The sequence below is a fragment of the Tenrec ecaudatus genome, chromosome 16 (assembly GCF_050624435.1).
Source record: "Tenrec ecaudatus isolate mTenEca1 chromosome 16, mTenEca1.hap1, whole genome shotgun sequence".
In the NCBI taxonomy this organism is placed as follows: Eukaryota; Metazoa; Chordata; class Mammalia; order Afrosoricida; family Tenrecidae; genus Tenrec; species Tenrec ecaudatus.
In genome coordinates, this window is record NC_134545.1 from 63,776,349 (window position 1) to 64,289,569 (window position 513,221).

Consider the following 513,221-nt stretch of genomic DNA (forward strand, 5'->3'; position numbering starts at 1 on the left):
GTCCAGTTTCTTAGGTTATTTGCTAAGCACACAGATTGAATAATTATGAAATGATACAACCCTGATACACATCTTTCCTTATTTTAAACCATGGGGTTTGTCCTTGTTCTGTTTAAACAAATGCTGCTTGATTCATGTTCCACAATGAAATGTCCTGGAATTCACTTTTTTCTCAATGTTATCCATAGTTTTCTGGAAACCCCACTGTCAAATACCTTTACATAGTAAATAAAACAGAAGTAACTATCTTTCTGGTAGTCTCCTCTTTCAGCAAACATCCATCTGACTTCAGCAATGATATCTCTTCTTCCACATCCTCTTCTGACTCCAGCCTGAATTTCAAGGTATTGTTGCCACTGTGGTTGGATGACCTTTAGCAACATTTTACTTGCTCTTTAGGGCTTTAAACAGGACTTGTGCCCCAGGTTTTCCAGTGCAATACCTCATTTGATTTCTTGACTGCTGCCTCCATGAGCATTGATTGTGCATCCAAGTAAAATTATACCCTTAACAATTTTAATATCTTTTCCACTTGTCACGATGTTGTCTATATCCCTAATTCCATGTCCTCTTTTGAGTCCAATTTGGATCTCCGGTAACTCTATTTCTTCTTCTTTAAAAAAAAATCATTTTATTGGGAACTCTTATAGATATTATAACAATCCAAAATTCAATTAGATCAAGCATAATTGTACACTTGCTGCCCCATCAGTTTCAAAACATTTTATTTATTCTTGAACTTTTCTTGATATCAGTTCTCTTTTCCCCCTCCCTCCCCCACCTACCCCCCAAGAACACTTATTTTATATATACATATTTTTTCCTGTATCTTACACCACCCAATGTATCCATTCACATACAATTTTATTATTCATTCCCCTCAAGTGGAGTTATACAGCCATCATTGCTATCAGCTAACCCTTCCCCACTCCCCGCTTCCCATACTCTCAGGGAATAAATACTCCTGTTAACTGTTTCTGAAGGGTTATCTATCTTGGCTTTTATGCATCAAATGAACTTAATTCTACAAATGAACATATGCAGGTCTAACAAGGTGAATGAGGTAAAACTAAGACCACAATAGTAAGGGGAGGAAATATTAAAGAACTAGAGGATAGTTCTGTGTTTCATCAGTGCGATACTGCACCCTGGATATGTCATCCCTTATGTGTGGCCCTCTCTGTAAGGAAGGGCCCGATTACCTTACAGGTGGGGTTTGGGTGTCCGTTTTGTCCACACTCCTTCACATCAATTTGGTTGTTTGCTTTTGAACTTCTGATACCTATTGCTGTTGTTGATCATGCAGGCTGGAATGCTTCTTCCATGTGGACTTTGTTTCTTGTCTGCTAGATGGACACTTATTTAACTTCAAGTCTTTAGGATCCCAGATGCTATATCTTTTAATAGCCAGACATCATCAACTTTCTTCACCACATTTGCTTATGCACCCATTTTGTCTTCAGCAATTGTGTTGGATAGGTGAGCATCATACAGTGCCACATTATTAGAACAAACCATGATTATACTGAGATCATATTTAAGTACACACACAGCAAGGATGCAGATGGACTTTGTATAGACACACACACAAATATACATATCTTTATATATTTACATACATATCTATATTTATACCTATATATATATATAATTTTTACTTTCTTCTTCTTTCCTCTTTTTCTTTTCTGGTAACTCCATTTGATGAACAACTGCAACTATTTTTAAATTATCTTCAAGAAATTCTACTATTCTATATTCCTTGTGTTGTCTTTCTTTCTTTGAAATGTGTATGAATATGAATCTCATCTAGTCAGTTGCCAGTTGCTGTCTTATAAATTTCTTAGCACAGACTAGGGAGTGCCTCCAGTGCTTCATCAGTTTGTTGATACCCTTAAATTGGAAAAATCCAATCCCTGGACCCTTGTTTATTTATTTGTTCATTTTGCTAAATTCCTTCAGTGTAGCTTGAACTTCCTTTAGTACCCCTGGTCCTTGGTACCTCCTTAATGTCCAACAGTTTCTTTTGCACAGTGACTATGTGTTCATTCCATCTTCTTTTGATGATTCCTGCATCGTTCATCATTTTGTCCATAGAATCCTTTAATATTGCAATTTGAAACTTAAGTTATTTTCCATTTGAGAAATGTTGAGCATAGCTTTCCCTTTTGGTTTCTTAACTCCAGATCTTTATGTATTCCATTATAATACTTTATTTGTCTACTGGAGCTTCCCTTTGAAATTTTCTCTTCATCTATTTTAGTTCATTTATTTCTCAGCTCTTCTGGTTTTAGAAAATTTAAAGCTGAATATATTGAATTTAAGTTACTTACCCCACCCAATGGTCAACTGTAAAGATCATCTCAAGTAAAGAGTTGATGCACTGAACACTAATTACTGAAGACCTAAACTATGGTGGGATGACTTCAAGGACATCATACATGAAGAAAGCAAAATGTCATTAAAATGACAAGAAGGAAAATCTAAGTGGATATCAGAAGAGGGTCTTAAACTTGCTCTTGAACATAGAGAGGCGACAGCACTAGACTCCGATGAGCTCTCTAGCTTCGACTTTCGGTATTACTTCGTTTTGTCTTCCTTTCTTCTTCATCAGTATTATCTCTATTATTCAATCATTTAACAGACATGGACTCAGCACCTGTCTAGGTACCAGCCATTGTTCTAACCACTGCAGATTCAGTGCGGAACTAAAATCCACATTTCCATGGACCTTAGTTCTAGTGGGTAGAGAGACAGTAAAGAGGTAATAAGCAAACTCTAGTAGGTTAGATAAGGATAAATGTTAAAGGGAAATTAAATCAATGAATGAGTGTAGGGACTATGTGTCTCATGAGGACCAAGAGGAAGAAGGGGGAGGGTGGAGTTGCAATTTTAGACAAGAAGAAGGTTTCACTACTATTGGCTGAGACAGGAGTGAGGAGAGAGGACATCCATGTGGATCTCAGAGGAAGGCACTCTCAGCAGTGAGAGTAGCAATTGGGAAGGCTCTCGGACATTTGTCAGTGTGGTGATATAGAGGAACATGGTGGTGATGATGAGGGAAAGTAGCTGAGAAAGGGAGCAAGAGGAAAGAAGAGAAAATGAGGTCAGAGAGGAAAAGGGATCCACCCATAGAGGACCTTCTATGCCAGGTAAGGACTTCATATTTACTCCAAGAGAAGCAAAGGCATGAATGGGAGGATCTTTGGTTTCTGGGTTGTGGATACATGTAAAGAAGACGAGGGAAGACCAGATTAGAAGTGATTGCCGTAATCCAGGCGAGTTGAAATAGGGGGACAGTGGCGAAGTGATGAGAGTAGGTGCATTCTGCATGTGTTCTGAAGGTAGAAGCTACCCAGACTGCTTGCTGGCTTGCATTTGGAGTGACAGTCAAAGAATAATCAGGAATATCATCGACGTCTTTGACCCAAACAGTTATAAGAGTGGAGTTGATATTTGCTAAGCGAAGGAAGATCACAATAACCGTTAGATTGAGTGGAGGAAATAACCTGTTTTAAAATGGAAATACAAGCGAATTTTAAGGAGACAGTTCTTTAAGGGTTCAGGTGAGGTGTCAGCACTACAACTGTAGGTTGAATTTTGAGGACTTACTATATTTCCAGATATAATGCTATAATATATAATGTTATCACTAAAAATATTCCAAACATAAATGATAAAACTGCAGCTTTGAGATGCTGATCAATTTGGACAAGGTCATGTGGCTAGGAACCAATCCCATGATCAATTCCAGGGTCTGGAATCTTTCTCACGTTACTATACTGTCTTCAATTAAACAAGGTCTGTGTTTCCCAAACTTGCTATTTTATGTCTCTATACCTTTTCACACATAGCTCTTTCCACTTTGGAAACCCTTGCCATTTATCAGGACTGAGTTCAAAGGTCACCTTCTCTAGAAAACCTTCCTTGATTTCTCCCAAGCCAAGATTAGAGGGTCTTCCTCTATAATTTTCTAACAGTGGACTTTATAAATGTCAATAAACACAACTATCAACCTGTAATGATTGGTTTGTTTTTCTTCTCTACCAAGCTGTGAACTTCTTTGAGAAGATGACTACATCTTGCCACTGTATCTGCAGATGCCTAGCATCTAGCCCCTCATACTTGATACCAATAAATATTTATAGGGTGAATGAGAGAATGATGTTAATGAAGGGGAGACAACTAGGAGAAGCAACCAGAAGTGATTACCAGGGGAGGAAGGTGCCTGGGAAAATACATTAAGAGAGACAAAGGACAACTGAGATAGGGCAGACTAACCACAGACATGGGCAGTGATGACTGATCAATGCTGTTAAATGATGCAGATATATTGACATGGCTTAAAATGAAAAAGAGGCTACTAGATTCATCTGCAGAAATGTCAATGAATGCCCCAGAGTATAAGTGGCTTGAGAAGACATTTTTAGAAATTTTAGCATTACTGACTATCCTATCAGACATTATATCACAGAGAAGTTGCAGCCTGACTCGCTGAAACTTAAAAGAAGGATAGAATTCAAATAGACATACTCCTTTTTCTATGAGAGGGAAATTGTGACCTGTGAGGAAATAAGGGGCAAAGTAGGAATACATCTTTAAAGTGCCCATAGGGATTCATATGGAGAATACATAGGTGACCCAGATGTGGAAGAGAACTATACAATTTAAAGCAAAATGTTACTCTCCTGGAGCCCCAGCAGGATTCATGGCTTCTCTGACAGCTCATCATCTCCCATCAGCAAATGAATAGCATGAAAGAGTGACTCTCAATTCTCTAATATTCAAATTACTGTCATATACAATTTACATGTCAATTCCTTTGATGAAAATTGTGGTAAGAACAATAACAAGCTTAGACATATTTCAAATGATGAAAATATCAAATCTGATCATAATTCACCTATTTGGCTTCTATTTCATAGCCAATCGAGATGACTCAACTCTAAATAATTTTTGCCCTATTTACCTAAGAGACTCAGAATAGATTTGCAATGGATAACAAATGATGATTTCTAATTGAAAGATGAAATTAAATGGCATGCTCTCAATTAGACCTGGCAAACCATTTCACACCCTGTGCTAAACTTCCAATATAAATTAATCATTATTTGATATAATTCTGAAGAGATGTGCTACTTTAAATATATACTCTACCTTTTGGCTAACCCAAAGCCTTTCTTTCCTATTTCTAGCACCAGCTCTTTGAGCCAAGTGATTTTCACAAGAAGAGCAGTGAAGGAAATAGAAGGCCTTTGTGCTATCTACCAAATTACAGATCAGAGTGAGATAGTTAATGTTTATGGTGCTAACCTGGCCAATAAACACATGTGGGATTAATTGAAGGGTGGAGAGAAAAATGGCTTGATGAGCCTCGCCTTTCTAGTTCTCCGGTCTCTTGCTTTGTGATGGTCAGGCTAGGGTGCAGCTGCCTTAGCCAGTTCCCTCCTTCAGCTGGCAAGGCTCACTTCCTGTAAGACATCCCTGAGAAGAAGCCACATGGATTTACCCTGATGCAGCCCTGGGTGCTGGAGCAGCCGTGTGGAGACCCCTGCCAGTGTTGAGATGCTTACACATTCACTGACTCGGCTTTCCTCCTGCAGTTGGCATCATTGCATGTCTTTTGTGAGATGGAGGAGGACTTTGTGGATTGGTGTCAGACATATGGGTTAATATTGGACTTGTGGGTTTGAGCAGCACTGGGTTGGGATGTTTTCTTGATGTGCACTTACCCTTTATATAAAACTCTGTCTTATACATGAGTTTCTGTGGATTTTTTCCCCTATGTACCCAGACTAACACACACAGTGTTAGGTGGGGTCATTTTTGCAGTATTAACTGAAATCATAGCTTTTTCTAGACCTGGCATTTCCATAGCAACTGTGCAAGCTATCAACATACAAATCACAGCAAATGCTGGAGTAAGAGTAATTTCCTTCTTGAATACATGACAGTAGTGAATTTCTTGTTTGGGAGTTTTATCTTTCATGCAGTATTCTATGCTGTAAATATTTAAACACAAGGTTTGAATTCCTTATGAAAAATACAATAGTGTCTAAATGACCTGTGAGTACATGGCCCAGGGAGGAGCTGCTGCCACCCACCGTTGGTCTAATGAGAATTAGAATTCCTGGATTTCAGGGGTATCTCTCCAGCCGTTCTGAAGCACAGCTGGTACCTGGTTTGTTAAAGTTGCAAGCAGATGCCTCTTGAGAAAAAAAATAGGCTCTCTAGGCTGGGTGAGAAATTTTAAATGCAATTCATAATCCATATTCAACTGTTACGTAATAAAATGTCTAGAGGTATTTCCTAACAGGCCAGTGACTAAAAAGGTGACCTACAATGACCTCCTTTGCCCTTTCTCCTCCTAAACCAGGGCCGCATTAATATCGCAGCTGTTGTTGGTTGGCATCGTCAAGTTGGGTTTGACTCCTAGCAACCTTACGCAGAACAACAAAACACTGCCTGGTGCTGCACATCTTCACAACAGGCGCCCCATGTGAGCCCCTTGCTGCTGCGACCATTGCAGTGAGATCTTCTTTGCCCTCAACGTTTACTTTACCGAGCATGATATCCTTGAGGAGGGAGCTCCTCCTGAAAGGAGAAATTCAGTTCCTCCTCAGCCAGTTCGAGGCATCTCTTAAGAAAGGCTGGCCATCTACTTCCCCAAAAATCTACCATGGAAAACTCGATGGAGTGCAGTTCTGCTCTAACACACGTGGGCCTGCCATGAGTCAGAACGGACTTGCCAAAGCTGGTTTGGTCAGGTTGAGAGTCGTTTGATCAAATCAGAAGTTAAAGGCCTCCCATGACCTATGGTCCCCTCTGCAAGAGAGAAATCGAGTTGCAGTTTAACGCCATCCCGATGTGAGCACTGTTGAGTGAGGAAGACATGCTTTGGATGAGTAAAAAGGCTTGAGTTCACCCCTCACCTTTCAGTCATTAAATGTGATACCTGAAGCCTGAAAAAATCAGAAAAACCTTGGAGCTTCATAGTGCCCTAACATCATCTATTCTTGAAGTTTTAAGAAATACCTTCAATTTAAAAAGTCATAGGGTGTTTTGAGTCAAAGGGTGTGCTATTCTCATTTAGAAATTACCTTCTTTCTGGTTGCTCAGGTTTGAAAGACAATGGTCACATACCAAAGGACTTCAGTGGAATATATGGTTATGTGTAGTTTGCCAGGTTCTTCCATGCAGTTAACAGAATTGTTTGACTCTCCACCCTCTCTTTAACCCAGTCTCCTAGCCTGTAAAGAATGATTTACTAGACAGATATCATTTCAGACAACAAAAGGTTTTTCCATTATGGTCAGGATCTGGGAAGACAAATTCCACAATGCATAGTTTGAGGTTGATAAATAGAGCCCTTGGCCCCTCATTTCATCCTTGGATTACATTCCCTATGTCCTTAGCTTCCGACACTTGGCTTTGTGAGCTCAGGAATTTGAGGTGTGGGCAGACTGTGAGCACTTCCATTTGTGGTTTGCCTACCTTGTCTCCATCCTTTCTTTCTCAGCTCCAAACAACACGCTGAAAGGTCCCAGGGGGAATGTCAAATCTTAGATATCATTTTCCCTGTTGAACTTTTCTAAAATATTTTCCTTGGAGAGGCCCTGGATCAAGTTTTCTCAAGGCAGTTTCTTTGCCCTTCATCCTTTCCAGAACTCCAAAGAACTGGCCAGGACCAGTTCCTCCTGATGCAGACATGAAAGGACTCTGCATTCTCATCTGTAACCATCTGTTTCTCCCTCCTTCTCAGTTCACCACTCATTCCCAACCACTCGGCTGCCTCTTTTCTTCTCTACTTTCTCAGATATCTTTTCATTCCATGAAAACATAAACCCAGAGATTATCTCCCAATATGGTCTTGGTCCTAGTTCTAGGTGCTTTACCACATTTTGAAGGGGGTGGCAAGAATCCTTGAGCTCTAAGGTGTGGTGGTCACTGATACATAAAGGGTAACAGTGGTGTTGGCTTCAATTACTTCAGAAAGCTGAATTAAATCCTTGCCAAGCAAAAAGCCACTCTGGAGCCTTTATTGTTCCCCCTTTGGATACTACATAATTACAAAGGCTGGTGGAGGAGGTACGAAGGTAGCATGATTATACCTTTCAAAGTTATGCCAGGACTACACCTATTGTTAGTGATTTGATTGCATACGTAATGACATTATAATTCATTTCCAATCTCTTGTACTGGTCACTAGCTGGCAATCCATAATCAAATCCATGATTGTCAGGTTGATTGAAAGTCATGATGGGACCTTGTAAGACAGAGTAGAACTGCTCCACAGGGTCCCACAGTCCACACAGCTTTCCAGAAATGGACAGTCACAGGGACACTGCTGGATTTCTTTTTCTCACGGGGAAACTGCTGGATTTGAAACACTGACCTTTCTGTTAGAGCCCAATTTAGCTCATTGTGCCAGCCGAGCGCCTTGATAGAGACTCAGCATGTTTTACTTAATTCGGTTAATAAACACTCAGGGCCCACTGCACGTCATGACAGACACAGAGAGACATACTCCACCTCAGTAATGAGCACGGGAACATGCATCCTATGCCCTTGATTCTCTGTATCTGCAATATATGCAAATGGGCACCTCTTAATTACTAAGACTGGCTCTCCCTGGAAGATGGTGATGATTTAGCCCCAAGTTCTCCTTTTCCCCATACTAAATAGCTTAAAGAGTTTTTTCATTCACAAAAAAACCCTACAAAACTCACTGCCATTGACTTGATTCTGACTAATATCATCCTGTACTGGGTTTCAAGGACTGTGAGTCTCTAGAGAGGCAGAGAGCCTCATCTTTCCTCTGCATTTCGCCTGAACTTGGTTAGCCGTGTGATGCGTACCATGAGGATCCTTTGTGTAAAATGGAAAAATTAAATATTCACCATCCTAAGTGTTCCTTTAAACACCTGATGTGGGCTCCTAACATGTGTGGTACCTGGTTGAAGGAACTTGTCTTCACTTTTCCAAGAGTTTCCTTTAAAGGGAGTTGACATCTTTTGTCAAAATCAAAGACTGAAATTTGGTCACATATATGACAAATGTTTTAAAGGGGTTAAAAGAGTAATGCTCAAATTTGAATGAAGTAAGAATCATCTAGGGCAGCGGTTCTCAACCTGTGGGTCTCTACCCCTTTGGGGGCTGAACGACCCTTTCACAGGGATCTCCTGATTCATAACAGTCGCTAAATTACAGTTATGAAGTAGCAACAAAAATAATTTTATGGTTGGGGGGAGAGGGTCACCACAACATGAGGAACTGTGGTGGCATTAGGAAAGTTGAGAACCGCTTATCTAGCGGATTTTTTTCTTTGTTTTTACTCATTATCAGAACTTTATTTTATTAAGACCATTTTAGAAATTTCTATTTGCATATCAAACCAAATCCACTGTCACCACTGTGCTGTCACCAGCATCATGTCAATGCTGATGCACAGCTCCCCTCCCCCCCAAGTGGGTTTCTGAGACTTTAACTATGGACAGTGTAGAAAATGCAGTCTCCCTCCTGTGGAGCTGCTGGTAGTTTCAAACTGCTGACCATGCGGATCACAGTGTGATGTGTAACCACGACACCACCAGGGCTCCTTGCATCTCTATCGTAGACATTACTAATTAATACCTTATTTGTTGTTGGTTGTTTACATAAATTTCTATTTTGGAATACTTTTAGAGTACAAAAATTGTATATTCCTCACCCATTTAAATTTTATCCTGGTATCTTCATTTTGCACCACTTATATGAGGCAGCTTCAAAATATTTGTGGGAAAATGGGATTTTTGAAGCTCCCTCATATTTGCCACAACTAAAATACCAACATTTCATATTATTATGAATTAATACTAATTCTGACCTGATTTGGACTACTTTTCTGATTAATGTCCTTTTTCTGTTCCCAGTTCCAATCTAGGGTTCCATATTTATGTTTCATGCTTCCCACTGCTCTGCTCTGTGATGGTTTCTCATGCCGTCCTTCAGTTTCACGTCCCGATAGATTTGAGGAATACTAATCACTCATGGCTTGTACACTGTTCCTCAGTTTGAGTTTGATGTTTTTCTCATGATGAGCCTGGGGCTGTGGGCTGATCGAAGGATTGTCCCGGATGGGCAAAGCCCTTCTCGTCATAAATGGACGTTCTCTTCCCAGGCGGTGGCGATCTCATCATCTGGTTCTCACTGCCATGGAGCCAATGCCAACTCCTGGTGACCCTGTAGGACCGGGGAGAACTGCCTCTGTGAGTTCTCCTAGACTGTACCTGCTGACAGGCATAGAAAGCCCCGTCTTTCTCCCCATCAACCACTGGTGTTTTGAACCGCATCCCTTGTCGATCACAGTCCACCGCATAACTAGACACCACCAAGCCTCTATCACTTGGTTAGGGCAATGTTTTCCAAGTTTATCTATCATAAAGTTGTTATTATTATTGTTATCTTAGCATTTCCTACCAAATCCTCACAACTGGATCAATAGGTAACATCATGATAAAGAAAAGCTCAAAGTTGTCAAGGATTTCATCTTGCTTGGATCCACAATCAATGCTGATGGAAGAAGTAGTTAAGAGACCTAAGGATTCATTGCATTAGGTAAACCTGCTGCACAAGTGATCTTGAAAGCATTGAAGAGCAAAGATGTTACTTTGAGGCCTAAGGTGTCCTTGACCCAAGCCAGGGTATTTTCAATCACCTCGTATGCAAGTGAAAGTTGAAAACTGAATAAGGAAGACCAAAGAAAAATCACTGGATCTCAATGATGGTGCTAGCAAAGAATTGAAAGTACCACGGACTGCCAAAAGAACAAACAAATCTTGGAAGAAGTATAGCCAGAATGCTCCTTAAGGGCAAGGATGGAGAAACGTCATCTCTTGTGCTTTGGATGTGTTTTCAAGAGAGACAAGTCCCTGTAGAAGGACATCATGTTTGGAAAAGAAAAGGGACAGTGAAAAAGAGGAAGGTCATCTACAAGAGGGACCGACACAGTGGCTACAGCAATGGGCTTAAGCATGAAAGTCATTGTGAGGATGGTGCTGGACTTGGTGGCATTTCGTGCTGTTGGACATAGGGGCTCTGTGAGTTGGAACAGACTTGATGGTACCCGACAATAACAATAAGTCTATGTCTTGGAAATGAATGACCAAGGCTTACACACACTCATAACAATTGGGTAAGAATACATTCATCTGTGATTTTTCCCTCATTCTTTTTTCCCTCCTCATTCTTTGTTATTTCATGATTTATTCACACCGGTGTATTCATTTCATTCTTTGGAATATAATGTCATATGATATCATTTGTTTTGTTGCTCAAATCATTCTAGCCTTGGCCATTGTAAATAATGTCCCATTAGCGCTGATGTTCCTTCGACATATGCTTCTTCTTTCTTGCTTTCTGTGTTACTTTCAGGTATTACAAAATACTCTAGTCTCATCCTGTAGTTTACCTGCTCTGGCCCTAGAATGAGACATTTCACCAAAGACATCAAATTCCTTTTATTTGGTGAATGGTAATGAGAAACAAGTTCTGGACATTATGAGTCCTTCTTGCTTTTAGAAAATCCTTGCTCTTAATGACAGAACTAAGTAATAACCGGTGTAAATATATGTGCCCTTCAGGCAAGGCAATGCTGCCCAGCCTTCCACAAGACGGACACATGTCTGTATCTACTTAGCAGTGTATATATAGGGGGCTTCGAAAAGTTCGTGGCAAAATGGAATCGAAAGAGAATGAAAATGTTCCATGAACTCTTTGACGTCCCCTCCTCTAACTTCCTCCTGAAGACTCCAGCGTTCATCCCGAGGTCTCCAACCCCACTCCAACACCACAAGGCTCCGTTCAGCCTCCCCTTCTTTCTTCTCTAGCACGTTCCTCCCTAACATGGAGAAAGCTCTTGAGTTGTCCCAGCCATTTGCTTCCCCCACCCCACCCCCACCAAGTAAGGACCCTGGTGGCACAATGGTTCAGTGCTTGGTGGATAACTGAAAGGTGAGCGGTTTGAGCCCACCAGCCCCCCAGGAACGATGTGGCAGTCGGCCCCTGTAAAGGTATACAGCCTTGGCAACCTCATGGGTTGCTATGAGTTGAAATTGACTCAAAAGCAATAAGGAGACCTTAGAAAGCTAGAGGGTGGAAACTCCAGTATCTTTTAATTCCATGAACTTCTTGAAGCCCTTCTCACATATCTTAAGAAGTGTCAGAAGTCATTGACAGCATGAGGAGGTGACGGTGGCCACAGCTACCGCGGTAGAGAGGAGACAGGTACAGCATGCCCAGACTCGGTGCCTTGGATGGCGCACCCGCCTCTCTGGGGCTGTTGCTGGGTACCACCCCGGACCTTGGCTTCCTGTGTACTCTTCACATCCAGCATAAAAAAATTAACCCAGTGCCAGAGCCAGAACCATAACCAGAGCCTGTCCAACTCCCTGAAATACAAGCTGACTCCAGAGCCTAGATGCCAGGCAATGTGCTGCTGGCCACTCCAGGTGAGGATGGCCATGCGGTACTGCTCAGACTTCCACTCCAGGTGAGGATGGCCATGCGGTACTGCTCAGACTTCCACTCCAGGTGAGGATGGCCATGCGGTACTGCTCAGACTTCCACAAGAAGGGCAGGAGGAGCTCCTGAACCTTCTGGATTTTGTGTTGCCTGGTCCCCTGGCACTGCTGCAAGAGGTGAAGGAGCTAAGCAGCAGGCTTCTCCTCGGGTTTCCTGGGGAGATTGCTGGGGAGGCCTGATCTCACACAGAGAAGCACCAGACAATGATTCTCAGGCGAAGGGAGAGGAGCAACTCCACTGGCTCCAGCTGTTTCTCCTTTAGAGCCATCTCAGGAACCATGTTCCCAGATGCCAAGAGTAACGTGATGACACAACAGCGAAGGCTGAGTCTAATAATGGTCAGGACTCTTGCAGGGAAGTGAGAATGGAGATAACGGTGTGAGTTGTGAGACCCTGAGGATAGGAAGAAAGGACTCTGTGGAGCTGGTGGTGGCTTTGGGCCCTTGGCCCAGCACCCCAGAGCTCTCAGGAGTTGCTAGGCAGGAGATGTGCTACCTCTCTGGCAGCAAGCAGATGAGCTGCACCAGGACAGGGAGCAGAACAGTAGGAGGACTTCCAGCTACTGATCAACAAGCTGTCCTGCTGAGGCTGGCAGGGCTTGAGCTGGCACCAGGCCCAGGCCTATAGTGACATGTGTGAGTGAGAAGAAGTCCTACGCCCTAAATGGAAAAGAAATGGATGCTGCTCTGGAGAAGGGGAGGAGCGTGCTGGATGCCCCCAGTGGCATATGTGCTTTGTGGGCAGTGGGCAGAGCCTGGGGGCGTCCAGGGCCATATCCTGAGACGCTTTGGCTTCCTGGAGCACATGGACAAAGCCATGGCTCTACAGCCAGAAAACCCCACGGCTCACTTTATCCCGGGCAATTGGAGTTCCCAGGGCTCTTACCTGGCTAGAAAAACAGAAAAACTCCTACTGCCTTATTTGAAAATCCTTTCAGTGCCTCTGGGCAGATGCCCTGCAGAGCTTCCTAAAGCTTAAAGAACTGGAGTCAGGGTTTCCCAAAGCAAGAAGGACAAATATTTATAAGTGCTACCAAGAACTAGGAAAAAATTTGAAAGGTAGACAGTGGTTGAAGTTGGCTCTGGAGCTGCCAAATGTCACCAGTAAGGATTCAGCACTACAGAAGGACCCAGAAAAATTGGAAATAATTTTAGGAGACTGGTCACAATCCAAAGGTCTTTATAACTTGAGAGATACCACACAAAGAGCACAGAGATCAAGCCTTTGAGGGGTATGGGATTAGGCCTACTTAAACCCGGAAACTGCGAAAGACAAAATTCTGGGGTGTCCCAAATTATAATCTGACAGCTCTCTGCTACCAATCTCCAATTTCTTACCTGTTGACCACCTGTTAATTCATTTGAATTCTTTACCTAATCTGAAATTAGAGAAGTAGTTGATGCCTGTTTCTGTTCTTTCTCTTCAGTAAATTCTTGAGAGAAAAAAATCAAGACTAATATAGCACCTGGGGCAGGTTTGAGGGTGGATGGAGCCAGAGGCTTGCTAGAGCTGAGAGGCTGTAACACTGCCTTTCAACTGCTGGTGAGGGAAGGGAACTTCAAGGAATCACAGGAACAAAGTACAGAACCCTAATCGTTGTCAGGGATGAATATTCAGTAACAAAGGATATAGTTCTAAAAGCATACCCTACCTACTCTTGTGAAAGACTTGAACTCAAGAGAAGCATGGTGACAGGGTCCATCAGCCTCAAGCGCATGTGATGTACGCGCCGGCAGCATAGCGAAGCAGGTCTCGAAGGAACCCTAAGCTCTAGTGGCATGACCCATGGGTTGGCTTGGCCCACAGGTGTGCAGCACACGGTTGAGGCAAAGAACTAGTTCCAACAGCAGCACGCTGGTCCAATCACCAGGGAGGAAGAGAGAAGGGTGCAGGCCTTGGAAAGCCACTTATCTCACCCTCCAATCAAGCTGTGACCTGATTAAACTCCGCCCACATGTTCCTATTGACCTAATTGGCACAATAAATCACACCCATTGTCCAAAGTGCACCTGAGAACAATCAAATTGGAATGCCTGGTGATCAATCCAGGCCTTAGAAATGTTTAATACTTTCCAGATGATTCCAATGGAAAGCCTGGTTGGGACTTGTGTTAGTCTGGGTTGACTAGAGAAACAAATCAAGAGACACTCATAAGTACAAGATAGCTTTATATCAAAGAGTAATTGTATATTAAGAAAACATCCCAGCCCAGTGCAGATCAGTTCCATAAGTCCGATATTAGTCCAAATGTCCAATACTAGTCTATAAATTCCTCATCAGGCTCACCAAACATATGTAATGATGCTGAATGCAGGAAGATCACAGGCCAGGGGGCGAAAAGTCTTGTCAATTCAGTGGCAGTGGAAGCATCTCCAGGGCTCTGGCTGCCATCAGTCTATGGCTTCATATGGCTTGTCAGCAGGAAGATGAAGCAGAGAGAATGTCCCACCTCCAGGGAGAAAGAAGACATTCCCAGATTCCTCTTGAGAAGGCTATCCCCCAAAGAGGAAGGAATCAGGCTGGGACCTGACTGACAGGCTCGACTCCACCCCTTCATTCTTTTATCAAGTTGTCATAAAATTGTGTAATTACCACAGGACTCATTAGCTTCAAGGGGCAGAATGCAGGTGAGCTCTTGCTTGCCCCTTTCTCCCTCCACCATCCTTTCCCCTGTGTCAGGAGCGTGATGATGAGGTTTATTAGGAAGCCAACAGGTTGCAGAATGTTACGGATACTGTTTTGTTTTGTCTGCAAGGCATATTCTCAGTTCTGCTTGCAGGCACATCTCTCTCTGGTTCATGGTCTCTCAACAAAGTCATCCCTGAGCCTCTGCCCTGCTTGGGCAAGAGTTATAAAGTACTTTTAGTACTCCACTCTGCAAGCCAGCATCCTATCCAAAGGCACTCAACTTTACTCAATTGGTGGCCAACCGAGTTCTGCCTCACCATCTCACCACTGCCCCTCTGCTCTATCACGTGGTCTCCAAGTTGCTGGGTTGCCTCCCCTCACAGGAAACTCAGTGATGCTTCAATCCTGGTTCTTCTTTCTTGCTGGTCATGAAATTCTCTGTGTTAGCTTCTGAGATGGTTTTGTACCCAGTGGAATGGCAACACGTATCAATCCTCCAGAGAGAGTCCTTGGCACATTTTCTGCATGCTCTCACCACTCATTTGATGGGAATGACAGAGACTATGGGTCAAAGAGCCATGCCAAGTCATTTCACTTCACCACAAGTGGTTCCCTTCAGGACACAAATTCCAAAAGAAAGCATCTTTAAAAAAATTATTTTGGGGTGAGCTCTTACAGCTCTTATCACAATCCATCCATCATCCATCCATCATCCATCCATCCATCCATCCAACATCCATCCATCCACCCATCCATTATCCATCCATCCATCACCCATCCATCCATCCATCTATCATCCATCCATCCATCATCCATCCATCCATCCATCCATCGATCCATCCATCCATCCATGTGTCAAGCACATTTGTACATATGTTACCATCATCACTTTAAACATCTTTTTCCTATTTGAGTCCTTAGTATCAGCTCCTAATCTTTCCCTCCCTCCCTCCTCTCCGTCTCCTTGATAATTTATATATATACTCATATCTTACACTGACCACTGTCTCCTTTCACCCATTTTTCAGTTGTTTGCCCCCTCCCCCCACTTACTGGTTATACATGAACCATTGTGGTTGGTTCCCCCTTTCTCCATTCACCTTCCCTCTACCCTGCTGGTATTGCTATTCTCATTATTGGTCTTGAGGGATTTATCTGTCCTGGATTGCCCATGTTTCAAGCTCTTATCTGTACCAGTGTACATGCTCTGGTCTAGCAGGGTTTGTAAGGTAGAATTGGGGTCATGGTAGTGGGGGTGGGGGTGGAGGAAGAAGCATTAAAGAACTAGACGAAAGTTATGTTTTGTCGGTGCTATGCTGCACTCTGGCTCATTTGTTCTTTGTGATGCTTCTCTGAGAGATGTCCAGTTGTCTACAGATGGGCTCTAGGTCTCTACTCTGCCTTCCCCCTCAATCACATTGTTATGATTTTTTGTTCTGGGTCTTTGATGCCCGATACCTGATCCCATCAACACCTCATGATCACACAGGCTGGTGTGCTTTTGTCATGTAGGTTTTGTTGCTTCTGAGCTAGATGGCCACTTTTTTATCTTCAACCCTTTAAGACCCAAGATGCTATATCTTTTCATACCTGGGCACCATGAGCTTTCTTCACCACATTTGCTTATGCATCCATTTTCTTTCCAGCGATCATGAGTATCACAGAATGCAGTTTATGAGAACAAAGTGTTCTTGCGTTGAGGGAGTGTTTGAGTAGAGGCCCAATGTTCATCTGCTACCTTAATACTATACATATAAATACATACATATATTTCCATATCATTTTATATATAAATATAGTTATACATGTATATGCCTGTATTTATACTTCTATAAATATCCTTTGCCTCCTAGTTCTTTCCTCTATTTCCTTCTATTTTCCTCTTGTTCCACTATTATGTTCGGCCTTCATTAGGCTTTAATTAATTCCTCTTTATTCCTTTGCACTTGATCAAGCCCCATCAGGCATCCTATACCCTTCTTACCACTGATTTTAGATCACTTGTTGTTCCCTTGTCCCTGGGTTTGTTGGCTCCCAATTTCCTTTCCCCCGCCCCTCCTCCTTAGCCCCCTGGAACCATTGGCCCTGTTTTCCCCTAGGGATTGTTTATCCTGTGTATCTTATCTAGATAGACATTCAAAACCAATAACAAACACAAAAACAAAACAACCAAAAAAAGAAAAATAACAAGTTCAGGTCCATCTGTTGGCCTTTATGTGTGATCTCCGGTTGAGCCTGAGGAGGTGTCCCATTGTTTTTTTTTTAAAGAGAGATTTTCCTAATTTTATTTTGTTGAGAGCATACATAGTAAAGCATCATATTTATATGTGCAATACTGAGCAAATTCTTGCAGTTGCACAACTATTTGCACCCTCTCTCATGGACAAACTCATTACCCCATGTTGTCTCTATCTAGTCTTTCAAGGATGTATTGTGAGCTTGATTCCACATAGACTGGTGTTCAAATATCATAATGCTCAGGCAAACAAGATAAGCTTAAGATGATTTCAGGGGATATATTTGAGAGAAGAGGAAAGATCTTAATATCATTCCAAGTAACAGTATATATCTTTGATACAACACCCCAAATTGACAAATAGTAGTTCACCAATACATTTTTTATGCTACAAAATGAAAATCAATTGGACTCAAGAAAGCATCCTTTTGGACATGTCCACTTCTTAGAAAGGTGGGAGGAGAGCACGATGGTTGACAAACTTGCTTAAAAATATAATTTTTTGGCTCAGCAAACCTTAGTAATGAAGATATGTGGTTATTGTCTTTTTTCAACATAATGCATGAGGGCAGAGTTATGTCCATTTCATTTCTTATTCTATGCCTGTTCTAGAATAAACACGGAACATATACTTGCTGAGAGTGATTGACTTTCAGAGTGAATTCTAAGTAAATGGCCAGAACATGTCAATAGGAATGGAGAAGACAGGCAGGTTGTGAACACAAAAAAATCCCAAACAAGGAACACCTTACTCTGTGGTAGAACAATGTAAACGCTCACACTTAGAAAGAACTGTCTTAAAAAAAGTTATTAATAGGTAGGTCCTGAATTAACTCAAGCTTTTCTTTGCCTTTCTCTCGGGTGATAGCACCGACTCTGGAAATCCTCCTCAGTTAGGAACAAGGCCTTATCCTAGAGATTTATACTAGGAAGGAATGTGATGGGGCACAGGTCTTCCTGATCTTGTTGCTGCAAGTACAGTTCTTTAAAGTATTACCCAGCATTCCCCTTACTTGGAACTTGGAGCTTTGTGGATTCTCCCTAGGGAAGGTGTGTTTGTGCCTCTGTTTCAGAGAAACTGTAACATACCCTGGTTTATCCTTTTTCTTTCTCTTTTTTGTGGTATTAATCTGATTTCATCTACTTCATATTTTCTAGATTTACCATAAAATGTTCTTCATGGCCAAAGATCGTTTCATGTTCGAGTTCTCTTATATTATCATGGTCTTCAATTAATTCATTTCTCTTATCTCTGTAGGAATTGCCCTGGACTGAATTGTGCTGCACCCAAATATATGCTCCTGATTCTCAATGGTTTCGCACCTATGTAATGATGTGGCCAGTTCTCGTGATGCAGCCTAATGTGATCAGCCAGTCAGTTCTACGGCGATTAAGCTGGGATGCCAGGTCCAGCTCCGATCTGACGTAGGGGATTTCCCCAGGGGACATAATCTTTTATTTTACAGCAGACAAAAGGAGAGAGAAGTGAACAGAGGTAAGGGTGTCTCAGCACCACCCTTAGAGAAGACCCAACGTCCCTGTGCTGAGAGTCTTCTAGACCCAGAAGAGGATTGGTACCAGGACACGTGGAGGGGCACCAAGGGATACGGGGCTCTCAGACACTGAAAGTGAACAACAACCTTCCCCTAAAGCTGACAGCGAAAACCTTCCCCGAGGGCTTGTTTCCTGGACTCAGACTGTGAGAGAATAAATTTATGTTTGTGAAAATCATTCATTTATGCTATCTCTCTTCTAGAAGTGCTAGTTCAGGCAGAATATTTCAGGTACATGTATGTACTGGGCAACCCTTTAAAATGTGATTGCAAAAATATTACTTAATGTAATTTTTCAGTCCTTAAGTCCTCTTTCTATAACTTAAAACAAACTCCACAGGTTAGTTATCATCCAAATGAATAAACTAAATATGTTTTATAATATACTGTTCTTATGATAACAATATTACACTGAAGTATATTTTAATCACTAGTACTAGCCAGACTAAACTGTTTCACTTTCTTTGCTTTTGGTGTCATACTATCTATTTTAATCAAAAGTTGCCAACGCCAAATATCTTCTTTCTCTCAAAATTCTCATAATTGGAATTTTCAAACATGTACTGTCTTAAAATATGCTTATGTTGGCCCTGAGAAAATAGAAGCTCTTCAAATATATTCAAATTCCCAGAAATACTAACTTGCTGTTTTAATTCAGCATAATTTTGTATGTATTTGGAATACTCTTATACTTGTGGGAAAATCTCAAATGTCAAATATATTAAATAAGAATAATAAAACTACTAAACTATTAATCAACTTGGAAAGGAAAAACAAAACAAACCATTAAAGAAACCAAAAGAATTAAAAATATTTTTTGCTATATGCATATATATATTTAAATAAGAAGTTTATTCAAACAAGACACTCAATTTGAAGGAATTCATTTCTTTTAGAGTAATTTATCCCTAATTAAAGACCTATTATCCTAACAGCTGTGCACAGAACATTATAAAACTGTCCTTTTTCTTATATTGATAAGTGAAAAACATCAAAATCCTCCAATTTAACAAGGTATGCATGGACTTTTATGTTATTTTTTGATAATCAGTGAGAGCAAAAGAATGTATTAGAACATAAAGGTAAGAGTTGAATGAGGATGCCAACAATGGAGAAAGGAGAATCTTTCCTAGACCCAGTATTTTCTCCCATTTCATATCACTTGATGTTGATCAAAACATACCATTGACCATTTAGTGAAAAAAGAAAAAGAACAATAGAGTTGAATACATGACATAAGTACCCATTACTTTGTATACAATAAAGAAATGGGACATGGAAGAATAAAGAAAAAATATACCGTATATACCTGGTAAAATTGTACTGTAGAACTCAGGATGTGGTGGGATCAATTTGTGGTTTTCTACCTTTTGTCCATCAGTTTGTCATACTGTGATAGTTTGTGCTTTGCTGTGATGCTGGAAGTTATATCAGAGTTATTGCAAATATAAGAGGGGCACCCACAGTGAACAGATTTCAGTGGAGCTTCCAGACAAAAGCACAGACTAGGAAGGATTAGCCCCTGAAAACGTCATGAATGGTATGGGCATATTATTTACTGCATGGCTAGAAGCTAAGCCCATTTGGAGGGCATTCAAATTATGACTAGGGAAGGGTTGTCTCCTTGAGGTAGAGTAAACCTTAATGTCACGGGTGGAACAAAGTTCTCAGGGCCTTCATTTCCTGATGTTGCATGACACAAAATGAGAAGACACCCTTGAAAATAAATAAGTAGAACACGGAATATACAAAGTATGTCTCTAGGAAAAATGGAAGTCATCAAAATGAAATGGTAAGAATAAAGATTGAAATGCCAGACCGTTGTGAGCTAAAACCAATTGTTATTGGCCATTTTGAGTCCAACAATCAGTTGGCTTACCATATGGGTAATAACTTCTTCAATATGGATGGTGTAGGTCCCTCCTAAGAAAGAACATTTCAAGATCTATATTGAAGTACAATGTTGTCCGTGATATAACACCCATACATATAAAAAGATGTCCAGTTAGTACAACTATTATTAACAGTTATGCACCAAGCACCAAAGCTAGTGATGAAGAAATGGAAGAATTAAACCCACTTCTAAAGTTTGAAATTGATCAAATAATCAAAATGCATTGGTAATTATTAGAAATTAGAATGCACAAATTGGAAACAAAGAGAAAATATCAGTATTTGAAAAACATAGCCTTGGTGATAGAAACTGAGATCACATGGTAGAATTTTGCAGAACAAATGACTTATTCGTTGCAAATACTTTCCAACAACATAAGCAGCAACGATACACATGGATTTCACCAGATGGAATACACGAGAATCAAAATGACTACACATGTGGAAAGAGAACATATCATCAGGTGAATAAGGCCAAGGGTTGGCTGTGGAACAGAACACCAATTGCTCATATGTAAGTTCAGGTTTAAGTTGAAGAAAATTAAAACAGGTCTATGTGGGGGGGGGGGGAATGACCTTGAGTCTATCCCACCTGAATTTAGAGGCCATATCATGCACAAATTTGATACATGGAACATTCAAGACAGAAAAACTGATGAGTAGAGGGATGACATCAAACACACCACACATGAAAAGAGCAAAAGGGGTGGGTCCTAGCAGCAGTCTGGGCAGAGCAGCAGAGGCCAGCAACCTAGCTTCGATAAAGCTCTTGGTGCCCGAGATCCGCAGGCATTTGACAAGCCCCCTCCCCACAACCAAGATGCCCCCAAAGAAATCCAGCTCTGCAGAAGGGTGGTGGAGAGCCCAAGAGGAGATCTGCAAGGTTGTCAGCAGCACCTGTGCCTGCCAAAGTGGAGCTGAAGCAGGAAAGGAAATGTCTTCAAACCCCAAAGTGCAAGCCAAAGAGAAAGCAGGAGAGTGGGTTGAAGGGGCTCGCCAAGAAACTAAGATTTACCTGCCGAAAAGGGAGACACAAAAATGGGGAGAGGCCAGCCTCTGCTGAAGTAGGAGAAAAAGAAGCCATGTCGGATTAAAGTTTATCTACTGTGTCATATCAGTGGGCCCTGTTAGCTCCCTTCTTTTACAAGCCAGAGGAATACTTTCATCAATGCCTTTGTAAATGCAAGGTTCTTGAGTATCTCTGGAGACATTATTATGGGAAAAAAATCCCAAATAGTTCTATAATTTGTAAGTGGAAATGCTTTTTTTAAAAGATGTAAAACCATTATATATATATATATAAAACTAGAAAGTAGTGGGATGTTGAATTACAGGAAGATTTCACTGCCTTGGGTGTGAACATAACATTCCTAGGATGAGGTTTTTGTATCCCTAAGACAGAACATACTTAATGGGCATTTGGAGTCACTGTCATGGATTTGTATGACTTGAACCTTTAAAGTTTTATTTCCATGTTTTTGTTTACATTAAATAGACTTGGGTCTGAAAACAATTCTCTCACCCCGTGGCCTTCTTGTCAGAACTGTGTGCATCCTGTAGCACCTTTGGTCATGTCGTCCAATTTTCCTAATAACATCGTTATGTGTTGTGAAGGGTTGAACATTTAGTGTGTGGTGTGTGCGACGTTAAGTTGTGAATCAGTTAGACTTCAGATGGAACAGCTTTTCAACATTTGAAGACAATGGTACATGACAGCTTCTTTTTAAATAAAATGCCTCCAAATTTAAAACTGGAAATTAAGAACAAATTGTTTCTGTGTGCCATTTTAGGATCAAGAATCGTGTGCAAATTGTTCATAATTCTCTGTATTTATCTTAAAACAACCAATAACATGCCAGTAGAAAAAGGAAAGCCAGCAAGTAACAGGTCATTAAGAAGGAGTGAAAGGAAAAAAACACCAAAACGGAGGGGTCTGGAGAGACAGAGTTGACCTTGAATGTAGACAGCCAGAGCACATGCAGGAAATGACGACGTGAAAGAGTTGAATCGAAGAATTCAAGAAAATAAAGTTGAAATGTGAAATATGCAAAGACCTGGGGGATAGAAGCCAAATGGCCTCGGGACACACCCCACACATGTCACGCTGCAAGAACTGAAGAAGAAAAAATTCAAGATGCAGTAATTGAAGAAATCTATGCACAAGATATTGACTGGTACAGGAAGCATCAAAAAAAATGGAAGCAATGCCCAGTCACTGTACAAAGAGAACTGGTTGGTGTTCAAATACGTTTAGGGATAGCAAGAAGCCATGGTATTGAATGAAGAAGTTCAACCTGCGCTGAGATAGTCTCAAAAAATAACAAGACTCCAGGAATCGACAGACTACTAATTGAAATGTTTCAACCAGCTGATGAAACACTGGAAGTGCTCACTACCCTATCTATGACAAGGAATTTGGAAGACAATTTCCTGTCCAAATAAATGGAAAAGGTCCAAATTCATGCCCGTTCAAAAGACATGACAACAGAATATTCAAATTATTAAACCGTATTATTAATATTACATACGGGCTCCACAGTCCTACCCAATAACAGCGAAGCAAAGTAGTAGTCTCATCTCTCACACAGAGATACCAAGCCAATGGTGGTTAAGAACAACAGCAAACAAGGAAAGGACAGTAACAGAGACTTATGTGACTCTCCTGAAAAAGTTGTTCCCCTGTGATTTATGCCCATACTTTTTACATAGACACTTTTTGGGGCTCAGGGGGTTGCTTATTTATTTATTTCCTGTTCATGACTCGTGACCATGAGCTGGCAATTATTCCTTTGTAGAATTCCTTGGCTCTGCCCTCCCTTCCCTTCTTCATCCTCCGTGTCCTTCCGAAGCACTCTGGACATGTTGCTGGAAAGATCAGTCCTGGGAAGGACATCTTGCTTGGCAAAGGGGAAAAGAGGAGGAGGGCCCTCGACCAGATGGATTGATTGATACAGAGCCTCCACAGTGGGCTCAAGCCTAACAATCGTGGGGATGGCACAGGACTGGGCATGTTTAGTTCTGTTGTACTGAGTCTCCAGATTTGTTTGGAGGTTGTAGCAGGGGAATGTAGCTACTCATATACCCTTGACCGAAGGACCGTCATCCTTCTATCAGGGAAGGTCATCCTCTTCAACCTAGCGTGCAGCTTCAGCAGGGACGCACATGGAGCCGTGAGGGAGGAAGGGGACACCCACCTAGCCAGCCAGATCAGCCTAATCAACTCTGGTGATCAATGGGGTGACAGATGTCGCAGCCAGATCACCCTCACATCCTGCAGAGAGTCTCAAGGAGTCAGAGCTAACAGCAGTTACCTCCGGCTGCTTTCCACTGTATTCCACGGGCATTTACACACAGAGCAGTCAGCAGGGGCGGGCCGGGCGCCACCACTCTGCAAGCCACCAGTAGCCGCAGCGGGTCGACACAACCGTCTCTCTGTCCACCTGGCCCCTGGGACAAGTGTCAGGCCAAGATGAGATCTGCCATCTTAGTCTTGTAACGGAAGCAAAGGCTTTGTAGGGACTCGTATGTCCGTAATGGCCACCACGTGTTCACAGTCTCTCTGCTGACAATAGAAATATGGAAAGTCCAGTTTGATATGCAGGTCATTGAAGGTGAACTCTTCCATGGTCGCCGCCTGAAACTTCCCATAGCCTCTGCCACGGGCTTCAGACCACTCCATGATCGCCCTGCATTCGAGATATCTTTCATCCTTGTAAAACGTTCCTCCGCACTAAAAGCAGGCCGATTTGTGTAGGTCTTTGCCGATGTGTTCAGGGGTTTGGTCTGGAGCATTGCTGACCTCCACTCCGATCTGGAGGTCACTGGTGGCAGCAGATGGCATCGCTCAGCTCGGTGACCCGCTGACCGCCCAGCACCAGCACGGTCTGGTATGGCCTGTGCTCTTTGTGCTTATGAAAGATGGATGACAGGGTACAAGATATTCAGCGGCAGGATCAGCTCCCCCTGTTCCACCAGGTCAGCTGGATTCTCCAGCCCTTTCCCGATGGCCCCAGACTCCATCTCCTAAGCAAATATTTCTTGTCTGCACACCAGGTCTATCTGTATGGCTTCTTCCCGGTGTTCCACGAGCTACTTTCTAACTCCCAGAGTCACCAGGTCCACGTCCTCGGGGGTAACTTCTGAGTCCTTGCCTTCTCCCAGGCACTTCAGCTTATCCAGGCCGCACACCACCCACAGGTCGGCAGCCACCTCCAGGCTGCAGCCTAGATCCCAGGCCACCGTGGAGGACGGTCCTCCAGCGACAAGTCTTTGCCCAGCGAAGGAGCTCATGTGGGAGGTGTGCGTGTTTAGCTCCGGAAGCGCATCCTCTGGGCTGGGCACAGGCTCCTGTCTATCTGCCACCCCGCTGCACACACGGCAGCCTGGGCCGACACTTTGTTTTAAACCTGTTTCAAATGACTTTGATTTGCCTGTTCCAGATTCCTTGTTTTGTCCCTGTTAACAGAGACGATCTGGAAGTTATAATTTTAATATGTACCCTCAGACAGTTCTTATCTCAAGGAATTTGGGGAAATGGTCTCCTAGAGTAATTTGTATAAATGTGCCCAAGAAAAACATGTAGCTAGACATTCATTTTACCAGTTTCTCTAATAGGAAAGGCAGAGAAGGGAGCGAGAAAGAGGGTAGGGGAGGAAGAGGAAGGAAACTACCATCAAAAGTGAATGGGGAATTCACCCGAGGCTTATTTCCCATGTAGTCCCCACAACTGCATCTGCCCCCAATTGAGGGATGGGAGGAAGGCGGTCACTAAACCCAGAGCACTGGAGAAAGGAGGGTAGAAGATCAAAGGCATCGATCTGAGTTGGACAGTTAAAACTTTGTCAGTTGATCTCCCTCTGAAGCAGGCTGGCTTGGATCTGGTTGTCAACGTTTTCTGTAGTTTTGTTTTGTTTGTTTGTTCGTGTTAGGGTGTAACTCAGAGGTGTATGTCACTGGAGGTCACCCTCATGAAGCTGTGCTGTATGCATTTCGGTATATGAAAACCAGGATTGATGAACCTACAGGGACAGCAAGTCTCTGTAGAATAACCTTATAGCATAAGGTTGCTTTGTTTTCTTTGGGGGTGGGGGGTGGGGAATGGGCGGCCGCACAGTGGTGGGGAAGGGAGAAAGAGAGTCAATGTCAATGTCAGGGAGTCCAAGAAGAAAAAAAAGTGGGGGTAAAGGCATTCAATGTCAGGCACCAGGAGTTCAGGAAGAAAAAGAATGTTTGGAAACTGTGGTAGCAATTATACAAGTCTGTTTGATGTGATTGATCTATGGAATGATATGATATGATATATATATTAACTTCCAATTCACAATAAATATATAAAGTAAATGGGACATAAAGGCATATATGCATATGGAGGGTTCTAATTAGCAACATGTCAAGAATGAATAAAGCTCAATTGTGTGGAAAAGAAAGATATCACCTTACAGAACCATGTAAAGAGAATGCAATATATTTACATTAAAATACATATTATTTATAGATCAATATGTACATGAGTCATATGCATGGGTAGAGGAGACAAAGAGACTGGAGAAAACACTGTTGACTGACAGACCCATGCTCACCCTTACTAGCTTGTCAGACTTAGTGTGGAAAATGGAAAGCAAAAATCTATATGTCTTCCAGCTAGGATTCTTCATAAAACCTGGTTTCTCCTAAACACAGGCCCAGTTTGAAATTGTAATAGGGAAGAGAGATGGAGAGATGCTCATCTTCCTGACCTAATGAAACCTGGTGGGCATGACGGCGAAGACACCCAATTCCTAGATCGGTGCACACAGTTTACACTCACCCACTCAGCTCAGGGTTTGTGGTTTGAAGTCACCCAGCAGAACTATGGAAGAAAAGGCCTGATGACCTGCTGCCATTGAGATTACAACCAAGAACGTGCAGTGGGACCGGTTAACTCTCTGACACACAGGGTGGCTGTGAGTCAACATTAACCGATGGCAATTAACACGTACTTTGCATTTTACAAATATTTCCCATGTCCTTAAAGTATGCATCACGTTGGGATGAAACGAGTAGACACGGTTGATTAATAACACAGCTTCTTGCAGGGGAATGCTATGATAACCTGCTTCCATTGGAGAATTCTTCTTCTGTTTTTGGAAACATCCTTCCCTCTGACCAGGCCGAGATCTTCGGAGGGCATGGTAACTGAAGAAGAGGCCATCCAGACACAAAGATCTGTCACACAACTGTGACCGTCAGAGAACTGACAGGTGCCACAGCTGTCTCCTCCTCAAGTCCTTGTTATTACCCAAGGTCACCAGGGAAGGAATATATGCCCAAGAGAGTTCTGAGGGCCCGGGAAGTCAGATATCACATCCAACGACTCGGCTTTCACAGATCCATCAGGCTGTGTTGGGAAAACTGTTCTTACCAGCAGTAGACAAGGGTCTGCAGCTTTCAGTGTCTGAAGAAGAGCTGCTAAAATTTCCCCCATCAATATGTTTCTGTCATGATTCAAGGGACTCCGCCATTTTGTTTTCTGACCCATCTTCTTTTAGAGGCCCCTCTCAGTTCTTAATGTTCAGCTGGTCTCCTGTCTCTTCTTTAAACAAATTGATAACTAGGGGTGTGGGAACTGGAATCCTCTCTCAATCTCAAGGGCAAACTCTGACAGAAGAAAACCGAGCCGGAGAGGTGCTAGAGACACGAAACTATCAGCCGCAACTATCGTCTCTGATTGACAGCTCTGATTGTGTTTTTGAAAAATCCTCTGAAATTTTCTCACAGAATTATGCTAGTTACTGCTTACCCATCTTGTTTCTATTCTTACTTTGAGTAATCATAGCACCTTCCATTTATAACTTTATACATGTACCACCCCAGGTGATTTGGGGGCTGGTATCAACATTCTGGCACAGTATTCTTTTGATCAAATTATTCTTTTAAAAAAAGTGTTACAATCCATTGTTTCCTACCTACAAAAGGAATAAGAATGGATATCAGTTGTATCATTCAGACTTAAGAAAAAGGTGACTTTTACTAACAGGGAAAAAGTCTCTTTTAAATTATCTTCTCTCCTAGCTTTCTGCTAATAATTACAATATGCTGTATTTTACTTCAAGATGTAATGGAAGAAATTGCATTTTGTTTTGAGTTTGGGTAGACTATGTACCAGAACAATATTAAATAATCGCAAACAGCCTGTGGTTTTTATTTTGGACTCTCTTACAGAATAAACTATGAGGGGTGATGCAACATTTTCTCTAATTGGCTGCTGTTTGAAATTCTAACACTAGCCTCAGAAGTCCAGCCCTGCTACGAATTGCTAGGAGGTTATGTGAGGCTCCCAGACCCAGAGAATGCTTGACTATCATCACAAACAGTCAATGAAGGCTTGGCAAGAAAAGTGAGTTAAAACAATTTTCGGAGAAGTTGAGTCCCAGGGGACAGGGCCAACCCACACCCAGGCCCTAAGGACCCACCATAGCCTCTGTCCTGCCCTGCCCTCAACAGTCTGAAACTTCAGATGCAGATCCAGGTCTAAAGAATAGAGAGGGTTCTTATTTTCCAGCGACTATTAATATTTCTAGGAAATAAGAGTGCTTCCCTAGGGAAGAGGTAGTGGTATGAATGGGAGTCCTTTGCGGTTCCACTCAAGCCTTAGTTTTGCTAACAGCCTGTCTCTCAAGAATACTGCACATGTTGACTAGGACAGCTTAGGTTCCAAGATAACTAGAACACAGAAATATCCTTTTGGTTCAATATTTGGGATGGGTTATCTTCCTATCTATGGAGCTGTGGTTGTGTAGTGGTTACACACTGGGCTGCAATCCACTTGGTCAGCAGTTCGAAGCCACCGGGAGCTTTGACGGAGAAAGACATGGCTTTCTACTCCAGGAAACCATTACAGAGTCACTACGAGAGCACTGACACATGGCAGGGAGCCTCTCCCTTGTAAGTTCTTTCCTGCGCTCTTCACAGGGAGGACTTCAGAACGTTTGTGGAAAAAGAAAAAAGAAAAAATCATGGAATTACCCACCAAATTTCTGAAGTTCCCTTGGCTAGGCATCTGTCATATAGAACTCTCAAACCATTCTGAAACTGTCCGGTCATGTGCCCTACAAATCACACCAACCTGAAGTGTCTGAGCATAAAGGCCTTCCCTCATAACATAGGCTGTTCATATTCCCATGATTGAGGAGCCCTGGGGAAATAGTGTTTACAAGTTGGGATGCTACCGGCAAGATCAGAGGTTCAAAACCACCAGCGGTTCCTCAGAAAATGCACCAGACTTTCGACTATTGTAAAGAATTAGTCTTGAAACCCATAGGGACAGTTCTACCCTGTCCTATAGAGTCACTAGAAGACAAAATTGACTCAACAGTAGGTTTGGGTTTTTTATTCCCTTCATTACAGACTCCTTAAGGGAGGTCACTTGTCTGTCAGTGTGTTGTACTGTGGTAGCTTGTGTGTTGCTGTGATGCTGGAAGCTATATTCCTGGTATTTCAAATGCCAGCAGGGTCGCCCAAAGTGATTTTAGATTTCGGCAAAGCTTCTAGACTAAGAACAGAGAATGAGGAAGAATTTCGCTCCCTACTTCAGAAGAAGGAACTACTGAAAACCTCATGCACAAGTTCAAGACCTGGTCAGATAGTTAAGCCCTACAGAATGGAAGCAGAGCATTGTCAGACAGTGCGGAGGATGAGTCCCTCGGGTGGGAGAGCACTCACAATGTGACAGAGAAGAACCCACTTTCTGAGTGGGGTCAACACCAGTGACGTGAGTAAGGTAAAAAGTCTGTGGGAGTGGAGCCTATGGGATCTTCACTAGCTAATGGAACAAGACTCGGGATAAGGAGAAACAGCTACAAAGACCTGCTAATGATCGGAACTTGGAATGTGTGAAATATAAATCTAGGAAAATGGATAGTCATCAAATATTAAATAGAACACATAAAGACCCTTAGCCTAGGCATTAGTGAGCTGAAATGAACTGACACTAGCAATTTTGAATCAGAGGGTGATCGGCTTACGATGCCGGCAATGACATAATCAAGAGGAAAGACATGGCACTTATTGTCAAATAGGACACTGAAAAATCAGTCATGACGTACAGTGTGGTCTGTGACAGGATTATATCTACCTACCTTCAAAGAAATCCAATCAATATAATAATTATTCAAATTAATGCACCAACAACCAAAGCTAATGGTGAAAAATTATACCAATGACATTAATCAGAAATAAAGATGCACTGATTAATATTGGTGATGGGAACGCAGAAGTTTGAAACAAAGAGGGAGGAGTAGTGAGAAAATATGGACTTTGTGTTAGAAACAAAGCTGGTTGATGGTGTCCGGCTATCAAAAGATATAGCGTCTGGGGTCTTAAAGGCTTGAAGGTAAACAAGCGGCCATCTAGCTTAGAAGCAACAAAGCCCACATGGAGGAAGCACACCAGCCTGTGCAATCATGAATTGCTGAAGGGATGAGGTGTCAGGCATCATCAGAATAAAACATTTTATCATAGTGAATGAGGGGGGAAGTGCGGAGTGGAGACCCAAAGCCCATTTGTAGGCCACTGGAGATCCCCTCACAGAAGTGTCTCAGGGAGAAGACGAGCCAGTCAGGGTGCGATGTAGCAACGATGAAACATAAACTTTCTTCTGGTTCCTAAATGCTTCCTCCTACCCCACTATCATGATCCCAATTCCACCTTACAAATCTGGCTAGGCCAGAGGATGTACACTGGTATAGATAGGAACTGGAAATGCAGGTAATCCAGGGCAGAAGATCCCTTCAGGACCAGTGGTGTGAGTGGCAATACTGGGAGGGTAAAAGGAGGGTGGTTTAGAAAGGGGGAACTGATTACAAAGATCTGCATGTGACCTCCTCCCTGGGAGACAGACAACAAAAAAGTGGGTGAAGGGAGACGTTGGACAGGGCAAAATATGACAAAATAATAATTTATAAATTATCAAGGGTTCAGAGGGAGGGGGGTAAAGGGAAGGAGGAGAAAAATGAGGAGCTGATGCCAGGGGCTTAGGCGGAGAGCAAATGTTTTGAGAATGATGAGGGCAATGAATGTACAGATGTGCTTTACACAATTGATGTATGTATGGATTGTGATAAGAGTTGTATGAGCCCCTAATAAAATGATTTTAAAAAGAAGAAACAAAGCTGGAGATCACATGATAGAATTTTGCAAAACCAATGATTTGTTGAGAACAAATACTTTTTTTCAACAGCCTAAATGGCGACTCTTCACAGGGGTTTCTCCATATGGATTACACACAAGTCAAACTCACTACATGTGTCGTAGCTCAGTATGAGCAGCTAAAATCAGGCCAAGGGCTGATTGTGGACCAGAGCCTCGATTGCTCATAATTTAAGTATAAAGTTGAAAAAAATTAAAAGAAATCTATGAGAACGAAAATATGATCTTGAATCTACCTCACCTGAATTTTGAGAATATCTCAAGAACAGATTTGACATATTGAACACTAATGACAGAAAGTCTGGTGACCTGTGGGAGGACATCAAGAACATCAGTCACGAAGAAACTAAAGGACATTAAAAAGACAGAAAGGAAACCAAAGATCAAACTGCGTATCAGAAGAGACTCTGAAACTTGGTCTTCATCACAGAGTAGCTAAAGCAAATGGAAGAAATGATGAAGTCAAAAAGCTGAATAGAAAATTTCAAAGGGAAGCTCAGAACACAAAGTAAAATAGTATAAGACATGTACAAAGGCCTAGAGTTAGAAAACCAAAAAGATAAGCGCAGTATATCTTAAAGTGAAATAATGAGAAAAATTGAAGATTCGAGTGGCAATATTGAAAGATACCACGGAAAAAATACGGAATGAAGTAGAAAGCATCAAAAGCCCATGGAGAGGATACAAAGAGTCACCACACCAAAAAGAACTAGCCGGCATTCCACATTTCAGGAGCGAGAACCAACGGTGCTAAAGGAAGAAGTTCACGTTCACTGAAAGCATTAGGCAAAAACAAGACTCCAGGAATGGATAGAATGGCCATTGAAATGTTTCAGCAAGCTGATGAAGCACTGGAAACACTCACTTGGCTATGACAGGGAATTTGGAAAACAGCTACTTGGGCTTCTGACTGGAAGAGATCCAGATTTGTAGCCATTTCAAAGAAAGGTGACCCAACACAATGCTCAAACTATACGAAAATTTCACGGATATCACATGCAAGTAAGATTTTGCCGAAGATCATCTAGAAACAATTGCAACAGTGCCTTGACGGAAAACTGTCAGAGGTACAGATAGGATTTAGAATAGGATGTGGATCAAGGGATTTCATGGCTGATCTTAGCTGAAAGCAGAGAATGCCAGAAAGATGATTACTTGTGTTTTTCTTGACTATGCTAAGTCATTTGAGTATGTGGATTATAACAAACTATGGAGAGGCTTGAGAAGAACGGGAATCCGGAACCCTTCATTTTGCTCGTGTGCAACTTGCATGGATCAAAAGACAGCTGTGCCCACAGAACCAGGAGTACTGCTTGTTCTAAACTCAGGCAGGGTGGACATCAGAGTTGTATCCTCTCACCATACTTATTCAGTCTATAGGTGGAGAAAATCACTGAGAGGCAGGCTTATGTGAAGAAGAATGTAACATGAAGATTGGAGGAAGGCTTATTAACAACCTGAAATATGCAGATGGCACAACCTTGCTTGCTGAAAATGAGGAGGACTTGGAGCACTTGCTGATGCAGATCAAGGATCACAGCTCTCAGAGGATCACAGCTCTCAGTGTGAATACCACTCAATGTAAAGAAGCCAAAACTCCTCACAATTGGACCAATAGATAACATCCTGCTTGGATCCACAATCAATGCTCACGGAATCAGCAGTCAAGAGATCAAAAGATAAGCTGCATTATGTAAATCTGCTGCACAAGATCTCTGTAGAGCAGTGGTTCTCAGCATTTCTAATGCCACGAACTTTTCATACAGTTCCTCATGTTGTGATGACCCCAACCATAAAATTATTTCTGTTGCTACTTCATAACTGTAATTTTGCTACTGTTATGACTATAAATATAAATATCTGATATGCAGGATGGATTTTCATTGCTACAAATTGAACATAATTAAGCCATAGTGATTAATCACAAAAATAATATGTAATTATATATTGTGAAATATTTATTTCTAATTATAAATAACTGAAATTTAGTCTTGAAGCATGATGTAGCATGGGTAACAGTCTTCACACCGGGTACTCTTATATGTGGGCATATCTGCATGTGGCCCACCTGGAGATGGGCCTGACCTGCCTGGAGATGGATAGAGGAGCAGTGTCTTGGTTCCTAAACCATCAGAAATATGTGTTTTCCAATAGTCTTTGGTGACCCCTGTGAAAGGGTCATGCGACTCCTATAAAAGAGTTGTTCGACCCCCAAAGGGGTCGTGACCCACAGGTTGAGAACCGCTGCTTTAGAGTATTCAAAAGTAAGGATGTTACTTTCAGGACTAATATACCCCTGACCCACGCCATATATTTTCAATTGCTTCATATACTTATGAAAGTTGGACACTGAAAAAAGAAGACCAAAGAAGAATTGATTCATTTGAATTGTGGTGCTGGAGAAACATATTGAAATTGCTATGGCCTACTAATAGGACAAATTGATCAGTCTTGAAAGATGTAAGGCCAGACTGCTCCTAAGAGGCAAGGATGGCGAGACTTCATCTTACCTTCCTTGGACATGTTGTCAGGAGAGACCAATCCCCGAAGGAGGGTGTCAGGTTTGGTAAAGTAGACGGGCAGTCCCCAACGAGGAAGGCACTCAGGGAGATGCACCGACACAGGAGCTGCAACAATGGGTTCAATCAGAGGAACAATTGTGACGATGGTGCAGTGTTTCTGCTCTGTTGTGCATCAGGTCGCCGCTGTGTGTTGGAACTGACTCAATGGCACCTAACAACGACAACAACAGAAATGAAGTCTCTTCTAGAAATCAGAGATCCAGGGCACTATACCCAGGCTACAACCTGTTTCATTGGTCTGGAATAAACCAAAAACTAAAATTACAGGACATGCTCGAATGGAGCAAACCACACTAAACAGTAAGTCACTATTTTCTTTTTTAAAAAAACAGAGGTTTCATTATATTTTCATTGTACTATCAGAGAATGGATAACATGTATTCATTTATGCAAAAGTTCCAGAGTCCTTCATGCACTAAAAAAACAGACACAAAGAACCATCTCTAGTGACAAAGTCAAAAGGGACAGAGGAAGTGGAAGATTGTAGGGGGCATCTGACCTCCCTTAGTTTCCCTAGTGCCACTACCACTAGGCAGGGGTCAGGAATGCTTCCACACTGGCTCCTTCTTCTTCTTCTTTTTAATAAAAATCATTTTATTGGGGGCTCATGCAACTCTTATCACAATCCATACGCACGTCCATTGTGTCAAGCATATTTGTACATTTGTTGCCATCATCATTCTGAAAACATGTGCTTTCTACTTGAGCCCTTGGTATCAGCTCCTCATTTTCCCCCTCCCTTCCCATCTCCCTCCCCATGAACACTTGATAATTTATAAATTATTATTATGTTGTCATATCTTACACTCTCTGAGATCTCCCTTCATCCACTTTTCTGTTGTCTGTCCCCCAGGGAAGAGGTTATATGTAGATCCTTGTGATCGATTCCCCCCTTCTCCTCCACCTTCCCTCCACCCTTCCGGTATTGCCACTCTCACCACTGGTCCTGAAGGGATAATCTGTCCTGGATTCCTTGTGTTTTCAGTTCCTGTCTGTACCAGTGTCCATCCTCTGGTCTAGCCGAATTTGTAAGGTAGAATGGGGATCATGATGGCGGGGGTGGGGGGAGAAGCATTAAAGAACTAACACCCACTGTTCCTCCCAGGGCACTCTACTTCTATGCTGGGTTTGATATTTCACTGCAATAGCCACATAGAACTAACTCATAGACAATACTTACAGCTATGGTAGTTTATTGGAGAAGTGAATAGCTTCATTATATATGAGGTGACGTCAGAGAGTTTGTGGGTGGAAATCATCGATTTTTCCACAAACTTTTTGGAGCCCCTGTACATCAGAGCAAACATTGCCTGGTCCTACATCCACCTCAAGGTCGCTGGCATGTTTGAGTCCATCATTGCAGCCAATCAGAGTTTCCCTTACCACATTGGCCCCTACTTCACGAAACACAATGGCTTTCTCTAGGGACTGAGCTTTCCTGATGATGTGTCCAAAGCAAACAATATTCTGCTGTAACCCACAAGGTTTCACAGACTAATTGTGAGAAGTTGATTGCCAAGAATGTTTCTTTAGTCTATCTTAATCTAGGACGGTGTCTGCTGAAACCTGTTCATCATGAGAAAACATACTTGTATTTAAAATACCAAAGGCCTCGTTCTCAGCATTACAACATTTAAGCCACCACAGCATCAGAAACTGACAAGTAGTGGAATGCGTTAGTTTGTGGTGATTGTTGTTGTTAGCCTCTGCTCTATCCTTTACTGATTCCACATAATACCCCCTAAGAATCAAGCTCAGAACTCATAAAGTGACTTCCACGGTCTAACCCCTTCCCTCTTCCAAGGCTACGTTCCCCTACAGAATTCCTGGTGCCAGTCATAGAAAAATGCATGTGGCCCCTGAAGGTATCTGATGCCCATGCCTTATATATGATGCTTGTGGGTTTTGCCTGATCCTCATTCCATCAGTGTTCACCTGTCTTCTATCATCATTTCTGAATCAGCTTATGAGATCATGTTCTACACCTCATAGAACTTGACCCCTTCCCTTAGGCTTGTCTCTGTCATAGGTTGTCCACATGGCTTTGTCATGGCCATATTTCTCTGTATCATAGCACAGCTGAGCAAATGCGATGCCTACTGTTACAATGCCTATCATGGGCTTATAGGATTGGAGGTGGCGAAAGCCAGAAGAAGGAACAAATCTGCCCCGGTGCTTGCACTTCGGATATGTTATCAAGAGAGACCAGCCCTTGGAAAAGGACGCCATGCTTGGTCAAATGGAGTGTCATCCAAAAAGAGGAAGATGCTCAACCAGTTGAACTGACACGGCGGCTGCAACTACGGGCTTAAATGTAACAGTTGTGAGGACAACGCAGGCTGGGAGGTCACGTTCTGTTGTACCTGCTGGCACCGTTCGTTGAGGCCAGCTCAGACACAGCTCACAACAAGAACAGCAATGTTCAATCGATGACACTACTCTTAGAAGGAAAAGGAACTAAACAGAAATGTGGTTTTCACCAAAAAGGTAAAACTTTGAAGACTACTAGGAAGCCAGGGACTGGGGTGGGACCAGGGAGAGGGGTGAGATAGAAAAGTATAGAGGGAGGGATGAAGTGTGGGAGGGAAACAAAAGAGAGCCACAATCATGGGTGAGGTGGCGAATGGGATTTTATTACTGATTTCACTTGTTGAGATGGACTGTGGAAACATAGAATATGCTTCCTTAAAAGCAAACAACTGAGGGTGATGACTCAAGCCTTAAAAAGAGAAAAGAAAAACCCCAGATTCCTTCCCCACTGAACCTAGATATTGGTCTGAGTGGCTGAAAAAGAGGAGGAAAGTAAAACTAAGATCAGCTTCGAGTCTTTACTGATGTCCAAGGGTCGGGGGATCCAGCCCCACAACTAATCACGGCTTCTGTAGACGCAATTGTACAGTCACACAGTGGAAGATATGACAAAATAATAATTTATAAATTACCAAGGGTTCATGGGGGGTGAGGAGGGAGGGGAAAATGAGGACTGATACCAAGGGTTCAAGTAGAAAGCAAATATTTTGAGAATGATGAGGGCAACAAATGTACAAATGTGCTTACATAATGGATATTTGTATGGGTTGTGATAAGAGTTGTACGAGCCTCCAATAAAATGATTAAGTAATTTTAAAAAAGAATTAAAAAAGATATATAAAGATTATAGTAAAGTCAGAGAGAAATAGGAGAGATGGGAGAGAGAGTGTAAAATAAAGAGGTCAGATACATTTCATGATAGCTCAACTTGGTGGTACACGTGGAGGTGGGAGATGAGAGGGCAGGAGAGAGCTCGCGTGAGGTTTTATTTCTTTATATATCTTTGGGGGCATGCAAGCTATCTGATTACAGATACGACCTACATCATGGAGGGGGGATGACTTAGGGGTGTACACGCAATAGTAAAGGTAGGGAAGAGGGGTACATATGTGGTAAGATGGGTGGACCCAAGACACAATATAGTAGTCTAAACTTAGTTATCCCTGAGTGGCCCCGGGCTTGCCTTGGGGCACTCCATCAAGGGACAATATCAGAAGGGAGTGGGCCCTACTTAGGGTGTGTCAGACTATACAGTCTGGTTGCTCTAGATGGCTGATACTCTGAAGGAGAATAACCTCTGACCTACTTTCATTGACCTCCTAGTGTACAGTCATTTACCATGTGTAGCAACAGCGTGTTGGGTTTGTCATATATTTGGGGGAGACAACTAGGGAGAAATCTTTCTGTATCCCACATACAAGTTCTTTTCAACATGGTTTTTTTTTAACTGTTCAATCAAACAGTGGCATAAGGAATGCATGATCTCAGTTATACAACCACCAAACAACCACGGCATTCATTTAACTTGTCATTCATATGGAGTAAGCAGAGCGTAATATACCAAAAGTAACAAAAAGATGCAACCAATACTACCTGCACATTATTTGCTCTAGAATTGTGGGGTAGAACAATTGTCTCAAATGTATTATAACTTATCGAATGTTCTGGTAAAAATGGTAACTACTGAGAACTGCTGGCCTATCCTGCATTTGTCTGGCATGGGGATCACTGATGCTTTAGGAATGCCCAGGATGGCTTTGACCTTTCCGTGGAATCATGATAGAGCCATACACTCTCTTTGTGGATCAGGAAAAGTCTCATGGTTTTGTCACTCTTGGAGTGAGCTTGAAAAATAGGTGTGGTCCACGAATTAGAGCTAGATGTTTAGAGAAGCCTGCGTGGTGGCGCTGTGGATGGGGCCGATATGAGCCAGAGAAGGAATCAGCTAGGGGAAATATAAATGTACATATACCGTGCTGCCAGTCACGAACTGGAAGGGACAGAAAACACAAGACACTCTCTCGGGAACAGGCAAGCAGTGATGAACACCATCTGGAGGAAGACCTCAGTGCCCTGGTTGGCTCTTCTCCAGAGATCAGATGGTCCTCAGCTGGCTCCAGACAAGCAAAGGCATTCATTTATGGCTGGTAAGCAATCTTGGTATTGTAACGAAATCCTCTGGGAGATGGTAAACAACTGCTATGATTCTCATGAAAACATATTTGGTTATGAAGTCAAGTTGTGTATGTTTAACAGCAGGGCTCAGAGAAACTTTTCAACGATGGCCCTTTGCACTGAGGTTCAAGAAACCATGGGTGTCAGTTTAAATGAGCTACCAAAGCTAACACACATCCTGTGCCAAGATTTGGTGATCTCCTTCAGCACCTGTGCTCATAATTATCTGGTGAGCATGACCTAATTAATTCAGACACTAGATTCAATGTTGACACATATATGAATATATAGTATAGGCATTTCTTATACTGAGTATTATGCTAGGAATTTTAGCAAGATAGTTTCATTTAATTCTCATAACTTATAGCCACCAGCTCTCAACTTGTGGGTCACGACCCCTTTGGGGGTTGAATGACCTTCACAGGGGTCACACGATCCATAACAGTAGCAAAATTACAGTGATGAAGCAGCAACAAAAATAATTTTATGGTTGGGGGGGAGTCACCACACCATGACTGTATTGAAGGGTCGTGGCATCAGGAAGGTTGAGAACCACTGCTCTAGGATATGATTCGATAGTCTAGAAAATAGAATCTCCAAAGCCAAACGACCTGTGTACACCACACAACTCACAGCAGAAGCACGTTTTGGACTCGTGTCTATTAAAAGCTCTCCACTTGCAATAGTAGTAATAAAGGTTCTAAAACAAACAAATTAACAAACAAAAAACTCCTGGTTGTCAAGTCGATTCCAAATCTTTATGAAAGCAGATTGCCACATTTTTCTCCTCTGGAGGAGCTGGTGGATTTGAGCAGCTCCACCTTTAGAGCTAGCAGCTGAATGCTCAGCCGCTGTGCTCCCCAGGTTCCACCAGTAGAGATACCAATGTTTATATGGCATCTGTGCCAGGTTCTCCTGAGCGTACCCATACACACACACACACGCACACGCGCACACACACAGACACACACTTTATCTTCACAACATGCTTTTGGGGAAGATGCTATCATTAATCCCATTTATAGGTTTAAAAAAACTAAATAAATAAACCTCGGGCAGAGAACTTTAAGTGATTAGCCCATGGCCATGCACGTGAAGGCCGGGACAGAGATTCACACTATGGCCACCTGACTCTGGAAATCGCAGTCTCTAGGATCTCTATTTCTAAATAGGTTGGGAACAAAGTGCCTTTTAGAATTTTAGAAATGTTATGTAGAAAGAATGTTACATAATCCAAAATGGTACCGCTGTTAGAGCAGTTCCTGTTATATGCTACCCTGCCCAGCATGCACACACACACACACACACACACACACACACACACACACACACACACACACCCATTTCCTTTATGGTTGCTTTCTTTACTGTCACTTCCCCTGAGTCCATCCCGACTGACAGTGACCCAATCACGCAGAAAAGGACAGCACCAGAGGGCTTCTGAGACTAAATCTTTGGGGAGCAGACTGCCTCACCTTCCTCCCTCTGAGCACCTGGGGGGTCCGAACTGATGAAATTGTAGTTAGCAGCCCAACATATAACCTACGGGGGCTCCTTTCCCCTGTCAGAGTTTGATTGACTCTGCTCCGTATTCTTTTTACTAATAGCTACCCCCCAGCCCAAAGAGCTTATATTTAGAACTTAACCCCTTCCGCTCAAAGAGCAGAGCCTCTGAATATGGTTAACAGATTAGGTGGGATGGAAAAATCAGGCATGAATTGTAATGCATTTCGCTATTTAAAACAGTGGTTCTCAACCGGTGGGTCTCGACCTCTTATGACCCTTTCACAGGGGTCACCTAAGGCCATCAGAAAACACATATTTCTGAGGGTCTTAGGAACCGAGATACCGCTCCTCTATCCGTCTCCAGGCGGTCCGCCCACACGCAGATGCACCCACATACGAGTACCCCACACGAAGACTGTTACCCATGCTACACCATGCTTCAAGACTATATTTCACTTATTTGTCATTGGAAATAAATATTTCACAATATTTAATTACATATTGTTTTGTGATTAATCACCATGCATTAAATTATGTTCAATTTGTAACAATGAAAATGCATCCTGCATATCAGATAGCTACATGACGATTCATAACAGTAGCAAAATAACAGTGATGAAGTAACAATGAAAATAACTTTAGGGTTAGGGGTCACCACAACATGAGGAACTGTATGAAAGGGTAGTGGCATTAGGAACCAATGAGAATCAATGATTTAAAAGAAAGAAAAAATTCTAAGCCAGCACTATCTGGAACTGCCCCAAGAAGAGCTTTGATTAATTGCTTTGCAAGAAGTTATTGGATCTCTGCATATAATTAGTTTTTCAGGATGTTCCCCGGGAACACTGAAGAATCATCATCAGCAGCAAGGCTGAGCACTTGCTGAAAGGAGCAGCCTCTGCCTTTAAGAGATGCCTGCAGTCCAATTAGGGAACTGGCACATGAGCACACGCACAAACAATCCTTAGAGCCCCCGGTGGTTTAGACGTCAGGAGCTATTAGTACAGAAACTCGTATGTGACCCACAGAACAGAAAGGGAACCACGTGTGAATTCAAGCACCAAAGTCCCTGCCAATTACAGCTGCTGTGTTCCAAACTGACCCCATGAGTCGTGTCTCCTACCCTTAGGGAAGGCATGTGGGTGCTCTGTGGTCATTCCATGTGGAGGAGAGATTCCCTTGTTCTTTGAACGTGCATACACGCCATGTCTTGTCCCCTACTAGCTCACAGTCATCCATGCCCCAGGGACTCCGCTGCCTTCTCTCCGGCAGAGATGCCTGCTAGCATGCCAGGGGTTCTGAGTGTATCAAAAGGATCCATCCCCGAACAGATGGCCTCCTTGTTCATGGTGGACTTCATATCTGGCCACGATAGGGCATTAACCAACTAATGAGCAATCTAGCAAATGAAGTTGAACATTCAAGCGTCATTCTTTCATTTAAATGCTCCAGCTGTTGACTCGTAGGCTATGGGTAGTGGGACAGGCTGATCCCACGGGGACTTAGTGTAAGGTCTGGGAACAGGAAGGGCCTCTCAGAGACCAAGTCAAGCACCAGCTGTGTCAGCATGACACATGCTCACACAATGAAGTTCCTTAATCTCTTACGATCAAAGGGCAGGGTGGCCAACTCCCACAGGGGAAATGCCATTACAGAGCATTTAGGGGACAGCACTGTTTATGCCGATGAAAGCATTGATATGCTCATTTCCATTGTCTTTTCCAGGAGCTTTGGTGGTACTGTTGGGTGAGCATTGGTCTGCTAACCTGAGGGTCAGTGGTTCAAACTTACCAGTGAATCCTCAGGGGAAACATGAGGCTTTGTGCTCCTCTGACGATTATAGCCTTGGGGGCCGTATGGAGGGTCTTCCTGAGCCAGAGTCTACTTAATGACAGCGGGTTTCATTTGGCTGAGCTATTGTCTATTAGCTTTCATAGAATCACCTGGAGGACTTCTTCCAACACAGGTTAGGTCTGACGTAAGGGCTGAGGACTTGCCTTTGTAACAAATTCACAGGTGACTCTCTAAAGCTTCCACTTCAGGGATTATGCTTTGAGAAGCCCCAGCCTTCAGGAAATGATCCAACCCAGGCAGACCCCAAGTTATGAATGAGAGCCTTTGTTAAGCGTGCCTCTTCAGTAGAATTTGGAGAAAGTCCACATAAGTGGATACAGTTCTCAGTTAGTGCAAGAAAAGACTCAATACTTTTTCAATGATGTAAAAGCTGCAGGTGAAGGTGATTTTGAGGAAGAATTCTTTGTAAGGGCAAGTTCAATCATTTTAAATTAAGGAAAGATGTACGTAATATTAACAGACAAGTCAGATGTTTGTAACCCCAGGGCTGCCGGAATAGCAAATACCTTTCTAGATCCAGTCAATAGAAATTTTTTTGCAAAGTGGCTTTTACCAACATGTCCAGATGTTTGGTGGAAAGAAGAGAGGAAGATTGGCAACCAACATTCCACCAATTAACTAGCAAATATTCATTGAGCACATACCAAGGATAAAACTAGGCCCTTACCTCTGTAGAGATTATATAGAAGTTGCAGATGTAATAGGATCTAAATTGGAAATAAAATTCTTAGGATAGAGAGATGGTAGATAGATAGACAGACAGCTGTATGTTGGTTATGACTGATGGCATCTCTATATATGCTACTCTTTTCAAGCAACGTAAAATGTAGGAATTAAACCAAGTAAATAATTTTTAAATGTTTACAAAGATCAAATAAAAAGAAAAGTTCACTGCCGTGGTTTAAACTGAAAAAAAAAAAGGAGTCATCTTGCTGTCTATCATGCACACATCTGAATAGGTCCCTGGGTGGGCCCAATGGTTTACTAACCCAAAGTTACTAACCCGAAGGCTGGCATTTGCAGCCCAGGCAGTGGTTCTGCAAGAATGAAGCCTCGGGAATCACGTCGGTAAGGGTCCAGATGAGAACACTTCAGAGAGCCCACAGATCACTGGAGATTCAACCACTGAAGCGCTGAGTCCAAAACACTGAATTCAGCAGCAGTGAACAGACCAGTTGTCAGGGCCAATAACAGAAGCCATGTTAGTAATTTGTAAACCACAGCTCCCAAGAAAAGGACCCCATGGAATTTTATTATTTTATGTTTTAATAAATCATTTTATTGGGGACTCTTATAGCTCTTATAATAATATGTACATCCATTATGTCAAGCACATTTGTACATATGTTGCCACCATCCTTTTTCAAAACCCTTTCTTTCTACTGGAGCCCTTGCTATCAGCTCCTCTTTTTATCCTTACTCCCCCACCCTCCCACCCTCATGATCCCTTGATAAATTGTAAATTATTATTATTTTCATATCTTACACTCACTGCTGGCTCCCTTCACCCATGTTTCTGTTTTTCCTCACCCACCCTGGGGGAGGGGAGCAGGATTATACATCATTGTGTTCCGTTTCCCCTTTCTTCCCCCACCTTCCTCCTACCCTCATGGTATCACTACTCCTATTATTGTACCTGATGGGTTTATCTGTCCTGGGTTCCATGTGTCTAGAGCTCTTATCGGTACCAGTGCACATGTTCTGGTCTAGCCAGATTTGTAAGGTAGACCTGGGATCATGATGGGGTGAGCAGGGGAAGAAAGCATTGCAGAATTAGAGGAATGTTGTATGTTTTGTCGGTGCTATACTGTACCCTGGCTGGCTCATTCCTTCCTTATGACGCTTCTGTGAGGGGATATCCAAATGTCTGCAGATGGCTTTGGGTCTCCAATTCGTTCACATTGATAGGATTATTTTGAGTCTTCTTGTGATCACACCGGCTGGTGTGCTTCTTCTATATAGGCTTTGTTGCATCCCAGCTAGATGGCCGATTGCTAATCTTCAAGCCTTTAAAACCACAGACACTATATATTTTAATAATCAGGCACCACCAGCTTTCTCACCACATTTGCTGATATACCCATTTTCTATCCGGTGATTCTGTCAGGAAGGTGAGCATCACAGAATGCCAGGTCATTAAAACAAAGTGTTCTTGTGTTAGGGAGTACTTGAGTAGAGACCCAATGTCCATCTTCTACTGAACATATAAATATATGTACATAGACCTATATCCCTATCGTTATATATTTATATAGTTACATATGTAGATGCCTGTATTTAGACCTCTATAAATGTCTTTTGCCTCCTAGTTCTTTCCTCTATTTCCTTTTACTTTCCTCTTGTCCCACTATTATATTCGACCTTCATTCAGCTCTTAGTAATCAGTAATTCCTCTTGGCTACATTGCACTTGATCTAACCCCACCAGACACTCTATACCCTCCTCGCCATCAATTAGATCACTTATTGTTCCTTTGTCTCTGGGTTTGTTGGCTCCCTCCCCCTTTCCCCCACCTCTCCCTCTCCCATGCCCCGCCCCTCGAACTGTCAGTCTCATTGTTTCCTCCTTGGGATTATTTATCCTGCTTACTTTATACAGGTAGACATGAGAGAGAAAAGAAAGAAAGAAAAGCCTATAAATAGTTGCAGGTCTGTCGGTTGACCTTTATGAATGTTTTCCAGTCGAGTCTGATGGAGTGCCAAGCCCTATGCCTGAAGTCTATTTGGGGGATTCCTTGGGGACTTCCTTGCTTTGCTCCCCTTGCTGTGCTGTTACTCTCCCTTTGTGTTTTGCACTAGTGGGGGGTGAGTGCGGGGGTCAGACCAGGCACATTCCCACACTGTGTCTTCAGTGTTGTCCCCTGTAGCGCTGTGGGTCAGTAAGGGGATGCTGCGTCTCCGGGTAGGGCTGACCCTATGGGCCTCTATGCATTGCCTGCTCTGAGCAGGAATGTCATCCTCGGAGCTTCGTGGGTCAGGATGTGGTTCTGGTTCTCTGTCCCCTCTTCCCTCTCCCCTCTTCCCTCTCTTTTTCTCTCTCTCCTCCCCCTCTTAGTTTGGTCTGAGGAGACCCACTCCTCTCCCTGGGCTATATCTCCCTGTCCTCTCTAATGTGGCGGGGTCCACACAGCTGGGATTGGGGTCCAGCACCGCAGACCTCTCTGCTAGTTCACTGCTTCATGCTGGTATGTTGCCTTTAAGACTTGGCTCACCAGGTGGAGCTCTGGTCCCTCTCTCCATTTCCTGTGGGGACATAAACAATACCCTCCCCATGGGTGGGTGAGGGAACAAGGTACTAACCCATGGAATTTTATTGAGAATAGACTATTGCAATGAAAAAAAGCTATCACCCATCAAGTTTGGCTGATCCTTGTGCCTTGCAAGGAGCCCTAGGGGTTCAGTGGTGAAGTTACCACCTGCTCCGAAAATCGGCATTTCAAACCCGCCAGCGGCCCTGTAGGAGAAAGAGGTGGCAGTGCACTTCTGTAAAGATTGACCCAAACCCAACCCAGTGCCATCGAGTTGATTCTGATTCATATAACGCCCCTCTCTGGCAAACACACACATCTTTTTCCCCAGGAGCAGCTGCTGGGTTTCAACTGTTGACCTCTCAATTAGCAGCCCGGCACAGCGCTACCACATTCCATGGGGGCAGTCCTAAGCTGTCCTGCGGGGTTGTTATATGATCTTGAGGAGTTAGAAGCACTGCAAGAAGCACTGGTGATGCAGTGGTTAAGGCTCCGGCTACTACCTAAAGATTAGGGGTTCAAATTCACCAGCTGCTCCAAAAGAGACAGAAATGGCCATCTCTTTTCCATAAAGATTATATCCTGGACAACCCCATGAAACCATTCTACGCTAACCCATAGGGTCCCTCTGAATCACAATCAACATGAGGGCACAGGCTTACGTCCCTTGCTGTCAGTCCCAGTGACTGTTATTCTGATATAGCAAACCATTACCATGATCATCATCATGTGATCACTGGTGACAGTTGTTGAGGGCTGCCAAGGGACCAGGCTCCCCACTAAGACCCTGGTATGCCCTTAGGCTATATCCTCACCATAACCCGATGAGTTCTGTCATCATCTCATCAGCACAAATGAAGAAGTAGGTTCAGAGGTGGAAAGCAGCTCGCCAGTGGTTGCAGGTCTCAAGCAAGCTTGCCTTGCCCATGGCAAACGCGCTGGCCCAGCATGCTATTTGTCACACCACCTCCGACGGTGCTTATTTAGTTTCTACTGCCATTCCAACAACAAATAGCAAGGCCTGGCACACCAGAATTGCATATTAAATCATTTTCGAATGAGTGGATGCAAAATACGTTGTCCTGTGTGACCTGCTGCTCATACAACCTCATAGGTCAGGGGTTCTTTGAATATGAGGAGCAATAGAGAGGTGTCTTTGGGGTGCTCCATAGTCCCTGGAAGATAGCTGGCTTATGTGCTTTGTAAGGAGCCATTTCACACCTTTTTTTTAAATTAGGCCAAGGGGATCTAATTTGTAGTGAGAACTAGATCTATGATAAGAACTTAGACTTCCTGGTTTTCTGCCCCAACTTCTCGTCAGGTCATGGAAGGCTCTCATTGGTAAGTGACATTTAGCAGCTGTGACACCCAGCACACACTGGAGTGACGTCCAACTGTCAACAAGTTCCCCAACTGCTCCCACTTATGATTCATTTTTGTTCTACATGGCATTCCCCCTTAAATTGGAGGCTATTCTTGCTCATTCTGATGGGTTGCACTGCTTGGTCATTGACACACGCAGCAGAACACATAGCAGAACCCATGTGCACAGAGCAATCACAGCAGGCGGGTCACGCTGTGAGATGACAGCACGCTGACGCAGTGCACGATTTCTGCCCATTTCAAGAGCAACGCTTCTGCATGGGGACGCGGGGGGTGGGGGTTAATTGGATATCATGTGTCCCCCGTCCTTTCACTTCCTGTCTTAGCCCAGTCACCTTTGAAGCCTCCGCTGTTATGTCTAGGTTGGAAATGGCATTGATTAAGCGGCAAGCAGAGAAGGGGAAAAAATGTTGGCTACTTTTACGACTCTGTCTATTACGATCTCTTACTCTAAGTACAAATGAACTTAATTCCTGTCAGTAAATATTTGGGGACGTCTCCCCATTCACCTGTGATTATCTTAGGCACCATCGTAGCTATCATTGAAGGCCTGGAAAGAAAGAGGAAACGGATGCCCGTACTCTGACGCTGGACACAGATGGCATTTGATTCACCAGGTGAGAGAGGTGCACAAGCTTGCAGGACTTCGGAGGAAAACTAAGATGCAGTCCCGCCTGGGCTATGGGAGTCCCTGGGTAGTATAAATGGTTAACTCACTCAGCGCTTCAGTGGAAGATTAAAGGTTCGAGTCTACCCAGAGGTGATTTGCAAGACAGGCCTAGTGATGTACTTAAAAACAAAACAAACCAGTCATTGAAAACCCTACAGCGAACAGGTCTCCGCTGACACACGCGGGGGCCTGCCATGAGTTGGCATCTGCTCGAGAACAATGTGTTGTTTGTTTTCTTGCTTTATGTGTGTGTTCTCGGCCCAGGTGGTCAAGATAGTTGCATGGAGCAGGTGCCATTTAACTTGGGCCTGAAGGAGAGGCTGTGGTTCCGACCAGCAGAGAGGAGCAGAGAGGGCCCTGCAGGCCAGGGAGGGACATGAGTATTGCAGTGCACGGAGGAGGGAGCAGGTAGGGTGTGCTCTAGGAAGGTCTGGCTGGTTAATTGGCTCTACGTCTTGGGAGATGAGGCTAAGCAGGACCTGAGGAGCATCTTGAGACTCCACGAGATTTAGACTGTGTTCTGAGATGAAAGCTCGCGTTAAGGTAGAGAGATTCCGGCCACCTCAGGAGAGCACAAATGCTCTTGGATATTGCTTTCCATGTATATCCACTGCTCCCCCAAAAGAAGAGTTTTCAATAGATTTGGCAGAGATTCTAACATTCTTGTGGAATGCTGAGGCGGCTAACTGGTTCATGCACTTGATTGCTGGTTAACCCAAAGCCTGGAGATTGGAGCCCACTCGCAATGTCTTGAAGAGACGCGCGATGCCCGGTTTCGGAAAAATCAGCCACTGGAAACCCGCTGGTGCACATTCTGCTCTCACACACCTGGCGTCACCATGAGTCACAACCGACTCCTTAGCAACGGCTAATGGCACATTCATTGGCCTGCTTAAGTTGGTGGGTGGGTGTGTAACCTTGCCAAAAAAACCACATCTGGGTTCTGCCCTGCTTCCTTCTAGAACGAATGAACCCTCTTTCCACTTCGTTTTTCATTTGCCGTGGGCACAGGTAAGCAGCCAGGGTCAGACTGGAGAAGGCACTCAGAGCACAGCCATCAAATATGCAGGATGGGAATATGAGGCACTTCACTTCTTGGTCCCATTATAGTCCCACACCCAGTTTTATCAGAGAAGCCCTATGTGGGAATGGGGGTGGAGTATTAGACACAGACTACCTGTTAGTCAGAAAGAAGTGCTTCATTTTCATTTATATACTATTCCTTAAAGCCTTCTTCCTCTGCCTGATGTGCCTTCTGGGTGGGCCTAGCCCATGTTCCTTCACTGTTGTAGGTTGTGGCCTTAAGTTTCCACTACAATTCACCTGGAGGATTTCCTGGGAGGAGAAGTCTTAGGAAGAGGCTGCCGCTTCTAGAGACTGTGCGGCAAGGATGTTTGGCCTCTTTCCATGCCTCTGACTCCAACATCAAAACAGGAGTGGACAATTCATCAGCCATTCCTAACTGAATCACGCCAGACTTCACCCTGTTGCTCTGGTCAAGCATCAGGTGGAAGTGCAGAGTGCTCTGGGACGCAAACACCTCTCCCCACTTTTTCAGGTGTGGACTGGATGAGCAAAGTGCAGACTGTTATTTAACAGACCCCGCAGATTCATTATTGCCCTTGCCAACAACTAACCACCGAGAAGACTGGCCTACCATTTCTTTGGTATCGGTGGGTGTGGAGGGCACATCCCATCAACATAAATGCAACAGAGAATTGGAGACCGCCCACAGGAGGCCCTGTCATACCTGGGTTATCCACACACCTGGGCACACAGTAGGCACTCAGCAATGAATTTGGAACCATTAAATGCAGACCATCCAGGATCAATGATGGATGAGAATGTTCACAGAAGACCAAAAAGCTTTCCAAACTCCTTCATTGGACTACAAGAACTGGGTATCTCATTTGTTCTTTCTGCCCTTCCCTGGCCCCTCTCACAGTCTGTTACAGAACTGAATAAAGAAATTCCCTTTAAAAAATCTCTTCTCTCCTCTAAACATTATATTAGCCATCCCAAAGAGAAAAACGGAAGAATTTCTAAAGTTGTGTAAGAGAGAGAGGTGACTCTACAAAGATGCTTTCTAGGACAAACAAAGGAAGCTCAGAAGCTCTGACTTCGGACCCCAGTTCTGCCACCTCCTGGCTGTGTGTCCTCCAGCAAGTTACTTGGCCTCTCTGATTCTCAGTTTCCTCACCAGTAAAAATAAAGGACTAACTTTTTAGGGATAATCGTATAAAATGTGTTACTAACCAAAAAGCTCTCAGAAGGATTCTGGCATATACTAAATAGTCAATGTTACATAAATGTTTATTAAATAAAATATAAAATAGAACAAAAGAAAAGAGAAAGGAGAAAGCGGCTCTGACACCTTGGCCTCCAGGCCTTGGCATTTCCACCCTGAGCATAAATAAGTTCAGAGAAGAAAACATCAGACAAGGTGAATCTGGGACCATGGTCCTAGATAAAGAAAATATCTCCCCATAAGCATCTCTGAACACAGGCAAAATATGAACATTGCTCAAGACACAACATACCAATGATCTACCCTCCTGCATACCTCTTTACTGATGACAATTTTAGCCTCACCTACTCTTCCCTGCTTCTAGATAAAATGTATTATGAAAACTAATCATAGGATCCACCGTGCTTCCTGATAGCACCCAATTCTCTCTTTTAAAACCAGCCATTTGCTGTCAACTTGGTCCTAGGGGAGCTCTGGTGGAATCGTGGCTATGTGTAGGGCTGCTAACAGAAACATCGACAGTTCAAAACCATCTGTCCCACTATGGAAGAAAGATGAGGTTTTGTACTCCCAGAAAGCATTGCAGCGGTAGCTTGCTGACACCTAAAAAAAAAGAAACCAAACCAGAGTTACAGTGTTGGAAACCCACAGGAGCAGTTCCACCCTGTCCTATAGGGTCACCATAAATCAGCCTTTCCTTCTTCTAGATAAAATGTATTAAGGAAACGAATCATAAAATTATCCCTGCTTCCTGATAGCATCCACTCCTCTCTTCTTAAAAACTAAACATTTTTGTCAAGTTGACTCTTACACACACACACACACACACAACTCGATGCCATCAAGCCAATACTGACTCATAATAACCCCCTCTGGGTTTCCAAGACAGTAACAGTTTACAGGAGTAGAAAGCCCAGTCTATCTCCTATGGAGCTGCTGGTAGTCTCAAACTGCTTACCATTTGGATCCCAGCGTAATGCATAACTCCTGCACCCCCAGGGTTCCCGAACCATGGCAATCTCATGTGTGTCAGAGAAGGACCAGGCTCCACAGGGTTTTCAATGGGTGATTTTTTAGAAGAGGAAGGCAGACTTCTCTGATGGGGTGCCCATTGCGTAGACTCGAACTTCCAACTTATTGGTTAGCAATCGAGTGCATTCATCTTTTGCATGAGCCAGGACCTCCTTTTCTTCTTTCCACCTTCCTCCAAAGCATCCAACACAAAGCCGTGTCCTACAAGTTTTCTCTAACACTTTTACTGAGCTGCCCCACAACTGCCCACAGTTTGTATTCTTCCTTCCTGCAATGATAAATGTAAGCTGTCAACTACAGCGAGAGAAAAATAAAGCTGTCTGCTTTTATAAAGCTTTATAGTCTCAAAAGAAAACTGCTATATACAGTCACAAGAAGCGAATTTTACGAAGAAGACTGCTGTATCAGAATTGGAGGAAGGCTTATAGCAAACTGTGATGTGCAGATGGCATACTCCCGTTTGCTCACAGAGAGGCAGACTTGAAGCACTTGCTGATAAAGATCACGATTTCAGCTTTCAGGATTACTACTCAATGTAAAGAAGACAAAAATCCCAACAATTGGTCCAATTGGTAACATCATGATAAATGCAGAAAAGGTTGATGTTGTCAAGGATTTTGTCTTGCGAGGTTCCATAATCAGTGCTCATGGAAGCAGCCATCAAGAGATCAAAAGACATGTTGCCTTAGGTAAATCTGCTGCACCAGGCCTCTTCGGAGTATTAAAAAGCAAGGATGTTATTTTGAGGACTAAGTTATGCCTGACTCAACCCCTAGTATTTTCATTTGCCCATCTGCATGTGAGAGTTGGGCACTGAATAAGGAGGACCTGAGAAGGATGGGTGCATTTGAATTGTGGTCCTGGGGAAGAATAGTGAAAGCATTGTGGACTGCTAAGAGGACAAATAGATCTGTCATTGAATAAGTAAACCCAGGGTGCCCCTTAGACGCAAGGAGGACGGGACTTCTTGCTACTTTGGACATCTGGTGAGAAGAGAGCAGTCCCTTGAGAAGGAAGGACATTGTGTTTGGTCAAGTGGAGGGGCAATGAAGGAGAGGCAGGCCCGCGGGGAAATGGATTGACACTGGGGCTGCCACAGTGGCCTCAGGGAGAGGAACAATGGCAAAAGACCAGGCAATGAGTCCTTCTGTTGTGCATAGGGTCGCTATGGGTTGGAACTGACTAGATGGCATCTAACAACATACACAGTCCCTATGAGTTTGACCGTGGCAGGGGGTTGATAGTTGGGGATTGTGCCAAGTTCAGGTGCAGTCCTGATGGCCTCTGACTAGGAGGACTGCCATCATGTGTGGGAAATTAGCTTCCTCGGAGGCCAGGAAGCTGTGCAAAAGACCGAACCACGATATTTCTAGGCAAATAATTTTATTCATTTTTTTGAAGTGTTGCCCTAGAGAGATAGCTGATCTGGATCCAGTGGGGAAGAAATTCAGGAACACATCCTAATTAATGGGCACTGGGTGAGATTCTTAACTCAAATTGTTTCACTTTTAGTTCTCCGGAAAAAAATCGACACAGTGGACATTCACCAGAGAAAGTTGATAGGTGACAGAGAGTCCAAATAACTAGCTCAAAGTAATGAAGTAGGTGGGCTAAGTCCAGGCATTAATATTTAGCCACTACCCAAACGAATAGATAGATTAACCCCACTGCTAGAATTTAACAAGATGTCTTGGCCTTTCTTTTTACCTCTATCCATAATATAGATTTCTTTCATCGTGGGCTCGCTGTTCCTGGCCATGCGCAGCCTCCCTTGGTAGGTGGAGTCTGGCTATGAGTGGAACCAAGTTTCCATACTCGGGCGGACTAGGAAGAAACTTCTGGTGAAGTATTTCTGAAAAGCTGAAAAACCCTGTGGAATAGAGTGGTCCAATTCCTAACTGAGGGTGGTGTTCTGTTCCATGGCGCACAGTGGGTCGCCATAACCCAGGCGTCAACTCAAGCGCAATTAACAAGCACAGTGTAAAATGAAAATGTGAGAGTGTTTATTCAAAGAGTATTAAGAGTTTCAAGAGGTAATAGCAGAGCATTAAATCAGGTGCAAGGCGCATCTAAGGGCCAGGCCCTATGTGACTGCCAAGGTCACATACCCATGCTAATGGTCCTCCCTAGAAGATATGGGTCTGGCTTGGTAGGAGCAGAAAAGGAGGCAGGATGGTACCAGTCCTCGTCACGGCATCCTGTTTTTGCATGTTAGGGACCATTCCTGTATGAGCCCAAAGAGACACATTTAATGGTGATTTTTCGAGGCCCTGGTAGAGGCTGGACCCCAAATCCATAAGAGTAGCTTTCTTCTTGGTGTTTTCAGCTCCCAGAGCTCACTTTCCGTTGCAGACTACGACTCACACCCTCCTTTTGTCGGGAAGAAGTTGAGAAAGGACACAACATTCTGAGCCAGGAGAGGCTCTGTACGCACTCACGTCCCCATGACCAGGAAGATTGTTTACATGTGCTGCGTATTTACTTGTTTAGAGTGGAAGATCTTGTGACTAAGCTCTGACTGTGGTGCATCTCCTATTTTCCCATGGAATCGCCTTAATTCCTTCCATCCTGGGATATTAGTACGGCCTTTCTCCCGAAGCTAACTAACTGTGAAACATCCCCAAAGACCTGAGCAGCCCTCGGAAAGAAGCCCCCTATGGGGAGCTGTGTTACTTCAGGTGCCCCGATTTGGCTGAAGCAGTTGCCACTGCACGGCCGATGTCCCGGGACCAGAACAAATACATCCACGTTTCACACACACCACCGCAGGAGCTCATTGTGTGTGTTTTGCGGCTGGCCAGCCTTGCTGCAGCATGTCCCCTCAATTTTCCTCTTTCCCTTTCCAGGATTTGACTTGGCTCCTCTCCCTTCTGTGTGGACAGTTGGTCTTCAAACTCCCCAAGCAGCTTGGCCTTGGGTTGGCACTGTCACTGCACGCGGTTGCTTTGCTCGGTTCCAGCAGGCACGCTGCTTTGGACAGCCCTTTCACATAACTGTCAACTCCTTTCTCTCGGCCGGATGCTGGGGTGACAGTAGTTTGAGATTTGGTTTTTGCTTTGGCTGCAGAAAAAAAATGCATCTTTCTCAATGCTTGTTTTGGGTCCTGGGATGACTCCTCTGCGTGAGTAGAATGTGGACATCAATTTTCGAGAGCATCCAAAAGAGGTACATCTGCTAGTGAAGGTCGGCTCCAAGCAGAGTGGCCCGGATTTGCCTCCTAAGCGAACGGCAGTGGGCCTCTCCCAGAATGCTGCCAAATCACATGCACGGCCTGCAGGCTTCTGCCTTGCATTCCTGCAAACCACCATTTTGAGGACATCAAAGGCATTTTTTTCCATTTCTAGAGCATGCCAGATCCTAGAAGTTCTGCCACACAAAATAAACTCTCCTCCAAGGGACTGGGAATGTGAGTTTCCCTCCACTGTGGGAAACCATAAATAACGGAGACCGGATGATGAGATGGAGAAGCCAGCGGACGGAGATTTTGCTACATGAAACCCCCGGGGAGCCGCAGGAGCAGCCACAGGACAGGCGAGAGAACAAACATGGAGCAGAAAGGTCATGATACATAGAGACCATTGAGCGCACATGGGAGGCACATTTTGGGGTTTCTCCAGGAGATTTGATACTAAATTGCCGCATAGTAAGGGTTTGAGAGCAAATGTGAATTCTCTCATTGTGGGTGCAGCTGATTACACATGCGGATGACATGCAATAATTCCAAGTGTGTATATTTTTGATACATTGTCAAGCTTTTTCTTATGTGGACTTTCACACACACGGGAAGCTGAGACCACAGTAAAATGCCGCATGCCACAAAGCATGAAATGGTAAATGGTTCCTGGTAAAGGAAGTAAGAGTCATCATCTAGAATTCTCATAGCAGTTTTATACGCCCACATTTAAAAAATGACATTTACAAATGTACTAGTCTATACTCATTTTTTCAAAACCCAACAAAATTCGCTCTTCACCATATATGCGTTGAGAAAAAGAGCCCCCACATTTCCACTCCTATATTCAGTGTTAAAGATAAAATTTCAATGGTTGCAGTACAATGACAAGGACTTGCCCGAAATCCAAGCCAGCTTCCGAAGATGGGGTAGAAGGACTATTGCTCTGGTAACATGGGTCTTGGCTGCAAGCGCAGAATGTTCCAGCGTGTGTGCGCCTTCTTGACTATGCAAAGGTATTTGACTGTGAGATCATCGCAAAGTATGGATCACACTGCAAAGAACGGTGACCCTAGAGCATTTAACTACGCTCATGTGGAACCTGTCCACTCACAGAAAGGGAGGTGTCTGAACAAAAGAAAGAGATGACACATACCATAAAGTCCGGAAAGGTGTGTGTCAAGACTGTGTTTTTCCACCATATTTATTCAATTGGTGTGCCGAGGAAGTAACTAATCTGAGAAGCTGGACTATATGGAGAGCACATCAAGGCTGGAGGAAGACTATTAATAGCCTATGATAGGCAGGTGACACAGCCTTGCTTGCATCTTAAAATGCTTTAAGACTTACAACATCTCTTGATGGAGATCAGAGACTACAGCCTTTAGTGTGGGATACACTGCAGTATAAAGAACACAAAAATCTCACAATTAGGCCAATAAGCAACATCAGGATAAATAGATAAAGAGTATCAGTGGTAAAGCATTACTTCATTTGGGTCTACAATGAATGGCCCTGGAAGCAGTAGTTGACAAACCAAATGACAGACATACTGCATTGGGCAACTCTGCTGAGAAAGATCTCTTTAAAGTATTCGAAACCGTGATATTTTCACTTATCTCAAGTGTATGCGAAAGCTGGACACTGAATAAGGAAGACCGAAAAAATTGATGTATGGTGTCTTTGAAAATTACTGACTATGGCATAGACTGCCCAAAAGAAGACGAAATCTGGATTGAAAAAAGTACAACCAGAGTTCTCCTTAGAAGCAAGAATTGGGAGATTTTGTCAAGGTACTTGGACCTGCGATCATGGGGAAAAGACATCATGCTCAGGAAGGCCTTCAGTAAGATGGAGTGACACAGTGGCTGCAACGAGTAGGAAGATGGTGCTCCGATGGGCAATGTTTGACTGAACTGCACACGGGGACACTGTGAGTTGAAGTGGACTTGACAGCACTTACCCAATTTAATTGTCATTGAAAAGTGACAGAGACCAAGAATGCTTCCAATGGAACGAAGATAGAGGGCAGACATACAATCAGGCACCAAAAGCAATACTTTACATTTCTTTCACTTGTCTTGCCCACCTTAAATGAAAGCCTGATCACGCTGGTGGATTTGTATTCACGGCAGCCCTATGAGGGTGTCAGAGGCTGTACATCTTTGTGGAGGCGCATCGCCTCACCTTGCTCCTGTGGAGTGGCTAGGGGTCAGCATGGCGGAGTTTGCTACTTGCAGACCGATGCTGACCCCACAGTACTGCCAAAGCTCCTGCTTAAGGAATAAAGGAGGCATATGAATATGCCTTGATTAGAGTGTGGTCAGAAAGTAATGGATCCACTTTCCATACAGACATTCCAAACACTTATATCCATATGAAAAATACAGCAAACATAGGAAATAAATAATATTTTATATCATAGCTCAATTCTATGGTCTCTGATAGTTAGCCTTTAAAATATTCAGTTCTTTAAACTGATCATGCTTTCTAAAGTGGACCGGGAAATATATAAACCATGGAAAGATGAATGGATTTTGAACTCCCATCTAATCATAAACCCTAATACAAGTACAATGAATTATCATGGTGTGGCCTTCTCAATACTTGCCCCCGTGAAGTGATCACTGAAGATCTGAGTGCTATAGCAAAGTGTTTGCCTTAAGATAAGCAGACGTCTATAGGTTTAGTATTAAGGTAGTAGATGGACTCTGCAGCACTCCCTCAATGCAAGAATACTTTGTTCTATTATATTGGCATTCCATGATGCTCCCCTTCCCCACACAATTGCTAAAGACAAATGGGTGCATAAGCAAATGCAGTGAAGAAAGCTGATGGTGCCTATGAAAAGAAATAGTGTCTTGAGTCTTAAAGGCTTGAAGGTAAACAAGCAGCCATCTAGTTCAGAAGCAACAAAGCCCACATGGAAGAACACACCAGCCTGTGTGATCGCGAAGTCTCAAAGGGATCAGGTATCAGGCATCAAAAAACAAAGAATCATATCTTTGTGAATGAGGGGGAGTGCACATTGGGGACCCAAAGCCCATCTGTAGGTAACTGAACATTGCCTTACATAAGGGTGGCGGGGAGGAGATGAGCCAGTCAGGGTGCAGGGTAGCAACGATGAAACATACAATTTTCCTCTTAGTTCTTGAATGCTTCCTTCCCCTACTATCATGATCCCAATTCTACCTTATAAATCCGGCTGGACCAGAGGATGTACACTGGTACAGATAGGAACTGGAAACACAGGGAATCCAGGGCACATGATCCCTACAGGACCAGTGGTGAGAGTGGCGATACCAGGAGGGTGGAGGGAAAAAGGGTTAGAAAGTGGAACCAATTACAAGGATCTACATATAACCTCCTCCCTGGGGGATGGACAACAGAAAAGTGGGTGAAGGGACACATCAGACAGTGTATAATATGACAAAATAATAATTCACAAATTATCAAGAGTTCATGAGAGAGTGGCGAGTGGGTAAGGAAGGGAAAAATGAGAAGCTGATACCAGGGACGCAAGTAGAAAGCAAATGTTCTGAGAATGATGATGGCAACAAATGTACAATGTGCTTGACACAATGGCTGTATGTATGGGTTGTGATAAGAGCCCCCAATAAAATGATTTTTTTTAAAAAGATGAGCAGATGTCTAAGTGAGATGTCAGATCAGTTAGCATAGAAGAAGCTCACCAGCCAGTGTGATCAAATTATTATTAACAATGAAAATCTGAAATCAAAGGGGAAGGCTGCATCAGAGCTTAAACTCTGAGCACCCAGTTTTCAGAAGCCCATGGATGACAGTGAAAGCCCCCAAATCACTCACAGAGCCCCACATGAACTAAGCTTCCTTTGCATTTCCTCCGTCTGTTTACTAGGTATACGAACCACCTTGTCTCCAGATGGAGTGCAATGGAAAGGGGATTGCTGCAGATACAGTTAGGTTAAAATCGAACACCTGTGGACTCATTTTAAAAGGTTCCAGTTTTTATTACTTCCTGCTATCTTGATGCTTTTCTGTCTTGTTAATTTGATATTTTTGTTTCCATCATTTCTTTACCTATAAACAGATAAAGAAACAACAGCGAGATTAATCATTTCTTGGGTTGTGACCGCAGATGTTAAGGGTAAACTAGGAGCTCATATTAATGGAAACAGAATGAAGACAATGTTCTAAAACGGAGGGGGGTGATGAACGCACAACTCAAATATAGTTAAACTATTGACTTGGGTCATACGTGGATTGCACGTCAATAAAACGGCTTCAAAAGAAGGTCAGTTCTGTAACAACATCCACATTGGTTTTGAAAGCCTGATTTGAAACGTACTATCCTGCAGATAAAGCTGTAACTTTTCTTAAAGTCCTATCATACCCTCACGATTTTCTGATAAATACACTGAAGTATTTCTGTGTGTTTTCAAGGTGTGTAAATATACGAAGAGAGCAATAAGGGAGACTGTCCTTCCCTCATTCGGAAATTTAACTCGTAGTTGTGAAACAAAAGTTAACACGCCTTTCCATGTGGGTATTTTTTAGCCAATGGGAAGAGGTTATGCAGGGGAACTTCATTTGGCTGCTGTGAAATGCTGGTTTAACATTCTGGCAAAGGGAGAAACACAGCAGGAAATGTCTCCCACCCACACCACCAAATTTATAGTGGTGGAAAACTTTATTCCACGGTGACTGTGCATCCAATTGCATCAGCCACTGGACAAAGAGTCAATTGTGCTTCAGTGAAAATTTTGTTTGAACATCAATGGTTTTTTAGGTGTTTGGCTAACGTCCCTGAATGCGCAGTTCCCACAGTCCTAATGTGAGGGTTTAGGAAGCTCTGAAGACAGTGGGTTCACAGTCATTTGTTTTCTCTGGCCTTGAACTAAAGGGCCACACACACCAAATCATCGAACTACTTTTTCCTCTCGAAACCCATCCAAGCATTCTATTATGGAAACATTTCGGTGACTGTAATCTTTTCCTAAAGGGCTTTGGGTTCCCACACTGAAACTCTGCCTCCAAAGTCAGATGCAGAATCCAAATCCCCAAATCTGTTCCAAACACATTCACAGCCGAACCCTTGAGACAGGGAGCTTCAAGCGCCATTCGCCTCCTTTCAGACTGAGGCCACGTATTTTTGAAAAGCAACAAAAATGTAAAATCCTTGATGAAGTGTTTTTGAAGTGTCCTGGCCAGGGTCGGTCAGAAAAGTGCACTATTAGCTAACTCAGTCCCCTTTGTAAAGAGGCAAACAACTGAACACAGCCCAATGGCAGGCACATGTCTCTTCTGAAAAGTTTAGACAATGCTGACCCGAGAATTGGGATTAAGTCCCAGTGTGGTGATGGGGAGAAAGGAAAGAAAATGTGAGATGATAAGAAACCCAGGAATAGAGTCAGGTGATCTTGGGAGGGGAAAACAAATCCTACCTGAAGCAATTAGAGAACTCCTAGGGACCACGGCCGTTAGCTACAATGGACAGGAACTTTAGAATTAGTTGCTAACTCTCTCCACCAATATGGAGAACCCTGTGATAAAGAAATACTCTGGGGAATCCGTTTTTAAAAGAATGAAACATATTTTCAATTAAAAAACAAAACAAAAAAGAACACAGAAAGGAGTCATTTTTATACTAAGTGTGAGTCCCTTGACCTTGACTAACCTCAGAAAAGTTTTCAGACTGAAGCAGTCAGGAGGTAGGTTTCCAAGGAGTGTCTGTCTTCCTAATGACCAAGTGCGATGGAGCTGCTATGCGCTGGAATGGGCATGCTGACTGGGGGGTTTGGTTTATTCGTTGTTGTTCTGAATGAATAAACATCAGGAAATGTGTTCCTTCCTTGTAAGGCAGGAGGAAGAGATACTACGTCGAGGAGATGCCTCAAAGGGCAAGGAGAAGTCTCATCAGTGAAAGTCAAACCAGTTCACACCAGTCGCTGCTGTGGAGTCCATGATGCCACACAGTCCACGTGCTTCAGCGGCCTCACACCATAGCGATAGAGGTTCTAGTCCACCCAGTGGTGCCGTTAAAAGTCTTCTGGAGCCCGGTGACATACTGACACATCAGAGACAGCAGGAGTCAGGGTCAACATCAGAGCAACTGATTTTATTTTACAAATGACTCATTGATTACTAAGGGCCCTGTCCTAGAAGGACAATTTCCACCCTTCTTCCTCTAGACCAGTGGTTCTCAATGCCATGAACCTATCATACAGTCCCTCAAGTTGTGGTGACCCCCCCAAGCATAAAATTATTTTCGTTGCTTCTTTCTAACTAATTTTGCTACTGTGATGAATCGGGCAACCCCTGTGAAAGGGTCGTTCGACCTCCAAAAGGGTCGCAACCCACAGGTTGAGAATCGTCGCTCTTGACTCTCAACAATTCTAGGAAATGTCTCAGAATGTATGATTCCACTTTACAGATGAGGGTTTTGAGACACAGAGAAATTGTTCTGAGGTAAGGTTTAAATCCATGCTTGTCAACCCCCAAATTCCAATCTTTTCACCTCTCACAGTGGCTCCATGGTGGTTATCTGAAAGTTGGATCCAGGGCAGGAAAGGAGTCTAACTGAGCAGGATTGAGATGGTAAGGAAAACAGAATCATGGCTCCTTTAATTATTTTCAATTCTATCATAAAAAATATAAAAATAATTTTATTACCCAAAGTTGGTCATGTTCTTTAATAAGTGTATAAGATAAAATAAATTCTGAACTAAACTATAAATGTCAGGATTTACATACCCAGTGGAGGGACATCCCCTTGCCAAGTCATTTGAGGATTGTCCTCTTTATGAATACCTTTGCTGAGTACACTATTCATTGAATATTTGGTGGGGGGGTCTTCTTTGGAATCAATGTCCACATTTGACTGCATTCTTAGAGCATCTTCTCACCCAAACCCAAACCACTCACACTGAGTGGATTCAGAATATTAACCATCTTGTAGGACACAGTGGAGCTTTTCCAGGGGTGTAAATCTTTTTATAGAGAGACCTTTTTAGAACTAGGTGGGGCAAAGACAAACATCCAGATGAGGGAAACCACCAACATAAGGCCATAATGGTGTCTAAAAGATTAAGGCATAAACCTTTAAAAATGCTGTTCCACCTTTTTTCACAGGGCGGTTTAGAGAGTGCAAACCACTGGGCTTTGGGGTAGCCGTCAAGTGCTTGAATTGCTGCATGACCGGGTGTGGTAGTTACATAATCTGGTGTCAATTTGGGACTTGAGAGGATTAAGACTGAAGGGGTGGAGTCTAGTCTGTCAATCGGATCATAGCCAATGAGGCCTCTGTGTAGGCACGGCCTTCTGAGAATTCTTGGGGGTGAGAAACAGATTCTCTTTATTGACAATGCTCACTCCCTGAGAGATGCTCCACTGACAAGACACATGGTGCTATGCCCTGGGAGCAGGAGAAGCCACATGGAGCTACACTGATGTAACTAGACCTCTGTTGCCGGAAAAGTCACATAGAGACCCCTGCTAGTGCCGAGATGCTTACACCACCACTGGATCCACCAGTCTTCCAACCCACTGGCCTGTGATCCTCCTGTATTTGGCATCATTGCATGTATTTCATGAGTCTGAAGAGGACTTTATAGATTGGTATCAGACATATGGGTTAATATTGGACTTATGGACTTAATCTGGACTGGGTTGGGACATTTTCTCAATATTCAATTGCTCTTGTCTATAAACACGTGTGTCTATGAATTTCTTTTTCTACTCTACACCAGGGATCCTAGAGCTCCTTACCTCTCCAGGTAAGCTTGATTTATAAAATGCAGTCATTTGCAGTCAAATCTAAGGGGGTCCCTAAGTATTTTTATAGGGCATAACTATAGGGTTTGAAGCATAACCCCTTGGCTTTGAAATGTGGTTAAACCTATAGAAAGTAGTAACCAGACAGGAGGAAAAGAAGATGTGAGGAAGGTCATGTAATTTTGCCTTTGAAAGCAGATGTCTATTTTTATGATGGGCACTTTCAGTTGTATTACCAAAGCAGGTTTTCGACAGGACCCACCAGTTTCCTTGGTAATCTTCTATATGAAAACAGGCAATTCATTAGCCCTTCCTCATTGGCTCCATGTTTCTCTAATATAAACTCCATGTAAACTCACTGGGGGCAAGTGTTTTTTGTTATTCACTGCTGTGTCTAGAACAATGTCTGTTTTACTGCATTCTTGGAATATCCTTTACTGCTCTCTAAGAGCACCCTCCCAAGGATGGCACCGACACCTACTACCAAGCTCAAGCCCAAGCTAGTCGCCAGCCAGTTGGTTCCGCTCATGGGGTGTGGAGTAGAGCCGGGAGCCATAGGAGTCTCAAGGTTGATTTTTTTTTCAGAAGTCGATCTCCAGGCCTTTCTTCCAAGGTAAGTCTCTGTGGACTCTAATCTGCAACATTTCGGTTAGCATTTGAGTGCCTATTTGCCTCATCTACCGTCATGATGATATTTAATAAACAGTCATTAAATATGCATGTCATTGTGTGAGTGGATTAGATCATTGAATACTGGGCTCACATGTGAGACAGTGATCAAATGCACGTTCCTGTCAGAAACCGTTTTTCAGAAATACTAGCACCAATAATTCACACAGAGATTCCTGGGAGCACAGTGAGTGGGGGGCAAGGCTTTGAGAGTAGGATAAATCCAAGCACTAATATTATAGTTATCAGTGTCCTCAGAATCGGAAAGCCTGGCTTGGTCAGCACGGAGCGCCTCTGCTGAGAGATGACTGAAAGCAGTCACAGCCTTGAGTCTGCACCAAGAAAGAATGAGAGGCTGTCTGGAGATGTTGCGCGCGTGTGTGTGCGCGTGTGCGCGCGCGCGCGTGTATACACACTTACGAGTGGCCACAAAACCAATGATGGATTACTAATCCTGGATTCCCTGGCTAAAATCAAGTGCCTTCGCTTCAGATTGAAAATGAAGGCTGTCAAGGAGAACCACAGGGCAGAGGTACCTATTCAAATGCACTACAGGCACCTCTCTCCACTCTGCTGAAATCGCAAAATCAACAAAGAGTAACTTGTCTTGGAAAACAAAGACATCGAGTTTTATGTGTAGAGGCTTAAAGAAAGAGAGACACGTTTCATCTAGCAAGGGCAATACAAAGGGGTTATATAAATTTATTTCTTTATGTAACAATTGATTAGAAAAAATTCCCATTTTCAATGTTTCGGTTCCATCTTTCATTACAAAAACAAAAAAAAAAACAGCAAGAAAAATAACTAACAGGATAAAAACCCACACACAAAAAATACAATCTGTATCTGTTCTCTATTTACAGATAACTGGTCACTATTAAGGCACAGTTTGATTGAAATCTACCATTTACTCAAATGTTCCGAATATGTTGTGCGTCAAATAGCACTGACAACACCGTGCTCTAGTGTCATATTCCCTTCGCTGCATCCAGAGAAAGCGAAAAAAGTAATTTCCAGTGTTTTTGCTTCTTTGTAGTCACCCTATTTTAATTGAGATTAATTGGGGCAATTTTCTCTTTGGCGTAGATTGTCTCGAAGCACTGTTCATACGTATCTCAATTCAATCCTGCCTATTCTTTCCCTCGCCCTCCCAATGCACATGCAGGGCGGAGAGTTAGGAAAATAGTTTCACGATGTTGACCAGGCAGCCAATGCAGAATTCTCACCTTGTGCTGAACTCTTACCCTGTGTGACGGATGGATTCATACTATCGCCATAAGGCAGGGAGCGCCATGTGATCACTAATATGCAACAGTTGATTGCTTTGTGCTTGCAAAGGGAGAGATTTGGCTCCACCGTAGAAGCAGATACAATTTAGGATTGGGAAACTTCTGATTGATAATTTTATGACAGTCCCCCTGACTATGCCTTTAATATAACCAAACCTATTTTTGTCTGTGTGCAAAATACCTTTTCAACTCTTAGTGTTGCCTTAATGGTAACATTTATCCATGGAAACATGCCAGGCAAGAATTTATTACACATGGGTATAGAAATCCCCAATGGTTGTACATGCCTATTGGATGCCTTCTGCTGAGAGCATACGAGAGTAGTTTATGTCCAGGTACACAGTCTCGAATACCGAACATAAATAAGACATTACAGTACAGGTAATTCATAACATCTCCTATGGGAAAGTTTTCTAACAAAATTAACTTACTGGGGGATAATATTGCTTTGATAAAAAGAGGCACTTGGTGATTTTTTTCATGGATTGAAAACCCTTCATAAATCCATCACAAGATGTCTGAAAAGATTCAGGAAACAACGTTGCCCAATTTCTTGGAATTTCACAGTATAGGATTGGACCAATGAGTCTACTCTTAGAAACCAGTCTTTCCCCCAGCCCCCGTCAAAACCTTATAACATCATTATAAGCTGTCACCCTAGTGATGTCCATATAGCCTTTCCACTTTTGACAGACACTAGTCTACCTAAAGCAGACACGTGCGGTTTTCAGGAAGCCCTGGACTCACACAGAGCACAATTAATGTGCACATGATAAGGGCTGTAATCGGCTTCTCCTCATACCGGCAGCAGTGCTGTCTCGTCAAATGATTATTTGTCGTTTTAAATAAAGTGACAATCTGGGGCTCTAGTAATTGAATGCCGTCCATTCTTTACCATAAATCTCTAGTAGATATCAATTTAATCAGTTATGTAATGTATGCTTATAGTATTTAAAAATAAAAGTTTGATATAAATAAATGTCCTTTAGTGGCAGTATACTAAAAATAGTCCTTTGCTTTTAGACAACCATTAAAATTTTTTTCTTAGCAATACAGGCAGCAGCTACATATGATGACTGCAGAGGGTTAATATCGCAGAGTCCATTTGGTCTTCCTTCGCACCTGTTTACAGGAAATTCCGTTCATATCAAAGTGTTTCTATTGGGTGATGACATAAATGAACAGAGTTGGTCCACAACCGTGTGGAAGTCACTTTCGCTTCCCATAGTCACGGTCTACCCAGAAGCGAATGTCCAGTACCATTTCAAATACACATTTGGTGCAGTTAGAAGAAAGGCAACTACCTTTGATTTGTACCAACACATCAGGTGACGTAAAAATGAGAGAGAGACAATTTCCACAGGACAAGAAATCGGAACATGTAAAGTGCTAAGACCGCAATCATTACTTTAAAGCCGTACCAGAAACGTCTCTGATTATTTAAAACAAAGAAACAAAACCAAAAACAAAAATACCAAATCAAAACAATCAAATAAAAAAGAACTTCTGTGCTTTCTGGCATCCCAAATTATCCTTCATTTTAAGAAAAAAAATCAGTGCATACATTATATAGGTAAATAAAAATAAAAAAGAAGAAGAAGCACTATCATTCTATTACAAATTCTGTCCACTTGCCATTAAAAAAAAAAGTAAGCGACATTTGGTGTTCTGTACAATGATAGGGGAACATCTTCTCTCTTTCCCTCCTTTTTGGCACAAGGTACAGGTGTGAATAAGATGCTTTGGTCCTGATACCAGACACCCGAGTGCTGAGGACGGTGTGCGGTGAAGTCTGGGCACAGGTCTCCGGGGTCCAGCTGGGCGGTTGGTTGGCGGGCGTGTGGCCCGTGTGTACTGCTACCAGCGGCCACTGACACTAGCCATGTCGGAGTGGTACTGCCGGGGCAGCCTCCCGCTCGCTCCGCCTTCCAGGAAAGCAGCGCGTGCATTTGGCGGTTCGAAAAGCTTTCTTCGGTTTTTGTTGAGTTCTAGAGAGAGACAAAGACAATCGTTCAAAACTCAGTGAAGAAGTTCTACCTTATTCAGGACATGGCACCAGAGCTCTGAAAATTGTGGCGTGGCAGGGTTTGGGGGTGTTTATTTTTTGGGGGGTGGGGGAGAGTCAAAATCTGGGAGCAAAAGGCAAACATGTAAGGTGACAGTCATGACAGTTCAAAACTGTTAGGGAGTCTGATATAACAGGTAGCGTAGCTGCGTCCCTGGGCGGTGCACTTAGCTGATAGCTGAAGGTTGGAGGTTTGACTCCACCCAGGAGCACCTTGGAAGAAAGGCCTGGAACTCAACTCCTCAAACCTGACCACTGCAAACCCTACTCCTATACGCAGAGGGTTGCAGCGAGTCCGAGCCAGCTCTGGCTGGCTATATACTGGTATATAATCAGCAATTGGTATATACTGGTAGCCTAGAAATCCAAGGGAAGGAAACATATTTAATTGCAGTTTTTAAACTATCTGGTGGATATGTCATCTTCTGGACCTTCTAAACTCCAGAGCCACAAAGGTTTCCCCATGTGCCCCAAAAGCCACATCTGAGGCCAGTGGGCACAAGAGAAGCGTGTTTGAAAGGAACATGAGACAAGGTGTTGCACAGAATGGCACAGAAAATCATTACGGCTTTTGAACTCATCCGGGTCAAACACATATCAATCATTAAGCTACAGAGGTCAGGCATGAACATAAGATTCCACATCTAATTACAAGGCTAACTGAGGAAGATTCTGAAATGCAGCCAGGCCAACAGATGGGGCCTACACCGCTTCAGTCAGAATAGTTCTAGGAGAAATCATATTAGTAGCATTTTTTACATCAAATATCAACTTAGTAGAAAGAGCAAGTTTGGGGAACAGATGCCTGAAAATAACCATATTCCAAAATTTCAAGGGAAAAAATGGAAAGGTCTCAATATTAATTTTAAAGGAACCCAAACACTTAAAAGGACTGTTCAGTTCATGCCCTTTGCTTACTGAAAAATTATTAACCCAGAGTTTGGAAGGTAATCCAACATTCAATTTCTATTATGATTAGACAACGCCCGCAAGCCCTTGAATCAAGCTGACCTAACTATTTATTTTATTCTGATGTTAACTCATTCAATGACTCGTATAAAATAAATAGACTAGGCAGATTTTGGAAACCAAAGTTTCTGAAAGTCTCCAAATGCATGTATCTTCAAACATGGTCACCTTCAAATAGACCGTTGTTATTGTGTGCCCTTGAACGGACTGTAACTCACAGCGAACTACAGCACGCAGGACAACGGCCTCACCAACTATGATCCTTACGGATGTGCCTCTTCGGGGCTTCTCTCCAGGAGACCAGCGTGTGGGTTTGAAATACCCACCTTTCAGTTAGCAGTGGGCAGCAGGGCACTTATTTCGGTGGCACCACGGCTCCCTCCAAATTGATGAAAGGGATTAAAAAATTGAGTCACTTAAAGGTTTTGGGGGTGGATGCGTGCGTCAATGCCTTATGCTTATCTCAGAACTTCTTCAACCATCCCAGAAAACCAAACTCGCTGCCATCGAGTCAAGTCTGACTCATAGCAACCTCACAGGACAGGGCAGGACTACTCCTGTGGACTGCCAAGACTTTAATTTGTTGGGGGATTGGAAATGCTCATCTTTCTCCCTCAGAAGGGCTGGTGGTTGGTTTTGAACTACTGGCCTTTCAGTTAGCAGCCCCAAAAATAGCCCACTATGCCACTGCTCACAAAAACTCAAGGAAATTTGAGGTGAGTGTAGTAACCCTGTCAGCTGTGGCCAGGTTCTGCTTTAGGTAAAGCAGCAGCTAGATAAGAAAATGAAGTGTGAAAGGTAAGGCTGAGGATAAGAACACAGACCCCCAAAGGATGCCATGGCCATGGTGGCTAAGGCAGGCCATGTAACATGAACCAATACTCTTCAATATTTCACCCTATGGAGTCCCAAATGCAGACAGATGCCTGCTCTCCAGGAGCAAATCAACTGTGGGGCCATCTCTCTTTGGCTCACATGCAAGACTTAGAAGAGAAATGTTTATCTATTAGAACTGACCACATGGCAAGCACCTTACTTCCATTTTATTCTACTTAATTCCACCTTAAGCAATATTAAGGAGCCCTAGTGGTGTAGTGGTCCTGCACTGGGTTGCTAACTTCAAGGTCAGCAGTTCAAAACCACCACCTGCTCTACGGTTGTAAGATGAGGCTTTCTACTCCCATGAAGAGTCACCCTCTTGGAAACCCACAGGGGTAGTTCGATCTTGTCCTACAGGGGCACTATGAGTCAGAATTGACTCAAGGACAGCAAGTTTGGTTTGGTTTTGGTTTAAGCAGCACTGGTGGTGCTCTGGGTTAGGCTGCTAGCCACAAGTTCACAGTTCAAATCCACCAGCTGTGGGAAGAAAGGTGGGACTGCCAGTTCCCAAAAAGGCTTACTCTCTCAGAAACCCTAAGGCACAGTTCTATTTCTGTCCTAAAAAGTTTCTATTGATGGCAGTGGATTTGGTTTTTGGTAAATGTAATGATCATTTCCATTCTATAGACAATAAAGCTGAGTTTTAGTGTCAACACAGTAAGCCCAAGACCACACTGCTATTAAGTGATAGGGCTGAAATCCCACCCCTCCTCCTGACGCCTGGGCACTGGCTGGACTGAGCCATCAGATGGACATAGACCACCACGGCAGACTGGGTGGCACAGATGTGAGGATTCAGAACGCCCCAGTATGCAGGTACCAGAGTTTTGCTGTATATGAAGTGCAACTCCTGGTTCTTGTGTAAGTGGTAACTGGGTTTAAAGGTTCTCAAGAGGCACGGAATACACCTTCTTTTCAGGCCAGAGGCCCGTGCAGGCAGCAGACAGCCAGCTTTTGTTTCAAATTCCTTTTGAAACAGTAGTGACGGCATTCCATCTACAGCTTCAATATAATGATGTTAAAACAAACCGACAAAAAGCACTTCAAACATTCAGAAATTCAGATGGAATAGCTTTTAACGCTAACTTCTAGAAAATTAAGAATAAACGAATCCCTTTAAGTACAGAGGCTCAGCAGCTCTTAATCACCTTCAAGGGAGGACACTTTCTTTGGTTTCTCTATTCCCCTGGGGGGACAGTCCACAAGTCAAGAGGGCATGCCCACAGTCAGAACATCATTTGCCCCACATAACATGCACAACTGAGCGCACAGAAACAGTCCCGGCCACTGAAGACAAGCCTTGTGTTTGCTTGTTTAAAGGAAATTTTATTCTGAAAAGTTACTCCAATTAGATCTTAGAAAATAATCAGGAGGGAATCCAGTAATCCCCCAAAGATGCAGTTTCTAAGAGAATGTATGTGTGTGTGTGTATATATATACGTGTGTATGTGTATATATATATATATTCTAAATGTGTACATATTCCCAAATGGGAAGTAGAGCGGTAAACCTTATAGAAAGGTTATCAAAGATCAAATTCTACTGAAGAGACGAGCTTTGGGGATTTGTTGGTTTTTAACTAAAAAGTACACACTTTCCTCTGATTTTTTTTAAGGAAGCCTGAGGGATAGTTTGGGAAAATACCAACCTTTTTTCTTTGAAATTCCAAGGTTCACACAATCCTGGCAGCTCTCAGGATCTTGTTGCGGATCTGAACAGAGTCACAAACTAAAAGAATAGGTCGGGAAATGTTAGATCTATCTGAGGCTGGGGCAAGGTGCCTGTCAGCAGGATGCTAAACTTCCTCTTATTGAGTCCCTGTGCGTTTAGCTAATCAATCCCTCGAGTTCTATGAGAAAAATCCATGAATTAAAAAAAAATATGGATTTGGATTAAAAAAATTTAAATTGTTCTCCAATTCATCTCTACTAGAGATAAATTTCACCTTCTCCAATTCTGAACTAAATGTGTTCAGTCCCAATCCTGGGGGAAAAAATACCACAATTAAAGAACAACTCTGATTGTAAGTTAAAAACCTACAAAATTATAAAAAGGCATTTTTAGAAAGTCTGTCTAACCGAGCTGTTTCACCACAAGGCCAAGGTGAGTCAAGGCTGCCCAGTTGACCTGCAACTACCTGGAAATGGACTAGTCTGAGGCTACCAATGTGTGTGTGTGCAATCCAGTGAGCTGAATAGGGGACGAAGCTTTTTGCTGAAGGGCTTCTCAATATGAATTTATTACTTGCAGAGAAAATGATTTTCAAACAAACACACTCAACAAAGTAAGGCAACATCAACTTAAAGTAATCAAATACTTCACGCTGTGCAGAGCATTCATAAGGCATCTTATCCCAAGTCTCTAACACCCCTTAAAAGCGAGAGGACCTGTGAACCCCACTGAGAGAGGCAGTCTACAGAAGCAGTAATTACATGACCTCCGCAGAACTCCGAGGATGATGATGGTAGGGTAAAAAAATCTTTTTAAAGGATTCAAAATCCCTCCTTGTCTACCTCCCTACCCTCACAACTTTCACTGCTCCCCTCCCCACCCCACCCACAGGTTTTTTTCTAAACTTCTTCTACAATATCCTTGCTGGTGACCCATCGAGATCCTGGGACAGTGGTTAGGGATGTCCGCTTGTTGCTAAAGGCTTTACAAGTTTGAGATTGGACCGGTGTAGAAAGAACATACTTCATTTCCACTCCACCATCACTGACACGCCTCGAATCTCGAGTGAAAGGCTTCACAGTTCTCTGTTTATTATAAAAAGTGTTGGCCTACAGGCATGTTTTATCAATAAAAATAGGGTGCATCAAATTTTTATTATCATATCAGTTTCCTCTTCAAATTAATAAAAGAAGAAAGTAAAACTACATCAAGTTAATTTATGTCTAGGAACAGCCTCCTGAGGCTGAGACTTCTGATAAACAAGTTAACTTGAAAAACTGCTCTCTTGTGACAGATGGTTCAGAGAGAGAGAGAACAAAGGGTAGCCGCTCACTGGAGTAGACGGTTCCAACTGTATATTCTCCATTTTCCCTCAGTTGGATGATAGACACATCCCAGGAACAGACAGGTGTTAGAAACAATAGTGACTGCAAAACCATCTATTCCAATCCTCCTTAATAGTCAATAAAACCAGAAGAAGTTTGGAAATTCACCAAGGACTCAGAATTTGGTAGCGAGAAATCCCAGATCTAAGTATATCTACTTTGATCTATTCAAATGACAAGGCTGATCTTAAAGGTGAGAAGGAAATGTGTCTACCCGTGAGACAGCCACAGTACAAGGGGTAATAGAAGACTTCTCTAAATAATGTGGGTAGAACATTCTTTATTCATGGAAAAGCCTAAAAGACAATCATGAACAAACTCAATGGCTGGCGTTCCACTCGTATTTCAAAACAGCTCTGTGTTATGTGCTTCAGATAATGGGTCAATACCCATCCTGGGAAGGGATGAGGAGAGCAGGGGATGAAAGCCACAGCTGAAATACAACAGACCACCGCTAAGGGGTTTAACTTTGTCAGTCGGATTAGTAAATGCTGTTTGGAAAAGACTCTCACCAGCTGGATGTAACTACTGTACATTCCACACTCTGAAAAAGCAGAATTGTTTCCTTATAACACCTGCATGTGGCTTCCGCCCTGGGTGTCTCGGCCATTGTGGGAAAGAGGCAAGAATTTTAATATGATGTTCATGACCTGCATTAAGAAGTCATCCAGAAGTAACTCTAGTTATTTTTCCCCAAAGTTCTTCTTTTCCTGAACACAGTTTGGTGGTGGTGGTGGGTGGAGTACTATCATTACGTGTGATTGGGTCGATCTCAACTCATATGAACCACACATGACCAAGAATAACTGCTCCATTGGGACAAGAGTAGATTTCCAGGTCTTTCTCCAAGAGAGCAGCTGATGGGTTTGAACCAGCAACCCTTTGGTTAACAGTCACACATTGATTGGTGAGCCACAAGGGCAACATATTTACCTATTCCCAACTCATCATGTGGCTCAGTTCCTTTAAAGAAGAGCAAAGCATTATCGAGCACTTTCTACTGCCTCGAACATGTAACAGACACAAAGAAGAGAGCCTAGGGAGGTAGACACCATTATTTCCCTGCATTCTGTGACTACCTTCAGAATGCTACATCCCTCTGTGATGCACAGACTCTACTTACACTTGGTCAAAAATTAAACAAGCACACAGACAAGTAACACTGGCAGGTTCCAAGCTAGACCAAGAGGCCTGTTTCTTTTTCTCTGGTACAATGATCTCAGCTGGTCTGCTGAGCCATGTTTCAAATATGACAGCCAATCAAAAGTATTTACAAACCCACTGATAAATGCTAAACTGCTGAAGGAGACTCATCTGCACCGGTCAGTTTGGGCTGAGACCTTTCTGAAGAGAAAGTTGTATGGAGCGCCACCCATCCTGAAGGCGGATGTGCACGCAATGTCTGCAGGAAAAACTAGTGGTCGTCTGAGTGCACATCACACTGTTGGCTGCAGAGTCCTGTGAACCTGCCACCAGCATGGTCTCGGGACTGTTAGCAAGCAGTGGCTGGGCTGAGCCTGGTTAGATTTCAAAAGATGAGTGTAAGCATTAATATTTACCTGAGATGGCAAGCAGCATTTTCCTCCTGGCACCAAAAGTAGTAATTCCCAACTCCTTCAGGTCTTGATCCGTGAGAGTGAGGAATGTCTGAAGATCAATCTATGAAGGAAAACAATCCATAATCAACATGTCAAGTCCTCGTTTTCTTCCAATTCTGGAGTCAACGGACTTCACAAAGCAGCTTCAGTCGAGCTGGTTCTGATGCGTGACAACCGCATGTCTGTCAGAACAGAGCTGTGTCCCAGAGGGTCTTCCAGCGCTGATTTATTTGGAAGTAGAGAGCCAGACCTGTCATCAAAGATGCCTTTGAGTGGATTCAAACACCCAATCCTCCAGTTAGCAACCGAGTGACTTAGCCATGTGCAGCGTGCAGGGATTTCCCAACTCATTCCTCCACCTGGTTAGCTATTAGTTATGCCTTGCTTTTACATCAAAATGAATGATGGTGGGCAAAGCAAGTAATAAAGGCAAAAAAAAACTGATTTGATGATTCTAGCTGGGTCCTTAATTTAAGCCAGTGAGCGACTGCAACTGAGATAAAAGTTACTCTTATCAATTGAGCTCCCTTTAGACCCATTTTTTTTTCTTCTTTTACATTTTATTAGGGACTCCAACAACTCTTACCACAATCCATACATATACATACATCAATTGTATAAAGCACATCCATACATTCCCTGTCCCAATCATTCTCAAGGCATTTGCTCTCCACTTAAGCCCCTTGCATCAGGTCCTCTTTTTTTTCCCCCCCTCCCTCCCTTTTCCCCCCTCCCTCATATGCCCTTGGTAATTTATACCTCGTTATTTTGTCATATCTTGCCCTATCCGGAGTCTCCCTTCCCCCCTTCTCTGCTGTCCCTCTCCCAGGGAGGAGGTCACATGTGGCTCCTTGTAATCAGTTCCCCCTTTCCAACCCACTCACCCTCCACTCTCCCAGCATCGTCCCTCACACCCTTGGTCCTGAAGGTATCGTCCACCCTGGATTCCCTGTGCCTCCAGCCCTCATATCAGACCCATTTAAAATATTTTCTAGTTTTTGTTATTTTCTGCTTCCGTCTTTACTGAGGTTTTTCTGTTTTACTTTTTTAAATTGCTTTTATTGGGGGGGGCTATATTTTCCATATTTAAATCCAGGATAGTTAAATTTATAGAGACAATAATTGGACTAATGGCTTCTTGGGGTGTGGCAGGAGAGGTTACGGGAAATGGGGTGTCACAAACGATGAGTACCAGAAAGAAGATGTTCTGATATGGATTGTGCTGATCATCGTACAATCCTTCTTAATATGATTGAACTATTGAATTGTATGATATGTGAATTATATGCAAATAAAACTCTTAAGATATTTTTTTTAAACCCTAGCTTTGAGCATCCTGGCAGTACTGGTGAAAAGGGAAACTAAGAATTATATAACTTTTGTAGGCTGATCAGAGGAAAATACCTATCTGTTTAGGAGAGGGAACCGTATTCCTTAGCTTTGGATTATGAATTGGTAAAGTGGATCTTTGTAAGAGAAAACCAAATAAAACCATAGGGATAAATTTATTTGTCCCTCTAAAAAGTAAAAATCTAAGCCCTAATACCTGTGAAGTTCACTGGATTTGGGATCGAGGGCTTTGTAAATATAAATAGTAAAGTTGGGTGAGTCCTAATCCCATATGCGGGGCATCCTTATGAAAAGAGGAGACAGAGGCAGAGCCAAGGGAGAAGGTGGCCATGCAAGACCTTGGCAGTGAGTGGACTCACGCTGCTAAAGCCAAGAATCACCTAGGCCTAGAGAAAGCGGGGGGTGGGGGGCGTTTCAAAGAGGGTCTTCCTCTAGAGCTTTTGGGAAGAGCTCGACCCTGCTGTAACCCCGAATTTGGACTTGTTGCTTCTAGAACTGTGAAGCAACAATTTTTGTTTGTTTTTGTTATTTTAGCAGTTTGGGTAATACGTTGCTACCTTCCACAGTGTTTTACCTGAGACTGCTGGAAATCCCAGGCTATGCCAAACTCATTGCTCAGCTAAGAAGCCTATCGTGAAAAGTGGCGCAAAGGTGGGATTTTTCAGAAACTGTCTAATTGTGTTCCTGAACATCAGCCATAAGTGGTGAGGGATGTAGTCCAACAACCCCTGCCTTCCTGTGAAGGCTGCACGGAGGAGAAGCAAGGCGGGACCGCTGAAGCAGAGAGGCTTGGGCTTCGATCCTCTTGGCTCTGCTATTACTAGTGGTGAACACTTGGGTTGTCAAAATGACACGGTCCGCAGGGCTGTCGCGTAAGCACTGACTGTGACTGGTGCTGTACAACAATGGGCTCGCCAAAGAGCTTCCAGAGGAACACAAATGAGGAAGAAAGTCAAGGAAATCCTTTCTGGGCATCAGCCATGGCCTGTGGCTCACACCGTGAGGTCTGCGTGGGCTCTGGAAACATGGTGCCCTGTTGTGCATGGGCTTTCATGAGTTTGGGGGCCAACTTGATGGCACTGAACAGCTAAAACAGAAACCACAGATTGGTAGCTAATCTGAGTAATCATGTGTAGAGGTAATCATCTATGCGACTGTTAATAAATTTTGACCGTGTTTACGCTAAATAAAACCTCACAAGGCTACTCTAGGGAGATGCATGCTAAATCACATATGAATACCAGGCAATAGTTTACATGAAATAAGCAGACTGTCAACCTTCAACACCAAGAAGTAGTAAACGATATGGTGCATTCAAATGATACCGAGGGCAATTTGAAATCTTATGTTTTTATTACGGAAGCACACTAGCTATTGCAAAGCCTCTTTACGGCATCATTTATCACATGATGTCTTGAGAAACAGTACTTACTAGAGACTCACTAGTTCATTGGGTAAATAAACATTTTCTTAAAGGATTAAGTTTAGATTATTCTAGAGGTTGCGGGCCATGTGGCTCTGTCGCCATGTCTCGGTTCCGCAGTCGTAACTCCAAAGCAACCATACACAATATGTGAACCAGTGAGTGTGGCTGTGTGCCAATAAAACTGCTTTATTTCAGTTAATAAAATACTGCGTAGAACCATTCTAGTTTTGGACTTTCATGTTTTCCTCTCTCTGTTTTGGGCAGCATTTTGGAAAAGGACCTGTAAGAAATGTCCGGGAGCGCCATGGCTAAACTGGGGGCTGCATCGCATGGTCGACTGTTTGAAACCACCAGCGGCTCCACGGGAGAAAGGCTGGGCTTTCCGCTCCCAAAACCAGCGACAGTCTCGGAAACCCACAGGGGGTCACTGTGAGTCAGGAGTGGCCTGAAAGACGTGCGTTTGGTTTATTAGAAATATTATTTTGTACATCTTAAAACAGGTAATGAATCTGAAAAAATAAACACGAGGAAAACAAGCTCAGAGCATTATTTTATAACCTTTACTCTCTTACACTGAGACTTTCGGTGTCTTGGACAAGTTAAAAATATCTCTGATTTTGAGATTCCTAATCAATCAATGCCATCCAGCTAGCGAGGCTAAATAAATGATGCAATTCTTTAATGAATTTCAATGAATTCTTTAATACATTTTTGCTGCATTGGGTTAGCCATGTCCTGATTCTCTGCTGCATTCCTGAAAAGACTTCGGCTCAGAGAGCCCCCCTCCCTTCTTTTTATGTGCCAGTATAGCATCGGCCATGGCTGGTCACTTTGACCAACATATGTGGTTGAGATAAGTTCACAAGACTGTCTGGTTCATGCAAAATCCAACCAGTAAATGAACAAACAGATCAGCACACAGGGAAACACGCTTTACTCTTTGAGGAAAGCCTGGAGTAACATGACTGGGATAGGAGTGGGAAAAGTAATTATTTCAGATGCTATTTACTTTTGTGCATCACAAATAAAGATAACCCCGTCTGTCTGTCTCTCCTCCCTCCCCCTTTTCTGTTTGTTCACTGTGCTGCAGGAGTTGACTGTTCTCAAAGTTGCAGTTCAAGCAACAGGCTGCTTGGCTTATAAGAACCAGAGGTCATATGATGGTGAGGCCGAAGCAAAATCAAGCAATAGCTAGCTCTGCCGGATCATTAATATCTATTAGATGCAGACCCATCCCAGGGAAAGTTCCCTTTCAGCTGATTGCTCACAGCAGATTGCAAATGGGAAAGGGTTACATCATATCTCCCAAACGACTGATAATCCTGGCCTGGCAAATCGACACATCAACAACCATCAGTCTACCCTTTGTCACCATTTCATCTGTTTACATCTCCTTAAAACATATATCAATGCTAAATAAAGATTACACAGTCATTCGTGTGCCTAACACAATACCACCAACAGGCATACAATAGAAAGTGTACTAGATCGACTTATATGTTTTATAAGCTGCAATGGAAGAGGGAAGAAAACAATGATCTATTAATGTACATTTTATACGTAATCAGCTTCTATTTTCTAATCTGACAAGGCCCTGGCAGCACAGTGCTTAATTGAGTGGTTACAACTCTAACTGCTGAGAGGTTGGCTGCTAACTAACTGAGAGGTTGGTGCTTTGAACCCACCAGTCAGTCCGTGGGAGAAAGTCTACTACTTTAAAGAGCTGTAGCCTGTGAAAGTCTATGTGGTGGCTTTAATCTGCCCTATAAGGTTGCTATAAATCAGAATAAACTCAGAAACTGTTAGTTTGATTTTACACACACACACATGGAAAAAAATGCTCAAAACAATTACAATTTTTGTTTCTGCAACTGATTATGTAGTTGTAGCTGGTATTTAAACCTATCTTCTGCCACCACCCATTTCATATGCTCAAGTGCATTAGTTGAGTGCCGTCCTTTGTCTGCTGGGGTGACCCAAACCTTCAATCCGGAAGGATCGGCGCCATTAGCAGTCCTGTCAGAAGTGGGTTTCTGTAGTTTTCTGTGGACTTTAGTCACAGCGTACAACAGGACTAAGAGCTGTTTTAAAGAATCTCCTATACAAGACCATAATCCAAATCCACTCTGATACTTCCACTGTGTACTATCCATCCAATTCCCCTGGGAGTCAGAAGCCATCCCTCAGTCAATAGAGCAACCTTTCCTTTGCTGTAGATCCAGAGGCACGAGGATGGAATCTGTGCTGTGTTTACCAGTGGAAGCATTACTCTCTTTGGAACAGAGGCCTCCAGACTTTCAGAGCACAGGTCAGTCAAGAGTACCATATATACTCGAGTATCAGCCAACCTGAATATCAACGGAGGCACCTAATTCTACCACAAAAACTGCGTTAAAAGTGTGTTGAATTTATATATCGTTATTTTGTCATATCTTGCCCTATCCAGAGTCTCCCTTCCCCCCTTCTCTGCTGTCCCTCTCCCAGGGAAGAGGTCACACGTGGATCCTTGTAATCAGTTCCCCCTTTCCAACTCATGAGGGAGGGGGGAAAGGGGAGGGAGGGAAAAAAAAAGAGGACCTGATGCAAGGGGCTTAAGTGGAGAGCAAATGCCTTGAGAATGATTGGGGCAGGGAATGTATGGACATGCTTTATACAATTGATGTATGTATATGTATGGATTGTGATAAGAGTTGTATGAGTCCCTAATAAAATGTAAAAAAAGAAAAAAAAAGTGTGCTGAAAAACTGGGCTTACACACGAGTTAATACAGTATGCCCCCTCATCACCACTGAGTCAATCTGGACTCACAGAATCCCTCTGGGCATGGCAGAGATGCCTGCTGGAGTTTACTGAATATTTACAGGACAGCGACGTCTATCTGCTGTGCAGTGACTGGTAGCTACGAACTGCTAATCTTCCAGTTTGTAGCAATTTTTTAACCACTCTGCCACCAGCAACATCTCTGAAAGCTGGTCACTAGGGGTAACAGTAATTGGTGCCATTTCCATTTCCACTGCTTGATTCTTGGACCCATAAGTCCTGGCTAAAAGAAAAGGCATCATTTATTGGATCTTGGTTTATAGAATACAGTATATACCACCTCCTAGAAAACATGGGCCCAACCCTAGAAGATACTGCCACATAGCTGGTGCAATATGTGTCTTTAGAAGGCCAATCTGTCCAACAGAATTTAACAACCAGGTACCCAAGGATGCCCCAATGTTCCAAAAACAATCAAGAAAATACACCATTTAAATAAAACAAAATTAAGAGCCACAGATCATATTGCTCAATAAAGACAAGGCATTCGACAAAATCTAATATATATATATATATATATATATAAAACAGTCAACAGAATAAATTGAAGGGAAATTTCTCAATATAAAGGGCATATATAAAAAAACCCGATGGTCCACGCTGTCTCTATAGAAAGACACTGTACACCAAAACCAGACAACAATGCTCCTTGTCACCGCTCCTATTTAAAGTTGCACTGGAAGTCTTAGGAAGAGCCATAGGCAAGAAATCTAAATCAAAGGCACCCAAATTGAGTCCACAAGCAAGCCCATGGAGCAACAGTCGAGATTAAACGAGGCATCACACTGAGTAAATCTGCTGTGTTGAGAAACAAGGAATTACATTTGAGGACTACAGGGCACCTGCCCCAAGCCATGGTATTTTCAATCATCTCATATGCATGTGAAAGTTGCACAATGATTAAAGGAAATCGAAGAAAAACGGATGTCTCTGAATTATTGTGCTGGCAAAGAATACTGAAAGTACCATGGACTTCCAATAGAATAATAGCAACAACAAAACGTGTCTTGGAAAAAGTAGAGCCAGAAAGCTCCTTAGAGGCAAGGATGGTGAGACTTCGTCTTGTGTACTGTGGACACGTCCTTAGAAGAGACCAATCCCTGCAGAAGGCCGTCATGCTTGGGAAAGCAGCGGAGGAGTGAAAAAGAGGAAGGTCCACAAATAAGATGGATTGACACCGTGGCTGCAACCAGGGCTCAAACTTAAAAACCATTTGCGGTTGACACAGGACAGTGAGTTGTTGTTCCTAAGGTCGCTGTGAGTCAAAACTGAGTCGGCGGCACTGAAAAACCACAGATTGACAAAGAAGATGTAAAAGCCTCTTTGTAGATGGCATGATCTTACACACAGAAAGTTTCAGAGATTCAACAGGAAAGTTATGGGACTGATCAAAAGGCCCCACATAGTGACAGGGTACAAGGTCAATATGAAGAAACAGGTCAGAGTCCTTTAACTAATGAGGGGAACTCCGAAAAGACTATCCGGAAAACACCATTTATAAACACCCCGAAGATGAAACATTTAGGAATAAATCTAACCAGAGACGCAAAAGGCTTATATAGAGAATACTATAAAACACTACCACATAAAAAAGCAAGAGAGACCTATATAAATGTTAGACTATAAAATGCACATAGATATGAAGTTTTAACAAGAAGAAAGTGCCAGTTCTACCCAACACAATCACAAATAGAATGCAATCTCTACTCAGATTCCAGCATCGTTCTTTAAAGAGATGGGGAAACTCATCACCACGTTTAAATGAAAAAGAAATAACCTTCGGATAAAAAATAATGAAGAACCAAGCAGGAGGCCACGCCCTTCCTGATATCAAAACCTACTACCCTGCTTGGTGCTGATACCCAGCAAACCACAGACCAGCGGAACACAACTGAAAACCCAGAAGTAAAGTCCTCTCCGTATGAGCAGCTGATTGCTGAGAGCACGCCAGAGCCCGAGACCGTCTCTGTAACAAGAGGTGCTGGCCAAGCTGGACAGCTATCTGGAAAACAATAAAACAGGACTCGCAGCTCACACCACAAACGAAAACCAATTCAAGACGGCTCAAAGACCTGACTGTAAAACCTAGAACTATAAAGATGGCCAATTTTAAACTATGCAGAGGATATGCTCGCACACGTCACCAAGAAGACATGTCAATGACATATGAAGAAATGCTCATGATTATTAGAACCATCAAACCCAATCAAGCCAAGTCCACTGTCAGAGGGTTGATTCTGACTCACAGCCAGAACAGAACTGCCCCTTTGGGTTTCCAAGGCTGTAAATCTGAATGGGAGCTGAGAGTCTCATGTTTTTCCTGCAGAGTGGCTGGTGGGTTCGAAATGCTGACCTTGTGGTTAGCAGCTTAATGTCTACTCAACTACCTTCCCAGGAAATCAAAATAACGCTGAGATAGCTCACCTCAGCCCATTGCTACAATAAAATAAAATAACAGAAACCAGATCGTGTGAGCGAGAGTATGGAGGGATTGGAACCCTTGTACACGACTGGTTGGCCTGCAAAAATAATACAGCCACAGTGGAAACCAGAATGGTGCTTCATTGACAAGTTGGAAACAGAAATCCTATTTGATCCAGAACCCCACCCCCGCCCGCACTTGGTCTATATTATCCTGGAGAAATAAGATATGTGACTCCAAGAGACATATGCATACTCGTGCCCATTACAGCAAAAGCCAGACCTAGCCTTCCATGGGAATCGGCAAGTGGAATGGACGTTTAGTAGGGCTCACTGCCCTCTATCCTTCAAGTCCTTTATCCTGGTGGTCACCCTAATTCCTTCAAGAATTCACCGTTACTTTTAGTTCACGATTTCCCAAGGTCAGGGCCACTCCAATGGCTTCCACTTGCTATTCTTCCCACAATAACCCTGACTCTGAATGTCAAGGATGCGTTGTGGGGATTTTATCAGTTAATGGTTATGTCGCTTTCAGAGCTAAGACTCCGTCAATGACTTTCCCTCCCCATGGGCCCCAACTTCGGTGTGCTGTAGTGGAAAGATGGAAAACTGGAATCAGTGTGAGGGCAGTTAGTGTCTGGTAATCCCCTCAAAGTCAGATGATTGATTTTTCTCCAGCAAGTAGTCATTCTTCAGGTTGAAGCTCCCTCTGGGGAAGGCTGAAGAAAGATAAGTAATGCAAATGTCTGGCTGTGAAGTGGGGTTCTTGCTCAAGGGACTCCACCTCCCCTCATTCAAGGGTTAGAGGGCTGCAGATGGTTCAAGTCTGGGAACTAATCGAGGGGCCATGACACTCTATTCTGGTCATTCACATTGGATTGGGATGCACTTGATCTAGAATTGTTTTCATTTGCACAGAGCAAACCAATTGTAGATTCTCCATCTATTTCCCTCCTAGGGATACCAAGCCTAAGTAGCCAATGTCATGCTCTTCTGATTATTACCTTTGCTGATTATGTTTTCCTACATGGCCCCTACAAGACAGGGTCTCATCAACCCCACTGTAGTTAGAGGTCTTAATTCCGTTACAGCCGTTCTCACGCTCAAATCTGGCACCTCGTAAAATAACCATCCCCGCAGTGGTCAAGGCTTCTGGGACTCCCTTTACAAATGTGTCCCTCACTGTTATGCACAGAAGGCTCGCTGGTGTTGCTGTGGGTTAGGAGTTGGGTTGCTAATGGCAAAGTCAGTGGTTTAAATCCACCAGCTGCTCCTCGGGAGAAAGACGAGGCTATCCGCTCCTCTAGAGACCTGCAGTCTTACCGTCAACTCCATGGCAGCAGGGTCTGGCTTGGGGGTTGGCTGCTGTAAAAGGTGCCCCCTGTGGGCCCTCCCTAGGTGGATTTATAGGTCCAGTGGCTAAATCCAGCCCCACATGGTGATTTCCCTAGGCCTTTGGATATCATTTTCTATCCACAGGCCACCAAGCAGGCTTGGCACTTCATTTTCACTTAAAGGAGGTTATTGCTTAATCTATGCTTCAGTGAACCAACCAAGTAAACTACTAGATCCTTATTTAACCTCTCAGTCTTGGCTACTGAATGAAGTGAGCCCTTATCAGTAAACATAGATGTAACCAACTCTATGCACCTTGTGCATCATCGAACTTCCGGAATAGCCACTCCCACACATAATCCCCAGGTTTCTGTTTGCATGGTGCTGTTGAGTTCAATCCTACTCACGGTGACCCAGCATGGAACAAAAGGAGACATTGCCTGGTCCTGTACCAACCTCATAATTGTCATATTTGTATAGATTTGAGCAATCAGGCAGGCCGTCTGGAGTGTACTATACTTCCTCCTGGGTCACAAACTGTACTCTTTGCCTCTTGGTGCTGGGGTTAGGGAGTGGGCTGCCAACTTCAAGGTCAGCAATGTGAAACCACACATGAGAGCGAGACAAGGCATTCTACTCGTGTAATGCGTGACATGCTTAGACATCCACATAGGCAGTCTTATCCTGTCCTACAGGGTCGCAATGAGTCAGCATACACCTGATGGCAGGGAGTTGATAGGTCTAGAAGCCACACTGGACGTGGGAGGTCAGTCCTGGCAACATTCAGCGATGGCTGGGCGGCCGCTGCCCACCAGAAACTGCCTGGGACTGTACCTCAAACAACATTTCTCTGGCAACTCTGGGTCAATCTCATTCGATGGGGTGGAAGAAATGATGGTTTTACTGGGGAGAGTGGTCTAGAAACCAACATAGAAGAATCTCTTAAAACGGCAGAAGGCTGGTTCTGTTGGCAGGAATAATTCAATGAAATGTTAAGGTTCTATGTCCCTAGCTCCTTGATTACCTGCCCATATGTCAAACCCCCAAGTTTCAGTATCCCATCTCTTCCCAATCAATACCCTCACTTTGTATTCAGACACTATTTTTTGGTAATTTATTGATTTGGAGTTAATACATAGATCATATCACCCTGTAGCTCAGTCATGTTACACGGTATTGTACAATTGCTACCACAATCAGTTTCCAAACGTTCTTTTTATTTCTGTACTTCCTGATATCATCTCCCTTTTACCACCTACACACAACCCCACCCCCCTGTGCTCCCCCCTCCACCCCACCCCAAACCCTTATTCTGCTTGCTGTCCCTATAGGTTCATCAACCCTGAGCTGCATATACCGATAAACAGAGCAACATATTTCACAACTTCAGAGTGTGACGTCCATTGGCATTGTAATTTCGCCACTTTTGTGATAAGAGGGTTTGGTGTTCAGCACTGTTACTACAAGAAATAAGGTTTTCTTTCTGGGTACAAACGCCGTCTTTCAGGCCTCATGGGGGCACTGCAGTTGTGCCTCTAAGGCTGTGAGTTCATTTCTTTCCATCTTGTCTATGGAGAGTAGGGCCAACCAGTCAGCTACCTTATAGTTTTCATTCTGACAAAACTGTGGAAAAATATAGAACATGTAGTCACCCTGAGCCTTGTCTCTCAAAAGTATTGTGATTCTGTGGTGGGGAGATTTTGTGGATTTTGACTACTACCTTACTACTGGAAGCTGAGTCTGTCAGTAACCTTTAAAACTACTCAGATTGAGTTATATGAGCCCCTAATAAAATGATTTTTAAAAAACTACTCAGATTGCAAAATTAATTCTGAAAACACACCTTTACAATGCTGTTTTCAAAATGTCTTAGGCTGGCTTCCCCAGGGAAGCATGTAAATGTAAACATGAATGGCTTCAAAAAGTTTGTGGAAAAATTCCGCTCTCTTGGAATTCATTTTTCCACAAACTTTTTTTTTGAATATATCCAAGAGCAAGAGAAATAGATTTATTTCAAGAAAACGGCTCAGGCGGTTGTAGAAGCTGGTCAGTCTAATTAGTGGGTCAGGTGGCAGGCTGCCGGCTCATGGAGCAGCAGAAGCTGCTGGATCCCGACATCTACAAGGCAGGCGGCAGACTGCTGGCTGTCCTCCCAAACCAGATTCGATGAGGATGCGTCCGTGAGAAGCAGAATTAAGTAGGGGCAAGCTTGCTGAGAACACCCACAGAGACTGAATGCAGACCACCTTCCCCGGGGAACTCCCCTTTGGGCTCATGGCTCCCATCGGATCACACAATGGAGGGTGTTTACAGAGCACCTGCCAAACCGTCAAAAGTCACAGCCCAGCCGCGTTGACATGTAACTTTAGCCTCTGATGTGAATTTTGGCGAGCACGGTGTTCATTACTCTCACTGTTTTTAATAGGTGCACTGAATAAATGAGGAACATGGTGACATTTTTACCAGCAGCCCAACTCAGCAATGAGACTTGAATAAATGCGCAGTGACAGTACAGTCATAGGTCCATGAGTGACTTACTTCAGCACAACCAAACAGAGAGACCCTGGAAAATGCATACACCATCACTGACCTCCTGCTGCTGAAAGACGTCTGTGTATTTTCCCAGGCCCAGCTTGCTGAAGAGCTCGGGGAGGTCAGAGCCTTTAAAAGAGCTGTTCAGGTTACAGCCATTGCTTCCTGTCAGTGAGGAGATGCAGTCCATGTAATTGCTACTGCTGAGATAGTGCTCCGCTGAAAGGCAAAGGAAAAAGACAGGCTTGACGTGTAAGTGCCCACAGAGAGCACGATTTAATTAAAAGTTTTAATCACCTAAATATTTCAGATTTCATTGTTCGGCTGAAGGGAGCAGTAGCAGCAGAAACGCTGCGATCCTTTACGGAAACATCGGCTTTTCATTAAGGAGATGCTGGTTATTGCTTTCAGGGAGGCTCCTGCCATTTACAAGGTTACACCTGGGAGGTAGCAATTCAACAACCGTGCGTCCGCAGGTAATAATCATTCATCATATTCTCCCTGAGCATTCTGAAACATTCACTCTTTAAAATTGATTTGATGGGAATTAAATGAGGAACTGGGAAGAAGATCCCTGGGACACAATAAAGGTATGAACAGTGATTATAAAGGCTAGGTTTCTGTTGGATCACAGGACGGCTCTGTGTAACTAGGCTTGTGCTTGCCTGCCATCAAAGGAATTCGATGATCTTGCAACACATAAATCTCATTCCCGCCAAAAATAAAACTGAGCAGAGGGTTCACAAAACAGAGCGCTTCCAAAAGGAAGAGCAATGTGTGCTGTGATAAGAATGAAGCTGGGGTTTCTGGCTTTAATTTATAATAGAAACGAATCTATCCTTTGGGAAACATTCTGCGACAGGAATGAACTTTAGCTTGACTCTGGACCTGATGTGTTGGAGAAGGGTGCCTCGACCTAGCCTGTAGATTTCAGACTCAGTGGCACACAAAGCTCAGTGGACTTGGACACTAGGTCTCAAGTGGCTTTCCAGGACCCAACAGTTTGTGTCGATTCTCCTGAGGCAGCAGCAGGAAGATGAGAGCAAGACCTCAGAGAAGGAATTGAAGTGCAGGTCTACTGCCTCCCTACATGCCTGCCCCCTGTGCCATGAGAGCAGATGAACTGGATGCGGACTGGCCACCACTCCCGCTGCTCAAGGCGTCAAAAGTCACATCCTGATCCACAAGGAGAACATATGGAGATTGTCAAGTTCTTACAGAATCCAGGCTTTAACATCCTAACAAGACCGGGGGAACCCCCAAATCTCTCCTTGAGAAAATATTCTTCAAACCAGGAAGCAAAATTATCCCTTGAAGTCATTTTTAAAATTAAACAAACATCTAACTAAATCAGTATTCACAAAACCATACTGGGTAATAGAATACAGAGCATTAATACGTCTAGATTTGGGTCTCCCAATAGCCCATCTCTCCACTCTGTCATACTGCCAGCACCTGTTAAGAGCAGTCTCCAGGCCGCTCCGGGCAGTATGCCTGGGAACTATAGGGCTGATGCCGCTTTCTTAGTGTGACCAGCACAATGGCCGGTATTTTCAAATCGGAGACTCCTGCGAGCCTGGCAGACTTGCTTCACGGTAACAATGATCTGATGGGCGTTCCATGCTCGGCGTGCTTGCTTTTCTTAGTCTTCAAATACTCTTAGCTAGCGCATTTGTCAAAAACCCCAAAGAAAGGGTCAGGGGCACATCTTGTCAATGCTTCTACTTACACGAGTATGTGGCCCCAAAGGGTAGGTGTCATCAGAAACAAAACTATTACATTCACTGGGGAGTCTAAAAGCTGGCCAAAGGAAGAACCTCCTTGCTCCATATTAAGCCCCCACCCCTATTGTTTATGCCTATTTTGTTAAGTTTTGTCAATTAAAAAATATAAAATATTTTTCATTGCCTGTAATAACTACCTTCTCTTGTCCAAGATGCTAATTTGACCACATTTGCTCAATACCTTTATGTGTCCATGCTTTCCACAACATCTGAATTGTCCGCATTAATCATTCATAACCTCAGTCCTTACACATTCACCAAGTACCTATTGGGTTTCAGACTCTTTGCTAGACATTTGAGAATAATTAATAAATCAATCAATCAAAATCTAACATACTGCCTTTTACTTGGGCAACTGAGTATACATTCGGTGGTTAAGAGAAATACCTGCGGGCTCAAGCTTACAGGGCTCAAATTCTCTATGGAGAGACAGAGAGATCAGCAAACCACTGCATTTCGGTACGCTGTTCGGTATGACTGCAGCTGTCAAGGATTTCATCCTGCTTGGACCCACAATCAGTGTTCATGAAGCAGCAGTCAAGAGATCAAAAGATACCCTGCATTGGGTAAATCTGCTCACAATACTGTTTTAAAATGTTGAAAATCAATGAGGTTACTTTGAAGACTGACCCAAGCCATGGTATTTTCAGTTGCCTTGCTTGCATGTGGAAGTGGAACAGGGAATACGGAAGACTGGGGAAGAATGGAGGCGCTTGAATTGGGGTGCTGGAGAAGAATACTGACAGTACCACGGACTGCCAACAGGACAAACCCATCACTCTGCTTTGGAGGAAGCATAGCCTGGTCGCGCCTTAGAAACAAAGATGGCGAGACTTTGTCTTCCATACTTTGAACGTGTCAGAAGTGACTGGTCCCTGAGAAAGCCGAGTGGCAGTGAAATAGAGAAAGGTCCTTGACAAACTGGACTGACGCAGCGACAGAAAGAATGAGCTCCAATGGAAGCACAATTATAAGGATGGGCAGGGCTGGGCACAGTTCTGTCTGTTGTGCACCCGAGTCAGACTGCCATGAGGGCACCTACCCACAACCCCTCCTCCGTGACAAGGGCTCGAGTGACTGCATGGGAGAAAGGGAGGATAGGTGGGGGTTAGGGGCTTAATTCACCTGGAGAGACACAGAGGGCTCCCGAAGGAGCAGACCGTGAGTTACAGTTAGTGCGTCAAGGCATGGAGCCAGAGTTGCTGTGTTTCCACAGCAGCCCACGCCACATCGCTTCCAGGCTTACTCTAAGTACTGAAGAGTAGGAAGAAAAGTCAAAGCTCACTTGATTTGTTCTGTTTACGCTTGGGGCTGCCAATAGAAGCTGCAAATTCACTGTGACTCGTGGGTCCTATTCCGTTTCGGTCTCTCCAGTTATCAGATTCACTTCCATTTCCCAAGTGCTCACGACTGCTGGCCCGTGAAAGGGACATTGATGAGCCCTGTAAGCAAAGCCGGAGAAAGAGAAATGTCACAAGGTGAGGAGGTGGCGGGGGTGAGAGGAGAAACGACTCTGCCATTTACTTGTGTAGCTAACCTCTGTGGTCACCTATGGATGCTGCTTCTCAGGAAGGGGGCCCTTTCTACAGCCTATGTGCTCCAGTGGCAAGGCAGTCGGCTATACACATTGCGAACTCTTTTATTTTCCCCTTATGGGGCATTGATTACCAGGTACCCAGAGCAGCCTCAGAGCCTGTGGCACAGATGATCCCTGCCAGGTGATCAGGAAGAGTGAATGCTGAGATCCCGCGTGGTCAACAGCACCAAGTGTACGCACACCCATGCTCAACACGCTAGTCACAAAAAGAAAAAGATAGACACGGGCTGACTGCGCAATGGGAGAATGGATAAACAAAGGTGGCACACACACAGCGGAACTCCACGGAAAGTTCATGCCTCATGATAAGCCTGTGAAACACCTCATAACAAGTCTGAGATGGGAAGATAGTGTATGGAATGAAATTAGCCAATCACAAGAGGCCCAGTATTGTATGAGATCACTACTTTAAAAAGCCAAGAAAAAGTTTCACACTAAAATGAATATTCTTTGATGGCTACCAGGGTTGTGGAGAGAAGTGAGGGTAAATTACTGGCCAGCAGGTCCCCCCAAAACTCGTTGCCATTCAGTTCATCTGACTCCTAATGACCCTATGCAGGGCTTCTGAGAGTAGAAACCTTTATGGGTGCAGACTGCCAACCTTAAACGCAACCGGCTGGTACCTAAAGAGCAAGCACCAAACACTGCCATCGATGGGTGCTGACTCACAATGACCCCACGGGGCAGGGCAAAACAGCCCTGTGCGCTTCTGAGACTGACTATCTACAGAAGTAGAAAGCCTTGTCTTTCTCCAGAGTCCAGGGCTTAAGGAGAAGGCAATATAAAGTTAGGAAAAAGGGCAAGAGTTAAAAGCAACAGAGGCAAATATGACCGTAAACATAATCCTATAACAGCTATTTCGGAACAAATGCAAGGATAGACAAGCAGACTAAGCGGGTGCAGGTGGGAGATTGGGAGAACACTCAGCTGTTTTATATATATATAGGAGTCAACTGGTATAATACAGTTCACAAAGACAAGTTTTTTCTACATGCTGCTTAGCTTGGGAGTAGCAATGTAAGGTATAATTACTGCTCTCTCGCTTTCTAGAGGAAAGAAGAGTGGTAAAAATATAAGGCGCTTGGAAACAATTAGCCCAGTGGACTAAGGAGACCATGTGAAAGTCCAGCCCAATGACCATAAGAGCAGAGTTACTGATCGGTGTCCAGCTAACCCTCTTAGCTGTCCTGAAAGGGTGACAGTAACAGATCCCGGACACAGGGAGGGTGCTAGTAGTTGGAATTGACCCAGCAGCAGTGAGTTTGGTTTGGAACAGAGTTGGGAGGATAATGTGGACCAAAACCATAAATCTTTTTAATGACCGAGCTTACTGGTAAAACGAGAGACTAGTGAAGCCCTTGAGACTATGGCCCAGAGTCTGGAAATGGACTCATCCTCCTGGTTGATTTTCAGCCAAAGCTTAGACAGTCAGTCCGATGAGGGGGAAAGAACAGGTAGGAGGCATGCACACCTTCGAATCATCAACCACTTGAGAGCGATGAGCAGCATTTCCCCAAAGACAAAGTCCAGAGGGGTAGGAAAGGAGTTGGAATAGAAACAGGAACCAGGGAAGAAGTGGCGTAAGAGATGTGACACTGTGGAGCTTGCAAATCAATGAGATGAAAAAAAAAATGTTTGAACCACTGAATGGAAAACTGATCTGCTGTGTAAACCTTCACTAAATTCGTAAATGAAAGTTAAAAAAAATCCGATGATGCGCATCGTTTTAGGCTCGCTGAACGGTTCCAAGAGGATGCGTGACTTTCCCTTGGCTTTGTTTTGTTTGCTGTCATGGAGTTGGCTCCCAACCCACTGCCTGCTCTGTGCCATCCCACAACTCCTGAGCCTCTTCCGGTCATCGGCTCCAAGGTGGCACCGCCGCCGCTGACTGTGGCCCTGGCCTGTGTCAGACACACACTCCCTACGTGCACCACCTGCCGTACTCTATCCTTGCCAGCCTGGCCTCCTCTTTCCCAATCTCAGAGTACCTCAGGGCTTGTTCCTGGGTGCTCCCCCCAGTCCCCCGCCGACACACACATCATTATTCTCCATGAGAAATGTCAACCTCTTTCCAGTGCCCAATAACTCCCAAATGTCTGTCTCCAGATTTGAACTCTTCCTGCCATGAACATTCACACACTGTCATTCTGAGCCTTCCACTGCACTAGCTAGCAGTAAATTGTCGCGTCTGAAATGGAATCGTTGCCTGCGTATGACATCAGCTACCTCCACCCGAAAAAGACTCCCCTCCTAGAACTGCTTTGTCTCCTTCGCTGCTTCTGCTGTTGACAAGGTGGCTCTAGGTCCTTAATGCGCCGCCTTGGGCTGAGCCACTAAGACTAGCCCTCGAAGAGGGCTTTGTCAATGAGAGTTTAAACTGTTCAATATAAAGTTCATCATCTGAAAGGCAACCCCCACCTAACTTAACATAAAAAATTGTTATTGAAAAAAAGGAGAAAGTGTTTATCTCATAACCCACAAGTAATTATTGACAAATGTATATAATAATTCTCCCTAACATTCTGCGTTCATCATTTGGAGGTATTCCCTTAGATATAGAAAGTCTTTTCTCTTAGAGGTGCAGAAATGATTCCCCATGAGATTCAGTTACGTCATCTCGATAACCCGGGTTATCTTCAAGGTAAGGTTCTCTAATGAAAATCACAAGCCAGTAAAGCATGGCTGTCCAGTCTCTTCTGACTTACGGAGCCCTCACGCGTGTCAGTGGAACCGCACTCTCTACGGTTATCGACGGCTGATTGTTCTGAGGCAGATTGCTAGGTCTTTCTTCCAAGGCACCTCTGCAGGGGATGCTCGATTGCTAAGCTTTCAGACAGTGGCCAGGCAGCCCATTAACCATTCACACCACCCCTGGGTGTAAAACTGATCATTCCTGCTCAACATTACTGTGAACGTAATACCCTTGCTGCCCTTTCCCATAGAACCTTCTCAACAACCCCAATCAATGGGGAAACTGGCTCAAAGGAATGAAGTCAGTTCCCTGGAGCTACTGTGCTGCCCCATGAGAGTGGGGACAGCCCACACCCTGTGCACTTGACCCTCCCTGCCTGACAGGATCATCACCTGCGAACACCGTGACGTCTTTGGTCTTAGAGGCCAGGACCGACGCAGCGTTTCTGAAGTGAAACATTTCGCCTTTGAAAACACCCACAAGCACACTGACATTTTGATCCTCCTCCCGATCTCAGGCACGATGGGGTGAAAAGGATGGATCGGCTTGAAAGTCCAACAACTGGCAAAGCCGCCTTGAGGCCTCTCCCAACATAAGACGTTGATCTTTCTCCCAGAACAAAGATGGCAGAAAGAGGGGTATGGTCCTGAAGCCTCCCACTGCTGCCACGACCTAGCTTCAGGAAATAGCCTCCCTCTGAAGCCCAGCCTACCAGGTTGCTACTGCAACGCTGACAATGAAACTCAGAGGCGATCACTCTTTTCAGAATTTCAAGTGTTTTCTTTTTTGACTGACTCAGAGAGGCCAACAGAAAAAAAAAAATAGCATGTCTGCTTTTGCCTTTCATCAACAGTCTGAATTATTACAAAGACAATGGGTGGGGAGAGGAAGGCCAATCTGCAAATGCTAGTTATTAGACTAACAATTATGACCCCCTAAAACCAGGCTTTGTGTTTTAGCGTACGACGAGCTGGTTGAACACTGTGATTCTTGGATTCACCGTTTTCTCCCAAGTTTGAGTTTATACGGTCTCCCAGTGTTGTGTATGTGTCCAAGCTCTCGCTCTCTCTAACCCCCACTTCAAAAGGCTTACGGCCAAAATCTGATACTCCCAAATTAAAAAGGCCTTGCTCTGGGAGTCACGTGTAGGCTGGCTGAGTGGGGAACTCTGGGTCCCTCCCTCCTCCATGTGGTGAGAACACAGCTTCCCTGAACAGCACAGCCAACATCTGGGAAACATAAAATTTTGGAGTTCTCGCTGGAGATACTTCCTGCTGTGTTCCTGGCAGATCTGTGCACACTGAATTTTTAGCTCATATCTGAAAACCTGTTTTTGTTGAATATTTGCCTTTTTCCCCCCCTACAGGGGGCCTGTTAGTGATATTTCTGGACAAAGGGACTTTTATAAACGTTTATGGACTATTACCTCTGTCCTTCGCTTAATCTCAACTCAACTTTATCATCTATGACACCCCCAACCAAAATACACTTATTCAAATGTACATCTCTTTAACAGCTGGTCAACAACGTTGAGAGGGGACATATGCAAGTCCATACAATATCAAATTGCATCCATTTTGTAACAAAATGGTTCCAGGAGTGGGAGTCATTTATGTTACCATTCATCACTTTTCTTTGTGCACGTAAAGAATGGGGAGAGAGGAGAGGATTGTCCTCTCAGGGTGAGAAATCAGAGAGGAAGCATAGGTCCAGCAGGACCTACAAACCTCATACGTGGTTGTCATTGTGGGCTTGTAGGACACGTGGTTGGCCCTTCTCAGCTCCTTGATAGTTTCTGCTGGCATGGATTTAGAAAATCCCAGGCCACTCCAAGTATTTGTGGGTGTTCTGACCTCAGTCACCACGGGTTTCTTCAACATCGCTTTGGAAGACACAAGAGAAGACAACATGCTTGATATTTGTAATGTATGCCCTAAAATAGGAATTAATATTTGATATGCATTATTCTTGGACACATATGAAGAAATGATTGCTAACTGCTATTTCTCAATAGGAAATCCCTCCAAATTTCTTTGATCACTTTGCTCAGAGCAATGGTAAGAATCTTAATCTACTGTCCGTCTATTCAACAAAATACATTTGACCCTACAAAATTTGTGCAACTGGAACCTGAACATTCTAGATTGCTTTGGATGAGTGCGGGGTAAAGTCAATGTGTGAATTTACCGTAAATAATGGAAAATCTTTTCTGGAGCAACAGAGAATAAGGATCAAAGTATAGATAGTTAATGCCATATTTACCTTTTGTTGCTAATAGCTTCTTTTGTTCATAGTCAAATGCCTGGAGAGGACACAGAGAAAAGATCTTTAGTGCCAGCCTATCCAAATGCCATGGCAGTCGCTCGGTGAGCTGAGAGCAGAGGTGCTGGGGGGGGGGGGGGGCATGCATCTTCCCCAGACAACTGGGGAGCTTTGCAAGGAATCTGACAGTCACGCAATGCAAGTCTGACACGTTTAAAACTGCTTTCAAAACTAATCAGCTAGAATGATAAATGGCTACTCTGGACGTTAAGTAAAGGCTATGACAACAGTTATAATTTTTCCTTCAAAAAGAAAAAAATCTTATTTACTCTGAATACTTACCATGCCATGGCCAATATAAACTGCAATATTGTGAATAATTTGTAATGGTTATGTTGTGTTTCAAAGAAATACCACACAAGTAGATTACTTTCCAGTATTTATTGGCCCCATTTCTTTCTCCAAATCCCCACTTAAATTTAGATAAGCAGGGACTCAAGTGGTATGAAGTCAAGACAATGTAAGCCATTATTTAGCCTAATTGGCAGTCTTTACATTGGAACTGAAGTAAACAATAAACATCATGCTTTCATTCATCTTTAATCTATGATGACATTAAGTAGCACCACAAAATTAAATAAAGTCAACTTTTACTGAATGGGGCTCAAATGGCACCATTCATTCATAAAACTAACCCCAACTAGGAAACTAGGATGCAGCCAGGTCTCCTGGGGGATGGTGAAGGTACCGGTAAAGAAAGTAGCCCAAACATAACACACAGGTCAAATTGCTAGTCCAATGCTGCTTACTTCAATTGAGGGATTAAATAAAATTTGATTCAGGTTGTCCTAAAGGCCTCACCAGAAAGGAGAAGACCCAATTGTAAAGAGTTCTTTGCCCGTTCTCCCAGGAGGCTTATATCACCCTAAATAGAGTATCCACATAATTTATGGTTTAAAACAGGAAATTCCTGAGATTAAAATGTGTGCAAGTAATAATTAGATTAGCACAATAAAAGTAAACCGGGGCTATCCCTGGCGAACCACAAAGTAAGATAACCTTAAGAATATGCAGTGAAACAGGAGGGGCAGCTTGATGGTCTAGCTGAACTGCAAGGTCCCAATGGCTCTGGGGGGGTTAAATCAACTTTTAATGTTGAATGTTTAAGGGCAGGAGGTGGGGCAAACCATCACTCACGATTTCAGAAAATACTAAGTGTCTACTGGTGAAAAGGGCTGTGCTGAACTTTGTGAAAGGACATCCTTAAGAATAAAAAAGAATCTATTCCTTCAAATATTTCGAGTCTTGGAAGGGGTGTGTAAGAGAAATAACTGTAAAATGAATCGGGAAGATGTGAGGTAAGTGTGAAGAGAGAGCTCTTGTGAAGCAGCTGGAACACTGAGATCGTTTCCCACAGAGGGAGGCAGGGAAGTCTCTGTCTTCCTTCCTGTCAGCTCTCCCTGGTCCTGCCAATGCTTCCTGGTGATTATCATGGATTTCTCTGTGATTACAAGAGTCAGCTATTACTGATGGCAGAAATTCATCTCCTTAAGTTGAAACTCTATCGTCAAAAACATTCTCATTCCCACTAGAAGGCAAATGAAATTGGTTCACCTGATGGAAATTAAGATTTATAAGAACACCACATTATGACTAGAAACCAACAAGGGATCCTAAGGGCGAACAGCTCTGTTTGAGATGGGTAGATGATTTACATTCGTGGAAAACCAAATCACCAGAGAAATGTTACAGTTACCTTTTTAAAAGACACAACATCGACACATTATAGAAACAAACAAACAAAAAAAAAACGGATTCCATGTTGATTGACAGTGACCCTACAGAACAAGGAAGAACTGCCCCTGTGAGTTTCCAAGACGTAACTCTTTATGGGAGTAGAAAGCTGCATCTTTCTTCTAATGTGAAAAAACTACAACACCAGGGCTCCTCTGACTCATTATAAAGAATATTTTTTAAAAGTATTGAGGGTTTTTTGGATAGTTTTTATTACAATGTGTTTTAATAGTCTGATACATTATAAAGACTATTTTTAAAAACTGCTATCAGGTGCATTCCACTCATCATCACTGTACAGGATGGAGGAGCACTGTGCCTTCGGGGTTCTAAACTTGCCAATTCTTACGGAAACCTCAACCTTCTCCTGTAAAGCAGCTGGTGGCTTTGAACCACTGACCTTTCAATTAGCAGCCCATTGATTAACCCAATGCGCTGTCACAGGCCTCTTGTAAAGACCATAGCTTTTATGAAAACATCCAAAACCTCATGGAGATGTTTCAAACGCAAAGAATTAAAAGAAAGCCAAGGGGGTTGGATTGTAGTTTAAACTGGAATTAGGCAAGGATGATAGTCTTTCTTGGGTAGCTCAAACATTCAAGCTCTGACTACTAGTTGAGAGGTTGGCAGCTCAAGCCCCGTGAGAGGTTCCACTGAAGACCCTCCTGAGACGCTATTTCTGGTAGCTCTCAGGCTGCCAGCTCTACTCACAGTTCTGCTCGGTCCACCTGGGCTTGTCTGGGTCTGAATCCACACAAGGACAACAATTTTGTTCTTTAAGTTGATTTTGTGGCTGTATTTATGACATCTCCCACACACAATCCTAGGATTTTGTTAAAAGTTTCCTTTCATTTTGGAGGCAGGAGGGGTAAGAGCAAGTCTACCCACTAATTTTGATACTGAAATCAAATGCTTATAGGGTTCTCTAAAGGCACAAAGAACAAATGCTTGCCTTTCATATTGTGATCCACAGGGAAACTTTATTTCTGAATTTCATGGTCAACAGTCGGCTTTTAGTAAGTAAGTAACTAGCCTGGCATTTTGAAAATGGCTACATTTGAAAGGAAATTGAGGATGTAATTTAAAATAATCATAAAAATTAGTAAAGTAACAAAATCATCAATAACATTCAACATGTAGTTTCAAAGAACTAACTTCATATTAGTTACTTCTTTAAGTGCCTCTAAACCAGCTGCCCTCAACCTGTGGGTCGCGACCCCATTGGAGGTCAAACGACCTTTTTTGCAGGGGTCACCCAATCCATGATAGTAGCAAAATTACAGTTATGAAGTAGCAACGAAAATAATTTTATGGTGGAACGGTCACCAGAGCATGAGGAACTGTATGAAAGCGTTGTGGCATTATGAAGGTTGAGAACCACTGCTCTAAATGGTACCAGAAATGTATCATTGGTATCAAATGGTATTAAATTTATCTATGAAATGAGATGAAAATACACCTAAAGACCATGTGAGGAGGCAGTTATTTAGAAACCAGTCTCACACTTATATTTTTGAAAACGGCAGCTGAATAATGTTGATTGCGTAAGGCCTAACGGCACTGACCATTTTATTTTTTAAAGGATTTTTTTAAATTAAGCTGCATCTTGCATCTTATTTTCAACTTAAAAAAAATTCCTAACTACTTCATATACAATTTAAGTTTCATGCTGATCAACAAGAAAACATTCTGTTCTATTCCGAACACTATCTGGATTCTCCATACCCAGGCCCCAGCACCCGGCACTGGGACAGACTTCACTGTTTTATTGCCATTACCTGCATGTTGACATATGATGGTCGAGGGGCAAGGCGGGCTCGTTCGGAGTTGTGCTGGGCAGCTGCTGCCCTCTCTGCCGCGCGCTCACTCCCGGGAGCCTTCTTGTCGGTCAAAGGGCTTTCCGAAGCGCTCAGGTCCGAGTCTGAGAGCAACCGGTCGGTGGTACTGTGGAATAAAGTTTGGAATTGGACACTGCCCTCTACAATCACACTGAATGCATAGATGTGCGCCTGCCATTCTCATTCACAGCTCCTATAAGCTGGGCAGTGCCATTGTCCATGCTTCCAGATGAGGCTGGTACCTTGCCAAGGTCACATTTATGATAAACGGCAGAACAGAAATTTTACCCCAGGCTTTTGAAATCTAGAACTGGAGCTTAAAATTACTTTATGATATATATTAATGCACTGTATATAGCATATCTGGTGTCTTGTACATAAGGTATATTTTATATGGTACAGAGGTTTCTAAGTTTTCTGCATCAAGGAGGATTCAATGACTTATACCTATGGTGTCTAAACAGACACACAGCTGATCTGGAGGCACATAGATGATCTAGTCTATGTGCGAGTAAAGCATATAGTAATGATTTCAAATAGAGGTAGTGGAAAACTAATCATTATTTTCCAGTGGCTATTTAAGATGCACAGAACATAAAATGTGTCTTACACTGGGCAGCTGACTTACTTTACGTGATACATAATGGACATAGGAATTTCAAGTTCAAATCCAACTCTTAATTAAGCTCAAATCAAAGTAGGGGTGAGAAAAAATATTAAAAACCCAACTTTGTCATTCTTTTATTCATTCGCCTATTCAGCTGCACGGGGCATGCAGAGCCACTGACAAAGGCGGGTTAAGGGCTTAAGCAGGAAGAAAATGTTTGGGAAATGAGGATGGCAACCTATGTAAAAATGTACTTGATACAATTGATATTTGATTTGTTATAAGACCTGTAAGACCCCCCAATAAAATTATTTATTAAAATAACTTTTAAAAAAAGAGAGACATTGCAGAAAAAAAGATAAAACTTCTGGCTACTGGAATGCAAAACGTATTTGAATACAGAAAGGGAGGCAGCGAGCTTTGCTTGACAGAAGAGGCAGCTCCAGAGGACAACTGCTCGGAGGTTCATCCTGCAGGTTCACTGGGGCGAAATGACGGGAGAACAGCACCGTCGAGGGAACAGCATATGGGGAAGAAGTGAGTGTGCAAGGCTTGGTGGTTTTAAAGCAGAGCATGGCAAGAGCAGTTAGACTCATGGTTCCAAAAATATCAATGGCAGCCAAGTCAGGGACTGATGGAGTTGATGAGAGATGACATGCAGGCGGGCTATCCTGGAAGTTGCAGATTAATCCTCACAACTGATGAGAAGATTTACAGCATAGCCACTGGTGAATGAATACATGTAAAATGTTTCCATGTGTGAAAGAAAGCAAAATTCTTTATCTAACCTGTGTTAAATTACATTAACTTTGGATAGTAGCATTACATAAAGAAAAACAGATAAATCAGGTTTGCACAAAATGACACCAATGATAATTAACTGGCCATACAAGTTATAAAAGTTAAATTGATTCTAATAAGGGGAAGGAATAAGAATACATGTTTATATTTGCATCAAGGAACTGGAAGGCAGCTTAAGAAATTCACAAGATAATGGAGGAAATATGTTGGGTAGAAATTAATAGGAACAGGAGAATTGAATGCTTTTTGAAAAAATTAAAATAAAGCACAGTAATAAAGGTATACATAGAACTGTACTATCAGACAGAGTTGCATTTAATACAATTGATGTGTCTGTACTTGATGTGATTTACCATAAATAAAAGCAAACCCTGATGGGCATGTATTTCCTAAATATGTAACATCTTGGAAAAAGTGGTCCACAGCTGACCAAGGAGATTCATGGTGAAAGGAAGGAGAAAACACGAGGCTAATTTCACACAGCAAAGAGCAAGCAGCAAAATTACCTGCCGGTGACTAACAGACAGAAACTGTGAAACTGTCTAGTGATCCAGAGGACTGAGAGAGCACAGGTTTGAAAACCCAACCAGCCAAATCAGAAAGGACTATCCACAAGATATAAAGGGACCGACATGAGCAGAGGCTATTCCTTAATTAAAAAAATCTCAAAACCTATTTTGAAAGAGTACGCAATTATAAAGATAAATGAGAAAAATCTTTGGAAGAGCTCAGATTTTATTTGAACCAAAGGGATCCAAGTATTGAGTTTAAGACAAATTCACTTTCTTTCAGAGGAAAGGGGCTGTTCGGATTGAAATGCATACTGCGAGCGTGAGTGGGATTGAAATACATACTGCAAGTGTGAGTTTTTTGTGCCTTGCAATAATTCCACCGTCTGTCTCTTGGTGCAGGAGACTGTGGAGGGCCCCACCATTTGTTTCAAGTCGCCAGCATTTGCAGAATGGGAAGGGCTTCGAGGCATGCCTACTTCCACAAAAGCATCATTACAACCTGCAATGGAGAGGAGAGGAAGAAGTTGAAAGTCACGTGCAGTGGAAGCAAACCCAAATCCAACGCTACTGGGGCAGTGTTAGCTTGACGGGCTTAACTAGGCATAAGGCAAACGTGCTGAGCCATGGAGGGCACCTTAACGCACTAGGCCTGCCGCAAAAGCGCAAGGTAAAATTTAAAGAGGAGACCTTCATATGTTTGAAAGATTGTTTGGGGCAATGAAGTTATTTTAAAAACTATATATAGATATAGATAGATACATGATCTCTGATGCCACTGTGGGGTAAGTGCTGAACTGCCAACCATGATTTCAACCCACGAACCATTTCATAGGAGAAAGGCAAAAAAGATGGGGCTACCTGTTCCCATGTAGTCTCAGAAGCCCTGTGGGGCTGCATATGCAATCATACATGATTGCTTTCGTATGATTATATAATTTTATGAGTATAATTATATCAATATTATTTCACATGTAATTATATATATAATTTTATAATCACTAGAAAACAATTGCATCAGCACGTTGCGAACTACAGAAAGTCCAGCCTGATTCAGAAGAGTACTTGGAACAGGGGATAGGTCCTGCTTATTGTCAGATGTATCCAAGATGAAGGCAGAGAATACCAAATAGTGATTTTTTGACCAGGAAAAGGCATAGGTGCATAGATAACATTGTGACCAGCAACAGTGCATAGATAACACTGTGAAGAATGCAGATTCCGGAACACTTAGCATACGCTTACAGAACTTGTAAATAGGGCAAGAGGCAGTCACTGGAACAAAACATGGTTAACATATGTGATTTAAAATCATGGAAGGTGTGCATCAGGGTAATCCTGTATGGTGATTATTCAATCTATCTGCTAAACGAAGAACCCAAGAAGCTAGACTATATGAAGAATGTGCATCAAGATTAAAAGAAGGCTATGATAGTTAGACTTTGTAGCAATTGGGCTGGGCCAGGATTTCTCTCTAGTTTGGCATTTAAAGGCTTCCATGTGATGTGATGTGATGTGATGTGATGTGATGTGATGTGATGTGATGTGATGTGATCTGACATAATGCAATCAACTCCACGATGTACTCTGCTATGAACAATCAAGCAATGAAACTACGCTTCGAGTAGGGTGGGGTGCAATTGAAAGGAAGTACTTTGGGGTGTGGCATCCTCCTATTTACGCAGACTCTGTGGGAAGTCTTGGCTCTTCTTGTTGCGTCTGGATCCTACATCTGTCTCATCCACCAATGGTTCTTTGGACTTGAGTCAATGGCGTCCATATTTCCTGATGACCATGGGAACTACCAGTGGCCTAAGATATTGCCTGCCGACCTTGGATTCATCGACCTCTGTCTCCCCCAACTATGGTCTTCCTGCTTCTTGGTTCACCAGCCTGGCCTGGCAGCTACATGAGTCAGCAAAAGTCACCAGCTTGAACAGGATCCATGGACTTGAACCAGACTGAACTTACCTGCTCCCACAATTATGTGGGCCCTTTCCGTTTCCTTGATATAAAGTTCTTTATATGTGTGTAGGTGTTTTCGTATAATTCATCAAGTTGGTTCCAACTCACACAGACGCTGGGTACAACAGAACAAAAATGTGCCTGGCCCTGCCCCATTTTAACCATTGTTCTGATGTTTCGGTCCATCTTGTCGATGGTCTTCCTATTTTTCATCGCCCCTCATTTTCCCAAGCATGATGTCCTTCTCCAGGAACCGGTCTCTACTGATAACAGGCCCAAAGTACTTGAGGCGATGTCGCATCATCTTTGCCTTTACGGAACATTCTGACTGTACCTCCGTCCAGACAGATTTGTTTTTTCTTTTGAAAGTCCACGGCACTTCCAACATTCTTCACCGGCACCATAATTCAATGGTAGAATTCTTCAACTTCTGTATCACTAGCTTCTGTGGTTGGTGCTTGTATGGAGATATTACCGCAGAGATATTATCCTATCACAGACAGCCCTTTATCTCAAAATGAATCTAGAAATGTCCTTTTTGATGATAAGTGTGCCCTCATTAATCTTGTATCTTTCATTCTCAGCATAGTAACCATATAGTTTTCGGATTCACAATGTCCAGTACAGTCCATTTCGGCTCACTAACACCAAGAATGTCTCCCTTTATGCATTGGATGTCACTTTTCACATCTTCCAATTTTCCTGGATTCATACTTCCAACATGCCAAGGTCCTAGGTTTGTAGCTGTCTCTCTTCATTTTGAGGGGGGCCCCATCAGCAAATGAAGGTCCCAATGGCTTTACGCCCCCAGGCTTTACTCCATCCACCGCATTATGGCCCACTCTACTTGAGAAGAGAGCTTTTCCTTATTCATCTTTTGAATGCCTTCTGACCTGAGGTGTTTATCTTCTGGCACTCTCTCAGAAAATGTTCTGCTTTTATTCATGAGGTTTTCAATAGCAGACAATGTTCCCAAGTTATCTATAAGGTTTTAATTGGGTAACTTCTCAGTAGCTGATAGCCTATTCCTTCTGTGTGGTCTGTTCTTAGTTTAGACCCTCTACTGAAAACTCTTCGCTTTGGTTGGGCCTACAGGTATTTGGAATCTCTTACCAGTGACATATCTTACAGTGTCACAACAACACTAGAAGTGCCATAGCAATGCAAAGTGACAGAGGAGAGGCAGCTATGGAGATATACTCCCTGGTTTTGCTTTTCTAGAGAACCTAGCTTAACACAAAAATGAATTAACAACCTGCAATATCCAGATGACTCAACCTCACTTGCTGAAAGAGAAGAGGAATTTAAGCATGTAACTAACAAAGATGAAAGACAATAGCCTTCAGTATAAAGAAGACAAAAATCCTTACAACCAGATCAATAAATATCGTCATGAAAAAATACAGAAACGATTGAAGTGATAAAGATGTCATTTTGCATGCTCCTGGAAGCAATCAAGAAATTTCATGGCATGTTGCACTATGCAAATCTGCTGTATCAGATCTTCAAGGTGTTCAAAAGCAAAAATGTCACTTTGAGGACTAAAGTGCACCTGATCTCAAAGCCAAAGACCAAGCTCACTGCCACTGAGTCAGTGCTGACTCACATTGGCTTTTGAGACTGTAACTGTTTACTGGAGTAGAAAGTCAGCTCTTTCTCCCATGGAGCTCCTGGTGGTTTCAAACTGCCAACCAGGTGTTTAGAAGCCCAATGCATAAGCACTACACCACCACGGCTCCTGCACCTGACCCAAACCATGGTATTTTCAAAAGCCTTGTAGCATGTGAAAGCTGAACAATAAATAAGGACGGCTGGAAAAGGGTCAATGGGTTTGATTATGGTATTGGTGAAGAATACTGAAAGCTCCAGGGCCCATCAGAAGAATGAAGAGATCTGTCGTTGAGACTGTCTCATGTGCTTAGGACATGTTATCAGGTGAGCCCAGTCCCAGGAGAAGGGTATCTAATGCTTAGAATGGTAGAGTGTTGGTGTGAAAAAGAAAAAAAAAGAGAATCTCCTCAATTAGATGGAGACAGTAGCTGTAACAGAGAGCTTGAACTTAGCAATGATTTCGAGGACGGTATCGGAGCTGGCGTGGGTTCTTCAGGAATGCTGCTCCTCATAAAACAAGTTGTCACATGGATCAAGCTTTTGAAGAAATGTCAGGAAGACCTCAATAATGAGCCCAGAGAAAAGACCATCACTCTTCACGAATGAAGAAACTGGTTGAAGTTCAGAAACTGAAGGAAGAAGACTTTTTATTGATGTAATAGATAAAAATTAAGTTGGGATACCACATGGCTCAGCATCTTCAATTTTCAGAAAGTATTTTGGCTTCAGGAAGCTTTCCGCTTGATCGCAGCCAAAACTACTGCACACAGATCAGATAACTGAAAGAGCCGATCTTCTCATCAGTCTTTTGAGCACGATCAAAGCTAATAAAGCTGGTTTTATGGAATGAATTGTAATCAGGGATGAAGCTCTTAGATTTACCAAAATGATGTAGAATGCAGTGTCGAGTGGTTTCCAAGGGGACTTGCTGGGCCAGTTAAATTCAAAGTATGCAACGGTTTTCTGGAATTACAACATGGTAATCTCACCTTAAATTATTTCAAAGGGCACTGGGCAATCATGAGGGCTTATTGTGAAGACATTTTCAGAATATGAAAAACCGAATTGGAGAGAAAAAGCAAGGAAAGTTACACCAAGGGATTTTTTCCCGCCGATCACAAAGAAATTGTCTATTCTTCAAAGACAGTAAGGACCATTCTAGAAGAATTTCATTGTGAAATCTTACCCCCTTCACCCGACAACCCTGACTATGCCCCTTCAGTTCTCTTTGTGTTCTCAACACTCAAAGAACGCTGAAAAGGAACAAGAGTGCGTCCCTTGAGAACTCCCCAGTTGCCACTTTGTTGTGGTGAAAATCAGACAGCACAGAATACTTTAGGGAGGGGTAGAAATATGGAACCACCTCCTTCAGAAGCACATGAATCTAGATGCGGGGTCTATTAGGAACAGGAGCTCCACATTTTGATATTTTTGTTTAATAAAGGTTTCTATGATTTAGTGGCAATAATTTTTGATACACACTTATACATAGACTAGGGAAGGGGTTCAAAAGTTTTGTGAAATAATGGAAATAAAATCGAATGCAATTTTCCACGAACTTTTCAAGGTCTTGTATAGGTGTACATGTGCACACACGCATACATTTTTATCTATATGGATGCAGCTTTGTATCTATGTGGACATCTCGCTAAAAGCTCAGAAGATGAGTCACAACTGGTTGACAAAGCCAACCCAAAATTAGTCACTGCACATACGCTCCACACCCCCCTTTATCCAAGGATAGACCAGACTTAAGTTCAGAAGTAAAGATAGGATTCTCAACCTTCTTGGGGGCTTGATTTGGGAGCTGCTTGCTCAGACCCAGTTGTTTGTCTGGATGGATCACTGTGATTTGCATTCAACACCTTTTCTCCCAGCGGTGAAGTGGATATGGCGCCATATTTTATGCTTGTAGACTGAAATAACAGAAAACAACATGCAGACAGACATAGTCACCGTTTTGCCGCCTTACATTCATTTCATGTTGAGGTTTAAGCCGTTACCTCTGACCTCTTGCAAACTGCGGAGATCCCGTTACCTGTGCATGTCCATTTAAAACAGGTCGCTTTTGGCCTTCTGTTTGCAAACTGCTGAGGTGAACATCAACAGGAGTCAAGCCAGGAGGCGGGGACGGAGTGGTGTGGCCATAGGCAGGCACTCCAGAGAGCAAAATATTGGTCAACGTGGCTTGAGCAGGGGACGGAATCATGAGGTGTGGAATAGCAGAGAAACCTAAGACAACATTGAAGAAATACAGACGTTGGAGCAGGGAAACACTCACCGTCAACAAAGGAGCTGACACGCGTGCTAACTGCAGATTCACAAGGACACGCAATGTGGGTGCCTCTCTATACATAAGTTGCACAATACTATTTTAAAACCCCAACCGAAGAAGGTTAAAATGGAAGGATACAAGAGAATATTTAATCCAAATTTCTCATAGTACACAACGAGACAGCTCTCTACACCTGGCACATACCAAAAGCTACCAAGTGAGTCAATATACATTTCTTAACTATGCGGCCTTCGTATGCCTCTGCCATTGCCCCTACCGAAGCATGCTCTTTTGAAGACACTACTTCACTTCTATTAGGAAATCACTGCGCTTTCATTTAACTCATTGACTCAACAATGAGTCTTCCGGTTGACTGAAGTATGTTTTGAACAAAGGGCTTTCCCCCTAAGGAAGCTAGACGACTGGATGTGTTCATTTAAAAACATGCAAAACCTGACACCCATTCGAAGATGTTGAAACGATACTGACCTGTTGCACTTGAAGTATTAGCAAGTGGTGGCGCCCATAACGTGGGGCTGGGGGTACCAGAACTTGGACTTTGCAGAGGACTGACTGAGCTATTAAGAGCATTCAAGAGTGAATTTGGTGTTGCAGACGTATTTAGAGATAAGGAGGTGGGTCCCAAAAGACCTAAAATGAATGAAGTTAAAATGCATATTTATTCAAGATGTTCAGACCAAAGTAAGGTGTTTCAATTTTTTTTAATTGCCAAGTTGTTTGTTGTTTTTTTTAATTACACAAATCAAATCTAGTCCTGGAATGAGGCAGGACAGTTTGCTAGGATTATTGTGTCACTGCATGGGGCAATTGAAATGTATGAAAGAGTATCCCTCCCCTAACTGTAACAAAGCAACTATCTTCAGTCTGTAAGACAAAAATTCACACAAGATAAAATAAATATCACCATGAGCATGAACGCAGCTCACCGTACTTTCTACAAGAACTAAAGCACAGGCAGGGTGCGCGTTCAATTTTGTTTTCCTTCCCTTAGAAATAAATGCAGTTCCATTTGCTTCCCTCAGCGGCTGCAGGTTAGATTTCCTTTGTGTCTCCACAATGCAGGCCTAACCTCTGGAGACAGGTGCTCCGCTTGCTTCCACCTCTCCCGTTCCCCAGCCCTCACGCGGATTGGCAATTACTTTTTGAAAAAGCAAACTGGATAATCTTTCTCCCCAGGGATCAATGGCAATATTGCAAATGCAAACGAGAACAAACACATGAATTACAGTCCGTCTGCTCGCTTCACTCTCCACGGCAAGCACAGCCCGTCAAAGTAAAACCACCAGACCCTGATTATTCATGCCAGCGTGGAAAGAATCATTACAACGGAAAGCCAGAATCTAGCAAAAGCAAAAACCACTAATGGATCGATTCACATGTTGTTGGGTTTGGTTGTTTGTTTTGTTTTTGCCTGATTTTAGGGCTTGGGGAGAAAATAAATGGCCTGTGAAGCGCAGACCCACGTGGTAGAAAGATGGAGATGACAGCCCGCCCACCCTGTGACTGCGAAGAACTGTGAGGATAAATGCCATACCTAGTCCAGTGAGTCCAAGGCCCGCGGAAGCTAAAATATCCAAGCTGGGACACGCCAGGCCGGCGGGGCACGATGCTGGGGATGGACCGGTTGCCATGGTAACCCCACTGCTGTCGAGTCCGAGGAGACATTTCCTTGCTTCATACATATTTAAGGCATTTCGCTCAACACTTTTCACAATCACAGACTATGAAAACATAATGGGGGGAAAGTGACACACACATAGTCTACAGTGCATTGCGGGTGAGTGGCAGAGGTCAGAACTAAAGATGCGGACATGAATTCAGTTCAGGGCCTAGATGAATGGCCCACTTATTTCTTGTCGACTAATTCTGGGAAGACCATAAAATGTTATTTATTAACAGTGGCCTGGGTTCTAGATACTGTGATTGATGCTTTGCATATATTCCAATCCATGGCCAACCCCTAGATGGTGGGACTTAGGGCCCATCAGAGAGAGCATCATGCAGTGAAAGGACCCGCTCAAGGTTACGGCCGAGCCCTTTGGGCTCAGCAAGAGGAACAGACTTCAGGGGCCTCTCTACAGCCCCTCCTCTTTCACAACCTCCTCTCTTTACAATGAAAAGGGTTGCCCACTCAAGCTTCTCTTTACAAAATCAAACCAACCAATCACTATGGAGCGATGGCAGAATAACAGTCACTGACTTTCGTGTTTATCTCTTACTGCTTAAGGAATAGGTGACATAATGTCACAAAGCGTATGAGAAATTAAGTGTATCAAAAACAAATGCTCGATACATTAAAAAAAGTGTGGGGGGAAGTGAAATCTTCTCATAGTCAATAAAGAAAATGTGTGGATGAAAAGGCAGTTAAAACGGCAGGCAGAACTGGGGCCATCTAGACATAATCAAAGGATCCCAGCTGACAAGGGTGCTTCAGAGTTCTCTCCGACTATCTCTTTGTGCCTGCGCCCGGCGCATTCTTGCTGGACTTGGGAATTCCTCCTGGGTCTGTTCATGTCAACAGCTAGTTCTAATGTTCCTTCTACCTTTACTTTTTAGTCCTGGTAGCAACAGTATTCTAATCAAGTAATGGATGAAATCAAACACGAAGCTTTATGATACATAAAATGAAGGAACTCTGCTCCACTTCATATTCATCATATCAAACTCAGGACATCAATGATCTCTCCAAGTTTTCTACTGAAGAGAACACGATTGTTCTTGTAATGGAAAACATGGGCCATATAATTTATAATTAGACAAATATCATAGAATGCATATATTAGGCATATACGATATTTATAATTTAGAAAATTATAAAAATGGAAGGCACACATATTTGGTATTTTGCCTACACAGGAACCTCAATTTGGGTTGAGAAATTAGCATTTTTCATCTTCTAAAATTTCAAGAAACTTAATAATTTACATTTGATAAATCTGCATATTTTGATTTTAATGCAGAAAACCAAAATCAATATAGTACCTATGTATTTATTCACCTAGAATTATATATAACTTATTTTGTTAACAATTTTGACAAAGGTTTAAAAAACCCTTTCCCTTGTTGACTTTCCTCGTCTCGCTTTCCTTCCTCCTAATCATTCTGAATTCGGTGTGTATTGTTCCGGATAACACACTGCACTTAAAAAAAAAAACCTAAATAAATGTTAGCATTTAGTACATGTTTTAGTGAAACTTGCTCTTTTTCTTTCTTCACCCAAGGTCCGTCCTGCCCATTTGGTGTAAGAATCTTTTGCAAGGTATACAGATCAATACGGAACTGAAGGTGGAATCGGCATTTTCCAGGGGAGCAGATGGTCTCAACGTGCGTTCCAACATGGCTGTGCCGATCTATAAAGCAGTAACAGGAGCGCGTTCTCCTTCACTTACACCCTCTTTGATACACAGTATCACCAGTGTTACCTGCTAAATTGTAATGCTACATGCAGTTGTTGTAATTTTGTAATGTCACACGATAAAGGGCTCTGCGAGAAGGCTAAACTGGGCCGACTCAGGACGGAAAGTAGCGCAGTGTCAGGCACACAGTCGAGTACACTAGTCCTTTGAACGCATTGGATCCGTACACACAGCAGACTGATACTGATCCGCCTTGACAGCTCTCTAGCTCAGGAAAGCTTAAAGTTATCGGATTGCAAGTTAATAAGAATATTTTCTTTTTCTTCTCACATATTTTTAAGAGGGAAAATGGCTACTAAGAATGGCCTTCAAAAACCAACATTTTTCAAGAACGGTTTTGAAACTCCATTGGGCATAGGTGAAGAAAATGAAGACCAATAGTAAATGTTATTGCCAATTTGTATGTATATGAAATGATTATAAGGGCACATATTCTATAGACTATCAGTTAAGAAGATGCACATGTATACAGAATAAGTACGTATAGCCTTTGGTTCTTGGGTCCACGTTCTAAACCAACCTTGCTTGGTTGTTTGGGCTTTGGTTTAATACTGATGAAGACATCAAGCTGTTCCATCAATTGAGCAATGAATTGTGGGTCGACTTCAATTTCTTCCTTCATATCAAACATCAACACAAGAGGAAGACAACCCTAGAAATGTAAACATAGAATGTGTTGGAGGTAAGCCGTTAATTATTTAAACACCAGGTAACTTAACATGTCTATAAATAATGTAATATTTTACATAAACTCAAGGATTAAAGCCAACTCATGTTTTCATTTCACTTAGATGGCTGGCATCGAGATAATATCAAACGACAGAGACTATTTTGGTGTGATGAAATTATGTCTTACGTTCCATTTGGGAGCCTGGCGGTTCTGCCCACTTTTCACTTTGAAAAGCACCTCCATTCTTGGACCCTAGTTTTGCAGTCATGACAGACACTAGATGCCCAGCAGGGGCACGGAGATGGCGGCTTGCTCGACAGCTTCCAGTGGTGGCTTTTCATTGCCTCTTGAATGAAGCTGACACGCGCCTCAGCAGCTGAAGAGCCCTCTTGCTAGAGTCACTGCAAGTTTCTATGTCTGTCCCTTTCTCCAGGCTCAACTAGCCGAGCCGTGTATTTGCATCCTGGCATCTTAATGCATCAAAGACTTCGCCACCAATCCAAGGTTTTATCATAAAGCACGATTCAAACTTTAATTCCTCCCTGAAGCAAAATGCTACCATTGTCCCCCTGCTTTATTTAACCATCTCACTTGTTTGACTGCAAAGTAATTTTTCCCTCAGGCTTTCAATTTTTAAAATTTTTATGACTCCTAAGCATAGGAATCACATCACATGCCTTTCATGATTCACCTAGAATACTCCATTTTAGCCCCTATATCACTTAAATTTGTACACTAGTATCCCATCAAGCATACTGTGGTTAAAATGGAATCATTTTGCTCCATTTCTCTTATGACAAAGTAATATGTTAGGGGAAAGTGGTACTTGAAGGGGAAACACGTGATAGTTAAAATATAGGTGGAAACCTTCCAATTTATTTCTTGACCTCTTACGTTTTCCCAATAGTCTGCAGCAAGACAAGGGCACCACACTTGTTGCTAGGTGCCATGAGGTGGTCCCCAGCACACAGTGACCCTATCTGTCCACGGAACACAGGTTCACTGCACACCTGTTTTGATCCAAGTACAAATACGAACTTATAATTCTCCAGAATGCTTTAAAAAGTTCACCGAATTAAAAAATAACATTTAAAACTCTTGAAGAGGAAAAAAATAAATATAAACCATAAGTAAACTTGAGTAGACTATGACACCTGATAGCAATATATGAAAAAGGGCCTGAGAAGTAATGTCGGTTAAATAAATTAAAAATGTGATAAGAGTTGTATGAGCCCCTAATAAAACAATTTCTAAAAAAAAATCCCATTTACAACAAAACAAATTTATTTTAAGTTATCATAATAATTCTTAACGATTATAATGTCTGTCATCTGCCACAGGAAATTAATCAATATTATAAACAGATTTTATCAACGTGCTGAAACCATGAACTCTGCAGGTTAATAATGACAAAGGTCACCCTGAAGCTTAGTGCTCCCAATGCCCTGGAAGGTCAGGAGTGGAACAGGAAAGCACAAGGGTGTTTTGAGTAGGAATGTGTGTGGGCTGGACCTGCGGCCACCCCAGGCTGTCATGACACAGGGGGACCCTGGTGTATGGGACAGTCAACCTATGCTGAGCTGTACTTGTGAAGAACCCTTTTGGTTGTTTTTGTCATACTATGTACTGCATGCCATGTTCCACCATGTAATTGATTGATGTTAGCATTCTCAGATGTTGAGAATGTTAACTTTTATTAACGTTTATTTTAAGCTTATCTGGCTCCAGAGTCATAAGGTTTTGCTTCTTCAGTTTCTTCTGGAAGCTCTGTGCAGCCGCCTCCTCTGGTTTAGGAGCAGTGAGTTCCTTCGCAGTGAGGATGGTTTCCATGTGGCGGGGGAGCTCACGTGTGTCCGGGTCCGACCACGAGCTCTGGAAGTCCAGTGGCGCATCGTGGGGCTTTGTTCACCTGGATGGGCTCAAGGACCAGAGACTCCACATCTAAACCCTTCAGTTCAGCATGACTCTGCATTTTTAAGTATGTGCAGCAAAAATTCAGCACTCTTTTTTGGCCCAGAAACCCTGGGTCCATCCCCACTGTTTGGTCTGGGCACACCTACCGGCTCCCCCATTGTAAGGTGGGAAGGGCACACACTGCTTCTGCCGAGTGACGTCTTTCAAATCTTTGGTGGCTTTCCAGATGTGCATTCCCTTGATGGCCTGCGCAGTTTCATGGGTGTTCTTAACGTGGACTCAGAGATTCGACCCTCTTGATTTGCATGATTGTGTGGGGTTTTCTGGGCCAAGTGTGTATCAAACTGTTTTGGCAGATCACCTGGGGCCGCTACAGACTCGAAGGTGATCAATTTTACAATTTACTGTTCAAAACACTACCGAAGGGATTTAGTTTTCTAAACTTAACCAGGGGCTTGAGTTACTTGAAAACATGGACACAAATCTGATCACTTTGCTGCTAACGTTGACAAGTAGATGCGGGAAGTTGTATGAATCTCATCGGAACCATACAGCTCTCTGAGGAAAGACCCAGACGGTGCAGAACTTTCCATGGTGACGTTAGTACAAGTGGCCAGATAAAAATAATCACTTTCCATCCATGCCACAAAATATAGGCACTGATTTCATTGCTACCTACTCTGTGTTCAGTCTGTGTGTTTCTTTAATAAATCATTTCACTGGGGGCTCTTATAGCTCTTATAACAATCCATACATCAATTATATCAAGCACATTTGTACGTAAGTTGCCATCATTATTTTCAAAACATTTTCTTTCTTCTTGAGAGCTTGGTAATCAGCTCCTCTTTTTTCCCTCCCTCTCCCACCCTCCTGCCCTCATGAACCCTTGATAAACTATAAATTATTCTTATTCTCATATCTTGCACCATCCACTACCTCTCTTCACCCATGTTTCTGTTGTTTGTTCCCGGGGGTGGGGGGAGTAATACATGCATTGGTTCCTCCTTTCTTCCCCTTCTGCCTCCACCTTCCCCTTATCCTCCCAGTATGCTACTACCATTACTGTTCCTAAAGGGTTTAACTTTATCTGTCCTGGATTCTGTGTGTCGAGAGCTCTTATCGGTACCAGTGTACATGCTCCAGTCTAGCCAGATGTGTAAGGTAGAACTGGGGTCATGATAGTGGGGGTGGGGAGAGGGTAAGTATTGAAGAGAGAAATGCTGTCTGTTTAGTCAGTGCTATGCTCCACCCTGGCTGACTTGTCCCTTCCTTGTCACCCTTCTATGAGGGGATGTCCAATTGTCTACAGATGGGCTTTGTGTCTCCACTCCAGCTCCCTTCACTCACATCCATATGACTGTTTGTTTTGGGACTTGATTGCCTGATACCTGATTCTGTGGATACCTCATGATCACACAGGCTGGTGTGCTTCTTACATATGGACTTTGTTGCTTCCCTGATAGTTGGCCACTTGTTTAACATCAAGCCCTTAAGACCCCAGACACAGTATCTTCTAATAGCCAGGCACCATGAGTTTTCTTCACCACATTTGCTTATGCACCCATTTTGACTTTAGCGATCAGATCAGGAAAGTGAAAATCATAGAATGCCAGGTTATTAGAACAAAGTGTTCTTTTGTTGAGGGAGGATTGAGTGGAAAACTGATGTGTGTCTATTCCCTTGATACTTAACATATAACTATATGTACATAGACCTATATCCCTATCATTATTAATATTAAAATATTAATATACTTACATATATACATGCCTATAGTTAAACCTCTATGAATGTCTTTTGCCTCCTAGTTCTGCTGTCTATTTCCTTTACCTTTCCTCCTGTCCCACTATCATGTTCAACCTTCATTCGGCTCTCAGTAACTCCTCTCGGCTACAATGCACTTGATCAAACCCCACCAGGAGTTCGATACCTTCCTCATCATCAATTTTATTTCTCTTGTTGTTCCCTGATCCCTGGGTTTTCTGGCTCCTGCTCCCTTTCCTCCCCCTCCCCTTTCTCCCCTGTCCTCCTGGAAACTTCGATCCCATGGTTTTCTCTTAGATGGAATGAAATAAAGCCTATTGTGGTATTATGGACCGTACTTTTTCAGTCTATTTCCTTTTACCAAAAAGCATCACTACTTGACCAGGTTTCTGTCATGTACAACGTCACATAATATACACAGAGATTCTTAAAAATAACATTCATTTCTATAAACTTACCATGAGATATTGCCTTGCCAGACAGACAGACTCAATGGTGCCCTGGAGGTAGATAGTAGATTTCTTTTGTGGATTACTGGGATCAGGGAAGTGGATCTGAGCACCTGTTCTCTGCATGATATGTTTGATGTTGCTACCATTTCGACCCATCATAAAGAGATGATGCTGAGCCGCAATGTCTAGTTGCGTGCTCACGGGAATAGCTGATGCCAGGCTCCCCGCGAGATGTTCTAACAGCATGGCAGTCCCTTCCTAGGAGAAGAAGATGGAGACAGAGTCATCCTCTAAATGAACTGGCCACACCGATGGGAGGGCTCGATTGGCCTTTTAAGAGCTATGGAAATATGCACCACAGAGAGCAAAATGAGGGAACTTTCTGAAAAACAAATGAGTCCAATGCTTTTAAAATATGACTAGCAGGATTTGCACACTTAAGATGCTTGGCGTGACCTCCACTGCTTACCTTCACGGCGCTGGTGTTATTCTGAGAGCCTCGCACTATGACGGTAGCACCGTACATCCGGGAGCGCTGTTTGAAAGTCACGGAAATGTTGTGCGTCTGCGAGAGGTGCTGAATGGCGGGCGCGTTGGGGTCGGGGACCGGCTGGAGGATTCCCGCAACGGGCAGCTCAAACATCAGCACCAACGGAAGGAGCTCCTGAAAGAAAGCGACGGCGGCTCAGGGCAGGGACGCCAGGCGCGTTGCCTTCAGAGGCAGTCCAGTTCGTGAGCTCCTTTCTGAGGATGAGGTTCTGAAATGCAAACTACTTTTATTGTAGACGCAAGATTGGCAGGTTACATGTAAAGTGTTTGGGGGTTTTTTTAGGGACAGTTTGTAAAACCTGAGTGTTTAGAACTTACAATGACCACGGCCTGGGTCCTCGGCTTCTTTTTGGTCATTGCAAAATCATATGAGAAACTGAACTGGCTTACATCCAGATTATCTCTGAAAAACACCTTAAATGGAAAAGACGTATAATGGCAGAAACCAAAACCAACCGCACTGCCTTCTGGCCAATTCTCACCCCACAGTGACATTGGTATAAGAGTACACATCCTGTGACCTGGTCTACGCCAGCGTCGCAGAGGCAATGACCAGTACGGTGTCCTGGCCACCTTAGCAATCTGCAGCAGGGCCGCCTTTTCACGGGAGCAGACAGCCTCGTCTTTCTGCCATGGAAGGGCTGGGGGGTTCGAGGTGTTGACTTTACAGTTAGCAGCTCCATGTGCAGCCCACTACGCTACCAAAGCTCTTGATAAATAATACAGGGAAAAAACAAACCTCTTTCCAGTCTACAAAAAGTTGGGATAACAAATACCAAAGCAGACAAAAGACAACATTGTCGATATCTCATACTTACTTGGATTTATTATTTGGTTACAAAGAAAATAAAATATGATATTTTAAATTGTTTCTAATGCAAACATTGCTGACTTTGATTTGCAATATTAAAATAATAAGTATTTACCCGAATTCTAACTCGAGCAGATTCTACTCCTGATGGCTGTCCTGCTATTGATACCTGTAGAAATAAGAAAATAAGGAGTCCGGTGTATTTCAGTTGATTCCATATTTGCATTTTTCAGTTATCCGCATCCTGTACTGAATGTGAACTCGCTAAAAAGAAGGTTGACTCTGAAATTTCAATACAGACTTTCTTGATGTGAATTTTCTTCTTAACAAGAAATTCAGAGGATATGCGTCAACTTATCTACATCACCTCCTGGACTTAGCTACACCCCACACCTCCCATGAGGTCATCCCCCTTCAAACAAGTCTTCAACAGTTCATTTTCCTCCTTCTTTTAACTCTTTGCATATGAGCTCAATGGCACTATAAATGGTCTGGCTGGACTATATCTCAAAAAATATATATTTTTTAACTCTGTTATGATTGTTTGGGGCAGCTGAGGCCACTTCAACTGGCAGTGACCCCACATAAAAACAATAACCGCCTTGGAGCATTGACTGCTCTGAGTTTTCATGGGAACAGATCGATTGTGGATCATTCTCCCACAGAACCACTGAGTGGATTCGAACCGCCAACCTTCTGGCTAGCGGTGTAATGCTTGACTGTTGTGCTGTCAGAGACCCTTGCTAGCTGGGAAGTAATCACTGCCCCAAGCCCACGAATCTTCCCACGACTCATCTACTACCGAGTGAGTCTTGGTACTGGAGGAAGGAGTGTTCCAAAACACCACTCGGAGGGATGGTGACCGTGCCTCCCAGGTAGTCTGTAAACAGTCTGAACACCGCCCTGCTTCTCGCTAGGTCCGTCTAACTAGCCCCCTATGAAAGCATCCCACTGTCAAGGGAGGAGAGGAGACCACATCCAGTCACCTTTCTGTTCAGCACAATGCTTAGTATTGTGACGGTTGAGAAGAGATCTGATAGAACCTTGGGGGCCACCTGGTGAGACAGCGCAGCCAGCATCCACAGAGCAGACAGGTGCTGGAACAAGGCAGGTGTCTAGGGCCATTCCTATGGGACATGCTGAGTTTTTTCTTAAGGCTCTTGCTTTTTTATGGCTATTATCTGGTCTTCTACCAATCATTTAGAAATTAAGACTTTGGGTTAAAAATAATAATAATAAATAAAATTTAAAAATAAAAGACTCTGGGTTCCACCTACAGCTCATCTTCTCAAAAAAGCTCCACACCTTCAGTTTGTAGGACTGTACAAGTCATCCAATTGATGCTGTGGGGTGGGGACTGGCTCTCATCTCTCAAAAGCAATATGCCTTTTGAAAATTAAGACTGTGATCCATTCCATAAGAGTTTACATGAAAAGAAAACTCACCTGGTTGCTTTTCTCCGCTTGGTTATTCCTGTTAGAATCTGGAAAGTGGATGTGACATCCTGTTTCTTCCATCACTTTTTTAATATTGTTGCCACCCTTGCCAATTACATGAGAGTGTTCTGTATGTGAAACATCCATCTTCAATGTGACCCGGTTGCTCTACACAGAAATAATGTCATTATTTCTCCATGCGTAAGAAAAGAAGGAACAAACCCCAATATATTTTCTGTTTGGGGAATAATATTAACAAAATGGCCTATTAGAAAACCATAGATTTGTTCATAAAAATCCTCTTGCATGATAAAACTTCTATATCTATTTGTCTTTGACTATAAAAATGAATTCTTACTTCAACTAAATTTGTCACAAGAAATAGAAAGATGCACTGTTTACCAGGATACTTTTTTTGGGGGGGGAGGGGGAAGTTAGGTCTTAAAGTTCATAAATTTACAAATAAATCACTCATTCTCTTTTCAACACACATTATTCTTGACACATGAAAACTTCAAATGGCAAGACTGAAAATATGTGCATTCTATGAAATTAATAGAAAAAATATAAAAGTAATACTCTAAACTGTGAATAGGGAAGAATTTACAAGTGTTGCCTCCTCATGGTCCATGTTATTTTGTGTTAAACTTGATAGCACAGATCTATGGGAGAGTGAGGCAGAGGTCTCAGGACAGGCTCTCGCAGTGAAAGGGCATGAAGTAGTAACCCAGACAAATGTAAGATGAGCTACAATAAGCCAATGTATAAAATCCCAAGACATGAGGAATAAAAACACGGTGTTCATTGGAATCCATGTCTTTAAATTTGGGGCGTTTTGCATTGCAGAAATGTTAAGACTGACATGAAGTCTCTTCTGATGGATGAGGATGGTGCTGGAAAAGACCCGGCTTTAGACAGTAACTTCAGAAAGTGAAAACGCAGCACCATGTCGAAACTACCAGTAATTTTCCCCTTTCTCAATTCTTGGTTTTCAAACGTCTCTCCATTAAATATTTTGATGTTCAAACTTAATTCTCCTTTTAGTTTATCCTTTGAAATACTGGACAAGATATAGCCTTTCTGTTTGAGGGGGGAGGGGGAAAGAAAAGAAGATAGTTTTGGAATATTTAATAATTAGAAGGTAAAGAATTATTAGATGTGAAAACAAAAGGAAAGAGGAAGATATCAGTAATCACAACAGTGAACTATCAGGCAGCATCACACCGTGCTTAAAGGTCAGGAAACCTGACTTTAAACTTCACACTATTTGTTATCAGCTCTGGAATCCTGGACAAATTAATATCTCTGCATGGAGTTGGCTATACGGAATAAACTAACCATTTCTAAAATATAAGGTGCTCGGCGAAGTGGCTGGCATATAAGAAGTGCTTTGTGTTGTTCGGTGGTGCCATCCAGCTGATCCCAACCCATAGCGACCCTGCTGCCGGTGCCCCAACCCCACCTGGAGCCCGTACCGGCCTCGCAGTCGCTACTGTGTTTGAGCCCAGTGTTGCTTTAGACGTGTATGTGAAAGACGTCCTCTAAAATTAGCACATAATTTGACACCTTTAAGTCTTGGAAATCCTATTTGGAGTCACTATGGATTGGAATAGATTGTAAAAGGGGGTTTGCATGTGGGAAGGAATGAGTTGCTGATGCCAGAGGCCTACGTGGAGAGCAAATGTTTTGAGAATGATGAGGGGGGAAAATATACAAATGTGCTTTATACAATTGATGTAGGTATGGATTATGATAAGAGTTGTATGAGCCCCCAACAAAATGATTTTTAAAAACCCCATGCCGTATCACCCACAGAGATGCACATGTACACCACATGCCACATGAGAGACTGTTCTTGTTTCCTGTTGGCCTTTTCAAGGGAAATATGTTAAACTTTGCAGTCTCTTCATCCTTACCCCGAACTAATCTGGAAAGTGGATGTGACGTCACCTTTCTTCCGCTACTTTTACAATGTTGTTAAAAACTCCAATAGTTTTTTCTGAAGGTGTGTGTGTTTGTGTCTTTGTGTACATATATATGCACACGCGCCCACGCATCTACATACACATACAAACACACATGCTTACAATATATCCACGTGGATATACATACACATACATACGTGCATGTATAGGCATACATAATATTGTTCAATTACCCAGAAGGTGAGAAACAATTCAAATTTTAAGCAGAACTTTATATCCATTGCAGATCCACACACACGTTATTTCATAAACCACCAGTCCTGAATCATGGCGCTCCTCCTCCGTGTGGCTCTTGGAAAGCAGCGCGAAGTAGCCCTTGCGCAGACAGGCTTCTGACAGCTCAGAGTCCTCAACATGCACTTACTTTTGTGTCTAAGACAGACATGATCATTTCCTTGGCTTCTTTAACGTCTTCTTTCTTCCCTGAAACCTTAATATGGGGATCTGTAAGAAACCAGAAGCAAAGTCATCACATGAAGCTCCCAAACGCTTTGCTATTAAACTTCTGTCGTGATGTGAGAAAAAGGATTAGGCGACCCAAGACTACACTCATTCTAGGCACATTACCATTGAAGTCCAACAAAAAGAGGGCAACTATCCAGATTGTGCATATCTGGGTGGCTTTTTCCTTCTTAAAACTGGCTAAATCTGCTTGCCTTCGATTACTTTTTAAATGATATCATGTGATTACTTTTAAGCAAGTGAGGTATGTATAAGTTCCACTTACTAAACGAGTGTTTGGGGCAGTTTTCCAAGGCTCACTCCTTGCATCTACACCATAGTTTTAGTAGTTAGGAAAAACTAAGGCAAAGGAACTGGCAGTAACTTGCCCCAAAAGCCAAACCCAGGTCTGGCCATTATACTTCAATGCCATACAAATCACAGGATGATTTGATCCATATTTAAATCACAGGAAGATTTAATTTAATTTAGATTACAGGCTAAGATGGTTGTGTGTGGGAGGGGGGTGTTGCTTACTCTTAGGGATGTTTATTTAGCATTTATTCAGAATTTGTGTTGAGTGATCAATATATGATACAGCCATTGTTCATCACTTCAGTTAAATTTTATAAGGAAGAGAATTTCTTCATTTAACACTTACTTCCTGAGTACCTATCCTAGGACCCAGGTACTGTTCCCAGTAGTGGGAAGGGAAGAGGCCAGACAAAAGCCCCATGTGTGCTTACAGAAATGAAATGTACAAGCATGTGAATCAAATGAAAAATATCTAGTATATTAGAATTTAAATGCAATTTTTAAAATGAAGAAAGTTCAGGAGCACTGGGTTTGGGGGTGGTTAGGCCTAAGTGAGGAAGTGAGGGGTCTGAGGAAGGGCTTCAAGAGGGGAGATAGCTGGCTAAGCTTGAATCTTCCAGATGGGGGGGGGGGGGGGACATACAGAGCTAAGGCCCCAAGGTGCCGGCGGCACTTTTTCAATTCTCTCTTTATCGGGTTACCAGGTTGCCCCAAAAATCCATGTGCCAGTCTGGGGAGGCACAAAGGTCTATAAATTAACCACCAAACGCACTTCCACAGTCTGTTCCAGTTCACGGTGTCCCTAAGTAGGGTTTTACACATGATTTCCAAGACTGTCCATCTTTCTGGGAGCTGACGGCCTCATCTTTCTCCTGAGAAGCTGCTGGCGGGTTTGAGCTGCCAACTTGTAGTTAGCAGCACACGGCCCAGCCCACCTGCCACCAGTGGTCTTTAGAATGAGCTGTGTGCTTTAGTAAATGCAGAATAACAGAGATAAATCTTGACGGTGTTCGCATTGCTAACCTCCACATTTTTCAAATGCTGAAAATGCACTAAGTGGTAAGAATCAGAGCTATGACTTAAAAGGAAAAAGAAGCCAACAAACTGCCTGCACCAAGCTGACTCTTCATGGGGGTCACGCGTGACAGCGTGCAGCGGACCCTGAAGGTTTCTGAACCCAAACCCTTCATGGGATTAGAGAGCCTCGTCTTCCTCCCACAGAGCAGGTGGTGGCTTTGAACTGCTGACCTTGCAGAGAGCACCCCACCATGTAACAGGGCTCCCCAGAGTTTGCCAACATTTAGAGGGTGCCTTTCAGAATTCAGAATAGTTCTGCTTTAGTCGGAAATCTTCCATTATCAAGGACAAAGATTGGGAACCGCCTGACACACACTGTGGAGTACAGTGGTCTCTTCATCCTGAAGTCCAGTCACAGATGAGTGACTATAAATCATATTCTTAAGGTGTAATTGGGTAATTAAAAAATAAAGAGAAAAAGAAGGAGATTGGATGAAGAAAGGAAAAGACAGGTGGAGAGAGGAAAGACAAGAGAGAGAAGAGAGGAGGCGGGAGAGAGAGAAGGAACTATTTTCGGAGAGCTACTCGTTCCTACAGTGCAGACGGCGAAACATGGTTGACAACAGTTCAGGACTGCACCGCTGCTCTCTGACCTTCGGGGGACATCGTCGCCGCAGCTGTGCTCATTTGAGTGGATGCCATCTTTGCAGCCCTGCCCCTCAGTTCAGGCTGTCTCTCCCTGGGCTTGCTCTCGGCCTCGGGCCCTGTGCCACACATTGTTACCTAACTTCCTCTGTCACCTCTGACAACCTGCCTGTCTCGTGGGGGCTTGGGAAGATGAAAGGCTCTAAGATTGGCTGAAGCGCTCACAACCTGGTATTATAAAGTGAAGCGCCTAAAAGTAGGCAAATGGTATTTCCAAACACTACAAACTGAGAGAACATTCCTGATGGCATGGCATGCTCAGAATCATGGCTTTTCCCTAATGCATCCTAACAAGAAGCATCTTGTCTCTGTAATGTTCTTGCCAACTTCTGCCACAATTAAGTAAATGAAAAGCTTCATCAATACACTATCATGTTCATCATAACTCCCGAAGGCAAGATTTACATCAAGAACTGTCGACATTCAGCATTTCGGTTCCAGCTATACTCAACTCTGGTTTAGGTCTGACATTGACATTAAGCTACACAGAAAATGATCACTACTACAGTGGCTGGTCAGAAGCCAGTGTTACTCACAACATGGCCTGCTAACACAGCTCATTTGTAGCACATGCTAAAATACAGGGTCCTGGGACTCAAGGAAGGAGGCTTGGTGGAATAATGACTTAAGCATTGGAGTACTAACTAAAAGGTTCATAGTTCAAACCCACCAGTCCTGTGCACTGCCTGCTCTCAGAAAGATGTGCCGTCTCAGAGCAGGTGTTCTTTGTTCTATAGTGTCGCCATGAACCAGAGTTAGCTCTATGGCACTGTTATCTTTGTTTTTGTTTAGGGAGAATTGGCATTTTATAAGTTTCTCCAAATGTTTCTTAAATCAAGTATGTGTAGAGGGCAACAGATGAAACCACATTACAAATTCTGTTCAGTCTTTAAATGAATCAAGGATATATGACATAAAACACTTCAACAGAATAAAATATTAGACTTCTCATTAAAGAGCCTAAGTATTTTGAGTGGTCTGGTCATTTTAAAAGCTATTACTTTATGGGCTGGGTAAGCACATCAACACGCCTATGAATCCATAGAGGGATCGTGAACCGCAGAGGTAATTTAACAATGAATCTGATTTCCACCATTCATTGCATCAACAGAACAATAAGCACAAAACAAAAAGCAAAAAAAAACCTCAACTGAATTTACTTCATTTAAAAGTGAAAGAGCACCATCTAGTGATGGAAAAGATAAATTCTTAATGGACACATATAAACACAAAATACACTCATACACAGACACATTCAACTGCCCTGGGCTTGAACAGGGGCTTGTTTGGAAAATGCTCCCTGTGCATATAATCAACTCTCATAGGGCAGAGAAAAATAAACATGACATTCTGCTAACGTCGTTATATTGTTCCCTGCCTCTGCAAGCATTGCCTAGAAGATAGAACAGGATGTAGACTCTTATTCCAAGGTGAGCTTAATTTGCTCTTATTAAATCCTGCTTCAATGAGTGTTAAAGTTATGTTCATATTAATAGGTATAGTCATATTAAAAGGTATCATGTGAGAAAAGGTATGAAGCATGTTGAAATATGGCAGAAAAATGGGAGAATTACATATCCCCCTCTTTCCAATCTGAGGACAGTTCCAAGCAAATCTGCTCGAAAAATAGCACTCATTACACTGTCATCAGTCCTCCACTGTGCTGTCATACTTGGTGTGGAAACTGGAATGGTACAAACCAAATGGTCCCTACGTTTTTAAAAATGGCTCATTACAGAGGTCAGTGACAGAAGCCGTGAGAAGAGTCAAAACCGCACATCCAAGGTAACGATATGTCCTGTATGGACAGTCTAATTTCAAAACTTCTACCCGTAGGACCTCAGTGAAAATACAGAAACGATCAGATAGAGGTTTCTAATGTGGATCACAGGAAACTGTGGACATCACTGAGAGGAGTGGGAATTCCAGAGCACTTTATGTGCTCCTGCGGAACATGGACCAAGAGACGTTCATTTGGACAGAGCCAGGGAATACTGCGGTTTACAACCGGGAAAGGTGTGCATCGGCGTGGTATCCTTTCACCACACAGTCAAACTCTATGCTGAGCAATTAAGCAGAGAAACGACGATATGGAGAAGATACCATCAGGATTGAAGGAAGACTTATTACCAAGCTGCAAGATGCAGATGACACAACCTAGCCGGCTGAAAGTCGGGAGGACTTGAAGCATGTGCTGATACACAGCAAGGATTCAGCCTTCAGGAGAGCTTATAATTCAATGTAAAGATAACAAAAAATTTCACAATTGGACTGATAAGATAACATCATGATAAATGGAGAAAAGATTGAAATTGTCCAGGATTTCATCTTGCTTGGATTCATAAGCAATGTATATGGAAGCACCAGCCAAGAACTCAAATAAAGAACTGCATTAGGTAAACCTGCTGCGCAAGATCTCCTTAAAGTGCTGATGAGCAAGGAGGAGCCTGACCCAAGCCACGGCATCTCCATCACCTCCTGCAGATGTGAACGTTGGACACTGAAGACCGAAGACCAAAGAAGAGTCGGTGCACTGGAGCCATGGTGCTGGTGAAGCGTACTGAATGCACAGGGACTGCCCAAATACCTGCCTCAGAGACGTGGAGGACGAATGCTCTGAGCAGTGAGGAGGACAAGTCGCTGGAACCGGACATCATGCTTGGTAAAGTAGAGGACCGTGTAAAGGAGGAACCTCTGACAGAGCAGCAGACACAGAGGCTGCAACCATGAGTCCAAGGGTCACGGCTGTGAGGAAGTCGCAGCACGGGGCAATGTTGCTCTCTGTTGTACGTAGTGCCATGCTGAACTGGAACTCACTGGATGGCACCCAACAACAACAACATCAGATATTCCAATTTCCCTGGGGAGTGCAAATGGTTAACAAGTTGCTAACAGAAAGGTTGGTAGTTCAAGTCCACCCAGAGGCATCTCAAAAGAAAGGCTACGTGATCTACTTTGGAAAAATAGGCTATTGAAAACCCGATGGAACATAATTCTACTCTGACCCGCATGGGGTTGGAACTCCCCAGTAACTGGAATCAGATATCCACTCCTGGTTTTGATTTTTAGACTCTTGGGTCTGGATGAGTCAGAATTGACTCAACACGGGTGAGTTCGCTTAGAGTTTGGGTCCTCCGCATCTGCTCACATCTCTCGGCTATCATTCTAAGGAAGAGGGGATGATGATCAGGTGGTAATCAATCTTTCACCACTTAATATGAACTTGTATAGACATGGGTACGAAGTGGTTATTTTACATGTGGATATTGTAAAAGAGAAAAAGTTCTGAAAAAAAGCTGAGCCTTTAAGGAAAAAATGGTTTAAGAAAGTAACACTTCCATATGAAAATCCATACGGACTTGATAAGGCAACACATGTTGTCATGGGAACACCTGCTAAAAACTGTATTTTCAATAAAAGTAAACTTTGAAAAGAGTTGGGACATTTATATGAATATAAGTGAAGTTTAGTTATAGTTTTAAAATAGTACCTCTTGGTATTCCGGCTTCAACTTTCTGGTTTTCCATCCTTGGAAATGTTTCCACTCCTGGAAACATTAGTTAATATTTTACTGCCTTTTTCCTTTTCTACTAAACCTAAACCTCATTCCCATTCCATTCCAAGCCCTCAGCAGATCTAGAGGAAATGCTCATGTCGGCCATATCGTGGTATTTATTACGCAATGAACTTGTAATAAAGTTTTGCCAAGAATAGGCTTCTACCTATTTCCTCTCCGCATGATTGAAAGCTGCTGAGAAAAAGATTCAACCTAAAAACGGATGGGAATCCTTCCTCTCTCAGCATGTCGGTTTGTAAAGCTAGCAACAAAAGAGAACCACTACACCACCCTTCCCATCCACAACACCCCATTCCTTCCACCCATGTTGTTGGACGCTGCTGAGTGGGTTCTCAACGCCTAGCAACTACACGTGGAGGACTAGGACTGCGCCGGAGCAGTCTCCAGGCTGAAGTGCTAGTGGTACTGTGGGTTAGGCTTTGGGCTGCTAACTAAAAGGTTGGCAATACAATCCCGTCAGCAGCTCCAGGGGAGAAAGATGAGGCTGCTGTTCCCGTAAAGGTTTGTAGTCTTGCAAACGATGCGGTAGAATCTACTCGAAAGCATTGCATTGGGCTGGGTTGGGGGTCGGGTGAGAACGCGGTGAAGCAGATAGGTTTTCTTCAGCTTGGTGACAGGGTAAGCCCCAAGCACTAGCTTTTCATTTAGAAGCCAAATGCTTAACCATTGCACCACCAGAGCTGCTTCCTCTCATCCCCTAGGTGAAAGTCATCATCTTAGAGTTATACTTCTTTGGGGGGCTGGAGGGAAGGGGAGGCAGGTTCATCTCAGGGCCTGCAACCCATATGGCTTCAATCCATTTAATGTACATAACTAAAGCTGTCAGAGTGGCCTTACATCTATAAGGAAAAACCAATGAATAGAGTTCACCTTCTGCCAATTCTGAGTTATTTTCACTTTTGTTTCAAGGTTCTGTGTTATGGTTTTTCGCTTCCTGATTTGTCCTTTTGGAAGAGATTTAAAACTGTGTAAGCAAGAGGGACTTTGGCCCAGGGAGATTAGTCCATCTCCGTCTATCTAAAATCGCCTGCAGTCCTTGGGGAAATAGCAGCAGTTTGGTAATTCCAAAGTGGGCTGGCCAATTTATTTTTCTTAATGGAAGGACTCTGTGTCCTAGGTTTAGAGTTCTGTCAGAGAGCTAATATACTCAGATGGAAGAATCAGAAGAAGCAGACAAGTTCAGAGCAATGCTTGACTGAAATCACACAGGGAAAGGCTAGGAAAGGCCAGCAGGTATCACACAGAATGTACTAACACTGCATCATGACTTTGATTTTTGCATTCGGCTACCCATTCCCTTCATACTGCGGTGAAAATATGTGAATTACATAGTAATTCAATATGTAGTTCTGAATCCCCAGTTAACCACATACAATAATGAATTCTTATTCCCAAATTAACCACACACAAATTCTGTCATCTTGCAAAGCTTCTAAATCTCTGGAATACAGTTCCTTCAAGAAAAAAAAAGGGGGGGGGGCTGATGGTTAGATCATTGTTATGCTTTGTTATAAAGTCAAATTCCCTTGGCATAAAACATTGCAATATGCAATCTGGTTCTTAAATCAAGCTGACCTGATAAATAACTTTCCTTTCTAATTTATTATCTCATAAGCCATTCACCAAAAAGTAGCATGCTTTAAAAATGTTTCTAGGAGCCCTAAGCTGCAAAGGTAAGCACAAATGTATCTAAAATAGCCATCTGCTTGGCTTGAAGGAAGAAGCGCAGCCCTGAGCCTTGGGGAGGAATCGACAATTGGCTTCAGAGTTGGCTGGCTTGGGCTTTCCTTTTGCTTTGCACACGGTAGGAACGTGCAATTTCATATCAAAATTGGACCAAGAGCTCATTTCACCCGATTGGCATTTCCTGAATAGTGCACTTTGAGGCATGAAACAAATGTGCTGACAGCCCATGCGGAGACGGGATTAGACTTCAAACCCTGGTCAGAGCCATGTCACAGCTGAAAACTACATGCCATCCAATGTATCTGCTGTTTTGATCATGTTTCCTTTAGGTTGGCAAATCATGACGAGCACACGTGAAGTTAACTCACAGTCAATGGCCACAACCCATATCTTCCTGTGACACCAGTCCTGCGACGGCCTCATCCAAGTAGGCATTCCCTTCTAACGAAACCTTTACACGGGCCCACAAACATTCCACTGTCACTTCTTTTTCTCTCTCTCACATGAAAAGATGTACTTTATCGAAAGACAGGGCAAACCTGGGAGGATTCATTAAATCTGACAGGAGATGCTTTTCCAAGAATGAAGCAGATGGCAGGAAGGCAATGCACAGCTAGCTTATTTTGGAGCCAGTGCGATGGCTTCCAGATTCTTCCAAGGAAGGTCTCAAACCAGAATTGCCATCAACTGACTGAGATGAAAAGAACAGAATGGGTTTTGGAGAGGGGACGGAAGAGGACATCGCCACTCGTGTCGTTGTTGCTGTGAGGTGCTGTGATTGGCGACGGAGTAGACTTAGCACTGAGGGAGGTGTTCTTCCAGAGTCACAGCCATCCCAAGGATGGGGCACTTCGCTCACTGCCATGGAGCCCACCCGACTAGCCGGGGCCCGTCAGGACAGCACGGGCCTCACCTGTGGGTTTCCAACGCTATCACTTGTGCCCGGGACCGGAAAGCCTCATCTTTCCCTCTCGGAGTACCTGGCGGTTTCTACCCTGGGCCTTGTGCTGCAGCCCAACCCGGTGCCAGCAGCGCCCAGAGGCCTGACTCACCTGGCAGGAAAGGGACTACCAGTTTGAGAAGAAGATACGCACGAACTTGAACTGCTGAACTACCAGTACCTTCAGCACAACCAGTACTGAAAGGGCTCAAACTACACGACGCTGTGCTAAAATAATTATTCTTTTCGGACCTCTCAACTGTATGAGGGAATGAAAGCTAATGAGGGAATGGGCAAATCAGACATGTGCCTCTTCTTTGCTACGATTCCTGTGTGCTGCATCAAAGCTGGCTCTTTAACCAGCTAAGGGGACTCAGCAGACCCCAGAAATAATCTGAGAACAGTGGGTGATGCTACCAAACCAAGGAAGGCCCGGTGGAATAGGAAATGCAGATACACTGCAGCAGAGGGAGACTTGGAAAAGAGCGAAGTGTCGTGTCTCTGTCTCGTGCAAAGCAAAACCTCCATGTGCAAGTGCAGGCTTGCAGGTCAGGTAGGGAGCAGAGAAAGCACAAGTTACACAGAGAGCTGACCCGGGCGGCTGGGGGGGGGGCGAGAAAAGACCATTAAAACCCAAAGTCCAGTTGTCTGAGGCTCTTGCAGCTCTCTCGCATCGGTCCTCAATTCGTGTATTACAGAGACAGGAAGGCAACTCTGGGAAGGAAGGACGACTGACAGTCAGTGGGGAATCTGTTAATACCAAATCTACAGAAGACATGGTCAGTGCTGGATTATTGGAAAGGAAACTTTCACAAACCCAACTCACACCAGGTGATAAAACAACACTGCAAGGACCCTGAAAGAGAAAGAGAATGTGAAAGAAAAAATGCCCTCTGGAATGATTTTTTAAAAAAAGGAGACGGGGGTATGCTGGGTGATAGGTTGGACTACTTTCCGCAAGGCTAGCAATTCTAAACCACCAGCCAGTGCTCGGGAGAAGATGAGACTTCCGCTCCTCTGAAGAGCTGGTCTTGGAAACCCATGGAAGTACTGCTCTGTCCTTTAGGGATGCTATAAACAGAAACCATGGCAGCGCGTTCGGTTTTTTGGTTCTGTTTTAGAAATGGAGCCCCAGTCTGCAGACCCAGCTTCTGTTTATTACAGAGTGGGGATGAGGATGTGGCGGGATAAAGCATCCTAGAACCTGAGATAACAGCCAGGTGAGCAAGAATTCCAGAAGCCAGAAGTGCCTCGTCTTCCTTCTCTCTCAAGGGGCTACTACAGTTTGCAGAGTGCAGGGCAGGTCCGCGACATAGTGTCTGAGGTCTAAACGCAAAGAGGGTTTATCTGCGCTCCCTTTCACAATAGCTGGGCCTATTTCCGTAAAATCCTAACACATGATTGCTAGTAGCCATTATAGAATAAGTACCCAAGCATCCAAAAGTTATTAACATTAGAGTAGGAAAGTTGTGTGAATGAGAACTCAACTGGGTCATACCGCACATAATCATTTTTTGTGGTATGTCCAACCTGCTAAGAGAGAAAAAAATGTATGAAAACGTTCTGTCTCTTGAGGACATCCCAAGCAAAATTGAGATTGTAGCTAGGAAACAGCAAAACTCTACAGACTTCAGTCCTAAAAAATAGCTGACTGCCCGAGCCTCGCATTAAAATCATCCACCATTCTCTACTTTGTTCTGCTTTGTTCTAATGAGAAAGGTTTATTTGTTCTACTTAACAAGCAACAAAAGAGTGGATTCGTCGATCATGTGCTAAGTACTGGGCTTGAAGCTTGCTCATGAGCTCAAGAAAGTTAGCAATTTTCACAAAATGTAAAAGTGCCCAGTGTTAAGCAGGCCAAAAAAATTTACCATCCTGAAAAAATAAACATCACCTCCATTCATTAATAGGGTGACTATTGTATCCCATCTCTTCTAACAAGAAAAATGTCGTTCTTAAACAAAATTTTTCTATATGAAAAGTTCTTATAAATCGGGAAGAAAACCACAACTTATCTCCCAGGAAAAAGGTCAAAAGACAGGGAATAAATAATTTGGAAAAAAAAGGTCAATAAATATAAAGTTCAATCTTAGTAAATAACCTTTTTAATGCATATGCTTGATAAATTTTTTAAGCATTTGCAAGTATAAACACTCTGATGTTGATGGAAATAAAAATTGGTTTTAAATATCTGGAAAGTAATTTCAACTATTAGAGAATTGCAGTGCCATAATTTCATTTTAATTATAAATTAGCATATTAAGAGAATATAATCAGAGAGAAAAATGAAAATAAATGGCTATTTTATTTATTCAATGAGTTCCAAATAGAAGGGTCCTGGGTAATTTTTACTTTATTTTATGCTTCAAAGTTCTTCTGTATTTTCTACAATGAGTAATTATAGCATTTATAATGTAGTGGGGCGAGTACACCTTAAAACAAGATTATACAAACCAAGTAAAGAATTGAGAAAATCAATTCACTCACATTATGCTTTTGTGCCTTAAACAAAATACATTTAAGTCTGAATTTCTTATTTTCCAAGTACCCTGTTTCAAGGAGAATTCCCTTTAAAACGGAGACCTTTAAATGTCCATGGTCACAGCGAGAGCGACTTCTCAATGAGACAGATAAAGTTCCTTCTTTTTCAGCCACAATTGTGTGCCAGGCTTTCTGCCGTGCAGTTTCTCAACTTCAAGTCTTTTTTATTTGTAGTTTCCTTACCCATAATAGTTCACTAACATACTGTGGCTCTGAACACGGACATCCCCGGTGAAACCGCACCAGGAATATATAATGATAGAGTTAGCTGCAGTTGAGAGACATAGTTGAAGCAGACTCCAAAGAGCTGGGAAAGGCCATGTGTTTATGGCCACCACTGACTACAGGCAGAATTCTTTCACGCATTGATGGCCACGTCTCTCTTCTTCTTCAGCAAAGGTTTCCAAAATAAATGGACATGCCAGCAATCCTGGAGGTGGGGATGCAGTGCTTTTTCTGAAAACAATTTCCCAACTAACCCTGCAGCAATTTTTTAGGGAGGAAAAAGTACATATTATTTCCAGGATGTGATTAAATTATGAATGAAATTAAACGTCAAGGGGGCCCTCATGAAATCGATCACCAGGAATGCAACCCACAAGATTCCCGGTTTTCGCAGTAGAGAAGTCGGGACTGGAAAAGGGTAGCCAACTTGTGCCGGTGACGCTTCATTTGTCCCACACCCAGCGCTCACCTGGGCCTTCCCTCTGTCCTTCTTTGTGCACAGAAAGCTGACCCACAGAGCCCCCTGGTTGCACGACTACAATCTCCAGTGGGACCCCTCTTGCTCCAGTCTCTTTCACTGGAATCCGTAAGGCTGTGTTCCTCTTGTCCTTTCAGTCTTTGGATGATGATTAATGGCTTCCAGCTGTTGCTAAATTTTGTGCCTATGATTTATTCATTGAATTCGAGCTTAAATGCTGAGCCACCTGGCTCAGAAACTAAAAAAAAAACCCCCAAAACCCCAAACCCACTGGCATTGAGTAGACGTCAATGTATAGAAACCCTCCCTGTGGGTTTCTGAGACTATCACTCTTTATGGGAGTAGAAAGCCCCATGGATGGACTGGTGGTTTCTTTCTCCCAAAGATGGGCTGGTTGTTTCAAACTGCTGACCTTGTGGCTTGCAGTCCAACGTGTAATCACTACACCACCAGGGCTCTGGTTTGTAGAAAGCTACAAGTAACAGTGAAAGCCCAAAATCAATTTGCAGAGTCCCCACATGGATTAAGCTTCCACTGAATTCTTTTCAGACCATTAGCCAAGAATGTGAGCAGTCTTTTTTCAGGCAGAGAGCATTGTAGAGTGGGTTACCTCCAACCCCCTAACCAGCCCCAGAAGGGGCAGTCCCCTGTAGCAGCTTGCATGGTATGTCTTTGATAAAACCAAAAAACTAAACTCCCTGCCATTTGCTCCTTGGGTTTCCAAGACTCTAACTCCTCTTTCTCCCTTCAAGCAGCTAGTGCTTTCAAACCGCTGACCTTGTGCTTTCCAGCCCAATGTGCATCCCACTATACTACCAGGTGCCTTTGATCCTGGGGGTGCATCGTCATGGATCATGCCCTGACTGCCGTGGTCAGAGGCCAATCTTGTGAACTCCTAATCATGGCACTGTTCCTACCCCTGCAGTCCCATCTGGAACTAAGATGCATGGATCTGCCACCCATCGTGCTTCTAGGACGGGTTCCCTTGCCCTCCGTGTCCTTGTCATGCAGTCAGCTATCTGGAAACCCACGGATGCCATCATGACCTCGTGCCAATGGTCTCCATCTGGATGACGTATCTTTGTAGCTTGTCTTTTTTAAGACTTAGTAATTTTCTGTTTAAATTAATTATTAAAATTATTGATGTGTGGAGTTTCCTTTGTACCTTAAAACATAATAAGCATTCGTCCTTTTAGCTACATCTAGGCCTCTGAAAGTAGCCCCTTCATTATACTTTCCTATTCAAATTGTTTGGGGAAAGTTCTCCTGTCTGTTGGACCAGGATTTCTCCTCTCTCAATGAGAAAATATGCGGGGGCTGGAAGTATGACATGGAGACTTTCACATTCAATATTTGTGGTGGTCTCTTTTCTCTAGAGAAGGACAAATCTTTCAGAGGTGCAGTCCATGCACCATATAGGCTAAAATAATATTCTTAGATCTTAGAAGGCACTTAAAATTGATTTCTTCTAATCTATTATTCAAAGTAAATCAATTTAAAAATACAGTAGAAAACCCCTGATGTAGTTTTGCTTTTTATTTTCCTCTCTCTATATATATAAAGTTGCACAAAGGTTCTGCAAACTCTATTTTCATCAGAGGACATTTATTCTAGGACATTATTGAAAGTATCGACATCTTCAGATAAACTCTGATAAATGTCTGTTGTGGTGCTCATAGAAACCTTGAGAAATATATGCATGTAATCACCAACTTTTTTTGAATTTTTAAAATTTACTATTTTTTCTTGACTTGATACAAGCTTTTACTTCTAAAGACATTGGTGTAGGGATATAGTCCACACACAAAAATTACACACACACATGCTTCAAAAAATTGATGAAAAATGGAATTTGTCTACTCTAATTTTGAAGCTCACTTGTAGAGGTATATGAGGGTGTACTAAAGAAACATGAATCACCCCCTCAAGCGATGTATTTAGAGTTTTTTTTACAAAACAACCTTATCACCTTCAAAGTCTTCTCCACTACACTTAATACATTTGTCAAATCTGCGATTCCATTCTCAGAAACATTTTTCAAACTCATCTGTCTGGATGGCTGACAGCATCTCCCTCATTTTATTCTTCACCTCTTTATGTCATCAGATCGCTCTCCTTTCATGTCCCTCTTCATTTGAAGAAACAAAAAGAAGTCACATGGAGTGAGGTCAGGTGAGTAAGCTGCATGGGGCAAGAGAGGCATACTCCTTTTTGCCAAAAACTGGTACATTGAGATGGCTACGTAAGCCAGTGCATTGCCGTGGCAAAACCAGACCCTGTCTGCCACAAATCAGGCCTTTTTAAAAGATATATATACTTTTTATTAAAAGATCATTTTATTGGAGGCTCTTAGAGCTCTTACAACAATTCATACATCAATTGTGCCAAGCATATTTGTATATCTGTGACCATCATTATTTTCTAAACATTTCCTTCCTATTTGAGCCCTTGGCATCAGCTCCTCTTTGCCCTTTCCCATCCTCCTGCCAATGACCCCCTAATAAATTATAAGTTATCATTGGTTTCCTATATTACGCCGACCACTGCCTCCCTCTTCCCCTGGTTTCTGTTGTTCATTCCCAAGGGAGGTGGTGGTGGAGCTGCTGGTATTGAAATCAGGCCTTTTTTGTCGCACACTGCTACGCAATCTTTTCAGAACCTCTAAATAGAAAGCTAGATCCACAGTCTGACTTGGTGAATGAACTCCAAATGCACTATGAGTTGGCATTTTTGCCCATTTGAGTAGCTGATAGATGTCCAGAATGAGGTTTGTCATCAACTGACATTTCACCTTTTTTTGAAATGAGAAAACCACTCATACACTTGAGTTTTTCCTATAGTGCTGCCCTTGTAAACTGTGTTCAACTTCACAACAGTTTCTGCTGCATTTTTCCCAAGCAAGAAACAAAAATTCACGACCACACGCTGTTCTCTTAAATCAGCCATCACAAAAAAGCAAGGTTTGGGCAAAACTGCTTATATGAAAACCATTCGCCATGACCAGAGAGACCCTTTCCAGGGTATGCTACTGGGTTCACTAACTCAGAGAGCTGCTTGGAAAAATGTGTAATACAAAAGTTCCGCTCCAGAAAAACAAAAAGAAGTTCCACTCCACCCAGCATGATTCCTTTTTTTTGGGGGGGTACCCCCTCATATATGTGTATATAGATGTATATGCATAATTATACATACACACAGCCATCAAGTCCATTACCGTATATACTCAAGTATAACCAACCCGAATATCAGCCGAGGCACCTTATTTTACCACAGAATCTGCATTAAAAAAGTGCTCAAAAACTCGGCTTATACTAGAGTATATACGGTAGGGCTCACAGTAATATTACAAGGCAGAGTAGAATTGCCCACAGGATTTCTGAGACTTCAGATCTCTGCAGGAGTAGACAATTTCTCTTGAAACATGAAATAAGTCTCCCCCTCTCCTGGCTTCCCATAATAATCTCCAACCACCTCTCTAATATCAAACTCAAAATCACTGCTACCGAGTCAATTTTGAATCATAGCAACCCGATACGACAGGACAGAACCAGTGGCTAGAATTAAATTAGTTAACTACAGGTTCGCTAACCTAACGATTAGTGTAAATATATAGATAAAAAGACATTTTTAAAAGGCAGTTTATTACTTCATACAGGTAATACTTAAGAACAATAACAGAAGTGGATGGTTAAAAAAGAGTAAGGAATATAAATTTTTGATTTCCACATTGTCTGCCCAGCCTCACACCTTGGAGAGAACCGTGATTCCCAGTGCCACTTTAGCAACCAGTTAGCCGAACTCAAGGAAAAATTAGGTATTGGTTCTGCTGAACTTGTTCAAACTGGCTGAATCCTACCACTGGGTAGAACTTCCCCAGTCGGTTTCTGAGTCTATACCCTTTTGTGAGAACAGAAAGCCTCATCTTTTTCCCACAGAGTAGTTGGTGGTTTTCAATTGTTGACCTTGTTGTTAGCTGCAAAATACAGACACGGCCAAGATCTGCTTCCCCACGGTTTTCACACGTGTCCCCGGGCTCCACATGCCCATTGACGTATCCATCACAGCCCTCAGAACTGTGCTCTCGACTGCTGTCTTTTGGGACAAAACAGGCAGCTTCCCTCGATTGTTCTTTCTATGAATTGATTCTAAGTCAGAAAATTAAATATGCAATCCTTGGTGGCTTGGACAGGCCAGAGAATAAAGTAGGTGCTCAATGCAATACAATGAAACTGTTCCACTCTGCACACACAGGGCCACTACGAGTTGAAAGAGATTCCGAGGCAACTGAGAACAACATGCTATGAATTAAGATCAGTCCAGCAGCCATCAGTACATCTTCTTTGGACATATTATGTCTGGTCATGACTTTGTGGACATCTGCTCCAGTCAGCAGCGTCTAACAAGTCTCTATCACCTCCCAAGGCTTCTATTAATGGTGTGGTGGTGCCTGGGATAGTGTTTATCACAACATTTCTAGCACATTACGTGCTGGCCGACAGTCACTCTAAACAACCAAAGCCTCAGAGCTTTCTCATATCAACTATGTTAAGCCGTGTAGTTCTCCTCCCTGGACTATCCTACCAACTATTACAAAAATATGGATCTCTTTTTTATTACGGTTTTAGTACAATTTACATTAAAATGTCTCCTATTTGCTTTATTATCTTAGTGTTTACATTTTTGGGGTTTTGATTTATTTTTCTTTTGATGGGAAACTCCTATAAGACAGATAGCATCATCTTCATAAGAGAGCTGTAATAAACAGGAACCCAAAGATAATACTCTTATTCTTGACTACTTAGCAAGATTTTGAATGCAATTTGACATTTGGTATGTTTACATGCCCTCATTTTTAAGGAGTATTAAGAATGTACAGAATGTCAGCAGGGTAACTACTCAGTGAAGACGGGTTCTCTCTGCAGCTCACGAGAAGGTAATGTTTAAACAAAGCAAAGCAAGAATAAAAATGAGATGTGTTCACTTTGCCGTCACCTTCTTACCAGTCTCCATTCAAAAAAGAAAAGACTACTGGAGGGAAATAAAGCAAATATCAGACTTGATCGTTGTGACTACAAGAGGAATTCCCAAACCTGAAAATTAATAAAGATTATTCTATTATCATAGGCAGTCTAGTGGTATTGCTGGGCAAGCACTGGATTGCTAACTGCAAGGTCAGTAATTCAAACCCGCCAACTGTCCTGAGGGAGAAAGATGTGCTTTCGGCTCCCAGAAAGATTTACAGCCTATGTAGGGTCACTACGGGATGTAATCAATTCAATAGCAGTGGGTTAGCATATTGTTACTTTTTATTGTTGCTAGGGGTACTAGTATAATGTATCATATCATAATATACTATATTGTAATAGAAAAATAGTGTATTTCTTATGGGTGCAGACAGCTTTGTCTTTCTCCTTTAGAGAAGCTGGTTGGTTTGAACTGCTAACGACCTTGAAGTTAGCAGTCCAAGTTAAAACTCACTATACCTCCAGGATGTGGTATCTATAGTATATGATGCTATGAATAATATAACATACTACATAGAGAGCACACATATATGATATACATTACATAAAAGGAACCTTGGTGACAAAGTGAGTTATATGTTGGACAGCTAACCCCAAGGTAAGCAGTTCAAATCTACCAGTCACTCTGATGGAGAAAAGTGAGGCTGTTGGCTTCCATAGGGCCTTGGAAACCCACAGGGGCCAGTTCTACTGTGTCCTACAGGGTCACTATAAAACAGAAACCACCTGATGGTAGTGAGTTATGTTATACATAGTGTGTTATCCTATACTAAAAAACATATGCGAACAGTGTGGGGTCAGTGGTCGAATTCTTGCCTACCTAGCGGGAGACCAGGGTTTGAATCTCAGCTAGGGCACTTCACGCCCACCCAGCACTCCATGGTCAGTGTGTTACTGTGCTGCTAGGCAAGTTTCCTCATACTTAATGAATTATATGATTAAAATAAAAATTCCAAATTAAGCTCAAAAACCCTCATTGCCATCAAGTAAATTCCAGCTCTCAGTGTGCATAGCACAGGGTGGAAATGCCCTGTGGGTGTCTGAGACATGAACGTTGTCCAGGAGGGGGGAGCCTCCCTTGTCTTGCTCCCTCGGCTTCATCAGCTGCCCAAGGTGAACGCGCTTCATCTCACGGGATTGGGACGTGCCGCCAGGAGAGGGCGTCCCTGGAGAAGGACCTCATACATAGGAGGGACTGACACAGGGGCTGCAACAATGGCTTCCAACATAGGAACAATTGAGGATGGCGGTCCATTCCGTTGTGTCAACGAGTTGACAGCACCTACCGACCACAATCACGCCACCAGCAGTTCAGAAGAGTTCTGCTTAAAATGTGCATGAAAACAAACCCAATTCACTGTTAACTGTCGCTTCTGATTCACAAGGACCCTACAGGGCAGAGCAGAAGTGTCCCAGAGGCTGGTGGTTACCAGCGCAGAAAGCGGACTCTTCTCCTGTGAAATGGCTGAAGGGTTAGAAACTCGCAGCAGCCCAGAGTTTAGGTCACACCACCCTCATGACTCCTCGCAGGAGCAAACAGATTGTATTTATATATGGTGTTTTGTTTTTTTAAGAATACAGGAGGCATGGTACTTACAGGGTCTAAAATAATTTCCTGATGAAATGTGTGCCAGAATAAAAGAGGTTGCTTTGAAAATAAGCAGCTTTTGTTCTTGAAAGGTATGTTTCGAGGTCCCTCTTTCTGCTGCTGGCTCTGAGATGACAGACATTGTGTTATGTTCTCTTTCTTTACATCCCGAAAGCAAGAGAAGTGTGTCCATTCAGAAACAGAGCATTCTCCTTCTCCCTTGCCAGTAACGTCCCCATCACAAGGGGAAGGACAAAGGAAGAACACAGCCACAAGGTCACGCTTCTACTCTTTCATTTCATACAACTCCAGCTTTCCTGCCAGCCAGGGAGTGCCCCCGCACCCCCAGGATATCCAAGGCTAGATTGGGCCCTAATCCGGTTCACAGACTGTTTTGTCTTGGAACATCATGCACCGTGGACCCCCCTCCACAACTACCAGACACGGAGAGGCAGTATAATTGGAGAGCCGTACTGTGGTCCTGCCAGAAACCATCAAGATTTTCAAACCAGCAGGAGGTAGTTTCAGGGGTGACGAAGAAGCAGCCTGAGCCCGAGGGGAATGATTTCTGAGCTGCTTCCAATAACACAACGCGCGCTCTCCTGGTGCTGTGGACTGGGGAGAGTGCACACTCCCTTCTGGAGCAGCTTTATGGTGTGCCTGGACTGGAGTCACCGGCATCTCGCGATGGACCTGCTCCTCCCTGGAACACCTACTTTTGTTCATTTTCTCCCCTTTTAAGTTTTCAAGTCAACTTCGTGTTTAAGATCACTTTTAGGGGCAGAGAAAAATGGAGCAGAAATACAGAGTTCCCATTTGTCCCCTCTGGCCCCTCTCAGTTTCCCCTTTTCTTACTATCCTGGATTCATGTGGAGCATTTGTTAAAATGGATCGACTAACACTGCTCCACTACGATGAAGTCAAGTTTACTGCTTACGTAGGGCTGGTTCGCGCGCTGTGTGTACATTCTAGGGACTTTGATGAATGCGTAGCCTTGTGTCTATGGCTACAGGCTCACACAGATCAGTTTCAGGGTGCTGCACCTAAAAACCCCCTGCTCCCCACAAATCACCCCACTCTCTGCCCCAACAGTGGTGGAAATTTAATAGGACGTTGCTCTTTTTTCTTTTGATGGGATGAGTCAGAAGAGAAAGGGAAATGGCATTATTACGTTTTCAGACATGAATGAGTGTAGAAGCACTGGAGCCCTCCTTTATGATCAAGAGAGAAAAAAAGATGAAAAACAACAAAAAGCCCCTTTCCCCTCTGGGTCTTTGCCTCACAATTCACAAAAAAGAAATGCTTAACTGCCTCATTTGTGCTCTTGCTTATCTCGAATTGTTGCTTAAATATAGTTTCAAATTTTAGGCCATGAGAGAGTTATTCACTAATGTGCACTTCACTATCCAGACTGTAAAATTATTTTAGTTCAACTAGGGTTTACCTTGACTCTGGATAGGACCGTGTGTGATAAGTAAATGAATGCTATTTAAAATATCTGGACGAGAGACACTTTTCAGATGCTTTGGAAGTTCAACATACAAACATTTCATCTACATGTATAAGACCACTATTCCTTAAATTGATCTCCTAAGGAGTAATAGGCTATAATTTGATTGTGTACGCCAAAGGAGGAAAAGAAGTCTTTCATTTAGTGAAAGCATTTAGAAATAAACGTATCCTAATGAACACAGCCATCACCTTGATTTTTTTCCAGATCAATGAGTCACTAAAATGTTGGTTCTCATATGTATCATCAGATGGGCTGGCGAGTTGGCACGGATTTTATGTTTCATCTTTATTCCTTCAGCGTCCCCGAGTCTCAGACCACTGATCTTACATGGTTACGCTCATCAGACAAGAATAAAGAAAACGAGAAACCTAAAACTCAAACCCACTTGTTTGCCTGTTTTAGAAGGAAGACAGTGGGAAGTGTTCAGAGCAAAAAGGAAAAAAAAGGGAAGTTCTGCTCAGTGCTGAGCCTCTTGTGCTTCCTTCTAGAATTTGATGATCTCTGAGAACGTCCTGCCTTTCTGCTTACAACGGCACATAAACAGGGATCGCTTTCTCCATGTCCTAAGCATTTCATTCTTTTATTTTTCCTTGCACACATGAGTTTCCGGTTCCTTTTTGCACACCTTCCATGTTAAGGATCTCTCAGCCAAAAAGGTATCCGGAAGAAAGTATAGCGTTCCAAGAACGTTCTCTGTAGTCATTTAAACCAGATCCCCCCGCCCCCTTCTGCTATTCAGGCTTAGGTCCCTGCGTATATCAGCTGAACTGTTACGGATCCCTGATGGGATGAATTTCTGGCAATCATCATTTCCAGCTCACACTTTGTTTTATTCTTTGTCTAGCTAGATATTGGAAAGACTAACATAAGCTGCTGATTATTACCAGAGTTAAGTCCCACATGACACCTGGCTCTACCTGCGTGAACTCAGTTTCCTCACTTGTAAATGTTTCTTAGAAAAATGCCTATTTCAGAGTAAGTACCTACTAAATCTTTTTTTTCCTTTTCAACTCATTTTATTGTGAATTATCACAGACATCATAACATTTCATAGTACAATCACATCAAGCAGTGCTGTACAATTGCTACCACAATCCGTTTCAAAACTGTCTTCTTGCACTCCTTGATATCAGCTCCTCTTTATCCCCTCCCTCCCCAACCCAACCTCTCGGGAATCCTTTATCTATCTATCTATCTATCTATCTATCTATCTATCTATCTATCTATCATCTATCTATCATCTCTCCATCTATCATCTTATCTTTTGCCATCTTGTCTTACACCATCCACTCTCTCTTTCACTTACAATGCTGTGTTCACTCCCCCTGAGTGGAGTTCTATAGTCATCCATGCTCTCAGCTCCCCCCCCCCACCCTACTCTCAGGGCTATCATTCTGGGGTTTGGGTTGGAAGGGGATTCGAGAGCAGGCAGTTTGATCACCTTGCTGTTCTCAGAAACCGACTCAGCTTGGTATCCACAGCCAAGCTAAAACAAGAGCTCTGCTCTCTTCTCCGGCTGTTCCTGGTCCCTGACCTGCTCCACAACCCCAGCGTGCTCCACATCGCAGGCCTGCTCACGGGTCTCCAGCTAGCAGCCACCTCCTCGCAGTGCCGCGCTGTCTGCCCTCTTGCATTTGCTAGTGTGAGCACACTGACTCTCACCTCCATCCTTTATGTTAACAGACACCCACCCCTCCTTGTGAGCCAGCACCAGGCGGAGAGATGCCGGCACTTGTGCTTTCCAGGGAACCCCAAAACTGAACGGAGGCTATGAAAATTCCATGGCCTTGAGTCTTCACTTGGTATTCCTTCGCAGTCTTCTTTCTTGCTTTTTCTTCCTGTACCTTTAGAAGGGTGGTTCCCAGAATCCCCTCGCTATCAATCATCTCTTCCTCCATTTTGCCTGGAGGGGCACTGACACTTTTAGTTTCCCCAACCACCTACTACCCCTACTTCTCACTTCTCAGCGTGGTTCGCATCCAGTGACTAGGACACATGCAAAATAAATGGTAATATACAAACAAGGGGAGTGAACATCTCATGTCACAAAATGGAAGATAATTACATCATTACACAACCAAATTACATCATTATATAACTGTCAAGCCACCAAGAAGCATGGCCCAGCAACTCGAAATACACAATTAATTGTCAAAGCCAGCTTACTCTCACTTCAAACACCTCATCATTTATTGCTGTCAGACATGCATCATTAATGCCAAAAATAGTTGAATAGCAGATTTTCAATACTGTGCTAGGTATAAAATGCCAGACAAGATAGTGGATAGCTGAGAGAAGAAACAATCTGATACTTTAAGATTCTAGTTACCCAGTTCTAACCTCTCTTCTGAACTTCCCAGCTATGGTTCTAGCTGCCTAAAAAATTAAATCTCATGTACTCACATTCCTCCTACATTTCAACCGGAGAGATCCACTGTTAATGAATGATCTCTCATCTTGGGAGAAATGGCGATCTCCACCGTTTAGAAACATGCTTGCACAAAAGCAACTCAAAGTCTAACAGAGCCAGCACATGCCTATCCTGTGTCATTACAAACACTAACCTGTCACTAAGCTACAAAACTCCTCCTGCCTTTGTTCACATGGAAGCATGGGCTATTATTCGTAATCCCTGTCATTATTTTCACCTTGGAACAATTCCAAAAGATATTGGGTCTACTGTGGCATAGTGGTTACATATTAGGCTGCTAATCTCAAGGTCAACTGTCCAAAACTACCAGTCTCTGGGCAGAAGAAAGACAATGCATTCTACTTCAGTCAAGAATTACAGTCTTGGTTGGGAAAATCAGGTCAAGAGGGAGCAAAGGGAACATATATGTCTTGGAGAAGAAGACAAGGGCATTTCTGTTGGTAGAAAAACAGAGAGTACCAACCTCCTATTGGGAGAAAAATGACGAACAAGACTTTTACAAACCACAAAGGGAGGAGAGTGTGCCTGGCACGAGGCTCCTAACAGGGCGTGTTGATCTGAGTTTCTGTACACTCCCTGGGGAACCAGGCTTGGGCCATGGAACACTGGGACATTGAACCCTGGACCTTCAAAGTATACATTATACTCCAAAGGCCATACCAGAGGAATGTGGTGTGGAAAGGTCATTAAGTGAATTCAGCTCTACTCTCTATCCTCTGAGGACTTAAGGCTGGAGTGACAAGGATTGTGAAGAAGTAGAGGACAGCTACTGCAAGAGTAAAGATCTGTCAGCAGGTAGACTAACGTTTAATTGCTACTTCCATGCCCTACTTTATTTATTAAGATATGTATTATTCTGGGAAAACCTGTGTCTGACATTATCAGTAAATATTATTGTAAGCTTTGCTTGACTGCCAACTCCCATGGTTTGTGTAAATAGTGTACAGACACGTAAGGACTTCATCTGAACAAGTCAGTAATCCATGTATTATGATTTGTAGTTATCCTACATTTGTTTAATCTCCCTTTCTTGTGTTTTACATACATTGCCATAGGCTAACCAATAAAGTGTAAACATAAGCTCCAGGCAGATGATTGCTAAGATGCTCTACCATACAATAAAAAAGATGAGGTGAATTAGAGGCAGCTAAAAAACAGAGATTTAGGAATGGACTTGGGGCTTGTACATAATTCTAGCTCCAATCTAAGGATAATTACTTCTTATGGCATGGCCCTGATCGATACTCACCCTCATGAAGAAAACGTGGAAGATATGGGTGCTATAACAAATTGTGCTGAAGAAATTGGATGGTGCTTGGCTATGAGAAAGAATAGCAATCAGGGCCTTAAAGGCTTGTTTTCAAACAAGCTGCCATATGAGTGAGATGTCGACTAAACCCACGTGGAAGAAGCACACTGACATCGGTGACCCAAGGAGCGGAAAAGATAGAATCAAAAATTACAAAGGGGGGAATTATATTAAAGTTTAAGTTGTGACATTCTAGTTTGCAGAGGCGATGAGTGACAGTGGGAGCCCAAATACCACTGCAGGATCCACGCAGGGAATACGCCTCCAGGGATTCTCCTCTAACCATAAGTGAGAGATGGGAATACTCTTGTTACCTAACAGAGAGTATTCGACTGGAGAGATCATTAAAGATTTAAATGATAAATCTGACTTGAAAGGTTAAAACCTTGGCATTTGATCTCCCATTGATCTGGTTTTTAATATTTTCTGGTTTGTTTGTTCATTTGTTTGCTTGCTTGTTTTCCAAATTGGGGCTTAACTGTGCTGCATTTGTGATTGTTGGTAGTATTCTTGATTCTTGGTTATGTATCTTTCTGTGTTTTTTTGGTATATGAAACCCAGCTTGGATGAATCTACAGAGATAATAAATGGAATAGGGATTCCTGGGGTAATTGAGAGCTGATAGCTAGGAGCAAAATAAGGAATAAAATGTGCTGAAATTGAGTGTGGTACACCGAGGCAAATCACTGGGGGAGTGCAGCGGAACAGCAAGGGAATGGAGTGGCAAGGTCCCCAGGGAATGCTGAAAGTGGACTTCGGGGCCAGGGCGTGGTGCCCCAACAGACTGGACTGGAAAACGCTCCTAAGGGCCAGCAAACGATCCCTGAACTAACTACAAGCTTTTCTCTTGTGAACTGTTTTATTCTGTTCTTTGTCAGTGGTTTGTTTTTGTTCTTTTGTTGTCTGGTTGTATACTGTTGCTTTGTTTTCCTCTGTCTAGTTTTCGTGCATGTTAGTGACTCCACAGGTCTGTCTGAATAGGACAGGCTGGATGAACTATCTGGAGGAAAAACAACGGGACCGACAGTTTTGGGGGGACTTGGGGTGGGAGGGTAGGGGGGGTAAGGAAGTGGTGTTAACAAACCCAGGGACAAGGGAAAAACATGGGACCCCAAATGGTAGAGAAGTGGGAGTGGCAGGCTTGGTGGGAAATGATCAAGGGTAAGGTTGCTTAGAGAAGAGGTATACTCTAGCCCAGGTGGCGATGAAGCATGGTAGTAGGGCAGGAGGAAGGTCAAGGGAGATGGAGGAAAGAGCTAGGAGTCAAAGGGCATTCATGGAGGTCTAGACAAAGACATGTACATGCAAATATATATAGGAGGATGGGGAAATAGATCTATGTGTCTATATTTATAGGTCAAGTATTAAGGTGGCGGAAGGACCTTGGGCCTCTACTCAAACACTCCCTCAATGCATGAATACCTTCTTTTATTAAATTGGAACTCTATGATGCTCACTCTCCCGACACAACGGCTGGAGCCAAAGTGTGTGAACAAGTAAATGTGGTGAAGAAAGCTGATGGTGCCCGGCTATCAAAAGAGATAGTGACTGGGGTCTTAAAGGCTTGAAGATAAACAAGCGGCCATCTAGCTCAGAAGCAACAAAGTCCACATGGAAGAACACACCAGCCTGAGTGAGCGAGTGGTCCCAAAGGGATCAGTTACCAGGCATCAAAGAACAAAAAATCATATCATTGACTGCACACCTCCATGATAGGATCGCTGAAGACAAATGGGTGCATAAGCAAATGTGAAGAAAGCTGATGGTGCCCGGCTATCAAAAGAGATAGTGTCTGGGGTCTTAAAGGCTTGAAGGTGAACAAGCGGCCATCTAGCTCAGAAGCAAATAAGCCCACATGGAAGAAGCACACCGGCCAGTGCGATCACGAGGTGCCCAAGGGACCAGGTATAAGGCATCATGCAAAAAAAAAAAAAAAAGATATAAGTGTGTGTATGTATGTGTATATATGTGTATATGTATATATGTATGTATATATATGTATGTATATATCATATTAAATGAAGGGGGAAGTGCAGAGTGGAGACCCAAGGCCCAAGTGTCGACCAATGGAGATCCCCTCATAGAGGGGTTTAGGAGAGGAGATGGGTTAATTAGGGTGTGAGGTAGTATCGATGAAGAACACAGCTTTCCCCCGGATCCTGGATGCTTCCTCCCCCCAACTGCCATGATCCGAATTCTACCTTGCAGGGCTGGATAGGACAGAGGCTGTACACTGGTGCATATGAGGGTTGGAAGTACGGGGAATCCAGGGTGGATGATACCTTCAGGACCAGGGGTGTGAGGGACGATGCTGGGAGAGTGGAGGGTGAGTGGGTTGGAAGGGGGGAGCTGATTGCAGGGATCCACATGTGACCTCTTCCCTGCTCCGGATAGGGCAAGATATGACAAAACAACGATGTATAAATTACCAAGGGCATATGAGGGAGGGGGGAATGGGGAGGGAGGAGGGGGAAAAAAAAGAGGACCTGATGCAAGGGGCTTGAGTGGAGAGCAAATGCCTTGAGAGTGATTGGGGCGGGGAATGTATGGATGTGCTTTATACAATTGATGTATGTATATGTATGGATTGTGGTAAGAGTTGTATGAGTCCCTAATAAAATGTAAAAGAAGAAAAGAGAAAAAAAAATAGAGGGATGAGAAGTCAAAAAAAAAAAATTGAGTGTGGTAGAGCTGTTATAGCACTGCTTGATTTGGCTGAACTATCGAATGGTATGATGTCTGGATCCTGTCCTAATAAAATGATTTGTTGTGTGTGTGTGTGGGGGGGGAGTAGTTACAGTGTCAGAAACTCACAGGGGCAGTTCTACACTGTCCTATAGGGTCCTGTGAGTCAGAATCAACTCAATAGCAGTAAGTTTGGCTTGTTATTAGGTCTACTTATTGGTAAGATGGCCTGACCAATAGCTGTAATGGACACAGTGGTAACGACTGTGAGGATGAAGCAGGAGTAGATGTGTTTGCTGTGATCAAAGCTGTCATCAACCAGAGTAAATTCAGCAGCTGCTATCTAACTGTCTGTCCATATATCCATCCATCCATCCATTTCAAAACATTTTCTTCTTTCATCTTAGTTACATTTAACTATTCTTCTGTGGTACTGTCTTAAGAAAATCCCAGGGCCATATTCTCATGATCACATTCAAAGAGTTACCAACCCATGCTGTCAACTACAGTGGTCAGGAGAACCTGAATAACCTTAAATGTAAGTATGTTTACATTAGACTGTTCTCCAGGCTCCAACAGTTTGGAAGTTACTACCACATGTTTTATGAGTTTATTTATAATCTAGAGACTCTATTCTTTGTCTCCCTGGTAGAGATGAACAAGAATGCACAAGTCTCAGAATTCAACAGAAAAACAAGTGGGAATCAGAAGGACAACCATGTCAAATTAACTATTCAAACACTCAATCACTTCCCTGTTTCACTCTCCCCAGTCACCAAGGTAAAATGCACTGGGCTTGGAAACAAAGGTACTAGAATCAGCTCTACTTTATATTTAGAATCTAAGAAATTCATATAGTATTTCTATTCCATCCAGTTCAACAAATAGATGGGGATTTGATTAAGCAACAAAGAATGTGTTTGTTTGCTTCTTAAAGAAAAAACACTGTGAGCTACTTGCTTAAGACAGACCTGAAAGAGATGAATTTTTTAAATTCTTGAACATCCCAAAATAAATTTGCAAATTTGATCAAATGCCTACTCATATTTACCTAATAATAAAAACTAACAATTTTTATTAAAAACACTCTGAAAAGGGTAGATACAGAAAAACCATGTCATATGCAAGGATGTCCCAAGAGTTCATGGGAAAATGAGGTTAAAAGATAATGGTATTTTCCCACACATTTGTTGATGCCCACTCATATACCACCTGACATAGAAAAAGGCCTTCACAACAACCACTCCCCTCAGTCAACCAGACTGACTGACAGGGTGACCTGAAGCAGGGCTGACCCACAGGCCAGGAATTTGTAGACTAATGCTGGGCCCATTTCACTATTCTTCTTTTTACCATGGAAACAAAGGGAAAGAGAAAGCTGACGATACTTCAGGCCAGATACTACTACATATCATCGAAAACCTTGTGGATCTTCCTAAGAGGTGTGTGTGTGTGTGTGTGTGTGTGTGTGTGTGTGTGTGTGTGTTTGTGTGTGTGTGTTGCACTAGTGTATGGGCAAAGCTGACAGCTACATTCTCCACAATTTCAAAGATATTCCCATCAGGCTTGGCTGCAAACCAGAACTTGATGTTAGACCTTATTTCCTCACTTCTGAGGCACTTAAAACACACTCCTGTTTTGTTCTCTTCAAGTTGCCATGATTTTGTTTTTCTATATTTGTACATTCTTCAGCTTTCACTTGGCCTTGAATGTGATCAGACCTGTATCCCATGGCTAACATGGATAGAATGAGCTGGCCGACCCATGGTAAGTAGAGAGCATACATAGAATCTCCACTGTAAGACAACAAAAAGACCTGTGGGGAAGTTAGTATCATGAGGGAAATGAGTATACAATTAAAACCAATTATTTGTTGTTTTTTTAAAAAGTGACTTCAAAGTCAGTCAACTGAATGCTAGTCTTGAACCTGCTGATTTCATCTGTTATATATAGCCATGCAGGTGCTATGAGGTCAGTGTGGACTGTAAGCCACAAGGTCCAAGGGATAAAGACGAGACGAGCTGCCCTCGGAGAACCATGGCCTCTGAGATCCTATGCAAGGTCACCACTAGTTAGAATCAACTGGATGGCAGTGGGTTTGGTTTGGGTTTGGGGTTATCAGACTTTAGACTGAGGAGACCTGGTGGCACGGTGGGTAAGCTAAGCACAGGTTGATATCCCAACCCATGAGTCACTCCACGGAAGAAAGAGCAGGCTCCCTGCTCTCATATAGACTGATAGTCTTAGAAACTCCCAGTGGCAGTTCTGCTCTGTGCTGGAAGGTTGCAGTAGGTTAGAATGCACTAGAGATCAGTGAGTGAGAGTGACTTCAGGTTGCCAGTTTTTTCCTGGAAGGAAATATTCTTTGAGTTTTCATGAAAAATCTTACAGAAATGGTCAAGTTTATTAGAGACTGATAGGGGCTTTAAAATCCGGCAGTTCTTGACACGCATTTATGGAAAGGATGATGCAGGCACATTTTCTAGACCCCAGAAGATGATGGCTTAGTCAAAGAATCAGATCTCCATGCCAACGCTCACTTTGCAGTCTAGACCAGTAGTCCTGAACACACTCTTTGTTATTTATTTGTACTCGGAATCAGCAGACTGATGCTGTGATTGCTAGCTTTCCTTTCCCAACAACATTCATACACAAAGGCACAACTATTTCCCCCATGGCAGTATAATATGTAAGTACACACCATTTCTACATTTTTCCTAAGGGGTTTTATCAAAAGAAAAAAAGGGGTGGGGAGCAGATGGAGCTAATTAAAACCACCTCTACTAATCTATGCTGTGGCTCTCTCTTTCCTTTAAATGTAGATCGATTTGAGCCCCATGGAGCATCACGTCTTAGCTCAAAGTAATTTCTTAGTGTCTCTCTCAAATGGATTTTAAATTCCACTGTCCTCTCCCACCAGGATTTATACGCCTCCTCTTTTAATTAGGGGGGGATCACTTTTCTGCCCACGCTCCTCTTTCTTCTATTGACAGCTTTTAAGTGCCCTGGAGTTGATGTCAACTCTCAGAGACCCACTGGAGAGCAGCACTTCCTCAAAGGGTTTTGGAGAATGTCGTCTTTACAGAAGGACAGTGCCAGGACTTTCTCCCAAGGTGCCCCCACCATCTCAGTCGGTGCAATCCAGCCACCACCGTTTGGTTAGCACTTAGCCACTGCATTACCAGGGCTTCTTACCACACAGTTAGAGTGGCCTCCATCTGTATCTTCTTCAGCATGGTATGCTTTCAGGTACCTGTATTCTGTGCATACATTCTCAATCTCTTGCCTTATAAAGATCTTAAATCACATGTTTAAAGAATGAAGGGGTCTTTTTAATGAATAAAACAAGCAGTGGTCTTTCAAAAAATAAACTATGAGAGGCTATAATGATACATCTCAATAGAGGCTCTGGAGCTATGGCATGCTCATTTGTATCATGCATAACTTCTGTAAGGAAATTATCAACAAAACAGAAAACTGGGTGCAAAGTGACAAGTTTCTGTAAGGTGGGAGTGGCATGGCCGACACCAGGTGGGTGGACAACTCATGCCAGTTCTCTCCGACACCACTCAACAATAGGACCTGTGGGAAACTGGAATCACGCAGGACAGCTAGCTTTGCATGTTTTGGGACACCACCTCCTGGATTCTCTGATGCTAGCCAGTTCATTGCCTTTGAGCGGTTTTATGCCTTTGACTATTTTACTACTCTATAAACTTTAGCTAATGCAAAACAAGGAAAATAATCGTTGTCTATAGTCATGGGGGGGGCGTAAAAACTGTTCCCTAGATATTAAATGGACGTCTCCCTTCCATCCTATTAGAAAACGCCAGCTCCGGGTCCATTTCGCAGCTTCATTTCTTACTCTCTGATTTTACGTGCGCCTTTCCTTTGAAGGGTGGCACCATCCGCCTGGCTCCCTCGTTAGCGGCGACATGACCAGTCTCCCGCAGGAGATCATTTCCTATCTGGATTGAAAGTCACAACTTTCCAGTTTTTAGAAGGTGGCCTGTGAGACTAAAGTAGATAATTTCCAAAGTGGCTAATAAGGACAATTTAAATCCCATTACGACCAACTCAAGAATGCATTTTTGGCTGGAAGAAATTTCTCTACATTGAGCGCTGATTGAAATCCATGGCTCAAAAAACGTGTCCTGCAGTGCTTAGTGGTGATGTGTTTCCCGCGGTGGGATTTCACTGGCATGCATATGTGAGCTCCTCTTTGGCAGGGAGCATAATATATATGAGTTGTTTGCTTACACAGGAAGCAAACTATTAGGTACAGATACAGTAAGAAGATGGGAAAGAGTAGACATTGTCATTTGGTGATTTACCAACCATCTGCTTGAATGCAATTTATAGTAGTAATTTACAGTAATGCAAGACTCATGATGAAATAAAGTTCCTTAAGAAAGTCATCTTAATTCTCAGACTTGACAACACCCAAATTCCTTCTGACACCATCTCTTTTTCTACAGTAAACATTTTCACCATGGCCCCACTATTAAAATCAAAATCAGGACCATGAACATGTCTGCTTAATTGTTCATAGAAAATAGCTAACAGTGCAATATACTTCAAATGACCACAACCCTCTCTCAAAAAAAAAAAAAAAGAGGACTCTTTCTCATTCGCTTCCCCACCTTCCGAACATAATTCTATTTTTAGGTTTCACAAAACAGAGGTCAACACTGCACTTCTCTCACACCATATGAAAACAATAAGCGGAAATATTTCCGTAACAACCAAAAGGATATCTTAACAGGTTTTCATTCTTTCTCTCCTCCCTTCCCTGTGGAATTCAGCAAAGAACATTTTATAGCACTTCAAAAACATATAAAGACCTAAATCTGTTCATTATCAGCTAAGCCCTTCCACATGCCAGCAAAAGGATTTAAAAGGCCTCCTTCCCAGATATTTAGCCCAGTGTTTCTTGGAAAGTTTACAAAATATAATAACTAATTTTGTGTGTCAAGTAGGCTAGGCTAGTCAGTATTGACTCAATGACAGTGATTTTGTTGGTTTGGGTTTTTTGGGGTAAGCTTCTCATGTTCAAAGCTAACGTCAGTCATAATGTAAACATCGTCCATACTGTAATACAATGTCATCAGTCCCATGACAACAGTTTTCTATGGAGCGCTCTGCTTCCAGAATATAAATAGACATGTTGAAAGAACTTTGTCCATTACTCCTCTTTTTACATCATCCCCAGGTCTTGGAACCAAAGCCTATAGGATTTTCCAGCGTATGGCCTGATCTCCAGATCGTGGATTGGCCAGTCCCTACAATCACATAAGATATTTCCTTAAAGTAAAAAAACAAAATAACACCCCTCAATCAATTATCTATCACTGGTGCTGTTTCTCTAGAAAAACTTAAGAAACAAAGATTTTAGATTTTACAGGTTAAATATTTTTAATTACAGTGCATTTACAAGTTCTCTGATTTAATATTTTATGGCTAAACTATCGCCCTTGGATTCAAAAGTTGAGTTTTAAGCAAGTATCCAGGTTTCTTCCACACTCTCTCACCCCTTAAAAAAAATCCTATTGGAATCAATGCATAGCTTTTATTAACACTAATTTTAGTTTCGTTTTTCTGATCAGATTTTATAGAAGCTAATCGTACTTATTCCAGAGAAGAACACCACCACTGAATTTAACAAGGAAGAAATAAAAGCCTACTTCCTTTGTAAAAAGCGGAAGCAGCAGCAGAATCGTGGGCCTTACAGACGGTGAGAGAGGAAAGACGGCTTTTGATAGTTACTGTAAGTGACCAGTCAAGTTGAAAGGGAACACTTCCCCACAGTTGCTCCTTAGACACAAGGATGGTGAGACTTCGCCTCGTCTATTTTGAATATGTCATCAGGAGCAACTAGTCCTCGGGAAAAGAATGATACAGTTGGTGAAGTAGAGGGTCAGCATGGGGTGGGGGGAAGGGGGGCCTTCAGTGATCTGTGCTGATACAGAGGCTGCAGCAATGGGTTCAAATAAAACAAAGGTTGAGGACGGCACAGGACTGGCCAGTGTTTCAGGTTTCGTTCCCTTTGTAGTACACAGGGTCGCTACAAAAACGCACAGGTGGGTTACCAGAACTTACCGTGACTTTGCCCTGACTGCAGGTGGGAGACAGGAAGAAAAGGTGGGCTTCATTTGTTTGTTTTGTTTTGCTCGGCCACAGCCCAAGGAGGGAAAACTAAATAGCAACAAAAGGAACCACACGCCAAGGATTCTGATAGTTTGCTTTATTACTAAATATGACCCTCATTAGTTTCTCCTACAGGATGCTTCAGAAATGTCATTATTTTTCTCAGTATAATTAATAGAGCGGTTGGGAAAGGCAGCAATGGCTATCAGCTACCGAGCCAAGCAGCTAGGCTGCTGCGATGAGGGACTCCAACGTTGCATTATCTATCAGTGACACGCATTCAGAAAAAAAATCATGAAAATATTATACTCTGTGAGACATGAATCAGTTGTTTGAAAAAGCAAAACTTTTAAAATACATACTGGCTTGTAGCCCAGGGTTTGACCCCAGTAGCCTAAAGATACACCGGACAATTGAAATGCTAAGTATCTAATTGTTAGAGTAGAGGAGATTTCGTATAGATGTCATTACATTCTATCTTCCAGAGAATGGCTTTGTGTACCAAGCACCATATCTAAGCTTAGTTCCTGTGGGTTGTTTCTACCGTAAGATGTATGGTTTCCTGTGTTCTTCACAGTGCTAGTGAGTTCCAGGACTCCAAACCATTTGGGGTTTTATCAGCAACAGCAAAAAAAGAAGCCTCTGATGTGTAGGGATTTTGTCACACAGCAGATCTGAATCAGAGGTTTCTAGATTACATCTTTCTGTATGTGCACCAGGTTGGAACAGACTTTACTGAAGAGCAAACCTCACCACACTGCCATTGAGTCAAAGCGAATGCTGATGCCAACCCATAGGGACCCTCTAGGCCAGGGTATTGCTGCCCCTGTGGGTGTCTGAGCCTGTAACACTTCATGGGAGTAGAAAGCCCTGTCTTTCTCCTGCGGCGTGGCTGGTGGTTTCAAACTGCCAACCTTGCGGTTAGAAGCCCAATGCGTAACCACCACACAATCAGGGCTCCTTGTGAAGAGCAAAATTGCCATATAAATAACACTAAAAGGATTCCTGTCTTAGAATCTGCCATTCCCTATTCTTCAACTCAAAAGACCACGGGTATCACTGACCAGGACAGCTGCTAGTCTTTCTGAAAGTACAGAGGCTCCAGGTGAACCAAGTTCACAAAAGATCTGTCCTTTCTGTCCCTCTAAATGGGGACATACATCTCTATCGCTTGAAGTAGCTGTCAGAGAAACATTTCATAATATCTATTTACTGAATGTGAGACCACAAGTTCCACATGGGCACGGACCTCTGCTATTTGTTTTTGCATCTTGAATGCGGAATGCAAAGTTAGTCAGAGGGTGTTGCTTTAATGTTTCTTTGTCGTGCCTTTTGGAATTCCCCCATCTTCAATCAGAGGTGTATTTTCCAGTAAAAACATAGAAACAAGATAATCTGGCCGATGAATCAATATTGTACTTCACCACAATGTCAAACACTCTTCCTGCCGAAAATATGCTATGGTTTTCAAAGAACTTATTGAAAACGATATTTCACATTTGAGAAATGTCTACGTCCTCACGAGTAAATGTATTTATATAAATGAAACATGATATACATGTGGCGCTAACATTCAATGATCCAGCTGGTTTTGTGCCCGGGCCATAGAATTGATCTCACTGTTATATATACACACCCCTTGTATATTCTACAGTGATGTATCTGGTTATACACATAAATCATGTTCAACATCAAGTATTTCAATTATGTATAATTATTTCTATCCCTTCTAAAGCCTTTCTTAGATGACAGGCAGTAAGAAATTAGAGCCCTGTGAAAGTTATGGAATCTTTCACTGCTAGCCCCCATGAAACGTCTTTGTGAGTGCCAACCACGCATTGCTCACTATCCAAACCGCCGCAGCACTGCCCTCGGACCGCAGGGGATGCCATGCATGTGTCGCCCTAAAGGAGAGCTTTCCTGAGGAAACGACGCGAAACTCCGCCACCCGGGTGATGGAGGGAGAAGAGGTGGTGACACGCTGGGTGGGCAGAACAAGGGCAGGCGGACAAACTGAAAGCTCGGGCCACAGAAGGGTGTGCGAACACTGCAGAGAAAGTGACGCTGTGTCACAGCTCGGGGGACTCGTCGCGAAGAGTGGGCGATGTCCCCAGCAGCCTCCCAAGTCGCTCACGAGAGAAACGCTGACCGCTGATGATATTTCATCTCCATCTGGCTCCACCACCGCTGGAAATAATTTCCCCAAACCAAACTTAAATTCACCTTCCAGAAAAGCATTCAATACACATGCCCCCCAAAATGAAATAAATTTTAAAAAATACAACCCAGGAACATGTTTTAAACCTGAGGCCTTGTTCACTTGTCTGTTTAGAATGTGAAGTTGCCATGCATGCTGTGAAAGTTCTCTTCAAGCCCCTCAGACACACAGTCCCGAGCACGGAGGAAGGGCTGCAGGGTCCCCGTGCCCAGGAATCATGGACCGCCTGCACCCAACGAAATCGAGCCGGGAAGCCCGGGGAGAACCCCAGTCGTCCGCCAACAAACCAGCTTCTCTCGGTGCATCGTTTGACTTGGGAACAGTGCTGCATGGAAGCCTGACTGGATTTGAGGATGAATGTTCTCATCGCCATCTTTCGCCAAGATGACAAGAAACAAAAGCAAAATATTCGAGCAGAAGACAGAAAGAGAGAAGGACAGACTCTACGGGGTGCCCTGCAGGCCAACAGAGCAATCAAACAAATCCAAGTTCAGGAGGTTAAAACAAGGAAACCTGTTTACCTCCTTGCACTTGTGCTTTGTTTATACCAAAAAGTCCCCAAAGCCAGAACAACTCTGCGATAAAAACAGAGACCATTCTGTGATGTGCAGAGTCATGGTTGAAAAATGTCAGACTCAGACTTCCACTCACCCACAGTTCTGGTTTACAAAAGAACTTTAAGGGAAAGCAGATGTCACCTACAACACAATGACTGCAGTACACACTGCAACTGGTCTGGTGCGCCAACAGTGAACCTCAGGGCTGTAGGGGACATGCTCGCCATGTCCATCTGCTGCTCTGGGCGATGTACCAGTGGCAGAAAGGATCCTAGCAGAAAAGCATTTTCAGCCCCGGAGCCCTTTGCCAGGTGGCTGCCTTTTTTCTCTCAACATTATTTGGAAGGTGGATGATCTCAGCTTGGAAAATGGAACGCAATTTCGCACACAAACACAAATCCACACACGTAGATCCCTAGCGTCAGTAGAATACAGATGGCCATGGAAGAAATGATTCCCAGCCACGCCTGGAGAATCCCTGTGCTCCCCTGGGGAGGGCCACCCCAGTCCAGACAGCCACGAGCCACTGCTTCTGCTCCCTGAGTGTGGGACATGGAGGGGGCACAAGATGCCAACCTTCAGCAAGCTACGAAGAAATTAGAAGAGAATCACAAGGACTCTGGACTTTTCTCAAAGTGGAAAAGCCCACTTTCAAACAGCTGGGTTTTCTTAGCAAAGTGTGAGCAAAGGTGCCTTAATCCCCTGTGACTGGCTTTTGCAATCCCCATGTTTTTAGCATTAGCGCTGTGCACACTGCTGATTCAGTCAGAGTCTTGCAATTTCCATCCCATGCAATCACAAAGTCTCTACTTCCAATTAATGAAAATAAAAACTTCTGCGTAAGGTTACTCACTCTAAATTCCCAGCACAATCATTTTTAGTCAGACAGGAGTGTGAGGAGACGAGTGAAAGTAGCAACAGCGCAGAGTTATGTCAAAACACAGATGAATAATTGGATCCCTACAGAGATGGGGAAAATGTCCTAATGGTGATGTGCATAGTACTGCTTTAGGCTGATGTTTTGAGACTTTATACACCTAACGTCTCAAAATTGGTTTAAAAAATGGGTTATCAAAGAAAAACACAAAATTAAGCCCTACGAAATAAAGACTAGGGAGTCAGCATGTACCACTTGGTGTCGGTTTTAAGAAGTGGCCGAGGGAAAGATACTAAAAAAATGGATAAAAGGCAGGGGGGATGACTGAGAGAGAGTAGAATGAAGATGAAAGAAGGAAATGAACTTCGCAAGAACCTTGACCTGTGACGCACAGGAGGAGTGTGTGCACATGAGAACACAGGAAGACGGGGAGAGGGAGGGGAGCTCAGGAGTGGCTGCTGAAGACGGGATGGATTGTGATTGCAAAATTCTTCTCGGAAGCGACTTAACCATGGGAGGGGGAATGTTCTAAAAAAAATTAATGTGGGTGTGATTTTTACAATTTTCCTTGATATGACTTAACTATTGAATTATATAATATGTAAATTACTTGCCAATAAAACTGTTTTTAAAAAAGAGAACCTTGGGCATCGGATGTCAAGACATCTTACTCAGGGACAAACAAAAGTCAGTAGAAATTCAGAAAAGTGTTCAAAAGCACAGGGGCAATTGTGTGTGTGCACCTGTGTACATGCGTGGCACATATACCGTTGGGTTATCAAAAGAGAAGGCATTGTAAGTCCGTGGGAAAAGATAGACAGTGATGGGATAATTTGACAAATTGATGTTTGTTAACAGAAATGTCTTTATTCTTTTTTTTTTGAAGAAGTCTTATATGATTTTTATTATGTCTCCATAAGATTTTTTTTAACGTTTTATTAGGGGCTCATACAACTCTTATCACAGTCCATACATATACATACATCAATTGTATAAAGCACATCCATACATTCCCCGCCCCAATCATTCTCAAAGCATTTGCTCTCCACTTAAGCCCTTTGCATCAGGTCCTCTTTTTTTTCCCCTCCCTCCCCGCTCCCCCCTCCCTCATGTGCCCTTTGTAATTTATACATCGTTATTTTGTCGTATCTTGCTCTATCCGGAGTCTCCCTTCCCCCCCTTCTCTGTCGTCCCTCTCCCAGGGAGGAGGTCACATGTGGATCCCTGTAATCAGTTCCCCCTTTCCAACCCACTCACCCTACGCTCTCCCAGCATCGCCCCTCACACCCTTGGTCCTGAAGGTATCATCCACCCTGGATTCCCTGTGCCTCCAGCCCTCGTATGTACCAGTGTACAACCTCTGCCCTATCCAGCCCTGCAAGGTAGAATTGGGATCATGGTAGTTGGGGGGAGGAAGCATCCAGGATCTGAGGGAAAGCTGTGCTCTTCGTCGGAACTACCTTGCACCCTGACTGACCCATCTCCTCTCCTAAGCCCTTCTATGAGGGGATCTCCAGTGGCCGACACTTGGGCCTTGGGTCTCCACTCTGCACTTCCCCCTTCATTCAATGTGGTATATATATAAATATATATATACATATATATATACACATACACACACACATATTCTTTTTTTTTTTTTGCATGATGCCTTATACCTGGTCCCTTTGACACCTCGTGATCGCACTGGCTGGTGTGCTTCTTCCATGTGGGCTTTTTTGCTTCTGAGCTAGATGGCCGCTTGTATATCTTCAAGCCTTTAAGACCCCAGACACTATCTCTTTTAATACATAGAATTTAAAATCAAATGGGAAAAAAATGGTAAGATGATTGACATAATGGGCGAGTTTGACATCTGTCTGAAGGACATATCCGAGCTGGTCTAAGTATCTGTCACCTGCGGGACGAGCAATGGAATGCCATGCAGGTCCTTCACCCTCTCCACTGCTGCCCCGGGCACACATCGACGACAAGCACCAAGGACACCAGCACAGAACAGAACGGTGACAAGCACCTGAGGCCCGACCACGTCCACCAGTCGTCAGTGGAATCAAACTTGACATGATGACCCCTGGCGATGAGAGAACAAGTAACCTCTGATGGAGTCTTCTGCTCGTTGCAGCCAGGACAGCACACGTAGGCGCAAGTGAACGGTGTGCTTCAACTCCCTCACTGTGCTCTCAGAGTGGCTCTGAATAGATGGACCGGCTGCTTAGAGGTAGAAAGGTGGAACTTTCTACTGCTGTAAGCAGTGACAGTCTTGGGAATCCTTAAAAGCAGTTCTACCCTGCCCTAGAGGGTTGCTATGAACAAACACTGAGTTTGACTTTGGTTTATGGACATCAAGGGAAGATCAAGGAGGAAGAAACATGAGAAGAAAGATAGTGGTCTTAATCAGCTAAATAAAATAATGTTAGAGTGAAGCTTTTCTTCCTTTCATCACTCACCAGCCTGGACGGAAGCCTGGGTCAACTGCACCTAACAGGTAAGTTTACATTCTGGGGAGAAGCGGCCTGACTCCTGCAGCTGTACCAGTTAATCAATCAGGTCCTTCTAATGAGAACTTTTGACATGGAGATACTCCATTTCTACCTCTGGGCAATTCTAATATTAGAGAGTTTCATAACACCATGTGTACATGTGTCTCTGTGAGGGCTGGGGGTGGGAGTGGTTATACATACAGTCTCAATTACCAAATAATAAGATTTGCCCCAAAATGTAATATTGAGCCTATGGATATGAATGAATGCACGTATGATTCAGACGTTTTTAAAGTAGAGCAAAGATGTGAAACTGAACTTTAATTGCTTCCCAGAAATAAACCCGCAAATTTTCTGGGTTTAATAAAAGAAAATTAAAGTATAAGTAAAGTACTTATATGTATTCTGACTTGCAAGAAGTATAGCCTAAAATATTTAGGACTTTAGTTAGTCTTCCCTAATAATATTGATTTGCTTGTTCTAGGAATAAGATATTTTGCATCTTAATTAGTAAGAATTTTATCCCTAATGTGAGCGTGCATGCACGCGCGCGCACACACGAGAGAGAGAGAGAGAGAGAGATTGATTCAATAATTTCAGGGAGAAAGGTCTATTACCATTGAGTTCCATTTTTCCACAAACTTTTAAAACCCAAGAGAGAGAGAGAGAGACCGACTAAATCGTTCCCAATAGGCATAGTAGCTGCTGACTTACAATGTATTTGAGCTATAACAAGTTGAAAGAATGCCCTCTTTCTTTAGCTGCATTGACACAGTGGCTGCAACATTGGCCTCAAACACGGGACGCCTGGATGAGGCTGGCACGGGACCAGGCAGCGTTTCTTCTGCTGGCCACACGTCACTAGGAGTTGGAATTTAATCAATTGCACCTAACAATGATATTAGTATATCTTCCTGGGAATGAGTTATAGAAAATGCATGCAGGAAATATGAAAAAAATGCTGTAATGTGGACATACTTCAATCACTGTTTAAACATAATATGATGAAAGAGATTGGTGGGAAAATCATCTCAATGGCAAGAATATTGACTTTTTCACCCTTGTATTTGTGGTGCATGACACACACTGGGAAAAATTCAGACCTAGCTGGGGAGTCCAATCCATCGACCAGCGACCGTACACAACGAGCCAGCTAGCGGGCCTGATAGTCTTGATTTCCCTGCCTCCTTTTGGTGCATGTCCCTCTCTGCCCCCGCCCCCCCCCCCCCCCACCTCATCATAGTCTTCAAAATCTGCCTCTTCCGGTGTGGAAAACATTTTTCTCAGGTTTTGTTCTTTTATAATAGTGTTATCATGTTGTAGTAGTTATATTTGTGAAAATTAAAATTCTGCAAAGTTAATGTTTTCCAAATTTGTCCATGTCATGTGGTGTCTGACAGTTTCGTCATTGCACATTAGAATTGCATAATATTCCATGGAATGCAAGGAGCCGAAGTTATTCATTCCTCCCTCCACCAAGGGGCTTGTTAGCGAGCTCCATCTTTTTGTTACGCATAGCGCTAAGAAAGCGTGGGCGTGCATATCACTTCACATCTTTCCTTTATATCGTTGGCGTTTAGACTAAGTAGAGAGATTGCAGTGTTATATGGTATTTCTACTTGGGTTTGTTTAAGAAAATATCATATGGTCCACCATGGCTGTACAATTAAGAACAATGGATTTAGAACTTGAGTCTACCAATGCGAAACAGCTCATATTGCAAAAAGGAGGATTTGACACATCAGGACTAAATGGATTTTGAAATGCTGAAGAAGATAGAAATAATAAGGAAGACGCAAGAGAGAAGTTGGCAAAGTTTTCACAGTAAGAGAATTCATTGCGTTCTTTTCTACATTTAAATAGGGGCTCCCACTGCTTGCAGCCACTGATTATGTGCCAAAGTCAATAGGCATTATCAGGAAGAGGTGAGCTGTTACTTACATGAAATCTCATACAGAGAACTCACACTAACTTTCTGACTGGAACCACTAGCCCCAGTGGCAGGGATTATCCTGATGATTCAGAACCTTCCCCAAGTGGAGTAATTACTGCAACTAACAACATGCCAGTATTATACAATTCTTCACTATCCGAATGAATTTTTATGATTGTGTATTTTCTGCATTATGCATACATTAAAATCTACCTCTAAGTTTATACGTAATGTTTCCTACCCTCAAAGACAAATGATGATTGGATTTATAAATATGCTGATAATAGAAAACAGTACTTTTTAAATTAGATAGTCGACATATCAGAACTGCCTTTCAAAGAAGTTATCAAAATAGAACCCTAAGGTGAATCAAGGACTACCTCTGCTTCAAAATATAAGAACATATCCCAGATCATAGTTAACATGAAGGAAATATATGACTTGTACTTTTTGGATACCTGTATTTTTACTACAAGTATCTATCACTAAAACTTCAGTTGGTAACGCACTAAGCTGCCTGAAGCCAATCAGAATCACCACAGTAGAGACATCAGGAACTGGTTGTGATCCTGGTGTGTTAGAATGACTTGACTTGTATGGAAGCAGAAACTTGCATCAGGTCACTGTGAGTCAGAACTCACTTGCTGGCGGGTAACAACGCGATAGCACAACTGTGAGCACAGCGCAGGGCGGCGGGGACGTGTTTCCTGCTGTTGCCCAGAGAGAAGCTCGCTGTGAGTCAGAACCCACTCTACGGCACCCAACAACAACAGGCACCGATGCTTAGACAACAACAACAACTATAACCACTAATGGAAAAAAGCAGCCTTCATTGGAGCTGGTGGCCTGGCTTTCCTGAATAAAGAGCAGTTCCTGGGAACTTTCAGCCCTACTGGTTATTGATTTAATTGACTGCCTCTTCAATATTAAACCTAGCCAATCAACTGTGTAATTAATAGTTCATTTTCTGGGGTTATTGTTCTATTTCATAAAGCTTTAATATTTCTTGGTCGAAAGAAGAAAAACAACACAGAAAACTTGGGACGCAAAAGGCTTTTCCAATTACGAGCACAAACACCAAACAGGAATCAGCTGTGTTCACTAAGAGCCTTTCTTTCGTCTAAGGAAGTCCCTGTGGCTTCAAAAGAGTAAACAGTGATTCCTCTTCAGGTGTCCAACGGAGGTCTTCCTGAACAAAAACATTCACATTTGGAAGTGATAGCCGTAAAATGGTAATGATCTAACAGGGAAGCATTTAATTCCAACAACTGCCAACTCACTTCGGTTGGTGAGCATAAGCCTACTATAGAACACTCAGGATGTAGACCATTATACTTTATTGATGGGCAGATAAACTGACAGCCACGACATCTTTTCTTCCTGGGTGTTCTTAAACAGCTTCACTGATGGTTCATGCCCAATCTGGGACACAAAGGTTCCGATCTTCACACTTTGGGGTCAAAACTATAAAATAATAATGCCAAATGACAGGGCATGGTGTCACCTCTTTTGTGCTACACGTGTTTGTTTCTGACCAGTGGTGGTATTTGAGATTCAGTGAAATGGCATATACTTCAGATAAAAACTAATCATTCCTGACTGGAGATTCCAGCACCTAACAAACTGAGTACCCAGCGTGTCCCCTAGTCCCCAAGGCCACTGCACAACAGAATCCCAGCTACCATGGCAAGTGCCTCTCAATAGCTCCGAGTCTTGCTTTCCTGCAGCTAGGACTAACCTGCGTGTGCTGTCTTCTTAAGCACTGACACCATCTCCCCTGCTACCACTCATTACGCTCCTATTGTCCTAGGTTCGCGACCTCTATCCAGCCTTCAAGCCTACGTCAAACAGCGCCCTCTCCTGGCAGCCTGTTGTAAGATTTGCATCTACATGCAGACGACTCTCCCCACCCTGTGAAACACTTCACTATGGAGCGGCTTCAAAAGTTTGTGGAAAAATTCCATTTTTGCATGAATGCAGACTGCCTTGTCTATGTTCTAGTTTTTTGGTGCTCATAAAGGCTCCCCATGACAAAGCAGAACTGCTCACCAGGTTTCCTTGACCATCGTTTTTCTGGGGATAGATTGCCAGGTCTGTGTCCCACAGAGCCACTCGGGCAGCACTGCGGCACTTAGCCTTTGTGTCACCAGATCTCATTATGTCTCGAAGCCAAACTCACTGCCATTGAGTCAATGCCAACTCAGAGTCGATACTGCCCATATTTCAAAAGCTGCTAACGGAATAAACTCACATGTACCTACCTAATGAACCAATGTTTTTGTGACCCACCCTATATTTTTGTTTCTTTATTTTTAACTTGAACCAACAATAAGACTCATAAAAATCCAAGTTTCAAATTTCGCTTGTCTAACTACTTGGACACTCATGTTTCCAATCCTTATTCCACCCAACTAAAAATCTGGATGTCCTGGAATTGCAGAAATGTTATCACATGAATCTCTGTACATTCATAGTGTGTCTACATTAAAACGAGTATTTAATTTCTTAAAAACCGATTCTGGTAATACTACAACACGAGGAATGTCATGTAATTCACAATGTCTTGGATTGCATTGAGTTATGTGGCTAAGTTAATGCATGTAGTGGGAAATGGGATGATTTTTGTTTATTTTGTTGATACTGGTCATTTTGCTTTAGCTTATTTGTTTTGAAATACATTCAGACTCAGGGAGGAGACAGACTGGTATCTATAAAAAGCTTCCTGGAATCTCTATAAAAACAATAGCACCACACATGACAGACATATGCATAGATTCATTAATGTTATAAATGGTTCTAAAGTTTGGAGCCAATGATGAATATTTGTTTAATTTTGTGTAGGGTCAGAGAACTAAAAACACAACTCAAGTAGATGATATCCCTGTTGACGACAATTATAGGCCCATGCTGAGACCCTGCTACATATGCAGACTCAGGGTAGAGGAGATGGAAATTATGAAGGATCGTGGTATGTGTCCTGGGAAATTAGCATACATTTATTTCTCTAGAAAACCTATACCAAATCAATGAAATGGTTATAAAACTATAGGATGGTTATTTGTTTTTTTTAATTAAGATCTTCCTCAGGAAACAATCCTGAATACTAAGTAGTTACTTTGGCCAAACTGCCATTTAATGAAATCTTTTTAGTCTAACTGAATGAATTCTAAAGCTTTCTCAAGGGGTTTAAAATAATGGAGGGTTTGGAAGGGTCTCCACAACTATGCACTGCGGCCGCCGTTCTGGAAGAGGGGCCGGGATCAGCAACAACAGCACCACGTGCGAACACCCCACCCCCGACCCTCTGAATCAGACTGGGGGCGGGGTACGGCAATCTGTGTTTTAATCGCACCCACTTGAGTTTGAGAACCACTGATGTGGCACACACCCCTACATATTGCTAAGAAGTTAAGTACCTTTACCAGGTCATTCAGACAAAGAGAAACTTAACTTCAACTAAGACATAGGTTTTCTGTTGCCCGATTTAATGTAGCGGAACAGGTATACCATAACTACTCCCCTTATCCAAGCATAAACATAATATTGAACCATATGTAAAGGAAATTAGAAATAATTATTGGTTTGAGGTACTTTCATTGGTCCATTTTTATATCTGCATCTCATTGGAGCTCAGATGATTGGGGTGGGGGAGGAAACCCAATTAATTCATTGCCCTAGACAATGCCACTCGTGTGACTTGGCTACAATTTCAATACCTTTTGACTGTAGCACATAGTGGACACGGTGCTTCATGTTCATTTCTTTATTATCTATCTGCTTCACTACAATATAAACTATAAAACTAGAAATTTATTGGTTAATTTGTGTTCCCAGTGCCTAGAACATTGACTTATCCACAGGAGGCCCTCAAAACTCCCTCAACTTAATAAATAAATGAATTTAAATTTCACCTCTACTTTTTAAAACTATTTAAATTATTATTTAAAGCAAAGATGTTACTTTTAAATTGAAACTACTATATAAAGCTAGAGTAATTATTTAAAAATTTAAACTAGTATTTAAAGTAAAGATGTTAATTCTAGGGCTAAGGTATGCCCAAATTTCAACCATCTAATAAGCATGCACAATCTGGACAATGACTAAAGACCACCAAAGAAGAATTATTAGTGCCTTTGAATTATGGTATTGACAATGATTATTCCGGACTGCCTGAAGAACAGCAAACCAGTCTTCGAATGCTCCTCAGCAGCAAAGAGGGAGTGGTCCCTGACGAAGAACGAGCTGCTGGGTAAATTTCGGGGTGGGTGAAAAGAGGAAGTGCCTCAGTGAGATCACAGCAACAATGGGCTGAAAACTATCAACAATTAGTAGGCTGGTGAAGGAGCAGGCAGTGTTTTGTTCGGTTGTACATAAACTTAGGAATTCCTTTTCTTCAACAAGATCATAGGCTAGTAGAGACTCAGTCTTTAATGATTCTCAACCTGTAGAATCCGTATGAAGTGGAAAAAATGGAATAGGAAAGGGCTGTGTAGAAAGGGCAACCTGGTCTGCCATCGTTAACCTTAATTGTTTTATAAAGATGGTAATTCTAGGGGGACATCATGATCACCAACAACTGGAAAAGGCCACTCAGAGTTCTTTTCAACTGAAAGCAATTGTATGATTTTTCCAGGAGAATTGGGGTTCAAATTAACAAGAGAGAAGGGAATCTGTTTCTATACATGGGATGCAAATGTTTCCTTAAAGACCAAATGGTTAAAATTTTACAAAACCTATAATCTTTGCTAAAACTATTCAACTCTTATCGCCGCAGCACAGAAAGGCAATCTAAGACAACACAGATAGGAGAGCCAAGGCTGTACTGCAATAAAGCTTCACCGAAATAGGCAGTGGACCGTATTCGGCCCAGGGCAGGATTTTGCTGACTCCAGGGGCAAAGCAAGAAAGCTAACACCTACTACTAGGTTCATGTTAAAAAGATAAATTAACATAAAGATGAAAGGTTATACAATAGTTATTGTACATAGTGTTCTAATATTTCTTAAAAGAGCCGATAATTATGTATGCTGTTTGCAATATATACTTCCTAAGACATGAAGAAATGTCTACTTACCATCTCATATCGATTGTTATTTTTCAAGCTGGCAGCATAAGGTTTATCCCTTTAGGTACACACATCTTAATACACAAATATAATCAAGGCAGACATGAAGAAAAAGATGCCTTCATTACGTCTTTAACCTTACAAGGGTCGAAAGTCATGAAGATAATAGCGGGATAGACAATGATTTTATTAAATGTAACCCCTCGGGAACCATAAGGTTGAAGGCAATCTTTTCTATAGTCTTTAATACCAAGTAAGCAGACTTAAAAGCCTTTCAGAACAAACACACACATGCCTCGTTCTCAAGGGGAACACCTCCCTGTGGTTACAGCACTGGCTCACTAACCACATGTGTGGTCCCCTGAACCTCGGCAGCTGACACGGGAGGAATAAATCACTTGGTTTCTGTTGCTGAGGAGAATGTCCTTTGGATTTGGAGGGAAAAGAGAGCGCCAAGAGCTGAAAGTCGCCCTTCTCCAGCACGACTCTGTGGCCAAAACCGGGCTATTGTTGTTGGCGTTCGCTTTTCCGAGAGAATGAATTCTTTTGCTGCCACAGACGTATCAGCTGACTTTACTTTCCCCCCTTATTTCTGAGTTATGGACTCAATGCTGATCTCCCTGCCACCCACGCCTCCTAGCTCAAATATAATCACTGGAAATGGTGATCAATGCATGCAGTGCTAGGAAACAATAGCTGAACACATTAATCACACCGGTGGTTGCGGAAGGGAGACAGACAGCTAGTTCTTCTCCTGCAAATAGATGCAGACCGAGGAACACAGAGACCCAGTTGTGAAACAGAAACACAACGACACCCAACTGGCAGCGTTCAGTGTCTCACTTTTGTTTCCTCCCCTGCTTAGGGAGCACTTCATCTATCTGCCCACCCCGCCTGTCCATTCATCATGCTGCTGGCAAGGAACAAGATGCATGCTTTTTTCTTGTCCGCTAGCTCATTGGTGTAAGCAACGAGCAAACAAATCTCCCAAGACTTCTTCGTTGTCTTAAGAAGCTGCTTGACTCCGCAGAGTGCTCACCCGTACCCCACAAAAAACAAAACAAACCCACTGCCAGCAAGTCGATGCTGACTCACAGCGACCTCCTGTGGGTTTCCAAGACCGTAACTGCTCACAGGAGTCGATAGCCCGGTTGTTCTCCCTCAGAGCCCTTAGTGGGTTTGAACTGCTGTCCATGCGGATTGCAGCCCAACTCATAACCACTACACCACCAGGGCCTCCCAGGACACTAACGGCTACATAAAAAATTTTTATGAACTGTGAGCCATATCTCACAAATTGTTATGCATTTTATATTATTGGCTTGAGCCTCTGTCCATTCTAAACTATATTTGGTGTAGTTAGGTCATATTTTATGGATGTGAGCAAAAAAAGAGAGTTTTCATAGGAAAAAATAAAGCTCTCAAGGATAAATGGATTAAATACTGTCCACATCTTCATAGCCGCTTCTAGCAAACCTTCAGAGGCACTCGCCAAATAGAAATGCCTATCTGAATTATCATGAAAATATGACAAAAAGTGTCTCTAGTTCATGCAGCTGCAAACAAGTGTCAACGCATAATTCCTACTTCGCTCTTTCTCAGTTGCTGGTGGCAACATATCCCCTCCAAAATGATGGGATGATGGCAAGAGAATGATAGAAACACTGAAAGCAGATGGAAACAGGATAGACTGTATCAATGGTATCAACATCTACCCCATTCCACTAGGCTAGCAAAAGGTGGGGGGGGGGGCCTGGTGGCACAATGGGTTATATTTTGGGTTGCTGACTGCAAGGTCAACAGTTCAAAACCACCAGCCACTCTGCAGGAGAAAGATGAAGCGTTCTGAATAATCAAGTGTACAGTCTTGGAAACCCACAGGAGCATTTCTATTCTGTCCTATAGGGGCTCAATGAGTCAGAATCGATTTGTTGGCAGTAAGTGAGACCATGAGGTGAAAATGGACAGGGGGTAAACATTGAATTTGGGGGACCAGAGAATACACTGTGATACTTTTAGGGAGCAGAATAATGGTCCCCCAAAATACTCAAATTCTAATCCCTGGGGATATTAATGGTTGGGATGAAATTAGAGTTGCTTTTTCCTTTGGGGGGCTCTATGGTACGGTGCACTTCATTGATGGTGTATGAAAGATTGGGCTCTCAAAGACTCTCCCTTTGTCCAGGGGTCTGTATGGACACTCTCGAGCGTGGGAGAGTAGTCCCAGGTTTCTGGGAGTTAAATTGAGGCAAAGGCTCTCCAGCTGCTGAGGACTTCTCCTGTGAGTGCCACTGCTCGGGCTGGTGGCCCAGAGGGCTCTTACTCCTTGGAGGCCATGTGGACCATAATGTTAATCACCCCTTTGCTGTAGCCAAACTCATTGTCATACCAGGAAATGAGCTTGACAAATTGGACATTGAGGACAATGCCGGCCCCAGAACCAAAGGTGGAAGAGTCTATGACCCTGTTAAAGTCACAGAAAACAACCTGGTCATCGGTGTCGCCCAGGGGGGCCCTTAGGAGACAATCTGATGCCTGCTTCACCTCCTCAGTGATGTCATCATATTTGGCAGCTTTCTCTGACTGGCGGTCCAATCCGTGACCAACACATTGGAGGCAAGGACATGAAAGTCAATGGCAGTGAGTTTCCCAGTCAGCTAGGGAGAACCCTGTCCACGGTCTTAGCAGTACCAGTCCATGTGGGATGGTCTCCTGAGCAGCCCCACAGCTGACACACTAAAGTTTGCCAGACCAGTCATTTGCAGCCTTTTTGGGCGGCAATTCTGACGTGGGCAGTGGTCTTGAGTCCTTCCATGATGCCAAAGTTTTCAGAGATGACTTTGACAAGAGTAGCCAAGCAGTTGGCATGGGAGTTATTACTAACAATCTTGAGGGAGTCGTCATACTTCTTGTGGTGCGTGTCCATCACAAACACGGGGGCATGTACAGAAGAGGATGAGATGACCATCCTGGAGCCAACAGCGAGCGTCCACCTTCCCTGCGGTGGTGAAGACAAAAGAGGACGCCACGACAGACTTGGCACCAGCTCACCAGCTTCATCCCATTTGATGTTGGTGCGATCTCACTCCTGGAAGATAGAGATGGGCTTTCCATTGATGACCAGCCTCTCATTCTCAGCTTGGATGGTGCCATTGAACTTGCCATGGTGGAATCATACTGGAACATGCATACCATGTAGTTGAAATCAATGAAGAAGTCGTTGATGGCAACGGCATTCAGTTTGACAGAATTGAAAGTAGCTCTGGTGTTCAATCCAGCCAAATTGATTTCCTCTGCCCTTTACCATTGTGTCTCAGGGATGCTGCTGGAGCTCCAGAAGATGTGGCTGTCTCACAAGATTGCTACATAAAATAGGTAGATTTCCCTGGGTCACTTCGGGGTAGTGATGTGATCACAAAGGTCTTCAAACGTGAAAGAGTGTGGATAAAAGAAAGTTGGGGAGAGGGAAAGAGATAGAGGAAAGCTATAGAAAAAAGGCTGTTCAGATGTAAAAGACAGGCCACAAGTCAAGGAACATTGGACTGGAAAAAGCAGGAAACAAACTCTCCCCTACAGCCTCCAGAAGGAAACACACTCAACAACATTTTTTATGTTTACCCTGTGATATCTGTGTTGTTGTTCTGATCTCCAGAACTAGGAGACAATACATCTGTGTTGTTTTAAGCCATTAGATTTGTGATAATCTGTGACAAGCACGAGAAAACGAATATACTAGACAACCCGACTGTTATATTCTTATATAATCCTGTGAGACAGGTACTATTATAATGCCCACTTCATACATATGGGACAAGAGAAATTAATAAGTTGCCCAAGATCCCAGAGCTGGTAAGTGATCGAGCCAGGATTAAAATCCTATAGGGCTGTTCTATAGGGTCTCTATGAATTGGAATAGACTTGATGGCAGTGGGTCTGGTTTGGGTGTATAGTTTGCCTCAAATGTCTATACCATTAGTCACTGAAAGACTTACTACTACAGAGAAGTATTTTATAGGAACCATATCATGTGGTTAAGATTTGTGGTAGAGATTAAAATTATCATATGGTCAACGGAAATGAAGTAGCTCAGTATAATATTTAATCAAGAATGGATATAAGCACTATAAGGAGATAACAGAATATCTAATTCAAGGCTGCATTATGTGGAGTCTCCATATGGAGCAATTCCACCCTGTCCTCCAGGGTCACTGTGAGCCAGACTCAGCTTGACAGCAGTGGGTGGCAGGGGTGTGTGTGTGTGTGTGTTTGTGTGTGTGTGTGTGTGTGTGTGTGTGATATATCTTTCAATTGGTCAGCCTTCCTCATTTCTTCTAGGTTCCCAAAACTGCTCCCCTTTGCAGGAAAAAAAAATTCCTCAGTACCTTCCTGGGAAGGAAAACTTTTATACTGCCGCACACACTCCAAGACAAAGAGTCTATGTCTGCTTTTGCAGCACCCCTGGATTGACGTGGCTCCCCAGGTGGGGCTATTGCCCACTTTGGGAAACATTATATATAGCCCATCAATTTTATCTATTTTCTGTAGTTGACTTTCCACAGTTCTGTCCCTATGAAGATACTCTGGCTCATCTCCCAGGACCCTGCATTTCTCCATGACTTTGTCATGCCTCTGGCATCAACCCTTCCTCCTGAAGCTTCATCCTGGTATAGAATTTGACAAGGACATCTGAGTGTCTCCAGCTCAATAAAGATGTAAAATTAAAAAGTTCACCATGAATTTTAGTATTTTACTCTTTTCCCTCTGTGACTTAATTAAATAAGGTGAAATTCAACTATAAGTAAACCCAAGAAGAAGAACTTTTCACTTTTAAAATAAAGATCCTATTAAAATTCAAGGGATAATGGTTAATAGCTAGAAAGCATATTGCTCTGATGGAATCTCATTAATCATGTCTGAGTACCTGTTTATTCCTTTACAGAGCTTTAAACGCACGCACACACGCATGCACGCACGCGTGTACACACACACACACTACAATCGTCATTGAACTAGAAATTAAAACTTAAAAAAATGTCTAACAAAATTATGCCTTCATGAAGCACTAGTGTAAATATTCAATGTTTACTTGGCAGGAAAGTCTGCATGGGGTTGTGCCAGTATGTTGGGAGGATTGAACGATACTTCAAGAGGCACAATTCGGAGTAAGTTAGAATCTTCTGCTGTTATTCAGAGATTCCGTTGTTTCCATCATAAAACAAGGTTTCTCAAACTGGTAATAGAAATAATAACACCTTTTTAAAATTTAATAAAACACCAATTGTTCGATATTTCATAGGTCACATAAAATCGCTCTTTTCTTAAGCTCTGAACAATAGCAAAAAGTGACGTTGAAAAGCGTGCCCACACAGCACCTTGAATAAACTAAATTCGTCTGCCTTCGTGTATTGGGGCAGCATTAGGGATGAAAGGAATTTTTGTAGCATGAACATTTCACAGCAAAGCTGATACTCAATACCTGCTCTAAGTTTTGTTGTCATGGGGACCAAATAGAAGAAACCATTCAAATGCCAGCATTCCAAACCCCTTGAAACACTGCCTTAAAGTCTGGCTTCACTTATAACTTGGAAATTCAGACTACTGCAGTGTGTGCGTGCGTGCGTGTGTGTGCGCGCGCGCATCCCCATCTGCTTTAAAAACAATGAAAAGTATTGGCTTCATTTTTGAATTTCCTTTCCATGAAAGATTCTGACACTAGAGCATACCAAATTGGGGGTTTGGGCTGCCTAGCAGGTAGTCATGGAAACAGAGGAGCACAGTAAGCAAGCACTAGGCTAGTGTGGTAAGGCCTCAGCTGGGAAGGTTGGCCTCTGGTTTCGCAGCTGCTGTCTACTCTTTCCTTTGGGTGAGGGTTAAAGGGAATTCAGCTAACTACATATTTATGTTTACATGAAAATCATTATTAAAATATACTCCCCAAAAACACTCACTCTCCTAGAAAATGATGAAATTAAATGGTGTTGGAGAAACAGAGATTCAAGTGGAACAAAGGAAGAGGATCCTGATCCCCAATTAGCTCGACACAAATGTGTTCACTTTTATTGGCTCAGGTTTTACTGAACTCACAGATTCACAATAATCCATGGAAGCAAAATGGCCATATTAGTGTGGACTGTGAGACGTAAAGATTGAATTTTCTTTCTAAAAAAATTAAATGTCACAGAGACCACTATAATTCGGTCCCAAGTCACCTTATTTTACATGTGTCTCCAACAGCACTATTCTATAAATCTAACAGTCCAGATCAGGCAGAGTGCTCGACCCTTCCATTCATATGCCATGTGCCCTCTCCTACAAAGAGCAACCCACCCATGCACCCATGATCAATCTCCACCTGGCACGAGTCGTTTCTGAAGTCATGCAGCTACTGCTTTCATGTTGTCATTGACATTATGCCTTTCAGAGTATTCCGGGGTCTCCCTCACCACTCCTGAAGAATACTGATCACTGAAGTCTGTGGCTCATGATTGAAAATCCAGTTCCCCAAAGTGACCATAACAACAGTGCTACGGGAAAGAGTGACAGAAAAGGAAGACATTTCTATTTTGACAAATGGATATTTAATGATATTCAAAACCTATAAATAGATCCGGTCAAGGTTTGGCAGATACGATGAGGACAGAGATTTGTAGAATCATACAGATCAAGGCATGGCAATAAAACATAATTTGTGTAGACAGACACTCATTCGTATCAAGAAATCCGTAAAATACCGCACAGGAGTGTGAGAGTGTGATTCTTTGAGAGAACATAACGAAAGAGGATCGTCCTCCATGAAGGTCCTGACAAAAGGCACACTCGAAATAACACATGATATTTGGACAGAAGTGGTAAGAGCATCTAGAGAAAAATATTTTCAAAATAACGACTCTGGCAGTTTGGGGCACCAACTGAGAAACTTTCATTTTATACCAAAATACACTCGACTATCCAAACTTTAATGGTCCATTTTATACCAGAACATTACAATTCTGTCCAGAGCAAATGCATACCTTGCACGTTTGGGTATTCTGACTTTGTAGTGTACATCGTCACCAGGAGCCTTAAAGGGAACAAATTCAAAGCTTCAATCACCCCCGCACCCCATGTTCACACACGCGCACAACAAAATTGCCCCTCTGCTCAGGTTTGCCAGTTAAAAGTCCCAACCCCCACGGCCATCAATCAAAAGTCATTCCTGATTTTCCTGCTAACTTCTGCCCATAGAGGTAAAAATTTCGACAGGGAAGAATTTCATGTAAAATAAACAACATTGGTTCAGTTATAAGGAATTTATTAGCTATATAAGCCCTGGGAAAGATATTAAATCACACTAAGTCCCAGTTTTCTAGTTTTTAAAGACCTAAAATCTCCCTCCTACAAGATATACAATAATTAGAACAAAAATTATTTAAACAGGTTCATGCTACTGTTTTCCAAACATATGTGCCTATAGCATTCCTCTTTAAGAAGTGTACTAGTAGCCAGGTCAGGGCTGGAAACACAGGGAATTCAGGACAGGTAATGGGAGCAGAGATACCAAGAGGGTCAGGGGAAGGTGGGGGAGATAGGGGAACCAATCACAATGATCTACTGTAACCCCCTCCCTAGGGGACGGACAACAGAAAAGTGGGTGAATGGAGACATCGGACAAGTGTAAGACATGAAAAATAATAATTTTAAATTATCAAGGGTTTGCGAGGGAGGGCAGGTAGGTGGGGGAAGAATGAGGAGCTGATACCAAGGGCTCAAGTAGAGAGAAAATGTTTTGAGAATGATGATGGCAACAAATGTACAAATGTGCTTGACACAATGGATGGATGGATTGTGATAAGAGTTGTACGAGCCCCCAATAAAACGTGTTTTTTTAAAGTAGTATACTAGCATGGTCTCTGAATAAGTGTCAGTTGAGAAGTACTAGTACAGTTCATGGGGTCACTATGAGGTGTCCATGATGTGCTTAAAGCTTATGTAAATCAATTCTATCACCTAAATAGAGTGAACTCACGAGAGCCGAAACTCAAGGGGACTGCCCTGTTTCCTAGGGTCTGGCGAGTTTTCTGTTTATGCCTGGGTGCTGTCTCCCCTTTTACTTAATGAAAAATGTGTGTTTTCTTTCTCTGATGGGTTTCCACCTGACACAGGTCTTCACGGGTTTTATAGTTATTTACTTCACTCCTGACCTGTGTTCCCTAGGTGATCTTCTGCCCAGAAATTCTTCTGAAATATAGATGTGGGAACTGCCCTCCAAGAAAGAACAGCTTCTCTGGGATACACACCCTTCTCAGTTCGGTTCCCAAGTCCTTTTCCAGCGTCTTGAGTAGACGCCCTCTCGTCAGAGCCCATTGTTGCCCGGCTCCAGAGGGAGGGTTCACACTGTAAGGTCTGATGATCCCAGGAGCTGGTTTGTTTCCGAAACAGGGATGCTTTCGGGGCTCTGCCTTTTCCAGAGTTACTCCCATCGTCTGGAAAAGCCACCCCCCACACCCACCCTTTTATGCAACTGGCCAACAATTAATCCTTCAAAGCCAATTCAAATGTCACTTCTTCTACGAGGGCCTTTGTTCTCCATTGTGTCCTATGGAACCATTACAACTTGGCAACAAAAGTGAAAAGATACAAACAGTGACTTAAAACTTATTAATCCCTAGAGACTTTTGTCCATCAAAACATCAGTCATTCCATACCTCCTCTTCATTAAGTATGCACAAATCCACCTACACACACAACTGGGATCCAGGAAACTACTGGGAACAAAAAGGGCTCAACACAATCAAATAAACTCAGACTTTGCTAGATTCACTCAGATGACTCAGATCTGATCTCATTCTGAAATACCTGAGGCTGTCGTGACAACTTTTAAATGTCAAAAGGCTTTCAGGGAACAGCCAAAAAAATTTAAGACTCTCATAAGTTTCCAAAATATAATTTCTAAACTGTAACAGTCTTTTCTTTATACACGTATAAAACATTTAAAATTCAGTGGGGAAATAAATCTCTATTTCAAAAATTAACTTTGAAATTGAGAAGTAAAACATACTTTGTCCCGGCGCCGGTCATAAGAATAATAGCAACCATTTGCTAAGAGCCTAAAGCCAGCACTGCGCTGGGCGGGGAATCTCGGCAGACGCAGCATTTAATCCAGCAGCCGCTCTATGAAGTAGGAGTCACGATTCCTATTTCACAGGTGAAGTAGCAAGCCTAAGAGGATAAGCAAAGCCAGCTTAGTCAGGTGAGAGCTCCAATCCGTGGAAAGAGGCTCCAGGTAGCGTGCGTTGGAGAGGTGGCTACAGAAGATCAGGACAACCTGACTTGAAAGGTTAAAACCTTGTCCGTTGATGCTCATTAGACCTGGTCTGGTTTTCAACATTTCCTGTATTTGTTTTTGTTTGTTCATATTTGGGTTTATCTCAGATGTGTTATATCACTGGGGGTCACCCTCTTGAATTTTTGTTTTGTTTCTCAGTATATGAAACTCAGGATTGATAAACCTATAGGGACAGCAAGTAGAATAGGGTTTCTGGGGAGGGTGAGAGAGTGGGGTGGAGCAGGGAAAGGGAGCTGATCTAGGAGTTCAGGAAAGAAAAGAATGTTTTGAAACTGATGGTGGTAGCAACTGTACAATATCGCTTGATGTGACAGAACTCTGGAATGATATGGTATCAGTACTAATTCCCAATAGATTGGTTTTGAAAAATAAAATAAAAATTTCTAACCGGATTGGGGGAATCTCACTTATCATCAAGAAAGAAGAGTCAGGAATGGAACATGTCCATCGGGTCTGAGATCCCTACGCACTGATCCAGTGACCCACTAGGAGTGGTGGAGGAGTAACAAAGGATCCAAGGCAGCTTGCAGAATCAGGGTCTTCAAAAGCATTTCATTGTGGGAGCTGCCAGCTGGCCCATGGAGTAAGAGCTGGGCACGTCTGAGGTTTTTGGTGGAGTGAGTGTCCTTGTGGCATTTATTGGCAGTGCTAAAAGGGCTTTGTAACATTGCTCAAGCAGGGCAGAAACCATGTGGCTGAGAGGCTAAGAAGCAGAGAGAGCATGTTTGTGGGCATGATACAAAGAAATGACTTTGAACTGAGGAAGTGTATCCTGAATACTTTTGAACATGAAGGGTAATGCATGACCTTCCCTAATAAGCCCTAAGTAATCATGAAAAAATAAAAACTCTTCACATTTCGGTTTCCCTACAACTGCTCAGCTCACCTCCACCTTTCAGACAGACAGTGCGACAGAGCAGGCACTTTTAAGAAGCTGATTTTGTACTCTTTTTCTGATCTCAGTTTACAAATTTGCTACTCATAAATGATACCGATCCTTTCATTAAACCTTAACCGCACCCACTGCCATCCAGGCAAATCCAACTCATACGCCCCTACACGGAGTGTCTGCAGCTGTAAATATTTGTGGGAGCAGACAGCCTCACCACTCTCTCACAGAGTGGCTGAAGGGTTTGAACCTCCGGTCTTGAATTTAGCAGCCTGGCTCTTACTCGATAGTGACATGAGGGCTCTTAGCGCTATCTAATGAAGATGGCAAGAAATGCCAATCAAAGAGTTCAGCTGTAAAATCCCCCAATAAAATGATTTTTTTAAAGTTTAAAATCCTAGCAGGCATTGTGCCCTGTAGACGGAACTGGCTTGAAAAGACAGCAGCAGGCATGTGGCACAATATAACTGAAAGTGCCTCGCATTTAAGCAGCAGCTCATCTAGCGGGGGGGGGGGGGGGGGTGTCAGTAACTCCGCTGGTAAAAGGAAAACAGCCCCCTGAGGATGGCACCCTACAGGAAGCCATCTGTGGTCAGGAGTGCCTGCTCCAAGCAGGAAGCACGGGAAGGAAAGCGTTACATAAAATAATAATAATTCTTTTACATCACAGCCCAGGTATCAAAGTTTGTTTTTATGATTTTATTCTTATATGTGTGAAAGGAGGGAAAGAGAAATTCGCTTCTTCTTAAGAGTGGATGCACTGTACCCTGGTGGTATTTTTCGAAGTCTACCTTCGTCAGAAAGGTTATTGCAATTGGTTTCCTGCAGAGTGAGAATTTGTATGGCAACTGGTGAGGGTGTGACCACTCTTTCCATACTGTCTGCCTGATTGACAGTTCCAGTAACCAAATCTGCTGGCAGATGTGGAAATACACATGATGGATTGTTTTTGCTGCCCGGGCACTACATGCCATACAGTACCCTACCATTCCCAAATACTGATTTAATATTTAGACAAAGAAAACACTCTCCTGGTATGGCTAAAGGTCAAACAGCACACGAAGCTGAGACAGACAACATTGTAGCAAATTCCCTTGAATAAGAACTTCAGTTAGGTTTTTACCCTTCTTTTTCAATAAAAAACGGACCATTTGCCTCTTTGCTGAGAATTTGAGTTCTTTTGCTCAGCTAATATAAAGTTACCATTGATTTCCTGAAAATCCAAACACAATTTCAGAACTTCCAAATTATGATGGCCAAGAAGCTTTCCAATTCATTTCAGCATCATGCTAAATGAGGGAAAATATGCAGAGTTCCCCAAAGCATAATCACTCCTCTCCAACCAGTCCACATATACAGTAAGCAGAAGCAAAGCATTTATTGAGTCCATATGGCTACTTGGAAATGCTAGAAATTGTGTTTAAAACAAAAATAAATTCAACCATGTCAGCATTTCAGGAATTTATAGCCAAAGAACAAAGTCAAAACATGCCAAAAAAATCTCATTCTAACCAAAATACATTTTCAAATGTTTCCAGAATGAACATTTTTCTCATAATGATCACAGACTCTGAAAAGTTTAGTTTAGCCCTGGATGCTAGATGGGGAAATGACCTGAAATCCTTGTCAAGCTAGCAAGTCATAGAGATCAGTGTTTGCTCCCCACTTGTAGGTAATTCGAGGTAGATGAATAATTAAATACAGCCGGGGTGTGAATTAAAATCTCCCTCTGTTTTGGCCTGTCCCCTGTGAAATTTAAAAAACAAAAGGTACAGGCCTTCCCCCCATTGCAGATCAATACAAACACCGTGTGACATAGCTATTGCTGTGTTCTCCTTTTTCAGATGAGGACACTGAGGCTCAGAGGAAGGTGAAACAACCTGCCAAGATTCCATAGCTAGGAAGGGGCTGAGCTGGGAGCCCATTCTATACAGTTATCTATCAAGGCCCTGTGTCTGTGTAATCATTACCCTCTATTAGAATAAAAGATTCTCATAGCGGTACAGATATTATTTCCAAGATAAGCAAGGCTAGCCAAGCATCTATTCTTAATCGCATCAATTGCAGCAGTGGCCAATCTTCAGTTGATATTGTTTAGCTGAATCTCAGAAGTCGGGTAAGCAGCTCAGCAAGAGAACAGCTCCAGTGGCAGCACACTGGCCCAACAGCATCAGTGGTGACAGTGCAACCAATGTGTGGGCTTCTCAGGTGCTTTCAGATGAGACGTGGGTCTTACCCCCACTACCGCAGCATAAATCTTCACTGGTATTTGTGGTGGGCAGTTTTAAGTGAACACGTTCTCCAGTCTATAAGCTTGTAAGCATACAAGAAGAAGGCACCGGGAGAAGAGAAATGATTTCTCATGTATGAGCATCAGAAGAAACTGCATCGGCAATGCAAAGAAGTAGTAAGCGCATCCAGACACACATCCACCCAGTCATCACCGCATGTCCCTCCACCCCTGTGCTCACTCACAAAACTTTTTGAGTACCTCCTTTGTGCTGGTCGCTGCTTTGCAAATGTTGATGATTGTTTCCCAGAGCCCAATGTTCTGTGATTCGCAGACATTAGGAATACCCTACGAGATTAAAGAGTTTTGCTGACTTAACTACATCCAGCTTCTCTGTAATCTCCTTGCATCTTAAGACTGAGTATTAAGTTATGCTTTAAAATCCATTTTAAAAAATCAAAGCACAAACCCACTGCTGTTGAGTTGATTCCAACGCGTATTCCACCAGATAGGACAGCGTGGAGCTTGTGCCACAGGGTGTCCAAGGTTGTAAACATTGACGGAAGCAGATTACCACATTTTCTATGGGAAGGCCGAGAGGTTCGAACTGCCAGCGTCTCTGTTAGATGCCGAGTAACGATCCACTTTGCCACGAGGACTCCGTACAAGAAGCCATTCGCTGGTATTATTCAAATTTATGTCTAAATGAATATAAATTCCTTTTCCTAAAGATTATGTAAGATCCACTTTTCAACATAACCTTGCAGTGCGCCCTTTTGTTCATGGAAAGTAGAACTCTAAGAGGCTGACCACCTCGCACACCTATGCTCACGCGTTCTCCAGGAGAGGCAAAAGCATGCAGCAGAGCCCAAAATGAGCACTAGAATGATGCGCATACTACTTTGTCACTGTCCCGTGGAATGAACATTTTTTTGTTTTTTTCTTTCTTTTTTTGTGTGTGATTTTACATTTTTCCTCAGTAAAATTCTTTTGCGTTTTATGACCAAATTCCACGGAATTCATCAGCTTTCAAGGTAAAGGTTAATCTTGACAAAGCCAGTTATAAAGCCCTGTGCTAGCATTTATACTAACTTTGGAATCAACTGCTCGTAGCTCTAAAGCTACTTCTTGGTGTTCCTTCTATCTTCCACCCACACAAATATTCCACCCCCTGGACTCTAACCTCTGCCAAGTTTTAAGAGGAGAAGTTTCATTTTACATAACAGCAGTCTGAAGATCAGATTTTCCCTGAGGTGAACTCATTCCTTGGCACACAGAGATTAATGGTATTTCCCATCAATTGAGATATTCAACCTTAAGAAGCTATCACAGAGCACCCCATAATAATGTATATTTTTGGTAGAATCGCCAAAAAGAAGTAGGAGGGCAATCAATTCCCGTCACTCCAAAGGAAAGTACCACTCAACTGACCGCTCTTCGGTGTACAATCGGCGCAGGAGCAATTACGGATAACTAGTCTTCCACTTGTGCATAGGACATGCAACAACAACGACAACGTCATGGGCTGCCATCAGAAAGATGTAACTAGGAACATGCTCACACGTATACATGTATCCTCTGAGTACACAGTGCCTGTGCCAGGGTTCTATTAGTGAAAACCTAAGCACCGCGTACAGGATGGAGAGCTTGTTGAAAGGGCTGTAGGGGAAAATCCCAACCAAGGCCTTGGGAAACCGTATTAACTCACTCACACACTCTCTCTCTCTCTCTCTCTCTCTCTCTCTCTCTCTCTCTCTCTCTCTCTCTCTCTCTCACACACACACACACACACACACACACACACACACACACACACACGTAAAGACAAAGGTACTTGCTGCTTTCCAGTGATTCAGCTACACGGTCACCCCATGTGTGTCAGAATAGAGCAGGACTCCACAGGACTTGCAAGGACTGATTTCTTAGATGTAGATTACCAGGCCTTTCTTCCAGGTCATCTCTAAATGCATTCAAACCTCTGGATTTCCAGTTAGCACACTTTGCAGTGCTTCCCAGGGGCTCCCAAAGAAAGATTATCATGTGAATCTCCCAGGATTGTTATTCTGAAGAGTGAGATATTATAAAATGCATATTTAACAAGCACCAACTCACTAGTGTTCACCACATAATAATGTATTTTACTATTATCTTTATTATTAATATACGTTCAAAGATCAAAATCATTGTGGCTAAACATACAGTTCCATCTAGATCAGCAGTTCTCAACCTGTGGGTCACAACCCCTTTGGGGTTGAACGACCCTTTCACAGGGGTCCCCTGATTCATAACAGTAGCAAAATTACAATTATGAAGTAGCAACAAAAATAATGTTATGGTGGGGTCACCACCACATGAGAAACTGTATGAAAGGGTCGCGGCCTGAGGAAGGTTGAGAACCACTGCTCTACATGCAAAGATACTTATCACTTGGTTTTGCTTTCATTTACAATTCTTCCCATTCCAAGAAGAAAAGATTTAATTTTAATGGAAAGGGTGGAACTGCTCAGATGATTTCATTTTCAATCTAATTAAAATGGTATTACACAAGGAATAGATTCTAACTCCTTACATGTATGAAAGAATTAAAAATATGGAAAAATTAAGTAATTTTTATAAGTATAAAATTGTGTTAACAATCAAAATTTCAGTTTGCATTGGTATTTCCCAATTATGGAGAGCCTCTTTATACATTACATGTACAACCAGTACCCACAGTGTTAAGAAACACTGACCTTTTTTTTTTTTCGGCTCGACCTTTTTAATTAAAAAAACCCCTGATTTTTTGTGAAAACAAATGTTAATAGGTTAACTTCTCAAACTAGTAATCTCAGTTGTCTAATAAGCCTCGAGAGACTCAGAAAGCATGTTGGGTCGGCAGAGGCGATAGGCTCACATTCTGAAAAACTCAAGACAGCTAGTGGATTTATAAAGACAAAGCAAGCAATGCACAAAATGTGTGTGTGTGTGTGTGTGTGTGTGTGTGTGTGTGTGTGTAACTCCCAACGTAGCTACTTGTGCCGTCCGACATGATCTGTGTACATCAAGTGAAACACATCTCCGTACTGCTCTTTTCTCTAAGAGACCGCGGGTTGGGAAAAGAAGACAATTGCACAAATCTGGTACTCTAAAGGAGAGCGAAGCCAACACTGAGATAGGGAGAGGGACAACCTGCTGCTTTACAACATTGGTTGAATTAACGTTTGGACAGGCATGAGAGGACTGGGGATGGTCGGGAAGCAGAAAGCCTTTAGAAAACAGGCGCAAGTTCAACAAAACCTTGTTGCCCTGTGACCCACTTTAGTACCAACCACAAACGAACACATCTTGTAGAGTTGACGCTTGCAAGAAGAAAATCCAAGCGGAAAGCTGTGTTGCATTCGCAGTGTGTTTAATAGCAGCCATAAGACAGGAAATTTAAACCAGGGAGAAATGAGTAGGTAAAAGCCCCCCCCCACCCCACCCCAAGCTCCCTCAGCAGATTGCTAGAGGACTCTGCACATGGAGAAGCACTGGGAAAATGTGGGTTTTGTTATTTATATTTGTAAATATAAAGTACACTACAAAATCCTAACAACCTTTATTGAGCAAAATCATCAAAATGGGAAACTGCACTCTCAGCGTAGCCTCCATCTTGGTCTGCGCACTTCTGAAGGGACCATTTCCCTTCCCTGAGGAATTCTGGCTTTGATGTTCACGTCAACATGGCTCTGTGGGTCTGCTCCAGCGGTCAACGTCACGTTCCTTTTACATGTTCTTTGAGTTTAGGGGCAAAAGGAAGACCGAAGGGACAAGATCAGGATGGTGAGGTGGGTGGAGTAAGGTGTCCATAGAGATTTTCACAGGGAGGGCGGGCTTTCCTCAAAGAATGAACATGGGATTTGTTGTGATGGGGTGAGGCGGAGGAGAGCGTTGGCATGGCTCCTCTGGCCTTTTCTCCACACTCCAGCTTTCCCTCTTCTTCAACTTTTTCATAATGAGCTCCTGTGGTTGTCCTGTGTCCTTTCAAAAAGGATCTATCAGATTAACCCTTTGAGTCTTAAAAAAAGTCACAAAACCTACTGAGCTAACCTTTCTGCCTTCTGATGAAACTGGCCCGTAAATTCCCTTGGAAGCCACTGTTTCGATTGGCTCTTTTATAATGCACCCTAACAAGACTGAGGTGAATGAAGTACCGCGGGAACTTGCCTGCAGCCATCTACTGGTCAGAGAAATGTTTAAACCACTTGTATTTGAAATCAACCTGGGTGTGAGCTGCAGCTACAGTAGCAATGCTTTTTCCCTTACATTCCACAGACATTTAGGATTTAATTAGATGCGGGGTGTTCAAACGAGAAAGGGTCGGTATCTAGAGCTACAGGGCAGGGCTTTGAAAGCAGCGGCAATGACTATTTCTTGCACTTCCTTCTCTGTAAAGAATCCTTGGGTGGGGGGGGAATGCAAAGACCTTGAGGTACACCATCTGCTTCTTCATTACGCGGATCACCGGGTCCCTGGGAAACAAGCTCTCCAGAGCTTTGTTTTGTTAAGCCATAGGCTGCACGTTCTGTAAGTGATCGACTGATCCTTTTTTCTACAATGGCTAGTTTGGGCCAAGTCGGGAGGAACATAAATAAGCATTCAGGAATTGCTGGAGGCAAGGGGACCATTCTTGGGCACCCAGAGGACTCGTACAAAGCTCTGGGCTGGCACAGGTGGCAAATGATGACACTCTGAAATGGAAAGGCGATATAAAGAGCCCACTGCGGTAGGGGTGGAAGGGCAGACAGAGATGATTCTATCCATTACAACTTGAACTCGGTTATTTGTGCATACAAAATCACACATACACACTCCATCATCCTTTTCAGTTTATATAAAATGTACACCTTCGTTTCTCTTCTGTAAACCATGAGATTATAATAGAATTTTTTTCAAACCTATGTATTTAAAGTTTGTTTGCAAAACAACCTTTGCACCTTCAAAGGACTCTCCATTAGTCTTAATACCTTTGTCAACAATGCGATTACATTCTTGGAATCATTTTTCAAACTCATCTGTTTGGATGGCTGACAGTACCTCCCTGGGCTTTTTTTCTTCTTCACCTCTTCCACATCATTAAATCACTGTCCTTTCATGTTCCTCTTCATTTGCAGAAACAAAAAGAAGTCACACAGAGCAAGGTCAGGTGGGTAAGGTGTGTAGGGCAAGAGCCATGCTGTGTTTTCGCCCAAAACTGGCACACTGAGATGGCTGCATGAGCAAGTGCATTGTCATGGTGCCAAAACCAGTCCCTCTTCTGCCACAAACCAGGCCTTTTGTTTGGCACACTGTTATGCTATCTTTTCAGAACCTCTAAAGAGAAAGCTTGATTAACAGTCTGACCTGGTGGAATGAACTCCAAATGCACAACAAATCGACATTTTCCATTTGGGAAGTTGATGGACATCCAAAATGAGGTTTGGCATCAATTGACATTTCTCCCTTTTTTGAAACGAGAAAGCCACACATACACTTGAGTTTTTCCATAGCGCTGTCCTTGTAAGCCGTGTTCAACGTCACAATAGGTTCTGAGGTATTCTTCCCGGGCAGGAAACCAAAATTTCGTAGCCACACGATATTCTTTTAAATTGGCCATCACAAAAAAAAAAACGAGGTTCAAGTAAAACTGCTTTTATTAAAAAAATTCACAGTGAACAGAGAACCTTCCCGGGCAACACCACTGGGTGCGCTAACTGGGGCAGAGCTTTTTCCCAGATTGATTTGGGTACCCACCTTGTATAATGACTAGAAACTATTTTACTATGAAGTTATGAAAGTCTTAGATTATGTAACATCTAACGATCATGGATGCACTTACTTTTTTTGACCTATGATGTAATTCTCACTGGAAAACATGCCTAAGTGATGAGGTGTTTGCACATAGAACAGTTAAAAACTGGCTAGCAAAAGCACTGATCTGCTGTTATGCAAGGCATTCTTCCATACATGAAGCTCACTTACTAAAGGAATATGAACTTGGCTGCTGAAAGTCTTAAACTCACATCACATTTAGCAAACTGTAGTCATATTGATGCTAACCGTTTCCATCTTACTTGATTTTAACTCATTAACAAGTTTCTTTTTGCTTGTTTAAGGAATCCAATTTCATTTAACCAAACAATTCTGGAGATGCTGAAAATTGCTAAATTGCGAGGCTAGTTACATATTAGCGACCTGCAAGCCCAGTCTTAAATTAGACCTCACCACCATCCAGACCACATCACCTCTAAAATCTCTAAGCGGTCCCTCCTTGCTTGCCTAGGACCCATCCCTGTGCCTTTAGCTCTAATGTTCTCTGGGGTGATTGTGGTCCCCATCTTCCTACTGCCTGTCTAGATTCCTGCCTGATGGTTTCCATCTTCTCTGAGCTGCCGCAGTCCTAAGGCTGGTCATTTCATCCTTTGACTGGACATCCTGAAATCCCCACTCCACTGGCTTTCTGCTGTACCTCTTACCACCCTTTACCCAGGGGAATGGCAGAGCCACCGTCTTCACGTCTGAGTGAACGAAGAAGTAGAGGAGGGGGGGGGGGTTAAGAAGGACAAATGAACTGTCTTAAGAGGCACAACCATAAATTCATACCATGAAGACCCAGCTGGATACTCAGTTCAACTTGGAAAATTTGTTATTGATTCAAATGCATTTTCCATAAGCAGCTGTTCTGAACCTTTCCAGTTTCTTCAAGTCTCCCAGCCATCTGCCCATGCTCCCTGTAGATGCCATTATCTCCAAAGAGGCTGAGAGAAATTAAAGAAATTTACACTAAATTTTCTCCCCTTTACTTGAAATTTCTCATGATTTTCACTCTTCTCTTTCACTCCAAACTCACAAAAATATGTTTAAACCAGTTTATTCGGGACATACTACATCGTGAGCATTGAACTGAGCAAGTGTGTAGGCGACGCCATGATCTCCATCAGGAAGCCGGCAGTCTTTACCAAGCAGGGGCTCCTGAGTCTGAAACAGACTGGTACACTCTGAAGAGCTAAGTGTCTGCAGGAGCAACAAGCCAGGACCCCAACAGAGGACTCTCAAGCTGAAGAAAACAACTCACAGCTGGCCAACCACAGCCCCAAAGTTGGTATTTTACCTCTACCCTGAGAGGCCCAGATCCATCATTAGCTCTACCCTATTTCCCCCGCCCGGCACCATTCTGTTCTCTATAATTTCTAATATCCAGAAATTCACTCAAAACTTACATATTTTTCTTAAATGTATTATTAATTGGGAGTTCATACATAAACCATTCCACAGTTCAATCATGCTAAGCAGTATCATACAAGAGGAAACAAAACAATGACAACAAATTCATTTCAACTCAACTGATGGCCCACACAGCTGTTCCATCATTTACCATTTTCTTTCCTGGAGACTAGTTGACAAATCCATGTTGACTGACCCTTGTATGTCAGGCTAGAACTGTGCTCAATGCGGTTTCCAGTGACTGATTTTTGGGGAAGAAAATATGCAGGCATTTCCTCTGTGGTAACTCTGCAGGGACTTGAACCTCTGACTTTGGGGTCGACAGTCAAGCACGTTAACCATTAGCACCACCAAGGCACTCCAGAGGCACCATTACATGTTAGTTGCTGCCTCTGCTTTCCATGATCCTTGTATTCGAAACTCTGTTCTTTAACAAACTCCAAAGCTCCTAATGAACGACTTTAATTTATTTTACTTTCCTCTATATAACATGTTCCACAATGGAGGAAAATATTAGTTCAAATTTTCTAAAAAGAATTCAAATATGTGTACCAGTTATTGCTTAATTAATATGATTGGTAGGAACAGTGATGATACATATGAATGCTACAAAACTTATTCAAAGATGACAACAAAATACATTTTAAATTCATTTCAGTAGAATGAAGAATCTCTAGCTAATGGACTTGAAGCAAACCTGATGGTGTCATGGGTCACAAGGTGAGCTGCTAACCACAAGGTCAGCATTTGGACCCCCAACTGCTTGGAGGGAGAAAGATCTGGCTTCCAGCTCCCAGTCTCAGAAACCCAAGACAGCAGTTCTCCTCTGTCCTATAGGTTCAGTGCGAGTTAGAATTGACACATGAACGTGAGTTTAGCTTGAATAGTAGAGCTACGGTGATTGGAAACCATTCTTTCCTTCTAGAATAAAGTTTAACGCAGAACAGAGGCTGAGAAAAGTCAGGCATTCCGTTCCTACGAGAAGTGAATGAACAGGTCCATTCCTCTCCGGGCATCTTTCAGCCTTCCTTAGTTCCAAGGCTTAAGAATTCAGGTATAATTGTACTTGGAAAGGAAACCAGATGGACATACAACTGCTTCAGTTAGAAGCATTTTTTGGGCCATAAAACTGCAAAAGTGCTGAGTTTTGAAATATCTGCATGCTAATGTGATCATGAGGAAAAATAGGAAATCTTAATGGTTATTACTGTCAAGTAAATATTTCAGAATCCCCAGGGAGTACACTTAACAATTTTATTGTTAGTAACAGAAAAATTTTCCCTAACTTGGCAAAAGTCACTAACCATGACTTTCAGAAGAACTTGCAACAAGCTGACAGTAAGGACCATAAGCCTGGGTCCTCTCCCTGGTGAGCCACCATCCATGTTCTCTAACCTGGCAAGATCTGTCTCGACTGCTAATGGCCAGAGATCTCAACCACCCAGTGCATATCCACATGAGGAAAATCTGCGCTCCCCTCCTGCTCACAAGCAGGGAGTCTTTGTCCTGACCAGGTAGGATCACAGGTTTCCAGGCCCTCTCCCTATTGTTGTTTCTCTCCATGGTGCATATTTTTCTTATTGTTGACACAATCTAATGTGCCTGGAAACAATTTCAAGTGCCTATATTTCACTTGGGATCATTCTAATACTTTTGCAGATGGTTTGGAGCATTTTTTCCCTCTTTCTCTCAAAAGAAGTCATGAACTCTAAATCATTTCCCCATATTTCTGCATTGATGTCGTCTACAAAACACACAGGAGATGGAAATCATCTTTTTTTAACTAAACAATACAGCCATTAATTAACTTGCAGAAGGATGTTAACTTCATTTTTTCCCTGGCTTAATGATTATCCCAACCATCCAAGATATCCATCCTAGGTTGAGTTTTCCCCAGACATTGAGACACAGACTTGGGGGAATAGTTCAGACTAAAGGTGATCCCAAGAGACTCAAGTTAGAAAGTAAAGAAAGTCTCACCCAGAAAAGAGGACCACTAATAAAGGGAGTGATATGTCGCAGTCACTACTGGGGTCCGATCCCTCTGGGGACACTCTAAAGAGATGTGAATAATGCGTCTCACAATTATCCCACAGAAGGAAGAAAAGGTGGATATTTAGTTTCCTGATTGCAGTTCTTCAAGTGGTGAAGACTGCCCCTGGGCAAGTTCAATCACGGGCACCATTCCGCACAATTAGGCTGCTCTTCCGCAGAGGAGTTCGGTCCACCGTGCTAAATGGAGTGCTCGGGTCCAGAAGGAGAGCGGCCCAGGGACGTGAAGTGGGAAGATGGCATTCCCCTGGGCCATGCCCACTGTAGCTGCAGGAGGACCCAAGAGGTGAGTCAAGAGCATCTGTGGTCACAGCTCTATCACCGAATTCCTATATTGCCAAGTCCCCAAGTCCTGAGTCACCTTTCCAAAAGTCTGATTCTGATAACATCATTTATGACCGATCATAATCACTTTCCAGCCTTTTCCTACAGCAGTTACCGAGTATCACCTACTTCCACCTCTGGACCTTGCACTGTCTAAATAGGGATTGGAGTTCCCACGAGGCCATCGCCCTCCCTGATCAGTCCTACCTGCAAATCTATTGCCCATCACACCTTTTTTTTTTCCATGACAAACTGCCTCCCTTTTTTCTTCAACACACAATAATCCTCAGCTTTGACTCTTTAACACAGACTGCTCCACCCCTTCCATGACTCAAATTGTATCCACTCTTTGGAAGCCCATGCAAGGAATTACGACTAAGAAATATTCCTTTGACTAAGGCTTTCAGCCCTCTCCTCCTTCTCCATATTCCAGACAGTGAAGGGTCATTTTAAAAGATGTATTTAAGATAAGTAGGGTGGGAGCCTCCGGTCAAACCTGAAGTCTTTAGAGGGCAGAGACTGAGATCAATGGTTCTTTCTAGACTTTGTTCAGCATCCACTCTGGTGCTGCCAAACACCTCATTCGCCGAAGGCCATTGGAAACACACGGGTAGTCAGAAAGTGGCCCTTCTGTAGCTTGTGGCGGCGAGCAAAGAGCGCAGCACGGGAACCCGGGCGTTCTAACAGGAAGTGACTAGTTTATGGTGAAATCAGGGTTTGCTCAATGAGGGTTTAAGAAAATGGGGTAGAAGAAGCAGGGACAATTCCGTGACTGGAAAATCTCATCCACAAAGTAGAGAATTAAGGCTGGGCTGGAGTTGGTCACGAGGCAGAACCCACTCATTTCACAAGGATGATGTTTAATCACTTTTGTAGCTACAGAGTGCCCTGGTCTCAAGACACACGCAGACGTACATTCTGTAAGAGGATTACATCATATGTTCAGTAGGAAACATCATGGTCTAGCTGCCAATGGCATAGGTTACTCTCTCAAACTTTCCTCAAAAGATACCAGAATGATTTATGCAGTTATTAAATTAATTTTAAATTTATTCTAAAAGGTAATACAAATTTGAACCATAATTTATAACTCCCTATCTTAGCATTATGATAAGCAGAGAAAAGATTGAAATTATCAAGGATTTCATTCTTGGACCCACAAACCACATTCATGGAAGCAGTAATCAAGAAATCAAATCTACTGCAGAAGACACTGTTTGAAATGTCCACGTGCAAAGATGTCACTTTGAGTTCAAAGGTGTACCTGACTCAAGCCATGATATTTCCAGTCATCTCATATGCATATGGAAACTTGCAAAAAAATAAGGAAGACCAAAGAAACTCGATGCATTTGCATTACAATGACACTGAAGAATACTGAATAAGAATATCGTGGACTGCCACAAGAACAAATTAATTTGTCTTGGATGAAGTACAACCAGAATGCTTCCTAGAAGCAAGCAGGGCAAGTCTTGTTGCATGTACTTTCAACATGGTCTCAGGAACGTTCAGTCCCTGGAAAAGGACATGCTGTTCGTGAAGTAGGACAGCAAAAGGGAAGCTAGACGGACACAGTAGCTGTAACAATGGCTCAAATGTGACCTGTGTGAGGATGGCATGGGACTGGGCAGAAGCTCATTGTGTTAAGCATATGGGTCAGTGTGAATTGGAAACAACTTGAAAGCACCTAACAATAACAACATCTTAGCTTCTGGAGCCCCAGTGGCACAGTGGTTAGGCACTTACCGCTAACCAAAAGGTCAGCAGTTCATAGTCCACAGCTGCTCTAGGGGAGATGGATGGCACGCTCTTCTTCCGTAAATAGGTATCGCTTGGAAACTCAAGAGGGCAGTTCTATCCTGTCCGACAGGGTTGCTGAGAGTCAGAATCAACCTAGTGACAAAGGGTTTTATTTCGTTTGGCTGGTTGGTTTTATCTTAATTTCCTAGTGTTGCTCGACACCAATAATACAAGGAGGCAGCTATAAAGATCAGGAATTTACTTCTCACGGTGCTAGTGATTTCAAATCTAATTCAGGGTCATGTATATACCTAGTCCTTGCTTGCAGGTAGTCTTGGGTTTTCTTTGGCATTTTGGTGATTATCTCATGCCACTGTCTTCCTCCCTGTGTGTTCTAGTCTCTCTAGGATGCTGCTTATGCAAATCCACAGTGTTTAGGTTCAGGACCCAGCCTGAACTCACATAACCTCATCTGAGGAACTGATTACCTTGCATTACATTGCATCATATTATATCACGTTCACAGGTACTGTTTTTTTTAACAGTCTTATTATCACCTTGTCCACATCATACGACTCAACAATTCAATCAGGTTAAGATGAGCTGCAGACAGGTATTGCTTTGTCTCAGGTAGTCGTCAGTCCAGACTCACAGCAGCCCTGACGTTGCTGAACCTGAACTGCCTCCACGGCAGTTGTTTCGTGTGACCCCATCGTGGCAGCTTGTGGCATTCTGTCCTCTCTTTCGAGGGACTCAGAGCCAGGATTCCAAACCATAAACATTCAATGTATATATCACTCCAATGTCCAGCAGGCGCCATTCACACAAAGGAATAAGGCATGTTGGCCTTTAACGGTTTTTTGCGTTCACAGTCTAGAAGGAAAGGCAAATACCTACACCAATATATGACAACAAAATATACCAAGTATCAAGATATAAGAATACATAGGTAATGAGATAATGTGGGGAAAAGATTCCTAAACTGCATTCGAAAGGGAGTGGGAAGCTCTCCAGGAAAATTTACCATTGAGATGCTTGTATCAAGATAAAAGGGAGCTGCTAAGGTGGAAAGATTGTGCAGAATGCCATTGTACAGCAGGCAGAGCAAAAATGTCTGAATTAGCATAATGTATTTGGGGCACAAAAAATGTCACCAGAAAGAACTAGACACAAACCCATAATCAAATTGACTGCCATCACGTTGATGCCAACTCACAGTGACCCTACAGGACAAGGCAGAACTGCCCCTGTGAGTTTCTGGGAGTAGAAAGGCCTCATCATTCTCTCAAGGAGTGGCTGGTGGTTTGGAACTACTGACCCTGCAGTTAGCAGCCCAATGCACAATCACTACAGCACTCAAGAAATACTTCTGCATAGACATTTCATGAGTTTTCAAACTCTAGACTGTGTAGATATTGCATTTTGTAGAAGGAAAGGGCATTTAACTCACCTCTAATGTAAGAATCAATTTGGCATTGCCCTCGGGAGAAAACATGAGAGGGTAAGAGTATCCATCCTGTGGATGCAGCAGGGAGCACAGTGTTTGACCTCAAATATTCATGGTTGGTGGCTGAAGTCCTCTTCCCGTCCTGCTCTCTAACTTTCCTGAACTCAAGCATGCGGGCAAGCTTAGTGAAACAAATCCGGACCCCCAGGTGCTGGGTCGCATTTGGAAAGAGCAGGAGCCACACAGGGCACCTCTCAAAAGTAGACCACAGGCCAGGCTGATTGTTGGGGCAAATGAATGTTGCGCAGGAAGTAAATCATGCTCCCAACTAAAGGCTTTATTGATGGAAAAGTAGACGGCGAAGAAATGCAAGTCAATTTGCAAGTCAATCCAAAGTAACTTATTTAAGTGTCTTTCACTTGAATATAAAACATTGGGAAATTTTTCAGAAACATTTTCCACTAAAATAAGAAACCAAACTCCAATATGTAGAAATAGAGCCAAACAAATTACTGGGTGTTCTTTCCATTACATGGAGAAAACTTAGGAATTCGATGACTCGTATAATATTGTAACTATGCCTCAGGCCTTGCCAAAAACAAGATTATATAAATGCATATGAGTGTAGATGTGCACATATATAATCACAGAATATATAATCACTGAATATCAATGTAATCTTCACGTTATTGAACAAAGTAACTATTAAAGACCAATTCAGCTACTTTACTGTGGAAATCTAATGCCCTAAAAGCTGATTATATATTTTCTGTGGTCCTTGGAAAATTAAGATATTATTATCATTTAAAGTCAATTTACTTCTTTCTAGTGTGAAACAGAGGTGATTCATAAATTCTGTACAAGTAAACATGAAAGGTGTTTGACTCTTGTATTAATGAGAAAGGTGAAAATGACAGAATAGTTCTTTTCACCATCTAGTCTGGCTGAGGATGGGAAGCTGTGTTGGCCACGATGGGAGGAGGTAGGTGTTGTCCTTTCTAGAAACTATTCTAGCTGGTGGGACTGTAACAGCCCCTTAGGAGAAAGAGGTGGAAATCCTCACATAAAAATTGTTTACATCCTGAAAGGAGCCTCGATGATGTCTTGTATGAAACACGCACTGCTGACCGTGAGGTGGACAGTTAACACCTGCCCATTTCTCCACTGGTGAAGCATGACACCATCCGCTCCCATAAAGATTTACAGCCTGGGAAACTCTATAGGCGGCTCCATTCTGTCCTATAGGATAGTTCTGAGTCAAAGCCAACGCTACAGCAATGGGATTTTTATATATCCTGCAGTTCAAGAAATACACTTGTGAGAATTTATGCAAAAAATTCACACAAGTTAAAAATTAAATTAAAATTTTATTATAGAGCAAAGATAAAACCGCCCCAAATAATCATCATAGCGGGCATGCTCAACTACACCAGAGTAGTATATCTAGCCCAACATACATAGGGAGGCCTTCTAAAAAATTCACTTAAAAATTCCATTATCTTTTAACTCCTTTTTATTTTGAATCATTTTATTGGGGTCTCATACAAGTCTTATTATAATCCATCCATCCATTGTGTCAAGCGCATTTGTACATTTGTTGCCATCATCATTCTCAAAACGTTTGCTTTCTACATGAGCCCTTGGTGTCAGCTCCTCATTTTTCCATTCCGTCCCCGGCCTCCTTCCCTCATGAACCCATGATAATTGATAAATTATTATTATTATGTCATGTCTTATACTGTCCGATGTCTCCCTTCACCCACTTTTCTGTTGTCCGTCCCCCAGGGAATGGGTTATATGTAGATCCTTGTGATCAGTTCCTCCTTCCTACCCCTCCTTCCCTCCACCCTCCCGGTATCATCACTCTCACCACTGGTCCTGAAGGGCACATCTCTCCTGGATTCCCTGTGTTTCCAGTTCCTGTCTGTATCAGTGTACATCCTCTGGTCTATCTGGATTTGTAAGGTAGAATTGGGATCATGATAGTGGGGGGCAGGAAGCATTAAAGAACTAGAGGAAAGTTGTATGTTTCATCACTGCTATACTGCACCCTGACTGGCTCATCTCCTCCCCGCAACCCTTCTGTAAGGGGGTATCCAGTTGCCTACAGATGGGTCTTGGGTCCCCACTCCACACTCCCCTCATTCACAATGATATGGCTTTTTGTTCTCTGATGGCTGATATTAACTTCTTTTTGTCTAGGACTTTTTAAACCCTCATGTATAAAGCTATTTCATGCCGTTACTAAAGAAATGGTCGTACTAATGATATGCCTATATGGAAGATCGCCTTGGTAAATTTTAACAAGAACCATCTAATTGCAAAAACGTTTGTAGAATGAGCCAGTTTTCATAAATATTATGTAACTAGTTGTATAACTAACTCACACAGTCAAAAATAGGCATATATTGTGTTTTCATTTTATTTTCATTTCAGGCAGGGCTTATGTTGCCATGAGTTGGAATCAACTTGATGACAGCGAGTTTGGAATTATTTTCTTGAAGTGTAATTTCTGGCACCAACTATAAAGGGAATGTAACTCCTCATTCTTGAAATCTCTTTAATATCTCTTGATAACAACATCTATTAAAACCAGAGTTGTTGAATGAACATGAAATAGTAAGCCACACTCTATGCTTTAACAATTCCAACTCCACCTGCCAGCAGAGAGGATAGGAAGGCACAGGCAGCAAGATCCAGGAGGCCAGCTGGTCCATCGGCGGCGCTGAAGCTGGTAAACCAAAATTCAACCCATTGCTGCTGAATCGGTTCCGGCTCAAAGTGACCCTACGCAGGATTTCTGAGACTTAACTCTGTACGGGAGCAGACAGTCTTGTCTTTCTCCCTTGGGGGGCAGGTGGGTTTGAACTGCTGACATCACAGTAACCCAACACATAACAGACAGCATAATAACATACACCACTCATTAAGATCACAGAGAATAAGAGTATGAAGTCATATGATTAAACAACATGATTCAGAATGGAGTGTTAAGTGGCTTTTAAAATGCATAGATCAGTCATCCTACCATCTTAGCTTTTAACTAAGTATCTATGAATTTATCTCTCTTGTCATATATATATTTTTTTTCCTTCAGCAATCACTAATATAAATAAACCATCCTATTGTTGATGCTCTGGTGACACGGTCTGGTAAGCGGTTCAAAACCACCAGCATCCCCATGGGAGAAAGAGGATACTAGCTATCAGTCTTGGAAGCCCTAAATAGGTCTGCCATGAATTAGAAGCAACTTGGTGGCAGTGGGGATTGTTAATGCTGAAATAAAGGAAGTCAGTTTAGCTGACATGCGCTGGGCTTCCTGAAGCACGCTTCCCCCTGTGCAATGCACACAGGAGGCCCGACGTTCATCCTGCTCCTCAAGACCAGTGTTGTTCATCCTCAGCAGTCGGCATGACTGCTACCTTGTGTTGTGTCAGTCCTCATGGCAGGGGCTGTGCAATGTAGGTGCTCAGCCGCATCCCATCTCAGCGCCCCCTAGTGGGCAAAATTACCGCAGGGTCCAGAACCATTCCTGCAAGCTAAGTATATCATTCCCAATGAAACGAGGGATGGGTTTAAAAGCAGCAATAGACGATACCGTGAAAAGCACAAATAATAAAAATAAATTTGGATGGGTTTTTTTGATTTTAAAGATAAGCTTCCAGCAAGCGTCTACACCCTGGGGAAGCAGTTACTCAGAATGACCTTTCTTGAGGAGGACAGTTAAAAACATACTCTAGTTAGGTTTTTCTGAAATAAATGTGCTGGCCAATCCTCATTCTCTTTTTTTGGACATCTTCCATATCTATGGCTTTATTTTCTTTCTTATGATCATATCTATATTTTTCCATTTGTTTATCATTTTATTGGGGGCTCATACAACTCTGATCACAATCCATCCATTGTGTCAAGCACATTTGTACATTTGTTGCCATTATCATTCTCAGAACATTAGCTTCCTACTTAAACCCTTGGTATCAGCTCCTCATTTTTCCTCCCTCCCAGTTCCCCTCTCCTTCATGTATCCTTGATACCATTAATTTATAAATTATTATTTTGTCATGTCTTACACTGTCCAATGTCTCCTTTCACCCACTTTTCTGTTGCCTGTCCCCCAGGGAGGAGGTTATATGTAGATCCTTATAATTAGCTCTCCTTTCAACCCCGCCTTCTTGGTGACTGTGATAGTTAGGATTTCAATAAGTTATAGCACCTTTCTGTTCCATTTATTAATATATATAATAGGGATGACATGTGGGTTATGTTAAGGATTCACATGACTATAATAAGGATAAAAAGAGGTAACTCAAGTCACATGCCTAACATCTGCCGATGTCAGGGGAGGCAGCTCATACATCATTCCTTCTTCTTGGAAGAAAAAGAAGAGCTGTGGATGGAAGCGATGCTGGGATGGCATTTTCTCACGAAAGACGAGGAGTCTTGAGAGCGCGTGTTCAAGAAACCAGAAAGATGAGAGAGAGCCTCCCCCAACAGCGACGACAGCGACAGGTGAGCTAAGAAAGACCACGACCTGAGTAATGAGAACGTGCTGTACCAGTGCATTTAGCGATCTTTCTCACTTGCTCCCACTCTTCCCACTGATTTTCCCACATCTCCAGTCCACTTCCAATTTATTCCCTACGTTCATGGAAAGTAAATTTTCAGAAAAACACAAAAATAGAATGGCTTACATCAGGCTTGTGGTCCTGCTGTATGAGAAAGAAAAGGGGGGTTGGAAAGAGCAGCCAGCTTGAGGCAGTTACAGAGGAACAAGTAGACTGGTCCTTGGAGGTCTTGAGAAGAGGAGAAAGGGGGCAGGGAGAGGAGCATTGGCGGGGGATCAAGAAAAGAAACCAAGCTCAGGTCCTGGGCCCTAATAAGAAGTCATGTCACCTGAGTCATCTCACCCAGCAAATGGTATGTCTCTATCTCTGTCTGTGTGTGTGTGTGTGTGTGTGTGTAAACGTGCACTTATATTAAAGAAACCAAATGCAAATGTGCGCTATCTACCAATGAAGTTATGGCTCTCTTTAGATCATGCTTTCAAACCAGAGAGGCTACTAGTACACAGCATACAGTTTTATCTAGAACCATGGCTGGATCCCTAATCTTTGCCAAAATTCACCCATTGATAGTCAGTCATATTAATAATGAATTAAAAAGTTTATAATGTTCCTACCCAGAATAATTATAATAGTTCCCAGGTAAAGCACAGAAGCTATTCTCAAAATTTTAAAACAAGAAAAAAAAAAGCCTTCAAGCAATTCATAGCATATTCTGGGCTTATTTTTCTTCCAGATCCATCTTCTAGATGTTGTTCTAGTTAATGACAAATCAAAATATTTCTCTCTATGGACACAGTAATGAAATATTAAGCAGAAATTCGGAGGTAAGCATTTTAAAATGCTCACTGCTTTTGAGTGGTTTCCGATTTTTAACTGTTGAGTTTAACTCTGCCTGCAGAGGTGTAATTTATGAGTAGGGAGGTACTAACCGTAGCCCACTGCCAAGTCTCCATGAAATTTCCACAGGTGACAAAGGAAGGCATGAAGGTGGAATGATTATGACCAGTTAGGTCTGGCAAGGTCACCAGGGAACCCATTTTGTTGACTGTAGTTAAGAGGGATACACATCAGAGAATGCCTCCGAAAGAGAAAGGGAACCCAGGAGGGCCTGAGCTCACATGGGGGGGGGGGGGGGGCGGGGAAAGGGCAGTGGAGCACAGGGATTAGGACTAATGTCTCTGAAAACACAGAGACTGGGTTCAGCTTGGAGCTCTACCGCTTACTAGCTGTGTCACCCTGGGCGAGTTAGTTTATCTTTGATCTGAATACAAGAAGATCACCATCTAACTAAAAGGATTGCTCTTACCATGTAAAAAGAAATATGTGTAACATATTTAGCATGCTGCCTAGATCGCAACTAACTTGCTGCTGTCGGGTGCCACCTAGTTGACTGCGATTCCCCGCAGCCCTGTGAGTAACGGAGCTATGGTAAACGTGGCCCTCCTGCACTCTCACCGCAGCCCTGGGAGTAACGGAGCTATTACGGTAAACGTGGCCCTCCTGCACTCTCACCGCAGCCCTGGGAGTAACGGAGCTATGGTAAACGTGGCCCTCCTGCATGCTCACCGCAGCCCTGGGAGTGACGCAGCTACGGTAAACGTGGCCCTCCTGCACTCCCACCGCAGTGGCCACATGTGAGCGCATGCGTGCACTGTACGTAGTAACCACTGTGGCCATCTAGCTCCTCGACGGTCTCCTCTTTCTCGCTGGCCCTCGACTCTACACCAAATACGACGTCATTCTCCAGAGGCTGGTTTCTCCCAGTGAGGTGATTCCAATTCATAGTGAACTCAGGTTTCTGATGTGGTTTGTCTTGATGGCCGAGCAGCTGACAGATTCAAACTACCAATCTTTCAGACAGCAGTCCAATGCAGTACCCTTTAGAACGACTAAACCGAAAGTTAGGTGGCATACTGGGTTACGTGCTGGGCTTGGGCTGCTAACCACGAGGTCGGCAGTACAAACCCATCAGTCTCGCCACAAGGAGGAGGTGAGGCTTTCTGTTCAGGTGAAGTGTTACCGTTTGGGAACTCCACGGGAGCGGTTCTACTCTGTCACTCTAGTAGGAATCCGCTGGAGGGCAGTGAGTTTTCACTTTCTTCAGGGAAGGTCAGCCATGTGTTGCAGTCATGGTCACATTCCACATTTGTCCCCTTAATAGATCTCCAGCCAGGTCATCATGCATTGGTATCACGCATGTGTGAAGGCTGTGACTCTCCTACACAGCACATCGCAGGGATACACCACATTTCTGTCACTATCAGTGGTTCTTTCAGGATTAGTGGCTCATGATAGAATTTGCTGGGGAGAGGACCAGGAAATCAAGAAATATTTACTGTGCTAACTATGTGCTGGTCATGATGATAGAGATCCCATGATTAACAAGTACTAACAATTCGCTTCACTCCTTGGGGACACTGATCACCTAGCAATGTGTTCTATCACCCATTTTACATCATAACCTAGAAATATATGTGTGTGTGTTTACACGTATACACAATAGTGATGTAAATGACCAAAAGTCTCAAAAATAGTATCTTTAAATTCTGGTGTCTTTTTCCCTGATCTACTTGTGTTCTTGTTGTTGTAGATTTGGGGGTTTTACATGCTGGCTCTAACCCACTAAATTACTTTTGACACACTAATAATTCATAAGCAACATTAGTCCAAAACTCATGCCATGCTATATCATTTCCCCACCCGCTGCCATTTAAGCACTTGCTTAGCAGAAACCAGTTGGCCTATGAGCCACAAAGTCGACAGTTCAAATCCACTAGTTGCTCCTTTGGAGAAAGATGGAGCTTTCTACTCCCAGAAAGAGTTATACTCTCGGAAACTCACAGAGGCAGTTTTACCCTGTCTCACTGGGGCGCTGCGGGTCAGCATCGACTCGGCGGCAGTGAGCTTGTTTGAGTTTGTTTTTATGTTAAAGGGCTCAACTAATCCAACATGGCTACCCAGCAAGCATAACTACCCTCAGCAAAATGTTTTTCCTGCAAAAAAATACAGTGGAAAGCCTACAATGTTTCTCATGCTAAGATTTTCTACTAGATATTTGCTTGTTCTGATGGAATGCAACCAAAAATACTAAAACCTCGTGGGATGTTGATGATTCTGTTGTTTATTCTGGGAGGAAGAGAGTGGCCCCACTCGGTGCCAAAATACCTCCAAACCTGAATACTTCACGCAATCCGGTCACCACCTTTCACCCCTGCTCGTCCGGCGCATCCTAAGTCGTCATGTGTGGAACTCCTGCAGGGGTCGCTTCGATCACTTTGCTTAACTATCAGGACAACTCCTCCCAGAACAAAAGATAAGAATGCTTCCTTAATGCTCACCTCAGCATCGCCTGGAATTTAAATGATCTTTACCTTTGCCAGTCTAATAAGAAAGAGATTGATGAGCAAACTCAGAGCAAAAAGGAGCCCGTTCGAAACATGTTTATCTTGTTCAAGAGAACAAACAGAATTTTGGAGCTCACTGCAGAGTCCAACCCGCATGATAAATTCTCCTCACAAGTCGTTCTTATCTAGTTTGTAAGGCAGGCTTGGCAGGGCTTCTATTTGGAAAAAAAACAGTCAAACGTGTTCAAAATGCGATTTGTACTTTAAGGAAGCGGAATTTATTTTAAAAGAAGCCGCTATTCTGGATAGCATATTCAACAATTTAATGAGTCCCCCATCTATAAATAATAAATCTTATAACTACAGTAGTAAGGTTTATGGCGTGAAACACCTTCATCTTTAAACGCTAGTCTCAGCAGACACAAGCCTCATACTTTTCTATCCAGGCTGTTCTAGCATTTGCCGCGAAGAACTGGAAGGCCTATCATGGTTTGCACGGAAAATAAACTAACTGGTGCTCGGTAGAAGAGTAAGTCTCGCCTTCGTTTTGTTAAGAAGCCTGGCGGCACGGTGGTCACTGCGATCTGCACGCTCAGCAGCTTCTTGGGAGAAAGCCTGGGCTTTCCACTTGGGTAAAGCGTTCCCGTGCCAGGAACCCCCAGGAGCAGGTCTCCCTGGCTTGTAGGGTCACTATGAGTCAGCAGTGAGTCCACAGCAGTGAGAGAGTTACTTTGCCTCCTTATGACCCCATTAAGAAGCCACTAAAGTCATCTATTTAAACTCCCACTATACATTAAAATCCTGGTTCTTTGGGGCTCAACCTTCCAATAATTTTACATACTCTAGGAAATTTTTTTAATTCTATAGTACTTTTAGTCTAACATGGCCAAATGTGACGTAGTGGAGTTGTGTGCTGAGCTACTGAATGCAAGGTCAACAGCTTCAACCCACCAGCCACTCATTCTATGGGAGAAAGATAACGCTTTCTTCTTCCATGAAGACTTAGGTTTCAAAAAGTCACAAGGGCAGGTCTACCGTGTCCTCTATGGTCTCCGTGAGTTTGAGTGGATTCAATGTCAGTGAGTTTGGTTTTTTGACTTGAATAGCTTAGTCTATATCAGCAACATAGATACTCCCTGCAAATTGCTCTCACCCAATAAAAATGTTTCTGCTACACTCTTTGACTACCTAGAATCTGGTAAAAGGAAAAGGGATGGTGGGCAGGCGAAGAAGGGAAGGGTGGAAAGGGAAGGGGGATGTAGAAAGGCAAGAGAAACGTCAGCTATCCGCTTGACCAAAATTATGTTCCACACAGTCACAGACCACCGAGGAGGCCATTATGGTAAAAGTATTCCTAGTACTTGACCACAGGGATGGCAGAAACTTTAGATTCATTAATCCATAAAAGTTCTTCTCTTTAGATACCAAGACAGATATTATCCAGAAATGAAGGCTGGAGGATTCTGCTTCTTTTCAATCCTGGTCTTTACCCACTGCCATTTGAATACATGGTCTTCTTAGTGACTAATTCATGGTATTTCCACATTAGAAATGCAGCCCTGAGTTTCCCAAATGCAGCAGGACTGTATTAACCATGAGGAAGTGATAAACATAGGGGTTCGCAGTTGTACCCAGATCTAACGAACCAGGCCCTCTAGAGTGGAATCTGAATGTTCTAACTAATGGCCATTTCAACCTGTTGCTTTTTGCCTTTTTCAAGCACCATTCTACCGGCACTTCAATCAACTGAACCAGCAGCTAGTCTGATAAAGGATTGGTTGCTTACATAATAAAGTGTGGACAGGACTGTTGTTGTTGTTAGGGGCCATTGAGTCAATTCCGACCCAGAGGCACAACAGAACAAGACACTGCATGGTCCCGCCATCCTTACAATGACCCCTATGGCTGAGCTCATCATGGCAGCCACATTATCTCATCCAAGGCCTTCCTCTTTTTAGCTGTCCTCCACTTTACCAAGCATGATGTTGTTTTCGCCAGGACTGGTCTCTCCTGATAACATGGCCAAAGTGTATAAGACAAAGCTGTGCCTCACTCGCTTCTGTAAGAAGCATTCTGGCTATTCTTCCAAGACAGAACTGTTTGTTATTTCACCAGTTCAATATTCCTCCCCAGCACCGCAATTCAAATTGACAGGACTACAAAATGTGAAACTGAACACACAGGACTAAATTGCTATAAGGCAAGGAAGAAGGTAGACCATGACAACAGCTATGGCAAATCTTTAATGTAAGCTCAAATATTCAACCAATACACATTATAAAAAAGCAGAAAGTGAAATAAAATGCAAAGCCATGGTTATATAATCTCTTTAACAGAGTTTGGGGATTATCTATATATTCCAAATGTTCACATCACCCTAGGATTTAGGATTTAATAACCACACAAAATATGGCATGATTCCCCAGGTACATTTATATGCTTTGGTGTCTTGAAAACTAATAGTGTAGAATGAAGAACAATGGAAGGCCCACACTCCTTCGTTTCTAACTCTCAGGGACCATGAGCATGGCCACATCAAATTGAAGAGCAGATAATTACCCTCTGCAATTCCTCCCACGATTTTTAATTTTCTTTTACCTAATATAACTTATATATTTTAAATTATATTTGTAAAATTAAACTTTTTAAATTAAATGTACACATATATGCATATTATAAATCAGATTTGCTAGCCAAGACCTGATTCAGCAGTGTGTGTTAATGTAATAAGAGCAACTCAAATAAATTTTGTACAGTAAATCCCTTCGAGGCAAACGTTTGACTCCCTTTCTCTCTTCTGTGTTCTGTTTCTCTCTCTTGGCACATTCTGCTCATCATATCATGCTGTGTACATTCATAGCACTTCATAAATAAAAATAATAAAATTGCATCTGTAGAACTTGGCCTGAAGGGATCAATTCTTAGGCACAATTCCAAAGGTTAATTTTAACTATAATGACATTGTGCACACAGCACTGTGAAATAGTCTTGCCCATAGAAATATATAAAATCCAAATGAGGAACACTTGCATACTTGGCCGATGTGAATGGGTTAAATTGTCAATAACCAGAGACTAATCTAAAGGCATTAACCTAATCTATTTCATGGGCAAGCCCTATTCATCTCTAAAGTTTCAACTACATTTGAATTAAAAAATAAGCAATCCTCAATTTTTCATAATAATAGGGAGGTTGTAGCATGGGTAATGCAAGTGAACAAGCCATCCAAAATTATGTGGAATTGTTTCAATATTCATGTTTCCCTGGGGGCTTTCTTCGAGAAGTGATTGAATGACATTTTATTAAGCTAATAATGAAGTCCGTGCTCACTCTTTAAGTAAAAGTACCTGACATTAGGGGGGAAAGGGGCATATTTTATGTTCAAGTAGCAGGTGAGGGGGGTTTTCAAATGGTCCCAGGCAGCCAAACAGGTCAGGGTATTTCCTTCTTCTAGACAATGAGCACAAAGCCTCCCATACATACCACAGCTATTACTGAAGAAAAGTAATTAAGAATGCATGCCATCAAGTCTGTTCCAATTCATAGCCACCCGATGGGGCAGAGTAGAACTGCCCTTTGGGTTTCTAAGATCGTAACTCCTACATGAATCTTTCTTCCCTGGAGAGGCTGTGTATTTGAACTACTGACCTTGTCGTTAGCAGCTCAATGTGCGACCCACTACACCACACAGCCCCTTTAGGGATATATGCTGCTACAGTTCGCAAATGCAAGACGGTACAAAGATAGGGGGTTACACTTGGAAATTCAACACGTCCTCTTGCGACTGTTTTGTACATAAGCTTTCCAAATTCCTTGGCATCGTGACCACAAATAAAGCAGCAAGATCAGCGTTTTTGTTGGAATTCCAGTCGGCGAAGCTGAGCTAACAGCACTGACAAGAGTCGAAACAAATGTTAAATAACTTTCATCCCAATGGATGAGTAACTCTAGTAACATTAAATCAAGAAAAGGGCCATCTGAACTAAAATGAGAACGGATATTGAGAAATCTTGCAGTGTTTAGTACCGTTTAGCAAGCATACGAGAAAAGGACAGCAAATATGTAACTTAATAGCAAAAATAACAAAACAGCTGACCACAGCGGGTAATGCTCAGCTTGCACAATCAATTGCATTTCGAATGGTTTGGTGTTATTTGTTGTTATTTTCTGATGTGCTTAATGAAATAGATACAACAGGTTTAGTTGAGATTAAGGTCATATTTTAAAAAGAAAATTACCCATAAGAATATATATTGGTAGCTCTGATTTGAAAATACTCTGTCATCTGAGAGGAAAACTAAGGGCATCTACATGTCCATTTCTGACTATCTATGCATAGGTAGCTTGCTCCAGAATAAAACAAGATAAGGTCAGATAAGGAAACAGCGTAAACAGAATGTAGCGGGTTCTTTGTCCTGTGGGTGGCAGATGAAGAAAAGAAGATGAGGTGTGGGGGGAGGGGGGATATGGGGAGACTGCTGTTAAATCTGTATGGTATCTAAAAGGAATCCCAAAGTAGAAACCAGGGCAAATGATGTCCTAAGCACTTTATAATATGTGCGTAGATGCCATGACCCACAGTCACCTTTGAAATCACAGGTTGCTATGGTATTTATAGAAAACTTATAATATTAACCTTTAAATATATTTTTGTACTGTTGACATTTCATGGTGAGAATTCTCCTACATTCTGGCCATGTGACCGGTATATTGGAACAAGTATAACAAAAAATAAAGGTTGATGTTTCTCCTTGACAACTTGCAGTATCTGCCAGAAGCTCCCTGTATCAAAAGCACCAATTTCCCCCTCCTTCACACGTTACCTTTCTTGGATTTGGCGCCAATCTTCAGTTTTGATGGCCAAGCAATCTGTGTATTTGTTTCCTCCATAATCTGTAACAAAGATTGAAAAAGAGAGCAATATTGACTTGATTAAAAACATGTATTTACTGATAAGATTTTTTATGTAATAGAATTTTTCTTTCAAGTTTCTGGCCTCACATTTGCACAACAAGATGATCTCGTTTTAAAACAATGCCAACAATAGTGGGGGGGGGGCGGGAGAGTATTTTTATAAGCCTCTAGTCTTTTAGAAATATTTAAGTATCTTTTATTACTCCCAGAGTTCCTGTCTGTAATGGTTCAAAACTTTAGTAAGGAGACAACACGACCAAAAAGTACAGGACCAAGCAATTACAACAACTCCAAGTTAAAACTTTCAGAGATTCTTGCACTGAATAAAATTCCCTAATACAACTGCCAACACATTGCAACACACCAACCAAGATCCCTGTAATACAAAATTATGTAAGTTAGGCCTTACTAAATGAAACATTTTTCGAGTTTCTTATTTGTTTTATTTTGTTTTGTTGGTCTGGGGTTAGTTTTTTGTTTGTTTGTTTTTGTTTTGTTTTTCTCCCTGTGGGAAGAAAATACTTGCTTAGGAGAGATCTGCATTTCATTAAAATTGATGAAAAGCCTCAAACACAGTATCATGTAATAAATCTGCATCCCCTGTCATCCTTTGCCGGGCTGAAAATGCCCACTTGGCCACCATGCTTTTCACTCCCACATGCAGCTAACAGTGACCAAGAAGACTTGAACTCAAAGTTCCCTGGGTACAAAAACCAGTGAGGGAAGCAACAAAAGCAAATTAAAAAGGGTGGACAGTTAACAAGTAATGAAAAACATTGCCCGTGTTCACCATCACATGATGTGTTTACTTTTATGTTTCAGGTTCATGTAGCGTGTGTTCACTTTTTTAAGCTGGTACAGATAGGAACTGGAAACACAGGGGATCCAGGACAGATGATCCCTTCAGGACCAGTGCTGAGAGTGGTGATACCGAGAGGGTGGAGGGAAGGTGGGGTGGAAAGGGGGAACTGATTACAACGATCTATATATAACCTCCTCCCTGGGGGACGGACAACAGAAAAGTGGGTAAAGGAAGATGTCAGACAGTGTATGATATGACAAAATAATAATAATTTATAAATTATCAAGGGTTCATGAGAGAAGGGGGCAGGGAGGGAGGGGAAAATGAGGAGCTGATACCAAGGGCTCAAATAGAAAGCAAATGTGCAGAGAATGATGATGGCGACATAATGTACAAATGTGCTTGACACAATGAATGCATGTATGGATTGTGGTAAGAGTTGTAGGAGCCCCAAATACAATGATAAATTAAAAAAACAATTTTTTAATTAGAACTTAATAAAAACATGTAATGGTTGTATTAAGCAGACAATATACATAAGTACGATGAGGAAATTCTTTTTTGACTTTTAAAACAAATCCTAGTGGAAAATATACTGTAGCTTCTTTTTACACTTCTCTGTATATCTAGTATGGCTTTTAAGTAGAAAAGTAAATAATACCGTGTGGCAAATATGAAAAGGGACAGCTAATGAGCACTACAAAACATGAGCTAATTTGTTAAAAATCTTTGCTCTCCAAGTCAATAAAATCTCCAAACCTTACCAAAAAATAAAAAATGAATACAGAATTATTTCAGGCCTATAGTTTGGGATACACCAAGGTTAACCAGCATAGATAAATGTTCTATATCCTACTTCGGCGAGTAGTGTCCATGGTCTTAAAAAGCTTGTGAGCAGACATCTAAGGTGCAGAGCAAATAAAAATGAAGATGATCAACAACATCGGAAACAATCAATCCAAAGAACAAATGGATCACAGGCACGCCCGCCTCCATGACCCTGAGACCAGGAGAACTAGCTGGTGTCTGCCTACCACGGCTGACTTCGCTGGAAGGGACACAACGGGAGGTGCTGGGTAAAATAGGAGAAAAATAAGGATCAAAACTCAAAATCATAAATAATAATAACGGGCATACAGCCTGAGGAAGAGTCGTGGGACCCCTGAGACCATGGCCTTTAGATATCCTCAGGTCTGAAACAAAATTCACCTCCATGTCTCTCCACAACAACAAAACAAACTCCCTGCCATTGAGTCAATGCTGACTCAGTGACTGTGGGTTTACAAAAGTGTAACCACTTGCAGGGGAGGAGAGAGCCCACTCTTTCTCCCTCAGAGCAGCTTAACACGTAACCCATACCCCACCAGGGCTGCCCCCACCCTCGTCTCTGAGGTCAAATGATACCAGCAAAGCAGGCACTCCTTGGAGCAAGCCACCCTACAAGATCAAAAGGGCAGCATGCTCCCAAGGATGAAGCTCAGACGCAAGAAGAGATGGGAAAGGACGAATGGAAACCACCAGCACACGGAATAAGTGGTAGGCGCGTGCTGTCACTTTGTAGCCATCACAATCAACGGGATCCATCAAACACAGATAAATTGTGGCATGGAAAGCCTGTGCTCCGCAAACTTTCGCCCGACCACAGTAAAAAGTGAAGTGACAAAGGCTAACATACGGAAGTTAAATTAAATACTTAAAATAAGCTGCTAAACCAATTAATAGAGGGAACAACTGAAATTAATGGTAAATAAGCACCACTACTCCACTCATTAATCACTTGAACTGGGGTGCATTTTTAAAAATCCGAATTTAGAAATAGGGGTGAAACAACTAAATACTGAGCAGCGCAATTCCCGCTCAATGCCTTTTCTCTCTCGGGACTGGCGGTGCACTGGGCCCACGGCTACATGGCTAACAAGCCTCGTCCTTCACTCGGTCCTCTTTACCACCGTCTGAAGGGGCCGTCAGCGGATGTTTCACACTGGCAGCCACGGTACTCTCTCTCCCCATCAGAGGGTTTCTTAAAACAGCCAACGTTTTCAAGTGTGAGGCTGTCACACAAAAATTCAGAGTCCTGTCTCTTAAAAGCTTGGCAGATCCCGCACCTGGAGCCCGCATCGAAATCCAAGACTCTGCTCTGTGTCTTCTTGTTTATCATCTGTCTTGTATACAGCAAGCAAGTTCTCCGTGGACAAGAGCTACCTATTGCCGAGCACACATCAAGCAGTGGATAAATATGGGGCAAAGAATGCTCATCACACCCTGATGAGACAGGTTTCCTTATTCACATGTGATAATCATCCTATCAGAATGTCTACTTGGTATCCAGGATTTTCCCCATCCTCTCTCTAACCTTCTGTCTACTTGGTATCCAGGATTTTCCCCATCCTCTCTCTAACCTTCAAACCGAATAGGTACTGCACAGTGAGGAGGCTGGCCCCCAAGATCCATTGTAATCTATCCATGGTTCACAGGGCAAAGAGACAATCAATGCCTACCATCCCTAATTGTAAAACCGAGTTCTGCCTACTGCACCACATGATCTAAGTGAATGTTTCACCTTTTGAAGAAAACAAATTCCCGGTCACTGGAATTTGACACCTGGATTGGACCTTTCCTGTGCGACTGGACAACACGTGGCTCCACTGAGCACACAGCTCCCCGGGAAGCTCGCCATGTGCATCTTTCTATATTTCCCTTGCCTGTCCATCACGGTGGGCCACCTTCGGAGCCTTGGTGGTGCAGTGACCTCTTTGCCCTCCGAGTGAGGGGTCCACACCCTCCAGCTGCTCTGCAAGACCGCGATCAGGCTGTCTTTTCCCATCGAGGTTCACCATCTCAGACCCAGTTAGACTCGGCCCAGGGTAACTAAGAGTCGGAAGTGACCTAGTGGCAGTGGGTGGGGTGAGTACGTAATCTGGAGTCAACCACCAGCTCTGTCACTTTCTAGTTGCGTAATGCTGAGCAAATTATGGAACTTCCTTCCATACGCCCCATTCTTCCCTGTAAAATTCATTGTAACCTCCACTCACAGGTTTTATAAGTATTTGACTGGAAAATACGTAGGAAGTCCAAAGCACATAGCCTGGCACATAGTGAGTGGTTGATGATGCTTTTATAACATATTGTTTTAGTCAGGCCCTGGAGATCCAAGGTACAAGAAATACAACAGGAACAAGGTACCGTCGACCCTCCTCTAGCTCATAGCCTGGCAAAGGACTCAGCACCAGAATCTAGATCTCTGTGTGCAGAGAATTGGGATGGCGCACGGAATCATCCGATCTTAAATGTCTTCTTGAACCGTAGCCCTGCAAAGAACTATTTTCCTAGTCACCTACAACTCAAACAATGGCCTAGTGAGCAACTCAGGTGGAATCATTCCGACTTCGGCATTTAGGTTCTTCTGGCAAACTGTCTATGTACACCCAGCTTCAACAAGCTGAAACTCCAGGGTCTGGCTAGTGACTGTCTTAGGATATATGTGACTCTGTAACCTACCAACCGAAAATCCTACTCTTCCATGGAGGCTATCACCTGAGAATTAGTATGGCAATGACCTATAGGGCCTCCCTATGTATATACTGCACACACATGCACATCTACATATATATTGTTACACATATATTCTGTTACACTTATGGAGCAGTAAGGTTTCGACGGTGTCAAGGTAAAGGATGAGAGCAGGATGAGAACTCCCCAAAGGGGATCTAACCTTGCTATAAGCAATCAAGGAGAGATACCTCAAAACCAAAACCGAAACTCAGTCAATTCAGACTCATATTCATCCGACAGGACAGAGTCAAGGTGCCCCTTTGGGGTTCTAAAGCTGTAAATCAGGACAAGAACAGAAAGCCCATCTTTCTCCCAAGGGGAACTTGCTGGATTTCAACTTCTGGTGCTGGCAGTTAGCAGCCCAATGGGTACTCCACTATACCACAACAGCTCCTTAAAAATACTTCAAGTGCTGCTTACTATGGCTAAGATCTTCAAGAGGGGGAAAAGGTCACTAGCTGGCGGAAAGGTGAATAAAGTATCCCAGGTTGAGGAGGACTTGAACTCAGTGGGCCTCCAGGCATTTTAGCGTGGCCAGGGTATTTCAAGGTTCACCGCACACACCCAGAGCACAAAATGTGTGTATCTCCTGACTTCTCAATCCCTCCTACACCTACATGCTTAATACAGATTTGAAGATGTAACATAAATCAAAGCTAGCAAGCATATGTGCTTGGCTCTCAGAGGGGCTACAAATAAAAGTCAGACTTGCTTCGCTTTCAGAACGTCCCGATTCCCTTTAAGAAGTTATTGAAGTCCCTTTACAAACTATCATCCTTAATGACTACAAAAGAGTTCCCACGCGCTGAAGTTGCAAACTATTGATCTGTCTCTATCTCTGCCATGTTTGAAGGTGGTGGTCTATGACACAAACTTTTTCAAGGGAGGGCTAAGTACAGTTCTCAGCAGAGAACTTAAGAACCCCCAAGGACGTAAGCCAAATTACTGGAGCAGGGGACTGGCATGTGAAGGTGGGGAGGTACCAAGGCAGGGATTAGGGACGGACACAAGTCAGGGGGTTGTATCTAGGAAGCTTTGTAAAAAGATGTAATCAGATCAAATCGATAGGGACGGGAAAGGTGAATGATGTAGGAGACCGATTCAACTCCCTGACTTGTTACCGAAGCTGTGGTTGAAACCCACGTAGAGACCATGATAAAGCAGCTTGAAAATGGAGGTCAAAGATAAAATTTTACCCTCGGGCAATTAATTGTTAGAAAATCTACACATGAGTTCCGCATCTCTTTCGTCAGATGCCGTAGAGGTAGCTTTTGGAGAGCCCTGCTAACCGGCTTACTCGCCGTTTCTCAAAGGCCACTTCTTTAAGGTAAATGTGAACTGTGTGTGCACATCAGTGATGTGGAAGTTGATCCCTAAACCGGGTTGTGGATCTGGCAACGTCCCTGTCACGTCCAGAGGGTCGGCACGGTGGGAGCGGAGATGAGCAATGGCAAACAAAACTTGCTGGTCCTCTCCACAAGTTCAGGGAGGTCCACCAGAGACGCCCGCCTGCGCATCCCGGGTCGGAAGCGATGGCTTTCATAGCTCTTTCGGTGCTTGCACAATGGATGGAAACAGTGACATGTTTTCAAGGGGGTATTATACACAACCAGTTAATTCCTGCAAAACCTGACAAGCAATTCACGTTCCAAGAATCGGTGATACTCTTTTAATTCCTAAACAAGTGGACGTGCTGCTCAAAATGTTCCCCTTGCACTCAAGGAATAAGTCAATGAAGTGGGTCACTTGGGCTCGCCACTCCATCTACCCCATGTCCCCAAAAGAGGATGATATTCAAGTAAAATCTGACCTGAATGTTAGAGGGCACCATTGAAATAACAAGCACTCCTTTGTATCAAGTTATTCTCAGGCAGGAAAAGCCACAAACCCTCTGAAAAAGGCCATGATTTGTCTGTCTTAGGGAAAAAATACCTAAAGTGAATTCCAACATGAAGTCGTATCGTCGCCCATTTCCACCTCCACAAATGCAAAACTCAGAGAATACAATCTGGTGTTCAATTACTTTCTCTAAACATTAAAACACAATTTAGATAGTTTAAAGACTTGTGTTCTGACTGGTAATTCTGTAGGAAGTACACTTAAGCCACTTCAAAGAGGCGCGTTTCCATGTCTGAAGATCCCTGTTGTCAAAAGAATCTCTTTTAAATTCTATTAATCCCTGCTAGATGGCTTTAGCGGCAGTCCTATATGTTCTCAATAAAGAGGAGATTTTGGGAAAGTCCACCAACTGGATAAATAACTAGTTATTTGATAAGTAGCTAGATAAATCTAGTGATTTGAATGGATAGCTTCATTTTAGCAATACTGAAGTCATTATTTTCAAGGAGGCCATAATTGATGTGTACCTTAGTTCTTGTGTTAGTCTCAAGAGTGGAAAATAAAACATGCTAAATGAAAGAATTTGATCTAGGAATATCTATTTTGGAATATTATTAAGTGGGTAAAACCAAGATGATTCATTTCAGAAAGAATATAATTTTTATAGTGCATCTATAAAAGTTATTCTTATGATGAAAAATCTGATGACAATAGCATGCAATAAATATATAACCGCCTTGGAAATTTAACATTCATCTTAACTTTCTAATTCATATTTATATTTCACAAACATACACAATGTTCCCTGATCCAAGACTAATAGACTTGCTTTTAATATTTAATACCTTCCCAACTCGAAGCCATCAAGTCAATACTAACTCTTAGCAACCCCAGATGTGCATGCAATGTTGTGTTCTCATTCTGAGTTTCATTCCTGAGGCTGGAGGAAAGGAGCGGATAAGAGGGAGATAAGGAACGATTATGTCGACATGACCTTTAATTGGGAATTTTTTAAATGAGAAGAAGGTTTGGTCAGCTGTGGAATAAAAGCCCCCAATTTCATTCATTTAAATAATTGTACTTTCTTAAAATACAATTTTATAATTAAAACTTGGATTCTACAAGTAGTTTATTCCACGGTAAAAAGTGATTTCTACTCTCCAGTCCTAATAGATTTCTTCCATTTCCAACACATTCCAGAGCAGCACACCATGTGGAGAGAGACCATATGCGCCAACGTTCACTATAGCACACAGTTTGCAGGTTTGCAGCAATTACAGGATAATGTCTTACAGATGAAGCAAGCCTTTGCCAAGCCAGCTACGTTCTACTAACATGTGCTTATTTCACCAAATTCCTCAATCCAGACGCAAAGCTAAAAATCCACAGGTAAGGAATCGGCATCTCAGATCAAACCCAGACAAGTCTATTTATGCTGCCTTTACTTGAAATATTTATTCTTGGACCAGGAAAAGAGCGCTGAATGCTCTAACTCGACATTTATACTCTAAACTATTCAAAATTCATCATTCAAAATGGCTACCAGCTGGGAGCCATCTGCGGCTTTTCCCCCTAAAAACCAACTCACTTGTGCCCTGCCTTCTTGATAACACCAGGGAAAGGAGAGGGCTGCTTAAAGTGACTTCACGGGGCAATAAATTCTTCATTTGCTACCTTTTATTACAAAGGGAGCAAAGCAAGAAAAGAGCAAACAAGCAAACACTCAAGAATTGAGATGGGAATGTAATGAACTTCTCACAAGAGGGAGTAGCTCAAAGCCGAGCAGATTTATTTTGCCAAGACACTAGAAGGCTATGTTATCTTTCCTTTTGAATAAAGAAATGCTGCCCAGTGACTGCTATTCATCATCATTAGAACTGTGCTTGGTCTACTATTCATCTACACTTCCCACTCACTCCTCAAAATAACCTTGTAAACCAGATATATGGAACCTGCTTTGCAGATGAGGAAGCAATTACAGTGAGACTCAAAACGGCTAAGCAACACGTCAGTGAGTGACAAAGTCCAGCTCGATTCTGAGCTCCAAGATTCCCTCATCCAGTGCGATGCTGCCTCTCTTGGCTCATGAAGAAGCCAACGTTACCATATACTTATCAGAAGCCAGACGCTCAGAAAGCTCAGCTAATCAAAAGGCTGCCCTGTCCGCCAAAGGAAAGGACGCCTAGAGTGGCTACACGTCACCAGGACGCCTGCTTTGTTCACGCCGAGGGGTCCTGCGCCGGCGCCAGGATGGAGCTCAGGCCCGGGGAAGCTCCCACCCCTCCCATCCACCCGTAACACATACAGAAAGCGTGAAAAGTAAGTTGGTTGTCATAGTGACGAGGAGCCATAGTGGTGTATGTCTAGAGCTACAGGGGCTAAGCTTCTAACAGAGCAAGGCAAATTCCCTCAAAATAATCATGATAATCCTCGTTTTGTACCATTCTGATACACATGCGTAAACAGCTTAAATCTCATCGATCACTCAACAGCCCTCCCCACCTACACACACATGCACACCGCTGTCCTTTCATGTGTGTCGGATTGCAATACAGACTAAGGGTCTCTCTGCCCACTCCTGCTTCTTTCACAGGTAATCCTCCAGTGACACAGTGAGGCTCTGCAGGCAGACTCACCAGAACGACGCTCAGTGAAATGGAAGTGTTCCCATGGAAACTAACCCTGAACAACTGCTTCAGACACAAACTTCACTGATAGCTCTTCTCGACACAAATCTCTACATAAATAATAGGTGTGCATCAGGACCAGTGACCCATCACATCACTTCTTTCAAAGTCTCTCAGTGACTGATCACTGCATATCTGTGATTCAATTCAGACACACAGCAAAGGGTGGAGTTGTGCTCCCTCCTTGTCTGTCACTGATAAAACCAAGTGACTCTTTTTTTTAATGAATGATCAGAAGAGGGAACGGATCAACAAAGATGGCAGTGCAGCTGAGACACAAAGAAGAGTGGAAGCTGACTCAAATGTCTATGGGTACGGAAGAAATCGCTGCCCAGGAAGACGGACGCAGCAGCTATATTCAAGAGGTGCCCAGCTAGAGGCACTTACAGAGAACAAAGCTGTCAACATAAACAAGGAAAATGATTGTGACCGAAAGGATGTAGACACCCCAGAGGAGGGGACGCCAGCCAAAAGGATTCACGTTAAGGAAACTCTTAAAAGAAATCTCCTGACTTTGAAAGCACAGAAGACAAAAGCCGTCCAGGTTTATGACAATTTGCCAAGACATAAAAAGATGCTCACTCAATATCCTAAGTTAAATGATAAAAAGTAGAAAGCAAGCACTGTCAAAGTTATTCTGAAAAGTTTAAAAAAACAACAACAAAGAAAGCCTTTCAATACATAATATATATTGAATTATATATATAATATATTTAAATATTATATAAGAAATACTAGTTTCATTATTTTCTTTCATTTCCCTATGCATTTAAAACTAAAGTCAGGGGAGGTATTTTTTAATTAATATTTTGATGAAATTTTTCAAAGGTTGTTGTGATTGTTAAGATTGTGTATCAACGTGGCTGGGCCATGCTTATCAGTGGTCTGGCAGTTATTTTAGGCATTCTCCATGATGAAGTCTGATGTAATGGAACCACCTCCCTGATGAGATCTCTGGTGAAGAACAAATCAATTAAAAGGGAATTCCCCTGGGAATGTGGCCTGCTCCAATACACGTGGATGTTGTGGCAAAGCCCGCTTCCTTGTTGCTGGTATAGATCCTGCCTCTGTCTCATCATCTGACTTCCAGCTTTTTGGACTTGAACCAGTAGTTTGTCGTACCGCCTGCCAATTGTGAAAATAGTTAGCCTCTACACACGGTGAGTCAGCAACCTGTCATCTACTGCTTGAATTCATTTACCTCCTCGCCCGAAGCCTCATCTGACCTGCCAATCTTAGGTTCATCAGCCTCTAAATCTACACGACTCAAGAAAGCCTTCAATCTGACATCTGAATTACAGACAAACTTGTCAGCCTCTCCAATCATGTGAGCCATTTCCTTGATACACACTTGCATATACACAAACGTATGTAAGCTTCACTGGGTTTGCTTCTCTGGCGAGCCTAGCTTAAGTCAGCGGTAAATGATCAGTAAGTTTTCCTCAATGATTGTTAGGAACTTTTCAGCTTGCATGGTTATTTTTATAAAACTACCAAGCAAAACAAAGACTACCTTGACTGCCCCATTAATAATCATAGATGAAGGTGTTCTATAGTTCCCCACTATAAAGTTGCTGCCATCGAGTCAATTCTGACTCATACAATTTCCAAGATGATAAATCTTTATGGAGACAGCCTCAGCTTTCTCCTGTAGAGGAGCTAGTGGGTTTGAACCTCTGACAGTACAGTTAGTAGTTCAATGCATATCAACAGAGCCATCAGATCTCCTTGTTCCACACTTTAAAAAAAAATTGGCCTTAGTGAATTTACTTCAAAACATTCAGAAAACTCAAACTGATCAATCAGCGCTTATTCCAATACCCCTTCCATGACACACTCTCCTCCAACTCTCAAAGCAGGGGTCATCGTTCACTCGCCCTCCGTGTGCTCACTTGGTGAAACATACCATAGCGTCTAGTTCTTATTTCATCAGCCCCACCCATTACTTTTGATGCTTGTGACCAAGAACTGTTTAACCTTCAGAATCGAACACAGAGACTCTCAATCGTCATCATTAAAGAACTCCCAGAAGAGTGACATTTTTGGAGGCCACAGGGGACAGTTCCAACCTACCCTATAGGGTCAGCAGGAGTCGGAACTAGCTCAAAGTCAGTGAGGCTGGTTTGGGGTACCAGTGACAGAAAAAGCAATAATCACATAAGGTTTGCACTTGGCTCACCAACTTTATAGTGAATAGTCCATATGAAGGTCAGAAAGCTCCATTTACAGAGTCTCCTGTTCTTCCCATTAAAAACAAAACCAAAAAGTATTTTTCAGGAGTCTGGTTATCAAAATAAGTGGATTAAGTGAATATTCATTCCATGAAACTAAATCATTGACAACATTTATTCTCCCAGGATGTACACATATTTTTTAATCATTTTGTTGGGGGCTCATACAATTCTTATCACAATCCATCCATCCATCCATTGTATCAAGCACATTTGTACATTTGTTGCCATCATCATTCTCAAAGAATTTGCTTTCTACTTGAGCCCTTGATATCAGCTCCTCATTTTTCCTCCTCCCTCCTCACTCCCCCTCCCTCATAAACCCTTGAAAATTTATAAATTATTATCATTTTGTCACATCGTACACTGTCCGACATGTCCCTTCACCTACTTTTCTGTTGTCCATCCCCCAGGAAGAAGGTTATATGTAGATTCTTGTAATCGGTTCCCCCTTTCTATCCCACGTTCCCTCCACCCTCCCGGTATCTCCACTCTCACCACTGGACCTAAAGGGATCATCTGTCCTGGATTCCCTGTGTTTCCGGTTCCTATCTGTACCAGTGTACATCCTCTTGTCTAGCCAGATTCGTAAGGCAGAATTGAGGTCCTGATAGTGGCAGGGAGGAAGCATTTAAGAACTAGAGGAAAGAGCCAGTCAGGGTGCAGGGTAGCAACGATGTGTATTTTATGAAGGAAGAAGTCCTCAAACCAAAATGTCTGAAGCAGCTGCATAAGTCCTAACATTAGAGTAAGTGGCCATCTAGTAAAGTCCAACTCATGGTGGCCCCAGGTGTGTCCCATCAGTACTGCGCTTCCTGGGGTTTCCAATAGCTGATGTTTCAGAAGCAGATCTCTAGTGCCTCTGGAGGGCCTTGGACCGTCAACTACTTGGTCAGCAGTATGTGAGCCATTTGGACCACTCAGGGAGAGACTCAGTGGGTAAGGACAGTGAGTGCCAAGGTGGGCCAAGCGTGGACTGTATAAAGGGGACAGCCCGAGCACTCGTGCTTCCTCCTGAGAGCCATGCAGGCTTCGGGCAGTCGGCTCTATCCATTTTTTAAAGAGGGTCAGAAATCTGGATTTCTGTGTTAAATCTCCTGATTTCTAAAAGTTGCCATCTACTTCAATTGTGTACTTTAAAAATACTTTATGGGCCAAAGAAAGCAACTCGCCCTACTTTTTGATCTCTGTTCCAAAAGAAGGGGAATTTTCATTGGGTGTGGGCGGGGTATTCATGATGGCCTAATAGTGAGGAGGAGCAGTCTTTTAGGTTCCACTGGGCATCAGGATCTGTGATTTCTAAAAATTATTTCATCCTCCAAGTTTCAAACTGTTATAATACCTTATGAGTAAAAAAAAAAAAATACCTTACGGGTAACCAGAACCTATATCTGATATTATGGATAGCTATGAAAATATTTTTAAAACTAAGACTATCATAATATTACCTATTTTTCTAAAAATGCATTAATATTGATATATTTAATAAAATTAAGTTGCCCAGACCTGGAGTGTAATTTTCTAGCCTCTAATTTTTCATAGCCTGGTTACTCCAGTTACATGAGGACAAATCACATGATTTTTTAGGAATATTATTTTCTCTCCCAATATTATCTTCTTAGAGCAAAGAGTCTTACTTAGATCAATACATTCTGGTGGCACCATAAATGAAGTCTGTAATGGGAACCCAGAGACATTAAAAGTGAAAAAAAAGGTTAAAAAAAAAAACCTTTTAACCCACAGTGGATAAATAGTCAAGAAGGTAGGAAATAGGTTTGAGGAAAAACCGGCATAAAAATGTAATCATTCAAAAGAATAGGTAAAAGAGGGCTTCATGACATTTGTGGAAAAGCACAATGAAAACCTAATAGAACAAACCTTTTCCAAACACCCTCCTATGATTGACGCTGCCATAACCAACCCTCGAAATCTCCGTGGAGGACAGTAACCAAAGTTCATTTCTCACTCGTGCTAAACATCCACGCGGGTCAGCAAGGAGCTCTGTTCTACAGAATCTCTCAGGGTCCAGTCGGACAGAGGCTCCTCCATTTTAGAGCCAACCCATCTAGAATCCATGGCCTTCACAGTCTGCTTGCCACTAAAGGGGAATCCTGAATGGTCCTTCTACTGCCTCGGCCCGAGAGAGGGAGCAAACCATACTGTAACTCAACGCATGGCTCTGCCCGTGGAAAGAGGGTTGGACAACAGAGCAGTGAAATGAACAAATAAAACACATGGTGGGCATTACTCTGCTAGCTTGTTTTCCAGCCCTGCAGAGTCAGTAAACTAAGGAACTTATTCCAAAACAAAACTTAATATTGCTCTTATTTGACCCTAGCTTCATACCTGAAAATATGTAAGTGTATGCTAGGTCCTGTAGGGCCGAATGTTGAAGTCAACAATATTCGCCTTCTTGATAAGACATAGAGAATTTACCTTGACTGTTCATTTGTAGAAGATTTATAAGTTTCTAGAAGAGCTATCTACTCTCCACTGTTTCACCCAAGGGGCAATTGTGTCCCTTTTACAGGATCACACATCTAAGAAGGGCCCTGACTCAATGGTTTACTGGAGGTGGGCAACTACCAGGAGTTTGAGTGCGTGTCACGTAAATGCTGGACAAATAACCTCAAGATGAATGGTTCAAACGCACCAGAAAGCTGTGGCTATCGGTTCTGGTAGAGATTCACAACCTCAAAGGCTCTAGATGACTGCTTCGCACTCACTGTGTGCAGAGGTTGACTTGATGGTAGTGAGTGGGTTAAGACAATGAACAGTTACAAGAGAGCGCACACAGGCATTAAAGCAGACAAGGAAACAGAAACCTGTCCACCAGTGTTCGTGGCAGCAGCACTAGTGACAACAGCCAAAAGGTGGAGAGAGCCCAGTGTCCACCCAGATAATCCGATCAACAAAAGGTGGTAGACACATACAATGCAATAAGCTACCACCACCATCTCACCGATGAGAGATGATTTCAACCCACATTGCTACCATGCTATATTGCATGACAGAAAATCACTACTGAACTTTAATGTATTTTTCTGTAAATGTAATTTGAAGTCTTTCTGTTACTGGAAAAAAATATGAAACCCTAAAAAGTTATGAGTAATATTCTAAGAATGTATACATTTCTAAAATGAGCTTAATTGGCTATGACAATTTCAAAGATACCCCTCTGGAGGTGTAAGTGTGTTAATGATGTCACAAGGGAGACCGGGAAAGACAAGCATGCAGATGGAGAAAGATTTTGTTAGTCCACAGCTGAGCAGACTGAATTTGGCAGCATTTCAGATGGGTCCATGTGATTCTGAAAGTAAAAATTTCAAAACAGCTTTTCCCTTGTGAATTTTTGGGTTCTTGGGCCCAAAGAGAATCTAATCAGCAATCACTAAACTTTCCAAACACAAGGTTCATGAAATGAAGATTCTTTAATGCACTCTCATTTCCAGTACCATTTTGCATATGATAAAATACATGAATTATCAAGCATTATGGAATAGGAAAAGGTTGGTGGGGGCTACTAATAAATTATTAAGGGGAGGCTAAATGAAGAAAAGAAAGAACATGATCCAGAGTCAGAACAAAATGAGAGGTTATACTTTGTATTGATTGGGACACACTCTGATAAAGGGATATTTAAGCAAAGTCCTGACATCCTAGGCAGAGGGTACAGTAAGACACAAAATGCAAGAGGCAGGAGAAAACTCAGTGTTAAAGGACCTGCCAGAATCGAAGGAGAAAAGTAACAAGGGAAATAAACATTAGGTTACACCAAGACTTGAAAGCCATAGTAAGGACTTTGGGCCTGAATATACACCACCAAAGGGCTTAAAATAAGAGGAACATGAACTAGTTTGTATTTTAAAGATCTTATTCTCGGGAAAAGGCCTGGCAACTGAGAGATGAGTTATGAGGGCAAGCGATGATGGGGACATGGCGAGAGTTCGAATGACAAAAGTAAAGAGATGAAATCAAGAAATACTGTGGTGGAAGAAGTGAGAAAACTAGTGGTTGGTTTGATTTGAAGAGATGAAGAGACAGATCTCAAATAGCTGGTTTGAACAACTAGATGACTAGTATTCACTGAGATTGAGAAGAAAGGAGACGAACAAGTTAGGCTTAAAAAAATGAGCCAAGTCTTAATTATGTTTAAGAGTCTATGAACCATGAAAGTGTACTTTTATCAGTGCAAATATCAAGTAAACTAAAGTTATAAGAATTGAATGATCTTAGCCATAAGAGAAATACAAATTAAAACAACTATGAGATGCCACCTAACCCCCTCAAAGATATTCCAATTCAAAAAATCAGAAAGTAACAAGTGTTGGAGAGGCTGTGGAGAGATAGGAACGCTCATGCACTGCTGCTGAACCTGTAGGAATGTACAGCCATTGTGGAAACGGATTTGACGACATCTGAAACAGATGGAGACTGAGCTACCATAGGAGGCATCAATCCCCCTACTGGGAATAGAGCCAGAAGAGGCAAGAAACAAACCACGGCCAGACATCTATGCTTCTATGTTCATTGCGGCACAGTTCACAATCGCAAGGAGTTGGAAACAACCCAAATTTCCATCAACAGACGAGTGGATTAAAAACTGTGGTACATACATACAATGGGTACTGTGTATCCCTAAAAAGAATGAATGTGTGATGCACATCACTGCATGGGAAGAATTGGAGGAAATCATGCTAAGTGAAGTAAGCCAAGCACAAAAGGTCAAGTACAACATGAGTCCGCTGAGGTAAGCTTAAAAATGCAAAAGGGGCACAGGGTGAAAGCTACTATATACATACATTCCTGGGGTGAGGTCCAGGTACTATGGCAAGGGCCAGCCCAATCCAGGGATACATAACGCAGCCAACTAAAAAGGAGGGGGAAAGAAAGAAAAAAAGAGACAGGTAGCTGGGGAACAGGGCACTCACCCACCCAAGAGGAGGGTATTGTTTCTATCTCCACAGAAGATAGCCTAGTTACTCCAGTTACATGAGGACAAATCAGATGATATTTTAGGAATATTATTTTCTCTCCCAATATTATCATCTTAGAGCAAAGAGCCTTACTTAGATCAATACATTCTGGTGGCACCATAACTGAAGTCTGTAACTTCAACCTGATGTGCTGAGACATGAATGTAACAGACCGGCACGAAGCAGGGAACCAATAGAGTGGTCTGCGGGGCCAGTCCCAATCCCAACTACAGGTACACTACCCCCGCCCCCCATACCCCTGCACACAGAAGAATTCACTTCAGCGAACAGCACTGAAGCTACAGCTCAGGAAGAAAGGAGTGGCTGATCAGAACACATGGGAGCAACGGAAGAAGGAAGAAGAGAGAGTGGAGCACATCCTGGCCCACCAAGCCCCAAGGATGATATTCCTGCTCAGAGCAGCCAATGCACAGAGAGCACCAGAGGACCACCCCCACCACCAGACACATTGTCTCTCACTGGTCCATTGCACTACAGGGGATAACACTGGAGACACAGTGCAGGAATTGTGCCCCATATGATCCCACCACACAGGTGAGCAACACTAAGAGTGTACAACGGAGCAGCAAGGGAAGCAAAGCAATAAAGTCCCAGGGAATACAAAAAATAGAATGTGGCACCAGGGCATGGCACCCAATCATACTCAACTGGAAAATAACCCTACAGGTCAACAAACAGACCTGGAACTATTTATAGACTTTTCTTCTTTTTTTGTCATTTTTTTTGTTTTGTTCTCTTTTGTTGCTTTGATTTGCTTCGTCTTGTTTTTGTGCTTATCATTGTCTCTGCATGTCTATCTAGATAAGATAGGCAGGATAAATAATTCAAAGGAGAAAATAACTGGAATGACGGTTCCAGGGGGACACAGGAGAGAAGGAGGCTGGGGAAAGCAAGATGGGTTTCAACAAACTCAGGCAAGGGAACAACAAGTGATCTACAATTGATGGGGAGGAGGACATAGGATGCCTGGTAGGACTTAATCAAGGGCAATATAGCCGAGAGGAGTTACTGAAACCCAAATAAAGGCTGAGCATGATAGTGGGACAAGAGGAAAGTAAAAGGAAATAGAGGAAAGAACTAGAAGGCAAAGGGCATTTATAGAGGTCTAAATACAGGCATATACAGATGTAAATATATTTAGATATAACAATAGGTAAATAGATCAATGTACATATATTTATATGTTAAGTATTAAGGTACCAGACAGACATTGAGCCTCTAATCAAGTACTCCCTCAATTCAAGAACGCTTTGTTTTAATAACCTGGTATTCTGTGATGCTCACCTTCCCAATAAGATCTCTGAAGACAAAATAGTGTATAACTAAATGTGGTGAAGAAAGCTGATGGTGCCTGGCTATCAAAAAATACAGCATCCAAGGTCTTAAAGGCTTGAAGATAAACAAGCAGCCAACTAGCTGAGAGGCAACAAAACCCACATGGAAGAAGAACTCCAGCCTGTGTGATCACGAGATGTCGATATGATCAAGTATGAGGCATCAAAGTTCCAGAACAAAAAAATCATATCAATGTGAATGAGGGGGAGTGCAGAGTGGAGACCCAAAGCCCAACTATAGACAATTTAATATCCTCTTACAGAAGGGTCACAAGGAAGAGATGAGGTAGTCAGGGTGCAATATAGCACTGATGAAACTTTACAAATCTCCTCTAGTTCTTTAATGCTTTCCCCCCCCTCCCCACTATCATGACATCCATTCTACCTTACAAATCACCAGAGCATGTACACTGGTACAGATAAGAGCTTGAAACAGGGAAGTCAGGACAGATAAACCCCTCAGGACCAATAATGAGAGTAGTGATTCCAGGAGCGGAAGGAGAAGGTGGGGAAGAAAGGAGGAACCAATCACAATGATCTGCATATAACCGCCTCCCCATGGGGATGGACAACAGAAAAGTGGGTGAAGAGAGACATAAGTGTAAGACATGAAATAATAATAATAATTTATAAATTATCAAGGGTTCATGAGGGAGGGAGTGTGAGGAAGGGAGAGGAAAAAGTGAGGAGCTGATACTAAGGGCTCAAGTAGAAAGAAAATGTTTTGAACATGATGATGGCAACATATGCACAAATGTGCTTGACACAATGGATGGGTGTGCGGATTGTGATAAGAGCTGTACAAGCCCAATAAAAGGATTTTTTTAAAGAAAGAGATGAATGATCATAGGGAGAAAAGTCTAACTAGAAATAAAATTTGGAATGATATTTAAGGTTATGGAAATTGAGACTTTCATATATGGAGAATCTGAAGGAGTAGGAATAATCATCACAATATACATGCCAACTAAAATAAGAAAGGTACGTTTAGACATTTGGTAGAATAAGCGATGCTGTTAGGCTACAAATGGGTTGAGCTTCCAGAAGGGTAAGAGACGATGATGAAATCACAGATGTTCGAGGAATAACCCGAAGCTGACACTCCCACAGAATTTCCTCAGGAAAGAAGAAAATGAGCTGAACGCTATTGAGTTAATTAAATGAAACGAGGACTTCAACAATGCCTCAAATTTTGGAAACAATGGGATGACCGTTGACCTTTACACAGTCCTTTTTGCGAAAGGCCTAAAAATAGAAAGAAACCAGCTCAGAACGAGGTGAGAAGAACAGGATGTTTACAGGAGTACAACATCATGAGAAGACAACTCTCTGAAGAAGCTTGACACTGACAGAGAAACAAGAAAGTGGCTGGAGGGAATGGAAAGTATGACAAAATGCTGGTAGCCAATCCCAATATTCATTTTCTCCTAATTAAATTCTCCATATTTTATCTTGGTATGTAGCTATCTAAATGAAAAGTATCTCCATTCTTTAAAGATAGATATAGACGTACAACCAAGTCCTGCCTACTGAAACATTAGCCGATTCCAGGAAATCTCATTGTCATCAGATGGTGAGTGACTCTCCCTTCTTCCACTTTGCTTGGATGATGATGCTCAGGGTCATGTCCAAGGGGACGTAAACTGTCGATGTGAAAGTAGCTTGGGTTCCTCAGGCCACATTACACTTAGACTGTTTTCCTACAAGTTTTTTCATGATAAATAACCTTATGTCTTAATTAAGTAACTTTGTTTTGCTTTTATTTTCTTTCTTGCAGACAATTCTAATCTCAATTAAAATAGGACATTTTTACTGTAGGAGGCACTAGACTATGTGAGGAATTGGGCTGATCTCAATAGAGTGACACAGACAAGTGAGAAGAACAGGGACATGTAAAACAAATGTAGCTCGAATGCTGAGAACAAAGAAAGTTGTACAGGACAGTATGAGCTAGGAAAGAGACTGTGCTTGATCCAAAGAACAACAGAAAACAACTGGACACGTTCAAATAGTAACGTCATGGAATGAGCTTTTTTCCAAAAGAAATCATCAGATTGAAGAAGGGAACAAACCCAGGGCATAAAGAGGTAGCAAAGTGACCAAAGAGGAGGCTTTTGGGGCAATCCTGATTGGAGATGGCAATGGTCCCGAATGGCATCCTTACTGAGCCTACAGCAAAGCAGTCAATGTTAAGATGGCCCTACCACATGAGGGAGGGGGGAGCGGGGAGGGAGGGGGAAAAAAAAAGAGGACCTGATGCAAAGGGCTTAAGTGGAGAGCAAATGCTTTGAGAATGATTGGGGCAGGGAATGTGCGGATGTGGTTTATACAATTGATGTATGTATAGGTATGGATTGTGGTAAGAGTTGTATGAGCCCCTAATAAAATGTAAAAAAAGAAAAGAAGAGAAAAAAAGGAAAATGATGGGGCAAAGAATGTACAGATGTGCTTTATACAATTGATGTATGTATATGTATGGATTGTGATAAGAGTTGTATGAGCCCCTAATAAAATATTTTTTTTTTAAAGATGGCCCTACTAGCAAGACTCTCTGTCTCATGTGTGAAAGATCTGTACAGGGTTATGGTTTACAAAATGTTGTGAATGGATAGAAACCTGGAGAGTTCTATTTTCAACACTCTGATTTTTAAGCTCCTGTGAGACAATCGAGTGGACATGTCCAGGACCTAAGAGCCTTGTTCACAGCAGTCTCATGCATAATAGCCAAATGCCTGACATGTCCACACTCAAGAAATGGATAAGAAAAACTGTGGCTGGTTCATATAATAGCTTTTTATTAATAAAAAGAACTAGCTACTTACACAGGAATAATATTGATGAAAATCAAGAAGGATTATCCTGAGTGATGAAGTCTTGTATCACAGAATATATACTGTGTATTTCCATTTATAAAATATTCTAGAATAACTGAAACTAATCCACGGTGAAAAATCTCAGAAGGCTCATTGCCTTGGCAGGCATGGGGTAGATATCGTGGAAGGATATGGGGGAAATGAAAGGGAGTGGTGGTAATGGGCTCAAAGTTTGAGTTACATAGATAAAAACATTACTAAAACATATTGAATGTTACAGCTACCTCATGTTAAATTTGCTGTTGAAAAAAAACTGCACACAGATATCAAACAAAGGTTACCAGTATGCATGCTGGGGAGTTACAGTACACTGATGTCTGTCTGTACCGTACTATGAAATCCTCCCATTTATGTATGTGGTAGGATAGAAGGCTCTGAAAAAAGACTAGAGAAGGAATGAGCTTGCAGAATGTTATAATATGTGGACTGAAGAACAGGTATAGGAATGGATAAATATCTACAGATATAATAAAGCAATATTTTAAAAGTAATTAGACAGTAGGTGTATCATATTTTACATAATTCTTCAACTCTTCTGTATTTTAACAAAATGTAGAAATAGTTTATGTAGCCAAACTACAGTTCTCTAAAAGCACTAAACGTTATAGTAATAAAGATAGCACATTTGTCTTCCTTTCTTTCCTGCACATCTTGACTTCTTGTAAATCAATGAACATTTAGTAGCAAGGGATTTATTACCAATTCAATTACAAAGAAAACTAATATTTAATGCCATTTGAACTCCCTATCCAAATGATGTACTTTGCAAAACATATTTAATAGAAAGATTTTTAAACACTTTAATCAATGAAACAATGCTAATTAACAAATAGGAAGAATAGTAGTCATTTTGAATTACATAAAAATTTAATAGATCCCATTTTGTTATCTTTAAACTCTGGTAGATCTCTGGGACTTATTTAATAAGAAGGTAACTGTTTATCAATGGAATACCAAATGTCACATTATGTTACTCATTAAACTATTTTTTCATGTTTCTGTTAGAATACGGCTTACGTTCTTCATTTCTATTAAGCATCTGAGTTTTCACTAAAAAAAACCCTCAGATCTTTCTTTTTTACCCTCAGATATTTCTTTATGAAACTTATCAAGTGTAAATTAGTAAAGGTTTACCTACACCCTAGTCATAATTTATGCTCATTACATAAGTCAAATTGTCCTTTAGCTTAAAAAATGTATATTGATTTTTCAAAATCAACTTTAAAGTGAAACCTTCTGTTGTATCATCTCTAATGTGGCAAGCAGCATAACAAAGGACTTTTGAAAAGTTTTCTGGAGTATTTCAATATTCACACATACTTCAGGGGAAATCGCCTTGCTCAGTTTTAGCAGATTAGTCTTTATTTTTAAAATTTAGTCTGGTTGAGGTCTATCCCGATGGGGCCTCGTCTGTAGACCCAGATCGTTGGAAACGCCTCACAGAGTAACTGTGTGGTTTGCTTTACTCGCAGAACTGCTATTGGTTGGATCTGTGAGGAAGAACCGCAAGACAAACGTGTAGATAGTAGGAACAGTCTAGTCTAATACTTGGTTTTGATTCTAGGTATTGGTGTAATCTGCACATTTCCTAGGGACTGCAAGGGATTTCAACTCAATGTTCAGGATAACTGAAATCGAGAGGAAGGGCAGAATGAATTGGATCCAAAGATGGCCCTGAAGAGAATAACAAGTTTCAGGCATGAAATGTTTGACATTTGTCCATAATGTGTCCTAAAGTGTGGTATAACAAGAATTGACAGATCTGTGATAAATGCCTACTGGACGACGGTGGCGCCTTGAAAAGGGCTACCTTGAAGATGAACTTTTACAAGATTTTGAGCAACTAAATAGCAACAGATGGATGACAAAGACATGTAAAACTCATTAAATAAAATTTATTAACATTAAATAAAATTTATAAAAAAGGTTTACATTTTAGAAAAAAATTTTATATATATATATTTTTATATATATTTTTTATATATATATTTTTATATATATTTTTATTTATATATATATTATATATATTATATATTTTATATATATTATATATTTTAATATATATTATATATTATTTATATATATTATTTATATATATATTTATATATAAATATTAATTAATATATATATTTAAAAAAATTTAGTCTGACAATATTCTAATTAGTTTTCCTTACTATAGATACTATCGGATTGGACTTTAATTGTTTAAAGTTTTCACAATTACTTTAGACTCCAAAAGAAAGGTTTATTAGTTCTTAAATAAATATTTAGTTACTCTCTCTCACTAAAGCCCACTGTTCAGGCCATGGGGAAAGGCTGAGCACACAGAGAGGCTGAAACTCCTGCGTCTCTAAAGTCCACTCCTGAACAACCTGCACCAGTTTGGGAGGAAGAGAAACCCATGCTTTAAAGGTGCTGGGCTCTGTTTCGCAAACCATCACGTCTGAGCGAAGTCCACGCAGTCAATGTAGTAACCAACAGAAGAACTGCATGTTGTTTATAAATATGGGGTTTTTCCTAATGAGACTGTCCAATCACATATGACTTCCATCGAAAATCATACAGTTATTAAATTTATGCTCCTTAAAAGGGCACATGAAGTAGTACAAGCTCGAATGAGACCACTGTGTCACAGTGAAGTTTTGACAGTTTGTTAAACCAAAATCAGGCCTAAAGGTAAGATTCGGGATATTCTGAATTCAACTGGAAAAGTAATTAAGTAGAAAGCTTGTTTTAAATTTTACTGCTATCTTCTCTAAGGCCATTCAATGAAAATTAAAATCTCACACAAAAGCAATTCACTCAAGCCCAAGGAAATATATTTTAATGTTCTTTTTTGTATAAATTGATACACCCGGTGCAAATAAATCATGAACTAACTGAAATTGAATTATCTAAAGATGATGTAAAACTTCCATTTTTCCCCAAGCTAAATGATTAATCTTTTCTGCCCCCCTTCTGGTACAAGAGTGTTTCTGCTAAGGCTGCTGGGCTGGCAATGGCAATGGCATTGGGTGCCACCAGATGGCGTCTGTTCCAACTCAGCAACCCTATGTACCACGGAACCAAAACCCTTACCTGGTCTTGCTTTAGCCTGAACCTACTGCTGCATATGCTGTCAATCCATCTCCTTGGTGATCTTCCTTTTTTAACTGGCATTCTACTCCAACATGAATGATGTTAACATGTCCAAAGGACACGATATGCCACCCTCACTTCTAATGAGTTTTCTGGTGCCTTTGTTTCAAGACAGAACTGCCTGTCCTTCTGGCTGTCCATGAGTCTGTCAGCATTCTTCACTAACAATGTAATTCAAAAGCATCAATTCTTTTTAGCTCTTCCCGATTCACTGTGAAAACTCCACGTGTATCTGCAGTGATTGAACACCCTGGTTTAGGTCCAGCACGGCTTACTCCTCAGTGATCTCCTTGCTCTTTAAGAGGTCTCATCCAGCATATTGTTCCAATATAATACATCATTTGATGTCTTGACTACAGCTTCCATGAGCATTGACTGTAAAATGAAATCTGGTCATTTCATCAGGATGTTGGTGACCAGATTGGTACAGTTGTGAGGATTTTGTTTTCTTTACATTGAGTTGTAATCCATGCTGGTGGTTTCAAACCGCTGGCCCTGTGGTTAGCAGCTCAACAAATAAGCCACGGAACTACCCAGGCTCTATAGGGCACGTAGAGGAAGTAAAACTTTATTTGAACATTTTTTTAAAGAGTAAAAGACCAATTTTATATATCTTTTATTCTATCATCAACTCTTTGCTGCTATTTGTTATTAGGCACAAGTGAGAAAAGTTAATTTATAGTGAGCTGGAATGAAACAAAAGGAAATAACATTTATTGGACACTTGGTAGATATCAGCACTTCATAAATGTATATATATATTATCTCTACTTCATCCTTACAACCTTATAAAATAGACATAATATCCATTTGGCACTTAAAAAGGAAATCTAGAGACATTAAATCCCTTGCTTAAGATCATATTGTAACAAATTAGGCATATGTGTTAGTCTGGGTATACTAGAGAAAAAATCTAGGGAGACACTCATATGTGTATAAGAAATAACTTTATATTTAAGAGCAATTGAATATTGAGAAAACATCCCAGCCCAGTCCAGATCAAGTCCACAAATCTGATATGAGCCCATATGTCTGATACCAATCTATAAAGTCCTCTTCAGACTCATGAAACATATGCAATGATGTGGAATGCAGGGAGATCACAGGCCAGTGGGTTGGAAGTCTTCTGGATCCAGTGGAGTTGTAAGCATCTCAGCACTGGCAGTGGTCTCTAGATGGCTTCTCCAGTTCCAGAGGTCTGGTTGCATCAAGATAGATCCATGTGGCTTCTCCAGCTCCCAGGCACAGCACCGTGTGTCTTGTCAGCAGAACATCTCCAAGGGAGTGAGCAGAGAGAGAAAGAATGTGTGTCCTGTCTCCAAGAAGGAATACAGGATTTCCCAGAATTTTCAGGAGCCGGCCATGCACACACAGAGGCCTCCTTGGCTTTGATCCGATTGACAGACTAGACTCCACCCCTTCATTCTTAATCCTCTCAAATTGACACCAGATTGTGTAGTTACTACAGCATATTTTTCCATCCTGGCTTTGCTATATGTTCTTGTTAAATAAACCAAATCACCTTGCCAACACTCCATTTCTTATAAGGAATAAAAAGGCACAACTAACAGTAATTGCATCAAAAAGTAAAGTTCAATTTAGGAACTTATGATGGGTACATTAAGCCAACACCTCCATTCTACCTTCCTTGTCTTTGCCCAGTTTCACATTCTTTACCTCATTTCACAAGACAATAGAAAAGAATTTGAGAAAAGAACACTTAAAAATGGTAGTCTAAGCCTAAATAATATATCTGATTTTTCAAAGAAAGCAAAACTTCAAACAGAGAAGGTGAAATTACTTCCTCAAATTAAATAATTAGTTTATTCAGAGAAATCTACCTTATGCTATGTTTTTGGTACAGTTGAACTCATGGGAATTTCTTTAAAGCCTTTCAAAATCTCACATCCTTACTAAAAAAAATTAAAAATTGTTATGTTCTTATCATAAGTTTAGCAAAGGAATAGAATAGATAATGGAAAAGTGCATATCTATACTGTTTAAATCTTTTATTCTTTGGGAGTTAAGTTTTAAAGGGCAAGAAGGCCCAGGAGAACAAGCAGGTCATTTATCTGTATCCTGTTTATAACCCACAGAAGTATAAGACACCATGAAGTTAGTTAGAAGATAAAATTCTAGTTTGATAAGTAGTAAGCACTGACTTCCTTGTAACTGTCAAACTGCACTGATTTGAGATTTCCAAACTGACTTAAGTGTGAACCTATCTGATCTTGCTCAGTTTTGACACTTTTTTTAAATCAATTGTTGCTTTCGACATGATTGTCAGAGGAGTCCAACTACTAAAGAGAGATATGAAAGGAACACAGGACTGCGGTACTTTTACTGTCGTATTTACACTCCCTGGAGGAGAGGAACTGGGGGGAAAGAACACTACAGCAGCAGGTAGGAGAAGAGGAGGAGAAGGTGTGAGTGCCCACGACATGAGAGGGGGAGCCCTGGGGCGCAGTGGTTGCGTGTTGGGCTTCAAGGACAGCAATGTGAAATCACCAGCCGCTCCAACAGAGAAGGACGGGACTTTCTACTCCCGTAAAGAGTTACAGTCCCGGAAACCCACAGGGGCAGGTCTACCTTGTCCGAGAGGGTCACTATGAATCAGCAGTGATTATGGATGTGATATATAGTATGGAAGGTAATATAGGTTGCTTATTTAATCGTGCTGTCAATCCTAAGAGGAAGAAAATGTCTGAATGCCTAATCTGTAGGCACCCTGGTGGCACAGTGGTTATGAGTTGGGCTGTGATCCTCAAGGCTGACAGTTCAACACCACTAGCTACTCTGCATTAGAAAGATGGGGCGAGCCGCTCCTGGAAACAATGACAGTCTCAGAAATGCACCGATGCCGTCCACCCTGTCCCAGAGTCGCTATGCATCAGCATCGACTCAATAGCAGTGAGTTTGATTGTGGGTGGTCAGTCCTATAAGACATAGGTATCGCTATCCTATTTAACAGCAGCAGAAAGAAACTCAAAAACTAGATCATTTTCCCCAAGATGACACAGTCAATAAGCATTAATATATTCCCAGGGAGCCTTGGTGACCAAGTGGGTAAGCACATGGCCTTTGATGCTTTGCATGCTCCAGCTTCTCTGCATGACAAAGATGTGGCACTCTGCTTCCCGAACAATTACAATCTGAGACCCTAGAGGGTAATTCCACTCTGCTCTATGGCATCTCTATAAATTGGAATCAGCTTGATGCCACCCAACAAAAAAGAAGCAAAACATATTGTAGCCCATCATAGACCTAATGAAAATTCTAAGCTCTTTATACATCACACCCTCTCTTATAATTGACAAGGGTAGGTATTTTGGAATTAAAAAGACACATACATAATCCTATTAGAATTGGCCAAAGAAAAATATCAATTGAGGTTTTCATGCTTACTTTGTGATTGTTAGTTTTTTGGTTTTATGTTTCTTTTTAATGTTGTTATGTATGTGAAATCCAGGATAGGCAAACTTATAGACAGAAACTGGACTAATGGTTCCTTGGGGTATGGCAGGAGAGGTTGAACGTAAATGGGAGTTAATAATGATGAGTACAAGAATAAAAAAGTGTTCTGAAGTTGATTGTGTTAAGGATTGCACAACTCTCCTTAATGTGACTGAACTATTGCATTGTATGTTAGGTGAATTATATGCCAATAAAACTATTAAGAAAAAAAGAGAGTTAGGTAACTTTTATATCCAGAAATGATAAACTGGACCCTCGGATAAAGCTATAAGTAGAACAATCAATATTTTTGAGGAAGATACTCACGGACATACACACACACAAGGATACAAAACTATAAATCCTTATGGGAACAGATGGTCACATCCTTCTATGTAAGATGCTAATGTGTTAGAACTACCAACCTTGCAATTAACTAACAGCCCAATGCCTAACCCACAAATGACCAAGGTTATATAAATGTATATCAATCTATAAATATGAATATTATATTATTGGTTAGAGGAAGTAGGAAACTTAGTGAACACAAGTTGAAAGTAAGAAAAGTGAAAGCTGGATTCAGCATTTGCCCTATAATTTGCTATTAGGCTTGACTGCCTCCAGCATAGATTTTTGGAGATTTGAAAGGAAAGTTCTGATCAAAGACAGCTAAAGCTCTGGAGGATAAAATCAAATAACTTCCTCTTAGTTATTGACAGTAGAAACCGATGCCTAGCTTTGCCACGGTGGAACGAGGGGAAAGACGGAGCCTTCCCTGGTCTTAAAGCTACATTCATGTACACTGAGTTCGCAGTCCCATGATTCCTCAACAGTGTCACTAGGGCTCATTAAGGAAAGGGTTAAAGCTACATCTCTAAATCAAGGAGCCCGGGTAGAGTAATGGATTATGCACATGCACAGCTTGAAACTACCAACTAGGCTTTGAGAGAAAGAGATGACTTTCTACCCCCAGAAAGATTGCCATCTCAGACACCCAAGGAGTCCGCTGTGTTTGGTCCTATGGGGTTGCTACATGTCAGAACTGACTCAGTGGCAGCCCATTTTGAGTGAAACCTAAATCAAGAAACAACTGGGACTCGCACACATTGCTGAAGGGTCTGAAATTATATGGCCACTTTTTAAATGATTTGGCAATTTCTTATCAAGCAGAAGACATTCTTACTGTATGACCCAGCAATCCCACTCATGACATTTAGGCAAAATAAATGAAAATATATATCTACACAAAAACATATATGAATTTTAGACCAACTTCATTAGTAATAGCCATAAACTGGGACCAATCCAAGTGTCTATCACCTAATGAAGGAAATTTTTAAATTGTGATCTATCCACACCAAAGTTTACTACTCAAAGCCCAAATAATGAGCTACCAACACATGTTTAAAATATTTTCTGGGTACCATAGTGAATGAAGGGGGAAGTGCACAGTGGAGACCCAAAACCCATTTGTCGGCCACTGGGGATCCCTTGCAGAGAGGTCCAGGGGAGGAGATGAGTCAGTCAGGATGTGATGTAGCACCAATAAAAGAATACAGCTTTCCTCAAGTTCCTAAAAGCTACCCCCTCACCAAATACCATGATCCAAATTCTACCTTGCAAGTCTGGATAGAGCAGAGGATGTACACTGGTGCAGATAGGAGCTGGAGGCACAGGGAATCCAGGGCAGATGATACCTCCAGGACCAGAGGTGTGAGGGGAGATACTGGGAGGGTAGAGGGTGAGTGGGTTGGAAAGAGGGAACCAATTACAAGGATCTACATGTGACCTCCTCCCTGGGGGATGGACAACAGAAAAGGGGGTGAAGGGAGATGTCAGACAGGGCAAGATATGACAAAATATTAATTTATAAATTATCAAGTGTTCATAAGGGAGGGGAGAACGGGGAGGGAAGGGGAAAAAAGAGGACCTGATGCAAAGGGCTTAAGTGGAGAGCAAATGCTTTGAAAATGATGAAGGCAAAGAATGTACAGATGTGCTTTACACAATTGATGTATGTATAGATTGTGATTAGAGTTGTATGAGTCCCTAATAAAATGTTTTAAAATATATTTTTTTCTTGGTAAAATCAAATTTGTTAATTTTAATACTGAGTGCAAGCTAGTAAAAAAAATTGCACATTTATTTGGAAATTAAATCGTTGGTCTGTCATTCTAACTACACCATGATAATGAAAACAAATTCAGATAAATCTCAAAAGCATATTAAATAAATACAAGAACAAAAGTGTAAATATTGCGATTCTATTTAAATGACATATTGTGAAAGGCATCATGGAGAAAAAACAGATTAATGCTAGTCGGATGTTTGAGGTCAGGAATAGGAAATAGCTCTTTTAATTAAAACTAATAAATGGACATTTCAAGTACAATTACATATTAAAATATAAAATACATAAAACTTATGTATTTGACAAATATGCCTACAGTGGGACTGGCATCTTGCTAGGCACTAACCAAAAATTATTTTTATTTTAATTGCACAAGTTCTCACTTTCAAAAAATTGAACGGTGGTGAAAATGGGATGAAAAACCATTTAGTGCAAGTTTTCTACATGTGACTCAGTGGGGTTAGTAGGTACTTTCAATGGCATTTCTGCCATTTTGTTATTGGATTGAAGCCAAACATCCTGTACTCTCATGATAGTGAACAGTGCTTTTCTTCAGTTGGACCACATGAAACTGCCATGGACGCGGGGAGGAAGGGGGCAGGGTCATGTGCCACTCTCACTGGAATGCAAAATAACACTGGGCGACTTTGTAGTCAAGACACCTGATTTCCTGAGGGAACTTTTGTCACTTTTCAGGAGCTTCCCCAGCATGCAGCCTGAACTTACTCATTTTGTAAACACGAATTATTGCTATGCAGACATAGCTGACTCCTGGCTCCTTATTCTATACACTAACTAGGCTACAACACAACCTCATCTTGAGTTAAGTTTTTTATTCACGTCCTTTTATCATTGGTAGAACCATGTGTGAACCTTTCTAACAAGGTTTGTTCCACTCAGACACTTTAAAACCGGATATTCTGTTGTCAGAAATGCTACTTTTGGTAAGTGATTGTTGCAGAAAACTGTAAGGGGGAATTATAAATATTGTACTTTACCACCATCCTCAAACCAGTGGGACTTCCAAACGGTGAGATCACTGAGGGGTACAGAGTGTGTGGACTGTTAGCAGGGGTGACACCAAATGACCCCAAAGTCGGCTAGAGCAGGGAGGTCAGAGGGAACATTACGTTCTCATCCTGGAATCAGGATGCCAGTGGGTAGACCAGGTATCTATCACTGGGCACAGAGGATGATCACAGCCATGGCCGATGGGAAAGGGAGAAGTCAAGAGGTGTTGGGGTAGGGAGGGTGCCACCTCTCTTAAATCCTTCTGGTAAAAGAGTCCTCATTGGTGCCTGCTATAGTTTATTGTGCCAGCCTGGCTGATAAACACAAGTAGGATTAACTGAAGGGCAGAGGAATAAGTGGCTCAGTAAGCCTCATCTTGGTTGTTCTGTGCCTCAGTTTAAAGGGGTATACTACCTGTGGGATGCCTAGCCTGTGGACCATGTCGCTGTAAGTTGAGGTCCCTTTAAGTCCACACGATTGGAATGTTTATCTCTGGAGCTGGGGACCGACAGTTGATGACAGTTGGGGACCTGCCTTGCTGTTTGCTGCCTGGGTATATATACCCCAGCTCTCTCTACAGAAGGGGACTGGCAACTGGCAGCTCTGAAGCCTTAAAGGACTGCTAGTGTCTCACTGCTTTATAATTTAACTGTTCATTTCTTGTATTATCTATCTGTATATAATTTAACGGTTTATTTCTTGAATTATATCTATCTTTATAAATATATTTACATATAATTACTAGCAATCTGGTTTGCCTCTCTAGAGAACCCTGTCCAATACAGTGCCCATGGTTTTCCGGTCTGAACTTGTTGCAGGTACACTAGGAAATAGGCGCTAACCAAACACACGCACACACTAAAACGAGGGAGCTGCACACATGCCTCACAACCAGAAGCACTGCAGAGAACACACAGTGAACACGACTTTAGAGCATAAACTAACCATCTGCCTTATTCCTCAGTCAGGACGATCTTAAAATTCCAAAATACAAAAGTTATAAAATCCAGGTTTCTCTACTTCTTCATTATTTTCCCAAATTAAACTCAATGTCATGCCTTTGCTTTCCTGATTTCATCTTTCGAAAGTGTATCAAATCTTCAAGTTATTAAATTTAATAATTCATTGCCTCATGCTTACAAATCCAAATTATATCAGGTTTCAAATTATAAATTTAATAATGCTTAATCCAATTTTCTAAGTCAGTGAAATTTTACTTTATGTATGCAGCTACCCTCCAATGAGCCTGAAATATTTTCCACTAGGCAAGTGATTACCTAAGAGAAATGTGTGCCCTAAAACCTTTGCAGAGTTTCAGGCAGTGAAGACCCAGAACAAAACCATAACCCAATGTGAATGGTAGGAGGTGGGGCCATTGAGCGGAGACCCAATGCCCATCTGTAGACAATTGGACATCCCCTCACAGAGGGGTCACAGGGAGGAGATGAGCCAGTCAGGGTGCAGTACAGCACCGATGAAACACACCACTTTCCTCTAGTTCTTTGGTGCTTCCTTCTGCCCACTAACATGGCCTCAATTCTACCTTACAAATCGGATTAGACCAGAACATGCACACTGCAACAGATAAGAGCCCTCAACACAGGGAAACCAGGACAGAGAAACCCCTCAGGACCAACAAGGAAAGCAGAGATACCAGGAGGATTAGGGGAGGGTGGGGGGAGAAAGAGGGAATTGATCACAGGGATCAATCTATAACACCCTCCCAGGGAGACGAACAATGGAAAAGTGGGTGAGGGGTGATGGAGGATGATGTAAGATATGGAAAAAATCATCTATAACTTATCAAGAGTTCATGAGAGAGGGTGGGCGGAGGAGGGAGGGAGAAAAAATGGGGAGCTGGTATCAGGGACTCAAATGGGAAGAGAATGCTTTGAAATTGATGATGGCGGCATATGTGCAAAGGTGCTTGATACAATGGATGAATGTATGTGAGAGCCCCTAATAAAAGTATTTAATATAAAAAAGAAATATTTTTTTAAAAACCCTTGTAGAATAAATGTATGCCAACAAATGAGCAAAAACATGAACAATGCCAATGTAGGCAACATTACACCTTGATTGTAATGGTTTAAATGTAAACATTGTCACCAATCGCAACAAACATGACAAGCTTCAGAAAATGGAAAACAAATGAAGTATCTCAGATCACTTTAAAACACACAGAAATGGGATTCTGCTTTAGACTCCTCCTAGAAACTATTCGGATTATCGTCAGCTTCTGGGCTTGGAGTTTGATAATCCATGCTGGTGACTCCTTGCCATTTCGTCTCTTTTCCTGGAAGATGGGAGGGATGGGCTAGGTGATGACAAACCACTTAAAGCATCTTCTGCAAACACCACAGGCCAAGGCCAGGGGCCCAGCACTATACTAGTACCTCTGAATTCGGAGACGCCGCAGAGTGGAGAGAGGCATGGGAAAACTTCCGAGACCAGACGAAAGAGAAGAATCACCCCTTTCTTTACATCCTTCCCTTCTGGAGACCACTGGTTATCACCAAGAAAGGGAAAACTTTAGAAAAAGTTCCAACTCTCCCCACAATCTCCACCACTCACTCGTCAATTTATTACCCTGTGGTGGCTTGCATAACCCCGGAAACGATGCCGTTGGCATTTCAAAGGTTAACAGGCTGCAGTAGGGTTTCCAGACGAAGAAAGGCAATAACGAAAGGCGCAAGGAGCTACTTCTAAAATGTAGCCTCGGTGTTCTCTATGGATCACTGAACATTATCTAAGAATTCAACTCATTTTGGACTCTTTATTAGGGGCGGGTGAGCCACAGAAGAAGACATCATGTTTGGGAAAGTGGGGGGTCCGTGACAGCACGGCCCAATGGACTCAAGCATATCCCTGATCCTGAAGATCAGAACCAGGAAATGGTGTGTTCTGTTATGCGTTAAGGTCTCCTTGAGTCAGGGCCAACTCAACAGCAGCTAAGTTCACACCCACTACAGTCACAATTAGACTGCATTCTACCTACGGGGAAAATTGGCAAATTATAATACAAGGATGTATTTTTCTCAAATTTCACGTACTTCTTGAAGAAAGTTATGTTATGAAACTTTTAAAATATATATGCATGGGAAATGCTAAGCACGGTGGCTCTTTTTTAAAATAAATTATTTTATTGGGGGCTCGTACAGCTCTTATAACAATTCACACATGAATCGCATCAAGCACATTTGTACATGTTACTATCATTATTTTCGAAACATCTTCTTTCTACTTGAGCCCTTGGTATCAGCTCCTCTTTTTCCCCTCTCTCCACCTCCCCCCATCCTCATGAACCCTTGATAGATTATAAATTATTATTATTTTCATATTTTACACCATCTGCTGTCTCCCTTAACCCACATTTCTGTTGTTCATTCCTCCCCCCCCCCACAGGGGGGATATATGTCAATTACAATCGGTTCTTCCTTTCTCCCCCTATCCCCCCACCTTCCCCCACCCTCATGATATTATGACTCCCATTACTGTTCCTGAGGGGTTTATCTGTCCTGGATTCTGTGTGTAGTGAGCTCTTATCTGTACCAGTGTACATGTTCCAGTCTAGCCGGATTTGTAAGGTAGAAGTAGGGTCATGATAATGGGGGGAGATTTGTAAGGTAGAAGTAGGGTCATGATAATGGGGGGAAGGAAGCATTAAAGAACCAGAGGAATGTTGTGTTTCATGGGTGCTATACTGCACCCTAGCTGACTCACCCCTCTTCCTTGTGACCCTTCTGTGAGGGGATGTCCAATTGTCTACAGATAGGCTTTGGGTCTCCCTCATTCACATCGATATGATTGTTCGGGTCTTTGATGCCTGGTGCCTGATCCCATCAACATATCATTATCACACAGGCTGGTGTGCTTCTTCCATGTGGGCTTTGTTGCTTCCCTGCCAGATAGCTACCTGTTTATCTTCAAGCCTTTAAGACCGCAAATCTATATCTTGTAATAGCTGGGCACTAACAGCTTTCTTCACATTTGCTTATGCACCCATTTTGCCTTCAGCAACAGTGAGCATCACAGAATGCCAGGTGTACATCAAAGTGTCCCTGCATTGAAGGAGGACTTGAGTAGAGGCCCAATGTCCACCTGCTACCGTAATACTTAACACATAACTATATCTACATAGACCTGTATCCCTGTTGTTATATATTAATATATTTATATATATATATGTGACTATATTTATGTCTCTATCAATGCCTTTTGCCTTCTAGCTCTTTACTCTATTTCCTTTTATTTTCCTCCTGTCCCACTATCATGTTCAACCTTCATTCAGCTCTCAGTAATTCCTCTTGGCTACACTGCACTTGATCAAACCCCACCAGGCATTCCATGCCCTCCTTGCAATTGGTTTTAGATCACTTGTTGTTCCCTTGTCCCAGGGTTGGTTGACTCCTTCATTCTTTGCCCCCACCTGACCCTCTACCATGTACGTCCTCCTGGAACCATCGGTCCCATTGTTTTCGCCTCTGGATTGTTCATCCTGCCTATCTTATATAGATGGACACAGTGAGAAAAAAAGAAAAGGGGGAAAAAGAAGCATATAAGTAGTTCTAAGTCTGTCTGCTGATCCCTACGAATGGTTTCTATTGAGTCTAATGAGGTGCCAAGCCCTGTCCCCTAAGTCTGAAGTCTGTGTTGGGAATTCCTTGGAGACTTCATTGCTTTGCTCCCCTTGCTGCACTCCCTTCATGGTTCTCCCGTGTGTCAGACCATGCATAATTCCCACACGTTGTGTCCAGAAGCACAGTGGCTCTTAAAGTGAGTGTTACATTATAATCACTGGGACAGTCCTCTCTCCCGTCACTTCCTCTTTTCATTACATGAAGATACTAGTTCTAGGTGGGAGGACATGCCATGCAGAGGTGTCAAGGGCAGCATTCCTGACAATTGAGAAAAGGAAGTAGGTAGGAGAATGTAAAGGTGGCCGAGGAAAGGGGTTCCAAAATAGTTGGAATGCTGGTTACATTAATGAAAATTAATTAAGTAACCATTAAATCCATTTACTGAGGATAAAGTGAAACCAGGTTTCTTAATTTCGGAGACAAGGGAAGATTAAAAAGCTCAAAGCAGTATAGGGTTTGAATTCAAAATGCAATGAATTCTGTTTTTAAACTTATAAACACACACACATATACAAATAGCAATAGGTTGACGCGTGTGTATATAAAGAATCTGGCATTCTAGTGGCGCAATGGTTAAGCACTCAGCTCTACACAAAAAGTGGGAGATTTTAACACACCAGCCATTCTGCAGGAGAAAGGCTTGGCCATCTACTTCCATAAAGCCAGGAAGCCCAGAGGCAGTTCTCGACTGTGCTGCAGGGCCCTTCAGGGTCATGATCAATCAGAAGCAACTGCTCGGCACACACAGTAACAATGTATGTAGTTTTGTCGGTGGCCACAGAAGTGACGACACCGGAGTGTCAAACATTGAAAGTTCTTAGACAAAACTTGGTTTCTTATTGAAGTATGAGCAATGGCACTTTTTCAAAGATGTACAGGAATCTGATACCCACAGACCTGTGGTTTAAACAAAAAGTAAATGAAGTCGTGGCTTCAACAGTTTCCCGTGTGGACTACTCAGAGTTCAAACTTCACACATTTTCCAAAGTCTGCTCCCTTTGGGATTAAGGTCTTGAACTTGTCACATACACATAGATACTGAGTGTAAGGGAAGACAGTAGTACACAGAAGAGAATTTAAGGAGCAGGCAAAGGATAAACTATTGAGGGCACTGATTCGTAGTTTAAACTGTTGAATAAAAAGTTGATGAACTGAAATGTAAACCTCCACTTAATACACAATTTAAAACATTGAAAGGCAGAAAAAAATTCTTAAAAACACTACATAAGTGCATTTGAAAATCTTGATGGCACTCTTAGAGGAGAGGGACACTGTTTGTTGCCTAGGAAAGGGTTTGAAATCTCTGCCTCGCCTTTGTTGTGCGCAGTCCAAGTGTGAGTGCGGTCTGCGCAGCAGTGGTCTCACCAGTGGGCTCAGTTTCAAAGGGAATGAACCCCACCAAGCACACCATGATGATACAATACCCCTGGGACTTTTGTCAACCCCTCCATGAATCCCCAAACTCTTTCGAGCTTTCTCGAGTATGACTCCCCTTACTCTAGGCAGTGTTTGTGTTTGCCCCTCTCAGTGAAAATGCATTCCCTTTGTGAAATATGAACATTACCCGGAACAGTAAAACTATCCAAACACACACGAAATCAGCAAGTTTGGGTGTATGCAGCATGGTTTCCCAGGTAGCGTGCAGTCAACCTCCACGTGTAAACATTTCTAAGGACAGATGAAAGGAAAGAGGAAAAGGACCAATATCTAACAAGCTCTCCCTAGACGCTAAGCATACTTGTTTTCTTCTACTACATATTCAGAACAATTCCAAATTCTGTCATAGAAACTAAGCAAGAGTCTCTAGGACATGATAAATTCTTCTCTTGGGAAAAAAAAAAGTCCTGAAAATATATTTAGCAAGATAGTACTCCAAAGTAGCTTCCAACTCTAAATTTTTGTCTATAAAAATTTAAAAATAATAACCTCAAGGTAAGTTACACTGACATTATATAGTTGACAGTTGCAAATAGAGGGTGCTGTACAATTCCAAGCGAAATAACAGAGGTTTACTTTAGAGGATCCATTCTACACTACCACAGTAAAGGGAATATTGCTATAAATGGCATGACATCAGGTTTTTTTGTTTCCTAGTATCATTGTGAATGAGGGGGATACAGAGTGGAGACACAAAGCCCATCTGTAGGCAACTGGGCATCCGCTTACAGAAGGGTCGCAGGGAGGATATGAGCCAGTCAGGGTGCAGTGTAGCAACGATGAAACATACAATGTTTCTCTAGTTCTTTAATGCTTCCTCCCCACCCACTATCATGATCCCAATTCTACCTTAAAAATCTGGCAAGACCAGAGGATGCACACTGGTACAGATAAGAGTTGGAAACAGGGAATCCAGGACAAAGAAACCACTCGGACCAATAATGAGAGTAGTGATACCAGGAGGGGAAGAAGAATGTGGGGTAGAAAGGGGGAATTGATCACAAGGATCTACATATAACCCTCTCCCAGAGGGACAGACAACAGAAAAGTGGGTGAAGGGAGACACTGTTCAGCGTAAGTCATGACAAAATAATAATAATTTATAAATAATCAAGGGTTTGTAAGGCAGGGTGGTGGAGGGAGGGGGAAAATGATGATGGCAACAAATGTACAAATGTGCCTGATATAATGGAAGGATTAATTGTGATAAGAGTTGCACGAGCTCCGAAAAAATAATTTTTAAAAGAACAAAGAAAACACTTTAAATATTATGAGAATTACCAAAGTGGGATGTAGAGCCATGAAGTGAGTACAGGTTGTTGAAAAGAGCAGGGGCTGGTGGGAACACTTATAGACTTGCTCAATAGAAGGTTGCAAGAAACCTCTCATTTTGAAAAGAATACAGTTTTGTGCCATGTGTAATACAGAAAATGCAATCAAACTAGGTTCACTTGTATTCAATATTTACTGTGGTCACATTAAAGCTCACCAAAAATGTAACTGTGAACGGGCAACCTCTCTTAAGCTGACTCTAACCACTCATGCATACCTATCTGTGTGCAGCCGTTTCTGTAATGTGCTTTGCAATAAATACCTATCAGATTATCAGGTTTGTGGAGCCTGGGTATAAAGCCCCAGTCAGTGTGCTGCGCCAACAATGAGATTTATAGGCGACCGTGTTAACTCAGCTCCTGTGATGGGTCAAGGACCTCAAAGACCCCCAAATATCTACTTAGAAAGTTCCCGTTATCACTGACTGTTGAGTCCACTCTGACTCCAGGCAACCAGCGTGTGATCCATACCACTTTTAAGGCTGGTGTTTAAGACGGGGGTCGCGGTCTTTCCTCTAGGCAGACCTGCACCCCAGTCTTTTGGGTTAACTACCAAGTGTTGTGACTTTTACACCACCAAGGACTTCATATATAGAAGTATGGTGGTTAATGATCTTTTGGGGGTCTACTGTTCATTGTATGTGGAAAATTACAGAACCAAAGGCGAGTCTTGCCACTCCCAGAAAGATTGACAGTCTCTGAAACCCACACGGGCAGTGTTGTTCTGTCCGACGGGGCACTGTGAGTTGGAATCAACTGGATAGCAGCAAGTTTGGGTTGGGGAGGTTTCATTTCCACATCCGGCAGAATTGTCAGTTCAGCTGGACGAGAGCCTTCGCTTTCTAGTGAGACAGGAAATGGATACAAATGACATCTGAAAGGAATGCAGGGCATCTGGTTCTTGCTTCTCTCGGTTACCAAGGCCTTCCCTTCCGCCTCTCCGTTCCCTTCTGAACTGCTGAAAGGGTGGACTTTACATGTGCTTCCTGTCCCCGTGGCTTGCTGAATTTGGAGTGGCCCTCGCAGAGCTCCTTAAAATCATTATCAACTCAGTCTACCTAAGAAAGGAGCGGGAACTTTCAAGTGCTCCAATACCGTGATCTCCAGAAAAATGTGTTTTTTATCTTAGTCAAGTCCGCTGTGGCCAGGCATAGTACAAGTTTCCAAGGATTATAGAAAAGTTGGAGTCTCGCTCTTTCGCTATAAATTTGGAGCCATCATTTATTTTGACCATAACCACTGCTTGAGGCAAAAGATTGTTTTGAAGTCTACAGCTTTATTAACACATGACATTTGTACATTTTTACACTCACTGGCCAACAGCACTTTGGTCGCATTTATTTCACTGTGAGGATTTGGAGTGTCTTAGAAAACACTTGTGAAACACACGCATCAATTGAGGACCAAGAGAATCCCAGAAAGAAAATTGGGGTAAGAAAGTAACAAAGCCAAGGGCAGGATCACAGTATAGAGATGCATCTTGAATGGTCATGACTATGATCTGAAAATTTGACCCCTGGCTTCCTCAAAAAAAAAAAAAAAAAGGAAAAAACCTCATTCATAAAGGATACCCTCCGCCCAGTTTTCCATGTTTGGTAATGTTAAGGTCCATGAGCAACTTCTCTGGTGCCTCGAGAGAGTCCTGTCGGCGATGTGTGGGCGTACGTCCTCTACAACGCTGGCATGCACTGGGTCTTCTCAGCGCACAGTCTCTCAATACTGGCCAAAGGCCTAGCGCCAAATGATGGGGAGACAAATAACCCATCTCAATTGGCTCAGGGAATACTTTTGAGGAAGGCCAAAATCGTCCTTTAAAAAATAGCTCTGGTTTCATTCCAAATCCCAGACACATGGGCTATTAAGGTCACAAAGCTTAAAGCCTGGTCACAATCATTTTAGCCTTGAAAGTATCCAAGGCAGTCATTCTTCATTGCCTACAAAGCGCAGTGTAAGCTGGGGGTTAGGAGAAACCACAGTAATATTTTAGCCCCTCAAACGCATGATTCAACAAATGCTAACCAAAGATTTACCATTAATATCTGTCCTTCGCTAGGGCATCAGGGAGAAGGACGAGGTGCAAGTGGGTTTATATATGCCTGATGAGACATCTTTTAATCTTATTTCTTTTTCATGGGGGGGGGTTCCAAGTTGGTTTTAAAAGCTTAAAGAACAATATGAAGCTGAGTTTCACTATAAAGAAATAAACAGAAGAGAAAGGAATAAATATGATACCTTATAAGTGATAAATGCACTAATAGACAAGTCTGATTTAGCCAAACAACCACTTCAATAAAACCTGCTCTTGGGGGTGGACACTGGTACAGATAGGAACCGGAAACCCACGGAATTCAGGACCAGTGGTGAGAGTGGCGATACCGGGAGGGTGGGGCGAAGATGGGGTAGAAAGGGGGAACTGAGTACAAGGATCTCCATATACCCTCCTCCCTGGGGGATGGACAACAGAAAAGTGAGTGAAGGGAGATGTCGGACAGTATAAGATATGACAAATAATAATTTATAAATTATCAAGGTTTCCTGAGGGAGGTGGAGGTGGGGAGGAAGGGGGAAAATGAGGAGCTGATGCCAGGGGCTTAGGTGGAGAGCAAATGTTTTGAGAATGATGAGGGCAACTAATGTACAAATGTGCTTGACATACTGGATGGATGGATGGATGGATGGATGGATGGATGGATGGATGGATGGATGAAAGTTGTACGAGCCCCCAATAAAATAATTTTTTAAAACCTTTCTTGGATTGAATGACATCTGAATTTTGAACTCCAAGTAGCCACTTTTGTAGCAGTGAATTTTAAAAAAGTATAGCCACAATTCAATAGATGATAGGTGCCATCTATGGGAAAGAAATGGTCACCTTGTTGATTGGAAACCCTTTCCACTGTCCAAACACATAAAGGCTGATCTAACCAGCTTGCAAAAGATGCCCTATTCTGGGGAGGTAGAAACGCACACTCATCATCATTTCTTTCAACTCTGCTTTCTGAAATCTCTCTAGACTACCGGCTAACATTAAGGTAAGATTCTACAAAATTCTGGTCACTTTCCATTTTTGAACCTCAGTTCCGTGTAGGGTAACACTTCTACCCAACAACCAATTCTAAATTACCTCCACCTCTCGACTTATGGCTCAGGAAACTCAAGGTGGGTAAGGTGGGAAAGGGAAGACAGAAGCCAAGAGAGAATGTGTATTACAAATGGGAAAAAAAGAAAGAAAAAGAAATGGAGGCGTTCTTAAAATCTTTATATGATCTAGTTAGTAAGTGGCGATTAGCATTTTTTTTTAACAAAGTGCAAGAGAAAAGACTCAAAAACTGTGAACTACAAGTAAGTTGACTATGGCATCTAAGGCTGCAAAATACTCCCCTCGCCTACAGCAGACCACTCAAGCCAGGCTCTTACTAGAAGATGGTCTCAGCCGAAAGCTCTGGGCCTACTGAAACAGTGAAGCCAATTGGTTTGGTTTTGTTTTACATGTATTTGATTATGTCATGTATACTTGAATTTAAAACTGTACATGAGATCTAGTTGATCAAGACACTAGAGCAAATTGAAAAGGCACTCAAAATGCTATCAAAAAAGAGAAAAAAAATAATGTGGTTTCTGGACAATATGGTGCTAAATTCAGGGCATTCTCAGAAGAGTTTATAATATGTACACAATTAGTGCATCATGGCAAGTTAGGTCAACTTTCCTCGGTAATTCTGGCCAAAGCTAACGACCAAGGGAGCCGAAGAGCACTTCCATGTGTTCCCTGACAGCAGGTCTGTCTGCGCTCCTATCGTTACACTCCTGTACCCGCTGGGGTGGAGCATGCAGCCGAATTACTTGGCATAACCCTTGTGCAGTCTTTGCAACTCCCACCAAATGGTTAGGGTCTGAGAAGGGGACTGGTCAGTTTTGCCATCGGCTAGGTATAAGAGGTGCCATCTCAGAAGCAGGAACAGAGAATGCCCTGACCATCGAGAAAGAATACGGACAAGCAAAGCATGTCTGAGAGCGCTGCTTAGAGAAGCAGCGGCAACAGAGCGATAGCAAGAGACCACCAGACAGCCTATGCAAAGCCTAAAGCTGAGAGCCTGTCTTTGGCTTCCAGAGTGGGGCGCTCTTTAGTCATGTATCATCACCAAACGAGCTTTGTAACACTTATCCAAGCAGGGCAGAAATCAAGGGGCCACATGGCTGAGAGGTCAGAGAAAGAGGTGTCTGTTGGCATGGTTGAAAATATACATAGAAACAAAAGAACTATACCCTTAATATTTCTGTTCCGGACTTGTAACTTGTTCTTAACCAACCGATGGTCATAAAATCAATTCAGACTCACAGTGACCCTACAAGACAAGGTAGAGCTGCTTCTGAGGATTTCTGAGGTTGTATAATTTTCACTGTAGACTGGTTGGTTTCAAACCTCTGACCTTACAGTTAGCAGCCTCATGCACAACACCTTTACACCAGCAGGGCACCTCTGTTACTGGTTCACTTCCTAAGAAACCCCACACATAGGAATGCTTTATTCTTTGTGAATTCTATGTGGCCTTTGCAATTAATTATCCAAGCCAGCAGAGAAACGGGATGCAGTGGGAGGAGCAGTTGGTGTGACAATAAGGTAATGAAGTTGGAAGGTAGAAGCAAGTCTGGCCTTTGCATAATAGAAATCACGCTTGGACAGATGTGAAATTGGCTTCTCTTTCCCCTTTGTGTAGCCAGAGAAGGTCTGACATGGCCCTCACTCACTCCATTTCCACCTCGCTGGGATGAGGACGACCAACCTCATGTTCCTTAAACACACATGTCTGTAATGGTGAGGGACAGCTCTTCCCATGTGCATCACTTCACCATGACACAAAAGTAGTCATGAGCAGCCAGAGTGGGTTTTCTGCTAAGAACTCCATGTTTTCAAGGTTCTGGCGAATCAAAAGAGATTATGATGAAGAGGCTGGTTCTCAGAAGTGGGAACAAGGGCACTTCTTCTGTCTTTGATACTTCTCTGAATTCCTGATAACTCATGCCATGGTGTTTAAAAACTTCATCAAATTACAAGCTACCATGAGGTTTCCTTTTTTCAAATTTCTGAAATAAGCTCGAGGTCAAGGATTTCTAGTTATCTAAAGCAGCTGATGTATTCAACATTGTTGCTGTTTCCTAAAACAATCTCCTACCAATGTTTAGAATTTCTCAATTTCTAACAGCAAGGTTGTGGACTCTTCTGTCTTCCCTAGGTGTTGCAAGTCAATGGTCAATATCTAATGGTACTGTCTCATGGAATAAACCATTTCCATTTGTTTTAATGGGCAAAGGATTAAATGGCTGATCACTAAGTAGAATATCACAGTGATCACATGGTCACTAAGTAGAATCACATGGGGGCTATATATTTATGGACATAGTTTACAGAGGAAATAATAATATAACAAAATTATGAATGTAGATGTAGCTACCCTAAGTTTGAATGGGTCCCAACTCTGAATGAGCCCCGATGGAGCCATAGAAGGTTATTTTCTAAAACAACATACCGGTCCATTCAATGAACTAAATTCCTTACAGCAAGATTTTGGATTCTTACATCTTCAATCGTTTGTTTTCTTAAGAAGACGTTTTCTTTAGAAGAAGAAATTAAAAATGTGTACAGTAACTCCAGGGAGGAAATTTGGCTGTTCTTTATTTTCTGTTCTGTACTTTCATGTACTCTTTTTTTCCAGTGAGTACATACCATTTTTTTACTTAAGATATATTTTCCAAACAGAACATTCAATTCAGAACCATTTCATGCTACATAATAAAAATAGCATGTGAGCCCCTTTAAAACAGATTATGGTATTTCATACAAGCTCAAGGAACCAAAAGCCCAGGAGCCGGCAGAGAGCGAGCCTAGGGACCCCCGTGAAGTGCTACTGGCACTGCTTTTCACACGAGCATGTGCCATGGTCTAAATGAAACTGCTTCTTCCATGGTTTATACTATGCGTTTCCTGAGAGGTTCTAGGCAAGAGACATACGGATTCTGTGCTAGCTTCCATCAACATGTCCCAGACACATAAGACTGGATAAAAGCGATTTATCAGAAATGAAAGTTTATGCATGGTAGAAGGAAATCTATCTTTGCTAATCACCATAGCCTAATTTCTATGTGATGAATATTCAAACAGATAATGCGGGCACAGCCTGCAGATCTGAAAGTTTTTCATTTGGTTGGTTTTCTTTTTGAACTTTTGGTGAAAGCAAAGGCCTTTAAAGATATAGATACATAGATATATATGGGAGCCATACCTCAATAGGATACATGGTCAAATTAATTACGTTACTGGTACTATGACAAATTTCATCCTAAATAAGTAGATTATTCACTCATATGAGAGATCAAGGTCGATTAGTTTACCCGGTTATTATCTCTACTATAGATGCCTTTTCTTTTGAGAAACGGAAAGGAAAGATATTTTCCATTTGGTCCTAACTATACATGAGCCCTGGTAAAGCCATACATGGTCATTTCCTAAAACAACACACTTTCAATGTTTGAGGAACTAAATTTCTTACGGCAAGATTTTGGATTCTTCTGTCTTCAATTATTATTGCAAGCAAATAGTCAAGTTACTAGGTTGCTAGCAGTAAGGTCAGCCATTTGAAACCACCAGTCACTCTACATGACAAAGAAGAGGCTTTCTACTGCAGCAAAGATTGCCACTCTTGGAAACCCACAGGGCAGTCCAACTATGTCCCACAGAGTTGCTGTGAGTTAGCATCGACTCAACTGCAGTTGAGCTGAATCACAACTTTACAAGATCGTGTCCTCACCTAACAGGAAGTAAATTGCAGTCATGTCTTAGGAAAAAATGACCTGGAGAGGTGCTAAAAAACAACATGAAACAAACAAAATTACATGTGAATGGCATTTCTATGGATAAAAAGGTTTTAGTTTCCTTAAGAATTTTTTGTACCTCTTATCACTATGATATAAAAGCACTCACTTCTTGGGTTCAGTTGATATTGGGGTCCACGTTCATCTACAAAAGGTATTTAAGTAAAAGACTGCCCTGAACTGACAGTGGGTGGAAGTTTGGTTCATTTGTCAGAGGAAAGAGAAAGAGAAAACAAATCCGCATGTATAAGGAAGACAGGCAAAAACCAAAAAGTTGCCCTTTGAGTCGGCTCAGATGAACTGCCCACAACTTTGGACGACGTTCCCTTGCTTTAAAGCCAGTCAACTGGCCTCCTGCTGAAGAAAGCTTAAATTCACTACTGCCTCAGAATGCCAAGGCCAGAATGGCAAAAATTATTCTATGTCCAAAGTTCAAACAGTAATAAAGCTGACCACTTTTCAGGCCAAGATCACAAAATTTAAATTGAGAAACCAGCCAGACTGAATGCTTGGACAGTGTCCTTTGTGTTTGTTGAAGTCTGCCTAGCAACTGCTGGCAATTTTTGAAAGCAAGCTGATCCTGGAGAAATAAATACCTGCCAAAATGCCAATATGGTTCTAATTGCATCTCTTTTCCCACTTTAAATTATATTGCTAGCTTTCCTTCCTTGATTAAAGGGACCAAATTGTATATGTATGTGTAAATTCCCTTTAGGTCCGTATAAAGCAACTGCTTTGTTTAGCTACAAATTAAACCTTCTATTATGACAATATTTGATGAGCTTTTATGGCTGTATAAAATTGACTTTTGAAAGTAACTTTCCCTCTGTCCTAAAAAACACAGGGGCCTATGAAAGACACTTTTGAGCAGATAAGCATACTGAACTATCAAATTGATGGAAGGAGATAATCGATGCATTGTCCTCAACTTAAATTTTTAACCAAAGGGTCGTGGTAAAAAATAATATCAAATTTCAAACTTCTTTAGATTGAATAATTCTCTTTTTTTCTTCTTTTTATAAGATTGCCCTTCCTGATGACATTTAGCCAAATTCAATTCAATTATAATTTTCAAAGCTCACGGCTACTTAGAAGTCGAAGCAGGAAAACACTTGTTCTTATCTGGTTTCCCCAATCACTTTAATGTGGTCCTGGCTGCACGAGGCTATGGAGCCATAAAGAGAGCCAGCTGCGAAGCGCCAGAAAGCAGGAGAGCAACACACATGGTACGAAACCAAAAACAGAGCGCTCCTAGGCAAAGGGGTGGGGCGAGTTCTGTGCTCTTTAGGGTCATGGGAAAAAAGCCTGCTCCCTAGATTTTACAGGCTTCGACGGCAAAGGCCTGAACAATCTTCCGAACACAACGACTTCTTGGTCTCAGGTAATGGAATCGGAGTACAATGCATCGGTGGCGGTAGCCATAAGAATCTGGGCCAGTTAGTAAACTTCTCTGAGCCAATTTCCTCTTCGCTGAAATAAGGACAAAGCTACGGGACTTCGGTAAAGCATAAGCGATCTCCTCTAGAAGGATGGTCGTGCTTCATGTGCTGCCTCTGGTGAAAATCTAGAGGTGGTTCAAAGGAGCCTCAGTGAGATCTGGAAGGGCCAAGTCCTGCCCTGGGCCTAGAATACCCGGATGAGAAAAAGAGAGAAGACGACCCCACATCTTCAACAAAGCCTCTCGTCACTGCTGCTCCTTATTTTGACTTGGCTTTTGCATTGTCCTGTATTTATCGGTTTCTCTTGAATAGCTTTCCAAGTATTTGGGGAGTTTATCTTGCCCTGCTCCCCCCGCCTGGTTCTCTGTGCCACCTGTCCTGTTGCAGCTCCTTCTGGGTTCTGTGACTTTAAGAAAGGGGGGTAGGGGGGCAGGGGGGCAGGGGTCTTGGTTTTTATTTATTTGTTTGCTCATTTCTCCTTAGCTGTAGAACTTGATATTTTCAATTTTGGAAGAACTAAAAGATATATAAGCTGGGTTCTTAAAAAAAAGAGAGAGAGAGAAATGTGCTTGACATAATGGATAGATGTATGGCTTGTGATGAGTTGTGCGAGCCCCCAGCAAAATGATTTATAAAAAAAGAAATCCCTTAGTACAATGCCTGACACATGCTAGGTTGTTGGAAAATAGCGGTGTGTTTTAAGTGGTACTATTCATTGTTTTTCTTAGTAATAAATAATAATCTTATAAAAGCTAAATAAGTACCTTATCTAACTCAGCTGGAAGAAATAATACCCATGGAGGGTTTTTTGATAGTTTGTTCATCTCATAGTCACTGCCATCAAGTAGACTGGGACTCAGCACTGGGCTGCTAACCACAGGTCAGCAGTTCGAAACCACCAGTCATGCCACCAGAGAGACAAGGCTTTCTACTCCCATAAAGAGTCACCATCTCGGACTCTCACAGGAGCAGCTCAACCCTGTCCTATAGGGCTGCTATGAACTGTTCAGCTTAGATGTTCTAAATTTACAACTTCTGTAGAGTCAATTTAACTCATATTAGTGCATCATGAAAGAAGTGTTTATATATATTTCCAATAATGGAATATATATTGTGGTGGGACGGGATGTTGAGAACAAAGAGTACCAGACTCACACTGGAGTGCTTCCTTCAGGATATTCAAGGCTCTCCCAAGATGGCTGTACCAGGAATGGCTGTGGTCTTATAACTGGTCAGGTTTCCCTTTTAGCTTCGGCCATGGGGAGATTCAGATTCAGATGTATGTGTACACATTAATAATACTAACCACAAATTGCTTTCCTATTTGTAGTTCCCTCTTACGCCAAATTCCTCTTTTATTTACTTTTCAATCTGCTGCTGGATACAAATGCAACCACTTCAAGTTACATTTGGAACACAGTATGCAAATAAAGTTAATGTATTTTAAAGCATGGCCATGCTGCCAATCCAAAGTCACACTGAAAATACAACAACAACAAAAAAATCTGTGATTCAACTTAGCCTAACCAAGTTTGGGTTCAGAGGCACTGAAAAATTTCTCTGATAGACATAGGGTGACAAATGTCTAGAAAGAAAACTTCTGAAATACCTGAGGAGTTTGACAAAATTTGACTCCCAGAAAGAAGGCAGCAGACAGCTCCGTACTTAGAGGAAGGCACTTAAGATCCCTGGCAGTGGTCCGGCACTCTTGGGGAAGGGAGCTGCCATGCATGCAGAATAGTAAAGCCTCTCGCAACCGCTCAATCCCCCTTCTGGGAGGAGCACAAGACCTTCCTGAGAGCTGGCCATCGACAGAGTTCACATGGTCTAGGTATTAAGCCAAGAAACCCACCTGCCCTTTCATTTAAGTCAGTGGTTCTCAACCTGGGGGTCGAATGACCCTTTCTCAGGGGTCACCCAACTCATAACAGTAGCAAAGTTACAGTTATGAGGTAGCAGGGAAAATCATTTTATGGTTGGGGGTCACCACCACATGAGGAGCTGTCTTAAAGGGTCGCGGCATTAGGAAGGTTGAGAACCACTGCTTTAAGAATGATTAAGCAAGAAAGCCAAAACACACACAATTTTCTGCAGTCCCAGGAATGAGCTATCTAGATGCCAAGCATCATTAAGTACCACCTCATGGTCATTAAGGTACAAATGATAATTAAGTCAAATTGTATAGGTCTGGATGAGGGTGTATGCATTTACTTTGATTGGCCCAATGATGTAACCGGTTGACCAACCAACCACACTTTCCTGCGACATGAATGGCTGCACAGAGGACCACAGACTGGACAAAGGTGCACACATCTTGACTTCCCTGTCCACATGTCTATGAGGACAAGGTTTTGCGAATATTCTCACCAGGAACTCACGAGAGAAAAAGTTCCACAGTATTCTAAGAATCATGCCAGTCAAGAATGTGTCTCTTCCCCAAAGCACTATTGTCCACCCCAAATGCAACGCATATGTATTTGATAACGATTTCCAAAGATGCGCTGAGTACACACAGGACCCGAGGCAGGACCATGCTCAGCTCCTGCCCACCACCATCACCCACAGGGCAGGGACAGGGAGTCATGGGTGCTGCCCTCAAGGCGCTTCCCTCCCACAGAGACTCCTGGGTGCAGAGAACTGCCCCTCGGAGTTTCCAGGCTGGGGAAGTTACCAAGGGCTTCAAGGTTTCCAGCGTCTGCCACGGTGCAAGCCTACCGATCGCCCACTTCCCAAGACTTCCTGGGTGGGTTGAACAACCAAACTGTGGCTAATAGTGTGCATTTAAACAGTTGTGCCCCTTAGAACCGGATCATTCGAAGTTACCCCATAGAATTTACCACGAAATTCAGAGTCCCCTTCCATTCAGCGCCTCACACTTCTGACCATTCTAAACGCCTATTTAAAGAGACAGAGCTGGGCAGCTCATAGGGCTTGGACTATAAACGCCACAGGAGTCCCACGGCCATTTCGAACTCCATCATGTCTGATCCACAGAACATGCTGTCATCTGCGATTCCACTTTCATTTCTTTTTCCTGTGAATCCATGCAGGTGGGTTGATTTGTCACATAAAGTCACTCCCTTCTCTCCCCCCTCCCGCAAATATCCACCGTATTAGCCTGTGTAGACAGACAAATAACCACCATATTAGCCTGTGTAGACAGATTCTGTTTCAAAACCAAACGCAGCTTTCAGTTTCCTACATACTTGGGATAAGCTGGTGTTATGAACACTTAAAATCACGAAGAGTTGGTCTCTTTAAGACTAAGAATAGCCCGACTAGAAGACACCACCCAAGCGTTTGTCTCCAGCTGCTGTCACTGGTGAAGTGCATCCCGCAACACCGCTCCAGCCAGGAAGGCAAAAAACCCCAAAACCAGCCACCTCGATGGCGCCCAGGAAGAGGACCATCTGCCCGGAGACGCCAAGAACCAGGGACAAATTCCAGCAGGAAGAAAGGGCGCGCCGCAAACCGCGACCCAAGCTCTGCGCTGCTCTCCACGGCAAACAGCGCCCCGAGGCTGTGGGCTGTCGGTCACGGTCAGAGTGGCTAATGACTCGCAGCCATCACATGACACAGCTTCCCTAAATCATTTCCTGGGGCTCAGAGCACATAGATGGAGCTAAATCCTTCACCTCCCCACCCCCACCCTCTTTCTGACGGCTCTACAGAGGCGATTTACCAACTGTCTTGACATCATAGATAATGAGATGCCTCCTTATTCCTGCTGAGGCTCAGGTCTAAGGAATGTATTATTGTTTTGAAAGAACTGGAAAAGAATCCAAATTAAGACAACTGAGGGGAAATACAATTATACTCTTAATGGGTAAAATCTCTTAAATGCATTAGTCTAAGTGGGGGAGCAGAGAACTGCTTTTAACGAGTAAAACAAACATTTAGATAGTGTGCCTGTTCAAAGAAAATGAAGTAAATTGAACTGCCTATCCCGCCCCCCAATTACATTGTTTTTTTAAAAACTGGCATTCTGACTTGATACATGTGGATTATCAAGGGCTCATGAGGGAGGGGGGAGGGGGGAGTGGGGAAGGAGGAGGGAAAAAAAGAGGACCTGATGCAGAGGGCTTAAGTGGAGAGCAAATGCTTTGAGAGTGATTAGGGCAAAGGATGTAAAGATGTGCTTTATATAATTGATGTATGTATATGCGTGGATTGTGTAAGAGTTGTATGAGCCCCTAATAAAATGTAAAAAAAGAAAAGAAAATGATTAAGGCAAAGAATGTATAGATATGCTTTATTCAATTGATGTATGTATATGTATGGATTGTGTAAGAGTTGTATGAGCCCCTAATAAAATGTTTTAAAAAATTTTTTAAAGTCATCCATTAATGAAGCCCTCCTCTCTTCAGGCCTGGGGTTTTTCTTTCACAGTTGTATTCATAGTAATGATTTTGTTAGGGTCTTTCTTCGTATTTTGTCTATATTCTTCACTAAAATGTTGGCTTGCACCATAGTACAGAGCCTGTGCCTGAAATCATTCACCACTGTAGATCTTAAAATCCTAAATTCACCACTGTAAAACCCAGTGCAATACCTGGAATATCCTGAAGGACATCAAAACGTACATGAGTAGATTCATCATTGCACTCATTCAACAAGTAAACCAAGAGTACCTTTACTACATGGCTTCCCCCACGATCGTAGGATTTAACAAATATTTTAAAACTGCAGCCATAAAATGTGGGGACTCAGATATGTAAGACACCTTGAGACAGGGAACAGTCTGTACATTCTTTAGACTCTCACTGGCAATTTAACACCTTAAAGTTTTACATTTAAAAAATTCCACAATATAACTTCATTGAATAAAAAGTTATGGTGGTTCCATCTATATGTAGTATAGTACATACATATTGTAAATAAAATGTGCAAGGAAAGCTATCAACAAAGGTAATTATATATTATATAAACCTAAATAAAAAATACCTATTATTGGCTCAATTCCTTCCCAAACCCAATACTTTGAGACACCTATACCTATGCTTAACTTATTGTACATTTGTTTCCACTAAAAAGGGAAACACCCACTCACACACACACAAAAAAAACATCATGTTGTCATAAGCTTAATGAAAAAATAACATTTCTGTTCAACAGTTATCAAGCGCTAGTCATGAGGCTCACGGAAAATCAAGAATTCCTTGCTGAACTTGAACTTTCGTCACATTATCACATGCTTTTGAGAAGATTAATCTGGTCTACTATTTTAATAGTTGAAGATTTTCCTACTGGGTAAAAACACCACCTTGCTGAGGAGGTTAGAAAAATAAAAGATTAGGCAAATGTAAGACAGCGACATATATCACACAAGATGAAAAACTATGCCCCATGAACTGCTCCTTGAACCCTGTTTTGATTTACTGGGAACCCTCATGGCATGGATCTGGATCATACTTCTGTATACTTTAAAAAAAACAAAGAATGTTGGTGTTTTCAAAATTCTAATTCTATCACTTCTATCGTGAGCAAAAAAAAACGAAGTGCAGAAAAAACACCCAGGATTGGGATTAACATTCTCCTCATCCAATGCTCTTTCGCGACAAATTGTGACCTCTGAGCCTCTGTTCGCTAACACTGTGCTACAAAACCACTGGGGTGGCCAAAGTGACCGGAGCAGCTCTTTGGAAGAGTAATTGTTTCAAATCTGTAAACTCTGGGTGACCCACATACGGATGCATATGTGACAGTGAGACCCTGGGTGTAGATTGCAGAAACACTGAAACCCCCAAAAAGGAGGAGTGAGAAGCAGCGGGGGAGAAGTCGGAGTGAAAAGAGGGCAAGAGCCCACTACAGGAGGCTTTGCTCCCTTTAACTGCAGTCCCCAGTTAGTCTAAATGCAGGTCCACAAAAAGGATGGACATGTTCCCAATTGCCTACTTGACAACTCTACACATTCTTTCAAAAGGCTTTTTCACTTTAAAATTATGTATCATAAAATCTAGTGCTATTTCTATAAGGTGAATAGGACAACAATTGCTTCTTGGTAATTCCACATGATTCACCTAATAATAATTATGAAAAACAAATTCTCTCTCTTAAGAAATTTTATAAGTTGCTATTTTTATCCTTGATCTCTCATGGGCTGTCTACTAAATATCTCTGCCTTGACTTCAAAGTAAGCACAATTAAAACTGTATTCCCTTTCCCATCTAAATAGCTCTCCCGCCGCTAGATGTTAGTATGCCTGTCATTCTTCTATTAGAAACTTTGAAATACTTCCTAATTACTTTGTGTCCCATTTTTCCAATACACTGATTGCAATAAGGTTTCTTTTTCCCCAGACTCTTCAGTGGCTGCCATACAACACTGTGCTACAGTCACCCCAAATAAAGTCTTGCCAGATTGGGGGAGAGAGGCATGCATGTCTCAGAGAAGACGATTACACTGATGTTGGTGGGTAAACCAGATAGAGCAACTTGCCATCTGGAGAAAATGCTTGGCAATACTTACATAGAACCCAAGGGGAGAATAGGCCCAGCAGTATGATAATAACTGGACACTTTTGACCTAATTTCTATACAGCCCTTGGTGGCCAGCCTGTGTACTATAGACCACTGTGACTTTAGACTCGGTTCTTGGAGGCCCACAACATCCTTCCTAAGCCACACCAGAAAGACTTGTGGAAGCCCGACTAAGCGAACGGGGCTTTACCTCAAACTCGCCTTTAGCAGGTCTATGGAACTGCCTGCCATTCTCCCGTGGACTTGTGGATGAAATGCCCTAGTGTGGAAGGCAGTGTTTCTGCTAAACATCTCCACCTCGACATCGAAGTAAACCCAGTTAACAACTGTACTCCGTTTTTCAGTTCCTCTAGCCAGCTCTCCTGCCAGAGGTTAGTATGCCTACCATTCTGTTAGCAAGCTTGAGCTTTTCCATTCCACAAATTCCATCAAGATGATTCCAATCAAGCTTATGGAATTGGAGGTTCTCTTGCTTTGGGGGTGCCCAGTGAATGGAGAACCGGAACTGCTATATATTTACTATTTTAATGCTCCCCTAGCTTTTTTATGGCATGTAATTAATCTGATAGTCATGGTTCTGTGTCTGTGAAGGAGTGTTATTAAATGGTTTTTTATTATTTATCATTTTATCGGTAGCTCTTACAGATATCATAACATTCCATAGTTCAATCACATCAAGCAGTATTGTACAATTGCTACCACAATCAGTTCCAAAACATTTTTCTTTCTTCTTGAACCCCTTGATACCAGCTCCCCTTTTTCCCTCTCTCCCCCTCCCTACCCTCCAGGAACCCTTATTTTTTCCTTTAATAAATTTTTTTGTTTTCATTTTTAATATTTTCTGCTTTCCTTCCAATTGAGGTTTTTCTGTTTTGTCTAGTCATTGTTGTTTTCTTCCGGTTGGTCTGTTGGATGCGTTTCTGTGCATGAAGTTCAGGATGGACAAATCTAGAGACAGTCACTGGATTAACAGTTGCCGAAGGTTGGGAATGGAGAGCAGCTAACAAGGTCAAGCTCAAGAAGAAAATGTCCTGGCATTGATTGTGGTGACGACTGCACAACTCTTGTTAACATGCTGAATGGGCAAACTTTGATACGTGAAGTATATGCCAGTACAGCTTTGCAAAAGAAAAGTAAGTTTCAGAATAAAACATGGACTCCAAAAAAAAGATTCTTCATTCCCTCAAAAGATCAAAATTGACTGTCATGATGGGTGTACAACTCTTTTTAATATATTTAAGCCATTGAATTGTCTCATCGACAAAGTCTATGTCAATAAGACAGTTTAAAATAAAGTTAAATACAACCAAAAAGAAGATTCTTCTTTCCCATTTTCTCAAATCCATCCTTTTAGCTTTCTATTTCCCACCTCCCCTAAATTTTTAGGGCTGCTTCATCTTAGGTCCTATTAAAGTGGGCCCAGACTCCTTTAAAAGAGCAATGTGGCTACTTCAATGCGACGATCAGATGTGCATGATACTTACCCTCGCCCACATCAAGGACAGGTGAGACCACTTACCACACGCATGTCCCTACCACAGCGTCCTGCAATTGATCTAATATCTAAGCTTCCACAGGATCCTCTGGGCGACTCTTGCTATCCATACTACCTGGGCAAGGCTGTAAAGGGTGAGTTATAAGTGACCTTCGGAGGGCTTCCAGGTCCTCGGAGCAGAAGGGTCGTGAGGCCACGAGCTACGAACAGGGCCTGTGTGAGGAGCAAGCACAGCGTGCCTCAGAACCCACACGGCCCCTTCATGTGAGTGACACTAACACTTGCTGGGACCGAGGTGAGAGATGGCAGCTCCTGCAAGAAGGTGCTTGGGTTTAATTTGCTTCTTAAATCGTCCCTCTCCTCTCTCTTCTCTTCTCTCCTCTCGCACTTCGCCACCATGGGGGCCATGCTGACTCAGCGCGCCCCCTACAGGGCAGGGGAGAACTGTCCCTTCCGTGTGGATTTCGGAGACTGTGGATCTTTAGAGCAATAAAAAGCCTCATCTTTCTCCCTCAGAGCAGCTGGTGATTTTGAACTGCTGACCTGGTAGTGAGCAGTCCACTTCGCCATCAGGGCTCCTTTGGAAATCCCATGCTTGCAAGCAAATCTGAAATATGTTTGCATTTACATAAAAGGTCAGTTTGCCTGGGTAATGCTACGGGTGGCAAATCCAGCTCCCCCACCCAATCCACCTCTGTCAATTTTTCCTTTCCTAAGACAGCATTAAAAAATATTTTGAATAGCAACCAACTATACGATCACATGAGAAATTACCTCCACCACTACCTCAGAAAAGTGTGTGTGGATGGGGAGGGGGGGGGCGTTGTTGGAGAGGTGGAGAAACAAACAAAAAAGATGTAAGAATCTTCCACTAAGTAAAACATTTGAGTTCTAAAATAAAAAATACTATCATCCCCAATATATTCATCCAAGAAGCAGTATTTCTAAATAAGTTAAAATCATTCAATTATAAACTGAGAGGAATTGACAAAAATATTTTTAAAACTAGGTACTGTTTACTCAAGCCACAGACAAGCATCTCATTCTGAAACCATGGCAGCCCTTCAGCTTCCTCTCATCTGCAAAGATACAGCGCTGTCACAGAGGCCTCATCTCCAAAAAGTCAAACAATCTCTTGTTTTTAGGGGCCTTGCAGTTCCAGAAATGTTAACACCAATCCTATGAGAAATTATCCCCATTTTACAGATATCTGAACTGAGAGACAGCTGGCAAAGGAACTGCCCACGACTTCAGAGCTGGTGGCTGCAGTGGCACCAATCCCTGGGCCCTTGGCACCAAGGTCAGCATTCTTTGTAGTACTTCGTTTCAAAACGACAGCACAGATGAATCAGAGAAGGGAACGGGGAAGGACCAGACAGGGAGGGTTGCCTGGGCAACCCTCTGAGACATCTAACTTCTCAAATGCCAGCTTCCCAGGACTTTGCTCACACCACTCCTTAGTTGCCTCCAAAACATCTTGTGATGATGTGGGTAGGGGTGAAGGTAGCTCTACCTACTATTTGTTTGATTTCTTTTTGGTAACAACATTTAATTTACTATGCTTCTCAATGCACAGGAATAATGGCCATGAGTTTCTGTGTGTAGGTTGTTGTTGTTGTTGTTCTTGTTGTTGTTTTACACCGAAAGAACACAGGCTTGGTCTGGTCTGGGTTTCATGTCAATTGTCACTGGAGTGAAAAGAAGAGTGGGTTGGCTTTGCTCCACAGCCAAACAACTGCGACCCGAGTGTGTGACTTGAACAAATCCTCTAACTAAGCCTAATGCCCCTCCTATGTCCATTCAACTAGGACCCCTCTAAAAACAAGGCCTGTCCAAACTGTCCTGACCCTAAGAAGTGACTTAGATCCAACTGTCTACACTGCTGGTTGGGCATTTTGTGTTAGGCACAAAAACACTAGATTCTTTTATCCCCAGAGTTCAGAATACTAGTGAGCTATTGGTATATCATCTAAAACCAACAGAACAAAAATGTAAGAAAGTGAATTTATCCATTAGATCTATGAAAAGTGTCACAGTATTTAAGTGCAATGTATTAAAATATAAGAACATTCAACATAGTCGGGGCCATCTAGGTATACCTGACACTCAAAAAAAAGAAAGTTAGATTTTTAAGGTTCACAACAGGTGGAGAAAGTCAAAAATTAAAATAAGAAAAAAAACATTTTCAATATGTCCTGGGCCATGTCCAGGTTTACTTGACACTAAAAAAGGAGATGAGACTTTTAGCCATACAAGAAGTAGAAGAAATTAAAGATTAAAGTGAGAGAAAAAATGCTTTCTCCATGAGAAGATTTTGTTTCGTATACAGTCATTCAAGCCAGAAACCAATGATAGTGTGGGAGCATCACTAATTGGTACTGGGGGTTGGCTTGGGAAAAATGGAAGACAAAACAGTACAAACATGAAGAAACCAGCTACAATTAACACTCAGTGCTGGAGGTGGACACAGCTCAATCGGTGTGGTAATGGGGAGATATTACGATATTCAGAGCAAGAACATAAAATGGTAATAGTTGTGTTTTAGAGAAGAACCATAGACCTGAAATGCCTTAGACTTCCTTCCTTATCACAGCTGGGAAACTATGCTTTTAAGAAATGTCCCTTGTAAAACTGTACCATATCCAGCCCTAACACATATCTGTTGTGTTTGGTTCTTTTTAATCATTTTATTGGGGGCTTGTACAACTCTTATCACAATCCATATATCCATCCATTGTGTTAAGCACATTTGTACATTTGTTGCAATCATCATTCTCAAAAACATTTTCTTTCTACTTCAGCCCTGGGTATCAGCTCCTCATTTTTCCCCTCCCCCCCCCCACCCCTCACCCCTGCCTCATGAGCCAGTGATAATTCATAAATCATTATTATTTTTCCTGTCTTATACTATCCGATGTCTCCCTTCACCCACTTTTTTGTTGTCCATCCCCTAGGGAGGTGATTATATGTAGATCCTTGTAATCGGTTCCCCCTTTCCATCCCACCCTTCCTCCACCCTCCCAGTACTGCCACTCTCACCACTAGTCCTGAAGGGATCATCTGTCCTGGATTCCCTGTGTTTCCAGTTCCTATCTGTACCAGTGTACATCCTCTGGTCTAGCTGGATTTGTTAGGTAGAATTGGGATCATGATAGTTGCAGGAGCAGCATTAAAGAACTAGAGGAAAGTTGTATGTTTCATTGTTGCTATACTGCACCCTGACTGGCTCTGGCTCATCTCCTCCCTGTGATGTTTCTATAAGGGGATTTCCAGTTACCTATAGATGGGCTTTGGGTCCCCAATCTATACTCCCCCTCATTCACAATAATATGATATTTTGTTCTTTGATGCCTGATACCTGATCCCATCGACACCTCATGATCACACAGACTGGTGTGCTTCTTCAATGTGGTCTTTGTTGCTTCTCAGCTAGATGGCCGCTTGCTTATCTTCAAGCCTGTAAGAGCCCAGAGGCTATATCTTTTGATAGCCAGGCACCATCAGCTTTCTTCACCACATTTGCTGATGTATCCGCTTTGTCTTTAGCAATCGTCTAACACAGATCTTAACAAGTGAAAAAATAAGTTTACAAATGATTCATTGATTGCTCAATTCTGTAAACTAGAATTTCTGTCAGAAAAAAATGCTTTGATCAAAATTTATTGGGAAATTCTGTATACTACAACTTGCTTAAAAAAAAAAGTCATAAAATCCAAATCACCAGCAAAGCCTGCAAGTAGTTCAACAGGAAAAAACAACAACCTTGTTTCAATGTTTCAAAGTTATCCTAAGGAGCACATCTCAAAGTTATCCTAAGCATGGGATTTTCTTTCATAAAGTATGTAGCAACATACTAAAACATTACTGTTTCATAGTATAAAAAGGGGAGGGGAGGTGGTTACTATTGCTCGCTGAACTGTTAATCTTGCATCCAAGGCTGTAACTTGTACAGAAGCAGATTACTACATGGTTGTCCTACAGAGAGTAAGGGGATTCAAACCTCTGATCTTTTGGTTAGCAGTCAAGCAGGGTATCATCATTCCCTGGAGCATTTTGAACTAAGAAAACAAAGCTAAACAGAAGATAACTTCATTAGCATTAGCAACTGACAAATAATGAAATCATTCCTTCTCTTTTGTCAGCAGTAGAAAGTAACAAGTGGCTGCAACAGTAAGCTCAAACAAGGACACCTGTGAGGACCAGGCAAGACCAGGCAGTGTTCTACGCTGTTGTATGCAAGGGCGCTAATGAGTGGCAACCACCTGGATAGTTTCTAACAACAACAATAATAGAGACTAACCTGAATATATAACTTTAATTTGCAGTTTCAGTACTCCAGTGGATCTCAAACCTGATTAAAGTAACCTGAGGAACTTTAAACACACACACACAGGGTGCCGCCCGCCCCCCACACACACACCCAGAAAAATTAAATCATCAATCTCTTGGTTGACTATCAACATCCCTGGGCAAATCTCCAGTCTGGGATTTAAGACACTTAGTCTAGACTAAGAATTTGCTATCACTAAAATGGTTAATATGATGTAGGAGGAAATGGGAAGAACACGAATTCCAGTGAATAATTCAGCTGGAAAATCCGCCCTTAAAAATTGAGAATTGGCTACATTTATTCTGCATATGATACTGGATCACAAATACTCTTGGCCTTCTCTGTCATTCTCTCTCCATCATTGCACTTTTGGTTTAGTTCTAATACTCAAGTATGCTAAACTGATAGTCAATAATTTATTTAAAGGGCGCTTTAAAGTTATACAAATGGAACCGCATTTTCTACTGCTTGCCAAATCGGAACCATAGGTATCTTTTTCTCTGAAGTTTATGTTTCATTTCCATAAGACAGAGCCAGAAATAACACCAAGCAAAAACTTTCAACTATTTTCCTAGAAAATGAACATATTAAAACTGCATGACATCAATGATTCAGAATACAGTTAATTGATGCTATTTCTTTTATAGTTGTCATTCTGAACTTGGCAATTTTATCATCCAAAAATGTAATGACTGTATTACAATGGTTGACAATTCATCTTCAAAATGTAGTTAAAAGTTCATTTCCTTGGAAATTCATTTATCAACACACACACTCCTGAAATAGTAGGAAGAACCAATAATAATATAGCCCTAGACACAGCATTAATAAATAAGTCATAGCCTGTAAAATCATATTTGTACTTTACTTGATAATCTTTGCCATCATTTTTAATTCTCATTATCTTTGAATAGACAATGAATAGAAAAAATATGATCTGCAAATTATAATCTGCTTTTCAAATTACATTGCTCATCTTCTTACCCTTTCACTCATAGACTCTGAATAATTAACCCAGGTGAAATTTTTAAGAAACCAAAAATATACCCTATAGGACAGGGTAGAACTGCATCTATGAGTTTCCAGGACTGAAAATGTTAATGAGAGTAGAAAGCCTCATCTTTATTCTACTGAGCCACTAGTGGTTTTGAATTGCTGACTTTGTGGGTCGCAACTCAATGCATAACCACTACGCCACCAGAGCTCTCAAATTTAACCATGTGGATCCCTGAGTTATATGGCAAGAAAAATGTCTCCCATGTCCCTTATTTTGTTTTTGGAAAGGTACTTGGTCCTTTCTGTTAGAAATGCTTTTCCATTTTGTCATAAAACTATAGGCCCCCTTAGACACTCTCCCAGAGTCTTCCCCAGTCTTACCAGCATACTAATTTTATGTGTACCTATCCTACAAAACTATCTCCATAAGCAAGTTTTCCTTGATTGCTCATTGGAGAAATCCTTGTATTACAATACTTTGTATTATCTTACTACACGGAATAGTATTACCGACCAATTTTCCTCTGCAGGCTGACTGCCTTGAGACCAAGGTACTCTGCTCCTTTTCCTGCCTCCGTCCCCGGGCCAGCACAGTGCCAGACACAGGGGAAGGAGTGTTTCATGGAGTCTACGCATTTCTGTAAACTGTATGTACATTCGTCTTAATAGCTTCTTACAGCAATATGTCCTTTCAAATTGAAAGCTCTTTGAGAGTAGGATTATTCCTTCATCCATTTCTCCAAAGACCTTAGAGCTGGAAGCGTCGGGTTCAGAGCAGATGAGGAAGCTCATTGTATTTTTCATGTACCAAGAGGGATAAAATGGAGCGACAATCCAATGAGAAGGAATGCATGTCCATGTTCCAAATTAGTATTAAAAAAACACTATTTCCTCAGTTGTGTTAAGACCTTCCCTCAATTGACTGAATGAAGTCAAGGAAAGTTTAAGTCTCTCCAAGCCTACCAAACTAGGGGAAATGGCAGGAAGGCTTCTCGAAAAGTGTCACCTACTGACTTCACATGCGAATTCAGACCACAGTCATAGAAAGTGTGACAGAAAAAATAAACAGGGAGAACTTCTATTTAAGAAAACAACCAGATTTGTAAGGTAGAACTGGGATCATGCTAGTGGGGCGGGGGAAGCATTAAAGAACTAGAGGAAAGTTGCATGTTTTATTGTTGCTACACTGCACAGACTGGCTTGACTCCTCCCAGCAACCCTTCTGTAAGGGAATGTCCAGTTGCCTACAGATGGGCTTTGGATCCCCACTCCCCTTCATTCGCAATGATATGATGTTTTGTTCTTTGATGCCTAATACCTGATCCCTTCGATACCTCATGATCACAAAGGCCGGTGTGCTTCTTCCATGCGTGTTTTGCTGCTTCTCAGCTAGATGGACGCTTGTTTACCTTCAAGCCTTTAAGACCCGAGACTCTATATCTTTTGATAGCTGGGCACCACCAGCTTTCTTCAGCACATTTGCTTATACAACCCCTTTGGCTTCAGAGAGTGTGTCTGGAAGGTGAGCATCATGGAATGCCAGTTTATTAGAACAAAGTTTTCTTGCATTGAGGGAGTATTGAGTAGAGGCCTTCCCCCCAACTATCATGATCCCACTTCTACCTTACAAATCCGACTAGACCAGAAGATGTACACTGGTACAGATGGGAACTGGAAACACGGGGAATCCAGGACAGACGAACCCCTCAGGACCACTGGTGAGAGTATTGATATCGGGAGGGTGGAGGGAAGGAGGGGTAGAAAGGAGGAACCGATCACAAGTATCTCCATATAACCTCCTCCCTGGGGAATGGACAACAGAAAAGTGGGTGAAGGAAGATATCAGACAGTGTAAGACAATGCAAAATAATAATAATTTATAAATTATCAAGGGTCGTGTGGGAAGGGAGGGGGAAATGAGGAGCTGATAATCAAGGGCGCAGGTAGAAAGCAAATGCTTTGAGAATGATGATGGCAACAGATGTGCAAATGTGCTTGACACAATGGATGGATGTATGGATTGTGTTAAGAGTTGTACGAGCCCCCCAATAAAATTATTTTAAATAAATAAATGAAACATTCAGAAACCCAGGGAAAAATACAATACCTGAAAATTGGTTGCATTTTAAGTTTTCTTTTTTTATTATTGACAGGGGAGTAAGGAATTGAAGCTGTGTTTTTTTATTTTTTTGGTAACTTCCTTTCTTTCGAAAAATGGTAAATGGTGGTAAATTCAAGGAGAACTGAGAAAGAACCTCAAACACCTCTATAGCTTTGCGGGCCATTAGTTTAATTCTTGCTGAATCCCTTCAATGGCCACCTACCATCATGTTAACTATTATGAAGTTTCAATGACTGAATGATAATCTGGGGCAAGAAAAGAATTACGCTGAATAAATGCTTAAGGTATGAATGATGTACGTTTGCACCTCTCCTACACTATTTTTGTTTCACACACACACAGGGAAGGGGGGTGGGGGGAAGCAAAGAAACAGAAAAAGAAAGTTAACGAAATTTATTTTTTTCACTTCCTAAAGTTCCGAAGTAAGCTTCTTTCAGTGAGGAATTTGTGTCCAAAGAAAATTTTTAAACTGCAAGCAGCCAATTTGGAACAAGTCACAATTGCTAGACACACAAAATGAGAGGGTAACATTCAGGAGGTCTAATAATTTAACTCAAGGATCATATTACTTAGAGAAGCAGAGTCACAGAGTGCTTTCCCTAACCACTATTAAGAAAAACGGAAAGGTTTCTATGCTGTACTAACCCCTGTGCGTCTTGGCTGACTGTAAACTTCCCACAAAAAGGAAAATATTGACTAAAACAATATTCATGCCTGTGACCCAGGAGGAGAAACTTTGATATAGAGGATGAAATCCCCCAACATTCCCTTAATATATTAACAGCCAGTACGCTCGCTGCTCCTTCTCCACGGCTGGCCACTGACCGGAAAGAGGCAGCACAACACACACGAAGAATCCTCCTCTCCCAGAGGACACTCAGCATGCACGGATCCAGCACATTGCAAAAAACTTTGACACACTGTGGTGCTGCTGTGGTGTATTCTTTTTACATCAAAGGTGTGGGGAAATAGCTACATCTTACCTAAACAGCACTGCCTCTTCTAAGATATAACTTAATTTGAGCCATTTGTTGAAGGATTAAACTCCTCGTCCCTGCCATAGGCCATTTTTTAATAGTACATGTGCATAAACTCTTTGAAGATACAGAAATTGTCCAGCCCTTCGCTGAGAAAGGGCATGTCTCCTGTGTCCTGCTCTGACCCTTTAGAGCTAAGACTAAGCAAGAGATCCCATACTCCATCAGGAGAAGGGGAGGAAACTGCAAGACGGTGCTTGAGCCGCATTTGAGAGCCATCTCTAATTGGGACACCCCAGCTCAGAGGGTCTCTCTCTTCTGAGACTTTGGTTTCTCTTCCGTGCCTTTTTCCCTTCGTGCAAGATGAGATTCCTGGCTTACTCCCAGCTCGTGTTCCCTCATCACTCTAGCTTCCCCCAGCGGACACTGCCATCCCTGCCTTCTCCCTCTATTCATCCGACATCATGACTACTCCCATTCAGTTCCCACGACAAATCCAGCTTTCAATCTCCCAGTTTGCTAAGGACAAGCCTGGCTCCCTTGGTCTTTCAGATTCCAGTCGCAAAGATCCTGAACACTGTCCAGTATAAGCTTATCATGGAGTCAAGTGCCCACTTCTTGGTCCAAGTGACTGTGAGCAGAAAAGCCAGGAAGCAGGGTCAGCTGTTCCAGACCAGGGCTTGCTCTTCCTCCGTTTCTTGATCAAAAACTCAAGCCTTACTGACACCAAGTCAACTGTGAGTCTCAACCCTGTAGGACAGAGTAGAACTGCTCCTGTGGGTTTGCAAGACTATAAATCTTTACAGGAGCAGAAAGCCTCAGCTTTCTCCTTTTTTTTTTTTTTGGTAGGACATGTGGGAAGGCAGGAAGCATAATCCCATGAAGGCAAGGCCCATAAACTAAAGTATATAACTGAAGAATGTACATAAAATTGGGGTGACTATTGGCTGCTATTTAATTACCCCTTTGTCCCCTCCAGGGCATCTCCGGGTGTTTTAAAAGTAGTGTTCATGACTATAATGATTGACGTATAATACACACAAACACACACACACACACACACACACGGCTTTTGCCAGGGGAACAAACAACAGAAACGTGGGCAATGGAAGACAGTGGTTGGTGTAAAATGTGAAAATAATAATAATTTAAGTTTACCAGGGGTCCACGAGGATGGGAGGATGAAGGAGGGAAGAAAAAAAGAGGAGCTAATACCAAGGGCTGAAGCAGAACAAAAATGTTTTGAAAACAATTATGGCAACATATGTACAGATGTGTTTGATACAACTGATATATGGATTGTTATAAGAGCTGTAAGAGCCCCCAATAAAATGATTTATTAATAATAATAATAAAAAGTAAAGTTCAGAGACAGAAACCAAATAAGTAAGTTAAATTACCCAAAGGGCAATTCCTAAAGCCAAGTGTTTAAGTAAAATACAAAACACTAAAATCATCAAACAAAATATTGCTTTTGTTTTATTTTTTAATTAAAAACATTATTCTTTAAATAAGAGTTCCAAGACTGAAGGAAGGGCTGATTCAGAGGATGGCAGCATATCATTCCTGTAAATTCCCCAGATGGAGTGAAACAGGAAAACTTCAGAATAATGTGATTTTGTAATCTGTTTAAACTTAACACAAGGAAACCTGTAAGAGCAGAAACACAAAAGACTCTTCTTTTTCATTTCTTGCAAGTCTTTAACCTACCCTTTGACAAGGTACAATCATACTTTTTATTTGTTAGTGAGAAAATTCTCCCTCTGACAGTTTACACAAGTTCGGTACATGAAAGCCACTATAGATAACCCTTAAGAAACAGAAGCATGAGTAACAGTTCCCTGAGGGTACGGGAAGTGGGGATAGGAAGAGGGTAGCATGGATGAATTTATAACTCCACCTAATGCACTAGAACAAACAACAGGATTATATGTGGATGGATATATTGGATTGTGTATGATATGGGAAAAATCTATTATAGGGTTGAAAAGTAAAGGTTTCTGAGGGGTGGAGTGGGGAGTGAGGGGATAAGAGAGCTGATACCAAGAAGCTCAAGAAGAAAGAAACTGTTGGAACAGACTGTGGTATCAATTGTACAACACTACTTGATATGGTTGAACTATGGAATGTTGTAATAGCTATAAGAGCTCCCTATAAAAAGATTAAAGGGCAAAAGCAAAGGAAATAATCTAGTACTTGAGAGAATTTGGAAAGAGACTTGTTACCCTGCTAGTGGAAATGTAAACTGGTACAATCTTTATGGAGACAATTCTGGAAATAAACATTAAAAGCTCTTTAGAAATGTGAAGGAGGGAAAAAAATCTTATTTCTCATACATTCCATTTTTATTTTCCACACAGTCCAAGGTTTTAGATTTGATTTCATGGAGATCACTTTAATCAAAAACTAAGTGTTTGCTGGGTATTAGGATTAGTATGCGCTTTAAAAATCTTAATACAAACTGGGTTACATTCACTGGGCTACTATCAAAGATACACTTTGAAAGAATCTCTCTGATCCTCTGCTCCTGCGGTTCGAGGGGAAAGGGATAAAATAGAAAGCGTGGTTTTCATGAAGCTGCTGCGTGAAGTGGCCGCCGGCATACTGACCAACTACATGGCCCTCAGCGCGGCCCACAGCAGGTGACGCTGCCGCAGGCTACAGGAACAGGCGCCAGGCCCCCCCCCCCCCCCCCTGAAGACAAGACTGCAAGAATGCATGAAGAGCTGTCACTCACGTTTCCATGTCTTTTTTTCTTAATCTTCTCACGAACGCTTTTACCCGCTAGACTCTGAATCATATGACATAAAATGATGATTTATCCTATTGACAACTTGCTAGAAAATGTTCATGAAAAATGTCTTATGTGTCATTTTGGGGGTTTTCATCCTAGGTTTATACGCACTGAGCCCTACTGAACCAGTAACAGATGGGAACTATGAACACAAATTCTTCCATGGAAACATTCTCAGAGCCCTAACTCGCTTTATTAATAAGAACTCCATGTCCCTGAGCATTAGCGTTAAGGACATGTCCATCAGTGATCACATCCACTAGTGACCATCTTTACTCACTTGAGATCATGTACAATGCTGCCCAAACTTCAGAAACTATTGTAACAACAAATAAAGACCTTATCATACATACTTTTTGTATCATTTAAATTGAAGGTCATGTAAATATATTACCGACTTAAAAAAACTAAATGTAAAATTTAGAATATAATTGTATGTTAGTCAAATTTAATATTTACTATGATTAACTATAAATCTGTTAGAAAACATAAACCTATGAGCTACAGTTGATTGAATTCATTTCAAAAAATGCAATCAAAACTTTCCCTATTCTACCCAGGGAGTATGAATCATTCAATATATACAAAATAATGGAAGTTGCAGGGTATAAGCAATTTTAAGTAGAAGCCAACCCTCAATAAAATCTCCAAGTGGATTCCCTCTGACACTCATTTTCAGATACCAATCCCACTCACTGCCAGAAAGTTGATCCTGACACGTGGTAACCCCATATGCCCCAGGTAGCATTGCTTCCTAGAATACTCTGGGCTGTAATTTGATAGAAGCAATATGGCCAGAGAACCACTAAGTGGGCTTAACCAATCAACCTTTACATTAGGGGCCACAAGACTACTTATTTTTGAAATATCAAACAAAACAAAAATAAGGCAAATCCACTGAGTTGAACCCAATTTTGTATAATCCCACAGGGTTTCCCAAGCATGTGTGTGAAAGCAGACTGCCGCATCTTTCCTCCATGGAGTCACCAGCAGGTTCAAACCGCTGACCTCTCAGCAGCTGATCAATTAATAAAATGTTCAAGTGGACTCCCTCTATGCCATTCATTTTAGGATTCCAATCCCGCCCGCTACCTTCAAGTTGATTCTGACTCGTGGTAACCCCAAAATTGTCTGTCCCAATGTTTTCACAAGAAGACAACATCTGCTACTTTGCCATCTCAAAGTGCCAAAAGTAATGTGCTTGTCTAAAAAAAATTTTTAATTTTGAGGGGGAGGAGACAGGTGTGATGAAAGTACACTACATGATTTACTAAATCAATCTCACTTACATGTCAGTCTTACTCTTAACTATCATAAAAAACATGTTTGCGGTCAGTTTTTCAAATTAATTTCACACATAATGAGAGTATAAAATATTCCAGCACTAAAAAATGTGTGATGTGCACTTTAGGGAGAAATATTGTGCATAATCTATTCCAATGGGAAACTTGGCTCTTTTTATTAATGATGCTGGCTGAATGTTGTCTTCTCCAGTTGCTGGGATTACAGATTCCAAAAGCATTTTGCTGCTTTGATGAGTCACATCTGTAATACAATCACTGTACCCATCACCACCTAATACACTGTAACACATTTTCCCTCCAAAATCTGGCCACAATCATTACACAAGAGGAAGAAAAAAGAATCTGATTAAAGGGAAACAAGGCAGACAGTGAGTAAGTCATGAATAACTACCGAGAGAAGTGTTCAAACAACGCCCGGGTAGATAGTTTCCACGTGGTTCCATTAGATAAAGTTGCCATGCGGGATGGAGAGCAAGCTAGAGAGACGATAGACGTCCTATCTGTTTCCTCCATCCGGCTCAATCACTGGAGAACTTTTAACAACGAAGAATGCTCTGGTGTCGCCATTGCAAATAGTCTATAATATCTGCCAATAATTAAGTAGCAGTCCATAACGGGACATTAAAAATTAGGTGACATGCGGTTTTAATACACATATAAGAAAAATTAAGGGTCTATAAGTGATTGGTCTCATTCAAAAGTGGGATTAGAGATTACTTTTATCTTATTTTTTCCATTAAATTTTACTGACTTTGTTGTTGTTGAGAATATACACAACAAAATATACACCAATTCAACACTTGCTACACATACAATGTAGTGACGACGGCGATCACTCTCAGCCTCATGTTTCAGTCCTTCCTCCCCTATCAGCATAGACTCCGCGATGCCCCTAAAATGCCCACACAGTCTTTCAAGTTACTGTTGTCGGCTTGCTAACTGACATGCTGTGGGCAGAGCAGGGCTGCGGCTCAGGGTTTGTAAGGCTGTAAATCTGTACGCATGCAAACTGCCTTGACTTGCTCCCACAGAACGGCGGGCAGTAGCACACTTCTGATGACCCTTCTCTTAGCAGCCCAATGCTTAATTCTTACAAAGAGTGTGATGCTTACGGTAGACCTCTTGACTAGTTAAGCTAACCTACTGTTTGGTGTGAAGCCTCTTGGGGGGTATTTTTGTACAAGATTTAAAGATGACCTCAAGGGGTTTATCCATCCTTTGCTCCAGAAAGTTTAGAGTCCATGAGAGTTTGGAATTCTGTTCTGAGCTTTCCCCTTTTGATCAGGATTCTCTGAGGAAACTTTGACCAAACTGTTCAGTAATGGTGTCTGGGCACCATCCTGTTCTCCTGGTCGTCTGGCAAAGGAAATAGTTGCTTATGAAGGCGATGAGCCACACAGTCTATATTCTCCCATTCCTGACTCTCCTTCTGCTTCTACGGTTCTTTGAACAGAGACCGACTGTCAAGCCTTGGATGCTTGCCTGAAACAGCCCCAAGCACCTATACAAGAAACTGGGGAGTAGAATAGGGGCTCAAAACACATTATTAAACCAGTTAGCTGAATGCCCATGAAATCCCAGTCCCATACCTCCAAAACAAGGGCAAAGACAGACGAGGTGTTGGATTGCAACCTTGGTAGCCTTCCCTCTTTTTCTCCTTTAGCTATTTCACGGTCATTGTTGTAAATATATCATACCACTTTTGCCAATTCAACTTTTAATGGCATTTACAATCATCAAATATGCAAGGCTATCTTTATTCAATGTGATTTTCTATCACTTTTCAGTCCTTCTCTTCCTCCTACCCTTTCCCTCTCACTCCTAGTAACCACTAATAAATTTTGCTTTCTATACATTTGCCTTTTCTTTATATATAAGTGAGGTCATGTATATGTTTCACTTATCAAAATGTTTTCAAGTTTCATCCGCACTGCAGCACATATCAAGACTTCATTAATCCTATTGTCTGAATAGTATTCCATGACATTCCTTTACTATGGTGTGTTTATCGATTGATCCGTTAATTGACATTCAGATTGTTCCACCTTCTGGCTACTGTGAATAGTGTTGCAATGGATATGGTATACAATTCTCTTTCTGAATCTTTTTACGTCCTTTAAGTTCATAATTAGGAGTTCAATTGCTGGGTCATGTAGTTGTATCTTTAGCTTTTTGAGGAATCCTGCATTGTACTCCACGGTGATTATCTCAACTTCACATCTGCACTAGCAATAGAAAAGCTTTTGTTCATTAAAAGGTTTTACCCCCCACCTCCCGCCAAAAAATGTGAAAAGACAGGCTACCAAGTGGGTGCATAGCTTTGGAAACCATGTACTCATCAAGAATCTAATAACCAAAATATACTTGCACATAAAACTCTGACAACTTAACAAGAAAAGACACATGACCAGGTCACAAAATGAACAAAGGGCTGAACCAAAAAAAAGACGTCTGAATTATTATCACACACATGAAAAGGTGCTGAGCTTTAATACTCATCAGAGAGAATTCAATCAAAACCACAATGAGACACCATTACATTTCCACCAGGACGGCTAAGGCTTAAAAAGGAAAAGAGCAATTGTCGGTGAGGGGGTAGGGAAATTGGAAAACTTTTTTCTCTTTTTTTAAATGTCAAGTACATAAGTGTTACAGACAATTTAGAAACTAAGGAAAAAATTCAGTTTAAGTCACGACATTCCTGTAATTAAGGTCTCTAGACCTTATCTATTATTATCAAAAATGATAAATCACATTAAGCGATAATATATTTTCCTATTGTTTTTTTTCATCCATTAAAAGGCCTCAAATACCATATGAAGATATTACACTTTGACTACTTACGTTTCTCCCTCATTATCTGATTTCTGGCGGATCGTGCCTCAAAAATCCCTTTCCCATTTAAACGCCACACCCCTTTCCCAAGCCCACCACCACTACTGTAATAGGTGAGGCCATGCATCTAAGCACTTGCCAATGGAAGTGGGAGAGAGGTGGCATTGAGGCCTTACCTGACAGCTACAAGACTCTCTCCAGCTATGAAACTTTCTCAAACACCTTTCTCTTTATCACCAGCTCACATTGAAAACAAGGGTGAATCGGTTTTAACCAAAGAGGCAAGATCCATTACTTAAAGGCCAACAGAGCTACATCTAACAAGGAATCTGACCCTGAATCACAACAAGGGGTAAAGCTACTAACCAACTGGTCTACTCTCCTTAGAATAGTATATGAGAACAAAATAAGTAACTCTTTCCTCTAAGCTACTATGTCATTGGGTTTCTCATCTATGAACATTTTTAGTTTTGCCTTTGCCCTAACTAATAAAGCTTCATGAAAAATAAAAGATTTCAAATGCATACAGTAAATCAGTGTACAGAAAACCAGGTAGCTCCCCAAGAAGAACAATAACTATGACACAATCGGAGTTTAAGTCTATAATACACTAAGCAATTATTATGTTAGCTCAGAGTCTGAGAGAATATATTTCATATTATTATTTGTTAATTTATCATTTAAACTCTGTGTAAATATATCAATTCTTACTCTAAAATAATTTCTCAAATGTTATCATCATCTGTCATGCTTATACATCTATGTTCACAGTATAAGGAGAAGAGTAACATGTTAAAGCTTTACACTCCTGCACCCATCTTCTCCTCAGAGGAAGCTGCTACAAAGTTAAGAAGGGCTCCCTTGAAGACTTAGAAGACTTTTTAAAATAAAACGGGTACTTGAATTTAAACTCAGCTAATCTGGTTTGAATTTTGGTTTGTGACTCATATACCCTGAAGTCAAATTTAAAATAAAAAAATTCCAACAATAAGCATGTAGATCATTCAGGTTTTAGTTACTCTAGGAGATGAAAGATATTTTCCAAAGATACTAATGAGCAGCAATGTGCCTCTATGACTTACTCTGAAGTGTTTCCCAGAATGCCATTATGTAAAATTAAAATGGAAATATGTATCACTAGAAGAAACTTCCTGAAGAACAATTCAATAGGTCTCCATTACTTCATTATACTGTAGATGAGATCTACTTCTGTCTGCTCAAAACACTGAGAATTACTCTTCTGGAATTTAGAACATTTGCCTTTTATTAAATGACAGTTTTTTTCCAGGATGAGAATCCAAATTTAACAGGCATTTTGATTTTTCTATCAAGAAGACACTTCCTACAAAACTAATTAATGGGGAGATTAAAACACCACCCCTTTAGTTATTCCGAGATTTCATTAGCCATTAATCTGTAGCCAAGAGTGTAATTTATGACTCTAATTTATAGTTTGTAGGATACACATGTGTCCTTGGAGTCAAACATGTGTTTCTATTTAAACTGCTGGAATGTATCTGTGGGTCTGCAAAGAGTTATAAATATAAGGAAATCTTCTAAGAATGAAGTCCCTTTAGGACCACATACACCGTGCTTTAATTCAGTTGTGAAAATCTCTGACTTGTACAATGCTGCGGAGTCTGCTTTTCACATCTATATACTCATACAAATTTAAAAAGATTACTGGGGAAAAATATTTCCACAGATATAATCTATTGTATCATCACAACTAACCTAAGGCAAAACTATGATTTCTGTTTTGTTTTATTTTTCTATTACTGCCCCATACAGGTCCCTCATAGTCACCCCATGCCCTTATCAAAATACAGAGGTCAATTGAGAGAGGAAGAAGGAATCTGAGATTAGTCATTTATATTTCATGATGAACTGATTCTACTTTGAGTGAGTTGGTTTTCAGTAGGCACTACTATAAATAGCATTTGCACTAAAAGTCTTTGACGGTCACGGCCTTCTGAGCCCACACAAGCAGCATCTCCTCCTGTTCTCTCCCCTTGTCTCTTGAAAGGAGGATAGCTCGAAGGGCTTCTTCAGTTCCCTAAACCTTATTTGCTCCCATCTGTCAAAGAGGGAGGAGGCCTGGTGGTGCAGTGGTTATGAGTTGGGCTGCTAATTATAAGGTCAGCAGTTCAAAACCACCAACTGCTCCATGGGAGAAAAACAGGACTTTCTCCTCTTATAAAGAGATACAATTTTGTAATCTCAAAGAGGCAGTTCTACCCTGTCCTATACAGTCACTGTGAGTTGGCATTGACTCGATGACAGTGGGTCAGGCTGGGTTGGGTTAGGGTAGGGTAAGGTAGGGTAGGTTAAGTTAGGTTAGGTTAATTTTGGTCAAAGATGGCCAAAGAGACTTTCCTGAGTACATGACTTTAAGTGGTATGAAGTAGCAGTTCAGATGGTTCTGTATAATCAATTTTAAATATTAGGTAAGTATGGATGTGAGAAAATAGATGCAGCTTTAAATAAGACAAGGAAAAAATTAAAGCAATTAACATTTTTCACATCATTCTAACAGCTAGTGTTCCCAGTATTCTACTAAAGACAGTGTCACTGTGTTCTGAAATACCTAGACCCAAGTTAAACAATACTAGCTAGAGTCAGTTAATGCCAAATCAAGTTCGGGGATACTATGTGGACTTCAACAACATGAGCCTAAAACAGTCTAGCCAGAAGAGTTTTCTTTTTTTTTTTTCTTCATTAAATGCCTATAGTGAAGGCCTCCCCAAGACACACACAAAATAACACTTTATCGTTCAGTGTTTCCCAAAGTGGGCAGCGCTCTCCCCTGGGCACCGATGGAATGACGCGGGGGTGGGGGGGTTGAAATGGTGCAAAGGCTGTGTCTACGCTCTCCCCTGGAAGGTGGGCTCGAGCACAGAAGGTTTTAATGGCTGGGAAGGGGCAGGGGGAACAGTTTGGGGTTTTGTTTTCTGAAAAGGAGGCCAACTAAGTTTAAGTTTAAGAACCTGGATTACACACCCCACCATGCATCAACCAAATTTTGTAGCATGAATGCCAAATGCTTTCTTCCACCTACCAGCCTTCTGACATTCCGTTTTATGCATAAAATGTCCTTCTTATCTACCCAAGGCTACCTTCTATGCGCCTAGAGAGCTCAAGAAGCTGCTCTAATATCCTGAAGTCTCCGTCAAATGTTCCGTTCCTGACAGCCTCAGGCTGTTGTGACCATAGCCCCAGACACCATAAACACCATCAGGGGAGGGGCTGTGTCTTCTGATGTCTCCCATGTGTGCCCACACATGTTGTAAATAAAGACTTTCAGAATGAAAAAGGATGTATTACAAGTATCAACTTTTAAAATATGTATTTTTAACACCCCTGGAAGGGACTGCAAATGAATAAAGATGACAAAAAGGAGGAAACAGAGAAAGCCAGAGCAAATCATCTCTGCAAAAATCATCTCTGCTTGCACATGGGCTTTGATCCCAAAGGCGGAGTGGTCTTCTAAAACACAGCTCCACGCCTTCTGAACATGCTGCTACCGGCACTCCTCCCTTCCTCTGGGACACCTGTGGGCGTGTTTCCACCATGCACGCTTTCTGGGTCTCAAGACGAGGACAGTGAGTCCCAAATGAACTGATGGTTAAGGTTATGTGTTCATGTGCCTAGGCCATGATTCTCAGCATTACATAATTATCCTTCATTGTGTGGTTTTATATATACATGGGGAAGCTCCTTGGAGGTGTGGTCTGCACCCAATATATATAGATTTCCCAAAAAGCTCTCTCGCGCTTTTGATCCTGCATCTAACTCATCTTCACCCGACTTCTGGTTCGTGGGATGTAAGCCAAGTAGCTGCCACTGGAGCTGCAGAACGGGGGATTTGCGACTTTCCACAGCCACATGAGCCAGCAGCCTGCCATCTGGTGGGGGGTCAGCAGCCCCAATAATCACATGAGTGAGAAGAAGCCTGATGCCTGAGCCATGAACTGCCAGCTTTCACCATTCTGTGAGTTGTTTCTTGAAATGAATCTGTCAGTCTATGTAATATTATGTATGTGAGTATTTCTCTCACTGGCTTTTCTCCTCTACAGAACCAGCCTAAGACAGATGTGCGTTACATTTCTTTGAAAGGACAGGTATTTTCTTTCATATGAAAACACTTATTTTAAGAAATAGAACTGGCTAGAATTTATCAGTACGCAAGCTTTCCAGCCTCTCCTGTGTAATTTTCAGTCATCTCCGCCCCATACATTCCATTGCTCTACCCCCACCAGGCTTATCTCACTGATGGTAACGACCTGAAAAGGATGGACAGAGGTCGTGAGTAAGTAGATCTCAAGGGTTACCTTTCCTCTGTCCAAGATCAAGCTGTTGAGAAATAAAGATTGTGAATGACTCTCTCCCTCTACATCCCTGGACAGGTATGTGTGCAGGCAGGAAGGAAATCAGGAGCAGCAGTGGAAAAGAAGATAACCAAGGTGTTTTGCTAATAGATGTGTGAGAATTCCGTCTGGCAGGCCTTACTGTTTCACTGCATCTTAACCTACAAACAAAAACTCCATTAGAGTTTCTCAGACAAAAAGAGAAAGCCTTTTCAACACATGTGCGCATGTGCTTGACACACTGGATGAATGTATGGATTGTGATAGGAGATGTATGAGCCCCGATAAAAGTATTTCCTAAAAGAAAACCTTAAAAAATAAATAAAATGTAAAAGAAGAAGAGAGCCTTCGAAGGCTTTCCTTCTGCCAACCATTTCTAGCTATCTTATCAAAACCTTACTGCCCTTCCTATCAAAAGGGAGCTTCCAGGAGCTTCTAGTAGAACTGTTAACACAGGGCTATTTCCCCACAATTGTCACCAAGGCAAGAAGGAAAGTGACTTACCTTTTGAAAAAAGTCTTCCCCGCTTTTGCCTTTTCCTTCAGCAGCAGCTGTAAATATAAAAATGAATATATTTAAAATATTTTGTTTTTGCAATCTACGTATTCAAAACACTAGAGTATCAAGTACAAGACTACAAAGGTGTACAAGATGCCATCCTTGCTCTCCCAAAACTAACGTACCACATCAGGGATTCAACCTTAATAAAGAACAAAACACTAATCCAAACAATTACCAGTACACGCCATCTTTAGATAACTCCGCACTTCTTTCTCTGAACAACTCACAGATCTCTACGTAGGCACACTGATAAAATGATGCCATCCTTTAGAATAAGGAACAAAGTGGTGCGTTTGATACGGACCAGTTCTGAGCTGTGTTTGTTTGTGCTTTGCACTAATGACATCATCTAGAGCAGCGGCTCTCCACCTTCCTCATGCCGTGACCCTTTAATGCAGTTCCTCATGTTGTGGTGACCCCCAACCATAAAATTATTTCATTGCTACTTCATAACTTTAATTCTGCTACTGTTGTGAATCGGGTGACCCCTGTGAAAAGGTCGTTCAACACCACCACCTCCCAAAGGGTTTGCAACCCACAGGCTGAGAACCATTGATCTATAGGATTTCCGTTAGCCTTGGATACTACTTTAATTCACTACTTCAGTTATGTACACAGAGAGGGACAGAAAATGAGGATTAAGCAGTCATGTTAAAGGACATCGCCACCAACAAAACTATCAGGTCAGGTTAGTTAAAAGGTCACTTATTAGAATAACCATTTTTGTATCTAAATGAGAACCTATACATACTGGCCAAACCTAGTTCTCTACGTCCAAACATCCTGTGGCTCTGTGAACCTCATTCATTTATTTGTGGAGGGCCCTGGGGGATTTCACTAAAAAGAGAAAGAAGAGAGTCAACAGCACTTTGCATGTAATAGAGATGATACTTTTCAGAGGGTAAACATCAGTGTATGTTTATGAAGATGTGTATTTATATATGTGGTGTGTGTGTGTGTGTATGTGTGGTGTAAACTATGAAGTCCATAACTCAATGAAAGTGCCCGGTATTTCCGAGTCTTGCAAGTTTTCTACTGTTGACAGGGGACAATCTTACTTTTCTAACTCTTATTTTAAGGGAAAATATTTGCATTTCTCTTTTCTGATAGATTCTACCAAACATGGATGTTGTGTGTGTGTGTCTGTGTGTTCGCATGTGCGCACACACATCTCCAGAGGACCTGGTAAAATGATCAAAGAGCCAGGAAATGTAACAGAGCAATCACTTATGAATCACTTTTGTCACTGGGCAAGTTTTTATACACACTTTCTACCACTCTGGCATTCTGGTCAGTGGATGATCCAGATTTAAAGAAATTTTATTTATTAATATCTGTAGGTGTTTTGTTTCAAATTTAAATAAAAGCCCCCTGCTATTTGGGGGAAATATTTAATCAATAGTTTTGCATTAAAAAACACTAATTTCAAAGAAAATTTTAAGAAAACATGAAAACAAAAGCTAAAAAGAAATGACCAACTAAAAATGGTATTCTAATGTGTGGTGGTGCAAGCTAAGTTGTCCGCAAAGACAGTCAATCCGAATCCCTAGAACCTGGAAATATGTTACCAGATGTTGTTCGTGTGATTAAATTAAAGATCTTGATATGGGAAGAGTTATCCCACTGAATTATGCCCCCGAGCTAAACATAACACCAGGGTTCGTACAAGAGAATGGCAAGAAGGCTAGCGTTCAAAAAGGTGATGTAATAATTGAAGAGGGGGAAGGAAGGAACTGTGAGGATAGAAGCAGAAGTGAGAAGAGAGATTTGAAGACGCGACATTACTTCTTTAATGGGAACCTCCTGAACAAGAGCAAGAAAGCAGATTCACCCGTACGGTGTCATATGAGAGTGCACCCCTGCTAACACATTGCTTTCAGCCTAGTGAAGCCATTTAGTATTTGACTCCTAGAAAAGACAGGAAGATTGTGTTGTGTTATTACGTTTATGGTAATTTGTGGAGGGAAACAGCAGAAGGAAATGCGCACAGTGCCGACACTACTGTATAGACTTGAGTATAAGCCGACCCAAATATCAGCCAAGGCACCAAATTTTACTGCATTAAAAATGTGCTGGAAAACTCTGCTCATCGGGTGCATAAGCAAATGTGGTGAAGAAAGCTGATGGTGCCCAGCTATCAAACGATATGGTGTCTGGGATCTTAAAGACTTGAAGATAAACAAGCAGCCATCTAGCTCAGAAACAACAAAGTCCACGTGGAAGAAGCACCTGTGTGATCACGAGATGTCGATGGGATCAGGTATCAAAGAACAAAAAAAAATCATATCATTGTGAAGGAAGGGGAGTGCAGAGTGGAGACCCAAAGCCCATAGGTAGGCAACTGGGCACCCCTTACAGAAGGGTAATGGGGAGAGATGAGCCAGTCAGGGTGCAGTGTAGCACCGATGAAACATACAACTTTCCTCTAGTTCTTAAATGCTTCCCTTCCCACACTATGATGACCCCAATTCTATCTTATAAATGTGGCTTGACCAGAGGATGTATGTTGGTACAGATAAGAACTGGAAAAACAGGGAATCCAGGACAGATAAACCCCTTAGGACCAATAATGAGAGTAGTAATACCAGGAAGGGGAGGGAAAGGTAGGGTACAAAGGGGGAACCGATCACAAGGATCTACACATAACTCCCTCCGTGAGGGATGGATAACAGAAAAGTGGGTGAAGAGAGATGTCAGACAATGTAAGATATGACAAAATAATAATAATTTATAATTATGAAGGGTTCGTGAGGGAGGGGACAGGAGGCGGGGAGGAGGGGGAAATGAGGCGCTGATACCAAGGGCTTAAGTAGAAAGCAAATGTTTTGAGAATGATGATGATAACAAATGAACAAATGTGCTTGACACAATGGATGCATGTATAGATTGTGCTAAGAGTTATATGAGCCCCCAATAAAATGATTTTTTAAAAGAAAAATAAAACTGGGCTTACACATGAGTATATATGGTATTTTAACTTTACTAATTTTCACAAAAATGTGTATCATCATCATCAACTAAGCACAGACATGGATATGGGCATTTGATCAGCCATTTCCACAAATAGATTCTTTGTAGTTCACCCTATGGTTTTCATATTCTCACTTCAAAATATAGCCATATTAAAACTTTTTTAAAATAAAGTGAAGTTGAATTAAAAAAGTAAAGATCACTCAAAGTAAATTGACAAAAGTGGTTAAACTTGGTAGAGGAGTCACCCACTGAAGATAAAAAGGAGTGTCCAAATCCAGTGGAGGTCACATTAATTACCCTTAATATCAACCAGATTTTTAGGTTTAAAAGAGTTCAAAGGAGCCTTACTCAATAACACCTATAGTCATTTGTCAATGGAAGTTACAGACCAGGACTTGAAGATTTTAAAAACCTAGGATGACATCAGTGTCATCTTTGAAAATCTCAGAATGACAGATATCTTTAAAGGCCTGGAAAGCAAAGTACATCACCGCTGCTTCCAGCTACAGGGGCTTCTTCACTAGTTTAAATTTTGTAGTGCTATAACAGTTTGTTACAGAAACTTCCAAAGGATGGTTATTTTGCTCACAACAAACTCAGCATGTTACAACCTCAAAATGCCCCTTCACTCCAAGTCTAGCAAAACTAACAAATGCACTTAATAGAATGACTCTTCAATCCCTGGCGGGATTTAAAAAAAAAAAAGTGTGTGTGTGGGGGTGGGGAGCTTTCCTTAGTTAGACCCAAATTAGATTTAACTATGTTACAAAAACATCTGAACTGGAACCAGATACCTATATATGTAGCAAGCTTACGATATAAAAGAGAAGAGGAGGCTTAGAACCAAAAATGGAATGGGTACCATTCAGCTGAAAGCAACATTTCGCCAAAAGTTTCTCCCTTCCATGCAAGAATTGATCTAATTCTCAAACGTAATCTGAATTTCTCAGGATCAAAAGGCAGACTTTTCCTAAGAAATGCGTGATGGGGGCCTGATAAATCCAGGGAGGAGCAGTCTCCTTGAGGGGGATCGCTAGAGGAAAGGTCAGCCAGACTGGAGGACTTCTCTAGCGGCCTTAGGGCAGCCCCTGTACCTATCTGGTAAGCTCCTCTGCCTACCACAATGCACATACCGTATATACACGAGGCTAAGCCAACGCACCACATTTTACCACAACACTGCATTAAAAATGTGCTGCTTATACATGAGCATCTACGTTCTCCCAGTCAGGGCCTCATTCCCGCTCTAGGACCACCCCCCGTGGCTTTAAGGTTTTCATTTCCCATATACCATGTGGGGTGACAGTTCTCCTTGGCTCCCGTGCCTCTCTTATGTCTGTGTATCAAAAACGACCCTGTGCCAAAGATCCCCTCCATCTGCATAATATGTCTTAGACTTTCTTTTCCCGTTGTCCTGTTTAAGATTATAACAACATTTTTTGGAAATTTTTTATTTAAAAAATTGAATGAAGGGGGCATTGTTTACAGAATACATCCTTTCCAATATAAACGTGTTGCCGGCCGACAATCAGCTCCCAACTCATGGCGACTCCGTGCACAATGCAGAGACCCCGCCCAACCCTGTCAGCTGTGGCTCAGACTACCATGATCTACTGGGTTGTCATGGACTGATTTCCAGAAGTTGATCACCAGGCCTTTCTTTCTGTCTTAGTCTGGAAGCTTCACCCAAACCTGTTCGGCGTGATAGCCACTCATGCCAGCTTCCACTGAACGTCAAGTAGTGGCTGCACTTATGGTACATTGCCCAGAAATTGAACCCAGGTCCTTTCTCATGGCAATAGAGAATTCTGCCACAGAACTCATGGCTCGCTGAGTGTAAACTTCCCCAACCCAAATTCATGGCCATTGAGTTGATTCTATCTCTAAATTTCTCATCCAATAGACGCAGAAAATAAAGATAAATTCACATCCATTCCACAAATAATTAAGTCTTGTGCCAGATGAATCAAAATAGACAACGCTCTGACCTCATTCAATTTACAAGCCTGACCCATCTGAGCAAAGCCGCCCAACCACGAAGACGCAGCCAAACTGAAAATTCACTTCTCCTATGAACTTTTCCAATGAACTTTTCAAAGCCACGATTGCATCCAAATGAAACTTATAAATTTCTCTGTTCTCATTCTGACAATGTATTAAAAAGGGAGTCATTTTACTCTTGACCCAACACTAGCTAAACAGCTACTGGTAGCCTTGAATAATAACAGGGCACCTGTGGGTAAACCAGTTGAGAATTGGATTACAAGGGAAAAATGAGTTATGATAATATATTGACTCAGATGGTGTTATTTTCATTATGTTTGGAAGGACAGATGTTGCCTATTGAAGAGCCAATGCATACTTTATGTCATGATATTCCTTGACCTTTGAAGTCTGATTATATTCTGTGGTTAAATAATTCTATTGAAACAGTCTTAGCATTCTATACACTGATACTCTCTCCTCTGTTTTATTCCAGGGTGATATGATCACCCACACACGGCTTTAGCAGGTTTTTCCTGTCTTTACAATAATGACCTCTGCCTGATGTTCCAAAATTTAATCTCCTGAATGTTAAAACGCTGGAATATTCTTGCCAACGAAAGCAACTGTCTTTATTTTCATGACATAGAACTCCAGGAATAAATTACTTCAATACTACTGAAACATGGCCGGCTAAATGTGCAGGTAAGGCATTTTGTATTTTAAGCTGAACGATTCATTTTTATGTTTATTATAACTTCTCCAGTGCTTTGCCACATCTTATTTCATATTTCTGCTTCACGAGAAACGTGGGATGGCAAAAACCATGGCCAATACAAACAGCAAAAGTTGAAACAGGTGTAAACTATTAGAGTCCTCCCCGCCCCCCGAACTATCAAAATCAAAACCAAACCCATTGCTGGCGAGTGGATTCTACGTCAGTGACCCTACAGAACCAAGGAGAACTGTCCCACAGGGTTTCCAAGGTGGTCACTGTTACTAACGCAGACTGGCATTCCTTTCTCACAGTCCAGGCTGGTGAATTTGAACCGCTGAGCGCTGAACCCCTGAGCCACTAGGCTTCCTAGCTACAGGGGACATCTAGCTAATTCATGAATTAAGGGAGGGGAACTTAAAGTTTGAATTCTTCCTGATGCACATATTCTTTATATTATTTTCTTTCTGAAATGCTTCTCTCTTCTAACATCAGATGCTTTATAGAGCCAGTTCTAGAGAGAAAAGAACTACACATTCAATGTTTAAAGCAAGGCATGGGACAGCTTTTTAAATACCTGAACAAACGATGCCTTTTTTTCCCCCAGAAAACACAAGCTGAAATTATAAAAATAAAATAACAGAATTCTTTAACATCTATAAAAGTACAGGGCATGTGTGTCTCTTTGTTGATACAGCCCACCTAGAACACATTTGCAAAGATAAGGCTCCTGTATCCTTAGGTCTTCCGAGCAAAAAATCTAACTATTTAGGTAGTCTGATTCTCCTGCACAAATCAGTTACTCACAGTTTAAAACTTGAACATACTGCATCAATTTAATCCAGGTAGTAAAAGAGCAATGGCATGTGTTTTACTCCATATACTTACTGTTTTCAGAAAACTTCCCTGACAACCTGACTAGTTCTACTAACAGAGGAATCTGCAAAAGGAGTATTTGTGTAGATCGAGTGCATAAATAAACCAAAAAACAACCAAACCCACTGCCATCAAGTTGATTCCATCTCATAGTCACCCTATTAATGGTTCCCCAGGCCTCCCAACTCTCTGTGGGAGCTGACAGATCCATCTTTCACCCTTGGAGCAGCTGGTGGGTTTGAAACTCCAATCCTGTGGTTAGCAATCCAACCCTTACTCAATCATGCATTATACAGGTCAATGAGCCCTGGTGGCACTATGGTTTATGTGTTGATCTGCTAACTGCAGAGTTGGCAGTTCAAACCTAACCAGCTGCTCCATTAGAGGAATATGAGGCTGTCTGTTCTCATAAAAATTTAGCCTCAGAAACTGTTCATAGGGAAACTATGAGTTATGCTCATGAGGTTTCACTTCATTGTGCTCATGCAGAACTTGTACACAGGCCAAAGGGAAACTGTGCAAATGGAACAAGGCAATACTGCATGGTTTAAAATCAAGAAAGGTGTGCAGCAGTTGTATCCTCTCATTAAACTTGTTCAATTGGAGTAAATAACCCCAGAAGCTGGATTATATGCAAAAGAATGTGATATCATGCTAGAGCAGGGGTTCTCAACCTGTGGGTCGCACCCCCTTTGGGGGTCGAACGACCCTTTCACAGGGGTCGCCTAAGACCATTGGGAAACAGATATTTCTGATGGTTTTAGGAACCGAGACACCGCTCCTCTATCCGTCTCTAGGCAGGTCCACCTACATGCAGATACGCCCACATACAAGTACCTGGTGTACCTGGTGTGACAACTGTTGCCCATGCTACACCATGCTTCAAGACAAAACTTCATTTATTTGTCATTAGAAATAAATATTTCACAACATATAAATATATGTTGGTTTTGTGATTAATCACTATGCTTTAATTATGTTCAATTTGTAACAATGAAAATACATCCTCCATATCAGATATTTACATTATGATTCATAACAGTAGCAAAATTACAGGTATGAAGTCGCAATGAAAATAATGTTATGGCTGGGGGTCGCGACAACATGAGGAACTGTATTAAAGGCTCGTGGCATTAGGAAAGTGGAGAACCACTGGTCTAGAGCAAGGTTTATTAAGAACCTGCGATATGCAGATGCCATAACCTTGGTTGTTGAAAGTGAGGAGGACTTGAAGCACTTGCTGATGAAGAGCAAGGATTGCAGCCTTCATGGTGAATGGAGAAAAGATCGAAATTATCAAGAATGTCATTTTGCTTGCATCTACAGTCAATGCTCATGAGAGCAGTAATCCAAAGATCAAAGGGCAGGCACATTTCACAGAGCAGATCAGCTGCATAAGACCTCTTTAAAGTGTTGAAGAGCAAAGACGCCCCTGTGAGGACTCGAGTGCGCCACTCCAGGCTGGCGGAGTGGTATTTTCAGTCATTTCACATGCATGCGAAAGTTGCACAAAGAACTAGTGAGCTCCCCCTCAGTGACTAAGGGCGATACAGGGGACTGCACCGGAAACACAGTGTGGGAATTGCACCTGACTTGATCCCACCACACCGAGGCAAATCACTGGGGAAGTGCAGCAGAACAGCAAGGGAATGGAGTGGCAAGGTCCCCAGGGAATGCTGAAAGTGGACTTTGGGGCCAGGGCATGTTACCCCAACAGACTGGACTGGAAAACACTCCTAAGGGCCAGCAAACGATCCCTGAACTAACTACAAGCTTTTCTCTTGTGAACTGTTTTGTTCTTTCTTTGTCAGTGGTTTGTTTTTGTTGTTTTGTTGTCTGGTTGTATACTGTTGCTTTGTTTTCCTCTGTCTTGTTTTCGTGCATGTTAGTGACTCCACAGGTCTGTCTGAATAGGACAGGTTGGATGAACTATCTGGAGGAAAAACAATGGGACCGACAGTTCCGGGGGGACTTGGGGTGGGGTGGTAAGGGGGGTAAGGAAGTGGTGTTAACAAACCCAGGGACAAGGGAAAAACATGGGACCCCAAATGGTAGAGAAGGGGGAGTGGCAGGCATGGTGGGAAATGATCATGGGTAAGGTTGCTTAGAGAAGAGGTATACTCTAGCCCAGGTGGCGATGAAGCATGGTAGTAGGGCAGGAGGAAAGTCAAGGGAGATGGAGGAAAGAGCTAGGAGTCAAAGGGCATTCATGGAGGTCTAGACAAAGACATGTACATGCAAATATATATAGGAGGATGGGGAAATAGATCTATGTGTCTATATTTATAGGTCAAGTATTAAGGTGGCGGAAGGACCTTGGGCCTCTACTCAAACACTCCCTCAATGCATGAATACCTTCTTTTATTAAATTGGAACTCTATGATGCTCACTCTCCCGACACAACGGCTGGAGCCAAAGTGGGTGAACAAGTAAATGTGGCGAAGAAAGCTGATGGTGCCCGGCTATCAAAAGAGATAGTGACTGGGGTCTTAAAGGCTTGAAGATAAACAAGTGGCCATCTAGCTCAGAAGCAACAAAGTCCACATGGAAGAACACACCAGCCTGTGTGATCGAGTGGTCCCAAAGGGATCAGTTACCAAGCATCAAAGAACAAAAAATCATATCATTGACTGCACACCTCCATGATAGGATCGCTGAAGACAAATGGGTGCATAAGCAAATATGGTGAAGAAAGCTGATGGTGCCCGGCTATCAAAAGAGATAGTGTCTGGGGTCTTAAAGGCTTGAAGGTGAACAAGCGGCCATCTAGCTCAGAAGCAAATAAGCCCACATGGAAGAAGCACACCGGCCAGTGCGATCATGAGGTGCCAAGGGACCAGGTATAAGGCATCATGCAAAAAAAAACAACAACGATATAAGTGTGTGTATGTATGTCTATATATGTGTATATGTATATGTATATATATACCATATTAAATGAAGGGGGAAGTGCAGAGTGGAGACCCAAGGCCCAAGTGTCGGCCAATGGAGATCTCCTCATAGAGGCGTTTAGGAGAGGAGATGGGTTAATTAGGGTGCGAGGTAGTACCGATGAAGAACACAGCTTTCCCCCAGATCCTGGATGCTTCCTCCCCCCAACTACCATGATCCCAATTCTACCTTGCAGGCCTGGATAGGACAGAGGCTGTACACTGGTACATATGAGGGCTGGAGGTACAGGGAATCCAGGGTGGATGATACCTTCAGGACCAAGGGTGTGAGGGACGATGCTGGGAGAGTGAAGGGTGAGTGGGTTGGAAAGGGGGAACTGATTACAAGGATCCACATGTGACCTCTTCCCTGGGAGAGGGACAGCAGAGAAGGGGGGAAGGGAGACTCCGGATAGAGCAAGATATGACAAAATAACGAGGTATAAATTACCAAGGGCACATGAGGGAGGGGGGAAAGGGGAGGGAGGGGAAAAAAAGAGGACCTGATGCAAGGGGCTTAAGTGGAGAGCAAATGCCTTGAGAATGATTGGGGCAGGGAATGTATGGATGTGCTTTATACAATTGATGTATGTATATGTATGGATGGTGATAAGAGTTGTATGAGTCCCTAATAAAATATAAAAAAAGAAAAGAGGAGAAAATGATTAGGGCAAAGACTGTACAGATAGATGTGCTTTATACAACTGATGTATGTATATGTATGAACTGTGATAAGAATTGCATGAGCCCCTAATAAATTGTTAAAATTTAAAAAAAAAAGAACTAGTGAGCTCAAAGAAAGACTGAGGCATTTAACTTATAGTGTTGGTGAAGAACACCAAAGTACCGTGGACTGCTAGAAGAATAAACAAATCTCCCTGGGGAGAAATCCAGATAGAATCCTCCTGAGAAGCGAGTACGGGGAGACATGGCCTCGTTCTTTGGACATATTCTCAGGAGAGGCAAGTCCTTGGGAAAGGACATCAGGCTTGGTCAAAGAGAAGAGGAAGGCCTTCGATGAGATGGGGTTGAGACAGGGCTGCAACAATGGGCTCAAATACAACAAATGTCAGGGTGGCACCGGATTGGGCAGTGTGCTGCTCTGGCCTGCCTAGCATATGAGGATGAAGGGTCTGATGGAGCCTACTAACAAAAATAAGAAGGACAACGATGATGAAGGGATGAGGAGGGAGTCTGGCTATTCTGACAAAGGGGTCACAGTCACCTCTTTGAAAGTCAGATCTGCCAGTCCCACCATCAAGTCGTTTGTAAGGGCTGCTTCTCAAAATGCAGACTACAGGGATTACTTTTTCACATGCACACGCACTCGTGGGGATTATCTCGGGCCAGTTGTCCATGGCTATAAACAAGCTAGCATGGTGGTGTCCTGTCATACGGGGCCAGCATTCTGTACTATACATGATCTGGGCTTCAAAAGTATTTGTTGCTGTAAAACAGGTATTCAGAAAAATCTGATACCTATTCACTGCATGAAGCAATTTTTCACTTGAACTCTTCAAGAGCTTGAGCTAAGAGTTTTTCCCAGACTTCAAATTTATTGACCTGGAAAAGATTTCCTTGTGAACTGAAGATCCTAATATACAACAATGAAATTACAGTTCCACCAATTAATAGAAACTCTGATAATGCCAAATAACTCGCTTTCAGGCTCTATTTCTTCTTCCATAAGCAACTCCAGAAGACTCGTTTGGTTTGGCATGGAGGATCGTGACACGCTTTGACAACTTGGGAGTGTCATATCGTTTCAGCACTTAAAAAAAAATCCACGCACTTCTGACTTCAACAAAAGTTAAAAGACACATTCATAGCCTTTGCTTAGTTTAACAAAATTACGAATACCTACCATCCCAGGAGCCCTGGTGGCATAGTGATGCTGTGTGAGGCTGTGTGGCGGTTAGATTTGAGTCCGTTTGAACCTGCATGAAAGTGTACAGGTAGAGTACAACCTGTCAATCAGGTCACAGCCTAATGATGCCTCCCTAGAGGTGTGGGCTTTTTATAAGAGAGACACTGGGAATTTTTCCTTCCTCTGGCCTTTTGCCTTCCTCCTTGTTAAGAGTCTATGTCTGCCTCCAGAGGCGATCCCGTGTGGATGCATGTTTCCATTGACCTTATGCTGCACCCGCTGACCTGGGCGCTCCCTGCTCCCTGTGTCACCTTTCTGGATCATTGGCCTGCAGCTGCGTGAGTCTCAAGAGAGACTTGCGTTGGACTAGGTTGGAATGCCTGCTTGATATGAAATTGCTTCTCGATATAAAGTGGTTTCTCATACTTATTTAAGTGTCATTGGTTTTATTTCTCGAGACAACCCAGTCTAACAGTCTGCTAAGCACAAGGTCAGCATTGGGAACTACCAGGCACTCCTCAGGAGGAAGATGCAACTTTCGGCTCCTACAACCAATTACAGTCTCGGAAGCCCACCGGGGCAGTTGGACCCAGTCCTGCAGGGTCGCTATGAGTCAGAGTCATCTCCACGGCAGTGTTTTTTAGAGTTAACCCCTCATAGTGAGCTGATGGTGTTCTTCCTATAGATCTGCACTGTCCAGTGCATTAATCATTGGTCATATGGTGGTGTTGGTAAGTGCCATCAAGCCTCTTCTGACTCAGTGGGTCCCTCTAGACAAAAGAAGGCAACACTGCCTGGTTCTTGGCCGTCTTTGTAGTTGTTAGGTCACAGCCCCTGTTGCAGCTACTGCATCAATCCATCTCCTTGGCATGCTCCTCCTGTTCACTGCCCCTCTACTTTACTAAGCAAATTGTCCTTCTCCGGGGATTGGTCTCTCCAGGTAGCATGTCCCAAAGCACATAAGACCAAGTGTCCCCATCCTCGCTTCTAAGGGATAGTCTGGCTGTACTCCCTCCACGGCAGATTTGTTTGCTCTCCTGGTCATCCTCGACATTCTGAGTAATCATGAGTTTGGCTGGAATTGTTTCAGACCAGTCCCTGGAGAGGGACAATCTGCTAGGTAAAGGTCCTCGACAGGATGGATGGACATGGTGGCTGCAAGGGTGGACTCCAGCAGAGGAATCGTTGTGAAGATGGTGCAGGACTGGGCAGTGTTTGTTCTGTTGTGCATAAGTTCACTGTGGGTCGGAACCAACTTGATGATATCTAACGGCAACATAAATGTTTCAAAGAGTTAGTTTTTAAAAGAGAAGAAAAGACTATAAAAGCCATATTAATAGGGTTTTTGATCAAATTTAAATAAAACTTTCATAAAGGTTATAATGGAAATTAATCTCATCTGTTTCATTTCACTCTTTTCAATGTGTCTATTGTGAAATTTAGGTAGACTGATTCTCAGGCAAACGTATCTGGCTTGCATTATATTTCTATTATGCAGAATTATGATAGAGGATAGATTAGTTTTCTTTCGAGCTATGGAGGACTGAACAGAGTAAAGAAAAGAGCAAAGCCACAGGTTACCAGGGACAAAAAAGAATATTCTAAATAGCGGGAGTCAGCAACTTGAAATCAAAGCTCTATCTGCCTAAAGCTCCTGGGAACATTCTTAGGGAGAAAGACAAATGTTGGTTGATATTGGGGGGATGGGGAGATCAGTGAAAGATTAACGAATAAAAATAGTTTCAATAAAATATGTAACATTACTAATCATTTCCTTAATATCCAGTTTTGGCCCAACCCAAAACCATGAAACTATTTGAGAGTTTATGTGGATGACTATTTAATGGAATGAAGTTTATATTTCTTTTGTGTTTGTAATAATATGGCAGTGGGGCAAGCCAACTTGTTTTAAATCAGAACCAAATGTGTTCCAGGCATGTCTGAAGTTCAGATTACATGTTGAAATCTATGACAAGGTGATCTTTTTTGCTCTTCTCCACATCAACATTTCGGGGGAGGGTGGCTAGAAAGGCAAAGAAAAAACAGGGTCGCTTTAATCAGACCTACTGCTCTTCATCATTATGCGAACAACTTGTCTATGGAGTGGGTTAGGCAAAGCTCCCTTAGTACCTGAGTCGTACAGTAAGGGGAGAGAAAAGTTGTGAAGTCAGAGAAATTTGAGTTCAACTCTTACTGCCATTTACTGGTGATATAACTCTGCGCAAGCTGTTAAGGCTCTGCGGTCACCTGTAAATATATAAATAAGCACATTGAAAACAGGAAAGCCATCGACCTGGACCTCAAAGTCAAAAGGAAAAAAATCTAAAAAGCTCAATGTTGCATAAGAGTCAGAGATAATACAGCACGGGAATTCCAGAAATGAACATGATAAACAGCTTTGGGGCTGATTATTTCCAAGTGGGAAAGGATTTAGACATGGGAGATGAGGGAAAGGAATTCCAAGTAGAGAAACTGTTGTGCAATGCCAAGTCTATCTGATTCCAAAGTCTGGGTTTCCCTTTGACCTCGGAGCACTGAAAATAGCGAGTAGGCCTAGTAGAAGCCACCAGGTGCTTTCACCCGCTGGCAACCCCCGATCTCGACTTGTGTCTATTCTAGATGTTTCATATAAATGGAATCAGATCATCTGTCTTTGAATGTCTGATTTACTTCACAAGCGGAATGTTTTCAAGGTTCACCCATGTCAGAACATGTCTCAGAACATACCATCACTTGTATCACCACTTATCCATCGTCCTCCTCTGTGTTTCCTTACGTCCATTTCCTCGCCCTTCTAAACCTTGTGCTTGGGTACAGGATACCCTTCTGATGTCAAACGCTGAAGTTTTCTAAGGTGTGCTTACCTGACTAGTGTTAAAGACCCGTCTCTTGCTCGCCCGAAAGTTAAGCCACAGGGGTGAGTTCAGTTCCCGACCTGGGGGATGACTACGGGCTATAGTTTTGGGGTATAGCCCCTCTCTATCCTATGTAAAGTGGAAAGATATTCCACTTTATATACACACCCATTTTGTCCACGGACTCACCTTGGGCCGGGCAGATTTAACAGAAACACTCTCTTTGTCCATTGCTAAACTGAGCTTGTTGAGCCAAGGCTACTTCACGTTGGACCTCTGTGATGGCTAGATTGTACTTCTGTGTGCAGTCCAACCTACCAATCAGGGCACAGCCTGGTGGTGCCTCCTGGGGTGTGTACCCTTATGTTAAGAGCTGCAGTAGAGAACGTCGCTTGTTCTTGAATCTCCCCTTGCTGCTGACTGGTTCTAGGTCTCACACGTAGGGCTGATGGCCCATGTTGTTTGCCAGCCTGGAAGGTGTTGGTGCCCTGCCGGGTGGCTGCAGACCTTGGGTCCACACAACCCTGCAGCCAGTGGCCTGTGATCACTCTGCTTTCTGTTTCATCCACTGGCAGCTGCATGAGTCTGGGGAGCCGACAGCTAGCATCTGACCCACTAGAGTGAGTGAGCTGGGCCACTTTCTGAATATAAAATTCTCTATATATAAAGTTCTTTCTTAGACATATGACTGCCACCTGCTTTTATTCCTCTAGAAAACTCAATCAATGCCATCTTGTTAGAAAAGGTCTGAAGTGCTAAGATAATTAATAAGTGTCCTGTGTTCCTTAAGAACTTATTTCTTAAGTAAGTGAAGGGAGACATTGGACAGTGTAAGACATGAAAAAATAATCATTTATAACTTATCAAAGGGCCTGTAGGGGGCAGGAATGAGGAGCTGATTCCAAGGGCTTAAGTAGAAAGCAAATGTTTTAAGAATGATGATGGCAACAAATGCACAAATGTGCTTGACACGATGGATGGATGGATGGATGGATGAATGGATGGATGGATGGATGGATTGTGATAAGAGTTGTATGAGCCCCCAATAAAATGATTTTTTTTTAAATAAACCTTATTTCTATACTCAGGAAGGCCAAGTCCATGAACTACAGGTTGTAGACTGACTGAAAACAGGCAAAACAACGTCAGTAAAGGTGTTGGCTCGGAGACATGCTCTATTATCCCTGTTGGTCCTGCTTCCAACGCTGCCTGCACACATGCACCTCCTGTAAAATGTGGAGTCGCATAGCCAAGTTACTACAGAGCAAGGCAGCCTCACTTCCAAGACCTAGGAAAACATTTAGGGGCTCTTATTTCTTAAACTCAGCAGTTTGCTGCTGATAAATTGCAAGTCTACTTTTATGAAATTAAGCAGATCCCCTCCTCTCAAGACATTTAATTTGAAAAAATAAAAAAGACTCTTTGAGAACTAAACCATCAATTTTCATCTCTGAAAAGAATCATTTGTTTCTGTTAAAGTTGATCTAACATCTGATGATAATTTATGCCACTTAAAGTCCTTGGTTTGTTAACATGAATTCCTTTTTCATCAGTAGGCAGAAAACCACCTTCAAACAATGCTTGAAGAACAATTTTAAGGTAATAGTCTTTGGCTTAGGATAAAAGTTATACCAGATATATTTGCCTCAATTTCCTTTCATAAGACAGTGTGTAAATTTATGATGCAAACACAGCGGTCATATTCTAAGCCATAGCTTTACTCCTATTCCCGAAATTAAACGTCAGTTAAGGAATCAAATTCTATCTCAGTTAAAAATGAATGTGCTTTGCAGGCAATAGTCAGGTTATAAATGCACAGCCCGTAGTCACAAACCACCCACATAAAGTCAAGAATGTGAAATATTGTAGTACAGACGAGGGTTCACAATAACAACCGTACACTATTCTCTTTCTATGTTACACAGGTGTTAGTGGGTCTGGAAGTGTTGCTCTAATGTTTTTGATGGAAAGGAAAGTGCATGACATAGGCTATCCCAAGACAAGCATTTGACTAACTGGCATTATAATTGTAGTATTCCAATTTACATACAAATTACATGACAGATTTAGGAAGATAACTCATTTATAATCCAGGACTGGTGGTAATAGAATACATAGTGGACCTTCACTAGGGGCCTTCCAAAAGTTCAGGGGCAAAGTCTATTATCTTTTTATAAATAGTTTTGTTGGCATATACTTCACATATTAAACAATTAAGATTTGTGCAATCATCACCACAATTTCCAAACATATTCTTCTCATACCCATGTTATTAGCTCCCCATTTTCCCCCTACCCTTCCCTCTGTCATCTCTTAATACTATTTCTCCACAAAGTTTTTAAAGCCCCTTCACATATTTAGTTACTTTCATCGACAGATCTATCTTCTCGGGTTCTTTTTTGGACTCTCTGTACTTTGCAGGCTTTAAACTAATTTTCTTACTTTCGGGGAAATGCAGTGACTTAAGCCTACATTATTCCAGGTTCGTGATGGTCAGTTTTCTCCTGAATCACTATTTCAGAAGCACCGTGGACGGCTCGCCGCCCCTTGGCGTTGAGGGCGTTCGCGCGCAGAGCTCTCCCGCGTTCCTGATGCGCATGCTTCCAGCACTCATCCCAAAAGGTACAGCTCACGCTTCTCTGACGTAGCGTTCCTTGCTGGTTTTGCTGAGTCTGTTAGGTTAAGTTCAAAGTAAACAAATAGGTTTGATCCTAAATGCACAACATACAATACTGAGACGATCTACTTTAAAATGATGCACTGTCCCAGGAAAGGCTGTCTCAGATAAAAGGTATTTTACAATGTCTGCTTGGGAGCAGGGTGGCTTCAAAAAAGTTTATGAAAAGTGAATTAAAAGAGACTGGAATATGTCCCCAGATGTTTTGGAGTCCCCTCATTTACAAAAGATACATATGAGCAGCACAGCTCAGCCTGAAGAGGCTGGGGAAGCGGTTTTCCAACCACAGTGAACATTCCTTGTTTGCTTTCCAAGCGCTCACTTTCTCCTTCACCCACCACACCATCCCACACTCCAGGCACGGGCTTTAATTGCCTTACAAAACCATCACGCCCCGTCTCAGGCCTGGACACATGACTTCACTGGGTTAATGAGGTGCCAGGAAGCATGTTCTGTGATTTTTCTGGGAGATAAGCTCTCTGGTTCCTGGACGTCCCCATAGGAGATGCCTCCTCATAGTGCTATTGTGAACTAGAAGGGCTTTGCAAACGAGGCAGGCAGTATAGTAACTGAAGGATTGTCAGATACATGGAGGTGCAGTCCTGTGGTCATAATAATCTCTGAACCCATTCTACCAACAGTAAAAACTACTTGGAGAAACAAAGTACTTTCTTGCTCACATTCATTCATCTGCTCTAAATTTACTATTGCTTGGAACCAAAATATTCCATTTTACTACCAATAGTGTGTGTGTGTGTGTGTGTGTGTGTGTGTGTACCAAATGCACTACCATCGAGTCAATCCCAACTCATAGTGACCCTATGAGATGCTCCCTTGAGGGTTTCCAAGACTGTAAATCTTTACAAGATCAGAAAGTCTCACCTTTCCCCCATAGATAGTAAGAGTGAGGGAACTATTTAGTACCATTGCTCACCAAATTCAATAACACTGAAACTCCATAAAAGCATATGCATCAGTAAATGTGTGTTGGCGTGCTAGAAGTTGAAAGCAATTCAAAAGATTTAGGACATAATTTGAGTTACACAAGGAATAACAACAATATTCATGTACTTGCTGAATCATTTCATCTCTAGGAGGCTAGGGACTCAGAAGTAATCTAAAACTACTACCATAACATGTGCTCGGAAATATTTGTAACAAGCAAAACAAGGGGAAAAAAATACAGAATTAGGACAATTTAATTAAAAGTACTTATTCAAACAAAATTAAGGTCTTTTGAAAGGTAACTAGAATGCCTTTGAAGTAATGAGGAAGAGCAATAATGATAAACTAGTTTTTAATCAAGGTATAAAATCCTATGTATTAGATAGCTAACCCAAAGCTGTATTATATGAAGGCGAATATTGTATCAGAATTGAAGGAAGACTGATTAACAACCTTCCATATGCAGGTGATACAACCTTGCTTGCTGACAGTGAGGAGGACTGAAAGCACTTGCTGATGAAGTTCAAGGATTGCAGCCTTCAGCGTGGACTGTACGGCCATGCAAAAAAAAACCTTCACAACTGGACCAACAGGTAACATGAAAGACGGAGAAAAGATTGAAGTTGGCAAGGATTTCATGTCGTCAAGGAACTCATCTTGCTTGCATCCCCAATCAATGCTTAGGGAAGCAGCAGTCATGAAATCAAAACATGCATTGCAGTGGGTAAACCTGCTACCCAAGACCTCTGTAAAGTGTGGAAAAGCAAGGAGGCTATTTTGAGGATTAAGGTGCCCCTGACCTCAAGCCAAGGTATTTTCAATGGCCTCAGTGCATATGAAAGGTGGACACTCTGAGTAAGGAAGACCAAAGAAGAATCCATGCACTTGAATTGTGGTGCTGGTGAAGAACAACAGTCAAAATACCATGGACTGCCAAAGAACAAACCAGTGTCTTGCAAAAGAAGTACAACCAGACGCTCCTTAGAGGCAACGATGGTGAGACTGCCTCGCCTGCTTTGGACATGTTGTCAGGAGAGACCAGTCCCTGGAGAAGGACATCGTGCTTGGTAAAGGTGAGGGACAGCAAAAAGAGGACGCTCCTCCACCAGATGAACTGACACCGTGGCCGTAACAGTGGGCTCAAACATAAGAACAATTGTGACTGGCAAAGGACCAGGTATGTTTTGTTCTGTTGTACATAGAGCCGCGATGAGTTTTAACCAACCAGATGACACCTAATAACAATCACTCTTATTTAAAAGTCCACAAGAAAAAGCTAGGCCAACATGTGTGTGCTAGGGAAGGCTCTAAGTCTTAAGTGACCGCGTGTCAGTGAAGTTGATCTGAGGGAAAGTCCCTTCTTGCTTACATCCATCTGGGCTGAGTATCCTATAGCTTACAACCAAATTAGGGGCTAATGATAACTGATTTTTATTGGGATATAAACATAGTATGTTACAAATGACCCTCAAAATGCATACCACACATACATACATAAAAATAAATGTCACTTGAGCTTTGTGACCCCTTATGACCCCTGGATAAATTATAACTTTTGGGATGCACATTGAATTTTTTTATTTTAAATTACTATTATTTTCATGTCTTACACCAACCGCACCCTTCCCTCAGTTTGTTGTTTGTTCCCTGGGAGGGAGGAGGGGGTATGTGTCATTCATTGTAATCAGTTCCCCTTCCTTCCCCACTCTCCCCACCTTTCCCCTACCCTTGTGGTATCACTAGTTTGATTCCTGTTTCTGGATTCCATGTGTCATGAGCTCTTATCTCTTATCTGTACCTGTGCACATGCTCCAGTCAACCTGAAGTAAAAGGCAGTACTGGGGTCATGACAGTAGGGGGTGAGGAAGCCTCAAGGAACCAAGGGAATATTGTGTTTCATCGGTGCTTTACTGCACCCTGGTTGACTCATCCCTTCCCTGTGACCCCTCTGAGGAGATGCCCCATTGTCTACAGATGGGCTTTTGGATCTCTGCTCCATCCCTCCTTATTCTCAACAATACGGTTTTTGTTTGTTTGAGTATCCTGATGCCTGTTACCCAGTTCTAACACCTCATGTTCACACAGACTGGTGCGATTCTTCCATGTGGGCTTGTTGCTTCTCTGCTAGATGGCCACTTGTTTAACTTCAAGCCTTTAAGATGCCAGATGCTATATCTTTTGATAGCCGGACACCATCAGCATCGGCTTTCTTCAGCATATTTGCTTATGCACCCATTTTGTCGTCAGTGATTATGCCAGGAGGGTGAGCATCACAGAATACCAGGTTGTTAGAAAAAAGTGTTCTTGCATTGAGGAAGGGCATGAGCAGAGGCCCAAAGTCCATCCACCACCTCAGTGTATTGCCATATAAATATAGGTACATTGGCCAATACCTCTATTGTTATGAATTAATGTATTTACACATGTACACACCGATGCTTAGACCTCCATCCATAGCTTTGCTTCCTATATTGTTCCTCTGTTTCCTTTACCTTCGTCCTACCCCACCATAATACTCACCCACCTTCTGCCTCTTAGTAATTCTTCTCAGATTTTTTATTTAATGATTTACTGAAAAGAAAATAAGAGCTACTGTGAATTTGTATCTAGTACTATCCTTAACTAAATGCAGTAGGAAAATGACTGTCTTCCATAGGATCGTTTAAGATGAACAAAATCAAACTGAAAGCACAAAACAGTATGGCTGCTTTAATGGAGTGATCAGACACCCCCTCGTGGTGCCGCACCGAGAGCAAAATTCACCCCCTACAGTCAAGGATCAGCAACAAGAGCTTCAGTCTGGGGCATCTTGAAGCAATTACTGAGCAAATCTTTGTTCAAAAACTTAATGAAGTACAAAATATGGAAAAACACAGATGTTCCCTCCCATCCCTCTCCAATTACACTTTGTAAAAGATGATCAAATCTTGCTGTTGAGCAGAACAGTGTTGTTTGGGGGATAATCTGATTCATGAACAAATAGCCCATGGGGAAAAAGCCCCTTGTCATCCTCCTCCCCTCCTCCCCTAGCAATGGAAGAAAAACCGGTCTCCGAATTCTCAAACGGAGATGCTTGATTGAGCCATCAGTATGGTACTGCACCTCATCTGTTTCCAGGTGTGAACGCGGGAAGGGTCAGCAGCAGGGAAAGGGCAGGTAAGCGACTTGAAGGACTCCTCATGGAGCTAGATGATCAACATCATTGTAGATGTCCCTCGGACGTTACTGACTGAAAATCTGACTGTCCCAAACCCGTCCCATCACCCCCACAGTAAAAGCACAAAGGGCAAAGACAAAAGAGAACACTATAGTGTCCCGATATTAACCAAAGCTTAGCTACAACCGTAAACGGAACACTGCATAGACGCGATGTCTGACAATGACACAAAGCAAAGTAGGTGTCCAGCCAGGAGCAATTGACATGGTCAATGAGATGGACATTTTTCTCTAATACTTTTTGGTGGAAATATTCATTCTCAGAAGCAGGAGCTGAGGAAATGGTAAAAGCACACATTTATAAAAATCTGTAAGTTATGGGGGAGTACAAAGGTCTGTCATATTCTAGATAAACAGAGCTCAGAAGCACCACCTCTCAGAAAAGGTGACTAAGTACTACTTGGTCTAGAATGGGTCAAGAATGTGTGAAAATCCATGGTGTGTGGAACAAACAGAAAGGTTTACTAGAAGAATTCAGGGTACTCCGTGCACTCAACTGTACAGAGGCAACCTCAGGTGTTAGGAAAAGCTGGTGTCTGCAGGATGGAAGAGCATACGCCTACATTCCCGAGGGGAATGAGTCTTCTAAGTTGTCTGTCAGCACCTAAAATTCAGAGCGCTTGACCCAACAAGTTGTCGAACTGCATCTTCAGACGCTCACTCTGCCAGTCCACCTGAACTCCTCATAGCTTGCACCTGACAAATGCAGATTTCAGAATCTGCTTTCCCATTTTTACCATGGGTCCCCAGTTCATGCACACAGACGGCACTGGATGGGATCAGCTTCCAATGGATGAAGGTGGGAACAAAAGTCGTACATAATGGGGTAACCAAGTGTTCGCCAAAGAGCCTGGCAGTGCAGGGGCGAAGTGCTTGGATGGTAACTGAAAGGTAACTCAAAACTCATTGCCATCAAGTTGATTCAAACACAGAGTGACCCTGAAGGACAGGGTAAAACTGCCGCTGGGAAGCTCCCAAACTGTAACTATTTGCGAGAGTAGAAAGCCCAGTCCTTCTCCCATGGAACAGACCGTGGTTTCCTACTGCTGGCATTGCAGTGAACAGGATTAGAGGCTGCTATTGTTTGGTAAACACTAGTCTAGAGGTTGCTAGGAAGTGTTAACATATGATTACAAGTAATAGACCACTGTCAGTCTGTCCTCTTGTGATGGCCTGTTCATTGATATGATGTTCGAAGCCCTGCTCCTGATGTTTCAAATACCAGTAGCGTCATCCACTGTTTCCAAACTAAATCAAACAAGAAGGCCTTGTGATCAACAATCGGCCAATGAATGGATCACAGCAGAATATGACCCGCAGCAAACACAGAGCTAGAAACGATGGCACAGGGAAGGCAGCACACGGTCCTGTTGTACGTGAACTAGCTAAAGACAACTTGAGAGTAGCTGACAACGTCATAATGTAAGTCATCTACGTAAGTAAAGCAAATTACCTCCCATAGCACGGGTGCACCTCACCTGGTCAGTGAAAGGCCTGAAAGCAAAAACTGAGGCTTCTGAAAGGAGGCTTCTGCCTCCGGACTGAAGCACAGCTCTGCTAGATTCACAGTTTCCAACCTTGCCCGACTGACAGATTTTGCACTTGTTGGCTCCCACAATCATTAGGGCCAATTCCATAAAATGAATTAATTGCTCTCTAGCTGTCTGTCTTTCTGCTATCTGGTATCTACCTATCTACCTACCTACCTACCTACCACATATTGGCTCATTTTCTCTGGTGAACCTTCATGCAGGAATGACAAGGGCTAAGGTGACTTCTCAGTCTCTGGCAAATCCAGAAAGCTGATCACCTTAATGGGTGATTGGAAAAGCTGTCTCTCTAAAGGGGACGTGAGTTTTAAGGGGGCGTGGTGCTTCTCCTGTCCAATGCTCTGAGAATGAAAAGTTACTCCATGCACAGTACTGAGCACCGAACCTAGCACTCAATCATTATGCAGGATTGCTATTTTTACATATTCAAAGTCCCATGATCCATTCATCCGCACAAAAGCATGCTGGGCTGTGGCACCCTGCACCCCATATGTGCATCAGACTTTTCTGAGGTTGAGTCAGGCCCCTTCTTACTTCAGTGTTTCTGAAACACCACAGACAAGGGCCTCTGATACATGAAATACCATTCGTTCCTGATGTATCACTGATGGTACTGGTTTTCGTTACCATCTAGTCGAGTCCACCCACTCGCGCCCCCACATGTGCAGAGGGAGTGTTTGCAAGGCAGTTACTATCAGGAGCATAGCTCTACTTCCTTCTGAGGTGGCTCTGAGTGGCTAAACTTCCAACCCTTTGGGCCAATCAAGCAAAACCATGCATACCTCTCAGGAGCTCATCCATCACTGATTCAGAATAGAAACTATAAAGCTTTGAAATTCAAGCTAGGTGTGATACAGAGTTGACTGGGTCCTCAAAATAGTGAGAGCTCTCTGAATGAACCCATCTATCACTGGCACTGTCCTGTCCTTCACTGGCCCAAATGCACTCGGAGCCCCAAACACTGTCCTCACTCACAGACCACACTTGCATCTCTGCTCCCGCCAGTGCCGTCTGCTGTGTTCCTGAATCCATGAATTAAATATGGGAATTTGGTTTAAAGACATTGGAGGCTTCTAATCAACCCCTCCATGTTCAGAAATGACCCTGACCCTATAACAAAAAAATAAGTGAATGGAGGTACATTCATATTTTATAATTATAATAAAACATGTATGTGTGTGCAGCTCTTTTGCATGACTCCTCAACTGAACCAACAGTATTTTGTTTTTGGTTGTACTGATAAAGCACTTCTACTGCGACATAACCACCGCTCACACCATTCCTCTGTGTACATGTAGGGTGGCTGAGAGTTTCTGTTCAAAGAGATCTCCTCAAATGATCTCTAGGAAGTCTTCCGGAAGGAGGCAGGAAATGCTGAGCCCTCGGTCCCATCCTGACTAGCTATCCAAGGTATGGGGCACACTACTTCCCCCACTACCCAGAACATACCAGCTACCGACCCCCAGCTGCTCCTCGTGGAAAGAACACGTAGGCTAATGAGGAGCCCACTCATAGAATAAAATGGGGCTCCTTGGCCACTCAAAATCTATTTACATTAGTGAGTCATTGATCCTACCAAATAACATTTCAGTTTTTTCTGACATTGAAGTGTATATATATATATATGTGTGTGTGTGTGTGTGTGTGTGTGTGTGTGTGTATATATATATTAAAAAGTGGTTTACAACGCAGAGCAGTAAAACTGGCAGGTTAAAGTTCAAAACATGCAAGCATGAAAACAAACCCACTGCTGTCGAGTCAATTCTGACTCATGGCCAAGAAAAACCATAAATAAATGTCAATAAACTGCCTAAGAACACTGTTCTCTTTTCCATAAGAATTTTAATCCACATGTACAACTTCTCAAGTTCTTACGGGGGAAAATATCCTATATTAGAAACTACCTACATGTGTGTATACTAACTAGAAATTTTAAATAAAGAAATATTTCCATTTTCTCTGAAGCTTCTGGGTGCCAGGTTGATGGGAATTTATCATTGAACAGGTAAAAAATAAATGGGAGATGGGTGAAACAGAATGCGCAAAACATAGATAAATAATGAGATGCTTTAATAAAATAAGTGGAGCGTCTGTGCATGAACACAGAAAGGAGAGAAGTGCCAAGCAATACTTAAATGCAGCAATTATATGTAAACAAACAATTGTATACAAATTCGTAAGAAGCCCCTAATATTCATAAGGCACCCGAGGAACTAAATATTTATGATACACAAATTATTCATGTGCCATGTGGCACTCAATATTCATAAGCTTAATTAGGCCACCCATGGTGGCATCCATTCTCGTTCTCTGCCCAAGACGCACCAAAGCCAATGTTGCAGCAAGGCCATGTGAAGCCAGTAGACACAGAGAAGGAGACTCGGGAAATGCCATTTCTTTAATCTGCTGCAGTTCTAAGTGTTTACTTCCGCCTCTCCTTTCCTTCGCATCTCACAGTGCTCTAACTCGTTCAGCAAACCTCGGAGAGCCCTTCCATGGCCCGTGAGCCTTTCTGCTCCATGGTGACCCAGCTGAAGCAGACTACTGGACAGAGGGCACTTTACATGGGCCAGGAAGGTCTTGGGGGGCCCCTCGGCATGTGGTGCTTCTGCCCACTGTTAGGAGACCTCAGGTGATCACAGCAGGGAAGGGGGAGTTTTGCTGAAGGATAAGGAGGGTATTCTGCTTATGGTAACAGTGGCAGGACGTTGGGGACGAGCAGAGCAGTAATCATGGCACAACATGACAAGTGTAGTAATGTGACTGAATGGTCAATGTGGGGGATACAGGCTAAAACCAAATCAAGCAGACAAATTCTCCATAACTCCAGAAAATAAACTTCTGATGTCTGCCTCCAAGACCCAGCAGTATTACAAGTATGCTTTGGCGATGAAAGCAAGACTCACACCACTCTGCGTAAGTCTACCTCTAGTCCCTAAGAGAAAAATGGAGCTGTAAAAGTTTAAAAATTATAACCGGGGTATTTAAGATACGTTTGATAAAGGAATGTTTCATTTTGCATAACACTGTGGACTTTCTTCTCCAAGTTTCTACATGTTGCTAAAGTAGTGTTTGAAATGTTGCAAAGATTGAGTTCATACACTGAGGGTACAGTTACTGAAGAGTGGAGAAAGGATTTCCAGAAATAATGGAAAAGGGGCCTCAGCTAGGAGTTACCTAACCAGTCTCTGTGCTCCAAATGATAGAAAAACGAGCACCAGGGACGTTCTGTGACTTTTCAAAATTCAAATGTTGGCGTGGGGAAGATCATCCAGGTCCACACTATGGAAGAGTTCCCATTTCCATCCAGTGTCCAAGAACGTGGGAGAGCCAAGACCAAACCCATACTGCTGCCCCTGCACTGAAGCACTTCGCCAGATGGTACGTCCAGGAAAAGAGAGCTTGGCTTCGTCGCCATGGCACCCGAGCCCAGAGCCGGAGCCGTGCTGGCATAGAGGAAACATGCAGATTGGTGTTGAATGAGGTGAAGCGGGGCGGGAAGAAGGGGGTAAGGGGGGGAGGATGAGGGGGTAAAATTGAGCCCAGATAACTGGAACTCAGAAGTTTCATCATAAAAATAAATTGGGGAATGTAGTGAACTGAGTTTTCCCCCCACCCCGGATTTGAGCCATGTACGACCTTTATGAGTTTGCTCTCAGTTTCCTGCCATACAAACTGCCCTGAGATTTTACTGCCTTTTTTCTCAATTCCCACCAGAGGGTGGCTGCCTTGACCCTTGCTAGGATTGGTGCTCTTTCAGTAGCAGCTGCTGTGTTCATTGGTCAATACATGCTCTGTTTTGCTTTTGTGCATATTATTCTCTCTGCAGGTCTATCTAGATAAGATAGGCGGGATAAACAATATGGAGGAGAAGGGAGGTAGGGGAAAGGAAGTGGTGTTAACAAACCAGGGACAAGAGAACAAGTGATCCAAAATCCGTGGCAAGGAGGATGTAAGAGGCCTGGTAGGGCTTGATCAAGGGCAATGTAACCGAGAGGAATTACTGAAACCCAAATGAAGGCTGAGTGTGACAGTGGGACAAGAGGAAAGCAAAAGGAAATAGAGGAAAGAACTAGGAGGCAAAGGGCATTTTTAGAGGTCTAAATAAAGGCATGTACATATGTAAATACATTATATATGAGGATAGGGAAATAGATCTATGTGCATATATTTATAGGTTTAGTATTGAGGTTGCAGATGGAAATTTGGTCTCTACTCAAGTACTCCCTCAATGCAAGAACACTTTGTTCTATAAACTGGCATTCCATGATGCTCACCTTCCCAACACAATCGCTGAAGACAAAGGGGTTCATAAGCAAATGTGGTGAAGAAAGCTGATAGTGCCCAGCTATCAAAAGATATAGCGTCTAGGGTCTTTAAAGGCTTGAAGATAAACAAGCAGCCATCTAGCTCAGAAGCAACAAAGCCCATATGGAAGAAGTACACCAGCCTGTGTGGTCATGAGATGTCAATAGGATCAGGTATAAGGTATCAAAGAACAAAAGATCATATCACTGTGAAGGAGGGGGAGTGCGGAGTAGGGACCCAAAACTCATCTGTAGGCAACTGGACAGCTCCTTACAGAAGGGTCACGGGGAGGAGACGAGCCAGTCAGGGTGCAGTGTAGCAATGATGATACATACAACTTTCCTCTAGTTCCTAAATGCTTCCTCCCACCCACCCACAATAATTATTCAAATTCTACCTTACAACTCTGGCTAGACCAGAGGATGTATACTGGTAAAGATAAGAACTGGAAACACAGGGAATCCAGGACAGATGATCCCTTCAGGACCAGTGGTAAGAGTGGGAATACCGGGAGGGTCAAGGGAGGATGGGGTGGAAAGGGGGAATGGTTACAAGGATCTACATATAACCTCCTCCCTGGGGGATGGACAACAGGAGAGTGGGTGAAGGACACGTTGGTCAGTGTAAGGCATGACAAAATAATAATAATTTATGTATTATCAAGGGTTCATGAGGGAGGGAGGTGGGCGGGGATGAGGAGTTGATACCAAGGGCTCAAGTAGAAAGAAAATTTTTTGAGAACGATGGCAATAAATGTACAAATATGTTTGACAAAATGGATGGATGTAGGGATTGTTAATAAGAGTTGTACAAGCCCCCAATAAAATGATTTTTAAAAATTAATAGGGAGAAGTTGTTTCTTCACAATTGAAAACTAATGATGTAAAATAAAGAGAATTAAGTCCTCTACAGTGGCATGAGGAAGGAAAACAATGAAATTTGATTGTCATACACACCAGAACAGAGATAATTTCAAAACATGGTGGTCAACTGTTGAAAGAAATTGCTGAAATACTGTATGTGTATGAAGAGAAAAGCTGAAGTCTCTATTTGACTTTCAGATTAGAGATACTCAATTACTCAATAAAGGAGTTACAATTTACAATTAAACCTGTAACAACAATTAAGAAGAAAAAGCTCAGGACATTCTGAGAACATTCCATTGTCATCCAAACTATTGGATAATCCAGAAAGTTATTCTTTCATATTTGGAATGCATTCAATCCTGACTTTGCTCTGTAGATTTCCTTTCTAACCATACTTCATTTAAACTAAATTCGCCTGCATTTCCCTCTGTGCATTCACCAACTCAAGCCAATTAGGCAGAGTCATCCAGAAGCCAACCAGAGAGAAAAGTTCGGAAGGAAAACTTCCTGCCCAGGCTCCCTCCTGAAAGAAGAACTGGACTTGGCAGTGATAAGGTCACTTCAAGAGAGATGCCTGAATGTTCTGCCTGGGGGATAGATTGCAAAATTTAGAATTATATTGCTAGGAAAAAAACAAAACAAAACTTTTTCTCCACCAGGCCAGGCTTTACAATCTGACCATTCTTACTTGGGCCATTACTGTTATGGTGTTTGCCAGGAATCAACGTTGCATGCAGACAACTACCCCCTTGGTGAGGACAATCCTACTGTACTGTTTTACTGTAGGTGCACGATAACCCAGGCATCCGCACAACTCAGCACAACCTGACAGCACAGGATGGAGCGCCAGTAAGGAGCCCTGGTGGTGCTGCAGGCCAGGCATCGTCTGTTCGACCCCACCAGCCATTCTGCAAGAGAGAGATGAGGCTTTCGGAGACTGTACAGGCTAACAGGCACGGAAACCCTATGGGATACGTCTACTCTGTCATACAGGGTCGCAGTGCGTCAAAATTGAGTCTATAGCATGGGTTTGGGATCTCTTCAGCTTGAAGGGGACCAGCCCCTTGTGGAGACTGAGCTTCACTGTCAAGCCGATTCTAAGGTTTGTCCCAAGGAAACCAGCCTAAGTCGAAGAAGCAAGACTGAGCAAGGCAGCAGGGCAGCAACTCTGAGCTCACCAGGAAGGTGACATCAAGCTCAAATTGTGTGGAAAGAAGAGAGTCGGGAATCTGTGGACTGATGCTCATGGGCTACCAATTTGAAGGGGAGCTTTGGGCTCCTTGTCGATTCTCAATGGAGATAGAATTGAAAACTATATGATGAGCCAGAACTTCTCATGAGGAAGCAATTCCTAAGGAATGTAATTCTGTTGAGGGTTTTACTTTAAAAATCATCACTTCCTGAGCAATGTCATAGAAAACACTAGCAAGGGATGTCTCTCTTTCATGAGTACCAGAGAAGAGGGTACTAAGTACAAGCTTTATATGAGGAATCTGCACCCACCCATTACCATTGAGTCGATTCCAACTCCTGGCTATTCTACATGGGGTTTCCGGGACTATACATCTTTACAGGAGCAGCCAGCCTCACCGTCCTCCCATGCAGTGACTAGTGGGTCTAAATCGCTGACCTTGAAGTGACCATGCCATCCCAGCCATTGGGGCTCCTTACATAAGGACTAAGAAAGGAGAAATGGAAACTTTACACACTTACAAATTGAGAAAGATATTTGATGGGACCTAAGGGGGAAAAAGGTGGAGGGAGATACAGCTACTAGGTCCCTTGCCTCCTTACATCAGAAGTTGTTTATATCCAACTCTTCCAAATCTCCATTTAGCACTCATTCAAGAAGACATCATGTCCAAAAGCTTCCTCTCGGACATTACCAGAGCTCCAGCCATCAGAACGTACTCACTGAAGAAGAAGAAGAATGGAATCATTCCACGGGGCTTACTCAGGCAGTAATGGTGGCTATTACTTTAGGATGGTTTTCAACAGCTGAGGTCAAAGAGAAAAAAAATTCTGCATGATTATTAAAGAGAAAAATAGAGAAGCCAGAACAATACATTCTTTGGCATGTGATATGCTATAGAACAGAAAGGCCAAATATATGAGGTAGAAAAACAAAAGGCGATGATTACAAGAGATTCTTTCACTAAAGTCACAGGGGAAAATGTAGTGATCATTCAAAAGTGCACACTGAATTATGAAAAGAAATATCAACAGCAGAATATTAAAATTCTAGTACTATCGTCTATGGCATACAGGAAAAGAAGAATGGTTAGAAACTAAGACCACAATCAATAGTTCTTTCTAATAGAGAAACGAGACTGTCCTTGCCACAGCACATCCATTCTCTGCTTGACAGAGCGATGGATAAGTTTTCTCGCCATATGACTTTCGCTTGCACTTCTTTTGCTGTCATGTAGGTGGAGCAGGCAAAGGTCGTTGGAGTCACATCGCCTTTCAGCCTTCGGTTACAGATCAATGCCAGCAGGCCCTGGATTGTGAACGCATCCCACTCCTAAACCTGTCTTCAGGTCACCATTGTACGTATGTCAGAACAAGTACGTTTGCTTTCTCTCTAAACTTCAGCTAAGCAAGTGTCTTAATATATACTCCATATTACAATTGTCTAGGCATAAAAAGCATTAATGAGACTCCTCCAGATATAAACAACTTCAACACGACAATACATTATCAATAATGTTCTCGTGTGTATTGCAAAGTAGCGCCCACTGGTTTTTACAAACTATTCTGACACCCCAAGCACTATGTGTCCTATACATCCGTGGGGCATTCATAACAAGAGGACTGCCTGTACTTAAATTTTTAAGTAGGAAACATTCCATGTGAATGTAGTAAGAGACGGCTAAATGAGATTCTTTTTTAAGTACAAACATAGCTTATTCTTGCTGAAAATGTTGTTGGTGCAGCCTTTTTCCCACCCCTTGTCATTAAATAATACTTCCAATAATCATGTGTTGCCACTCCTGTTATGATACAGAGTCAAGGTTTTCACGAACACATTTGAGGGCAAATGACCATGGTTTCCAGGCCAGGTACTTATGTTTAAAAACTCAACGCCGCGTCAGAAAGATTGCGGAGAAGGCGAAGAGATCCAGAAAGTACTGCAGTGTAGCCAAAAACCTTTGGATAAATAACATCTGGCATTAGCGGTTTGCTGTACTTGAGTTTCTCAACTTCCTCTCTGGAGAAACTTAAGTCCCTTTTGGCCTCTCTCAGATTTCCTTAAAAATGTTTCTGGAAACAAATCCTTCAATGTCTTCCATCCTCTTTATCTAGAGAAGGACCACAGGAAGTGCTAGGTGAACTGCTGTGGAGGAAGGCAGTCTCCCCGGGTGTGCCAGCTATCACACGTGCCCAAGCCCGCCTCAGTGCCTCACCCTTTCAACTGGCAGCAAACCAAGCAAGAGCATGAACGCTTGAGATCAGACTGATGTGGTTTCTGATCTTAGTCTCACTGCTCAATAGCTGTTTGACTTTTACCTGCGTGGGCCTCGATTTATCCGATCCATTTTCCTGGGGTTGTTTGAAGGAGGAAGTGAAAAGTTAAATGAAAAAGGACCAGCTCCTGCCTGGTCCAAAAACGTGTTAAGGAGCCAGGGCAAGCCAACGTGACTACGTAACCACCGATGCAGGCTTGCAGCTGGAGCCCCTGAAACCCATGCCATCGGCTGTTCAGTTGTCCCATCTCCTAGAACCTCCTCTCCTTGGGCAGTCTTGTTCTCTTGGAGCACAGCGGCTGCCCCTTCGAGCCTGCCGTAGCCCTCTGCTCCTCCCCTCCTCCACGAAGAAGAGCCATGTAGGAACCTCATACAGGAAAAATAAGCAACCACTCATTCTTCTCTTAACTCAAGCCATCTGGGATAACTTTCTCTCTCTGGCTTGATATTTTCTCCCCTTCACTTGTTAAGTGAAAAAATAAAGTTTTGGAACAATATTATTCAAATTTATGTTTGAGTGGTTTTTTTGTAATAGCAATGATTCTTTTTAATATTATGCTTTGAATATACACATTTTACTTTTGTAACATGATTTTCCCAATGTAAACCCCTGTTTAAATATTATTGAAGAAGGCAATCATATTGAGGAAGGAAATAATAAGAATCCTCTGGGATAAAGTGAGGTTGAGGATGGGCCACAATTAGAGGGCTGAAGGCAATAACGGAGTGCGGTCTGCTGACACCGCCTGCACGTGAACTGTGTGCTCCAGTCAGGGAGGAGATAATACAGAAATCGAGAGTAAGCATTTTTAAAGTTTACAGTACCAGGAAAATGCAATTAAATCTATAGAGAATACAATAAAATTGGGCCTGTGTGTTAAATGTATTTGTTGCTTTTCTAGTTCATTTTTCTAATAACCCATTTTTATTGAATCAGACAAAACTATCCACGGCAGAATAGAACTTTTAAAACACAGGCGCTACACTAAAGATTTATGCCTGAGAGACTTAAAACCACCAGATAAATACAGTCATCCGCAGATGCTTATTTAAAATGACTGCACAGGTAACTAAGAAACTTCCACAAAGTTCAAAGGCCAACCCACTGTAACCTCATTTTACTCAATTGTGAAATAGAGATACAACATACTCCAGGGTACACTTGGCTAGTAATGAATGGCTGGAAGAAACACTAGGCTTTCTTCTCCCATAAATAGTTACAGTCTTGGAAATACACAGGGTCGCTGTGAGTCAGAATTGACTTGATGGCAATGAGGTTATGTTTTCTTTTGTTTTTTGGAGGTTTAAACCCACCCAGCACAGAAGGGTCTAGTGGTCGTCTCCCATTAAGATTCCATTCTATAAAAACCTAGGGGGCATGTCTCCTCTGGGATACCAGGAGTCACAATCTATTCAAATGCACCCAACAACAATAGAAAGACCAAATAAAATAATCGCCAGGGGCATAAGGATTAGATCTGTAAAGGAGGGGTTCTCAACATTCAGCCATCCCTGGGGGTCCTTAATACCCTTGCAGGAAGCCTCAGGTAACAGCATTGTTTTCATAACAAGTCATTATCTGCCTTTTTTCATTTCATCTCACCTTGAGTTCATACTGGTGCTTTCCAGAGAATACATAAAGAATGATAATACTACATGAAGTATCAAACTACATAGGAGACAATCCAGTAGACCCAATATTAAAAAGATTTCCAGAGGTATGAAGCAACATTACTCATCTCAGTGAAGTTTCTGTTTGGAAAGCTGTCTCCATGTTTTATTACTACAGCACCTGACAGAGGAGCTCTGGTAGAAGAGAGTGGCACAAGGTAAGCAGTTGGACCCCGTCAGTGGGAGAAAGAGGAGACTTCGGCTGTGGTAAAGATGACACCCCCAGAAGCCCACAGGGTCAGTGCTACTCTGATCTATAAGGTCACGGAGAGTCAGCACCAGTGTGAGGGCAGTGAGTCATTTTCAGTGGGATCACACCTAACAACAACAATAGTTACGCAATAAAAAGCACTTGCCATTATTTTCACCCATGAACAAAATTTTGTTAAGGTGCAACAGGTTTATTGGTACATGTTAATGAGTCCATAAATACAGTATATTTTTCTCTATTTCAATAACAAACAGTATATATTAATACCACCCAAATAAATAAACCTCAACAATTTTTCCTATGTACAGGATTCTGAGATCAAATTATTTCAGAATTATTGCTGTAGGTGAAAGGGTTAATGTATGCTTCAAAATGCTATAATATAGCTATAATGAAGTTCTCATTTCCTAGTATATGTAGTACATTAACATACCTAAGCCTTGATGACATGGTGGTTATGCATCAGGCTGCCAAGTGCAAGGCCAGCAGATTGAAACTACCAGCCACCCTGAGGAAGAAAGATAAAGTGTCCTTCTCCTGCACAGAGTGACAGTCTCAGAAACTCACAGGGGCAGCTCTACCCTGTCCTCTAAGGTTGTTAAGAGTTGGCATCGACTCAGTGGCAGTGAAGTTTTTTTGAGTACATTACTATGCATTTAAGTTTTATGAAAATATATTCGTTTTACGCAAAGAAAGCATTTATCAGACCGCCGTCTGTATTTTCTCTCATTTCCAAGTTACCTCTGCAAACTTCAGTGGCCTGCTCTCTGGCGACCACGTGTATCAAGTTTTCCAGGGCGATCTTAACATCAAATGTGTTTCCAATTTTTCACATCAACCACAAAAATGTCCCTTACATTTCAACATTCTTGTGTCCAAAAGCATCTCCCAATTTGATTCTCACATACAAGAATCACAAAGCATTGTATTGTCGGTAACGGACTTTAAAACTCTTTCCAGTTCAGCTAGTGTGACACGACATGTTGCTTGGTTTTGAACTGCACCCCGGGAGTGAGGGGTTCTCCTACAGCTAAAAGCATACCCCAGCCTGCAGGGCAGCTTCCTTAACCTCCGCTCTGCAGCGCACACCCCGGGCCTGTGTGCTGGCAGACCGTATCTTTCATAAGGATCAGTGAGATCTTGTTCAGTGCGTCCAAGTGAATTTGAACTCGCACTCACCCAACATGGCACACAGTCCACTGTCGCGCTGGGCTTTCTTGGCTGTGGTTTTAACAGGAGTGCCGGGTCTGTCTGGCGCACTCCTGCTGGCTGGGTTTGAGCAGCCAACCTTTTGGTTCGCGGCTGAGCACTTCCCCGTGGCGCCACCAGTGTTCTGGTAACACCGAGGCTTTGTAAGTTAGTGACCTGAACATTGCAGATTCCTTTTCATGGGAGACATGGCAACGCTGTACAAAGGGAGCAGGCGGGCCATACTGCGGGGTACTCCCAGGCCCTGGACTGCACAGAGCACACCAGTCGTGCAGTCCCAGCACCCAACTCCTTTCAAAGGGCTTCCTGCCTTCGCATTTTCCACTCTAACAGCTGACCGGATGTGAACGTGCTGCCTGAATAACTTCTTTTCTGCCTCGAGTGAGCGTTTCATGGAAAGGACTATGGGGGCTGAGAGGGCTGAGTCCTGGCAGCTCATTGAACCATCATGGGGCCGAGGCCCTGCTTAGTAACAGAAGTTCGCGTGTGCGACAGAGCCCTGTTGCTATGTACACACAGAGTGTGCTATGTACTCTAGCAGTACACCACGCTGTCTGCTAGCCGCTCTCACTGTTCCGCCACGGGGCTGTGCGAACCAAACCGAGCAACAAGAATCATGCTGTACCACCATCCAGATCACCTAGCTCCCAAAGAACCGCTTCTTCGTGTCCAGCACCGTCTTCTACCACTAAGAACTGCCACGGGGCAGGCTCGAAGCTGCAGGGATTCTGACTTCCAGAGCCCCCTTATCTTCAGTTCATGAAATTCAGAATCTAGTCACCTTGACAGGCAGAGTCCAGCTACGTCTCCTTACAGGAACAGAAGTCAGAGGAATGGAGATCTGCCAAATTCTCCAACAGGCTTAAGACTGTGCTACACTGTATCAAGCCTCTTAAGGTGGAATGTCGATAACATGGACCCAACGCCCTGAAGACAGCAATTCAGCTCAGGATCTCAAGGCACAGACACTGAGAAAGACTTCGTTGGGGATGAGGGGAGGGAAGAGGAAGAATGGGAGCAAGCAGTGCAGGAGAAATATGCAACTTCTGAAATTCAAGCCTTCTTAAGGTGTGGAGTCATCACACTGGGGTAAAATACTTAATCCAAAGTCAAATATGAATTATCCACTTTGGCTTACTTCTACTAATACTGATGAAGAATTATCAATAAAGCTGAAAACCCCATCGCTATCCTGTCCATTCCAAAGCACAGGACAGAGTAGAGCCATCTCAGAGGGTTTTCAAGGTTACAAGCCTTTACGGAAGCTGACTGTCACATCTCTGTCTCGTGAAGCAGCTGGGGACCTTGAATCGCTGAGCTCTCGGTCAGCAGCTGAGTGTTTTGACCTCAGAGCCATTTCAGAAGCTAGTCAACAAAAAACCTTTATGAGGGAAAACCAGAAAATCATCCTATCAAAGAATATCTAATAACAGTGCAAGATATTCACATTTCCTTGTTGGGGGGAGGTGTACTACCTGCTACACATTGTATCCTCACCGTGCTTTGTTCTCGGATTTCTTATCTCCCCGAGAGAATCCCCTTTGGGATTCTGTCCTAACTTTTTCTCTTCATATTTACATAGAGATATACAGGAAGCTTCACACAGGTGGAATGGATGCATAGTAACTGACAGAGGGGGATATAGGGAATTCAGGGGTGGGGTGAATGATAGGGAGGGAAGGGGATCTCGGGGAGGGAAGGGAGCACTAGAATGGACTGTGACTGCAGAACTCATCTTACAGGCAATGTAACCATAAGGGGGATGCTCTAAAATTAATGTGGGGTGATTGTACAAGTCTCTTTGATATGATTGAATGACTGAACTATTGAATGTAAACTAGCGTGCCTGCCAATAAAACTATTGTAAAAAAACAAACAAGGAGGCTTCAAAAAGTTCCAGAGACAAAGGAATTCAAAGAAAAAGGGATGCTCCCCACAACTTTTGGAAGCCCCTTCATATGTTCAACTTATCAATATCTATCTATAGTTAATAAATCTATATTTCATAGATATACAGTGTAAAGGTAAATTTATGTTTCATGCTTTTCAATTCTATGCATATATTATTTTGTGAATTATAGCATTCTTTGAAAATAAAATTTGCTCAAGAAAACATTTTCACAGCAGATGTATAATGAAATCTTCATGCTTTAGGAATTGATTCTCTTAGCCGTCAGGTGGGCCTCCTTAAATCTGGCCTCCATCAAAAGCATCTATAAAATATACTGTGTGTGGGGTGGGGGGGTAGGGGGGGTAAGGAAGTGGTGTTAACAAACCCAGGGACAAGGGAAAAACATGGGACCCCAAATGGTAGAGAAGGGGGAGTGGCAGGCCTGGTGGGAAATGATCAAGGGTAAGGTTGCTTAGAGAAGAGGTATACTCTAGCCCAGGTGGCGATGAAGCATGATAGTAGGGCAGGAGGAAAGTCAAGGGAGATGGAGGAAAGAGCTAGGAGTCAAAGGGCATTCATGGAGGTCTAGACAAAGACATGCAAATATATATAGGAGGATGGGGAAATAGATCTATGTGTCTATATTTATAGGTCAAGTATTAAGGTGGTGGAAGGACCTTGGGCCTCTACTCAAACACTCCCTCAAGGCATGAATACCTTCTTTTATTAAATTGGAACTCTATGATGCTCACTCTCCCGACACAACGGCTGGAGCCAAAGTGAGTGAACAAGTAAATGTGGTGAAGAAAGCTGATGGTGCCCGGCTATCAAAAGAGATAGTGACTGGGGTCTTAAAGGCTTGAAGATAAACAAGCAGCCATCTATCTCAGAAGCAACAAAGTCCACATGGAAGAACACACCAGCCTGAGTGAGCGAGTGGTCCCAAAGGGATCAGTTACCAGGCATCAAAGAACAAAAAATCATACCATTGACTGCACACCTCCATGATAGGATCGCTGAAGACAAATGGGTGCATAAGCAAATGTGGTGAAGAAAGCTGATGGTGCCCGGCTATCAAAAGAGATAGTGTCTGGGGTCTTAAAGGCTTGAAGGTGAACAAGCGGCCATCTAGCTCAGAAGCAAATAAGCCCACATGGAAGAAGCACACCGGCCAGTGCGATCACGAGGTGCCCAAGGGACCAGGTATAAGGCATCATGCAAAAAAAAAAGATATAAGTGTGTGTATGTATGTGTATATATGTGTATATGTATATATGTATATATATATCATATTAAATGAAGGGGGAAGTGCAGAGTGGAGACCCAAGGCCCAAGTGTCGACCAACGGAGATCCCCCCATAGAGGGGTTTAGGAGAGGAGATGGGTTAATTAGGGTGTGAGGTAGTATCGATGAAGAACACAGCTTTCCCCCGGATCCTGGATGCTTCCTCCCCCCAACTACCATGATCCGAATTCTACCTTGCAGGGCTGGATAGGACAGAGGCTGTACACTGGTGCATATGAGGGTTGGAGGTACAGGGAATCCAGGGTGGATGATACCTTCAGGACCAAGGTGTGAGGGACGATGCTGGGAGAGTGGAGGGCGAGTGGGTTGGAAAGGGGGAACTGATTACAAGGATCCACATGTGACCTCTTCCCTGGGAGAGGGACAGCAGAGAAGGGGGGAAGGGAGACTCCGGATAGGGCAAGATATGACAAAACAACGATGTATAAATTACCAAGGGCATATGAGGGAGGGGGGAATGGGGAGGGAGAGGGAAAAAAAAAAGAGGACCTGATGCAAGGGGCTTAAGTGGAGAGCAAATGCCTTGAGAATGATTGGGGCAGGGAATGTATGGATGTGCTTTATACAGTTGATGTATGTATATGTGTGGATTGTGGTAAGAGTTGTATGAGTCCCTAATAAAATATAAAAGAAGAAAAGAGAAAAAAATGATTAGGGCAAAGACTGTACAGATGTGCTTTATACAATTGATGTATGTATATATATGAACTGTGAAAAGAATTGTATGAGCCCCAATAAATTGTTAAAATTAAAAATAAATAAATAAATAAATAAAATAAAATAAAAATAAAATAAAAAAATATATATATACTGTGTGACCACAGCAGCTCAACCCAACAAGAATTTAATTCAGTGTCTTCTAGGAGACCTGGTGGCACAGCGAGTTGGGTTTCTAACTGAAAGCAGGTTGAACCACCAATCAAGATGATCTGTTTCCATATGGATTTACTGCCTCAAAAACCCTGTGGAGCCGTCCTACGCTGTAACATAGAGTTGCTGTGAATCGAAGTTGACTTGACAGCAGTGGGCTAGACTAGGTCCATAGGTGGCACAAGTGGATTACAACTGGCTGCTGAACTACAGGGTTGGTGGCTTCAACCCACACGGTGGCTGTGTGAAAGAAAAATCTGGCCGACTACTTCTATAAATTAGATTATGGCTAAGGAAAGTCTATGGGAACGCTCTGTTCTGCAACCCAGAGTTGACTCAGTGGTTAACAGATTTGGGTTTTTTATGGGCCGGGTACTCTCATATGCTCAGCAGTAAGACAAAGCCTCCTTCCAATAAAATTATGCGAGTTCCTGAATTCTCATTTCTCCAGACTGGCCAGCTCTGGATGAGAGAATGTAATCAGAGCACCTTTCTAAAAATGTGAGGTCTTTAAGGTGGAAATAAGATAAACGTACGTCTGATTCACACATCCAACTGTTTGTGTACAGTTGAAACAAGTCTAGAACGCACTGCGTCATAGCCGTGGTCGATGAAAGTGAAGGCAATGAGAAACTGGTGAAGTGGATACCTTTGCTGGGTACTTAAGACGCAGAGTTTGGCAAGTCTTTGCATGCCAGGACATGGAAGGGCGATCAAGAACAGTATTTTCACAAACCCTAGATGGAAAAGGTATCATAAAACAATTCACAGGCACAGATGACTAAGACCCTACACTTTATGTTTCCCATAAATCTAGAGCATCTCTGGCCAAAGCTGTACTTGCTAGCCATTTGTTTCTGTTTAGGCTATGTCGAGGCTAAATTGGCAGTTGGTTCTGAGATTCCAGGTTAAATGGTCTCAGTTTCTGGAAAAAGCACACATGTTCTGGCATAAGTGAAATTTCCTACTTGGATATAACTTCCCTAACCTCTAAATTTCCAAAATACCCACACACCTAAGGTACAAATTCTAAGCTCAGCTGACTTAATGATTTCATGGAAAGAAAGTTAAGGAACAGATAAACATACAAAGCCAAAGTAAGAAACACCATGCTAGAGCTGAAAAGGTGCCTACAAATGGAATCCATGGAAAGAAGTCACTGCATCTGTTCTAAAGAGCTCCACTTCATCCTCTTTCAACACTAGAATCACAGTTTCAGTCAACCTCACCTCTGCTGCCATTGCCTCCAGCCTGCGATGTGCAGAGCATTAACCACAAAGGCTGGCCAACTTGCAGAAACTTGCAGTTTACCAGGGCCAAGCCTAAGCAAGCAGCAAGCCAGAAAAGCACATGTGGGCCTCATACTACAGCATGAGTTGTGATGTTACAAGGCAAGATAACCCTATGCAAAGATAATTTCCTGCCTTTAGTATTCTCTCCTTTATCTTTAGATCCCAATATCCACTGCTATGGCTACACGGCACTCAGACAATAGTCATGATTACAAGGTGCTTAAGGAAGATTGTAATACAAGTGAGAAATGCTAAGGCTACAGCTGTCTATCAGGACATGGCACACAGTTCTTTCAGGTCCGCTAATAAATGTCCAAAGAGGCATACCACTCTCCTGTAAGCCTCAACCTGAAGGCATTCACCTCAAGCTCTGTGGATAAGCAAACCCAGCTCTCCAAATTAAGTGCCTAGAGGCACCCCACTACACTAAGTAGCCTTAAGGCACTCAGCTCCACCTTCATGGGTCATCAAGCCCACTTCCCCCAATTAAACCAGCCTCCTGCACAAAAGCACTCAGCTTTCCATGTTCTACGGCTGGGAAGTCCACCATCCTGTTTCATGTTCTAGCTCCTGGTTGTGCTGCTATTATTCCTCGGGTGTCATACTTGTCTTCTGGATCCAGGAGGTTCACTGCACAGGAACCTCTGGTCCAGAAAGCACGCTCCACTCATGGCTCTTGCTGGTAACGAGATCCCTCCCTCCTGCTTCTCAGAGAGTTTATTTCATATGCAGCAGGATGGCATTCCAGGAAATCCTGTTCATAATTACTCACAGGTGAATCCTACCAGTAATTTCCCTCACACAGGCAACAATCTTTCGGTGGCAGTTAAAGACTTTGGTTGGACAAGTCACATTGAATAATTCATTGCCCTTGTAATACTATCATTATATTTTTGCTCTCTACCTAACAGCACGAGCCCTAGTGGTGCAGTGGTTACGAGTTGGGCTGTGATCTGCATGGTAGGTAGCTCGAAATACCAGCAGCTCGAAGGGAGAAAGACTGGGCTTTCTACTCCCACAAAAAGTTTCAGAATCCCACAGAGGGCTCACTGTGAATCACAAGATTGACTCTATGGCAGCGAGTTTGGTTTTGTCTTTTTTTTTTTTTAAGTTAAGAAGCCTTGGGTTAGATTTCCAACCAATATATCTCATGCTCAGTCATAAGCCACATACCAGTAGAGGCTTCTGTTTTGTTATGACGCTGAAGAGGCTTCCAAACTAAGACATACTAGGAAGAAATAATTGGTGGTCGGTTTCCAAATATCACCCAATAAAAACCCTATGGAACATAACAGCCAAATCCACAACAGATTGTGGGGATGGTGTAAGACTGGGCAGTATATCACTCTGTTGTGCATGGGGTCAACATGAGTTAAGGCTGACTCACCGGCAAGCTAGACAGTCATGTTTGCTTACTTACTGCCTACTGAAGTTGATTAAGAAATCATACTGCTGTAGTTCCCAAAACTATAGATTTGAAAGATTCTCATAAAAACAAACATGTGCCCTAAAAAGATTCCTAACATTCCATTCCAATTGGAGGATGGAGACCTCAAAATTACGACATGTACACATGTTCCTTGTGGTGAGGGGAATTGCAACAACACCCAAAAATGCAGCACTTGGTATCATTAAAGAGGTTTGTGACTGGACACACTCCAGGAAACTCTGTGTCGGCAAATGATACGTCCCATCTCCAAACGCATGTCACTGACTGCATCCACTCTATTCTGTATGTGCCTTCCCCTTTTCAAGGCAGCTCTAAAATCCACACAAAGCATCTGTGTATATTCTGAAGCACAAAGTATACTACAGTCAAACCGACCCACATTATTTCCATACCTATGGTATTTGGAAAAGGAAATTATCAGTCCTCACTGAGAATTCTAAAGCATAAATCAGAGTAGAACCTCTTGATGTGTCTTTTTATAAACTTTCTCCTGAGGCACATAGAAGGTGAAGTTGGTGGGAGAGTTAAGGTTCTGTGTCAATTTGGCTGGGCCAGGATTCTCAGTGGTTTGGCCATGAAGATGGAGTAATCCCATGTTGGAAAAGTGTACATCAAGGTTGTGCATCCTCTCACCACACTTATTAAATCTGTATGCTGAGCAAATAACTGGGAAGCTGCATTCAATGAGGATTGTGGCATCAGAACTGAAGGAAGGTCTATTGACAATCTGCAATATGCACATGACAGAACCTTGCTTACTGAAAGTGACGAGGATGTGAAGCACTTGAGGATGAAGATCAAACAGCGCATCCTTCATTTTGGATTCCAACTCAGTTGACAGAAAGCCAAAACCTTCACAACGGGACTAGCAGGTAAAATATCGAAGTTGTCAAGGATTTTCCTCTTGCTTAGATCTGCAATCAATGCTCATAGAAGAGACATCAAACGACACATTGTATTGGGTAAATCTGCTGCCCGAGACCTCTTTAGAATATTAAAAAGCAAAGATATTATTTTGAGATCCAAGCCATGGTATTTTTTTAAATACTTTGTATTGGGGGCTCTTACATCTCTTATCACAATCCAGACATTCATCCAGTGTGTCAAGCACATTTGCACATCGGTTGCCATCATTTTCAAAGCATTCTCTTCCCACTTCAGCCCAATATCACCTCCCCATTTCCTCCCTCTCCATCCCCACCCATGAACACTTGATAAGTTATAGATTGTTGTTTTCATATCTTACATCTTCCTCCATCACCCCTCACCCACTGTTTGTTCCCCTGGGAGGGGATTATAGATTGATCCTTGTGACCGATTCCCTTTTCTCCCCCCACCCTCCCTTAATTCTCCTGGTATCTCTACCCTCATTGTTGACCCTGAGGGGGTTATCTATCCTGGATACCCTGTGCTGTGGGCTCTTATCTGTAGCACTGTGCATGCTCTGGTCAAATCTGATTTGCAAGGTAAAATTGAGGTCATGATATTCATAGATGGAAGCACCAAAGAACTAAAAGAAAGTTATGTGTTTCATCGGTGCTATACTGCACCCTGACTGGCTCATCTCTTCCCTGTGATCCCTCTATGAGGGGATATCCAATTGTCTACATATGGGCATTGCATCTCCACTCCATTCCCCACCCACCCAAATCATATTGGGTATGATTTTGTTCTGCATCTTAGATGCCTGACACCTGATCCCACCAATATCTCATGATCACGCAGGCTGGTGTGTTTCTTCCATGTGGACTTTATTGCTAGCTAGATGGTTGCCTGTTTATCTTCAAATTCAAGCCTTTAAGACCCAGACGCTATATCTTGTGATACTCGGGTACCATTAGCTTTCTTCACATTTGCTTATGCATCCATTTTGTCTTCAGTGATTGTGTCGGGAAGGTGAGCATCACAGAATGCCAAATTGTTAGAACAAAGTGTTCTTGTGTTGAGGGAGTACTTGAGTCGAGGCATAAAGTCCAGCTGCAACCTTAATTCTTAACATATAGATATGAGTATATAGTTCTATTCCCCTCTCGTGTATTTACATATGTACAGAGGTCTAAATACAGCCACAGTATTTTCAATTGCTACATATGCATGTGAAAGTTGGACATTGAAAATGAAAGCCTGAAGAATTGATGCATTTGCATTGTGGTGCTGAAAGAGACTATTCAAAGTATCATGGACTGCTCAAAGGCTGAACAAACCTGTCTTGGAAGAAGTACAGCCAAAATACTCCTTGAGGGCAAGGATGGCAAGACATCGTGCCTCATGTACTTTGGACATACTGTCAGGAGAGGCCAGTACCCAGGAACGGGTGGCGTGCTTGGTAAAGGGGAGGGGCTGTGAAAAGGAGGAAGGCTCTAGACTAGAAGGATTCCCACAGAGGCTGCCACAAAGGGCTCAGACATCAGGGCAGTTGAGGACGGAGCAGGATCAGGCAATGTTTCCTTCTGTTGTACATGGGATCACTTTGAGTGGGAACCAGCTTAACAGCATCTGTGATAGTTAGGGGGGGTTGTGCTATGACGGCATCTATAAGAAGATAAGGGTGGAGTTGAGCCTGTCAGTGAGAGGCCAGCCCCTCCCCCTTGCTCTCTGCTTCACCTTCCTGTTGATGAGCCACACTGGAACCCCACGATGAGGATCCACACAGCTCTGCACCCACGGGCCTGTGATCTCCCTACATTCTGCATCATTGCGTGTGGCCTCATGAGTCCGGAGAGGGATTTGTGAACTAGTACCGGACTCACGGACTTGACCTGGGCTGGGATATTTGCTTCACATATAATTACTTCTTAATCTAACGCTCTCTCTTACACATCATGAGGGTCACTGGAGATCTCCAGTCAACCCGGCCTAATACAGCACCTAACAACTACCCCCCTATAATGAGATCGAACATAATACAGTCACTTCCATGATAACATCTCTATGAGCAACCAATCAATTGAAAGAAAATTCCCTCAGGGCTGTGACCTGCTTCCAATAGAAGTGGACACTATAGAAAAGCTTGCAAGCTTTATGCTGAGTCCTGTATCTGACTTGCCATCTGACCACCAGTTCTTTGGATTTGAGCGAATGATGTGCCCTCTTGCCTGCCATCCTACCTTTACATTTATTCACTTCTGTAGCCAGAGGCCTCTAGTCTGACTTTCAGAGTGTGGGTTCATTAGCCCCGGAGCTATAGGAGTCAGAGAATCCTCCAGCCTGACATCTGACCCACGGATTAGGAATTTATCTTCCTCTCCAACTGTGTGAGCCATGTCCTTGATCAATCTCTTTGTATATAGACATCAATGCTCTTCACTTGTTTTACTTCTCAAGAGAAACCTAGTCGAAAAAAAAAAATCAAGGAAAATTGAGCAGTCGTAGCCCCGTGCTGCTTCCAACCCCTCTGCATGGTTTGTAACAGTCCATCTTATGTGGGTTAAATTCTCCTTCCTTAAAAAAGCTTGCTATTTTAATGAGTTCTTTCAAAAAGTGCTTAGATGTGATTATTACCTCCTCTCTTTGAATAATCTCTTAAATGAAAGAAGGCATGGAGGGCAAGCAGAAGAGAATGAAAAAAGTCCAACACAAACATTTAACACAAAGACTTTGCTAAAAAACTGCCTGTATTGGGGGGATTGAGAAACTTCCTGCCTCTGCGGATAGAGTGAGCCGATACAGGTGTTCTTTGCACAAGTTTTTCTTCTCTTCTGTTTTTAAGTGGCCCCCACCCCTCTTTCCTCCTCTCTTTTGATTCTTGCCAGAAGGATTACTCAGTTTAAAGTTGGGGCAAAGAGGTAACCCACTGGAACATTTAAATAAGCGCTACATAATCGGGAACTGGCTTTAGGTGGCCTCAGAGCATAGGCTATTATGTAGACAATTAAAGTTTTATATTCCTAAATGCAACAGAGCAGAAATAGTTTAATCCATTATCAGGTATGGAAAGCATTCTATGGTAATGTTAAATATGCTTTCACCATCTCTCATAAGGCACAGGAGACATGGCGTCATCTAGATTAACAGGTATACAAATTCCTATAGTGTGGGAAGTATGTTATGAGATCTACTGTGGTGTGAATAGTCACTGCCTCTTCGCTAGGTATCCTAGACCATGATGATTTATTTGTTTGTTTGTTTGTTTTACCCCTTATCATTCCTCCCCTCAGCTGTACTCAGACCACATTTTCAACTCTGCTTCAGATTGATGATGTCAACATAGTTGGCCTATTTCCAAAATTCTACCATATCACTTTTCAAAGCCTAAGGGCCTACCGTTCAGGTAGGCAGTGATTCTGCAGGTCCCACGTGAGGACCCTCCTATACGCATGTGGCTTGGAAAGGTTTGCTAGACAACCAAACCATCAAAGGAAATGCATCCTGTGGCTGTCAGGAAGTGATCATGCCAAGACGGCCCCATCTTCAGTTCACTTCTATTAACAGCCAGAATTTCACAGGCCTGGATGCTCACCTCAGACACTTAACCTTTTGATTAGGTAACTCAGCTGACGGGTCAAACAGGAGAATGTGTTAATTAAGAGTAATATTTCCCAGCTAAAGCTATTGATAGTGATTATAAGCCCACAGGGAATGACAAATGTGTTCCAATCTTGATGCCACTTGTGTGTGAGTGTGTGTTTTTCTCTTGGAGGAAAAAAACCTTTCATTTTTTTCCTCCAATGGTGGCTCAGCATACTGCAATGTTTCATTAAATGGGGGAAAGTACGTATCTGAACACATGGGCCGTAATGAACTAGCACGCAATCATATTTGTTATCATTCCTCTAAATTTAAGGTGGTTGTTTTTTTTAAATACACTCCCTCGCTATTTCACTTTGATCAATTTTGACATAACCCCAAAATGGCTAGTTTAAAAAGGTCAGGTTTCCAACCAGTATTCATTAATTCCTCATTATATTGTACCTTTGTTAACTTGCACTTTATTCTGCATTGGACAGGCAAATACTAGAAATTCATAACTGCCTTTCAAAACCCTCACTATTTGTGAACAAGAGTATATTTAGTTCCTATTGCTGCAAGAACCAAGTATCACAAACTTAGTGACTTAAAGCACCAATGTGCTACCTTACTCTTCTGGACCTCTGAAGTCTAAGTGGATTGTTATGCTAAAACAAGGTGTCAGCAGGCCTGTAGGGAAGAATCCACATCCTTGCCTGTTCCAGTTGCTAGGCTGCCTGCATTCCTTGGCTTGTGGCCTCTTGTGGTACTGCACATTTTAAAACTAGGAAAGGTGGGAGCTGCTATAAAATAAAAATTGTAATACCAAAAAAAAAAAAGGTGTATATCTTTTCTTCATACTTATTCCACCTGCATGCGGATAAATAATCTGAACAAAGACTGTCGCATCAGGATTGGGGAAGACTCATGAGCAAAGTGCGATATGCAGAGGCCACAGCCTTGCTTGTGGAAAATGAAGAGGACTTAGAGCACTTACAGAGGAAAAGCAAAGATGGCAGCCTTCGGTGTAGACGACTACTGAACAGATAGAAAGAACACGGTTCAAACTCGACCAGTAGGCACTGTCCTGATCAACAGAGAAAATACTGATGCAGTCAAGGAATTCATTTTATATACACAATCAATGCCTACGGAAGCAGTAAGTGAGAATCAAACACTATCTTCCACGGGGCGCATTTGCTGGAAAAGGCCTCCTCAAAATGTTAGAGACCCAAGACATCACTTGACCAAGACATGGAATTTTCCTTTTAATCATCTTATTCGGGCTCGTAAAACATCCCATATATCAATTGTATCAAGCATATTTGTACATTTGTTGCCAGTATCATTTTCAAAACGCTTACTTTCTATTTGAGCCCTTGGTATCAGCTCCTTTTTCCCCTCCCTTCCTTCCCCCACTGCCATCCTCATGACCCCTTAATAAATTATAAATTATTATTGTTTTCATATCTTACATCAACCGCTGTCTCCCTTTACCCACCTTTCTGTTGTTCATCCCCCTGGGAGGTGGTGGGGGGGTATGCGTTGATCATTGTGAGCAATTCCCCCTTCCTCCCTCCTCTCCCCCATTTCCCCCTGTGGGAAACAGAAAGATTTATCCCAAGTCATCTCCCCCAAATAGGACACTGCTTGCAGCTAATGGTAAATGATTGTAAAGTTACCTCCCTGAAGGCAGTCCGTTGCCAGACAACTGTCTGGACTGGTAGGGTCCCCCTCTCTGCTGTTAAGGACAATTTCTTCCTAAAGGCTTGTGACCATTAGCCTGGTCTCTGTAGGTGGGGTTTACACCCTACTGAAAATGGTTTCTATGGAGATCCAGAGAACAGGTCAGACAGCTCAGTGACATCCAAATTTGGGCTGCCATCCTGAATCTAGGACCTGCACATCTTGTCACATGTGTGCCCCCAATTCCTCCTTTTCCTATTGCGTGTATGTCCCTAGATTGTCCCCTCTCGTTGCTGCATGACCTACAGTGTAACCCCTTCCTTGACGCATGTCTTTACCTGTAATTAGTGGGCTTGCACGTGCTCCCAAAGGTATATAGGCCTGGGTTAGTAATAAAGAGCTCTCTCTCAGGCTCCCCTCTTGGCCTCTGGTCAGCTTCCCCTTCCTCTCCCATCCTCACTCCCCTGTTCCCGCTCCCCTTGTCCTCTTTCCCCTTCCCTCTCTCCACGTGGAACACCAAGTGAGGCTGAGGTAAGCATTGCTACCAAGAAATGTGTCTGACTCCATTATTTCTCTCGTCTAGCTCTCATGCTCTCTATGACTTTACTATAATCTTTACTTATTATCGCTGTACAATTGCACCGACCAGACCTGTGATGATATGTTAGGGCAGGTATCCTGACATCCCCCTACACTCCTGGTATTGCTACCCTCCGTTTCTGTTCCTGGAGGATTTATCTGACCTGGATTCCATGTCTGTCGAGCTCTTATCTGTACCAGGGTACATGCTCTGGTCCAGCCAGAACTGAAAGACAGGACTGGGGTATGATAGTAGTGGGGCGAATAAGCCTCAAAGAACCAGAGGAATGTTGCATGTTTCATTGGTCCTATACTGTGCCCTGGTTGACTCACTCCTTCCTGTGACCCTTCTGTGAGGGGATGTCCCATTGTCTACACATGAGTTTGGTGTTTCTGCTCCAACCCCCATCATTTCAACAATTTGCTTGTTTTTTCATTTGTTTTGGGTCTTCTGGTCAAGGAATGGTATTTTTGACAGTTTTATATGGCACATGAAAGCTGTGTTAGTTTGGGTAGACTAGAGAAACAAATTCATAAAGATGTTCATATGTGTATAAGAAAGAGCTTTGTATACAAGAGCAATTAAATATTAAGAAAACATCCCAGCCCAGTCCATAAGTCAGATATTAGCCCATATGGTCAATACCAATCTATAAAGTCCTCTTTAGACTCACAAAACACAATGACACCGAATACAGGATGATCACAGGTCAGTGCACGCAAAGTCTTGTGGATCCGGTGGCATTGTAAGCATCTCAGTACTGGCAGGGGTCTCCATGTGGCTTTTCTGGCTCCAGAGGTCTGGCTCCATCAGCCTCTCCCCATGTGTTTTCGCCACAGGGATGTCTCCCAGGGAGTGAGCATGTGTCCCACCTCCAGCGAGCTATTTATCTGCTTAGCAACTCCAAATGAGGTGATCAAGCTACTACCTGATCAACAGGCTAGACTCCACTGGTTCACTCTGAGTCCTCACATTGACACCAGATTATATAACTACCACTAAAGCTGAATAAGGAAGACAAGAGAAGACTCGAAAGCCCCCTCACGTTGAATATACCAACGACGGCCTGAAATATGAACAAGTCAGGCTTGGAAGAAACAGAGAGAGAATATTCCTCAGAAGTCAAATTGGCAAGGCTTTGTCGCACATACGTTGGACATGTCATCAGGAGAGATTCGTCCCTCCAAAAAAGGACACCGTGCTCAGGAAAGTAGAGGGTCAACAACAACAAAAGGAAAAGACCCTCAATGGGATGGACTGGAACAGTGGCTGCAGCCATGACCTCGAACACAGTGACACAGGTGAGGACAGTGCAGGGCCAGGCAATGTTTCTTTCTGCTCTATTTCGGGCACTCGGGGTTGGGATTAACTCCCAAGCACCTGATAACAAGAGCAACAAATATATGTATATAGGAACTGGAAAATAAAAACGATTATAAAGCCAAAAAGCACTATGTGCTATTTAGTTACCTTATTTTTATGTTTTCTTGTCTTAGTAAACTTTTCCTATAATGAGCACGCATTACTTTAAAATCAGGATGCATTTTAACGAGGCGTTTGGTGGTTAAAGGCAGAGTCTTCGTTAATTTCTTCAGTTTCCTGTAAATATTCAGTTAAATTGGAATGACCCTTTTGCCTAGAATGCCAAATTCCTTTATCCACAGTTCTTGTTGACAGGCAACCTTCTGGTTTTGAAATGACTTTGTTTCATGTCAATGGAAGCCCAGGAATTAGTATTTTTACAACTGACATGTTTGAAAGTGAAAAATAGTTCCATTTTTTATTAATCAGAGTATGTACACAATATTTAATCATTGCACTGTGAAAATCCCAAAGTTGATAACTACATACAGTACAAAGAAGGGGAGCAAAGAAAGCAATATAACTCATGCCTCCCTAACTTTGCACTCATTGAAATTTCATTCATACAAGTAGCTCTCTATCCACCCTCGAGCAATTACACAGATAAGCCATTTGCTACATATTTTTTATCCTCAGGATGAGGAGAGAAAAAGAGAATGAGAAAGAAGAGGAGCTAATAAAAACAGGAAGGAAGGAATCAAGATTTGCCCTGAATATGTCCTTGGACTAGGCCTGCACTGCAGTCTCTTTTAAAAAAATGCCATCTTCCACCTCGTATTTCATAGATTAGACAAAGACACCAGCATAGGTTTCTCGGGAACTTTCAGAATATTAATCATCTTTACAGCCAGAAGCAAAAAGAGAGCTATTTAGTATGACAAAGGATTCCCAGTCAAAGTATTTTATCTTTCCACTATAATTTAGTACTGTCCTCCAGGTCAGGCAACTGGAGGTAGGAGTGGAAGGATCCTAGCTGGCTGCCGGGGAAGATGAGTGATGGAACACTATGGGGCCACGTGTGTCTCCCTTTCCAGCCCCCGAAGGGAGAAAGTCCACCAAGGTCGAGCCTTTTGGCAACCTAACTGACCAGTGTCCTTGAGGACAAGATGAAAGAGGCCTGGCTCTGCATTTCTTCAAAGTCCTGAAACTCCTGAACTCCTCGACCACAAATCTTTTGGAAACCGGGGTCCGGGCCCATCTGGTTCACATTGCGTCCTTAGGCACACAAACATAACAGATGCTAAATAAATAACTAAGAAGTACAAAAACAAAAGACAAAACACTGTCATTGAGTCATTCCAACTCACAGTAAGCTTACATAGGCTTTCTGAGGCTGTAACTCTTGAGAGTTATACATGGAGAGTTATACAGCTTCATCGTGGCTCCATCAGTAAAATAAAGATTACACGTTGAGCTGCTAAGCAACAGAATGAAACCATCAGCCACTCCCCTGGAGAAAAGGAGGCTTTCTACTCCCATAAAGAGTTAAAATCACAGAAACCCACAGGGGCAGTCCGGCCCTGACCTACAAGATAAATGAGTGGATGGCAGTGATTTGTTGTTTTGTTGCTGTTGTTGTCATTGTTGTTTGAAAGGTGTTGTAAATGGCTGGCGGTGCAAACTCACCCAGAAACACTTTGAAAAGCAGGCTGATAATGTACTTTCACAGGCCACAGGCTAGAAATCCCAGTAGAGAAGCTGTACTCTAAACACATGGAGTCATCAAGAGTGGAATTCATTTGGCAGCAAATGACAATAACAAAAAGCTAATGATTGGTTGATTTCTATCTTTCGTGTATGACTACTCGATTAAAAACTATATATAAAGCATGAACTAAAGAAACAGGTCGAATGATGCATAGTTAGTATGAGGGCCAATAAAATTTGAAACATAAATCTCTTGATTTGCAAATGACTTTGTCTTCTAATTCAAGGTCATATGGAATAGTCACATTATTTCTCAGACATAAATCAATAAATCTGAAAAGTGTTGGAGGATTTGGCTTATCATATGTATCTTTGGTGGCGAGGTGAGTGCAAGCCAAAAGTTTGCACAGGTAAACACAGGGAAGTTCAGCAAGATCCTACAAGGAAAAGGTTCAGAAGTCCCTAACACTTGGATCCTTTCATCACTCTTTCATTCCTGTTCATTGTTAGCATCAACGTCATCTAAAATGTACGTACAAAATCATTTCTCGGGGGACGTTCGCACCATTTGGGGACTGGCTGCGTGAGATGTGGCTTTTGGACGCATCGCTGTCTGCACATCTGCTGCTCCAGGGCACCAGGAAAAACAAGGGAGGGGCACAGCCCTTTCTTAGAAAACCGGCAGACTGACTTTCTAAACATTAGATCAGGACAACAACAAAGAAGCCGATACCTGAAAAGCCGAGATGGCGGTACAAGGAGCGTCATGACCCTGGGAAGCAGTACTAGAAAATCAACAATATCCCTGCCAATGTCCAAGAGGAACAGGTTGACAAGGGCAGACCATAAGCCTGGGGGTGCCAGAGAGTCCAACTGGCCCACCCATTGGTAGCTGAGTGATGGAGGGCCAGCTGAATGTGAACTCACTACTGGGTTCCTCATACTGTAAAATACGGGACTATCCACACAGTGCCAAAAACCGGGAAAGAAAAAAAAAATCAATAAAGTTTACCTGCTGCTTGAAAAATTAAGGAACTGGTTAAAGGATTCTAGTCCAACACTTCTCACGTGACTCCGGAGCCCACTCCACGTTCTCTTGGATGGATTTGATTTAAAGCCATGGTAAATAAACAGTAACCGAGAGCATTTTGTCAAAGCCTTGGCTTCAAATCCATTTCACTTTTAAAACAGTCCTTAAGGAAAACAAAAAGGATATTGAAATTGACCCTAAATACTCTACTGTGACTGAATATATAACAAAAACAGAAAGAAAGAAAAAAAGATTGAAATCAGCTTAAAATATGTTCTCAGCTTTCACTCCTTCAAAAATTGATACACTTTTCAAAAACCAGTACAAACTTGTATGTGTGGGGCTTCTCCTACATAAAAAGTAAAAGGAAAAAATATATGTAATGTGGCTCAGGTTTCAAATGAATGAAGATGTCACAATTATATAGATGTATTTGGGGGACTCAACAATGCAACCGGCTTCTTATAGCAAATGTGGACAAAAACGCCTGGCATCCTTTTGTCACCAGAAATTTCAAAAAACTCAGTCATAGCACTAAAATTTTGGTATCACTTAGAAAGTACAATGCTAAGAAAAAAAAAATTTTCCTGTTGCTAAAAGACACCAACGGAAACTGAATGTTTCTCAACCTAATGAAACCCTGAATGTTTCTGGACCTAATGAAACTCCAATGTTTCTCGACCTAAAATATCATGTACATCAGAAAATGCATACATACCACTAAGTAATGGCTGAATTTTGGTGTTCAATTTTTAAACGTAAATACGAAGTAAGGATGCTACCGTTTGTCTAATTCTGAAAGTTATTTAAAACATAAGGGGTTTTTTATTTTCATAACTGAACCTTGTAGATTTTTAATATGTTTTATAGACCTTCAGATAGGTCCTATGTCATTCTTAGCATATTAAAGATAAATTACGTTTTAGCACCCAGTAGGAGAGTTAAATTGTAGGTGTTTTCATTATGGTACTAAGGACACATTATGAGGTTAACAGCAGCAAATAAGGTCATTCAAAGAATGTTCCTGGGAGATGACCAAGCTCTAACAGGCAAGACACTTCCACCTCCCAGGCAAGCTAGAGGAAAAGGAACCAGATACCCTTGTATCTGAAACAACACACAATGGGGATAATTCCAACTCACGGCAACCCTACAGGACAGAAAGGAAGGACCCTTGGCTTCTGCGCTGTCAAACTTTACGGGGGCAGAAAGTGGTGGTTTCGAACAGCTGGTCATGGGGTTAACAGGCCCAGGTCTAATCCACTATGCTGCCAAGGAAAAACATATTAAACGGTTTTAATATACCATATAGTTAGCATCAAAGACACATGAAATGAACCAGAAACACCGTAAAAGAGAACCAGCTAAGAGATCGGTTTCCAGGTAACAGCACAAAGAGCAACAAGCTGTGCAGAGTCAGATGGGCTCCCTGAATTGAGACGATAGATTTGGGATTAAATGAAACAAAGAAAACCAAATGTGCAGGTCAAGACTATACGAGAGGAGACAGCTGCAAAGAAAAAGACTATCATCACACATGTGAGAAATTTATCCAAGACCTTAGAAGGACTTTCCTAAAGACTCCCCAGAGCTCACGAGCAGTGGGAATCGCCCCTGTTCTCAGTAGTCAAGAGTAGTAAACATCCTCACAGGCCATCCCAATGAGCATGGAGCAGGGTTCTACCTTAGAAGGAGGCAAATTTAGCTCCAGACCAAATTCTGTTCTGATCCCCCCTAAGAAAGTGCACACAGCAGGACATGAAAGATTCAAACCCTCCCCAAGTCATTTAACTGTATCCCAGAACAAAACTCAAAAATATTTATGGAAATACAAAAATATCTAGCACTCAACAACAACAACAAAAATTCAAACTGTCAGTCCTCCAGTCAAGAATTACCAGGCAGGAGAAGAAGCAGAAAAACAGGATCTGTGATGAAGAGGGAAAGGACTCGATCAAAACCAAAGAAGAATTGCCACAGCTGTGAGACGGAATTCGTGGACCAGCCTTCACATGTGCCCGAAGCCTGCGAGGAAAGGCTGAAAATACTAGCGTGAACGGAAGACCCCAAATGACCTCCTAGAGACTAAATCTGCAATGGATGGGGAGGAAAGCACCTTAGCCGGGTTTCAAAGCGCCTTGCTGGGATGGTGGTGGTCTGTGCTGGATGCTTTCCAGGTGATTTCCAACTCAAAGCAACCTACTGGAGAAGAGAATTAGCCCATGGGGTGGCTTGGCGTGGCTTTGTTTGGTCTCTACTCTTTCCAGAAGCAAGTTTGCCACGTTTCTCCTACAAACCCACTGAGCACAAACCCTCCACCTTTCTGCTAACAGTCAAGCACTGAACTGTTCAACCCCAGGGCTGCTTCCGCAGCACATTAGATCTGAATGTAAAACAGATCGGTGAACATGAACACAGTAAGAAAAATCATTTAAAAATGAAACAATGAGATTAAAAATCATGATCATACTAGAAAAATTGAATATCTGTGAGCTGCGGAACAACTTCAACTGGCCTAATGTACATCTAATTGGGGTCCCCAACAGAGGAAGATGAAAAAAGGAGTAAATAATGGCTGCAAACGTCCCCAATATGATGGAAACTATAAACTCAAAAACCCAAGAAGCTCACTGAAACTTAAGAATAAGAAACATGAACAAAACACCACCAACATATACCATCATCAAATGGCTTTAAATATGTATGCATTCGACATCTAGCTCAGAAGCAACAAAATCCACAAGGAAGAAGCACACCAGCCCGCATGATCACAAGGTGTCGAAGGGATCAGGTATCAGGCATCAAAGAACAAAAAATCAAATCATTGTGAATGAGGGGGAGTGCAGAGTGGGGACCCAAGACCCATCTGTAGGCAACTGGACATCCCTTTACAGAAGGGTCACAGGGAGGAAACAAGCCAGTAAGAGTGCAGGGTAGCCATGATGAAACATACAACTTTCCTCTAGGTCCTAAATGCTTCCTCCACCACCACCACCCCACTATCATGATCCAATTCTACCTTACAGATCTGGCTAGATCAGAGGACGTACACTGGTGCAGATAGGAGCTGGAAACACAGGGAATCCAGGGTAGCTGATCTCTTCAGGACCAGTGGTGAGAGTGGCGTCATGGGGAGGGTGGAGGAAGGGGAGGGTGGAAAGGGGGAACCAATTACAAGGATCTACATATAACCTCCTCCCTGGGGGATGGACAACAGAAAAGTGGGTGAAGGGAGACATCGCACAGTATAAGATATGACAAAATAATAATTTATAAATTATCAAGGGTTCATGAGGGAAGGGGCAGTGGGAGGGAGGGGGAAAATGAGGAGCTGATACTAAGGGCTCAAGCAGAAAGCAAATGTTTTGAGAATGATGATGGCAACAAATGTACAAATGTGCTTAACACAATGGATGGATGGATGGATGGATGGATGGATGGATGGATGGATGGATGGATGGATGGATGGATGGATGGATGGATCAATGGTGATCAGAGCTGTACGAGCCCCCAATAAAATGATTAAAAAAACAAAACCAAAGACTGCATTAGTTTTGAAGCACATTGCTGTGATGGCGGCAGGACTGGTTGGGTGTAAGGTGAGTTTCACGATGTTACTGCTCCACCCAAATGTTACTGAGCTCCAGCCGCTCGGGCTCTCAGTTCCAAGCATGTGGCCAAAATGTGTGTCGCAGTGGCTAAAATCAACATGCAGCACGGAGACGTCACTTATAAATGATCGAAGGGAAAGCAGTGATTCTAGCTCCAAGTTACAAGCTTCTAGAAGTTGCCCATTCCTTTGGCACAGGTTCTGCCTTCCAGGCCCGGCAGCATGACAATTCCAAAAGGCACTGTCACTCTGGCTCCCCTGTCTTCATCTCCCGTGGTCACAGTCTCATCCCGAGAGCCTTACCTTTGTCACATCGCCCACGGCCTTTTTACAGCATAAGGTACTCTCTGACTCCAGAAGCTAAGACCCCGGGGAAGCTGCCTACTATAATCTGCATATGAAGAAGTCATGAAGAAGATAGTGCACAAAAACAATAATAACAAAGATGAAAGGAATCATTCATGAGTCTCTCGGTTTGGGCTTATCGGACGTAAACTGGGTGTGCCTGAGGAGACACTGATTGGGAAAAAATGAACTGAATCTCCGTTGAACGTTGCTGCCTCGGACATTCATCTTTGGGCTGCATGATTAAAGGTTTTCTTCTCAACTGTTTCCTACTACCTGAGTCAGCTGAAAAATGTTTTTATATGATTAAAACACTGCAACTGCATTTTAGAACATTAAAGAACTCACAGTCCATCAGAGAGTGATTTAAAAAAAATCTCGGGTTCCTGTTGGCCTGAAGCAAGTACTCTATCAATAAAATGTCTTTAACTTCAGAGGTAACATTTAGTATTAGGAGGCTTGAAATTGTGCTTTGTACACTCGATACCAATATTCTGTAGATAAAGTTTCTGATAAACATGCTTTTCCCCTTCACTTTTTTACTCGAGTTGCGAACTTTTATGCTAAGTGGATTTATGGGTAAGCTAGAATTTCAATTACTCGACATACATTTTTCACTTACATGAAATGCTTCAGTGCATGAACTAATTGACCTACTATGATACTAGCTTTAGTGTTAGTATACAGTTGTAGATTGCTGAGAGGTTAAACATTTGTAAAATTATTTCCCCACTTGCATGCAGACACCTATGTCAATAAAAAATTAGACCTAGCCAAAGTTTCCCATTCAGCAGTAAAGACTGATATCGTTAATACACCTGGGATTATATAATTCTTACAATTATTTTAAGTTAATAAACTATCATAATTATTATTTGTCCCCAACATATCTAAATAGACATCCCACAGTCTTACAAGTATGTGCTCTTATTCTCTAATTTTAAAATTATCTATATAACCATAATTGAACAATAAATGGAAATCATTTTTAAAAGCAAACATACAAATCAATAGTATTGCTCCATCCAAATACTACTGGCCTACAACAGTTCTAATCTAAAAAACTAGTCCCGTTTACTTAATTTTCCTCTATGGATCAATGGGTGGTGAAATATTCCACCTGAAAGACTGGGCTTTGTATGCCCGGAAACAGTAACAGTCTCAGGAGTCCACGGGGGGTCACTGTGAGTCAGCATTGACTCAATGGCAGTTAGTCTGGTTTAGTTTTCCTCCAATCATACTTAGGGGCTACTTAAAAAAAAAAACCAAAAACCTAAAGCTTTGAACACTGTATTTGTGAACCAACTTCATCCATTTCCATTTAATGATTAAAATTGTTTAACCAAGGCCAAACTCGTTGGGCCATCCTCTGAGTTCCAGAGATGCCAGGTCAACGTTTAGTTTCACCTGAGCGATTTCATCAAAGCACCCTCTAAATTCTCCATGAAACTTCCCTTGCAAAGGCTGCTAATCATTATCGTGGGACGAGATCAGAATGCTGATGTGCTCACAGAAAATTAACCGACTTCACACACACAGAAAACCTCATTACTGATAGGGCAGCCTCTCGTTTTATCTTGATGACCAGTAGAGAAATTCTGCCTATTTACACCGATGTTTTTAAGACTCCAGGCAGTATTACTGATTACTTTTTACCTAACTAGGTGGTCTACTCTCTCTTGTTCGCTCTGTCATTTCAAGGCAATTTTGCTAAGGATGGATGATTAATTGAATCAAACCAATTTAATATGTATGAGACAGCGAATTGCAATGTTTAGTATGATCACCTGCCGTAGGTCAGGCACCTGAAGAAACAGGCAATGGCCTCCATGTTATTCAACTGTCCGAAAAGTCGTCACAAGACAAACATAATGAAGGCACTTTATACAAAGTAGCACATAGAGGTAATTAAAGCAGAAGTGTGAAAAATATCTCTTAAAAATACACTTTTTCCAAAATAATAACTACCCTAGATCTATGGAATTTTACTCTCCCTAATATGTACCTGATTAGTTGTTTGTTTTTTTTTAAGACGTTTAAGAATCTACAGCAAACTCTGGACAAACTTATAAACTGAATACAGTGAATTCAGAGTTTACACATTTAATTGTGGTTTTGATTAGCACAATCAAAAAGAAAGCAAACACAGTAACAGAATAGTGCTGCCCAGGAAGTGAAATGGTGATGTGCGTGGGTGTGAGTCTTCAAGAAGTTTGTGGGAAAATGTCATCTTTTCATTCCATTTCTCCAGGAAGTTTTTGAAGCCTCCTCCTATATGTAGTTGAATTTGTACTTAAATATAATTCTAGCAAAGCTGGAGAAGAATTGATATAGAATTCATGTAAGTGCTTTATATATTAGGCAGTTAAATTGACATTAAATTTTAATGTAGTTCCTTCATTTTTGCTATTTGAAATATTCATATTTTATGAGTCCAAAAACAAAAGTAATTCTTTCAGATGCTGTCCCAGTGGCAACAGACCAACACTGCTGATATTTACACTTTATTTATAGAATATTTTCTTTCAAAACAACTGCTAATAAAGGAGGCATCATAGGAAGGATAACAAAGTAGTAACTTCAAAAGCTGAAAAATAAATAAACGTGCTTGTTCAGAGACATTTTAAATGGCAGTTATATTTAAGAAGAAAATATTTATCTCCTCATAGGATTGCTATATCCAGCTATAGTATAAAAAGCAAATAATGAATGCTTTATTGAAATCATGAAGTTCACCCTTAAGGGCTCAAAATTCTCTTATTATTCTTTTACCTGTGTATACAGACAGGTAAGAGTTGGACTGAGAACCACAAGGTCAGTAATTCAATCCCAGCATGCAATCCAGCATGCAATCCAAGGTCAGTAGTTCAATCCCAGCTTGCAATCCAAGGTTGTCTGCTCCTGTAAAGACTCATAGCCTCAGAAAAACCCTCTAGAGCAGCGGTTTTCAACCTGTGGGTCACGACCCCTCTGGGGGTTGAATGACCCTTTCACAGGGGTCACCCAATTCATAACAGTAGCAAAATTACAGTTACGAAGTAGCAACAAAAATAATGTTATGCTTGGGTGTCTTGTCATGAGGAACTGTATTAAAGGGTCGTGGCATTAGGAAGGCTGAGAATCACTGCTCTATAGGGTCACTATGAGTCAGTATCATCTTGAGAATTAGTATTAGCTACACAGCTTTCGGATCCCTGGTGGGGTAGTAGTTACACACTGGGTTGTTAACTCCAAGCTCAGCAGTTCAAAACCATTAGTCACTCTGGGGGAGAAAAATGAGGCTTTCCAATCTCAGAAACCATCAGGGGCAGTTCCACTTGCCCTATAGGATAGCTTTGAATCAGAATCGACTCGATGGCAGTGAGTTTGGTTTTGGATATAAACTTTCATGCTCCTGTGATTTTAATACGGGATTATCAACTATATTCAAAAAATTCCTGTCTTCCACAACAAAAATTAATCAGTCACAATGAAAATGTCTCCATAAAGTGCTATTCACTTTTATATTAAGCACTCAACATATTAAAAATAGTACCCAATTTTATCAAGTCATTCAACATATTCGAAATTCAAACAAATTCTTTTATTCATAAAATTAATTTTATAGGTCACCATTCCCCTCAAATACTGTATGTTGGCAAGCCTTCAGTTAAGACTTAGCACATGAGGAATGAACTTAGTCCAGTTCAAACACAGCAGCCCCCAAATGTCTGTCCTCTATTTGCGTAACCTTCATGAGTATTCTCTATTTTTACCTCTCTCGACTCAGTGCTGCCTCAAACCTGTGGGTTCCCATGATAAGTAATTATGGAATATAAAGCCCAGTCCTTCTCCCAAGGAAGTGCTCGCAGCCCAAAGAGTATCCACCACACCAGCCAGACTCCATGTTCTACCTAAGGGTTCCAGTATCCACCGCAATGCCTATACAGACAAAATTCATGACTCCAAGGCATAAAGGAAGGAGGTTGAGAGGATGTAATGCAAGTGAAATGCTGAGGACACAGTTGTTTGTCTGGGCATGTGGCACACGTCTTTCAGGTCTGCTAAACGCCGGAAAGATATGCCACTCCAAGGTAAGCCTCAACCCAAAGGCTCAAGTTCTGTAAGGGGGCAGCAAACCCAGCTCCCTGAATTCAGTTCCCAGAGGCACCCTACTCCAGCAAGCCTCAGCACAATGGCATTCTACTCTACTTCCATGGGTCAGCAAGCCCAGTTTCCCCCAGTGCCCAGAGGCACGCCATCCACTCCGCAAGCCAGTCTCCTGCCCCAAGCATTTGACTCTACTTGTCTGGACTGAGAAGTCCGCCGCTCTGCTTCACGCTCCAGTCCCTGGTTCTCAGCTGCGGCTCCTCTGGTGGCACCGCTGTCTTCTCCAGCCAGGAGGTTGGAGGTTTGCTGCGCATGGATCTGGGGGCCGGAGGATACACTCCACCCTTGCTGGTCTTGAGATCCCGCCTCCTGCTTCTCAGAGTTTCTCATTTTGTGTGCAGCAGGATGGCACTCCAGGGAATCCTGTTCACAATGACTCACAGATGAATCCTGTCAGTATCTCCCCCCACCTTCTTACCAGACCCACGCAGGCAAAGGTCCTTTGGTGGAAGTTAAAAGATTTTTGACTAGAAGAGCCACATTAAATAATTCATTGCCTTTGTGCTACTGTCAAATTTTAAAAGCCTTAATGATGACATGGGAGGTATTTGCATATAAAATTAGCAATAAAAACTTCTTGATGTTCAATAAAGAAAGGTATCTAAAAATATGGGACTATACCAAAACTCTTTGCCTTGGTAGGTTTTATAAATATTTCTGCAAATCAACTTACATGACACCTTTTCCACTAGATACATGTATTCATTTCCTAAGGATATTGTAACAAATTAACACATATTTGGTGGCTTAAAACAATACAAATGAATTATCATAGGCTGTAGAGGTCAGAAGTCCAAATGGTGCTAACTGGGGTTAATAAATCAAGGTGATGATGGCTAGTCTTATGCCTTTTGATACGCTTGAGAATTGCATTTCTTTGTCTTTTAGCTCCCTGATTTAAGGTCAGTTGATTATCTCTCTTAATTGCATCTGCAACCTTCACTTTCCCTGTCCATGGTAACAACATACTCACAACTTTTGGGAATAAGGATACAGACATTTTGGGGGTGGGGATGGTATCATTTTGCCTACAGCATCTATTATGAATTTATTCAGAGTGCCTAATATAATAGAATGCAGAGACAGACCAGCTCTCTAGGAGTAATTTTAGTGGAGAAGAAAAAGAAATTACAATTCAGTGGAAAATACATATGTAAAGTAACACCACAAGAGCGCAGTGCAAAAAAAGGCAGATAAATTGGAAATTTTAAAATAATATCTAGAAATGCTGATGCTATACTATTAGGAAAAAATCATTCTACATAATTGAATAGCATCTCAAGAAAAGTATCTATGAGGGAGACTAAAAAATTTCAGATGCTGTATCTTTTAATAGCCAGGCACCATCAGCTTTCTTCACCACATTTGCTTATGTACCCATTTGTCTTCAGGGCCGTTTTGGGAAGGTGAGCATCACATAGTGCCAGATTATTAAAACAAAGAGTTCTTTTATTGAGGGAATACTTGAGTAGAGGCCCAGTGTTCATTTGCTACCTTAATACTTAATATATAAATATATGTACATAGGCTTATTTCCCTATAATTATATATAAGTATATTTACATATGTTTTTTGCTTCCTAGTTCTTTACTCTGTTTCCTTTTACTTTCCTCTTGTCCCACCATGATGTTCGACCTTCATTCAGTTCTCAATAGTTCTCCTCAGGTACACTGCACTTGATCAAGCCCCACTGCCCTCCTCACCATCGATTTTAGTTCACTGTAGTTCCCCTTATCTCTGGGTTTGTCAACTCCCCTCTTCCTTTACCCCCCTCCCTCTCTCCCATTTCTCCCTGGAACCATTAGTTCCACTGTTTTCTCCTCAGGGTTTTTTTTATATTACCTATCTTATATAGATAGACGCGAGGTAAAAAAGAAAAAAAAAGCCTATAAATAGTTCCAGGTCTGTCTGTTGACCCTCATGGATGTTTTTCAATAGAGTCTGATGAGGTGCCAAGTCCTGCCCTCGAAGTCTATTTTTGGGATTCCTTGGTTCTTCATTGCTTTGCTCCTCTTGCTGTTCTGTTGCGTTACCTTCGTGTTTCACCCTTGTGTGTAGAAGGGGGACGGGAGGGGAGGGAGTCAGACTGGGCACAATTCCTGCCTGTGTCTCCAGTGCTGTCCCACCTAGTGCTATAAATTATTATTTATATTAAGTGTAGGCAACTGAACATGCCCTTACAGAAGGGTCGCAAGGAGAAGACGAACCAGTCAGGGTGCAGTACTTCACCGATGAAACAAACAACTTTCCTCTAGTTCTTTAATGCTTCCTCCACCTCCCCTCCCACTATCATAACTCCAATTCTACCTTACAAATCCGGCTAGACCAGAGCATGTATGCTGATACAGATAAGAGCCTTCAACACAGAGAATCCGGGACAGAAAATAATAATAACTTAAAATTTAACAAGAATGGGTAGAGGTGGGAAAAAAGAGGAGCTAATATCAAGGGCTCAAATAGAAAGTAAATGGTTAGAAAATTATGGCAACATATGTACAAATATTTTTGATACAATTGATGTGTGGATTGTTGTAAGAACCCCCAATAAAATGATCTTAAACATTTTTTTCATGGAAAATAGAATTAAAAGATAATGAAATATTTGCTGGAGCTTTTGAAGAAGCCGCATCGTACTAAAATATGCCACATTGAAGGTCACTGCCAATCAGAACTTTAAAGATGTTTAGAATCTTAAGTCATTGAATCTAGTGGTCAGTTGAAGCCCAGGAAAAGTTTATGCTTTTCTGAGTTCCCCTGGCTAGTTTCAGAAAAGAGACTTTAACCCAGTATTCTTCATTTCTGGTCAAAATAACATATTTACTCCCAAAGAATAAATTCAGTCCAGAACAGTGTGTTTAAGAAATAAAGAGTAACATGTAATTTTACTTTTAAAATGCCAACTGCAGATTCTTCTAATTATGTAAGTCCTGAAGAGGTTACACAGTTCAAGTATTTGGCAAAATCACCTTTGTAGAGTGCGTCTGCCTCACAGATGTTATGAGTCAGAGCCATCTTTGTCACCGATGGCTGTTACACCATGGATCACTGAGCTCTCTCGCTGTGCTAGGCACGGGTCTATGGGAAAGTGATACGCAGCAATTAAGTAACAACCTGGGGGAAATCTGGTTTCATGGATCTTTAGTTCTAGTGAGGAGTCAGAAGAATGAATAAAAAGCAAGTCAATGACTTTACCATATGGCAGGAAGTGGTTTACAAGGATGAATCAAAAATTATTGCTACAAGGGTTCCAATTCATACATGAATGGGTTTATTACAAGCAAAACATGTCAAAACATGTCTCTGTGATGTTGGATGCAAACACGTTCTCTCAGTAATACACCTGATTTAATAGGGTGCCTTCAAAAACCAACATGCAATCAAAACAGCGTCTTCCCCACACATCTCTGTCTTGGAAGAAGTATGGCCGGGGTGCACCTTGAAGACAGGGATGGCCAGACTTTACCTTGCATACATCGGCCATATTGTCAGGAGAGACCAGTCCCTGGAGGAGGACATCATGCTTGGTAGAGGGGGGTGCTAAACAAGAGGAAGGTCCTGAACAAGATGCATTGACACAGGGGCTGCAACAATGGGCTCAAGCATGGGAACAGTTGTGAGGAAGAGACAAGATTGGGCAGTGTTTCTTTCTGCTGTGCATTAGGGCACTGTGGGTCAGAATCAACTCAATGGCACATAACAGTAGTATCAATGCGAGAATTGTCACCTGTCATGCAGAAGATGCTGGCTTGTGCTTCATCAGTGCACCTCCCACACAGCCCCCACCTATACATTCATAGAGGTTTGCATCCTGCTAAGATGCTGTGTGTTGCTAGTGCTTTGTAGTTTTCAGTCAAGCTCCCACACTGAGATGGATGAGGAAGAAAGGCATGCTGTCTACTTCTGAAAATCAAAATCATAACAGACCCAATTCCTAATTGATCATGAAGGTGCCACAAGACTAGGTAGTGGTTCATTGTGCATGTGGTCCCCAGGAGTGAAGGGCCAACTCAATGCTAGTTAACATGACCACTTCCACAACAAGGAATACCTGACATTTTAAAACAGCTGCCTCCTAATGGATGGATGGATGGATGGCTGGATTGCGATCAGAGCTATACGAGCCCCCAATAAAATGATTTAAAATAAAATAGCTGCCTCTTTTTCTACCAATAACTCCAATGTTGCCCCTGTCCGAGGTTTGGGTACCCCAAGGTAATAAGTAAACACATGAGTAGTCCACAGAATGTCAAGCAGTACAGCTGTACAAATGCTTCACCTTACACTGAACTCCAGTGTATTTTCTATACACAAAATGAGAACAATAAAAGTAACTTACCCCCTGGGGCAATGGAAAAAATGGTCATTTTAAAACATTTGTTTCTAATTTCAACAAAATGTAATTCTAATGTATGTAATTCGCATAATACATATATTTAAAACTTTTGAACAGTTCTTCAAAAATCATACCTGTTCATACCTAAGGCAAATCTGTCCTACCAGGTAAATAAATAAATAGCCAGAACCGGGTTTATTCCTATAATCCCATAAAGCATACTCAACAGCAGTCATCAAGAATAAGGATTATGCAACCAGTGACCCAGAAAATATTATTTAATATAGTTTATTATTTAATATTGTTTTAAAACTGGATGAGGGACGATTTGTTTGTTTCTGGTTCTACCTTCCCAATCAATTAAGTTTTGCCGATTTGGGCGTTGCTACAGAGTGCTACAAATTCATGTGCTCCTGAGACTGAAGTAAAATTTTATGTGTGCTCACACTTTAGAATGCTCACACAGAGTAGAGTCAGACATCCTGGACTTTCTGTGCAAATCTAAGTGCTGCAGCCTCACGGCCAACTTTACTTCCTATATTTACAAAGGTCACGAGCTAGCCTTTGGAAAGCGAGGGGAGTGCCTAATAAAATGGAAATGCAAAAGGCCCACATGGGAATTACAGCAAAGTAAATATAGCACAAGTTATAGCAAAATAGAAAATGTTACCAATGTATACAGAACACACTGCCAATTAAAAATTAATTGCACTGGGTGTTTTTTATACCACCCCAGATTTTTTGCAATCTCTAATTGCTTACATGTATTTGTAACTAGCATGGCGTTACATTTACATCCTTTCTAGATACACAAACCCCAAATACCATATATATTCATGCTTCACCACTAAACAGAGGTGTTTGGAGCCAAGTGGCCTGAAATAAACATTCAAAATAGGGCATATTTTCCAATAGAGGTAAAGATTATAGTGTGAGCAACGGGAATGTGCAAGCCGGCAATAATTTAATTTAGTAGCTGGGGCCAAACCATGATAGTCCACTTTAAAAATATGGAAACTTGAGAAAGTGATACTGTTACCATTGTTAACTATGGAACGCAAGAACATTTCTTTTAAACTTCTAGTCGCACAAATCCATCTTGTATATTTATTTTTTTAAAAGAAAAGTCTACTCAGCACACTTGGGATTTGAGAGCTTGAAACTAACTGAATCCTTTTTCCTGTTCTGTGCAGGTTAACACCAAATGTAAATGCTATTACGGGGTTCCAGTTACCACAGGACTCGGCCTTCATACAGATTTATTTTTATGCAAGTCTCAGAAGGAAATACTCATGGCTTAGGTTTTACTGGTTGAATGCTTCCACCAGTAAATGCTTTACAAAATATTGAAAGTGTTCCTTTTTCTTTTAAAACTATTAACAACAGATCTTTATCTGTTGTCATAGAACCAGCTATGACAACAGAATCAAGTGTCTGGAGCGCTCATTTGTATTTTAAATTTTTTAACAGTTCTTCAAAAATCATACCGGTTTGAAGAGCTGATACCAAGGGCTCAAGTAGAAAGCAAATGTTTTGAGAACGATGAGGGCAACAAATGTATAAATGTGCTTGACATACAATGGATGGATGTGGATTGTGATAAGAGTTGTACGAGCCCCCAATAAATTTTTTTAAGTATCATCATACTTTTCATACATATAATATGATATCATACATATCATACAAAAAAGAAAAAAGTTTGCCTAAGTCAAATCTGTCCTATGAGGTTATATAAATGAATAACAGCAACTGGGCTTATTCCTATAATCCCATAATGCATACTCAATAGTAGTAATTAAGAATTAGAATTTTTCACCCAGTGACCCAGAAAACATAGGCCAGACACCTTAGACACTAGAATCTGGTCTTGTAAGATGCATAGCACCTTCCAAGAGTCACATCAGAAGGGCACAAATTGGAAACTCCAACTAGGTGAACTTCAAAGTCCAAGGAGAGAACACTCATGGGTCTGTAGATGGGTTTGGACCTATTGCTCTGAGAATACCCAATGAATGGCAACCCAGGACTGACATGCATTTGCTTACTTCACACTCTCTCTACCTTTGTGTGACAAAGGTTAGTCTACCCAAAAGGGCTGTGCCCCAACAAAGGGGGATTACTGAAACTATTACCGTGTCTCCAGCCTCTACGGTATGTGCGGCTAGCAGCCAGTCACACGCATCTTGGAGAAGATCTAAACTGACTCCTCAGATAACGTAGTCAGAAATTCCTACACACATGTGAAATTCTCTGCTCAATGATACTATAATATTGACTTAAATAATATTCCTAACAATGGTAGTTATTTGAACCCTCGGAGTTTGGTTCACTTTGTACTGTGCTAAATGATGGCCCCCAAATCAAACTAGAAACTAATGGACACAACAGTTATAAGAATGGATTTTGAGATATCACCTGATCACAGCCCTAGTATAATACTACATGTCTGTGCCTGTTACCCCCATGAAGAGATCACTGAAGACATGAGTGCCATAACACAGTATGATAAAGAAACTAGATACTGCCCAACTGTCATGAAAATAGTGTCTGGGGCCTTATAGGACTGTCTGAAAACAGGCAACCATCTAAGCAAGGAGTCAGCTAAGTCCACACAGAAGCACACCAACCTGTGTAATCCAAAGACAGCTAATAGAAAGATCCAAACCTGGAAAAAGGAACAGTACCATTAGCCCAATACTAAATACCCAGACAGTGGAAACTGGATGGTAGTGGTAGCTTAAAATCCATCTACAGGGCCACCACGTGGGATGAGCCTCTGCTGAATCCCCAATACATGTTGGTCACGAATTGTAATCAACCAATCAGTGAGCGAGCATTGTAAAGGAGAGTTGAAAAACTGTATTCGGGCTGGAATGTAAAGTCGTATGATGGGATCTCTAAAGACCCAATGAGGATTTACTCTAAACTTTTAATATACTCTGCTTTCTATTAGATTGAGGTTTCCATCCGAGTTTAATGACTATTGATGATGCTTGGTGTATCTCCTAGTCTTGTATAGTTCGCTGTATAGGGAAACTGAGCTTTATGGAAATACGAAGCTAATACCAGAATTAAAGACTACCTGAGACACAGAGGGAGGGGAGGGGGCAGAGGATCAACATCAATGTTTAAAAGTAAGTGGGGGTAAGCTACAAAAATGATTGTGATGATAACTGTACCACCTTTCTTGATATTTTGCACTTATAAAGAAACCAAGAAATCACCCGTTGGCACAATCTTGTTCACCATCTAACATCCTCTTCCCTTCAAGACACAGCAAACAACTCTATGCAGGTATCAACCCACTTTGCACTGAAAAGGCTCCACTCACCAACGTCTAAAACCAAGCCTAACTCACTGCCATCATGTCAACACCGACTCAGCAGCCCAAAAGGGCAGGAAAGAATTGGCCCTGTGGGTTTCCAAGACTGTAACTCTATGGGAGTAGAAAACTCACCTTTCTCTTGAGGAATGGCTAGTGGTTTCAAACTACTGACCTTGTGGTGAGCAGTCCAACAAATAACCACTATCCCTTAGGATTGTTGTATGCCTGTAGGGGTCACTAGTCTCTGCACATCTGCAACCCAGAAATATAGGCTTGTGTTCTGCTCAAAAGGAGCCTTGGTGGTGTACAGGTTACATTGGGGGCTGTGATCCGCATGGTCAGCAGTCCGAAACCACCAGCAGCTCAATGGAGAAAGAATGGGCTTTCTACTCCCATAAACAGTGACAGTCTCTGAAACCCACAGGGGTTTGCTGTGAATCAGCATTGACTTGAGGGCAGTGAGTTTGTTTGGGGGGTTGGTTCTTCTCAAATAGGAGACAGAACTAATAGACAAAAAGTTCTCATTTTTATCCCAAGGTGAATGATGAAGAGACTTAATGAGTTTGGGGGATTCATCAGAAGCAGAAGTTGCCCTGACAAGTAGCCAACTTGATCATGCTTCCCTGTATTGGCTATGGGAGACTCTAGGTAATGCAAAGGATTCTAACGGAAAAGTTAGAAATTAGACTCTACCCAGAGATACCTCAGAAGAAAAGTCTGGTAATCTACGTCCCTAAAAATCAGCTACTGAAATCCCTATAGAGCAACTCGTCTTCTGGTAAGGTAGCAGACCAGGGGACCCGCATACTCTGAGGGCTCTTTCGAACAAAGCGCGTTTGGTGTCCATGTAGCTGAGTGGTAGGAGTCTAGAGAGTGAAACATCCCCCCCGGACACCACCGCAGCCCCACCCCACACATATTTCCTCAGTCAGGGCCTTGGTGATCCAGGGTCTGATTCGTGGGACATCTCGGGTCAACAGGCTGCTGCCATCGGGGCCGTGACTAGCTATAGCCCACTGCATCCCCAGACCGTAACCCAAGCCCCGAGTCCCTTGCCTGCTCTGCCGGGACACACTCAGCGGTCATGGGACCCCCTACAGCAGTGCCCACTCGCGGGACCCCACTAGAAGACAAGATTCCCTTGCCCGTGGTTCCCCTCTCCCCACATGGCAGCGATCCGCCCTTCAGCCCGAGTCCCTCCCTCCATTCATCCAAGGCCAGGGTAACTGCCCTGCATCACTGCGGAGACCCGTGCCTGCGGCCGGGGGCACTAAGCCTGCCCGTCGACGCAGACAGCCCTGGGTGCAACAGCGGGTCGCCCTGCCTACTGGGAGCACGAGGGGAAGGGCGTTGCCCTCCACGGTGCGCAGCAGGGATTCCAGCGGCCAGTGCCTCTGAGCTCTGAACCTGCAGTGACACATCCCTCCCAAGGCGGAGGGCAAGCGCCATTACCACTGTTTCCCGCCAGAGCCGCCACTATCCGAACCAGTTTGGACCACCTCGCTGTGGAGCCTGCGCAGCTCCCAGGACTAGCTGCTTAAGCAATAAATGTCCCCCGACTGCTAGGGAACCTAGGACATGGCTTTGCGGTCCCGCCGGAGCCGTCTGTGCGCCCCGGCCAGCTCTCACCACCTAGGTGCCCTGCGGGGTCCTCAGCGCCAGCCCCTAAGCCTGCCCCAGCCCTTCCCAGCCAGAATAGGTGGCGGAGCTGCCTCTCTCCGCACTCCTTGCAGCCCCAGCCTTTTCCAGCCAGGGCAGGAGGTCTGCCCCTGTGGGGCTGCTCCCACCTGTGAAGCCTCTGCCCACAGGCTCAACTCTACAGGCTTGCAGGGACCTGGGAGGGACTTCTGATCTGAAGAGTATTTTCCCCCCACATAGTCCAGCTCCGGAGCCCAGATCAGCACCATGTCCCTTGGCAGGGAGGCCTCGCCCACCTCCGCCTTTTATTAGGCATCACTAGAACGTGAAGGGAAAAGAAGGGGGAAATTTTATATATATAGATAGATAGAGATAGAGATAGAGATAGATATATAGATATATATACACACACACACATAAACATCTTTATCTCATGCTAGATTTTCTCTTTTCTGTCTTTTCTCTCTTTCTTCCTCCTTTTTCATTATTGCTAGTACTTCTCTTCTGCCCCTTTGCTATAGGTTTTCCTTCTCCTTCCACTTCCACTATTATCACTTCTTTTCTCTCCTCTTTTATAGCTTCTTCTTCCTCTCTCCATTTTTTTTCCTCCCAAAATTTTGTTAAAAATTGTTTTTAATTTTTAACCTTTTAAATCCTTGGTTTTTTTTTACTAAACAAAAAAGGGCTGCTATGGGTATCCTGAAAAATTAGGTCAAAGTAGCCTGAGGGAACTCACTGAGGCTTCCCTCCTCCCCACTTCCAGTTGCTGAAACATCTCACCACTGCGGGTCACTAAACCTTCAGGGAACTCTGTCTACACAGCAGTCTGGCCCATCCTTACAGTAGGTCATAGGCAGTCGCCTGAAAGAATCCTTAACAGTAACACAGCTAAGGTTCCCCTGACCTCCCAGAAACATGGGGCCTATGAAAGGATCCAGGAAAAATCAACAGACCACATCACTGCCAACCAAAAAAAAAACAGAGAGACGAAACATAGTAACAGAACTAACGTCTCTCATAGAAGAAACAGATACAGATCTGCCACAGAAGGAAATCTTCAGAAGTCCGCTCCAAGTAATACAGGAGCTGAGGGAAGCAACCCAGAATAAGGATGCAATGATAGAGGTGATGAAGTCCACAATAGAAGGGATGAAACCCACCCACCAAAGGGAATTTCAGGTCAGGAGCTAACAGAGGAGGTAGCAGAAGCCACACACAAGGTCACAAAATTAACAATTAGGCTTGAGGAGGCAGAGAACCATATCAGTGATCTCAAGGACACTCAAACAGACCTAAGCGAGAAATACAGTCAGATAGGAAAATTAAAGAAACAGAAGGTAGCCTGAGATCAATGACAGATACTATGAAGAAGAATAATAATCGAAAAATCAGTGTACCGGAGCACAACACAACACAAAAGTCAACAGCCAAGATAGCAAAGGAATTTCTGGAAGAAAACTTTCCCACCCTAACAAGGGAAAACCAGGCACTCATACAGGAAGCAGAAAGGACACCAGCTAGACTAGACACCAAGAAGAACACACCAAAACATATAATAGTAAAAATATCCAACGTAGAGGGAAAAGAAAATTTTATGAGCAGCAAGAGAAAGGAAGACAGTCACATAAAAAGGAGCACAGGTAAGAATATGCTCAGACCTATCAGCTTATACCATGAAGAGGAGGAGAGAATGGAGCAACATCTTCCAAAAGCTGAAAGAAAAAAATGCCTCCCCCAGAATCCTGTACCCTGCCAAATTATCCATTAAGAGAGATGGTGAGATAAGGGTCTTCCAGGACAAGGAAAGACTCAAAGAATATGCTGCAAGTCACCCGACCCTGCGGAAGATACTGGCTGACTCACTATGGCCAGAGAACCAACCTCCACCAAGAACAAACAGGAGCCCATCTCCATCTAGAAGCCAACATGCCAGCAACAATTACCAGGACAACAGGGTCTCAGATGGAAAATATTACAAGATAGAAACTCTCCACTCAACACAGCACACTGATATGAAGTGAGATGGGTAAAGACCCAAAAACACAAAACAGAGTATGACAACTATGAATCCACAGGTACTGATAATAACTCTGAATTTCAATGGACTCAATTTGTACATTAAAAGAAAAAGGCTGGAGGACTGGCTCAGAAAACATAATCCATCCATCCATCTGTTGCCTGCAAGAGACTCATCTTAAGCGCACAGACAAGAATAGGCTAAGAATTAAGGGTTGGCCGAAAGTTTACCAATCGAATTGTAACTCAAAAAAGGCAGGGGTGGCTATCTTAATCTCCAACAAAATGGACCTCAAGATCCAAACCATAAAAAGAGACAAAGAGGGACACTACATAATGCTCAAATGTTCAGTAAACCAGGAAGCACTTAGCATATTGAATATTTACGCTCCTAAGAATGGTGTGGTGAATTTCATCAAGCAAACTATTAAAAAGATGAAAAAAGAAATCATGGACTCAACAATCAAAATAGGTGACTTTAACACTCCACTATCAGAGAAAGACAGATCAGTAGGAAAGAAGCTCAGCAAAGAGGCCATAGAGCTAAACACTGTAATTAGGCAACAGGGCCTGACAGACATCTATCGAGCTTTCCATCCAAAGGCAAAGGATTTCACATTCTTTTCAAGTCCACGTGGATCTTTTTTCAAGAATAGACCACATGCTGGGACACAAGTCCAGCCTGAGTAAATTCAAACATATAGATGTTATCCAGACATCTTTCTCAGATCACCATGCCATCAAGCTGCAGATTAATAAGAGGATGTCAAGAAAAGCAAGGGCAACCAATTGGAGAATGAGCAACAATCTCCTGAGACATGAATGGGTACAGGCCCAGATCAGAGAGGATATTAGGAAGTTTCTAGAAACTAACGAGAACGAGAATACAACGTATCAAAATTTATGGGATACTGCGAAGGCAGTTATCAGAGGTAATTTGATATCATTAAATGCATATGTGAAAAAAGAAAAGAGGCATATGAGAGATACATTAACACAAAACCTCCAACAACTAGAACAGAGTCATCAGAATAACCCCTCCAATAGCAAGAGAAAATAAATAATAAATATCAGGGCGGAGTTAAACCAGTGGGAAGACAAGAGAGCAATGCAAAAGATAAATGCGGCTAAAAGCTGGTTTTATGAAAGAATTAACAAAATTGACAGTCCTCTGGCAAAGCTTACCAAGGATAGAAAGGAGCAAACATCAATAGCCAGGATAAGGGATGAATCAGGGGCAATAACAACAGACCCCAATGAGATTAAAAGGATAATCACAAAGGACTATGAAGGTCTGTATTCTAATGAATTCAGAAACTTGTAAGTCATGGATAAATATTTGGAAAAACAGTCTCTCCCTAGATTACCTCTGAGATCAAGAACCTCAACAAACCCACAGCGAAAGAAGAAACAGAGAGGGTCATCAAAAACCTACCAACAAAAAAAGCCCCAGGGCCGGATGGTTTCACAGCAGAATTCTACCCAGTGTTCAGGGAAGAGTTGACAGCGATCCTCCACAAAGTATTCCATAACATAGAAGAGGATGGCAAACTCGCAAACTCATTTTAAGAAGCCAGCATTACTTTCATCCCAAACAGGGCAAAGACCCCACAGGTATGGGTAATTACAGACCAATATCTCTAATGAACATAGATGCAAAAATCCTTAACAAAATATTGGCCAATCGAATACAAAGGTATATAAAACATATCATTCACCATGACCAGGTGGGATTCATCCCAGGAATGTAGGGATCGTTTAACATTCGAAAATCCATCAATATTATATACCACATCAAGAAGAAAAAGGATAAAAACCATATGATAATATCCATAGATGCAGAAAAAGCATTTGACAACATCCAATGCCCATTCCTAATCAAGACACTCATGAAGATAGGATTGGAAGCTAAGTTCCTCAAACTGATACAAGTTATCTATGAAAGACCAATGGCCAACGTCATAGTCAATGAAGAAAAATAATCCCACTGAAAAAAAGTACAAGACAAGGATGCCCCCTGTCCCCACTTCTATTCAATATCATTTTGGAGGTTCTGGGTAACAACATAAGACAGCGGAAGGACATCAAAGGGATCCAAATGGGAGAGGAGGAGGTGAAACTATTGCTATTTGCAGACGACATGATCCTGTACATTGAAAACCCCAAAAGCTCCACAGCTGGAGTATTTACAGTGATGGAGGAATGTGGAAGAGTAGCAGGATACAAGATCAATAAACAGAAGTCGGTTGGTTTTCTATACACATTGGACAGGACCATGGAAGAGGGGGTTGAGAGGGAAGTACCCTTCACACTAGCTAAGAACAAACTGAAATACCTAGGAATATATTTAACAAAAAATACTAAAGACCTATACAAGGAAAAGTATAAGACTCTACTACAGGAAACCAAAAGCAAACTCCACAAATGGAAGAATATCCCCTGCTCGTGGATTGAAAGGCTCAACATAGTAAAGATGACGGTCCTACCTAAAGTACTGTACAAGTTCAATGCTATACCAATTCAAATACCATCAACCTTCTTCAAAGAATTGGGAAAACTGACCACCAATTTCATATGGCGAGGGAAGAAACCCAGATTAAGCAGAGAACTCTTCAAGGAGGACACAGTTGGAGGACTCGCCTTACCCAATTGTAATGCCTATTACACAGCTACAGTGGTCAAAACAGCGTGGTACTGGCACAATGATAGACACTCAGAATAGTGGAAAAGAATAGAAAGCCCAAGAATAAAATAATCAGCATATAGACAACTGATCTTCGACAAGGGTCCCTAAACTATCAAGTGGGAAGTGGATACCCTTTTTAACAAGTGGTGCTGGAAACAATGGATATACACATTTGAAAGATGAAACAAGACGTTTAACTTAGCCCATGCACAAGAATAAACTCAAGGTGGAGCACAGACCTATAAGTTAAACCCCAAACCATCAGGAGGGAATTGGGACTAACCTCAGAGCACTGACCCAGGGAACTCATAGGCTCACTGCAATAGGGAAGGGTACATACGCAGGTGAACTGGAAATCGACAAATGGGATTTAATAAGAATTAAGCACTGTAGAAAGACTTCACCAAGAGGGTGACAAGACAACCCACAGACTGGAAGAGGATTTTTAGTAATGACACATCGGACAAAGGGCTCATTACTAAAATCTACAACACCATCATGACCTGCAAAAAGAGGAAACCAGTTAACCCCCTAAGGAAGTGAGCAAACGAACTGAACAGAACTTTCACTAGGGAGAAGACTCATATGGCCAATAAGCATATGAGAAAGTGTTCCAGGTCATTAGCCATAAGAGAAATGCAAATCAAAACAACCATGAGATACCACCTATCACCCCTGAGGTTATAGTCCAAGTCAACAAATCAGAGAGCAACAAGTGTTGGAGGGGCTGTGGTAAAGGGACCCTCCTCCACTGCTGGTGGTCGTATAGATTTGTACAGCCACTGTGGAAAGCAATCTGGTGATACTTAAAGAAAATTGAAATTGATCTACCTTATGACCCAGCCATCCCTCTACTAGGCATACACCCGGTGGAAGCAACAAATAAAAACACGACCAGTCTGCACTCCAATGTTTATTGTGGCACAATTCACAATCACAGAGACTTGGAAACAGCCTAAGTTTCCATCGATAGATGAGTAGATTAGTAAACTTTGGCACATACACACAATGAAGTACTTTGCAGCACTGAAAAGCACGGACAATCACATGAAACAGGTCGTTTCATAGGAAGAGCTGGAAGGAATCAAGTTCAGCGAGGTAAGCCAAACTCAAAAGGGCAGGTATAACATGAGTCCCTAAGGCAAGTACAATCAGCATGCCAGCAACAGAAGAATAAACACCTCTCTCACAATAACGGGTAGAAGCATAGATAGTTGGAGAGAGGGCAGGCCACACCTAAGGAGATACATGAGAGTCCAACAGAAAGAAGAAGAATGGGGGCAGGTGGACGGAGAAGCAGGGTGGGGAGAAACTGAGTGGATGGCACGGGGGGAACAGGGCACTAACCCACCCGGAGGAGAGTATTGGTTATGTCCCCACAGAACTGGAACATGCATACGGACCCCACCATGACACGCCAAACCAGGAGGGCAACGTAACGTGTCGAGGAATCCACAAGGAGACTAGACCATACGCCGGCCCTAACCAGAATTAGCCCAACCCCCACCATCGAAGGGAGTACCACAAAAAAATGAAAATAGATCATCTGGTCTGGGAAAGGAACTGACCTAGCACACCACACCCAGAAGGAAGCTGAAGCAAAGGAAGGAGGAAGAAAGGAGCGGAGCACACCTGGACCCACCAAGCTCAGAGGACAATAACTCGGCTTGGAGGGCCCAATGTACAGAGAGAACCATATAGCCGGCCCCACAGTGAGATGCAACATCCTGCACTGACCCATGGCCCTACACGGGACAGCACCGGAGACACAGTGGGGGGTGTGCAACTGAGCTGACCCCACCACACTGAGGCAAACACTGGGGGTGTGCAATGGAGCGGCGGGGAAAGCAGAGCAAGGAGGTCCCGAGAGAGTATAAAGGATGGACTTTGGGGCCAGGACATGGAACCCCATCAGACTCATCTAGAAAACACTCCTAAAGGTCAAAAAACAGACCTTGAACTACTAACAGGCTTTTTTTGGGGGGGGGGGGCAGGGCTGTCTTTTTGTTTTGTTTTCTCTTTTTCTCTTCTTTTAAATTTTTTATGTCAGTGGCTCTTTTGTTTGTTAGCTTGTCGGTGTTGCAGCCGTTGATGCCATGTTCTTATGTGCCACTTTGGTGCTGTCAAAGCCATCTGAAATTTTATGCACATATTAACGTATCTGCAGATCCACCTAGATAAGATAGGCTGGGCAAACAATGTGAGAAGAAAATAACAGGACCACCGGTCCGGAGGGACAGGAGAGTGAGGGAGGTAGGGGAAGGGAGGAAGTATTGGCCAACCCAGGGATGAGGGAACAATGAGTGGTTCAAAACCAGTGGAGAGAGGGGATGGGAGGACTGGTAGGGAGTGACCAAGGGCAAGGTAACTGAGAGGAAGTACTGAAACCAGAATGAAGGCTGAACATGGTAGTGGGACAGGAGGAAAGTATAAGGAAATAGAGGAAAGGAGCAGGAGGCAAAGGGAATACATAGAATCCTAAATACAGTCATGTACATATATAAATATATTTATGATTTATGAGGGAAATAGACCTGTGCATATATTTATAGGTTTAGGAGTAGGGTAACAGGTGGACATTGGGCCTCCTTGCACACATTCCCTCAATACAAGAGCACCTTGCTCAGCTAAATGGTCATTTCATGATACCCACCTTCCCAACATGATCACTGAAGACAGACGGGTGCATAAGCAAACGTGCTGAAGAAAGCTGATGGTGCCTGGGTTGAAGGTAAGCAAGCGGCCATCTATCTCAGAAGCAACAAAGCCCACATGGAAAAAGTACACCAGCCTGTGTGATCACATGGTGCTGAAGGGATCAGTTATCAGGCATCAAAGAACAAAAAATCATATCATTGTGTGCTCATCTCCATGATACGATCACTGAAGACAAATGGGTTCATAAGGAAATATAGAGAAGAAAGCTGATGGTGCCCAGCTATCAAAAGATATAGCATCTGGGGTCTTAAAGGCTTGAAGGCAAACAAGCGGCCATCTAGCTCAGAAGCAACAAAGCCCACAGAGAAGAAGCACACGAGCCTATGTGAACACGAGGTGTTGAAGAGATCAGGTAGCAGACACCAAAGAACAAAAACCATCATTGTGTGATCACCTTCCCCACATAAATGCTGATGACAAATATGTACATAAGTAAGTGTGGTGAAGGAGGCTGATGGTGCTCAGCTATCAAAAGATATAGTGTCTGGAGACTAAAGGCTTGAAAGTAAACAAGCAGCCATCTAGCCCAGAAGCAACAAAGCCCACATGGAAGCAGCACACCATGTGTGATCATGAAGGGCCGAGGGGACCAGGTTTCAGGCACCAAAGGTGGGGGGAAGAGGGGATCTTATCATCGTGAATAAGGGGAGCGCATGATGGGGACCCAAAACCCATCTGTAGACAACTGGACATCCCTTGCAGAGGGGTAGTGGGGAGGAGATGAATCACTCAGGGTTCAGTGTAGAAATAATGAAACTCACAACCTTCCTCTAGTTCTTAAATGCTTCCTACCCCCAACTATCATGATCCCAATTCTACCTTGCAAACCTGATTAGACCAGAGGATGCACAGCGGTACAAATGGGAACTGGAAACACAAGGAATCTCGGGCAGATGAGAGTGGTGATACTGGGAGGGAAGAGGGGGTAGAAAGAAGGAACCAATCACGGGGATCTACATATAACCTCCTCTATGGGGGATGGGCAACAGAAAAGTGGATGAAGAGAGACGCCGGGCAATGTAAGATAAGATAAAACAATAATTTATAAATTATTAAGGGTTCATGAGGGAGGGGGGAGCAGGGAAGGAGGGGGAGGGATAAAAGGAAAATGAGGAGCTGATTCCAGGAACCCAAGAGGAAGGCGGATTTTGAGAACGATGAGGGCAACGAATGTATAAGTATGCTTTACACAATTGATGTATGTATGGATTGTGATACGAGTTGTATGAATCTCAATAAAATTAACAAAAGAAATCCCGATGGAGCGCCATGAGACAAAGGAGATGGGTCACAGCTATCTGGGATTAGCTGTACCTTTTCCTTGGTTTGCCTCTCCCCACTTCAGATCACTTACCAAGCAAGCTACCGTATATACTCGAGTATCAGCTGATGCACCTAGTTTTACCCCCAAAAAACCTGCACTAAAAATGTATTGAAAAACTCGCTTTATACACGAGTATATACGGTAACTATGTGCAAGCCTTGCTTTATAGGAAGGTGGGTAACTTCAGTAAGTCTATGACATGTTAACTAACTAGGATGTTATTCCTTGGGTTCTTATTTAGTTTTGCCCCCATCTGGACATGCACATTTCTTCTCTTTACATGGTTGTATTTCTTACATAAGACCTCATGCGTAGTCTTATAATATACACTCAAGATTTTGCTTTAACATATGCAATTAATTCTCATTTGAGATTTTTAGATAAACTTGCTATGCTTGACAGACGTATGATCAAAAACAATATTCATACATTTGGAAACAAATTGTTCAAAACTCCCTTCAAATTCATTTTTTACAGTGGTTTTATTGGTCAAGTCTAATTGTTTGCACTGGCCACATCTACATTTCATTAATAGCACATCTGAGATAGCCACTTGCTGACAATAATTTTTTTCATTAATTTTGTTGCTGAGAATTCATCGAGTAAAATACACACCCATATACACCAACTTAGCAGTGTCTCTCTGTACAATTGATTACACTCTTGAAATTGTGCAATCATTCTCACTCCCTTTTCTGAGCTGCTCCTCCCCCGTTAATTCAAATTGACCGTCTCCAAGTGTTCCTATCTAGTGTTTTGAGTTGTTCCAATCAACTTAATCCCATAGCTCTTAAAAGAGCTGAATGCTCAAGGCAGAAATTTTTATTAGTTAAGCTGTGACTTGATTTTGAAGACCAAGCCACAGTTTCAGATTAAGATTTAAAGATATCTCAGAGCAATAGCTATAGAAGTTTACCTGGCCTCTCTGGTTCCAGAAAGTCTGGAATACAAGAGAATTTGAAGTTCTGTTCTACATCCCCCGCCACCCTACCTCCCAGTCCCACCCGTCCACACACACACCTTTTTAATCAGGATTCTGCAATAGAAGTTTTGGCGGAAATGTTCAATGATGGTACTAGGCACCATGCAGTTCTGGTCTGATAGCAAAGGAGGCCTTTATTAATGGAGGTAATGAGCCATATATTCCAATTCTTCCTACGACTCCCAATTCTCCAGGAGCGGGAGGAAGGGAGGGAGGAACGGTTATTTCTTAGGGAGTACTGAGCTTTATTTGATATAAGGGTGGCACAGATGGGAAAATGCACATACTTGTACACCTGTAAAAAGTGGATTTGGCAAAAGTTGTCTGGGAGATCAAGGGGATTTCAAAAGGTTGTGGGAATAATCCACCTTTTAGCTCCATTTTCTATGAACTTTTGAAGCTTTCTTATCTACAACAAAGACTTTTTAAAAAGAGTAGCTCCTGGGGTAAACCCAACAATCCATGAGATTTGGTTCCTTCATCTGTAAATTTAGGGTCATGTTTTCATTGGCCATCCCACTCAATCCGCCTAGCGATGTGTTTAAGGCTTCTGTTCTACCTGATAAGTTTGTTGCTCAGTGGCTGGGGTCTTAAACGTTACAACATGTATACTTGTACAGATAAGAGTTGGAAACACAGGGAATCCAGAACAGATAAACCCCTCAGGACCGATAAGGGGCGCAATGATACTAGGAGGGTAAGGGAGGGGGTGGGGGTGGAGGGGAGTAAGGGGGAACCGATCGCAATGATAATCTTGGGTTTGCTCTTGCCATACAAAGTTTTTCATACGAAAAAAATCCCCTCGATGAAAATAAACATTTCTCTACACAATCCTTCCTTCAAAAGTCAAGCTAAACATATATTCATTAAATCAATATACTCAAGCTATTAATAGTAAAGCCTTGCCAAAATATTGGCTCTGCTTTGAAAACGTCAACTGAACACTGCTTCTCATGAGAAATCATATTAAAAGACAGACTAAGGATATCAACAATAAAAGTCTGGTGATACTTGAAACAAGAAAGAGAAACCAGGTTTTAGCTTTCAATGACCAAAACCAAGCAATTCTGAAAGCGATTCCGCAAATACTTGGTGTATGGATATACAGATGTCTTTGTTTTTCATTGAGAGTATACTAATGAACAGTATTCACTGGCTGTAGTTCTGCAGTGGTTTCCATGCTAGATGTACATGTGGCCCATGGCTCTTGAAATTTGGACACCTTGGCAGAGGAAAAGGAAAACGTGGCAAGAAGATGCTGCTCGGAGAAGCACAGCATCTCTTTTGTTCATGTAATGGTGTGTCAAAAACAAGAGCTCGTGGCTATTGTTTACACTGTCATTCTGCTCTAGTACTGCACAAAGTTTTAAATTAGCTCATCTTTCGCCCACAGGCACCAGAAAGACAAAGCTTGCTCCTCCAGGGAAGAGTCCGTCTCAGACACCTACAGGGGCAGTTCAACTCTGTCCTATTGGGTTGCTATGAGTCAACATCCACTTGACGGCAATATTTTTTTTTAAGCCCACTGACCACAGGAACCTGTAAACCTGAGAGACACGATATCAGAAAGCAGAAAGATGTGCTCTAGTCTAATGAAGACCAGCTCCCTAAAGCTGAGATCCTCCAATTCATTTCATTAACTTGCTGTGAATTCTCAGGCATGTCGTGGTGCTTTATTCCAAGGGAAACTACTCACCGACCGGGAGCAGTGGCAGCGACCAGCAGTGCACACAGAACATCACTGGGCTTGTACTGCGTGCTAAGCAACGGACTCAGCATCCTGGAGCTGGGAAGCCTTTTAAAGGCATGACAGCTAGAAGCAATAACCAAAAGCCCAACCCCTGGGAGGTCTAAATGACCTGCCCAAGGTAGCAATGTCAATGGCCAGGTAAAGTCATAAATTCAAATCACCTGACTACTCATCACCTGAAAAAAAATCTGTAATTTTCTCTAACACTAAGTAATCCAAAGATTAATTTAAGGCAAATAGTAAAGTAACATAAAAGATCATTTTTAAGGGCTCCTCTCTTACCCTAAATGGGTTAAAACTACATTTTCTACAGACCCATGTCTGGAGAGGCACTACGTTAAGAACAAGGAAGCCGTGTCTACAACTAAACAAATTGGGAAACAATGTTGACCTTGACCTGGTGACACAGTGATTACATCGCTGTGCTGCCAATGGAAAGTCGGTGGTCCAAAACCACCAGCTGTTCCCCCAAGGAAAGGCTGTGGCTGTCTACTTCCGTAAAGCTGGATAGCCTTGAGAACTCTATGGGGAAGTCTGACTGCCCTACAGGGGTGCCTTAGCATACGGATGGCTGCTGTCACATATAGAAACAAGTCAACAAGAGTCTGGGGCGCAGGGAACCCAGGGGGGACGATACCTTCAGGACCAGGCCTGTGAGGGGCGATGCTGGGAGAGTGGAGGGTGAGTGGGTTGGAAAGGGGGAACTGATTACAGGGATCCCCATGTGACCTCCTCCCTGGGAGATGGACGGCAGAGAAGGGGGGGAAGGGAGACTCCGGATAGGGCAAGATATGACAAAATAACAATCTATAAATTATCAAGGGCTCATGAGGGAGGGGGGAGCGGGGAGGGAGGGGGAAAAAAAGAGGACCTGATGCAAAGGGCTTAAGTGGAGAGCAAATGCTTTGAGAGTGATTAGGGCAAAGAATGTACGGATGTGCTTTATACAAGTGATGTATGTATATGTGTGGATTGTGATAAGAGTTGTATGAGCCCCTAACAAAATGTAAAAAAAAAAAAAGAAAATGATTAGGGCAAAGAATGTACAGATGTGTTTTATACAATTGATGTATGTATATGTATGGATTGTGATAAGAGTTGTATGAGCCCCTAATAAAATGTTTTAAAAAAAGAGTCTGGGGTGTTTTTCTTTTGTTTGTTGACAAATCTCAATTTATAAAATCTAGTGATTTTATAAATCTAGATCTAATATGGACAAAAAAATCATTCCATGTCAAACACTTGACATGAATTAAATTGTGTCTGTCATCATTCAAAACCTCCTATTAATTATAACAGTTACCAATGCTAAATTTTACCAAGAGTGCAACATTCTTACTAACCCCTCAGGCGAGAATAAAGAAAGACCACCCAGCATGCAGGGAATTACTAAGGATTGCGAAATTGTTTGGTATTTGTGAAGGCCAAGTACATACCCTAACTCTACACAGGCCTACAAAGTCCCGTGCCCAGGGATCAGTGCCACCTTCATGTGTCCAGCATGTGACAGCACTTTTCATCTCAGTGCTTTGTGGGTAATGGATTCAATAAACATAACCCAGCTTCTTTTCACAGCGCTGAGCTACATGCAGGAGGGGAATGGGGATGAATTTGAAACATATATATACCATTTACAGGACACTAGCTGAAAGCCAAACAGGCTTTACAAACACTGCCGCCAAGTAAGCTCCACAGTAACTGCACCCCAGCCACCATGCGCCACTCATGGTGGCCGCCTCTGTGTGAGAACACACGTGCTTCCATCACGGCGTCAACAGCTGATTGTTCAGACGTGCAATGCCACGCCTTTCTTCTGCAAAGCTTCCAACCATCAGTTACCTAAGTGCTTAACCATTTATACAGCCCAGGCGTGGTAGGTACATAATCTCGTGTCAACTTGAGGATATTAGAGTGAATAGGGTGAAGTCTAGCCTGTCAATCAGGTCACAGCCTGATGCCTTCTTGGGGGTGTGGCCTTCTCATGAGGATTCTGGGAACATCCCCTCTTCCTCCCCAGATGCATGATGCACTCTCTATCTGCTTCTCCTTACTACCGAGGAGACATACTCAGGATCTGAGGAAAGCACGTGGAGATGCTTCTACCGCCACTGGATCCACAAGACATTCCACCCACTGGCCTGTGACCTTCCTGTATTAAGCATCATTACATTGCTTTGATTGAGTCTGAAGAAGAATTTATAGACTAGTATCGGACATGTGTGCTAATATAGGACTGTGGACTTGATCTACAACCCTCGCACAAAACTAGCATCTAGAACTCTACCTCTCACTGTCAGCAAGTCAATTCTGACTCACAGCAACCTTGTAGGACAAGAACAGAACTGCGCCTGGGGGTTTCTAAGGCTGTACATCTTTATGGGAATAGAAAGCCTCTCCCTCCTATGGAGTGGCTGGTGGTTAATGGCTCAACTGCCAGTTAGCAGCCCAACAACACTATGCCACCACCAAGGTTCCTCTTAGATGTCCTGAGAACTACAGAAAATAGCAGGGCTCTAGGTATAAAGCAGATACTGCCTCTGGTCTATATGAGGTGAGAGGGTAGTCTTAGTGCATCTCAACTCATAGGGCTGCAGTTGAGAGGCTGAAGTGAGTGGCTAGGCAAACATCACCGAGAATGGCCTCACACGAAGTAAGTGCTCAAGAAGAGCAGCTACCCCTTTCAAAAATCACCATTGTTCTTCAGCAACCTCATTCTCAACTTTTACCCTCAGATACGGTTCTAAAGAAAGGGGGGGGGGTGCCACATAGACAACCCCGCCCATTTTGAAGAGGTCTATAACTAAAAAAAATTATCCAGATGTACGACCAGCCTCATCTTACTCCTGCGGAGCAGCTACTGGATTGAAACTGTCAGCCCTGCAGATAGTAGGGCAACACAATGCAACCTTAACATGGCTTGAAGGATAAAACAGGTTTAATGGATTACAATACTGAATATAAAACAGTAGCTAATACAACAACTGAAATCACATACAACTCTAAGCAAATAGTCAACAACTAGTGCGAGGAAAAAGCAATATTGGCCCAGTGGTAAGGTACTGCTTGCTACTTTGAAGGCTGGCTGTTCAGACCAGCAGCACCTTCATGGGACAGAGATGTAGCATTCTACTCCCATGAAGACTGTAACCCTGGAAGCCCTGTGGGGATGCTCTCCTCTGCCCCACAAGGCCACTGCAAGTCAGAATCAACTCAACAGTAATGCACATACTGCAAGACCGAAAAAATGAAAACAGGATGGTAAGATTACTGGTCATTTTTAGAGATCCCTCAATATTACTTTTATATAATTTTCTACAATTAAAACATGTAAGTGTCCTTTTCAATTATTTTATAGTATAGTAAATGGTGTCTACTGCACTAAATGGAGGATTGGATACATGCTACGTCTGGTTTGTGTCCCTCCCTCAAAGACCCTCACAGCAAGCCACTGAAAACTGTGGGAAACAGAAAGATTTCTCCCTAGTCATCTTCCCCAAATATATGTTAGACCTAGGATGCTGCTTGCAGCAAATGATAAATGATTGTCAAGTTATCTCCCTGAAGGCAGTCAGCTGGCAGACTACAGTCTGATCCCAACACAGGTAGGCCAAGCTCCCTGCTGTTAAGAACAATGGGATACTTCTCCCTAAAGGCTTGCAGTCATCCTTTGGTTCCTGGAGGTGGGGTTTACACCCTACTGATAATGGTCTCTATAGTGAGTCAGAGACCAGGTCAAACCAGGTCAGTGACATACAAAGTTAGGCTGCCATCCTGAATCTAGGATCTCCCCATCTTGTCACATGTATACCCCCAACCCCTCCTCTTCCTATCACGTGGATACCCCTAGACCACGTCCCTCCCCTTACTGTATTATCCTATAGCACAAACCTTTCCTGTGACATATGTCCTCATCTGTCCTCATCTGTAATTAGGGGGCTTGCAGTCCCCAGAGAATATAAAAGCCTTGGTTAGCAATAACTCTCTCTCTCTCTCTCTCTCTCTCTCTCTCTCTCTCTCTCTCTCTCTCTCTCTCTCTCTCTCCACGTGGACCACCAAGTGAGGCTGAGGTGAGCATGCTATCATGAAATGTGTCTGACTCCATTATTTCAATCTCTCTTCTATCTCTCACGCTCTCTATGACTTTACTATAATATTTACTTATTACTGCTGTACAATTGAGCCTACCAGACCTGTGATGATGTGTTAGGTTGGGTACCCTGACAGAAAACAACATGCCAGTCATAAATGAGACGCCTAGACTAATATGCTTCAAGATAGCTCAATCACTGAGCAAACGTATTTACTTCCAGGGTTGAGGGAATTAACGAATGAAAATAATTTGAACCTTTTACTTAACTATCTGACCATCATCTAACCCCCAGCACTGTTTTCAAAGTGTGGTCCCTATGACCATCAACATTAGAATGACACACAATCCTTTTCAAAAATTCAGATTCCTACCCAACACTCCCCAAGGCCCAGACTACAGAATCCACATCTCTGGGAGAGGCCAGTATTTGCCTTTTTAAACAAACTCATAAAGTTGTTTCTATGCCACAAAAGTTTTAGGAAACAAATTTCTCTACAAACATACATTTGAATTTTTTTGGTGAGACAGGACAATCTGTAACTCTAGATGGGCATAAATTAAACACTTCCTAATGACTCAATCACCAGGTCAAAAAAAAAAGCCAACTTGTGCACCCAAGGGGTAGACAGCCCGTGAATTTGTGGTTTCTTCTCACGTACCTGTGAATTTTGCAACAAGTATCAAGAGCCTGTTTCGCTTTAAAGGATTTTTTTTTGAGGACCATAAGCAAGGATGCGTAAAAGGCTTTCGGCCAAACTGTTGGTAGTAGAATCATTAATATTCCTACTTGCCATTTCTTTAAAGCCAACGAGACACTTTGTAGTAGGGGAGGCCTCTTATATCACATTGCTAACTCTACCAACCTCGAAAGTAAATGCCTGGAGACTGAGACTCAAAGAAGTTAAACTTGCCCCGTATCACACAGCACAGATCGGATTCAGAGAGTAGGTTCTAAATCCATTAAATATTGGGATATTTCAAACAAAATCTATCATGGAAATACTGTATAATCAATTAAAATCTTGTTCTTTAAATGTTTTTGATGAAATGGAAAATTACCTACAATTCAAAGTTACTGAAAAAGATGAGAGATGTAACCAGAGTTTTGAATACAGCCATGGGTCACTTAGCAGCCACCATACACTCTGTGAAATAAAACATTATATGAAAGTTGTAACAGGTACAGTTTATATTCAATGTCAACCAAATGTTTGTCTTAGTATCCAGTATATAGCGTTCCTTTTTAGCCATAAAAAAATTAAGCATTTCCAAATACACTAAAACATCTTGAATACCATAATAACACAGTAGTAATAATATTAATAATGTTTTGATGCACATCACAAGTCGCAGTTGACGTTATGAGCCATTTTAGATGTCTACCTCAAACTTTCAGTACATTCGGCTTTACTGGGGCTGGGGCCACACTGTACGTCCAGTCAGACGTTGCCCAAAGGAGCCATCTGCATCCCCAAAGGCCAACACTGCGCCTGGCATTTGACAGGAACTCAATTAATAAATAGAAGCAGGAAACTTTCACAAATTTTTACAAGATTCTGAACTTAAAGATGCCTTTTGGGTTTTCTTTTTAAAACCTGTTTGTATGTTCAAGCACTCTTTCATACATTTCTTTTTTTTAATCAGAAAAAAAGGCACAATGGCTCATTTTCAAATCCTATCTTTAACTACCCTCCAATATCGGAGAGGCAGTTAAGCTCCAAATCAACTCAACGCACACACCGGTGGGTGGTTTCTCTCAGGCTCGGTAACAGGTAAGTTACCTTAGAGCAGGAAAGCAAGCAGAGTCTTTTCACGTGGCAGCGCCCCAAGGGGCAACAGCGTGTGATAGCCCTTACAAATAAATACGGTTTCCTCGCTCGTCATTGAGAGCTTTAAAAGAAAAGCAAAAGATGCCATTGAGTCAAATTCTGACCCCTGGTGGCCCCGTGTGTTTCAGAGTTGAAATGTACTGAATAGGATTTTCAGCGGTGTCTTAACTGGCTTTCCACCAGTTTTGACTGGTGCATTTCTCTCTGAAACAGACTGGCAGGCCCTTCTTCTTGGGCACCTAGGATTGCTTTCAACCCACCACCCTTTCAGTTATTAGTCTAAGTGTTTAACCATATGCTCTTACCAGGTAAGAAAAGGATTTATGACTGTGTGTCTGGGGTCCTGTCCTAACTGCTAGTAGTAAAGATATCAGTCAACTGTAGTGGGTTGGTTTTTTGTTTGTTTCTTTGTTTTTTCAGAATAAAAGCAAAGGTTCTTGCTAAGACCATCACCACACACTGCAAAGCCATTATAAATTTGAATTAAAATTCCTTCAATCCATCGTCTTTAAACTTCTACCATATGACTGGATGGGATCATGCAAATAAGATGAAGAGGATTCATTGAATGAGGAGTTGGGCAGTTTTGCGATTGCACTTGGTACAAATTGAGCCATCTCAGAAGCAGGAACCACGAATCTCACAGCCACGGAGAAGGATGCACCAGGAGGGAAGCACACCTGAGACCCCTGTGTGGAAAGACAGGGCAGAGAAGCTGTGATGACACAGTGAGGAAGAGCAGAGGGGCAGCACCGAGACCATGCAGCTGAGCAGTAAAACGAAGTGCCTTCTGGTGCTGCAATGCCAACAGAGCTTTGTAGCACCTGGCCAAGCAGGGCAGAGGCTGTGTGGCTGGGAGGCGGAGCAGCAGAGAGAGATCCATCTGGCAGCAAGGCTAAGAGGAGGCGCTGTTGTGCATAAAAGCATTGCACCTTAGTGCTTCCTGCTGTGAACTTGTGACTTGTTAGCCTCCCTCGTAACCACCCATAGTCCTAAGTATTGTTGTGAGTTCTGTGTAACCATTGCAACAGCATTTCTAACCCAGCAGAGAAGCAGAGTGCCATGGAGGAGCAGTGCAGTGGTTCCGAAGCGATACAGACGGATGCAGGGTAGAGGCATGCCTGGCCTGGTCTCAGAGGAATCATCCTGGGGCAGGTGTGAGGTCGGACTCTCCTCCTATCAGCCTGAACAATTCAAACAGTAAAAGAGAGCACAAAACTTCCATCACAATGTCTCCAAATACCTTCATCTTCACTTAAAAAATTGTTGTTTTTTTTAAAAAACAGCTTTGTTGGTCAGATTACAATAAAGGACCAATCACTAAAAGCCAAAAGGGCAGACCCATGATATTATGGCTTATGTGCCCATAAATTATGTGCTAGGACCCTAATCCCTGTCCTTTGGATGGAATCCTGTTGTAAATCATACTTCCTTGGTTACATTAATTAGATTTTTATCTGAGGGTGGACGCTAAATCTAATTACTTCTGAGTTACAAAAAGAACAGAATGGAAACAGAGGGGGATGAAGAAAGACAATGGGGGCAGATGCATGTACAACGATTGCTGGCAGCTAGCAGAAGCTGAAGCCAGCAAGAAAGAACCTCCCCCCGAGAGCCACACCAGAAATGTAGACTTCTGGCCCCCTAAACAGTAAGAAACTAGATTCCTGTTCTTTAAAACCACCCACATGTAGTACTTGGGTCACGGCACCATGAGACAATTCCGACACATGAACCATATTAACACTGGCCATTTGAAAGAATTCTCAGATGGACGGTGGGAGAGAGCAGTGACAAAAAAGGAGACTATCTCAGAATTATAAAGGCTAATTGGGCATTTGTGTTGGGATATGTAATTTTCCATGGGGGGAGGGGAGAATGCAATATTGAGAAAACTGCAGAGAAAAAAAAGATAGTTGCAGTACTTAGTAGTCCCAGATCCTGATTGTAGAAGGAAGACGGTGAGCCCAGCTCTACAGGAGCGAAGGTACTACCGCTTTGGAATGTACACTCATTACTGGCTTCTAGGAAGAAATAGCCCCCACCTAGGTATCACACTACCAAGTAGTATAGCTTTCTCATGATCATCAACACAAGCCCCAATCCCACATGTATGTGCTTTCACCTCTGTCACAATTTAGAATTGTGGGTCCCACTGTGGGCAACCTCGTGGGAGGCGTCACCCAGCTTACACATGGTGGCGGCAGGCCTTCTTCCTTGCCGTCTCCTACTGAGTGGTCAGGTCTCATTGTATCCGCCCCAGAGATGCTTATTGTAACGACTGGGCAAATAAATCTATAATGAAGTCTTGGGAAAGAGACTGCACTCACTCTCAGCTGAAAAGGGAAAATCCTGGCGGAAAAGGCTCTTTGTTCTGCTCCCTGTTCCCTGCACAGACAGGCGTGCCAAGGCACAGCCACAGTCAGACTGCAACTACAGGGCTAAACGCCACCCAATGAGGAGAGAGGACAAAGAAGAGAAAAGAAGTCACTTGACGCCTTTGAACAGCTCTGGAGCCTAGACACTTCACACACACACACACACACACACACACACACACACACACTTCCCTCCCCACCCCACCCCCTGCCCGACTTCTTGTTAAATGAAAAGTTAAGCTCCTGACCTGAAAAAGCCACTGGGTGCTGGGTTTTCAATTGGTGCAGGCATATACCTTCCTGTCCGCTGCAGTCATCATATAACAAGCCTCTCAAGCTATCTTTTAACTTATCAAAGACCAACTTACCCCCCAAGTATTCACGGAGACGAGATTTCCTGAGGGTGCGTACTGCTTGCTTTGTGCCGTGAGCTCGGGGCTTTTGATACCCACCTCCTCTCGTGCCGCAACTGTGTAAGGGGTAGTTAGGATCCCGAGTCGGGCTCCTCGGATGTCCTTCCTGCTAACCTGCACAACATCTGGGGTTTTGTTTGTTGGCTTCCTTGGTTTGTTTTTTTTGGGGGGGGGAATAAAGGGGAGGGTCTCTAAAGCACTTTGAACAGCACTTGTCTGTCATATCGTGGTGGCCTGTGTGGTACCATGATGCCGGAAGCTATGTGACCAGTATTTCAAATACCAGCTGGGTCACCCAGGTCAAGCAGGCTTCATGGGAACTTTCAAACTAAGAGCAAAGTACAAAGAAGCAATATGCCCACCTCTGAGGAATCCGCCACTGAAAAGCTTCTTACTATAGCAGAACATGGCCGATTATAGTACCCGAGGAGACGCTCCTTAATTTGGAAAGCCCAAACTACGACTGAGGAAGAGCTGTCTTCTCAAAGGAGAGTCAGCCATAATGACATGGATGGAGGAAAGCCTTTAGGACCCCAATTTGCTGATGAGGCATGACTCAAAAGGAGACACAACAGGAAACATCTACTAATAAATGGAACTTGGTGTGTATGAGGCATCAATGTAGGAAAATTGAAAGTCAGCACAAATAAAATGGAATGTTTACAGATCAAATTCCTAAGTATTATTGAACTCAAATGGACTGTTATTGGCCATTTTGAATCAGCCCGTCTTATGGTTCTGAGCCAAAATGACAAACTCAAGAGTAATGCATTGCACTCATTACCCAAAAAGGGCATTTTAAAATCTATCTTGAATTACAAGATTATCTGTGACAGAATAGTATCTATCTGCATACAAATAAGCAACTATGATTCAAATTTACACACCAACCACTAAGTTAGTAATGAAGAAACTAAAAAATTCTACCATTTTTTTCAGCCTGAAATTGATCAAAATGCACTCAAGGTGCATTGACAATTACTGTCAATTGGAATGCAAAACATGGAAACAAATAGGAAGGAACAGTAGTTGGAAAATAAGGGCTAAGTGATAGAAATTAAGCTGGAGATTGCATGGTAGAATTTTACAGGACCAGCAACTTCTTCATCAAAAAATGTGGGGTTTTTTTCTACAACACACAGACTGTACACACGGACATCTCCAGATGGAATGCACAGAAATCGAATTGACTACATCTGTGGAAAGAGACGACAGAGAAACTCAATAACAGCAGCCAAAACAAGGGCTAGACTGACCGTGGGAAAGAGCCTCCGTGGTTCAAGTGTATATTCAAGTTGAAGCTGGAGAGAATTAAAATGAGTCCACAAAAACCGAAACGCCAGTGTGAAAACATCCTACCTGAATTTTGACGAGCATCTCAAAAACAGATTGGATTCATTGAATCCTAAAGACAGAAGACCCCCTGGGCTGTGGGATGGGTTCAAGAAATTAATACATGAAGAAAGCAAAAGGTCATTTTAAAAGACAGGAACGAAAGAAAAATCCAAGTGAATGTCAGAAGAGACTGAACCTTGCTCTTGATCTTAAAGAAGCAAAAGCCAGTGGAAGAAATGATGAAGTAAAGAGTTGAACAAAAAGTTCCAAAGAACAGCCAGAGAAGACAAAGAGTGGTAATAAAATGTGCAAAGACCTGAAATTAGGAAACCAAAATGAAAGAAATGTTCAGCATATCATAAGCTGGAAGAACTGAAGAAAAAAATTCAGGCCTCAAGGTGCAATATTACAAGATTCTATGGGCAAAATAGTGAATGATGCAGGAAGAATCAAAAGAAAAATAGATTCACTGTACCCAAAAGAACAGGTGGACATTCAACCATTTCAAGAGGTAGAACATGATCAAGAACTGATGATACTACTTGTACAACTCTTCTAAATATAATTGAGTGGTTTAATTTTATGTGAATTATATGCTAATAAAACATTTTTTAGAAATTGAATAATACCTACTTCACAGGAGAAGGAAAACATAAAAGAACAGGGTACTATAGGAAGAAGTCCAAGTAGCACTGACGGCACCAGCTAAAGAGCAAGGCTCCAGGAACAGGCAAAGGATCAGCTGGAATATCTCAGCAAGCCCATGAAGCATGAGAAACACCCACTCACCTATGCCAAGAACTTTGGAAGACAAATAGCTGGCCAACCAAGTGTTTGTCCTAATTCCAAAGAAAGGTGCCCCAGCAGAATGCACAAATTGTCGTGTAATATCGTTAATATCACATGCAAGTGAAATTTTGCTGAAGATCGTCCAACAACAGCTGCAGCAGTACACTGACAACGAGCGGCCAGAGATTCAAGTTGAGGTCCGAAGAAGATATGGGACAAGGGATATCATTGCTGATGTCAGGTGGATCTTGGCTGAAAGCAGAGAGTACCAGGAAGATGTTTACTTTTGTGGTCTTGACAATGTCAAGGCATTCAACTATGTGGATCTTAACGAACCATGGATTGCCTTAAGAATGGGACTTCCAGAACACTTTATTGTGTTCATGCAGAACCTGTACATCTGCATGGTTTACAATCAGGAAAGGTCGATGCCAGGGTTGCATGCTCTCATCATACTTATTCAATCTACTGAGCAAACCACCAGAGAAACAGGATTGAATGAAGAAGAATCTAGTATCAGGAATGGAGGGATTCTCATGCAAATGGATGCAAATGACACAACCTGGCTTGCTGAAAGCAGCGAGGGGCACTTGAAGCACTTCCTAATAAAGATCAAGGACTGCAGCCTTCAGTATGGATTACGATGCACAGAAAACACAACCCTCGCCACTGGATCAACAAACATCGTGATAAATGGTGAAAACACTGAAGTCGTCCAGGATTTCCTCTTTCATGGACCCACAATCAATGCTCACGGAAGCAGCAGTCAAGAGCTCAGGCAACACGTCGCGTTGGGTACATCTGCTACAAAAGACCTCTTTAAAATATTGAAGAGCGAGGTGATCACTTTGAGGACTAAAGTACCAAGTCATGGTATTTTCAATCACCTCATGTTCCTGTCAAGGTTGGACGCTGAATATGGAAGGCTGATAAGAATTGATGTGTTTGAATTATGTTACTGGCAAAGACTACTGAAAATACAGTGGACCTCCAAATGAACAAGCACATCTGTCTTGGAAGAAGTACAGCCAGAATGCTCCATGGAGTGAGGACAGTGAGACTTCTTCTCGAGTACTTTGGACATGTTTTCACAAGGGACCAGCCCCTGGAAAAGGACATCATGCTTGGCAAAGAAGAAAGATATCAAGAAAGAGGAAGACCCACAATAAAATGGATGGACACAGTGGCTGTGACAGTGAGCTTAAACATACCAGTCACTGTGAGGTTGGCGCAGGATCAGGCAGTGTTTGTTCTCTTGTGCAGAGGGTCACTGATTCAATGACACCTAACAATGACGAAAAAGCATTTTTAAGGAGTCCCAAAAGCATCGTGGGTGCTGAATTGGGCTACTAACTGCCAGGGCAGCAGTTCAAAGACATCCATCGCTCTGCAAGAGCAAGGTGAGGCTTTCCACTCCTGTTCAGCTTGGGGGCCTGTGCTGGTGAAGACTGACAGCCGTGAGAGCCTATACAAGTTGCTACGAGTTGAAGGTGACTTGGTGGCAGTGGATTTGGTTTGGGACATTAAGCACTTTTTACTGTTGATTCTGCTCTTGACTTTACTACAAATGACCTATCAACATTTTTTTTTGTTTGAGGAAGATTTCCACTAAAAATTAAATCCAGACTCTGAAAAAAAGAGTCCACGTTGCAGTTGAAAACCAAACAAGCATGTGTTTTCCAGTGTTCTGACATCTTTATTCAACATGTAGAACCAAAAACCAAATTCACTGCCATCAAGTCAACTCGGACCCATGTGGACAGTAACCCCACGAGATAGCATAGAACTGTCCCTGAGGTTTTTAACTCTTTACAGAACTCTCATCTTCCTCCCTAGCATTTACTAAATACCTTGTGCCTGGCCTTGGGGTAAGTCCCCATTTTATATGCATCATCTCACTCAGTGTTCACAACCTCTCCTTAAGATGGAACTACTATTATACCCATTTTGCATATGAGCAAACAGAGCAGTGCGTACAGGCACAGAGTGTTCTTTAACAAAGTGTCTATCTACACACCAATGCTCCAGTTCAAAGGAATGAACACAAACACAAACGCAAAGCAAAAAAACATGTTCACTTCCATCAAGTCGATTCGGATTCACAGCAAACATACAGGATTTCTGTGGTTATAGTTCTTTATAACAATAGATAGCCTCATCTGTCTCCCACAGAATCGTTGGTGCGTTTGAACCACCAACCTTGGAGTTAGCAGTCCAACACTTAGCTAACAGGGGCACCAGGACTCCTTCAGAGCAACTAAAAGGGCAATGAATTCATTTTGCTGTCAGTGTTAAGCAAAAAGAGTCATCAGGAATGGCTCAGGAGTGGTCAAGGCAAAGACAATTACACTAAAAAAAAAAGTGGAGGTGTCTATGGTAGTGAAAAGTACTCTAAACCTGAGCAAAATCTACAGCTTCATGCTACTGTCTAATAAGAGCTTCAGACAGGGTGTACTCAGAACAACGAACATACTGTCCGCTACAAGAAATACCAGGAACATTAGACTTCTGTGATTGCTGCTTAATCATAAAATCATTTATTTTCCAGTATATTTGATTTTCCCTTTTGAATATAAGGATGTGTACTTTAAATATTACATTATCTACTATGTACGACAATCAATTTGCTAATAACCTGGTCAGTCTATGCAGTCATCACTTTGGTTTTGGACGTGCATTTTTTTTTTCCCTCTTAGTATCAGGGAGTGAGTACCCCTTTCAGAGCCGGGGGCTTCAGACAATGAATTTTCCCAGGCCCTCTCTGAAAAGGTGACATCACAATTCACACCCAGATCTGACCCAGAGTCCTTGCTATGTTCAAGAGATCTGATGTATTCTGATTGCCTATTAGGCTTGGCCAAGTGTGGACTAAACACCTATGTTAGTTTCACCTTGTCTCTTGCTTCGCTTTACTTCCATTACTTTGCTTTCCTATATTTTTATTCTTATTTCTTCCTGCTCGCCCGAAATATCTAGGAAATGATTACCTAGTCACCAAATCATAAGAAAATCTTCATGTATATGTGTTGATATGAAAAAGATAACATTATTTCTCTCCTTACTTTGAGTCAATGCTGCGTGATGACCTTGATTAGCTCCGGCATTCAAGCCAGCAGGAGTGTATGTTCCCCTGATGCCCATCAGTGTAAAATTGCAACGTGGCTTTCAAAGCCTTTAGCAGCAAAGTCCTAAAAGCCCACCAGGTGTCAACCTCAGTTCACAAAACAGTTCATTTCCCCTGGCAAGTCCACCGACTTACTTTCTCTGCTAACACTTCAGGAATTTCAAACGCTTCAGAATGTCTAAGCTTTCAACATTTTTACTTTTGTGGCAGGCAGAACTGTTTTCGTTAAAAAAAAGAAAACTGTTAGTATACATATGCAAATGCCATGTCTGCCTCCCCAGTACACTGTTAACAGACACTAAAATGGTCTTGGCAACTCTTTGTCCCAACTTTACATCTCCTGGGGCCTTTCCCCTGCCCCCTTTCATGCTTTACATGATAACTCACGTTGGGTGGATCTTAACGAACCAACAAAAGAAACTCACGTGAACTATGTAATAGAAATTTTGAAAACCAGTAGTAAGCACAGAAATGCAAAACAATGTTTATCATCGTATAAGACTGTCCATGGAACCCATTCCAACGTCGGCTAGCCCCTTCTAAAACCTGCAGATGCAAAGAAACTCCCATTTTCAGAAACTGGGACCCCACTGCTGGTGGGATTGGAAAACGGCTCAGCTGCTGGGCAAACAGTTTGGTGAACACACAAAAAGTTAAACACAGAATTATAATATGATCCAGTCAATTCTACTCCTAGATATATGCCCAGAGGAACGAAAAGAACACAAAACAGATACTTGTACACCAGTGTTCACTGCCACATTATTCAAAATAACTAAAAGTTGGAAACAACTGAAATGTCTATTAACAGATAAGTGAATAAACAAGTGGCAAACACACACCAAATAAACTCCCTGCCACTGAGTCAGCGCCAACTCACAGAGGCCCTGAAGGAGAGAATAGAAACTCTGAGTTTCTGAGACTGTAACTAGTTACCAAAGCTCCCTCTTTCTGCCAAGGGCCAGCTAAGGGTTTCAAACAGCTGGCCTTGAGGATTGCAGCCTGAGGTATGACCACTAACTCACTGAGGCTCCTCTACATACAGTGAAACATTATTTGGCCATGAAGCAAAAATGAAGAATGAATACATGCTACAGACATACATGAAAATATTATGCAGATTGAAATTATTATGAACCTTGAAAACATTGTGCAGACTGAAATTATTTAAGTCAAATATAAAGATGCTATAACCCCCATTTACGTATATGAACCTTCTAAAGTTGACAAATATCTAGTAGCCAAAGTTTCTTAGTGGTTACCAGGGGCAGAGGGAAGAGGGCAGGGGAAAGTCTTGCTTAGGGATCACTAGGCTTCCATTTAAGGTGATGGAAACTTTAGGAATAGATGGATAGTGGTGATGGATGCACAATATGGTGAACACAACTAACATGAATTACACATCTTAAAAAATGTCCAAATGGTATATGTTTAGTTAGCTATACCTACTGATCCTGATTTAGAAATTCACATTTTTTAATATTTACTATTTATAGTGACATTACAAGAAAAATACCTAATAATCTGTCCATTTTACACAATACACAAATAAAACATTTAAAAAGCCATTTCTTCTCTACATTTCCTTGAAATCATATGGTTTACAAAAATGTGCATCAAAATTATTTAAAATGAGGACATGATATTGATGAACCAAAATTGATTGGACTCACTGTTGAAGTTTTGTGATACTTCTAAGGAAGACTACCTTTCTCTTCACTTTCCTACATACTGGAATTTTCCATATTAAAAACATGTATACACACATTTTTTAAAAGGGAGGGGCTGTTTCCTTGACCAATATCTTACTGTCCATATTTTAGCCTCATTGAATTTTTGGTCCATTGCATAGAAGAATTTCTCTACTAATAAAAATACAACTCATTAAAGATTAACTTGCCCCCAGGACAGTTTCTCTGGAAACAAATTCCAAGCATTATAATCACCAATTTGCACTTTGTTGACTTAGAGGCAGACAATCTTATTTATCCTGAATTAACTTGGAAACCTCCACATATTTTAAGATGATTGGACAAAGAAAAATGGCAAATACAAACAGAAACTAATCAGAAACTTAACCAAGCAAATACAGACTTTTATTTACTTTGCATTTTTCTAATGAAATGCTTTCCACCAATGAACATCTAACAATATTAGAATAAGCTTAAGTGGTCTACTTTGGTTATTAGATATCTTGCTTCTACAATTATGAAATGTTTTAAATCTGGTATAATCAAGATTCTTTTTTTCCCTTAAATCAAATATAAACTATGTATTAGATATCATGGCAGGCACTGAGAAAACTCTTAAATCCACAAGATAGTATTTCTGTAACAGTTTTGAAACAATTACTGTTTACTAAGCTCTTATCATTTTTCAAGCACATTTGTAAAGCTCGGACCTCACCAGCATTATCTTTCTCAATTCTCACAAACCTCTAAAGAAAATACCCATTTTGCATAAGAACACACGGCAACTGGAGACCCCAGGGCCTTCCTTTCCCTTGGGATTTGAGAGCCCAGGTCTAAGTGATCTAAGCGCTCCCATTTACTATCACCACCTGGACAAAAGCAATGAAGTCCATCATTACTTTGGGCTGAGGAAATCTGTCTCCTTGGTTCAAGCAGATGGCCCTGCATAATCTGACACTTGGCCGAATGCTTCATAAACTGCCCTGGGGCATGGGCCACTGGCTTCTACCATTAAGAGTACTCGAAGTTTACTTTCTTAGGAATACTTCACTTGTAGGTGATTTCACAAAGTTAATAAAAGTTCTACATTATATCATTAGTGAGTCTTGGAGTTGAAAAGTGACTGTTTCAATATATAGAGATATATGCAGATATATAGGCATCCTTGTGGGGAGTGGTTACAAATTAAGCTGCTAACCACAAGCTCAGCTGTTTGAACCCACCAGGGGCTCCATGGGAGAAAGACACAGTTTTGGTTTCTACTCCTGTAAAAAGCTATAGTCAAGGAAACCCACAAGGGGCAGCGCTAGCCTGTCTTACAGGCTCGCTGTGAGTCAGAACTGACGCGATGGCAGTGAGTTTTATACATATAGAGAGAGAAAAAGATTGTTGGAAAATGTTAACTCCATTTTTCTGGAAAGAAAAACAACCCAACAAAACAAAACGTAATTTTGCAAAAATTCTTTTGAACCACGTAAGGTCAAAATACTACCCCTACAAACGAGAAGTTTCAAGTATGTCTTTGCAAATATCCTTTAATTAAAAGATGTTTTCCTATTTAAAAAAAGGGGGAATGTCTCATTTACATCACATTCATTTTTAAAAATACACCTACTTCTAAAGCACACAAGGCACAGGGGCTTTCCAGAAGCCAATATCACTATCATTGTTTAAACAAAACTCAGGTTCACTGCCATCGAGTCAATTCTGACCTATAGTGACCCTACAGGGCCTGGTAGAACTGCCGTTGTGGCTTTCCAAGATTGTAACTCTTTATGGGAATAGAAAGTCTCATCTTTTCCAGCAGAGCATCTAGTGGTTTTGAACTGCTGACCTTGCAGTGAACAATCCAACTCGTAACCCCTATGCCACCAAAGCTCGTTGTTTATATATACAAGGGGGCATCAAAGGTTCATGAGAAATGGAATTAAAAAAATAATGGAATCCATGCATTTTTTGAATAGGGAATTTCCTTGTACGTGCACACGCAGAACACACAAAGGAGAAACAGTGTTGTGAAGTGGCTCTTCTTACACATCATTGCAAACTCAGGCGGATGTGTTCAATCCAAATAATCTCACAACAATCTCTTTTCTCAAACAAATTTAATAGTTTGTTTTCTCATAAGAAAAAAAAACTAGGAAAACACCACAGCACGTCTCAAATAGCTAAAATGAGTTACTAATATGTACCTGGGTTCTTCATGTCTAAAAGTGGCTTGCACTATTCTCAGTTGAAAAGTTTATCACGGAAGATTACAAAATTTGAAAGAAAACTAGGTGAGAGCATGAAAGAGCCAGGCATGGCAAGCATTAGGGATGTTTATCAATGAAAACAGGCAACAAGGGAGATGCATCTGTCACACATCCAAAAAAGACACACCAGACACTGCTATTTGTTTTCCCCAAGTTATTGTTTGGGAACGCATGTTGTTCTCTCTGAAAACAACCTGTTTAATTGGTTTTAAAAGCCACCGCATTTCCAGGGAGTGCTAAAAGGCTCCCATTTGGAGATGCTTTGACTGATAGAGTTTGATTAAGTTATGCATAAAGGCGCAAAAGAAAGTTTGGAAAGCTCCAATCTTCCCATGATATAAGGACACTAGCTACCAAATCTCCAGTGTGCTCTGTATGAATCTGTATCAAGCGCCCTTGGTGAGGCTAGTGCTCAGTCCTCTGCCCTTATTTTAAGGATGACAGTCTTTCAAACTATCTCACTTATCTCTTTGGATGGGGCAATGAGCCATATTGGTGACTCTACGTAGGCTAGTAATTAACATTTTTAAGGAAGGTCAGGATGACCTTGGTCGCTGCACCATTCACTGGGGGGGGGGGGGGGATTGAGTCCTAGCCCTATCGCTCAGCCTTCGTGTCCAGTTCGGTGGAGGACAACAAAACTGGGAGAGTACTGAGAAACTAGAGAGCTGGGGGAAAGACACCCCAAATTGTGAAAAAGCCAAGTCAGACACCCGTCGTTCAGGAAGATGCTTAGGAACTGAGCGTAACCCAAGCTAGATGTCTTGTGGAAGCCAGTGAGCGAGCGAAGGAGCACCCGCTGCCCTCGCAAGCACAGCAGCACTGCCCTGACCCCACCGGCCTGGGCCGCTCTCACTGGGGCTCCTGTCGGACATCCGCAAGCGTTTCCCCGCAGCGAGACGAGGCCCTTCAGCTGGCGGGGGTGGCCACTGACCAGGGTACAGTTACCCAGAAACAGAGAGCGCGGGCTGTCAGGGCGGCGAGAGGGCTCTCAACACGCGCGGTGCGAGCAGGTCTGGATGGCACCACCCAAGTGGCTCTCCAAAGTCCAGAGCGCAACTCGGGTGCGTCTGAACCCCCCCACCCCACCCCCCGGGCCCTCAGTTTTGCTGAAGCCCGGCCAGGTAACGGGGGCCTCCGCTGCCTGGAGACCCCGAAGAGAGCCGGCGGGCTCCCCAGTCCTCGGACGTCCCCGTCGGGCTCCGCAGAGGAGGGGAGCCACCCGAGAACCCAGTGTGCCGCGGGCCCGCGGGACGGCGCGGGGAGCGGGGCGGGGATGTCCGGGAAGGGCTGGGGGGCCAGCCCCGGAGTCCGCGGACGCGGGGGGCTGCCTACCTTGTAACATGGCCTCAAGTTTCTTCCTGTCCACGCGGAAGCGCTCCTCGCTCCACTCGGGGCTGTGCAGGGGCGCGCCGGCGACGAGGTCGTCCTCGGAGCCGGGCAGGGGCGAGTCGGTGCTGCGCTCGCTGTTGGAGCCCGGGTCCGACTGCGCCGCCAGAAAGCCGGACTCGCCCTGGGCGGCCATGGTGGGCGCACGGCGCTCGGCCGGCGCCGCCTCCGCTCGCCCGCGGGACTCGACTGGCTGCCCGCGCCGCGGCGCTAGCTTGTCCGCCCGCCGCCGCCGCCAACGCCGCTGCCGCCGCCGCCGCGGAGCCCCCGGCGCATCCCCACCCCGCGCGCCGCCCCCGCCGCCCGCCGCCCCGGCTGCCGGCCTGCGTCCCGGGCCAGTGGCTGCGCCGGCCCCCACCAGCACCGCCCGCGCGGAGTGAGCGCGCCGCGCCGCCCGCGCCTCCATGCGCTGGGCCCGGAGCCCCCTCCCCGCCCCGGCAGCCGCGCGCTCATTGGCCGGCCGGGCCCACGGGGAGCCGCGCGGGCGGGCGGCCCCTGGCGCTCACACTCACTGGCTCGCGCGCGCACACACGCACACACACACACTACGCGCGCACACACACACACACACACACACACCCACCACGTATTCACTGCCCCTTTCCCGGTCTTAGCCGCCCGGGACCCTTCCCCGCCTCCACGCGGACGACCACCGTGCTGCAAACGCAGACCCTGGTCAAGTTCAAGTTCAAGCGCCAACACAGCTCCCATGCACGTGATATCCACATATAGTTCCTACCCGCCACGTCCCCCAGACTCCCTTCTTTTTGCAGACACTCCCGAGTCCCCCCTACCCCCATCCTCAAGCTCACAGGCCTGTGGATCCCACAAGTTTGAAAGGCGAGAAGATAGGTCTTGGAGGAGACATGATGTCCATCTTCTCGGACACCGCCTGGGGCAATGGCTTGTGTGTCCTGGATGACTCCTCTCAAGAGCTCTTCTCGCCATGCCATCCCGAGAGCAAAGGGACCAGCCGCTGGGCACGGATTAAAAAGAGACTTAAAGCTGCCTTTTACTCTGGTATGGGGTGAACTCTTTGGCTACCTGATTCTCAGGGGAAGGCAAATTCTCTGGATCCTGGCACCCGTGAGAGGGTTGTCTTGTCAGGGACTACAGACTCACCTATGTTTTTAAAGTTAGCCTCTCGCAAGGTCATGATCCATAAATGAACCCCTGCCCTGCTCACCTAGTGCCTCTCTCAAACTTGGGTTTTAAGTCTAAGGTGAGTGGAGACTGTTAGACCAGGCATGCCCTTGGAACCCTTGTTTTCCCAGGCCATCCTACGTTAGACCCCCCACCCACTCACCTTTGTCTTCTGAAGGAGCCTTGGTGGCAGAGTGGTTTTACCCCTGGGGCTGCTAATGGCAAGGTCGGCAGAACACCACCCCCACGCCCCCACCCCAGCCTCTCCAAGGAGATGGAAGAGGCTGTCTGCTCCCGTAAAGAATCGCAGCCTCAGAAACCAAAGGGGCAGTTCTACTCTGTCCTAGACGCAGTTCTCTGTCGCTTGGAGTCAGAATTGACAAGGTGTCAATTCAGTTTGGTATGGTTTTGTTCGTCATTGCCAGGAGCCCGTGAATAATTACATAACCTGAAGATAAAGTATATTTATTTTAAGTTCAGTGGTCAACAAGATTTGTCTCCATGCCAGGAACTGTGGCTTAATTGATGGAGGAGGACATCTGGATTCTCGTCAGTAACGTGGTTTGACTCGGGTCACACCACTTCCGGTGGAAGAATCAGCACAGACCTATCTGCCTAACCCATAAACTCCAAACTGCTGCTCTGTATAGTAGAGAAATGTTGTGTTGGCTCCTTCCAAACCAACTTCACTTTCCTGATTCACCATCTGAATTTATTATCGTACAAGACCTTGGTTTAAGCACAAAAGAGGGTTCTCAAGGAAACGCTCCACAGCTTATCTTCAGTGAAGTGTGCCATCTTTCCACCCTTCTCTCCCAACCAGCGTTTGTTGAGAAGATAACCAGCCAGTCACCGCATTCGGCTTAAGGAACGGTGAGCAAAGTCAGACAGCAAACCCTGCGTTCCTACAGCTGAGGGGCCAGTGGCACCAACAACACTGACGGCACTTCCCCTCTGACCATCACGTAAACAAATATAAAGTGACACGTACAGTAAGCCTGACAAATAAGAGGCTTAGATGCGAGAAAACCTATGATGGAGTCATTGACGCCAGTCAGAGACTTCTCAGAGCAAAGGAGTCTAAAGCTGAGAACACATTGAGGGAGAAATTTGAGAAGCAGGGAGGAGAGCTACATCCCTGCAAATGATCATGTGCTCATAACGGCATCGCTGAAAGTAGATAATATAACTGTTCCCATTTTAACATGGAGGAAACTGAGGCAGGGAGCAGTAAAGTGATTTGTCCAAAGGTACCCAATTAAGTGAGGGTGACATCAAAATTTGAACCGTGGCAGTTTCCTTTGAAGATTAGTTGTCAGATTATTTATTCTTGGACCCAGAGCTATATTGTCTCTCACAAGGATTAGGACAAGCAAAGACTCTGTAGCAGGAGGCGGCAGTTTGCCTTTCTCCAATGGAAGAACTACAAGAAGAGGAATCAGCTTGTATCGTGGAGTTTAATAGGTGTTAGTGAGGTATTAGATGTTGCCGGCTGAGGCGAGAGAGGTAAGCAAACGATAGAATATGTAACTTACATAAATCAAGGAGTTTCATCTTTATCCTTAGAACAAATGGAGGCCAGGTAGAAGCTTTAAGCAAAATATGGCATAATTAAATTCGTATTTTTAAAGGATAATGCCACTGTAGCGTGTAGAACAGATGAACGGGCAAGCAAAGGAGTGGAAACCAATTAAGAGACTGTTCAGGAAATTTACATAATGATGCCAATGGAGATGGACGTGAGAGAATTTGAGAAATCCTCTCTAATTGAGGACAGGTTGAGTACGGGGCAGTGGAGAAGGATATATCAGGGAAACAACTAGAATCCTGGTTAACTTAGCTGGGGAAAGGCAGGTGTCACCAACAAAGCAGAGATCACTAATTCGGAGACAAAAGAGAATGAGGTTGAGTTATCACAGAGGCCTCCACAAATGAATTCCTTGTAAGCAACTTGATACATGAGGGGTTCCCCCCTCAAAATGAATTTTTTTCCGCAAAGCTATATATTTAATTCTTTTGACAAAACAACCTCATCACCTTCAAAGTACTCTCCATTACGCTTAATCCATTTGTCAAATCTGAGATTCCATTCTCGGAAACATTTTTCAAACTCATCTGTTTGGATGGCTGGCAGCACCACACTCATTTTTTGTTGTTGTTCCCTCTATATCCTCACATTGCTGTCCTTTCATGTCGCTCTGCATTCCCAGAAACAAAAAGAATTCACACGCAGCGAGGGCAGGTGAGTCAGGTGAGTGGGGCAAGAAAGGCAGGCTGTTTTTGCCAAAAACCGGCATACTTAGATGGCTGCAGGTGAGCAGGTGCATTGTCGTGGTGGGAAAACCAGTCCCCTGTCTGCCACAAATCAGGCCTTTTTTGTCCCACACTGTTATGCAATCTTTTCAGAATCTCTAAATAGAAATCTTCATTAACATTCTGACCTGGTTGAAGAAACTCCAAATGCCCTACAAGTCGACATTTTTGTCCATTCAGAAAGTTGACAGACATGCAAAATAAGATTTGTCATCAAATGACATTTTACCTTTTTTGAAATGAGAAAACCACTTATACACTTTAGTTTTTCCCATAACAATGCCCTTGTAAGCTGTGTTCAACATTACAACAGTCTGTGCGGCATTTTTCCTGAGCAGAAAACTAATTTCACAGTCGCATGCTGTTCTCTTAATCACAAAAAAACAAGGTTCGAGTTAAATTGCTCTTATGAAAAAAATCCACTGTGACCAGAGAGAGCCTTCCCAGGCAATCGCACTGAGTGCACTAACTCAGAATGAATTGCTCAATGATCACCTAACTACCCCCCACCCAGCACAATTCTATTTTGTGTGTGGGGGTTGGGGGGGAATTACCCCTTTGTGTGAGACTGAAACTTAAAAGAACGATGTTGTTTAAACATAAAAAGAACTTATATCTTTGTATATGGGTCATAATTCTACTAGTCATATAGTAGCAAGAAGAAAGGAGGAGAAGGAGGATGAGGAGGAAAAAAGGAGAATGGACAATCAAGGGACGGCACCCCTCACAAATTCTAACACTTGGTGGTCAGATAGAAGTTAGTGTAATGAGAAAGGAGAGGGGAAATAGATCGATGTGTCTATATTTATAGGTTAAGTATTAAGGTGGCGGAAGAACCTTGGGCCTCTACTCAAACACTCCTTCAATGCATGAATACATTCTTTTATTAAATTGGAATTCTATGATGCTCACTCTCCCGATACAACTGCTGAAGCCAAAGCGGGTGAACAAGTAAATGTGGTGAAGAAAGCTGATGGTGCCCGGCTATCAAAAGAGATAGTGACTGGGGTCTTAAAGGCTTGAAGATAAACAAGTGGCCATCTAGCTCAGAAGCAACAAAGTCCACATGGAAGAACACACCAGCCTGTGTGATCGAGTGGTCCCAAAGGGATCAGTTATCAGGCATCAAAGAACAAAAATCATATCATTGGCTGCACACCTCCATGATAGGATCGCTGAAGACAAATGGGTGCATAAGCAAATGTGGTGAAGAAAGCTGATGGTGCCCAGCTATCAAAAGAGATAGTGTCGGGGTCTTAAAGGCTTGAAGTTGAACAAGTGGCCATCTAGCTCAGAAGCAACAAAGCCCACATGGAAGAAGCACACCAGCCTGTGCGATCACGAGGTGCCAAAGGGACCAGGTATAAGGCATCATGCAAAAAATATATACATATATATATATATATGTGTGTGTGTGTGTGTGTGTGTGTGTATCTATATACCATATTGAATGAAGGGGGAAGGGCCCAAGTGTCGGCCACTGGAGATCCCCTCATAGAGGGGTTTAGGAGAGGAGATGGGTCAGTCAGGGTGCGAGGCAGTACCGATGAAGAACACAGCTTTCCCCCAGATCCTGGATGCTTCCTCCCCGCAACTACCATGATCCGAATTCTAACTTGCAGGACTGGATAGGGCAGAGGTTGTACACTGGTGCATATGGGAGCTGGAGGCACAGGGAATCCAGGGTGGACGATACCTTCAGGACCAAGGGTGTGAGGGGCGATGCTGGGAGAGTGGAGGGTGAATAGCTTGGAAAGGGGGAACTGATTACAAGGATCTACATGTGACCTCCTCCCTGGGAGAGGGACGGCAGAGAAGGAGGGGAAGGGAGACTCTGGATAGAGCAAGATATGACAAAATAACAATGTATAAATTACCAAGGGCACATGAGGGAGGGGGGAGGGGGAGGGAGGGGGAAAAAAGAGGACCTGATGCAAAGGGCTTAAGTGGAGAGCAAATGCTTTGAGAATGATTGGGGCAGGGAATGTGCAGATGTGCTTTATACAATTGATGTATGTATATGTATGGATTGTGATAAGAGCTGTATGAGCCCCTAATAAAATGTAAAAAACAAAAAAAATGAGAAAGGATAAAAGGAGGGGTGAAAAACTTTTGTCAGGTAAGGTCAGAGGAGGAAAACTATTTCAAAAATAAAAGTTTGATCAACGTTTTGATCAGCACACACACACACACACACCCCATTGCTGACTCATAATAACCCTACAGGACAGTGTATAACGGCTCCATAGGTTGTTCAAGACTGCGAATTTTGATGGAAGCATACTGCAAGAGTTTTCTCCCCTTGGACAATAATGTGATGCTATCAAAGAATATCGAAATGAATGGCCAAAAGAACAAACAAATCTGTTGTAGAAACGGTACAGCCAGAGTGCCCCTTAAAAGCAAGGATGGCAAGAATTCTCATGTGCTTTTGATATGTTATCAGTAGAGACCAGTCCCTGAAGAAAGCCATTATGCTGGGAAAGTAGAGGGACAGCAAAAAAGGGGAGCTTGACAAAATTGATTGACACCATGGCTGCAACAGTGAGTTTGGAGTTCGGGAGATGGCTGCAGGACCCAGAGGAGTTTCATTCTGTCGCACACAGGGTCACTATGAGTTGGAACTGAATAAAAGAAGCTCTTTTTGCTAATGGAAGTCACTGGGGCCTTAGCCAGAAAGCCAGGGTGGAGTGGTTGATGAAAGGGTGTAAGTAATGAAACGAAGAGTAAAGATCTCACTTGATGAGATGTTTGTCTGTCAAGTGGGGGAGAAAACAAAAGGTGAAGGGTCGTGTGAGCATATGGAGGACTAGTTCTGATTTTTAGTTAGTTGGCTGGCTGGCACTCTGGATGATTTTTTAATTGGTAAATTATTGAGCTTGGTTACAAGTTACTAGCTATATCCAATTGGTAGAAGTTGAGTATACGGGAAAGGGTGGGGGTGGTGGAGAAAAGTCAATGCTTAGAGTCTTATGACACTGTGCAAAAGAGATCCAAAGACATAAATAGAGGAGAAATATCTCATCAAGATGGGTACAAATGTAGGTCAGCTTGCAGGTTTTGTTTCTCTCACTGCCATCAAGTCAACTAACTCATAGTGACCCCCACTTTCACCCCCTGTGGGTTCCTGAGACTGTAACTGTTTACTGGAGTAGAATACCCGGTCTTTCTCCCTCGGAGCTGCTGGTGGTTGTGAACTGCTGACCATGAGGATCGCAGCCAAATGCATGACCACTACACCACCAAGGCCCCCAAAGAAAGTAGAGATTTTAAAACAGCTTTTTGCATCGGTTTAAAAAATTTTAATGAATTTTCGCCATTGAGAGTCCATTTAAAGTTGGTAATCATAACTTTATAGTAGAACCAACCTGCTCACCCGGTGGCTTCCACGCGTATCTGGAATGTTGCTAATCGGCAGATGCAACACCCAAAAGAGAATGGAGCGATACCTTCAGAAATCTGATGCAAAGTACTTCCCAGTGTGGTTGTTTATACCTGACCAGTCTGTTGATCAAACACATAAAGATAAAATTTCATTCTCAGATAATGCTGACTCGCCGTTGAATCGATTCTGACTCATAGCAAGCCCATAGGACAGAGGATAACTGAGCCTTGGGGTTTCTGAGACTGTAACTCTTTACAGAGCAAACACCCTTACATTTCTCCCCTCAAGTGGCTGGTGGGTCTGCCCCCGGGACTGTGCTGGTAGCACCCCACGGCACCACCAAAGATCTCCCCAGATGGACTTTCCTTCCAGCCTCTCGCAGGAAGCTACTGAACATGGGTGTCACCAAAATGCGGAAGTAAACAAAGAAAGAGAAAAGACAGGAATACAGAAAAGAAGGGATCTAGCACCTGAGAGACACAGAGGGCCTCCGCAGGAAGAGCGTGAAAGAACTCAGAATAGGCCAGATGTCTCCAGGTTGCTATTCCTTCTTTATGGCATCAATAGAGTTTCTGAAGTCCATGAGCATACTTTCTTCTAGAATAAAGAAGTGGAATTCCTGAAGCGCGTGAACATCGTGAAACTATTAAGAGGGGGTTGACATAGTTGGTGAAAAAAATCTTGGAATTAAATTACTGATCGGTTCATAGAAAACTGAACAGTAAGAAAACCAAAATCACAATGCTTATAACTCCAAGTATAACTCAACCTTACCCAAGACATCCACTGTAATTGAAATGTGCTACGTGGCTGAGCTGTGAATGGCATTTACAGAAGCATACTAATGTAAACCACAGATACTCACCGAACCTCATAGAGATTCAAAGTGTGGGGGATGGGCAGTGTGCAGATGTACAGTGGAGGCTGGGTGGAGAGACGACAGTGATGAAGAAGACAAATGCTCATCTCCTCTAGCTCCGGAAGAATGTCCATAGACGATGACTAAAGCCTTTTTTAAATCTAGAAGTAGCAATAAAAGCGTGTCATTTGGAAGCATGGAGATAAAAATGGAATCAAGCTAAAATGTTGGAAGTGTTGGCCTGTAGAAAGTAGAAAATGGGGAGCAGGCAGATGGTACTTCTGGTTTTTATGTAAGCCTTGAAGAACGAGTTGATACTTTACACCATATGGATGCATAACTTTAATTTTAGGAAGGCAAATTCAGTGACACATGCTTATTATGCTGTTGTCTGGATTAAAAACAAAGAAACAGACGAATCTTGAATTCACAACTTCTGATTCTGGGTTCTTCCTACCAAATTTGAAGCAGGCTTGAAAGAATTGACCATCCTTTTTATTTTCAGGGACTATTTTTGCTTTTATCTTTCCATTTATATCCAGAGGAGAAGCCTTTTCAAAATGTTCAAAACACAAGTGATCCATTGTGTGGAGGTGTTTTTGTTTATTGGGCTTTTTTGTTTTTTATTTCCTGTTTTTTTGTTAATTGAGTAAAACTCTCAGCAATCACTGGGAAAATTTTCAATGGCATCAAATCCTCAGGTTCATGAAATATAAAAAACCCAAAGAGATTTTTTAAAAAGAAGATATGAGTGTTATCTTACGTTTAAATTGAAAATACACATCTAAACTTGATCTGCATTCATCTGATGAAAAGCTCTTCAGGGTCTATTTTAAACCAAAATCAACTGGTGTTCCTTGTAAGCACACTTAATTAGGTAAATAACTAATTAGAAGCTAAATTAGTTAAATAACTAATTAGAAGCTAATTAGTTTCCCTGGATTCATATTCCTAAGGCAAAACACAACAACACAACTCCTCAACTTACTTTATTTTTTAGAGTGTCAGGAATTTACCTTAAATCTGCTCTCCTGTTTTCATTTAAACCCTTACTATCCCAACTATGTTTGAGTAATTCCAATATAGAGGTGCTTTTAAAAGTGTGGAAATTTTTCTTTATCTTTGACTTCCCATTTTTCCATTAACTATTTGAAGTCCTCTCATATATACCCCTGAACCAAAACCACTGTAATTAAGTGATTCCAATTAGTAGCAACCTTCTATTGAATTTCTGAGACTGTAACTCTGTACAGGAGCAAACAGGTTCATCTGTCTCCAACAGAGAAGCTGGTGGTTTTGAACCACCAATCTTGCAACTAGCAGCCCAATATTGAACTCACCTGCCACCAAGACAGATATTATTCAACTCAGCCAATTAAGTGGCAGATAAGACTCTCAAGAGCCCCTACATATCTACCAACCCCATCTCATCACTTTGCATTTTGTTCTCCAATAAGACCAAGGTTCAAACCAGTTCATCCTGAGTCATCCCCTACTGAGAATTTGCATTTCTAACCCAGATATACGGAATCACAATTTACATTTTAACAAGATCCTCATTTTCTAAGCCCTTGGGGATCTCTAAGAATCACCCGGGAATCTTGTTAAAAATGTAAATTATGACTCAGTAGAGCTCAGATGGAAATGCAAGTTCCCAGGAGGGGATGAAACACTGTTCCTCTGATCTGCAATCTCGGCTAATGCTATACTATACTATCAGGATTTGGAGTTCCTGATCTAGCCTTCATATCTCCTCTCGCATCCTCTGCTCTGCAAAGTGGCACAGCTTGGAACACCCTCTCCTTTGTGGTCCCCCTGGCTTGTGAAGTGCATCCCAACCGGCAGGCCAGTTTAGATTCTCGTTTGGTTCCTGTGATGTGTGCTTATTCCAATTAAAGCAATTATTTTGTGTATATTATTAGCATTCGCTTTGTTATTGGGTGTTTGATGCCTGACACCATTAGAATGTGAGTTTCTAAAAGAAACAGGTCTTCCAGGAGTTCAAGAAGGAAAAGAATGTTTTCAAACTGATTGTGGCAGCAATTGTACAATATTGACTGCACTATGGAATGATATGATATTTATATTACCTCCCAATAAAATGGTATTGGAAAAAAGAAAAGAAACAAGTCATTTCACTCTCAGGTTGCCAGCATCTACAAATGCCTGGCACAGACAGACGAGTTTCTTTCTTTTTTTCTTTTTTTTGTGTGACAAGTTTCTAAGGATGCACCAAGATACATATGTTTATAAATGAAATCATGATACAAGGTTGATGGTTACATACCCATGCTGTAAAGTCAACTCCCGCTCATGGCGGCCCATGTACAATTGGATTGAACCATTGTGCTTTGTCATTTTCATAGGCTTTTCAGTCAAGTAGTTCCTTGAGCCATTCTTCCTATGTAACCATAAGTCACTGTCGTCAAATCAATGCTGACTCCGAGTGACCCTACAGGACAGGATAGAACTGCCCCTGTTGGTTTCTGAGACTGTAACTCTTCACGGGAGTAGAAAGCCTCCTTTTTGGTCCTGCAGAGTGGTGGGTGGTTTTGAACTACTGATCTTGTGGTTTGCAGCTCAACTGGTAACCACTAGGCCACTAAGTCTCCTTTATGTAATGATAGCGTAAATAAATTGATCAAAATCAATATCTAAACGCCACTGATAACAAGACTGTGCCCACTCCCAGCAGTCCTGTAGGGCAGCATAGAATTGCCCCACAGTCTTTCTGGGGCTGGGCATCTTCACGGCAGCCGGCTGCTACCCCTCTCACCCATCCAGGGGCTAGTGAGTTCAAATCAAGGTCCTTTCACTTAGTAGCCAAGCACTTTAACAAGTGAGCCACCAGAACTCTTTAAATAAATTGAAAGCGACCGTAAAAGGAAGAGTTAAACGCTAACGCTAGAATTAAAGGCAGCTGTTAAGTAAGAACATTCTCTTCTTCTGCAGCTGAGGAAACAGAGGCCTGGAGAAATGGGGCCAATTCATTAGGCTGCCACATTACATGAGAGAAATTGCAGGTTATTGATGTCGAATGTGCAAAATTATCAGGCCCCGTCCCTTCACACTTTTGCTTCGCAATTCACGACACTAAGACGCAGAGACTCCAAGAATATATGTAAATTTCTACAACCATATGTGTAAAGTTTGTTATAAGCGGATCCTAAGACAAACAGCATTCACAGACCCATTCTGTTCCTCTCTCTCCACAACCCCCCCCACTTTCTGTTTTCATTTAAACTTTTAACTGAAACCTTCACAGGGTTTTTTTTTCCCCAGCAAAAGAAGTTAACAAGGCAGCGATGTGTTATAGTCCATTTCAGAGCTTTCACAGTGCATTCTAGAAGACGGTCTATGTACAATAAACATCAATGGATCGGGGATGATGAGCGTGCCAGCCAAAACTGTCTCTTCAGCTCAATACTAATAACAGCACTGACTTGGCACACACAACTTGCTGGACACTACTAACAAGCTGATGTGGTGTGAACTGCAATCCTCTGGAGTTGGTACCGAGCAGCCAGACGCCTTGAAGGGCTAGGTCACTCAAGTGAAGACCCACAGCAACTCCTGAGCAGAAGACTGTGCTGTTAACCATCACGCAGAACTGGCCTCCATCCCCTCGCTGGAGACGTCCCATTACTTGTAACTTGAAAAATGTTAGCGGTGGAAGGGATCTAAAACTCATTGATTCTAGTTGTTTCCACATTTTGAAAATCAGAAACCGCCCTTCAAATTGAGGTCTAATGCAGGGAGCCATTAGCGAGCACTACTGTTCTGGTTGAGGAAGTGCAGGAGCGACTCCCTGTTTCAGCCTCTCCTTTTTGTCATTCTAGAGTTCCTCAGCTCAGTCTGAAAACTGCTGCTCTCATTCGTGCTCATCTCTCTCTCGTGCTCTCTCGTTCTCGCTCTGCTTCCCCCTGCCAACACACGCTCTACATCAAACCGAAGCCATGGCTTCATTCCAACTCATAGCAACCCTATAGGACAGATTAGGATTGCCCCATAGGACTTCCAGGGCTATAGACCTGTATGGGAGCAGACTGACTGCCACGTCTTTCTCCCATTGAACAGCTGGTGGACTTGAACAGACAACATCATAACTTGTAGACAAGTGCTCATCCACTATGACCACTGGGGTCTCTTCCAACACACACACACACACACACACACACGTGTACCTAGTTCATACATGCAGTACCTGGATAAAGATACCAGAGCCAGATTGACTTGTCCAAGTTCCATAGCTCACCCATCAACTCACTTTCCTACCAGAAAAGGGAAGTTTTGTGTTTTCTAGAAGTCAGGACAGAGGCTATCTAGTGGAGAGAGGGAGTTTGGGATTCTTACTATTTTAATAAGATACGCTTCTGGTAAAAATGTTCTGAGCCGTAAAAATGACTTCAACATCCCAATGCTGGCAGTATGACAGCGAGCATGGGTTCTTCAAAGAGAATAGATCAACATGGAAGGAAAAAGTTAAGGAGGAAGGAGTTGAAACTTCCCCACTCATTTTCCTGAATTCTAATATTCTCCTTCATTCAGCTCTGCACATGCACAAAAAGAGGCCACAGTACCAGCAAATAATGCTAAAATAACCTGTGGAAACGTTCATCTCAGTCTTGCAGCTCCCAGAAGTTGCCGAGGTTTCGAGAGAAATGTTCATTGTGCAAACACCAATACTCACTGTCATCTAGTCAATTCTGACTCCTAGTGACCCCAAAGGGCAGAGGAGATCCGCCCCCATGGGGTTCCTGTGAATCTTACAGGAGGCGAAAGCCTCTTCTTTCCCCATAGGGTGGCGGTGGTTTCTAACTGCTGACCTTGTGGTTAGCAGCCCAATGCAGACCCCACTATACCACCAGGCTCCCTGTCAGTCTTCCTCTGGCACTTATATTCACATTTAAATTTTTCTTGTGACCCCCCCTACCTTGGGCTGAGAAAGATGGAATGTTTTACAAGACAACAGCATGCAAAATTGTGCCCACTCACAGTATTTCTTTTGATGAGCTGACAGTTTTCTGGCACCATGACGTTTCGGTCTGGCCAGAAATGAAAGTCTACAAAGCCATAAGAGTGTCCAACCCTCGGGAATGTTGAGAACTGGCTCTGCTCCTCACACCGCACTCACTTACGAGGTAAAATGCCAGCAATAGTCACTTGTGTGCTAAATCTCACATCAAATACAAAGAAAAAAATTGCCAGAACTTAGGGCCAAAGGAGCATTGAAAGTGAGCCTTCCTGGGCAGCTATTGTGGGAAGTATGGCTCACAGCAGGAAGAGAGAGAGAGGTTCATCAAAGGAAAGAACAGGACCAAAATTCACAGAACTCCCAGTGGGAAAATACATGGCCCATACTCCACCACGCCCCAAACCTGTTCTCATGGCCGAGCACAGGCCTCTTCCACTCCAGATCAGGAAACACTTTGCAATAAGCAGCCCAAATTGCCAAGACCAGTCTTGTGAAGTTGGCTCGCAGAATGAAAACTCCCTGCCATGTTGGATCCAGTGCTGTGGTTAAGGGAATGGAATATGGATAGTTACTTAGTTGGACACAGGTTTTGATTCCTCTTTCAGGGGAGATGAGCCTAAGAGGAAAGGAAGTAAATTATCCTAGTCATGGTTTGTCCAGCTGTTTTTGTGTAGCTCAAATGGACAAGAACTGAACTAAGCCTACTCCATACTTAGTGTGGTAGTGAATTATGGTCAGGCTGTGCGACCTAGACTTTAGAGATTTGGGTTTTACTATCCATTATTTCACAATTGTATATCTTTGGGAAAGTCCCTTCATTTGCTAGACTTCTAAATTATTCGTCTATAAAAATCAGGGACAGAGCAATTTGGACTATATGAATTTCTAGGTCTCTACTCAATATAAATTTAATGACTTGATGAACGTGCTCACTTGGAAAATAACTGCCTAATTTAGCAACCGGCAGCTTCTAGTTAGTAAAGGTTCTTTCAAAGAAGATTTACTGAAAGAATCAAAGAAGACTGGAATGACCATCAAAGGGTGGGAGTAGTAGCCTCACAAAGGAATCGACTAGTCAGTCTTTACCACAGAGGTCAAAGACAGCCCAGGAATCAGCCCTCCGGGGTTCCTAGACAGCCTGGCCACTTGACGGTTGGCATCACCTGTGTTGTTGTTGAAGCAAGCTCCACTTCATAGCGACCTCATACCATCCCCTACCACCCTCACCTGTGTATTAGGTGGCTATTACTAGGTAAAACACATGCCACGAAAATGGAACAGTTTAAACCAACCAACATGATCTGCGCACGTTTGTGCTCCAGGTGCCTCTTAGCTGGGTGCCTCTGGCACAAGATCTCACAAGACTGTCATCAAGGCCTACTGAGAGCGCTATCTCATTCCAGGGCTCAGCGGAGGAAGGATTCACTTTCAACACAGCCCCCTGGTTGGGGGCAGGTTGGGTTTCCATGGACTCTTGGGCTTAGGGCCTCAGTTCCTTGTTGTTGGTTTGGAGGCTTCTCCTGAGAGCAGCTCAAAGCTTGGCAGTTTACGTCCATCAGAATGAGCCAGCAAAGAAGCCAAAGAGAGCGCGTGTCCAAGCCACAATTGGTTGGTAAACTAATCTCAAAAGCAATATACGACCACATTTCTCACATTCTAGTCATGAGAAGCAAATCACTAGCACCAGAGCATTCTCAAGGGTGCATTTCACCAGTCAGAGTGTGGCGGTGCTACCTTAGCCGAGCCCAACCTGGAACCAGACGGTCTGCCTCTCTAAGCCTTACTTAGAAGGAGCACACAATGGTTACCACAAGTCGACTCCATAGAAGTGAGTTTGAAAACTATGAACAATGGCAAATGGAGGTTGTTTGGCAGTGTATTTTTTTTAACTCCCTGAATCTGCTCCCACGGGGAGTAAAACACACTCACACAGACAAAGCAATCAGACTGCAAAACCCAAACCCGACTGACACGACACTCAAGAAGCTAGATGTCAAGCCGTCCCCACAAACCTCACAATATAGCCTAGTAAGAAACATTGGCATCTGTGCTGGGAGAGGCAGAGGGAGAGTCGCAGAGTTTGGCTAGCCATGAAAACAGGATGAGGTCCAAATGTCCATCAGGTACCCATGGGAAAGCACAGCAAGCTAAGCTGAAAACAGCAGGTGAAGGGGGGGAGGGGAAGGATAATAGGCAAGATATAAAACTCACAACACACAGAACCCAAGAACCAGAATGGGAACATCAATACCAAAATGGTAGGGGGAAGCGGGGAGGGAGGGGGTACCCATCCGAATGAATGGCACATAACACACATACCCCTCCAGGGGGAAGAACAACAGAAAGCAGAGGGGAAGGGAGGCAGCGGTCTGTGTGAGATATGAAAACAATTACCATCTATAATTTATCAAGGGGCCATGGGAGAGGGGGAGAGGGGCTGCTCCTAAGGGCTCAATAGAAAGTAAATGTCTAGAAAAGAACGGTGGCAATTTATGTACAAATATGTCTGCTATAATTGATGCATGAATTGTAACAAGAGTAGTAAGAGCCCTCAATAAAATAATCTTTTAAAAAGAAAGAAAGTGAGTGGGGGGGACCTTGTAGGATCCAATCTACAGGTGAGTACAGTTGGAAAAGGAGTCTTAAAATCAGTGAGTACTATTTCCAGGCCTTTTACCTGTCAATAGTTCTGTCTTCTGGATTATAATTTCAGAAATTCTATGAACCCTTTCTCAAAGTGTGGTACAAGGCCATGCATATTATAATCACTTAGAGCACTGGTTTGAAATGCAAATTTATGGAGCTCTTTCTTAACCAACTGAATTTTAATTTCTTAGTGGGAGGAAAATACTCAGGAATCTACATCTTATCAAGTTCTCCTGAAGGCCCAGAAGTCACTTAAGACTCACTGTTCTATATTCTTATTGCAACAAAATGCAATCTCAATGTCCTGCTCTGACCTCTTTCTCTACAACCAGGCCTTGCATGCTAGACCCAAATTACACACATAGTCAGTACCTGCCCTTCAATATGTCTTTTACTGAGAGGTAAGGTGCACAATTACATTTTTATATGGAAAAAGGAAATTGATCACTTGTTGGCCTTTTAGCTAAGATCAATTGAAAAGGAGAAATCAATCTTTTGATGACTCTTTCCCCTCTTGAAAAGCAGTAGGAAAACGCCCAGACCCATCCTTCAATCCATGGTGAAGTAAATTGTTATAGAACCGAAACTATGCTGAGTCCCGCATATTTGGGATCAGTTACTGCAAACCAGATATCACCTTGTACAACTCAATAGTCCCTGAGGGCAGCGGGTATTTGCTGAAAACAAATAATCTGTATTTAATTCCTATGTTTTAAAAATACTTTATTATAAAGGCCAAAGGAAAAATGGCTAAAATCACATTCAGAGAGAGCATGTGATCAGCTAAACTGAAAAAGTATAATGTAAAACCTCAACATCAGCTTGGCTAGTATATTTCAATGCCAATAAACTGGCTACAGTAAATTGCTCAAAACAACAATAGGAAAGTCTGCTTGGCTTGGCAAAGATCAGATTTCTGAATTCTTTCCTCTTTCTTTTGATCCTAATACCACAGTGGAATTTTCTTATTCCTCCACTCTTCTTTTCTTTGAACTTCCACTGGATCAATATTCCTGACCTTTCCATACACATATCTGAACCTAAAAAATAAAATAAAAAGGAGAAGAATCCATGGAAAGTCCCGATTGTTCACACGATTTACTGGATGATTGTTTGTTTGTCTGTTTGTTTGTTTGTTTGGGGGCTTAGTCTTTTCTCTTTTTTTAAAACACTCAATTCAAATCACTTTCTAAGTGAGACTTTTCTAACTATTCTTTCCCCAAGGAGAAATTACCTGTTCCCTTAATGTCTTCATGGTACTGGGCACCCATTGACTTCTTGACTGTTCGTTTATGTGTGTGCACATCTATTTTCATTTATCAAACTGTAAATCCCTTGCTTCTTTATGTTCTCTTCACTTAACAAAGTGGACACACTGGAGACACTGAGTAAAATGAATAGACTAATTGCCAACAAAAAAATGAAAACGATAAGACAATCAGGAGTTCTACTCCAGTAGAAAACAGGCGGCATGGTTTCTTTTTTCCCTTGGTTTTTATGTTATCATTTTCATAGACTTTACCAGGAGAGATACTGCAAGTAAGGAAGAGAAATTGAAAAAAGACTAGCTCTTGATTTGGGGTCTCTAGTAACAAAACTTTTCACTCTGCTGGTTCATACTCTGGTGAAATGTGAAGCTCGATGAAGTGTTCAGATTTTTGAGGCAGATAATATAACTTTTCCTATTTATTTAAGAATATTAAATTAATATATGAATTTCTTCCACTTTAAGGTTTTATATTGGGGAAAAAGTTTCTATATAGCTTTGGGAACTACTAAGGTTTATTTATTGGCAAATCAGTTAAATTGTCTTAATAAATGCAGATGAGTAGGGAACTCAATTACAGTGAGCTTATACCTAACTTGGCTAGACAAATGTGTCTTCTTCAACTATTTCCTTGCTTATTACGGTGAGCGAATAACCCAGAGGCAGAGAAAGAAGGAAGTCCAAGTCTTCCTGAGCATCCTGTGGCTACATAAAAGAATCACCCACTTGTTCAGCTGGATTTAGCTATTGTCTCTCACCTGTCACCCGCCTTTGCTGTATTCTGCCCCGTGATGCTGGGCCTGGGCTCAGAAAACGCCATTTCTCTTTTTCCAAAGCACTTTGTGTTAGTTTCCGCCCATGTCATTGTTGCAGTGACTTTTCACCCTGGGACCTTCCGCCATTGCACCCAGACCTAGCCTCGCTGTGTGCCCTTTCACGTCGTTACAGCGAAGACTGACACCCCGTCTGCGGGGGTATGATTTTCAGTTTCACGGGACCCTGGCTAGTTTCTCTACTCGAGCTCATCCCTTTGTTTTCCCAGCCATGAAGGTCACAGCCCTGCCTTTCAAGTATCATCTAATGGTCTCCTTTGGCCTTTTCAGCCCAATCCTGGTCAATGGGACTCAGGCCAATTCAGTCTAATCCCTGTTCAATCTATTACTCGTGTTAAATAACTCATGTGGGGATCAGTTGAAAACAGGAATCCCTGAGGGTATCACACGGAGACACTCTTTAAATCTAGAACACAACCAGCCCCAAGGAATCAGTTCCCGACTTCTAAACCAAGATCAACAATTACTCACAGCAGAGATGAGGAGATAAGGGGACAGGAGAACTACAGTACTCGAAATGGAACAACTCGAACCCAATCAAAGAGAGAGAATGTTGATATATTATGATAACTGTAACTAATGTCATTGAACAACTTGTGTGGAAACTGTCAGAGCATCCTACTTCCTATGTGAAACTTTCACCAAAACCCAATAAAATATTAGTTTTTAAATATAACTAAGATAGTGGTTTTGCTTGTTTGGAGTAAAGGTTTACAGAGAAAATTGGTTTTCTGTCATCCATTCATACATATGTTGTTTCATATCACTGATTGCGATGTACTACCATCACTTCTTCCTTGTGTTTCTCATTTCCATTCCCCCTTTCCCACCCACTCCTGACTTGGGCAGATGTTGCTTTTCTATCTCAAATGGTTGATTTTTCTAAGGAGTGTATACCTCTCTTACTGTTCACCTTAGAGACTTGTTTATTGTTTGCCTGAAAATTGAGTCAGAAGCATAAGCTGAAGGATGACTAAGAGCCATAGTCTCCGGATTCCACCCATCTCTATAATGCTAACTTTGGTTCCATATTTTTCTCCCACTATATCCCGGACCTTCTAATGTGATCACTTTCAGCATAATTAATTGTGGCAGACGGGCACCATCTAGTTCTTCTTGTCGCAGGGGATGTTCATTGGACTAATCATTTCCATAAGTTTTCCATTGTCTCTCCATCCCTGGATAGGGAGAGGCTAATAGTTGTGCTTTAGGTAACTACTCACAGGCTTTCAAGTCACCAGTCACAACTCACCAAAGCAGCATGTAGAACGTGTGCTTTTGTTTTGGCGTGTTGTGCCAGCTGACTTATGGCTCTGAGGCCCCAGCACAGCAACTCATTCCCCCAAAGTGTTGGATGTAGCTAAGCTGTCATGGTAACTTTGCTCCACTATATTCGTGGATATATTTGCAGCAGGTAAATATATGTGTAGAAATAGCTTTTGTCAAATCCCTATATATTCATGAGTTTAATTCCCTTCTTATTCCTACACTTGTGTGTTTATCCATGCATCCACTTAATAGGTTATTGTTACGGGATTGTATCTTTACTTCTTTTGCCTTTAACTCTTGTGTTCATCCTCGTGCCATCCTTTGCCTTTGTCATTTTTGGCTACGCTCCCTCCACCCAAGTTAATAAGTGTCTGCCCTCAAGTTAGTGATTTCCCTCGCTCCCTTGGAGAATGTCTCTTTTTGTGTGAAAACTTTATCTTTACTTTTCATAATAGTAGTCTCAGATAATACTTGCCCTTTAGTGACTGAATTCTTTCACTGATCATACTGCCCTCCATATTCATCCATGTCACAAGGTATGGGACAGATCACTCATTCTTCATCACCATCCATCCTTTGTGTGTTTATAACAGAGGTTGTTTATCCAGTTTTCTGTTGATGGTTATTTATTTTGTTTGCATCTTTTGGCATTGTAAATAATGCCACCATGAACATGGGTGTGCATATATCTGTTTGTGCCATGCCTCTTATTTCCCTCGGACATATACCAAGTAGTAAGACTGGTGGATCATGGATCATATGGTGTTTTTAATGCCAACTGTTTTTTTGGGGGGTGCAATTTATCTTATTTTATTTTAAAATCATTTTATTGGGGCTTATACAGCTCTTATCACAATACATACATGTATCCATTGTGTAAACCACATTTGTACATTTGTGGCCATCATCATTTTCAAAACATTTTCTTTCTACTTGAGCCCTTGCTATCAGCTCATTTTTCCCCATCCGTCCCTCCCCCACCCTTCCACCCTCCCGAACCCTTGATAATTTATAAATTATTATTTTTCCATGTCTTACATTGACCAATGGCTCCCTTTACCCACTTTTCTGTTGTCTGTCCCCCAGGGAGGGGGTTATATGTAGATCATTGTGATCAGTTCCCCATTTTTCCCTCCACCTTCCCCTCCTGGTATCGCCACTCTCACATTTTTGGTCCTGAGGGATTTATCTGTCCTGGACTCCCTGTGTTTACAGCTCTTATCTGTACCTGTGTACATGCTCTGATTTAGCCAGATTTGTAAGGTAGAATTGGGATTATGATAATGGGGGCGGGGCAGGGGGAAGCATTAAAGAACAAGAGGAAAGTTGTATGTTTCATCAGTGCTACACTGCACCCTGACTAGCTCATCTCTTCCTTCTAACCCTTTTGGAAGGGGATATCCAATTGTCAACAGATGGGCTTTGTGTCTCCACTCTGTAATCCCTCTCACTCACACTGATATTACCTGATCCCATCGACACCTCAGGATCACACAGGCTGATGTGCTTCCTCCATGTGGACTTTGTTGCTTCTCAGCTAGATGGCTGCTTGTTTATCTTCAAGCCTTTAAGACCTCAGACGCAGTATCTTTTCATAGCCAGGCACCATCTGCTTTCTTCACACATCTGCTTATGCACCCATTCTCTCTTCGACGTTGTGTCCGGAAGGTGAGTACCACAGCATGCCAGGTTATTAGAACCAAGTGTTCTTGCATTGAGGAAGTTCTTGTAACTCCAACTTTTTAAGGATGAACCATACTATTTTCCATAGTGGTTGTGCCACTTTACAAACCGAGCAATGTATGAGGACTTCAATCGGTCCACACCCTCCTTGGGTGTGACATTTTCTTGAGCTTTGCTATTAATGATGGGAAGAGATGGAATCTCGTTGATGTTTTGCTTTGCATTTCTCAAATGAATACTAAGCATTTCTTTCTCTTTTTTTTAGCCATCTAAATGTATTCTTTAGTGAAGTTTCAGTTCATGTCCTCTGCCTATTTCTTTAAATGGATTATTTGTTGCTCCTGTTCTCTGTAAACTTTAGAGATTACTCCCGTGTCTTAAATGTTGAATGTTCATATCTATGAGCATGGTGTATTCTTCTGTTGATGTAGGTCTCTTTTGGTTTCTTGTAAGAGTATTTTCTAGTTTTCTTGTACAGGTCATTTATTTCTCTTATTAAATTTATTTCTAAGTATTTCATCTTTGGGTGGCTATTGTAAATGATAATATCTTCTTGATTGTCTTTTCGGCATTTTCTTTGGTACTGCAAAGAATCCCAACTGTTTTTTTTGTTTGTTTATCATTTTATTGGGGGCTCATACAACTCTTCTCACAACCCATACATCAATTGAATCGGGCATGTGTGTACATATGTTGCCTTCATTCTTTTCTAGACATTTACTTTCTATTGAGCTCTTGGTATCGGCTCTTCCCCTCCCCTCCTCATCACCCTCATAACCTTCCTGATAGATTGTACATTGTTATTTTTTCATCTCTCACACCAACCGCTGTCTCCCTTCCCCCATGTTTTCTGTTGTTCTTCCCCCAACCCTCTGGCATCACCATTCCCATGCCTGGATTCTGTGTGTCATAAGCCCCATCTCTTATCTATACCTGTGTACATGCTCCGGTCTAGTCTTAATTGAGAAGCAGCACTGGGGTCATGGTAGTAAGGGGTAAGGAAGCCTCAGGGAACCAGAGGAATATAGTGTGTTTCATGGATGCTTTACCGCACTCTGGTGACTCATCCCCTCCCTGTGGCCCCTCTGTGGGGAGATCGTTCCACTGTCTACAGATGGGCTTTGGATCTCTGCTCCAGCCCAGCCCCCGCGTTCTCAATCCAACTGGTTTTTGTATGTTCTTCTTAGTCCTTGCCACTTTGCTAAACCCTTCCATTAGTTCCAATAATCTTTTGTCCCAGTCTTTGGAATTTTCTGTATGTGGGATTATACTATATACAAATAAAGAGATTTTACTTCTTCTTAGTAATTTGAAAGCCTTTTTTCCCTTTCTTATCTTACTGCCCTGGCTAAGTCTTCCAGTGCAGTATTGACTAGGAAGCATATTTCGTTCACATTTATATGGAGAATGCTTTCAGTCTCTCTTTGCTGAGACTAGTGATGACTGTTGCTATATATGCCCTTAATTATGCTCAGTAATGTCTCTTCTCTTCCTACTTTGTTGAGTGTTTTCATCAGGAATGAGTGCTTAATTAAATTCCTTTTCTGCATTGATTGATATGATGTCATTATTTTCCTTCATTTTATTTATGTAAAGAATTAAGTTGATTATGTTTCTAATGTTGAGTCATCTTTCCATGTCCTGGTATGAATCCCATTTGGTCATAATTTATTATCTTTTTGATACATTGTGAATTCTATTGAGGATTTAGTTAAGAATTTTTGTCATTATGTTATGAAGCATATTATCCAATCATTTCTTTTTTAATGATGTCTTTACCTTGTTTGGGCATCATGGTTATGCTCACTTCATAAAATTCAGGAGCATTGTATTACTTTCTATATTCTGAAATAATTTAAGAAGAATTAGTGCCAGCACTTCTGTGTTTGGTAGAATGTGAGTGCGCTGTGTGAGCCAGGACTTCTTTGTTGTTGTTGGGAATGTTTTAATAACCCAGTCAATTTCTTCTTTTGTCATAGGTCCATTCAAATTTCTACTTCAATGTATGTTAATTTAGATAGATAATGTGTTTCTAGAAATTTGTACATTGCTTCTAGATTTTCAGATTTATCCTCCACAGTATTCTTTTGTTTCCAATCATTTTATTGGAGGCTCATACAATACAATCCATACATATCAATTGTGAAAAGCACATTTGTACATTCATTTCCCTCATCATTCTCAAAACATTTGCTCTCCACTTAAACCTTTGGCTTCAGCTCCCCATTTTCCCCCTCCCTCCCTGTTCCTGCCTCCCACGTGAACCCTTGATAATTTATAAATTATTATTTTGTCATATCTTACACTGTCCGACATCTCCTTTCACCCACTTTTCTGATGTCCATCCCCAGGGAGGAGGTTACATGTAGATCCTTGTAATCAGTTCCCTCTTTCCACCCCACCCTCCCAGTACTGCCACTCTCAGCACTGGTCCTGAAGGAGTCATCTGTCTTGGATTCCCTGTGTTTCCAGTTTCTGTCTGTACCAGTGTACATCCTCTGGTCTAGCCAGATTTGTAAGGTAGAATTGGGATTATGGTTGGGCGGGGGGAGGAAGCATTTAGGAACTAGAGGAAAGTTGTATGTTTCATCATTGCTACACTTCACCCTGACTGAAACTCGTCTCCACCCAATGACCCTCTGTAAGGAGATTTCCAGTTGCCTACAGATGGTCTTGGGTCCCCACTCTGCATCCCCCCCTCATTCACAATGATATGATTTATTGTTCTTTGATGCCTGATACCTGATCCCTTTGCCACCTCATGATCACACAGGCTGGTGTGCTTGTTCCATGTGGACTTTGTTGCTTCTGAGCTAGATGGCCACTTGTTTACCTTCAAGCCTTTTGATAGCCGGGCATCATCAGCTTTCTTCACCACATTTGCTTATGCACCCATTTGTTTTCAGCTATCCTATAGGGGAGGTAAGCACACAATGACATGATTTTTTTGTTCTTTGATGCCTGATAACTGATCCCTTTGGCACCTCATGATCACAGAGGCTGGTGTATTTCTTCCATGCACAGTATTCTTTTTTTTTAATTCATTTTTTTATTTGACTCTAATTTTTTAAAATACTACAAAATTCTATTACTTTATATTTATCATAGGAATTATAAATGCAGATTTACCACATGCTGTTAGGCCTAAGAATTCTTTTTTTAAAACGTTTTATTAGGGGCTCATACAACTCTTATCACAGTCCATACATATACATACATCAATTGTATAAAGCACATCTGTACATTCTTTGCCCTAATCATTTTCTTTTCTTTCTTTCTTTTCCCTTTTCTTTTTTTACATTTTATTAGGGACTCATACAACTCTTATCACAATCCATACATATACATACATCAATTGTATAAAGCACATCCATACATTCCCCGCCCCAATCATTCTCAAAGCATTTGCTCTCCACGTAAGCCCCTTGCATCAGGTCCTCTTTTTTTTCCCCTCCCTCCCCGTTCCCCCCTCCCTCATGTGCCCTTTGTGATTTATACATCGTTATTTTGTCGTATCTTGCCCTATCCGGAGTCTCCCTTCCCCCCCTTCTCTGCCGTCCATCTCCCAGGGAGGAGGTCACATGTGGATCCCTGTAATCAGTTCCCCCTTTCCAACCCACTCACCCTCCACTCTCCCAGCATCGCCCCTCACACCCCTGGTCCTGAAGGTATCATCCACCCTGGATTCCCTGTACCTCCAGCCCTCATATGTACCAGTGTACAGCCTCTGTCCTATCCAGGCCTGCAAGGTAGAATTCGGATCATGGTAGTTGGGGGGAGGAAGCATCCAGGATCTGGGGGAAAGCTGACATGCACAGTATTCTATTATTATCTTTTTATTTCAGTCATTTCTGTTGTGACAGAACCCATTTCACTTCTTATTCATACTGTTTACATCTCCTTCTTTTCTTTTGTTAGAGTTGCCAGTAGCTTCTCAATGTTATCAGTCCTTTCAAAGATGTAACTTCCAGTCTTGTTAATTCATTCTGTTGTTTGCTGTATTCTGTTTCATATATTTCAGCTCTAATCTTTATAATTTATTTCTGCTTAATTTACTGCTCTTTTTCTAAGTTTTAATGATGTATAGATTCTGGTTCCCTCTTCTTTAATTTCTGCTTATCTGGAAATGTCCTAAATTTGTGGTTGTTTTTGAGGTATCATTTTTCTGGGTAGATATGTATCATTGGCAATTATTTTTTCATTCAAACTTTTGGATATGCCATGTCATTGCCTTCCTGACTGAGTAGTTAGTTTCTGTTGAGAAATCAGAGCCTAATTTCATTGGTTCACTTTTGTAGTTAACTTTTAATTTTTCTGTGAGTTGTTCTGCTAAGTCTTTCCTTGACTGTGGTTTTGGAGAGTTGGAGAATGATATGTCTGGGGATTTTCTTTGGTGTTCTTCCCTGGCTGAGGCTCACTCCATTTTTTGAAAGTTTAGTTTTCTTATAACAAATATTTGACAATTTTTCTATGGTTTCTGTTTTGTCTTCCTGTTTGGAAAGCTGATCTCACAGAAGTTATTCTTCTTGATAGCATACCACATACCTCAGGCTTTCTTATCTTCTTTTTAAAATCCTTTTTTCTGACTGTTCCTGTAGCAATTACTTTGGAATGATTTGTCTTCATTTTAGCTGATCTCATCTTCTCTTGATTGAACTATACTCATTTGCCCTTTCAATATGTTATCTCAATCTGAAATCTTCACTAATCTGAATTTTTAATTACAGTTTTTTTTATAATACTGGTTTTAATTTTTTTCAGCTATTTTGTTAGTTTTTCTTTGGAGTGTTTTCCTGAGATCTAGACTTTTGCTTGTGCTTTCCTTGATTTTGCCTGCAGTTTCTTCATTCTTTCTCTCTGCAGAAAGGCACCCAGCATCATTCTTTTTCATGGTTCAGCTGGTAGATTCATTGGTCATTTTCTGGCACTGCAGTTCGGCCATTTGGTTTAGCCACGCGCTCTTTGTTCTTCGTGTGCACTGAGGTTGTCTATTTTCTCGACATTGCTGTTCTACTGCATTTGTATTTTACCAGTAATTGAATGTTGATATGTTCTTAGACCCGCCACCACCTGTCTCCTGGTGGCTATAATAGAGATTGTGTGTGTGTGTGTGTGTGTGTGTGTTCCATTTTATGTTCATGTTGAAGCACTTGAGGGTAAGTTGGGCTGGCTTTGGCATCCTTTATCACTGATTAGGTGATGTATAAGTCGGTGGGGGCCCTTGCCCAGTGTATGAGCCTGCAGGAGTTGCAGGTGCGAGTGAGCAGCCTGGGCATAGTTTTTGTCTATCTGGGTGGGATAAAAAAGAAGGAAAGAGCTAAAGAAAAATAACAACAACAAAATTTAAATACAAGTGAGCTAAGAAACAAAAATGGATACAAAAATAACAAATAACAAAAAATATAACTAGTAAAACATAAAAAGGGGGGGGTAAAAAGGCAATGTACAAAAAGATGTAGAGAAAAGGGAGGGGGAACAAAGCCAAAATGATGACAGGTTGGGGAGTAGTAAAGGAAAAAGGAAAGTAAGGGTAGGAAAAAATAACAAAGAAGTGAAAAAAAATTTTAAAGGACACTGCATCCAGTAAAAAAGAAGGGGTGAAATGGGAGAGAGAAAAGGAGAAAAGGACAGCGAACTCTGGGGGGTGCGAATGTGACAGCTCCACGACGTGCTCAGTATGAGGTTATGAGTAGACGTCATGGGTGGAAGTGGGGCACCCACACCTGCATAGTTGCTACTCACCCATTAGGTGTCAGTCTGGAGTCAGGGTGCCAGCTCACCTCAGGGTTCCTGGTTCTGAAATGAGTTCTTGCCTGATCAGAAGGTGGCTAGGGTCAAAGCTTCCCACTGGCATTACATATTCTGCTGGGCCAAGGAGGCAGAGAGGAGAGTATGTGCCTCTAAACATGTATGCACCCCATGCCTGATCCATGAAGGTGTGCTGCAGACTTCATGCAGAGAAGGGGCTGCACAGGGTATGAGGAGGGGTGTCCCAGCCACCGGGTACAGCAGGGATGGAGTCGACCGCACTCTCTGGTCACCAAGGGTATGGAGAACAAAGGGAACGTGGCACCTTCCTGCCTGTCAGTGACTGGTGTGAGTGCTTACCATATGTGTTCCAGTATAAGCCGACCCGAATATCCCCTGAGGCACCTAAATTTACCACAAAACTGCATTAAGAATGTGCTGAAAACCTCATCTTATACTCAAGTATATACGGTATGTGGTTTGGGGCAAATGAAGTCAATTGTCAAGTCGCTGCCTCACTAAATGCTGCTTGCAAACATTCAAAAGGCCCATTCTGTAACACGCCGAGTAACAGTCACCCCTGTGATTGTCTCCCTTCTGGCAGTTTTGGTTCAGCTTGTCCTCGTCAGTATGCCAGCCGCTTTTCTGGTCTTTCCTCTGGAGATCAGGATTCCAGGATTATTATCCACAGATGCTCATCTGGTCCCTGGTGTCTTTGTTGTAGAGAGTCTAGGTAGTTTTTCTGCCTCGTTTTTCCTCTAGCCAGAAGCTTTTTTTTTAATAAGTCTATATCTTTGCTTTCATGACTGGATCCAGTTTGTCTCATTGTGGTTGTGAATCTATAATTCATATGTAAGGAGCAAGGATCCTAGTCCTCCCTTAACCAGGCAGTGGCTACAGATGGCAGTCATGTTACTTCCTTACCTGCCAAACATCGTAGAGTTCCTCAAAGAGGGTGTTATATTCTCACACATTAGTCTATGATGAGATACTCTATTATGAGGTACTCATCATCTATTATGAGGTCATCAAAATATACTGTCCCAGCTCCCCTCTCTATTTCTCACTGAGCTCCTCTAGAGAAGTCTCAGTGATAGTCTATGCCAAGATGGTAATTAGATAATTTCAAGTCAACTTGAAGATACATAACAGTGTAGGGGTGCAATGTAGCCTGTCAATCAGGTCACGGCCTGATGGTCACCCGTAAGCATGGCCTTCTCATAAGACTCTGGGAACCTCCCCCCCCCCTTCTCTGCCTTCACCTTCCTGCTGCCTGACCCCTATTCCTGCAGAACCACTGCCATTGGATCCACATGACTTTGCACTCACCGGTCTGTGGTCTTCCTGCACTCGGCATCATCGCATGTGGCTGCATGAGTCTGAAGACGAACGTATCATAAACTTGAGTTGGACTACGCTGGAACGTTTTCTTGATATATAATTCCTTCTTGATGTAAAGCTCTTGCTTACACATATAAGTATATGAATGTCACTGGATTTGTTTCTCTGCTCCGACCGGCCTAGCACAGCCAAGGACACAGTAATTGGATGCTTCCAAAGCTGTCGGGTCTCCAGGATATGCTTGGTCCTCTGCAAACACAAGAACTACCAAAACTTTGTAGTGACGTGGGAAAATGTCTATAAAATGTGAGTTGAGGCTGGGAGAGTGGAGGGTGAGTGGGTTGGAAAGGGGGAACTGATTAAAAGGATCCGCATGTGACCTCCTCCCTGGGAGATGGGACGGCAGAGAAGGGGGGGGGGGGAGGGAGACTCTGGATAGGACAAGATATGACAAAATAACAATCTGTGGATTATCAAGGGATCGTGGGGGGGGCAGGGAGGGAGGGGGGGAAAAAAGAGGACCTGATGCAGAGGGCTTAAGTAGAGAGCAAATGCTTTGAGAGTGATTAGGGCAAAGAATGTACGGATGTGCTTTATACAATTGATGTATGTAGATGTGTGGATTGAGATAAGAGTTGTATGAGCCCCTAATAAAATATAAAGAAAGAAAAGAAAAACGATTAGGGCAAAGAATGTACAGATATGCTTTATACAATTTATGTATGTATATGCATGGATTGTGATAAGAGTTGTATGGTCCCCTAATAAAATGTTTTTTTAAAATGTGAGTTGAGATTAACTCAATGGCAATAGGTTTGGGTTTACTTTTTTGGGGAGGGGGGAGTTGGGTTTTTGTGTATATATATATATATATATATATATGTGTGTGTGTGTGTGTGTATATATATATATATATAGTAAGTAAAGTAAATAACTCTCAGAACAATACTTATCACTTTGTGCCATAAATGTATTACATTTGTTAAAAATATGGGTTGATGTATATTACATTAGTTGGGGACCAAGAGTACTATATGTGTAGTGAAGTTAAAATCATTTCCCTCTGGGAGAATGAGATTATGATATTAATTTTTTTCTTTTTACTTAGCAGTATTTTCTATTTTATCTTCCAAGAAAACATAAAGTAGCTTAAATTAAAATTTTTTACCATATATGTAAACATACATATCAAATCCCAGATAAGAGAAACATTTTTCTAAATCATGACGCTCCCACATTATTATACATATCTTTCCCTGAGGAGAATTAAATTTTTCTTCCAAGAAGTAAAACATTCCCTCATGATAACAATATCATAATCTACAAAAATTATCCAAACTGACTCCTTCTCTCTTTACAAATTTTACATAGGGCAGCTTTATAATGTACGTAGAATTCAAAGTCCTGAAAGTAGCACTTCAGGACTGATTCGTCCATTCTATTTAAAAACGTGGCTTCACTGTTTCATTGAGCGGACTATATGAGACTTACTCATTTACCATACTTGAAAAAAATGGAGAGTGTAGGTATTCCTGTGAAGGTCACAAGATGAAAATAAAAGAACTGCTTTTTAAACATATATATCAGTTAAGTTCAAGTTGTTTGCCCAGTACATGATTTCTGGTCTGGCTTCCCCATTTGTCTGTTTGGACAACAATGGTGCCCTTTATTGCACACCCCATCATTACAGCCTTTTTGACTTACCAACACATATTATTTGTGCCAAGGGAAAATAGGTACCTTGGTTTTGTGTCATAAATGTAACAAAGTTTCTTGTTACATTTAGGACATTTTACTCAAAACTTTCATTTTTTTAGTTTCTTAAGATTTACACTGTTGTGAATCACAATCCAAGGGCTATAGCATTTGGGAGGTGATCTACTTTTGAAATTTATTTTTGTTTGTCTTTGGATATTAAAAAGCAGATGCACAAGCATGCCCTAACTGTACAATAAACTGCCACTTGAGAAATGTAAGCCTTGCAAGAATTAAGTTAGAAACTAAAACCAAATTCACAGGCATCAAGTCGATTTCAACTCACAGAGACCCTAGAAGACAGGAGAAACCTGCCCCTGTGGGTTCCCAAGACCATAACTCTCAGCAGGGCTGCAAAGCCCTGACTCTCTCCCAAGTATTAAATTATGGGCTGATTATTCTAATTCTAGAGCGACTCTTACATCTAATGAACTGCTAGACAGAATTAGAAGAGGGAGTGGATGTTGGAAAATTAGAAAATAGGAAAAAGGAGGAAACATTTTAACTTGCTGTATTCATTCTCTGTAGGTAAGTAAAATAGCTTTAAAAGAGTCATTTGTCTATGAAAAGGCAATTTCATTTCTTTAAAAATTCCTCGGGCCCTCAGTCAGACACGGGCCGGAGACGCTTCTGGAAGATCCATCACCATCGCCGCCCAAGGAGAACCCCAGGTCCAGTTCAAACTCGTACTGGTGGGTGATGGTGGTACTGGAAAAACGACATTTGTGAAACGTCACCTGACTGGTGAATTTGAGAAGAAGTATGTAGCTACCTTAGGTGTTGAGGTCCATCCCCTTGTGTTCCATACTAACAGAGGACCTATCAAATTCAACGTGTGGGATACAGCTGGTCAAGAAAAATTTGGAGGACTGAGAGATGGCTATTATATTCAAGCCCAGTGTGCCTTTATAATGTTCGATGTAACCTCAAGGGTTACTTACAAGAATGTGCCTAACTGGCATAGGGATCTGGTTCAAATATGTGAAAACATACCCATCGTGCTGTGTGGCAACAAAGTGGATATTAAGGACAGGAAAGTTAAGGCAAAATCCATTGTCTTCCACCGAAAGAAGAGCCTTCAGTACTATGACATTTCTGCCAAAAGCAACTACAACTTTGAAAAGCCCTTCCTTTGGCTTGCTAGAAAACTCATTGGCGATCCTAACTTGGAGTTTGTTGCCATGCCTGCTCTGGCCCCACCAGAGGTTGTTAGGGACCCAGCTTTGGCAGCCCAGTATGAGCATGATTTAGAGGTTGCGCAGACAACCGCTCTCCAGATGAAGATGATGACCTGTGAGAGAACGAAGCTGGAGCCCAGCGTCAGAAGTCTAGTTTTACAGGCAACTGTCCTGTGACGTCAGTGGTGCAGCGTGTTTGCCACTCTTATTACAGAGCTCAGCAGAATGTGCTCATCTTTGGGATGCTGAAGGAGATGAATGGGCTTCAGAGTGAGTGTGGCAGTTAAAAACCTTTTTTTTTTTTTGAACCCACATATCTAGCTGTTTGGCAATGCATTTTTCTTTCTTGAAAATCAACTACAAGACTGCTACAGTCACATCACAATATTCAGTGGTGATGTTTTGTTTGTTAACTGTCATTCCCATTCCTTTTCGTTAGAATAAAGTTGTATTTCAAATTAAAAAAATTCATCGGTAACACAATTTCAGGAACATAGTGAGTTGTGTTCAATTATTATGGACCTTCTAGCCCTAATTCCTTATTTGATGTATAATTCTGGACTCTCTGCCTGTGACTAAAACCCCATTTGGGAGGGTGTTCTCTACTATACTACAGGCTAGGAGTCGGGTGATATTAAGACCGATTTTAATAGAGGGTATGAACCAAATCACACCCTTTGTTTCCTTGGGGGCATCTTTAAGACTGCTTTCCTGGCTGGTGTAATTTAAGACACAATTCTTTGTTTACCTTGGATTGGGTGTATATGTTGGTACCACTGTACAATCCTTCCACACATCGCCCGGAAGGTCAGATCTCTAGTTCCTGACTGAGCTTTGGCAGAAACAAGAAGACGTGCTGTGATTTTTGGACATTTTTGGCTTCTGGCTCTGGACCCTGCATTTGGCTCACCTCTCCCTGACCTTCAGATTTGGAACTGAATAGCACCCACCACATGAGAAATTTCCTGAAAGCTTGTGAGGTTCTATGGGACATTGCAGTTAATCACAGAACCCAGGGACTTGAGGGAAGGTACTCGTGGGAGGTATGAGTGTTGAGGAATAAAGCAGTAGAATATCGTCTTAGAAGAGTTGGACCTTTAGGACATCTTTAATCACCAATCCCTTGGGGTTTGTCTGGGATTCATCTAAAATAAGTTATCTGAGGGCAATTAATGTACAAATGTGCTTTACACTATTGATGTATGCATGGATTGTGATAAGAGTTGTATGAGCCCCCAATAAAAAGATATTTTAAAAATAAGTTATTAATTCACACACATAATGTAGAATTAACACTTATCCACACTGTAAATCTACCCTTCATTTATGAACACACCGAACGATGGATCCACCATACGTTAAAGCACTTCGCAAAGTGGTTGCTAGGAAGAAGCAGAGTTGTGACCTCGCAGGAGCCCTGGCTGCATATTTGTTGGACTGTTACTAGAAAGGTCAACCATCTGAGCCCACCAGCCCCTCCCCAGGAGAAAAATGCGGTTTTCTGCTCTTGTAGACTTACAGCCTCGGAAATCCGCCGGAACTGCACTACTTGGTCCCACAGGATCACGATGAGTTGGAAGGGACTTGATGGCAGTGAGTTTGTTTGTTTTTGTTTTCTCTGGCCTAGCCAGACTTCCATTTAAAAACAAGGAGTGCGCTCGCATCATATAAAACATATGCCGTCCCATTTAAAGTTGTGGCATCCGTGACACCCATGTTTTACGATACGTAGGAAAGGCTGACCCTGGGACTGGTGTGGGTGTGGTTGGATCCAGAAGCGTCTTCTGGGAGCCAACATCTACTGTTTCTACATGGGTCCTCTTTTATTTTTCCAGGGATATATCAAAGGTCAAAAGAGTATCTCCAAATGTGCGGTCTAGTGAGCAGCATGGCATCTTTCATCCGCATCTCGAGCAGCTCAGACCCATTTGCATGGGGTCGAAGTGCTAAGACAAGCTCTATTTGAACTGTTCTTCCCAGAAAATCATTGTCGACTATTTTGAAGGTTGCTTACTAGGTGCCAAGCACGGTTCTAAATATTTGAGGCTTGTAAACTGAGTGAATTATCACAACCACATTTTGAAATTGGTCATTTTATCATGACAAACCTAAAAGAAGTAATTTAACCACGGTCCTACAAGTGTAAGGGTCAAAGTTGACTTCTTCCACAATCAAGCCTCCCAAATTAGCTTGAATTCTCTACTTTTCAGATTCATAGGTACCTTCAAAGGTTCACTGTTTTAGTAAAATTTGATTCAAGTTCTGTCTGGGACTTTTATTGGCGAGTTTTCCAGTTGGCCTTATCATGTGTGCCTCTCACACAGTTTGAAAAAGAACTCTTCTAAGCTAATAAAAAGTATATTTATTTTCAGGCCTGATTCGAGGTTTTTATTTTTTTTCTACCATAAGCAACTTTTTAAGCAGATCATGAGGCTCTTGAAATAGATGAAAAATAGTACAGTTCAAATTCATTTGGGCAATGTGAAGTATGGAAAATAAAGAAAGGTCTGGCGTTTCTGCTTTGAACACTGCCACAGACATCTGAAAGGTTTGACCTTCTCAGTAGGCTCACCTTTGGGTTGAAACCAAATGGAAAGATCTGCAGTTCCAAAAGAAGTTCTTTTTTTTAATTCTGAGAGCAACAGCCATTGTCTGGAATTTGGTTGCGCACAAAGCTAGATTGCGTGCCCTGGCGTTCTCTAATGCTGATTTCCAGGCCCATCGGCACCGATGGTCAGTACTCTAGAAGATAAATATTTGCTTCTGAGGGCTATCTGGCCTGAGAACACTGGCCATATCCTTGCCTGTCCGGAGCCATGAGGCCCGGCCATTGTCTTGATCTTTATTGCCTGAGCTCTGTAACTTTCCACAGGAACGCACAGTTACGGCCCTTGTTCTCAGGGAAACACCTGCGGCTTGCTTCCCCCATTTATTGTTCTCAGGGAAACACCTGCGGCTTGCTTCCCCCATTTATTGTTCTCAGGGAAACACCTGCGCGTACTTCCCTCATTAATGGCCTATATAAGCTGTAACCTTCCATTTAATAAAAGAGACTTGTCTCCATTTCTCGTGTCTCTTGTCTCCTCAATTCCCACTCCCTCCTCCAGGGTCCGCGTTGAAGTTCCCGCGGGTTGGGGCAGAATTCTTAAAGGACTTCATTGTCTATGTGAGAATGTGTGTGTACACATTGTGTGTGTGTGTGTACAAGATTTAGGGATAATAGAAAGAATAAATTTTAATGTTTCCCCATCTTCCCAGCCAGCTCAGTATCTGGCTGTCGGTCTCTTTAGCCCATCCATCATGAAGAGCAATCGATGCCTGTTGGCGTGCCGCCTTTCAAGATGGACCGACACTGGGTGCATCAGTGGGCTCGGGCACAGGAGCAATGGTGAGGATGGCGCGGGACCACGCAGTGTTTCGTTCCGTGGTGCACAGGCTCGCTGTCGGTCGGAGCCGACTGGATGGGGCCTACACCAGGCCACATTTCCTCTTTTATTAAAACCGTCACTAGTTTAATAGTCACTCGGGGGAAGAGGAGGGCAAAGAATCAATACCGTATCAAACGCACACATTGATTGCAAACCAAGCAACCCTAACCAAAAAAAACCCAAAACCAATTGCCAAGCAAACTGCTCTGGCTTTGGCGGGTGCCGTATGGCGGAGCAGACCTCTTCTCCACAGGGTTTCAGTGGCTGATTTTTCAGAAGTTGCAACTTTTTCTTCCAGATGCATCTAAATGGACTCGAACCTCCAACCTTTCCTTTTACCAGCCTAGTGTGTTTAAGTAACCATTTGTACTAAGGCATGAATAACTGTCAGACACATTAAATTATGTAAAAAGTTTGCCTTATAATTGAAGACACAAGTAAACGCCAAATTGAATTAAACTGAAGTGATGTAAAAGTGCCCCCAAAGAAGTCTTCGAACTAGAAAATGAGCCCTATATTTTCTTTTATGTGGTCTCACTTATTTTATACATAACAGCCCTAATGTCGCAGCTGCTTCCAAAATAACAGACTGCAGAGTCGCCTGCCACTACGGATTAGGTGAGGGATAGTTACAATCTAAGGGGCCCTGGAGGTGTCGTGGGTTACACGTGGGCTCCTAACTGCAAGGCCGGCAGCTCACAACTACCAGCCACTCCGCAGGAGAAAGAAGAGACTTTCTACTCTTGTCAAGAGTTATAGTCTCGGAGACCCACAGGTTCCGTTCTACTTTGCCCTATAGGATCACTATGAGCCAGAGTTCAATAGATGGCAGTGAATTTGAGTTTTGATTTTCAATCTGGGACAATCATATTTTTCCATTTGGGGAATTTGAAAGTGGGACACTGAAAAACTGGCTCGATTAGCTGAAAGAGCCAAATAAAGATATGACAGCCTGGATCAGCTTCACGGCCAAAGCAGGTGCGAGAAGGGAGAGCCCCGAGCTGCAGAGAGCCGCGTGGGGAGGCGAGGAGGCAGGAGACCTGTTCTTGAAAGATAATGTAATAGCTTCCCTTCACAGTTTTCCAAAGGAATTGCCTGTTTGACTCAGTTGTGCATGATTTGCTGCTTAGGCTGTTTTATCCCTAAAATGAACCCCTATTTCTTAAATAACTTGCATGACTTGGTTTTTGCTGTTATTGTCGTTTGTTTGTTTGTTTGTTTGTTTGCTTAGAACCAAACAGACTCCTGTTCAATTGTCATGACATTATTTGGCATCTTCCCAGTAAGCAGCAAAATTTATTTTCATGTCTCCCTGTTATCCACTGCCATCTAACAGATTCCAAGTGATAGTGACTCCATAGGGCAGAGCAAACTGCTCTCTAGTTTCCAAGACTGTAAGCATTACAGACGCAGACTGCCTCGTCTTTCTCCAGCAGAGCAGGGCCTGCTGGATTCAAACTGTCCAACTTTTGATGAGCAGCCAAGCCCATGGCCCCATAAGCCCTCTTTTCTCCCTATTATATATCCCACTTTCTACCAGTGCCTCTCCATACGCTTACACCTGGCTCCTCGGAGACCAAAAGTCCCATTTGGTTTCCAAAAGTCTCAAACTTCTTGGGTTGTCTCTTACTCCTGGCCATGATTTTTTATTATTATTATTTTGTTAGCCTTCCTTGTCCTTTAGAAATATTCAAGCCCTATGTCTTTGTTATTTCGGTCTGGCTAAATGACTGGAATAGAAAGCGTAAACTCTTGTGCGTGCTCGATTTGTCATGGTGACCAGGGGCTCGGCAGAGAAGTTTCTCAGAGGTCAGATATTCACTTTAATGCAGACATTCTTACAAAAAGAGACTAATGTGCACTTTCTCAACGGATAGAGACCATGGTGTATATATAAAGGGTGTGCTCCCTTCAGATAATACCTCTTTGATCATTGCCTCAAGTATGTCAGTCTGGGTGGCCCAGCTGTCTTATTCCCACAGGGGCTACCAAAAATCTGCAGAGACACCTCATTTCCCTTTGTCTATTGTAGGAATGTGAGAGCAAGTCTCAAACGTCAAGTAAATCGAAATGGCTGTGGCTACCAACACACTGAGCTGTCCTCAGAGAGGGTCCCGCTCCTCCCCCTCTTCCTCTAGCCACTCTCCAGCACCCGGAGAATTCGGTTTGCGTCAACTGGCCTGGATTCTCTGTGGATGGCAGAAAGTCCTCATCCATGAGGACGTCTCCTTGGAGTTGTGCCCTATTTGACATCTATAGGAAAGACGCTGTGAAACACTGACCTGATCCTGTGTCCGGTCTCTTGGCATGTGGGCCAGCAGTTCACCGTATTGGGAGTTTTTCAAAACCTGCTGTAACATCCGACCAGCCGATCCACCTCTGCCTCCACTGGTCTCTGATATTCTGGCTCTCCAGCTTCCCAGCCACAGGGAGACACGCAAGACAGGAAAAACCTACACCTTAATATTTTATTACCCAAGTGCACTTAAATGGTTCTATGACTGCGTGAGCTATTTTACTCGATAGCAGCTTTTATCTTTATATGTCACATATATGTCACTGGTTTTGCTTCTTCTGAGAACTCGGCCTAAGCCAATCGTCATCATTTTTCCTTCCCTCTTTGCCTTAGCTCCTAAAAAATATAAAATAAAACTCACAAATACTGGAAATCTATGCTTACATTTTGAATTCTAATTTGATTTCAGATTATATTCTTATTTAGGTCCATTAAGATTTTAGTTTCTTATTTCTATATTATTTAATTATGGGATACATATTTTAGAAATATATTTTACCTTGGTTTCCCTACATAAAAAGTATTAGTAAATTAGTTCTTCATAAAGTAATAACCAATCAATACCTTTATATCGAAAGAAAGAGAGAACAAAGAAGCAGTTCTCTTTTGGTTGCTCTTGGTCAATTGACTCAATGGTGCTGTGTTTGGATTTTGGCTGGTTAGTCCTGGTGGTGTTGTGGTTACATGTTGGACTGCAATCTGCATGGTGGGCACTTTAAGACCACCAGCAGCTTCACAGAAGAAAGACTGGGCTTTCTACTCCCATGAACAGTTAGTCTCTGAAGCCAACAGGAGGTCACTATGAGTCAGCATTGATTCTATGGCAGTGAGTCTTTAGACTGTTTTAGCATTTATCTATGTGGAGAACATTTTGGTTAACATTAAAATATACTGCTGATGGAGAAAACAAATTTGACAAAATTTCTTTAGTGGGCAAACTGCCCGTATCCATCAAACACCTTAAAATTGTGTATGAGTTTTAAATCCAGAAATTCCACTTTGAAGACTTCTTTTAAAGAGAATATTAGACCCTCCCCTGAAAAGAATTTGTTCCAAAGGACGACATTGACTCTGCAGCTATGGGAGATGGACATATTTGATCAGAGCACACGGGAGCAGATGAAGGGGCAGGAGGAGAGAGTGGACCACAGTCTGGCCCACCAGGCCGTGATGATGATGTTCCTGAGTAGAGCAGCCAGTCCACAGAGAGAACAACATGGCTGGCCCTACTATGAGACATGATGCCCCTCAGTGACTAAGGGCGATACAGGGGACAGCACCGGAGACACAGTGTGGGAATTGCACCTGACCTGATCCCACCACACCGAGGCAAATCACTGGGGGAGTGCAGCGGAACAGCAAGGGAATGGAGGGGCAAGGTCCCCAGGGAATGCTGAAAGTGGACTTTGGGGCCAGGGCGTGGTGCCCCAACAGACTGGACTGGAAAACGCTCCTAAGGGCCAGCAAAGATCCCTGAACTAACTACAAGCTTTTCTCTTGTGAACTGTTTTGTTCTGTTCTTTTTCAGTGGTTTGTTTTGGTTGTTTTGTTGTCTGGTTGTATACTGTTGCTTTGTGTTCCTCTGTCTAGTTTTCGTGCATGTTAGTGACTCCACAGGTCTGTCTGAATAGGACAGGCTGGATGAACTATCTGGATGAAAAACAACGGGACTGACAGTTCCAGGGGGACTTGGGGTGGGGGGGTAGGGGGGTAAGGAAGTGGTGTTAACAAACCCAGGGACAAGGGAAAAACATGGGACCCCAAATGGTAGAGAAGGGGGAGTGGCAGGCCTGGTGGGAAATGATCAAGGGTAAGGTTGCTTAGAGAAGAGGTATACTCTAGCCCAGGTGGCGATGAAGCATGGTAGTGGGGCAGGAGGAAGGTCAAGGGAGATGGAGGAAAGAGCTAGGAGTCAAAGGGCATTCATGGAGGTCTAGACAAAGACATGTACATGCAAATATATATAGGAGGTTGGGGAAATAGATCTTTGTGTCTATATTTATAGGTCAAGTATTAAGGTGGCGGAAGGACCTTGGGCCTCTACTCAAACACTCCCTCTATGCATGAATACCTTCTTTTATTAAATTGGAACTCCATGATGCTCACTCTCCCGACACAACAGCTGGAGCCAAAATGGGTAAACAAGTAAATGTGGTGAAGAAAGCTGATGGTGCCCGGCTATCAAAAGAGATAGTGACTGGGGTCTTAAAGGCTTGAAGATAAACAAGCGGCCATCTAGCTCAGAAGCAACAAAGTCCACATGGAAGAACACACCAGCCTGTGTGATCGAGTGGTCCCAAAGGGATCAGTTACCAGGCATCAAAGAACAAAAAATCATATCATTGACTGCACACCTCCATGATAGGATCGCTGAAGACAAATGGGTGCACAAGCAAATGTGGTGAAGAAAGCTGATGGTGCCCGGCTATCAAAAGAGATAATGTCTGGGGTCTTAAAGGCTTGAAGGTGAACAAGCGGCCATCTAGCTCAGAAGCAAATAAGCCCACATGGAAGAAGCACACCGGCCAGTGCGATCACGAGGTGCCCAAGGGACCAGATATAAGGCATCATGCAAAAAAAAAAGAAAAAGATATAAGTGTGTGTATGTATGTGTATATATGTGTATATGTATATATGTATGTGTATATATATATTATATTAAATGAAGGGGGAAGTGCAGAGTGGAGACCCAAGGCCCAAGTGTCGGCCAATGGAGATCCCCTCATAGAGGGGCTTAGGAGAGGAGATGGGTTAATTAGGGTGTGAGGTAGTATCGATGAAGAACACAGCTTTCCCCCAGATCCTGGATGCTTCCTCCCCCCAACTACCATGATCCGAATTCTACCTTGCAGGGCTGGATAGGACAGAGGCTGTACACTGGTACATATGAGGGTTGGAGGTACAGGGAATCCAGGGTGGATGATACCTTCAGGACCAAGGGTGTGAGGGACGATGCTGGGAGAGTGGAGGGTGAGTGGGTTGGAAAGGGGGAACTGATTACAAGGATCCACATGTGACCTCTTCCCTGGGAGAGGGACAGCAGAGAAGGGGGGAAGGGAGACCCCGGGTAGGGCAAGATATGACAAAATAACGAGGTATAAATTACCAAGGGCATATGAGGGAGGGGGGAAAGGGGAGGGAGGGGGGGGGGGGAAAAAAGAGGACCTGATGCAAGGAGCTTAAGTGGAGAGCAAATCCCTTGAGAATGATTGGGGCAGGGAATGTATGGATGTGCTTTATACAATTGATGTATGTATATGTATGGATTGTGGTAAGAGTTGTTTGAGTCCCTAATAAAATGTAAAAGAAGAAAAGAGAAAAGAGAAAAAAAATGATTAGGGCAAAGACTGTACAGATGTGCTTTATACAATTGATGTATGTATATGTATGAACTGTGAAAAGAATTGTATCAGCCCCAATAAATTGTTAAAATTAAAAAAAAGAGAATATTAGAGATGGAAACCAAATTATATACTGCATTATATACTGTCTACTATAACAGCTTGGGTAGGTAAATGCTGCTGTTATTATTACCAGGTGCCATCAAATCAGATGCAACTCACGGAGACCCTGCGTACAACAGAAGAAAGTGCCAGCCAATGCAGCCGCAGTCTCACCATGGTTGCATTGGACCCCATTGTTGCAGCCGTTGTCAGTTCCTCTCTTTTCTTCCTCTTTTCACTGGCCCTCTAGCAAGCAGGGGCAGCTCCCGCCTAATAACACGTCCAAATTATGTGAGAGAAATTCTTGCCATTCTTGTTTCTAACATCTTTCACGTGCGTATAATGTTATTAAATATACCAGTCACTGGCTTGCTGCTTCACCAAGCATGCCTTTTACAGGATCTTGTCTACCCTGATAACGTGTCCAAAGTACATGAGATGATGTCTCACCATCCTTGCTTCTGAGGAACATTCTGGCAGTACTTTCGCTAAAACAGATTTGTTAGTTCTTCTGTCGGTCCATGATAACTTGAATATTCTTCATCAGCATCATAATTCAAATACATCAATTCTTTCTAATCTTCCTTATTAATGTTTCACCTTTCATATGCATGTAATGTGATGAAATATGCCAAGGCTTGGATCAGGCACATCTTAGTTCTCCAAGTGACAACTTGCTCTTTAACACTTTAAAGAAGTCTTTTGCAACTGATTCACGAATGTAGTGCATCATTGACTCCTTGATTGCTGCATCTGTGGCCTTGGATTGTGGATCCAAGTAAAGTGAACTCCTTGACAACTCCCATCTTTTCCCTCTTTATCATAATGTTGTGTATTGGTCCAGTTTTGAGGATTTTGTTTCCTTTATATTATATGGAATTCTTTATATTATATGGATTTTGTTTTCTTTATATTATATGGAATCAGCGAGTTCTCGGAGTCTTCTTCAATTTCGGAAGCAAGGCAATGTCATCTGCGTACTTCAGGTTGTAAATCTTGATGCCTCCTTCCACCTCACATCGTGCAGCTTCTCAGAGTATTTGCTTTGTTTGGAGATTTTATAAGCATAATTAAAGGGTACCACCCTGAAATACAGCTTTTGAATGACTGCCTCTTGGTCTATCTACAGAGTCCACGTAAACACAAATAAGGGCCCTGGAATTCTCCTTCTTTGAAATGTTATCCATAATTTGATATGATCCACAGAGCTGAAAGTCTTGTCAAGTCAATGAAGCACATCCTTCTAGTCATCTCTGCTTTTGGTCAAGATGCAGCACACATTAGCAAGAACAGCCTTCCTTCCATGTCGTCTTCTGAATCTGCTTTGATGCCTGGCAGCTCCCTGTGGATATACTGCTGCAACCATTTAAAAATAGTATTCAGCAAAATTTACTTGGATGCGATCTTAACAATATTCAATAACTTATGTGTTCTTTGGGTCAGTTTATTTGAAATGAGTACAAATATGAATCTCTTTCAATCAGCCTTTTCCCAAATTTCTTGGCATAAACAAATGAGTGCTCCAGTTTGTTGACATATTTCCATTGCTGTTCAAGCCATTCTTGGAGCATTGGTTTTTTGTGGGGTTTTTTTGTTTGTTGTTGTTGTTGTTGTTGTTTGCTAATGCCTTCAGTACAACTTGGCCTTCTTTCTTCAATGAGGAATTTTTGTTCATATGCTTTCTTTTGAAATAGTTGAATGTCAACCTGTTCATGTGGTACAGCATCCCTTCCACTTTCTTTTAATGCTCTGGTGTTATTCAATATTTTGCCCATAAAATCCATCAATATTGCAACTTGAAGCTTAGGTTTTTTCTTCAGTTCTTTCAGCTTGAGATATATGAAGCATGTTCTTCCTCTTTGTCATTCTGACTCCAGGCCTTAGCAGATTTCATTACAATGCTTTACTTTCTCTTCCTGAGCTGCCTTTTGAAGTTTTCTGTTTAGCTATTTGACTGTATCATTTCTTCCCTTTGTTTTAACCACTCTTGGTTCAAGAGAAAGTTTAAGAGTCTCTTCTGACATATACTGTATATACTTGAGCATTAGCCAACCCGAATATCAGCCAAAGCACGTAATTTTACCACAACTGCATTTAAAATGTGCTGGAATGCGCACAAGGAGGCCCTTGTACTTTATGATACCCACCTTCCTGACATGATCGCTAAATGCATAATCAAACGTGGTGAAGAAAGCTGATGGTGCCTGGATATCGAAAGATAGAGCATCTTGGGTCTTAACAGCTTGAAGGTAAATGGGCAGCCATCTAGCTGAGAAGAAACAAAGCCCACAGGGAAGAAGCACACAAGCTTGTGTGATCATGAGATGTTGAAAGGATCAGGTAGCAAACATCAAAGAACAAAAACCATCATTGTGCGATCACCTTCCCCATATAAACGCTGAAGACGAAGATGAATGTGTGCAGAAGTAAGTGTGGTGAAAAAGGCTGATGGTGCCTGGCTATCGAGAGATATAGCATCTGGGATCTTGACAGATTGAAGGTGAACAAGCGGCCATCTAGCCCAGAAGCAACAAAGCCCACATGGAAGAAGCACACCAGCCTGTGTGATCACGAAGGGTCGAGGGGGCCAGGTATTAAGCACCAAAGTGGGGGGGGGAATCATATCATCGTGAATGAGCATGTGATGGGGACCCGATGCCCATCTGTAGACAACTGGACATCCCTTGCAGAGGGGTAGTGGGGAGGAGATGAGTCACTCAGGGTGCAGTGTTGCATTGATGAAACTCACAACCTTCCTCTAGTTCCTGAACGCTCCCCCCCACCCCCCACTATCATGATCCCAATTCTACCTTGCAAACCTGGTTAGACCAGAGGATGCATAGTGGTGCAGATAGGAACTGGAAACACAGGGAATCTAGGGCAGATGAAACCCTCAGGACCAGTGGTGATATCAGGAGGGAAGAGGGAAGGGTAGGTAGAAGGGGGGAACCGATGACAAGGATCTACATATAACCTCCTCCTGGGGAATGGGCAACAGAAAAGTGGGTGAAGGGAGATGCCAGGCAGTGTAAGATATGATAAAATAATAATTTATAAATTATCAAGGATTCATGAGGAAGTAGGGAGTGGGGAGGGAAGAGGGGGGGCGGAAATGAGAAGCTGATTCCAAGAGCCCTAGGGAAAATCGAGAGTTTTGGGAACAATGAAGGAAATGAATATATAAGTGTGCTTCACACGATTGATGTATGTGTGGATTGTGATAAGAGTTGTATGAGCCCCAATAAAATGATTTTTTTAATGTGCTGGAAAACTCGGTGTATACACGAGTATATATGGCACTTTGGCATTTCCTTACTTTCCTGTCTTTTTTGAGACCTTTTGCTTTCTTCAAGAAGCACTGGTGGTGTAATAGTTATGCATTGGGCTGCTAACTGCAATGACAGCAGTTTAAAACCACCAGCCACTCCACGGGAGAAAGATGGGCTTTCTATTCCCAAAAAGATTTACAGCAAGTGACCCTATACACAATGCAACAAAACACTCCATGGTCCTCTGCCATGCTCACAATTGTCCACCTCATTGAGGGCCATCCCCTCCTTTGATGCCCCTCCACTTTACCAAGTATGATGTCCTTCTCCAGGGATTGGTCTCTCCTGGTAATGTGTCTAAAGTAAGTAAGATGAAGTCTCACCTTCCTTGTCTCTCGGGAGCTTATTATATATGTGTATAAGAAGGATCATCCATTACGTGTCTGTCACACTGTGATGGCCTGAGTGTTGCTGTGATGCCAGAAGTTATGTCACCAGTGTTCCAAATGCCAGCAGGGTCACCCGAAGTGAACAAGTTTCAGTGGAGCTTCCAGACTAAGAACAGACCATGAAGAAGGACCCAGGTCCCCACTTCAGAGGAAGAAGCTGCTGAAAACCTGATTCAGAGCTTCGGAGCATTGTAAGATCGATCCTATCGGGCTCGTGAGTTTCTGAGACTGTAACTCTGTATGAGAGTAGAAAGCCTCGTCTTTCTCCTGTGGAGCAGTTGGTGGCTTCCTGGCATTTAGCAGCCCTGTAACCAGGTCCTCTGAACTAAACTCCTTTTTAACAACTAAAAAAAATAAACTCTGGAAAACATCTGTCTCCCGGGGTTTCAGGTCATGGGATGTAGATCGATACTTTCCATGCAATTACAAAGCTAGGCGTCTCTGGAAGGGAAAAGGGAAATGCGGGCTTGCCTGGTTAGGCAGGTTTATGAACAAAAAGACATCAAAGGAGCTGGTTTTAGCTGCACTTTGAATTGTTAGGGTGTGGTGGGGCTCTGCCTGGAAGTTTCATGTCAAAACCTCATGAAAATAACAGTGAAATATAAACTTTAAAAAGATTTACAGTCTCAGAAACTCCAAGGAGAAGTTCTTTCCTGTTCTATAGGGACCCTTTGAGTCGGCATCGACTTGATGGTTTGGTGTTCTTTATGTAAACTTCCTGAGGTTCTCCTACAACTCATCTGATTATTAGTTTCTGTATATCAAATCTGTTGTGAGATGGTCTCTAAAATCAGGTAGGACATACTCAAGGTGATATTTTGACTCTCATGGATCTTTTTAAACTTTCCTTAGCTTCAGCATAAACTTACATATGAGTAATTGAGTATCTATTCCACCGTTGGTCCTTGGCCTTGTGTGATAGTTAGGTATAGTGTCAACTTGCCTGGGCCAGGATTCTCAGTAGTTTGTCAGTAATCCCCTGTGATGAGACCTAAAATAATAAACAACATCCTCTCTTCCTGTCTCATCTACAGGAGCCCTGCTGACATACTGGTTACATAAGGTCAGTAGTTCAAAACCAACAACTCCAAGAGAGAGAGATGAGGCTCCCATGAAGAGCTGCAGTCTCCGAAACCCACAGGTGCAGGTCTCCACATGCTGCGGAATCACTAGCAGTCAGAATTGACTCCATGGCAATGATTTGGGGCTGTATTGTTTTTTAATCTCATCTGACGTACGCATTTATAGTCAACATCTATGTTATTGAAAAAAGATAGTTGCCATGAAGAAGTCATTGGTCTTGCAACACTCTGTCATGCTATCTCCACCTTTGATCACCAAGACCTATTGATTCTTCTTTCCTGTTTCCAACTTGCCCTTTCCAATCACCCGTAGTTATGAATGCATTTTAATTGCACGCTTAATCAATTTCAGGCTCAAGAAATTGATGGAAGGGGAAAAGCAAGGGTGGGGGGAGAGGAAAGCATTGGGGGGAGCAGGGCACTAATCCATCCATGGGGAGGGTACTGTTCATGTCTCCACAGGGAAAGGAGTGAGAGTGCAGACAGCAACACAGTGCACCAAGCCTTGAGGACAATGTAACGGCATGGAGTAGCCCATTAACAGAGAAGGCTATGGGCTGGCTCCAATCTGAGCCATCCTAACCCCCTCCCTAGAAGTATGAGCTACAGAGGTCAACACTGAAGCCACAGGTGTGGAGAAGGTCAGCCCATGCCACCCACATGGAAGCAAACTAAGAAAGACAGTGAGGGACTAGCCCCCACTCTGGCACCCCAAATTCTAAGGACGACATCCCTGCTCAGAGCAAGAGTTTAAGACATGATGTCACCATAGAGGAGCAAAGCACAATAGAGGACAATATTGGGGACACAGCACAGTGGGGCAGAACAGGAATGGAACATAGCAATCCAACAATGCGAACTAAGTCACAACGTCCCAAGGACTCCCGAAAATAGACTACAGACTCGGAGGGGTAGTGCCCAGGAGCCCCACTATACTGGTCAAAAAGGTCAGCTGACTGGCCATCTAGGTTTTCTTCTTCTTCTTCTTCTTCTTCTTCTTCTTCTTCTTCTTCTTCTTCTTCTTCTTCTTCACAGCAGGGGAACGACTAGGGATCTAAAATAAATGACAAGGGACAGAAGAAATCCTGGTAGTGGTGGAGCAGCCATAATCTAGCTGAAGGAATTACTGAGAGGAAAATGAGGGGTGAACAGGATAGTGGGACAGGAGGAAGGTAAAGGAAAGAACTAGGAAGCAAAACAATTTATAGAGGTACAAACATAGAGGTGTACATATGTAAATATATTAATGCATAACAAATTTGGTATTTCCCTTTAACATGACTTGCTGCTGGTCCCCCTGCTCCTTGGAGTTCAGGCCCTGTGAAGGGCCTGGAGCTGGGGGTTTGGCTGGAAGAATTACAGCTGGTGTGACTGGAGGGAGACGAGGAAACTTGGCAAACTGCCTCCTTCTCATTTCCGGGAGGAGAAGTGTGGAGAAGCGAGGGTCTGGAGACCGCTGGAGGAAGAAGTCCGGCTGGAAGAAGACAGAAACGGCAGGGGCCAGCCTAGAGAGGAATGTTACAAGAGCAGGCGATGAGACGGCTGACAGGAAAAGAGAGAATGGCTGAAAAGCAACCACAGCAAATGTGGCAACTTTGCTGGACCAGCCTGGGAGGGACCCTGTGAGCACCAAGGTTTACCGCACCTGGAGACGGAGACAAGAGCGAAAGCCTCCGGAACTGCCATTCCCTTCTCCTGAAGAAGCGCCCTTCATGGCTTGCTGTGCTGTTGTGCATCTGGGGGACGCGTGGTTGTTTTCTGCTGCTTCTCCCTCCTTGTAGGCTATAGAGGAGCCCCGGGAGCACGGTGGGTAGATGCTCCGCTGCCAAGTAAAAGGTTGGCCAATTGGACCCATCAGCTGCTTTGTAAGAGGAAGACTGGCAGTCTGCCTCCTTAAAGACAGGCGCGGTGGAGACCCGGCAGTTGTGCTCTGTTCTATAGGGTTGTTATGAGTCACAATCAACCTGAAGGCAATGGACTGAGCAGGTAACATGCACAGCCTCCTGTATATAAAGAGCCCACCAGAAAGGCCAAACCATTTCAGATTTCCTGATTCTGTGAATTACAATGAGAGCCAACTAATTCTAGAAATAGCTTACTTAGGAATCATCTTATGTAATAGATGGACATTTTGATCAATTAAATTGAGACATAGAATTACACATAGGCCCACAACTATAGTAGATGCTTATACTAAAATGTTTAAAATATGACAATCTTATATCATGGGCTGGGAAACATTTTCTATAAAGGGCTCTCACTGCCATCAAGTTGATGCAGACTCAAAGTGACCCTGCCTTTTGGGTTTCTGAAACTATAAATCTTGACGAAAGCAGAAAGCCTCCTTTCTTCTACAGCACCACTGGTAGTTTCAAACTGCTAACCCTGCAGTTAGCAGCCTCAGGATGCCTCTTCTATAAAGAGCTAGATAGTAAATAGTTTTGGATTTGTGAGCCAGATGGTCTCTGTCATGATTACTCAACTCTGCCGCCGAGAGCGAAAGCAGGCCTCAGCCACATGTAAACAAATCAGTATAGCTCTGTTCTAATGAGACTTTATAAACACAAAGGTAAGCAGGAGGGTGTTAGCTATGAGCCATAGTTTGCTGTAATTTGTCAACACCTGATCTGGACCTTGTTGCTTATTAAATACCATATGAACATCCCCCCCCAAAAAACCATAAGAACAAACCGTAAGCATAAATGCCCATAGCAATCGTAATAGCGATGGTTATAATTTCGGAAGCATTTTGTGTGTGTGTGTGTGTGTGTGTGTGTGTGTGCTCCTTCAATTGCTCCATCAGGCCTACGAAGTGGGTGGTGTTAAACCCGCCCTTTGTTCAGGTAAGGAAACAAAAACACAGATCAGAGAGCCACCAATTGTCATATGTGTTTGTGTGCATTTATGTCGGTTTCTGTGACACATTATTTTGTCAAGTTCTTTTCTTAGCGTCCATCTCTTCGGCTCTCTCTACCACACACATTTCAGAAATAAGGAAGAATCAGAGCTGTGGCCCACCCACCTCAGACACTGGGAAGCTAAAGATCTCCAACACTGAGGAATTCAAGCCTGACGGGGAGAAGAGGACAGTTCTTGATAATTATCCTGCATTTTTTAAGCCAAACCAGGGAAGACTTAAAGGAAATGAGTCACTGAACCCAGGAGAAAGAAAAACAGTCAAGTGACGGCAGGAGAAAATGAGGATAATATAGCCTTACTGTTAAAGTGGGTTTTTTAAATCCATGGAGACCCAAAAAGGAAACACTGAAATGGTGAAGTTACATTCCTGAACCCAACATGCAATATTGTTTTATCAGGTTTACAGTTGTTTGGGCCAAGAATGAGGCAGGAGCTGATTTCTTCAGACAGAGACATCCTCGCATGTTCTTGACTGTCCCTGGATTGTCTCCTCTGGAACTACCCAAAGGGGACACAACAGCCAGCACTGTCCCTTCCATTCTCAAACCCCAAAACTGGCTGCACTTGACTACGCTTGAAGCTGGTGTAACAAGCAGATAGACGACACTACAGCCACTGAAAATCTCCTAATATCTCTACTGAACCCACGAAAAGACTTTGAGTCACCAAATTTCCAGCTAAAAGGAAGCCTGATGGGGAAAGTTGGGGAATGTTGTTGTACGTGAATACAATATATAGTCACTTCACAATGTCACTAGAAATAGAAGCAAAACTAGAAGGTATTCCTCTATTCCCATTGCTTTGCCCTTCTTAATGCAATGCTCTGATCATTCCACTCCCACGCTCATGGACCTTCATATCTAACAGACTGCACTGGGAATGATGCTGTTAAAAACAAGCACTCTCCTATTTCTACTGTAACCACAAATCGGCACACTCTCTAAGGAAGCCTGTTGGCAATGTCTACCTGAACTCTGAATGTACATACACTGAGAATTTATACTTTGATGGGGTCTTCAGGTGACACGTCAGATTGATGAACTAGGTGGAGGATCCAGCACCAGCAGAAGGACAAGGGACAAAAAGAGCTCGGCTCCACCTAGGTTCTCTCCCCTAGACAAAAGCCACCCCCCGGAAGTGACATCACGCTGCAACCTGATTGACAGGTTGAGCTCCACCCCTCCCTTCACCCAGGAGTGTCTAATTGACATAACTCTAACCAGCACAAATCTTGAGATGCCAGAAGATAGAAATCACAATGAGGCACATTTTAAATGACCTTGGGAAGTGGTTCCACCTCTGGCCAGAGACTCAAGAATATATCAATACCAATGTATTGCTCAGGTTGAGCAGAGACTTTGTGATCTCCAAACCAGTTGATAAAACTGAGGAGTTAAAGTTAGATTGAGGGACATATGGAAAATAGTAGAAAGTTGAATGAAAACAAACTTTAATTCCAAAGTAATTATGCTTCTTGGTATACCAGCATAAAGTAATTTTCACAATCTTTCATAACCTACTAATATTATATTCAGTCATGAGATATTTGTTATAATTTAAATTTATTTGCTTTAGATTTTTATATTACAGAGAAAGAAATATATACACATACCCATGTATACACACATATATACACACAAAAGAGGACTTTTAGAAGTTCGTGAAAAAAAATGAAATGAAAACATAAAATATTTTCCCACAAACTTTTAAAAGTATGTGTGTGTGTGTGTGTGTGTGTACGCTTGTGGGTCTACCGACAAGTGTATTTATTCTTTCACCTTAAAGGAATATGCTATAAAAGATATATGTATTAGTCTGGGTACTTTAGAGAAACAAATCCACAGAAACTCGTGTATAAAAAGAACATATCAAGAAAACATCCCAACCCAATGCTGCCCACGCGCTAACGTCCCACAAACAAATCAAACTAGACCTACTGCCATGGACTCACAGTGACATGGACTCACAGTGACATGGACTCACAGTGACATGGACTCACAGTGACATGGACTCACAGTGACATGACACCAGGGTTTTCAAGTTGTGTAAGTCTTCACAGGCTCAAGAACCTCTTTCTCCCACAGAGTGGATGGCCATTCAAATCACATTTCTTTTTTGCTTTGAGCCATTTTATTGGGAGCGCATACAACTCTGATCACAATTCATACATCAATCCATTGTGTCAATCACATTTGTTGCCATCATCATTCTCAAGACATTTGCTTTCTACTTGAGCCCTTGGTATCAGCTCCTTATTTCCCCCCTCCCTCTCCACCCTTCCTCCCTAACAAAACATTGATAATTTATAAATTACTTTTTTTCATGTCTTACACTGACTGATGTCTCCCTTCACCTACTTTTCTGTTGTCTGTCCTCCAGGGAGGGGGTTATATAGAGATCATTGTGATGAGTCCCCCCATTCTTCCCCACCTTCCCCTTACCCTCCTGGTAAGGCTACTTTTGTTATCTGTCCTGGATTCCCTATGTTTCCAGCTCTTATCTCTATCAGTGTACATCCTCTGGTCTAGCCAGATTTTTAAGGTAGAATTGAGATCATGATAGTGGGGGGGGGGGATGCATTAAAGAACTAGAGGAAAGTTGTATGTTTCATCGGTGCTGAACTGCACCTTGACTGACTCATCTCCTCCCCACAACCCTTCTGTACGGGTATATATCGTTGCCTACAGATGGGCTGTGGGTCACCACTCTGCACTCCCCCTCAATCACAATTATATGATTTGATGTCTGATACCTGATCCTAGTGAAACCTCATGATCACACAGACTGGTGTGCCTCATCCATGTTGGCTTTGTTGCTTCTGAGTTAGATGGCCACTTGTTTATCTTCAAGCCTTTAAGATCCCAGAAGTTATATCTTTTGATAGCTGGGCACCATCAGGTTTCTTCACCACATGTGCTTATGCACCCACTTTGACTTTGGCAATTTTATCTGGAATGTGTGCATCATGGAATGTCAGTTCAATAGAACAAAGTGTTCTTGCATTGAGGGAGTACTTGAATAGAGGCCCAATGTCCATCTGCTACCTTAATACTAAACCTATAAATATATGCACATAGATCTATTGCCCCATCATCATATATAAATATATGTATATACTTGTATTTAGACCTCTATACATGCCCTTTGCTTCCTAGTTCTTTCCTCTATTTCCTTTTACTTTCCTCTTGTCCCACTATCATGCTCAGCCTTCATTTGGGTTTCAGTAATTCCTGTTTCATTGCCCTTGATGACACCCTACCAGGCCTCCTACACCCTCCTCACCATTGATTTTGGATCACTTGTTGTTCCCTTGTCCCTGGGTTTGTTAAGACTCACTTCCTTTTCCCTGCCTTCCTCTCTCCCATGTCCCCTTGGAACCATCAGTCCCGTTTTTTTTTTTTTCTCCTTCAGATTGCTTATCCCACCTATCTTATCTAGATAGACTTTCAGAGCTATTAATGTGTACACAAAAACCATGACAGAGCAAAACAAAGCAACAAAAGAAAAGAAAACAACAACAACAAACCAATGACCACAAAAAAAAAAAAAGAGAGAGGGAGAATCCTGTAAATAGTTCGTTGTCTGGTTTTTTACCTTTAAGAGTGTTTTCTGGTCAAGGCTGATGGGATGCCAAGTCCTGGCCACAAAGTCTATTTTTGGTGTTCCCTGGGGACTTCATAGCTCTTTCCCTCTTGCTGTTCTGTTGCACACCCTTAGTGTTTTGTCTCTATGTGGTGGGATCAGATCGGGGCAGTCCTGAAATGTGTCTTCAGTGTTGTCCCCTGTAGCACTATGGACCAGTGAGGGACATCGTGTCTCGTAGTGGAAGGGACTGGTCCTATGGCGCTCTCTGTGCTTTGGCTGTTCTGAGCAGGAATATCATCCTCAAGGCTTGGTGAGCCAGGAGGTGCTCCACTCTCTCTTCCTCTCCCTTCATTTGTTCCCGTGTGCTCTGATAAGAAATGTTCCTCTCACTGAGCTGTAGCTTCAGTGCTGTCCTCTGAAGGGAATTCTTCTGCAGGGAGGGAGGGGCTGTCCACCTAGTTGAGTCAAATTGCATTTCTTATGGTTAGCAGCTCGCTGTGTAGCCCACTGCACCAACGGGGCTCCTTTAAAGTTGTCTTTAGCCAAATATTTAAATTTACCAACCCAAAGAGCCACATTGACCATTCTAAACAGTCACTCTCAAAGCCCCACTTGGAGTTGTCTGCATGCATTTTCTCTGATCTTGAAGCTTCCAGATTGTTGTATCCTTCATCCTTGATTTTACCTCATAAACATGCCTCTGGTACTTCACCACTTTGGTAGAGTATTTTGAGATTAGACATGTCCCTGGTTTAGACTTTTGAACCACCAATTTATTTAGCTTTTATATTAACAGATTCATTCTTACTCATTGACAATTCATAGCTGTGAGAATGCTGGTTCATACGTTATTTCTATTTCTCATTTTGAGGCAGCACCCGATCATTTTCTACAGTGGCCATACTCATTTATAATTCCATCAGCAGTAGGTAAGAGTTTGAGTCTCAACACAGGGGATCCAGGAGAGATAAACCCCTCAGACCAATATTGAGAGTAGCCATACCAGGAGGGGAAGGGGAAGGCGGGGGGAGAAAGGGGAAACTGATCACAATGAACTACATACAACCCCCTCCCTGGGAGACAGACAACAAAAAAGTGAGTGAAGGGAGACATCAGTCAGTGTAAGACATTAAAAAGTTATAATAATTTATAAATTATCAAGGGTTCATGAGGCAGGAGGTAGGGAGGGGGGGAAATGAGGAGCTGCTACCAAGAGCTCAAGTAGAAAGAAAATGTTTTGAGAATGACGGCAGCAACAAATGTACAAATGTGCTTGATACAATGGATGGATGGATGAATTATGGTGAGAGTTGTATGATTAAAAATGATTAAATTATTAAATGGTTAAAAAGAGTTCTAATGTCCTTGAGCCAGTCAGGGTATAGTATAGTATGGGGGGGGGTACATACAACTTTCCTCTAGTTCCTAAATGCTTCCTCCCCTCCACTATCATGACCTCAATTCTGCCTTACAAATCTGGTTAGACCAGAGAATGTACACTGGTACAGATAAGAACTGGAAACACAGGGAATCCAGGACAGGTAAACTCCTCAGGACTAATAATGAGAGTAGCAATAACAAGAGGGTAAGGGAATGGTGGGTGGGGGGAGAGGAACTGATCACAATGATCTACATATAACCCCCTCACAGTGTAACAAACAACAGAAAAATGGATTAAGAAAGACATCAGTCAGTGGAAGACATGAAAAAAAAAGCTAATAAATTATCAAAGGTTCATGAAGGAGGGAGGTTGGGGTGGGAGGGGGGTGTAGGGAATGAGCTGATTCCATGGACAAAAGAAGAAAGACAACGTTGGAGGAGAAAACAATGGGACCGACCATTCCAGGGGAACATGGGAGAGGGAGAGGTGGGGGGGGGGAAGGAAGTGGTGTTAATGAATCCAGGGACAAGGGAACAAGTGATCCAAATTGGTGGTGAGGAGGATGTATGAGGCTTGGTAGGCCATGACCAAGGATAATTTAACCGAGAGGAATTATTGAAACCAAAATGAAGGCTGAGCATCATAGTGGGACAAGAGGAAAGTAAAAGGAAATAGAGGAAAAAGCTAGGAGCAAATGACATTTATAGAGGTCTAAATAAAGGCATGTACATATGTAAACATATTTATATATGAGGATGTGGAAATAGATCTATGTGTATATATGTATAGGTTTAGTATTAACGTAGGAAATGGACATTGGGCCTCCACTCAAATATTCCCTTAATGCAAGAATACTTTGTTCAATTAAACTGGCAATCCATGATGCTCACCTTCCCTACAGAATCGCTGAGGACAGAGCAGGTGCATAAGCAATTGTGGTGAAGAAAGCTGATCGTGCCTGGCTATAAAAAGATATAGCATCTGGGGTCTTAAAGGCTTGAAGGTAAACAAGCAGCCACCTAGCTCAGAAGCAACAAAGCCCACATGGAAGAAGCACACCAGCCTGCATGATCACGAGGTGCCAAAGGGATCAGGTTATCAGGCATCAAAGAACAAAAAATCATATCACTGTGTGCTCACCTCCCTGATACGATCACTGAAGACAAATGGGTGCATAAACAAATGTGGTGAAGAAAGCTGATGGTGCCCAGCTATCAAAAGATACAGCATCTGTGGTCTTAAAGGCTTGAAGGTAAACAAGGAACCATCTAGCCCAGAAGCAACAAATCCCACATGAAAGAAGCACAGCAGCCTGTGCAATCATGAGCTGTCAAAGGGATCGGGTATCAGGCATCATCAGGACAAAAAAAGCATATCATTGTGAATGAGGGGGTGTGCAGGGTGGAGAACCAAATCCCATCTGTAGGAAACTGGACATCCCCTTACAGAAGGGTCACAGGGAGGAGACAAGCCAGTCAGTGTGCAGTGTAGCAACGATGAAACATACAACTTTCCTCTAGTTCCTAAATGCTTCCTACCCCTGCCCCCCCCCACACACACACCCACTATCATGATCCCAATTCTATCTTACAAATCTGGCTAGACCAGTGGATGTACACTGGTACAGATAGGAACTGGAAACACAGGAAATCCAGGGCAGATGATCCCTTCAGGAGCAGTGGTGAATGGTGAGATCGGGAGGGTGGAGGAAGGGTAGGTTTTAAAGGGGGAACCTATTACAAGGATCTACATATAACCTCCTCCCTGGGGGACAGACAACAGAAAAGTGGGTGAAGGGAGACATCAGACAGTGTAATAATAATTTATAAATTATCAAGGGTTTATGAGGGAGGGGGGAACAGGGGGAAATGAGGAGCTGATGCCAGGGACTTAAGTGGTGAGCAAATGTTTTGAGAATGATGAAGGCTATAAATGTACAAATGTGCTTTGCACAATTGATGTATGTATGGATTGTGATATGAGTTGTATGATCCCCTAATAAAATGATTAAAAACAAACAAGAAAGAAAATATTTTGAAAATGATGATGGCCGAATATGTAAAAATGTGCTTGACACAATGGATGGATGGATTGTGATAAGAGCTGTTCTAGCCCCCAATAAAATTATTTAAAGACAAAAGAGTTCCAGTCTCCTGACATTCTGGAGCACATTTATTTGTTGCTATTATTTTTGTGTCAGTGTCATTTCTGCACGGGGGTGATGGTGTCTCATTGGACCCGGAATTTTCATTTGCATCTCTGTTAGTCCAGGTAGACTAGAGAAACAAATCCAGAGACACTCATTTGTGTATAAGAGAGCTTTATATAAAAGAACAGTTGAATATTGAGAAAACATCCCAGCCCAGTCCAGATCAAGTCCATAAGTCCCATGTTAGCCCATGTGTCTGATACCAATCTATAAAGTCCTCTTCAGAGTCATGAAACATATACAATGATGCTGAATGCAGGAAGATCACAGGCCAGTGGGTTGGGAAGCCTGTGGATCCTGTGGCATTGTAAGCATCTCAGTGCTGGCAGGGGTCTCCACATGGCATCTCCAACTCTAGAGGTTTGGCCGCATGTGTCTTGTCCACAGGAATGTCTTGTCCATGTGTCTTGTCCACAGGAATGTCTCATAGGGAGTGAGCAGAGAGAAAGAGTGTCTCTCACCTCCAAAGAAGAAATCCTGGAGTCCTCAGGAGAAGTCCATACCCACATAGAGGCCTCATTGGCTATATCCTGATTGACAGCCTAGACTCCACCCCTTCACTCTTAATCCTCAAATTGACACCAGATTATGTAACTACCACAGCATCTCTCTATCATGAATTCGTTGGTCTTCTGAATATCCTCTTTAGTTGTCTATTCATGCCTTTACCTATTTTTTAAGTCAAAAAAACCATTTTGTGTTGAATTGTTGAAGTTTTATATCAATAAATACATACCTATTTATCCTAAGAGCTATGTCATTTCCAAAGATTATGTTCATATCTATCAGTTGTTCATTTTAGTCTTTTAATTAAGTCTTTTGGTAACATAAGCATTTCGTTTTCATGACATACAATGAACTCTTAAAACTAAAAACACTGTAAAATCCCCTAATAAAATGATATTTTTAAAAAACTAACTAAAAAATAAAACAACCCAAACACAAAATGATTAAGAGATGACAACAGACAACTCATCTTACTGAAAGAGATATGTAGGTAAAATTAAGCATATGAAAAGATGTTCAATATAATGCCAGTAAGGGAAGAATAAATTAAGCCAATAAGATCCATCACACACTTATTAGAATGGCTAACATCTGAAATCCAAAATGCTGACAACACTAAATGTTGTCACGATATATGGAGAAATTGGAGCCCTCGTCCACGGAGGATAGGGATGGATGCAAAGCAGTCTAGCCATTATGAAAGACAAAACTCAAATAGCATCTTATCACATCACCTAGCAAGCACTGTATTTAGTAGCTATGCAAATGAATTTTAAAATTTGTGTCCATACCAAAACTTACATAGATACTACAGCAGCTTTTATCCACAAATACCTAAATTGTAAACAACCAAGATGCCCTTCAGTAGATGAATAGATAACGTAGTTAATCTATAGTAGAATATTATTTAGCAAACTCCCTCCCAGGGAGACAGACAACAGAAAAATGGGTGGAGGGAGATATCGGTCAGTGTAAGACATGAAAAAAAAAGTATGAATTATCAAGGGTTCATGAGAGAAGGAGAGTGGGGGATTGTGTATTGCATTTGGAAGTTTAGGAGTGTAGTCGCATAGGACAGCTAGGTCAACTGCCATAACATAGTTCCTAGAGTTGATGTTGTCCATCCTAGTTTGGTGACTAGAACTTGTGGCCTTGAAAGATTACAGGTGGTTATCGAAGATACAAATGTTAGTTCCTACTCATCTAGAATGTAAGAAAAAGAAACCAAAGACTCAAAAAGTAAACTAGTCTACAAATCTAATAGCCGATACTACACACAACCTTGTATATCTTCAGACCAGAAGAACTAGATGGTGCCCAGCGACCACTGCCAACCATTTGACCAGGAGCACAATAGATGGCCCCAGATAGAATGGGAGAAACACAGAAAACAAAATTCAATTCTTTAAATTGAAAAAAAAAGTCAGATGTACTGGGCTGGGAGAAATGAGAGGAAGTTTGAGGCTATCACTGAGATGCTCTTTAAATTGTATACTAAAACCACACCTGGATTTGCAACATAGGAGATAGGTGTATAAAATAAATAACAGATTGGCATATGAAATGAATTATAACATCTGTGAGTACAGTGTTCCCCTAAACCAATCACCTATCTGAGCCCAAATGATCAACATTTACCCCAAAGCAAAGACGAAAATGAATAGGGAAAGAAGATGGAAGAACAAAAGAGAAGCTAGATAAATGGAAATGAAACAACCTGAATAGAAATAGTGGCAATGTTGACACATTGTGAAAGATAGAACCAGTGTCCCTGAACAAGATGTATAGAAATTTTCTAGTGGAAATGTCGTTTTCTGTATAAAGTTTCACCAAAAGCACAATAAAATATTTTCATAATTAAAAATGTAATTTCATCAATTGTAACAAATATATCACAATAATGTAGCATGTTAGAAAAATTAAGTTAATTGTAGGACAAATGGGGTATATGGGAGCTTACTTTCTGTGTAATTTTTCTATAGACTTAAAATTACTCTAAAACATAAAGTATTTTAAATATAGTACTGCTGTCCTAGCTAAGTATTGAAACACAATATCGAGGTGACTCAGAGGTAGTGAAGAAAAACGGACGGAAGTTGTAGTAATCATGCAGGAGCAGAAGTAGAAATAATACAGTAACAACAGTTGTGACTAAGACATATTAAACACTTGCCTCATGTAAGACACTGCCAAGAACTTTCATATGAAATACAGCAGCATAATTTGCTTTTAATGTTGCTGTTAACAGAAGTACAAAATCAAGTGAAAGAAAAAACACAATTCAACTGAATATCAAGTAGGATTTGCTGAGTTGCAGCTTTCTTCTCAGTCTAGTACCTGACTGTGATCTTCCTGTACTAGGATGCACTCTTGTAGGTGTCATGCAGGTGGGGCAGACCTACAGCAATTATCATTGATCCTCTGCTTGAACTCATCGTTACAGCCACTATGTCAATCCATCTCCTTTAGGGCCTTTCTCTCTTTCACTGCCCCTCTACCTCAGGGTTAGCAGTTCAAAACCACCAGCCACTTCTTGGGAAAAAGATGAGACTTTCTATTCCTGTAGACCTTCCTAATGCCATGACCTTTTAATACAGTCCTTCATGATGTGGTAACCATCCCCCACCCATAAAATTATTTTTGTTGCTACTTCATAACTGTAATTTTGCTTCTGTTATGAATCATGTGACCCCTGTGAAAGGGTCATTAAACCCCCAAAGGGGTCACAACCCACAGGTTGAGAACCGCTGCTGCTGTAGAGAGTTACAGTCTCAGGAACCCACATGCACGGTTCTATCTTATCCTACAGGGTTGTAAGAAGTCTGAATCAACTCGATGGCAGTACATTTTTGGTTTTGTCAGTCTGGATTTGTCTTTTTTATCAATCATATCAGTGATCCTTCCAATGTATTTGCTAAGGAGCACAGGGCCTTCTGAAACACACACACACACACACACACACACACACACAGGAGGAACACTGGTTGGATGCAGGATGTTAGAAGAGCACCCAGCTTAACTAGACAGATGTCTCAATGAGGTAGTGACTTTTAAAACTGATTTTAAATGGTCTTCAAAAAGAATATGCAAATGTGCCTGTTCCTCTTAATGAAATAAGGCCCCAAAAGAGCTGCTGTGTGGTGTGCCCATAAACTCTGGCTCATTCCAAGAAACCATTTTCCATCGGTTTTTCAATTGTGAGGCTGCCCAGGAGCAGGCAGTGTTGTGTTCTGCAGTACCTAGAGTCTCTGTGAATTGGGACCTACTGGACGGCACCTACCAACGACATTTCCCAGGAATCTCCTGAAAGCAGGAAAAACACACACAAGTGAACGATCAAAACAAATACATGAGCATCGCTTATTTCTACTCTACTCTATTCTAAAGTGGCAAATGTCCAAGAAACCACATTCCTGACCTTATAAATTGATTGCCAACATGAATGTGATTCTTCAGCTATGAGAAAATGTCTTCTGAAGAGAACAGGTTGGTTAATATTGGAAATGTTTGTGTACTTGGGAAGATAACACTATTTGCTCTGATAAGGACCAGTACTTTTTCCTTCTTTTTTATCTGGACTTGTCAAGAATCAGTCATGTCATGTTGCATATTTTTAAAATTTCTCCCTTTCAGCCTTGCCCACATTGGGATTAATGCCAATAACATACTTTCCTGATAATGGTGGCTATGAACCAGTACTGACTTCCTCTAAGTCAAATAAAATCTTGAGACCAAATTTTTATTTAAGAATAATAAATAAAAGTACAGTGAGGAGCAAGAACAAGCAAGAGAATGTAAGTACTATCTGTGTTGGTGCAAGTGTTCAGACTTATGGCTTTAAACAGAATCGCTTAAATGCTCAGATTTATGACTGTGAAATATCCTATTGTTAGGGCTTATACATAAAACGGAAGAAGATAGATAAGAATAAAGAAGGTTTTGAGAGAGGAAAAAGGAAGGGAATAGAGAAGGAGGGAAGATTCAGGGTACTTGGGGAGGGACCAACTTCGAATGGCAAAAACAAAAAATAACCAACTCCAGAGTTTCCAGCTCCCTGTAGGTGACTGTTTGGAAGAGAGTCACTGAAAAATGGAAATTAACTCTCAGTAAAAATAAAAATCTTTTCTGTGAGTTTTGTACCTTGATTATAGCTGGATCTCAGTATATATCTGACAAACAAACAGATGAAAGATTCAGTATATATATGTCTTTTGTGTTGTTGGTGGTGGTATTTTAACACTGAAGTCTAGAGAAGTTTAGTGAGTTGCACAAGTGCTACATAAAATTTTAAGTGTGGGTGGTGACTGAGTAACACTTACCAGAGGGACTCTGCAGAAATCAGTGTAGGAGAGTTACTAAGAGGGAATTCCACACTGCCAGGTTGGGTCGCAGGAGGAGCATCATAAGGATAAGTAGGCACAGATCCACTAGGTTTTGAGGACCCGGGGGTTGGGGCTTACCACAGTGGAAGCCAGCTAGGGTTTGACCTTAACCCCGCCACTGTCTCAGCTGGAGCCGGGATCATTTAGAGGCAGTGTAGGGGCTATATCTCGACACAGCCATAGCTTGATGCCACCTTGGGACAAGGTTTAAACCCCTCTAGCCCCATGATCAGGGATCGGGGCTCAGCTATATTGTTCCTTTTGTTTCCCTCACTTCCCACACAGTCTCAGCAAGCTTAGTTGTTTGTTTGTTTTTTCTTTTCTATCAGAGGTCACTGCCAACCTCCAGAACTCTCTCCTTAGCCTAGGGTATTTATGCCTGCACCACACCCAGCTGTGAGCCCTCCATCCTCTGCAGCATAACCACCAGAGGCTGGGCAAAGCCCGCCCACCCTCCACCAGGAGATATCCTGCCCAACTTCTTCCCGGGGGGGAAATTCTGCCCACCTGCCCCCTGAAGTGCTTAATACTTGGCTGGGGAAATCCCACCCACTTTATTCAGGGGAAATCCTGCCTGCATGGCTGGGGGAGCTCCTATTGGTCCTCTGTGATACACATGAATGAGGGAACTTCCTCCCACCTGCCATAGTGCCTCACACCACCTAAGGCAGTTCGGCTAACACTTGCCAGCATTCCACACTGCTGCAGGAATCTCTGCTCAACCTCCGCAGCGATCAACCTGACCAGGGAATTTCTGCCCATCATTTTCAGTGCTGTACACCAAAGCAGGAAACCCTCCAGTCCTCTGTAGCACTCCACTGCAGCATGCACCCCCGCATGCCCTCTGCGGCGCCCCAAGCTGCCATGAGCCACACCATTATACCTTCTAGTGAGATCACCCAGTACAGCACATTGCGTGGGTCCATGACAAGCCAACCATCTTCCCTGAGAGGACCATCCAACTTGTCCTCTAAATAACAGATTGCTGGTTCACTAGGGAAAGAGTAAAGCCACAGGAGGCTAAAGAGGTAGGCCAATTCCATAGAAAAATTAGCTGCAGGGAGTTCAAAGAAGTATTCCTATGAATCTCCCAGAGATAGCCAGTGTTCTTCGACTCCCTAGAAAATGGCATCTGGCTCCTCTAAAACAACGGAACTCAAAGATCAATCAGCACTAATGGCCTCAACGAAGAAACAGGATAAACAAAAGGCAATGGCAGAAGATGTCCTGAACCTAATGATGTGCACAGAAGAAGCAGACATTGATCTGCCACAGAAAGAAATTTTCAGAATGCTGCGTGGAGTCATTCAGGATATAAGGGAAACAGTACAGAAAAAGGATGAAATGATAGAGAAGATAAAGTCCACACACCAAAGGGAAATACAAGAGCTTAGGGGTGAGATAACAAAAGCCAGTAGTAGACTCATGGACTTCGCTAATCGGTTGGTGGAGGCAGAGAACTGCACCAGTGACCTAGAGGACAGCCAAGCAAACTTTTACAAATGTGAACAAAAATCTAATAAGATCATCAGAGAAGCTGAAGAAAACCTAAGCTATGTCTGATGGTATGAAGAGGAACAAAAGCAGAATAATTAGATTACCAGAGGAAGACACAACAAAGAAGTCATCTGCAACAGTAGTGAGAGAAATCTTGGAGAAAAAGTTTCCCAGCTTAATAAATGAAAACCAGTCAACCATTCAGGAGGCTGAAAGAACACCTAGTCTGAACCCCAAGAAGAAGTCACCATGGCACATCGTAGTTAAACTATCCAACTTTGAGGAAAAGGCTAAAATCATGAGAGCAGCTAGGCAAAAACAAGAAATCACATATAAAGATTCCCAAATAAGAATATGCTTAGACCTATCAGCAGAAACTATGAAGAAGAGGAAAGAGTGGAGTAACATTCCAAAAACTGAAAGAAAATAACGCAAACCCAAGAATACACTACCCAGCCAAATTATCTATCAAGATAGATGGAGAAGTAAGAGTCTTTCCAGAAAAGGAAAAATTCAAAGAATACATTAGAAGAAACCCAGCCCTACAAAAGATCCTTGCCGACCTAGTATGGGCAGAAGAACAGCACTCACCAAGCATAAATAAGAGACCGCCACATAGAACAACCCCTCCGAAATGGCAACAAAGAGAAAACAGCCCCCAAGATAGTATTGGCTTAAGGGTTGAAAGAAGTCAAGAATGAAACACACACATGCACAAGACACTGATAAGAAAGCAAGGTAGGAAAGCACCCAACACAAAAGGTATAAGATGACATCAAAGAGGCAACAGAAAAGGTAGTTACCAGAGGAAGTTTCATAGCAATACATGCACACATGAAAAAGGAAGAGGGACTTATGATGGATATGCTGTCACAAAATTTACAGCAACTAGAGCAGCGTCAACAGGACAATCCTACCAATAGCAAAATAAAAATAAATAAAATTCAGGGGTGATATTCGGCAGAGGGAAAATAAGAAAACTATGAAGAAATTAATGCTGCTAGAAGTTGGTTGTTTGAGAATATAAACAGAATTGACAGGCCATTGGCAAGCCTAATCAAAGAAAGAAGGGAATAAATTTCAATAACAAGGATGAGGGGTGAAAGAGGGGACATTACAACAGACCCTAAAGAAATTACACAGTAGTATGAAGGACTGTACTCCAATGCATTTAACAACTTGGAAGACATGAACAGATTCTTGGAAAAACAGTCCCTCCTTAGACTATCCCTTATGGACATCAAGAATCTGAATAGACCGATAGCTATAGAAGAAACAGACAAGGTTATCAAAGAATTACCAAGAAAATATCCCCTGGATCAGATGGCTTTACAGGAGGATTCTACCTAGCATTCAGGGAAGAACTGACACCAATTCTAAACAAACTCTTCCAGAACATAGAAAAAGACAGCAAACTCCTGAACTCCATCTATGAAGCTAGTATAACTGATACTGAAACTGGGCAGGCATCGAGAACTAGAGACCACAAGAATTGATAACTAGAGACCAATATCCTTAATGAACATCAATGCAAAACTCCTTAACAAAATACTGGCCAATAGAACACAAAAGTAAATAAAACAAATAATTCACCATGACCAAGTGGGATTCATACCAGGGATGCAGGGATGGTTCAACATACCAAAGACCATTAGGATCATTCACCATATTGACATGAAAAACTATAAGAACCACATGATAATATAAATAGATTCAGAAAAAGCATTCAACAACATCCAACACCGATTCCTGTTTAAGACACTCGAGAAGATAGGAATGGAAGGAAAATTCCTCAAGATAATAAAAGCTATATATGAAAAATCTACAGCCAACATGGTAGTCAATGGAGAAAAGGCTAACACAATCCCACTGAAAAAGAGGACCAGACAAGGATGCCCTTGGTGCCCACTCTTATTTAATATCATACTGGAGGTTTTAGGTAACAGCACAAGGCAAAGAAAAGACATCAAAAATATTCGCCTGAGGAAGAAAGCGGTGAAAGTATCATTATTCACATATGATATGATTATATATGGGGAAAATCCCAAAAGCTACACAAGGGGATTGTTGGAAGTAATATAGGATTATGGCATAGTCGCAGGATACAAGTTCAACCAACAGAAGTCTATCAGACTATTTTACACATCAGAGAAGACCACAGAAGAGGAGATGGAAAAGGTGGTACCCTTCACTATAGCCAAGTACAAATTGAAATATCTAGGTATATACCTGACTAAAAGTACAAAAGATTTATATGAGGAAAATTACAGAACACTATTACAAGAGTGACCTCAATAAATGGAAGACTATCCCATGCTAATGGATTGGAAGACTCAATATAATAGAGATGTCAGTTCTGCCTAAGGCACTATATACCATATATACATATTCGTGTATAAGCTGAGTTTTTCAGCACAAAAAATGTGCTGAAGAACTGGGGTTTGGCTTATACACAGGTCAGAGGTACCCCATTGAGGACAACGTCTATGATGACCTCACACCAGCTGAAGCTCTGCATTTGGATACGGATGATGATGAGAAATCCAGTTTTGAAGGATTTTAACTCTATATTTTAGCTTGGTTGCTGATTGAGCTCAGGGAAGAGTACGCTTAAGTTATCATTGTTGATACTTTATTGTTTTTGTTGAACCTATTTTCCACTTACTGTGCTGCTTTACTAATGTTAAATGACTTGTTGTCCTTTTATTTATGTTTTTATTTAAAATATTGTAATACATTACCTCACTGATGTCTCAATTTTTAGTAATTTTATTTTCATTTGTTTTGATTATTGAAACTCACCAATAGCTTCTGCATTTTCCACCCTAGACTTATATTCAAATCAATCAGTTTTTCTGGTTTCCCAGGTAATAATTAGGTACCTTGGCTTATACTCGGGTAGGCTTATATTTGAATATTTATGGTAAGTTTAATGCAATCCTGATACAGATACCCTCAACTTTCTTCAAAAAAATGGAAAAACTGATTAACAATTTCATATGGAGAGGTAAGAAGCCCAGAATTAGCAGAGAACTCCTCAAGAAAAAGGCCACTATGGGAGAATTTGCTTTACCTGACTTTAGCACATATTATACAGCCAAAGTGGTCAAAACTGCATGGTATTGGTATAACAACAGATAGTCACACTAATGAAAAAGAACTGAAAATCCAGAAATAAAATCATCAGCACACAGACAACCGATCTTTGTTAAGGCCCAAAAAATATCAAATGGGGAGAAAATGCCTTCTTCAACAAGTGGTGCTGGAAAAAATGGATATCTACCTGCAGGGGGGAAATAAAGCAAGACCCTTATCTTACTTTATACACAAAAATAAATTCAAGGTGGATAACAGGCCTTGAGGTAACCCCCAAACTATTAGGGCCATCATTGAGGGAATTGGGACCAACCTGAAAACTGTGGCATAGGGAATACATAGGACACAAATACGGAGGAGGCACAAATTGACAAATGGGATAGGATGAAGATAAGACACCTGTGTACATTGAAAGAATTCACCAAGAGAGTAATAAGAGAGTCCATGGACTGGAAAAACATCTTTAGCAAGGACATATCAGACAAAGGCCTTATTACTAAAATTTACAATTCTCTGCTAGCTTCCAAAAAGAAAAAAACTAATTACCCACTGAGGATGTGGGCAAAGGACCGGAAGAGGAGTGTCACAAGGGCAGAAATCCAAATGGCCAATAAACATATGAGAAAATGTTCCTGGTCGTTAACCATAAGAGAAATGCAAATTAAAACAACAATTAGATACCACCTAATACCCTCAAAGATGGCCCAGTTCCAAAAATCAGAAAGCAGCAAGAGTTGGAGCGGCTGTGGTGAGACAGGAACTCTCATCCACTTGTGGTAGACCTGTAGGTATGTACAGCCACTATGGAAATCAACTTGGAGATATCTGTAACAGATGGAAATTGAGCTACCATATGACCCAGCAATTCCTCTACTGGGCATATACCTAGAAGATGCAAGAAGCAAACCATGGCCAGATATCTGTGCACCAATGTTCATCACAGAACAGTTCACAATTGCAAGGAGCTAGAATCAAGCCAAATTTCCATCAACAGACAAATGGATTAAACAAAAACTGGTACATACATACAATGGAGTACTACACATCACTAAAAAGCAATGATGAACACATGAAGCACATCGCTGCATGGGAAGAACTGAAGGAAATTATGTAAGCAAAGTAAGTCAAGCACAAAAGAACAAGAACAACATGAGTCCACCGAAGTAAGCTTTAAAAAAATGGCATACAAAAAAAAATAGAACTGTATACAAACACTCCTGGGATGAGGTCCAGGTAGTATGGCCGGGGTCCAGACCAAATGCAGGGATACATATAGTAGCAAACTAAAAAGGAGGGAGAAAAAAATGGGGAGCAGGAGAGCAGAGCACTAACCTATCCAAGGAGAGGGTATTGATTATATCTCCACAGGGCAAGAGGTGACCAGACTTCAATCTGGTGCTCCAAGATGTGAATGCAACAGACTGACATGAAGCAGGAAACCAGTAGAGAGGTCTGAGGGGCCAGCCCCTATCCCAACGATGTGTACATTAAGCCCTCCCCTCAGAAGAATTCATTTCAGAGGACAGCACTGAAGCTACAGCTCAGGGAGAGGGACATGCCTATTCAGAGCACACAGGAACAAATGAAGGGAGAGGAAGAGAGAGTGGAGCACATCCTGGCCATGAGGATGATATCCCTGCTCAGAGCAGGCAATACCCAGAGGATCATATAGCCGTCCCCACTAGGAGACATGCCATCCCTTACTGACCATATCCCTACATGGGATGGGACAACACTGGAGACACAGTGTGGGAATTGCAACCAATCTGACCCCACCACACCAAGGCAAAACACTAAGGGTGTGAAACAGAACAGCAAGAGGAGTAGAGCAAGGAAATGCCAAGGGAGTACCAAAAATAGAATTTGGGGCCAGGGTGTGGCACCCCATCACACTTGACCTGAAAATACTCCTAAAAGTCAAAGAACAGACTTTGAACTATTTACAGGCTTTTCTTTCGTTCTTTTTGATTTTGTCATTGGTGTTTTGTTGTTGTTTTGTTTTGTTTCCTTTTGTTGCCTTGTTTTGCTGTCATATTTTTGTGTATATTATTATCTCTGCAGGTCTATATAGATAAGATAGGCTGGATAAACAATCTGGAGGAGAAACCAATGAGACTGACAGTTCTGGTGGGGACATAGGAAAGGGGGAGGTGGAAGAAAGAATGTGGTGTTAACAAACTCAGGGACAAGGGAACAACAAGTGATCCAAAATCAGTGGTGAGGAAGGTGTAAAAGGCCTGGTAGGGTGTGATCAAGGACGACATAATTGAGAGGGATTACTGAAGTCCAAATGAAGGCTAAGCATGATAGTAGAGCAAGAGAAAAGTAAAAGGAAATAGAGGAAAGATCTAGGGGCAAAGGGCATTTACAGAGGTCTAAATAAAGGCATGTATACATGTAGATTTATTTATATATGATGATGGAGAAATAGATCTATGTGCATATATTTATAGGTTTAGTATTAAGTAGCAAATGGACATTGGGCCTCCACTCAAGTATTCCCTCAATGCAAGAATACTTTGTTCTATTAAACTGGCGTTCCATGATGCTTAGCTTCCCAACACGATCTCTGAAGTCAACGCAGGTGCATAAGCAAATGTGGTGAAGATAGCTGATGGTGCCTGGCTATCAAAATATATAGTGTCTGGGGCCTTAAAGGCTGGAAGGTAAACAAGCAGCCATCTAGCTCAGAAGCAACCAAATCCATATGGAAGAAGCACACCGGCCTGTGTGATCACAAGATGTCGAAGGGATGAGGTATCAGGCATCAAAGAACAAAAAATCATATCACTGTGAATGAGGCTGAGTGCGGAGTGGAGACCCAAAACCCATCTGTAGGCAACTGGACTTCTCCTTACAGAAGGGTGGAGGGGAGGAGCCAAGCCAGTCAGGGTGCAATGTAGCAACAACAAAACATACAACTTTCCTCTGGTTCTTAAATACTTCCTTCCCCGACTATCATGATCCCAATTCTACATTACAAATTCAGCTAGACCAGAGCATGTACACTGGTACAAATAAGAACTAGAAACACAGGGAATACAGGACAAATGAACCAGTGGTGAGAGTGGCAATACAGGGAGGGTAGAGGGAAGGTGGGGTAGGCAGGGGGAGCAGATTACATGATCTACATATAACACCCTCCCTGGGGGACAGACAACAGCAAAGTGGGTAAAGAGAGAATGGAACAGTGTAAGACATGCCAAAGTAATAAATAATTTATAAATTATCAAGGGTTCATGAGGGAGGGGGTGCAGAGAGGAAGGAGGAAAATGAGCTGACCCCAAGGGCTCAAGTAGAAAGCAAATGTTTTGAGAATGATGAGGGCATTGAATGTACAAACGTGCTTGACACAATGGATGGATGGATGGACTGTGATAAGTGTTGTATGAGCCCCCAATAAAAGGATATCTACAAAATTCCAGGTGTCAAAAGTAACGTAGAGGAGGCCCTGTGGCTGCGTGCTGCTCACTGAAAGATCCACTACATGGAACCCAGCGGACGCTCCGTAAGAGAGATGAGGATTTCTGTTCTTGTAAAGATGTACAGCCCTGGAGCCCCACAGGGAACTTATATTCTATCCTCTATGAATTGAAATAAGTCTCTATGGCAGTGAGTTTTGCTTTTGTTCTTGTTTTTACACAGTCTACAAGATGTAAAGTTGAAGAAAATTCACCTACCGGAACCTGGATTCTAGTTCTGTTTTTGCTTTGTCATTTTACCTCTCTTGGTTTCTTGATGATAGAAGGCCGGACTCACCATATTTTCTGTTACAACTTCAGATGCCAGCACAGTATCTCCATATAGCCTCACAGTCATCAAGTTGATTCTGACTAAAGGCAACTCTATGAGACAGGATAGGACCTATGGGTTTCTGAGACTGTAACTCTTTTTTTTTTTTAATCGTTTTGTTGGGGACTCATACAACTCTTATCACAATACATTCATACATCAATTGTATAAAGCACATTTGTACATTCATTGCCCTCATCATTCTCAAAACCTGTGCTCTCCACTTAAGTTCCTGGCATGAGCTCCTCATTTTTTACCCCTCCCTCACTGTTCCCTCCTTCCTCATGAACCCTTGATAATTTATAAATTATTATTTTGTCATATCTTACACTGTCTGACATCTCCCTTCACCCACTTTTCTGTTGTCCGTCCCCCAGGGAGGCGGTTAAATGTAGAGCCCTATCATCAATTCTCCCTTTCTACCCCACCCTCCTGGTATAACCACTCTCACCACTGGTCCTAAAGGGATCATCCATCCTGTATTCCCTGTGTTTCCAGTTCCTATCTGTACCAGTGCATATCCTCTGGTCTAGCCAGATATGTAAGGTAAAATTGGGATCATGATAGTGGGGAGGGGGGAGGAAGTATTTAGGAACTAGAGGAAAGTTGTATGTTTCATCATTGCTACACTGCACCCTGACAGGCTCGCCTCCTCCCTGCGACCCTTCTCTAAGGGGATGTCCAGTTGTCTACATGGGCTTTGGGTCCCCACTCCACACTCCCCCTCATTCACAATGATATGATTTTTTTGTCCTTAGATGCCTGCTAACTGATCCCTTTGGCACCTCGTGATCATGCGGGCTGGTGTGCTTCTTCCATGTGGGCTTTGTTGCTTCCGAGCTAGATGGCCACAAGTTTACCTTCAATCCTTTAAGATCCCAGACACTATATCTTTTGACAGCCAGGCACCATCAGCTTTCTTCACCACATTTGCTTATGCACCCATTTGTCTTCAGCAATCATACTGGGGAAGTGAGCATCATGGAATGCCAGTTTAATAGAACAAAGTATTCTTGCATTGAGGGAGTACTTGAGTGGAGGCACAATGTCCATCTGCTACCTTAATACTAAACCTATAAATATATGCACATAGATCTATTTCCCTACCCTCATATACAAATATGTTTACATATGTACATGCCTTTATTTAGACCTTTATAAATGCCCTTTGCCTTCTAGATCTTTCCTCCATTTCTTTTTACTTTCCTCTTGTCCCACTACCATGCTCATCCTTCATTTGGGTTTCAGTAATTCCTCTCAGTTACATTACTCTTGATCATGCCCTACCAGGCCTCCTACACCCTCCTCACCACCAATTTGTATAACTTGTTGTTCCCTTGTCCCTGGGTTTGTTAACACCACTTCTTTTCCCCGCACCTCTCCCACTCCCATATCCCTCCGGAACTGTCGGTCCTGTTCTTTCCTCCTCCAGATTGTTCATCCAGCCTATCTTATTTAGACAGACCTGTGGAGATAATAACATGCACAAAAACAAGACAGAGCAAAACCAAGCAACAAAAGAAAACAACAACAAAAAGCCAATGACAAACAAAACACAACAACAACAAAGAAACGCTGTAGTTAGTTCAAGGACTGTTTGTTTGCCTTTAGGAATGTTTCCCGGTAGAGTTTGATGGGGTGCCAAGCCTGGACCCCAAAGAGACTGTAACTCTTTACGGGGTAGAAAGCCTCATCTTTCTCTTGAGGACAAGCTGGCGGTTTTGAACTGATGATTTTTTAAATCACTGCCCAATGGGTAACCGCTCTGCCACCAAGGTTCCTCCTGCTACATAGTGGGTGGCCAGTAAATATTTAAATCATGTTTACCCAACTGTAAAATTTACAATTTTCCAAATGAGGAGGTTGGGAGTGTGACATCTTAACTCCTCTGTCTCTCTGGTGACGGCGATTTGCTTCTACTCTTTATACCATCTTCCACTTTTCACCTTAAATATCGCAGTATTATAAAAAGGTAAATCCAGGTGGGTGAGGTTCCAACATCCTTTCTCCAATATTATATCATCATCCCCTGAGCTCTTATTTCCATGAGAAAAACCACAAACATGCAATCTTAATTGAAAACACTGCATCAATCAATTACTTCATTGTCTATTGTGTAAAATGAGCTCCAGAATTACCACAGACCTCCCAATCTCCCAACCTCAGCATCCAAACATCCCCCAAACTTTCCCATGATGTAGTTCCCGTCACTCTTCCCTCAAGAGGTACCCAAGCTCCTAAAATATGTTTTCTTTCTCCATGTATTCTGAGAATGCCCAACAGAAGTAAACAGCCTGGAAAACTAGCAGCAATGATGTTCCGTGTACTGCCGGTTTCCATGTAAGAGAGTAACACTCCCACATGTATAACCATGGCATTATTCTTCCTCTTACTCTCATGACACTTCCTAAATCAGAAGAACAGGGGGAAACCCAGAAGCTTAGACAAGAGAGTCCATTGAAGTGGCAGCCCAGCCTTCCTGCTGGTGCAGAGCGGGGACCACCCAGCAAGGAAGACAAAAGTTTCACTTCCTGCAGGGCTTTCACTTTCTGAAGAGGAGAAGCCCCTGTAGACTTCGGGAGTGATGTAGAAAATTGAGAGCCTCGATTTGATTTCTGACAGGCCGTGTGACTTTGGAAAATTCTCTTTCCTCTCTGAGCCTCAGATTCATCAGTTTTTAAAACTTCTTTGCCCTTTTAAATGTGATTGGTTTTTTTTAACTATTTTCATTCCAAAAATAACACAATTATCATATAAATGTTTAACACCTATAAAAAGAAAAAATAGCAACCACTCATAATTCTACCATGGAGTGATAATCACTCAACATGCTTATTATTCATTTTGGTGAGATTGCCTAGAATTTTTGCATCATTAAGCGTATGTCTTTCAATGAATATTGCCACATCATTGTCTTTATGAGCCTCTGCTTGTGTCCATATGCTATCATATACTAGGGAGTAGGGGAACTCCCTTGGGAAACTATTCTCTTTAGACTTGTTTGGTGATGACAAGCCATCAGGTCTGATTGTGATTTTTGGAAAAGTTATTTAAAGACAAATCATTCTGATTGTTCTTCTAAAGACCAAGCTGGGTACCACTACTTCATTTTTATTTAATTTTAAGAGTATGACTCTAAAATTTCAAGGCTATTTCTCATCTTTCTCTGAAGTTTCCAAAATTTTTGATGCTGTAAGTTTCCAGAAGAGGAACAAATTTCATTATTTTAGAGCAATATTTCCCAACATGTTCTAAGGCAATGCAGATGCTGGAAATGCCTCCTGGAAAAAGAGTTCTGTGGTCGAGGGTTTGAGGAAAGTTATACAACCTATCTACTTCCCTAATGACTCACAGTGCACATTCAATACAGTACAGACTCTGAGGTGTCTCTGAAAAGAAATGTCTTTTAAAAACATAAATAGAAAGCCTTTAATTGTCATCAATTGTATTTTCTAAACTAATACTTCTTTCAGGGAATGTCACATCAGTTTTACTATCAATCAGTCATCGTAGATCGTGTTGTACCCCTGGTGGCATTATGGGATATGTGTTGGACTGACAACTGCAAGGTCAACCGTTCACAATCACCAGCTCTCCAGAGGAGAAAGAAGAGGCTTTCTACTCCCATAAAAAGTTACAGTCAATCATTTCTAGAGGTCTAAATATAGTCATGTACATAGGTTAATATATTTATATATAATGATACGGAAATAGATCTATGTATATATATTTTTATGTTAAGTATTAAGGTAGCAGACAGACACTAGGCCTGTACTCCAAGTACTCCCTCAATGCAAGAACACTTTGTTCTAATAGCCCAGCATTCTGTGATGCTCACCTTCCCAACACGATTGCTGAAGACAAAATGGATGTATGAGCAAACGTGGTGAAGAAAGGTGATGGTGCCCATCTATCAAAAGATATAGTGTCTGACAATGGATGGATTGTGATAAAAGTTGTACAAGCCCCCAATAAAATGATTTAAAAATATATAAATATAGCATCTGGGGTCTTAAAGTCTTGAAGATAAACAAGCAGCCATCCAGCTGAGAAACAACTAAGCCCACAAAGAATAAGCACACCAGTCTGTGTGATCATGAGGTATCAATGGGGTTAGGTATCAGGCATCAAAGACCCAAAACAAAAAATCACATCTGAAGACAATTGGACATTCCCTTACAGAAGGGTCACAAGGAAGAGAGGAACCAGTCAGGGTACAGTATAGCACCAAGGAAACATACAACTTTCCTCTAATTATTTAATGCTCCTCCCACCCCCATTATCATGATCTCAACTCTACCTTACAAATCTGGCTAAACCAGAATATGTACACTGGTACAGATAAGAGCTCCAAACACGGAATCCAGGACAGATAAACCCTGCAGGACCAATAATGAGTAGCAAAACCAGGAGGGGAAGGGGAAGGTTTGGGGGGGGGGGAACCAATCACAATTATCTACTTATAACCCCTTCCCAGTGGGATGGACAACAGAAAAAATGGATGAAAGGAGATATCAGTCAGCATTAGACATGGGGAAAAAGATTATAAATTATCAAGATCCATAAGGGAGGGGGAGAAAATGAACTGATACCCAAGTATCAGGCCCAAGTAGAAAGAAGTGTTTTGAAAATGATGATGGCAACAAATGTACAAATGTGCTTGACACATGGATGGATAGATTGTGATAAGAGCTGTATGAGCCCCCAATAAAGTGATGGAAAACTATGGCGGGGGGGGGGGGCTGGTTAGAAACTAAAAAAAAAAAGTTGTAGTCTTGGAAATCTACAGGGCAGTTCCACCCTGTCTTTTCGGGTCACTAGGCATCAGAATTGGCTTGATAGCAGCGAGTCAGTACAGCTTAGTATAGAAGCAGGAAGACTGGATCTACTTCTAGGGAGTCATTGCTTAACTACCCTGATCTTAAGGCTCCTTTTCTGTAAACTAGAGATTACAATCTTACCTGTACTGCAGGACTGCTCTAAAGGTAAGCCATACAAAGAACTCAGGCAGTGACTGGCGCATCGCAAGTGTGCAAATAAATTGGAGCTCTTATTAGTTGGGATAGATGAAAGGCTGAGGAGAGAATGAGGATGAACGAATGTCGTAGATGTAATAAGGGCACAGGAGTGCTAAGGGCAGTGATCTCTATTATGATGAAATGTTTTTACTGTGTCTTCTGGCACCGATATCTTACTGTTTGTAACTAGAACCTGTGCCTGAAGACAAGGCATTTTGGGAACTAATGTGCCTTGAACTCAGACTCGTAGTTTTGTTAATTAAAGTCACCTACTTGTGGCATTAGAGTAACACCAAGAGATTAAGACATCTCGCCAAAAAATTGAAATATTCATTTGACCTATGATCCCATCAGTCATAAATAGGCACTGTTAGCATCTTCGTAGAAGTCCTGGGGTTTAGTGGATTGCTCGTTGAACTGTTAATGGAAAGGTCAGCGGCTCAAGTGCAGCAGTGAGTCCTCAGGAGGAGCTGAAGCTTCCTGCTCCCATAAAGATCCACTGTCTCAGAAACCCAGAAAGGCAGTTCTTCTGTATCCTTTAGGATCACTATGACTTGGAATCAACTAGAACTCAGTGAATGAGCATTCTAGCATATTCTTTATATGCTATGCTTCATAGACCTCTTCTCCTCCTTCTCACTGCCATTGAGTCAAAGGTGACTCATAGGGACCCTCTGTGGGTTTCCGAGACTGTAACTGTTTATGGTAATCCAAAGTCCAGCCCTTCTCCCAAGGAAGGTTCTGAACTGTGTTAACCATACAGATCGCAGCACAACGCATAGCTGCTTCACTACCAGGGCTTCATACTTAACATACAGTATAGAATATTGTAGGTTTATACTAGTCAATGTTGCATAGTTCTTTGTGATACAGTGCCTTGGAAGAAGTACAACCAGAATGATCCTTAGAAGAGAGGATGGCAACATTTGTCCCCTGTACTTTGGGGACGCTATTAGAAGAGATCAGTTCCTGGAGAAGGACATCATGGTTGGTAAATTAGTAGGGCAGTGAAAAAGAGAAAGACCTTTGACAAGGTGATTGACAATGTGGCTGCAACAGTGGGCTCAAACATACTAATGGTGAGGCTAGCACAAGACTGGGCAGTGTCTAGTTCTGTTGTACATAGGGTCACTATGAATCGGAACTAACTCAATGGTACAAAAACAACAATATACTAGCATATTCTATAATAATTTCATTCGTTCACAGTTTATCATCTATGTGTTTCACACTGTCCTAGACTTGGACAACAGTGATTAATAGAGTCGCAGGTCAAATCCAGTAGTGCTTTCCTGATGCTTACACAGTTTGACTTTTTCTTCTTTTGGTTTGACATTTTTTGTATGTAAATATGGACTTTTAAGTGAAGAACAAGTGGGGGTGGGGTACAGAATGGACAAATGAAATACTCTGTAAGCAATTATTTATATTATTCATGTGTCCATTCTTTGCCCAGTAAGGAACTACTTCCAAAGTGAGTAATCAGATGTCATTAACCTTGACATTATTCAAATTACCTAGATCAACTACTTCTAGAATTCATTTAACAAAATTCTGTCCATTGAAAAGCTGAAATAGTCAATGGGTACATTGAAAAGGCAACAGTCAATTGGGATCATGGAGACCACTCATCTTTGAAGAGGCTCCAATGTGCTGGTAAACCAGATAGGACATGGTTGGGCGGAGGCCTGATTTCTCTTGGCCAATGTCAATGCTATAAGTATTCCCATGTGGCTCATTTCCAGCTTCCAATATGATATTATTTGACAGAGTTCAGAACAGATACTTATCACAGTTCTTATGAACTGCTACAAACCACCTTGGATACCACAAATTTCAGGAAGAAATCGAGAGAGAGAGAGAATGAACTCTATCAAAAGTGCAATTTCCTTTTTTTTTTAACATTTTATTAGGGGCTCATACAACTCTTGTCACAATCCATACATATACATACATCAATTGTATAAAGCACATCTGTACATTCTTTGCCCTAATCACTTTCAAAGCATTTGCTCTCCACTTAAGCCCTTTGCATCAGGTCCTCTTTTTTCCCCACCCTCCCCGTTCCCCCTTCCCTCATGAGCCCTTGATAATTTATAAATTATTATTTTGTCATATCTTGCCCTATCCAGAGTCTCTCTTCACCCCCTTTTCTCTTGTCTGTCCCCTAGGGAGAAGGTCACATGTAGATCCTTGTAATCAGTTCCCTCTTTCCAACCCACTCACCCTCTACCCTCCCAGTATCACCCCCTCACACCCCTGGTCCTAAAGGTATCATCCACCCTGAATTCCCTGTGCCTCCAGCTCCTATCTGCACCAGTGTACAACCTCTGGTCTATGCAGACTTGCAAGGTAGAATTCAGATAATGGTAGTTGGTGGGGGGGGGGAGGAAGCATCCAGGATCTGGGGGAAAGATGTATTCTTCACCGTACCCTGACTGACTCATCTCCTTCCCTAGACCCCTCTGCGGAGGATCTCCAGTGGACGACGAAAGGGCTTTGGGTCTCCACTCTGCACTTCCCACTTCATTCACTATGGTCAGATTTTTTTTTTCTGATGATGCCCAAAAGGGCAATTTCTTATAGTATTTCAAATGCCAAACAATGAGTAGCTTTGTGTCAGACATGTGGTTCAAAGCACCTTTCTCAGCCACATACAAGTTTTCTAAACTTAAACATTTGAATAAGCAATTATATTTCTGCCTCATAGGTTGTTGTGAGAATTAAAATATTTTTAAGTATATGTATTTACAACTTTTTTGAATAAATACTTAGGAATCCAACTGCTGAGCCATGTATTGCTGTTGCTCAGTGCCGCTGAGCCAGTTCGGACTCATAGCAACCTGTATACAACGGAACAAAAAGCATGCCTGATCCTGCACTGTCTTCACAACTGGTGAATTTGAGCCAGTTGTTGCATCCCCTGCTATCAGTCCATCTCCTTGAGGGGTGTCCTCTTAATGTCCTGTACAAAGAGACTGATTTCTCCTGGTAACGTATCCATTCTCACTGCTAAGGAAATTTCTGACTGTTCTTCCAAGACAGATTTATTTGTTCTTCTGACAATCCACAGTACTTTCCGTATTCTTGGCCAACAGCATAAATCAAATGCATCAATTCTTCTCTGGTCTTCCGTATTCATTGTCCACCTTCCACATGCATATGGGACAATGAAAACACCAGGGTTTGGGTCAGGAGCAGCTAGCCCTCAATGTGACATCTTTGCTATTCAAAACTTTACAGAGATTTTGTACAGTAGATGTTCCATTTGCCATAATTACAGTAAGTCATTTAATTTCTTGACTGCTGCTTCCATGGGCATGGATTGTGAGCCAAGCAAAATAAAATCCTTGAAAACTTCGCTATTTCCTGTTTTTTTGTGGTGCTACGTATTAGTCCAGCTGTGGAGGATTTTTTCCTTTTCATTGAGTTGCAACCCACACGAAAGCTTTCAGGCTTTGATTTTCACCAGCAAGAGTGCTTCAAATCCTCTTCCCTTTTGGCAAATAAAATTGTGTTATTTGTGTTAAGGTGTTAATAAGCCTTCCTCTAATTCTCATGCCACGCTCTTTTTCATACAGCCCGGGTTCTCTGAATATTTGCAAATCAGTATACAGATTGGATAAGTATTGTGAAAGGATGCAACCCTGATGTGAAATCACCTTTTGTGATTTCAAACCATGCAGTATTACCTGGTTCTGTTCAAATCCTGAATGAGCACAATTAAATGTTCTGAAATTCCCACTCTTTTCAATATTATCCATAGTTTAATATTGTTCAATATTAGTTTCAATATTATCCACACAGTCCAGTGTCTTTGCATTGTCAATAAAACACAGGTTTTTTTCTGGAATTCTTTGCTTTCGGCCAAGATCAATCTGATATCAACAATGGTGTTCTTCATTCCACGTCCTCTTCTGAAGCCAGCTTGAATTTCTGGCAGTTCCTTGACAGTACACTGGTGCATGTCTTTTGGAATTATCTTCAGCAAAATTTATTTTCCTGTGATATTAGTGATACTGTTCCATAATTGTTGCTTTTGTTAGCCCCCTTGGGTGGGGTATTACTATGGATCTCCTCCTGTTGGTTGGTCAGGTGACTTGGTACAGTTGAGAGAGTGCTTTCAGTACTTCATTGCCTTGTTGAAGCATTTGAGTTAGCATTCTGTCCATTCCTGGAACCTTAATTTTCATTAATTTCTTTTGTGCACCTAGAACTTCTTCCTTCAGTACCATTGGTCTTTGATCATATCGTACTTCTTGAAATGGTTTAACATCAACCAACTCTTTTGGGTAGAATGAATGTGTATTATTTCCACCTTCTTTTGATTTTTCCTGACGTATTCAATATTTTGCCCCTTGAATCCTTCCAGATTATAATTCAAGGATTGAATTTTTGGGCGAAAATTTCAGCATGCATTATGGTGTGTTCTTCGTTTTCACTTTCTAGCTACAGGTCTTTACACATTTTATTATAATGCTGCACTTTTTTCTTCATAAGCTGCGCTTTGAAATTCTCAGTTCAGCTCATTGACTTCATCTTCTCTTCCATTTGCTTTAGCTAATCTATGTACAAGAGCAATTTTAAGAGTCTCTTCTGACACCCACTGTGGTTTTGTTTTCTTTCCTGTCTTTTTAATGACCTTTGGCTTTCTTCTTGTCTTATCTTCTTGATGTCATCCCGCAGCACACCAGGTCTTCAGTCATTAGTGGTCAATATATCAAATCTGTTCTTAAGATGGCCTCTAAATTCAGATGGGCTATATTCAAGGTTGTATATTGGCTTTCATGGGCTTGTGTTTATTTTCTTCAGCTTCAAACTGACCTTGCATATCAATAGTTGATGGACAGTTTTACAGTCAGCCCTTGGCCTTGTTTTTGACTGATGATTATGAGCTTTCCCATTGTCTCTTCCAACAGATCTCATCAATTTGATTATTGTGTATCCCATCAGATGACATTTATGTATCTAATCAGCATATATGTAGTTGAAAAAAGAGGGGGGAGTGTGTTTGGCTGAGTTCTCTAGAGTAGAAAAACCAGTGATTCTTCTCTATGCATATGTAGAAAAAATTAGATCAAGAAAATGGTCACACTGTTTAGAAGCAGTCAAGTCCATCTCTCGCAAGTATCAATTCTGTTGTTCAGATATTAAACTGGATATTTCTCCTGACTCACAGAGCTGCAACACTGATGAGCACAAGATTGTCGGGGGAGCAACAGGCTGGTAACTGCAAAGGCAAATGAATCCAGGGTTGGTAGGTCAGCTATCAGGCCACTGAAGAGTCCCAAGGTACACAGGCAAGATGGCAAGCCATTGGCTTCAGTCCAAAAACCGGAAGTGAATGAGTCCATTGCAGGATGTAGATGCAGCAAGGAGCAAGCAAGCTTTGCAGTATCTATTCCTATGAGAGTATTCCTTTCAATTGCATCAGAGATGTGACCTTAGTGAGGGGATTACACTCTATCCTTTCTTAAAAGAGTCTTACAGCAGATCCCCTTATGGAATTGATTACATTGTGTTAGTTCACATCACGGGGTATTACTGGGCCTTAATTTCCAAAGCACTGAGAATCCTGACTCAGCTCCAAAGCTAACGATCACAAATTGCAAGGCTCTTCAAGAAACTACTCCAAATGTGCTTATAACATTTTGCATCTCCCAATGTGCCTATAACATTTTGCATGCACACCTGCAATAAACGAGGGTTCCTGCGGTTCCACATCTGCATGGGAAATTTACATTAACTTGTCATTCCTTTGTGCATTTTTCACAAAATGTTTGAAACTCCCATGAATGCATGCAAAAGTTGAGTAATGAATACAAGACTGAAGAACCGATGCCGTCACACTGTGGTGTTTGCCAAAAAAGAAACACATCAGTCTTGTAACAAATACAGAAAGAATGCTCCTCAAAAGGGAGAAGGCTGAAATTTTTATTCATTTCCTTTGGCCACATCATCAGGAAACATCAATTGCTATAAAATGGACATCGTGTTTAATAAGTTAGCAGGCCAACAGAAATTAAGGAAATTCCAAGGAAATGTACTGACACAGTAGTTGTAACAATGGACTCACACATCCCAATGAACGTAAAACTAATGCAAGATCAGGAACAGCATTTCATTCTATTATATATAAAGTCTCCATGAGTCAGAACTGACTCTACAGTCACTAACAGCAACACGTGACAACAACAGATGATGCAGGACATCTTTTCATGTCTATTGGCCATCTATCTGTCTTCTTTGAGAGGGTGTTGGCTCAGATATGTAACCCTTTGTTAAAAACGGAGCTGTTTTCTTATCGTTGAATTCTAAAGGTCCTTTATCTGTTGTGTGTTTTGAAAATGTTTCCTCCCACTCTGTGGCTTCACTTTTCATTGTCTTAATTGTTATGATGTCGAAATATGATGATGAAGCAAAAATAAATAAATAAGATGAAGCATAATATTCGGCACATAGTAAGTATTTTTAAAATACTGGTGTTAATAATAGCAACACAGTAATCACATTTGCAATACTATATAAAAAATATGAAACAACGGCAAAGCCTAGGGCACGTTCAGGGATCAGGCAGCCATCTGACTTTATTAAAATCTAGAAATTAATGAAGATAAATTTGCAGTATTATTTGTAGAGAGTATTGACAAAACCAAGCTGGGGGATTCGCGCTTACTTTACAAATGACGAAGAACCCATAAAATGTTGGCGATGTGGCTCAGCTGTATTTTAGGTAAAGTTTCAATTATTGCCACTTTCACAGAAAGGCTTGATCACTTCTGCGGATATTTTGGCAAATAAAAGCCCCAGGGCCTGGGCAATCAGGACATGTGCCTCAGGGATCTCCCATGCCACATCGTTCCCAGAAATGATTTGCCTCCAACTCAGATGGGCAGCCCCTATTTTGCTGAAGCTGCTCTACACACCATCATTAGTTCAAAACCACCAGCCCCTCTGTGGCAGAAAGGAGAGGCTGTCTACTCCTTTAAGAAGTTACAGCCTCACAACCCCACAGAGGAAATTCTACCCTGTCCTCTAGGGTTGCGTTGAGTCAGAATGAACTCGATGCCATGAGTTTTTGTTTACTTGTTTGTTTGTTTTGCTTTGTTTTATGACAGAGTTCTCTTTTCCCTTTCTGATTTTGGGATTTGCTTTGGCTCACTCTAAAAATACACATCCTTAAGCGGATTCATTCCAATGACTGTGGGAGTTATCTAGGAATCGAGGCTTCTCAAGATAAGCCTGCTTCCGAGTCTCCGCGTGTAATTCTTGGTCGGAGTTTGGGGGCAACCAGGTCACTAACAAAGGCTCTCCACATTACTATCTTATGTAAGAGGCGCTGTGTTTTTTCAATTGTTGACACATGAAGCAAACAAGCTGCCAGCGAAGTTTCTTGCAAAGAGAGACACAAATGCATTTCAAATACTTTACAGCCACCAGGAACCCAGGCTTAGCAGCAGGCTCCAAGGTCCCTGCTTCCTGAGGAAAGCACATTCAACCCAGTGGGCTACGTTTGTCTGCTTGTGATGTGTAAATGATCTTGGTTGTGTATTTACGCTTGAAACGTTCACTGATTTCTGTTCTTTCAGACCACATACGCCCACACAGCTATGGTTACTTGGAATCTTTGACGGGAACACATCAGGAGTAATTGGGTTGGTATGCCATCTTTTGTTGATAATTGAAAACTCTTGGATGCAACGCAAGAAGTTACCAAATTCCCCTGAACTCAGCCATATGTTTGAGGAGTTATAGCAACAACAATGTTCTGCATATTCCCAGCAGGAACTCAAGAAGAACTTTGTAAATATTGCACAGGTCAGATCCTCGCCTGATACATTATTCATAGGCCTGGCGTGAGGGCCCCACGTTGCACACAATCTATTCAGAGAGACTTTCTTTGATTAAACTACAGTTTAAAGATAAAGATTTCCATTGGCAAAGAGGCAGATGAAACATCCCCACACAATTTCTTGTGGGCACTGATTTTGACTGGAGGACACCATGGGATTTTAAATCTTTCTTCCACATCTGATTTTAAAAGTGAGAGAGGAAAGACAGATGGAGATGATTGTGCTTTGGATGAATTTGAAAAACTAAGGGGTCTCCTGGACCCCGCCCCCCCCCCCGCTCCCAATATGACACAGTTCCTCCCCTTAATATCAATGAAGGAGACATTTCCCTAGAAAAATCTATTCGATTAGAGTCTAGGCAGTCAAGATGTGGAGGAAAATTTGAGTCAGAGTACCTTTAAAATTTTTTTAATTGAAAAGTAAGGATAAACAGAGACTAAACATTTTAAAAACCCAATACACTTAATATTGGGGTATTCTATTTTTACTCTTTAATAAATTAATTAAATGCAAATTTATGTCTTAAAATACTGTATGAGAATTGTTCAGGGACTATGAAGTAGCAGCATGAGCAATATCAGCTCAGGTCAGTAAAAGCCACGATGGTGGAAACTTTGAGAGGGACCGTGGTTAGTAGAATCTGCTTGGCTTTAAGAGCCAAGAAGTTCAGTTTCCAGTTCTGCCTTGTTGATAGCAGTCTGGGTGATGTTGGGTAAATTACTTATCTTTTTATGAACTTGCATTTCTGAATGCTAAACTAAACTTCCTGCTCTCTCCCTAACTCTGTACATCCCTGGTCTTTCATCTGAAGAAATAACCATTTTCAACAAAATCAAGAATGTACCGTTAATAGGATTTTTAATTGAAAGCTACCTAGAAAACAAATGGCTTCCTTCATTCTACCATTTATTCATTTATTCCTTCATTCAGCAAAAATTGGTTTCAGAATACAATATATTTTTTCAACCAAATAGAGAGTAACCTACCTAGGAGAAAAACTGGGGGCAGTCATATATTCAAAAAGATTAATATCATATTTATAATATATAGCTTCTACAACATGACAACAAAAAAAAACTATGATGTCAAACTTCAAATTCACTCCCAACGAGTCAATTCCAAGTCATAGCAACCTATAGGGTGGTATGGTGCCATAAATTATGTCACATGACCCTTCTAGCCATTGTCCTCCATGTTTTGGTGTAGTCTATAAGTTCCTGCTTCTCCAACTGTCTATAGTCCCATTTGAGTGTGGGTTAAGTGTTATGTTAAAGTGGTTGGATGCAGGTGGGATTGTTTTCAGTCCCCCGCCTTCGTTTCTTTGTCAGAGTAGTCTGCAGATTAGCTGTCATCTTTGACATCTGTGTGAAACCAAGAACTAACTCCAGCTTTGAAGTTGTTCTCTGAAACCACCAGCCTCCTGCTTAATTGAGGAAAGCACAGCATCTCGGAACCGACAGAGAATAGGCATGGCCAGAATTCACAAAAGACAAGACCCACGTCTCCATCAGAGTCCTGGATGGGGGCAAAATGCCATATTTGTGAGCACATCACTGCTCCCCAACTGAGCACGCACAGGGGAGACTAGTGCTAAATTATCTGGTGATGAACATCAATCAGATGCCACTTACTACCCTAGAAGATTGTTGGCCTAGGACTCACATCTGGTTGCCATCTTGCCCAGCACCCTACGACTTTGGCAGAGCTCTCTTTGTTGCTCTGGATCTTGCATCTGACTTGCTTCCTTCCACCTGACCTCCAGCACTTGAGACTTGACCTAGCATTCTTTCACCTGCTCGGCGAAGTGGAAGCTTCTCAAGGCTTTAACTGCCTGATTTTGGTGTGAATGAGGAAGACGCTCCTCAGACACGGGGACTTTGGATTTGGTGTGAATAGGAGAACGCTCCTCAGACACGGGGACTTTGGATTTGGTGTGAATGAGGAAGATGCTCCTCAGACACGGGGACTTTGGATTTGGTGTGAATGAGGAGAACGCTCCTCAGACACAGGGACTTTGGATTGGGGACTTTCCAGCCTTCACAATGACATGAGACCTTCCCATGCCGGTTCATTAATTCTGTGAGATGTTACAGCAAATTGCAAAACCCTGGGATGTGAGGGATAATACTGAGGGAAAGAGTGGTCCTTCAGACCAAATATAATGGAGTGATATAACATTTTGAAAAGTTGGACAGTGGGGACATTTTTAATGCCCACCTCATTGGGACCAGCATGGCCTGGTCACCCCCTCAAAAACAGAAAACAAGAAAACCTCATGGCTACTGAGTCAATATTGACTCATAGTGCCTCTATATGGACAGGGAAGAACTGCCCCTGTGAGTTTCCAGGACTGTAACTCTTTGCCAAAAGCCCTGTCTTTCTCCCTCAGAGTGGCTGGATAGCCTAATTCATAACCACGAAGTCACCAGGGCTCCTTTACCAGTCCTCCTAAAAGAAATTATTTTTGTGTGAGCTAGTCCAATAATTAGTAGAGGTCTTTTTTTTACACCCACCCCCCTCTATTAGCAGAAGTCTTGAACAGGCACTTAACCAAGCAGGACATTCAGGTGAACAACAAGCACATGAAAATATGCTTAACATCATGAACCACTACCCACACACTGCCTTTGAGTCTATTCCAACCCATGGCAATCTTACAGGATAGAGTAGAAAGTCCATGGGGTTTCCAAGGCTATAAACCTTTACTGACGTGGACTGCTTCATCTTCCTCCTTTAGAGCAGCAGGTGGGCCTCAATCACCAGTGTTTCCATTAGCAATCTATGATAGTTAGGTTTATCCTGCCAACTAGGCCAATAGGACATTGTGGGCAGAGTTTAATCAGGTCACAGCTTGATTGGAGGGTAATGAGATAATGGCTCTGCAAGGCCCACCCCCATCTCTCTTGCTCCCTGGTGATCGGACCAGCATGCTACTGCGTTAATTAGTTCTCTGCCTCAATCTGTGTGCTACACTACCTGTGAGCCAAGCCAACCCATGCATCTTGTCGCTAGAGCTTGAGGCTACTTCGAGGCCTGCTTCACCACGCTGCTGGTGCGTACACTGCTTGAGTCTGAGGCTGTTGGTTCCTGTCCCCATGCTTGAGTTCCAGATCTCGTCAGAGCCTGCTTGGCTAAGCTCCTGAGCCACTGACTATTGCTGACCCACCCTGCTGTTTGCTGCCTGTGGGCAGACTCTGCCTGCCTTTCCTGAGGGAAGCCTCTGCTATCTGCTTCCTTGACCTTGGACCTGGCAGCCCATGTAAGTTTAAGTATTTCTAGTATATTAACTGTTCCACGAAAGTGAGTTGAACTGATACTTCTGTACTGCTGTGTGGACTAATTATCAGTTATATTCCTTCTTGTTGTATAAACATATCTATCTATGTCTATATCTAGAAAGGTAGGTAGATAGATTAGATAGGTAAATAGATAGATAGATAGATAGATAGATAGATAGATAGATAGATAGATAGATAGATAGATAAATATAAAATCATAAGGGTCCTGGTTTTGTTTCTCTAGGGAACCCTACTTATCAAAAAGTTCCACCCTTAACCCAATGAGCCACCACAACTCCATTCCCAAACAACTCAAACCTACCACCATTGAATCCACTGTGACTCATAACAACCCCATCCAGGGTTTCCAAGACTTGATGGCATCAGACAGCCTCACCTCTCTCCAAAAACGTGGTTGATCAGTTTGACCTGCCTACCTTGAAGTTAGCAGTCCAGTATCTAGCCCACAGTGCCACCAGTGTCCTTAGGACTCCATTCCAAACTCCATCCTCATTGCCATGAACTTGATTGTAACTCATGACAACTTTATTGAAATAAAAGCCTCATGCTTCTCCTTTGAGTGGATGGTGATTTCAAAGTGCTGACCTAGCAGTTAGCAGCCCAACAGATAACCCAGAACGCCACCAAGGCTCCATTAAACACAAAATAACACAAACTCCCTGCCATCAAGTCTATTTTGATTCATAGCAACACTATAGAGCAGGCCAGAACTGGCCCCTGTGAGCTTCTCAGACAGTAACTCTGCAGGAATAGAAACCCTCACCATTTTTCCCCAAAAAGGAGCCTAGTGGTTTCAAACTACCGACCTTGTAGTTAGCAGGCAAACACATAGCCACTACACCACGCGAGCTCCATTAGGGAGATGAAAATCAAAACTCTAATGAGATACCCCCCTCTATTAAGATGGCAATGATTAAAAAGCAAACAAAAGAGCTGTTGCCCAGGTTGCGAAGAAACTAGAAACCTCCCCCACTGCTAATAGGGACGTAAAATGTGGCACAGCCACTGGGGAAAACAATTTGGTCGTCCCTCAAAAAGATGGACATGGACTTGCCATACAACTCAGCAATCCCAGTCCCAGGTTCACACTCCGAAGAAGCAGGAGGCAAGGCAAGAACACACGCACAAGAACCTTTGTCAAACAACACAAACAGACCCATGTCCATTGTCACCTTTTCACCAGAGTCCAAAGGTAAAGGCAACCCAACCGCCCATCAGCATATGAAGGGAACCTCAAGGGAATACAATTCTGCCCCAAATAGAAATCATGTTCTGCGCGTGCCACACATGGATGAGCCTGGAGGCACATGCTTAATGAAATACCCATCACCAGAGGACAGGTGTGATGTCACTCACCTGAAATGGGCAAATACAAAGAAACCAATCATTATTAGTGTGCTTTTAAAATATGGACTGATCAAGACCAAGCAAATATACAAATACACAAACAGAGTGATGCAAATATTTCTGTCAGCTCATTCAAGTCCACTGACTGGAGACTGTTCAGTCATATTCATTTGATAACTGGTCATTTACTGCCTGAGGGTAGCATTTAAACCAGGGGTTTATAATGCTCTTTAGACCTTTTTAGATGATTGTGTAATTTTCTGTGCTCCAGTTCTGTCTCCAATTACAGCCTGTTAAGCTACTTGAATAAGATATTTGAGAGCACAATGATATCTTGCTCAGGAAATGGACCCAACTTGTAAACTCTCTCTTAGCGGCTATCCTTTGCGATCTTAAACAGCTTCTTCCCTCCAGAAGAACTTGTTGACTTCTTCCTGCCAGGAACCAGGAACACAACAGCTGCCTGCCTGGGGAGGCTGAAAATAAACAGGTTCAGAAGCTCTAAGGACGGCAAATGGGCGTTGGAGGTGGAGAGACGGCCCAAAATAAATACAGCTGTTGAGGCAGAAAATTCTATTTACTTTGGCTCTCTTAAGGTCTCCCTAGGAGGAGGGAGAGCTGCCGCTCCTGAGTTTCCCCATACCTTGACAGCGGAGACCCCGCCCCGGGGCTGCAGCCACCAAGAGGCATATTCACACTAGTCATTCAGGAGACACTTGATGATTAGCAAATTGACTAAGCATTTCAAATAACGGAGGACATTTTTATCAAAACTGGTAGGATGAGCGAAAAGTTCTGTACTGGTATGCCTGGTTTGAATCATAGCTCACAGGGAACTTCTTGAACACCTCGCTCTTTTTTGTCATGCAGCTAGAATAAAAAAGACACTATCTGAGGTCCTGATCTGATTTGCTACCTGGCTCTCTCGGCTTGGTGGATCATTGCAATATTCCAGTCTCTGCTTTCTTCAGCTGTCAAACGACACACTGGGCAGAAGGAAAATGGGATGCGAATAAGGAAACAGAAAGTCTACATTCCCACCTGGCTCTGCTAACTCTTTTCCTGTGTGACCTGTGTTGGCCAAGAACATAATTTCTGGATCTTCAACCGCATCTCTGCCAGGCAAGACACAGTGCCCAACATGGCAACTCAGAATTAGGGCAGAATTTGCATGAAAGTGCTTTGTAGGTTGATGTACACACCTAGAATTGGTATGGGCAGACTTAACTTTAAATCCTGCCTCCACTATTTCCTATCTATTTACAGGCAAGTTCCTTAAATTCCCTAAGCGTCATGTTCCTAATTCACAAAACAGAATAGCAAGCATCATAGTAAATGCTTATTTTGATGGGTAAATTCAAAAGTGAAAAAAAAACATGGAAAATGCTAGAATGGGGACTGCTGCCTAGTATCATTATTACTAGTAAGAGACAAGGAATACTTATTTTACATGATCTCCATTTCAAACTTGGATGATTCTGATTAGCTGAATCCCAAACCAAACATGTTTTTAAACCTTGATCTGAATCACAGTTGTTTTTTTCCCTTTATTGGGGCGGGGGACGATAAATCAGAAACAAACGAACAAATAGAGTATGACCTCACTTACAGGAAATATGAATAATGGGAAAGTCCATCAAATTAAAAGGCCAGTGGGTACCAGGAGTTGTGGGGGAGACGGGAGAAGAGAATTAGATAAACAACAGCAAAAACAAACAAAACCCAAAACACGCTGCTTTCCTGAAATTTACTTTTTGCATCAAGAATAGATAAGAAAGAACCGATTTAATTAAATGTCAGAGGCCATGGAGACAAAAATAAAGCAATAAAGAAGTAGCACCTACAGAAGGGAGCGTTTGCGGTTTTTAATATAAGGACCTGTGAACATAACATTGGACAAAGACTTCGGGGAATGAAACGTGCACCCAGGTGGAGAGCCAGGAAGAAAACCACCGCAGAGAGCTACGAAGCTACAAGGAAAGGTGGCAGGTTGAAAACAAAGAAAAGACAAAGAGTAATTCTCCAAAAGAATGGCTCTTCAGTAGATACTTATATTTCAATAATGTATCTGAATCAGAGTCCCAATGAACAACAAATTAGTGTGGAAGTAGTGGGCCTGGGGTGTGCCTGAACCAGAACCCGTCCAATTCCATATATGGGCCATGACTTCCATACCCTCTAGCACACACAATATGTACTTCTGGATTCGTTGTTGCAATAACGACTCTCTTTTTTTCTTTGTGTCTAAAATTAACATACAATAAACTTCCAAAATAAAGGATCCCTGAGGAGCTTTATCTTTTTCATCTCCACACATGAATAGCCAATCTTCATCTCGCTGATGTGATGAATCCTTCAAGTCATGTGTGTTAGTGTCTTCGCATTCCAAGGGAAGGGTCCTCAAGGGTTCAAGTCATCTTCTGAAAAATCAAGAAAACGAATCCAGGACGACAGTCTAAGTTGAAGATGAAATTAGTTGTTTTTGGAAGTCCATAAGAATGCCAAACATCCTGACCCAAACTTAGTCTACCCTACAGAATTCTGCTGTTTTAAAGTTTTTAAAGAAAGAAAGAAAAATGAAAATGTTCTTTGGCCAAAAAAGATCATCTTCCCCTTTCCAGAGAGGAACGTATGGAAACACTTTGGTCTGTAGTAACCCAGGAAGCAAGACACGACAGATCGTGTCTCAGCGCAACAATCCAGACTTGTGTAAGAACCAGACCACAGGCGTGAACTCTGCCTAAATGGCTATCTACGCCTCGCCGATGTCACATGGTGCACATGGAATCCCACTGCATCCAGATGGCAAGAAATGGGTTGAAACTCACATCTGAAGACGATTGAATTAATCTTTCACGAATGCATTGATGTATCCATCCTAAATACAGCACTCACGTGCCTGATCTCTGCGGAGCACGGTGCTAATGACGGGGTGACAGTGACAGAGAAGGCAAAGGCTTTTCCCTCAGGGGTGACCTGAACTGCAGGTCCTCCTGCAAATCACTGGAAGGATTCTGTATGATCAGCAAGGTGAAAATTGCTTACTCATGTGAGAAGGTAAAAATAATATGGAATGAGGATACAACAAAAACTCTCAAACTTGAGCATGACTGCACCTATGAAAAAACACACATTTCTTCCTAAATAAGGCCTCAGAAGAAATATAACACATGTGTAGTTACATACGGGTGGTGGCATTTTGTATGACCTTTGTCTCAACTTTGTATAGTGCTTTTACATAAGTTAGCCAAGGAAGACACTGTCCTATACTGTTGTTTTTAAGATGAACAAAATGTTTCTTTTCTTTATAAATGTGGCCTTCGGTGTCATATCATTGGATACAAGGTTTGCCACTTTTTACTTGTCTTTTTAATTCTGCCCCTTTCTCCCTGCCCTTTGACTCTATGTTAGCTCAACTCCTCATCTTAACAAACTCCTGCAATAGCCATTCATGCTCCTCTGTCCCCATTTTTAGACTGCAGTTGCTTTTTCCATTCAGCCAAATGACTTCTTTTCCTCAAACGTTCAGTCCTAGTGATTAAATGTCCTTTCCATAGCCCACCAGACACGCGCATTTACAACATGCCTGTGCCTCAGACTGTCACCCTGTAACAGACGCATGTACAAGGCAGAAGCAAACTGCCCTTTTCTTCCTATTTCACAGACCCTCTTTATTTAAAATAATTTTATTTGGGGCCTGTACAACTCTTATCACAATCCATACATGCATCCATTGTGTCCAGAACATATGTACATTTGTTGCCATCATCATTCTCAAAACATTTGCCTTCTACTTGGGCCCTTAATTATCTGCTGCTCATTTTCCCCCTCCCCCCCATTCCCCCCACCTCATGAACCCTTCATTATTCATAAATTATTATTTTGTCATATATTACACTGTCTGACGTCTCCCTCCACCTTCTTCTCTGCTGTCCCTCCCCCAGGGAGGAGGCTACATGTAGATTCTTGCAATCAGTTCCCCCTTTCTACTCCACTTTCCCTCTGCCCTCCAGGGATCACCACTCTCACCACTGGTCCTGAAGGAGTCATCTGTCCTGGATTCCCTGTGTTTCCAGTTGCTATCTGTACCTATGTACATCATCTGGTCTAGCCAGATTTGTAAGGTAGAATTGGGATCATGATAGTGGGGGGAAGGGAGGAAACATTTAAGAGCTAGAGGAAAGTTATATGTTTCATCATTGCTACCCTGCACCCTAACCGGCTCATCTCCTCCCCACAACCCTTCAGTAAGGAGGTGTCCGGTTGGTTACCAATGGGCTTTGAGTCTCCACTCTGCACTCACCCACATTTACAATGGTATGATTTTTTGTTCCTTGATGCTTGATACCTGAACTCTTCAACAGCTCGTGGTCACTCAGGCTGGTGTGTTTCTTCCATGCGGGCTTTGTTGCTTCTGAACTTGATGGTCACTTGTTTATCTTCGAGCCTTTAAGACCCCTGACACTATATCTTTTGATAGCCGGGCACCATCAGCTTTCTTCACCACATTTGCTTATGCACATGTTTGTCGTCAGTAATTGTATCAGGAAGGTTGGCACTCACTGATATGATTTTCAGTTCTTTGATGTCTGATAACTGGTCCATTTTACACCTTGTGGTCAGACAAGCTGGTGTGCTTCTTCCATGTGGGCTTTGATGCTTCTCAGCTAGATGACCACTTGTTTATCTTCAAGCCTTTAAGACCCCTGACCCTATATCTTTTGATAGCCAGGCACCGTCAGCTTTCTTCACCACATTTGCTTATGCACACATTTTTCTTCAGTAACTATGTTGGGAAGGTGTGCATCCTAGAATCCAAATTTAATAGAACAACATATTCTTGCATTGAGTAAGTGCTTGAGTGGAGGCCCAATGTCCATCTGCTGCCTTAATACTAAACCTATAAATATATGCATATAGATCTGTTTCTCCACACTCTTATAAATATATTTACATATGTGTATTCTAGTCTTTAGACCTCTATAAATATCCTTTGTCACCTAGTTCTTTCCTCTACTTCCTTTTACTTTCCTCTCGTCCCACTATCACGCTCAGCTTTCATTTGGGTTTCAGTAATTTCTCTCCATTACCTTGCCTTTACTGAATCCATACCAGGCCTCTTGCTACTGATTTTGGATCATTTATTGCTCCCCCGTTCCTGGGTTGGTCAGCACCACCTCCTTATCCCCTTGTCCCCCTCTCCCATGTCCCCCCAGAACCATTGGTCCCATTGTTTTCTCCTCCAGACTATCTTATCTAGATAGATCTGTAGAGGTAATAATATGCACCAAAAATAAAGTCATAGCAAGATAGGCAATGAATGAGAACACAGTGATGACAACACAAAAGGAAACCAATTACCCATAGAAGAATAAATCAATTAAAAGGAAAAAATTTTTTAAAGAAAGAAAAACTGTAAATAGATCAAGGTCTGATTTTTTTATCTCTAGGCATGTCCTTCAGTCAGGTCCAACAGGGTACCATGCTTTGGCCCCAGAGTCTGTCCTTTGTACTCCCTCAGGGGCTCCCTGCTCTGCTCCCATGGTTTCTCTGCCACACACTTTTAGTGGTTTGCCTCAGTGTCACGGGGTCAGTCTGGGTCAGTCCCAACCCCGAGTCTCCAGTGTTGTCCCCCTTAGGGACCTGGGCCATCAAAGGATGGCATGTCTCATAGTGGGATCAGCCATATTGTCCACTCTGTCCATTGACTGTTCAGAGAGGGGATATCATCCTCCAGGACTGATGGGCCAGGTTGTGCTCCACTCTCTATTCCTCCTCCTTCATTTGCTCTGATCAAACATGGCCCCTCTCCCCTAGCTGCAGCTTCAGTGCTGTCCTCTCAAGTAAATTTTTCTGGGAGGAGGGGCAGTTGTCCACGCAGCTGGTATGGGGGCCGAGGCCTCAGGCGCCTCCACTGGCTCCCCACTCCTTGCCCGCACACTGCATTCATCTAGCACTGGCTTTATATCTGGTCCCTCTTACCCTGTGGAGACACAAACAATACCCTCCCCTAAGGTGGGTGGGTCAGTGCCCTATTCCCCTATCACACATCTTTTTTTTCCTTTCCCCTTTCCTCCCTCTACCCCTGTTTTACTTGGCTACCATATGTACCCCTGGGCTTGGTCACAGACCCTTTTGATCATAACACATTCCAAAATCATTCTGTGTACACCTAGGAGAAAGGAGAGTGAACCAGTTACAATTTCAGGCTCTGCCCATGAACAGCTAAGAAACTTTTGAATAATTAGCATAAGTGAAAAGCCAAAATAGTACACACTGGGGTTTTTCTTAAAACAACTAAAATCCTGGACAAAATATTAAAAACAATTACCTGAAAGAACTTGAAAAAGCAACCAAAAGAGGTAGAAATTGAGAATGGCCTACACATAAGTGGAAAGAATTCATTAGTTAGTTTACCATTTTTGATGGATTTTTATCTAAAAACAGGCATTAGTTGGCTAAAATCGAACTCAAGGTCTGAAATCTTAGTAGCTGGAAGGCACAAAGGACAGAATTTGGAGACATGCAGCAGCTGGAAAATTAGGGAGGAATTTTAGGAGAGCCTGAAGGGAGATTCCCAAATTCTGCATATTTACTCTGCCTCAAACTCTGACTAACCTCTGGACTGTCTTTCAGTGGAACTCTAGAGTGGAACTCTAAACAGCCTTGTTGTTGTTGTTAGGCGACATTAAGTCAGCTCCAACTCGTAGTGACCCTTCGTACAACAGAACAAAACTCTTCCTCGTCTTGGACCATCCACACAGGTGCTGTTAAATTTGAGCCATTGTTGCAGACACTGTGTCAGTCCATTTCATTGTAAGTTCCTCTTTTTCATACTTTATTTTATTAAATTGGCATTTCATGATGCTCACCTTCCCGACATAATTGCTGAAGACAAAGCGGGTGCATAAGCAAATGTGGCAAAGAAAGCTGATGGTGCCCAGCTATCAAAAGATATAGTGTCTGGGGTCTTAAAGGCTTGAAGGTAAACAAGCAGCCATCTAGCTCAGAAACAACAAAATCCATATGGAAGAAGCACACCAGACTGTGTGGTCACGAGGTGTCGAAGGAATGCGGTATTAGGCATCAAAGAACAATAAATCATATTGTGAATGAGGGGGAGTGCGAAGTAGGGACCCAAGGCCCATCTCTAGGCAACTGGACATCCCCTTACAGAAGGGTCACAGGGAGAAGATGAGCCAGTCAAGGTGCAGTGCAGCAACAATGAAACATACAACTTTCCTCTAGTTCCTAAATGCTTGCTCCCCCCCACCCTCACCCCACTATCATGATCCCAATTCTACCTTACAAATCTGGCTAGACCAGAGGATGCACACTGGTACAGATAGGAACTAGAAACACAGGGAAGCCAGGAAAGATGTTCCCTTCAGGACCAGTGGTGCAAGTGGTAATACCAGGAGGGTGGAGGGAAGGTGGAGTAGAAAGGGGGAACCGATTACATATACATATAACCTCCTCCCTGGGGGACGGACAACAGAAAAGTGGGTGAAAGGAGACATCAGACAGTGTATGATATGATAAAATAATAATTTATAAATTTTCAAGGGCTCATGAGGGAGGGGGGAGGGGAACAGCAGGGGGAGAAATGAGGAGCTGATGCCAGGGGCTTACTTGGAGAGCAAATGTTTTGAGAATGATGAGGGTAATGAATGTACAGATGTGCTTTATACAATTGATGTGTGTATGGATTGTGATAAGAGTTGTATGAGCCCCCAATAAAATTTTTTTTTTTAAAGAAGTAAGTTCCTCTTTTTCACTGACCCTCTACTTGACCAAGAACGAAGAGCTTTTCCTGGGACTGGTGCCTTAAGATAGACAACATGCCCAAAAGATGTAATGTGTCCTGCTTGGTTGTTTAAACATGTATCCTTCTTGTTAAGAGACACTCTGGATGTACTTCTTCCAAGACAGATTGGTTTGTTCTCCCGGCTGTCCATGGTATGTACATATACTCAATATTCTTCGCTACAGCTGCGAAGAGTTGGCTGAATGAGTTGAACAGAGATTTCATCTGTATGGTAGGCATAGTGAGTAATTTGAACCCAGCAAAGTTAATTGCCTTTAAAGCCACAAAATATCAGCAGTGTTAGTTTAGGGACTCTACAAAACATAATTCCCAATATCCATATTACTAAATTACTTTTCATATGAAGAAATTAGTATGCATGCAAAGAAAAAGCAAAGTGTGCTCAAATTCTGGAGAAGAGGCCATCCATGAAGACTGAGTCTGAGGTGAGCCAGATGTTTGAATTATCAGAGAAGGATTTTATTATATCTTCAAGGACATAAGAGAAAATATATTAATAAAGCATAAAATGTAGAAAGTCCTTCAGCAGAGATACAGAAACAAGTTTTAATGGAAAGTCTAGAAATGAAAACTATATCTGTAATTAAAATAAGCACATAGTTTCAGGAACAGATGGGATGCTGAAAAGAATAGAAACTCCAAAAGCAGAATGCAGACTCATGGGAGTATGAAAATTAACATAGAACTGAAGATCCGTGAGTAAAGAGTAACTCAGAACACAAACTCATTGCCATCTTGGCGATACCACCTCGTAGCGACAGGGTGGAACTGCCCCTGTGAGTTTCCTGGGCTGTAACTCTTGACATTAAGCCTGTCTTTCTTCTTTGGAGTGGCTGGTGGTTTCAAACTGATGACTTTGCAATTAGCAGCCCAGTGCTTAAGGACTACATCACCAGACTAGACTGTTCTGGTTCCTTGAGGCTTCCTCATCTCCCCCACCCCTATCATGACTGGAGTATACACATAGATACAGCGAGGAAATGAGAGAGCATGACACACGGAATCCAGAAACAGGAATGGGAGTAGTGATACCAGGAAGGTAGGAGAAAGGTGGGGAGAGAAGGGGAGGAAGGGGAGCCGATTGATGATCAACACATAACCACACACACATACCCACTCACCTCCAGGGGGAGAAGCAACAGAAACCAAGGAGGAAGGGAGACAGCTTTCAGTGTAAGATATGAAAATAATAATTTATCACTTATCAAGGGGTCATGAGGGTGGGGATGAAGAGGGAGGGACAAAAGGAACTGATACCAAGGGCTCAAGAGAGTATAAATGTCTGGAAAATGATGGTGGCAACATATGTACAAATATGCTTGATACAATTGATGAATGGATTGTTATAAGAGCCCCCGATAAAATGTGTAAGAGCCCCCGATAAAATGATCTTTAAATTTAAAAAATTTCATAAGATAAAATAATAATTTATAAATTATTAAGTGTTCATGAGGGAGGGGGAAGCAGGGAGGGAGGGGGAGGGCAAAAAGGAAAATGAGCTGATTCCAGGAACCCAAGCAGAAGGCGAATTTTGAGAATGATGAAGACAACGAATGTATAAGGGTGCTTTACTCAATTTATGTATATATGGATTGTGATAAGAGTTGTATGAGCCCAATAAAAATTTTTTTAATGGAGATTAAAAAATTTTTAATTCTACAATAATCCCTGTCTCTAAGAGGGAGGGAGAGGACCCCTCCCTCATACCACTCACAAAATCAATTTAACATAGATTAAGGGCTTAAATATGAAACATTTTAAATTTTAGAAAATAACATGGTAGAAAAACTTCATGACAAGGTAAGGAATTCTAAAGAAACAAAATGTGCTCAACAAAAGAGTATATAGTAACTCTTTTTACCATGTGTTAAAATTTTAAAGCAAGATGGAAAAAATTGGCTATTTTTATAAGAAGCCAGGAAAAATAAGAGTATATATCTTTATTGTTGGAAATAGTGAGAAATGATAACCAAAACTGAATAAAATGGCTTTCAGAAATAGTAGAAATGGGGATCACGATTTTCTGGGTGATGTGTATGTCACTTGTAAACCAACTATCTGTTATGAATATTTAAGAAGGTTTTAGTCAAAATAAACTTTAAAAAGACTAAAACTGAATACAAACAGAAAAAAATTTTCTACCTGTAACTCAAATTAATAGGATATTTAACCATACAGGAAAAATCATTAATCAAGTAACTTTGGTCTACAGTTCTCTGACTACACATCCTTCGTGTGATATATATTCTAAAGATTAAAAATATATAATAAAGAAATGGTCTCTATTTAGTGTTGTTTTTAATAAGAGAACCGGCGTTGTGCTTGTAAAGTTGCCTTGTACGCCTTTCAGGGCAGAGTAGATGAGTTAGTACTATGTACTCTTCCAATAGCAGGGGAGTCCTGACAGGGGCAGAGAGGTACAGATCCACAATAGCAAAACAAGAGAAATAGCACTGTGGTGCCAGACTTGAAATGGAAGTTTTGGTGAAAACTCAAATTTTTATTAAAAAAGAAATGACCTAGTTTAGTTCACTGAAAAGCGCTAGATGTTACAATGCACCGGAAGTAACGAGCAACCTGGAGACTAGCTCCCGAATTCTAAATCCCATTCTCCTCCAACAAGAATCACAGCTGTTGGTAGAAGCGACTGAAGCCCAGAAGAGGAAAGAAGCCTAACATATCTCATTGTGCCAGAACGCAAGGCCCTGTGTAAAGACTAATAGAGTCATGTCTTATCAGGAAGACAGCTATTTTTGAAATGAAACATTATGTGGGATACTAATATGTAACACAGATAAAAACAGACCAGCAAACCAAGTGGACGGCCCAAATTCCTGGGCCTTCACCCTCTATCTTATCTCCCATTCCCACTGAGCATCAGCCCCTGCGACCTAAAGTCTGAGAAACACTGGACCATTGAAAAGAAACTAGATTTAAATGTCTGGGGACCTGAAGCCCAGCCCACACTCGGTCTAAACTAGCCATATGATCTTGAGTAAACATTTAGTCTCTCTGGGATTTATTTATTTATGTGCAAAGCAAGCCTAAACCTACTGACTTACCTATTTGGCAGTTGTTAGGATCAAAGAAAATCACGTGAAAGGTCAAAAAGGAAAGTTCTTTGCCAATGTAGTTCATGACCCTCCATGGTGCCTCCAGCCACATTCCTGTGCCCCATTCGGAGACTGTCGTTCTTTGCAGCTGCCAGAGGGCCATGTGGCTGAAAGGCGTTTGTAACATCTCTCAGGGGAACATGAGGATTTGGGTCCAGCTTTGCACTCATCAGAAGTGTGCTAATCTTGTTCTGTGCTGGTCTTCTGGCAGTACACAGACAAGCACAGGATTCTGTTCTCAAGGCATTCATAATCTAAGAATTGAGCATCAGCATAAAGATGTGGTTGAGGACCGAATTGTGCGCCCTACAATGAGATTTATAAATCGTGACACCTATGCCAGGGACTACAACTCCATCTAGGAATACTGTTGTTCTGAGGTGTCATTAAGTTGGCTCTGAGGCCGAGTGACCTTGTGCACAACACAAATGTACACAACTGTCCCCGTGCGCCAGCCCATTGTTGTGACCACTCTGTCTGTCCATCCATCTCTTTGAGGGCCTTCCTCTTTTTTACTACCCCTCTAGTTTATCAAGCAGGATGTCCTTCTCCAGGGACTGGTCTCTCCTGACAACATGTCCAAAATAAGTAAGACGAAGTCTCCCCATCCGTGCTTCTGCAGAACACTCTGGCCGTACTTCTTCCAAGACAGATTTGTTTGCCCTCTGAGCAGTCCATGGTCCTTCCAATATTCTTCTGCGGCACAATTCAAAGTCAATGATTCTTCTACTGTCTTCCTTTTTCATTGCCCAGTAGCAATTTAGTAAAAGAGGAAGAAAAAAGAAATTAGAACACTTACCATATAGTTCTAGTTAGTTCATCTTACTAAACAGGAAAACCAAACCAATAAAGGTGATACAGGATGGCATTTTCATAACTTCATGATGAGGAATATTCCCAAACACAAGAAAGATTCATCATACAAGAAAAAGAATAAATCTTACCTAATTAATTACTTCTGCTTATAAAAACACATCATTAAAGGAATCAGTAACAAGTTAGATGCCCTTAGCATTTAGACTCCATCACTCATCTGTCAGTTTGTCCGATGTGTGGCTTGTTGTTGCTGTCACGCTGGAAGCTGTGTCACCAGTATTTCAAATACCGGAAGGGTCGCCCATGATGAACAGGCTTCAGCAAACCCTCCCGAGTGAAAGAAACTAGGAAGAGGAAACTGGAAATCCACTTCTAAAAATTTGGCCAGTAAAAACCTTATGAATGTTAGCAGAATGCTAGTCTGATATAGTGCAGGAAGATAGTTAGAAGGCACTCAAAATGTCAAGAGAATATGCAAATTATGGAACAATAGTATCAATATCACCCACAAGTAAAATTTGCTAGAGGTAATTCAAAAACTGCTGCTGCAGGACATGGGCAGGGAGCTGCCAGAAATTCAAACCTGATTCAGAAGAGGACGTGGAAAGGGGCTATCACTGCTGATGTCAGATGGACCTTGGCTGAAAGCAAAGAATACCATAAAGATGTTTACATGTGTTTTATTCGCTATAAAAAGGCATTCATTCTACTGTGATGATCAGAGCAAACTTTGGGTAGCACTGAGAAAAATAGAAATGCCAGAACACCTAATGTGTCCGTGTGGAACTTGTCCATTAGCCACGAGGCAGTTGTTTGAACAGAGCAAAGGGATACCACAAGCTTTAAATCAGGAAAGATGTGTGCCAGAATTATATTCTTTCATTATTCTTATTTAATCTATAAGCTGAGCAAGTAACAGGGGAAGCTGGGCTATGTGGAGAAGATTGACAGGAAACAAGTAACAACCTGTGACAAACAGATGCTACACCCTTGCTTGCTGAGTGGACTTGAAGCTCTTAACAATGAAAATAAAAGATGAATGAAGACTAATGAAGATTAAAGCCTGTGGTATGAATTGTGACTCAACATAAAAACACATATCTTAATAGCAGGACCAAGAAGCAACAGCATGAAGTGGTGTTAACAACCCCAGGGACAAGGAAACAACAAGTGATCCAAATCAGTGGTGAGGAGGGTGTAGGAGAACTGGTAGGGCTTGATCAAGGGTAATGTAACTGAGAAGAATTACGGAAACCCAAATGAAGGCTGACCATGATAGTGAGACAAGAGGAAAGTCAAAGGAAATAGAGGAAAGATCTAGGAGGCAAAGGCATTTATAGAGGTCTAAATAAAGGCATTTACATATGTAAATATATTTACATGTGAGGATGGGGAAATAGATTTATGTGCATATATTTGTAGGTTAGTATTGAGGTAGGAAATAGACATTGGGCCTTCACTCAAGTACTCCCTCAATGCAAGAATACTTTGTTCTGTTAAACTGGCATTCCATGATGCTCACCTTCCCAACACAATCTCTGAAGACAAAGTAAATGTGGTGAAGAAAGCTGATGGAGCCCGGTTCTCAAAAGGTATAGCATCTAGGGTCTTAAAGACTTGAAGGTAAACAAGCAGTCATCTAGCTAAGAAGCAACAAAACCCACATGGATGAAGCACACCAGTCTGTGTGATCAGGAGGTGTCAATAGGATCAGTTATCAGGCATCAAAGAACAAAAAATCATATCATTGTGAATGAGGGGGAGTGCAGAGTAGGGACCCAAAGACCATGTGTAGGCAACTGGACATTCCCTTAAGGAAGAGTCAGAGGAGAAGAGCCAGTCAGGGTGCGATGTAGCAACGATGAAATATACAACTTTCCTCTAGTTCCTAAATGCTTCCTCCCCCCACCACCACCCACCCAATATTATCCCAATTCTACTTTACAAATCTGGCTAGACCAGAGGATGTACACCAGTACAGATAAGAACTGGAAACACAGGGAATACAGGACAGATGACCCCTTCAGGACCAGTGCTGAGAGTGGCGATTCCGGGACGGTGAAGGTAAGGTGGGGTAGAAAGGGGGAACAGATCACGAGGATCTCCATATAACCTCCTCCCTGGGGGACGGACAACAGAAAAGTGGGTGAAAGGAGACATCAGACAGTGTAAAATATAATTTATAAACTATCAAGGGTTCATTAGGGAAGGGGCAGCAGAGGGAGGGGAAAAAATGAGGAGCTGATGCCAGGGGCATACCTGTAGAGCAAATGTTTTGAGAATGATGAGGGTAACGAATGAACAAATGTGCGTTATACAATTGATGTATGTATGGATTGTGATGAGTTGTATAAGCCCCCAATAAAAAGATTTTTTATAAAAAGAAGCAACAGCATGATAAGCAGATATGAAGCTGAAGTTATTTAAGGTTTCTTTTACTTTGATCATCAGTCAGTGCTCATGGGGGATGCAATTAAGGAATCACAGGATAGCCATGAGGAAGCACTTCTCAAAAGCTGGCTCGGCTTTGGAGGAGGCAAGAAACAGGCTCTGCTCTGACCTTTGAAGCATGAAGCTGGAAACGCAGACCTGGAGGAGAAAGGCATCCACAAGACCTGGAGCAGACACCCAGCATCCGGAGTGGAAACACTGAATGGCTGCAGACTTAATCAGGATCCACTGGTGTGTAATCACAGTAACTATGGGTGAGTTCGTCTGCATGATTTTACAGTGACTCCTTCGGTCTTTCACACTGGCAGTAGATTTTTAGGGTGTGACCTCTCAGAGTGCATTAGCTCCAAAGTAACATTGCCTAAGATTTTATAATAAAATCTATTTCATGTGTTTTGACTTGTGAAAATAATACAGAGTACATTTTAAAAGAAAAGAAATCAAACAACATACTGCTTTGGGTAAATTTGCAGCAAATGTCTTCTTCTAAAGTGTTAAAAAAAACTGTCATTTTTTTAAGTTTCAGTTTACTGTTTATTTACTTTTGTTTTTTTTTTACTTTAGTCATTTTATTTGGGGCATGTACAACTCTTACCGCAATCCATACATCCATCCATTGTGTCAAGCACGTTTGTACATTTGTTGATATCATTCTCAAAATATTTGCTTTCTACTTGAGCCCTTGATATCAGCTCTTTGTGAACCCTTAATAATTTATGAATTATTATCATTTTGTCTTATCTTACACTGTCTGGCGTCTTCCTTCACCCACTTTTCTGTTGTCCATCCCCCAGGGAGGAGGTTATATGTAGATCCTTGTAATCTGTTCCCCCTTTCCACCCCACTCTCCCTCCACCTTCCAGGAAGTGTTGTCATTTTTGAGGACCAAGATGCACCTGATTGAAATCAGAGTATTTTCAATTATGCATAAAATAATAAACAGTGCATAAATATCGATGCCTCTGGATTATATTGTTAGTGAAGAATATGAAATGTGCTGGACTGCCTCCGCACCCATTGGGTGAATGTTGGACTGCTAACTTCAAGGTGGGCAGTTCAAACCCAACAACTGCTCCTTCAGAGAAAGTGGAGGCTATCTGTTACCATGAAGATGGACAGCCTCAGAAACCCTACAGAAGGTGCTGAGTCCGACGTGACTCAATGGCAGTGGGTCTGGGGTTTTGAGCTACCTGAATGCTGCTTAGAAATGAGGATGGTGAGATTTCATCTTGTGATCCAGACCTAAAGATGGAGAATATTTAAATGAATTGATCATGTTGACACTATCTGATTTCACTGATAAGTCTTACCATAATTAAAATGAAATAGCCAGACATTCTGTGCTATTAACTTGATGGAGTGAATTTATACATAATTTCTTCAATATGCTAGCAAATAACCATTGGGAGTTAAAAAGCAATATCATTTATAATACCATAAAAATATGAGATACTTAGGATTAATTCTGGGAAAACATGTGAAAAGCTAAACACTTAAAATGTTAAATATTGCTGATAAAAACTAAAGAAAAAAATAATTGGAGAGTTATTCATGGATCAGAAAACCAAATAAGATGACAATTCTCTCCAAACTAATCCAAATCCAACTCAAGCCCAATAAAAATTCCATCAAAATTCTTTCTAAAGGCTGATAAGCTGATTTTAAAATTAAGATGGAAATACAAATAAGCTAGAATAAGCAAAAAATATTTTTAAAGTTATTTCATTTTTAAAAGATTATGAAGCTACAGTATTAGAAAGTCCAGAAATAATACCACTATATAAACTATATATGGATATTTTAGGAGAGGGGTTCTTGACAGCAAATAGCATTGGAATAACTGGATATCCATATTAAATTTGAAAAATAATTTTCAATCCTTGCCTTTCAACATAAATGAAAACTAACCCAAAATGAATCACAGGCTAAATATGAAATCTAAAACTATAAAACCTGTAGAAAAATACAAGAAAAATATTGGAGCTGATGTGTTTCAATTATTTTTCTAGATTATATATATATATGGTGATGCGACATGTTTTATCCAATTCCCCTAGTAGATTTGAAGGCATTCCCTATAACCAAAGAAACGTTTTTTAAATTCTGCAGCAAACCACCTGAATAATCAACAAAATTAAAAAGTGCTGTCGTGGAAACCCTACAAGTACAGTGGAACTGACCCACAGACTTCCCAAAGCTTTACATCTTTATCAAAGAAAACTGGATCTGAAATGCTGACCTTTTGGTTACCTGATAAACACTTACCTACTGTACCACCAGGGTTCCTTGACTAATCATATTGCATCGCTAAATACCTAGTTACCAACATGATTTGACACTATAGGCCACAGTAGAACTGCCCCTGTGAGTTCCTGAGACTAAGTCTGTACAGCAGTAGACAGCCTCATCTTCTCCTTTCAGCAGCCCTCCATGAGCACGCACTGCTGACCTTGTGATTAGCAGCTCAAGGCACAACCCACCCCACCAGCCCACAACGAAACTCCCTGCCATTGAGTAAGTGTTGATTCATAGTGACCCTAAAGGACCAAGTTGAGCTACCAGAGCTCCTTAGAAGTAGCCACCAATAAATCAATTTTGTTGTGGAATGACACCAAAATCACCAACCTACTCTTATTTTTTAAAATTTTGTGTTTACTTATCTATTTTTGTTTGTTTTCAGAGGTTTTTTATATTGCAGATAAGGAGCCATAGATCAGTATTGACTTTATAAACCTGTGCAGAAAGGAAAAGCATCATTATAGTATTGTACACAGCTCAGCTATGTACTGTATTTATACTATAATAGAGTTATAAACAATGAAGCGTATACCCCAAACTCAAACTAACAACATAACTGTTGGAAAGGTTATATTAGAAGTATGCATTACTAATAGAATTTTCATTTTTTAAAGATAGGAGTTGATACATGTAGAGTGGAATTAGAGGAAATAAAGAACGCTAAATCCCCATCTTTCAGATAGATAACAGTTAAAACGGAAAAATCAAGAAACAGCTCTATAAGCATATTACATAGCAATATGGAGGTAAGCACCAATGTCACAGAGTAAGTAAAAGGATTATGTGATAGTTGGATTTTATGTCAACCTTGGTGGACCCTTCTTCTAGGACATGATGACCTAACAGCGTAGTCAACTCCATGGGGAAACCTTCTGTGAAGCTGCCAAGCGTTTGTGGGGAGAATGGACCACCTTAAGCTGCTCACAGTCTTGACATGATGGATGGAGACTTCGTGATAAGTGGCTCTAGTGTAAATTCACGTCAACCACTGAATTCGATTCCTGCATCAGTTTCATCTACCTCCTTTTATATCCCAGGAGCCTCCAGTGGACTGTCAGCCACAGATTAATTCACGGCATCCACCAGCAGGAATTCATTTTCCAAAAAGAAAAAAAAAGAATTCATTTCCTGCTCCCTCTTCATCAGCTCCTGCAGCTAGAGGACTCGGGAGAAGCCCTCAGCTGAAGTCTGTCCCAGGGACTGGAATCGAACTGAGCGAACCCGCATCTGCACCTGTGTGAGCCAGTTCTTGGCATACATCTCTTTCAACATAAGGATACGTACAAGTGTCACTCCGGCTTTGTTCCTCTAGGGAAGCCAGCCTAATACAGCTTAACGCTACGTTGAGGGAAATTGAGAATAGCGTAGGAGAGAAAACCGTCTATTATTTTTCATGAATATCAGGGAATGATTTGATTATTTAAGCTATATGCGTGTATCATTTTAAAAGAAATAAATTTAAGTGTTTTACATAATTAAGTATACAAAACGCATTATAATACGTGTTGTTATTGTTGCAAAGTGCCGTCTAGTCAGTTCCAGAGGAAGAAAGCACTCCTAGTGGAGTAGTCAGAGAATGATTCCTGCAGTATGGGCTGAAATTGGGCCTCAAAAATGAAGTAGAACCAATATCTGTCCTCATACCAAGCAAGCCTTCCTAGTCAGATGACTGTGATCTGACCTGAGAATCGTGTGTCTGAAACGAAAACTCAAACAAATGCTATTGTCAGTGGGCTTCATCCTAATGTCAAATCAGAGAAATTGGAACTGATTGTCATGAGCAACATGCTAAAATAGCATATAATCTGGATTTAGTAGGAAAAGGTACCATGGACCAGTGAGAGAAACTTGACCTATGTATTTGCCTTTAATGGCCTTTTTGGTTCAAATATCATAGCTTTTCAACCTAGTACAGAGTTGTTGGGTAGGTGGGTGTGGTGAGTAGACTAATGTACATCTGCACACCCCTCCAAGGATGTTATATTCTAATTGCTGGAATCTGAGAATGTGTCCTTTTGCAGAGCAAGGGGGAATTTAGGTAGCAGAGGGAGCAAAGGTTCCTGATCAATTGACCCCACCCATTTATCTGTCAGTTTGTTGTACTGTGGTAGCTTGTGCATTGCCGGGATGCTGGAAGCTGGGCCACTGGTATTTCAAATGCCAGCGGGGCCACCCGAAGGGAACAGGGATCCATGAAGCTTTCAGACTAAGAACAGCAATGAAGAAATACTCGGCCTCCCACTTTAGAGGAAGTTGCTGCTGAAAATCTTATGCAGAACTGCAAACCACTGTCAGGTACTGAGGGTCTCCTGAGTGGAAACAGAACGTTGTTGGAGACAGTTCCAGTAGCGGGCCCCCTCAGGTCCAAGGGCTCTCAAGACGTGCCTGAGGAGGATCTGATTTTTCAGAGTGGAGTTGACTATGGTGGTGTGAATCAGGTACAGACAGCCTTTGGAAGTGGAGCCTTTGAGACCTTCATTTGCTGATGGCGCTCAACTGAAGGTAAGGAATAACAGATGCAAAAAGTTGCTAATGATCAGAACTTGGAATGTGCCCAATATAAATCTAGGAAAATCTAAAGTGGTCAAATATGAAATGGAATGAATAAAGGTCAATATCCTAGGCCAGGGGTGCTCAATACGTCGATCACGATTACTAGTCGATCGCAAATGTAGTATGGGTAGATCTCATGGCATTAAAAAACAGACGTAAGCCTATCATCAATCCTGTCACTTAATTGATATACAGCACAGCCAATCAGATGCAATGTTAAGTGTCAGACACAAGTGCAAACAACTGTACTAAGTGCAGCAAAACTGACAAGCTAAGTTATCGCAAATTTTTAGACCTTTTTTTTTTTCCTCTTACATTCAAGAAAGGGTACTAAAATGAGTGGGGGAGCTGGACCAAGTAAGAAGACAAAAACCTATCACTTTCTTATGGAATGGGAGATTTTGACACCACAAGCCAACATTCAGTTGAAGTCCAGAGCGCGTGAACAGTTCTGGAACTTACTTGCAAAAGAAAAGTACCCAAACATGAGAAAATGTGCTACCTCCTTGACTGCATTATTCAGTTCTACTTATTTGAGTCAGCCTTTGCCCACATGAAGATTATTAAGTCCAAGTACCATTCCAACATGACTGCTGATCATTTGGAAGTGTGCTTGAGGCTGGCTGTCAGCAGCTACTGTCCAGACTATGCATCCCTGGCTGATTCCATTCAGTGCAAATCATCAGAGTAAACTCAGGTAATGACAAAAAAATGTACATAATTAATTGTGTTGTGTTGTGCAATATGGATTCATGTGGTTATGCAAGGTACATAAACATACATTGTACATATAAAGAATTCTCAATGCATTTATGAATAAATGTAATAAATAAATATATGTTTTGTATTTTTATGGTTGGTAGATCATTTTTACCTGATCATTTTATAGTAGCTTGCATGCTGAAAACCTGTGAGCACCCCTGTCCTAGGCATTAGTAAACTGAAATGAACTGTACTGGCCATCTTGAATCAGAAATTCATATGATTTACTATGCTGGGCATAACACAATCAAGAGGAATGGTGTGGCATTCATGGTCAAAAATCACATTCCAAAATATTCTTGAAGTACAATGCTGTCTGAGATAGGATTTTATCTATTTACCTTCAAGGAAATACAATCAATAGCACTATCAGTCAAATTTATACAGCAACCACAAAAGCTAATGATAAAGAAATTGAAGAATTTTACCAACCATTTCAATCTAAAATTGATAAAACCTACCATCAAGATGCCTTGATAAATATTGGAGATTGGAATACAAACGTTAGAAACAAAGAGGAAGGAGCAGTAGTTGGAAATTATGGCCTTGGTGATAGAAATGAAGCTGGAGATCACATGATAGAATTTTGTAAAACCAATGACTTGTTCATAGTAAATACCTTTTATTTAACAAAAGGCAATTATACACATGGACTTCTAACATGGAATACACAGAAACCAATTGACTACATCTGTGGGAAGAGATGATGGAAAAACTCAATATTAGCATCTAAAACCATAGTAGAGGCTGACTGTGAAACAGACTATCAATTGCCTATATGTAAGTTCACAATAAAGTTGAAGAAAATAACAACAGGTACACAAGAGTCAAAACATGACTTTGAGTCTATCCCACCTAAATTTCAAGAACATCTCAAGATCAGATTTGCTGCACTGAACACTAATGACAGAAGACTTGATGAGTTGTGGAATGACATCAAGACCATCATTCGGGAAGAAAGCAAACGGCCATTTAAAAACAGGAAGGAAAGAAAGATCAAAGTGAATGTCAGCAATGTCAGAAGAGACTCTGAAACGTTCTCTGAATCATAGAGCAACTAAAACAAATGGAAGAAATGATGAGGTCCCAGAGCTGGATAGAAAATTTCAAAGGACAGCTCAAGAAGACAAAGTCCACTATTATAACAAAATGTGTAGAGACCTAGAATTAGAAAATCAAAAGGGAAGAACACACTCAGCATATCTGAAACTGAAAGAACTCAAGAAAAATTCAAGCCCCGAGATGCATTCTTGAGAGATTCTATGGACAAAATATTGAATGATGCAGGAAACATCAAAGATGATGCAAAGAATGCACACAGTCACTGTACCAGAAAGAACAAGTCAACAGTCGACCACTTCAGGATGTAGCATATGAGCAAGATCGATGGTGCTGAAGGAAGACGTTCAAGCTGCACTGCAAACATCAGTCAAAAGCAAGGCTTTGGGAATTGATGACACACAAGTGGAAATGTTCCAACAAGCTGATAGCACTGGAAGCCCCCATTCAAATATATCAGGACATTTGGAAGACAGCTCCTTGGCCAACTGACTGGAAGAGATTCAAATTTGTATATAGTCCCAAGAAAAGTGTCTTAACAGAATGCTCATATTATAAAACCATATTATTGAGGTGACATGCAAGTAAAATTTTGCTGAAGATCATCCAACAATGATTGGCAGCAGTGCACTGACAGGGAGCTACCAGAAGTTTAGACTGGATTCTGGATTCAGAAGAGGACATTCAGTAAGGGATATCATTCTTGATGTCAAATGGATCTTGACTCGAAGCATAAAATATCAGGAACATTCTTATTAGTATTTCATTGGCTACACCAAGACATTGACTATGTGGATCATAACTGACTATGGATAACCTTGAAAAGAATGGAAATTTCAGAACAATTCCTTGTGCGCATGCAGAATTGGGACATGGATCAAGAGGCAGTTGTACGCATGGAACAAGGAAATACGACAAGCTTTAAAATCAGGAAAAGTTTGCGACAGGGTTGTATCCTCTACCCCTACGTCTTCCATCTGTATGCTGAGCAAATCATAAGAGAAGCTGGCTTTTATTAAGAGCATGACATCGGGATTACAGGAAGGCTTATTAGCAACCTGTGATGCCGATGACACAACTTTGCCTTCTGAACGCAAAGAGGACCGGAAGCATTTGCCGATGTAGCTAAAAGATTTCAGGTTTCTGTCTGGATTTAAACTCAATATTAAAAAGATAAAAATCCTTACAACAGGATCAATAGGAAACATCATGATAAATGGAGAAAAGGTTGATGTTATGAAGGAGTCTGAATTGCTGGAGTCTACAATCAATGATCATTGAAGCAGTAGTCAAGAGAGTAAAAGGCCATTTGCATTAGGTAAATCTGTTGAACAAGACGTCTTTAGAGTATTGAAAAGCAAGGATATTGCTTTAAGGAGCCTGGTGTGCTTATTCCAAACCATGGTCTTTTCCTCATATGCCTATGAGAATTGGACATTGAATAAAGATTTGCCTCATATGCCTATGAAAGTTGGACACCGAGTAAAGAAGATAGAAGAATCAATGCATTTGAATTATGGGGCTGGCAACGAATATTGAAAGTACCATGGACTTCTAAAAGGACAAACCAATCTGTCTTGGAAGAAGAAGAGCTAGAGTGCTCCTTAGAGGTAAGGATGGCAAGATACCGTCTTACATACTTTGAACCTGTTGTCAGAAGAGACCAGTCCCTGGAGAAAGACGTCGTTCTTGATAAAGTACAGGGAGGGCTCAACAAAAAAGGGAAACCTTCAACGAGATGGATTGACATCGTGGCTGTGGCAATGGGCTCAGCGATAGGAACGATCGTGAGGATGGCACGGGACCATGCAGTGTTTCTTTCTGGTGTGCATGGTGTTGCTTATGGGTCTGAACCGACTTGATGGCACCTAACAACAACAATCAATTGACCTTGAGATGTAGAGATCGCTCGGGATTACCCAAGTGATCCATACGTAATAACAAATGTTCTTGTTAGTAAGAGGTGGGGGCAGTGTGAACCAGAGAAGGACATGCAATCGTGGAAGCAGGATCAGACTAACGCAATGTGGAAAGACTCACCCAGGCATTGGAGGAAAGTGACACTAAGGAAGACAGACAGCCTCTAAAAGTTTGAAAAAACAAGAAAATGGCTTTTCTCTGTGTCTCCAAAGTGGAACGTAGCTTTGCTAATATCTTTATTTTAGCGAAATCAGAACTATTTCAGATTTCTAACCTCCAAAACTGTGTGATAATAATAAAAATAATAAGACCTACATTTATGGGAATTTGCTATTAGATAAATAAAAAACGAATATAGTGGGGAAGCATATAATTTTGGGAAAAAACATCAGAAGTTAAGATAGGGCCAAGTGAGGCAGACCAATGTAAGAATTCATAATGGTGAACTGGAAAACCCCCAAACCCCACTGTTGTCCAGTAATTTTGCTTCATAGTAACCCAATAGAACAGAGAAGGATTCTTTCTTAGGGTTCCCCAGGCTATAAGTCTTTATGAGAGCAGACAGCTTCTCCACTTTCTCCCTCAGAGCAGCGGGTGGGTTTCGGCAGTCAGTCTTTAGCAATCCACGGCGCAGAAATGCACGAGAGACCTTCAAAACGTTTGTGGGAGAATGGAATGAAAGATAAGTAGATTTTTCCATGAACTTTTTGAAGTCCTGTGTGCTAGAGACTAGAAGTAGAAAGGAACGGAGTTGTGAAAGGGTTGTATGACAAATTTATTTCACTGTTGCTAAGCACAAAGGCAGGAGAGAGTGGCATGACGTTCTAGAGTTTGGAAAGAGGACACCGACATTACAAACAGAGACTTGCTGGGCAGCCCAAGGCAATCACTTTATTGTTCCCATCAGGTACTCCCATTAGCCGACCATGCCTTCACCTAGCCTCTTACCAGCATTAACTTGAAGAACAAAATTCCTAAGAGGAACATGAGCTGCAACTCTGGGACAGTTTTGAGGACTGATGCCAACCTATTCTTACAATCTTTAAGCAATCACCATCCTCACTCAAACCAAGACAAGTTTTACTTGTGCAAAAATCCTTTGCCAGGAATCTTTATTACTCCGTTATATGATTGATTGCCTTAAACCACACTAGCAGGAGGATAAGGCATCGTAAAAGCCCAGAGAAATCTGCTTACACGGGCTTTGGATCAGAGGAACAAATGGAAATCTTAATTTCTTAAAGCTGAAAGCAGTTACTGGATGAAATTCCTAAGGAACCTTGAACAACCTATTGAACCAAAACAACATCCTGTCCTGCAAATTCTTTCAACGCGTTGTGAAATACAACAGACATCATGTTTGTACCGTCAGAACATAAAACAGCGTCTTGAGCTTCCAATGCCATGAAATAGATATGCTATTTCAGAAATTTGGATAAATAAGTCTCTGGTTCTGTTGAAAAAAATTATGGCCTCGTGTTTATTTTTCTCAGGTTGAACCTATTGCCAGATAATTATATCAAAATGAATTTCTTTCCCAATCCTCCAGAAAAGAATGCTTGGTATGTTTGATCGGTCTGTGTGCTATCATGCGTTTTATGAGCTCCTTGCTTAACCTTCTGTTAATATATTCTTTTCAAGGAAAAGAGAAAGACCATAACCAGAGGTGACGGCAGTGGCACCGGATTGCTCACTAGCAGTCACTTGTACTATGCCAAGGAAAGGAAGTCACTCTGTCCTGTCTTTTGGCATATCGCCTCTCTGATTCCCTAAGTTCCTCCTTAGAGCTTCTCCGATTCACTGACTCCCATAGCGCCATGCATTCCTGCATCATAACCCTGCTACACTCAGCCAATGTCTAAATGAATAATAACCTGTTGAACGTCTGTCTTCAGTGTTACACAACACGGTAAGATCCATGTCGGTCTTTTTCCAAGCCTTATTACGAAGTATCTTACATTATGCTTGAGAGATGGTAGGTTCTATTTAAATGTGTTTTGAGTAAATAAGGGAGTGACTTAATGAACAAGCAATAGGAATGACTAGATAAGGAAGGTCAACAGCCTTTAGAAACTGGACTAGGCAAGAAAAGAGTTCTAGTGTTTAGAAGCTGCCTGCACAATGGCTCCAGTCGTTACACAATTGCCGGAGACATGAAAATGTTCTGAGTACATTATTCCTTAGAGAGCATTTCTTTCTTTGGGTTTTATTTCTTTTAAATAATTTTATTGGGGCTCATACAACTCTTATCGCAATCCATACATCAATTGAGTAAAGCACCCCTATACATTCGTTGCCCTCATCATTCTCAAAATTTGCCTTCCGCTTGGGTTCCTGGAATCAGCTCATTTTCCTTTTTTTCCTCCTCCGCCCACCCCGCTCCCCACTCCCTCATGAACCCTTAATAATTTATAAATTATTATTTTATCTTATCTTTCACTGCCTGGCATCTCCCTTCACCCACTTTCCTGTTGCCCATCCCCCAGAAAGGAGGTTATATGTAGATCCCCGAGATCGGTTCCCCCTTTCTAACCCCCTTCCCTCCTGGTATCGCCACTCGGGTTTTTTTTAAATCATTTTATTGGGGACTCTTACAGCTCTTATAACAATCCATACACTAAGTGTATCAATCACATTTGCGCACACATTGCCATCATCATTTTCAAAGCACTTTCTTATTGTTAAAAACCAAAGCTCTGAGGCATTTTATTATAAAAAGTCAGACTCATACATAAACAATAGGTACTTCAAAATTCATCATACATTTATTTCATTTTTTAGCTTGGCCTTCTAGAAAATCTTTAGCTTCATTGATTTTGGCTGCTATGTACGGAGATCCTCCTTTATCTGGGTGATTTAAGAGCATAATTCGTTAATGAGCATCTCCTATTTTTCCATTATTGGCAGTAGGACTTACACCCAGAATTAATGCTGCCTCCCATTTCATTTTGGGTTCAAATCCACCTCGGTAATAGCCACCATGGATGGCAGATTTTGGTGGACTTTGAAAAGCTTGTTTTACTTGAGGCTCCACATGCTTCATGGCTTTCAAAACATAACGGCCTGCAAATCCTGCAGCAGCAATGGTCAGTCCAAATACACCACAGTGCTGGCCATGACTCTGCTTCAGCTGCGCTGCTCTCACTGGGCACGCAGCTCATGACAGGTCCCAACCCGCATTTTCTTACTTGAGCCCTTGCTATCAGCCCCTCTTTTTTACTCTTCCTCCCCCACCCTCCCACCCTCGTGACCCTTGATAAATAACTTGTTATTTTCATATCTTACACCATCTGCTGTCTCCCTTCACCCACGTTTCTGTTGCTCATCCCTCTGGAGAGGGGTAGGGTTGATACTATTGGTTCCTCCTTTCTCCTCCTTCTTTCCCCACCTTCCCCTACCCTCATGGTATGGCTACTCTCATGACTGTTCTGAGGGGTTTATCTGTCCTGGATTCTGTGTCTCAAGAGCTCTTATCTGCACCAATGTACATGCTCCGGTCTACCCAGATTTGTAAGGTAGAACTGGGTCATGATAGCAGGGCGGAGGGTGGGTGAGTGGGGTTGGGCATTTAAGAACAAGAGGAATGTTCTATATTTTGTTGGTGCTATACTGCCCACTGGCTAAATTGTTCTTTCTTTGTTACTCGACTGAGGAGATGTCCAATTGTCTACAGATGGGCTTTGGGTCTCCACTCGGACCACCCTCATTTGCGTGATATGATTGTTTTGGATCTTCTGATGGCTGATACCTGATCACGTCGACACCTTGTGATCACACGGGCTTGTGTGCTTCTTCCATGTGGACTTTGTTGTTTCCCAGCTAGATGGCTGCTTGTTTAACTTCATGCCTTTAAGATTCCAGACGCTATATCTTCTAATAGCCAGGCACCATCAGCTTTCTTCACATTTGCTTAGGCACCCATTTTGTCTCCAGCAATCATGTTGGGAAGGTGAGCACCACAGAATGCCATTTTAATAGAACAAAGAGTTCCTTGCATTGATGGAGGAGTTGAGAAGAAGGCCAATGTCTATCTACTACTTTAATACTTAACATATAAATATATGTACATATATCTATATCCCTATCATAGATTATATATTTATATATATTCATGTCCATATTTTACCTCTATAGATGTATTTTGCCTCCTAATTCTTTCCTCTATTTCCTTTTACTTGTTCTACTACACTATAAAAATTCTCTTGTCTGGTCATCTCTTTAATATGTCGAAATGTAGTGTACATTTAGTATTTTTCTGTGTCTAAATTTTAGTCATGTCATATCTTTTCAAATAATACTGTTCGTGGTTTTGCCTGGATGCTCTTAAGGCTCCCTCTCTGCATGCTCTAGTTTAGGGATGATTCAAGTACATTACCTGCCCTGGCTTCAGACTTCAGCATTAAATCATAGCATTGACCCGCATGGGTTTCTGAATGGATATCACGCAGATTCTGTTTTCTGTTATTAGAGGATTGCATCCTAATAAAGCATCTGCAGGCATTAGCTATGAGCGAGCCAGGAAATAGCCAAACTTGATCTTGAGGTTCTATTTTCCCACCTTTTGGGTTCTTCTTTTAGTAAATTAATCAGGAAGTAGGCAATATTTCAAGCAAATTTCTTGTTAATTTATGAGCTCAGATTTCAAGAAATAAGACTTCCAGGAATATTAGGATGTATGATCACATCAGAAGTGGATTTAGGCAGAATTTCATATCTACTCAAAGTGGTTGCCCATCTTTTTCCACATTTCAACTCTCTATCCCCAGAATGCAAAGCTGTGCCTCTTTGGTAAATTGTAGTGGTTATGCGTTAGGCTGCCAACTGCAAAGTCAGTAGTCTGAAACCACCAGTCGCTCCACGGGGAAAAGATGGGACTTTCTACTCCCAGAAGGAGTTAGTCTTAGTATCATTTCTTGACCTTTTGGTTAAGATCAAGTGAAGAGTTACAGTTTTGGAAATTCACAGGGGCAATTCTACCCGGTCCTATAGAGTCACTGTGGGTTTGCTGGCATCAACTGGATGGCAGTGAATGAGTTGACCTTGTTTCTTATTGCAAAAAGGTTTGCCACTGAGTGATTGAGGGACAGTTGGCTGAGTGGATTATACATTTTTAAAAGTGTAGATTTACGTAAAGCACAGTACAATTTTCAAAAACATTTACGTATCTGGAGCCATTAATGTTATTAACGGGTGACAAGTTTACAATGTTGTGGCTACCTGCTTACCTCTGGATTCTGTTAATCAAAACAACGAATTAAAATTTTGACAATTGGAAGATAAGAGGTTTAAGAAAAAAAACTTATTTTAGTGTAAGAGAAATGAAAGAAGAAAGAACCAGGACTCTTAAGTGCTTGGGAGAGGGAGAAAGAAGTTTGTAGAGGTGAACTTCAGTTGAATGACCTTCCAGTTTGTCTTGGCTGTCCAACTTGTGTGTGTGTGTGAATGTGACGCATGCTGCAGACAGGACCACGTGGGTCCCGTGTTCAGATGCGCTCTTTCCCTTTCGTTTGCTTCTTCTCTTCCTTTGCCCCCATACATCAAGAATGGAATTTAGCAGTTCAATGAAAGTGAGCTCATCACAATGTTCTCAGCTAATTTAACTGATTCTTACACAGCACTCAGAGAAAGCAGAAAAACAGAAGACCTCCCACAGTAAGTTTTACTAAAACGCACATACGCACCACCATTCCTGCATGCATACTCTCGTGTTCCGATCTTTAGCACTTTCAAACACCACCATGGAACTTGCAGACATGAACTCTCAACCCAAGTTCAGTGGAATGGCCCTGAGGTCCTTTAAGAATCATACTTTTGTACATATTCACGGAAGAAAGACAACTTGTACATTAAAAAACAAAGCCTTTGGCATAAGTCTCCAGCCCTCAGGCACTGGATGGTGTAGCTAAAGGCTGTAGGCTGCATGCGCATTCAGCCACGGAGGAGACACAAATTCAGTAAGGGTTCAGTCACCTGTGGCCTAATGCCCTGAATAGAAAATGAAATCTTACCTTAACACGAATCATTTTTCCTGTTTCATTTTTCTTCTTTAAAAGATGGGCAGAAACAGATGTACAAATGTGCTTGACACAATGGATGGATGTATGGATATGATAAGAGCTTTACAAGCCCCCAATAAAATGATTTCTTAAGATATGGAAATAATAATAATTTATCAAGGGGTCATGAGGGTGGGAGGAAAGAGAGGGGAGGGTAAAAAGAGGAACCGGTACCAAGGGCTCAAAGAGAATGTAAATGTTTAGAAAATACTGATGGCAACATGTGTACAAATATGCTTGCTACAATTGATGTGTGGATTATTATAAGAGCTGTAAGAACCCCAAATAAAATGATCTTTTAAAAAGGGGGGTGGGCAGCATCTTAAATGAGCACATTGCGACCTCTCTATACCCAGAGAAAACTCTGAAAGGACCGAAATGTAAAACCACTACTTTTCCCTCTCCCGCCGGAAAATGTTTCCCACAATGACTGCTTATTACCAAGCTTTGAGGGCTCCTTCTCAGGTGGGCTACCTCCTGTCACGTGGCAAAGAAGCAAGCCCACACACTTCGTGCCATTTCGAGGCATTACATACAGCCAAACCTTTGCCTTCTTTAATTTCTGTTGAGAAGAGAGCTCTGAACTCTAACTTCTGTTAATAGCTGTCAGCCCAGGCCACACAATCGGCAAAGCCCTGAGCCATGAGACCTCCCAAAACCTTGGAGATGCCTGGGAATCTGAAACAGGTACCACTGTTTATTTGAGCAGAAGCCTTTTATTTTCCTTTGCCACTGAGACTTAAACAAGTCTTTAGACATGGTTTTCAAGTCTCTCGCTTGGTCTTTTGTCCCCCCACAGACAGATTTATCCTGAGTGTTTTCCTCCTCTTCTCGGGAATTGGCTCTTGACATCTTTGCTAGAATGGATATCAACACCACAGTTTATGTTTATGTCTCCCCCACCCCCACCCCCAACCCCCACTTCAAAGACAGGCTCGCTGATGTGGTGAGTTGAGCGCTGAGAAGCAGAGCCAAGGCGACTGAGTCATCTCGCCTCATCTCCTGTCTCCCTGAGTCTGACCAAAATGACAGGCTCTGCTAACATGTCACTGGGAGACCGCAGCAGAAAGGACGGGGAGGACTGGTCCCATGTGACCCTAACCACTATAAGAAAAGTCCCTTTTCCAGTGGGACAGTGGGAAGATGTGAATATAGAAATCAGCTTCCATCCCCATCTGCTCTTCGGTCCACCGCTTAAATGTGACCCTTTCTAAATTGGGACAAGCCACTTTGGAAAGCAACTAAATCTAAATATTTGCATTCTCCGTAACCAAGAATTTCCACTTCTGCATACATAAGATATATGAGGGTGGGGGGAGGGGGTTTCAAAAAGTTCATGGAACACCAAGATGAAGGCAGGCCCCTGCTCCCAGGGATGCAGTCTTCCCATCCTGTCTCTTTAGCAATGAGGCCGAGAGCCTGCCGAGCATCCAGGACGTCCATCACCCCCACTCGATGTACATCTTAAAATGCACCTTGACAGGAGCTTCACCACCGCTGGGATCTGTTTTTCAAGATGAGGGGAGAGAGAGAAGTGCATTCAGTTGCTGACATACAAAGCTGTGCTGGGTCACACCAATTCAACAGACAATCCTACTAGAGTGCTAAGGAAACCTTCGTGGAAATTCGCATCAAGAAGCGGGCAGGGGGGTGGGGGGCATGCCTTAGAGAAAGACCATTACATTTCTGTTAGTAGGAAAATGGGGTGGAGGAATCTCCCATCAGGAAAAAATACTTAACAATGCGTACATAGACTGCAAGGAGAGACTATGCCTGGTACAGTGTTCTGAATGGAACACTTTTAACCTAGTTTCTCTCAAGCCCTGTTCTAAAGACTACTGTGACTTTAGATTCTGCTCTTTTGAGGCACACAGTATTCTTCATAGGTCCCAAAAGGACTCAATGTGGAACCCCACTGTGGTAGTTACATCATCTGTTGTCAATTTGAGACTTTAAAGTGAAGGGGTGGAGTTTAGCCTGTCAATCAGGCTGCAGCTTGATGACCTCATTTGGAGGTACTGAGGAGATAAATAGCTCACTGACAGCAGGACCCAGGTTCACTCCCTGTGAGACATTCCCATTGACCAGACTCACAGAGCTATGCTAGAGCTCTGGAGCTGGAGGAGCCACAATAAACACCCCTGCCCGCGCTGAAATGCTTGCACCACCACTGGATCCACAAGACCTTCCACCCACTGGCCTGTGATCTTCCTGCATTCGGCATCATTGCCTGTGTTTCATGAATCTGAAGAGAACTTTATAGATTGGTATAAGGCATATGGGTTAATATCAGACTTATGGACTTGATCTGGCCTGGGCTGGGATGTTTTCTTTATATACAACTACTTTTTTTATATAAAGTTATCTCTTATACACATATGAGGGTCTCTGGATTTGTTTCTCTAGTCAATCCAGACAAATACATTTCCGATTTTTTAAAAATTGAAGGGGACACATGTGGACCAAGACTCTGGTGAATTCTGTCTGACATGGACCCGGAATGTGAATACCCTTGTCATTGTGCAGAATGCATGGAAAGTGGATTATGGCAGATGCAGGTAAAGTTAAAATGTAACACCTTATCATTTGATCTCCTTTGTGATCCACTTTAAAGTTGTCCTGGTTTTTAATGTTTTCTGCTTTCTTTTCAGTTGAGGTTTTTATTTCTTTCTTACTTTTTGTTCTTAATTTGAGTGTGTGTGTGTTTTTCTGTGTATGAAATTCAGGATTGGTAAATATATACAGGCAGAAATTGGATTAATGGATACTTAAGGGTATGGCAGGGGAGGCTAGGGGGAGAATGGGAAACTAATAACGATCAATACATGGATAAAGAAAATGTTCTAAAACTGATTGTGGTGATGATTGTACAACTCTTCTTGATGTGATTAAACTATTGAATTGTATGTTATGTGAATTACATGCCAATAAAACTGTTTGTTCCTTTTTTAAGTTCATGGGAAAATGAAACTAAAACATAACAGAATTTTTCCACAAAATTTTTGACGCTCCTCTCGTACATAATATACATGGAGATTCTTGGATACACTGTATGCATTTACCTAGCTTTACATAAGAAGTCTTTGAGTGGTATAAATGATTAATTATTCTACTACTGGCCAAATGGTTTGGCAACTGTGTTAGGCAGAGTTCTCTAGAGAAACAAAACCAGGATACCTATGATTATATATATAAAAGGATAAGTTTATACAGTGAGAAGGAATAGAACAGCTAATTAATCCACACAGCAGTACAGAGGGCTCAGTCCAACTCAATTTTGTAGGACAATTAATCTACCGAAGGTCCTTCCTACAAAGTGGCTGGCAGAAGGTGTGGAGTCTGCCCACAGGCAAAATGAGCAGTCTGCCCTCAGGCAGCAGACATGGCAAGGTGGGGTGGCAACAACTGGAAGATGAGATGTTTAGGTGTAGCAGAGGCCAGTAGGGCAGCAGCTGAGTGTGGAGCAGGTCACAATGGAGTCTCAAGGCATAGCGATGAACAGCATGGTGACACGATCCACCATGATCCACAGGTTGGCTCCGCCCACAGGTAGTGCAGAGCAGCTAACTCGGGGCAGCAGCACTCTGGTCCAATCACCGGGGAGAAAGAGGAAGAGGACAGCCTCAAAGAGCTATTTATCTCAGTCACCCTCCAATCAAGTTGCAACCTGATTGACAGGCTAAACTCTGCCCACATGTTCCTACAGGAGCCATGTTGGCACAAAAATCCTGTCACTCACTGTCCATTCCTTGCCAACTAGGCACTTATACACAAGTCTTTAGCCAGATGTAATTTCCAGACATTAATGAAATCATACTTATACCTAACATCATATACCTAGCATACATATAAATGAAAACATACTGAATCTATTTGTATCTGGTATATTATACATGAGAGAATAGATATTCAGTAAGCACATATAAAGAAGAAATATTGACAATCACAAACCTGGCCTTTGCAAGTGATCACTTTGTTGTAACTGATAGGGAGAACTACCTTCCTCCACTACCCATTCTGTATTTCCTTTGCCCTCAGCCAGCACCTCAGCTGGTTGTGGTTTTCTGCCTGGTGGGGTGACCCAGACCTTCATTCCTGAAGGGTCTAGGTCATTAGCAGTCCTGGAGGATGGGGTTGCTGTAGTTTACCATTAACGTTCCTCACAGGGCCTGGTAGTACTAAGAGATGACCCTAAGGAGTCTCCTGGAATCCAGACATATTCTTCTTCACCTCTGTTATGTAGCACCAATCCAATTTCTCCTTGGTAATCAGGATCAATCACACCACTCAGTATAGTGACTCTCTCATTTATCTGTTGAGCCAAAGGCACGAGGAGCCCAAAATGGTCAGGGGATATTCTTCATTGCCATGCTGTGATTCCAGGTGGAGTATTCCTTCTTTTGGACCTCCAAGCCTGAAGAGGATGGGGTTTCTGGGACAGGAAGCAAAGATGCTACAAGTGGATCACTAGGAGTAATAGTGAGTGGTGCCACCCCAGCTTCCACCCCTTGGTTCCTGGACCATGAATCCTGACTGTTGGAGGAATGGCACCCTATATTACCCGCTGGTTCAGAGCATGTACACACCCTCCTGGAGAAAGTTACCCCAGCCCTGCAAGATGTTGACACCCAGCTGGCATCATAATTGTGTCTTTTGGAGGCCCTTCCATCATTCTATCAAGGCAGTTGCTTCAGGATGATGAGGAACATGATATATCCAGTGGATTCCATGGGCCCATTGCTGCACTTCTTTTGCTGTGAAGTGAGTTTTATCTGAAGCAGCGTTGTGTGGGATGGCATGTTAGTGGATAAGGCATTCTGTAAGTCCATGAGTGGTAGTTTTAGCAGAAGCATTGTGTGTGGGGAAGGCAGATCCATATCTAAAGTTGGTGTCTGTTCCTGTAAGAACAAAACGCTGCCCCTTCCATGATGGAAATGATTCTATGTAATCAACCTGCCACCAGGTTGTTGGTTGATCTGAGGAATGGTCTCATATCTTGGACTCAGTGTTGGCTTCTGCTGCTGGCAGATGGGATATTCAACAGTGGCAGTGGTCGGTAGCACAGCAGTGTAGCAAAACAGGTCATCATGGACCCTTGAGGTGCAGCAGTGCACAGCATGGTGACATGATCCATGGGTTGGCTCTGCCCACAGGTAGCACAGAGCAGCTAACTCAGGCAGTAGCATGCTGGTCCAATTACCAAGGAGAAAGAGGAGCATGTTGACCTTAGAGAGCCATTTATCTCAGTGGCCCTCCAATCAAGCTGCAACCTGATTGACAGGCTAAACTCCACCCACATATTCCTATAGGGGCCATGTTGGCACAGCATCACTCACAGTTACTCAAATCTACTCTGAGGCGCCTCAGAAGGTAGGGATGGTGTTTTAGTCTGGGTAAACTGGAGAAACAAATCCACAAGAACTCGTATATATAAAGGGTAAGTGTACATTAAGAAAGCATCCCAACACAGTGCTGTCCAAGCCCATAAGTCCAACATCAGTCCATATGGCCAACACTGATCTATAAAGTCCTCCTCGATCTCACAAAACACATGCAATGATGACGACTGCAGGAGGAAAGCCGTATCCGTGAGCCTGTAAGTATCTCAGTGCTGGCAGGGGTCTCCATGCAGCTGCTCCAGCACCCAGAGCTGCATCAGGGTAAGTTCGTGTGGCTTCTCCTCAGGATGTCTTGCAGGAAGTGAGCCTTGCGAGCTGAAGCAGGGAATTGGCTAAGGCAGCTGCACCCTGGTTTCGACCATCACAAAGCAAGAAACCCGAGAACTAGAAAGATGAGGTTCACCAAGCCATATATCTCCCCGCCCTTCAATTAATCCCACATGTTTATCACCAGGTTGGCACAATAAGCCTTAACTAGCTCAGCTGGTGATCTGTTGCTGAAAGGTCACAGCCTTGGAACCTCGTGCACAGTTCCACCCTACACACACAGGGTCTCCATGAATTAGAATCAACTCAACACCAACGAACAATTTGTGTGTGTTTGTGGATGAAATTCATGTGTAGGTTCACCAAAAGACATAGAAGAATATTCATAAAAACAAAACTATATATGTGACGAAAAAATGTTTTGAGAATGATGAACGTAACGAATGTACAAGTGTGCTTTATACAACTGATGTATGGATTGTGATAAGAGTTGTGTGAGCCCCCGATAAAATGATTTAAAAAAACAAACTATAATTACAACAATATGGATGTATCCCACAAGCACAATATTGAACAAAATACCACAAATACAAAGAAAGCAAATATGGTAGAGTTCCCTTTTAGAGAGGGTAAAATTAACCTTTGCTTTCAGAAGTCAGGGTAGAGGTGAGTGCTGTTGGTTGTGACGGGAAGAATGTAGCAGTCTTCTGGGTGCTGGTAAAAAGATGAGCTGATGAGGCATAACTGAGGCCAATAGCTCAGCGTAGGAAGCAGGCCCCAGTGAAGCCTCACAGGTCTATTAATGCCAAGTGGCAGGAGGGTCGGTGTCTGGAGCGGTGGCAAGATGTGCTGAGCTGGCCCGTAGGCAGCAGACAGGGCAGGTGGGGTGGTGTCACAGCAGCGTAGAACAGCCCTGCTAGCACAGCGATGAGGTCCACCACAGCCCACAGGTTGGCTTGCCCACAGGTAGCTCAGTCCACATGTAGAGGCAGAGCTGCTAACTCAGGCAGTGCTCTGCTCCAACCACCAGGGAGAAAGAGGAAGGGCTAGGCTCAAAGAGCCATTAGCCTCGGTTGTGCCTCCAAAAAGATCATCAAACTGTGACCTGATTGGTGCCATGTTGGCACAAAAAAAAACCTAACTTTCATAGTCAGGTATTGTATAATGTTTTTTCATTAATATTTTAAAACCTGTTCTTATACGTGTACCTCTTTTGTTGTTCTTATTTAAATATTAAGTGTATGAAATAATAAACTACCTTTCAGTATATCTTTTTTTGTACTCAAAACAGTCATTAGGGCAGCAGGTTGGTTGTTCATTTAATTGAATTCTACCATTGTGTATATCTATCCAAGCCTTTCAGGTGTACCAAAGACAAAATGAGCACACACATCTTTACAGCAGTGAAATTCGGTCTTGCAAGTCGCAGGGAATTCCCAGTCTTTGCTAGTTCTCAGACAGAGGCAAAATCAGAACTGCACATATCTCGATTCACTGTGACAGATCAAGATGGTTCATATCCATTGCTTGGAAAGTTTGTTGAAAAGGATTCTGAGACCTCATCTGGGAGGCCCAGGGGGAAAAAATAATAAATGATTTGTCATGTCTACCATAAGACAATAAAGAGAGGGTGATATAATGAGTAGCATGGCTTTGATACCCTTGAGCTATGAATCTTAGATGACCTCTGAGCTATTTTCAAGCTTGCCAGTACATGAGCCCACCGATGAATCCCAGTGCCTAGTATCCCTATGGTGCGTAACAATAGGCTTCTTTAGTTACTCTTTTTATTAGATGATCACTACATTATTTTACTACTTACATTCATAAACATATCAAGGAAATGAAATCATTAAGATAACGTCTATATGTCAACACACGTTGAATATTTTTTCACCTTGAGAAGGAAATAAATGTTTAATAATAATAACAGCTGACATTTCTTGAGAATCTACTATGTCCTATGCAAATTGTCAAGTGCATGCCTTAACAAATGATGTCTTAGCCTTAACAACAGACTGATAGGTAAACATTCTTTTTCTTTTAGACTTCAATTTCTTTATTAATAATTCTAGTACTTGGCGCATAAATTTGAATAATAGTTGTATTGATTGGATTTCCTTGTATATAGAAAGATACAATCCTATCCCAGACAGCATTGTACTTCAACGTAGATCTTGAGGTAAACATTCTTATCCACATTTTGCAGATTGTATTCACATTTGCTGATAAGAATATTAAGTCATATTAACTACTAAAAGGCTTAAATTCTTGCCACAAGTCTCATTTGTCCAATAGAAAACAGGAAAGGGATTAAATTCACATCATTTTCCAGAGCTCAGAAATATATTTATAGGGACTTGGAACTATTTCTCAGACATTGCAATCCCACAAGGGCAAGACTTGTCCCATTGGTCAAGGCAAATACCCTGCCATTTCCTCTGCTCCCTGTTGATGTTCCCTTCCTATCAGCTCTGATCACAGAGGTAACCAAAGCATTTTACACTGTTCATGACCTCCATAAAGGTCCTGAATGTCCACAGCATTTACACCTGCCTTTTTGGACAGGGAATTGAGGTCCTGCCAACACCATTACTCCACCATCAATTGGAGAAGCTACATTCTTTTCTGCATTACATGTTAGGGTTCTCGTAGGTTGAACCATATAAAATTGCTGACATTCAGTCATTTTGACCCCCAAATATGACAACTTCATCTAAGTCAAACTAATACATAAATTTTTTAAACAGATAACTAAATTAGTTAAACAACTTGAAAATCATTGCTCAAGGACTTTAATGATTTTGAAGACTTGGTTGGTGCTTTAAAATACAATCTTTTCCTTTCTCAACCATCACTAATGACAGTGTCGAGGGATACAATCTTTCTCCAGGGTAATTTGTCACAATACCTGGTTTTTAAGAGCCTTCCAATTATGCATGCCCACTGAAACAGTAGCTTTCTTTCTAAGATTGTGGAAAGAATCAAGAATTTTAAAAATGTTTAGCTACAAGAATGTTCACGTTCTTGTGTGAATAGTGGGGAAAGTGTTGACAGAAAAACAAAACAAATGTCTAATAACAAGTGATCGGTTAACTGACTGATGAATATATTTCTAAATAATACAATAACAGGCATCCATAAGAAAGGATATACTTCTTTTCTCAGTCATTGAGGTTGATGGTCTTCCCTCTCTATGAGATGAATTTTTTTAGGTTTTCCAGAATGTCTTTAAGATGCGTGATCCCTTTAAAAGCCGATGTTCTATAGGGGGCAATGTTCCTTTAAACTTACTGCACAGCTAAACCCACTGCCATCCAGTGGATTACTACAGAGGGCTCTCAGACTATAAACCTTTACTGGAGCAGGCAGCCTCAGCTTCCTTTCACAGAGCAGATGGCGAGTTTGAACCCCTGACCTTGAGGCTAGCAATCCAATGTCTAACACACAGTAACACCAAATAGTGCAACATCACTAGCATATTATTAGAGAAAAGGACTAATTAGACAGAATGTCAAAATTCTGTCTAGTAGAGGACAAAGATGAGGCTGTCTGCTTTTGTAAAGATTTATAGCCTCAGAAACCCTCTACAGGCTATGATTTGGGGCTGATTTAATGGAAGTGGGTTTAGTTCACAAAAAAGGGTATCAGAATTGTTTCTTTCAGTTTATTATTAAAGCTGGTCTTTGCTTCCTTTTAAATTTAATTTGTTTAAGCACATAATGCCTATATTCAAGTCAAAATTTATACTCAGTAAAGTCTTATTTTTGTTTGTTTCTCTACTCTCCCTTGTTTCCCATCATCTACCACCGGTATAAATCAAACTTATATCAGTAGTTGATTTTTGAAGTATCTCTTTATGCAAAATAAGAAAGTATGCATATATGTCTTTCTTCTCCCTGAAAAGACAGAGCACCATGCTGTACACATATTTCTGTGCACTGTTATTTTTCCCACTTCATATATCATGAAGATTGCTTCATATCAATTTAATCTTCCTCATTCTACAAAAATCTGTTAGCATGCCATTGTGTGGCTCTATCATAGTTTATTCACAAGGTATGTTATTGGTGAACAATTGGCTTCAACACTTTCGTATTACAAATAAGATCACAATAAAAACCCTCATTTTGTTTTGTACTGATCGAGATTTATTTTCAAGATACGAGGGGCTTCAAAATTGTGTTGAAAATTGGAATTGAAAGATTGTGGAATTTTCACAAACTTTTTGACTCCCCCTCATATATCCTAGAAGTGAGAACTCACTCCCATCAAGCCATTCTGACTCCTCGTGACCCTATCGGACCTGGCAGCTAGTCGTGCCAAGCTTACCACACAGTGCCATCAGAGGTCCCGTCTACTGCAAAGTGCCTATTAAATTATTTTGCCCATTACTTTGGACAGTATCTGCCTTTTTCAATTTTTTAAGAAAATAGAAGTGTTGTATACGATTTTGATATGAGTCCTTCGTTGACAGGTGCCATTATAAATACCTTCTACCCCATTTTGGCTTGCTCTCATAGTTGACCTGGGGTTCGTTGGTTGAACATAAGGTCTGGAAAATATTAAAAACCAGGGCAAATTTAAATAGATCACAAGGGAGATCAAATGATAGGTTGCTAAATTGTAACATAACTGCCTCTGTCACAACCCCCTTTCCAATGCATTCTGCATGAAAGCAAGGCTAAATTGAATGAGATTTGGGTCAGATTTGGAGAATGTGGCCAGCTATAGAGTGCCTGATTCCCACTCATAGAATCCCACACAATTTAGCACTTGACCAGAGGACCCACTGGAAGTGTGAAAGAGAAGGGATGGGGGTGGACCATGGCCATGACAGCTATTGATCATATCACCTTCCTTTCTAATCAGAACCTTCCAGCTGTACTTACAGCAGGTCATTTCCTATCTCCAGCAGCCAACACTATGCAAGGATGGAATGCCATCCTCCAGAATGCAGTACACAGAGAACCAGACCTTTCTACGGCGCTGTGTTCCCCAAACGAAGAATCTACCTGCCTGAGCACCAAAGAGTAGTAGCAGGATTGACCTCTCTTCACATTATTAGAATGGCCCAGTTCCTAAATGCTTCCTCCCCCCACCCCACCCCACTACCATGATCCGAATTCCACCTTTCAAGTCTGGCTAGAGCAGAGGGTGTACAATGGTGCAGATAGGAACTGAAGGCACAGGGAATCCAGGGCGGATGATACCTTCAAGACCAGAACTGGGAGGGGCAATACTGGGAGGGTAAAGGGAGAGTGGGTTGGAAACTGGGAACCGGTTACAAGGATCTACATGTGACCTCCTCCCTGGGGGACGGACAACAGAAAAGGGGGTGAAAGGAGACACCGGATAGGGCAAGATATGACAAAATAATAATCTATAAATTATCAAGGGCTCATGAGGGAGGAGGGAGCAGGAAGAGAGGGGGAAAAAAGAGGACCTGATGCCAAGGGCTTAAGTGGAGAGCAAATGCTTTGAAAATGATTAGAGCAAAGCATGTACAGATGTGCTTTATACAATTGATGTATGTATGGATTGTGATAAGAGTTGTATGAGTCCCTAATAAAATGTTTAAAAAAAGAAAGAATAGCGAACTAAAAGATGTTATCTATCCTGTCCCCACAACTGATCCATTATCTAAATTCCATAGCAATCTCAGCCCTACAGCTAAGAGTCAGATTCTGGTGGCATGCTGCCATTGAAATAAAATAACTTCAGTCTGTGAGTCCCTAAACATAAAATTCTGAGACTGGTTTTACAGACTGCTCAACTGTAATTTTAATTGTATTTGCAGTCTCACCAGCAATGTTATATTTTAAATTTTGGCATATATATATATTTTTTAAATAGTCCACTTAACAGAGACTGTATTTAAAATACCCACTGGAGGAACTAGATGTCATTCTGAAAGTGGCTGGTACACTGGGGATTCGTGCTAGGGACCGCATGTTTCAAACCACCCAAGAGGACCGTTCAAAGGTATTAATACACAGAATGTATCCTGTTTAGGAAGTCAACTGTGAACTCAAATGTAGTTAGATGATCTTTACTCTAGTCCATAGCTGTTGTGCATAAGGTTGCTATTAATCTGAACCAAGTCAACAATACCGAACAACTATGGTAATACAGGAATAAAATCAAAGCAAACTCACTGCTATCAAATCAATGATGACTTATAGCGATCTCCTGTGAGTTTCTGAGACACTGTTTATGGAAGTAGAAAGCAGAGTCTTTCTGCCACCATGAGGATCACAGCCCAACGTGTAACCATGACACTACCAGGGGTCTTCAGGACAGGAACAGTGTCAAGTAAACACGTGCCTTGCAAACAAAGAAGGCATACAGAAGAATTCAGGAGGTTCACAGACACCCTCGGAGCTGCAAGTTCAAGGCACAGATCATCAGACTCTGTCCGCCAATACGTCTCTGTGGTATCAGGAAGCCACATAGCATAATTCTAGTGTGGTGATGGGGGTGCTGGTGGTGCCGTCAAGTCAGTCCCTGTCCCATAGTGGCCCTGTGCACAACAGAATAAAACTCTGCCGTCCTCCCCCATCAGAATTGTTTCCATGCTTAAGCCATTGTTTTGGCCACTGTGTCAATCCATCTCGTGGAGGGCTTTCCTTTTTTCTCTGTTCCTCCAGTTGAACAAGCATGATGTCATTCGCCAAGGGCTGGTCTCTCCTGACAACATGTCCAAAGTATGTAAGACAGACCTTCGTCATCTCTGCCTCAGAGGAACATCCTAGCCAGACTTCTTGAAGACAGATTGCTTTGTCCGTTTGGCACTCGCCCCGTGGGACTGGTAGTAAGTAGTCTTCACAAGCCTCACAACTCAAATGCACTCATTCGTCTGGGGTCTCCCTCTTTCAGTGTTCACTTTCACATACACACGAGGCACGCCTTAGTCCTCAAAATAACCAGCCTGCTTTTCAACACTCTAAAGTGGTCTTGTGCAGCAGATTTACCTACTGCAACTAGCCTTTGGATCTCTTGGCTGCTGCTTCCGTGAGCATTGCTTGTGGATCACGACAAAGTCCTTGATAACACCACTCTTTTCCCCATTTTTCGCGATGTTATCTATTGGTCCAGCTGTGAACATTTTAATCCAGACTGAAGGCTGCAATCCTTGACCTTCATCAGCAAGTGCTTTCAAGTCCTCCTCACTTCGGCAAGCAGTTGTGTCATCTGCCTATTGCTGATGATTCATAAGCCTTCCCTCAATCCTGATGCCACGTTGCTTCATATAATCCAGCTTCTCTAATGACTAGCTCGACACACAGATTGAGTATGGCGAGATGATATAACCCTGTCACACACCTATTCTCATTTTAAATCATGCAACTGTCCCTTGTTCTGTTCTTACAACTTGCCTCTTGATCCATGTACAAGTTCGCATGAGTACAATGAAGTGTTCTGGAATTTTCATTCTTCTTCACTTTGGCTATTTTAAAAAAGGGATTTAGGAAATGCAGAAAATGGAATGTATATACAATTCTGGAAGGGCTTGAAAAGCAAATGTGAAGTTGACCTTCTTGGAGTGGCTCCCAGAAGCCAAGGAACTGCTCATCCCTGCCATTATCCTGAAGGTGACACATCAGGAACCACCACTGGACATGCTAGCTCCGGGAATGCAAGACTAAATGGTGATGGACCAGGATGCATCCACTGCAGTCGTTGCCTTCGAAGTTACTCTGCTGCTGCTAGATCGCATCAACCCAAACTGCATGGCCAGCACTGTGTCCATGGACCAACTTAAAGCGAGGTCCTCGATATTGGGACACGGCCACAGAAAGCCCAGTCGTTCCACACCAGACTTGACTGCGGGAAGCAACCGCAATAGTGTTTCTCTGTGCACACTTGTCTTCCAAATGACCTGTAAGTGTGCGATTGGCCAAGTTTAAATTACACCTGAAACCTTACATTAAAGGAATCAGGCGGCAAGGATTGTGTTTGTGTACGTGTGTGTGTTTGCTTGTTTGTTTTTGCTTCCCAGACTCTCCGGTGCAGAAAGGTAAACTAGGAGGAAGGCCAAGGCATATGAGCTAATCCATCATATATCTCAGCTGATTTGCTTTGTCTCTGGAAGAGGGCAGTGAGTTGAGAGAAAAAAAAAAAACCAAAAACCACAGGGTGAAGGCATTTCCTGGCTTACAAAGAATAAAATGTAACCACAAAATTCAAGAGAGAACGGCACAGCCCAATGGAGCATCCAGGCCACGGGCCACTGACACTTTCTCCCCCACCGCCACACACCACTCTTTTGAATCCCTATCAAATGCTGCCCTCTGATGTTTATGGAATAAACTACTTTTGAATCAAAACCTGATGAGGGACTGCATCTAGCTTAGATTTCTAGGATAACTAGCTATCTCCGAACCTCATAGAAACCAGGAAAGATCCACAAAACTGGACACCGAGCCTAGTTCCAATGCGATGGCTAACTGACACCTGGACGAAGTTTGGTAAAGACATTACTGACGCAGGCCTTGAAGCATTGCCTTTATTCCTACAGAGAGTGGAGAAGCTTTAAACAATTGTAGTCTATCAAATGATTAGAAAAGAAAATCACCAATTAAATTATGGACCATTTGCAAAGATTATGGAGGTAACTGAGCTCCCAACAGAAGTGTGTAACTTACATTATTGATGTGACTCCTTTTCTTTGAAGTGTGGGGATTGGGATGAGGTTGATCTCAGTGACTCAGAATTATGTGTGCCAGTGGGAACTGATTTCTATCGACCAAAGAAAGCTTTCTGAATAAAACATTGCTTAAGGTTACCAAGACAGGAAGGCCTGTAGGTTTCACATTATTAAATTCACAACTATCAACAGAGACCTGAACCATCTGCCAGAAACATCCATTAAATGATGAAAGCCTCCGAACAGGGGATGTTCTGTGAATATGTCAAGCAGGACGCTTACCTTTTCCCTGACCTGCCACACTGTCCCCCGGGGAGCCCATCCACAAGTGTGTGGTTTTCTCCCATCTTCTTCCTGCCAGCAGCTCAAGCCGTGAGACCCAGGGCCCATTTTCACAAGGCGTTAAACCAGTTACTCGTGGCCAACCCTCTCCTTGCCTCGTGGCCTTTTGGTGGTAAACCTGGAATGATGGTTTCTAATCACTGGATGAAGGAGCCCTGGCGGTGTGATGGGTTAAGCTAATGAAGAAGTTGGCATCTAAAACCCACCGGATGCTGCAGGTGAGGAGAAGACAAGCTGCTTCTACAAAGGCTTATAGACTCAGAAACCCCTGTGAAGCCCTTTTACTCTGTCCTGTAAAGGTCACTGTTAGTAGGCATTGTCCCCTGGCAGGTTTGGGAAGGATGGAAGGAGGCTTTAGCCTCACTTTAGATGACTGCATTAAATGGTCCAAAGCCCAGCTAGCAATCAAGTATTACTTTGCTGTCTGTTGCTAATCCTCCTGAGTGTATGCCTTCCTTTGCTGTCATCTTGAAAAAGATAGCACTCTGATCTCACTTTGGCTTTTAATTGGATCCAGGCTACAGAAGCTGAGTGGAGTAAGATCGTCTAAGGCCCTCATGGCTGGAGTTGTTGCCGTCTTTTGAGAACTGTCTCCACCTCCAAACCACCATTTCTGAGAAACTCTAAATATTTGGAAACTCTTTTTCAAACAGTAAAGTCATCCAAATTTGAGGTTAGAGTAGTAAGTAAAATACAATGAGAAATCGTGGCTTCTCTCCCTACAGATGAACCTTCTGTTTTCAGGTGCCAGAATTGCCAGTCCCACTTCTCTGGCTCTGTCCTCTGGTACTAAGGGGAAGACATTTGCAAGCAGGACCAATAAAGATCAGAGGCAGGTCCCCTCTGCAGAGAGAGCCTTGGGACACACACAAGCTCTTCCCGCTCCACTGTTTACTTTCTCACTGGGCCAGGGAAGGGCTCGCCCTCAAGTGGCACGGATGAAAGGCTACGGAAAACAACAAGCCTGGAGCTGTGCGTGTGGGGGGTCAAGGCTGTGTGTAATCACTCATTAGGGGGCCTGATCTGCTGATTACACTTCAAGGCTTTGGAATTTGACTGCAGGGTTGTCCTCCTGCTGGGTTCACAGAAGAAATCCCCTGGGGCTAGAGGTGAGGCTGAGTCACAAAAGTGAGATCATTGATGGAGCAACTCAGCAAAGAGCCTGGAGTGCTGGTGCCAAAATGACAACAAGAAGTCAACAGAGATCCTCCCAAGACTATCCAATCCCCCGTGTTGAGTCATTTTGCCCACACGGTGAGAGTGTGGGTTTGAGAGCTACATAAACGTAAGATAGAAAACAAGGTACCGGTTAAATAAGTTATGGGAATCCTACAATAGGACAAGATGCAGCCATAAAATAGTGTGTAGTGAAAATACAGGGCTAGTGGGCATGTAATACAAATAGTACCTTTGTGGTGCAGAAATCCGCACCATCTATAAAAATCCCAAATGCATATACTTCTCATCCAGCCCTGCCTCACCTTTCAGATCCTATTTCATCAGATGGCTGCCCTGAGTGCTCCTGGCTGGTTTTGTCTCAAAAAATAATAATAAATAAATAAACAAATAACTAAATATAATGAAACACTGAACCAGATTCTGATCTTAGGGGTTTGTTTGTTTCAAAGAGTGAGCTCATAGAAGTCAGTAAGAAAAAAACAAACAACTATACCCACCGAATCTCTTAGCAATCCTATAGGACAATCTAGAACTGACCCCTCATATCCAAGGCTGTAAATCTTTATGGAAGCACACTATCACATATTTCTCCCAAGGAAGGGCAGATGAGTTTGCCTGGCTGACCTTTCGGTTAACAGCTGAGTCATAACCACCGAATCACTAGGCCTCCAAATGAAGCCCTATACAGGGTTTCCAGTCTGAAAATCTTTATTGGAGCAGAAAGCCCCAGCTTTCTCCACACGGTGGGTTAGAATTGCCGACCTTGCCGTTAAGCAGAATTTTACTGATCCACAGTATCTACATATTTGAAAAGACTTGTTTTAAGTATGCTTCTTCCGTTCATTCTTTTATTCAACAAACATCAGCAGAGTTCCAAGTACAAGGGGACTTTAGAAAGTTTCTGGGAGGAAAAAAATCCACTCTCTCTTCATTCAATTTTCCCATAGATTTTTGAAGCCTCCTTGTATGGACAAGGACCCCTGGTGGTGTAGTGGGTTATGACCTGGGCTGCTAGCTGCTATATCCAGCAGTTGGAGCCGCCAGCCAGTCCTCGGGAGAAAATCGAAGGTAAATACTCCTGCAAAGCTTGATGGCCTCCAAAACCCAATAGAGAACAGATCGCTCACAGTTGGAACTGACTTGACCCCAGTGGGCTGTTTTGTATGTACAATGTGTTATGTTCTTTATATCAGCTTTCAGCATGTTTTTGGACTCACCTGTACTAAAATATATGCAATTTAATTTCTATTATGGCTGAGCGTTACATTGTAAGAATATACTCTATCTAGTATGTAGTATATAGTCCCTGTTATGGAAATCTGGTTTTTGCCTGCATCAAGTTACATTACTGTTGCTTTCATCAACTGCACTCTAAATTGTAATTATAATGACGACACAGTCCAGGCAAAAATTTAAATAGTTAAAGTCTATGATCCACAGACATTGTAAAAGTTCGATTCAAATTTATATACATAACTCTGTTCCAGAGAATTATGATAGGCTGATAATTAAAGATTTAACAATAAAAAAGTTATATTAGCTTAACAATTCTCTAGGGGGGGTAGAAAAGGAATAATCAGAAACTTTCAAATGTTAGAGTTTGTTATATGGCGGTATTTAAAGTCCACTAGATACATTTAAAGATGTAACATGTTTTTTGTTTGTTTTTGATGTGACTTATTTTAATGTCATTATTTGTAACATGCTAGTAATGGAATCCTTTGCAACTCTTTAACGTTATAAAATTTAATGTATCGATTGTAAAATGTGGCAACAAAAAGTAAAAAAGTTTGAGGATGACTAACCGTTGATAGTCATTAAGCAGTGTCAACATTGCTTACAGTTCCCCAGGAGATTCTAATGAGCAGGCAAAGCTGAGAACCACTGATCTAAACATGGAGAACAGGGATAAAAGAAACGCAGCTGTAGCCTGGACCCTTTGCTGGAGTGTTAGTAGTCTGGCAAATAACCATGTGCCAGGTTTATAAAAATACCAAGTCAGAAAGTCCTTATAGAACATCTACTATAGCACAGATATAATTCGATAACTACTATGCCTTCCACTGCTGAAATATTATTATAAATGGAATATCCCCACTTTAGAGGGTTCCAGCACTTGTACACTAAACCACACAGATGTGGTAACAAAGAAAAACCACAGAAGACAGTAATTCGAGTATTTATTACCTGGCCATTGTCCCTGGGCTCATCTGTTGTCCTTTTTCACAGCAATATCTTTTCTTTATAGCCCCAAATCTCAATTCTGCATTTTAAGTTTTCTATTTCTTTATTTCTTCTCCATTTGCCATTGATACCTTCCCTTTAATGTCCCTCCTCTTTTATAGTACACAGATGAAGGAAGTGACTAGGATCTAGTAAGTTCTACAGTTTACTAGACATGTGGCCTAGTATACCCAACCGTACTGCCATCAGTCGATTCCAACTCATAGTGACTCTATATAGTTTCTCCCCAGGAGCGACTGGTGGGTTTGAACCAACTCTGTGGTTAGCAGTTCAACTCTTTTGCAACTAGGCCTCCTTGAGAAAATAAAACACACAAAAATGAAACTCACTGCCATCAAGTACAATAGTACAAAATAGTACAATAGTACAAAACTGCCCCTTTAGGTTTATGGAATCTTTATGGAAATAGAAAGCCTATCTTCTCCCTCGGGGTGGCTGCTGATCTCAAACTGCTGGCCTTGTGGTTAGCAGTCCTATGCACAACCACCATGCCACCAAGGCTCCCACCTACTAAATATTGTTTCATAAAAGGGAAATCATCCTTGCTGGCCTCCGGGAGGATCTATCACCACACTAATCCGCAGGGTTATAAACGTTATCTGTCAAAAGAGTAAATGTTGGCTTAAAAGATAAAAAGATATGATTAAAGATCTTGGATTGGGGCAGCATTCACTTTGGATTATAATTCATGTGGGCTCTAAATAAAATCACAAGGAAAAAAACAAAACAAAACAGAGGGTATTTTGAGACGTATATCTAGAGAAGGGGATGGATGTGAAACCCGAGCCATAAGAGGTGTGAACACAAGCCAGTGTGCTGACAGCCACCAGCAGCTGAAAAAAGGCAAAACCTAGTCTCCTCTAGCGATCTGTAGTGGCCCTGCAGCCAATGTGATTTTGAACTTCTGGCCTCCAGAACTGAGAATGTGTTGTTTTATGCCAGCAAGTTTGTGGTAATTTGTTAACAGTTACAGAAAACTAATATACTGCTTTTATCTTCTGCGGCTAAAAACAAGCTAAGAAATGTGCAGATGCTTTGTGAAATCATATTGCCTCGAGTGGTCACTTTCCACAAAACGTCCAACACCATGCAAATGGCCGTTCTTATGGACCATTCTTCATGCAAAGGCTCTGAAGAGCTCCTGGGACGTATTACCTCACTGCACACCTTTCCTTTTAACCCTCCTTTCCCCACATACAGTTGACCTGGTATTTCTTCTGGCAGCGCTGTGGATACTGTTACGGGTAGAAGCTCAAAGAAACAAAACCACCTTAGCCATTGCCTCTTCAATACTGCTAGCAATTGCTCTTCTCTTTATTCATAGACTGTGTATTAGGCAAGCACTTAGAGCAGGTTTTTCTCATCGGCAGTTAAGATTATCAGTTTGGACTGGTTAAGTCTTTGTTGTACGGACTATCTTACCTGAGAGATGTTTAGCAACAGCAGCCTCTTGAGAGAGAATGCTACGTCTAGATGTCAGTGGCACCCCGTCATGAAAATTAAAATATCTCAAGACAAATGCCACGTGCTTTGGGATCCAAGTGTCCACCGCACCCCCACATTGAGAACACTGGCTCCCCAAAGATCTACTGGGGAGGTAGATAGTTTCAACTTCTGTTCATCCATTAAGAACTTGTTTTAGATTAAACAGATTATATATCCTAAGAACCTGCTAGTTCGTAGTTCATTGGTCTTTTGGATGGTTACATCAATGTTTTTGAATTGTGGTTAATAGTCCATTTGCAGTAACATAGCTTTTTTTTTTAACTTTAAGAGAGAAGCTCAGAAACTTAATATTTTAATTTTATATATTTTGCAAATGCTACTTGTTCAAATTTCAGGTGGATGTTGAGTCTATTTTCCTCTTCTGGTTCTGGAACATGATCCTCCTTCCAACTTGGTTCTGCACACTTGCTTCTACGTGAACATGCGATCTTAGGCAGCACATTCTTTGCCTATACTGACATCTCAAGTCCTACATCCATACTCACATACTAAGGTCTTACCTCCCTGTCCCCACTAGTATTAACCAAGAAATTAAAATCATTAGAATCAGATGTCAAAAATTGGGCATCACTCGAAAACAAAAAACCCAAACTCACTGTTATTGAGTTGATTCCAATTCATATCAATGAACAAATTAGATCATTTCAGTAAGATGGACAAGTGAATTAGAAAGAGCTAAAATAACAAAAATAAGACTCAGAATATCTGAGTAGAAATGTCAAAGACAGAGTTAACTTAAAGCTTCCTTGACAAGACTGATTGATGAAGTGGCTGCAGTGATGCACTCACACATCGCAACAACCGTGAGTGGAGCAGGAGTAAGTGGTGTGTTGTCCAGTTGTAAGTAGCAATGTAGGGTTGCCATGGGTCAAAACTGACTCATTGGCATCTAACAACAACAGCCATTTTAGTTGGAATAAACTCATTGGCCATCCAAAAAAAAATTTTTTTTAACTTCTCATAGAGGAAAGCCCAGAACCAGATGGTTTCAATAGTGAACTACAACAAACATTAAAAAAAAAAATCTAACACCAATCTTTCAAACTCTCACAACAAAGAGTAGGAAGCATTTGCCAATTCATTCTATAAGGCAGTATAACCCTAGCATTAAAATGCGACAATGAAACTACAGATGAATAAATCTATGAGTATCAATATACATCTTCAACAAACTGCCAATTGATTCTGGTGCAACGTGTGAAAGAAAAAAGATTATAAACCATGATCAAGTGGAATGTATCCCAGAAATTCCAGGATGATTTCACATCTAAAACTAATCAGGCTAACAAGATAGTAATAGAAGATAGGACTAAAGCCACGTGACTGTCTAGAAAGCTGCAAAAAACAAGTGGGTGGTAGGGATGGAGGCTTGTAAGAATCAACACCCTTTCCTAGAAAAGCGCCTAACAAACTGAAATAGAGGGCGTTTCTCAACATGATAGAGGGCACTTGTGAAATACCCAGAGCTAACAGCGTACTTGTATGTACCATAAAGATCGCCATTGTTTCGACTGTGCCAGTGTTGAACTTCCCAACCAGAGTCCCGGTGGCACAGTGTTAAATATTAGACTGCTGATTGTAAGCAAGGTCAATCATGCACACCTAGCAGCCACTCCTCAGGACAAATGAGCCTGTCGGCCACTGTAAAAATTCCATCTCAAGAAACCCTATGGAGCAGTTCTACTCTGTCTTGTAGAACTGCTGTAAATCAGAATGGACTTGATGGCAATGGAATGTTTTAAAGTCAATCTTAGGGAAAACGATCGAGCTGTTTCCACAGCTTGCTCAGTCACATGCAGCTAGGGGAGGGAGATAGAGGCTGATGGCCTGGCCTGCCCTGCCCAAAGAGAAACCCCAGCCCAACACGGGGACCCGGGGACAGAAAGCAGCCCCCAACCTGAACAGAGCTTCCATGACACTGTGGATGGGGCATGGTGTAGCTCATTGGTTCTGGCAGGTGGATGGGAAAATCTATACACAATCGAAAGGTAACTCAGTGATGAATAAATCTGGGCCCCTCCTCCCCTCATCTCACCCTTCCAACGCACCAAATCTTCATTTGAAGGAAGTAGAACCTTATGAACAAGTATAAGCAAAACTGCCCTTTTTTTCATGTAAAGGTCAGTTAGCAACCTGTGTAGTAAAATGTGTGTCAGCTACGTACTGCCTGCTGTTCTCCCTCATCCGCCCCTCCCTGCCCACCTCTTATGTAAAAAAAAAGGGCACAATGAGACACAGCATAAGTCTAACAGAGGTATAAAAGGATAGATCAACTTTTGTTGAATATATAAAATCCAACTAGTAGGGGTAGTGTCTAAAAATGTTTCTCACTCACTGCTGTTAAGTGAATCTTGACTCAAATGTTTAAAGTTCTTGTTTATAGTCAGTCGAGTATTTAGTTCCTTAGCCAATGTATTTTTAAATGAACTAGAGAGTGGTTTTGTTTTAGATTTTCCATTGAACAGAATCAGTGATTTAATCAATCACTACGAGTACTTTATTTATACAATGTGATCGACAATACTTGCTTTGTATAGTTTTACACATTCCTAGTATATATGTTCAATTTCTTATCCTTTGTAAAAGGTTCCATTGGAAATGTTATTGCTTTAAAATATTCATACATACACAGCCTGTACACATAACAATATTTCCAAATCTGTCTGTGACGCTTTGGAGAAGAGAGAGTAGCCGCGAGGGGAAGGGCCAGAATATTCTTACAGTAAACACTGGCCAAGTTGAGAGAGACTGAAGGGCAGCATCATTCCCCGTCCTCCTCTACTGTACAAACTTCCTGCTGCTTTAGCACAACCTGGTGGAGATAAACTTCACCTGCAGGAAATGTCACAAAACTTAGGTTTTCTTTCTAGTTACTTTAAAATTAGGTTTTCTTTCTAGTTACTTTTCTTTCTAGTTACATGTTATTTAAGAACATAATTTTTTAAATCAAGAAATCTAAATAAACATTCAGAACAACTAGAAAAAAAAAACATAAACCTTATAAAAAATGGCATTTAACAAAAAGGAGTTCAACTGCAGTTACATGATTACAGGTATCCTTTAAAAAAACACCAGAAAGTAAAATAAACATGACTCTTCCATCTTTCCAATAAAAAAAACCCCTCAGCTCAGCACTTACCACTACCATCAACCATTGCTTCATTTCTTGCCCTAGCACCCTTCCTTACTTCCCTTATGGTAAAGACTTTGCTGAGTCCATTTATGAGAAAAAAAATCTAAGTGAAAATACCAACACTCTGTCATCTAGTTGATGCTCACAGTGATCCTTTAGGACAGGGCAGAACTGCATCTTTGAGTTTCTGTGACCAACTGTTAATGGGAGTGAAAAGCCCAGTCTTTCTCCTAAGGAAAGCTGGTGGATTTTTACTGCTGACCTGGATCACAGCCCAACTCGTAACCAGCACGCCATTATTTGCAATAATTTGTGTATAGTTAGAAGGCCTTTGATGTATGGTATGCCAGGTTTCCATATTTACTAGTTATTAAGACAAAATCAGATTACCTATTACAGAAAACCAAATAAAATCTGATTCTTACATTTTGCTCTGGTTCTTCTGTTTTATATATTCTTAAAAATACTCCTGAAGTTGGAAATACTTCCAAATTTACTGGACATTGATCTTCCCAATGTTTGGGAAGAATTATTTAAATGTGTTCAGTAAAAAAATCATGGAAGTGATTAAACCCTAAAAGAGCTCAGAGCAATTTTTATACATTTGTCTTATAGGTGTTCCTGCAATTCACTTCTCAACCTCACACATCATATAATATCCAAACACTGATTCCTTCCTACGTGCTCCCAAGGTTCATCTGAAGCACACAACACAGCAAATAATCCAAATGATGATTTCCCATTCTTCTGAGGGTGCATGATTAATACTATTCTAGATGCACACAAGAATTACAAGCAACAGATGCTATAGGGAATCTCTCTTGGAACCTCAATTGAGAAAGACTAGGAAAGTCTATCATTGACAGTAATATAACTCCCAACTAGCTAGCCTTAGACCCATTTCATCTATTTGACCAATGGAAAACTTTGCCCTGTGTACACACTCTAGAAAATACTCAACTTTATATATTTTAATCTTACATTACTACTCATGGTATATTTTTCTCTTCAGATACTACATTTGCCAAGTCATCTTTTTATGACTATTTTCTATCCACATACAACAAATGTCTTCAAAGTGTTTTTAATGTAGTGTTCTAACACACATTCTCAGGTCTCGAATGTATAGTTTCCAAGTATTTTGTATAACATATCAAGTGCATACATACCGATCTTATCCATGTCAACTGATAATAGATTAGAATTTTTAAAACCTTTGACTCTTAAGAGGGTAAATAAATGATAAGGAGTAAAATTCTTTGGGGTGTGCTGGGTGGAGAACCGTACAGATACATTTTACTGAACCATAACAAATAATCTGAGAGATGTTGTTGCTTTGTTGTATATTGTTCCTTGGTTTTGCTCTGTCTTGTTTCTGTGCATGTTATTATCTCCGCAGGTCTGTCTAAATAAGATAGGCTGGATGAACAATATAGAGGAGAAAACAACAGGACTGACAGTTCCGGGGGAACATGGGAGAGAGGGAGGTGGGGGGAAAGGTAGTGGTGTTAACAAACCCAGGGATAACCACCCCAGGGACAAGGGAACAAGTGATCCAAATCGGTGGTGAGGAGGGTCTAGGAGGCCTGGTAGGGTGTGATCAAGGGTAATGTAACCAAGAGGCATTACTGAAACCAAAATGAAGACTGAGCATGATAGTGGAACAAAAGGGAAGTCAAAGGAAATAGAGGAAAGAGCTAGGAGGCAAAGGGCATTTATTGAGGTTTAAATAAAGGCATGTACATGTGCAAATATATATGAGGATGGGGAAAAAGATCTATGTGCATATATTTACAGGTTTAGTATTAAGGTAGCAGATGCTCATTGGGCCTCCACTCAAGTACTCTCTGAATGAATGCAAGAATACTTTCTTCTATTAAATTGGCATTCTATAATGTTCACCTTCCTGATACAACGGCTGAAGGCAAAGCGCGTAAATAGGCAAATGTGGTGAACGAAGCTGATGGTGCCCGGCTGTCAAAAGATATAGCGTGTGGGGTCTTAAAGGCTTGAAGGTAAACAAGCCGCCATCTAGCTGAGAAGAAACAAAGCCCACATGGAAGAAGCACACCAGCCTGGGTGATCATGAGGCGTCAAAGGGATCAGGTATCAAGCATCATCAGAACAAAAAATCTTAGCATAGTGAATGAGGGGCAGAGTGCAGAGTGGAGACCCAAAGCCCATTTGTAGGCCACTGGACATCCCCTTACAGAAGGGTCTAGGGGAGGAGACGAGCCAGTCAGAGTGCAATGTAGCAACGATGAAACATACTTTTCTCTAGTTCCTAAATGCTTGCTCTTCTCCCACTATCATGATCCCAATTCTACCTTACAAATCTGACTAGACCAGAGGATGTATACTGGTACAGGTAGTAAC

At 42.3% G+C, this 513,221-nt stretch overlaps 1 protein-coding gene, 1 non-coding gene and 4 pseudogenes across 3 annotated transcripts; 3 read left to right on the forward strand and 3 right to left on the reverse strand.

The window, feature by feature from the left end:
- Positions 1 to 12,268: 12,268 nt before the first annotated feature.
- LOC142428615 (regulator of microtubule dynamics protein 3 pseudogene) lies at positions 12,269 to 13,786 on the forward strand (annotated as a pseudogene).
- A 10,566-nt stretch (positions 13,787 to 24,352) lies between these two features.
- LOC142428616 (snRNA-activating protein complex subunit 3 pseudogene) lies at positions 24,353 to 25,158 on the reverse strand (annotated as a pseudogene).
- Positions 25,159 to 62,345: 37,187 nt separating this feature from the next.
- BICC1 (BicC family RNA binding protein 1) lies at positions 62,346 to 374,259 on the reverse strand. Of its 2 annotated transcripts, XM_075534862.1 has the most exons (22): positions 373,969 to 374,259; positions 273,918 to 273,964; positions 199,859 to 199,928; positions 116,511 to 116,590; positions 114,171 to 114,329; positions 112,841 to 112,894; positions 111,835 to 112,029; positions 111,372 to 111,623; positions 107,086 to 107,217; positions 104,684 to 104,870; positions 103,618 to 103,779; positions 102,892 to 103,085; positions 102,637 to 102,769; positions 97,623 to 97,779; positions 95,301 to 95,466; positions 91,729 to 91,768; positions 91,194 to 91,348; positions 86,463 to 86,619; positions 83,452 to 83,612; positions 71,471 to 71,570; positions 68,504 to 68,583; positions 64,794 to 64,930 (listed from the first exon to the last, which is right to left on the reverse strand). In XM_075534862.1, exons 1-21 carry the CDS (start codon positions 374,156 to 374,158, stop codon positions 68,528 to 68,530), a joined length of 2,847 nt encoding a protein of 948 aa, XP_075390977.1. In that variant the 5' UTR covers positions 374,159 to 374,259; the 3' UTR covers positions 64,794 to 64,930; positions 68,504 to 68,527. The 2 variants fall into 2 exon arrangements, with proteins under 2 accessions (XP_075390976.1, XP_075390977.1); XM_075534861.1 differs by lacking the exon at positions 68,504 to 68,583 and having other exon boundaries at positions 62,346 to 64,930.
- LOC142430098 (small nucleolar RNA SNORA18) lies at positions 221,647 to 221,780 on the forward strand. The gene has a single exon (XR_012780570.1). It is a non-coding gene; the product is annotated as a small nucleolar RNA SNORA18 (small nucleolar RNA).
- A 29,856-nt stretch (positions 374,260 to 404,115) lies between the features above and the next one.
- LOC142428965 (GTP-binding nuclear protein Ran-like) lies at positions 404,116 to 404,623 on the forward strand (annotated as a pseudogene).
- An 80,216-nt stretch (positions 404,624 to 484,839) lies between these two features.
- On the reverse strand, positions 484,840 to 485,186 carry LOC142429883 (mitochondrial import inner membrane translocase subunit TIM14 pseudogene; annotated as a pseudogene).
- Between the last annotated feature and the right edge of the window lie 28,035 nt (positions 485,187 to 513,221).

Bases quoted from the DNA above. Each gene is read 5' to 3' on its own strand.
- BICC1 (XM_075534861.1), bottom strand. From the start codon at position 374,158: ATGGCCGCCCAGGGCGAGTCCGGCTTTCTGGCGGCGCAGTCGGACCCG. The intron at 112,895-114,170 runs GTGAGTTTTCTT...TTATTTCTACAG, and splicing joins AAGCGGAGAAAAGCAACCAG to GTATCAATAGCAGGACAGCC. The intron at 71,571-83,451 runs GTCAGTGATGGT...TTTCCTTCATAG, and splicing joins ACGTCTTTCAGCAGCAGGAG to ATTGATCTTCAGACATTCCT.